The sequence below is a fragment of the Falco biarmicus genome, chromosome 9 (assembly GCF_023638135.1).
Source record: "Falco biarmicus isolate bFalBia1 chromosome 9, bFalBia1.pri, whole genome shotgun sequence".
NCBI lineage: Eukaryota > Metazoa > Chordata > Aves > Falconiformes > Falconidae > Falco > Falco biarmicus.
Window position 1 is genome coordinate 36,838,032 of NC_079296.1, and position 454,617 is coordinate 37,292,648.

At 49.9% G+C, this 454,617-nt stretch overlaps 7 protein-coding genes across 17 annotated transcripts; 3 read left to right on the top strand and 4 right to left on the bottom strand.

Annotated features, from left to right (window-relative positions):
* Positions 1 to 7,091: 7,091 nt before the first annotated feature.
* On the top strand, positions 7,092 to 181,616 carry SLC29A3 (solute carrier family 29 member 3). 3 transcript variants are annotated; one of them, XM_056351315.1, is made up of 6 exons: positions 7,092 to 7,103; positions 169,862 to 170,114; positions 175,420 to 175,502; positions 176,558 to 176,784; positions 177,966 to 178,128; positions 178,838 to 181,616. In XM_056351315.1, exons 2-6 carry the CDS (start codon positions 169,866 to 169,868, stop codon positions 179,505 to 179,507), a joined length of 1,392 nt encoding a protein of 463 aa, XP_056207290.1. In that variant the 5' UTR covers positions 7,092 to 7,103; positions 169,862 to 169,865; the 3' UTR covers positions 179,508 to 181,616. The 3 variants fall into 3 exon arrangements, with proteins under 3 accessions (XP_056207290.1, XP_056207289.1, XP_056207288.1); XM_056351314.1 differs by lacking the exon at positions 7,092 to 7,103 and adding an exon at positions 168,921 to 169,028 and having other exon boundaries at positions 169,854 to 170,114; XM_056351313.1 differs by lacking the exon at positions 7,092 to 7,103 and adding an exon at positions 168,921 to 169,004 and having other exon boundaries at positions 169,854 to 170,114.
* On the top strand, positions 108,411 to 166,097 carry UNC5B (unc-5 netrin receptor B). 3 transcript variants are annotated; one of them, XM_056351312.1, is made up of 17 exons: positions 108,411 to 108,567; positions 148,691 to 148,912; positions 152,589 to 152,732; positions 154,518 to 154,621; positions 155,528 to 155,708; positions 156,254 to 156,421; positions 156,767 to 156,931; positions 157,711 to 157,743; positions 158,860 to 159,054; positions 159,512 to 159,892; positions 160,316 to 160,403; positions 160,493 to 160,661; positions 160,773 to 161,006; positions 161,908 to 162,057; positions 162,333 to 162,497; positions 162,588 to 162,766; positions 163,167 to 166,096. In XM_056351312.1, exons 3-17 carry the CDS (start codon positions 152,591 to 152,593, stop codon positions 163,330 to 163,332), a joined length of 2,520 nt encoding a protein of 839 aa, XP_056207287.1. In that variant the 5' UTR covers positions 108,411 to 108,567; positions 148,691 to 148,912; positions 152,589 to 152,590; the 3' UTR covers positions 163,333 to 166,096. The 3 variants fall into 3 exon arrangements, with proteins under 3 accessions (XP_056207287.1, XP_056207285.1, XP_056207286.1); XM_056351310.1 differs by lacking the exon at positions 108,411 to 108,567 and adding an exon at positions 109,243 to 109,389 and having other exon boundaries at positions 163,167 to 166,097; XM_056351311.1 differs by lacking the exons at positions 108,411 to 108,567; positions 157,711 to 157,743 and adding an exon at positions 109,243 to 109,389 and having other exon boundaries at positions 163,167 to 166,097.
* Positions 181,617 to 191,266: 9,650 nt separating the features above from the next.
* CDH23 (cadherin related 23) lies at positions 191,267 to 404,734 on the top strand. 4 transcript variants are annotated; one of them, XM_056352859.1, is made up of 68 exons: positions 191,267 to 191,296; positions 202,542 to 202,610; positions 207,551 to 207,628; positions 242,323 to 242,465; positions 245,719 to 245,766; positions 246,004 to 246,096; positions 288,527 to 288,721; positions 291,914 to 292,042; positions 298,987 to 299,065; positions 310,984 to 311,096; positions 313,098 to 313,286; positions 321,822 to 321,971; positions 322,749 to 322,907; positions 337,887 to 337,951; positions 338,702 to 338,939; positions 339,605 to 339,710; positions 340,096 to 340,223; positions 343,512 to 343,584; positions 343,829 to 343,945; positions 344,520 to 344,632; positions 346,719 to 346,826; positions 348,047 to 348,236; positions 349,148 to 349,293; positions 349,616 to 349,835; positions 350,799 to 350,951; positions 351,982 to 352,095; positions 353,318 to 353,466; positions 362,454 to 362,514; positions 362,886 to 363,034; positions 363,972 to 364,107; positions 364,304 to 364,692; positions 364,785 to 364,886; positions 366,911 to 367,060; positions 367,714 to 367,842; positions 367,965 to 368,093; positions 369,399 to 369,626; positions 386,058 to 386,279; positions 386,362 to 386,481; positions 388,686 to 388,866; positions 389,775 to 389,908; positions 390,150 to 390,359; positions 390,537 to 390,644; positions 391,190 to 391,292; positions 392,183 to 392,308; positions 392,395 to 392,598; positions 392,826 to 393,284; positions 394,156 to 394,272; positions 394,816 to 395,040; positions 395,123 to 395,292; positions 395,573 to 395,710; positions 395,867 to 395,986; positions 396,429 to 396,606; positions 397,278 to 397,489; positions 398,014 to 398,208; positions 398,523 to 398,633; positions 398,817 to 398,946; positions 399,126 to 399,389; positions 399,517 to 399,678; positions 399,795 to 400,051; positions 400,328 to 400,425; positions 400,526 to 400,646; positions 400,826 to 400,905; positions 401,223 to 401,263; positions 401,564 to 401,624; positions 402,037 to 402,166; positions 402,248 to 402,370; positions 402,551 to 402,664; positions 403,601 to 404,734. In XM_056352859.1, the coding sequence occupies exons 2-68, from the start codon at positions 202,547 to 202,549 to the stop codon at positions 403,928 to 403,930; spliced, it is 10,077 nt and encodes a 3,358-aa protein (XP_056208834.1). In that variant the 5' UTR covers positions 191,267 to 191,296; positions 202,542 to 202,546; the 3' UTR covers positions 403,931 to 404,734. The 4 variants fall into 4 exon arrangements, 3 of the variants coding, with proteins under 3 accessions (XP_056208834.1, XP_056208835.1, XP_056208836.1); XM_056352860.1 differs by lacking the exons at positions 191,267 to 191,296; positions 202,542 to 202,610; positions 207,551 to 207,628; ... (3 more) ...; positions 288,527 to 288,721; positions 291,914 to 292,042 and adding an exon at positions 298,230 to 298,381 and having other exon boundaries at positions 402,551 to 403,736; XM_056352861.1 differs by lacking the exons at positions 191,267 to 191,296; positions 202,542 to 202,610; positions 207,551 to 207,628; ... (3 more) ...; positions 288,527 to 288,721; positions 291,914 to 292,042 and adding an exon at positions 298,601 to 298,819 and having other exon boundaries at positions 402,551 to 403,736.
* C9H10orf105 (chromosome 9 C10orf105 homolog) lies at positions 355,595 to 356,394 on the bottom strand. Its single transcript, XM_056352864.1, has one exon. The coding sequence runs from the start codon at positions 356,207 to 356,209 to the stop codon at positions 355,754 to 355,756; it is 456 nt and encodes a 151-aa protein (XP_056208839.1). The 5' UTR covers positions 356,210 to 356,394; the 3' UTR covers positions 355,595 to 355,753.
* Positions 373,438 to 384,416, bottom strand: VSIR (V-set immunoregulatory receptor). 2 transcript variants are annotated; one of them, XM_056352863.1, is made up of 7 exons: positions 384,190 to 384,416; positions 378,939 to 379,394; positions 378,147 to 378,194; positions 376,661 to 376,768; positions 375,094 to 375,121; positions 374,421 to 374,605; positions 373,438 to 374,153 (listed from the first exon to the last, which is right to left on the bottom strand). In XM_056352863.1, the coding sequence occupies exons 1-7, from the start codon at positions 384,338 to 384,340 to the stop codon at positions 374,116 to 374,118; spliced, it is 1,014 nt and encodes a 337-aa protein (XP_056208838.1). In that variant the 5' UTR covers positions 384,341 to 384,416; the 3' UTR covers positions 373,438 to 374,115. The 2 variants fall into 2 exon arrangements, with proteins under 2 accessions (XP_056208838.1, XP_056208837.1); XM_056352862.1 differs by having other exon boundaries at positions 374,421 to 374,608; positions 384,190 to 384,407.
* Positions 404,735 to 404,887: 153 nt separating the features above from the next.
* On the bottom strand, positions 404,888 to 413,540 carry LOC130155507 (prosaposin-like). The gene is made up of 15 exons (XM_056352868.1): positions 412,721 to 413,540; positions 409,279 to 409,403; positions 408,926 to 409,000; positions 408,713 to 408,838; positions 408,316 to 408,510; positions 407,866 to 408,009; positions 407,642 to 407,698; positions 407,403 to 407,411; positions 407,182 to 407,289; positions 406,895 to 406,981; positions 406,618 to 406,801; positions 406,356 to 406,525; positions 406,195 to 406,275; positions 405,921 to 406,028; positions 404,888 to 405,820 (listed from the first exon to the last, which is right to left on the bottom strand). Exons 1-15 carry the CDS (start codon positions 412,779 to 412,781, stop codon positions 405,785 to 405,787), a joined length of 1,566 nt encoding a protein of 521 aa, XP_056208843.1. The 5' UTR covers positions 412,782 to 413,540; the 3' UTR covers positions 404,888 to 405,784.
* Positions 413,541 to 413,673: 133 nt separating this feature from the next.
* LOC130155506 (prosaposin) lies at positions 413,674 to 438,579 on the bottom strand. Of its 3 annotated transcripts, XM_056352867.1 has the most exons (16): positions 438,461 to 438,579; positions 427,740 to 427,873; positions 426,634 to 426,708; positions 425,794 to 425,919; positions 425,344 to 425,538; positions 424,262 to 424,405; positions 423,707 to 423,763; positions 422,522 to 422,530; positions 421,332 to 421,400; positions 420,748 to 420,861; positions 419,659 to 419,754; positions 419,267 to 419,453; positions 418,958 to 419,109; positions 417,304 to 417,384; positions 416,615 to 416,722; positions 413,674 to 416,012 (listed from the first exon to the last, which is right to left on the bottom strand). In XM_056352867.1, the coding sequence occupies exons 1-16, from the start codon at positions 438,501 to 438,503 to the stop codon at positions 415,977 to 415,979; spliced, it is 1,626 nt and encodes a 541-aa protein (XP_056208842.1). In that variant the 5' UTR covers positions 438,504 to 438,579; the 3' UTR covers positions 413,674 to 415,976. The 3 variants fall into 3 exon arrangements, with proteins under 3 accessions (XP_056208842.1, XP_056208841.1, XP_056208840.1); XM_056352866.1 differs by lacking the exons at positions 421,332 to 421,400; positions 422,522 to 422,530 and having other exon boundaries at positions 418,958 to 419,091; XM_056352865.1 differs by lacking the exons at positions 421,332 to 421,400; positions 422,522 to 422,530.
* Positions 438,580 to 454,617: the final 16,038 nt, after the last annotated feature.

A 454,617-nucleotide genomic window follows, 5' to 3' on the forward strand; every position in this document is an offset into this window, starting at 1 on the left:
CTGAAGTGTGGGAGGGGTAACCAGGTTCTCTTGCAAAGCCGCCCCTCCCTCCTCCTCCCACTCCCTGGCTTATTAATTAACCTCTGTTAATTAAGCCACAGCTCTCATTGCTGGGAGGTATTGGTGTGTTCAGGAGCTTAGCAGGATTAAATATTATTAGATGTTCTTGGATAATAGGAATGTCTCTGTGCTTGGAGCTCAAGTTTGGTGGTTGGCCTGTAAACTGGAGCTGGAAAAGTGAAGGAGAAAGTTTTTATTCATGTAGTCATGCCCAAACCAGATAGTCTGGCCCTGTGGAGGAAGAAAAAAAAAAAAAAAAAGCCATTTTCAGTAGCAGAGCTGTCTTTAACCTCACCTGGGAGCCAGAGGCTGGAGCAGCCGCTGCAGAATAGGATTCAACAGGAGCCGGTGACACAGGAGATATTTTAAACCAAACACAGGTGCTTCAGTTGGGTGAGATTAGCTGAAATTAGTGTATTTTGTGTTACCCCTTTCCCGCTTCTGCTCAGCACTGAGCCTTGCGAAGCCACCCTAAGGAGGTCCTACTACCCACTGCCCCAGGAAAGCATCCCGCCGGGGCTGGGGGTGGATGTTTGCATCCTTCTCCTCCTGTGTATGATGATCCTATAGCAATCCTATAGAGAAGCAAAGGCAGCTGTGGAGCGTGCCAGCTTATAAAGTGAGCAAACATAATATTTACATCAGTAAGACTCCCTGTGTTTGACTAGAAGCTAAACAATTTAAGGGAAGATTGATTTGTTACGTTAAAGGGTAAACCGGGTCAGGGTTATAAAAAGAAGCTTTAAATACCATTCACAAAAGCAACATACCAAATCCCCCCGCTGCTCTTTAAGCGCTGGAAATGTCACAAAGAGATAATTCAAGCAACAGAGGAGCTGCCACATGAAAGCAGCTGGGAAGATGTCCACTTTTGAGGGCTTCATCCAGTTCAATACATGCAGCTGGATTGAGAGCTGGAATCTGTGTTGTGTCAAATATTCAGACCGTTTCCAGGTTGTAATTTGATTTTTTTTAATTTTTTTTTTTACTTAAAGGCAGAAAGTTGAAAATTTCTCATAAAATAAGTCAGATTCAGAGAAGCAGCTTGTTTAGATAACAATGCAGCAACCTAAAAATGTTAAAAAGAGCTTATAAAAGTAAACAAAGCGAACGTGAGAGAAATTCAGATTATTCCCTCCCCCCCTCCAGTCAAACTTTTAATTGCTGGGAATTCAAAGCAGCTGCATTTTCTGCTGGAAAAGTGCTCTGTTGCATTTTTATAGCAGTTTCCTTTACTGTAGCAGCCTTGGGAGCAGGACAGAGCCTTGCTCCGTGGGTCAGATAGGCTGTGCGTGAGGCAGGAGATTTCAGGAGGGGGGAGGGAGGAAGCCAAAAAGGCTCTGAACGCCTATTAGGCGCCTAATAATCTTTCACTGCAGAAAAAAACAGGGTTATTTGGCCCTGAGTCATGCAATGAATGGCCTTTAGCACGTTTTGCCCTTTTTCCCATGAGCAGGCTGTGACTTTTTCCTCCCCAAATGAACCGTGACAAGCCCCAGTCCAAACAGTAATAGTAGTAGTAATAACAGTAATTATCCCAGCAGCAATATTAATTATTAAAACCTTAATTATTTTTCTTTTTAATTCGCCACTCTCAAGAGCATCAAGCCACTGGTGTGAACTGCCTGCCCGGGCTGACTGCTCAGGGGTCCTCCCTGTCCCAGGACCTTTTTGGCTGGGAGCACACTGACCCATAGCTCATCTGGGTGCTTGATATTCATAAGCAGGGTGCATCGAGCCCTCTGGGGCAGAATTTGGCCCATTTTGGACTGCTGGAAATCCTTATGCTTGTTCCCTTTTGCTTTCAGGGATGGCCAGTGGCTCTGGCTCTGCCACGTGGGTGCGGGCTCCCACACACCAAAACCCAGCAGCCTTATCAAGAGTGAATTAAATCCTCCTCTGATACTGCTTGGGCTCTAGCTCTGTGCTAAAGTCAGCCGTAGCCCCAGGTGCTCATCTGCGGCAGCTGCCCTTTTCATTCCCAAAGCTCTCTGGGTGCAGGGGAGACAAGGCAAGACACATGTGTAACGGCTGATGAGGATCATCCAACATGAAAGGGCAACTGGGTGAGCAGCCTCCTGGCTTGATATTCTGCTGCTTGGGAGCCATTTCCCTCTATTCCCTCCGCACAGGGAAGGGGAAGGTGGGAGAGCAAAGCAGCCTTTCTGAAAGAAATGTCTTTGGAGGCCTGCTGGTATGTCTCTGCACGTTCAGGTAGCTGTGTCCCAGGCTGCAGCAAGAGGTGATGCTCCTCCATGGTCAGCATGTGGAGGGGTCCCTAGCAAAGGCCAAGGAAATGCAATTGGGAAATTAAGAGTTGGGGGGGAAAAAATGCTTTAGGAGGTCATGACAGATATGCACAACCAGGGAGAAATCCTGACTCTGCTAAAGCTAGCGGTGCTTTTGCTGTTGTCTTGTCAGGGGCTGGGACATGTCCCATGTCCCAATGCTGGGGTGAGAGGAGTGGGCAGAGCCGCTCGCAGCACTGGGATGAAGCTGTACTCCCTGCTCCTCTGGCCGCACAGCCCTGTCCGGTGCTGGGAGAGGCGTGGGCTCTCCTCCGGAGAGAGACGGGCAGCCCCCATCCCCATCTCTACACTGAGCCAGCTGCTTAGCACTGCTGCAATTAATCACTTTGTAAATATCTTCTGGTTTGTTATATAAGCAATAAGCACTTTGTCAGAAATTGCATAACTTATAATCCCATTAAACAATAATTACATTGTAATGGGTTTGTAACTACAGCATTAATTAACTTTTATTGCCCTGTAAATTAAGCATGGTATTGATACGGAGTTGAGAGCAGACAACTGGCTCCGATGGTGGCAGGACAGGGATGGGGAGCCCCAAAAGCTGTTGGAGGGACCATCAAGGCCTGTGGTCAGATGGTTGGCCTTGGCAAGAGAGAGCTTGGCAGGAGAGATGTCCGTGTGCATCCTCTTCCTCCTGGGGAAGTCTCCTTCCCCAGGGAAGGGAAGGGTCCTGGTGGCCAGAGGTCCCTGGGGACCAGCTTTGCAGCATTGTTGTGGAGCCAGCGGCAGCACCAGCAGCTAGTGGAGGAGTGGGAAGCCGGCTGCATGTCAGGAAAGCTTTTGCACACCTACACGTTGATGCTCATCCCTACAGAGCACCAGATTCACCCACAGTTTGCAGGTGCTAGAGATGGGAGCTCTGGCCAAGGTCCTCCAAGGTACTTTGATACCTATCGTCACTTCTGGTGGGAGTATCTGCAGCTCACTATTGGGAAATTGCCTTCCTGGAGGGGGTTTCTTAGCTGACGATGGCACTTCAAAGCGTCTGGTGTTGATGGCAAGGCAGTGCGCTCACGCTGGCTTGCTTGCTGCCAGCCAGTGGTGCTGGGATAGTGCTCCCTCCCCAGTTAGTAGAGAGAGGAGCCCTGGGAGAGGCTGGACCAGCAGCTGCTGGATGGTTGCCCTCCACTAGCAAAGCTGTTCCACTGGCAAGCCTGGAAGAGAGGTGCCTTCATTCCAGCCGCCCAGACAGCTTTTAAGCTGTTGCCAGGCTTGGTACCACTGCGGCAAGCAATAAGTTGCTTCAGCAGGATCTCCTGCCTGTGGCTGTCTGGGCAGGGAGACTATTCTGGGGAAGTGGAGAGTGGGGAGGCATTTTGCTCAAGGCTTGGGAGGCTGCTGCTTTGTGCACACAGCTTCCCCCGCCCTCTTTCTGGAGGGACGTGCTTGCGCATAAACACTTCCAGCCGCTTCTGGCTCCCCTGGGCACAGCCAGCTCTGCATGAGTGCTGCGGGTCAGGGAATTGGAACCAGAGCCGGCAGCACCATGGGTACCCCACTGCCTCTCACCTGCATCCACCCCAATCCTTACACCCCTGCTTTGGCTCTGCTCTAGATAGGGACCACAACTCCTGGGCGAGCTGCTGCTTGCCCAGCGTGAAAGGGCTGTGAGGGGCAGGATTTTGCAGCAGCCTCCTGGTAGGGAAGGGCAACCAAAAATCTATCCGGGCCATCTACTGCAGGCTTTCAGGTGAAGCAGGGAGGCAAATCCTACCTCCATTCCTCACCCCATTTACAGCCAGGGATTTGGTGACTGTATGTGAGTAAGGGTGTGAGGGCTGGGACTAATTTCTTTGCTGGCTGGAGGTGCTTTATATGGGATGAGTGGCTTTTCCTAAGACAATTCAAGCAGGAAGCCAGAAAGTTCTGTCCTTGTGGGACTGGTAGCAAAGATGCCAAATTCTGAACAGAAAGCTGCTTCATTTTGGGGGGTGATTCTGTCCTGTGCCAATGCTCCTTGACACCTTGGGAGGCAGCGAGCCTATGGGTGTTGGGGGAAACATCTACAGGCTATATCTCCAAGTCTTTCTGGGTTTGCCTCTTCTGCTCTGAATACACAGCAAACAGGTCTGATGAAAGATTGGCATTTATTGCCAAGGCTTTAGAAACATGTTCTTTACACTAGGCATGCTTGAAAACGAGAAAATCAGCACAGCCGCTCGGCTTCTCGCATAACCGGTAGAGTGATGCAGATAGGGAAATGTAACAAAAATAATTATCCTTTTGATCTGGCATAATCTCTAAATCTCCTCCCCACCTTCTGAACCTTGTTGAACTACCTCTCTGCTCCTTCCTGGGTTTCTACATCTCCAGCATCCTTCTGCTTTGCCACGTGTCTGCTCTGAACCTTGCAATCACTCAGGACGCACAAGGAGCCATGATTTGGCCGTGCCTTGTCCTAGTTTTTTTATGCTGCTTTTTTGAATTTGGATGAACGTATTTATTTTGAAAAAAAACCAGTTTACATTTGCAAAAGACCCATCTTTTTTTTTTTTTTTTTTTTTTTTTAAAAAAATAATGACTTGCTGGGGCTCGGCTGCCTTCTCGGCAGGGCTGGCAAGCCACGGCTGCTGCTGGTGGGCTTGTGTGATTGGGATCGCAGCGTATAAAACAATTATGGAGACCTGCCACCTTGTGGGAGCTGAGAGGTGTGGCAGGACCACCCCGACCCCCAAGCCCCTCACCCTGACTGCTGGCTGGGTTTAGGGGCATCTCCATGCTGGGTTTTGGGAGACGCACCTCCATGGAGGCGAATTGCGAGCCTGAGGATAGAGATGGGCAGTGCTTCACCTCACCTTGATTTAGACTGGGTCCCGCTGGATGCATTCTGGAGCAGGTTTCAGTACTTAAAAAGGAGCAGAATAGTTTTAGCCACCAAAAGGATACTTAAAAAACATCCCACCTTAAAAAAAAAAAAAAAAAAAAAAAAAAGGAGAGAGAAATAAGTGAAGAGAGACGGTTGGAGGTGAACTGCGGGGATGGGTGATGGGAGTGCCATCCATCATGTTTGCTTTCGCCCGATGGGAATTTCCACACTCCCTCTCCAGCCTGCGTTCAGGCACTGTGACTGGCTCAGTGTGCATTTCCCCAGTGCCCCGTCCCCTCTTCCTGGGTCAATAGTCCATCTTCTCTTGCTTCGCTGAGAACCCACCGCTGCTCCATAGGGCTGTCATTAGCAAGGTGAAGAGCATCTGCGAGAGAAAATACCAGTGTTTGTGGCAGCTTGATTTTTCTCTTAAAGAGCTGCTGATCCTGCAAGACAGGTAGATGTAGTGATGCGTGGAAATCACTCCCCAGTATTGCTCAGGAGCTTCCCTAGTTTTGCTACCCATTTTATTTAATTTTTTTTTTTTTTTGAGGAAGCTGGTTTTCCTCTTACCTGGATGTCTGTCCTTCCATCCCCAGCTATCACGACATCCTGCCTTTCTGCAGTGATGGGTTATGATGTTGCTACAGAGACCTCTAACTTCAGGTGGGCACCTGGTAGCAGGAGCCAACATGCTCCTCGGGCAGAGCAGTCTGGTGTTCCAGCAGCTCCCGTGACTGGGGGGGGGGGGGGGGGGAGGGGGGGAGGGAGACATAAAGGAAAAAATAGAATGATTAACTGGTGCTAAAAATAGCTCTGAGCTGTTAAATGAAATACTCTTCATGGCTGGTTGTGAAACATCTGTGGGTTTTATTTAATGCCCAGGTTTTTCCATCCGTCCAGCTCTGTTAGCAGACATAGCTCATGTATTTTGTTCCCCCCACTTCACCCTGGAGGCCAAAGGCTTTGCTGATGGCAGCTCTCTGTGTGCCAGCAGGCGCTGGGGAAAGGGGAAGGTGCTTATCCCCCAGTGGGGCTGTGCCCACAGGTATGCATCCCTGCCCAGCTCCCAGAGCGGGCAGGGGGTGGCAGCCTGGGGCTGCCCCCCAGAGCAGCACCCCTATGGTGCCGGGAGCATGTAAGCATCCTTAGAGTGCCCAGCACTGCACAGCTCCTCATCGGAGCTGACAGGGCTGAGGAGAGGGAGAAGGGTGAGAGAAGACACGGGGGCAGCAAAGCGAAGGTGCTTCCTGGCAAGAGTCCTTGGGTACCACAAGTGTCCCCAGACAGGCCAGGCATGGGCGAGGGGCGGTCGGCAGCCCCTTACCTCGCTTTCCCCTCACAAAGGGGCACCTGGGGTTGGTGCCAGCCTGGGGCTGTGACTCGGTGGTGTTAGGCGAGTGGGAGCTTGCTGGGAGGAATAGAATGAAGTCCCCTCCTGAGTGGGAGGAGAGGGCAAGAAAGCCAAACAAGCCAAACTTCAAGGAAATTTCCTTTCTTTAAAGGAAATATATCATTGCCCACATTGCTGCAAGGAAGCAGAAGGAAAAAAACCTAGATGGGGGCAGGCAGGACCCAGCTGTGGGCACTGGGTGCAGCCCAGGCTTGGGCATGCTGCGGGCAGGGTGAGTAAGAGGTCCCGTGTGAGTGCTGTCCTTCCAGAAAGACCCAAGAAGCACATTATTACTGATTATTCAAGCTTTCTAAGCTGGCAAGTCAGAACCTGAACCTCATCCCATTGAAAACCTGAGTCCCATAAACCCGCTAGTTAAATGGGAATTCATCGAGCATTAAATCCACCAAAACATTTATTTTTTTTTTTTGACTCAGTGTGAGCAGGATTTGGTTGCTGACACCTCCCAGCTTCCCCTGGGCTGAGAAGGCATTTGCAGCAAATCCAAGCATCCCGGTCCCCCCTGTGCCAGGTAAAACATTTGGGATGCCCTTGGTCACAGGAGACTGAAACATTTTGCTGGGCTGTGGCACAGGTGCTTGTGCTTTTAGAAGGGAGGGGAGGGAGAAGGAAGGAAGGGTAATTAATCACCAAAGATACTTTGCTCATTTATTTTAACAACTGGAGTTTAGCTTAAATTATTTATGCCGAAGCTTCATAATGCACTAGGAAATGCACTGCAACATATGTCATCAAAAGAATGAAGCCTGGGTAATGCGAAACCGCACTCCAGCCCTATTAAACTTGTGTTCAAGTGGGAAGAGGATGACTTTTTTTTTTCAGCAAATTAATAATGTGTGCTGATTAGCACAAAACAGATTAGCAAGGTTCATCTCTATGCGCTTTGTTTCGTCAATAGAAAGTTAATTAACAACCCTCTGCCTTCTGATACACAGTTATAAGACAACACTCCAGCATCACACAGACCTTAATCTTAGATTATGAGTTTGTTTGTTTTCTTTAATTTTAGCTACCATTAAATATGAACTGGCTAGGAGGTGTGTTTCAATAGTAGATGGGGCCCAGTTTGGATTTTCTGTAACTTTCCGTATTTCAAGGCAGTACTGTATGGCATAGAGCATTGGGGCTCTCTCTTCCAGCCTGCAATTGTGACCTAGTTTACCAAAAAAAGCACCAAAAAAGTTATTACAATGGTATGCAGAGTATTTGGGACATGGTACAGATAAGTGGGTGTGATAAGGACAGAAAATACAGTATGGCATGTGAGATGGGGAGTCTCTAAAGCATTTTTAATAAGAGGATAAATCTCAATAAAATGAGAGCATCGCCCTGTTACAGTCCCATGGACCCAAACAGACCTGATTACGGAGACTCAGCTGTAAGGTGCAAATACCTAGTGTGAGGTGCAGTGCCTTATACTTTCTAAACTCAGAGCAAGGAACTGTCCCATGCTGTAGTATCGTTATGCTAGATCAAATTAAAAATAAAATAAGGCCAAATTTCTCTGAAGCTTTGGCACCCCAGAATATGTTCCTCCGCAAAAGACACACTGTTCATTAGACAATCCCACATGTGCTTCAGAAACTTGCACATAAAAAATATCATTGTAGTGTGGCCCTTTGCTCATACCTTTAGCTAAGGCTGCTCTTTCTTACATCCCTGAGTGGTTTATTTTCCCACATTTGCCTCTATTTTCCCATAATTAGTGTGCTCGCTACATTAAAGCTCTGGCAGAACTGCATGCCCTATCTGCATAAAAGCTGGTCATCTCCCCCTCCCTTAGGCGAGTATCTGGACCATCAGGTTTTACATGCGGGCATTAGCCAACCTGCCCGAGATGCCCACATGTGGAGTCCAGGCGCCACCCAAATTCCTCTTCAAGTTATGGCTTGAAAGAAGGGGAGCCAAAGTCCTGCTCCCAACTCGCCCTCCTGGGCTCCAGCCCTCCCTTTCCAGCCCAGTGTACGCCTTGGCATCCCAACCACCACCATGGAAAAACCACAAATAAAAGTGTCTTTTGCCCAAAGACGCTGCCCAAATTAAGGACGAGACGAGAGCTCCCGGCCTTTGATCTTGTGCGCGGCGATAATAACTCATCTGGCTGACAGCAGCCTCCCCCTCTGCTCTCCTGCCCCCACCCCGCTTAATTAAAGGGAACAAAGAAAAAGTTGCTAATTAAAAGGAGCAGGGGAAGGAGGGGGAGAGCATGTGGGAAGGAGGGTTGCGGCAGCAGAGCAGCACAGGGCGGTACCCGCAGCAGTGCTGGGGACAGCAGGGTATGCATGCAGGGTTGGGAAGGAGCTGAAAGCAAATCTTTATTGCTCACGTACTGGGTGCAGGCTGACCCATGCTGTTGGTTTGGGCAGGGGCTGCTGCTAAAGCACCCCAACCCTCCTGCAAGCCAAACCCAGGGGCAAGAGCCGGCAAAACCAGCCATATGCAGCACTGTCCTTTCCCATCTTGGGGCTCGCCTTGCAGCTCCTGCCATGCTGTGATTTAATTGCAAAGCTGCCTTCTCCCCACCCTCCAGCTGCTCTTCTTAGGATGCGGGGAAGGGCAGCCGTTGTTTTGGCCGGGCCCCCCTGCTGGCTCTGGCCCGGGTGCCGGCTTCCCCACTTCGTGGCCTGTGGCAGTTCTGGTGCACTGTGAAGGAGGGTTGGTTGTGAGAGAGGGACTGAAGTGCAGTTACAGAGTAAATTTGCAGGCAAATGATTGGTAGTGCTGTGGTGGGAAACATTTGGATCTGGAAAGGTCTTCTGGTGACTTTCAGAGGGAAAACAAATGTAGCCTGTGGATGCAAAGACCTCTAACAACTGTAGTAATCTCCTGGCTTTATCAGCCATAAATCTGCTTGTTCTTAGTGAATTTGCAGAGTCCCTTCAGTCTCAAGGAAGAGTGACACACTCCAGCCTAACCATGCTCACATGCAGGACAGCCAGACACAGTGTGATTCAGCCCCACAGCACTTGATTCCTGCAAAGCTTCAGGTTATGGGCACTGTGCGTGGAGAGGAGGGATGCTCTTCAGAGGGGCCTATGGCACAGACCTGCCCAGTTGCTCCCCGTGTGGCATGACACCTGCCTCTGCCGACAGCTCCCACCAGAACTCATCCTCGCTCCTAAGTGATCCATAAGGACTTTTAAAGGTTCAATAGAAATAGATTTTATTCGCAGTTTCACTGTGCAGCTTTCGGTTAATAGCTATCCTGCCGTTTCACAGTACAGTGCTTTCCAATCCCCTAACACGCAGCCAGGTGGTAAGAGACCTTGGTTCACGTGCTCTCCTTCTTCAGTAAGTTCCCACTGGGCAGATCGCCCTCCCTGGCACTGCCTGAGGTCTGTCTCCCCCAACTCTGGATTTGCTGGCAGGGTGTGTGTTCTCTGAGGGAGGCAGCAATGCCAGGAGCGCTGTTTCAGACACTGCATCTCTCCCTGGTGCCAGGGGAGGCTGTCTGCCCTGTGTTTCTTTTACGATGGGTGTGCTGATGTGGGACTGAGGCAGGTCAAAGGAGTACCTCACCCAGGAATATGTCTTGAGCCAAGGGCAAGAGAGAATGTTCAGGGAAAGGGTTGAAAAAAGTATGGGTTCAGAGTTGCTCAGGCATAACCTGCCATCATCTTGCAATCCCCAACAGAAGAGGTCCAAATGCATCCTCTCATCCCACGCCTGCTCCCTGTGGTCCCCATGAAGGGCATGTTCCCCTTCCAGCCAATGCTGGAGGGCCCTTTCAAAACCACAAATCAAAGCGGTTTCCATCTTAATCTCCGAGCTGTCCATGTGCCTGGGTTTGTGCATAATTCATGCGTTCAGGCAGATGTACGCTGCCCCTCCGTAGATAATGCCCCACTCTTGCTGAAGTTGTTCCTAACTCTTTTGCCATGTGTCTGAATCCTACTACCTTCCAGGCCAGTGGCAATTTTGGAGGAAGACCCTTGAGCATTTCTGCATCCTCTCTGGGAAATGGTCCCAAATCTTAGAGGTGTAATAATAATAATAATAACAACAACTATTATTATTAATGATGATAATAATAATAATAATTTTTCATTGTTGTCTTCCCTGTGAACCATCCTTCATCTGCTGGCAACCTGATGTGCTGACAGACAATCTGACTTGACATCACTGGGGTCAAAAAATTTTAAATCCCAAAGCTAAACAATAAAAATAAGCAGCCAGGGTTGGCAGAAGAAGGAGAAAAAGGGGTGGCTCAGGGAGCTGAGTGGCTGCCCATCAAGCAGAGGGGGAAAAGAGGGGCTGGGGGAGAAAAAGCAATGTAGGATGGAGACGGGGCAAAAATCTTGTGAAAGTCAGAGAGAAAAGGAGGACACAAAGAGTTGTAGGGGAGCAGGAAGAGTTTGTGAGGGATTTGGGAAAGATTTCAGCTACATAACTCCATCTGCAGTGTGCCAGCAGTGCAGTGGTCCTGCTGTACCTAAGCATTACCCAAATTACCTAGAGTTCCTGGAAAGACACTGCTCACACCTATTGTTTTGAAAAATGCGTCCTGTTCTACCTGTCTACAAATAGAGGATTGACAGGAGTCAAGGGGAACATCAACTTCCATCCAGGAGTGAGGGGCAAAGCAAGGAGGAGAACAGAAGCAAGGGTAGGGGGATAGCCCATGTCTCTGCCTCCTTAGATGTAATTAACCCCAGTGCTAATGAAGTGCAACCAGACAGCTACCTTCACATAATGTAAAGCTCACAAGGAGCAGCACTGGCTAATGAGGACATTAGAGGCTGATCTCTCCCTTGTCATCCTCCTATTGTTTTAATATTAGGCTAATTTCACTTTAATGTAGATTAATTGGTACCTTTCTGCCTAAAATTTCCTTGGACAGTCAAAATATTTTTTTTTTTTAATTTTATTTCCTAGCTGAACAAAATATTTCCTGTGGCTTTGGAGGAGAGGTGGAGAAAAGGAGAATATTTCTTCTGAAATCCAGAAACAAGACTCAGTCAGAGGCTGAGCAGAAGGAAAAAACACATTTCGTTATTCAGTGAGCAAATTCATCTCATCCGTTCCCTTGCTGGGCAAGTGCCATTCCCTGTTTGCTTAGTGTGATGGCAAAGCAGAATGAAAGGAGGCTAAATATGGCAAATAATGTGAGGAAAAAGCAGGAGCAAGCATCATCAAGTGTCTAGCCTTGCAGACTAAAGGAGCCAAAAACCTTACTATTTGTATAAATGTCTGCTCATTTTCCTTCTGGGGTGAATTTGGCAATTCCTCTGTTTCCATATGTGAGCACCCATAATACAAGCCTGCCCATACTGTCCCACCATTGTGCTACACGGCTGGAAAAGGAAAGGGTAATTGCAAGGATCCAGACACTGGCTGCATCCAACTAGGGCGAAAGTTGGGAGGCTTGTGATGGCATGGAAAGTGGTGCCAGCTCATCAGGAGCTATGAAAGAAACCTCCAGCTCCTTTTAGAGGGTTGTCAGATCAAGGCTGAGTGGAAAAGCAACATGGGAAACCACCACAGTCTTCTGAAAGCTGTCTAGCAATGGGACAGCAGGCCTTGCACAATGACAGCCCATCCATCACTGCTGAGAGACAGGATGGTGATTCAGAAAGGGAGACAAGATTAAAATAGTTTGCAAATACGCTTCGGGTTTGTGGACCATGCTGCTGGTGGTACCAGCTAGGATCATGTGGAGCACAGGCTAAATAGACTGAGGCAAAACTGATCTGTTTTGTTGGTGTGTCTTAAGTTTTCATAGACGTGTAGGTAGGGGAAGGGAAAAAATAGCGAGCTGGCTGTGACTTTGGCATAGGGTGAACTAAGGGGGAAAAGATGGGGAGTGGTAACGGACAGATGCAAGTGGAATTGGTTGTTTCGCCACACTGCCTTGTTAATCTATCCTTGGACTGAACTCACTGGGATTTTCCTCACTGGGAACCCATGTTGCTGTGGGTGGCCAGATGTGTCTCAATCCAGCCCGGTACTGTGTCTCAGAAAATACATGTCCACTAGCTGCAGCTAGATGATGCTGTGTTCAACCCTGAACTCCCCAAATGTCCACACTGCCCGTGTGTTGCCTCCTCGTCTGGCTGGAGTGACCCAGGTGGCTGGCTAGGCAAGGAAGCCCAACTGTGAGGAGCAGGGACTGGCTTGGTCACAAACCTTATTGCCATAGGCAAGATGGCCATGCCTGACTTCTGCCAATGGGCCAGACGCAAGTTCAGCTGGTAAAGTCCATAATGGCTCAGCTGGGACTTATGGATCAATGATTTTCTGCTGCAAGAAATACTTTCTACCCCCAAGCATGCAATTTCAAGGTAATGTTTCCTTTTAGTAATGGAAAAAACAGGTATCTGCAACCTTGGAAGTTCTTCATGTTTCTCATTACTGGTACCCTAATCAACTCCCCAGAAAAAAAGCAAGATCCTTTTACACCTGACTAATTCTGCTGCTGCTACTCAGTGCTGCTTTCACACCACTTCCCAAGCCTGCCAAGACACCCTTGAACCTGTTTAGAAAAGGTTAGGATGCTAATTAAGAAAAGCTGTTTCCCACCCCCACCCCACCCCCCCAACCTGAGGGAGAAATGTAAAAACGTGCATGAACTGGTGTTGGATCTATTATTGCTTTTTTTTTTTTTTTACTGTGTTATGAAACGTATGTCCCACTTTTCCCCAGGAGAATATGCCGCTCCTGCAGGTCCTGTGTGCCAGTGTGAATATGGGACCAGAGGTTAATTTGTAGCCCTGTGATGCACGAGCTTTCCCTTTGCACAAATATTGATCTAAGGCTGTTCAAATATCCATCCTGACCGTAATAGCAGCAGTGTGATATTGCTGCTGGAGAATATGCAAGGACATCGGAGGGGAAGGGAACGGAGAAGGAAAGGAGAGATGGGTAGGAGGTGCAGGCTGGGCATCCACATTCTTTCCTTCTCCCCTCCCTTCTCAACTTAAATATCTTTTTATTGACATTTCTCTCACTGGGCTGAGCGATCTTTCAAAGAAGCGGGAAGCAGCAGCTTTGTTCCACCCTGGGCATTCATTATATGATATCGTTTCACCGCTTGAGTTGTCTGAGCTGCCTAGGTAGCGTTTAGGAGAAGGTTAAATATAGCTGTTGAGTCCTAGGCAAGTAAATCTCCCTTTGCCAGTTCAAGCCATAACAGAGGAGACCCTCCGCTCTCCTGCCCCTTCCGCAGAAGAAGAGCAATTGGCAGGCAGCACAGGTAGCTCCTTCCCTGAAGGAGCATGACTGGGGCTGGTCCCATCCTTCAGCAGTGCAAAACGAGACAACCTGAGAAGATGCGGTGGTTTTAACCCACTCCAATGAGTTCTGAACACTCTCTGCTTTAGGCAAACCCCCTGTTCCCTCTGCTTGGTGGACTACACCTCGGTCTGCACCAAAGCTCTCCAGAATTCTTTCTCTGTGAATAATAATGAAAAAAACCTTTGTAAATTAGCTGATTAGTCAGCTCCACTAATTAGCTAATTACTCTGCTCTGCTTTCACTTGTGCCTTCCCGTCATTTTCCCAACCTCAGGTTGAAGGAATGAGCACGCACGTGGCTGCGCTGAGATCTTATCCTGCTTTGAAGGCTTTAAACTTGCATGATTCAGCCATGTAAGGCTGACACGCAGCCGACCTTACACAACTTCTCTCTTTAAACTCTTTTGTGTTGAGTGATGTACTTACCTCGTGTGCCAGGGACCAGCGAGTCTCCAGTGCCAGCTTATGCAACTGTCCCCTCCTCCACTCCCGCTGCCAGCATCTATACCTGTTAAACTCCAATCCATCTTCCTGCTTCATGTGACATCTCGCCGTTGCCTACAAATCCTGCGGGTTTTCCCCAAAGCTGGAGAAGAGGGCATGTGTTGTCTCTCAAGCTGTGTCCTGGAACTAGCGAGATGTGAAGGTACCAGGACACGATCACAGTCGTGCCAGGTCAGACCAGGTGTCCCCCAAGTACAAGATCCTGTCTGTGAGGCAGGCAGTAATGTACCTGGAAACCTGTGTAAGTACAGGGTGAACAGCAGTGGTAATGCTCCAGAATACTTCCGCAGCCACCTGTGCTTTGCAGATCAGGGACCTCCTCACCCGTAAGCGGTGTGTTTGTACATAATAGCCTGGGCAGACAAGCTTTCAGCAGAAAAATCCAGGGGTTTTATGAACTCTCGTGAGCCTTTAGCAGCCACAGATCCTCTGTTGAAAAGTCCCATGGCATAGAGACACACTGGCTATAAAAACAGATCATTTTGTTTGTTCTGAATCTGTGAGTTTCCTCTGATGTCCCTAGTCCTTGCTCCAGGAGAGGTGGAAACAGCTTTTCTTGTGATTCTCAGATCTCTGTTCATATGCCCTTCGACGGCTGAGGAGCCCTTACCTAGCTAATGTTCCTCGTTCCTTTGATCATCTGGTTGCCAGCCACTGAAGTTGTTCTCTGAATCTGTGGCAGTTACCCTATAACCTTCAGATGGGGTGAGGAGCACAACTTCATGGAGAACTCAAGGCTGAGCTACTGCTTGCTGCTTTCTTCTTTGCCCTTCCCGCTGTGCAAGTCTATCCCTTGATCCTCCATGGAAATTCATGAGCATGGTAGAAACCTGGGAGGGTCAAAGAGAGGAGGCTGTCTTGGACAGTTAGCCCAAGGAGGGAGACTGCAGGAGGAAAGTGGATAGATTGTGGAAGAGAGAGAGAAGCACAATGGGAGAGAAAGCAGAAAACAAGGGAAGTGCCAGAAAAAACTGATAATGAATCTTCAGGTGGGCATTTTATATGCGGCTTTGGCTGTCCTACATGTTGTGCAGCTGCTGCCCTTTCTGCAAGGCAAGTGTGGGAGGTGAGCAGTCAGTGTGGGTCACACCATGACAGAGACCTTTCCCTTATCAAGAGCTGTACAGAGGAAGAATGAGTCACGCATTTACTATCTTGCAACACAGAAGTTTATAATGTAAGAAAACAAAACTTCAGAGACAAAGTGCTGGTTTTATTCTAGTAGAATATTGGACCCTTTTTGAGGTATTTGGGGTGACTATGAGTGTTATCAGCTGTAGGTGACATACAGAGGTTGGTTAAGCAAGGAACTTCCTCACCACATGCCTAATGTTGGCTGTGAGAGAGCCGCTAAGTTGACTTTACTCTTTTGCCACTGTCACATCGTCCTTGTGAAGGGCTCAGCAAGTGACTGAGAGACGATCCCATCTGTAGTAAGAGGCAGGGACACCACACACACCCCCCTCCACCCCCCCACCCCCCCACCCCGCCTTTCCCATTTACAGATAGAAATGAAGTCTGTGGTACGGACCCTTAAGCTGGTTAGACACTTGAGACTTGGAAGTCCTTAAGCACATTAGCAGCTGGAGGTCCATTATTATTCATTGAATCTCTCCGGGGCCGATTGGAATCCTCCTTTTAATTGTCTGCATTCCCCTCTGTCCTTTTATCACAGAAGAAAGAAAGAGGGCGAGAGGCACAGCAATCGGCAGTCGGGTTATCTCATTACCCATCCTGGCCCTGAAATGGGACATAGACTTGAATCTGCTCTTCCCCTCCAGCAAACGGAGGGAGCGTCACCCATTTTACATATTAATGGAAAAATGACAGTGTTGTGTCCTCTCCCCCCTTAGCACGCTGCTGTTAATAATTCACATTTCATTAACATGTCTGTGTGGCCTTATGGTGTGGTGTTTATCTTCTATTGATGAAGAGATATTGGGAAGGCTTAGAGGAGCAGGAACTGGGGCAGGACGAGCTAAAACAGCTGCTTAGATCAGTCAGGCTGGGCTTGAAGCAAATGAGCTTTCAGAGCAGGGGACTTTTGGGCACTCTTCTGCATATTTACCATGCCACCCAGCACAAAGCAAAGGTGCTGGGGCCGTAGCTCCTCATCAGCTTGCAAAGAAGCAGAAGAAGATCCTCTAGATTGGCCACCAGTGGAAGAAAACCTGATGATATCATCCCATTGAGTAAGCAGGTGGAGTAGGGTAGGAGGACTGTTGTGGACCATCAGACCACAGGCAACCCTCTGCTTGGCTGTAGCAACATGCCGCAGAGGGGAGGGAGCTGGGTAGACGGGGGCACCAAAGCCCACCTGAGCAGCTATCATGGGCAAGTTCTGCTACCCCATGGCACAGCCTTGCTGGAGATCATGAGTGCCCCGCACTTGTAGGTCAAGCACTGAACTAGTCACAGCAGAAGTAATTTTTAAGGGGGTTAAATGAAATACACCCTTGGAGAAGTTGGCCATACAAGCCCTACAGCCAGCTTAAAAATTTTACATCAGGAAACTTGCCTCTTGAGCTTGGATTTCCACACACTGAAACATTAATCAACTTTTGAACCATGTACCGTATGAAATATTAATCTCTTCTTCTTGTGAAAAACAAACCAGAAACCCCAGCTATCTTCAAAGCTGTCTTGTGGCATTCCATGCTCTGATCCTTTAGGAATTGCTGTGTCATTTCCACCTAAGTTTATTCTGTGATTGCTGGAGAGCAAGCGAGCTAAAAATCACTTACTTCTAGAGTGTCTTTACTAGTGTGTCTAGGCTTTAGAGACAAATGTTTCTTAGCTGGGAATTTGCTGGCCAGACCTGGGCTGGTTATATTTCCATTAAGGAGGGAAAAGGGGTTTAATGTCATTTTCAAACCTAATTTCATGGGTAGCCAATTCATGCTGTGATCCAGTGGCAGGTGATTTCTTTATTAAAATGTTTGAAGATAAAGCAGCTTAGATCAGCCATCCTTGAAAGGGGAAAGTCCATCCTGCCAGTTCTTTAAATGCTGGTGGAAAACCCTTCCCCAGTGGGTATTGCTGCCTTTCAGGAAAGGCAAGAGCCATGAGACTTGTAGGGATCATCCTCCCTTTCACAAAGAAGGGTGAATATATCCTCAGCATGGATCCTCCTCTGAAAGTTATTAAACTATGTGTGCTAGAAAAAGAGCATAATAAATAACTGAAAAAAAAAAGAAAAAAAAAAAAAAAGAAAAAAGAATAGAAGTAAAAGAAGGAAAGAAAAAAATAGATAGAAAATGTACCTTCCATTAGCAGACCTTAAGGCACTTTTAGAAACATTGAATGAAAGAAGTCTCTTCATTGCCCTATCTGGGGTAAACAAATCCATCCCGTCCTTCAGCTTGATCTTGCAGTAATGTCATAATCCCACCTTTATTACATCACTGTTGTCATGGAAATAACTGTGATTTCATAAAGTCTCTGTAATGACTTTACCACAAGATCCATTAGGATGGGAAGATGGATTGTGAAGGCTAGAAAAATGCTTTCTTTAAGCAAATGCATACTGGATAATTAGCAAATGCAGCAAAGGGAAAGATGGAAGTTTGATGGGAAAAAATAAATGGATCCATCTTTAACATGGGCTATTTATGAAATGTTTTCTTTGATTTGGTTTCATATGGCACAAAGGCACTATTATAATACTCCCAATCATGTCTAAAAGTCCCATACTTCAGGGCATAGTCAGCACATGTTGAACAAAAAGCTGGTCCCTGCCCTAGCTTCATCCTTTTTAAATCCCTTAGACTTTTAAATAAAGGTTTGGGGCTTTCACTGGTGGCCCAAGAGCCTCCCACTTTACCTAGCCATTTGCCTAGCCTAATGGAGGAGCAGGCTGGGTACATGTTGAGGATGGGGATCCTGGGCGGTCGTCCTAGCCAGGAAGTCTTATACCTGAGCACAAACCCAGCCCATCAGCTCACCTTGGAAACCCTGCCATCATCTCACAAAAAGTCTTTGAATTTGCCTGAACTAGGGAACCCCTCCACAGAAGCATTTGCTGCTGAGGTGTTGGGCATCTAAAGGAGGCAGATGATGAAAATAAACCCTGGGTGAGCAGGAGCTGTTGGGAGTCAAACTATAAAGTAGCCAAGAAACTGCTTTAGCTGGCATCTCGTGACAGGGTGTTGAAAGAAGGCGGCTGTGTTAACTCCTTAAAAGTATTTGGAGGTGCGATGTTAAAAGCAGTTCTTAGCTGAAAGCCAGGCCCGCGGGTGCCACCTGCATTGCATCCTCAAAATGCAAACAAGTGGCTACCGCCTGTTTCCCTGCAAGGAGACACAGGCAGGTGATTAAAGGCTTGATGGAATATCAGAGCTACCTGAATGAGTCTTGCATCTCTCAGCACTCCAGGCATCGAAGTGACCTTGCACTAACAGTTAATGCATGAAGTAATTCTGACACTGTTTTCTTCTCCCTGAGAGCAGTCTGATGCTGATGGTTTATTCCCATGTCTTTCTGCTTCCCTTAGGAGCAGATGTCCTATTGACATATATTTACTTTTTATTTCCAGAGAAAAATATGGTATTTGTGATGATGGGGCACAGATTGCTCACTGAATATCCTGGCCCAGGCTATGCTGAAAAGACTGGAGAGTGCTGGCAGTAGATTTCTGCTCTGACTTGTGCAATCTCTTCCTTCCTACCCCAGTACCTTTGTGCCATGGCTGGCAGCACCACGTGCAGCTGGCTTCCCAGAGATGCTCACAGCTCAGAGAGCAAGGAGGACCAGGGCACTGGAGTTCAGAGAGGAGGTGTGAGAACATGATGTATGAGAAATGTGCAGGCACTGGACAGATATGCCCAGCTGAGGTCTGCTGGCTCAATGCTAAAACACCTTTCTGTGAGCAAGGGCTGCTTGTGCTGCCATTCCCTTCAGAGCTTTAGCATCTCTCCATTTTTTCTATGCCTGGCCCAGGAGGAGATGCAGAACAGCACTCCTGAGCTAAGTGAAGGGGTCACATTCTAGCCAGCAGCATTTCCCCTATTCCCAAATTTGATGTAAATCTCTTCTTGGTCAAGAAAAATCTCTCTGCAATTCTCTAACTATATTTACATATTGAAATCCATGGATGGTTACTGGATTGGGCCATGATGTGACTTGTGGGGATGGCTCGTGAAGCCCCTGGCACTGCTGGCTGGAGAGGGTATGAGGCACTAGTGACACTTGCATTCCCCAAATTCCCCTCTGAAGGGCTCCAAGTAGCAGGGTAGCTGGAGTCCAGTTCAGATACTTAAAGTAGTCTTGAACTGATGACTTGACTTCTCTTCCTGGTGTGTGAAAAATATGTAAGGCTAAGGAAAAAAGACTGTGGTAGGACTCAGTACAGATACATGATGATCAGCGCATGTTATCTCATTAATTGGAGGGTCTTGCCTAACTTTAATTTGCCACCGTCATTACTGACTGCTGTCAAATCCATGATGGAGGCGTAACGTGAATTGGTTTTGAGAGAAATAACTTTTTGTGATTAATTATTGCTGCTGGTCACGTGCAGTCTTAAACAATCTCCTGGGATGTTTGGCTGGAGCAGGAGGAGAAGGTATTAGCCACTTGGTCTGGCTGGGCTCCAGCTCTGACTGGGCTGATGGGCCAGACAAAATTCATACTGCGCCCATCAGCCACCCATCATGGTGTTCCTCACTTCATCCTGGCAGTGACAGAGCAGGGTAATGTGTGGTCTGAAACATCTGTTGCAGTTCATAAAACCAGTGAGCTATGGGGAGGGATTATTCTTTTCTGCCAAACATGTAGTAAAGCAGGTGACCATCGCTGCTAACAGGGGGTGGAAGAACTTGGCACAGCCGAAACGGGAACCACCTTCCCCCTTCCCGTGTAAATACCTGAGACACCTATAAACTGCTCTTGGACACATCCCAAGTTGCCTTAAAATGCTTTGCTGGAAAGCAACAATATCTCAGTGCTGACTCACCATCAGCTCCACCGTCTGCAGACCGGGGATGGTGGCCACATCCTGGCATGCAAATCCCAGCCCTGCTTCCAGTCTTGTTCCTTCTGCAGGCTGCTGAGGTGATTTTGGGGATCACGGCTGTGGGGCTGTGGAGCTTTAGCACAGAGCATCTTGGCTTCTAAATACATTTGCCAGCTACAGTGGTCAAGGGAGCAGATTGGATGGGGTTTTTTCCAGGCTTTGGGTCCGAGTTTGGAAATAAGGTGCCATTGAAGAAAGTAACTTGTGTTTTAATTTCGTCAGTTAAAAAAAAAATGGTTCAGGGTTTAAAAAAAAAATAAAATACATCAACTGAAACCAGAAAGTGAACTATGCATTTTGAGTAAAATGAAGCATTTTTGTTGACCTCCAAACCATTGTTTTTGGGGTGTGATTTTTCAGTTGGACTGGTGAACCAGGAGACCTATTATTCACACTGCTCTGCTAATGAGGTCCTGCGACCTGAAGACTAAGTACTATATTGACACCTCACTCCCTTCTTGTGTCTGATCCAAGCTCTGTGAAAGTCAGTGGAAAAAAATGCTTTTAATAGGAGTCGGACCAAGCCTCTAATGTCATGTTTTGTTTGGACCTGGTTGAAGGACATGGGGATCCTTTAGGATGTGTTATGAATAGAGTCCTATTTTTATAAACAGTGCCACCTTTTTACTTCCCTGAAGTATATTCTTAGGCAGCTCTCAAATAACACAGATTTATTCAGATAGGCTGCTCAGGGCTGCAAGTTCTGCCTATTTATTACCGGGATGTTTTCATCTTTAAACATATGCTGCTGTTGATGAGGTCTGTAAGGAATGCTACTTCTGCAACTGTGGTGATGTCTTATAATAGCCAAGTAGCAGCAGGGCAAGACAGCCTATCTTCTTGGCTGCCCATGCCATTCGGAAGAAGAAATCCTTCCACCGTGAGAGGTGTCCCTGCACCATGAAGTGCTCCTGTCGCTTGTTTACATACTTGCTTATCTTATTGGCAGTAAGAAATAAGCCTTTAAGCAAATCACCAGAGATTTAAAGAGTTACTGCCTGCCAGGGCTGGGGTTGAAAAATGTTTTAAACCAACTTGTGGTCTTGAATTTACCCTGCTCTGCTCGCTTTGGAGCAGCTAATGACTTGTGGATGAATACCGTATCTACCACAGCAGATGAGTTGCAGACATACCGCTATACACAGGGTATCTCCAAAGAGGGATCAGAACATGCCTGTGCCACTGTCCTAGTGCTGTATTTCTGTGAACACTGGTGGTCTTCAATAATGCTCTCTTGACTAAGAACAGATAGGTATTGCTTATTCATGGCTCCATGGATGCAGCTGAGCTGTCGTCTGCTTTCTCCCCATGCTTAAACAGATGTGAGCCATGCAATTTGTCAAAACACCCTTCAAAAGAAGTAAAATATTCCTGGCGTGGGAAGCAATAAGGTGTCCAAGAATCACCATCTGTTTTTCTTAGGTACATAGTCATCTTCATACTCCTCGGTGCCTCCATGAAGGGCACCCTAGGTCACACAGAGTTCAGAAAAGAGTGCAGATGGAGAAGGGAGAATGTGGATAATTTATTTTTTTTCTCCCCCATAGGAAGAAGTTAGGAAAGGTTCAGCTTGGTCTTTTTTCCAACACAAAGTATCTAGCTGCTGCGGTGATTTTTGCTATAAAAGCCTCTGTTCAGGGTAAAGGAAACAACACACACCCCTGCAGCTCCCTGCTTTCTCCCCCTCCTCACCTGAACAGAAGAGATACCTGGCTCAGCATTAACCCTCACCTGCTGAAGACGTACCTCTGCAAATGTACAGTCTTTCAGGATGATGGGGCTAATTTGCCATGATATTGTACCTCTGTTTGCTCTGTTCTTTGGTTTTCCAAGGAGTGTTTCTGCAGTGCTGCAGCCCTACATCTGCTCTGAGCAGATGCAATCAACCCCCTGTCTTGCCCCATACAGTGACTGCAAATGGAAGGAGCAGATCACGAACATTTCAAGTGCAGATCCCAGCTTGTGCAGCAAATACGCCAGGCAGGGGGTCAGCCTCATGGATCTGAACAGCCACTTCTGACCTAAACCTCAGGCCGGGCTGCGAAATCAGCTGAGACTTGTTCTTACAGCACTGCAGGCTTAAAAATCAAAGCTGAGCTCCAGGGGGAGCATAGGCTGCGTTTGGAGAGTCAAGAGGAGCTTGACTAGCTGGTAGGTCTGATTAGCCCGACACACCGCCGAGCCTCCCACCCTGCCATCGCCGGCGGGGAAGAGCATGGGATCCCTCCATGTCTTAACACACCACCCTCCTGCCACTTCAGCAGTGGGTCTAATCACCACCTCGGCACAGGCACAGTGCTCGAGAAGCACCTGCCTTGATTTACGCTGGGAGAAGGGCGAGGGGGAACCGATGGGCTTGATTTTTCTTCCACCCCTTGTCTGCAGAGGAACAACTCGGAGTCTGAAAAGCTCAAGAGCTTTCTCCGTGGCTGGGCTGGGCTGCTCCCCGTTGGAGACATCGCAGCTGTTGGGAGGGCAATCCTTACCTTATATCATTTTCTATTTTCATTTAACCACCATGTTCAGGACTGAGTGGTAACAGGCAGGTTCCCAAATAAGCCAGACTTCAGCAACAGCGTTGCTTTTCCGCTGTAATGGAGAAGAGAAGGAAGTATTTCTAACATAGGTTTTTCCCATGTGTGGCTTGCGTGCCCCCATGGGAGCTGTGGGCTGTTTCTAGAGGTCTGGTGTGGGGGACTGAGCAAAGCCAGCCCATTGCTGACAGGTCTGAATTCACCCCATGGGGCTCACAGCCCCACTGGAAAATCCGTAAAGCTCCACAAATCAAGAGGTTGAAAAATCCCTGGCCTGGAGTGCTGTAAAAAGGCCTGGGGATGCACAGCCAGTGATTTGTGTGAAGGAGGATTTCTCTGAGAAATAAGGCTTCAGACAAACTTGCAGAAGTGGAAGTGCAGCTTAACAGCAGAGCCAGGTTCATTTGTCAAGCCCCTTTCTGCTTCTGTACTTAGGAGAGTAAAATAATAATTGGGAGCAAAGCTGAGGTTAATCTGTGCTGAGAACATGATATTCAGTAGCTTTATTAAAAGAATGGGTATGTGGGGAAGCACAGGGCTTTTGGGGCTCATTTTATTTTTCAGCTTCATCTTTGATGCTCACTGGCATTGGAAAATAACCCTCTTCTTCACTGACCAAAGTGCTGTTTGAGGAAGAAATCTCAGCTGGAGAAGGCAGCGAAGTCGCTCCCTTTCAGATCGGCCTCCTAATTGTGAAAGGTGCTGTTAGACAGCTTTGGAAATAAGCCTCCTAGGTGTGAAAGCCGCTTTCCTTTTGCGAGCTGAAAAGGCCAGTGTGGCATTTGCAAAGCCCTGGCGAGCATCATTGGTGTGAAATTTCCCTCTGTCCCCTTTCTAAATCCAGCTCCCTGCCAAGCTGTCCCTGAGCATCTTGGGTTTCCTTCCCACTGCAAGCCACAAGAAACCGGCTTTTCTCTCTCGTTCGCTCTCATGGCCGGCTGCTTATTCTAGCACGGATCTCCACTGAACCTGACAGTGGCTTTGCACTGGTTTGGTCCATGTGATCAACCTTGCGTGATCCGGGATGCTTTGCTGGGTCACCGTTCACCCAAGAGGGGAATTAAATGCCAGTGTCTTCCAAGTCAGGTTATTTTATTGAAATGGGAGTTGAAGGGAGTGCATCATAAGAGTAAGGAAGGCTGGGGAGAGGGAAGAAATCCCCTTCCCCCGCTCTGGTAGCTAGACCCCATCCCTTGTAAGCCCAGCTTGCTGGGAGGTTGCACCGAGCTGAGGAAGGCCTTCTCAGGCACTAGGTAATGACTCGGGATGTCCCTGGGACCCCTCAAAGGAATTATAGGGCCATAACTCACAGCTGCTGCTATCCAAATCTCCATACATACAAGCATCTGTCAGGAATTTATTACTGATATATTTTTATACTAGCCTTTATAATAAGTAAAGAAAGACTCCGGCTGCCTCTAGTGACCTTTTAATCACCTAGGGATGCATCCAGCTAAAAGACCTACACCTGAGGTGACAAACACCCACCCAGCCGATTGGCTGGAGCTACTCTGCTTGATGTATTTATGTGAGCTGCATGGCTTGTTCTACAGCACCTCATCTCTCATAGAAAATAAAAACAGCTCTTCATCCTTTATGACTGTAAAGAAAGCCTTTCTGGAGCATAACTGGTGCAGCAATGTCTTTCCTGAGCCAGCTCAGGAAGCAAGCAGTTGTGGTTTGTTTAAAGCATCTCAGGTAGGTACTTGGGTACCGTGTTTGCCAGTTGGTGTGAGGGCAGAGCATGAAGGAAGGCAGGCTGCCTGCAATAATGGTGTTGTGGGGTGTTTTCCCTTCTGCACAACTAGGGAGAATCCTTTTGGTGTGCCGGTTAACCATGCTACAGAAGGAACAGGGAGGGGTCGTTCCATTTGGGAAGATCTATTCTATTTTAGCAGTGTTGTTTTCCAATGTGCTTAATGGCAAGGGTTAAATTTCTTTGCAGGCTTTCAGAGGAGACCCTTCAGGCCCCCAGAGTTGAAGCAGACCAAGTTATGATACTCTTAACAGATACCTAGGCTGCAAGGGCTCGGATCTGTCTCCCTGGAAAATGCCCAGGATCAGTCAAAATGACAGCTGCAGCAGTTTGCTTTGGATAAGTAGCTCAAGAACCTCAAACCTTTGTCCTCATTCTTACAGCTCTCCTTACCAGGTTGCCTGGAAGTGTAAAGAACAGAAGTAGAAAGGAGATAAGCAAGAGCATGGTGCTCTAGAAGCCAAGTATCTCAGCTTCTTCCAATTGTTGAGACTCTGTATGAACATGCAGAGAGATAAGGGCATAGGAGGTCCTGAGATGGTCTCATGCTTTTTGGAGGAAAAAATAAAAAAAAATTCCACATTCACTGGAAAAATAAGCTTTCAGGGGTTTTGGTGCTCTCTTTCCAAATTCTCACTTGCTGAAGAGAAACAAAGGCTTTGTGTTAGTGGGAGAGTTGAGCTTATCTTCTAGAAAAGATAGGGTGGTAGAAAAGGATAAATGGGCTGGAAATGGAACAAAAGGAGCAAGCTGCTGGGCAGTGGTGACCCCTGAGCACTCCTAGCATGGCTATATAGCTAGTCCATCAATACTTTGAAACTTATGGTTGCACACCCGAGGTGCAAAGCAGTGTGTAATAAAACTGTTTGGTTTGGTCCATAACAGAATCTTAAACACAGAAATTGAAACACAGCCTCTGGCTCGGAGTATGGAAATGGCAGACTGCTGGGAGGGGAGGTTTAGGGGAATAATATTCTTTTCTTGTTGTATTTTTATTCTCTTTCCCAAGATTTCTGCTAATAAGCACAGCCTGGGGAGGAGATGGGTTGGATGGACCTTGGGTATGACACCGAGCAGCCGTATATCCTATAGTGTGCACACATGGTGACAGTATCACTAGCAAGATGTGTAAGTCCCTCTAACACTTTGGTTCACAAAGTTGATCTTGCTTGACCATACCGTGGTGGGGTTTTTTTCACCGCAAACCCGATGGTTTCAGAGGGCCACACAAAGAGCACTGTCTGCAAGCTGACAGCAGAGGAGGGTCCTCCACTGACCCTTTTCCTAGCATCTTTAGGAACTCCAGGCAGATTTCTTCTGTAAAGCCTCCCCCTTGGTTTTGTTCCTCCATCAGACATGGCAACAGCTTCTGGGAGCTTCCTGCTCAGCTGAGCACCAGGTTAAATTCAGGTTTTCCTGGAAATGTCTCTTGATATATTTTACAGTTTAGTATTTGTCCTTTGTGAAGTGTCTTCCTTTCATACTAAATGTGCACCTATTATATGCATGGTTTATTTTCAAATTCCTAGAGGAGGCTGGAGGCTCAGTCTGTCTGTATCGTAGAGGTACGCATCTCTCCAGCACATCTCAAGCAAGGAAGCTCCCAACTGTAAGTGACTTTCAACCTAGGACCTTGGGAACTGGGTTTTCCCCATTCCTTCTGGAGGATTTTGCTAGAGGCCATGCAGGCTGCTACCAGCATTAGCAAATTCAAGGCTAAAATATTTTGGAAGGGCAATGTGGTGGATTTTTTTTCCACTTGCTAGGGAAAGCATTTATGTCTGTATTTGTAGAAGTGACCTCCTGCCGTCACTGTGGATTTAGGAATCATATTCCACTATCAGTAACTTTTACCAAGTTGTAAGGGGCTGATTCCCTACGCCCCCTGCCCAAAGCTTGTCTTGTTAGACACATTTGTCATCAGCTCTGGGGTCCTGCTAAAAGAAAACAAAACAACAAAAAAACCAACCGGCCCCTAACCAGTAGATCCCAGACTTGTACTTTGCCAGTAGTAAGCTGGGATGGTCTTAGGATTTTATTAAAAAGCTTCTCCAGTCCTCCTGAATTTCAGTGCAAGCCATATTCCCAGCCTCCCTCACCTCCTGCTGATACCACAACACTCAGCCAAGGGTTTTCATTTGATTTATTCTGAAGACTGGGCATTTTGCAGGTAACTCACTGGGACATGTAAGTGGACGTGGGCAGCGTTGAGAGGCTGGTGGTCCTGCCTGGGGTCCTGTGCCTCTCGCAGCACCCACAGAGGGGTCTGCAGGACTGAGGCGTGCTTTTGCCACCGCAGCTCTCTGCGCACAGCAGGAGAGGGAGGCAGCACGTAGTCGTTCATCATTTTGATCAAGCCTCCTGCCGGGAGCAGTGCGAGTTTCAAACACTAAATTAAATGAACCAGGAATGTTGTTGTTTCAAAAACAACTGGCCACAGTGACCGGTGTTGACATGCATCCTAACATCTGACGGGTCCCCAAGGAATAAAGAAGAGGGAAAGGGAAGATAGAGGAAGTATGAAAATACATCACTGGAAAGCAAATTTGATCTTGGAAGAGTTTGAGCAAGAGGGGACCTTTACTCCTTTAATAAAACTTAAGTGCAAGGAGCTGTCTACAGTGCAAGGATCCATTTCAAAACATCTCTCACAGAACAAGCTCTTCAGCTCACTTCACTGGAGAAATGCTTTTTGCTCTGGTGATGTCTGCATTGCCGAATTTGCTTCTTTGGGTACTGACAGCATCTGAAACCAGAAAAGGGGGGAAACAGGAGTTAGTTTGAAAACATCAGTCCCTGTTTCCATGCTCCCAATTCTCTCTTGACAAGAATCTGACTACGCAGAATGGATAAACTCCTCTTCTCTTGTGAAAACTGGGAAGCCCAGAGGGAGTTCCCAGGAGAAAAAAACAAAAAACAGGTAAGGTATGAGATTGTGGTGGGAAGCTCTTCTCGCCCCAAGCTGCTACATAGTGGAGATCAGGGCATTGGTTTGGCATCCAGGTGGCCTGACCAACAGCATCCCCAGCACAAACCAGTCCAAACCGCTATGGACTTGCAGGAAAGTGCAGGGTAGGTTGCTTTCCCTCACCACTCATTTGGGGCCTGCAAGGTAAGTGTCAGATTTGAATGACTAGACTGTGGGCAGCCAGTGCAGAAAATCAATTAAAATACCAAGCAGCTTAGAAACAGGAGCTTTAATTACTCTACAGACAGGTCTTTAGAGGGGAAAGAAGCCATCACCCCTGAGTAAGACCTCCTCTACCCTTGTGCTTTTTAGCCCAGGAGTTCTGGGACAGCTCTTCAACATGTTTTCTGCACATCAAGAATAGGTAGCTGGATCTCCTTTGTGCTGAGCAAGGCATGGGCACAGGGCCTGCATCTTGTTTTGTAGGTTGTGAGCTTTGTCACCTCAGGACACGGGCTGTGCAGGCTCCCCGTGCTGCAGGTTGTAGGGGCTCTGATGATGGCCAGGCTTTAGCAGCTGGTTTGCAGCGAGGGATAAAACTGCCTGGCAGGCAGCATGGCAGGGTGGCCGATCTCTGTGACTGAGGCTTAGGCTTTTCATCCAGAGTAAAGGCAGCTCTCCGCAGGACCTGGGGCTCAGCAAGCACTTTGTTTATCAATGGATTGGGTTTGCAAGCCTGGGAGGCAAAAGATGCCCTTGCGCACACAGATTTGCTGACAAAGTGGTGGGTATTGCGAGGGGTGGGGGGAAGTCATACTTTTCTCAGGGAACACCAGGCTGTAGAGCCTGTTTATCCTGTCTGCCTGTTTATTTGCTTTCTGCTGACTTACTGTAATGTATCCAGCATGGGCCTTCAGCAATCGCAGGAACCACAGGGATTTCGGTGGGTCTTTAGTGGCAGCAATGGGCCCGCGGTGGCCCATCTCCTCCTCCCTCTTCAAAGGAGGCCAACACCATTTGCTGTGCTGTTGCACAACCAAACCAGCATGTTAATAATACCCCGAGCGTGGAAAGTTTAGAACAAAACAAAGCATTGATGAAACTCTTGCAGACTTTCCAGATGCCCGTCCACATCAATGTCCTGCTGGGAAGTACACAGAGTGAAGTAAGGCTCAGTGGGAGCCAGCCAGGGAACGATCTGCACTTCTCTCTTTTTTTCCCAGCCTGGTGGAAGAGTCTCGGGACACGAGGTTGCTCTGCAGGACGTGCTGCTGGCTGCCAAGAGAATGAGGGAGCCTGGTTTTATTTTTACGTAACTTCGGTGGCGGGGGTGGAGGTGGGGGGAAGACAAGACTCGCTTTATGCTCCACATCAAAAGTTTTGATGCACAAACTTTCAGCTCTTCTTTCTGGCTGCCTGCAAGAAGCAATTCCGAGTCTTCCTGGGGTTTGCTACCCAATTGTCATTCCCCCACCCCAAAAGGAGGCAGGAGGATTTGAAATGTAAACTCCTCATCTAGAGGAAAATAACAATAACAATAAAGGAATCTGCCTGGAAAAAGCAGAGGAGACTTCTGCCTGCCTGCAGGGAGGGAGAGATTTAAAAAATATTCCCTGTTGACGGAGAGATGAATTATTGCAATTCCTGAGCAGCCTGGATGGGGCAGAACTAAAAGCCTGTGCCGTGCAATGGGGGTTATTGGGGGTCTGGCAAAAGGGGCTCACGCCATTGACCCCTGCTTTTTGGTGGGGTTGTGCTCCTGGCCTGGTTTGCAGCAATGCTGCTCTCGGGTCTTGGGTAGCTCAGTGTGTTTGCACCACAGTCCATGCCGTCTTGGTAGGTGTTTTTTAGCGAATGATGGAGCCAAGACGGGGGAGCTGGAAGGGACACATGCTGTTGTCTGCTGAGTGCTGTGCTGCCAGCTTTTGCTGTTCTTGAGAGAGTCTTGCAGCATCTGGTGTTGTTTCCTGCTATTAGCTGCATGGCTATGTGATGTTCTGTGCTTTCACTTTTCCTTTTGAAAGAAAGTTTCCAGGCTTGAGGCTGCCAAAAACATCTTGAAAGCTAAAAGCTGAGCTCACCCAGGGGCTTAGGAACAGGAAGGAAGAGCAGTGAGAATCAGTTGCTGCAAATTTCTGCTTTCTGGGGAGGGGGAAAGGACTGAATGCTCCTTCTGGATCACTGGGGTAGAGCTAATGCTGCCTTGGGATAAGGGGGACAGGACAGGATCCCCTCCCGAGTGTCTTCCATGTCTGCATCGGGGACCTGGTGTGTGCAATATCCTGAGTGACCCCATGCTCCTGACTGATGTCTTCAGCTTTCTTGCTGCTCAGACTTTTGGAGGGTGTTGCTTGGGCATGGAGCGGCTGTGTGCCATAGCCTTGTCCCTTACGCAGGGTCAAGCTGCTTTGGGCTGCTCCCAGAGCTGCAGGGACTGGCTGTCCATCGCTGCTCCCACGCAGTGCCCGGGACACGCAGCCCCATCCGAGTGCGGCTGTGCTGCGTAAACACCAGCTAATGAAGCTTCCCCTATGCTGAAGCCAAGAGATGACATTGCAGAAACAGTCTAGGTCAAAATAAATTGCTTTCTGGCATTCTGAGATTATCTAAACCCTTCCTTTTCCCAGGATGAAAGGGAACAAAGGCTCTTGCCTGCTCAGGAAAAAGCCTGGAATACCATTTATGTGAGCCATGAGAGCTTATTAGGGGTGAGGGTAAACAAAGAGATTTGGGGTTAATTTACTCAGGAGGAGGAGGAGGGAAGAACAAGATGCTGTTTTTTTAAAGCCTGCCACTTCTTCTGTCAATAACAGCAGGTTGCTGGTTTGGGTTGTCACAGGCAGCAGTGTCTTTTCAGTGTATTGACTGGCAGCCCTTGGTGGTTTCTCTAATGGCACATTGATTTTACATGGACTCTCTTCCAGCTCAGCAGCTGCCCAGTTGATTAAAGCGGTGGCAGTACTACCGTGTCACTTCTGATGGGGCAAAGGGGGCTGTGAGTCAGCCCTGGCTGCCAGGGGAGGCTTTTTTTGCTGCATGGGGAGCCCTGTGGCCGCCTTCTACTCAAAGGCTGTGGTGGTGCTGTATTCCCCTGCTCACCCTCCCACCACATCTTCCTCCGCTCCTGCCGTCTGTTCGGCAGCAGATGCCTGCGCACCTTTGGAGGCAGAGGATGCTGAGTGTGTTCAGAGCTGGCAGGCTCAGAGTCCGACGGCAAATCCCTGTCTTGGGTGAATGAAGCTGTTGGTACCTCTGATGGTGGGATTGGTCTTGGCTCCTGGTGCTGACTCCATCCTCAGCACACAGCACTCCTCTCCTGAGGCAGCAGGTGCTTGCTGAGGAACAAAACAATACAGGAGAAGCAACTAATAAACCTATGTGTGGATTAAAAAAAATTTTGACAATATATTTCTTTGCTTAGTAAGTGGGTTTAGTGATCACACATTGAAGTCCTTTTGCTATGGGAATGTCTCCTCTGGGTTAGGTGTGCATGGCAAAGAAAAGTCTTTTCCAGAGCAGCATGCTGAACCTTCATAGCTGGGGATTTCATCTGAAGTTTCATAAGATCCTCATTCTTTTCATGCCTCTGGCTGCTGGAGCCAGCTGAGAAGCTTCTCAGTCACCTAGTCATAGTAGAAGCCTTCCTTTTCAAAAGGCATGTAGTTCCACTTTAATGCCGTCCATGGAGAGCCATGGTGTGGAGGGAGAATTCGTGCTCCGAGCTTCCAAGCTATGGACTAAATAAAATTATCCCTTCCCCCCTGCCACCAACTCACTTCAGTGAGTGCTTTTCTCCTGCTTGGGAAATAAAGGAGATAGGTCTGTAGCTTAAAGATAAATGTTTAGGTTTCTTAGCAAAAGCAGTTCCTGCTGGGGTCCTAGAAAGAGCAACTTGGAGGGTGTTTGTATCTGTCGGAGTGGGGCAGATCTGACTGTTCCCCTGGAAAGAAACCTCGGACTTTCAAAGGAAATTATAATTCTCATCTGGTGCAAAACTGCGAGCACTTTGATTTATCCATGGAAATATTTTAGCAAAGAAAAATGTAAAAACATTAATTTTCTCCCCACCCCAGTGTCTTCCAGCTGCCCGTGGGACTCCTTGGATGGAAAGGCCATGCTTCCTACCTTACAGGGCAGACCTGTGAATACCAGCACACCCTGGTTTAAAAGCAAATGCCTGCATCTTCACCCTCTTCTGTGGCAGAGCTGTATCCTGCAAGGCAGGAGCATTATGGACCAGGCATCTGGGTTGCCTGGTCCTTTGCCAGGTGAGTTGGCAGGAAACTGCACATCACTTCTTTAAATCCTCCATGGGGTTTGATGGATGTTTGCTGCTCAAAATGTTTTGGTTCAGTTTGTCAGGTTTTGATGAGCAGCCACTTGGGCAGGAGGTTCCCGCTTTCCACTAGGGAATTCCCAAGGCTGGCAGAAGCTGTAGGGGATATTTGGGAATAATCTCTTGAGTTTTCTATTCCTGAACTTTGTATTTGGAGAAAATACCTCCATGTGGGCTGATTCTTAAAAGGACCATCACTTGCTTATCATCCTCTAATGGTAAAACTTAGTTCTCCCCACCCCTGCCACCTCAGGCAGACGAAGCCGTATTATAAAAGCAACCTTTACTTTTTGTCTGTCAGTGCACGAAAACCAAAACCTGCTGGGGGACTGAAGCTGAAAGTCACCTCTTTGGGTAGATTGAGAGCTTCCAGAGAGAATCCCAGTTCTCATCCAACACTAATAGAGAGAAAATTTCCCTAGAAAATACTGGCATGGGCCAGGGAGCATTAAACTGGAACCTTACGCCAATTAATAGCCATATAATTACAACCCGTCCCCTCCTACTTGCTGCTGACTTCCCCATGTAATTTTCTTTTAATTTTTGCTTAATAGGCACGCATAAAAGATAAGTTACTTGGGGCACTGCTTGCATTTTATATGTAGTAGACTCAACAGTAAGGAAGACTTAGACATGCTGCATCCGTCCTGGGCCAGCCCAAGCTACAGTAGAGTGACACAGCCTGCCAGAGCAAGGAGCGTGTTGGAGGGACGAATGCTCTTCTCAGCTCTTCAAGAGATGGAGAACCTTAAGGGAAGTGGAGGAAAAAAAAAAATGCTAAGGCTGGACAGGAAAAGCAAAGTGGTGAGTAGAGCACGGCTTTCCCCCTCTCTTTCACCAGTCCTTTACTCTGCTCTGGTTTGGGTCTGCTGTAGCACCCAGCGCCCTCCATTCTCACTCATTTTCCTATGTCAAAATGCAAAAATGGCATCTTCTCCATCACCCAGAAGGCTCCCCTTCTCCCTTGCAGAGGGGAGAGTCTGTCCATGCCAGCCCTGATGTAAAAGGCAGAGAAACTTCTGCAGCCGTCCTCTGCTATACTAATTCCAAGGAGGGAGGGGAAAAAAGTCTGAATTGGAGACTTCCATGAGCATTAAATTAAAACAGGGCGCAGGGTCTGTTTTGGATCCCAGGCACGAGCATTGTACCAGCTCTCCACTCTGCTTGCTGTCTGATAACAGTGGTACCCACTGGCAAGGCTCAGCCTGTGGTATGATATGCAAAAAAGAGGGAAAGAAATAAAAAGCAGAAGCCTCGTGTAACCTGGCAAATATAATTTCGGGTCGTTTGGCCTCTCTCTTTACTCCTTTTCCCTGACTTCCAGGCAACTAATTCTGCAGAAGGAAAACCCCAACTGTCTGACTGAGTCATGCTGCCCTGGAAATGGTGGGTGGTGGGAGCCGGGAGGCCACTTGGGCTGTGTGCTTAGCAAGCTCACCTGTATTTCCTTCCTGGATCCTTGACCCAGAAGAGGTGATAATGTCCAACTGGAGACCCAGAGAAAGTCTGTGGGGTGCACAGGGGAGTGAGGGAAGGTGAGAGCCCCTTTTGGGTACATCACTTGAGGATGGGTGGAAATGGGGCTGTGCAGATGGTGTCCCCCTTTTAACTCTCCCTGCACAGCGCAGGGAGGTTTGTCATGTGCTTAGCCCCTTGAAGATGCAGGTGCCAAGCCCTACATCAGCCATAACACGCAGGTCTGGTGCAGCCCCTTTTCCTGCCTCCTGTTGCAGCAGGGTTTGATGCCTTACAGGGTTTGCACACAAACCACCTGAAGACGCTGCTTCTGGGCTGTGGCATCCTTTGCAGGGCCTCTCCTTGATGCACTTGTGAGGTAATTAGATAACTGCCACCAACAAATATGTGCATTTAATAAGTATGCTAATTGGTATTGACCAACATGTGGCAGGCACTTTGTCACGTGCTAATTAGGAGTGCCTAAGAACTGCTTGAGATATGAGAGGCTGGTGATTAGACCTCAGGGTGGGGAGCTGAGGAGGTATTGGCTGCTAACCTGGCTGTGCCAGCACCTCGTGTCTGACAGGACCCTGCAGCCCTGGCAGAGAAGGGAGGCAGGGGTGGGATGAGCGCAGGGGTGTGCAAGGTCCTTCTTCTCAATCCCATAAGCATGCAGGGGCTTGCCTGTGGTGGATTAATTTGATCGATATCAACCATGCATGGTGGTGTTATGTATGCCCCTGCAAATGTAGGGGGTGGGATGAAACAGTTGGATTAAAGGGACCTGCTTTTGCCTGGGTATGTAAGGCAAGGCTAGGACAGACCAAACAGGACCATGTCTGTGGAGGAATGAGTCCTTCAAGTTCAGCCTGCACATGGTGGCAGAATTTTGCTGAGCATAGAAGAGGGGAATAAATGGTCAGCCATGGCTGCTGCCCTTTCCCAAAGATGCTCTGTGCCGGCCCATGCTCCCACTGCAATCCAGTTTCACCCAGTGTAATCAAAAAGTGAGTGTGAGCTTTCCTTTCCCTTTGTTAAACAGGTTTATTCCTTCAGCAAACATGCACTACAAAAAGCTCTCCTTTCCCATTTTTTTACTTCTATCATGTTCCTAGGAAAACTTAGCTAACCAGCTCTCTTCCCCAGGTGTAAATTATAGATGGCACATGCTGCTGGATAACCAGGCAGAGCAGCCAAAAAGCCCCTTTCCTACCCATAGCAGCGGGCACTGACTGGATGCTGTGCGGTCAGTAACACCAGCAGTCTCCCTCCAACCCATTGGCACTGCCAGCTAAAATTTCAGCCCAAACTAATAGCATGGTAGAGTGATTTCTCCACCCAAAACTACAGGTGTGTATCTCGGCTAGCTGCCTTCCATGTGAGCAGTGTGGGGAGGAGGCCCTGAGATGCTCAGAGGTGCTGATGTTGCCCAGCTCTACTGTGTGGCCAGAGCTGCTTCCTGGGGTCCCTCATGGCTCTGCTGTCACCCACCTTTGCAGGTGTTTGGCTGTGGGGTGTCCATCACTCCAACATGAGTCCCACTCCCACACCAGCTGCTTCCCACTGCATGTCTGCAGCAGCCTCCCCAGAGCGTCTCGGATACTCTCATTCGCCTGGATTGGTTTATTTATTGCTACCATTAATTAATTTTGTTTGGGTAGGAAGGACAAGTCCCCTGAGACTGTCTGCGTGCTGGAGACCATTACTGCATTGGTGTCTGAAAGCTTCAGCACACAAAAACTTGCTGCTGTCAGCCTGGCACAATTAATCAACCAGTACCATTCAGAAGCTGCAGTCCAGTGTGCCTCTATTGTATAATGAGGTTGGCCCTGGGACATCTTTGCTTAAAGCCTCAGTTAGGGTAAAAGGAGCTTTGCTCGGAGGCATGGTTACTGCTAGGACCCCAAAGCTGCACCAAATAGACCATCTTTTTCTAAGAAGGGGCCCAGGTATTGAAAAGCTACCCATCTCTCCAGGTGGTGCTCATGGGCTCCACCTCACTTCTGATGGAGAACCCCAAGGATCACACATCTGCTGTGTGATGGGTCTTGGGGCTTTAAGCTTAGCTGAAAAGCCGAAACAGAAGCTTATGATGGTCCCTCTTGACTTGGCCCAATTCAGCCCCTGCATCTTCTTTGTAAGAGCAGAAGAGAACAACCCTTGCTTTCTCCAGGCTGTGCCACTGTCTCTGCAAATGTAGCTGGTCCTGGAACACAAAAGAAGTGAGAAGGAGCAGGTTATATGCTATGAGGAGCACATTTCTCAGTACTACAGTGACCTAATCTCACTCTTATTGATTTTGAGCTATATATATATATGTGTACCACGCACACACAGAGGGAAAGACACACACTGCTGAAAATACAAAACCCTGAACTCCTGGAAGGGCAAAAATTGTTTCCTCAAGGTTTGTTTTCAAACCCAAAGAAACAAAGGAGCAGGCAGAAGGGCCTGATCCAGCTCCTGGTTGGGTCTATGAAGTGGGTCCCTGTTCGCCCTGGCAGTGCTGCAGGAGCATAGTCCGTGCTGTATTTAAGTAGGTGCTCCTTCCTAATCCCGGGGCTGGAGGTACCCAGCTGCCCAAGAGCACTGCTTTCTGTTATTACTCCTTCCCTCCCTGGAATGTGGAAAGAGAAAAGCCCCAGCAAATTAGGCAGAACATTTATCTGACAGGCCAGTGCTTTCCTAGATAAAGGAACAAACAAGAGTTTGTCTCGTGGTCAGGGTGACACTTTGCCACAAAAGAAGAGCAGGGAGAAGTTAATTAAACTCTAAAGAAGCCATTTATTAGAAAAGGAAAGTAAGACATGGCTTTTCTTCAATAGTGGAGAAAGGTTCATTATAGAGGGAAACCATTCTTTAGCAGTTAATAAACTATCTTCTACCACCTGTCTTTGAGGAATGGCTAATGGAGTGTCCATGGCTCATTTTAATGTGCAGTTTTGCAAGGTGTCCATGGCCCATTGGCTAAAATAGTTTAGAAAACAGCTGTCTGAAAACTAGGGAAGTGGAGAGCTTGGCAGGTCTGTAACTGAAGCACAAGCTTTGGTGCATCATTTCCCATTTGCCCTGCGTACACAACTGCCGTGCAGTCCCTGCCATGACCTGTTCCTGCTGGGACACGCTGGTGGTGACATGCTCTGTCACTGGGTAGGAGGGACCCTTCTCTGTCCATACCTACAGCAAGAGCCTGGAGTCACACGCAGATCAGGAGCCCTCGTCAAGCAGGCTGGGTACCGGCTGGAACACATCTGGAATACTTATTCCAGATGTGCTGGCAGGGACAGCCTTTTCCTGCTGAGGGCTGACACTTTAAAGAATTCTTTGCCACTGGATATACTTTAAAAACAAAAACCCCAACCAAGCATGGTTTTTGATGACATGGAGCCAGACATTCAAACAGTAACTACCAAGCCCCAGCACCTCCATGCTGAGCAACCGTTTAAATCCTGAGTCTCTGCTCCCAGCTGCGTTCAATTTACCCTCGTAAGTCTCTCCCTTTGGGGTAGGAAAGGAAACCCCTCCTGTTTTCCTCAGGGTCTGAAAGCACCCGCTTTCACAGAGGTGGTGGTAAATACCACAGTTACAACTCCAGAGAAGAATTTACAAGCAATGGACAAACTAACTTACTTTAGAGAGGCTTTTTTTCATTTCAGGTTATGTTAGCCATGCTAAAATTCAACAACCTTATTATCTGTAAAGCCAGTGTGCATGGTGGTAGGAGTGACTTTCACATCTGCACCCTTGTGGAGGATGCTGCCTTGAGAAGATGCTTATGCACTTGCTGATGATACAGCATTGACATGCACTTCCTTTGCATCAATCTGGGTGCATCTCCCTGAATCTAGGGAGTCCAAGTCGGTCTGGGGAAAAAAAAATAAAAATGAAATAACGTTTGCTGGCAATACTGAGTTAATACCAAAAAGATTAAAATCCAGCCAGCCTCCAAGAATGGGAAAAGGACCTTATGATACTTAGTGAGCAGATAATAAAACGGCAGATGAAATTCAAGGCTGCTAAATGAAAAACAGTGCACAGGGGAAAAATCATTCTAACTTTACACATACAGTGATGGGTTCTGAACTGGCTATTACTGCTCAGGAAGGAGATCTGAGAGTTATGCTAGAAATATCTATCAAAATGACGCTTCTGCTCCATCATAGTCCAAAAAACAAATATAATGATAGGAATTACAGGGAGGTAAGAGAGAGTAAAATGGGGAATGTTACCATGCTGTTTAATGAATGTCTGGTATGTCCCACCTTGAATAATTTGTGAGTAGCTCTAGTTTTCCCATCACAAAAAATGGATAGGAAGAAGCCTAGAAAATTATCCACTGAAGGCAAGGATTGATAAAAGCAGGGCAAGATATGAAATCGGTTGTATCATAGAGCTGAAGAATTAATCAGCAATGATTGCTCAGATCAAGAAACACTTGGTTTCAGGAGTATCATAGAATTATAGAATGGTTTGGGTTGGAAGGGACCTTAAAGGTCATCTAGTTCCATGGGCAGGGACACCTTTCACTAGATCCGGGTGCTCAAAGCCCCATCCAGCCTGGCCTTGAACACTTCCAGGGATGGGGCATCCACAGCTTCTCTGGGCAACCTGTGCCAGTGCCTCAACACCCTCACAGTAAAGAATTTCTTCCTAATACCTAATTTAAATCTACCCGCTTTCAGTTTAAAACCATTACCCCTTGTCCTATTGCTACAGGCCCTACTAAAAAGTCTGTCCCCATCTTTCTTATAAGCCCCCTTTAAATACTGAAAGGTTGCTGTAAGGTGTCCCTGGCCCCTTCTCTTCTCCAGGCTTGAACAACCCCAACTCCTCCAGCCCCCTGATCATCTTCACAGCCTCCTCTGGACTCGCTCCAACAGGTCCGTGTCCTCCTTGCACTGGGGGCCCGGAGCTGGACTCGGTACCCCAGGTGGGGTCTCACCAGAGCGGAGCAGAGGGGGACAATCGCTTCCCTGGGCCTGCTGGCCATGCTACTTTTGATGCAGCCCAGGATGTGGTTGGCTTTCTGGGCTGAAAGGGCACATTGCTGGGTCTTGCTGAGCTTCTGGTCAACCAACATCCCCAAGTCCTTCTCCTCAGGGCTGCTCTCAAGCCATTCTCGACCCAGCCTGTGTTTGTGCTTGGGATTGCCCTGACCCAGGTGCAGGACCTTGTACTTGGCCTCATAGAACTTCACAAGGCTGACAAAGGCCCACCTCTGAAGCTTGTCAGGGTCCCTCTGGATGGCATCCCTTCCCTTCTAGACACAGAGAACACCTAGAGAAGTTCCAAGAGGCTATGGGAAGTTATAGGTGCTGAAAGCTTACCTAGACTCAGAAAGTGGTTAGATATTTTCACAGGAAAAAACAATGATGCTGTGTGTGATGAAAGGCTTGTTTCTCCCCATCCTGTTGCAGAGCAGCTGCATGGTTTGACAAACAGAAGGAGCTTCGCCGGCAGCTCTACTAGGATCTGCCCTGTGCCACCAGCAAGAACCGATGGTCCCATCCAGCCGATGGCTTCAGCTTTCTGCTTTTTCCACCTCCATCCAGACCTGCTGAGCTCACTTGGGAGGCTTCTGAGCAGACTGGCGTGTGCCCAGACGCCATCTCTGACATGGCTTTATTTGGCCAAGCACAGAATTCAGTTCAGTTATTATTTTCATGGTAAGTGTTTAAAGTGCATGCTGAAGGCATTCGTCATGTTCTTCCTCTGTCGTAAATACATTGGGAGCAACTCTGCATACTGCCTGGCTACCCACCCTCTCCCCATGGGGTATGTGGGATCTGGGTCTCCTTCCCTGCCGCAGAGCTGGGGCAAGTAGAGCCTGGGCAGGCTTTTGCAGACACAGTAGTCCTCAGACCTGGGAGGTGATGCTTCATTCCTCGGTGGAGTCCAGTTGCCGGAAATAATCTGCCTGATGGTCCACTTTATAGCTGGGCAGACAGGCTGAAATTCACGGCCACCACTTACCAAAGAATAATGAAACATTTCCTGAGACGGTAATAAATATCTCCTGCCATGACAACACTTACCAGTGCCTCTTCGATCCAGGAAAATGTTTTAAAACTCAGCAAAGTGGGATTTTTTTTACGCCTCTACTTGCTGGTTGCAGTTGCCCTTGGCTGCTCCTAGGCGGGGGCGGGGGGGGGGGGGCGGAGCGGTGTGATGTGGTTCGTGGCTCCCTGGGGAGCTCCAGCTCTGGTCCAAAAGTGGGTTCTGGGGGGTAAGTTCCTTTCTGAGCTGGCCTTATGGACCCAATAGCTGTACACCATCCTCATTCTCCTTCTCCCATCTGTGGCCTTCATCAAATGCCCCCTAAGCTGATTAAAACAATGTGAGTGAATAGCTTATCGGTTACAAGGGATCAATAACTCCTGGCTTGTGTTCCACAGTCTAGGAAAACCTGAATACGATGGGGCAGGGAGGATCCAAATAGTCATTGTCGATTGATAGCTCTCCCCACACGAGCCTGCAGTGGGTCAGTGGGTGAGGGTCATTTATCAATGCCACCCTCTCCCTCCCTCCTCAGCATTGCCCCATGTCGTCCTCAGTGGATGCAATTAATCTGTCCCTGTAACGTGGAGCAAAGCAGCGCCTGCTTGCTCACCTCTGCTCCTGCCCATGCTGCCTGCAAACAGCATCATGTCCAATTAGAGGTGCTTAATGAAAAACAAGCAAGCTGGACGGACGCACACACATGCTTACGTGGCCACCCGGGTGTTGAGGAAGCAAAGCTGTGTTTGAAAGATATCCTTGAGTCAGAAGGATGACTGGAGGAAAACTCTTCTCCCTAGGCTGATGGAAAGGGAGAAGTTTGCGGCTGCTGTCCCCTACCAAGAGGCTTTGTTCTGGTCCAGAACAGCTATTTTCCACCACAAGGAGAGGCTGGCAGCATGGTTCATGCCAGGGTCTGCTGGAAATATGCTGCACACTCAACACAGCCGGCTTGGCTCCTTCCCGGCAGGACAGTTTTCCAGCAGTGGGGGTGCACAACATGGTTTCTTGATGTTGGGCTTTGCAGATTGCAAATAAAAGCCACCAACTAGCAAAAATTATCTCCAGGGGCCTCTGGGCCATAACATGAGGCTCAGGGAAGCTCAGCCAAATGTGGTCAAGTCCTCTCCAGGCAGGGCTGACTATAGTGGAGGCAAGCCAGTCTGCACTGGCTTCCCTAAAGGGCTGGGCTCCCTCCAGCCCACAAAGACAGAGTTACCATGGCCAGGAGAAAGCTCCATCAGCACCTGCCATGGCAGGGATTTATCCTGCCTCTCCCTGCACTGAGGATAACCAGCCCAGAGCCAAGGCACAGTGGCTAAACCTGATGTCCCTGTGCACAGGGCAAGGGTGAAACCAGGAGGAGATGGGGTTACAACAGCTTGGGCCAGGGTCAGCACAGGGCTGGCGGGGTTTTGCCACCTCTGAGCTGGATGAGAGCCTAGGGATGCCTGTCCCAGGAAGAAATGCCCTTAGCAGCTCTGGCCACAGAGGGAAAAGGAGGCGCTTGGTAGCAAAAGAAAAGGTGATGGTGGAAAAAGTGTGGGGAAGCGATAGATTTTTAAAACCCAGCCAGTGAATCAGTCTCATTGCTGTGGTCACTTTAGGACAGATCCACAGAAATAAAGTGAGTTTAAATCTATAGCAGCTTGCAGAAGCCTGAGCAGTAAAACGAAGTCAGCATTGTGATGACTTGCTGGTGAGCTGGTTGGGGTGCAGCCTGTGAGCTTGCCTTGGCTGGGCAACCTGTCAGAGCTCTGCTCCACGTGCACCCAGCACACAGCGGAGCTGCGCTATGCACCATGCACTGATGCCCAGCAGGGCAGGCAGCCTCCCCACGCAGCCTGGGCCATAACATTTCAGTCCCCTGCATCCTCCTGCCTTCCTCAGAGACCATAACAGCTACAGGCAGCACAAAGAGAGGGGTGGGAACACACAGCAGGGAAGAGGGAGACATCGGATGGATCAGATGGCAGTAACCAACAGAGAAGATTGACTTAATGGGATCAGCCCTCATTTTGCTCTTATTATCAGCACCTTGGGACTACAGCTTCTCTAATTAATTCCTTTGGTCTCTAAAGCATGCAGCTGAGGCTTGTGTCCCATCAGTGACTGCTTGCGCTGGTGCTTGTGGGCTGGGTGCAGGCAGGGAAGCATGGAGGTCCCTATGTAGTCAGTCAGTGCCAGCTATCTCTCTACAAACCTCTTCTCAAGCAAGTTGGCCCTCCTTTGGTGGAGAGAAAGGGCTTTAATAACTCAGGTATGAGGGAGGACTTTTCTTCCTGATGTTGTTATGGTTGGCATTTGTTTGTTTGTTTTGCAATGCTTTTGCAGTGTTATTCTGTTCAAGTTACAGAGGGCGGGAATGGCAATTTCCAGAAGTCTTCTTAATCCTGCTTGGGAAAGAGTGATCTCTTCCACAAGACACCAGTATCTTCCAAAATCGGTGTGTCTTAAATGCATTTGATTGTAAAGTGGAATTTTCTTGCTGGCTGCACAAGTGCCTGGTGTGCTCGTATCCAGCCAAGTCTGGGTCTCCCTGCTGTCACGTGGCCACCCATCCAGGGGCTCATGGGGGGAAGTGTTTCCTTTTGGTTTCCATCAAGAGTTCACTGGGTTTTTAATGTGAAGCAGGAAGAAAGGAAGAGGTCAATTTATGCTCTTGGTATCACTCAGCATTTTATATGCCTTTGGTAAAGTTGTGATTGTTATCAAGGCTATCGAAATCTCCAGAGTCTGAAAATCAAGGTGAAAGCTTGCTTTCATGGATTATTTTCAGTCACTTTTCTTCTGGCCCTGCTAAAAATAACACAGGAATAGCTTTCTTCAAACTTTCCTATTCCCTCCTGGATGAATGGAGAAGGTCGGGAGGATGAAAGTGAAAAAAGTGTAGGGGGAAGGAGTCACAGCGAACTCTTCACATATATGGATTTGGATGAAATTGCTTTCTGGTTTGTTTAGGTTTTTTTCTTTGATCTAAACCTTATTAACTTTCTTTCTGCGCTTCTTTCCTGTAGCGGATGCTAAGGCTGGGTGTTTTGGTCCTTCTGGAGCAGAAAACTTGCCATTTTTAACCATTTCCTTTTGAAAGTTCATTAGAAACATCCCCAAATTGAGAGGCTGGTCTGACAATGTTGCCCCCTGTGTTGTAGGACCTTTATCTAAGACCTCAGGATGATGCTGTGTTGCATATCTTGTGCTAGGATAGCTGACCTGCTTTCCGTTGCAATGGTTATGGGTTTTTTTTAATTACTGGGTTGGTGCCTAAATGTGCTGCATCTTTTTAGTCTGAAGTGTTTCTATGTGATCTAACAGGAGATAATGGTACCACAGTAGATAGCTGAGGTGTTATCTCAAGGTGCGTGTCCAGGAGAGGAGAACTCCTTTAGGCCACTCAGAAACTGCAGAATAATAGCTTCTCCCCAGAAAAAAAGGAAAAATGAGAAGCCTGGTGCTAACTGCAAGTGGGAAGGCATTGCAGCTGAAAAATCCTCATATGGCAGGGATTTCAGCTCATTACAGAGCTACTTCACTCAGCTGTGAGTTTCTGAATTGTGATGATATTTTTCAAGCAAGGGAATATTGTGATGTTGTTTTCTTTGGCTGCTCATTAGTGGTGTAAATAACAGTGGATCTTCCGGTATCCTTTCCCATCCATAAGCTCATATTGCTTTTAATATCCTTTCTTAAAAAATGAAGGCAGACTGTCCAGTGTCACTCATGAGAGAATGTACCTTTGAAAGACAGATATTTATCCTTGATGCCGGCCACTGTAAAAGCTCCACTCAAAGTCTCTTTATTCCTTCTTGACCACTTCAGGGACAGGTAACCTCTCTGCAAGGAAATAAGGTGAAGGGTCCATCCCAGCTGCCTCCTGGGGGAGGTCTTTGCTCTTCACCATGGGCCAGCCTCTGATGGACACCCTGCTGCCCGCAGGAGCAAAGGGAGAGGTGTTTCCTCAGCTATGGCTCGTTCCCTTTTCACCGTTTTGTGGCTCACGGTGGTCTCTTCCTCTTATAAAAAAGAGCTTAAAAAGCTGCCTTTCCTACCCAGCCCTGCTGCCCTTCATGCTGGCTGCCAGCTGCAGCAGGAGATCACACTGCAGTGCAGGAATTTCTGCTGTGGCTTGGCTAATGAGAGCCTAACTCTGTCACTTGAATGTACCTCAGGTTAATTAGAGGTGGAAACAGCCTTTTATTTTCAGTTGAAACACATTGCCTGCAGTTTTGCTGCTTGCCCTGAGCTGGCACAGCAGCACTGCACGCAGGAGCAAGTGGTCTGCAGGAGCTCACATGAGGTCCCCAGTTTCTGCTTCTGGGCTGTCCCAGGTACACCCAAAGAGCTGAGCTGGCTCCCCACATAGAAGAGATGCCCCTGCAATAAATTTGTAGCAGACTGGCTCCTGTGGAGCCAAGAAAGGAAGCCCTGATGGTCCCATGGGGAGGAGGTCCTCAGGTTGGTGGCACTAGCAAGCTCTGCTAACTTCTTTGGTCATGGGTTATTGATATTATTGGGTGCCCACCTCGATGCCTAGACAAGCAGTGTTGCTGATAGACATTGTTCCAACCTTTACAAGAAGGGCTTTTCAGAAACATCTCCCAGGATGTGAGCAGTGGAAGGATAACCTTGGAAAAGCAGTAGGAGAGGTGTGTGTTTCTCCAAGGCTTGTGATGTAAACCCTAACTCGGTGCAGGGTTTGCTGGACAAGACCTTACAGGCTATTGCCAGTTTGCCAAGTAGGGCAAAGCAAGAGTTTTCCCCTCTCTTTCTGCACTGGTGTAAATAGTGGAAGAATCAGGCCCTGCTTGTATTTTGGGGCAGCATCTGCAGAGGCCAGATGTGTAAGACAAGAAGGTCACTGGGGATGACAAAGATGGTCACAGGGGGAACTGGAAGAGAGCAGGAGCTGAACCTTCGGGGTCCTGAAACAACATCAGACCCTTCGGCTGCCAGTGGCCCGGAAAGCACCAGGACACAGCCCAGTACAGAGCCAGCACCATGGGAGAGCATCCCAAGGCAGCCTGGGGTGTCAGGTGGGATGTCTGGGGACTAGCAGCCACCTGAGGTACCAGTTGAGGCAATGCCGGGTGCCAGGCACAGTTGCAGGATCACCAGCCAGATGGGAAAACTCCGAGGCTCTTCCAGCAGTCTCCTCCTATATCGTTTAGGGAATTAAATATTTATTGAAATTTGTTGTGTCATGCCATGCACTGGGAGCAGCAGATATATAGGAACTTAGGTAGACTTTAAAAAAGAAAAAAAAAAAGCAGGATGTGGAAGTGTTTGGCAAAATTTCTGCTGAAAGGAGTAAATATATATTTATGTGTGTGTGTATATATGTACATACATATATATAGCCTGTCACTGCCAAAGCTGTGGTCTCCCTTGCTTCTCCAAAGAGAAGCGGACGAAGACTCACAGCACACCTGGCAGGTAACATGAAGGTAATGCAACGCTGTATTTTTGGGGGGGCAGAGCATTGCTATCATGAAGAGTTAAGCTGAAGCTGTAACTGTGCAGTATGCTCCCAAAGATGAGAACGAGACAGGCACTTACAGGACATACAGACATCAGTGGAGCAGGGGGGCGGACCGCTTGGTCCCCTATGCCTCAGTAACTAAGTACCACTTGTTTATAGAAGCATATTATGGGCAGAAGTTGATGCCTGCGCCTCTTCTCCAGGGTGGGACAAGAGATTGTGGAGACCAACACGAGCCTTTGAGCGCAGTTTAGAGCAGCATTGATGAGATTTTTGTCTTGCCACTTCTGCTGGCAGGGCTTTGCTTTTGTTTCCCAGTCCTATTAAACAGCATCTTCCTGTGATACAGTGATCTTCCTCATTCTTAGACTAGGAAACATTACGTTCAAAATAATTTTTTTATGTCTTTCTAGGGTACAGGAGGGTTCTTTTATATTTAATCATTTTCTTGTCTCATAAGCGACAAGCTGGCAGGCATAGAATGAACCTCGGCCCCGATCCAGATGCACATGTTTACATCTCAAGTGTGTAAAGTAATCCACAGACACTGATGTGATTTCTAAAGGCTTGGCATTAATGATGGCCTTAAGTGGTTGTTGAGCCTGAGATCCTATTCATTGCACAGAAGTAGTCACTGAGCAGCTTGTGAGCCAACGTTAGCCCATGGATCATCTCAAGTGGTCACTCCAGCTGTTTATTATTCCTTATTGGTAGCGTGTGACTGATCACTGAAATTACCCTCTGTTGCTTCTGTGCTCTGATTAGATTCCTGCAATTTTGGAAGAAGTAGGATAATAAATAATCATGAGGAGCGAATAACAAGTGCCTCTGTTTGTGCCGAGGGGTCCTTCTTTGCATGCCGAAATGGGGATTTATCTGCTGTTGCTCTCCTCTGCCCGCTATTTTTTATTAGTGCAATGAGTTTAGTTATGTTTTTCCAAGGAGCAGCTTGGGTCTTGCTGAAGCTAAGAGCTCTTTGCAACCTGAACATGCATTAGCCAGGGGAGCTGGCAGCATTTGGCCAACTCTGAATCTGCTGAAAAGCCTTTAAGAGAAGAAGAAGGAAAAAAAAATAATAAAGCTGGAAGGAGGAACCCAACCATAATGCTTTTTGTTCCAGCAACTTTCTGCCGCCAGTTAAATACAGGAACAAATATGATCAGCCAGGTAGAAAAATAAAATGAAGACTGGGTTTGCTTGACATTGCTGCTTGCTTTGGCTGCATTTTTCTCCCAGTGCATGTGGACTGCCACTGCTGACATAGTGTTGGCCATGTCAGCAAAGGCTAGAAATATTTTTTTTCATCTGGTGCTCTCTGCCTGCAGCTGTCAGCTGCTCGGACAGAGCCACCTCCCTGTGTCACCTCAGCTTCTGTGTCCTTTGAAAGCCAGTAGCGTCACCTTTTCAAAAGTAAGCATAAGGCTAAAATTCTTCTACAACTTTGCTGGAACGCTGTGGAAAAGTGGCAGTAAAGGTAAAGTCGACTAAGCAGGGAGATAAAGTGCTTTCATGGACCCATTAAAAAAAAAAAAGTCCCTCCTCTGCATGGATGGAAAAGGTATTTTTTGCCCAGTTCTTCCTCCTCTGTGCTGGCTGCTGTGCTCAAAGGGGAGGCAGCTTCCTGCAGAGGGATCCTTGCACCTTGTGGAGCATGCACCCGGTCCCCACGATGCCAGCAGGAGCTTTGCTGTCAGCATGCAGCGGGGCCAGGATGCCACTCGTGGGTTTTGGTGTGGCTGCAGCCAGACTTGCCTTTCCAATGCTATTCTGCAGCGCTGAGTGTGGCACAGGTGTTTGCAAGGGCAGTGCTGGAGGTACTAGCAGTGCTCCTCAGGCAGCTCTGTGAAAGCCAAAATCACCCCCAGCCCCTTTCATACCCGCGGTGAGTTGAAGTGCTTGCAAAACCAGTCTCTTGCTCTTGGCTCTGTGCACTGTAACAGCATTGCAGGCTCTTTCTCCCTCCTGCTTTATTTTTTTTCTTATTTTCCCTAAGCACTTTTGCTTTGAAATATTCTGTTGATTTTTTGATCTCCTCTACTTTTGAAAAGGCCGCCAGGAAGGTCTTGTCAGCAGTTTAATGGGGAGATAAAAGAAGAAGGAAAAGGGGATTGTTAACAGAGAGATAGGGCCTGACATCTGGACGGGGCTAATGTGTGATAAGACGGGAGGGTTGTAGGCAGATCTGCTGTGCTTGATCTCTCGCCAAGGCAGGGCTTGGACTCAATGGCTTTAAAGCACGTCCATGTGGATGAAACCCGAGTTGCCCAAATCCCCGGCGATGCCTGCAGATCAGGTATGTGGAGGCCTGGGGTTCCTGCTCGGATGCTCACTGAAGTTAAATGTCTTTTGGTTGACTTCAAAGGGATGTAAGCCCAGTTTATCTACCCTGTCCATTTTGGCTGGGGAGATTAAAAAAATAAATAAATAAAAAGGAATCTGCTGCTTCAAACCTGAGTCCTCAGCACATGGAGAATGTTTGTAGGATGTGAGGTTAGCAGCCAGGGGTTTGGGGGTGCTGGTGTCCTTCTGGAAAGCTTTGTGTCATGCAGAGCTCCTGGGCGATCCACCTGAACTGCATGTGGAGGTGGCTGGAGCCAGCGCTAGGGAGAGCAATTACTGGCTTGTTAGTTATTGAGCTTGTTAATGACTTGGTTTAACTTGGTGCTTTTCCGTCCCTCCAATAACTCTGAGCTGGAGTAGCTGGTTTTCAGTAAAAAACAGGTGAACAAATGGGAGGATATGTTTAGATGCTGGCTTGAGGGCCCTCTGGGGCTTCAAACACCCTTCAGCCCCAGTGGAATTGAGAGCTGATACTTTAATAGATTGGTTTTGTAGTAGATCACATCCACCACCTCATCCCCAACCTGTGTATGGACCTGGGAGACATATCCAAATCCGGGCTCGTTTTGCTGCTGGGCCCCATTTCTGGTGTCTGCCAGCCTTCTTGGCAAAGGTTTGTTCTGCACCGGAGAAAAACATGACGACAAAAGCTCAGCATTTGGGAAAGGGCTTTTCCGGTGAGCACAGAAGTCTGTGCGCAAGCAAAGGTTCCACCAAAGAAATCGATGTCAAATGCAAATATATACTGCCTTCCTTTTTTGGGGGGCTCACAGCTAGGAAACAAGAGACGGTTGGGATTTTTGTAAGGGCAAAGAAGGCAGCAGTTAGCCATGGAAATAATTTTAGCTACTGCCTGTATTAGAGAGAACTCTCCATAAGAGATGCTGGCTCAGATGCTTCTTTCCCTCCGTCCACACGTGAGAACAACTTCAAAACTTAAATCCAATATATAAAGGCAGAGAGGGAAATGTTTAATTGTCCTGACTCTGCTGCAGGCTGATAAGCTCACATCGATTTTCTGTAGCAAAGTCTCCAGAGTGTACGTGTTGGTGTGTGTGCATGTACGTGCGTGAATTTTTCTTGCTCCTTGGGTATTTCTAATCTCCCTTTGTGTGGCAAGAGCTCAACACTTCCTCCAGAAAATGGCCATTTACAGCACAAGTTTTAAGGTTATTTTTTTTCATCCTTTCTATTGGCCTCCTACAAACTTTTCACCAGTTTGTAGGTTCAGAGTGGGGAGAGAGGTCTCAGGAAAGATGCCTTCACCAATGCATATCCCTCAACCTGAAGCTCAAAGGCAGGTTCATATTCACCACATCATTTAAAACTATCCTGTCCAAGGGTCTAACCCCTGCCTATTTCTACTCGTAAATACAAACAAAGGGAATAGCACAAATTAAGGCAGTATCCAGCTGGGGCTTTACCTATAGCTTGAACTATTTTGTACTGGAGAAGTACAGAAAAATGTCCACTTAACTCTGTTTTGAGGATTTGTTGGGGGAAAAAAAAATGAATGCAGCAAGAAGGGATGGTTCAACAAGTTTATAGTTCATCCCTGAAGCCTATGAGCTCCAGAAATTTTGAATGTCTAGCTGGAACTGGGCTCTTCATCTCACCTGAGCCTCCAAATCCACCAAGATTTTTTTTGCAGTGCTGTTAAAAAAAAATGTGTTTTGTCTGTGGTGATGGAGAAATGTCCAGAGGAGCCAAAAGGAGTCAAGCAGCATTCAGATGGTAGGGGGAAGGAAAAGGAGAAAAAACTAACCTCCCTGGAGATGTAATAGGCTTAGTAGGCCTGCTTGACACATGTCGGATAAAATAAAAAAAAACCAAAACCTCACAACAATGTTTATAAGAAGATTAGCTTGAACATGGTGAAATTTCTCTAGGGACTGTCCATGGCTGAAGCTCAAACCAACAACTCCCAGGGTCTTATCAGACTAATGAATTTACACCAGTTTGGGCCATTAAAAATCCTCCCCCAGCCCCTTTCCTCACCCAAAACATCTTTGATTTGGGGCACATCTGCTGGGGATGGTTCAATTTGTGCCATCCCACTCCTCAGCGGGATGGAGGTGCAGCGTTGGGAGTGAACTCACTGGAAATAACGTGATGTGACTATCTAATTTGTGGCTGCCACCCCTCCGGGAAAAAGACCTGTCTCTGGACCGCAGATTATCCTTAGGCTCATTACAACATTGTTCTGAAACAAATCCCCCAGGCTTCTGCCTGTAATCACTTTTACATACGGGTAGGCAAGTGTCTCGCCATCCGTGCTCACCACGTTGCAGGTGGAGATGGAGCCAGAGCCGCGTGGCACCAGGGAGAAGAGATGTGGCTGTAACTGCCTGGGTGGGCAGTGACCGGTAACCATTGGTACTAACCACTGGTTAAGCGTCAATTGAATTTAGGGCTAGGTATCATTTTCCTGAAAGCCAGTAGGCATGGTGTTGAGGTCTTTTTGTGGTTGGTTGGGTTGGGGATATTTTGCTTTTTAGAAAAGCAACTAAACAACAAATGTTAAGAGATCAGCCTTCAAAATTTTCATCTTAAATTCCCAGCAGATGTAAGCATGTGGGAGAGCAGAGAGGTTAACTCATACTTCCCGTGGCTATTTTTGCCCTATCCAGCAGTACCATGGGGCTGCTCCAGTGTTTTCAGGGTTCGTGCCAGGAAGCCTTGACTTGCTGGTGTTCCAGTGCTGCATGCTGCAGCGCTCCTTTGCTATTGCCACTGCTTTTTCTGTGAGTGCTCTTCTGCTAAAAGCCATAATTATCATGTTTTTAACCCATCTAGTTCGGTGAATAAGAACAAACCAACCCAAAGGCCACAGCCAAGTGGCTCTTTTATATCTGCTTAATGGTGAGAAGTACTGAAGACCACGCCAGCACCAAAAGCAAGATTTTCTCTAGAGGTAGCCAGTCTTTAGACACTATTTGGGGACCTGTTTGGGGATATTTTGGTGATAGCTCTGGGGGCACATGTCAGGGGGCTGGTGGTGTTGGCGGGGGATCTGCAGCACATAGCTGTGAGTTATTTCATACGTGTGGTGGTGATGTGGGGTATCAGGTGAGCAGCTTGTGATGATTGGAATGTTTGTGGTATATGGAGGGCACACCTGTGGTACCAGGGCAATTTGAGTGGGATCTGTGATATTTGGGCATTCAAATTTGGAAGGTCTGAAAGAGTGTGTGGTTTTGGGGGAGGGTTGTTCTGTGTAGTTTTTGGACCCCTTGAGCTGGCTTCAAGAAGTCCAGTATTGCTGAATCTTTTCAAAGCTATCAACAGCTCCAGCCAGGTTTATTTACTCTGGTGCATCAAAATGCACCTGCCCATCATCCTGTGATTAGCCAGCTGCAGCAACATGCAAGCTTTTGATTATCAACGGCTTTACAGCAACCCAAGAGGAGCTTGGTGCTTGCTGAGACAAGACAATGCGCTTTGAACTGCCTGCATGGCTAACATGACCAGAAGCTGTCAAGAGACAGAGGCCAAGGTTTGAAGCCATTTTTTCCAGTGTGTGAAATGCCCGGATCCAGTCCGGAGCAGCTGGCGGGGGAAGGACCCTGTGTCAGCAGCCAGGACTTGCATGGCTGAACCCACGTTCACCCTGGTGTGGTCTGGCACACTCTCCCATCCCTGGCAGCCTGCTCCTCCAGGATTACAAGTGATTAAGCAGGCGTGAAAACACAGTGACCCTCCCTTGTCGTACAGAGGCAGGAGCAAAAGCATGGATGTCCCCTTTGCTCTCCTTCCCACCCCTTCCCTTGCTCTCCTGGGCATCCAGGGGTACATGTGTCTTGCTGGCCCTACAGATTCAGGTGGGAGGAGCCATGTAAAGGGCTCGGGAGTGGCCCTTGCTTTAAAAATTGCTTTTGCAAGAATTTGCTATGGCAGAATTGCCCTTGCTATAGCAGACATCCTCCTGGGATTTGCATGGTGCACCGCAAGAAACTCCCCAAATGCCAGGAGATCTCTGCCTAGTCTGCTTTTGCCTCCTTTCTCTGAGTTATGATGTTCCTCTTGTCATCTCCCTGCTCCACCACAGTGAGGAAATTATTTATTTGGGAGGGGAGGGGCTGTTAAGGGAGATATATTATGCATTTGTGGTTTAATTACATAGAGAAGGGAGAAAAGACTGTTCTTCCTTCTCCCCCCCTTCCTCAATCTCCCTTGGTGGGCTCAGTGCTACATTCCATATTTTTCATCCAAATGGAATGGTTTATTTTTATCTCTTTAGAAAAATAAGCATTAAAAGTTACAAGATGGATCACCCACACGCAGATCTTCAAAGGCTGGAGGGGAAGGCTGTGGGGGAATATTGTGACCGAGAGGAGGCTGAAGGAATAAGTCAGTAATATGTGTGGAACTGAAAGGTGGCTGAACCATTCATTCCCATTATGAAGAGGTGCACTACCATTAATAATCATTTTAACAAGAGCTGGCCTGAGCTAGCAGGTCTGGGCTACATTTCTGGAGAGCGAATTTTTATTTAATAAAAAAAAAAAAAAAATGCATACAAATGAAAAGGTACGGCAGGCTTACTTCTCCTACCTGATATTTATTATTGCTTCACCTGCCTTGAAATAGGAACATTTATTTGGCTAACACATATTAAAAGGGTTGTGCATGCCATATTTCCTTTCCTACAGCACTCAAAACCCAGAATACTTTGACTTAAACTTCCAAAAGTGCTGGTTTCTGAGCAGCTGTCACCTTCCCAAGGAGGAAGGGACTACCTCACCTGGTAGCATTTAAAAAGCATTTAACCATCAGAAATCCCATGTTTCTAAAGGGCGGTCATAGAAATCTTGGAGGCTGCACGGTAAGGCTGGCGTTTGCCAAAACTTCTGATTTCACTCAGGTGCATTTCTATAGCTCTGGAAAATCAGTGGAGCTCAAGAGATGAAGCACTACTGAGGATTTTACCCATAAAACCACATCTTTTAAAATAGATAATGTGTTCCTTTTTAAAGGAATAAATGAGTAAAAACCTTTGGGTCTTTTATGAAGCAGCCATCAGGAGGAAAGCTTTTAATCTTGGTGTTTTAAGAGAACGGGGAAATTAGCTGTTAACCGGGCAGTCCTCATTTTAGGGAAAAATCAGCAAGGCAAAGAGCCAAACCCGAGACAGGGGCGTTTGGGCTCAGGCTGGGAGCTAACTGAAGCCAGCCAGTACAATCCCTGCTCCAGCCGTGTTGCCCAAGGCTGTGGGGATGTGGGCAGGGGGAGGCATAGGAGGTCTTCCTGCTCTTGCATGTGCCAAAAGCATCTGTGCACCTAAATATAAGCACCTTTATCGCAGTGTACCAGTATTTGTGTCCACAAATGCCAAGGCAAGTATGCAGGACAGGGGACGTACAACCAGCCATGCATGGAGCAGGTTCTACTGAGGGGGGTGGGCTGTGGCACCTTGCAGTGCCACCAGAAAAAGTTCAAAAGGGCAGAGAGGTTGGGCACCACTAAGCTAAGATGTTCATTTGGATGTGAAGGTTGCACTGAGATATCTCTGGCAATGAGGAAAGGACAAGTGAACTCTGGGGAAGGGCCATCCCAGGGAACTCCTCATGCCATAGTTTTATCAGAGTGGTCCTGCTCTCCTGGCACTTGATACAGCATCCTGCAGGTTGCAGTGCTCTACAGGCAGGCTCTTCTCTATAGACAGACTATTGCTACGTTAAGGTTTTAGATTTGGACACAGTTAAGGTCTGAGAGGTCTGCAGGGCATCCCAGTCTGTTTTATGCTGCTGATGGTATGATTCCAAAGGGAGCTTAGCCAGTATGTCCTCAGGAAAGTGTTTTTTTAATTAATACAGAAAAAAGAAGAGTGAAAACACAGTATCGGCTGGGCTCCTGCTACATCTGACACCTTTGTCTTTCCCTCCTGATGCTGCTTGGCCAGACTGTCTGGTAAACATATTTGATGTTTTCTTCTCTTGGTGTGCTGGGATAATTGATGCTTGCCTCCTGCCAAGCACAGGGTACCACGCCTGCGAAGGCACGCCACGCGAGCCACATGCTGTGTGCTTGCTGGGCACATCCCAGCATACACGGGGGCCTGTGAGAGCTTCTGCACCAACAGCAAACCCCTTATTTTAGGTGAATAAGTCTCTTTTCCCAGGGACTCAGCTCGTTTCCTGCTTCAGACTCGGTTAGTAGAGCACTGGGCTTTCAGAGGTGACTCACCATTGCAAGGACAGCACATCTGACTGAAAACATGATGGTTTTTGGGTAGCATCAAGCAGCTGTTCTTTGGAAATGAAGGTGATCCTAAGTGCCAAGGGATGGGGACAGCTCACTTTCATTAGTCACTGTTAAGATCTTGGTCCCTGGATCTTGCAAAGGCCAGGAGAGGTTGAGAATTTGCTATTTTCATGGTGTCACAGCAGTAGATGCTACAGGCTTGGTATCTGCTGGGTAGTGGAGAACAGAGGAGCTATCTCCCTCGAGGAGCCAAGGAGATGGAGAGATATCTTCCTTTCATCTAACTGAGCTTTCCTGCTAACTGAGCCACTTCAACCTTCTTTCCAAAAAGACCCTCTCCTGGGGTAGTACCTTTGTTTTGCCTTCAGTGAGGGCACTCACAGAAACTCCCTCTTGCAACGTTCGCCCCAGATGTGTGGGGATTTGCTGCTTTGAGAGTGCTGCCCTTCTGCCAGATTGGATTTAAAGAAAACAGATTTAACAGCTAATAGCAGGGGATGGGCAGACAGGTGCTGACGTACAAACATGGAGTGGGGTCCCATGTACCTTTTCTCCTTAGGAAATGAGAAAAAAATTACCAAGATTTCAGTTTCCTCACTGATGATCCACAGCCCTCATGTCTCCATACCCAGATCACCCCATACCCCCACCTCCTATCTCATACCTGCTCTTTCCATCTCAGAGATTTTGGGATTTTGGATCCATCTGGTTCCTTCTGATGGAAAGATAGTATATCACAGGCAACACAGGCAGGGCCCTGGCAGAGCTGCAGCGTTAATTAATGATAATCCCTTAATCCTAGGGTGATGCGAGAGACTGCGCTGCCCACTTTGTCCTCTCCTGAGTACAGAGAGGTGTCGGACCCATAGCAGCAGAACTGCCTGTCCAGCAGTGCACCAGGCACCAGAGGTGGGGGTTTTCCTCCAGTTACCTATGTTTGAATAACTAGGTATTGTCACAGGGGGTTGCCCCCACTGTTGGTTGTCATAATCTGGTGAGACCACTTTTGCCACAAAAAAAAGGAGGGGAGAAAAATCTTTCTTTTGCAATTTCAAGGGGAATTAGGGGTGGAGTTTGCTAGGTCAGGTTTTCTTCCTTTCTGCCCTTCCCCCTGGCATCAACATCGTTAATCAGAACGGAGCCCTGCATGCCAAAAAGCACCATTTTACTTGGAAAACTGAGCATGGCTGATCTGGAATTTTCCTGAATGCTTTCATCCAGTCGATCAAAATTGTTCAGCTCTCAGCTATCCAACATAAAATTATCTTTTTTTAAAAAAAATAATAATTGTGTGTGTCAGCTCTTCAATACCAACAAGAAGCAACAAGAGCAAACATCAAGATCACATTCCCACAGAAAATCACATTTGGATGAAAAAGCCATTCCCTGCCCCCCTCCACCCCCGAACAGTAGTTTGAATAAAATAAAACAAAAAAGAGCTAAATATTGACTAGTTCTGCTTCTGATGGTGTCTGTATTTCCTTTGCTGAAAAGAAAGCACCCAGTTCCCAGCATATGCTGGGAGGCACAATTGGGCTGCAAGTGTTAAGGCCACAGTGACACAACCTATGTTCTTACCTCTTCCATTTCCCACCAGCAGACTTTGAGCTTTCAAAGTTGCTAGCCCAGTAGGAAGCAGCAGGGCAGTGTTTTGATGGCCTAAATTTCATGTGAGTCACCTTAGCTGTGCCTTTCTTCCCTTTAATTTGCTCCATTATTTTTGTATTGACAGCTTCTGCATTTCCCATTGTAACTCAGCCTTGGGTCAAGGCCAGCATTAAGCACATTCAAACCTTCAAAGGAGCTTGTTGATATCTTCTGTTGGGTCTGGAACAGGGGTGAATTTTATCCCTGGATCATGCTGACCTGGAATTTAAAAGGCCAGGAGACATCCACAGCTGCAGTGTGATGTGGCTCTGCCCAGGCTGCAAGTTCACATCAACTCTAGTTCTTCTGAGCTGTGGTGAGGTCAAGGCTAGCAAACCAGAGCATGCAAAGGCAGGCAGTGTTTTGCTAAAATTTGTTATTTTATGATGTGAAGCTCCTTGGAGAGTCTCATACCCTCTCCAAGGATGCTTGATGCTTCCTCTTGGACGTCTTCAGCAGGGTGGTCTGAGTCATCCTCACAGCATCCCCTGCCCCCTCCCTGCGCTCCTTGGGAGGGAAGGATTTACCCTGGCTTTGCCTGGGTGTAAGATTTAGGAGCATGTTCACCTTTTCTCAGCATCATCAGAGTTGTAGGAATACTAAAACCTGGGCTTCAAATAAAAATTAAGACTGATAACATTCCTATATGTGTCATTAAAAAACTGCTGGGTTAAACAAGTACGGCACATTTCCACATGCCCAGGAGTGCTATTCTAGGTCTAATGAAACCTCTTCCTCTAAAGCAGTAAAGTATGAATATTCCTCCAAAGCACTCTCTTTAATAAATTCATCTCTGCTGTAAACACCGGCCGTCTCTGAGGGTCTCCAAGCAACTGCAGTGGGGGTCAGTCCAGTCTCCAACCTGCTTTTGCTGCTCAGCTGCAGGGAGGCGAGCTGGGGGGGTTAACAGGTGAGGCACAGTCTCTGCTGAGGCCGTCTGAGGGGACCCAGGTGCTGGGGGATCAAAAGGGAAGACCTGAGTAGCACCGGGTTAGCTGGGGGCTCTCCTTTGCTGAATGTCTGCTGCTAGGCTGCTGCAGAAGGAGCCCTGGCTCCGCTCTATTTAAGGTTAGTGTTTACTAACCCTTTAAGCTTTTCTTTTTCCTTTATTTTAAAAGCTAAAAGGCTTTCTGCCCGTGCTACTATTAGCTTTCTGCACTTTTTCTTATAGATAGGAAAAGGTTTTGGGGAATGTAGAGCCTGTCTTTTCATCAGCTGTTAATATATTCAAGGGCAGCAGCTTTTCTTTCTCTTTGGTGCTTGAATTTCCTTATCTTGTAGTGCACAGAGCAACCTTTTGGTTTATGAAAGCTGCATGTGGGAATTCCTGGGAAGTCAGGAAAGATGCCTGCTGAAAGCGTCTTGGTCTCTGGCTAGTAACAGCAACAATCCTTCATATGGGAATTAAAAATCGTGGAGGAGCATAGGTGGTGCGATATGTGCTGATGCTGTGTGCGTAATAGCTGAGATGTGGATAAAACCCAAGCTGTGTTTAGCCTTAGTATTATATTACTTCGGATGGGTGAACCGGAAAAGGAAAGAAATGAAAAAAGGAGCCATACATGCATAAAAATTAGAGATGGAAAAGACCCAGGTCATCTTACTCCATACTTTCCTGCTACCAGATGATTGTTCCTGGACAGAAATCTCTGCTTGGAGTTGTGGCTAGGAATACATTAACCTTTAAAACAATAGTATTGGAATGTTATATATTTTCTTTAATCCAGATGCTGGAAACCTGGTAAATGTGAAGTGCAGGTTGTGTCTGAGCAAGTGGTCCCCCAGGAAACCCGTTGCCTGTGGGGCTGCCTTTGTGAAGGAGCACTCAGCTTGTTGTAGTTCACTTGACGGTGGTGGTGACCTGGAGCACAGCTGACCAGCCCCTGCCCCACGGGGCTGTGCTGTGTCCTTCCAGGGCTCTGTGAGCACCAGTGCAGCAAAGCCAAAGCCGTCAGGGTCTTTGCAGCAGTGACCCTGTGGTTGCGCTGGTCCTGCCATCCCCAGGACTGCTCTCTGGGGGAGTCCCAGCCTGAGCTGTAGGAACAACTCACAGGAGTACAAGGAGAGGAGAAGGTGGTGTCTTGCAGGCATGCAGTTGTGTGGGTTTTTTAACCTCTCATGTAAGGTAATTAAATGGTACTCTGGACCTGAACTGTAGAGGTCCTGGGTAACTTCAGCTCCTGCTCCTGTGGCTGTCTCCTGGAGGTGGGTGGCAGGGAAATCTTGCTTCACTCTCTTCATTTCAAAGCAGCATAGAAACTCTCAAGGCAATGTGTTTCCCTGAGTTTTCTTAGTACCCAGGAAGGCACTTCAATAGCAATGATTTATCTGCCTATGGAAGCCACTAATATTTTCTTTTAATCTTCTGTTTGGACTGTTGTCTGCTGCTTTTCTGAGTTGTTCTGCAAGTTGCGATACAAAGAGAGATGTACCGTTATTATTGGTGGTTGTTGTTCCTAAGTCTTTATTGATTTTTATGAAAGAAGTAATAACAATGTGCATGACGTATCTGGCTAACAAAAGAGGTCCTGCAGTACTCATCTTGAATTAAATACATAGAAGCAGAATCCAGCCGGGATATTGACAGGCAAATACAAAGCTTTGTGATTCAGCGGAGTGCTGGAGTGGAAGCAGGGCTTTGCCTTGCCACAGCCCGCCTTGGTGAGGAGAGCATTGTTCTTCTCCACAGCTCATGGAGAAACATGTCCAAAACATCTTTGCCTGAGGCTAGAAATTAAGTATGTTATCAGTAGGAGGGAGCTGCTACCTGAGACTGTGTTGGGCTGATCTGTGCTAACTGGGGAGGGAACTGGGATGCCCCTACAGCAGCAGGAGTGGGGCTTGAACCCATCCCCTCGTAATGCAACAAGGTAACCCGATCAGACTGGGTGAGCAGGTCTTGTTTCTGTAGAGTGTTTCTGATGGTCATTTGTTGTTTGTCTGGGTTTCTGGTGTAAGTCAGCTCAGGGCATCCTGCCTTTCAGCAATAAAAAGACTATTAGGAGGGAAAGCAAAGAGAAAATCTCAATTTGTTTCTCATGGTTGGTCTTTTTTTTTTTTCTTTTTTTTTTTTTTTCTTACTGGATTAACCTACCACCCCTTAGTTGATAGTTGATGCATCCCAAGTAGGGAAGGATGTGAGGAACCAGCTCTGAGGACTTTGCAACTGCTCTGAATTCCATCCACTTTAAGCCGGCCCTAACAGAGGGGTCGGAAAAGCTCGCTCTCCTTTTTTTCTTTTTCTCCCCTTACTTTTGCATGTTGTCATGCAGGTCAGGATGTAACCCATAAGAAAGACCATGTCACAGCTGTTTCACCTGGGAGCAGAAGCTACCAGGTACAACATGAAAAGGCATCACAGTCTCCTAGGTTTGTTGCCTGATTCTCACTCCAGAAAGACTGAGAAATTCAAACAAGGTCCAGGCAATCCTGTAATGTCAGAATTTGTCTCTCCATTGACTTTACAAGGAATTCCTGAGCGCGATATTGAATCATAACCATATCTCTGCTCTTAAATAATTTCCTCTAGCAAAACATCACCCCATAGAGGAAGTCCTTTCAGCGAAGACAAAAATGAAAGCGTTTATTGGTTTGAAAAGATCCCTCTGTGTGCCAGAATCAGTGAGAGAGAGAATGGAAGTGTTAGTGCCTCTGGCAATGCCTTTGCAAGGCTCTTTGTCATCCCAGCACAAGAAGCTAAGCACACACAAATATTAAACTCATATTTTTGGCGCTTGGTGAATTTTGATTGTCAGTTCATGGCGCCTGAGGCAGCAAACAGGAATGAGATGCAGTATCCTTAAGCTTTGTATTCATGGCTGAATTGATGCTCCTTTTATATTTATTTTCTAAGTATGTATGACTCTTAGTATTGCTATTTATCTGTTGTTTGAGAGAGAGAGATGCTAATGATAGCCAGTAGCAGGACCCAACCAAGACTGCCAAGTCAGGAAGCAAAACGGCAAAATAAACTGGTTTTGGTCCTCGAGATGCTGCCTACACTAAACTGATGACATGGCAATAGGCTCAAATGTGAACGGAGAGCCGGCTGAGGATGTGCAGGATCACTGGAACAGGCTCCACATTTCCCAAATCTCTGCAGTTTGGTGTCAAAATCCTTCATCCTACCTAGATATGGAGCAAAAGAAGAAAAGGAAAGCTGAGACCTGGTTAATAACCAGAAGGTCAAGGCTAGTGCTGAGGCTTTTGCACAGCTGTGGGATGGAAACCTGTCCTCTTCCTCCAGATGTGCCTTAAATTGGTGCTACCAGACTTGACTTGGAGGACCTGGGATGTTTTTTTCTTGGACGAGCACTGAGGAAAATAAACGAGGTTGTCAACTGGTGACCCTTCTGAACAGATGAGGCCACCCTCTGTGCTCCAAATAGCCACACTGTTGGCTGAGATGTACTTTGTGGAGAGTATACCAATTATGTGGGCTTTCTCAGAGCCAGGGAGCGGCGTGAGCTGTTATTTTCTTGAGTGAACAAGGAAGAGGCTGAGAGATAAGTGAGCTGATAGACAGCTTCACAAGGAAACAACAGTTAACTCAGAGTTAAACTTAACTCCCTGGGAACACCAGGAGCCAAAGACAAGCTTTGTGTGGCAGCACATGAGGACAGGCACCCTCCCAGCTCCCTGTGCATGGCCTCGTGGAGGGAGCTTGTCCAGCACCAAGCTTGTTCATCTCCAAGCTCCTTCCTATGGGGAGATACAAGAAGATTCCCACATTGTGCTACTTGTTCAAACCTGGGGCAAAAATCAGCTGAATGATGAAAAGAAAGGGCAAGAGATTCTCTCTCTTTCTCTTCTCAGCCATCTTTGAGGGTGATTCATCCTCCCCAAATTCTTGGCAGTTTCTCTCGGTGACCAGAGCTCTGTCTTGTGTTGCTGACTCATAAACTGCTGGAAGCTTCTTTGGCTGAATTCAGAGTAAGGAAAATTTATGCGTTGGCTTTGATCTTGCATGAAGTTGTTTTATAGAGGGCAAGGGGCAACCCAAGAGAGGGAAGGAACAAAAGATGTAGTGAGGAAAAGGTAATGATGAAGGAAAAAAGAGGTAAAACCCAAGAAATGAAAAGTGTACGTGGATTTTGAGCAATGGGGGGGGGGGGGAACATTCAGCTGCTCCAAAGCCAAAAAAAAAATAACAGCATAATGAATGATGCAAAACTATGCACTGCAGTTGATTCCTTATTGCGGCAGTGATATTAGTAATAAAATCAATACCAATAGTTATCTAGACCTAATAACTACACAGATTGGATCAGATTGGATTAGATTGATATTACTTCTCCTAATAACCTGCTATTGTTGCTATTGCATGTTAGGTAGGAACAGATATTGTGTCTTTTAATTAAAATGGGCTTCAGCACTTTTATTCACTCATAGTCATAACTGGAAATGGCTAGTCCACACCCCAGCAATGAAATCTGTCCTGAAGGCTCTTATAAATGAAAATAAAGAGAGAATCCATTGAGAATCCTCTGTCTGACAGCCTGGCACTCTGGACATGTGTGACAACCAGGGGAAAGGCATAGAAAATCAAGGTAATTAAAAGCCGGCTTGCCCTCAGCTTTAGAATACACAAAAGCCCCAAAATAAGCTTTGCAACAATTCTTGAGGCTCTGACATTAGGTTTCAAGGCTACATTTCATGCTGGAGCACAACCAAAGCCCTTCAGATGTTTATCGAAGAAGACTGTGTTGAAATGTCTACCTCCAGATGAGACAGGTCAGGCTGTGGGTCACCACCTCTCCTGGCTCGAGGTGGCCACTGTGCCCGGCATCTCACCTCAGAAACCTCCCTGGTGATCCCTGGCCTCAATCAATGCGCTTCTATGAAAAACACCAGCTTAGAGCAAACAGCATATTTAAAAGCAAAAGGCACGCTGGGTTTTATTGAATTTGTTCCAAATGGTTCTACATTCAATCACCCAGAAACTGTCTCCCTGCAGGCAACAATATCTTTTACTAACGAGTGTTTGCTGTATGAAATAGCCTGTCTTGTACTTCACAAGTTCTTTCCTCCAACTCCACACCTGCCCGGTGTTAGGGCTGCTTCCTGCTGCTCTCGTCTTTTGGGGCTTCTTCATGTTAATGAAACCACCTGCAAAGGGGGAAGGAAGGGGAAAAAAAACAACCCCAAGACCTGAGGTCACTTCAGGTTTGAAGTGTGGTGAGAAAAGTGTTGTGTTCATCTCAGATCCTGGCCCTGGGGGCTGGAGTAAGACCCTTTGGGTTGCTCTCCTGATCTCCAAGCAGAGCAGGTCATAGTACAGCATTTCGGCTGAGTTCCAGCCTGGGTGCAGCCTCACATGCTGTGGTGCAGGAATGCTTTCGGCTTCTGTGGGGGCTGGGTGTGTATCAGCTGCACCAAACCGATGCTCGTGGTCCTTTGACTTGCTCAGACCTGATGCTCTGCTCCCCACCAGCTTTATTCTGGGTGTCTCTGCAGCACAGCGAGAGTGTTTTGGAGGAGCAAGCTGTTCTGCACCATGGCATTGCAGCCTGCATTGCTGCCTTCGACCCTCTTCCACTGGTTGCCTCCTTGGTTTTGGTTTTAATTGTTTTATCTTTTTTTTTTTTTTTTTTTTCCTTTAAAGCAACTGAAATACTTCTTGAGGGTGAAGTTTCTGCTCCTCTGTCTCTCTTCCCCTCCCCTCATCCTCCCTAGCTGTGGCCACAGTCACTGGTGTTGCACCCAGGGGACTGCCGGGTGTCCCAGCAGCAGTGGGACCGGGATCTAACTCCAGCCTTGAGGAGACTTCGGTGAAGCAAGATTAAAAAGCTGAGTAATGAATTGGGCCAGCTGAGCATGGATTAAGTGAGATGTCTGCCTTGCAGCTCTCAGGTGACAGCCATCTGCAGAGGGAAGAACTGGAGGAGCAGGCTGCCCCTCTCCCTGCCCACTTCAAATCCGTGCTTTCAGAAACAACAGGAGCTTTGGGGTTTGTGTGTTTTGCAGAGCTGGAAGAGGATAAAACTTTCCAGCTGTCCAGGAGGGAAAGAGAGAGAGACTTTGAATTTCTTTCCTTAAAAAATAAGTCACTCTAATTGTTTTTTTTTCTTCCTTTTTCTCACTCTCACTGCCTCCCTTTGAATCAAGGATTTATCTTCACTGGCCCATGTACACAGGGCTATCGCAGACAACGCTGTCTAGCAAAACACCCATAAGTGAGTAGCTGCTGGTGCCACTGAGCCACTCTCCACGCCTCCAGGACCCACCCTTCCCACCCACACGCTGTGCATGGCAGCATCTCCCACCTCACTCCCATCGATCCGGGTGCAAGAGTTTGTTAGCCAAACTGCTCAGACAAGCAGAAAGGATGGGGCAAGGGGGAGAAGAACACACTGAGGAGACTGGGAAGCAGGAGTCAACTAAGCTGCAGTGAAGGAGGAAAGCTGGCAGGATTCCCAGGGTCAGGACTGTGCTGGGGGGCTGTACTGCTGCCCTGTCTCGACAGCATCCCAAGATGGAATGCTGAAGGACACCACACCTGAAACAAGACAGACCACGCCTCAAGGTCAGCTAGCAGCCGTGGCTGGATTTTCCCCACTGGGTTTTCAATTAAATAGCTCAAACTTTGCTTGTTTTGCCAAACCTGGGTGTGGGCGCTGTCCCAGCACAGCCAGTACTCAAAAAGCTGCAGGGTGTGGGTGAAGGGGTGCTCGGAAGGCATCTGCATGGGCATCCACCCCGGAATCTACTCTCACATCTATGCCAGAGGGATATATCTGCCCCATGCAGGGAGACAGGTACCCCATGGTGTGCCCTCTCCCCATGCAGCCATCGCTGCTGGCTCGTTTCAGCAGCTGGTGGCCATTGGCAGTGCATCCAGCCTAAAAATAAAAAGACAGATTGTCCACTTCAGCTGTAATTACTGATTGAAAAGACCCAGTGGGGAAAAGAAGGGGCGGGGGATGTGGAAGGGAGGACAGAGAACGAAAAGAAGAAAGGGAGAAAGCAAGAAAGAAATGCATCCTTGAACAGGTTATATCAATCATCGAGGCTGCTGCCTGTGCAAGGTTCCTCTCTGGTCCCTGGGAGGGATAACTGCATCCTGCACTGGGGAATCATCGCCTGAGTGGTTAGCTGGAGCCGTGGCTTCCTTGGGTTGCAGAAGGAGGGGTTCCACCCTGAATTATCCATCTACTCCATTCCTGCTGTTCCCCAGCAAGCAGGGCTGGCTGGGGTTGCTTACCCTTGCCCTGGGGCCAAGCCAGGCTCTTTTCTGGGCAGCATCGAGCTGTGTGGTGTTCTCTGCTGGTCTTTGATCAGCCCTGGCCTGTACCCACATGCAGAGCTGCTGGCAAGCACTCATGGAGTGGGGAATTTCCTCTTGTCAGGAACCAGGACTAAAATACACAGGAACGCTAGATCCATGAGAAATTTTGTTTGGGCTGCTTTGCCATCCTCTCCACCCCATATGTGTCCAATTTGCTCATGTCTCCATTTCTCTGGAGCCTTTAAATATCATCCTCCCCACCAACTGGGTCCTATTTGTAGAGCTGTGGTTTGGCTTATATTTATTTCTTTGGTTTTAAGTGTATCTGCCCCACTGATTGGAGAAGCTCGTGCTCTTTGACAGAACCGAATGGGAGGGAAATGCAGCACCATGCCTTCCTGGTGCCCCAACCCTGGTGAGTGATGATGAATCCTGGGTGTCAGAGGTGGAGGGTGCTGAATTAGCTGGAGAAGCAAAAAGCAGCTTGGGTGACGTTCCCAGAGTCGCTGACGCTTCTTGGCACTGCAGCCAGGTGTCAGAGGCAAGGATGGGCCCTGGGGGAGCAGTGGCACAGGTCAGCCAGAGGGTCAGAAAGGATAAGGCAGTGATGACCTGTGGTAGGGAAGTCTTGGGGTTGTGGCATCGGGGCTCCTGTGCCTGCCACAAGATGGGTGAGATGCAGCCGCTCCCGCATGGCTCCATGAGCCAGAAACTCACCCTGGGGATGGTCACCTTGCCGCCTTCTGGCTTCCCACCCCCTCAAGCCTCCTCTAGCACCCAGAAAGGCTTGAGACACCATGTGGAGTCACTCCCTGGGAGACAGGAGAAGCACTACAGCTGGCCAGAGACAGCATGACAGATGGAGAGGCATGCGTATACCCCAAGCCCATAGCTCAGGCTATGCTTGTGCGAGCTGCTGCCGCTCTTTAAAATGCCAGCAATGTCCTGTCGTTATCAGCTAATGCCCTCTAATGGGTCCATTAAACAGCTCTGTCTTTGCCTTGGCTTCTAATTCCCCCTCCCCTACTCATAATCAGGCGGCATTACCTGCTTCAGAAGATACGATTACACTACTTAATTCTTTCTAAATGACATCGCTGAGCCAGCAGCAGAGTGCTGTTGACCCTTACTTGGCCAAGCAAGACCCCTGGGAGCCGGGCCGAGGGCAGCAATGGCAGGAGACACCCAGCTTTCCCCTCCACTGCTGCAGCAGCAGCATGGGTGTCCCTGAGGCCACCTCCCTGTAATTGCAGCAGATTTATAGCAAATAGTTCCTCCATCCCTGTCTCCATTCCTATGAAGCAACGGGCCCTTTGCTTTATCTCTACCTAAAGCAAGTCTTGCCAGCCTGTGCTTGACCACCAGGTTTGCTGCCCCTCCAGCCACCCCAGCCCAGGTCATTGCAAAATCTTCCATGAAACCCAGCAGGACATCCAGACGCTGGTTCCTGTATGCTCTCCACGTAACAGTCTCTTAAAACACTAGAGGAACATGGACTAGAGTGACTGAAAATTGCCTGCTTTTTGCTTGATACTTGGCTGGCTTTCTCTGGAGTTTGGGGAAATTTTTAATAGCTCCGACTATTGATAATATGTCACTGGGAATTTGCTTAGCACTTCACAGCACAAGCGCTAAAAATACAAGGTCCCACTCCCCAGAGTGCTTGGAAACATGGAGAGAAAGCAAACTCTGAGAAGAGGTAAGGTCATGGAGAGATGTGGAGGTCCCAGGGGCACAGCCAGCCGAGAAGGCTGCTGGGGATGGGCCTCAGCAAGGCTTCTGGGGGATCCAGAAGAGAAAAGGGAGAGAAATGTGGGTCTGTTGGAAGCTCAGCGTCTGCACCGAAGGGCTGATGGAACATCATAATGTCAGGATCTACCACCACCACATGACCTTGGGTCAAGTCATTAGCTTTTCACTACTCTACTTTCCCCAGGGGGGTGGGGAAAACAGGGCTCTGGGGGCTCTTTGAGATCCACAGGTGGAAACCACAGTGATATTAATTTTGGTTGTTCAGAGGAAGGCTAAAGGAAGATGTAGACAAGAGGAGCCACAGACCGGAGAGAGACAGCAAAATGTGTGCGCTGCTTTGTGTCCTAGAGCAGAAGGTTATTTGTAGCACACAGCAATGACAGAAATAGCTTTTTGAGACAGTATGGCCTTTCACGCAAACTTACTGTGCGTTCTACTCTGTTTTATGTGTCAGTTTTATTCCTAATGACCCCTGATACAGGAGGCAGGCCTTCATCTTCTCCTTTTCGTGCTGGGCTGTACACTTCTTGAGGTTTGGTGGGGTTTTTTTTCTTTCTGTGTTGCTCTGTTATAATGTCATGCTGAGCTGCTAAACCCAGCTGCAGTTTTGACAGATGATGTACTAGTTCCCTCTGCTTTGGATTTGACATTTTCATGAGCACTAAACACACATGCTTACAAATTTTAAAAGGGAAAAGAACCCCACCATCACCACTCTCTCCTGGTTTTTTAATTTGGCTTCCTTTTGGAGTTGATGAAAGATGCCAGATTAATGGGTCTTGAAACTGAAACCCTCTAGCTGCTGAACAAATGGGGTGAGGGAACCCACCGCACAAGCTGCTCCTGCAGCAAGCCTCACCCCAACGGCAGCACTGTCCCTGGCACCCTCGCGACGTGGCTTTCTGCCTTGGCTGTGGGGATACTGCTGCTCGGAAGGTGTCATCCATGCCACTAACCTCTCTCCTGTCACTCTGTGGCTCTGGATTTAGCACACAAAGCTCTAAATATTTCATGGCCGTGCTGCTAGACACAGATACTCCTTCCTTCTTCACAGCCAAAGCAATGTTGTGCAATGGTTCAAGAGGGATGATGCTCTGGGGGATGAGAGGGAGGGCTAACCCCCGAAGGGAGCCCATACTTGAAGCCTGGTCTCCTGACAGAGAAAGGACAGGGAAAAAGGTGGGAAGATATTTAAAACTGTCAGCCCATGCTGATATTTTGGAGCTTTCATGCTGCAGCAAAAGAATCCAAGGGGAATTCTTCCTTCCACATTGATGGAAGTGGGATCAGGGTATTTATCTTTGATGAAATGCCAAGAAATGGCCGATTGTGTTTAGAAGCAGCAAAAAGGTATAATAAATAGTGCTTCCTGCTCCAAGATAGGACGAGAAGTGGGAGTGAGGAGACCAGATCTGTTAACTATCTGCACACATTCTTTTCTGTGCTGTGACTGATGTGACTCCAGTATCCACAGTGGATCTCAGGCTACAGAAGACATTGAGGTCTATCAACATTTCTGCCATCTGAAGAGCTGTTTAACCTTGCATTGGGATATTAAAAAATGCGGGGAGTTCTCTGGGTTGGCAGATCATAGAGGTCTCACTTCCATAGGGTAGCTCTGAATAATGCAGCGGGAGATGCCATGGGTCAGTTATTGTACAGAAGACAGGCAGCACTAATTCTGAGAGTGGTGGGGCTCACCTAACTGTGGAAAGCCAGCTGATAAAGATCATCTCCAAACTCCAATCAAGACAGAGAGAAGCTCCAGGCTGCTATTTCTTGTATGAAAGTGCCATGAAGAGAAGGCAGGAAGGGTTTGGTGTGCCATCACCTGCCAAACCAAGGGTAGTTGAAGGAAGAAGAAGGAGGAGCTCAACACACATAAAGCAAATGTATCTGAGTCTGTACTCAGCACCCTCCCAATTTCTGTCTAATGCAGTGCTGATTCTGTTATTGGTGGAGCTGAAGCAGGGTGAGATTTAAGAGGTTAGTACAGTCAACTGTGAAGTTGCCCGTGTGAAGGTTAGGTCAAATACTCTGCTGGGCTGCACCCAGCTGCATGGTGTTGGGGCTGTAGGTGTCGTGGAGGAGGTGATGTTTTGGTCCTCTCACCAGATGCTGCCTGTGCTGGCATCTCACAGAGGTTTGGTCTTCAGAAACAGCAAGCACAGTGTGGAGGCTTTTCTCTCTCTCTCTCTCTTTTTTTTTTTTTTTTTTTCTTTAAATTAAAACCCTGACAGGTGAAAATGAAATCTTTATTTCTTTCAGGGAAAGTAAATGCTTTTGTGCAACACCTTAATTTTAAATGCAAGGGGGAGAGGATTTTCCTTGGTTTTGGCCCATTATCAACCCATCACTTTGTCAACTGTATTTCGTCTGAATTTAGGCTGGGAGCACCTCAGGCCAGGGCTGCCTCTTGTACGCAAACCAAGGGTGTAAATAAATGGAAAAAGAAACAGCCTGGTGTGGAGGGGAGTGGTCACCAGTTTTTTGTTGGTGCTGCTTTGGGCACTTGCAGAACAGAAAAGGCTTTGGACCATGGGTCAGCTCTCTACCAGCTGGGATGCAGATGGTGGCCAGCTCGCTGCCACCTCAAGGAAAAGGTAGGTGCGTTATTCACTTATCAATATTTTGCACTGAAAATTGGAAGGGCCGTGTAAATCCTAAATGCCATTATTGTTTTTTTTTATTATTATAATACAGCCAGAGGAGAGCAGCAAGCAGGAGTAGCACACCCTGCCCAATCACAGGCTTCAAAGCATCTCATTGAAAAGATGGTTTTGCCTATGCTGGCCACCCACTTCTGCTTGCAGGGGAAACACTGACTCATGACACTGCAATGGGTGAGAAGGGAGAAGAGGTAGGCCAGGTGAGAAAGGCAGACACAGGCAATCAGGTAATATTTCCCTCTGCTAGTCACAGAAATTAATGCTGCCTGAGGCATAAAAGGAAAAAAAAAAACCCAGAGGATTTGATCTCGCTTGCTGTTTGTGCCTTGTCCCCAGCATGGCATTCACCTCCGCCTCTTGGACCCTCAGCAGCTGGACATCACCTTGATGCCCTTTTCTTCACTTGGGTGCTGGGGCAGGAGTGTTGTACCACTGTGCTTGAACATCAGCCCTGGGGAGAACAATGGGCATGGAAGAGGGGAACAAAACTCCTTGAATACGGCAAAGCTGGGCTGTTGCTGGAGACAGTACTCCTGCTGGGTTCAGTCTGGAAGGAGAGAGTAAAACAAAAGGGGCAAATTTTTGCCAGCATCATGACTATGCTTTCCTTAAGGCCCTTTTCATCTTGATCCTACGTGCTCTGCTGAAAAGAGCTGGCAGGCATCTCTGACACACACCATCCCGCTTCGCAGGAGGAACACATCTTAATTTCAGGGCTGAATGGACGGGCAAACTCCTCCACTGGAGGAGCTCCCACCCTAATATTCCCTCTGAGATTTCCCAGTCAGCAGCTTGCAGTGAAACTCTGCTTTTTATTTCAGATCCAGAACAGAGGGTGGCTGGATGCCAGTAGGAGAGGTGGCTGAGCAGGACCCCATCCAGGTAGGAGGCAGCGGGCAGAGACGTGGCCGTTCATTTCCCAATGAGGTGTCCTGCCGGTCAAACACAGCAACCCTTTGCATGGGGAAGTTATCAGGGAAAAGACCCAGCTCCCCATCTTCCCCATCTGCACCCGTGGGACTGCTCCTCCGGGCACCCTGGGCTCCCACGGCACAAGCTCTCCTTCGCCAGGGAGAGCATGAGAGGTACCGGCCTGTCATCAAGCAACAAGCAAAGAGCACAGGTAAGGTAACAGCTACCCAGATGATGCCTCCCTTTTTTTTTTTTTTTTTTTTTAGCACTGATGATCTGGGGGAAATGCATTTGTTTGGGAGATTTGAACAGAAGTAGCAACAGATGCACTGTGTAATAAAAACTCGAAAGCCACTATTATGCTTTCAGGAAGAGAACAGAGAAGAGAAAAACTGCAGGCATCAGAGATAAACACATGCAGAATTATGGAAAGGCAATATTTAATAGTTCACCAATCACATTTTCATTTCCAAGGTATGTTACCCCTAGAGCTGAATTAAATATAGATTTTTTTTTTTTTAAAGCACAGAAACAAGCACCTACCACCACCAAAAAATAAAATGTTAGCTGCCGCCCCTCCATTAGGAGACCTCTACTTTTTCCCACACCTGCACCACTTTTAGGCAGCTTGGGTCTGTTCTTGTCCAGCATCATCTAGCAGCCCCTTCCCAAAGGCTCTGCCCAGCGGGAAGTCACCCTGCTGCTTGCAGGGGCTATGCTGTGTGCCCAGCAAGGCAAATCGGGTAGTGGTTCTTTGGAGCCTCTCCATAAAGGCTGTGTTTTACCCTTCACACCTGAATGTTTTCACTAGCACTACCCCAAATCTACAGAAACTCACGCAGCTTGATGGAGGCTGGGAAGAGGCAGTAGGTAAGGGGGAAAGGGCAGTACTGATAGGAGCTTCTTACACCAGCGTCACCTCTAAAAGTTGTTACAGGGTGAAATCAAGGTCCATCCAGACCAGTATATTTTCTTCCATGGTTGCCGTACAGGCATATTTTTGGGGAAGAATAAAAACAGGCAAGCTGATGTGACCAGTCCTAGTCTCCTCATTTTCACATCCCTGTGTCATCGCTTGTTATTTCCTTCATCAGTGAAGGTTATTTCCCTGTGCATGAGGCAGAGGTGCCAGGTCCTTCAGCTACCGTCAAAGTTGGCGTTGATGTGCTAAGGCTGCTATGGACCTTCTTGTTCTGCACTAATATCCCACGGAGTACAATAGGACTTGTGAATAGGTCTTTAAGGCACTGCATTAATACCACGAATAAAAAAAGAATAACCGTCCCTAAATGGAATAGCTCTTTCAAGGAGGTGTTACCTTTAATCATTTTTAAATTTGTGTAAGGCAACTTGGAATTACCTACAAAGGGCTCTCTATAAAGCCAGATTGTATTGCATTTAATACATGCTTTTAGCCCTCTCTTTCCTTATTTTCTTGTACTTAGGTAGATTTTCCTTTAGAGGACTTTTTTTTTTTTTTTTTTTTTTCTTTCCAAGTGTCTGTGCTGGCTCAAAAGTGACTCAGTACTTGATCAATACCTGTGGTGGCTGTTGGTACAGCCACTGATGGGAAGCCGGCAGAGAATTATTCAGGTGAAAGCCTCAGAGAAAAATCGGTCAGGGGAAGGTCAGTTAGTTTGCTTGGTTTAAATCTTCATTGTTTTCAGAAACAGGAAGAAACCAGAGAGACAACCAGAAAACAGATTTTGGAGAATGTCAGAAGCATTTAAAAACTCAATGGAGGGAGGCGGGAGTTTATAGCAACAAAACACATTACCAGTAAAACAAAAAAAAAAGGCACATTTCCAATAGTACTGCACTTTGCAGCAGGAAAAAGCCTGTAAGGACGTAAGAAAGGCCTTTCTGGTTCAGCTGAAGGGCTCATCGGTACTCACCACAGAGGCGGTCCTGACCTCCAACTGTTTTCCTCTCTGGGGAATCCCAGTCTGATGTGATTTTGCTGCCTAGTAACACCCAACAGATTTTCCTCCCTACCTTCACTGCATCCCCCTGTGAGCCTACACAAACATATTACCAGAGATACGAAAGGTGCAGAGCAACAATGTTGGCATTTGCAGGTAGGCATGGGGAGGGGGAGGAAAGTCAAAAAACTCCTTAAAGGGTCAAATTTCCTTGTAGTCTTTTACCATGGTATGTGCTGCTGGCCTGTTCTCCAGCACAGCCCCTCAGCCTGGAGCAAACAGGAGGACCCTCCTGCCTTTTCCCTTTTGTCCTTGGGAATGAAGTTTCTTCCTGGTGCTTTCAGGGTGTTAACCCCCCAGCAGAAACATCTGATGCCAGGTGATTCAGGGAGCAGTTCTACTGCCTGTGATGGGGACCAGTCCCATGGCACCCTGGAAAAGTGCTGCTTTCCACCTGGGACTGAAGCAGGTCACGTTGCATCCCGCACCCTTCTGTGCTCTGCTGTCAAAATTCTCCCCAGGGACCTTCTGCTCCACCAGAACATCCTGACCTTGCGGCGCTGAATGTACTTGAGAAAAGACCCGCATCACTTCTGTGTCTGGTTTTGAGCAGCTGAAGGGAGGAGCGGCAGCTCCTTAGTGCCCAGCAGACATCTCTGCTTGGGAAACCCAGCCCCTGCCAGCAACGCTTTCTCTGGAGTCTTGCTTGCCTGCCTCACTCCAGCCCCATGCAACGGATGCTGCGCTACACGCCGTGTGCGCCATCCACCTTTCCAACCATGTGCTATCATGTCCTCCAGGAAGGGGCAGATAAACAAATAGGTCTGGAAGAGTTTTATTCATTGTAGCGAAACTGCTTCCGTGGGACAACGGCAACCTGTATCCCTCTGTGGTCTCCAAGTGCTTACAGGTGATGCTTGTACCTGGGTAAAAAAGATGTGGAGCCAAACTTCAGGGAGCCCCTCGTTAAAGCATTTGCAGCACGTCACTGCATTGGCCTGTGAAAATGTGACTGTCACCCCTGGGCTAAACCCAGCATTGAGAAACCTGGCAGCCTAGGTGGAACCAGCCACGAGCCTCTTCTCCCTTCCTGCTCGGGAGGGAAGATAAATGTCATAAGTCATCAGCTGTCATGGCTTATACAAGGCACATTTTTCTCATCCTGGTGCTGAGCTGAAACTGCTCTGGATGGAGGGAGGGTGAAGGGAAAGCACGGGAAGGGCAAAGGGGAGCTGTGAATTCTGTTGTGTCCCCTGGGTGGGTCTGTCAGCACCAATAGAAAAATGCGTGCATAAAACTAGGGGGAACAAGGCATGCGACCGCGTGAGCACTGGAAAGGCAGCCCAAGCAGGTAGCTAGACGGGAGCCTGGGTGGGCAGGCATCTGTGCAACACTCAGTCCTGCAGAGACTGAGCACAAACTCTCAGCACCTGCCACCTTTGCTGAACAAATGCTCTTTCAGCAAGCCACTGCTGAATGCAAGCAGTGGTGGACCACAGGGGTCAGGAGCAGCTAGAGGAGCTGAAAGTCCTCCACCCCTTCTCAGAAGCTGCCTGGTCATTTTTGACATGGGTACCTCAGCTGAGCAAGCCCGTCCTTCACAAGTCCCCTTCCTTGGCTGAAGTTGCACCTCAGCTGCCCATCAGGTGGGCACCTAAATCCTCCTGGCACCCATCAGCCCCAGCTTCAGCTCCTTCTGTGCAGCTCAAAGGCCATGAACCACGTTCTTCTCTCCATGCATGGGAATGAGTACAAGTGAAAAGTTTGCAATGCTGAGAAGTCAATGTTCACTTTTTCTTCAAGAAAGTCACATACCTCAGTGGATCCTCCTTATTCTGGGCACGAAGGAGCCGGCTCTGCTTTCTACAAAGCAAAAGTCATCCCAGTGGCTCGTAAGCAAGGTGGCCATAAGGAAGCAGCAGACTGGAAAGGGTTAGAGCAAGGAGAGGAGATACGCCGGGAAGCCCAGCTTCTCTCCCAGATTCCAAGTAGTTCAAGCTTAATGGTGAGTAACAATTGCTGTAAAACCAGTTAATCTCACATTGCAAAGGCCAAGAAAACATTTTCAGCATGGGCAGTGCTGGGCTGCACAGGCAGGAGCAGGCAGGGATGGCGATATTCATCCCAAGAAGCAGGTGTGTTTTCTGAGAGCCAAAATCTGATTTGAGTGATTCGCCGCCCTGCCCCAGGTTTGCATGGGGGATGAAATTATGGGTCTCCTCTTCCCCAAAACCCTGGTTGCTGCTGCTGGGTCTCACTTGTCAGGGGAAGAGGAGGCAAACCTCACCGTCAGCCCATGGCAGGCATTTTCCTTGGGGATACCCGAAGACAAATACAACTTCTGCGTATTTAAGAGTCTGTAGTGGAGCCTTACCCATGATCTTGTCCAGTATCTCCTGGAGCCCACACATCCATGGCATCCCTTAGGCTGTAGTCTTGTGCTCCAACACCCTCTGTTGCGTGAAGAATCACTCTTCTTTACTGCTTGAAGAATATCCTCTTCTGACAGTATTCCCAAGCCATGGGCTCTGCCAAAACACCTCGATTCAGGTTGAGGACCACTGTGATATTTCTGCTTTCAATTCATCCCATGGAGAAAAGGACAAATCTTGCTGAATCCAGGATGGCTTTGGGTCATGCAGATAAACCTCCACCACCAAACTTTGCTGGGTGATGTGTATAGCTATATAGCCTGGCAAATAATTCCATGCAAATAGCTTGATAAGTGAATTGAACTTCTCTTGCCTCTCGCAAACCACCTGTGAACATGCTGCGACCCACGATGTCCTCAGGTAAACCAGTTATTGGAAAAAATTTGTTCTTGGGCTTATGGCATTCAATAAGCAAGCTGTGCAGATTGGCAGCAGCTGGTCACATAAATCACAAGGCATTTTCTTTCCCTTCCTAAACATGCCAGAAGTCAGTGAAGTGGGATGCATCCTGGAGAGAGACGGGGGACACACAGGATTAGCAAATTTTGGAGCATTTCAAACCTTTGCCTCCCTGAGCAGTTAAGCCTTGTGTAACACATCACTCCAAGGGAAAATAGACCCTGGCAGAGAACATAGTTCAGATTTAATCTTGCTGTATTGAGTTCACACATAAATAATTACCTGTGAACTTGCTGGTTCGATCTGCCCCACTGACGGGCCTCTGTCGAGGCCTGGGAAATTCTCCTTAGTTAGATGTTTTACATAAGATCAGCCAGAGGAGAGGTGCCAAGGAGAGGAATGATTTTTTTAACATGAACACATCAGGCAGCATTTGCAACATTTGCCCAAAGGATATTCAGTCCTGGTATCGCTATTTTTGTGGTGGCTCTTTGCAATGAGTAATTTAAAGTGCCAGCATCAGGAATCACGGGAACGCATGAGAAACCCGTTTTTTAATAGAAGCAAGTTTCCTTCCCAACATTACAGAAGAAACTTGGAAAAAGGTCATCATTAAAGACGTGTAGAACATCCCTCTGCTTCTCATCTAATCTCACGGTTTTTTATTCCATTTCTTAATTTGGAGAAGAAACCCTCTCGTTTGGAGTGCACCATATGGTTGCAGATCACCAAAATGGAAAAGCCAGTATCATCCAACCTTTAACAGCAGATGCCCCAATTTCCCACAGCTAGGGTGCTCAACAACACGCGCACCAGCCACCACCTTACGTACATCTTTCCAGAGCTTTCATGAAAAAGTTTGGCTTGTGATTCCCAAAGCACTAAGCAAGGTGTGCAGATACAGGATGGTGTCTCCATCCATCGCTTCCCTGTGTATAAATTGAATCTTCTCCCTTCCCACATGGTGGTCCTTCCTGGTCACTGCTTGGTTCCCATGTACGGAGAATTGCTGCCAGACCTTGCCTGGGGTGCCTTGTCTGTGCATTATTTGCTTGCCTTGATGATGCAGCCTACTTCTCCAGGCCTTCTGACAATGTCACCTTTTAGGGACCTTCACCGTGGCCATGAGCTTGTCTTTTCTCACATATCGTAGCTTTTGGCCTCTTTATGACTGCTGTGCAGTGCTGAGAAACACGTGGCCTTTGGTTGGGTATGTGGAGGAGGTAATCGCCATGCCTGTCTGTGCTCCAGCTTAGAAGATGGGACCTCTTAACCAAGGGTGGGTGTTGGTTTTCTTTTGTTTTCCCCAATCTTACATTTTGAAGCAGCATCTTACTGCTTGACAATGCCAGGCAAAGCCTTTTCTGTAAATTTGCAGTCTGCTTCTCTGCAGCTGTACTTTGGATGTGGCGCCAGGGTAGCAGGTGACCCCAGTGTTCCTATTCTCTCACCATACATGTGCCTCCCTGTCCCCATTCCAGGTGGCTCCATGGGCATCTCTGGTCTCATTGCTTCCTAACGGCATGTGCTGGATCTGCCTGGACTCCCAGCACTACCACTGCTCTCAGTCAGGCAGAAGAAAGCCAAGCTTCCTTCAAACCAGCCCTGGACATGGGCTAGCGTTGGGGTAAAGCCACTCAGGTGTTCAAGCAGCTCAGGTTAGATACAGCAGGTCAAGTGTGCTGCAGCACAGAGCATCATGAAGAGCCACTGCTTCTCCTAATGTGCTAGGTTACTGTCATGCCAGGTCTTCTCCACCCGAACACCTTCCTATGGAGGCAGGGAAACAGACCTCTGGGTGATAGCCAGGCAGCTGGAGGGGGTCATACCCACCACGTTTTAATTTATCCACCCAATTGGGGTGAGGCATCTCACCCGTCAGCTGGAGCTGGGATTTGTAAAGCATTTCTCCCACATCCTTAACCTCAAACCTGTCCACTTTCACAGATGTTGCATGTACATGCATTTTGCCTCATCCCAGCTGACCCTTCCCTGCCTCAACAATTCACCAAAAAAGTAATCTCCACACCTACCCCAACACTCCTCCATCTTCTTCTGTTATGGCACCTTGCCTTTATTATAGCATGTGCATTTCTCCTCCCCGTTCCCAACACCTTGTGCTGGGCACCCTGGGGCAAATCCCATCCCTTATGGTAAACTTGCCTGTAGCGAGTAGAGGGCTTGCAGTTATTTACCAGGGAAAGGATAAGCTACGGCGTTTATATAAAACGTATTAATAATTTCGCCCTTTCCCTCCACATTTACCAAATTGATTTTTGAACTGCTAGCAGTCGTATTGCAATAAATATAGTTGAAATCCATTGCACGTAATGGTTTATAAATTGTGAGTCATAATTCAGTGGGAGCCTTGGGTTTGGTTTGCTGGCTTCTGTTGGTGCGTGTGTGCGTGCCTGTGTTTTCCTTTCTCCAGCCCTTAAGCCTGCACGACTCTCCAGTGGAGTAATAAATTGGGAATAATAGAAGCTCTGCTAACTAAATTTCACTTGTCAGTTGGAAGATTTCATGCTGTGCGTTAAGTTCTTGCAAATAGTGCAAGGTAAAAAATAAAAATAAAATAACCGATCTCCCCCCAAGATCTCCGATCTGTGTTATCAGCATGTCTGGATGCAAGGAGAGCTCCCATTTCCCACTTCCAGCAGTGGTATCTGTTTATCCCCACCACGAAAACGGCCCCTGGTGCCTCTGGGCAGCGTTGGTGCTGTGGGAGGGAGTAAACTTGCAGCTGTTTTGTGATGGGATCCTCTTGCTGAGGTGGCGCCAGTACCCCTGCCAAGGTGGAGAGGGGAGGATCGGCAGGGGACTGAGTGCTGCCCCAGGATGCGGCAGCATCAGGTTATATATTCAGTTCACAGCACGGGGTCCTTCCTCTGAACCGTGTTTGGCTGTTGTCGGAGGTGACTGTTTTCAGTACATCCCTGGATCTGCACAGGAGGAGGTTTTGGCATCAAGCACAGGAAGGTCACTGGGGCAGAGGAGACCTGGGTGGGAGCAGCTTTGCCCTGGCTAATCCCCCAAAAGTTTGTCCCCAGTGAAGGAGACACTGGGAAGAAGGAGTATCCAGCAGCAGGGCAATACCCCCTAGATGGGGATGGGGATGACCGCTGCCTCCACCAAAATCACCTTTGCACAACCACACATGAGATACTGTCCTTGCAGCCACCATCCCCAAAACACGGCAGCAAAGGTGCCGGGCAGGGAAAGCAGGAGGGTTTTGTGCAGGTGTCGAGATCCCCCCAGGGTGCAGAGACCGAGCTGGAGCTCAGTGCAGCACCCGGGCAGGAAAATCCATATCTGCTGCAGATTTATTACCTGTTGGGCAAAATGTAGCACAGATATTTTTAAAACGTGGGGCCATTAAGCTCTCCAAATGGGCCGGCTCACCTGCTATTTTAACAACACAATGTCACACCATCTTATTTTATAAGTATTCCTCTTGGACTTATTAACACTAAGCTGTCGCATCCCATTTTGAAGGAGGAAAATGCCACCAAGATGACCGCTGTTGTCGCACTGAAACTATTTAATGAGTTTTTATGGGATGCAGGAAATTTAAGCACCAGTTCAGGACTTTGGAGGGGAAAAAATGGTTCAGTTAGGAATGGTGTTATTTACATTGCTTTTCATTTTCCTGCTCTTTTCTCTCCATGGCCTCGTGTTTATTGTGGGATGGGTGGATGACAGCCTGTGAACTTCCATCTGGGTCCCAGTGATGAAAAGGACGGGAATATTTAAAGTGTCATCCTGGCAACATGAAGTGTCTGCAATAGCGGCACATCCCTGGGTGCAGACCCTTGTTTTGTGCCAAAAACCCCTTCTCCTGAAAAAACACACACACCCCTGGGTGCTGCCAGCAGCTGGCGTGTGCCCTTGGGCGAGAGGAGAGGCAGTGCCAAGAGAAACGGGGGTGAGGTCATGGAAAAGGGAAAACAAACTACGTCTTAGGTCTGGGAATCAGCTGCCAGCACGGAAGAAGGGCGGAAAGAGGGACTTTGTGGCTTCCCAGCCCTTCGCTGGCAGCAAAGGGATTGGGGCAGCCCTGGGCATAGGAGAGAGCTGGATGCTCAGTTCTGCAGCCTGAGTCATTTTTGCCCAAATGAGTTTATTCAGAGGGGAGAAAAATAAAGTAAGAATTAAAAGCTTTGAGGAAAAACACATGTAATGAGATGCCAGGAGGCTGGCAAGCTTGGGTGCTGCTTGCAGTGCCGCTGCTCCATCATGCCAGCCAGAGTGGCACATTGACAGGGGACCGACTCGGTGAGCTGCCACTCGGCACAGGACCGCAGTCCCCTGCCAAGCCCTGCTCCCCACATGCAAAGCAAGTGCAGGTCTGCGAGCCGGGGTTTGGCCATGCTATGCCCTTGACACACCATGCCAAGGCAGGGGTGTCAGGGTGGGGGTCTCAGTACCCACTTTCCAGTGTCAGTCCGTTGCCCTTTCCCTGGAACACAACTTTCCGGCAGGAGCCGAGGGCTCACACCCGCAGTTGGAGAAGCAAGCCAAGTAGAAGCATGACACATCCCAGAAAAACAACAAAGAAATTACTGTGAGGAGCTGAATTTGGAGGCAAGGAATGACAGTGTTTAACCCTTGGCAGGACTTGCTGCTCTTGGAGACAGTATATCGGGTGGATCAGCTGCAGCCAGCCTGGCTAATTGGGGAAAAACAGCCAGGTGCTGAAGAGAGGCACCAGTGACACTCCGTCCCTGCCTTTCTGTTGCCTGTTAGCGATAACCATGTCCACCTGCAGAGCTTTTAGCCAGACCTGGGCTGTGACCCCTTCAGCTGCCTCCTAGCCCTATGATCAGCTTTAAAGGAGGCTTGCGGATGCTGCTGTTGGCCTCAGCATCTGGTGGATTGGAGATGTCAGATGTGGGTGCTTGGGGCCCCCAGAGCTGCTGGGAGAAGCTGTGTTGCCTGAGCACTGTTGGATGCACAGGTAGGAGGTACAGCAGCTGTAGCATGGCTGTGAGAATTGAGTGCCTGTCACAGAGGGTTGTGGGGTGTTTTTTCAGATAGCCCTTAATAATAATTTGCTGATGTCCCTGCTCTGCTACCAATACTGGCAGGGGTTTATGCTTTCTGATGCTGTTCCCTCCCACTCCCCCAGCAGAGCTGTGTGCACACCTTCTGGTTTTCACCTTTAGGAATGAAGAAGGAAACTTTGGTCCTGATTTCTGGCAGAGCATTCTCCAAACCACCTGTGCTCTGCCTCATTCCCTTTTTCTATGTTACAAACACAGCAGAGCTTTGCTTGGAGAAACTGGAAGAAGTAGCCAAGAAGGATACATACAACTACCCAGGAGAGATAATCAGTTGTTAAAACATGCCTGCTGCTCTAATTAGAAAGGAAAGGAAATTGAGTTTAAAGTGGAATTAACAGAAGGCTCCCTTATCCTGTCCATCTATTGTGCTCTCCCAGCCCTTCTGGACAAATGTGATGGAAAGAAAAAAGAAGGCTGATTTTTCACTGAAGCCCCCATCCCCTGGTGATCCCTCCAGAGCCTGGACCTGAACAATGCCAGAGAAAGACACCCAGCCCCTTCTGCTCAGTCAAAATATACCTTCAGCCTCAGTATCACCAGTTACATGGGTTCGTGCAAAGCTTGTGTTTCACTGCTGTCTTGTGTTAAGTTTTGGCATCCAGGAAGCAGAAGTAGATTGCCTGTGTCTAATAGGTGGTTTAAGCTGCTAGAAATTATTTTCCGTTTATTAAATCTTAGTTGGTACCATAGGTATCTTCTGCTTCTTTGGGTGAAGGTGAAAAGCTTGTGTCATTGATGCTAATATAATGGCAATAACACTAATAGATTTTGCCTCTCCTTTGAAAGGCCTTTAAATCTGTCCCCTCAGGAGGAAAGTGTGCAAACAGGTAGACTGTGTTATGTGGTCAACACACTTTCATTGTCTGTTTGTGATCCTTCCCCTCTTGACAACAGGGTGATCCATCCTTTGGCCTTCACTGGAAAGGTCCTATCCCTCTGAACAGTTGTCACTGCTCTCTGCTGTTTGGAGAATGACTGGGTTTTCCACACGTGGCCGAGGCTTTCCAGGATGCTAACAGCTCTTAGAAATAGGTGAAATTAAATATTAGCAATGATAAAAAGAAATGGTAAGGTGCCCCTAGTAACATCTGCGAGGACACTTCCCACAGTGTCTCATTACCCTGCCTGACACCTTTTACAGTAAAACACCTTCCCTGCTTTCACTCGAAATCTGGCTTTGCAGTTTCAAAGGAGGAAAAACACGATGTTAGTGCTGTGTCAGAAGTTCACCTGCAAAACCAGAAAAGATATCTCTGAAAGTGGCTTGGGGTGGTGATGGGCAGCTCCAGGACAGGTACCAGTGAGGATCTCCAGCAGCACATCGTTTGCAGGTAATGGTGGGAGAAGCCCACTGATCAAAGGGAGAAGAGAAAACTGGCCATGAGAAGACTTTGCCAGCACAAATGCAAGGTGAAGTTTGCACCACAAGTCCTGGCAGGGAAGGCCTTATCTGGGTACCAGCTTGTATAGCAGTAGCTATGCCAGTTATTATTCCTGTTGGCTGATTGTATATGTATATATTGGCAGAAGTCAATGTTTGGAGATATTTGCTGATTTTTATATTTCTGGGCAAGTTCCTTTGCAGCCATTTCATACCACACAGCCTCTGTTACTGCCTCTAAGCCTGAATGCCGTGGGCAGGACCCTTCCAGCCAGACCCACCCAAATTGCTCAGGCCCTAGTTAAGCACTGGAGAGATGCTTCACCAAAGAGCGTGGTCCATCTTAAAAAATTCAGCTGTTCCTCCTCTCCCCACCATCCTCCCAACATCTCCTCTCTGTTAACCTTTGCATTTAATACCTGTGCAACTCCAGGAGTTAGCAAGGTATAGCAGTCATGCTAGAGCTGGCAAGAGGTCCGCACATGAAGCCATCAAGGTTGGAGTGTCATAGGGCACTGCACCCTGAGGCAGAGAGTTCCAGTAGTAAATCAGCACCACCACCCTCAAAAAAGAGATCTTTTCCCTTTAAAATTTAAATCAGCCTCTCACTCCCCCATGTTTTCATGCTGTGAGAAAGGGAAAATACCTTCCCAGGACCATTCGTTATGTCTGTGCTCTATTATGGCCTTCTCACTCAGCTGCCTTCTGAAACTGCCAGTCCCTGACCCATCAATCTCTCCTTGTCTGTGCTGGTTTCTATTACTTGTCTTAGAGCCTCTTGTGTTTCTGCTATGTCTTGTCTTGAATTAAAAATGCAGCCATATATTATATGTCCTCTGAGGAGTTAGGGGAATGGTGAGTGGGCTCTTTGGAAATGGAAATACTCAGGACTAAGGAGCTGCTGTATGCCCAAGTTCATCTTGATGCACTGCTAGGCATGTACCAGAGTGTTTTGAAATGACACATTGACAATACATTAGAGATCCTCAGCTGGGCCATGCACAAAGGAAGGAAGCCACTTCTGCCTTTTCCCTTGGATTGAATTCCAATAGATCCCAGCCTTCTGCCCAACTGTCGTGGCTGGCTCTAAGGAGATCCTTGCTGATAAATGAGTGAATTGCTGGATGGCTGAAAAATGTGCACTCTGCGTCCTCTGTAATTTGTACTGCCACACAACTATTTGTGGAAGTGAAATGCAATCGATGGATCAGTCCAGAAGGCTCTAATTTAATCTCTGCAAACACTGAAGAGTCAAAATTTTCTCTTGTTATCATTTTTTTTTCCCCTCCAGTGCCACCAAAGCCCCATTCCATTACGCTCAGACAAAACCTTCAGGTAATTTCATACCTTTGTACTTCTTGTTTCCTTTCTTTGAATGAAACTGTCTCCTTGCCCAGAGGGCCAGAAGATGCACCATCTAAATCCAGCTCAAATCCTGTTTCCCCTGATTGGGTGATCAGCAAAAATGACTGAGTCAAGTTGATATGTCATCTAGTTCACCTGGCTGTCCTGGGCACTTTTGCTGAGAAGAGCATCTCTGATGATTTTTCTTTTCTTCTGCTCATGACTCCATTGTGGCCCTGTTCTCTTTGATTCAAGACGCAGAAACCTCAGCTTGTCCCTCTTGCACTTGCCTGCCTGGCTAGGGGATGGATTGGGACCATGATCTTTGCTCTGAAGGGTTTCTGAAGGCATCTAATTTGGTTCAAGCCCAAGACATGGCACAGCCCTTTGAACCAGCATTGTGTCCCAAGGAAACCTCATTCACCAGGAAGCTTGTCTGCCCTGTCCAACCTGCAGAACTGCAGAGAAGTCCATCACGTAGCATCTGTGAGATGGCTGATCTGCATAATTTTGTTTTACTTGTTTCAGTGTGTTTTAATCTGTTGCAATTAGTTAGCGAGCCTTGTTTTCTTCATGACCATTTGTAGTGCTGATTGTTTGCCATATATCTTTGGGCCTGAGCCAGAGAGAGCGGCAGTCTGGAAACCAGCTGGTACCTGAAGCTGGTCAGAGCACAGAGTGGACTGATGCATGGATCATTTTATGATGACTTATTTTAATTCAGAGCCACGAACAGGTCAAAATTTGATCTTTACCAACCAGGAGTATCACTCCCCTAAAAAGCAAAACCCCCACAAGCCCCCACCCCACCCCCAAGAACACCAACCCCAAGCCTTTACTCATTAACTCAAATGTTTGGCTCCATCAGGTCCAGGTTACACTGGAAAAACTAGTGAATCACTGTTCAATATGAGTTGAGGAGACCTTATACTTGATGGTGGTCACAGGAGATGGATATTCTGGGGCTGCTCCATGAGCCTGTCAGCTGCAGGAGGAGGGAAGCATCACTACTAACTCCGGGTTAAGGTACCTGACTGTTGCCAGTTCAGAAAAGGTTTGCAGGCCAAAGAGTGTAGGAACTTGCTCTCAGAAAATTTGGGGCGCATGAAAAAGAGTTGAAAGCTGCTTTGCAAATCTGTTCTGTGTTGCTTGTGGTGTAGGAGTGGATAAAAGAGCAAATGTGTCTCTGGGAGGTAAAGCATGTCTTCAGTGGAACTTGTGAAGTTGCTCATTTGCAGGAATTGGTGCCCTGATTAGTGGAGAAGTCTGGGTGGTACGGGCACTGCCTGAAAGCGTTTGGAGGTGGTGATGTAGAGACACCAGCCTTGCTCTGCGTGCTGTCCTCATCTTGCCTTTTCTAGGATGCACACAGTCTGAGCCTCTCTTGCTAACTGCAGGGCTGATGCCAGTCAGGGTCTTCCAACAGGCTCTTGCTGCTGTAAACCTGGGTTAGCCCCAGTTACTTTCCCAGGAGGCCTGACACATAAGAGATGGGAGCATCAGCCACCTGAGCTCCTCAGAGGTTAAAAATAATCAGTGATACCTAATATAAACTCAAAGATCTACATCACCTGAGCATGGCCACTGTTGCTTAACATCAGGAGATGTGGGCAGATGGGGACAAAAAAAAAAGCGGGGGGGGGGGGAGGAGACTCCATCAGGACCCAGCAAATATACACCCATACCTTTTCATTGATGTTATTGTTTTTACCATGTCCCTTTGCCTGGGCTGTAAGGCAGAAGTCCAGGGCATAACTCTGGTGCAGAAACAAGGCTGGGAAGGGTGAGTAGCTTTTGAGTATCCTTGTCACCCTCGGAATGCTTCTATCTCCCAGGTGCAGCTATGGGGTGGAAGAACCTTTCCCCCATCCCTCCTAGGTGTATGGGATGCCTGTGTGGGAGCTGGGGCTGCTCAGGTTTCCTGCTGTGCAAGACATTGCATGGAGTCAGCCCAAGATAACAGGTGCTGCTGGGTTAGAAAGAAAGAATAATTCATGTCTCTGTTCCTGGGCCACACTTGAAATTAATGAATGGTTTTGAAAAAATGGGCAAGTTTCCTTTTATTAATATAGTTTGGGCTCTTTCTTTGTCTGCAGGTGTGTGGGAACAATTAGGTCATGCTTTAAAGCTCTCTTCCAACCTAGAAAATAAAAGATTTTCTTTTGTAATGAGAACAGAGATGCCTTGCTAATCACATGACTCCTGAAGCAGGGTCTTCAGTGGGAGAAAAAGCAAATGTAGTAAGCAGCCTGTGATGAAATCAAGATCAGGTGTGACTGGCACATGTAGATATCCTTCAGTAAGAGACATAAAAGCCCATGCCAGGATTCACAGGACTGTACTAAAGTCATCGCAAAGCATTTACTGCTGGATAGCTTCCTGGGTCTAGTTCTTATCAGGTCTTAATGGGCCAAAAAAATAGGAGACTACAAGGGGGACCCTAAAGCAAAGCCCTGATTGCAAGGCAGCATTGTATTCAGTGCCACATCCAAGCATCAAGCTTGTTGTTACAGATGGATGAGAGGAGCAAGAGAAGTGGCATTTCTCTGAGACCACATTGAAGACAGGTGTTTGGCAGGTACCTTGTCAGGAAGGATTACTTTGTGGGCAGAAGTGCTGAAGGAGAGGAATATTAAGGAGAGTTTGCAGGTTTTTCTTTTCTATGGGACTTTGAGGCATGCATGCACACTGCTGTAAAAAGGAAAGCCCCAAAAAGCTGCTGTGGCTTGAGCATCTCTCCTGTGGAGCCCAGCCTTCTTGGCATGGGTCCCCTCCTGCAGCCCGCTGGGGACCCCAGGCCACTGCTCCCTTTCCAGCATCATCTGTCTCACCTTTGTCCTGCATTTAAGATGTTAAAATGTTAGCTTGGGGTGTTCTGGATGTGTGTGTTGGGTTTGGATGCTAGGCTGGCTCTCCCTCTGGCTCTCCCTATAGCCATGGGCACTAGGGTCCAGGCACCCTGGGGCTGTGTGCATGGATGGTGGTGACCACAAAGCAAGAGCGGGGAGGTAGGGAGAAACCACGTGCACAGGAGGGGAAAATAATCAAGCCAAGGGGAAGGAAAAAACCAGCTTGTCCTCTTACAACATAAAAGCCCTTCTCCCCTCAAAAGAAATAAAAGCTAGAGTGAAATGAAGGTAAATGCCAGAGGTTTAAGTACCACACTGCCGAGTGTGTTTTAAAGGTTACCTTTCAGGGGGTTGAGGAGAGCATGAGCAACAGAAAGGGAAGAAGTTGGAGCACTTCCCATTGAGAGGACTACTCCAGCTCTTAATGGATTTTTATACCCTGTCTGCTTTTCGTGACATTATTAAAATTGCTTATTTTTAATTTTTTCCCCCCTTTCTTCATCTGGGGAAGGGGGGGGGGGCGAGGAGGAGTACAAACTCTGTTGTCATGGAAATAACCAGCTACTCAGTGAACATCTGCATCACTGATCTGGAGCAAAAAATGATGTTTTGGGATAGTTCTTAAAGATGAGAGAAAGAACCAGTGTCTGGGAATGTATGCATGCACACATGCATGTATGTGTTAGAACAAAAGTCACAGGGTTTAATTACAAGCGTGGGAAGGTGACTGTTTCCAGTGCTTACCTGACCAGGATAAAGAAATGAGGATCCTGAAGCAAGGTAAACACCCGTGTATAATGTGAATGCTGTATGGCGGACACTCCCCTCCTTGCCTTATGTCTAGCAAATATTGCCCCATTTGCTCTTCAAAAAGTATGCCAAAATGTATCTCTGCTTTAGGTATATGCCTTTACCTTTGGTAGGCTGTGTATGTGCCTGGCAGACCTGGGAGATGTGGGTCACTAGCTTCTAAAATCAGGGACAAACTTGCTGTCAGATGGCAAGTACCATCTTTCTGCACCCCGGAGGGTTCCCCGTCATCTCATCCTGTGCAAAGTCAGCTTGCTGGGTACAACCTAGGTCCTGTGGGTGGCCTCAGCACCTAGCAGTCTGGGGTACCAAAGCGAGATGGGCTGATGGCAGAGGACCTGCCAACATGCCTGCTGGTCCACTTGCAGCCTGCGGCGGGCTCCTTGGCATACCCTGCCTTTGCCTTCCCAGCTGGATAGGCAGCAGGAGGGCCACTGAAATACCCTGGCAGACAGTTTTGCAGCAGGAGGGTGTCCCAGCTCCTCCTCAGGACAGCGAGGATGCTCTCTGCCTTGGGCTTGGCGTGGTTTTCCCTCCAGAAGGAAGGAGGTCTGGGGAGCAGCATGGCTCGCCAGCACTCACCAGCCCCCCCGGCACGGCTCTGAGCTGTCATGCAAGCTGCTGAAGATGGCACAGCCTTACCTTCAGCACTTGCTGTCCTTGGAAGGGTGATTTCAAAGACACCGACAGAGAAAGCAAAGGTCTTCTCTTTCTCGGGGAGGGAAGAAGCCTTCCTCCCACCCGCATCCAGGCAGGTAGGAAAAAAAAGCATATGCCAAAGGTGTCTGCTATACTTCTGAATCCTGCTTTCTCCTTCCATTTACCCAGCCCTTTGACTGAGTTTTCTCTCTTTAATTTTGTGTTCTTGTCAGAAGGCAAACCCAAGCTATGCACCCAGTGGTGTTCAGCTTCCATCATGGCCAAATGAGCTCAAAATTACTCAGAATGAGCTGCCCACCCCAAAAGCTCCATCTTCCCTGCCCACCCAGCCATCGGGGAGAATCCTGTTTCAACATAGCCCCTGAGCCTGGCTCTGTTAACTGCCTGGGTAAGCTCTTTGCTCCATACTTCTCATGTGCCTCATTCTTGTGACATACTGGCCAAAAAAAAAAAAAAAAAACCAACAAAAAAAACAAAACCCACAAAAAAACACAAACAAAACCACACACACACACAAAAAAACCCCCACTAACACCAAAACCCAAACAAAACACACTTTAGGTTTCTGCATGGGATAAACAAATCATGCTGGGGCAAAACTTGGGTGGGAACCAGTACTTCTGCTGGTCACCTCCCATTTCGGGTCACCTCCCGTTTCACTGGTGCAACTGAGATGTCCAGGCTGCTTGCTGGGAGCAGGGTAACATCACCGTGGTGCTTAAAACATTGGTCCACGCCAGGGCTGTCTGAGTGCAGATGCTCTGTTTCCTACGATGTCTAGCGGGCATGGGATCCTGGGGTGTTCAGCCAGCAGCATCTCTCTTTTCCCAGGGATGGAAAAAGATCTCAGGGTGCCTAGCCTGCTCTGACTCTTGGGCAAGGGGGTTGCCTCCCCTCTGCTGTCAATCTCCTCTGTTCACAAAGTAAAAGTGCACAGAGTAGGGGTGAGAGGCAATGCCAGAGGCTGGGATGCTTCGGCACCAGTTGCTTTGGCATGGTTTGGTTTGACTCTAGCATCCATCAGGGCTCAGGCCCTCCTGGCAGGATGGAGGGGTGCAAACCTTCCTGGGAGGACTCGGGAGGTGATATGGAGGGAAAAGCCCACGGCATGATGGCAGTCTCCACCTCTGTGGACCCCAGCTCTCCCGCTGGGCACCCTGACCAAGCTCTTGCTGGGTGTCAGATGGCCTCACAGAAACAAATTATCGCCTTGGCTGCGGTGGTTGATGTGATTTCCTTCACTGCTGCTTTTACCAGCCACGTTCGGTGCCCAGCAGGACACAGGCAGCATGGCTGCACCGGTGCGAGGGGAGGCCAGGGGAGAGGAAAGAGGGTTGTCCCCCTCAGTGTTGTGCTCAATTTTAGCCACTCTCACAGCTCCTGTGGAGAGGGACTTGCTGTGATCACACACACAGCTAAGGAGGAGGAAATCCCATGGCATGGGCTGCCGTGTGGGATGGCCAGGCAGAGCAGGGTCCCCTCCCATAGGAGATAGGCTCCTGCAGCCCCCTCCCACCTGGCCACAAGCCTTGTCTCCAGGGGAAAGGCTTAAGCTGTGATCCCAGCTCCTGGCAGGGAAGGTGGATGCTACTACCTCTGCTTCACCTGCAGCCCCCTCTGTGGATGCATTGGTGGGCTGCATCTGTACCCCCACCGAGTGCCAGGGCAGGGACACAGAGACACCACCTGCACCCAGAGCTCAGTCCTGGGGGCAGCACAGCAGCCCCGGCTTTGTGTCACCGAGCCCACTCTTGCAGGACCTGCCATCCCACCACCACACAGCTGCCCAGGCACATCACCAGACACCATTACTCCAGCAGATGGTGAGAAAAGAGTTAACTTGTTTAAACTTTTCAGCTTCACATCTGAAATCTGTGTTTTGTCGGCAAACAGGTAGTACATCTAATAAAATGAACCTAATCTTTACTCCAAAGCTGTATTTTTTTAGCTCCAGGGGCTCTGGTAACTGCTGCTATTGCTCTTATTTCTTTTGCTCTTATTTCACCAGAAAGCTCTCAATAAAAATACAGTGGAAATGCTTGGAGAAAAGTAGTTGTCAAGACAGGCAGTTATTGGAAACACTTGGGGCTGAGGGGCTGCACAGAAGTCATGCAGCAACCAGGTCGTGTGACCCTACCATCTCCTCCTGCACCCAGCCAGGCACACTGGGAAGAGCTCTGCAGGGACAAGCCTTTTCCAGGGACGGGCTGAGGCCAGACCCTGGTGCTGTGCTGGCCATGGCTCTCGCTGCAAGGCAGGACTGGAAAGGTATTAGCCCTTTTTTTAAATTATTTTTTGTTTGCATTTGGGTTTGGTTTTTGTTTGTTGGTTTTTTTTTTTTTCTTTTGGAAGAGCAGGGTTTAGCATCTGCACTTAAGGAGAGCAGCAGTCCCTGTTTGTGCCGTGCTCGGACTTGTTTATGGGGTGGTGGCAAAAGAGAAAAGGATGGGCTGAATAAAGAGGGAACCGTGCTATCAGGAAGACAGAAAAAAACACTGGTCAGCCCCTCCTGAGACTACGCAGTGCATGCCGGTGTATATATTTAGGTTTTGGTTAGCTTTCCTTGCCTCCCCGCAGCCCCAGAGTGGTACCCCAGAGACCCAGGCGAGCACTGCAGGGACGTGCAGGCATACCCGATGCCTGCGGTGATTGCTTAATGTGGACAGCACTCGATTAGGACTTGTGTCTATTGCTTTGGTTGATAATGTCACTACAATAGGGGGGGAAAAAAAGCATGAAAGCCAGGGAGAGATGGAGATTTAATTGGATAATTCTCACTGAAGCATCTCCTGGTTAACCAGCCAGAACCCCCACCTGCATCTTTACATTATTTTGCATGTTAACAAGGTCTGTGTCCCATGAAGCGGCTGGTGGGGCATGAGGGGTTATTAAACCTGGCAGCACCACTTCCATTTATCCTCCAGGGTAACTAAAGTAAGTAACTGGATGTCAGTGCTGCTCTCCAGCAGCCCCTGGGGAGCCAGGTGCTGGGCGGGGTGGCTGGGCTCTTCCTTAGGATGTTCACACACAGAGCTGGAGGAAAATGCTGTTGTTTAGGACCTTGGGCAGCTTTAGTGTCATCATGAGCAGACGCTATCCACCAGCAGAGAGAGAAATTACAAGGTTTCAATATATAACCTCCATCAGGGTAAACAAACAGGAGCACTGGCTTTATTTTGCCTTTTCGCCTGTGCTTGGCCGATGAGTAACAGCACAAAGAAGGGTCGTGGGAGCAGAATCACGGAATTGTTTAGGTTGGAAAGCACCATTAAGATCATAGAGTCCAACCATTAACCCAGGGCTGCCAAGTCCATCACTAAACCATGTCCCTAAGCACCACATATACATGTCTTTTAAATACCTCCAGGGATGGAGACTCCCCCACTTCCCTGGGCAGCCTGGTCCAGTGCTTGACCACCCTTTTGGTGAAGAAATTTTTCCTGATATCCAATTCGAACCTCTCCTGGTGCAACTTGAGGCCATTTCCTCTTGTCCTATTGCTTGGTACTTGGGAGAAGAGACTGACCCCCACCTGCCTACAACCTCCTTTCAGGTAGGTGTAGAGAGTGATAAGGTCTTCCTTGACCCTTCTCCTCTCCAGGCTAAACAGCCTCAGGTCCCTCAGCTACTCCTCATCAGACTTGTGCCCCAGACCCTTGACCAGCCTCGTTGCCCTTCCCTGGACACGTTCCAGCACTTCAGTAGTTTTCTTGTAGTGAGCAATGGAGCAACCAGGACAGCTAAAAGTGTCTGGGCTTGTTTATTTTGCTCTCCTTAATTATCCAAAACAACCTGAATGGATGGATTTCTTTCTCCCAAGGCCGGGTTGGGCACAGACATTAAGCTGAGTGGGGAAGACCTGCATGAGACGGTCATGGGCAAATGCTTAAAAATATAAATATATCACTGGAAATTTCTGGAGCTCTTCCCATCCCAGACAACCTGACCTTCAATTTGTTGAACTTCATCCCACGATTTAATGATTGTCAGTGCAAACACAAGCCAGTTTTCCTAGAAACACTGAACCATCCCCCAAGCCTTGAGAGAAATTCATGTCGCCCTTGTCTCCCCCCAGGAGGTTTTGCTCTGAGCGCTTTATTTATCTCAGAAGCATCGTGCTTTTCTCTCGGAGGTTGCCCTGCTCCGACCCTCAGAAAACATATCCTGAAAGATGTCACTCGGTGGGGAAGCAAGGCATAAATGCATTTGTCTGAAAAGCTGCAGAATCAAACTGGGGAAACAAACACCAGGAAGGTGGAGGAAGATCTCAAGTTCTCCACTCGCCAGCATTGATAATAGTCCTAGCAAAGAGTGAAGAGCCAGAGAGACAGACGCTGTAGGACCCACTTCTGCCATAGGACCCTCTAGTCTGGATATTTTTCATACTGGCTTCTAAAAGGGGAAAAATTTGAATGAGCAGCTGATAATCCCGAATTCTCTCTGGGTAGTAAATCAGCAGCAGCAAGTGGAGGCAGGTGATTCAAAGTGACTCACAACAAGTCACGGGGAGCATCCTTCTCCCCGAGTGTGGTCACAGCTTGGCTTCATGCAGCCTTTGACAGGTATCCTTTAACCAGAGGGAACCTCTCTGAATGCCATGGAATGCCATCAGGTTTGCCCACGTCGGCACTGAGTCCTGCTCCAAAGGGAGGTGCTTTTCTGGTAATTAAAATTAATGGGCTCTTACATCTTGGCTCCATCCAGGTTTTCCCAGGTAATAGATGCCATGGGAGGACTGGTCACTGCATGAGCTGCTCCCTGAGCTGCACGGCTCAGACTGAGAAGGGACATTTAAAATCCCCAAGGTCCCCAATCCAGACATAACTTTTAGCTAGGGAGCACAGCCCGTAGCAGGCATTAGAGACACCTCACCCACCCATATCCACTACAGAAACACAGACTCCATTCAAAACCAGGCACCTCCAGCCCTGTTACTCACAGAAACAGACGTCAGGCTCTGGCAGCCTCCAAAGCCTTGTACTTTGGGACCTTGGACTTAGGTCAATGTAAGTACAGTGTTCATTTAGCATCAGCAGGAAAGGCTCCAGTCCCTTAAATCCATTCCTGGTGAATACACACCGCCCTGGGTTTGCGGTGGGGAGGGAGTTTTCTACATTAACCATCAATGCACAGCACCATCTTTAGTGACTTGCCTAAAAGACCAGTGTTGGCAACAGCTGACATAGTGGATGTGCCTGCAGGTGCAGGCAGTGGGCACCTCCACACTATCAGGAAGCCACAGCTCTGGTCAACGGCTTTGGTGTTTGCCAGGTAGCATGACGGTCTCCTTTGCTGCTTGGTAGATTTTCACCCACCTTCTTGGCAAAGACAGCAGGAGGCTTTGTGCCAGCCACCCCTCCTCCTGAGCAGCTCTAGTTTTCATTTGATGAGCCAAACTCAAGCCAGTCACCATCCTCCTACGCTTCCCCCCTTTACCCAGCATGGTACCTTCGAGCCCCACTTCAGCATGTGAGGATGAGAAGAATGAACACAACATTTACAGGGAACTGCCTTTTCCCTTGACTTCACTGTGATTTACTTGCTCGTGTGGGACATAACACAAAGGGTGCTAGACTGAGCTGCAAGACTCCATGGTGGTGGAAAACCACACTACTTTTCCCTGGCAGCAGAGACTGGGAGTGCTCAGCACCTCCACAGCCACCAAAGGCCCATTACAGGGCATCATCCCCAAGCACTGGATGGCTTCAGCCAGCTGGAAAACCAGGAGATGTGATTTGAGGCTCATTGCAGATAGAAATGCACTGGGATGTGTGGCCAGAGACCCCAGCTGCTCCACCCCATGCCCTTCCCGGATCCAGCCCATCTGGCGGATAGCCCCTGCAGCACCCCTGGTGCTGGTGCTGTTGGCAGGTATATTGCAGAAGGAAACTGGGCTTTGCCTCAGAGAGCACCAGGTGTCATTCAGCAAAGGATGTTCCCATCACTGGGCAGTGACACACATTGTTAGCAAGGCCAGGCTGAATCAAGAAAAACAAGTGAGATGACACTCAGTGATCAGTAATTCCTCCCCCTCACCCATAACTCTGTCAGCCCTTTCAGCCAGATTGTCAAAATACGTTTGTCACAGAACAATTCCTACCCTTTTTTTTTTTATTATTATTATTATTATTTTCCCTTTTTCAGACTCTGGCTGAACTCATCCATTTGGAACAAAACCCAATATTCATTTCCTCTCTGGGCAGTTGATTTTATTATTGGCTCACCTGCTCCCATGGTTGAAGAGCTATAAGACTAGCTGGGTCTTCAAAATTAAATTTTGTTGGGTTTTAGGTGGTGGGTTGGTTTTTTTTCCCCAGCCTCATGTATTCTATGACTGCAGGTTACTGGCAGAGATTTGAAGATGTACTTGGCAAAGGCACTTTCTGTCTGGGATGGGGATGAGCAAAACAGGAAACCTGATTCCCTCTAAATCAGCATCTTTCCAAACGTTCAGACTATTCCAGAGCAGGACAGACCTTGCTTGTGCCTTGCACGTCTTTTGCTGGGGGTGAAGTCGAGCTGTGGGCAGTCACTAGGTGTTCTACCAGGCAGACGAGGCTAAAAGAAGAAAATGTGTGTTACTTTGGGGTTTCTTTTTGGGGAGGGGGAAGGCTTCTGCTCAGCCCCAGCTTGGCAGCTGGGAGCCCTGCCAGGCTAGGATGGACTTAGGACGTTGCTTAGTCTTGGGATCCTTCCCAGGCTCCCTGATTCCTGCCATGGCAGGATGAATTTTTCTGCTTCGGGGACTGTGTTCAGGAGGCCAGGCTCAATTCTGCATTACACTGCCAGCTTTGCCTATTTTGGTTACTGGTCTTCTCTGCTGGTCTAGTAGAACAAAGATCTTGGGACAGGGAGGGAGGGGCACACGTGTCCTATTGCATCGCTAAGACCGGCTCTCCAAAGCCAGACCCAAAATGCTCCAAGGGCTGCTTGGAGAGCGGTGTTAAGGCTTTAGTAACTCCCGATTAGCCACTGCTGGATTAAACTCCTCACCTGTCTGTGACTAGGTGATGTTATCTTCATTCTGCAGCCAGAGGAGCGAAGCCCAAGGGTAGGAACAAAACCCTAATCTCTGTTGACACTGGCTTTCACCTCCCCAGCAATATTCTCTGCCTCACTTGTCCACGCACATGTTTTCTATGCCTCTTTTCCGTGGGAATCCTGGCTGAGACATTTGCTCCCTCGGAGTTCCCTGCAAATGCTAAATGCAGTGCCAAAGCCAAAAGCTGACCTCATCGTTTCTCAGCAGGAACTCAGTTTGCCAACAACTGCTATTTTCACTGACCTCATACGGTGAAAGATCTGTGTCCCATCTTACCTGGAAATGCCAGCCACAAGACAGCACTGGTAGCAGGAGCCAGCGTTTTTACTGGAAGGAATATTTTTAGCTTGGCAAGGCGTCGCACTGGAAAGCTTATTCCTTCAGACAGTAATACCTTGGTCCAACAGAGCAAGCAGACAGGCTCTCTGGCTGCAGCACCCAGAGGAGCAGCCCGGCAGGCTGGGGGCTGCGCCGGCACCGCACCATCCCGTGCATCCCCAGCACCGTGGACGGATCCAGACCTGCCTGCCCGCCAGCACAGGTCAGGGCCAGGCTTGTGTTTAAACACGAAAAGCAATTGCAGCTGAAAATGAGAGGAAGGGGAAGTGTGAAGAAAATCTCGCAGGCGTCAGACGACACCCCCCCCCCAAGCCTGCCCTGAGAGGTCTCCCTGTTGGATCATGCCTGGGGAGGGGGCTGCTCCTGCACGCACACTTGCATTACTGCCTTGCCCAAGGAAACTGGTGCCAAAGCTTGGTGGCCTGGGGAAGCTGGATGCTGCTGCGGTGTGAGGCATCGCACTGAGCCACTGTCGCCTGAGCTGCCAGGCCTTTGTCCACGCCACCACAGCTACAAAGCATATAGAAATGTGTAAATGGGGGTGGGCATCCATGAGGTGAGAAGGGCCACCCACCCACGGTCCCTCCAGGCTGGCATTTCCCCCGTGATCCTCCCAATAAGGTGGGCGCAGGAGGATGGCGAGCAACACGAGCTGTCATCTGCTGTACCTGCAGGTTGACTGAAGAGAGGGAAGGAGCTGGCAGACACTACGTGTCCTATGCACCAGGCTGCCCACGCAGTTTTCTCCCTCCCAATTACCAGCAGTAATGAAGGAATGGGCAGGACCGGCCTCATTAGTGGGACTGGGACTGGAACTGGGACAGTCTGGGCTGAGTTTCCAGCCTTCATGTGGGCTGTGCACCTGCACCATGCAGGATCTTGCAATGCAGACGGAGTGGTCAGGGGGTGCCATGCCGTGAGGCTGAAGCAGGCTCCCAAATGGCTGGCTTGAAACCCAGAAGAGGAGGATAAATCCCACTGGAGTGTGTGTAACACCTGGATTTTGGAAAGAGCAGGACTTCAGGAGGGTCCATTGGGATGCAGGGCAGGCTGGTTTGCTGGGGAAGCCTCTCTGCCTGCATCCCTGACCCGGCACCTGCACCTTCAGATGACACCAAGAGGTTCTTGCCTTTGTGCTGATCCCCCCCTAGCAAGCTCCCTTGCACCCATTCCCCTGTTAAATAAAGATCTCCATCCTCCTGATATCAGCACAGTTTTCCCAGGCAGTCCCAGACTCCCATCCACCCTGCTGAGACCTTACCCACACTGCCGCAGCAGCAGGCTGGGGGGGAGGTGGCGATGGGGTGGCAGGTGAAGCCCGGGATTCAGAGTGCAACCAAGTAGGTGATTATTTTATTCTTTTGGGGGAAGGAGGAAGCAATTTCCATGTGGCACTCCCTGGTATACCTGGAGGGTGCAGCTGATGAATAGGAGTGTTTTACTTGCCGCAGGCTGAGCCACGCAAAGCTCAAGAGTTTTTCTCCTGAGCTGCTCCATTAACACAAACAGACAGCAATGCTAGCTGCTGACACCAGGGTTAATTAAATCCATCTCTCCATCAATTCTTATTCAGCTATTATCGATGGTCATTAGATCAGCGACAAAGTGACAAGCAAACAGTAATAGACTCATTTTAACCCTTGCAGTGCTGGAGAAGTGTAAACGGAGCAGGTGAGTGGGGAGGTGGCTTCTCTGGTGCTCTGCTCAAACTCTGCTTGCTCTCCCTTAGAGCATCCTACCTGTATTTAGTCACCTTGGTAGGGCAGGTCACCACCCTTATTCCTCTGAGAGGCAGAGTCTGTGCCCGTGTCCCTCTCTGTCCCTTTCCAACAGCTTCATGGCCCGACGTCCCCACAGGAGCTGTGCTGTTTCTCAAGGATGCTGGGGACAGCAGATGCTGTCAGTGGCACAGTGACATGCAGACTGAAAGCAGAAAGGTCCTGATGCTGCATCCTTCTTACCATGACACAGAGATGGCAGGATGGAAAAAATGGTCCTTGTTACAGGGTGGTCCTGAACTGCCCAGCAGAACGATGAGGGCGATGCCACCCTCGGAGGAGAGACCCACAGAGCTGCTGCGCACACCTAAGCAGTGAAACAAACCACAGGAAGACTAGTTACTGGAATAACTCCCTCTGTGGAAGGACTAACAAGAATAAGGGAAATGTGTGCTGTTGGCTGCTACAGCCCTTCCTTCTCACAGCAAGGCAGAGCTGACTTGCCCTCCCCACCCCCACCCCAGCCCGTACCCGTGTCCTGAAGGCCCTTCCAGTGCCACTCACACTTTTAGTCAGGCTCGCGGGGGAAAGCTGCTGCTGCTGCTCTCCTTCCTCTCCCCCTCTGATTAACAGCTTAAATGAGAACTGAAGGCTGCCCAAGGGCTGCAATACATTTTCACGCTTCTGCCGCTGCAGCCAACAAGCCGATGTCCAGCTCTCTTCAAGGTCACTCACAACCTTCAAGTGACTTTCCAGCTTGCTTGGGGAGTCATGCTGGCGTCCGGTGGTTTCAATTCGCAGAGCAAGGAGACAGGGTCCTGCTGGGAGTGCTGGGGATGGGTCTCAGTGGTGGCTTACCTGGGGCATGTGATGATGGGTTATGAAATGCCTGCAATAAAATGTATATATAATTCTGTGCATATGTGCAGGTAAACAACTGGCACGTATTTACCCTGACTTTTGCCTGCCCATAGGTGAAACATTGCCCTTGGTGGTCCAGGCAAGTCTTTCCAAAAACCTTGGAGACAGTCCTTGGAGGTTCCACACACACGTTAGATAGCCCCTTGGCTAGGAATGGTGAGGACTACTTGTGGTGACAGGGCAAAGGCACTGCTCTTTTATCCAGTATCTGGGGGGAATGCTGTAGCCCAGAGCTCTCCAGATTTCTGCTTTAGAACTACATTAGCAAAGTTACAAAGTGCCACCAAAGACCTGTCTCCAGACTGGTAGGATGGAGCTTTCAGTGCTTGTTGGCTTGCAGTAGAGGCCTGCTATGACTTCTTGACCCAGCACAGTGCAGGAAAACCATTTAGAAAATATACCACTTTTCTCCCTCTTACAATCATTCTTGTTCTTGTGTTGCTAGAGTTGGGCTGGATGTGGTGGTAGGGGTGTGATTTTCTGGAGAAGCTGCTTGAACTCCCTCCTTCCAGCCTCTACCCTGAAGGCTTTGGTGTGAAGACAAGATTTCTGAGTGCTGGTACAAGTGCCTCATGATGGCCCATCTGCTCTGCCATGGAAAGAATGTGTTCTTGCAGGACTGCCTGAGGTTTGTGTTTCTGGAAATAGTTAATAGTTACAGTGCTGGTTCATTGCTCTTCAGTACATGCTGCTGCAGCGCTTCGGTGTTTTTGCGGGGTTCAGAGATCTCAGCGTGCACCACAAATAGCTTTCTTTGTGTAGCTCTTTACAGCAGCTTTTAACACCTGCAGAAGCTGCAACATGCTTGAGAGCCAGTGAAGAAACGCTTTACAATTGGTAAATCCTTTGTTGCTGGAGTTGCGAAATAGGCATGAACGAAGAAAATGGCCGGGGGAAAAAAAGAGCCAAGACATCACAAGGCATATGTGTGACAGAGTGACAGACCTCTGGCAGGGTCCGTGCCTGGATGGTGTCTCATCACCTTCTTGTGCCCACAAGAACCACAGAGAGGCGATGGCAGGTGGTATCTGCCTGTGATGGGCTAATCCTGGTCTCCTGGCCCTACCCCCAGTCCTTTCCTTGGAGAAGGGAGACCTTGGTCCAGGCAGGGAATAGGGAAGCAGAAGCATAGCTTTTCCAGTCATCCCTGTAACCAGGATGTGTAAGTCTCTGACATTCCCCCTGTGCATGCACATATCTGAGGCAGTATTTTATCCCTGCTTTTCCTCAGTGAAGGGATACAGGATGGGCATGTTAGAAAACGTCCTTTGTTTCTGAGCTGGTGGAAACAGCACAGTGGGGGAAAGTTGCTTTGGGCTCAAGCAGCTTGCCTCAGCCTAAGGACAGAGCTGTGAGGGAGAGCAATTGCCCTCCTAACCGCAGCCCTCTCCAGCTCCTCTGATCCAGCAAAGTGCCTGTGCCCAGCAGGGACCCTCGGCTTAGCTGGAGGGCAGCAAGACTGAGCCTGAACACGGCAGTGGGAAAGATAAGAGATGGTGGCTCCATGGTGGGGTGAGGAGGGGGCAGCAGCACTGCATGCGGTGGTCTGCGTGCCTGGCTGGCAAGCAAAGCCCAGGAGCAGCACTGCTCCAGGTAGGGAGCGCAGCTCTGCTTGGCAGCTTAAAACTCACACACATCCCATTTCTTGAAAAAGGAAAATAATTGCCATATTCATTTGTGGAGGGAAATAATTACTTCAGTCATGACATGAAGTCAATTTTTGTCCTGAACCAGAGGGAGCCCTGTACTGACAGAGGGAATTTTAGAGAGAGCGAAAACAAGCCTGGCATTTGTACGCCGCAATTAAGGGCGAGAAGGAGCCAGCGGTAGGGTTTTTTTTCCCCTCTCCTTCTGTTTTTTTGCACATCAAATCAGATAACGGGTAAAATGTTCTGGCTCAGGCTGGGGGTAGAGGAAAGGTCTCGCTTAACTTTGTTAGCCGTGCTGAAATGCTGCGGTTCAAAAGATGACTGCGGCAAGAGAGCGCTTTTCCTCTGCCGTTTGCCACGGCACCAGGTGGGGACTGATGGGCACATTGAAGGAGCCTGTTGGCCGGTTAGCAGGGCCAGGAGAGGCACAGGCAGGCACTTAATACAGGTTAAACAACTTATGGGAATTAAAAAGGAGAATAATAATAATAAAAAAAGGCTGGAAGGCCTTTCTGCCTGTGCTGGCGATGGGATCATATCTGAAATCCATTTCTTGGGAAGATCAAAGGCCCAGGCTGGGACTTCTGGGCAAGCAGCACAAATTGCTAATGGACTCTGGGCTTGCATCCTGCTGTGCATGGGCATGCTTGCTCGGCCACTGGCATGGGCAGCAGCAGCAGGCGGCTTTCCCCCCAGCGCTCCAAACGGAGGTGAAGTATTCCTGTTGCAGCCGGGGAGGGTGCAAGCCCACGCACCCCACTGCATGCTTTGCTGCCCTGAGCTGGGGTCCCCTGGGGAGCTGGGGCCAGGGTGTCTCTCTGCCATGGGACCTGGTCTCCAGCATGTGCCAGGGAGCGTGGCTGCCACATAAAAATGGGGCTCCTGGGAGCCCCGGGGCAGGGGGAAAGGGCAGCTGGCATCCTGCTACGGGGGCACGCAGGCCAACGCAGATAAATTATAAGCCAGAGCCTTGGGTACGGCTCCTCTGCTGTGAGGTGGTTCTGGCTAAGTGCCGAGCTCCTCACTGCGAGGAGGCTTCCCACGTTCCGTCCGGATTGCCTACGACTGGCCTCTGGCTGCCCCCGGCTCAGCTGCTCCAGAAAGAAGTGGGGGCACACACAGCTTACCCCGGAGCAGCGGGGAAGATGATATCTGCATGGGCTAATTGACACTAAATTATGTGGGGAAAAGAGGAAACTGAAGGTGGGCGGTTCTGTAAACATATCTATTTTTCACAATCTGTACCACCATGATTGAAGCTGGTGTCAGGGGTGATATATGATAGAAAATTGATGAAACATTGATGTCAGGGGATGAATATTTCAGGAGGAGCTGTATACATTGTACAGTGCTTTTCTTAAATCTTTAACCAGTGTTGGATAACCTTGAGAGGGGTGTTTATGAGTTTATTCTGTGGCAAGGGGAGCAGGGAGCCCAAGGGGATTTGGGGTGTGCTGCCCCAGGGAGAAGGGAGATGCGCTGGTGCGAGGCTCAGTGTGTCCCATTGCACAGGGCTGTCCTGCTAAGCTGGCATCGCACGGAAAATCCTCGAGGCTAACATGTGCCAAACCTTTCCCAGCTCCAAAAGCAAGCGTAGGACGTAAAGGTCAGCCCTGGCTCCATCTTCCTACAGCCCTTAGAGCATCCCCAGCCTGCGCTTTCCTGTGCCACCGGCTATAGCTGCTTCCCAGCAGCTTGACCTGATTCTGGCCTCACCTCAACATGCTCGGGCACAGTACACTCAGACTGATGGAAAACAAGTTTGCAAACTGCTTTCTCCTCCAGGTTGACTTTCAAGCACCAGCATCTGGCTTCAGCAGGGAGGTTGTCCTCTTTCAAGGGAGAGCGAGAGTAACTGGAGGCTCAGGGTCCGGCTGGGGACCGCGAGCACAAGCCATGAGCAATTACAACAGAGGGGAAGCTCAGAGCAGCTCACAGCCTGGTGAGTGGAAAAGTCCTGCTGGCTCATAGCTATTTTGAGGTAAGGCATTAATTGAGGACCAGAGGGAAAACAATGAAGCCATCCCCAAAATAGAAGCTGTCAAAATGTCGTTGCTAGGAGTGAAGCCGAACCGGAGGTTTTTTTCTTTTTCCTGTTGCGGAGCCTGTCAGCTTCAAAGCAGCTGCGGGGCGAGCAGAGTTTGGGGGTTTCCTTTGCTCCCACCAAAACCAAACTTCCCGATCTCCCCTGTGCCCAGAGCAGGGGCCAGGGAGGCAGCGACAGCCGGGCATGCGTTAGGACTAATGCTTTTCAGTGACATTCAGAAGATTCCTCGGGGCCCCTTTGCATTTGCTGCTCTGAAGATTTGCTTGTTTATTCTGGAAATTAGCAGTGTTCAAGCTTTTTTATTAATAAACCTCTAAGAAAAAGGAATTTTTTTCACATGGAGGGCACATTGTCTGGAGGATGGGGTTTGGCGGAGTTTTGGGTCCAGGATGGGGAGAGAGAAGAAAATTTTTTAAGCAGGAGGGTTTTTTTTTAAGAGCAGTTTTGATATTTCATGTACAAAACCAGTGTTATTGTAACACTCGAGTGTGCCTTTCCGGGAGCAGGACCTCCTGCTGCATCAACTCTGCAGCGCCTGCCTGGGGCTGGTACCTGGGAAGGGTCATCAGCCCAACAGGACCGGCTTCTCCCCAGCAGCCCCAAATGGAAGCAGAGAGGGATGATTTACACTTCTCCGATCTCACTCTGCCTTTCCATAACCAACATCTCATCTGAAGAAGTAAGATGAGCGTGAGTGGGGGGAAAAAGCCTGCCCTGCTCCCTGTCCCATCCCCAGCTGGGCACGCGTGGTGACCCTTGGGGCTGTCAGTGCTGCTAGGCAGGGAGCCCCTCCTGCACAATCCTTTGGGTTGTGCCCATGCGACAGTTTCTGAGGCCCCATCAGGAAGAGTGTTCTCCTGCCACCGATATTATCTCATAGCACTTGCCATCTTTTTTTCCCCCACGCAACAAACTGCAAGTTGAGACCCTGAGGCATCCGTGTAGCACCAAGAAGACTCTTGTATATCTTTTTTAAAGATACATTTTTGTTTTGCACTGTTCAAACACCATCTGCTGTTTTGTACGGCGGCACTTTCACAGGAGGGGGTCATTTTTAGGTGTAAATTATTCCTTAAAGTACATATTGACAGTACTGAAGGCTGAAATGGCTGGGAGAACCCTACACTGAGCATAGAAGGTACCACAACCCCGGTCTGTAATGGCTATCCTCATTGTGCGGGGACTTCACTTCTTGCCTTCCCACCTGGAAAAGCATCTTCTACCCTCGGTCTCCTGCCATCCCAGGGACAGCTAGCAACTGAGGTCCTGGTCCTGAAATACTAGCTGGAAAAAAAAAAATTCCCTGGTCACTTGACTGAATCAAGGCCAGCATCAGCCCGCCAAAGCTACTTGGGCTTATAATAATAAACTGGTGATGCTGCCTGTGATGTGTAACTTACGGAGGCTCGTGGTTATCAGGAGTGATGAGGCATTGTGTCAGAGGGATGCACTTGGCCAAAACCAGGCTGCCGGTAAGAGCCCCCAGGTTAACCCCCTGGGCACTCAGTCTCTATTTCAACGTGAGCAAAGCAACAGTAAATACCTGGCAAAGAAAGTTAGTCCCTGATCTGTAGCACTTAAACAAATACGATTAAAATAATTGCTGCAGCTGGGTGGCTGCTCTCCCGTTTCTTGTTACAGAGTGTCACCGGGATGTAATGACTGCAGCAGCACAGCCCTGTGCTATTTCAACATTAATTTGGTATCTCATTTCCAGCTATCACCTTATTTATATTAGAAGCTTTAATTTATGTCAGGCCAGGTGTGCCAAGTGTCCCAATTACATGAAGGTCGGGGAGCGGCTCCTGCAAAGAGCACATGAGTCGAGCCGGGTGCTGGGATCTCCTCCTCCTCCACCAGGATGATGCTACAGGAGCTCCTACTGTGGTCCAGGCTAAGGCACACTCCATAGCCCAAGCATCTTCAGCCAAGTACAGGGAAGCAAATGATGTTTTTCATGTGTGCTTTATATTTTTTCTCCCCCTTTTCTATGTTTTTTTTTCTTCTTTTCTTTCCCTCCCCCCCCCCCCCTCCCCCCAGTTCTAGCTTTTTGCTGGCAACAAGAGACGTTATATTTTGACGAGTTAATAAACATCTCCCGCGGGAGCGAAGGAGCTCCAGCATGCTCTGCTTCACCATGTTTTACGTCTGACTAACAGAGTTTGCAGAACAAGAGGTGTTTTTCTAATCTGAGAACTTGGTGGATCACGTTTCAGCCTTCTCCCTGAAGCTGCTTCGCTTCCCTGTGTCTCGGAGACTGATATCATGATGCTTCCGTGTTATCTCCTGGGGGCTAACACATTGCTGCAAACTCCCCCAGCCCTTTCTGCCACCCCCCACCTGCTCCCAACCCCAAATCATCACTTGGATCTCATGTTTTTGAGCCGTTTATCAGCCTCGGATGTTAAGATACCACTGTACATCTTGCTCTGTGGCATCTCTGGGATCTGCATGGTCCCATGGTGCAGGGTTCCTGTGCTAACAGGAATCCCTTCACTGCTGGAAAGGCCACCAAGGAACACCAGGCACTGCTGCAATGAGCTGCTGGTGGATGCCAGGTCTCTGCATTGGGCATGCACCTTGCCTTGCTCCTCCCGAGCACCTCCATCTGCTAACACAGATTCCCACAACCTGTGGTTTTTATCAGTCAACCCAAGAGTTCCTCATAATTTTGAGACCAGCAGGTGAAGAAGCCCTTGGAAACCTGAAGAGCAGGAGCAGATGGACACAGCTCCAAAGCCTGCCACTGCTAGGATGCCCCTAATGGCCATATCAACCTGGAGGTGGCTGCTGCCTTCATGCCTTTTGGCAAGAAGAAATGAGACCTTGGACATGGTGCAAGGCAGGCATGGGAAGACAGCACACAGTCCAGGGAGCCAAATTGCCAGTTCGAACTTGTAGAACATTATTGCTTGTGAATTATGGATAGTTATTGCGCCTCCTGGACGATAAATTATTGAGTTGACATGCTGGATGGAGACCGAGGAGCGGTGCTGTGTTTACAGCAGGCGGATCTGGCACCTGGTGTCTTTGTGGGGAGTGGGGGATGTTTTTCTCCCTTTCTGTCTGAGCAAGAGCATCTCTGCCTGAAGCTGCAGAAACAGCAGGGCTCTGCCCACCGTAACTCACTGAGTTAACTGTGAGGGCAGCCACAGGCAAAAATCACTGGCAAGGGATCCCAGAGGAGGTTGGGGGGGTTCCCCCCAATCCCAGAGGTTTTTCTGCTTGCACTTTTGTCAGGTTTGCACTTTTGCTAGGGTTTGGGAATGGATAACACCGGTCTGCGAAAGGAAATGAGATGGGTTCCTTAAACCCAGGCATAAAGCAGCTCACCCAAAGCAGGAAGAAGGGCAGCGTGCTGGCCTCTGGCTGCAGACAGCAGCCTCTTCCCCCTCCACAGCATCAGACATTGCTTTTGCCTGCATAAGAGGAGAAACTCAGCTTTGTCTGTTTAGTATGCAGTCAGCTGCATAATATTTGTGTTGGAGATGGAAAATAATGCAAGCCAACCAAATCTGTAAATGCGAGGGTGCCTTTCAAACTCCGCTGTGTACATAGACGTGGGAAACCAGCCAGCCAATATCTTAGCAAAAAAGGATTTTATGGGGCCCATGGCCATGCTTCATCAGCCCGGGCACTCATCTTGCTGACATGAAGGGTGAGGACTCTTCCCAGGGAGCTGTGTGATTAGCTCCAGTGCTCGGCTTGAGCACAGCCTGGTCCCAAAGTTTGCTGTGGCCCTGGCTAGCCAGCTCGCCTATCTCCCCAGAGCAACCTGCCCAGCAGCTTGGTGGGGACAGAGATTTGGCACCTGGCTGAGGTGGTCATTAATCACTCCCAGCATCTACTTTGGAAAAGGGGCAGGCAGCAGGAGGTGCCACCCCGTGCTTTCCAAACCTAGCTTAGTTCAGCCGTGAAGAAGAGCTGTGGGTTGGTCCCAAGATGGGGACAGAGCGAGGCTTGTTTCTCTGCTGCTTTGCTCTCTTGTGTCTTGTCTTTGTTGCTTGTGCCCCCCCAATGCAGCTTTGCAATGTCTAGGGCTCAGTGCCACCTGGCACTGGGACATGGATATAAACCCTGGTGTCCCCCCATGCCCCTCTCTGCCTATCCTGTAGCATCATCCTGGGCACTTCTGAGGTCAAATAACCTCCCCGTTGCCCTCAAGAGGACTTGGGGAACAGTTCATTTAGGCGATGAGACACTATCCATTTATCTCCCAGGCTGTGCTGGTCTAGCACCCCTGGCAGGGGATGGCAGGTCTGCCAAACCCCTTGTCCGATGCATGCTCCCAGCAGCCCTGAGCTTAGGGACTCCCTGAGGTGGCTGCTCCATCATGCTTAACAGACCTCGACAGACCCATGTGCCCCTTGAGTTTGCCTAAATGCTTTCTGGGACCCATTTAGGCTGTAGGTCTCCATAGCACCCTGTGGCAATGAGTTCCATAATTTAATCATGAGTGGCGTGGAAAAAGCACTGTCTTTTGTTTGTCCTTAAATTTGCTGCTCGATAACTCGATTTGGACACTCCTAGTTCCTCTGTTGGAAGAAATGGGGAATTATCACTGCCTCTGCACCTGCTCCATGGCACTGGTGCTTTTATACTGGCCTGCTGCAGCTTTTCTTTCACCTCCCCCTCATTCATACCTCCTGGCAATTTCCCACTCCCCTGCCAACCCAGCCTGGCATCACATGGAGGATGGAGCCAGAAAGGTATCTGCTTTGCTTCCTGGCTGTGCTCCTCTCCACTTCTCTCCAGCTCCATTTTTTATAGGTGTGGGAGTGATGCTGGGGAGGTATGGCTGACTCTGGTCCAGATGCCAAGAGGATCCCTCTGGACCAAACCATGGTCTCGATGAAAATCCCCAAAGCATCTTCTGGTGGTTTTGGGTTCTCACTCTTGCCTGGTAAGTCCACATGTGCACATGTAGACCCTTCCCCAGCCACCCAGCAAGGGGAAGGGTTCATAATGTGAGTTATGGTCACCTTTGGAATTACTTGTCTCCTAACCAGGCTTTCCTGGCCCCAGGGGAGCAACTCCCACCTCCGTCCCCATGTGGGACAGAGGTGTTGTGAAGCATCACACAGGGTGGAGGACAGAGGTGACACAAAGGCCTGAAGAGGGGACAGGGAGAGGGGGGGTGTTTGTGTCAGGCTGTACCCCCGCTGAGCTGGATTTGTATTGTAGCTCAAGCTGAAGCCAAGGAGACTCTGGAGCTGGTAGAAAGTGAAGCGCTTTCCCTAATCGAATCACACGCCAGTGTCACTCGTAAAGCTCTGCAAAGCAGAAAGGACTTGGGAGCCACTGAACCACAAACACCTCCTCCCTCCCCAGCGCCTCTGTGGAGATCCTGCCTCTCTACTTCTCTTCATCTCTCGCCCACAAACACAGTTTGGGAGGGAGCCAGGGCGGGCTCAGGGATCCCACATGTGCTCTGTGTCTGGTGCAAGGCCATCACACCAGGTATCTCATGGGCTCAAGGACTTTGGGAGATATTGTGCTTCACAGTCTTGGTGGTCATCTTGGGATGTTCCACACTCTCTGGTCATCTTCCTGACAGGGATGTCTCCCTCCAAGCAGGCACTGGGCATGCATCTCACTAGTCCAGTGAGTCTTCTCTGTCCTCAGCTTCTGTGAACATTCTCCTGCACCTTGCTCAGCTCCTTCACAAGCCCCTGCCAGCCTGAGCGTGGGATGTGCAGTGTACAGCCATCCCATTTGGAGGCGATGGGCAGGAGGACAGCTTTGTCTTCACCTCCCTGGCCCAAGCTGTAAGGGGTAACCCAAGGACTACAGGACACCTTTCCCAGTATGGGGTTGGGGAGCCCATGGAGCTGGGGAAGGAAGGACCAGTGCCAGGTATTTCACCCTCAGAGAGCACGAGAGTTGCTGATGGAGCTGGACATTTCTGTGAAAGCCCTTCATTCAGGTTTTGACGATGCATCAAGCACCAAGTACATTGCTGCCTCCGAGCATCTCCATGGAGCTGTGCACAGAGCAAAATTAGCAGGGAGGCTGGCCAATGTCAGATCTAGAGGACAGGCTGGCTCCATTCAGATGCCCACCAGCAACAACCTACCTAGCAAAACACACTGGTCCGTCTGTTTTGCAGGGAACCCTGCCCTCTCCTCCTCCAGCCCTTTTTCTGCCCTAGCTTTCCTGCATTTCAGAGAGAAGCAAATTCTCCATCCTTCACAGGCACCGGCTGGGACTTCTTTGCAGCGGTAAACAGCATCCTTGCAGCAGGTCCATCAGCGGCAGTTTCCACAGCCTCCTTCAGTGCACCCAAAGCATGCAGGTGAGGAAATTGTCGGTGGCAGGGGCAAAAAAAACCCAAGCCATTGCTAAACTCAGTGTTTACTTCATGCCAGGGCTCTCTTGGTAACAACAAGCTCCCCAGAAAAATCCCCTCTTTAAAAAAAGCAGGGAGATTTCAGCCCGGCTGGATTCCCAGAGGAGGGAAGTGGCTATTTCTGGAGTGAGAGAAGATGTGGCTGAGCCTCCTGCGGTGGCAGGACCGACAGACTTCAGCAGCGGCTGCTTTCCCTGAGCTAGACACATGCAATTTTCCACATTTGGTCCCTGCTGCTGTGGAGAGCCAGTGGGAAGCTGATGCCAGGGCGTTAGGGCTGCAGCATCCCAGGGAAAGCAAAACGCTGTACAGCCACGGCTTTTCCTTGCTGGGGAAGCCCTTTCCAGTGTCTCGACCTCACATTATCTGTAGCTTTGCTGCATATCCCCTGTTCTTCCCCTGTGTGCATGTCTTCAGACACTCTCTTCTTACTAATGCCTAATTAGGTTGGTGGGACTGTTTAGCCCGATAGCATAGTTATGGATAATGCTATGCAAATTGACTTGAAGACCTATGAACCCCCAAATAGATAAGCACCTCCAGCTACCCCCATGCTTAGCTGCCTGCAGACCATCCAGCCAACTGCAACTGCAAATAGCATGTGGGGGTTTTAAAGAAAATGCTCTTTTTTAAATAAATAAAAATCATCCTTTCCCCTCCAACAGAAAATTCTTTATACCTTAAAGATGTCTTGACATCTCAGTGCAGCCAAGCCCAGCCTTATCTCAGATATCTGAGATATTTAGTGAGGAGCATGGTCACCATCTGAAAGAAAAAGGCACTTACAGAGGACATTTCAGCCCACCTAAGGTCCACTCTGCCTCTAAAGTTTGGGTGGGAAAAGATACCCACCTCTCCTGTGACAACGTGATCACAGCTGAAGGGCGCCGTGACCTCAAAGTCTGAATAAGCGAGTCTTTGTCTCTCCTCCTGATTATGCTTTGGAAGTTTCCTCTGTTTATTATTCATCTGATTGCAATCTTTTTTAATGCTTTAATGCAACCTCTGTCCTGGCTATGCTAAAGACCTGAATGCCCGACCAGAGACATGCACTGGAAAGGTCTGAGGGTCCCTGCTCAGATGCTGTGTTTATCACGGGTGGGATGTGGACTGCTGGTCCTCCTGCATCCCCGAGCGGGGGCAGTCCCTCCCTGTGCCCACTGCAGAATGCCAAAAATCAGGCATTCCCTCTGATGCTGCCCCTCTCCTGAGCCATACCCAAACCGGGTGGTGTGGACCTTTTCCCATGTGCTGTCTGCTTCCCCTCGGCTTCATCTGGCCCTGTCACCTGCCGTCCCTCCAGGGCTGGTTGGCAAGGGCCAGGCCTTGGCGGTCCTGGTGCTGCTGGGCAGCTGAGTCCTATGCAACTCATCGCACCTCCTGATCGGCTGCTGGAAGTGTTCCTGCTGCACAGAGAATTGGATTGACATATGCACGCCTGGCCATTAGAGGAAAATGAAGGGTAATATGTAAACACCTGGGAGGAAAAACAGTCCTTTGCCTTAATGATAGTTTGTCATGTCACATTTTTCTAAAATTGTGAAATAGTGGTAGGCTAACCATTAATTTGTATTGCTTTAATTCATATTTTGAATACCAGACAATGACTTAAACACCACCCAATTTAACCCACATATTCTCACTCATTTCTAAAAAAAACCCTCCATAATAAAAGGCACACTCTGATTCCAAAAGCAGGAGTTCTGAATGCCCGCCAGCTCCTCCACTTACTGATACCAATGGTATTGCCGGTACCAAGCCATTCTTTGGAGCCCCTCAAAGTGCTTTATACACTGGCCAGAGCGTTACCGGTGTTATTAATGAAGCAATAAACACCTGCCAAGGCACAGAGCCCTCTTGCACAAAAGGTCATTGAGCTGTGGTGCAAACACCCAGGCTTTGGGACTGCACGTGGGGCCAGAGACAAGTGCTGATGCACCCTTGCGTCACGCTGCCATGAGCTGCACATGAGCCCAACACGTGGTCCGATCCGGCTGGAAAACAGCCTTTGTTTCTGGTTTATTTTCCCAGACCTCTCACCCCTAGCCCCTCTCCAACGCTGGCACCACTGCATTTGTATCAGGTGCATCCCTTCTCCTACCCGCTGCCCAGCCAGGCTCTTTCTTCTCTTACAGCTTCACCCCCTCAACAGCAATTGGAAATGAGATTTTTTTTTTCAATCATAAGCCTTTGCCGGCATGTCCCACTGCTCTGTAAATACAGGCTGAAGTGCAGCCAAGTGTGGGATGCCCGAGGTAGCGCTCAAGGCACTTGTATTGCTGTCAATGTGCAGGTGGCATGAATGCTTCCTGTTTTGGGGTCTGTCTGGGGTACCCATGCGACTGGCCAAAGGAGAGGGTGCTCTGCAAAGGTGGGAGAAGGCAACTGGGCAGCAGGAAGAGCTCATGCTGGCTCTGGAAGGTTTCTGAAGGTGGATTTTCATTTTTGGGTGATGCCCAAAAGGCCCATCCCAAGCGCAAAGGCCACCCAAACCCTCCTGCATCCCCCAGCAGAACGCACGGCCTGCATGCAACACCCCAATTCAACAGCAGCAGCCGTCCCCCAGCTTCTCCATCCCATCAGGGTTTGCCCTATCCCTCTGGAGGTGACAACTGAGCGCAGGCCAAGAAGCAAATCCGTGGCTGGAGCCGCACGTTGGGCCTGGAGAGAGCCGGCGCCAAACACACAGCCCTGTTGCACCGGGCTGGCGGCGGGGCACGGGCTGTAATTGCCGCCTGCCTGCCAGGGCTCCTTCACCCCGCTGCCCTACCCCGGAGGAGCGGAGCTGCCAGCAATTAAAAGTTGTTAGCAGTTCCCATGCTATTTTAACCATTTGCAGGCAGCAATGGTAGCCCCTTTTCCCTTGGTGGAGGGAGCTGTTCTTGCTGCCACCCAGCGCTTCGCAGCCCTGCTCGTGGGGACGTTGCTGCGTGAGCAGGGGTGCTGCTCTGCTGAACCCGGGGCTGTCCCCTCGCCCGGGCGCGGCTGAGCCCCTCTGCCCCCTCCGGGGAGCCGGGGGGGATTTAAGAGGAGAGACACCCTGTGGAAAACCGCAACCCCGCCGCTCAGAGTTTGCAAACCTGTAAGTTTATTTTTAATGCTTTGCAAGAAGGGAGATGTTCAGATACTGAGGAGCAGCTGCAGGACACCTCCCCCGGTGTGCGAATATTGGGCTTGGGATTTTTTAATTATATTTGTGTGTGTGCGTGTCTGGGTTCTTCACGCTCCTGCGGGCACGTTCTGCAGCCTGGGTCCCTGTGCCGGTTCTCGGGTGGGTGTGGGGGGGCTGTGACAGTCCAGGACGTGACCCTGCGGCACTCAAAGCGTTCGGGGCAAAAGGACACGTCGCTTCACGCGTTCGGGTGTTTTTGCCGGCGTGCCGCTCCCCGCGGCGGGCACAGGGGGGGCACGGCGGGCATAGGGGGGCCGGCAGGACGGGCACGGCGGCTCCCGGGGGGGACCCGGCGCCGGGCGCGTTGCGGGGCTCCCCCTGGTGCCCGCAGGTCCCCACTGCAGGGCAGGCTCGGCGGCGGATGCTGAACGTGGCTTTTCCATCCGCGCCTGGCAGCCCCTCTCCTGGCTCGGCTGTGCGCTCCCCTCCCCGGCCGCACGGGACGGGGTAGGTGATGATGATGATGATGATGATGGAGGGGGGGAAGCTGAGGCCGGCCGCAGCCCCCGGCAGGCGCGGGGCGGTGCCGCCCCCGCTCCGCCCCGCCGGGCCGCGCCCCGCTCCGCCCCGCTCGGCGCCGGGCAGCCCGGCAGTGTGGCGAGGCGGGCGGGCAGGCAGCGCCGCGCCGCTCCGCTCCCGGCCCCGCCGCCATGCCGCCGCCCGGCCCCCGCCGCCCCGCCGCCATCCTCCTCCTGCTGCTGCTGCTGCTCCGCCGGGCGCTGGCCGCCGCAGGTAGGGGGGCCGGGGAGCGGGCAGAAGTTTTCGGGGCGGGGGTGGGTGGGCTGCCTCCCCCTCCAAGAAAAAGTTCGCTGCGGTTTACCCCTTTTAGGGGCAGCTGGGCGAGGGGGGGATCCAACCTTAGGGCATTTCTTTCCTTTTTTGCTTTAATGCAAAGGTTGAGGGGTGTGCAGGGGAGCGCGGTCTGGGCGGGGGGAGCCGGGCCGCGCTGCGCTCCGGGGGATGCTCCGGGGGTGCGGGCTGGCAACGGCGCTCCCTGCCCGCCCCGCCGCTTTCTTATACATATATTTTTAATGATTGGGAAAAGGAAAACAAACCGAGCCCTGTTTGTAGTGTCGCCGGCTGCGATTCCCCAGCGGGTCAAATAAGTAATTATTCAGCCTAGATAATTTTTTTTTCTGCCTTTTTATAACCCCAGCTATTGATGGCCGGGCAGTTAAGTGGGCTTTTCCTATGGCTCTTCAAAGTTTCCTGTGCGCAACCCAATCTTGTGATAGAGATGCACTTAAATCCAGCCCTTCCGTTGGTAATCCCAGCCACAGACAATAAACAGAGGCACGTCTCTCCTGCTGCCCTCTCTCGTTGGGACTCCTGTGATCAAATTCAGCCCTTTCCACGATATTTTTGTGTCCCGTCCCGTCGTCCCCCCCACCCCGGTACTCGTGAACATCCTCTGCATCTCAGGACTTTGCCCTTTATCATCCTTCGGTAGTGGCAAAGCAAAGGTGCTGGCGTTTATCCTCTAGTTATAAAAAGATGTCCTCAAGTGTAGAGCTCAGAAGTGGAGCCCTATAAAGTTTGATGGCTTTTAGAGGCTGGAAGAGACCATAACCGTAACTGTCTGGGCTCCGGTGATGGGCAAGGTCGTCATCCCCGCGGGAGCTCGGGAGGAGAGCCCGTCGCTTGCTTCCCGCAGCTTCTGGCAAGGGTTTGAGGGCGCGTTGCAAAGCTGCGTGCAGCACAGATCGGTCTTGTTAGTAGTTAAAAGCGTCTCCTGACGAGCTGATTTTCTAGGAAAATGAACCAAGCCTTCTTTTCTGAAGCATAATTAAGGTGACGAGGAATTTTTGGGAGGGAGTTTAATTAGATTAATATTTTTTCTGCCTCTGCCACACAAAGATCTAGTGTGTTTCGGCAAATGGAAAACAGAAATGGCACTATTGACTTATTCAGTGGCCTGGATGTTGCTGCAGCAGCATCCTTCAGCCAGAAGAAACTCTCCCTTGCTGGAAGGGGAGAGATTTGAGAGCTGGCAGCTGGTGTCCTGCTTGGCCGGGAGCAGTGCTATGTCGTAGAGGTGGGCAGTGAGGGGGTCTGGGGGCTCAACACAGTGTGGGGTGCAGTGGATGGCAGGGGCTTCGGCAGGTTGGATTAGCCAGGCTGCTATGGGTCTGGCTTTTGCTGTGGCCAGGCGGCCTGGGGATGCTGGGGTGGGGTGGGGATGTTACCTGGGTTGGTGGTGCTGGACCCCCGTGCCTGTCCCATGTGGTGCTTTTTTGCATGCACCAAGTTCATGCAGGGGTTGAAATAAAACTGGGCAGGAGGGAGGGGATGAAGAAGAAAAAACAAGTCAAACCTGACTAAGCTGGATCAGTTTGAGTCTGGGGAGCTTTCTAAAGGCACGCTGTTAATCTGGCATATGTAAATGTGTATAAAGTTTTTAGCGGTAGAGCTATAATTGGTGTTTCTCCAGGAGTGTTGTGTAGAAATTGCATGAGGTGGTGCAGAGGAGAGAGCTGAGATGGTGCTTAGCTCCGGTGATAATCTGTTCCCTGCTCTGCCCTTCACTGGTTTTAAGGAGGGAGGGAAAGGCATCACCCGGGAAAAAAAAAAATTCTCTTTTAGTAACAGAGAATGTACTTATTGTTTATGTTGGGTTTTGCAATAGTGGGGAGGGGGGGAGAAGTGTTGTTTTGTATTGGGGTTTGAAACCCAGAAGCAGTCAGCCCACTCATCCCCAGGACGGCTGCTGTGCTCTCCTCTGCTGCTGGGGGAACCCCAGCTCCCACCCACATCCCCCTCTCCCGCTCCTGGGGCTTTGCCTGCTGGGCTGCTCACCATGCCTCGTTCTGCTTGTGTGTGCTACGCTCAATAGGAAAACAACTTGGTGTGAGGATTTTGAGCTTGCTTGGGGGCCTTTCCCCACGACGCTGGCTGCACAGAGGTTGCAGAAAGGCTGTTGAAACCCAGAGGGTGATGATGTTGAAGGGGGGGCTTAGGTGACAAGGGGTTTTTGCAGGCAGCGTGACACTGCCATCGTGGTGAAGGGCTGTCCTTCCATCCCTCTGCTGTACCACAGGAAAACACCTGGGGAGGGAGAGAGGGGGGATATCGACACTGCTGTTCCCCACTGGCGTGGGTCACGGGCTCATGCACGCCGGTAGCAGACTGCCTGCCTGCCACTGTCATTGCGTGCAGGTGGTGGGGGAGAGATGCTCCAAGACCTGTTGCTCATCAGCAAAGCCTGCCCTTGCAGGAGGTGGAGGCTTGCTCTCTTGAGGACAGCGGTATGTGGAAGGATCTGCTCTGGCTTTTTGGTCCCCTTCTCCTTTAGCTTCTTGGTTATGGAGCCTTTTCTCTTTTAGAAGTAGGTGATGTCTGTGCATGATAGTGGCAGAATGAAGTAGTGAAACAACGAAAAAAGGAGATAAATGGAAAAGTACTATTTTGGAGAAGGCAGAATTTCTTGGAGGTGATAGCTGGGGGGCAGGGAGAAATCCAGATTGCATTTTCTCTGTTTAGAAATCAAAAGTGCACTACTGCTGACCCAGTAAGCAGCTTGGAGAGTCCAGCTGCGTCCTTTATCTCCTCTTCTCTGTAAGGTCCCATGGGTCCTTTTGGTGCTATGTATGCTGGCTCCCTTTCTGTCCCTGTTCTAGCTCAACAGGAATAATTAAAAAAAAAATAATCTGTATTTTAGGTCACTTAAGTGAGCCAAGATGATGCAAGGAGCTTGGTTTTGCTTCCACTTCCAGCAGCAGCAGCACTTTCAACTGCTCAGCCCTGTGGCTTTCTCCCTCCCAGCATGTCTGGGTTCGGTGGGATCAGCCTGCCAGCCCCGTTAGTTACCAGAAGAGTCGGTGAGCCAGGCTTCCTTGGCCAAAGCCAGGCTTGCAAGCTGGTGCTGGGGAGGTGGCAGGAAGTGCCGGGCTGCGAGGTGAGGATGGAAGGGGCTGTCTGGAGTCTGCGAGGAGTTCATTACAGCAGATGTTGGTGCCGTAAAGCCACAGGTTCCTGCTGTTTCCTATTCACTTATATCCTCCCGGCTTTAGCGATGCTAATGCGAGTGAAAACATTTGCAGGAGCGAAGCGGGGGAGGCATAAATCACCAGCCCATTCCCTCTGTCCCCTCCTGCCATTCCACCCGTGGGTCTTGCCTTGGGAATCAAAGAGATTAATACGGGTGCAGGGGATGCCTGAGCTGCTCGCTGGCTGCCATCGGCCCCACTGTGGCATTCTGAGGCCTACTGCCTCTGACTTTGGTTTTCCTTAATATGCAAAGCTGTAATTTGTTGTAATCAGTTGTATTGTGCAAGCCACCCCTGCTTGTGAGTCAGAGCGCGGTGGCAGTGAGCTGACACAGCCCTGGCCCTTTGGATGCTGGGTTGGGGGGTGTCTCTCTCTGGTGGCATGAAGACTCATTCCTCCTGCTGTTCACACTGGGGTGAAGGGAGCTGGGGTGACCCTTCCCTGGCTCTGCCAGAGCTCAAGACCTACAGGAAATGCTGTGCGAGATGCTTTTCCCTCCAAACCAGAGCCTTTGTGGGGCCCCAAGAGTGATGAACCTGTAACTTTTGAGTGATGTGGCTACTTGCCTTAAGCCAGGGCACTGGGAAAAAATCCTGTATGACCTGCAGCGGGGCTACACTAGGGCTGGGAAATGCAGAGCTTTGACTTGGGTGAGGCAGAAAGCCCCATAAAACTGTTCTGATGTCTGGTTTCACACCCGCCCTCTGAGGGACCTCTCTTGGTAGGAGCCTGGAGGCCCCTGGCTGAATGCAGCACCCTCCCTAACACTCCCTAAATCCTCAGTCTCACTGTCCCTGCAGCCCTGCAGGCTTGGCTCATGCTTGGATTTTTACTGTTGAGGCAGTTTTGGAGTGTGGGTTTCCTTTTAGTTCGTGCTGCGGTCTCAGCATGGAGGGTGATGTTCTTGAGGGTCCCGGCTGGGTTTTGGTTTAAGTCCATTTTGGTCCCGTTGGGGAGCAAAATGCTAAAAACAGAGGCTGCGTGCACAGGGGAGACTGGGGAGCCAGAAAGCAAGCAAAGCATCCTGGCTGCACCGAGTATTATTTTTGAAGCCTCCTGGTTTTTCGGAGGCCTGACTCACGACGCAGGAATGCACTGGGCTGGCAGCCCTGGACCTGCTCCTCAGCAGAGGGGAAGAGCTACCTTCTCCTCCTCCCGAGCCCGTTCCCCATCCCCTCTCCTCCCAAACCGCTGGGCTGGGCTGGTAGCAGCCACATGGTTGCTGAGCTTGGATTTTTAGGGGATTTTTTTTCCCCCTTTGCTATTTGCTTTTTCATGTAGGAGCTGCTTTTTTGGTTTTTTTTTTGATGGAGCTGGGGCAGCTCAGCGGGTCATAGCAAGGCAGCTCTGGGTTGCATTGGGTGGTTGGAGGCAAGGGAAAGGCAGAGCGAGCCCTTGAGATCAAACACGAGCCAGGCTGGGAAAGGCTGGGCAAAGCCACGCTGGAAAATGAGGGAAGGGAAGGGAAGCAGGAATTATTTAGCACAGGGCTTGCTCCAGCGTGTCCTGCATGCTGCCTTTAATCTCCTGCTAGTCCCTCCCCGCTGCAGCCCGACACGGCCCCGCTTGGGTCTCCTCTGCTCCCCACTGCCTTTGGCTTCTCCCAGACCTGCTGGCTCGCCTCATCCTTTTTTTTTTTTTTTTTTATTTATTTATTTATTTTTTGGGGGTGGGGGGGGTGGGGGGCTGTTCCCTGTGGCAGCGAGCTCCCCCAGACCCACAGGGGTGTGTTATCTGGGTTAGGTTTGCAGTTAAACAGCTGGGGGTGGTAGGTCCTGGTCCTCATCCCCAAACTGGGGCTCCAGGTGCTGCTACCTGGTGTAACTTGGTGGGTGTTGAAGCTGTAAGCCTTAACCCAAACTTTTGGTGGTTGGGAGTGTACCTTGGGGTAAACCTAGTAAAGGGACCGTTTGGCTCCCTGTTCTTTCAGTGTTGGGCTCCATGGAGAAATTCAGATGGGGAAGGGGAAGAAGTATGCAAGCGAAGCAAGCCACATGCCACCGCAATGCTCAGCGGCAGGCAGGGCGTCTTGCAGCTCAAGAGGGAGAAAGTGTTTTTGTCTTTGGTGTGGACTCTGTGTCCCATCTTCTCTTGGCCCATGGGCTTGGGCTCTGCAGGGTCTCTTCCCTTGCCTCCCTGCCTGGAGCATCGACAGAGGCCACTGTCTTCCCTCCTCCTGCTTCAGCCCTGAGGCCCTCTCCAGAGGGGACTGATGACCAAGCACCTGCTTGTTTAGGTGCTGGGAAATATTTCCTTCCCAGCTAATACATTTCTGGCCTTACCCTTTGCTGTGAGGAGGAGGAACTACCAGGTCCCAAGCCCTGGGGGTGGTTGCAAAGCTTCCTGGGGCACGTGCACAGGGATGGAAGGCTGTGGGGCAGGAATTGTGGTGACACAGGAGTCCCAAAACTGGGCTGTGACCATGAGACAAGGCTTCCTCCTGGAGCTGGATTTGTGCAGGCAAAATCTTGGGAGGTGCATTCCATTGCCTGTCATGCAGGGCTTGGACTGGATAGAGGGGGCTGACATAGTCCCCAGGATCTAAAAAGCAAATAAAGCAAATTATATGAGTCAGTTTTTTCCCCTTTAGCATTGCTTAAGTTTAAAGGCGGTGCTGGTTGTTTGATATTTATTTTTTTTTTTAGTTTTGTTTGTTTTACCCTGGGAGATAGAGGACACAAGTTAAGATACTTATTAAAGAGTAATATACCTGGTTATACAAGAAGCAAACTGTGCAGAACTCTAGCCTCAAACTCTGCTTTTCTTCTGCTTACATTTGGGGTCCGGGCTGTCCCTTTCTCTGGAGGAGTGAGTCTTCAGGTAAGGAAGAAGACCTATATAGATTTGCAGAGCATCTTTGTGGGTCTCCTTCTCCCCCTTCATACCTCTTCCCACAAGTCTGATGAGCAGCAGCCCATATACATGTGTATATACACACATATAGCACATCTGCCCTCACTTCTCTGCTCTATTTATTCCCGTAAGAGCCAGGAGGAGGAAAAGGGCTTGTTTGCATTGTGAGTGATCCCTTCCATGGCCAAATACCCAGGGCTGCAAGCATCGGCAGTCATAATTGGTATAAACCCCTCAAGTGAGACACAAAAGTCAGATCCCGGCATCCCTTATGCTTCCGGGGGGTCCCACTGGTGTGGTTTCCTTAAAGGTCCCATGAGTAACCTTTTATGCCCACCCCCCCGGCTCCCCTCCTTCACAAGCCTGTGCCAAGTGAGAAAACTGAGGGATTGTTTCCTTTTGAAAGAGCGTGGAAAATCTCATTTTGAGACGTTTAATGCATATTAGATCCATCTGCCTTTCCCTTGAGTGGAGGCCACCACAGGAGGAGAGGTGAGGGCTTCTGAGTGCAGATGTCCAGCGCCCAGGCAGGTTTTGGGGCTCTGCAGAAGCAATGCTATGGGTGGCGTCTTCAACTGGAGGATCTGTGCAGGTGGATAGCATAGGATGCGGAGCAGGGAGGGAACCCCCCAAAACTTCCATAGAGGTGGAGAAATGCTCTTGGTATTGATGTCACTGCATGGAGGTGCAGGATTGTTTTGGATGGTCTGGCTTGCCCTAGGGATGGGATTCAGCACACCTTGGTATATTGAACCAAGTGGCTGTCAGGTGCAGGTAAAACGTGTGTGAGGGGATTTGAGTGCAGGGGGGTGCATAGGGAACACGCTTGTAAGGCATGATGATGCTTCTTCCCACCAGGCATCCCTCCCCATTGAAGTTGTATGGAGACAGATGTGGTGGCTGTTGAATGATAGGAGCCTTGCAAGGGGGAGGTTTGCACTGGGCAGGGAGCATGGCTAAGATGAGAGCAAGATTTTCTCCACCCTGCCTTTGTCCTGCTGTTGCTTTGTGAGTCTTTCCTTTTGCAGAGCGACTTTCCTCCCTGAGAGCTGCCACTGGCCTGGAAATTATCCCCAGTTGCCCCCTTCTTGCCACACTCCCTCCTCGGTTGGCAGCACTTGCATGCCTCTACATGTCCCTCTGCATGACTTAAGGAGTTGTATGGGCTGTCCACCTCTGGGTGGGCTCCTCAGTGTATCCGCGTCTCCTGGGTGGTGGTAGGGTGGAGGGACAAAACGTTGTAAAATATACCCAGGCTTCCCGGCCGGGTGGCTTGCGGAGGCGGGAGGCTATTAAAAAGGGTTGTGTTGCATTGTATAACGTGGGAGTTTTCCTTAGGCAGGAGGCTAGAGAGCCCAGAAACTCCTCGGGACAGATTTAAATGGGAGAAGGGGCACGCCTGGGATGCAGTGTTGCTGTCTCCTGTCTGAGGTTGCTGTCAGCGGGTGTCCTCAGTGCTTTCTAGGCTGTGAGATTTTGGGCTTATTTGTGACCAGTGACACACATGAGCACGTGCACCTAGCAGTGGCTGAACGTGATACCAGAAGTTTAAAACGAAGGCACCAAGAAGGTCCTCAGCAGCAGACCTTGCTTTGTTGACTGTGTGGTTTGCTGGTGGACTTACGTGGTGTGCTGGGAAGTGGTAGTTCTTCCTTTGGGTGTTGGTGACCCCCGGTTGGAGGACAGAGGAATGGGGCTTCAGGGGGTTTTATGGAGATGGATGAACAGAGCTTCCTTCCACTGGGTTCATTGGCCCTGCCTCTCTGCCATCTTGAGGGGGTCTTGTCCCTGCCTCGCATGGTCTGTGAGCGGGGGCTGATCTCCTCTGCGTGCCTGTTATCCCCTGTGGAGACCTCACCATCCTACGCTGTCACCCGGCTGCGTTATTGGCTCTGTCTGTTTGGGTTGGCTTCAAGAACAGAAGGAGGGTGTTTTCCAGCAGCCAGAAAGTGGTTGCTATTTAAAACGAGCAAAAAAAAAAAAAAAAAAGCGCGATCTGCTGCTTGCTTTTCATCCACGTAGCCAAATGGAGCCGAGCAAGCATCCCCACCCTCACCTGGAGGGGCATCTCTGAAGGCTTTGCAGGGCCTGCAAGTGAAGCTAGTAATTAGTGCTGGTCATGAGGGTGGATCTTGCAATGTGGCCATGCTGTCTGCTGTGGTCTGGCCTGGGGCCATTGCCTCATTTCGGATGGCCGCTGCCCAGGTGTGGGATCCCAGCTGCCTCCCTCCACCCCTGTTTATCCCAAACAGGCTGGGGATGCCGCTCAAGGTGCGAGTACCTTTGCCTCCCTGCTCGGCACAGCTGTTCTTACAATTGCTGGATGGTGCTATGGCGTGCCGGCACTAGAATATCATTTTGAAGGTTTTTCTTTCCCCCTTGACAGATGTGAAATGTAGAAACATGCTTAAAATTAAAGCATGGCTCCAAAGTCCAATTACACTGCAATTAAAAATGATCAGCGGTCTGGGTTGCTGCATTGGGTACTAGGCTTCTTGAAGGGTTTTCTCTTCCAGCCTATCTTGGAAAAGCTTAAATGTCCTGACTGTTCCGCTTTGAGACCTGAGCAGAGGACATCTTCCTAGAGTTGGCGAGGTATTGCTGAAAATGTGCATTAGGCTGGAAGTGAGCTGTTCCCAGTGTTTGGGAGCTCCTCAGTGGGGCTGTGACATCCCTACATGGCTCCGTAGCATCTCCTCTGAGTTGCACCAGTCTATGCACTTGGTGACATGGTGTTGCTGCTGGGTGCATGCCCAGCTCTGCCGGCACCGCTGGGGCTGCGGGCTAGTGCTTCGGGCTGGAAGGAAGAAGAGGTGGCAATTTGGGCTCCCCCACCATCTCCACCCATACGTTTCCACCTGGATCTCCAGTTCCTATCATCTTCCCCCGGTCTTTAGGAGGAGACGCTTGACTTGTTTGTGGAAGCACGTTTTCCTGGAGGACACGTGATGCCAGCGGAACATCATTTTGGCTGCTTTTCTGCAGTCAGAGCCCTGCAAATGCCTTCTTCTGTGCTCTAGTGTTGGCACTAAAGGGATTTGTTTCAGGAGAGGGGATTTGACAGCACAGCTGTGCAGCAAGGAGTTGCTTGGGTGACCGGGGTCCGGAGTGTGATGGTGCCGGGGTGAGGGCTGCCAATGGCTATAAAACTTTACTCCCCCTTTTTAGTCCCTCTTTTTTTTTTTTGCACATCTGTCTCTAAGTGATTTGCTACCGGTGAATGACTAGTCTGTGCTTGGGTGAATCGAGCAAGGCTGGGAGGTGTGGCTGTGGAGGCTTTGCATGTTGAAGTCCCACTGTGGTGCCATAGCTTGGTGGCCCAGTTTTGGGTTGCAGGAGGTACAGCCCCACCGTTAATCTCTGTCCTGAGTCATGGGTACTTTGGCTACCCTGTTAAATATACCTCAAACAAGGTACTGAGGCACATATTTCAGACTCTGAAATTTATACACGAAGATAAAAATGTTGGCTCTGCCCAAAGCTGGAAAAGCGAGATCCAAAAGCTGGGAAGAGGGTTGGGTTTTGTTTGGGCTGAACAGTGACTAACAAGAGTTGAGTTTTTAAAACAAATGCTTGGGATAAACTGGTTATGCAAACTGGGGCAAATTGGGCAGGTTCCTTTGTAGTTTACAACAAAACCCCAGGAGTCTGGGGCGTGTTGGGGCTGGTCCTGCCGGGGATGGAAAAACCCACACGCCAGCTTTGCAGATGGGGTCCCACCTATCGGGGAAGGATCCTGGGGGTACGTTGTAGGGAAAGCCACAGGTTACTGTGAGGCCTCATCTGTCCAGCTAAAACCTTGAATAACGCCAATCCTAAAAACACAACAGATCAAAAATAGATATTTTTTTAAAGTGTGGTTTTAGAGTACCTGCTAAGGGGAATTCATGCTGTGCTCGGCTCCAAGAAACTGTCAAGCTTGCTTGTCCTGTGCTGCTGTAAATATAAAGATTCAGAGTGTCTTTGGGTTTTGTTGCTGTGGCGTTTATCGGCCATGGCCAGGAGGATGGTGTGGGGTACGCAGGCGCGCCAGCAATGCTCGGTATGCTTTGCAAAGGCAGTTGGGCTCACAGACTGCAAGGCTTCTGGTTTCTATCACAGCTTGTGCTGTTTTGGCCAGGGGCATCCATCCATCCATCCATCCCACAGCCCTCCCAGGCTCTGCAAGGCTCCTCTAGAGTGTGGTGTTTTAAGGATGCTAGAAAAAGGAAGTGGGTACGAGGGCCCTTGTGAATTTTTAACTTCATCCTGCAACGCCGGCTGGGGGAAAGTGGTGCCTTGCTTGTTGGTAAGGCAAAGTAATGCTCCGTAAAAATCCCTCTTGCCATTTCCCACTGGATCGGTCCTCTGGCTGAACAAAAACCGGCTTAGGCTGCCATCGTCTTTTTACGGGGAAAAGCCTGGCTGCTGGATGAAGCAGAAAATTAGATGAAAACTGCCTAACAAGAAAAGAAAAGATGATTTTTGCAAGCAGAGAGGGGAAAAGAGGAAGTGAAGTTGCTGTTAACCCTGATGGCTTCCAGTGCCTGCCCTTCGAGCATCCTCCGACCACCGGCATCCTGCAGTGCCTGGGCATTGCTGTGCCCGTTTGCTGTCCCTGCATCCTAAGGGATTGCTGCGGTTTCTGGCCTCTCCTGCTAGCGGGGAGGCTTGAGCAGGGCAGCTTTTCGGTGGTCTCCGGCTGGCTGGGGAAGGCAAAGCTCTGCTTGCAGAGCGGGTTTTTGTTGTGCACGTGCTTGCTCCCTCCCCCTTTCGGTCTCCATATCCCAATGACACACTAGCTCTGTTTTCATTAGTATTTATGGACTGGCTATAAGAGGACGCAGCAGATCCACCCGGGCTGTTAATGACCCCTGCATGAAATAGCAAAGCCCACTTAGCAGTCTCGGCCGAGGAGTTTTACTGCAGCCTCTCCCGGTCTGCCTGTGACTGTCTCCTTCCCTTAGAGAGTGACGGGGAGGGCTGCGGGCACAATTTCTTGCTTAAAGAGAAAAGAGCTTGGATTTGTGCGCCTGTGGGAGGCGGGGAAGGAGAGTGTGTGTGAGTCTATGGAAAGTATAGGGGGGAGAATGTAAACCATATGTTTCTGCGAGGGTCAAGTTGCAGAGCAAAACCAGTGGGGAAGCAAAAGAAGCTGGAGTCCTGCAGTCTGGCTGTGCTTTGCATCCCGGTAGGTGTGGGGGGGTATCCAGCGTGTCCTACTGAAGGATGATTTTAAAAAAACCAAACCTACCCTAAAAGCTGATTTGGCTCCCTGCCTGGCACTCTGTGGTGTCACTGCTGTCCCATGTATTTAGGGCTGGAGTCCAGGACTGTTTCCAAGCCCTTGGGGCTCCTATAAATAAATGGCAGGGATGCTGGGAAGAAGCTTCACTGGGTTGCCCTGAGTTCAGGGTGTTTGCAAGTTTTATAGGAAGTGAAGGGAAGAAACTTTTTGCAGGGAAGCGAGTGCCTGCAGCTTGCTGGAAAAGCACAGTGGTTGGTGTGCCTTGCACCACGGCTGTCCTTCTGCTCTCCTTCCAACTGTGGAGAGGAGAGTCAGATGAAAAGATCCATTTTCGCCTTCTTGGAGTGGAAAAAGTTATGTGCAAGCATCCCAGAGAGTTGTATAGACTTCAGACCTAAGCAATATGAGCTAGATTGAAGTGCTTTTAAAAAGAAATCCAAAAATAGGGGGAGTGGGGAGGTCCCACAGTAAACTGTTTTAGCTGGGAGTCATCTTTTGTTTCCAAAACTAAAAGCATGGAGACAATGTCTGATTCCCTGACTGGCTCTACGGAGCTGTTTGCAACCTGTCAGCTTGGTAACCATCTGCTTGCAGCCCGCAGGGACGATGCTATATATGGGATACAGGAGGAGAGAGGCATTGCTGTGCCCCCTGCCCCAGGAGCAGCTGTGGGCTCCAGCCCCTTCACAGGAGGGACTATGGGCACAGCATCTCCTTGGTCCATACATCAAGAGGAGCTCCTGTGCCTAAGACACCAAAAATCCCAATGGATTTATCTTTTGGCTGTCTGGCTTATTTGGGGGTTTGTTTGTTTGGGGGAGATTCCTTTTTTTTAGCTCTACTTCCTACAGAAAATCCAGATTATTTTTTTTCCAGTCGTGCTGTTTGTGTCTGCAGCCCTCCCACTCTTCGACTCAGAAGTAGATGTCTTGCAATTAAGTGGCTGCCTGATCAGGAAATTAGCGATGAAGTTTTTATCTAGGCGAGCTGGTTGGCCAGTGAGAGGATCTATTAACATCCCACTAAAAAAATCACCAGCATAACACTTGCCACCTACTATTGGGGAACACAAACGCCATGTGGGCGTGAATATTTTGAGCAGCAAATCTACAGGAAAGCAGGTTTTGTTCTACCTCTTAACGGACTGTGTCATTTTTGCTGAGATGGAGTACCTCAAAATACATGAAGGACCAAGAAAAACGTTGGAAAAACCTTTGGCAAGGTGAGAGAAGCGTGAAGAATGCCTTCAGGTCATGGCAACAGGTGCTTGTCGGCAGATGACCTTTATTTGTTGTGGAAGGAAAGGTCCTTCACTAATGATGGTTGAGTGGCTGAAGGGGAAGCAGGAAGAAAGCATCCTACACCTGGGATAGCTGGGGAGGGGGGGTGGGCTTCCTTGTAGCCTATGCACATGCTTTGGAAGAAATTGCTGGGCATGTTGGATGTGGCAATTTCTTGGGGCTTGCCTTGCTGTCATGTGTAAAGAAAAAAGGGTTAAAAAGGCATTTATGTAAACTGTGGGGTCTAAAGGTTGGAGGAGTTTGGATTGTCACAGACCTTTGGGTCAGGGATATTCTGTAGCTTTGGCTATTAATGTTTTTGGGGGGGAGCAGCAGCCTCTGACCTCTCCGAAGGTGGAGCATCAAGGGGAAACGATTGAGGGAAAAGAGCATCTTCCTATTGGCTTGGTGCCAGCTGCTTCTGCAGGTCCTGAGGGTCTCTGAGGTTTGACCTGACTGGCATTTGCCCCTAGATAAGTGCCATAATAAACCTGGTCCTTGTTTCACTGGGAGAGTGACCTCCTGGCTTGTCCCAGTCGAGCTGCCTAGGAGCTGCTTTAAGTCAAGAGGCGCTGAGCCTGGGGAAGGGCTGTTCTGGGGCTGGGTCACCTGGGTGGTGAAATGAGTCCTTGTCCCATGGCAGAGGTCCCTGTGTTTTAAACAATGTTATTTGCAGAGACAGTCTGTTAATGAAGTGCAGAAGGTGGCTTGAGAAATCATTAAGAGGCTCTCAAGAAGGTGATGAAAGTGAGAAAATGGAGTTAGGAAAGCAAAAATGTGTTTTCTTCCAGTACCAGGATGTTTATTCCAGATAAGACACGGGTCATAGAATGGTTTGGGTTGGAAGGGACCTTAAAGATCATCTAGTTCCAACCCCCCTGCCATGGGCAGGGACACCTCCCACTAGATAGACCAGGTTGCTCAAAGCCCCATCCAGCCTGGCCTTGAACACTTCCAGGGATGGGGCATCCACAGCTTCTCTGGGCAGCCTGTGCCAGTGCCTTACCACCCTCGCAGTACAGAATTCCTTCCTACTAACTCATCTGACTCTACCCGCTTTCAGTTTAAAACCATTACCCCTTGTCCTATTGCTACAGGCCCTACTAAAAAGTCTGTCCCCATCTTTCTTATAAGCCCCCTTTAAATACTGAAAGGTCGCTGTAAGGTGTCCCTGGCACCTTCCCTTCCCCAGGCTGAACAACCCCAACTCCCTCAGCCTGTCCTCACAGGAGAGGTGCTCCAGCCCCCTGATCATCTTCACAGCCTCCTCTGGACTCGCTCCAACAGGTCCGTGTCCTCCTTGCGCTGGGGGCCCGGAGCTGGACTCGGTACCCCAGGTGGGGTCTCACCAGAGCGGAGCAGAGGGGGACAATCGCCTCCCTGGACCTGCTGGCCACGCTGCTTTTGATGCAGCCCAGGATGTGGTTGGCTTTCTGGGCTGAAAGGGCACATTGCTGGGTCTTGCTGAGCTTCTGGTCAACCAACATCCCCAAGTCCTTCTCCTTTCTGATGCAGAGAAACGGCATCCCTTTTAATAATAACAATTTTTTTAAAACCCACAAAAAACCAAACCCAAACTTCTGTATTGAAGCTGCTGAGAATGTGACTGCCCCTTGTGATGTTTCACTGCTGAGATCATTTCTGGCTGAGTTAATCCACTCTGGAGGTTTTAGTCTCAGTCTGTATGGGTGAGCTCACAATCTGAATTTTTTCAGGGAGAAGGGGGAGAAAAGTCCCAATAATTTTTGACCAAAAAAATAAAACAAAGCTATGGAGAAACATCTGGGGGAAAAAAGCTTTCAGGTTTCTGGGTGAATTGTGATCTGGAGCTGCTCTGCTGTAACTGTAATTTTGCACATACAGATAAGTGAAACAAGAAATGCAGACCATTTGGTAAAAGAACATTAGCAAAAGCTGGAAGGAATTTCTCTTCTTTTCAGAAATAGGTAATAGGCATTATGTTTGGAGTAATTAAATTCCATGAATGTTTAGTTAGAAAGAAATTGACTCTGTTCACTGTATTACAGTAGACCTTTGGAGAAGATACTAAGTCCGAAGGAAGTGGGCTGCCACTGGGAGCAACTGAGACTCAGAGCAGGGCTTTAATTTTGGTGGTGTATCAGTGTAATAGTATTGTTTATAAGCTTCTCTTGCCACATGAAAGCAATGTTGCATTATCCTGGTTGGTCCTAAAAGCAGTGAACCAGCCAGAAGAGGCTTGATTACAGAGCAGCAGCTCTTTCTTCCCATCACTACAAAAGAATAAACAATAGAAACCGGCATCCAGTTTGAGCTCCAGTAATGCAGTGCTCTCCTTCTGGTGGTCATGTCACATGCTGCCTGAGTAATTCCCATCCTTGTTCTGCCTGGAAAACCGGCCTCAGTGGGAGGGAGCAATGGCTTTGGCTGGGTGATGCTGGGATCAGGTGCCTTGCTGTGGGTGCTGACTGGTGGAGATGGTGCTGCAGGTGGTCCTTGGATGAGACCTGGAACTGCAGGTTTGAGGAAGGTGGTGGCCTTCAATGTGCATTGGAGTGGTGGTGCTGCAGAGCTGCTGGGTTGTTGGTTGGGGGTTGTTCACCTCTACAAATGGGGAGCAGTTTGGCTGGAGCCTGGGGTTTGCTTGGAAGAACAGCCTGAGGTGTTGGAAGAGGAGCTTGCAAAAGCACCTGCTTGCTTGGGCCATAAGCTTGTCATCCATGCATGGGGGGGGTTATTAAGGCATGGCAAATGTTGAATGAAAAAAAAAAACCTCAAAATCCACAAGAATAACTTGACCTGTGAGTAGCTGCAGGATGTGCGGGGCAGCCGGGAGCTGCACAGCCTCTCCCTTTTGGATGTGGTGCCTGTTGGTCAGGTTACCATATATCTGCATCTGTGCTGCTGCTCGCCTTTCTAAGGTGCTTTGGAACTAGGACAGGGTTTTCTTTCCAGCTTGTTTTGTTTGCTTGGCTTCCCCAGCTTGGGCAATCGTCATGGGATTTAACAGGTGAATGGAGAGCAAGTGATTGCTAAGGAGGAGAAGGGGGACTCCTCTAAGTTTGTGTTGCAAACTCCATCATTGCACAGCGCATGGAGAAAACTCCGGCAGAGTTATTTCTTAAAAAAAGCAGCAACAGATCGCAGCTGGCTTGCTTTGATCCAGGCATTCCCAAAGAGCTGTGTGGAGAGAAATCTGCAGCATAAACTTCAGAGTTGGTTTGGAGTTACAGGGAACAAAAGAAGTGGGAGTGGGGGGAGGAGGTGTTGTAAGATGGGTATTGGAACTGGGACATAGCAGGGGAGGCAAATGGGGCCATAATGAGCAAATATGTTGTTGCTGATGTTTGAGGGTGCTGGCTCAAAGCTGGGGAATATTTCACCAGACTGGTGGTGTGGATGCCGATTTTTCCCACTTCTCTGCAGTTTTAAATGTGCAGAAGACAAACTTTCCCTGAATGCCTTGGTAGCAGGAGATGGGTGCCCAGCATCAGCATCCTCATGCTTAGCCCCCAGCAGCATGTGCCAGGGATGCTGCCTGTCCCGCAGATAAGCCCCAGACCTGCTGCCACCCCACAGCCTTTGGCATCTGTAGTTTTTTAACCTTATTTCCCCCAGCTCATTCAGTTTACAGTTAATACTTTTTATATGCTGAAGACTTACGGTTCAGCTTGACTGTTATACTGTTATCACTGCAGTGTCTGCTAAGTTTTCTGCCTTGAAGCCCTGGAGAAGCGCCTGTTCAGGGTTGCAGCAATAGATTTTCCTCCTCTTTCTCAGCTGCCCAAGAATAGTGTGATTTTTACTTACTCCTTAACTGAGTGGAATTACTTTCATCAGGGGAAAGGAAAACGTCCTAGGCAGCATTGTCCATAAGGCTTGTGACGCCTCTCTCTCTGCTTTCATAAATTTGTAAATGGATGGCAGGACATGCAGTTAGGAAAGAATAAATCTCTGAATATTTGAATGAACTTGGACCATATGAAGAAAGTGGCAGGGAAAGGAAGAAGGGTTTGTCTCTGTGGATTGTGGAGCTGGTGGCCTGATCTTGGGTGTGGAGGTGATTTGCGGGTGGTGGGGGTGGTGGAGAGGGCATGATGGTTTTATGTGGGTGATGTATAGTGGGGAGTGGTGGAGGCACCAGGATGTTGTGTTTTCCAAGAGCAGAGATGCTGAAGCATCCCTTTCAACAGGCTTGCGATGGGGCTTGGCACTGACCATCCTCTGATGGCTGTGAGATGTGAAGTGCAATGCTTAAATAGAAGGGTTTTTTCCCCCCAAGTTGGCATCTTGCTGCTCCTCTTCCCACCCTGCTCCTGGGTCTTGCTGGTAGGATGTGGTTGCAGTGGTGGGACTGAGATCTTCCCCAGGACCTGTTGCATGTGGGGTGTGGATTGTTGGGTTGTTTGCTCAGTAATAAATGAATGGCTCAACCACCCATTGGGATGTGCCTGAGCAGCTGGAGGGATTTGTGGTTTACAGTGGTGTCAAAGTGGGCATTTGGGGCAGCTTTACCCAGGCAAAGTGAGGATGTGGTACTTCTGGAGCAACCCCTGCCCAAACCATGAGCTAAAACATAGGCAGTGGGGGAATGTGCCACCCTCCTGTCCCTACAGGGAGGGTGATACAGGGTCCCCATTGTAGTCTGGTAGGCAGGAGGAGATACTGTGTGGTGTGGTGTAGAGGAATGAAGGCAGTGGGCTGATTAGCAGTGATAATATGCAGCTGTGGCCTTGCCTCAGCGGCAGTGGGTTGATTGACATGGATGATGTGCAGCTGTAGCTCGTTCCTGCTAAGTAGTTAAATGGCACTGAGGAGTGTGGGATAGGTGGTTGGGCCGAGGAGGAGCAGTGTGGTTGGGCCTCTGGAGGGAGGAGAAGCAGTGCGGACAGTAGAATCTGACTGACAGTAAAAGTCTTGTCGCAGTCTACTAGTTTGTTTGTGCTGCAACGATGTGGGATCCTGAGCATCCGTGGAAGCAGCCTTGTGTGCGTTAATCAGAGCTGCTTGCGCCTCCCCTTTCAAGCTGTAATAGCCAGAGCTGAGAGAATCAATCCATATCTATTTAAAGCACTTCAATAAATAAAGACATGAAATAAAGTTGTAATGGCCCTGTATTCTCCCCCTGCCTCTAGGATTTCTCTTCCCCCCCTCCCTGCATTTGCCTCTGGATGCACCCAGAGGCAAAGGCGAGGAAGGAATGGGGACTGTCAGGAGTCTCCTGCCTTGGGTGGACAATCCACACCTTGCAGCAGTGGTCTGGAGCCATGGCACCAACTGGTGCTACTACCTGTGCCTCTGGCAAGCAGCAGCCCTGTCTCATTGGCATCAGCAGGGTGATGGCAGCAAGGGGGGCAGGATGCACTGAGCTGCTTTCATCACCCCCAGCAATGACGGTGGCGGGGGACAACGATGACACACTCTCTTATGGAGGTTTTATTAAAGGCAGCTTCCCTACCTTCCCTGACTCGGGGGAGAAGCTCCGATGGCATGTGCACTTGTGTTTTTTTTGCTGTGGCAGGGAGGTGACAAGTGGGAAGCTGGCATTGCAAGCCCTCTGTAATGCTAATGGGAGCTGCAGGTTGGCACTCCCCGGAGGTTGTTGGTTGGTTGGGGGTTTTTTGTTGTGTGTGTGTGTGTGTTTTTTTTTTTTTTTTCTTCCCAAAGACTAACAAGGGAACACTTGTTGAAGGATAAAATTAAAAAGCCCATGGCGGTTTATTTTGAGGACAGTGTGTTTGCTTTCACATCGTGCTGGAGGGAATTGCTCTGCTACTGTCAGCAAATAAATAAAATAAGAGCTTTGTTTTAAATTAGACTTTCTTCTGGTAGCTAATTAGGCGAGCTGATACCTGCAGTTGCATTACCTAGGCACCAGCTGTACCGTGCATATTTGAGGCATATGGCTGGTGTCGGCAGCTTCTAAACTTCATTAGCCCCTTATTATTATTTTTTAAAATATCCCTTTAATTGGATGCAAATTCCTTGGGGCTCTGATGGCATCAGCAGAGACCTTCTTGGTCTCGGCCCGTGGAGCCGAGGGGCAGGTGCGGGTTCGCCAAGGGCGCGGGTGCGGTGCTTTCAGCCGCCGAGGGGAAGGTTCGGGACCCCTTGAAGCAATTTTTGGGTGTTGGAGCACCCAGCCCTCGCACCGGGAGGGAGCCCTGGCTGCTGCCCTGCCCGGCGGCAGGCGGGGGTACGCCAGCAGCTCGGGTTTCGCCGCCTCCCAGTCCCCCCGCTGTTGTCCGGCTGCTGGAAGGTCCCGTCGGTCCCGCCGGTAACGGAGATCGCCCCCGAGCTCCAGCGCCGGCGCCTGGGCACAGCCCGTCGCCCTCCTCGCCGGGGAGGAAGGCTCGGGGCGGGGGGCAGTCCTCCTCCCCCTCCCACCCTTAAAGGCTGCTCCAGGTTCGGGGGTCCACAAGCCGAGTCCTGAAGGTCTTGGGCTTTTTTGGGGATGGCTCCAGCCTCGCCCCGCATCTCTGCGGGGGGGGAAGGGGTGGGGGGGCAGCCGCCCCCAGCCGGGGCGGGGGAGCGCGGCGCTCCCAGGCTGTCGCCTCCTCTGTCCCCTGGGCTTTTCCCCGCGGGATCAGCCCGGCCCTGGCTCCTCGCTCGGCTTTTCCTGGTGCCGGCCTACCCAGGACTTAACTTTATGGGGAAATTAAGCAGAGCAATTATCCCCGGGATAATTACACGGCCCTTGCGCAAGGCGGTGGGTGCTTCCGAGCCCCGCGGCCGCCCCGGCAGCAAGCGCTGGCGGCTGGGCTGCCGGGCTGGCTCCGAGCGAGGGGACCGAGCCGCGGCCACCCACCCGAGGGGGTCCCGCCGCTCCCCCCCCCTTCCCCGCCTCTGCTAATGGTGTGCAGGGGCTTGGCGAAGGGGGGCTCTTCCTCCCCCCTGTCTCCTGGAGCTGTTGCAGGGGCTGCCCCCATCCCACATTCCTCTTCGAGAGGAGATAAGGATCCTGTCTGGCGCCGGGGTTTCAAATGTGCTCCCTGATTATCAGCCGGCGCCGGGGCAGAGCCCCAGGCAGCAGATAAAGAGGGAAGGGGAGCGGGGGAGTGGGGGCTGCCGCCCGCCCTGCCCTGCTGCTGCCTCTGCCCCACAGCCCCCGGACCCCGCCGAGCATCACCGCTGCTCTTAGGAGAGCGGTAATCCCACTTGAAAGGGGATTTCAAATTTTTTTTGTGTATTGTCCTGCGTGCACACCCAGCGCTCCTGGGGCCTCGTGGCTGACGAGGAGGGCTTGTGGGGATGGAGCGGGACGAGGAGATGTGCCGAGCTCAGCAGTGTGGGTCGTTCCTCCCCCTCTTTGCTCACAACACGCAGCCTCTCAGCACAGCGCTTTGCCCCCTGTCCATGGCCGTGTGAGGTTTTGGCACAAGGATGTTGCCACCAAGCACGCCGTTGCGTTATCCTCCCCTGGAAGAGGGAACGTGCATGTCTGACATGCGGTGGTGCAGCAAGCCCAGTGTTGCATGCTTCCCCTACCCGGTGTTGCATTGCACGTCACCCACCAGCCACTTGTGTTGCATGTAACGGCCTTGTGTGTTCCTCACCGGTCCCTTGGGTCGCACATCTTGGCCTGTCCCTCACCAGCTCCACCAGCTGAGCTTGGCAAAGGTGCCCTCTGAGTTTTATGAGCTATAGGGCAGGCGATGAGCCTGCAACGGGACAAAAGCTCTTACCAATGCTTGTGTCCTGGCCATGGCATCTCTGTATGCAATTAAACCCCATGTGTCTCCTCTCTGCCAAGGAATCTGGAGGCGAAGGAAGAGGCTTATCTTCCTGCTGGTGGCTGGAATGCTCTTGCAGCCCAAAGGCTGTGCTAATGCTGATATCCGGGGTGGGGGTTGGGGAAACAGGGAGTTTTGCCCTCGTTTCACTATTAAGCTTATAAATAACAGTGCAGCATCCTGGGGAGGGGTGGTGGGTTTTGTGCTGTTGTTTTTTGGTGGTTTCTTTTTTTTCCTTTTTTCCTCTTCCAAGTGCAACTCTGGGCTGATATCCCAGGAATGTGATCTGTTGTGCTCATAAAGCCCAGCTTCTGGCCTCCTTCTTTCTCCTTCTTCCTTCCCAGGCAGTAAAGAGCCAGGCCTTGGGGATGAACTGTGGTGGGATCTTGTATCCACTGGGATGCTCCACAACATATGGGGCCTCTGGTTTCTTGTGTGATCTCTCTGCAGCTTCCTGCATTAATATTTGATGATCTTCCTTGGGGTGAACATTAAAAAGAAATGACCACCACCACCACCAAAAAAAAAAAAGTGGTGTTGTTTTTAGTGGGGAGAGAAAGAAGGAGGAGGAAAAAGCTGAAATGCAATTGCTTTTTATGGCTTCCCGGAATGGCTTGGATGTGGGTTGGACAGCAGTGGGTCAGGAGCAGAAGGAGCAGATAGCCCCATGATCGTCTGCCTACTTGCATCTTTCCCTTTCAGGTCGTAAATATAAAACCACTACTTGAAAAACAAAAAGCTCGTTAAGCTGTCAGCGGGCTCCCTCTTGGAAGGTCATAAATGTGTCTCTTAGTAGCGGCTTTCATTCCTGTCTGGACTGGGGTGTAGGCACCATGTCCCCCATGGGGCTGGAGGGAGGTCACTGCCCATAGGGACAGCAGTAGCTGATGGAGGGGGAGCCTGACTCTGCTAAATGAGGGGAGTAACACGCCACCACTACAAATTTTGAGGCTACCTATCCATTCTTGACCTGTGCTTTGGTCTCCTATGTAGACCTTGGAGTAGCACCTGTAGGTGTGATGGTGCTCCAGTGGAGCTGAAGCACAAACGCTGCACAGGCTCTGTCTGCTGGTGTGTTGGTGCAGAGTCAGGGTCATCTCTGCTGGCCAGGGACCACAGAGCATTGGCTTCTCTTATAATGCTTTTGGTAGGGTGATAAAAGATAATAAAACATTTGAGATTAGATTAACTTGTGGTAATAGTGAGCTGGGTGAAGGGGAGAGCATTGTGGAGCATGATGGAGCATTTCTGCTAAGCGATCTCTGAGCACCATTGGGTTTACAGTTGCATTGGCAGTAACGAGCGGTGGCCCTCATTGCCGGTGCTGCGGCGGGGGCAGGCGCCGCGGGCGCAAGGGTACAGACTTCTGCCTTTGCACCACCTCATTGATTTTATTGCAAACGGCTCATCTCAGCTCCTTGCAACTTCCTGAGGCAGGTGTTAGGGATGATTCAAGCAAACAGCAGAGAGGAGGAGGAGGAGGAGGTGGTGGTGGTGATGGTGATGAAGATGAAGAGTATCCTGCTGCCTTCTCCTGGGAGATGGTCTACAAGGAGCAGCTAGGAGGGCTGGTTGGTCTTGTGGCAGGTATTGACCTAAACGCAGGTTGTTTTGGGACATCTGTTGTCCTGGTGGGGTTTGGCTTGCTGGTTTTCTGGCTCCATTACAACCAGACAAAACCACCTTGGAGATTTTTCCTGTGCCCTGGTGAAGACGTTGGATATGTGGATGGAGAGGGAGGAGATCTGAAGCAGGCACCTTTGTGACCCACAGGCATCAGGCAGTTTACTGGTGGGTTCAGAAGCAATCCATCCTGGTGTGGAAAGAATATAAATTTTTGGCCTGTTTTTCTTCCAGAGAGATATTTTCCACACTGAGAATAGACGCCCGTCCCTGTGATCTGTTTGTCATTTAGGGCCCCAATATTTTTTCTCTTGGTTACACCACGTGCTGAAAATGCAGCTGCTCTCGCATTAGCATCTAATTAGCAGCAGCTAAAAAACCTGAAACAGGAGGAGAAAGAAAAGGGTGAGAAATTAAAGATGCAAAAGACCTGTTAGATCATCTGGCCCTTCCTTTGGGATTGTTTCAGTAGGGTTTTGTCCAGTCTTGCTCAAAAGTCTCCAGGGCCATTACTGCTTCCCTCGGAGGCCATTTCATTGTGTATTGAGAGAAACCTTCATAAATATAAAAGCTTTATACAATTGAGGTAAAAGAAACAGATTGAGTCATTGTATTGTTCTTTGTAATCAGCTTTGCTTTTCATTAATTTCCTCCCCAAAGCCTTATTTAGGCTGGGAATTTTAAAGAAAAAGCAGGGAAACAGCACGTGCGAGGGGTGGTGGGAACAGGCTGCCTGGCTCCGGTGTGTTCCTGTGCATCACCCTCCTCACCCCGACAGCCTGGATGTGTTCCGACGTCTTCAGGAGCCGGTCTGCCTGCTCACTGGGCCAAATTTAGCTGTGGTGGTGTGCACCAGGGACTTGTCCAGTGCTCTCACCTCCTCTCGCAATGGAGTCCAACTAGTCTGGGCAGCTGCTTGCTGCTGTAGCCTTTTAATTTAGCTATTTTTAAAGATGACAAGTAATAGTACAAAGAAAGGCTACAGGTGGGCATCAGCCGGTGCAAACATGACCAAAAATCAAGGAACAAAATAGGACTGGGCTTTTGCAGCACATTTGCTGCTCCAGTGGCTCAGAGTGCTTGGTGCTGGGGAGTTGTGCCCTTTGCTGCAGGGTGTGCTGCAGCATGGGCTTAGGCATGCAGCACCCTGTGTCTCTGTCCTGACACACTGGATGCTTTTTGCTGGCCGTGTGTTCTGGGTGAGGCTTCCTTAACTAAGTCTCTGTATCCTCCAGTGTTCCAGTGTTTTAGCTTTTCTAACCTTGCCAACCTGCTGGATAACTTTTTTTCTTTGAAGTACCTTGGTTCTTTCCTTTCCCAAACCACTGTCCTTCCTCTGTTTTTTGGTTGGTTTTTTTTTCCTTTCCTCCTCCCAGTTTTTGTTTCTGACATCGCTGTTCTCATCCCTAATGCCTCCTTTTCACTCCCCAGGTCCCCTGCATCTTGTCTTGGCTCTCCAAAGGGACATGCTCCCAATTCAGGCAGGCTGCCAGTGTGGGTGCAAAGCACCCCAAAAGAAATGTCTTTGCCCTTCCTGCTCTTGTGGGATGCCTGAACCGTGAGCACTATCGCTTTAGGCCCACAACAGTCCTATGTGCCGCGGCCCACAACAGTCCTATGTGCCGCTGCCCACATGTAATGATGAGAAAAGAGCAGCAGGCACCACATACCGTGCAGCCAGCTGCCGCTTCCTTGCTGCTGTGGTCCTGCGCCGGACCAGCTTTAATCCTTCCCACTGGAAAATGCGAGATGTTAATCCCAGCCTCTGCCAGAGCAAATGGGAAGTATATATATCTCTGCCTGCGTAGGAAGTGCAGAGGAGATGTTTCAGGGGGAGCTGAGGATTGCTTTGGTTCTGTCTGGTGAGCTGGGGGAGGGTGTCCCATCCTGTGGAAGAAGTGGCTGGTTTGCTCCAAGGAGTTGAGTGAAGCTGGTTTGCCAGAAGTTTGGTGCTTTACTCCATGCTCCGACGCAGCTGGTGTAACAGTGGAAGAGGCAGTGGAGCTGCTCCGTGTGTTTGGCTGTGGTTCTTGCATTTCCCAGCTGTAAATGCAGGTGGGGGTGCATGTAGATCACAGAGGTGACTCCTGCTGCAATCCAGACCAGTCCTGAGCATTGCTGCTCTTTCATTGCTACCTAATATCTCTGTGGGGTTGCTTGCATCCCTGTGCCCCCCTTTTTTCTCACCCCCAGAGCACCCCTTTGGCTGTGGGTGTGTGGAGAGGGAAGGCGTGGGATGGCAGCTTGGGCTGGTGGCCACGGGGGAATTCCCCCGTGCGGAGGGGCCTCGGCTGCGAGCCTGCCAAGCCAGCTTTCCTCCTGCGCAGCCAGGCTGGAGCCTGCCCAAGCATCAGGCCCTGCAGCCTCCACAGGCTTCCCGTGTCTGTGCGTGGGGTAGTGTGCTGGGCAGCTCTTTCTGTAGGGCTTTTGGAGGAGTAAGAGCAGGTGATGAGAAACAGAAAGAAGAAGATGCTTCTAGCCCCTGTTTCTGCTGGGCAGGACCTCCTATCTCCTGCGGAGAAGGATGTAGGGCATCTCTGAAGGGCTGGGAAGGTGTGCCCTGGTGCCAGCTGACTAGTCTACCTTCATCCTGCAGTGCTCAAAGCCCTGTACCAGGGTGTCTTGCAAGTTTGGGGCATCCTTTAATGCTAAGAGCCCTGCTCAGGGGTGTCCCATGATGCTTGGAGCCCTGCACAGGGGCATCCTGCGGTGCTTGGAGTCCTGCAGCAGGATGTTCTGCTCAGCAGTGACATGCCCCAGGAACTTTCCTCTCTCTGGCAGAGGCGCTGTCCATGCACACCCATGCATTGCTGGGCACCCATGTGGGAATAGCACAAGGGTTTACTCATTTCACCCAGCACAGAGAGGGACGGGAAGCTCAGGACTTGGATCGCTCAGCAGATGAGACGAGCTGGGTGATGGGCACAGTGTTCCCCCAGGAGTGCCCTTCTAGGGCAGGGGCAGGGGTTTGGGTACCTCTGCTGATGTAGAGTTGTAGGAGCAGGTAGCTGGAGCTGTGCTGGTGGCTGGGCTTGCAGGACAGCTGGGGCCAGATGTTTGCCAGATGTTACTCACTTCCTGTCTGGCTCCTCCGCTTTTAGCTTTTTATGTACTTGTTTGTTTTGGACTACAAACAAAATAAAAAGGGTTTTTATAACCCTGTTCCCATGAGGCTGTGAGTTCAGGATATAATCTGAAGTCTATTCACTATTGTCTTGATCCCTCTCCCTTGCCCTTGGTGTCGTCCCCGGGCACGCACAAACTCACACACTGCTTTTGTTAAAATGGCTTTTTTCCCATATGACGTCTTTTCTCAACAGGCCACTGGGCATTTTTCCTTGTGACCTCCTCCAGTGCTCAGAGGAGCGGTGGGAATGTCCCTGGCCAGTTTGGATGGAGGCAAGAGGAGGAAACACCACATTTCTCGGTCCTGACCTGCTCCTTGCCATGGGCTGCATTGTTAGGAGGGTTCTCCTGTACTGTAAGAGGATGGGAAACTCATTGCACTGATCGTATCCAGCATCTTGATGGATTTTGTGCCAGCACCCAGCACGTTGCTTTGCTGAGGATGTTTGGAAGGGAATGGGGGGAACAAGGAGAGAGTAAAATAGCCATGTAGACCGTGGTTTTTTTTTTTTACAAAAAGATTAAAACATTTGGATTAAAGTAGTTTGTATTTGATCAAGTGAATGCAGGGGTTAAAACAAGAAAAAATAATTGAAAGAGGGTCAGGAATGGTATTACATAAGGGAATGCTGTCGGCTTAGGGGTAGGGAGGAGGGAAAAAAAACCCCTTATCTAAAAGTATTATATGTTCTGGCATGTCAGGAAGTCCCAGCAATCGCTGTAACCAAGAGCTATTACAAATGCAGCCGTGGAGTTTTCCTCTCCTGGAGAGGACCCGGAGCAGAACCGGTCCTGCTGCTCGGCAGGCTCGTTCAGCGGATGCTCCCCTGCCTGTCCCCCTGGTTCTCAGGGCATCCACTGTAATATCTGCCAGGCTCAAACAATCGTGGGGAAACAAAAAGAAGCTGGTAGTGTCCCTTTAAAAATGTGTATGTTCAGCTCTTTCTGGTCTCCTCTCACTTCATCTTTTCTTTTTTTTTTTTTTCTTTTTTTTCTTCCTCCCTTTGGGGTTAAGGCCCCTTTTCCTCTTTTCTTTCTCCTTCTTTCTTAATTGCCTGTTAAATAATTTAAATATTTAGGACTAAAGGGCTTCAATTATCCATTAATTTACATTAGTAATTTATATATCAGGCTGAATGGACACACTGTTAGTGTAATGGGTCCCTGTGGACAGGCAGAAGCTGTGCTGCAGTGCATTTTCCTGGAAGCAGAGCTGTTTCTTTACACCTCCCAGCCTTTATTCCAGGCGCGTGGGAGGGAGCCCGCTGCCTGCACGCATGCGGGGTCAGGCTGCTGCAGAGTCCGGCGCACTCCTGCACGCTTGCAGGTGGCAAATGCAACCCCATCTCCTTGGGTTTTGATGCAGCTGCTTGGGGTTTGATGCAGCAATATTATTTTTTTTTTTTAGTTTTTATTTCTTTGCTGTTTGAACTGTGCTTGCAAGAGCCTGGCACTGCCCAGTGCAATTCCAGCACTATATGAAGCAAACCTAAATGTACCCTTCTGACCTCGGCTACAAGCAACACTGTCCTTAGGAGGTTCTAGCTTATACTTAGCACTAGATTTGAGACTAAACTGTGGCTTTGAATTCAACCAGAAGGGCTGTGTCACTGTATGGGTCTGCATTTTATGATTGCTGCTTGCTGGCACTGAGGAATACTGTTTGGGGGCTCCTGTAGGCACTGGGGGGCTAAACTGGAAGAGCTCATCGTGCTTCCAGGAAAGCTTGTCTATCTAGGAGTGGGGAGGATCCTCAACCTCATTTGCTGCCTCCTTGGCCAGGGCGTGCATTGCAAGCTCTGGTTTAAGCCTTGCCTATAGACAAGCCACCTGGCCAGGGCTGAACACATCACATGGTGGTGGACATGTTCCTTGGTGAGGACAGGGTTAATTTGGGAGTCACAGCACAGGGCAGCAGGGGATTTCTGAGGCTAAGCCCCTTGGCCGAAGCAAGCTAAAGCCATCCGTGGGCGCTGTGGGGACACTAAGCCTTAGAGGCCAGTGTCCCTTGGGTGGTGACAGCTGGCTCTTCCATCCGGTTACCCTGCGCCAGGACAGAGATGGGGCGATACCCCAAATCTTCCCCAAATGGTATTTTTGAATGCAGAAAAATAGGTATTTCAGATGCTTGTCCATGGCTGGTTTGCACCCAGCCTGATCACCAGTAGCCCGGACTTGCTGGCAGCCACGGTGGCCAAGTCACAGTGCCACGGCATTGCAAGCAGCTAGTCCAGCCAGGGCAGGGGCAGCCAGACATCATCAGGATCCATGCTTGCTGTGGCATGGGCATCAGGCAAGAGGGAGGCTGTTTACTGATTGGGCTCCAGGGAAGAGCAAATTGGAGCTGAGCTCCGTGACTGCAGCATGCCGGGGATATGGGAGCACGCCCTGCTCTGCGGGGAGGCTGGCCCATGGCTCTGGGTGCAGGGCTCTGCACAAGCCCTGCCTGCCCTCCCAGAGCAGAGGTCACTTAATGACTCTGATTACCAACAGCATGGCCATATTTAAAGCAATTAGTGCAAATCACTTATGGAAATGAAGCCGCTGAGGGATGGAGAGGAGAAGAGGACAAGGTTGGAGGGCACAGTGTTTTTTTCCTGCTTTTTCCATGTGCCATGCGCTTGATGCTCAATATGCATGATCCTTTGCCCCTGTTCCCTTGAGACCTTTCTGGACCACCTCTGGTCCCTCTGTCTTGCTGCACATCCCTTGGAGTTGCCTCTGAGACCTGCAAGAGCCGTTTCACTGCTAGCTTGACTAAGGCTATGCCTTGGGTGCCCTGTATCTGTCCTAGCCATGCTCCAGTTCTGAGGTTGGAGATGCTCAGTGCATTTGTGACCATAAAATCTCTGGATTCAGTGTCCCAGACTTTATTTAATTTGGTAGCGTTGCACCTTGCTAGCACGCATCCTAATTTTTTAGGGAAATTTTTGTCAACACCTTGGGGTCTGGTAGCATCAAGTGAGGAGGGAGGGAGGGAGGGGAAGGCATGGGAGGGTGCGTGACTTGTGTGTCAGTGTATTACTACATGTAGGTCTGTACAGGTTGCAGAGTCAGTGGGGTGCAGCTGCCATGTGGGGTGGCACAGACTCCTAAAGCTGGGGCATTTCCAGCCCTGGCACCTCCAGTGCCAAACAATACCTACACTGAGAAGGGGAGGATGCTTGCAGGGAGGCTGGTCCACCTGGGAGTCGTGGTTTGGACTGTGGGGCAGAGCAGGAGCTTACGTGCTGAAGGACAAAGGGAGGAAAGAGAAACTCAGCGCTGTGGAACATGGTCTGTGTCCAGAGAAGAAAAGGTGGAAATTCCCAGTGGTGAGAAAGGAAGAAACTGGCTTTGGCAGCTTGGGGTCCCATGGTATTTAAATGCCAGGGAGCATGGGGAGAGGAGGGGAGGAAGGTGCCAAACAACGTTAGGAAGCTCATGAAGGCTTCCCACCTTGCTGTTGGTGGGAATGGAAGCGTGAGGGAAAAGGCTTTGTTTTTTGTAGGGGTTTCCTTCCACTGGAGCATGGGGTGTGCAGACGGGGAGGCAGCGATGGCAGGCACCAAAAGTAGGCACCCACCAGAAAAAAAAAACCCAAAAACCCAAAAACCCTCCCAGCTTTAATCAGTTCTTGGTTTTTTTGCTCTCTGTAAAAGCAGGTGTGAAGTGCTAGGAGCCCAGCTGGCTCCCGGGTTTAGAGGGAAAGGAATACAACTAATCAAGGTAATTGCTAAAATCCTTTTGCAACCGGCCGGAGACCTCTCTGTACTGTGATGGGAAAGCCAAGCTCTGGTCTCGGGTACCTGCTCTCCTACCTGCTCTTGGCTGCAGGGTATAAGAGAGGCAGGGGGATGGGGTAGCCTTGTCCTCTAAGCTAGTCTTGCTGATTGTTTCATTTTTTTATTTTTTATAGGGATATTACTGAAAGAGGGGGGAGAGAAAAGTCTTAATATTTGATACTCAACATCAGCAGGGATTATTTTTTTTTCTAAATCTTTTTCTATCCCTGCTCTCCTCCTCCCCCTTATTTTCCTTCTGTGTGTCCCTTATTGTCATAGTAAAGTGAGAAGGGAAGAAAAGGGCAGGGAAAGGACAATGAAAAGCAAAATGTTTCCAGCCTCCGTTTGTGGTGGGGGGGGGTTCTGTTGGTTTGGTTTTTTTTTCATAGCAACAAATCTGAAAGATTAAGGGCAACTTTAAAGACTGTTTAATAAAGGGACCTTAATCAGCCGCTCTTGTGGTGTTCCTCCCCCAGTTGAATTAACAGGGAATTTGGGGCATCAAATAGACCTTTTGGTGGTGGTGGGGCTTTTTATAACTAAAAATTAATGTAATTATTAAAATGATTTATAATCAGTGCAGCATTGCACTAAGCACCTTCCTCTATTGAATTTGGGTGGCCCATGTGGTGGGAGATGACCCCGGCTAGTGGGTCTGGCGGTGAGAGCCCTGGCACGGGGAATGGGTGCTGTGGGTGCTGGGGAGTTGGTTGGTGCTCCCAGCCCACGCCTGCCACTGAGCGAGCTGTGGGAGAAGGGTGGGAAAAGCGTTGAGGAAAGTAGGGCAGCATCTGGCGAGGGGCCTGCGGAGAGTCAGGCTGGAGGCAGCGGGGAGCATCCTTCCAGCCGGCTTTGGCTTCCCAGGGCTTGCAGGAGCTACTAGGGAGGAGAGTGGGTGAGAAAAAGACAAAAAATGGTGATGAAAGAAAGCTTTCTCATATTGTACTGCTCTTCCCTTCTTTGCAGTCAGCTACCTAAACGTTTTGCTTTACCTGGTTGGGCTCATGCCATCCCTTGCTTCCTGCATCAGCTTCCTTGGGGTGGGACATGCACAGCCCTCCTTCTCTGGATTTTGGCACAGAAGTGCCACCTAGGACCATCAGACCTTGTGAGCCACTTCTAGAGGGCATGGCTGGGTTGTTACCACTCATTGTTTGGCATCTGGATGCTCAGGGGGCAAAACCTGCTCCCCCCCGGGCTTGCAGCCCCCAGTGATGTGTGTGTCCGGGCAGTGGTGCTTGGAGCCTGGATGGATGCCCGGTGGGCAGCACAGAGCATCCTTCTCTTCCCAAGGAGCACCGGGTGGTTTGCAGCCCTGCTTGCTGCTGTTTAAAGTTGCTTTTCATGCCCGAAGCCAAAGCAGTCGCCTCCGGATTTGCACGTTAAGGGGGAAAAAAGAAAACCATTGCAAAACAGCCGCCTGGAAATTGCACTGTCAAGGGGAATGCTGGGGAATTTACATTTTTAAATATGTATGTAATTTGGGCGAAAGGGAAATAGCTTTCTGTCTGTAAAACTGGCAACTTTCTTTCTCACGGAGTTAGCATTTTAAAACTGCATTGCTCATTTGATCAGGAGATTTTTATTTTATGTTTTTTCCAGGGAGAGATTGCATCTTGCACTTGGTTTACTGCAGTTTGAATGATAATTAATAATTCCTTGGACTTTCTGGCATTAACTGGGGCAACAAGTCCTTGTTTGTTCCTTGTTTTCTTTTCCCTTCTCTCTTTTCTTGTTGAAATTATTATTCTTTTCACAACAGAAACAGTACATGCCATACATGTGAATAAACAGCATATTACCGCATTATCCGCTGCTGGCTTTTTTCTTTTATGAGCCATAGCAAATAAATAAAAGTTCTTATAATTATTATATCCATTAAAAATAACGCTGTAGCTCAGTAAACAGAACAAACTATACCAGAGTACCGCTACAATGGAATTAAAATAGCACAAAGAAAATTGTCCGTGCCCATAACAAGAATCAGTGCTAGATGAAATTTGGAGATAGTTTTCAAACATAACTGCTTCCCTGAAGGAAATGTGTAAAATAGCACAAAAGAAATGAGCACAATAGAGCGTAACAAGGATTTGCTACATAATTCCTCCTCTTTTCTTTCTTTCTTTTTCTTTCTTTCTTTCTTTCTTTTTTTTAAATTCATCCTCTTTTCTGTGGGTATTTACGGGGATTCACCGAGGCTCACAGCTCTGCTCTGTTAAAACTTGAAATAACGAACAATTTACTCCAATCTGCCTGCATCATGTTATAAATCTATATAATGAAAAATGAAGAGGTTTGTACCATAAGGGATCTCAGCTGTTTACACTTCTCAGGAGGCTTCGCCTTTGATTATCATAATCATAAAGATAAACAAAAGAGTAGTGGCTCCATAAATACTCCAGCATAATGCATAATCAACAAGATAAATCTCTCTCCTCCGAACTCCCAGCAGGGGAAGTTGCTGCCAGAGCCTGGGTGTTTCTTCTCTGGAGATGGTGGTGGTTGGGATTTGGGTTGGATCCTCTTAGCCGTGGCTTGCAGTAGCACAGGGGTGCTCTGGTGGGATGCCCCATGTGAGGGCACCCTGCTTTTAGGTTTTTCTTTTAGGTTGCTTTGCAAAAGCATGACCTGGGGATTTAGCTAAAGAGATTATTTGTTTTATTTTGGTCAGGTGAAGTGGTTTTTGATCAATAAGGCTGTTGCATGCAAAAACATCCTTGATGCTGCCCAACTCCTTCTTCTCACCTTTTTCTCAGCACAGCCTTTGCTTTCTGGTCTCTTTTTCCCCCTCCCTGTCCAGTCCTGGTTTAATAAAGGTGTGCAGTGAGGGAGGCCAGCTGCAGGCTTTTCATTTGGCTGGTAGAGGAATCTGCTTATTTTTTTCCAAGGGTGTAATTAGGGCTGGCTGGGTACACCCCCTCATTACCCACGCTGGGGAGGAATGTTCTCTAATTATAATGTTTGCCTGCTGCCAGGCAGGGAAAACTGCTCACCCAACTGCTAGAAATTGTCTGTCTGTCCTGGTTGTCTGTCTGTCCCAGGCTGAGTGGGGTCCTCGATCAGCTGGAGGTGATGGGATGGAGGGACTGGGCTCACTCGAGGCTGGATTTACCCTGGGGGGTGATGCCACTTTGGCAGGAAGGGGATGCAAAGGGACTGTGAAACTCCTGGGAGAGGGCAGTCAATGGGGGAAAATAAGTGTGTTTGTCAGGCAGAGATGTGTGGCAGAAAAGGTTAAGCGGTTCTTTCCAAATTTAGTTATGAATAGAAGATTGGTGAGAGTAGGGAGGCTCTGTTGTGTTGTGTGGAGGGGGACAAGGGGCCGTGGCAGCAGCATGTCGGTCTGTCTGTGCTGCTCCATATGAGGGGGTTTCCCCAAATGCAGCCCATGCAGCCAGGCTCGCAGGTGCTTTCCCAGCTGGTGGGAGCAGGACGGGTGGACTCCACTTCTTTGGAGGGCAGAGAGGAAGACCCTATAAATGCATGACCCCAAGGTGGAGCAACACCTTCTTGCAGACCCCAGCACAGTGCTGGTAGGGAGGGTTGAACATGGCAACGTATTGAGTGCTGTGTATTTTTGGTCCAGCCTCAGCTGAGTTACTATTGCATGTGCTTGAGGGAGGTGTCAGATGCCACCCCATGAGGATACCAGTGGCTGGACATTCCCACAGCTTTTTGACCTCAAAATCCAGCCTTGCTCTAGGCTGGTGATGAGATGCCAGGTACCCGCGTTTCTCATTGCTACCCCTGAAGGCTCCATGCTCAGTTTTTTGGCCTCTGCAGGCAGCTTGGGACTGTCCCATCCCATCCCCTCGGAAAGGTTAATGAGCGCCATGCTGAGTTAATGAGGCCGGGGGGGTTACATCAGCAAGCTGCAGCCCTCGGGGACGGCAGTGCCAAGGGCCTGTTACATTCCCTGCGTCTCACTTTCATCAGCGCTTCCCTGCTTGTGTCTAAACCTGCTCTTAACAATTCAGTGTTTCAAAGGCACAAGAATTTGTGGGCTCTGTGTAAGGAGGCAGCAGGGAGAGAGCTCCACTTGGTGCCAAGTGGCTTCAAATCTTCCAAACCCATCCTCAATGACAGCCTTTATTTTGGGTCATCCTCCTTTCTCCCTGCTTTGCATGCCATGCGACATGTCCGCAGAGAAGGGGCAGTGGGCTGTGGCTTTGCATGGCACTGCCCAGCCTCATGGAGGATTTGTCTTTGAAGATGCCACTAGCTGCCAACATCTCCTCAGCAGTGGAGCCCCATGTTGGGGTGCTTCATGTTGCAGGACCATGCTGGTGTGCGGGATTTGTGCGATGGAGAGCAGAGCAGGGAGGAGAATGGGATGCTCTGGGAAGAAAGGATAATGTTTTGGGGAGAGAGGATGCGTCAGGGTGCCTTTAGGAGGAAAAGCTGTACTATGTTTTACTGCTGGACCTGTAATTATCCCAAGGCGGCACTCTGCGGTAGGAAGCCCTTGGGAACAGGGCAGGCCTGTTCTCTGAGCTCAGGGGATGAACTGAAATGTGGTGGGATGAGGACTACATCCCACGTGATGACCCTTGCTAGGGTGGGAATGCCTTCAGGGCTTGTAGCAGGGGTGTTCTCAGTCCGGCAGGTATTCTGGCATGGGAGTGAGCCATGCCGATGCTGAAGCTCCAGCATTGGAATTTGCTGGGGCTTCAATGGCAACAGTGCTAATCCCTACATGAGTCTGTTTTTACATTTCCCCTGGAGGCAATAGGAGAGGGGATTTGGAGTGGGGGGAAAGCCCCACTCCAGCCTTTCAGACACATCCTCTAGGCAAGCCAGTGGCTGGAGCATCCCCACCAGCCTGGTGTGTGGAGCCAGAGCTGTCCCCATCCCCGCTGGGGGATTGGGAACACAGGCAGCTCTCCTCCGGCACTGGAGATAAGCTGTTACTTTTTTTTTTTTTTCCCTCCTTCTACCAGAGGATTTCTACCCACCGGGCAGTTGGGAATGAGTTTAACTGTTGCCTCTCAGGCCCTTGCCCAAAACTGTGCTTGCCCCAACATAGGTGTGAATGGGGGGATGTGGAGGCAGAAGGGGTTAAGTGCCCACCGACACTGAGATTTAGTTGGAGAAACCCAGGCATCCTTGCTTAATCCTTACATCGCATTCCTGCCTGCCCGGTGCTGAGGGGAGGGATGCGGGGAGGGAAGGGATGCGTGGCTGTGGGTGATGGGCACCTAGCTGGCTGCTGCTAATGCTCCTGTAATCTTCCAAATATTTGGAGGGATAACAATTGCAGAAGAGAGGATTTTAACGCTTTCCTGCAGAGGTTTGCTTGGCCATTGCTGCAAGAGGAATTGCTTTCTGGGCTGATCATTCCTTGTGCTGTGTGTTTGGGGTATTGTAGGGGTTGTTAATGCTCAGCCCTGGCTCCAGTGTTGCTCCCAGTGCAGGCTGGTGGGGCTGAGTCGTTGGTTGGGGTCACTGATCTTCCACCAAGCTGCAAACGCTGGCTGCAAACATCTGCAAGTCACCCCCCAGGGAACAGATGCTGCCGATAATCCAGCTCAGCCTCATCAGATTAAAATGTGTGATGAGGGACAGGGGAGAGGAGGCTGGGGAGGAAGGCAGGCATGGGTGCCTGTTCCCCTCCGCCGTTTTCCATCCCGCTGCTCCTACCACGGATCATCCTTGGGGCTTCAGGGTTTAGTCCTATGGCTCGAGCCCCGAGCTGCCCCCTTCCTTGCCTCTCCTCCCCAAAAATATGGATCAGTGCTGAAGTTGCTGCTCTAGCCTGTCCCATAGCACTTCGTGTCACAGCACCTGACTGCGTGCTCCAAGTAGTGTGAGACTGTGGGATGGCAACAGCCTGGGATTTAAAAAAAAAAAAAAAAATATCCCAAAAGGGAGCTGGGAAGCCGGCAGCCACCTCCAGCGGGAAAGGGGGAAGCCGGCAGATGGGAAACCCCTGTAGATGTCTGCCAGGGAAATGATGATTACAGTCAGTGCAGCACACTCAAATATTTATTAGTTTGTCGCTGCTGAGAGTTTTATTGCTTGTCTGATTGCAGTACTGGAAATCCCGGCTGTGCAGGGGTCCTTCCCTGGCTTCGCATGCAAAACTGTCTCTTTCGTGTGCTGCTCCTGGAGCCCATGGGCCGAATTGTCACCTCAGGTGGGATCAGAGCAGCATTGGGCAAAGCAGAAGAGACCCCTGGGCACATGTGGGTTAAAGCATCCCTTCGCCAGGGTGATGCTTATGGCCAGCTCCTTGCAAGCACCCCTGTGAACCCTCCTGCTGACAAAAGGTCTTCGCTGGCATTAACACTGTCGGAATGTCCCAGTGCATACCCCCAGCCTGAGGTTGGCTGCCTAGCCTGGAAAAGCCAGAGTCCTGCTTCTTGCAGGGTTTCTTACATATGCAATGCAACCATAATATTATTATTATAGTAGTGTTATGCAAGACCATTGCAGGGAGGGGTTGTCCTAGCAGAGGATACCCTCTCCTGCCTTTACAGGGCCATTTATCGATGTCCTTATTACACCAGAGCAGACCAAAGCATTTCCCAGGCTCTCCATCCTCCACTTTTTTAATCCTGGCACTGACAGCACCTCATCCTGGCTGTGCTGCAGCTATTTACCCTCCTGTCCTAGGGAGGAAGGACCACATGGAGCTGATGGTGTTGCACCATTGGGAAGGGGCTGGGTTTTTTTTTGATATTTTGCGATTGCTGCTGGATGATCAGGGCAGCTGAAAGCAGCAGTCGTTCCTCCACAGAGCACAAGCAGGCATGCTTTCCCCCCCACCGACTACATGTGGATTTGGGGGGGGCCCTGCCATGATCGTTAGCAGAGCAAGAGGTTTCCCATGCGGCGGGTGGCCGGGTGTCAGGATAGGGGATGAAAGGCTGGGTTGATGGCTTATGATAAATGTGCCCAGCATGCTTCTCCTCCCTTTTCTCATCCACAGTCCCTGTTGTTCCTCTGCCTTAATTCTTCCCCAGTGCATTTAAATACCAGTGGCTATATCATGCTGGAGCCAAACAGCCTGCCCAGCTGCAAATGCTTTACTTTGACTGCACAGGGCTGGTTTCTGGATGGAGAAATCAGCCTCCGCCTTGCTTTGCTCCCATCCATGAGCAGACAGGAGCCTGGGGGAGTTGTGGCGTTGGGGCTCTGCGGCACAGCCCTGGTTAAGAGTATGCCACGAAAAGCCCATCATTTTTTCCCCTGTCTCCTGTTAGAGCTGCTTTCTTGGCCCCAGATGTCTCTTGGCCAGAAATAAAACTCTCAGCTGTTGTGAGTTTGCACGATTTAAACTTCCCCAGCAGCCAGGATGCTCCTGTCTTCAGAGGTCTGGGTTTTTGGGGTTCAGACCTTAAACTGAGCAGGTTTTTATAGTCACTGAAAGCAGATGCTGGAGGCGAAAGCAGATACCGGAGTCTGGCTGGGGCTGGGCTGATCAATCCTGTTCCACCACCCTTGTCCCCAAAGTCACTGTGCCCCCTTGGAAAAGAAACCTGAAGCGCTGAGCTTGAGAGTCCCAGCACGGATTTGGGCATGTCCCGTCTTGGCGCAAGGGGCTGGATGGGACCCGGTGGTGGGAGGGTGGTGGATTTTCTGTACCACTGGTGGTGGTTCAGCCCCTCACCCTGTGCTGGGGGACCACAGTGACTCCTCCTGCAGATGATTATGGGTGAGTCACAAATCTGTGTTTTTCGTCCCTGTCAGGTCATGATACCCTGTCCCCACTCCCAGATCCCCTCAGATGGCTCAGAGTCTCTTACAGCATCACCAAAATGGTGGTGGGGTGGGAGAAAATGCATCTTCAGTGTTGGCTGCTGGGGGAGGACCTCTCCTTGCCCACTGTTTTGGGTCAGGGGACACTTGCGCTTTGGGGTGTCACCCCCGTAAGGGAAGGTCCTTCCAAAACTTGCCTTCTTCAGGGGCGTTGGGTCTTTGTGGGTCACCCTTATGGTGCTGGTTGGGCTGCAGGACTCCTCACTTGTATCCTGGGGTGTTAGACCTGGACTGGGGAGGGGAGGGGGGGGGGGGAAGCGCAGAAAAAAGGAAGAAAGAAAAGAAATAAAAAGCAGCTGGCACAGATGCAGAAAAACTTAATGAGGAGTTTCAGGCCCACATTATGGCCAGGGATAGTACATCTTGGAGTAAATACCATCCCTACCACTGCCCTCAGTGGTGTCTGACGGGGACAGAGGCTGGCCTGGGACAGAGCTGGCAGGGGGGAGCCACCTCTGTCCTGGGGATGGGTGGCAGATGAGCACCCCAGGCGTTGCACCAGTGGTTGTTGGAGGGTGTTGTGCAGCCCACGCTACCCGCGCCCTTTCCCACCTGCTGAGCTCGGGTCCGACTTCACAGGCTGCACACTGCAGGGATGCAGAGAGCATCATTTTGGAGAGATTTTCACATGAGCCCATGAGTGAAGTTTTGCTGGCTGCCTCTGTTGCCAGCTAGATTATCTCCTGCCAGCCCCTTTGCCAGCAAATTTAGATTTGTGGCATTGAAGTGGTTTAAAAAAAAAAAAAAGAAAAACAAACAACCAAGAAAACAACAACTCAGTGGATACAAAATTGAATAGTAAATTGAAAAAGAAAAAAAAGTGTTATTTACTGCTGTGATACAGGTAAGAGGCTGCTCAGCAGGACAGGGGAGCAGGACCAGTGGCCTGATGTGAGCACAGGGATAAGTGTGGGACTGTTCGGGGAGGGGGGGGCTTGCACCTCCTCACGCCTCCATCCCCCTGTCCGCAACGTGGCCCTGGGAAAATTACAGGTCGGCAAATGAGATGGGGGAGGAAATGGCCAGCAGTGGAGAGGTGAGGAAGAGCCAGCCAGAGCAAGAGAGAAATTAGCCCGGAGTTTAATTCATTGTTTCCAAAAGAGCAGTTAATGGATTATGACAAATGTCCTACCGCTCTCCCTTAGTGCTGTGTTAAATGGAAATGGAAAGTCAATTTTCCTAAATGGATTTTAAACGACTGACCTCGTGTGTTTTTTTCCCTCGCTGACTTTTGCTTGGGAGGCAGCTTGGTCGTGTTGTTTTCTTGATGCATCTGATTATTTTTTTCTTCTTCTCCTTACCTCTTGGAATTCTCTGATTCTCTCCGTGCAGCACTGCTCCTTGCCAAGGGTGACTAAGGGAGTGGGCTCCTTTCTTCCTTGCCAGCTCTGGAGATGTTATCGCAGGGCTGGGGATATTTACTGTTTTCCTGCACGCTGCGGTGCCTGGAGCTGAGAATCACAGCTCTCACTGGGGGAAGAGAGGAGGAGGAAAACCTCATAACTCTTTTAGGTGTAAAGAAAAGCCTCATGATGTGACCTGACTGCTAGTGAGATGCCCAGAAACAACAGGTTAAGCAGTAGCATCCCAGGCTGTGTATGTCGTTTATTATCAGTCCTGCGATATTTGGGTTTGATCTTAACGGGAGAAATGGCTGGAAACAGGTTTCCTGTGCTGGATGCTGCAGATGATCCCCCAGCGTTGGTCACAGCATCTTCCCAAGCTGGTGCTGGGCACAAGGCACCCCGAGGCTCTCTCTCTTCCAGGATATTATGTCCCTGGGTGAACACTGAGGTGCTTGCCCCTTTTCAAGGCTTTTCTTTTCCTGGCCAGGGCAGACATGATCAGTTTTTCTGGTTATTTTTTCATCTAGATTGTTTTAGAAAACAAACAAGCAGGAAGATGGAGATCACCAGGGCACTGACTCAGTCTGGTTTCTGGGGTGGGATGGCGTGAATCCTGGCGGCATATTTGGGTGATGTTCTCTGAAGGTGGCAGGGCTGGAACCAATCGCTCACCTGTGGTGGGCAAATGGCAAGTTCCTGGGGGCTGCACCAGCCGAGGCTGCTGGTGTCCCCCCCATACTGTGTGATGCTGAGATCCAAGAGTTGATGGGGTGGGGGTGTGTGTGTGTGTGTGAGGTGTGGGGGGGTGAGATCCCAAACACGGCTCCACCAAAGAGGGGATGTGTGAGATTTGTGCTGGGGTTGTGGTCAGCATTCCCAGCACAACCCCTGCCATCATTTTGCTCTGAGCATGCCTGTGCATTCCTCATGGCTGCAGGAGGGAGGCTTGGCATGGGTGACACCAGCCCCTCTGGAGCCTCTCTGTGTCCCTGTCACTATCCCTGGACTTTGGCTTGTTTGGATTTTTTTCCTCATGGTGTTCTCTAGCAGGATTGCCCAGGTTTTGGGGTTGGCCAGGGCTCAGGGTATGGATGAGGGGGCTGGTACCCAGGTGAAAACAGGGTGCGCTCCACAACAGCAGCTCTCTAGCTAGCAGAGATTTGCTTTTCGTAGTTTTTTGGGAGCCTCCAGCCCTCTTTTGCTTTTCCAAGCATCCTCAGCAAGAACTGTTGACGCCACTGTACGCAGGGCAGTCCTGGGAAGGAGAAGGAGGGATGAAACAACGTAGGCAGGAGTTACATCCCTGCTGCAATGGGACTAAGAGCACCTCCCAACCCTCTCACTCCCCTGGCAGGGCTGGAGTACAGCGATGTGCTGCCCGACTCCTTCCCCTCAGCTCCGGCGGAGACCCTCCCTCACTTTCTGCTGGAGCCACAGGATGCCTACATCGTGAAGAACAAGCCGGTGGAGCTCATCTGCCGTGCCAACCCTGCCACCCAGATCTACTTCAAGTGCAACGGGGAGTGGGTCAACCAGAACGACCACGTCACCAAGGAGAGCCTGGACGAGGTCACCGGTGAGCAAAGCCACCCTGGCATCCCCCTGCCTGCCCTTCCCCTCTCTTCTCTCCAGGCACTCCTGCTTTTTTCTCTCTTGCACATCGATGCTGGAGGTGATTCTCCTCCAGGTAGACCAACAGGTCTCTGATTCATTTTTATCATTCCCAGGTGACTGCAATCTCATGAGGTTGCTTTTGTGTGTTTTCTACCTCCTTGGTCCATGCACAGCTTGTCTCTCCGTATCATCAATGAATTTTGGTAGAGGAGCTGCCCCTTTCCAGACCTTTGATGAAGGCACGATGATGGTATGGGTCACCGTACCATATAGAAGCTTGGGGAGATCAGCACGTGTGCTTTGCACACTTACCCTTTTGCAGAACTTGAGGTTGTTAAATGGGATTTGAAAGGCAGCACGTTTAAAAGTGATTAATGAAAAGGAAACTCTTCCTTAGAAAATGCCTAATCAACACGTAGGAGTCACTGCCATGAGGGGTGGCAAAGGCTGGTAGCTTACTCCGGTTCACAAAGGGATTAGATGTTTAATGGATAGTGAGAACATTTGCAGGTAGAATTTGAAATGCCTTTTAATGGCAGATGAACTATTCCCTGCCTCGGAGGACAAGTCAGCTGCTGTCTGTCTGAAATACGTGTGTCTGTGGGGAGGGAGGGGGCGGTGGGCGGTGAGAAAGGTGGTTTAGGCATTTTAGGAGGTGTCTTATTCCATGGGGTTGGACTCTGCAGAGTTGCTTGTCCCATACTTTGAAACATCCCGGCATGAGAACAAGGTGTGAGGCTTGGATATATCAATCACGTTTCCCATGTAAGGTCTGTTCTCTACAAATCCCTGAGCACGTGGCATCCCTCATCTTCGGAGGGCTTTAAACCAAGGTGGCCTTTTGAACTGCTGCAGTGTTGGCCCCAGAAGGCAGGCTGGGCTTAGAGGAGAGACTTTGTCAGCCTGGAGGAGCACAAGTATTTTTACAGAGTCTCCTCTGGTCCCTATGATTATTTTTTTTCCACAGCCTTGCTCTTCCCTGGCATCTCCTCGTTTCTTCATCTAGTGCTAGCCCTGAGCCAGTCCTTGCTTGGGTTCATCTCTGAACCTGCTCTGCAAAGGGAAGATAATTTCTTTTCTCTGCAGCTTTTTGAGTCTTTCCTCCTAAAGTTGCTTCATCCATTCCTGAGGTGGTTTTCTTCCAAAGGATCTCTTTGTGAAGGATGGTGAAAAACGTGCAGGAAGGCTGTCCCCCTTCTCCCTGAGGCTGTCGGGCAGACTGGCAGCACTGTTTCTCTTTTTCAGGGTGCATCTCCACCTCCCAGCTCTCATGGAGGCCAGATTTGAAATCCTCAGCAGTCTAGGGCAAAGTCACTGCCGATTACTGACCAAGCAACCTTCACTGATGGGTTATTAATTTATTTATAACGTATGGCCACGCTGGGTCAAGCCAAAGGTTCATTTGCCGTGTGTGTGGCAATGGTGGTTGCTTGGGGGAAGAGCATTGAACCGGGACAAGGAGGGAATGATGGACCCTGCTTTGTTACCCTCCCAGCTTTCTGCAGTTCATGATTAGGGACTCCCTCGTCCGGTGGCAATATCTTAGTAGTATAGTCCAGCTCCAACTGGATTTTCCACCCTCTTAATTTGTCTAAATGCTGTTAGGACTCATTTCTCCTCTGGATTGTCCCAGAATCCTGCAGCAGGGATTTTCATGGCTTAGTGATGTGCAGCATGGAAAAAGCACTGTATACTTGGCCCCACTATTTGCTCCACCTCTTGGGTGAATCCCCCTTACCAAATAACTTGCCTCACATAACTCTTGAGCAAAACAGGCTGGAGAAAATACAGCAGAAAGGGAGCAGAAAATCTGTGCAGCAGGAGCTTACCCTGTTTTAGGAGGGACTCATTTGCTTTGGACCAGCATCTCCCTCTCAGATCCCAGTCTGCAGATGCAGAACATGTGCCAGCAATTTGGGGAGGAAATGGTGCACGCCACCTTCACCCAGGCTTCAAACATGGTATTGCTGCTATCAGTGAACAAGCCGACAATACCATCAGCGTGGAGGTGATGCCGTGCATGTAAAATTGTGCCGGTGTGTGCTTATATACCCAGCAGCTACCCTAAGAAAAAAGGAGTTGGAACCAAAATGGTTTACTGTGCTAAAAAAATCTGCATTTACAGTGCCTGCCGTTTGTAGGGAAAGCTGCTACAAAGGGCACGGGGGAGAGCTGGCCACAAAGCGATTGGTTAGCATGGTTAGTTGTTCGCAGCTTTTAGAGTGTCCTCAGTTAAAAGCTTGGAAAAAGGGACCTTTAAAAAAAAAAAAAACCACCAAAAACCAAAACAACTTTTAAGATGACGTGTGTTGAATGAGCTGGGATCAGTAATGCGCTGACTGCGTCTCATCCAAACAATTTCATGCGGAAGAAAGCAAAAATAGGCCAAGTCAGAGAGGATAATTCAGGTGGGCGAGAAGGGACAGTCAGTAAGAGTGGCTGTGTTTGAATGCCTGCAAGCCCTTTAAATAGTCACTCCTGTGAGCCATAAGCTGAGTCTACAGTTTTGGGTAGTCTTTTTTGCTTTCAGGGGTTACAGGGATAGCAGGGCATTTGCGGAATGCTCCCTAACTTTCAAGGCAGCTCAACCCCCACCCCACCAAGGTTTTCCAGAGAGATGAGATGGTTTCAAGCCATCTCCGTCCTGGGTCCTTCTAAAATGCCCAGAGTTTTCCAAAAGTGCTTGGCCCAAATGCCTTTTCTTTTTATTTTTCCCCTTAATAGTGGCAAAATAAATTGTATTTCCTTGGTGCGTGTTTGTCAGCTCTTCTGCGGGAAGGTGGCAGAGAGACAGTAATTGCTCCTCGCAGCACTGGGAGCAAGCTAACAAAATTACAGCTGGGGAGCATGCAGCTCTCCATCACCGTGAAATTGAGGCCTTTTTGTAAATAGAAGCTGCAAAAAAAGGGCAGGTATTGCTTAAAATAAGGAAAAATAAGCCCCGAGTCCCTCCTGCCCTTGGCAACAGCCATGCCATAAGGGGCTGATGTGTCAGGCAAGCCTCAGCATCCTGTGGTCCAGGGGACTGTGTCCTAGAAGTGGTGGTGCCACCTTTGTCATTGCACCCCTGCCACAGCCAGGGTGTCCTGGCAGACTTCACGGGGGCATTGGGAGGTTGTTGGAGGTACGTAACCCTTTTTGGAGTCAGTGGGCATGAAGCATCATCATTGTTGAATGATTTCCTTAAGATCTTTTATTTGTCTTGTTATATCTGTCTTTAAACGCCAGCTGACAGAGATGGTTTCTGCCCACAGCAAAGCCTTGGAGGCATCCTTCAACCCTGGGGGGTGGGAAGGGGTCTGGTCAGGGATGGGGATGTTGGTGCCAAGGGAAGAGGGATGGTGAGGGAAGTGATGCCTGTGGAAATGGTCAAGAGCTCCTGGTCCTGCCCAGCCAGACTGGGGAAGAATAAAAAGAGAAGACTCCTCTACATGAGCCATTGCCTTGGCTTCAGCTCCAAGTCACCCTCTGGAGGGAACAGTCTCCCTGATTTGAAGAGGTGCCAAACCCAGATGCCTTCGAGATGCCTCCAGCCTGCTGCTTCTATCCTTGAGCTTTGTGTGTCCACCAGCCCCTTTCGGTTTCCATTCTCCCAAGTGCTCCTGCTGAGCTGATGCCATCCCTCTGTCGCTTTTCAGGGATGCTGGTGCGGGAGGTGCAGATCGAGGTCTCCCGGCAGCAGGTGGAGGAGCTCTTCGGCTTAGAAGATTACTGGTGCCAGTGTGTGGCCTGGAGCTCCGCAGGCACCACGAAGAGCCGCAGGGCGTACGTCCGCATAGCATGTAAGTGCCCAGGATGTGTAGTGCTTGCCCAGACATGACCCCTCTGACAGCGCTCCCTGCTTCTCTGCAAGAGCTGTGTTCACCTACCTGCACTGCTTCAGCTCACAGTCTGTTAATTTAGTTCAAATGAATCCTTCTCCCACCTTCTTTTCCAGTTTGGGAGCCCCAAAAGGGTCCCAGAGGGTACAGTCCACTGATTCAGAAATTGTTTGCAAAGCCTGAGGTGTGACCCTGGATCCCAGGATGAAAAAGCAGTGCTGTCAAGCCAGGTGTGTGCTGCTTCTGTCAGCAACACCAGCTGAAATAGTGGCCAAGTTGTTCATTCCTGGCTTTCTGGGACCTCTGAGACACAGTGGGTGCAGCTGAGTGGGGTTGGCAGCGTCCAAAATTTGGCTCCCTGTTGAAAGCAGGGCTTTTTGGTCAGTTGGAGATGACCCATCCTTGCTGGATGGCCCTGGTCTTAGGTCCCCATCACAGCTTTACCTTTGCTTCTGAGCAGGCATCATTCCTACCTGCCTGGGCGAGAGGCTGTGGCACTACCTGGGTTAATACCGCATTGCCCATCAGCGTGCTCAGCTCTTCCCAGTGCTTTATTATCGTTAATAACCCAGCGGTTAGCACCTTGCACGCTTTGCCTGAATCAGCGACTCTGTCTCCCTGGAGCCCCTGCTGTCATATGTCACTTCTCTAAGCTGCTGTTTGCGGGTGTCAGCCTGATTAAGGGTGAGTTAATCGGGCTGTTACCCGGCTGAATTTGCTCTTTTAGCAAATGAGATGGCAAAGCTATAGGACAACAGCCAGGCTTCCCCAGTTGTAAACAGATTTTGCTATTAGAGGGCTAATAATCCAACACATTATCCAAAACGGAGGTGGCTGGTGAATCAGCTATGCTGTTGAAGGATTTAGTCAGAACAGGGAAAATGTTACGAGGCACAGGGCTGGCTACTGAGGGAGCCGATTTGTCCAGCCCCAGCTAAGGGCTTGGTGTTTCTCACAGCCGAGCAGATGGAACGAACCGAGGGATCACTGCCCTTCGCAAGCGGAGCCGCAGCTGTAGAGGGCTGGGTGCCGTAGCAGAGGGTTGCAGCACCATCTAGTGATGCTCGTGCTCCTTTCAAGGCTCTGGAGCAGGACCCTTCCACATCTCCCACGTCCCTGGGGGCTCTGCTGAGCTTCTTGCCTCTCCCCCTTCCCCAAAGCACTGGCCAGCCCCTTGCTGAGTGAGCCTGGCTTTTCAGTAGCATCCGTTCCCTATTTCGGCTCCAGTGTGATGGCCAGGTTTCCAGCGAGTCTGGGGATGGGGCTTAGCCAGGCCTGACTGGGGCAGAGCTGAGCAGCAAGGCCCTATAGCCCTGATATTTGGGGATTCATTTTGGCACTGACGTGGGAGCCGGAGCTGTTGTGTAAATCTCATTTTTTTCTCCCTTCAACAAAGAAGTGTCCTGGTGCAGAGTCCAGAGGTGAAAGGGAACGTGAGGGTTGAAAAAACAATAGTTAAGCTGAGGTTTAGCCCCAAAAGGAAAACACAGGAGGGGTTCTAAGCTTGCAAGCACATGAAGGAGGACAGGCATCATCTTTGAGCAGCATGTGCTGTCCCAGATCCATCCTGGAAAAGATGCTGCTTTGGCTCCTTCCTCCCAGGACATGTTTTGCTTTAGCTGTGCTGTGCCAGAGGGACTTCCCTAGTCGTGGGCCCCTGGTGATGCTCTCTCCCCACCAAGGTTTTGCAGGTTGCCTTGTTTCTGCAGTGGGCTGGTAACCCCTGGGTTTTCCTTTCCCTCCCAGACCTACGGAAGAACTTCGACCAGGAGCCACTGGGCAAGGAGGTCCCGCTGGAGCATGAGGTCCTGCTGCAGTGCCGCCCACCCGAAGGGGTGCCGCAGGCTGAGGTGAGCAGCTCAGCAGTCAAAAAAATGGCCAGTGGGGTGTCCTCTCCCGTCCTGGGGAGAGACAGCACACATCCCTGCAAGATGGCTTGCAGCTGTGATGGATGGCCTCGTGCTGAGACCGTCAGCTTTCATTATTCAGCCGAAGTGTTTATATCGAGCAGTGGACCTGCTATTCTGACATCTAATAACAGACGTAACCTCAGCACCTGCTCAACCCAGCCCTCCCATGCTTCCTGCTATGCCATTAACCCGTTAGAGGGAAGACCTAACAAGGGGGCACCCAATGATTTTTCTGAAGGGGAGCAGTCACAAGTGCAAGCCAAGGGCTGAGGAGGTCAATACAGATGGGTTTCCCTAGCACAGTAGCAGTGCTTCCCTTGCCCACAGCTCCGTCAGCCCCCAGGAGGTGTGCGTTGGTGGTAGCCACAACGTCACATCCTTGGCCAAAACAGCAGTAAGGTACCCCTGCCAGGCCTGGTTTGGCCCAGCTTTCAAGGAGAGATAAATATATTCAGAGGCAAAGTTGGCCGGTCAGTGGTTGTGGTGCTGAGGGTATCGGTGGTGTTGGTGATGAAGATGAGAGGGCTGTAGTGCACATCATAGGCTGGTCCAGGGGGTTTTTGCTCTCTGTCAGGGCTGGTGAATTGAGCTCCTCCAACCTGATGTTTCTCCTTGCTTCTGCCCACACCTGCACTTGGTGATGGCATCAGCTCGCACCATTCTCAAACAGCCTAGTTAAGCAATTGTGTCTTAGCTTAACTTTGGGGCCCTTGGAGATCCTCATGGTGGGGAGCATGTGGGATAGGCATTTCCACTGAAACCTGTGACAAGTTTTCCATGACTGAGTGTTCAGTTGTTGTTCAGCTTAATCGCTATCCTTACACACCCCTTCCTTTGCATTGCCAGGTGGAATGGCTGAGGAATGAGGATGTCATCGATCCCACCCAGGACACCAACTTCCTGATCACCATCGATCACAACCTCATCATCAAGCAGGCCCGGCTCTTGGACACTGCTAATTACACTTGCATGGCCAAGAACATCGTGGCCAAGCGCCGGAGCACCACAGCCGCTGTCATTGTCTACGGTAGTGGCCCTTGCTCTTGGGGAGGGGACCTTTGCTGATGACCTTGTCTCCAAGCCAAGGGGAAATACAGGCACTTCCTGGGAGTGGTAGTAGTAAACCCCACCAGAGCATTGCATTAGATTAGGCAATAGCCAATGTCTGCAAAACAGGAACCTCTACCAGCTTGCACAGGCTGCAGGTATTTCCAAGCCTTCTCAGTTAGGTACAAAGGTGAGGGGAGGTTGAACCCAGCCAGATTGCTTTGACTCTCAAAGCAGCTAATAAGCTGCATTTGGCTGAACTTTGCTATGAAACCAAAGATCTGTTGTGGCCAGATGCAAAAATACTTGCGAAGTGGGAAAAGGACCAAAGCAGGCTTGAGCACCTTGTGCATGGAGTATGTGACATGAGAAGGAGTTTCATGATTTGCTTTTCGTGAGGGTGAGCTGTTCCAGCGTGTCACAGATGATGTAAGAACAGAGGATTCAGCGAACCCTAGGCTTAGCTCCAGATCCTGCTGAAATGGGCTCCATTGACGTGTTAAAACTGTCTGTCTCCTCATGCAGTGAATGGTGGCTGGTCCACCTGGTCTGAGTGGTCTCCTTGCAACAACCGCTGTGGCCGGGGCTGGCAGAAGCGCACCCGGACGTGCACCAACCCTGCGCCGCTGAACGGTGGCTCCTTCTGTGATGGGCAGCCCTTCCAGAAAATCACCTGCACCACCCTCTGCCCAGGTAAGGCGGGTTCGGGAACCGGTCTGCCCACACTGCCCGTCCCCCCGGGTTACACAGCCCAGCTGTGCTCCCAGTGTACCCCAAGCAGAGAGGGGCTCAGAAGACCAGTCCAAAGCACCTTTCAGTCTGCCAGGACTTGAAAGAGCTGCAGATGTCTGCAGAGATGCAACTTAGCCTCCCCAGACAGGGGCTGGGTTTGCTGGGATAATGTGCCCCAGAGGTCTCTGGAAGCCCTGAGATGGGCGCTGGCACCTTTCTGCTGCTGGAGGGATCCCAGCACTGGGGAACAAGCCCTGAGGCCGTGCCAAGGGGTTTACTGACATGCCTGTGTTTGGTGGCCCACAGTGGATGGAGCATGGACGGAGTGGAGCAAGTGGTCAGCATGCAGCACTGAGTGCACCCACTGGCGCAGCCGTGAGTGTGCCGCCCCAGCTCCCCGCAACGGCGGCAAGGACTGCAGCGGCGTGCTCCTCGACTCCAAAAACTGCACCGATGGGCTCTGCATGCAGAGTGAGTATGCAGGAGGGTGGACAGGGACTGGTGCCGTAGATGATGCCAGCAGCTGTGGTGCTCTGGCACATGGCCACACTATTGCTGGCACTGCCTGGAAGTTGATGGGGCAGGCAGTGCTGTGGAAGGCACCTAATTTTTACATCGTGCCTTTAACAAGGTTTTTTTTAACCGGATTCACCCCTTTCAAAGCTAGTTCTTACCCAGTGGAAAGAAAGGTTTGGGGATTTTTGGTGGGATCTAGATGTCCCACCAAGCCTTCTGAAATGGTGCTGGATTTGGGGTCTCTGCTGAAATAAGGCTGGTCGTGGTTACGGGGGGCAAGCCAGGAGGGGTTTCTCAGCCTCACCATGAAAACACCTGGCCTGGATCATTGCTCAGCAGGAGCTCTGGAGCAGCAGGTACAAAAAAGCCCAATAATGGTAATAATGGTTCTGCTACACTGAGTGGGCACGTTGAAGGCTGAGCAGCCGATGCTGCCACCTGCTGCTGTGTGACACCACTGTCCCCTTTTATGCTGCCATGGCCAGAAATGCCCAAAGTTAGCTGGGGACATGCACCCCGGGGACTGTCTGGCCATGGGAACGTCCTTGTCACCATGCTTCTACTTGGCTTTTGCATGCCCTGGGGAATGACGCTGCTCTCCAGTTCCTCCCCACCATGCTAGGGCTCCTCATGCCCCCCGGGCTGGCTTCCTCCCCTGCCTTCTGTTTCATCTCATCCCCATTGCACCATTGCCACCTTCACCTTTTGTTTTCTAACTTTGTTTTCCCTAACAGATAAAAGAGTTCTAAGCGAACCCAAAAGCCACCGTAAGTGCTCATTTCATGGCCATTTTGTTTCTTTGCGAGGCATTGCTTTGGTTCTGTTCTGTTGCACTCATGGTAGGGCTCCTCAGCAGGGTGGGCAGGGTGGGAGGAGGGAGCGCCTAAAGCCCACCCCAGAACTCCTGTGTACATTAAATCACATGCTCTGCTTGAAGCTATAAATATACAGCCCACTTTTGCCCTCCCACTCCCATCCCCCTTTTGCTGCCTGCAGTTTCTCGGTGCACCCTGATGCAGCCGGTGTCACACCACCAAAGCTACTCCAGGCATTGTCACCTCCCCACAAGGACTTTTTCCTCAAGTTAGAGGTCCCAGGGCACAGCAGGGTTCCTGTTTCTGGCAGCCGGGTGGAGAGACTCAGGGATGAGGTGACACCTCCCAGCAGTGTCATAGGCCTAACGCGGTTGAGGTTGCCAGGCTCAGGACAGGGCTTCACTCCAGCACAAAACCATAAAAAAGAAAGAGTTGCAGGCAGGTGTGGAGGAAGGGAGGAGAGAAGGGTGGGCTGAGCGTGCTCAGCTGCTGCTGCTGGACGCTTTACCATGCTCTGCCTTCCGTCTTTATCCCTCTCCTTTCTGGGCAGATATATCCAAGCTATACCAGGCATGTAAAGATAAGAGCCTTGTGGCAGGGGATGGGAAGATGGGGAAGCTGAGAGGTGTCTATATAGATACAGTGACTCTCGATCTTTCTGGATGGATGCACAGCTCAGGTGCATATATGGCATGCATGGCCGGGCATTACGCTTACCCCTCAGGGTCATCTCTGTCAGGGTGTGAGGGTTGATAGCTTTAGATTAGCAGACCTTAATGTTTCTGGGATTCTTGGTGCTCAGGTAAAGTTTGCACGTGCTGTGGCAAGGTGTCCTCCAAAGGTTTGAGGGGCTCACCTCCATCTTATTCTCTGGCATTGCTCTTGACTTCTGGACTCCTTAGAAAACACCCTCCATCCTCCTACCACAGCCTTTCCAGCAGGCCCAGTACACATTCTCCCCTTCATGCCTGCGTCCTGAGGTAGTGGTAGAGTTGGGGAGCAGTGGTGGGGCTTGACGTGCATTTCTGGTGCTTCTTTTTTCACTTCTGTTTCTTTAATCCCTCCAAGTGCTGGAGGCCACAGGTGATGTAGCCCTGTATGCTGGGCTGGTGGTGGCCATTTTTGTCTTCATCGTGATCCTCATGGCTGTGGGAGTGGTGGTGTACCGGAGGAGATGCCGGGACTTTGACACGGACATCACAGACTCATCAGCTGCTCTCACTGGAGGCTTCCACCCTGTCAACTTCAAGACCTCCCGGCATGGTAAGAGCCATAGCCCGTGCGGGTCCTGCCTGCCAGCTCAAGACCAGGCAGAAGGAAGGTCAGGCTGCAAATCACAGTAGGGGACAGGTCCCTGGTAGACCCCCAGCCCTATTTTCTAGGGGAATGTGCTGATTTTTGGAAACTGAGAGCTCCGTGGCGGTGGTCAGGTGTTGATGGTGGGAGACAGGGCAAAGCATCTGCAAAGCAGACGTGGTGGGAATTTACTGTGGGGTGCTGCTCCTTGCTTAGTCGTAATGCTGAGCAGTTCCCTTCCAAGTGCCTGGTGGAAAGTGGACAAATGTAGCCCAGGCTGTACCCACTGTACCTCCTACGTGCTTTCTATTCCTTGCTGAGCGAGGAGGGCTTTTCACAGGCATCTCTCCCAGTCAAGCAGTGCTTTTACATCCCCTTGTTTCCACTGCCATCTCCATGCCATCTGAGTTTCCTGCTCCCATAGATAACCCTCAGCTGCTGCACCCCTCGATGCAGCCGGACCTGACGGCCAGCGCAGGGGTGTACCGTGGCCCCATGTACGCCCTGCAGGACTCCTCTGACAAGATCCCCATGACCAACTCCCCCCTGCTCGACCCCCTCCCCAACCTCAAGATCAAGGTGTACAACTCCTCCTCGCCGGGGCTCCACGATGGGACGGACCTGCTTGGGAGTGTCCCTGCCACCGGCACCTACCCAGGGGACAACACCAGGGACGGCCACTTCACAAACATGCGGAGCAAAGCCCTGGGCTCCCAGCATCTCCTCAGCTTGCCCCGGGAGCATGGCAACAGTGCCAGTGGCACGTTTGGCTACCTGGGAGGAAGGCTCACCATACCGGGCACCGGTAAGCCCCAGGCTGGGGAAGAGGGCATGTTTGGCTGCTGAATGATCAAGGGGTTGGTCTTGTTCCAGCAGACTTGCCTGCTGTGAGTGGTCCTTTTCTATCCCAAAGCTGGCTCAGGGGAGGAAGGCAGCAAGCCATTCCCAAGCCAGGCTTCTCACGCTGGAGGTCACAGCCTCCTGGGACTTTCCTGGCCAGCCCTGCCATCAGTTCAGGGCATTGCAAAAAGACCCATCCTGTGGTTTTGCTTCCTAATGCAGTGGCCTGGCTCCTCCCTGCAGGTGGTGCAGCTAAGAAACATCTGGAGATGTTTCTCCAAGGGTACTCTGGGCTGCCCTAGCTCACTGCTGTCTGGGGTGGAGGGGTGATTTCTCCCTGGCAGTTTGTCCCTCACTTTGTGACTAACGCCTGTGTGTGCCATACTAGGAGTGAGCCTGCTGGTGCCCCATGGGGCCATCCCCCAGGGGAAGTTCTACGAGATGTACCTGGTCCTCAACAAGGCAGAGAGCACCCTGTAAGTCACACTGCACTGCCCGTGCTTTTGTTCCTTGTTGGCTGCCGTGAGACTTTCTTTCCAACCGGTGTCCCCTCTCCCCGCTCCAGCCTGCCCTCTGAAGGCACGCAGACAGTGCTGAGCCCAGCGGTGACCTGCGGACCCACCGGCTTGCTCCTGTGCCGCCCCGTCGTCCTGACCATTCCCCACTGTGCTGATGTCAGCTCCTCGGATTGGATTTACCAGCTGAAAACTCAGTCCCACCAGGGCAACTGGGAGGTAAGGTGGGAACCCAGCCCCTGCAGCCAGCGAAGACCATTAGCATTCTGCAACACAACCCTCTGGACGGCGGGCTGACCTCCAGCCTTGATTTCCCATCCCTCCCTGTAGGAAGTTGTGACCCTGGATGAAGAGACCCTCAACACTCCCTGCTACTGCCAGTTGGAAGCCAAGTCCTGCCACATTTTGCTGGACCAGCTTGGCACCTACGTCTTTGTGGGAGAGTCCTACTCCAGGTCAGCCATCAAGAGGCTCCAGCTGGCGATCTTTGCCCCCACTGTTTGCACCTCACTGGAGTACAGCCTCAAGGTCTACTGCTTGGAGGACACGCCAGATGCTCTGAAGGTAACATCGCCTTGTGACACGAGCATGGGCTGCCCCTGCTTCCCAAAGCTGTTTGCGATGGTGGCAGGGTGCTGCCTGATGCCTCTCTGGATGGCCTGGCCCTGGGGAGCAGGCAACCTGATGCAACTGCCTGCAAAGTGACCACAGTGAAATAATAAGCGTGTTTACTGCTTTCTCTGTCTTTCCTCACCCTCTCCGAAGGAAACGGTGAGGATGTTGCTTAGCTCCTGTACTAGGTACCACTTCTGCAGACGTTACAGGAGAGGTTTTGCTGCTGCTGGGTGGGTTTTCTCTCTGCCACGCAGAAAAACACTTGCTGCTGTGATTTGCCTTAGTTTTCTATAGATCCTGTTATTCCTACGTGGAGACATGTTTCTCCCCTCCTGGGAGGGTTTTGTGCTGACATCAAGTGCAGTACAGGAAGCTTGAATTGTGATGCTTTGGCCACCTGGACCACCACCTGTGGCTGGTGGTGTGTGGAATTAAAACAGTGGCTGTTTTAATTCTGTGACTTGTCCTGTGGCGTCAGGATTGCTGTAGTGCCTCTAGGTGGAGATGTAGGCAGTGCTCTGGCTCCTGGATCATACTTTTCTGCTAGGAGTGACTAATGTAACAGTGGGATGGTGTTAAAAACAAAAAGAGTGGGCACTCTTCAAGAGAGTGCCCGACCTTTGTGTTGGACCTTTGCGTTGCCTGAGGAGTACAGAGGCATGTACAGATGCTCGCGTTACACAATTCAAGTTATAGGTGGAGCTGGTGTGTGAGATGAGTTGACAAGTTCTGGCCTTGCTGCTGCTGGCTCCTCTTGGCAGGAACGTGCTTGGCTTTGGGTACGGAGCAGGGAGAGGAGCAGCCTCTGCTCTTCTCCTGGGTCTCACATTGCCTGTCCTGTTGCTCGCAGGAGGTGCTGGAGCTGGAGCGAACACTGGGCGGGTACCTGCTGGAGGAGCCCAAGTCCCTGCCCTTCAAGGACAGCTACCACAACCTGCGTCTCTCCATCCATGACATCCCCCATGCGTTGTGGAGGAGCAAGCTGCTGGCCAAGTACCAGGTGAGGGGCTGAGGTGGGGGCAGCCAGGGTCCCAGACCAGGGACAGAATCTTCAGCCAGGCACCACGGGGTTGTGACTGCCCTGGTCTTTGTCTCCAGAGTTGTCTCCTAGAGGGATGGAGGAGGAAGGGGGACCAGGTTTCTGGTCTTTCCTGGTAGGATGCTGTCTGTGCGGTCCCTCTGTCTTGTCTCATCCCTGTGGGGTGGCTGGAGGAGGTTTGATCTCTCAAGGGAGCTGTGGGAGCCTTTGCTGAGCCCGTGCTTTGTGGTCCACAGGAAATCCCCTTCTATCACATCTGGAGCGGCAGCCAGCGAGCCCTGCACTGCACCTTCACGTTGGAGAGGTACAGCCAGGCCTCCACCGAGCTCACCTGCAAGATCTGCGTCCGGCAGGTGGAAGGGGAAGGGCAGATCTTCCAGCTTCATATCACGCTGGGAGAGGTGAGCAGTGGGGAGGCAGGGGGACAGCAAGGGGACACGCTCAGGAGCTACTCTGTGCTGCAACATCTCACTCTGTCCTTCCCTTTGCAGCATGCCAGCTCCTTCGACACCCTGTGCTCCCACCACAGCAGTGCCACCACTGCCCAGCTGGGACCCTATGCCTTCAAAATCCCCCTCTCCATCCGGCAGAAGATCTGCAACAGCCTGGATGCTCCCAACTCCAGGGGAAACGACTGGAGGCTTCTCGCCCAGAAACTTTCCATGGACCGGTGGGTTTCTCCATGCATTGCTTTCCCCTCCTGTGCCCCGAGCATGGGGGCTTCGCTCTGTGCTCCCTTCCTGCTGCATGCATCCAGCTAAGTTATGGCCAGCCATATCGGTCGACCCGTAAATATGGATATAGCTGTGCATGGTTATACCCATCTGTATTCATGCATCTGTTTGTGCTGTTTCTGCCTAGCTTCACCTTCAAGGACTGAAGGCAGGGAGGGTAATTTCAGCAAAACAAAGCTTGTGTTGCTTTCGCGTGAATGCCAGCACTGTATAAAAATTGAAGACGGTTTCTCAAGGGCTTTGACATTTGTGTTACAGCATTTCCATCAGGGTTCATGTTGCATTCCTGAAGGGCACCGCACCAACCTGGACCTCCTCTCTGCTTCCCCTTTGCAGGTATCTGAACTACTTTGCCACCAAAGCCAGCCCCACCGGGGTGCTCCTGGACTTATGGGAAGCCGAGCACCAAGACGACGGCGATCTCAACACCCTGGCCAGTGCCTTAGAAGAGATGGGCAAGAGCGAAATGCTGGTGGTCATGGCCACAGAGGGGGACTGCTGATGATGCTCCCTCCCCACAGCTGGCGGGCCGGGAGGACGAAATGGGGGGCGAGGGGGAGACTCTTCCCTGACGGTGGAGGGAGGCACATCCATCCCCGGGCAGTGGCGGAGTGAGGAAGGGCCGAGGCCTTTGCTTCTCCCTCCTTCCCCGCATCACTGTCAGCCTTAGAGACCCATCCTCAGCGTTTACAAGCAATTCAAGTGTTACGCAGCATTCCTATTCCTCCTCCTCCTCCTCCTCCTCCTCCTCCTCATGGCCTGGGGAGGAATTAGGGCTTCTCAAGTCGGGACGGGGGCTTTCCTTCTCCTTTGTTTGGGTTCCCCTCCTCCTCCTTTAATAGCCTTTCTGCATTGAAGGGACAAGTACAATCTAGGCGAACAGCTTCTGTCAAAAGCTTCAGACAGCATAACAAGGCAAATAAGAAAGAAAAAAGGAAAAAAAAAAGTTTCTTAGGAAACGCAAATAATTTATTATCCAGATCTTTGGATGAGTCCTTTTTAAAAAAAAAAAAAAAAAAAAAAAAAAAAGACAGATTTATAAATCTTTTTTGTGTGTGTGAGAGCAAGAGCGTTGCTATGGTCAGGGTGGCAAAGAGAGAGATTTAAATGAACATGCTTTTGTAGGGAAAAGAGTGTGATTCAAGTCAAGAAAAATGTGTTTACATGTCCTGGGACCCCCGGGAAGTCCGTAGGGTGAAGTGCCTCTACGCCCCTCTGGTTCAGGGCCAGCTGAGACCCTCCCCAAGAGTTTTTTCCTTGCAAACTCCCCTTTCCCTGGCAGCAATGCCCAGTGGAGTGAGGGGTCCACCTCCTCCTTCAAGGAGAGATGAGGGATGCTGCCCTTCATTTAGGGTTTGGCAGGGGAGTGTGTCCAGATCTGGGTATTTTTAATGAATTCTTCCCTGGCATCGTTTGGGGGAGCTTTTTAGGATGACTACGCCTTCATTTGCATAACTTCTGTACAAACCAAAGATTTCAAGTCCTGCACCAACCTACCAACCTACAGGCCAAAGGAGGGATGTTTTAAACCCACCAGGATTTTGTAGTGAGCACTGGGCTTGGGGGTCAGAGGGAGGTGATAAGCAGCTTGTGGAGGGGTCCGGGGAGAGTAGAGGGCTGGTGGGCCAGGATGCAGCCCCTTGCAAACTGCATCATTTTGGGGATCTTGGGTTTTGATGCAGTATTTCAGCAGGAATTCGGGGAGGGAGACATTGGTATCTCCAAGTTGCAAGCCAGGCTGAGCATTTTCATGTGAGGGACAGCATCATAAGCAGCGATTGGGTTTCCATCCTCTCATTGCAGCTCCTTTTTTTCCCCCCTGTAATAGATTTTTTATAAATGATGGAGAAGTGAGATGAACAGAAAGTAATCAAGGGGTAGGCAGGAGTGAGGTTCCTTACAAAGATACGGTGTCTAAATGAAGGTAAAAATTTAGATTGCCTGCAGATAGAAATAGTTACTCAGTAAGTGCTCTATCTTAGAAATATGTCTGTTTAAAAAAAAAAAAAAAAGTAGGGGAAGGTAAGCTCAGGATTAGACTAGATCACACAGCAAGGCTGTGGATTCTCCATCAGTGGAAGTATTAAGAGCAGGGTCTGAGAGCAGGTCCTGTTTCAGGCTGCAATGTGCAGTGTCCTGGCTGCGAAGCCCTGGACTGGTGTTGCAGGGTGCCTGCAGCATCCTGAAGCGCTCTGTGGACCAGAGCAAACTCAGGGAGCCCTGCCACCAGTGAGAGCATTGCCTTTGCAGGGTGGCTCAGGGGGAGTTTTCAGTATTGCTCGGGCACAGATATGATTTCTTTCAGCAGTTCTTGAAGCAGTGATTGAATATATAGAGCCAGTCCCTGTTGTGTTTTGCGGTCTCTTGGGTTCATTTCTTGCTGGGTTTTCAATGCTGTGGGAGAGGGGGGTTGTTTTTCATTTGTGCTGGATGGGAAGACTTCTACAGGGTGAGCTCCTGCATCATGTAATGAAGGGTTTTATCCATCCTTTACGTTGCATTCGAGCATCTGATACCTGAGACCCCATCTCTGAGCTAAGAGGGAGTAAGCAAATTTGGAAAGACATTAAGAGCTGACAGACCAAACTGGCTGCTGGTGTTTTATAGGGCTCCTTTCTCAGTGCCGCAGTGCTCTCTGTGAGATGAGATCCTCTGCTTTGGGGTTGCATCTGAATCTCTCTTGCTGTCATTCTCACTGTCTCTGGTTCACAGATCACTACACCAGCACACACACCTGTCTGTCCATCCGTCCCATCCGCAGGTGCCTCTGCCTCCATCCCCATCCATCTGCATTTGTCTTCCCCTTCCTTTTGGCGGGCAGCAGCTGCCTGGATCCGCCAAAGTGCATGTTTGGGGAGCTTCTCCCCTTTTTTCAGACCAGGGAACCTGCATCAGGAGCGGGACAGGGAGGAGGCAGGGTTTGCCCCCCACCCTGGTCCTCTGAGCACCTGTGCCCATCTTCCATGGGTGCCAGCTCCCAGAAGCCCTTCACGCCTCCCTCCGTGACCAGAGATTTCTCCGTCTGGGCATTTTGGCAAAGGCAAACCCGTGGTCCGTGTCATGCTGGCAGTGTCCATCTCTTGCTCTGCAATCTGTTTCCATATTTATATGTCCAGGGGATGGGCCTGGTGGCATCCTCTAAAAACCACATCTGTTTATTCTGTAAACTAAAGAACTGTAAATAAAGTTTAGCATTCCTATTGTAACAAATTAATTTTTATGCAATAAATTATATTTCCTAGTCTAATAAAAAAAAAAAAGAGAAACAATCTGCTCGCGCCTCTCACGTTCATCACTCACCAGTTCCTGCTGGGTTTAGCATCTGCAGGGGTTTGGGTCTGGCTGGAGCAGCAGCAGCAGCATGGGAATCCCCTTGCGCATCCCCTCCAGCCTGTTTTTGGGTCCGATGCCTCAGGTGTCCCAGCGCTGGCAGCGGGAGGATGTTGCTGTCGGAGTCCCTAATGGAGGTAAGCTGTAAAGATTGATTTATGGTTTGTTTTGGACTCGCATGGATGATTACAAGACAGGAGACTAGTGCTACAACTGTCTCATGGGCTAAGCCACAATCAAGCAGTTAATTTCCTTCCCTGAGGGATATCCTGCAGAAAGCAGTGCCCCTTCCAGCAAGGACCAGGCCCAGGGTGCTTAACTGGGGAGCGGGGAAAGGAGTATGGAGCTGTAGTACATAACTTGGGCACCCCTGTCCTCCAACCGCCACCTTGCTCTTCTGTGTCCTTGCCTTGCCCCATCACTCCCTTGGGGACCGCCTCCACCACACTGCTCCCCTGCGTTCCAGCACCAAATACTATGCTGGGGCAGATACCTTCTCAGAAGCAGTAACTTTCTCTTTGCATCTTCATTCCTTTAACCTGTTTGCCAAGTTGCTTTCGCTGGGCACCTTTTGCACTAGCCCATGTTTCCAAGGGCCCAGAGCTGTGGATAGCTTCAGCTGACTGCTGCCTGAGTCACCTGATGTCCTCCTACAGAAATACCCAGCTTGTTAACTCCCCTTAAAATTAAGCTGGCCCAAATCCTCTCTGCAGTTTATACACATAAAATTCAGTCCCCATGACAGATTCAAAAGTCACTGCCGTGCCATCACTAAGTGTTGACAGATTTATTCATCCGGAGAGAGGATGCCCAGGAGCACCGGAGCAGCGCACGTCAGGGTCTCTTGACTTTTCCATTGTGTGTTCAGGAAATTTCCTTTGGGCCAGTCCCGCTGGATTTTACAATTCACTTACCGTGAGCTGCTCTGTGCACATCAAGCTGTACCAAGGGGTGGAGGCAGCTGCTCTGTAAGTCCTGGTTAATAATTTTTAATCTCTTAACCATTACTTGCACGCCCTTTGCTCCATTATGCTTCTAGCGTGGCAAGGGCAAGTAGTACTATGGATGCCCATAGATGTCCTACGGCATGGGATAGCCGTGATACCCTCTCCGCTCCTTCACAGCTCACCCTGCTTTCAGACCAGCGCTGGCCCTGTATTATGGGGCTGGGGTGGAGGGAAGCAGCCTGAACCCTGCTTTGAGCACAGGGGTGTCCCTAAAACCTGCCCTGAGCCCATGTGGGGGTCTGTGTTGCAGAGGGTCTCTCGTGTATGGGTAAAATTGACTCAAGGGGCCGTCACGCCTTCGGTTAAGCGTGGACTGGCTTCATTTCCCCTGCTCGGCCTTCACGGTCCCTTGTGCTGATGTGATCTGAGGCTCTTCTCCAGCAGTGGATTTTTTGACATGATAGACGGCAGCAGGTCAGAAACATCAGGCGAATCCCTCTGAGTTGATGGGTTACTGACTCGGATAGGCTGTGCCATCTCCTCAGGTGCTTTTTCAGCCTGGCATGTCAATGTGGATGAAAATCCCAAGGAGAAACCTCTGGAGAGAAACTCATGTGCCCCTCTAAAGCCTTTCCATTTCAGCACACTGCCAGTGGGTTGGTTGTGTGCTTCTGCTTGTTTTGCTAGTGAAAGAAGGGGGTGGAAAATAGAGCGTGCAGATTTCTTGAGCTATTTTAACATTTGGGTGACGAAAGCCATCTGATCTGCTCTCCTTGAAGGTTCAGAGAGGCTGGAGATGGGTAATGGCTGGCCCCAGCCCCCAGACGGTGGCCAGCTGTGTGTCCACTGGTGCTGCTGGAAGGTGAGCTGTCTGGGTTTATCTGTATTTCTCCCATAGGCAGCTGTACACGGAAAAAAACCAGACTGGACCATCTCAGGGCCTTCTGCGAATAAACAGAGGCTTATTTTGCTTTGATGAAGAAAGGCTGGATATATGTGCAATGGAGGAAAACGCAAGGAAGAGACCCAGGTTGGTTATAATTACCTGCAATAGTGGAGATGGGGAAGGCTAAAGGCAAACAGCTGACAACTGGAAACATAAGATGTAAAACTCCACTAATTGCCAGCACAAGTGCAAACAAATTGGCAAAGCGTGTCTGGTTGGAGTGGGGCTGCAGAAAAGCTGGGGCCTCACCGGTTTATCTTTTTCATGTGTGGCTGCCCACATGCCAAGGAGCCAAACCCATCTCTGGGGAGGGAAGAAGGGAAAGAGGAGGCAGAGGAAGGCTAGTGATGTTTTCCTTCACAGTCCCATGGTGCCCTCGGGGCAAGTGTTAAAGTGTAGTTTGGAGGAAACTGAGAGCTTTACAATGAAATTAATCCTAGTGGGGCATTGCAGGAAGCCAAGTGAGTAAAGGAGGAGCCCGTGTCCTGGCTCTGGCAGGGGCCCCTCATCCTACAGAAGATGCTCCCCATTCCCCACCCTCATACCCTTAGGAGGGGACCAGGTGCTCGCACTTCGGTGACATCCACCAAAACCCAAGTCCTGGCAAAAGCTTTGCCATGGCCGTGCCGTGAGCCAGGCGCACCAATTTTGAGAGCGCTTCTCGTTTGTAAACCGGGGGGCGGGGGGCAGCGCTGCTTGCGGTGCAGCTGCAAGAGGCCAGGTGGAGACAGAGGAAATAAAAAAAAAGAAAAAAAACGTAAAAAGATAAAAGGGGGAGAGGGTAAAGAAAAAGGCGGGAGGGCAGGCTTCGGCGGCGGTGCCGGCAGCAAGGGGCGGGCGGGGAGGTGACACCGCCCGGGGGCCGGGCCGGTGCCACCCCCGGGGGGGCGGAGCGGGGCGGCCGGGCCCGGCTCTGTGGGGAAGGAGCCGGCGGGGCCCTGCGGTCCCCCCGTAAGTGCTGCGGCGGGGGCGCAGGTGTGCGGGGCGGCGGGGGGGGATGCGGGGGGGGATGCAGGGAGGGATGCAGGGGCGGGACGCGACGCTTCCTCTTTCTGGAACCGGAACGCTGCCTGCCGAATCCCCGTTTTCCGGCATTCCCCGCCCCCCCTCCCGCGCGCCCCCCGGCCCCTCCCGTGCCCCTCCCGCACCCCCCGTGCCCCTCCCGCGCCCCCCCCCGCCCCGCGCCCCCCCCCGCCCCGTGCCCCCACAGCCGTTCTGCAGCGCCCGCTGCTGCCGCGGCAGTTGGCGCTCGCCTCGCCTCGCCTGCTGGCGGTGCGTCAGCTTACAAGTCGTTTTCTAAAGCCCGGTGACGTTGTGCGGGTTTATGAGTCATTTTTTTACAAAGCCTTCGCGGTGTCACGTTAGTTTACAAGCCGGTCGGCGAAGCCTGGCGGTGTTGCATTAGTTTACGAGTCATTTTAGGAAGCCCGGTGGTGTTACGCTAGGTTACAGGTTGCTCTGCAAAGCCTGACGGAGTTGGTAGTTCACAAGCTGTTAATCTTTTTCTGGAGCCTTGTATGAGCCGAGGGTTCCTGCTTTTGTAAGGCCAAGGGGACGGGTTAATTATTAATTATGGATGGAAACATGGGTGCTGCTGCGGCAGAGCCTGTCCTCACTGTGCCTCAGTCCCCTTTCCTATGGCTTTCGGGGGTCCAGCCACCCCCGTGCCGGTTCAGCTCACTCATCCAGCGTTTGCTGGGCGATCATGGGCCAAAGGAGGGGGAAGCTGGGCGCAGCTGCTTGCGAGCAACAGTTTGCAACACTCGTGATAATATCTTTTTTGGTGGTGGTTTTTTGCAGCGTGCCAGCACGATGCATCCGGCCACTGGCAGCTTTTCCCCAGATGAGGAACCCCTGATTGAAGAGCCCTTGGTGAACAGATACAGCCGCCAAAAGCCAAGCGACCGCTTACATGGGGCCTATGTTATTTTTTTTCTCCTGGGCATCGGGTCCCTCCTGCCCTGGAATTTTTTCATCACAGCAAAGCACTACTGGATGTACAAGCTGCAAAACTGTTCAGAACAGGCAGGCCCAGGTGGGCAGGCAGCATCGGATCTGCGGGTGAGTGTGCTGCTTTTGAGGCAGGAAAAAAAAAGCTGATTTCCCTCCTGACTCGTTCCTTTCCCCTCCACTTCCCCGGAAAGTAAATGAATGTCCTCTGGGGTTTTGCTTGTTGCAAACCAGGGGTAGAGGTTTATTTGGGGAGTGCAAATAGTTGCAAGAAAGATGCTTCGAACTAAAAGGTGTAGCACTTTATGGTCTGTCTTTTACCTGTACTTGAAGTGCTAAGGTTTAAGGTGCATTTAAAAAATGTGGCTTAACCTGCCCCATAAGCAAGACTGCCTTTCATAGGGCGATTTCTATGGTGCAAGGTAAAAATCTCTTTGTGGTTTTGGTGGGTTTTTTTGTTTTGACCTTCATGTTTGGTGAGCCCCTGGGCCCCACAGGGTTCTGTGCTTTCCCAGCCAGACTTGGCTGCAACTCTGAGCTTCTGGCCTTGTGGCGAGGCATCGAACACATTTTAAGCACTTTTTCCCTTGCACTGGCTGGTGCAGCACATCATTCAGAGGTGGCAGCCGGGCTTTGCAGGAGCACCAGCCCTGGAGCATGTGGCTTCTGATAGTCTGAAGCCCCTCTGGATGCTTTACTGCTTTTCCTTCAAGATGTGGCAGTTGTGACCGGAGTACCTCCTCGCAGTGATAAACATCTGGCTTTTGGCATATGGGACAAGGAGCTTGTCATGGGGTAATTGATGAGCTGGCTTTGGGATGGCAGGCTTGGTGGCCTCTCTTTTTCTGCCCCAAAAAGCCACCTTCTCTTGTTCCTCCTGCCGTGACAGGTTTATTTCTCTGTGCCCCTGACAAAGCAATGGTGTTTCTTTGTGGCTGGAAAAGCTGTTGGCATGATGAGGCTGCGTCCTGTCCTCCTCCCATTGCCAAGCTTGTTCAGGTGGTTTGGGCATGTTTTATTTTTATGTAAATACAGAGCCAGGTGTGACACCTGCATTTACTCTATGATTTCTCACACCAGTATGGCATCCACAGCTGTTTTAATTTTAATAGCTGTGTCATGGTTCTAGCCAGCAACTAAGTACCACGCAGCCACTCGCTCACTCCCAGCCTCAGCATGATGGGGAGGAGAATCGGGAAAAAGGTAAAACTTGTGGGTTGAGATAATAATTTAATAATTGAAATGAAAGAAAATATAATAATAATAACAGTGATAATGAAAAGGAGAGAAGAATAACATCTACAAGGCAAAAAAAAAAGATCCCAAGTGATGCACATTACAGTTGCTCGCCACCCACTGCCAGATACCCAGGCAGCCCCTGAGCAGCGTTGGCCGCTCCCCACCAACTCCCCCAGTTTATGTACTGGGCATGACATTCTATGGTTTGGAATATCCCTTTGGTTGGTTCAGGCCAGCTGTCCAGGCTGTGTCCCTTCCCTATTTCCTGTGCCCCTCCAGCCTTCTTTCTTCTCCTGAGAAACTGAAAAGTCCTTCACTTAGCTGTCGCGAAGTCATGTTTATACTAAAAACGTCAGGTTGGTATCAACATTATTCTCATACTAAATACAAAACACAGCAGCTACTGAGAAGAAAATTAACACTATCCCAGCCAAAACCAGGACAAGTTGTTAAGCTGGCTGTGTTTTTGATGGGGAAGAAGCAGTGTGTCACCAACCAGGATGCTGAAGTACTGATGTGCTTGTGTAAAAAAGCTGTTTGCATAGCCCTGTTCTTGGTTGGATCAGCCATTACTTTGTTGGAAAGATGTTTCTTCTCTTTCTGTATGGCCTGGCAGGATGCTTTCTAATTCCTCAGTGAAAAGCAACTGGCTTTCCCGTGGCAGGCAAGTCTGATCAAAAATAAACCAGTCGGCCCCATTTCTCCCCTGGGATGGCAAGCCACAGTGCTGCAGCAGCTTACCTGCAAATGGAGCTCAACTCTGAAAAGATGTACCTGTAACTGGCAGCCTGCTCTTGGCTCCAGCCTACTTGCTGCTGCTAATTTCATGCCCCATGCTCCAGGTAACGCTCTGGTGCTTTCAGCTGCCGCCATGGGCCTGGATTGCTTTTCCAGCCCGGCAGGAGCCAGCCGCCAAGTCCAGGCTGGAGCAAAATAAAAACTACTTTGCAAAAGCATCTTGGCAGCACTGGCCAATGCTGGTGACTGATTTGCCACTGTGATGCTTTGTTCTTGTTTGGGATTTTTTTAAGGTACCAAGTGCGCGGTGTGCATCGTGGCAGCATGTTGGAAGATGCTGTAGTTAATACAGGGTCAAACGCCTCCATTATGTGCCTTGGCTCCATGGCTGAGGGATGAGACCTTCCCCCATGAGAGGCAGAGGTGGGAGAAAGGCAGCTCTGGGTGGCAAGGAAGATGTCACGTTTGCTTTGGTGGTGGTGGTGGTGATGATGATTATTAATTGTTATTATTATTAGCAGGTAGGAAAGGGCTGACAGTCTTTCAGTGTTTGTGTTTCTCCTCTAAAACCATGTTGTGGTAAGGACCACAGCCCTTGTGAGCAAGGGGTGCCCAGAGATGAGCTGGCAGGTCAAGGAGGGCTCAGCAGAAAGGGAGAGGAGCTAGGTATATCTTGCATAGACAAAAGTTTGCTCTGAAAGCATATCTGTGATGGGTGGGAATATCCATCCATGGAGAACAATTACCATCTGAGCTCGATAGCACCTAAGGAGCAGGACTGAAGAGGTGAGATGGGTGCGGAGTCTGATATTTTCCATTGGTCTGTGCATGGATTAAATTTGCCACTCCTCATTCTGCTGCTGTATTAAAAATGTGGCGTGAAGGCTTTCTTTTTTCACATAAATGACAGCAATTGAAACCCTTCTACTTGACTTTTCTTTTCTAGCAGGGTTTGGCCATGCGTAAAGCAAGGTAAAATTTCCCAGTGCAGTGCAGGCTCCTTAGTGCCTTAAATACTTTCCCAATTTTCTTCCCACCACTGTTGTGAGCACATTACTGGGAATGAATGAACATTTCCCCAGGGTGTTTGAAATGCAGCATCTCTGCTGGAGTACTTCAAGTACACTTCTGTTTCGTGGAAAGTGTTATAAAGTCCTTTTTCCTCCCCAAACAGAAAAGAAAATTAACTTGGAAGTATATTAAATATCCCCAGGCTGGTTTGGGCGTTTGTTTTAAGTAGGTTGGTAAATAAGTCTTAGTTTTAGCAGCCAGCTTTGCATTTTGCTTTGTCTTTTCTTCTGTAATTTATCATATGGCCATAGTGTTTTGAGCTTTCTGCTTCACTAAGCCGATGCCGTAAGTGCAGGCATTTATGTCTCCATCTATATGGACCCTCTAGGAGAGATTATTAGATTTCCTGTTGCTTACAGTAAAGCTCCTGATAGGGAAGAATAGGTGAATGTGCTTGTAAACTGATTAAAAGACTAGGATGCAAAGCTAAAAAAAAAAAAAAGGTGATGTGCAGAGAAAATGTGCCAAGTGCCTTCTCGCACTCGGACGTGACATGGCCCCATCTCTGTAGCTAGATAACTGCAGAAAATGAAAGCCCATCATGATGGGGGTGGATATGCAGGTCATAAACTCTTTGTGAGCTTCGTCCTACCTGCTGGCTGAGATTCCCACAGGAAAAACAAGGGATTAAGCACCTTGAGGGGAGAAGATGGAGCAGACGTGCTTTAACAGCATAATACATAAAATGGATTGAAAATGTAAGCATTTGGCTGCAATCTTGGCAAAGAAATCTCTCTCTCTCTGCCATGGTTATTGCTTTCTGTGTGTCCAGCCTGACCTCTGTGTGAGGTGAGCTGGTGTATGTTGACTGATGCTGCAACCAACTTGCTTGGACGATATACAAGCCCCCAGAGTAAATGTGTGTTGAGTCTCAATATAGTTTCTCAATGAGTTTTGTGCATGCAGAGAGGGAGACTGGCAGGGAAAATAGTGTCCCTGTGTCCCCACTCAGCCTGCTTTTGTTGGAGCACGTTCTCAGGCATGGTGTTGCGGTCACTGCATGAAAGGGGATGCACAGGTTTGCTAACCATCACAGGCTTTTGAGGCAGTTAACTAATATTAATGCTTTTGTGCCCTGATTTATAAAAAACAGCTCACAGAGCTCAAGTAAGATGAAACATTCAGGGGATTTGTCCCGGATGCTGCAGCTAGCAGGATAGATTCATACCTCCTTATTTCGGGTGCTGCCCCATGAGGCCAGTGCAGCACCAAGGCAGGTATTTCCTTAACCATTTGTGCTTCTGAAGTTTATATGTCCCTGATTTCTTGAAATGTCCCAGGACAGGACAACCCCCCCCACCCCGGGGCCGTTCCTGCTGCCTATTGTCCTGAGCAGTTTTGCAACACATGCTACAATGCAACAAGGTGAACACCTACACCAAATTGGAGAGGAGTGTTGACCTGTTGGAGAACAAGAAGGCTCTGCAGAGGGGTCTGGACAGGCTGGACCCATGGGCCGAGGCCGATTGTATGAGGTTCAACCAGGCTCAGTGCCGGGTCCTGCCCGTGGGTCACAGCAACCCCACACAGCCCCACAGGCTGGGGCAGAGCGGCTGGGAAGCTGCCTGGCGGGGAGGGCCCTGGGGGTGCTGGCTGACGGCCGGCTGGGCATGGGCCAGCAGTGTGCCCAGGTGGCCAAGGAGGCCAAGAGCATCCTGGCTTGTGTCCGAAACAGCGTGGCCAGCAGGCCCAGGGCAGGGACTGTCCCCCTGTACCCGGCACTGGTGAGGCCGCACCTCAAATACTGTGCTCGGCTTTGGGCCCCTCACTGCGGGAGGGACGTAGGGGTGCTGGAGCGTGTCCAGGGAAGGGCAACGGAGCTGGGGAAGGGGCTGGAGCACAAGTCTGATGAGGAGCAGCTGAGGGACCTGGGGCTGTTTAGCCTGGAGAGGAGGGGGCTCAGGGGGGACCTTGTTACTCTCTCCAGCTGCCTGACAGGGGCTGTGGGCAGGTGGGGGTTGGTCTCTTCTCCCAGGTAACAAGTGACAGGACAAGAGGAAACAGCCTCAAGTTCTACCAGGGTGGGGGTTAGTTTGGATATTAGGAATAATGTCCTCACTACTGACAGGGTGGTCAAGCATTGGACCAGGCTGCCCAGGGAGGTGGTGGAATCACCATCCCTGGAGGTATTTAAAAGATGTGTAGATGTGGTGCTTAGGGACACAGTTTAGTGACGGACTTGGCCGTGTTGGGTTAATGGTTGGATTCCATGATCTTAAAGGTCTTTTCCAGCCTAAACAGTTCTATGGCTCTATGATCGTAACTCCCCATGCGTGCTGTATCATGCCGTATTTAGGACCTGAAATTCATGTGTTGTTCCCCCCCCACACACCTGTTTTTCTTTGCTTTTTTTTTTTTTTCCTGGCAGGACTTTTTTGAGAGTTATATCTCCATTGCTTCAACTGTGCCCTCGGTGCTGTGCCTGGTCGGCAACTTCTTGCTGGTCAACAAGTAAGTGCTGCTCTATTCCCAGGTCTATTAGCCGCGGCTCTCCCTGGCTTTGCCTGTGTCACTCCTCTCTCCGGCTTCAGCCATGGCTCCCAGCTCAGTCTCCCCCTCCCCTGGGGGGAAGCCATGGGACACATAGGGCATCATGAGCCTCCCTGTGCAGCCAAAATCCCCTTGTCTGTCCTTGCCTGAATTGCAACCGGCTGAGATGAAGCGGAGTGAAGCACCCTGCTCCCAGCCAGCAGCACCTGTGCCTGGAGCTGGCTTGAGTTGCACTACTGTAAATAAATTCCTAGTAAATTCCTTGGTTAATTGCTTGGCAAATGGTCTTTCCTCTTAAAAATGCCATTGTTGTTACCAGGGGATGGGCTGACGAGAGCTGAACTCATCCAGGCAGGAGTAACGCCTTGCTCTAGTCCTACCAGCCACTGAACTGGGTTAGGAAATGGACCATCTGTGCCTTGTTGCAAGCTTGATTTAAATCTAAAATAGCCACATCCCTTCATTTGTACCCTTCCTTATGCCAGATCAAACTCCTGCACGTTTGCGGGCAAAGAAGGACGTGTTTGTGTGCTTGATCTCTAGATCTCAGCTGCCGGTGTGGCTCCCCACCTCTGCCTTGCCCTTCCGTCCCACACCCCAGGCCAGCCCAGCCAGTCTCTCCGCTGGGTAATAAGTAACCCCCATGCTCAAACAACTAATTATCTGGTAACGATATGCCTGGTTTTGCTTTCACCCAGCCTGCCGTGTTTCCCAGGCAGGCTTTATTGCTGCTGCTGTTCATTGCTCCAGCGATGGGGATAGCTTCAGATTTCTGGGAGAAGTGGGTATTGACAGCTCAGTTGGGCTTATAGGCTTAGTCCTACTGATGGCAAAAGTGGAAACTGCAGAGTTAACATCTAAAGGCGTCTGAGAAAAATAATTACTTTTTATTCCTCATCTCCTGACACCTTTCTTTATTTTCTTTGATCCTTGCAGCAGAGGAGTTGGCGTCCTCTGCATCACACCTTCATGTTATAGTTTTAAACGCGGGAATCTCTCTTTCCCCCTGTGCCCAGGGTGCCTGCCAGCATCCGGATCCTGTCCTCCCTCTTCATCATGCTGGCTATCTTCCTGGTGATCACGGTGCTAGTGAAGGTAGACACCTCCACCTGGACCACCCATTTTTTTGCCCTCACCATTGGCTGCGTGGTCATCATCAGCAGCGCCTCGACCATCTTCACCAGCAGCATCTTTGGTCTGAGCAGCTGCTTCCCCATGAAGAACTTGCAGGCACTGATCTCCGGTTGGTGTCCCCCAGCAGCGCTGTCCTGGTGGGATCGTGCTCTTGGGTTTTCTGTGGTTGGGTGATTGGTTTTCTTTCTCTTCTGCATGCATCTGATGTGTTTTCACAATGGGTTTATTTTTAGAAACTTTGTCCTAAAGATAAAGGGAAGTTACTGAAGGAGAAACATGCTCGGTCACATGAGCTGGTGCTTTCATTTCTGTAAATACCTATAAACCGAAGTGCTGAGGGCTCAGCAAAGACAAGGAAAGTGGGTCCTTCACCATCCCTCCCCAGGGAATGAACGTCCTGCAGAGCAGCTCGTTCAACCAGCTTGACCTGGTTATTTGTTCTGTGCAGGGAAAAGGGGGTAAGGAGATAAGTCCCTTAGCTCCTCGGTTTGCAGCTGGAGGAATCTTCAGCTTTGCACTGTTCACCTCCATTCTGTTCAGCATTTCCATGCATCTCCATGAGTGACGAGGGGAGCCATGAGTGATGAGCTGCCTGGAGGTTTGATAACATTATAAATGTGCTGGAGTGGCTGACAAACAAAGAGGGGAAGGGGAAAAAAAATCAAGATGGAGAAATTTTTCCTGGGGCCGAGACAGGAGTGTTTTAATGAGTTTAGCCCACTGGGGGAAATCACTGCATCCCCAAGATGGCATACCTGTTGCTGCTGGCTTGAGTTTCTGTCTGGGGGAGTGCAGAAGAGAGGTGGTTACACATGTGCTGATGTAAAGCCAGGTTTAGGCTTTGGGCAGGGTCTGGACCTTCTCTGCAGGACTTGGCTTGTGCAAGCCCAGCATGTTGGGTCTCATTGTGGCCCTTGTGTAGTGCTGCAGCTGTGTTGGAAGGGGATGCAGGATGGGACCTGGGTGGTGATGCCGTCCCACAAACAGCGGTGTTGCAGCAAGGTGTGGAAATGGAGATGAGGTGGTGTCTGCAGTTACACCCTGAGCTGGGTTTGGGGACAAGCGTGTGGGGCAGGGGATGAGCTGCTTCCCCTGGGGTGTTTGTGCATGCCGGAAGCTGTTAATAAGAGGATGCTGCTGTTTCCGAGTTCCCTCTCTGCATCAAAGTCCTGCTTGCTGGAGGTGCTGTGAATTGCTCTCTGCCACTTCAATGTCCCTCACCCGCACCCATCTCAGTCAGGCTGGCTCGCCCCCAGGCACTGAGCTCCAGGTCTTTGGTTCCCCACACAGGTCAGGCCATGGGTGGCACAATCAGCGCCGTCGCCTCTGTGATAGACCTGGCAGCAGCAACTGATGTTACAGACAGTGCCCTGGCCTACTTCCTCACTGCAGACATCTTCATCGTCATCTGCATCATGGTGTACCTTCTCCTTCCCAAGCTAGAGTACTCCAGGTGTGTGCACCAGTCTGCCACGGGCATCCCACAAGCATGGGTTGCGGGGGATCGCTACTGTTGATGCTGAGTAGAGCTGCTGCGGGGACGCTTGCTATGCTGGTCCTTGCCCTGTCACCCCCCAGCATCCCACCTCATGTGCTCCAGCTCTGACACTGTACCGCTCAGCCACACTTCCCCATTTGACCAAAACTGCAGACTGAAACTGGACTTCTGCCCTGGCGCGTGATGAGTTTCTGGCAAAACCTCACCTCTCTGGGGAAGCGGGATGCTGACACCAGGGCTTTTGAAATGTGTGAAGTCAGCAGAAAGCTGTAATCTAGAAACAGCCAGTCAGATGGGTCCCCATAGTGCGTCCATATCTGCAACATCATGCACTAATGTGCATGCGTCATTGGTCTTGTTGGTGCTTGCATCCCCAAAGCCACCTGGCCCCCTAAATGGCTGCATGCAATAGGTCCCCTCTGTGAACCACCAATGGTGTAAAGGGATCCCCACAGTGTGGAAGGGGGTGAGTGGGTCCCTAAGGGTCACCTCTCCGTATGAGGCAGGAGCTGAAGGTGCGATGGGGTTGCTGCAACCTCCTTCACTGGGTCCAGCAGACACCCCTGTGTCACCAACTTCTCTCCTGCTCTCTCTCCAAATCTCAGTTTGTGTTTCCCTCCCCACCACAACTTGGCTAATAATCTCCCTCCTTCTCTTTTTCCAGGTATTACATGAACAGCCAGAAGGAGAGCCCATCTCTGGCCACCATGCCACCCAACAGCTCCACAGAGGACAAGGCAGAGCCAGGAGGCACCACAAATACATCCTTCCTTGCAAAAAGCACTGGCATCCCCCCTCTTCGCCCCATCCTGCAGAAGACCGCCCTCCTTGGCTTCTGCCTCTTCTATGTCTTCTTCATCTCCATCATCATCTTCCCTTCTCTCTCCTCCAACATTGAGTCTGTCAGTAAGTCCTCAGGAAGCCTGTGGAGCACCAAGTACTTTGTGCCACTCACTAGTTTCCTCCTGTACAACTTTGCTGACTGGTGTGGGAGGCAGGTCACTGCCTGGATCCAGGTGCCCGGCCCCAAGAGCAAGCTGCTGCCCGCCCTTGTCCTCCTCAGGACCATCTTCCTCCCTCTTTTCATTCTCAGCAACTACCAACCCCGGGCTCACATCCAGGCGGTGGTCTTCAACCGAGATGTCTACCCAGTGGTCTTCACGGCACTGCTGGGGCTGAGTAATGGCTACCTGGGGACATTGGTCATGGTCTATGGCCCCAAGATTGTGCCAAAAGAGCTGGCCGAGGCTGCGGGGGTGTTGATGACGTTTTACCTCATGCTGGGGCTGGCTGTGGGGTCCGCCTGCTCCATTCTCATTGTCCACCTCGTGTAGAGGAGCAGCCAGGGGGGCTGACCTTGGTTTGTGGTACTGCTGTTGGGTATTTAGTGGGTTTTTTTTCCCCAAGAAGCCAGGCACACTGCAATTTTGGGGCAGGCCACCTGTCTTGGCAGGAGGAGCTGCATCCACAGGGAAAGTCCTCCTTCTGGGCAGTGGGGTCCCCTGTGCTTGGGAGGTTCCATTGGACCTTTGTCACTCCCTGGCTTGACTGGACCAAATGGACCAAAAAAGCCTCATCCTCCCCAGGGACCTCAGGGGGGCACCAGGAGCACAGGGAAACCTGGCCCTCACCCCAGTGCCAGTGGGCAAGGGTGGTGGCTTGTTGGTGCCACCATGCTGCTTTTAAACTGAAGCCAGGGTTTTTGACAGCACCTTGGGTTTTTCTGCCTCATTGCTAGGAGTTTAGCCCTGCGGTGTTTTGGTGGTCTCGCGGGGATTCCCCTTTATCAAGCTGCCATGATGGTGTTGAGCTAAAGGGGGTTCGAGCCTTTGAGCACCTTCAAGCAAGCTTCAGGAGCAGGTAGCAGCTGCGCCTGTGAGCAGGGCGACATTTCAGGGAAATTTCATACATTAATGCCACAAAAAAGCACATATAAGGGAAACCTCTCCATTTTGACTAATGCTTGCTTTAATTTTTCCAGATTAGATTGAATTGAGGGACCATCCACCTCCCAGCACGGTGCTACTAGTGCTGGAGCTGTATGTTGTGGCCAGCCAGGGGCCATTTCTCCTGCTGTGACTGCAGCGTGATGGTTGTGGACACCAATTTACCTGTCTGCAGCTGAGCCCCAAGGAATGAAAAATGCTAAGTGGTCCTAACTCAAGATTTTTAAGGCGCCTTTAGTCTGCATTGAGAAAGGTCTGTAAAAGCCAGGGAGAAGTATTAGAGAGGCTCTGATGTGATGTTAATAGCAGAAAGCTGATTAATTTTTGTAGACAGGTGGCATATGGTCTCCAGATGTTTTCAGAGGGGGTGAGCTACTGTGATACCCAAATGTGGCCCACCCAAAGAGGACTGGCTTTTAAAGTCACTTAAACTTCCATATGCAAATGCAGCTTGAACTAAATACAATTATGGTACTCATTTTCTCAAATTGGGTGGATTTGTCATCTAGGAGAGGTGAACTGGTAAGTAAGGATGTAACAGCATAACTTGGTATTGCAGCTGGTGCCTTAGGGATGCTATCTATGGAAAATAGTTCCTTCAAAACTGGGTTATTAGCAGATGCTGTATTAGTGGGATGCTCTCTCAGCATCACCTGCCTGATCAAGTAGCAGTGAAGCTGCTGGTCTGGGTTGCCAGGCTGTCTCCGTCTCGTGCTGGATGTGGTGGTTAGCGAGGGGCTGGTGCCTTTCCACCTGCAGCTGCCCTGGCTTTGCTGGGAGAACAGCAGGACCAAGGGTGGTTATTGCCATGAGGTGACATGTAGGCTTGGTGGGTGTTGGTTTTTTATATAAATCATTTCCAGTGTTGAGTTCAGGCTCGTTGGAAATACACACAGTTTTGCTTTGCGGCTGATTTTTATTTAAATGCAAATTCCAGACATGAGTGGAAAATGTACAGGGCATACAGTAGCGAGGAGCAGCTTTACAGCACATGACTTTCCATGTGCGGGCTCTTAACCCTGTTGCTTTGGTAGTTTTGCAGCTTTTCAGCCCCTGGCGCTTGGCCAGCGGCCAGGACCCAGGTGAAGGTCCACCTCAGCCTGAAGGGCAGCCCAGGGGCTGAGGGTAGCGATGCCGGCCAGCCGGCTGGGTGCTGCTCATGGGGGTAAGCGCTGCTAGCGTGTCCATGGGTGCTGGAGCATTGCTTGGAGTAATGTAGTTGGTCGTGGCAGAAAAGCCCAAGCCAACCTCTTGCTGGCAACTGAAACGTCCCTTTGTGGCCTTCAGTGCTTCCCACTTGAGACCCTGCCACACGACCTGCTCTCCTCAGCTCATACATTGTCCTCTGGGCTCAGGATACATGAGATTCTGCTTGTTTGCTGACTGTGTTGCACCTCTGCTGATCCTCTCCCTCATGTTACAGATGAAATACCTCTTGAGATAGAACTTAATTATCCAGTAGCATTACTAATAAAGACGATTCTAGGTACTGTGCAACTGCTGGTGTATGGAGTGATTTCTCTTGGAGATACACTGATGCATGCCATTTTAGCTTGCATTTTTCCTTCTTGTCATTCTTCTCTCCCAGCTTGGACTGTAAACTCGGAGAAATCACTGGCAAGGGCTGGGTGAAGGAGCCCTGAAAGAATTGCTTTGAGAGTCCAGTTATTCTAATTTAATATCTCCAAATGACCTACAGGTAGGTGCGGGGAGCATACTTCCTGCATCTGCAGGGTAAGCAAGCAAAAAGGGAATTTATCCTTTGTCTTTGATGTTATTCAGCTAAGGAAAGTTAGAGAATTGAGGGGAAAAATCAATACAGGTTCAAATTGGGCAAGAATCAGGTCTGGTATAAAGCAGGGAGTGCTGGTGGAGCGCTGTGGTACAGGGATGGATGCTGACAGGCAGCCTGAGCCATGAGCATGTGGGGGAATCCCCCTGCAAAAGGGGATGGGTAATTTATAGGGTACAGCATATAACAGCAGGGAGGTAATTACTGCTGTATAGTGCCGGGGCAGTCACATCTGATGCTCTGTGTAGGCCATATAAAAGAGCTCAAGATAAGAAAATACAGAATGATGAGGGAAACTGTGGTTGGGAGGCAGAATGAAGGATGCTGTATGTCAGATGCATTGGTTGGAATGCAACAAGTTTATTTCTTCATGGTTTTAAATCATATGTCTTTGATAAGGAATGCAGCCATTGGCCCTGGTTTCCAGGTCAGGAATGATGTGGGCTCCCTGCTCTACACCAGCATCAAGGCAGAATAGCCAGCAGAAATGGTTTAACTACTTTATGGTGTTTAACTAGGCAATTACACTTACTTTCCTCTAGGTCTCAGAGAGCTTTACAAGAGGGACTTGCTCCCCAGGTCATTGTTTGGACCTGGAACACGAGGTGCAGAGGAAAACCTTAGGTACGGGCAGGGCTGGGAGTTGAGCTGAGTCCATTGGATTTCCTCACCTGTGCAAAACGGCATGGCCAGATTTTATCTCTTTTAATTAACACCATCCCCTCAGCTGCTTAAGAGAGACTAGCAGGGCTGTAAATGTTTTCACCATCTTTCACTGAGGAAAGTGGGTTGTGATCTGGCCAGTGGGGGGAAGGACCTTGTGCCCTCTGCAGGGCTTGGCCTCATCTCACCGGTGGGCATAAAATGAGCCATGCAGGTGCTTGCAAAATTCATGAGGGTGGGCCCGTGAAGTGAAACTAATTCAAAGATAGGCATGAATCCCTGCACGGCACCAACTGGCGGAGCCACCGTTTGTGCAGCGCTCCAGGCCAGCATTGCTGGCAAAATGAGCCGGAGGATGGAGGACCCCTGCGCTCCCCCGGCTCTGTGGAGGACTGGCAGCCTGGTCTGGTCAGGATGCCGTGCCTGCCCCATGCTGGCTTCTCCAATGGTCTTCCGTGTTAAATCCAACTAGCCGAGGGGAGATGAAAGCTGTGAAACTGGCAAAGCAACACCAGTAAGACAGGAGGGTACGGGGAGCGGGGGGGCTTTGGATGAAAGGGCAGAAAGTGGTGGAGATGCATCTGTTGCAGCTTCTGCTCAAAGCAGACTAACTGAGCCTATGCCTGTTTTGTTTGTCCTCTCAGCTCAGTGGTGCCAGCTACTCCTTGCTTCAGAGCTGGAGCATTGAAGTGTAGGTATTCAGGGCTTTAAAGTGCCTTTAAAATGTGGTCTAGGAGGAAAGGAAACTTCTGTTATGGAGTGATACTCCTCTCCCATCAGCTGCAAGTGACTTTCTCTCTCTCCAATCTTCAAAGCCTTGTGGTGGCGAACAGATGAGTGGACATTGGCCTTAAACATTGCTTGGTACAAAAAGACACCGGCTTTGCTGACTGAGGTGCGTGGCAGGTGTCACGGTCACAAGAAAGGGGACACCGGTTTCTGGCCCTGCAGAGGCAGGACTGACAAGGTATTTTTTCCACCCTTTCATCCTGTGGTTTTGGTGCCTGTCAACAACTAACTGCACATGTGCAGGGTCCTAAGTTGTTGACCTTGGGGAGGGTCTCATCTGATGCGACCCCAAAATGGTCCCCGTGTGACCACCCGGGGATACACTGAGCCCGCGCAGAACCAGACCGCACCTACCCTCGCACAGCATCGCACCCACCATACGTATGCATGAAGTTTCTTGGAACCCAGCAGAGCTTTTGAGACTTGGGCTGTATAAAAATGGTGCCACCGGAAGCTCAGGTGGGACCACCACCACCACCAAGACACCCAGGGTGAAGAGGACCAACAGGATGCCACTGGATCCATGCGTGGTGATATTTCTTCCCTTTCTCTCTCTCTTCCCTCTCTCTTCTTAGAAACGTGTGGCATGGGACTTGCTTATCCAGTGAAGTTACCCAGTTAAGTAACTGCCATTGAGTTATTGTATCTACCCACATGCCTTGTATTGTGCACCAATACATCATAAAACTAGTTGGCTGGTGTCATTTCATCTTAATTCAGCCCAAGAGGATCACGAACTTGGTTGTTAGTCCCAAGGGGAGGGAGCTTGTCCTGAATGGCTCCTTTCAGGTTGTGACACTTATCTAGCCCATTCCCACTTGGTAGAGTGCCTCACAGGGTAGAAATGCTGCCACCTCTCCATCAGTGATACCAACCTTTGCATTATAGGGGTTTTGGTGCAGCACTATTACCCTTTGGGAAGTGGAAGCATATTTGAAACAACCATGTTATCCTTCAGTATCACTTTGGTCATGACCAAAGAGTGGCTCTGCTGCCTCTTGGCTGCTCCATTGTATGTGTTTTGGGGCAGGATTCATCCTTTCAGTGTTTTACTGGGATGCACTGCAGGTCAAAAGCCCAGACGGCTGAAGTGGAATTGCCTTTGGTGGTTCAACTGTGGGAACAGGGGCTGCTAGGGTGGTGGTACACAGTGCCCAGCAGGGTGTTCACCCAGCAGCACGTAGCATCCCTGTGCATCTGCATCCATGCCTGTCCCCAGCACCCCAGCAAAGCTCCTAATGAGCTCTGGCAGTCCCCGTGGCCAGCCAGGGGCCGACATGCATGACCTCGTTCTTAATTACCACCCTGTGGCAGCTTCATTTGTATGGGCAGCAGGGTTCGCAGACAGCGCCCTGTCTGCACAGCCGCTCGGGCAGCATGCGGAGAGCCATCACCCCACCACAGACGAGGTGATGCTCTCCAAACCTGCCCCTCCAAAATGCTGCTTCCTCCCCCTCCACAGCCACGGAAAAGGCATTTTCAAGGTATTTGGGCTCTTGCCCCTTTTTCCCCTTTGCACATGCTTGCATGCACGAGGTTGAAGGTTGCCAACCTCTGCAGTGAGCATCCTCTTGAAAAGGGGTGAGTGAGCCAAGGGCTCAAAACGCCATGGTTGTCTTCCTTGGTGGGGGCTCGGGGAGGGCCACGGCCTGCAGCAGTTGAGCCGAGCTGATCTTGCCCCTCCACAAGCGCCCCAGAAAAAAACCTTCAGCTTTGAAACCTTGCCAGCCAGCTGCAGGCTTGCCCGGCTGCTGTTCTCCTTTTACATGTTTTATAGAGTAATTTGTACTATATTTACACAACGGTGATAAACAGTTTTTAAAATGGAAGCGAAGAAAACGCTGTTGAATGAATTGTTACAAAAAAGCCCTGTTTGCCATTCCAGCAGGGGGAAAAAAAGGGATAAAAATCACCATCCCAGGGACATGCTGTTCATCAGATCTGGGTATTTTTTCCCTTGATTTGTGTGCCTAATGTGAGAAGAAGAAGTCGCAGATGCATGCTGAATTCTGCAGGGAACATATGCATGCATTTAAATCATTTACAGCATTTACTGGTGCAATTGTAAAGCACATTATTTTTCTGCATTTGTAATTAGGCTCTGAACAGATGGTGAAGGACTGTAGCTTCTGATTAGACAGGCTTGTGCTCTGTTGGACGGCACTGTGAGAACAAACTGAGCTGAGAAAGTTTTCCTCCTAATTTATCATGCCATGGTGGGGTGGTAGAGTATCTGGGGCTGGCTGAGCACGAATTTCAGTGTGCCTGTGGCAGGCTGGGCAAAGCTGAGCGAGCCAACAGGTCTTCTCCCTCTTCCATCTCTGCTTGCTGATGGATGGGGTACACACCTCCACCCCCACCAGCTCAGCTTCAATTCCAGATTTTGTAACCTGTCTCGCTCTGCGCTGCATAGCTTCAGGTACCCAACAGCGCAGGATGGAGCATCTGCTTTGACAAATGCTTTTAATATGAAGCAGAAGGCTTGGGTTTGAGAAGAGGTTTTAAAGTGAGAGCAAGCTCCAGGCTTGTGGCTGCGTACGAGGAGCAAGCACATGTGCCTGGTGTTAGCTCTGCTCTTTGGCATCACCTTTTTTCTGCCACCCTAGTGAGTCCTTGGCTTGATGAGGTGGGTAGAGCTCTCCTGCACCTCTACTGGGGGCAATCTTGGGAGCTTCAACAGCAACATGTGGTTGCCCCATTGGATCTTTAGCTCTAAGACCTGACTCCCATTTTAAATGTATCACCTCGGAGACCTGCTAGCCTCATTTTTGACCTAAAACAGCAGCAACAGCTCTTCACAGACAAAGTGCAAATAACTCCATGCTGAGCCTGCGCTCCCTTGCGTGCACCCTCACTTCAGCTGGTCGGGAGTCACCCCTCACTATTCCGTAGTCACACAGAGGAGAATTTATTAGGTATTATTTGTACTTCCTACAGGTACTTATTTTCCTGGCTTATCTCTTTAAATTACAGGCGTGTGAACCCAGCCAAAATGCATTAAACAAGAGGCAACTGGAAGAGCAGAGCAACACAGAAAAGGAGCACGCCGTGGGCCTGAGCAGCTCAGGTAGACCCATGGGACTGGCAGCTGGGTCACTGGGTGAGCAGCATAGGTGCCCCCCCACACCCCCAGGTTTCCTCTGAGGAAACCTCTGTGTGACCAAATTTACTTTGTGTCCCCTTTGCTTGTTCCCTCCCAGCTGTGCAAATGGCAATCACCTCCCCTTGTGTTTTTATCTTGGTGTTTCCCTGGGTTCACCATCAGGGTCACACACAGCGGTTGCCCAAGAGCTGGCCAAGAGGGAGGTCATCTTCTCCTTGGCACAGCGATCTGGGCAGCCCCTGACACCGGACAGGGGAATGGTGGCATGTGGGAGCAGGGCACCCTGGCCTGGGCAGGGGCGATGCTGGAGCTGCCGTGTGGGTGCTGTGCCTGCAGATGGCACCTTCTACTCTGCTGAGGAGGAAAGAGAAAAACACCGGAAAAAACCTGTCTGCTAAGGTAGGGCTGGCTGAAAGCTAGGAGATGCTTTTGGTTCGTGGCACGAAGGGACACGGGGTAGTCAACCCCTGGGGAGTAAAGGACCCGGCTCCCAAAGCTGCCCCCCCCTCACTGTAACTGCTTTTGCTCAAGATTCCCTGTCACAATCATCACCAAACCATCGCTACTCTGTGAATTTACTAACATTCCCTGTCAGTAGGAAACACCTAGGGCTGTTTCAAAAGCCAGTGAAAAGCACCTCCAGCCACTCAGAGAGTTGTTACGAAGGGGTGGTCTTACTGTCATTAACCCCTTCTGGAATATAGCAACCCTAGCCAGGGGTCACTGGGCTCTCCGTGACCTTAGCAGAGGACATGTCCTGCCTGCTTCCATCTTGGGCTACAAAGGGAGCCAATGCATTTTGCAAACAAGTTGCTTTGGTGTCTGCAAAGGGCTGAGCTTCAGGGCTTCGGCAAGGTCCATTTGGGGTGGCCCTGCAAGGCTTTTTGGAGCTCACACCTTGGTCCTTCTGGCTGCAGCTCCGGCTATCTAGTCCCCATTGCCCTAGCCCAGCTGGGGATGCTTGGTCCAGGAGTGGCTCAGCTGCTGTCAACATGAGCTGGCAGATCCCTGATCAAGCATGCCACATGAATTGGGTGTATGCTTCAAATGTGTGCCCAGCTCCTGCCCTTCCCACCATCTTTAAACATATTTGCTTTACCCTCTGTATGGACTATCACCCTACAATAATGCAATTTGAAATGTGGTACTTCTGTATTTCTAAAGCAAAAAAAGAAACCAGCTGCTTTTCAGTGCTTTTCTTCTACAGAGAGAAAAAAACGCAAGCAATCCCTGAACTTTGCTCAGATTCCTCTCCAGCCTCCTTCACTCATAAATTCCTAAACAAACAGCATGATCCTAATATTGGCCTTAAAATTCTGTGTGAAATGGACCTGGAAATTAATTTCACACCGGAAGAAACGGCTCACCGTCAGCCACAGCACAGGTGGTCAAAAAGAAAACCCCGCGACTGCTGTACAAATTAATTCTGCAACTCGGGTGAGAGGGTAGCACAGTGGGGAGCTGCCTCCCTTGTGCTGCTGTCCCAACGCACACTGCCATGTGGGGTGCTGGAAAGCCATGGGTGGTGGAGGATACCTCCATCCCCAAGGAGCTTGTAGCCTGGGGAGGCAAAATCACCATGTCCCCCAAGAAGTGAGAAGCAAGGGGCTTGGGCTGCTTCTTCCTGAGCAAAAAGCCCTCCTGCACTTTTCACAGGTTTTATTTACCGAAAGAGGATGGTAGTTTGGGGAAGTACGTCAAAGGATACTTGTGGGAGACTCCTGGGGAAAAGGAGGTGTGAAGAAATGACTGACGGTACAATATTGCACATGCTGGCTGTCAGGCAGCTGATGTCTGTGCAGACCCTGGGGTCCACAGCAGTATGTGGTCTGTGGCAAGCAGAGATAATTCAGTACTTAGCTGGGCAGAATTTTGCATGTGCCTGCATTTTACCTGCTTTCCACGTGATATTTTGTCTGTTTAAAGATTTAGAGATGAACAGCCATCCCACCTGTTGCAGCAGAAAGGCCAGGGAAGGCAGAGAGAGGAGTGATACACTATAGGGATAGCTGGATGGAGAAATGTTCTGTGGTTAGATAGAAAATGAGAGGAGGAGAAGCCCTGCAGTATAATTTCAAGGTTGAACAAGTGGTGCCAAGAGGCTGGGAAGGCTCTGCCTAGCTGCTCCACTTGCACAGGCAGGGTGGAGAGGGGAGGTCACAAGATCTGGCCAAAAAAAAAAAAAAAAAAAAAAAAAGGTTTCTCAGTAATGAGCCCATGGAGAAAGGCTGGGATAGCAGGAGGGACAGCCCTCCAGCTAGCCACTGTGCTCTCTGCCTTGTAGGGTTGGCACTAATTGTGGTGGTCAACGGCAACTGGGAGCATCCCTCTGCTCACAATGCATCGCTTCATTTTATTCCCTTTTTTCCCCAGCTATGAGCTTGTTAAAAGGCAATTGTGATGGTGCATCCCCCACTGGCTGTGTCTCAGAGCAATGTTGCTTTCCTTCGACAGGAGCTTGGGAATGTCAACCCAGTAAGTTGGTTTGAGGTCCTGCCGGCACGCAGCTATTGCTTTTGCTGCCTGATTTAAACTAAGATTGACAGGGAGATACAGGTCACAAGATACTGAATTCCCGTGGGTTTTGTAAACCTAGGCAGTGAAATCCCAGTAGTCCTCGCCCCTCTGATGGAAAAGGCTGCAGTCTGGTCTCAAATGGGAATTGGACCAGGAGTCCAAGCCAGACCTATGGCCAGGAGGAACTTGGCTTCATTAGAGCCGACATGTAAAAGAGGTGACAGGTCTTCAAACTGGTCAGGATGCGAGCTGAGAGCCAGCTGCCCAGATTGCACGCTGAAAGCTGTGGTGTGAAGCCAAGGCACAGGAACTGGGCAACGATTAAGCAGAGGAGAGGTGTGCTTCTATTTAAGTAGGAACACTGACCCAAATTTATCATGAGAGTCATTAAGCAAGACATCACTTGTGCAAAGTCAGAGTGGCCACAGACAACATCCAGGCCTGAAACAGGTCTTCAAGTTACTTAATATATGGGTTTGCTTTGGTTGTGTCCCCCCACCCCACTTTTTGTTGTTTCTTCCTGTAATTAGTTCCCTGACTTTATGGATGTGGATGGGATCGGCATGGTGCAGGTATCCTGGCTGTGTATGCCCTACCCCGGGCCGATGAAGAGAACAAGGGAGGGAAGAAAAGCCCAGGAGAGATAAACCACGTGGGCTGGCTGGTGGTGGGCTCAGCTCATCAGGATGCTTGGAGCCCCGCACTTTTTACGCTCCATGTGACCTGCAACTTTAGGACAAGTTAAGGTACTGTGGGCAAATCCTTAGCAAACCCAATACAACCCAGGTGTGATGTGAGTAAATTATTTGCCAGCACCTCAGTTAACTGGAGACAGCTCATTGCACTCAGCTGTTAGTCAGGGACTTTTGTTTTTAACCCAAAGCAGCTGCAGGTGTGCCACAGCTGGCTCTGGTGTGCAATATGGGGCTTAGCACGCCCCTGCCCTGCAGCTTAACCCGATTTGGGGGAGGCCCAGCAAGGGGAAGGGGGGATCCTCATCCTGGGGGCTCTCCACAGGTGAGGGGCCACTGCAGAGCCCCCATCCCCAGGGTCAGGGTGAGGGCAGCAGTACCAGACCTCTGTCCAATTCAAATCAATTAGCCCAGGAGCTGTGGTAATTGCATAATTAGTAGAAGCTGCTCAAAAGAGGCAAGGGCTTAATTATCCCCTCCTGCTCCTGCGGAGGCACTTGCCCACTGCTGCTCTAGGAGGAGGGATGTGAAGGTGAGTGGATGGGAACGTTCCCGGCATCTCCAGGCAGGGCTCCAAGAGGGGCTTTAGCAGTACAAACTGCGCTTGTTTAGCATTTTAATTAAAGCTGCTTGTGATGGGGCCTGGTGGGAAGGAGGTAAAGCTCCTTCAAGGCACAGGTGATGGGAGGCTTGTGTACGTGTGTGCAGCGGGGCAGGACCCGAAGTCCTGGCCCCTCCTGGGGTTGAGGCACGTGGGGGGTGGGCAGGACCTGAAGTCCTGGCCCCTCCTGGGGTTGAGGCACGTGGGGACGGGTGGTGTTGCAGGCTTCTTTCTATGGTTTTGTTGCTTCCAAGAACACAAGAAATGGGGTAAAGCGGTGGGATTTGGCTGCCTTCCTTAAAGTTGCATGTGGCTCGAGCTGTAGGCAGGGATTTACCCTGCGACCTCCTCTTGGGTTTAGGAAAGCTGGGAGGGCCTGGAGGAGTGTGAGGGGTTAGGTGGAAACATGCAGGGGTGGCATGGCAAATGCAGTGCCGTGTCTGTAGAAACTGAGGTTCTGAGCACTCAAGGGAGAGGAGCTTGGGAAGAAATACTACTGAACAGCTCTCCTGGCATGCCTGCGAGCGCGGTGCTGAGGCCGGCGTGCTGCCCGTATCGCTTTCCCACTCATGTATGATTTATGCGCTCCCTGGGCCTGCCAGCTGCTTTTGCACCGAGGTCAGAAAAAATAGCAATAATGACCGAAAAAACAATATTAAACCCAAAGAGGCTGAGCTTAAACTTCACGTGGCCAGCTCCTGCCTCGGGCTGAAGTTGCATTTGAAGAGACAACTGCTGTCTCGGGGTGCACCCTGCCAGCCCGGGGGTGCGCCGGGGGTCTGGGGGTGGCGTGTGTGGGTGGGTGCAGCCGGCGCTGAAATACCCGTTACCTGGGCAAGGGGCGCTGCGCCGCCCGCGTCAGCCGCCGCTCGGGCTCCTTCCCCACCCCTTCCTCCTCCTCCTCCTCCCCCCGTGGCGGCTCACTCGGCTGGCAGGGCGGCGGGGCTGGCAGCCGAGGAGGGGTGGGGGGGGGTCATGGGGGACCGCCGCTGACACTCGGCACCGAGACCGCCGCCGCAGGTAATGCCCCGCGAGTTTGCCTTATTCCGCGTTCATTTATTTAGGGGGGTGCGCGGAGGATGCGCGGGGCCGCTGGCACCCCGCACGCCCCCTCCCCTGGGGCCAGTTCGCGCGCCGTCCTCCTCCCCAAACCCCCTGTATTTGCTTCCACCGAGGGGACAACTTCTTTGGGGTGAGCGCTGCCGTCGTTATAATTTTTTTTTTTTTTTTTGGGGGGTGGGTGGGGTGTCGTTCAGAGCGGTGGTTTCAATGGCAGGAGGCGGGAAGCACAGCCTTTCCTCCTCTCTAGAAAAGCAAAAAAAGAAAGTGTGTTGGTGCCTACCGCCTTGCCCCCGAAAGAGCAAGCGCTGCTGTGTGCCCCCCCCACCCCCCAACCCATCCTCGGTTGTAATTTGGAGTTTGGATGGGAGGAGGCGGGGTGCGGAGCTGCAAAGTTTCTCTGGCGAGCGGGGCTGCGGCTGTCCCGCACCGGGGGCGCGCACCGGCCGGGCTGCCGGCAGCGGGGTGCTGGGCTCTTCTGGAGCCCTCTCAAAAACCTATTAAACGGGCAGACAGCTTTGCAAAACGACAGACTTGCCCTGACTGGTTTCTTTTTATTTCTTAAGAAAACACTTTATTTGAGATTTATTTTTTCTTTTTTTTTTTATCCTGCCACTCTGCTTGCTCCTCTTTTCCTTAATCTCTGACAAAACCGGCAATCCTCTTTTCTTGAAATAACTGTTTTCCTAACCACCTCAATACCGACCCCTGTGTGCATCCAACTTAGCTTTGGCCCGACATCTTTCACTTCGAACTGTTTGGAGTCGTTGCCGGAGCCTTTATTTACAGAAAATGCCCAAACTTCAAGAGTCTGGTCCCTGTTAAAACAGGGCAGCTAAATGACATTACCCATGCTTTTAACTTGCAGAGTTTGGGGTTCGTTAGGGGCGTTTCGGCTCCAAGTTCTTTGTGGCAGGGGTAGCTTTTCCTTTAGTGGTGTCTTCCAGTTTGATCTACCTGCCACCAGCCCCTTTGTTCTGGTCCATGATTTTTGGATGCTGTGTGAGGATAAATAATAGCCTGTACCCATCTGCAATTAGAAATATGGGTGTGGGTGTTCATTACAGGCATTTAATTGGGAAAATATAAAATCTGTGATGTTGGTAGTAAAGATCTGGTAAAAAAAAAATAATTAAAGGCTGTTGACAGAAAAGGCAACAGTTCTTTACTTTTCCCTCTCTCTTTTTTTAAAAAAAAAAGAGCTGGGGTGGCTTATTTGGCCAAATGAAAGGATGCAGCAGACAGGATTATGAGCTGCTTGTCCACGGGTGAATAGTGGGGCTGGCTGGGGCAGAGGTGCAGCCCGGGATTTTCCCATGGGTGCCCTATGTGGGAAGGGCAAATTCAAAACCAATCTAATGTTGGCGATGTCCAGGGGTGCTGCCAGCACCCTCTTGCCAACTGCTGTAATTTCCCTAAGCTGCCTTTCTTATTGACTGTTATTTTCTGGGGGAGGTGATGCTGGAATGGGAAGTTTTCTGTGCTGGTGCATGTTTTTTGTTGTTTGGCTTTTTTCCCCTGTGTTGGGGGAAAAGCCCTGTGGGTGGCAGATCCGTTGGGCATGACGGATGTTGAGGGGGTCAGGAACGCTGTCAGAGCCGCTGCTTCCTGGTGTCTGATGTGGTGGGGCTGCATGCAACAAGCCCGGCTCTTTCCTGGGGTCTTCTTGGGACAGGACGCCTTGTGTGTGTGGCTTTGGTGCATGATAGCGCTATGGGATAGAGCCGGTGCATGAATCTTTAAAATATTTTTTTTGGTGGAGGAGAGTGAAGTATTCCTATGGGAAATTCACATTTGTCAAAATGCAGGTGAGTGTTTTGAGGGAGGGAGTTTTACCATTGCCTCTCTTTCTCCTCTGCCCTGGGGAAGGATGAGAGGAAATCCCTTTGCAATTCCATTTTCCTCCTCCGTCCCTCTCCCTCCCTCTCCCAGCACAAAGCTCTCTTGTTTCAGAAGGCAAACTGTAGGTTTTGTAGTGCCAAGTCAAGATCGTGTCGTGAAAATACAATGCCTTGTTTTAAGACCAAGTTGTAAAACACTCCCTTTATGGGAAACTGTAAAAATTGATGTTCTCCTTCTTTTCTTTTCTTTTTTTTTCTTTTTTTTTCTTGGGTAATAAGTGGGAGAAATGATGTTTGCAAGAGGTGGGAGCTGTGCAGCTTGGCTGTTTGCTGTATCTGGGCCTGGGAAAGATACTCGGCCCACAGGCAAAGAGGCTATGTGTCCCTCCCAGGGGCAGACATGAATACGGCAGGAAGGTAGCACCAGAAATGGTTTCTGCTGCCCAGCTGCAGTGATCTCCAGAATAATGTCCATGATATGGTAGCTTCCCTGCTGACCTGATGGAGGTATGCAAAGAAAAAGGGCACTGCAATCCTCTTTGGAGCACACCTCGGGAGCAGCTGGGGTGGTGAGGACATTGTAAAAAGGATTTAATTTATAAAGTTTCTTAGATGTTCTGTGCAGATGGTCTTGAGCACAGATTATTTTTAAATTTAAGAAGCTTTAGGATATGGAGTTGGCTTGATGAGGGGTTGGCCTGTGGCCTCTCATTAGGGTGTAAAATGTCCCAGCTGCTTGCAGCTGGGCTACTGCAGCCTGACTAATTTAGCTGGAGGTTTGCTTTGTGAGCATAAATAGTTCAAAGTGCATCCCAAAACTTCTGTGTTTTTTCCCACTACAGTGTCCTGCTTCCTCCAGTAAGACTTTTAATGGTGTTACAGGAGGGTGAGGGTTAGTTTGGAGCTTTTGTGGCCCTAGACCTACAAACGTGAAAACTCATCCCTTCATGCTTGTATTGCTATCAGAACCCAGGTTCTGCAGCTGAAATGGGGAATCCCAGTGGTCAAGGCTTACCCAAATCTTGCAGATGTCCTGGATCTTGCCTGTGGTTCACTAATGACCAGGACGCTATAGCAGGCACTGGAGTAGCGTTTGTGCACAGGCTGTGCCATGCAGCATGCTGAGCTTGAAGCTTTGGTCAACATGGGCAGGAAATCTTTGGTCATGGAGCCTGATGGCTTTCACTCCCTGAAAATGTTGGTACGTGGCTATGGTAGGTGCTTGCTAATTATGGTGTGCTCCATAAGTGATCAGAGGGGTCATCCTGGATGCACATCTTCTCTTTTTCTGCTAGATAGCCTTGCAGAAGCATCTGCTTGAACCCATGCCCCAGGGCCAAGGACCTTGCTGGATGTGTCTTGCAGTGGAAACTTTGATCTGGCCGTGGGAGGGCCATAATGTCCCCTCTCCAGCCTCTGCCAGAGCCAGAGTTGCAGTGAGGCTTTTTTCTGTCCTTATCCTGAATTGCTTTGCCCTGATCTGTGCATTTGATATAACAGCTGCTTTCCAGGGGAGAAAGATGTCCTGCTTGGAGTATGTTGGGGAGAAAGTCACTGAGGGCAAAATCCTGATAGAAATAGGGGGATATGCTGGTGCCCAGGGTGCTGCAGCTTTGAAAAGGGCACGTAGCAGAGGGACTGGACACCTTAGAGGGTTCTTAGTCACATCTGGGGTCCTAGCAGGGCTTGCATGAACAAGCCTGTCACTAGTGATGAACTACTGTCATTAATTCAAATATCTTCATCTCTGCTAAATCCCTTTGTCTTTCAGTTTGATCCCCTGCTCTTGGGGATAAAGGGATTGCGGTGGTGGTGGGGTTCCTCCTAAGTAGCCCCATTTCCTTTCCCTCTGCTGTCTCTACTACTTTGTTTTTTCCCCCCTCTTAAAATTTCAGCTAGCGAGTGATTAGCCACAGCGTGCCCATGGTGTTGCTCCATCAGGCAAAGCCTCACTTTTATTAGCTTGAACAGCCAGTGGGCCTTGAAAAGGTCTGTTGCAGCAAAGTGCCTCTCGCTGAAAGTTAAGTGAGCTTTGTGTGAAAGCAGCAAGGACACTTCTCTCTTGATTTGGATGAGGCAAGAAATGGCCTGAGAGCTTTTGCAGCTCAGGTTGCTCAGTGTGAGGGTCGTCAATTTTTATTTTATTTTTTTCTTTTCCTGGTTTGGGTTGTGTTGGTGTTTTTTGTTGTTGTTTTTTTTTTTAAAAAAAAAACTCTTCTAAAGCACCCTGTTTTTTAAGATCTACCTTTCCAGCCTGCAGTTTGAGTTACCAGAGGACTGAATGAATAGCCTTGTTGCTTCTTTTTAGTGATGCAAGCAACCAGCCTGGAGCTTAGGAGTAGCTGGAGACGGGGTGAGATCCTGGGTGCACGTGTACCTGGGGTCCTGTGCTGACAGGGCTTGGAGTGGTGTCTGCTGCTATGAGTGTTTGCCCGGGAAGATGAAGTTCGATAAGTAACCCATCTTCTGTGGCAGGGCTTTGAAACGTAGTTTGGTTACTGATTGTCAAGAGCTCTTGGTTTTGTGGTTGATGTCTTGCTTTTGAAGTTGATGCTGAATTTTTTTTCATTGTGTTGCTTGCGCTGTTATGGGTGTACTTCTTAGAATGAAGCTTATAGCGTGCTTGCTGCTGCTGCAAAAAAGTGATGCTTGTGTTCAAAGCTGCACCGGAGTGTGGCAAGGAGGGAGGTGCCTGCCTGGTCCCTCTGTGTCCCTGCAAGCGCACAGCCCTGCCGAGCCTCCCGCTTTGCTCCTGTGCAGTAGGCAACAGCCTGAGCCAGAGGGCTGGAGCAGTAGGTATCTGCTGCATGTCTGTTAAGTGTGCTTATTATTCTGTAAATGAAGTGGGCAATATTTAGGTGAACACTTTTTTTTTCTTTAATTTCACTTCACAGATGTCTTCTCTTCTGTTTTTCCTTTAAAAACCATAAGTGAAACAGAAGTTGCGTGCTTGCATCTGAAGCATTGCAGGCAGGAGTGCTCCAGGATATGTAAGCACAGGCTGCGTGGCAGCGTTACAAACTCACTCAAAAATGTTGTCAGAGCCTGAGGATGCTGTACACCTCTCAACCATCGTTCTGATGGTGGTGCTTGCAAGTCCAGCCAGGCTGCCACCCGGCCTCGGGCAGCAGGCGAGCCTTCCTTCTTCTAGGCAGGGCACAAGAAGAAAGTGTCTGGCCTCCTGTTCACCAGCAGGCTTTGCGTCAGGCTGTCAGCATCTTCACTTTTACCACTTTGTCCATTGCTGTGTGCTTGCTTTTTAAGAGTCTGGAGAGAGGTTCCTGTCTTTGAGACCAGGCTGCATGTACCGCTTCACTGAATTCAGCTTTCTACCTCCTCCTAAGGCAATAACTCCCACCCTTCCCCCTCCTTTTTTTTTTCTTCTGTTTTTGGTTGTTGGTTGTTTTTTTTTCTTTAAGCTAAGCTCTGTTGCTGTTGGCTGCTTTTCCACCTTTTCATCCCACGCTGGCATCTGCTCTGCAGCCCTGCTGCTCCTTTGCTGCGTTGGGTCCTTGTGCTGGGCTCTGTGTTGGTGCAGCCAGCCTCTCCAGGAACCAAGAGAGCCAGGAGCCTGTTAGCTTGGTCTCCATACCCCAGCCCAGTCTGCCTCTTATTTAGGAGCTGTGGTTCCAGCTTAAGTGAGGCTTTGTGATGGAAAATGGTTGCTAGTCACCATGGGCATCATAGCAACCTGTGCTGGAGACTCAGTAGAGCCAGTGCTGCCCCACTCAAAAAAAAAAAACCCCAAAAAACAACCAAAAAAACCCCCCAAAAAACCCACCAAAAAAAACTCACCACAAAGCCAAACCCCAAAAAACTCAAACACACACCCACCCCCCAAAAAACTCCAACCAACAACAAAAATCAACCACCAAAAAACAAACGCAAAACTCGGTCATCTCCTCTTCCACCTACCCAAGAAGGGTGCTACCTTGGCTGTGGAGGGGTGGGTGGGACTGCTGCACTGCAGAGTAGGGGGCCCCTTCCCAAAGCTCCCAGGCTATTATTTTAATATTGCATGAATAAAGAAGTGAATTGGATGCTTGTACTTGTATGTATCACTAAATGACTTTCCCCGGGCATACCGCAGTTGGGGTGTGCTGTGGTGGAGGGTTTGCATGTTGCTAATGCAGAGCTGGGTAGTTCTGAGGATTATTTTATGGCACTTGTAGTGACTTGGAAAACTAGTTTCACTTCCAACCCAGACAAAGTTTTCCTGCGTGGACTGAGAAATTCAAACATGACATTTTCTTCTGGTCTTGGGCTTCTGGTTAAACAAGGCGTTAATGTCATCTTGCAGCTAATGCTTGTTTCCTATGGGTAATCAAACCTCTCACAGAGGAAATAGAATGTTTCCACTCCTCTCCTTGTTTTGAAATGGGAGTAAACTGCTGGAAATGTGGGAAACTTTGGTGTTACTAGTTGTTAGTGAGTAACAGCTCTAGCTTTTTCCCTGCTAGAAGAAAGGTTTAAATACCACCAGTTGGTGCTACCTGGGATGCATAGAGCAGCTCAGACTCACTGTCAGCTTTGTGGGAATCCCCTGAACTGGGTGGGGAGAAAAAAAACTGTATTTCCAACCTCGGATTTGCTTTTGGGGTGAAGGAAGGGGAGAGAGTGTCTCTCACGCTTTTTCTCCTGCAAGCACAGTCTCAGGGCTTAGGTGGGTTGTGGCAGCTGTGCCCCTTTGCTCCCTGTTCTGTGCGCATCCATCCTCCCCCACCCCACATGCATACAAATATGTTAGTCTGTATTTATTTAACAAGGAAATTTTTTCCTTCACTGCAGGGAATAGAAGGAAAAAAAGGCAACTTTTTTCACTGGGAACAAATCTAATTTTCAAGAGTCCTGACAAAATGAGCCATAAAATTACAATATTTCAAAGTGCTTCGTAATTCTAGTGCGGACGGCTCTTCATCATGGAATCTGAAAGCTCAGAAAATATAAAACTCATTAGATTAAAATAAACCACCTACCGCATGGAAGAAAAGCTTATTTATCAGTATCAATTTACTTCTGATTACCCTGTTCTGCAATTTGTTATTTTTAGGAATTATGATTTGTGTATAGCTCATGCCAATACGTGTGTGTGTGTGTGTGAAAATAAAAATTAACTTTTACTTTTTTCCTTTTGAATCCTACCTATTGTAAAGACCTGGCCAAGAAGCATTAAGAAGAAGAAGAAAAGGTGAATTTCTAGTGGTGCTTCCATTTGAGGAGCAGAGGGATGGAAAAAGCTGGGGAGATGGGAGTTGCTGTGCCTCTTCAGCCCGCTGTGTTTTGGCATGAGGGTTGGTGCCAAGCGGTGTGCTTTGAAGAGGATCGTGGGGGTGGTTTCTTTGATGCACGTTTGGTGGTGGCCCTTGTTGGAGCATCTCATGGCTGCTCTTCCAAGGCAGCCAGCTTGATGGGGATAGTGGGCACAGATGGCATGCCCTGGGGAGAAGGGTCTTTCCAGCATGTGGCTGGATGCCTCTGGCATGGTGGGATCCTGGTAGCATCTCAGGGACTTCTACTCGGGTGCAAATGTTGTGGGTGGGCAGTGCTGGCTGCTGGGCTCCCCTCTTTGGGGGACATCATTTGTGCTGCATCACTGGAGAAGGAGCTTTTTGGGAAGGTGCGTACAGTTTTCTCACATAGAAGCCTTTTGGGAAATGCTTTGATTTACACTTTCATTTCTTCTTTATGCTCCTGGAACAGCGCAGAGCAAACAGAGAGGCTGACACTATAAATTCTGAGGCGCAAGCGTTGTGGTGCGGTTTGGGGAAGGGAAGACTGGGTGGGGGGTAGAGGGACCAGGGGTTTGGGGAGTGATTAAAGATGCTAGCAGCAGCTTGATTGTGAAAGCATCTCTGCCAACAAGGCACAGCCTTCGCAGAAGCCACTGCCGCTGCTCTGATGCAGGCAATTAAATGTGTTTTGTATGCATGCGAGCCATTCTCACATGCAAGTGCCCCAACAGTGCACTGAAAAATAACCAATACAGGTGCACAGCCTGGAAACGGATGCATAAGCACCCTGAGAGTGATGTGTAGCCTAGGCCTGAGAAGCAGGAGCATTGCTACTCCAGTGTTTCGTGGAGGTGAGATGCTAGAAGGCTCTTGGAGCCTCATTGCCAACTTCACTGGGATTAATGTGTGCTGTGGACTGGAGCATGTGCTGGCCAGGCTCCATCTGTGTAGCCAAGCAGGTGGGATCTTTGCCACATTTAGGTATGCTGCAATGCTGTTTAAGCAGCAAAAAAGCTACCTCCAGGGCTTGGGAAGGAGACATTTGGGGCAAGTGGGCTGAAAAAACTCTGCTTGACCTGACCCGGTTCCTAAACTTTCAAGCCCCGGACTTCTTTGCAGAGCAGTGTTTCAATAGTAGAGGCTCCTCCAGTTCCCATCCATCACCATTTAATGTGGTTCTGTCTGCCGCTTCCCGTGCCTTGGGGAGCGGTTGCCAGTAGACTGGGAAATCTCTGGTTTAACATTAGTACTTTTGCAGCCAGGAGACAACAGTTAAGTTCCCAGAGATGACTTGCCCAGAGACATTATTATGCTGGAAACTGCACCGAATGCTTCCTACAAAGAGCCTCTTTCAGGCAGAAGGTGCAATTTAATATGCTCTTAGTCACAATTTTTAAGTTCTCCCCAGAGATTTCTCGATCCCGTTCCTAAATTTGCAATATTCGAGTGAACCTTCTCGGAGAACCAGTGAAGAGCTGCAGTATTAATGAAGACAGACAAAATCAGAATGACATTTTAGGCAATTACTTACATAATGAAGTGACTGACTTGGAATATACAATATTTAGATTTATCATGACACTCAAAAAGGGATGCTTTCAACTGCCTTTACTTCTACATCACGTAAATTGTTTTTCCACTGCCCTGTTGCTTTTTAAACATGGTCTGTGAAGCCTGAAAATGTTTCCGCTCGCTTGGGTTGATAGCGGTGCTGTTTTAAAAGAAAGTTAGTGTTTTCCTCGATGGCATTTTGGTGTAGCAGAAGGCACAGGAAGAGCTTGGGGTTGGGCTGCCTTGCTCATCTCCATTGCATCTGCTCTGGCAGCAGCATGATGAGCTTTGGCTCTGCACCCTGGGCTTGGTGCTGGCCAGGGGGATGTGAGGGCCTGGAGAGCACCGTTGTCTAGGTCCAAGATTTTTTCCTCCCCAAAAACCTATCAAAGCAGGGGGAAGATTGAGAGGTTTGGTGTTTTTCTTTGTTAGAAGACACTATTTTGCTTTTGCAAGCTGAATCTAAAGATTTAAAGGGCCTGATATGATGCCTGGCTCCTGGGAAAGAAGTAATTTTTGTTTAGAAACTGGGTTTTTGGATGCTCTGCTGGCACCAAACACACAGAAGTCAAAAACTGGTCAGGGGGATAGAGGATTAAACTGTCTTGCCCTGTCTGTTTTCTTGGGAGATTGGCATGATACGCCTGAAGGTTAGGCAGCACTGATCCCAAATGTCTTCTCAGGCTTGTGCTGAATTTCCTAAAGAGGCACAGAAAAGACCACAGCACCTTTTTTCTTTCCTAGGTGCAGACCTTTTCCTCCCAGAGACCCTTTTGTGGCAAAATAGCTGAAGCAATTAGAATTAGGGTCCTTTCCATGGTGACAGAATTGTTATGAACTGTCTTTTCTGACATATCTAATAGTAAAAGTAAAACATATGTAGCTACTGCTTTGAAGCTTTTTCAGGAGCATCTACTCGTTCTTGCTGGGGTGCAGGCTCCCCAGCAGAGGTAAGGACCACCCTGCGGGGTGCCCACACATCCCTTAGGGTGGTAATGGGGTGCGGACCCCTCTGCCCTTAGCTGGGGTCGCAGCTGCAGCCTGTGCCAGGACAGTGCCATGCTTTGGGGTGACTCCGTGTTGGTGTTGCAGTTGGTGTGTGTAGAGCTGGGTGCTGTAAAGGGAAGGCTGAGCTGCTGCTTTTGGGGCAAGTGAGAAGTGATGGTGGGTGAAGGTGGTACCCTGGGTTTAGGGGTGAACTGTTTCTTTGGGTGTTCCCTAAGTGGGAATCGCACATCACAACAGCTTATTCAGGTCTGTTTGTTTAGTGGTCTGTTCTCCAGGTGCTGTGAGCACTGGTGAACGAAAAGCCTGTGTGACTACTTGTGAATGTAACAAGTCCCTACTTAGGCTGGTAAACTACTTAGGGAGGTGTGATTTATTGCTCATTTCAGCCCTCACGCCTCAGGTCAGTGCTCAGATCTCAAGTGGGAGCTGCTTATGCTTTTAACGATGGGTTCATCTCTGTTGCTGTCACATATGCTCTCTGCTTTTCGTGTTCCTGGGTCTGCTGCTGTGTGGATGTGCTGAGCTGGTAGGAAAATGTTCCCTTGCCCCACGCCTTTCACAGCACCTGCAGAAATATGGAGAGCTTCAGGGATGGGTCACTGAGATGTTCTGTCTGCTTCAGGCTCTGAGAGCGCTGCCTGGGGGTGTCCGTTGTGCCTGTACACTGTGTCTAACACACATGATTTATACTTGCCTCCAGGATGAAATGTTTTAAAATATCCCATGGAAGGCGGGACTTTGAGGTTCTGTGGGGTTGGCTCAGGAAGAACTTGGGTTTTAACGATCTGAAAACCACGCGAGGATGTGGCTGTGCTAAGCGGCTCCCTGTTACTGTTTTATTCTTTTTGCCTTGTTGTGAGGAGTCGTGTGTTGTGGTGAATGTGAAGCCAGGGAAATTTGAGAGGCAGAGTAGGATGCAGGCACATTTGCAAGCCCGTCTGCTTCTAGTGCTCTCACAGTGCCTGTTTTGCAGCCACCCGGGTGGTTTGAGAGGTTTGAGGAGTTATGTGTTGTCCTCTGAAATCCTGGTGCCTCTTCAGTGATTCTGGGTCAAGCTTCCCACGCAGCTCTGCCAAAACAATCCCAGTCCTGATGGCTCGCTGCTGTGTTGCTCCTGGCTTGCAGCAGCTTTTCCTTACCCTCAACATCTTGCGCGATGCTCAAGCAGCTTGTCTCAGCTGGGGCTGCTTCTGCTCCAGTCCTGACCGCAGAGATCGCTGTGCCTTATCCCCTCGCACGAGATGAGCAAATACACTTTGGAAAGTGGAAAATAAAAAATGTATCACCTATGCCAGGCTAATCATGATTTCAATTTGGCGCTTGCCAAGAGGATGGTTGGGGCTGCATGAACCAGGAATGTGATGGTGGCAGCACTCTTGGGGTGAAGTGCCCTGTATAAAAGCAAAGAGTCAACAAAATGTTCATCTCCTGGGTGCAAGGACATGCACGATCCCAACAAAAAGGGATTTCTCTAAGGTCCAAGCTGGAGCAGGGTTGCATCCCTGAGCCTGCTTTGGGAAGACACGGTAATATTCATAAAGCACTGGACTTGATGCTGCCTTTCTTCTTTGACAGGAGCCATGAAGCATCACGCCGCTGCTGGCAATTTTCTGCTTCTCTTGCTACTGGGGCTGGTCTCTCTGGGTAAGTCATCTTGATGTCTGTCCAGTGCTGTGCTTTTTCTCTCTCCCCTCTTCTCCCTGCTTGGACCTCATGTTTGTGAGGTACAAGGGTAAAAATTGCTGTATTTGTGGTCTCCTGATGAATATCTGAAGTCAGAGCAGCATTGCTCTGGTGATGGGGAGATGTGGCTGGTATGGGCAAGCAGATCACCTGTCTCCATTGAATGAAGTCCTGGGGACCTGCATGTTGTGCTCCTATGCAGCTGCTTTTCTTGCAGCCATAAGAGGACACACATGGCATCAGGTGGCCCTTCCTGGGAGAGAGCAGGTGGGACTGGAAAGAGGCTTGGAGGAGGATGTGCTGGTGATCCCAATGGTGGTAGATGCTCTTGTTGTGTGTCAGTGGGAAGACCATGGCAACTTCCAGATGGGGTTCTCAAAGTCAAAGCTAGTGGTAGACATGAAGTTAGGTCATTTTATGTAAAAAAAAAAAAAAAAACAACAAAAAAACCAACAAACAAAACTACAGGAAATTAGAGGAAGCGGATGAAAGGCAAGAATGTAAACCAGAAGCCTGTTAGCTGTTCAGCAGCAGAGGTACTACTGGCAGGGCTCTCCCTGTGTTTTCAGCAGCAAAATTATTACCTGAACTGTGCTTTAATATATGCTGTGTGGGGAAGTAACTCTTCTTTGAGCTGCAAAACCTCTTTTCTAATTCCAGCTGGAAGACAGGGCAGTGCTTTGGGCAGGCATAGCCTCCACGACCAGCTTTCCTCCCAGTGCTGGGCTCTGCCCTGTGAGCATGATGCTCTTGGTCTTCCCTGGGACACGAGCTTCTGGCAGGGGACTGTGGAGTCCAGCCTGGCTGCTGGGTAGGAGCTTGTGGGACAACTGCCTTCTGGTGTAGAAAATATGCCTCTCGGCCCGAGCTTTGGCATATCATGGGGTGCATAAGTACTGTCAATGTGTGACAAAGCCCCATGAAAATCAGGATTGTTATGTGGTGAATGGGCTAAAGCCCCTGGGTGCTGGTGGGAAGAGAGGGAAGCTGGGGGGTTCATGCCTATGTGGTGCTTGCTGATAAACAATAGTGAGTGTGTGTCCATTTGATAGCACTGTGCCCTCTGGAATAAAAGCTTTTTTCTTTTCTTTTCTTTTTTTTTTTTTTCCCCCCCATACTAAAGCCTCAAGATGGCTTGCCCAGATTGGCAGCCTGATTAAGCAGTCAGTGGATGACATTAGCTGTGACTGACAAGCACAGTCAATCTCCCTCTGGTGTCGTATTAGATCAAGTATAGCCTCACTAGTTAACTGCCCTGTCACTCCTCTGGAAAGGGAAAAAAATAAGTAAAAAAGACAACCCAGTGAGTCCTTTGCCCCAGTGTGAGCTTCCTAAAACTTGCCCCTCAGAGATATCGCTTGCCATGAGTGGTCCAGTACATCCCATTGGAAGTGGGATGGTGGGTTTTGCTTGCCTGGCTGGGGACTTGTGCCTTCATCCCTTGCTGTGCGGTCAGTTGCAGCACCGCAGCTGGGATGTGCACGGCTGTGCTGCCAGTGCCTAGCTGGGCGATAGCAAGCTGCAAAGCCTTGGGGTGGCAGTAGGTAAATGGGGATTTGGAGGCTTGTAGGTCAGCGGTGTGTCAGCCCTACCCTGCCCTGCCCAGGGCTTGGTGGTTGTGTCCCCAAAGAGTGCCTGCCCTCAATAAGCAAGCACTGGCACAGTTCTTGTGCCTGGGATCAGAAGTGCGTGGATGCCCTGCCATACGCCCTGGGGACAGCAGGTGATGGAGCTCTTCTTCCCAGAAAGCTTGCAAAGATTCTGGCAAAGTAACTAGCCAGGGTAAATGTGGAATTGCAGCCTGAATGGGCTTGGTGTATTGGAAGAGGGTGGCTTAGCTCTGGCACGGCAGTGAAGTCTCCATGTTCCTACCCAGCTACTGCTGCACTTGCTGGAGATGAGCGGAGACCTTCATCTCCAGCTTAGGAGGGACCGAAGGATGCTAACTAGAAGAACAGGTCTGTGATTACCATGCTTTCACATCAGCCATGGTCAAGGATGTGAGTATGGACTCTGAAGGGCAAAGCAGCAGCAGTTTTTACAAGAATAGTGTGGAGCAAGTGTGGAAGACACAGGGAAGAAAATCTCCCAGCACATCAAAACAACATTGTTCATGATCCCTTGGAGCCTGTTGGTAGCACATGAAGGACGAATAAAGGGTTACAAGTGTGTGGTGGAAGTGATGGTTTTCTGCCACGCATCTTGCTGCGGGGCTATGTGCAAGAGCCATGTTGAGAGATACAGCAATGGTATATCGCAGGGTATTGCCAGGTGGTTGTGACAGTCTTGCAGAATGAAAATCCAGCCGATGATCCGTTAGATGAGGACACAGATGATGGCCGCTTCACAGTGATGCCTTTGTGAAAACATGAACTTGCTTTCAGGGTATGTGGTGTGTAGCTGTGATTCCCTGATTAATTTCTGTGAAAGCACCAGTGTGTCCAAAGCCAACAAAACATTGCTGTTGTCTTTGTCAAGGAAAACTTCTGGCCATCCTAGACTAGGCAGCAGGACATGTGTGGGAGACTTGTGGTTTGCAGACTAGCTGGGCATCCTTTGAGAGCACCCAGGTTATGAGGATAAGAGCTTATCCGCATCTGAGATGTGGAGAAGGTTCCTGAAGGTGTGCTAAGGATGCAGCCCTTGGCAGTAGTCTGGGCTGTTGGGGAGCTGGAAATAGCTGTGGTGGGACACAAGTGTTGAGGCTGGCCAGGGGACATAAGGCTGGTGGCTTCAGCCAGAGCATCCCTTTTTTTATTTTTTGGGATATGGTTTCCATTTGTCATAGCATGCATCCTTTGACCTACATTTTTGTATCATTCAGATGCTTTGTCTCCATCCCCTCCCATCTCACGCTGCCCTCCTGAACACTGATGGTCTGGCAGCATGGTGACAGCCTGGCTCTGTATCTTGGGATCTGCAGTCCAAAGCAGAGTTCTACCTCCAGACCCTCCTTCAGCTTTCCTCAGTTCTTAGGTGCCGGTTGCCCTCCTGTCTTAAGACATAGATAACTGTGCTTGCAAACTGGTGGTTTGAATGCCTCCCAGCGCCTGATGCAGCTGGCTTTGAAAGTTGCAACTTATTTTTAGTATACTGGTGATATTAAGGAATCTGTTTTGAAGTAGAGGGGTTTGCAGAAGTGGGTTCCCTGCGACAAGGGCTGCTTCATGTGTTTTAGCCTTATCTGCTCCCTTCAAAGCCTGCTGGCCCTGCCATGGCAGCTAGCTACAAGTGTGCTTCGAAGCCTCCGGAGATGTCATTAGCTCTAAATAACCCATTTTGTTGGGGTCCTTTTCATTTTCTTTCCAGGTACTTAACACCAGGGGCTGAGATTTAAATCTTGCCTTTGCAAGAGTGCTGCCTCTAGTGCTTTCCCACTTCTCAAGGTGTTTAAAAAACCTGGTGCCTTGGGAAAAGAAGACAGTGCTGAAAATCCTTGTCTTGTTACAGAGGGTGCCCGGGAGGAGGCCAGGCTGCTCCCCCATCCTGTGCCCATGTTCCTCCTGAGCGGGTTTCCTGTGGGTGCTGAGCAGGTTTGTGTGGGAGCACAGCTGGGACCTGTGCTCAGAAGGTCTTGGGAACATCTCCCATCATTGGGAGCTTGGGCAGGTGAAGAAGATGCTGAAACTTGGTCTGGTTCTTGTTTCTTAAGGTGGGATGCTGAAGCACAGGGCATGAAGGTGGTGGCAAAGTGCAGCATGGTCAGGAGGGACAGCTGGACACCTGATCTCATCTGGGGTTTGCTATGCCTTTTCCTGAAGCAGTGTCTTTGCTTCAGCACAGCTGGTGTAACGATGGAGGGGATGCTCTGTAACAGCTGTGTTGAAAAGACCCTGGCTGGATCTGCATCTGGTGTGGTGGGGGGTTGTGAGGGGGTTTGCTGGCAATATTTTATACCTGCATGATCTTGGGTTTGGCTCTGCTCACCTCAAAGGTAGTTATGAGGGGTCACAGTGAGGAAGCGCTGCCCTGTTGCTTCTAGTGAGACTCCTTGCCTCTCCCCCTCCTGCGACTGGCCTCTGGGGTTCCCCATCAATGGGCACGAACTGTTCTGGCCAGACCAGTTCAAACTTGTGCTTCCCTGTGCACAGCCCTGCTTTTGCCGCCTGGCAGCTGAATTGCATTTCTTAAAGCCTGCAGGCCTGGCCGGTGCCGGCTGCCTATTGAGGAAAACCCATCCCTCAGATGTAGCCTGCTCAACACCAAACCTCTTGGAAAATTGTTGCATTTCTCTCCTGCCACCTCTTTTCCTGCATCCCTCCAATAGTAAATCTTTCCTGGTGGACTTTTTCCCTGGTTCAGGGTGCGGTTGTTGTTCTCCTGCGTGCTCTGCACTGGACTCTGTCACCTAATGAGGCTGTGGTGCCGGGCACTGCAGTCCAGGGGCAGGCTCGTGAGCTTCCAGCTCTGTAAAAAACGGAGGAAAAAGAAGTGAGCCTGGTTATTAAAGGTGAAAGAAGGCAATTAGAGGGAAAGGCAATCAGGTGATGGGAGAGGGGAGGCACACCGGGTTTTGCTGGGATGGCTGACAAGGCGAAAGGCTCTCAACCGTGGGAACAAAATGAAGGTATTAATCATGCGCTAAAACAATAATTGATGTTCCTGGCTCCCAAGCTGTTGGCTTCCCCCGTCCCCTCTGCCTCCACCCTGTAAAAGAAAATACTAAAATAAGAAAGGCCAGCGGAGGGAAGCCGCTCCCCAGCCAGCCCCTGTGGGGGACCACATGGTGCTCTCCGTGCTCCTGTTAGCCCTCATCTCAGAGTCGCCCCTTGCCATCACGATGCCAAATGGCAAGCCTGGTCCCTCATGTGCATCTCTGTGTGCCCTGAGCCTCTCCCAGCCGTGCTGGCCCATGCACGACAAGCCAGGGAAGTAACACCTTGCTTTTGTCGTCTTTGCAGGTCAGAGCAATCGGCTGCCGTACTTCATAAACTACTTCTTTGACACCTACCTGCTGATCAACGAGGATACTCCTGTGGGTAAGTAGGGCGTGCCTGTGGGCAGGGTGTCCACTGCTGCTGACCCCCTGATGGAAAAGCATTAAAGAAATGCTTTCCTTTTGACTGACAGATGTAGCTTATTTTTCTTTCTTTATTTAGCTAGGGATCGGTTTTTAGTAAATGCAGAAATCGACCTGGTCATTCTCAGCCTCTTTCCAGGCTCCCAGTCCATTAAACTTGTGCTCTTCAATCAGGGCTTGTGACTGGCTTTTAATGTGTGAGGAATCGATTGGGAGTGGAGGGCGGCTGGGATGGAAGCTGCGGAGGCCCTTTCTCACATCTACTGCTGCCTTCAACTGCACAGCACCCCCCTTAAAAAGGGCTTTTGCTGCACCCAAGTCGTCACCGGGCTGTCAAAGGGTTGGAGGACTCCGGAGAGCACTCTAGTGACTGCTCAGCTCAGCCAGGGCTTCCAGCTGAGGGTTCTGTCTCTTCTTGGGGGTCCCCTCAGTTGCATCATTTGCAGCCCATGGTGTCTCACTTGTGGGATGGTGTCTGAGCAAGTAGGCAGGACGTGGAGGCTTGGTTATGAGTTTCAGATAGGTGGTGTGGAAGCTCCTGGGCAGTAGCTGAGCTCTGCGCAGAAATGTGTCCTCAGGAGAAGGCTTGCTGGAGCTGCAGCAGTCTGCCTGGGGAGTTTTGTCTTGCAGTGGTGCTCAGGTTTATTTGCAATGTGAAATAATACTGGCAATGGCTGCTCGGGTGCCTTTACTCACAGCACCACAGAAGGCAAGCTGGAGACAGTGTGAGGAAAGGAAGGACCTGACTTCACTGTAATTTTTTTTTTTCTCCCAATGACTTGCACCTGTGCCACTTTTTTGTGGCCTTCTCCAGCGAGCCCACCCCTTACAGGTCCCTTGGCACCTGGTTTCTTTAGTTTGCTGTCGGTGTACTCCCAGCCTCTCTGTTGCCACTGTCCCTGCAAACACACTTAGTGCTGGATGTGCCCCGGACAAGTCCCAGGGAAGGAAGCAACTGTGCAAGGGCAGGAGTGAGAGCTGGTTGGGAACAGCTGAAGGGAAATGCTTCCTCACAGTGTATGTGGTGCTTGAAGTCCCTTGGACTAAACTTCTATTTTGGCAGAAAATGAGGGAAGATTTCAGACAGCCTGCTTTCTGGTGAGGTATTGTGCAAATAAAATTATTCTTGGAATTATTTGGGGGTTTGAATTTTTTTTAACTTTGTATTACACTGTATAGTAAGAAATTCACTGTTAAGAATATTGGTACCCTGGGATTTTGTTTCCAGATGCATTGGGGGAAATGTCAGCCTTGAAAGAGTTGACAAACAGTGTTTCTGTGGCTTTTGCTGTTAGGTGTTTTCTGAGTTAGGCTTATGAACTTTAAAAAGAAAAAAAGGCATAGTCTGGAAACACCCTTCTTATATCCTGACTGAGGTGTAAGTAGCAGAACAGTATATGGTGCTTCTTACCTAGGGGGGGAAAAAAGCAGCTCCTTTTTTGAGGTCTGTTGGAAGTGCCCATCACTGTGGTGCTGAGTGAACACCCCCGTGCAGCCCCCCCCTCCTTCCCTACGGCATCCCTGGGTGCAGCCTCACCTAGCATCAAACGGAGCAGTCCCTGCTTGCTGCCTGCCATGCCGAAAGGAATCTTAAGCAACAATTAAGAGATCATTCCCCCTCTAATCACTTACAAGAGTAAATTAGTCTTGTCAGGAGCTATTAAGACAGAGAGCTTGGAATTCATTAGGTGAGATTGGGCAGAGGGAGCTGCTGGCGCTGCCGCTGGTCCAGGCTGATTAATTTCTCCCAAAACATCATCAATGCCCATCTGTTTCATTTAGGTCCGGGGAGAGCAATTTTCAGGTGGACTGACCCTCTAGTCAGTTATTTCACCCAGAAGTAATGGAAACACACACATACACATGTGCACACATGCAGAGGGAATAGGAGATGTGCGCTTGAGGAAGCTAAAAGCCTTTGAAGGAGCCAGGGAAGAAATTGCCGGTGGGGGGGGGGAGATGCCTGGAGAGGAGGAGGAGGGATAATGACTGGTTGGGCTGCAGTGGCACGGGCGAGACAGGACACCGGGAGAGCCCACGTCAGCTGCTTGTAGCTGGATTGCAGTGTGTTTTACTCCAGTAGCAGGAGTGCTGGCTGGTTAACAGCCCTTAGAAGAAGAGTTTGCATGAGGGGGACTGCCTGTCTTTATTGTGCTGCTCGCTGCCTTTAGCAAAATCATTCCAAGGGTCATTTTGTTTAATCCCAAACCTTTCAGAGGCCTTGTGAGTAAGGGAGAATGGCATGGATATTGATGCCAGGTGAGTTGCTGGAGGCCTCTGGCAAGGTGTGACACTCCCCAGTGTGCTGGGGAGGTGGCATTGCTGCAGGTGGGGTTACCTGTAGCCCTGGATTTGAGTGGGGATGGGCAGGTGCTCTGGGTTTCTCTTGGTTGGGGTCCCCCCTTCTGCAAAAAGAATGTTGCCTTAGTAGAATGTAATGACTGAAGTCTAATTGCCCAGCAAATGGATTTGCTGTATGCAGGACAGGAATGGGAAAATGAAAATGATCCATCATGTCAGGTCTGTAGCTAGCCTTATAACCACCTAGCTTGGATTCACCCGAGTTTCTCAGAGAGCTCTCATGCCTCAACGCCTTGCAAAATGCGTGACAGAGAGGCTATTCAGATGAGTGCAATTTCACTTTCCCTTCATCCTAGTGATAACATGCTACCATCACTGGAATAATGTTGTCTTAAGAGTGGGAAATGCTTTAATCACAGCAACTGAGCTGACAGCATGAACTTGGTTTTGCTCTTGGGCTGTGCTCTGTCAGGGGCATGGTCACCTGGGTGGGCTGGGGACGATGTGTCCCTCCTTCCCATCAGACCTTGTTCCCACATGCCCTGCTTAAAACTAGAAGAGGGGACTTGATCTGGAGGGCTGAACTCCTCTGTGAAGCCTGCTGAGGTTGAACAGTGCACTACAGAGGGGGAAACCCACTGGGATTTAGCAGCAAGGCTTGACCACCCCCTGGGCAATGTGTATGTGAGATGCAGCTGGGAAAGGCACCTGGGATGGCTGGCAGGTGGGGAGGGCGGGCTCCCACAGGGTTTCTGCCAAGGCTGCCTGCTGTTTGAGTCCCTTAGTTATTTCTGGGCAGGAGAGCGTGCAGCTGAAGCTCTCTGCCCCACCAGCTTGCTGGGATGCTCCCCTGGGGTCATCACTGGAATGCCTCTGGCACCTGGTGAGATGCTTGGACCCGGCTCCCCCAAAGTTGGCTGACTCAGCATCTCCTGCTTGTTAACCCATGACAGTGTAGAGCTAAGGAGAACCTCTGACTCAGCAAGTCCTGTGCTCAAGGCTGATGTGACAGCCCTGAGTGGTGCTGGCTCAGCACTCGGAGCCTGGCTGGGGGCAGGTTTTTGGGCTAAAGGCCTCACATGCTCCCTGACTCAGCAGCTCAGCACCACTTCGGTGTGGAATGACAGGTGGCCAGGGGATGCTGAGTGCAGCACCTGCAAGGAGGTGGGTATGTGTTGGGTTGAAATCACAAGAGCATGTGTGCGATGCGTGAAGTTGTGTTCTCTGCTCAAAGCCGCCTTGTTCCCTCCCTTTGGCTCTACACATCTCCCAGGAGGCGTGGGCTGTGCTCTGAATCCCCTAGGTTCACTGTGCTCGGCAAGAAAGGTGGATGACTGATGGGGAATTTTACAAGTTGCTTCTGCCCCTTTTTGCTATGTGCAACTTCTGCTGAGCTGGTAAATGCACTGTAAATATCTTTGGAAACAGAGTGGGTATGCCTTTGCGAGCTTACAAAAAGCCCTGCTCACTCGGGGATTTGCCGGTGGTGACCTCCAGTGCTGCTGCAGGAATCCAGTTAAATGCAGTAGAAAGGAGGGTGATTGCTGGAGACACCCAAACCTCTTGGTGTTGGTGGCTGAGTCACAAATTCTGCTGACGAGAGTACATGTGGAAGCAGTCTTGCTTGGGCACTTGGCTGTCTGTTAGCTCTGCCATTGGATGGTTGAGGATTGCAGTCTGGCTCTTGGCACTGAATATGAGAGCTTTTCTGCCTGACAAATTTCTGGTGGTGTAGTTTAACTTTCTGTAGTGGGGAACTTGGATTACACTTTCCCAGGGCAAGCTGAAGCCCTTCCAGAGCAGGCTGTGTTGAGTAGACCACCTCCTCCGCTCGCACAAGGAATTTGAGAGGAAAGCTGATTGATTTTTTTTTTTTTTTTTTTTTTTTTTTTTTTTGTCCCCAGGGAAACCCATGCCAGCTTAGAGACTCTGAAACATATCGATGTTTCTCCACCAAGTTCTGAGAGGCAGAACCTTGCTCTTTGAGACCTGTTTCACCAAAATAGGCTGTAGTGGACATTTCCCATGGAGTTGTGGTTCTTACTGTGTCTCCCAAGTTGGTGCGGCCTAAGAGGGGCCAGGGGTGCTGGAGTACTGCTGCAGTGTAGGTGTACTTTGTGGGCTGGTGGTGATTAAAGCAATTGGCTGGTGTGTGTCACCTCTTGGCTTTCAGGGCCTTCTGGGACAGAGAGTTATTTTGCAAGAGGACTGGGAGAGGAACTTGCTCTGTAGCAGGCAGCGGTAGGGTGCTCGCTGGTAACGCTGCATGTACAGCCTGGGGTAGCCTATCCCTCTGATATTTGCAGATGACTTGACTTGATTCTCCATCCTAGCTGAGGAGCAGGCCAGAGGGCTTTTATTCTCCATACAGGGAAGGCTGCCATCCTCCATGCACTGTATCTGTAGTTTCCAAAGCAATCATTATGTCCACCACAGCCTTTCACTGTAGTGCTCTGGTCCCGGGCAGCCAGATGCTTTGGCACTTGGGAAAGGTCCCTAGGGGTGCCAGGTCATTCAAGCTGCCGCTGAAGATATGGTTATCTGCATGTGGTTGGGCACGGGCTATCTTGGCTAAACCCTGCCTGCTCTTTTGATCCCACAGCTCTAGACATCTGCTGGCAACTGCAGTGGCTGGGTTTCTCCATGATGGCACTTGCCTAATGCATCCCTGGAAGGGAAAAAAAGTGCTGGCTCTCTGGTCTCTGCATACTTCTGGACTGATTAAATTGTTTCAGAGCTGTCTGGGCCAGATAGCCATGCATGAGTCTTGCAGGCCATCTGCTGGGGACAGCTTTGGAGGGGTAGGACCGAGTCCGGCACAGCCACAGGACCCTTTTCCCTTTGGTGTCTTCTGGCCTCCTTCCTTGCTTGCAGGGGCATGCAGCTATTGCTGGCTGGGGAGGTGGGTGGGGTGTGCTGCCCTAGCATATCTGCTGTTGGGTCCCTCTTGCTCAAAACTGAATACTAAGGCTAAAAAGAGAAATCAATTTAATCTCTGTGCACCACCTGGTTAAAAGTCACAGTGGCAAGACCAGAAAGCATTGTGGGTGCACTGTTAATGAGGTGCTAATTGGGTACTAAGGAGGTGTGGCTCAGAAGAGTACAGCGGATGGATTTAAAGCTTGGGGTTAACTCCTTGAAAGGAGCAAGGGAGCACAGGGTGTATCAGGAGCCCTGGGCAGGTCAAGAGCCTTTGTGAATGATACAAGGTAGCCTGGCTTTTAGCAAAATTCGGCAAGTTGGAAGATGCTTTTGGAAAATGTGGTGGCACTGGTAGTAGAGTGGGTGGAGAGCTTGGGAAAGCCTACTTGTTTGTAAGAAATTCGTTAAAGCAGCGGCTGTGCCCTGTTCACGCTGGTGCTGCCAGGAGCTTCCTTCCCATGACTACATACTTGGCTGAATTTGTGAGGAAGGGCCTCTGTGCCTGTGCTTGGTCTAATTAAAGATACCGCCTGCCTTCCCTTTAGAGGTGCTCCATCCAAGGTTGCTGTGTGGTGGGTTGAGCCTCTGTCCAGCTTCACCAGCTCCAGACACGTTAACTGTGTTCCCCACAACCAGGGCTGCACTGAGCTATTAATGCCTGCTGGGTTAATGGGGAAAACTATCCCTGTATTTGTGTGTGCATGTGTTTTGGTTTGCATTCTAAAAATGCTCCAAAGAAAAGCTAGGTAGGAATGTGCAACCAGGAGGAAGGAGAGAGCTCAGCAGCCATGGGACCTTTCCTCACCCCAGTTACACCAACGCTCTGTGCTTAGATGCTAGCTGCACCCTATTCGGTCAAGGATTTTTCTTCCAGTCTGTAAAGCTAGTTTTCAGTTAGTCCAGCATTTAGGCAGAGCTGATGGTAGGGTTGTGAGATCAGGTGGACATGTAAGTCATAGGAGTCTAGACTGTGCAAGAGGCCAAGGGAGGCTATCCATTTGCTGTGGTGCTGCCTCAGATCAGCTTCAGCTGATGGTGAAACCGTGCTGCTGTGTGTTAGTGCTATATATAAATAATCCTCAGTTGAGAGGGCAAATGCATAGCAGGAGAAGCGGGCAAGTGCATGATGGAAGTTGGTCTGTGACCAGTTACAGTTTGGGGACTGCATGGCTGGTGTCCCAGCCGCCTCACTGCATTAGCACTGATGTGGGGGACAAGAGTTTCCTAATAGTAAAAACCTGGTAAAGATTTTTCTGTTGTTTATTTGGCAGACAAAAGGTGAGTTGGGAAACATAGGTAGACTATAGACTACTTGGTTTGCTGCTGGGTGGATGTTCTTAGCCATAGACCACAGGGGAGGACGCCAGCAGGGGTTAAACTGGGGCTGGGGTCCAGCCTGGGATGTTACCCGTAGGTGCTGCTCTAAGCTGGTCCCCCTGCCGTTATCCATCCTGTTCAGAAAAGGGTGAGAGGGGAATGACGCATCTTTCCAGGGCCTGAAGTAGTTTGCTCCCCTTGGTAGCATCTGGGGAAACATGGCTCTTTCTGCTTTTAAAGCTGTCCGCACAACCGGACTGAATTTGGTGCAGTTGGCAAACAGGCTGTGTGCATCCCTGGCAGGTGCCCAAAGCCCAGCTTTTTTAAACGGCCTTTGCTCCAAGCAGCTTTGGGGATTTGGGCTGGTGTTGCAGCAGGTGTGTACAGCCCATTTTCTGTACGAAGGCTGGAACCGGTGTGCCCCTTTGGGCTGACAGTGTGAGCATATACGTGTCCATCACCCCAGCAGGGTGTGTGCCTGTGTGCAGCTAGCAGAATTGATTTGGCATTTTACAAAGGATAATTCCGGAGGAATATGCTAGTGTCTGACTGTGAGAGAGATTGAGATATTTTTGAATAGGAAACCTGCTTTGCAAGCTTCATTATAGGCATCGCTGAGAGCGGGTGTGAATATTCTTCAGAAAGGGAGGCTATGGGGACATCACCTTCGTCTTCAGTATTAATTGAAAGCGATGTTATCACCCAGTGTCTATTTACTGTTCGAAACTGAACTTGCAGGCTGCTCGAGTGCTCTGTGAAGGAGCAGCCTTGTTTCAACGTGTGGTAATGACCCTAATGAACAGCAATATCTGAGGATTATTTTAAGAAAGGGATTTCAGCATTAGAAGGCCCATTGATGGAATTGCTTGTTGAGCTGTAGAAAGTACAGCATCGTTAATGAAAACTCAAGGCTAGAAAATTAGTTATTCCCAACATCAGGAAACTTGAGGAAACTTAAGCTCCCCCCACCCAAACCCTTAACCCAGTGTCATTAAATTAATCACTTCATCAATCACTTAAATTTTCATATTTGCTTTGCTAATAGGCAATAACATCAATGCCTTATGTTTGGGAAGGGAGAGACAGAGAAGGAAGAAAGTATATTTGCAATATAAACTAATTAACATGTCAGGGTAACTTTGCTTTTGGTAACTGCCTCGTCAAACCGTTTGAAGGTTTGATCTTGCCACCCTTCACATTTGTGTGTGAGCCCTTGCGTGGGGGTTGAGCCTTTTTGAAAGAAATGGAGAAAGCTGTGTGTTTGTGGTAATGAGGTCTGAGGTGATTTTTCTTTTAGATGACTGTAGTAGTGTTAGTTATCTGTACAGCATCGTCTGTACAGCTTCGGGTTGTGCCAAGGGAGATTTAGACTGGATGTTAGGAAAAATTTCTTGGAAGGGTTGTCAAGCATTTGACCAGGCTGCCCGGGGGAGTGGTGGAATTGCCATCTCTGGAGGTGTTTAAAAGGTGTGTAGATGTGGTGCTTAGGGACACGATTTCATGATGGACTTGGCAGTGCTGGGCTGATGATCTTAAAGGCCTTTTCCAATCTAAAGGGTTCTATTGTTCTATGCAGGAGCTTTATTTGTGGGCTGGCTTCTTGCTAGGTATTGGGCTGTACTCAAGAGAGTGCTCCTTGTTACCCTGGAGTGTCCACACTTGGACGTCTGTACTGTCCCAGCTCAGTTAAATCGGCTCTTTTTTTCTGGCTCGTTGGAGGTATTAGCATGGGTGACAGACCTGATATAGAGCAGGCATAGCAACATGAGTCAAGCTTAGTAAAGCAAAAAAAACACAGGGCGGGGGGGAAAGTTTATATGTATGTTTATGTGTGTATATATTGGAATTAGGAGGCTATATATACGTATCTTTGTGGAGGTATTAATATTCTAAGGCAATGTATTATGGGCCAAGAGTATTTCTCTGTACTGTAGGGAAATACTTGTGTATGCACGCACTCGTAATTTTTATTTTTGGTGGGGAAGGTGAGCTGTGTTTTCACCTTGAGTCTATCAATAGGGCCTCTTAGAGAAAAAGCTATGGTTGCAAACAGTGATAAACACACTTGTACATTTTGCTAGATCAGGAACTCGATATATTTGGATTGTGTGAGCTTAAAAAATAGAGGGGGGGGGGGAAGAAAGTATACCCTATTACCCCCTATTTCTGCAAACAGAAGCTTGCACACAACATTTTCATCCAAGATCTCTGCAGTCTGGATCTGCTCCACCACTCTGGCTAATTTTCTTGACTGAGGAGCAAAGCAAGAGCATGTGAGAGGAGGCAGGGTGATTCCCATGCATTACACGACACTCGGGCGAAGTTCATGCCAAGCTGGAGGAAAGTGATGTATGTATGTAATGATGTGTTACACTCTTCCATCTCGGCACACTTTGCCATCCAGCCTGGGGCTGCGGGGAAGTGGCAGGTGTGTTGAGTGAAGGGTCCTGGGACTGGATGGATTCAAGATGGGCTGGCATCCAGCTGCTGGCACAGTTCAAGGTCTATCAGTGAAATGCCGCAGAGGTGTGCATCCAGCTCCCAAGGCAGCCGCATGAGGGGGGAAACAGCTCAAGGCACATACCTTCTGCAGCAGCACAGGAATCCCATGATAGTCTCAATGAATCTTTTAACACAAGTTTCATACTTTTAGCCTTGTAAAAAAAAAAAAAAAAAAAAACCAACCCAAAAAACCTTTTAATTAAACTTTCCATAACTGGTTGCTGTAGAAGTGTAGGCAAGAACTTTAAAAAATGAAAAATTCAAACTATTCCCCCTTCCCCTCCCCCCAGTTCAGTGTTGTTGCTGGTGTAAAAGTCATAAAAAGCCAAAAAAACCCCAACAAAAAAGTAAAAAAGGTCTGGCTTCTTTTCACCTGCATCAAAATCATCTGAGCAATTAAAATGTGAAAATTTACTTAGCTAGCCCTCATTGTGGAAAACCACCACGTTCCTGTATGAATATAAGCTCGTAGAAGAGAACCCTTTTGGAAACGTATATATATGCCATGGCGCTGAGACTTTGGAATAAAACTCCCACTGATGGGAAGTGTCCAGGCAGAAAACTGCTGTTATCCTGACGAGCATCCCCTGTTTGGGGCCAGGGCGTTGCACTGCCCTGACAGTGTTGACTGCGTGGGTGGCAGGGTTGTCTCTTAGGAAGCTTGTCTTATCATGGTTTCTGCAATTTTGGGGACCACAGGACACGCAGCAGGGGTCACCTCAATGTTGTTGCACAAATCCATCCCTTCCCCATCTCCTGGCTTTTAAAACTATTTCTTGCCAGCATGTCCTAATGTACATTTCTGCCTTTGAATGGCTTAATGTGCTTGATTGGCAGGGAGAGTTAATAAATTGGTTCCTCCTGTCAAACTGCTCCTATACAGTGATGGCTTTTGAATTAACTGTAACCACTCGGCGGGGGGGGGGGGGGGCGGAAAGCTGGAGACAGTGTTGTTGGACAACTCAATGAAAACATCTGTTCAATTTGCAGTAGCGGTCAGAAGAGTGAGTAAGCTCTGTGCGCTCCCTCTCTTAAAGATTTATTAATATTGCTCTTTACGCGAGGGGGAAAGATTTCAAACACTTGACATTTAATGGTTAGTAACTCAATTTTATTCCATTCATCTGCATGGGTTTGTCAAACGCCTGCTCTGTGGAGGCCCCAGCATTGTATTGCGCAGGCTGTCTTTCTGCATGCGTGCAATTAGGAGGGCGATTCAGTACCTGAATGCAGTGGAACCTTTCTTTTTTCTGTCTAATTGATTATTAGGTTTGAGGAGAGAGATCAGATTATGGAACGTAATACCCTTTCACAAACAGTGATGTGGCTTTGTTTCTTATTCCGCTGTTCAGTATCAAGCAATTAATTTGAAAATAGGAAAGGAAAAAAACTTTACAATGTAGAAAGTCCAAGGGAGACTAACAATTCCAGGGTATGGGGAGAAGTGAGGATCATTCTCACAGGCCCAGATTAATGGTTGTTAGTAATGATTTTGGGAAATAGAGGGGAAGAAATAGATATAGCAGAAGACTGTAAAATAAGTAACGGCACTGTGGAAAACCTTGACTCTTGAAACGCACCTTTTCCCATATGACAGCCCCATCAAATTAAACACGTCCTACCGGATAAAACAATTTTTCTGTACAAAAGGGCACTGATGTAAAACTGTGTAGGGGGACGGTAAGGCAAGTAAGTGAAGGGACCACGCAGAAAGCACCATCCTGCCTACGCATCTATCCCACTGCCCCTGAAGCAGCTTTCCTAGTGACATAAAGGAAAGGGGGGGGGGAAATCTCCCTGGCTTCTGCAAGTTGTTCTTTGTCTTGGAAAAATTGTTGCAGTCCTAGGGATGCTGTCTGCAGTCCCGTCAGGTACGGAGCTGGGAGCGACAGCTTGCAGAAAGAAAGCACATCAGCCAGAAGCCATTACCTGTGTAATTCAGTGGGGTGGGGGAGATAGTCATAAATTGTGACTCCATACTGGCTGGAGAAGGCAAGGGAAAAAATAAAATTCCCAAGCTGGTATCATCATGTTGCAACAGGATGCTCTTGCAGAAACCATAAAACCCAGCAGGATCCTCTAAGTTTACGCAACCCTGAAAGCAAGGGGCAGAGGAGGGTGAGCCCTGCAGGTGCAGGGGCTCTTTGCAGCTGTTTTCTGGCAGATAGCAAGAAGAAAAGATGTCTCCTAGGAGGTGGGGGAGGCTCTTTCCTCCCTGGGTTTTAAACCAGGAGCTTGGTTTTGCATTCCAGGTTGTAAATTGGAGGTATATTTTTTTTTTTTGTTTGTTTCACACCTCGAGGAAGAATAGACAACATATTCTGGTCCTGTTGCAGAGCAAGCTTGCAGGTTGCAGAAGGAGAGCATTTTAAATACGAGTTGCTGATTTGCTATTTTGGTGTTGTTGTTAGAAGAATCTGGATTCTTTCAATTTCACTCAAAACCATGCTGTTGGCTCGGGGAGTTGTTGGACTGAGTCATTAGGTGGCTGTGTGATTTCGCGTCTCCATTTCCAATCTTGCCCTTGGCTTTATTATAGCCCTTGGTGCAGCATCTCTGGTTCTTGGAGACTCCCCTGTGCATAGCTTTGGGGTCCTGCTGGGTGGGGGGTGGGGGAAGTGGGCTTTGTCTCCTGCCTTGCTTCCGCTGTGTCTCATCCCCAGCCCATAGCACAGGGCCTCCTATCTTATGCGGTGCAAAAGGAAACTGAGGCGCTTGTACAGGACACATGTAGCAGACTCTTGAATGCAATTAATCTAGCTTGAAAGTAATTTCCTACTTTCAGGACAGCTGTTGACTATTTGTTTGTTCTGACCTTGTCCTTTATGGCTAAATTTAAAATACCAGCTTCCTATCCAAGACTGAAAAAGCATGGCAGTAGCACATGTGTGTGGTGCTAAATGTTACAGAAACCTGGTCTGTGTTGCCAGGCTGCTGAGCTGGAGAGGTGTATTGGAGCTGTATGTTCTGTAGGCTACGTCGAGGTGGGGTAGGCTGGCTTGGCTTACAGTATAAATAGCAATTAGCATCTGGATCCTCTTGCTGGACTTTCTCCATAAAATAGTAGAAAGGTCCCTGGGCTTGAGGAGAACTGGGGCATTTTACAAGGGAACAGTTTTCCTTGCACGTCTTGTCAGCAGCTTCTCTTGGACTTTGCATCCCTTGTGAGTACCAGGGCAGCGCTTGGACTGACACAGCCAGAGATGTCTTTGGTAATGACATCAGGAGAGGGTTTCTTTTTTCTCTTCCATAAGGGCTGGCTTGAATCTGATGGTTGTGGCTTTGCACTCAGCGGTGAGTGCCCAACTTTTTTGGCCTCAGCTTCCTAAACTGCGGCAGCAGTCTGGGGAAAAAAGCTCGGGGTTTGTTTGCTGTTCACAAAGCTCGTTAGTTCATATCAAAAGCCAAAAGTGCTGGGCATCCTGTTGTAAAATCAACTGCAATCTGTTGGAGATGCTGTTTTCTAGTGTTTGGGTGTTTTTTGTTTTTTTTCCCCCACCCCAGAAATATAAGCACACTGTGGGGACCAGCAGTACTGCATATGGTTTGGTTCTGGCTTGCCCTTTGTGTGTACTGCATCCAGTGGCATCATCCAGCTGGGCAGAGGAACAATTTTCATTGGGACGTTGATTCCAGAAATGAAGGAATATTGCTGCCCACCAAGGTTTGCTAGCACAAATCTGCATGCAGCCTCTTTTGGACAAGAACCAGCATCAGTATTTAGCTGTCCTGGTGGGAGGGTGCCAGTGGGGTTGTGTGAGGTGGTGGCTGGGGGCGTTTGGCTGGGCAAGCTGCTCTACCAGGCGTGGTCTGGTCCCTGTTATCTGTTAAATCCACTGCATTGTAAAAGTGGAAGTGGCCCCAGGTGGTTGGTTAATGGCATATTTAATTGTGCTCTGGATGAGATTAACTTCTTATCTGACAATTTGACATCTGTATTATTATTAATGTGTGAATAATATGGTGTGGGGTTTTTTTTGTGTAACTTTGGTAGCAAATGTTTTTCTTCTGTTTAGCACTGTCTGTCACTTTGCTGGTTAGCCACCTCCAGATTCCCAAGCTTCAAGGGCAGGGATTCCTGAGGTCAAGGGCTGCTGCTCCTATTTCTTTCCTTACTAAATGATAATTGCCATTGCATTACAGCTATTCTCACTTATTTATTATTTTGAACTGTGAGTAGAGGTGGTGGCAAGCAAGTCCTCCAGTGAGTTTGGAGTTACTCAGGCAAACGGGAGAGGTGATGGGTCACAAGGAGCTAGGGGCTGTCTCTCCCAAAGGCCAGTCAGGAGAAGCAATATCCATGGTTTGTGTTTTTTAAGGGAAGGGTGGCTGGCACTGTTCCAGAGAGATATTATTATCACCTTAAAAACAGGGTACAGGTTTGACCATTTACCATTGCCTGGTGAAAAGAGAGAAAATGATTCAAAACACTGTTGCCTTACAGTGGAAAAAGTGCTGGCCATGGGAGACAGCTGCTGTTGGGCAGGGGACTTGGGATGCTGCCAGGGATGGGCGCAGGTGCTAGTGGGGCTGGGGGTGCTCGGGCTGGGGCTGTCTCCCCCTGTCAGTGGGGAAAGGAGCTGTGGGGGGCGGGAGGTGGCTGCAATCAGTGAACTCCATGAAAAGTAGTTCCTGTGATGTAACTTGCTATTAAACGGGATAACAAGGTCACTAATGCCTCTGCCTGGGAGAGCTTCAGCCAACACTTCTACCAAAACCAATATTAATTTTCGCTAATTAGGAACTGCAGCTAATGAGTGTCACAGCTAATTTACCTCATCCATAACGAGGGAGAGGAGGGGGTCAGGCACCTGGGATCAGAGCCTGCAAATCTGCCTCCCCTCTGCTCTCCCTTTCTCTCTTGGCCAAGCGTGCATTTGTCAACCTGGGTGGCTTGCCATCTGCAGGGACGTGGGCACGTGTGTGGCCCCCCTGCCTTCCTTGGGGCAGGGGAGGGGGGATGATGCTTTGGGGATGCAGGGAAGGGGCTGTGTGGGGAGATGTGCCACACAGCAGGTGTTGTCTGGTCCAATCTGCAAGGAATGAGCAGGGGAGTGACTGATCAGGTGAGGCGGAGAGGGCTGGCATCATGGTGTCACCCAGCTGGCAGTGCTGGGCAGAGCAGGCTGGTGCCAACTGGGGGGGGGGAGGGAGGGCGGCGGCAGCAGGTGACCCACTGGCTGCCTGCGAGAGGGTTTCTGGAGCCTGACTGAAAGCACTGAGAGAGAAAAAAAGAGCTTGGAAGGATTTGCAAGGGAAATTTTGGGGAAAAAAGGATGACTGTTGTCCTGAGGGGAAGCTGTAGTAAAGCGTGTTTGCTCTTGAAACTCTTTAATTTCAAAAGCCTTTCCTGTACCTTTTTTCCCTGTTCTCTTCCGTACCTTTTATCCAAGTGACTGCTGTATGCCAGTGCACACAAGCCAGCCTGGAAAGCACCCTGAGCACAAAACGATGAAGCAATATGTCTGTCACCGTACAGCCTTCTGACTTGCTTTAGGGAGTCTCTTTCTCTGATTGCTGTATTGCTGCAGGTCTTTGATTTTGTGACAAGCTGGACAAGCATTGCAAAGGACAGGCATGATTGTAGGGATTGAATTTTTTACCGGATAGCTTGCGTGCTGTGCAGGTTGGCTTCCTGCACAGGTCGCAGGCAGGAGTATTCCATGGACATTGTCAAAAATACTAATAGAAAGCAAATTTCTGGTTTGCAGTTATCCCTGTTTGTCCTGTAAACTTGATCTGAAGGCTCAGGCAAGGGAGGAAAGGGTATGTGCTCCATTGTGTCCTCCTAAAACTGCTTGGGTTTTACAGTCTATGCTTTCTAAACAAGTTGTAGACTAAGGATTATCCACAGAGATTATTGTTTTAAGTAAGAATACACTGGAGAAATTTGTGGTCTGCTCTCAGGCAGCTCATTGTTAGGGATGGCCACAACGACTAAAGGATACGTTGGTTTTATTCGTGTTGCCCTGACTATAAACCTCAGGAGCCTTCCTTGTCAGAATTGATCCATTCTGCCAGCAAAGGGATAAGCCTGTCCTGATGTGTGCTTTAAAGAGGACAGAAGAGCTGTTGCCTTGTCCAAGGCAGCTTTCTAACAGACATCCTCCTGTTTGGGGTTTCTAAGGTCTTGAGAAAAGGATTTGGCTTTTAGGTACACCTGAGAAACTCTCACAGGGAAGTGATGTGTAGAAAGGAACCTCTCTTGGAAACCATCTCACTGAGAGCATCTTTTTGGGGGGTCCCATGAGGGTCAGGCGGGAGCTGCATATGGTCCTGGCTCTTGTCTGTATGCATGGTGGGCTTTACCTCTGGCAGCCCACCAAGTTGTTTTTGCTGCCAGTCTATATGCAGCTCCCCAGCTAGTCCTGGCTTGGGCCAGTTTATTTGATTTGTTTGAGCTGTTGGTCTGTGAAATTGCCACTCAGCCCATGGTAGCTCCCGGTACGCATTTTGCCTCTACCTGCTCTGAGGCTCACTGCATTCACAAATGGCTGGGCTCCTTGACTTGTTCCTCACCAGCTCCTTCTGTGTCTGTCGTCAGCCTTGATGGGGAGAAGAGGGTAGCAGCAGAAAGGCTGTGAATGGGTTTTGTATCCATGTCCTTAACATAACCAGAAACAATAGGGTCCATGTTCCCTTGTTTGTCCTGAATGCTTGGATCTACAACAGAGACAAGGGAAGCTTCTGGGTAAGCAAGTCCCCAAAACCTTTATAGCTTAAAACACAAAACGTGAGCCTGTAGGCTTTCCTGTAACCTTCTTTACCATCTTCATTGAGACTTTGACACCACAGTCAAATGCTTGTTTTCAAAACAAGTTAGAAAGGAGGAATAGTAAGAAATTGAGAGAGCAGGACATTAGGATGTAGTCCATTGCTTGATGATGGGGCCTGAACTTCATGGCCAGCTACTTGTGCAAATTAACCCTGCATATAGGTTTTTGATGTGCTTTTACAGCCTTTGATGCGTATGTGCAACATACCCGGAGGTACATGCAGCCCAGTTATTTCCTTTGGCCAGAGCATGTCCAGTGGCTGGTCAGATCTCTGCTTGGTGAGCTGACAACACAGACTTTGAAGGGCAGAGAGAACTCCCCATTACCATTTCCTTAGCTAAATTTGCTGTCCTCTGCAGGTCAGCTTGAATCTGAGGAGCAGTAGTTAGTAACCTATTCCTCGACTTCATCATGTCCAGGACTTGTTTCCCCTCCTTGAAACCTCCCACCATCACCAGCCTGGCTATCCGCCATGCTGATAGCAACAGTGGCAGAACAGTGTGTACTGTAGATAACTAAGGTGGGTAGTTGCTCTGCTGATTGACCCTGCTTTAAGCAGAAAGACACAGCTTGTTAATACGTTGCCAGGAGCAGAGGAATGTCTGGGAAATCTTAGGAGGGGAAATCCCATCCTAGAGAGGTTATGCAGTGCGACTGTGCTGTCTTTGCATGACAAATATGTGGGGTTTTGTTAATGTGCTGGATGAAGTTGTATTTTCAAGGTTTACCCTGTTTTCTATGGCACCTGTTGGCTGTTGGAGTTGCAGTACCAGTCACGCTACAAAAATAATAGCGTGGTGCTGACAGTGAAATACAAGCAAACAGCAGCATCCATGAACTCCTTGATGGTATTTGTGCATAGGAAGATGTAGCCTCATGCATCAAATGTCTTGTGGCAATGGATTCTCAATCCTTGAAAAAGAACTGGGGGGAGTGGATATTGTTTGCAAATCTCTCAGCTGTATGTAAGCAGGTGTGACTTGCTGTGCCATGTCAGATGGCGGACTTTCTTTCTGTGGGTGTATATGTTTACCCGATACATTGAGGATGTGGAATTTGGGATGGGGGAGCTCTCAAACCAGGGTGTGCTTTTCCTCCCCAGTGGAGGCTGCAGCAGGGGCTCTGAGCAGATGGGATATTTGGGACTGCTTGTGCAACTTGAGGCTGAGCGTGTTTGCTGGTGACTGTCCCCTTCCCCCACTCTCCTATGTGGCCTTTGGTGGGGACCAAGGTGACTGAGAAAGTTTCTTTGCACTTATTGCCCAGGAAAAGCGACCTTCAGGCAGAGTAGTTCTTGGGGAGAAAGCTTCCCCAACCGTGACAGATTTGACTATAAATCTCCAGTATTAATGCCCAGGTTCCCAAGGTCTGTCATCCTGCATGCCGGCGAAGCACGTGAGTTGCTCAAAAACAACGTACCAGCTCATCAGTCATTTTGGAAGTGTGTCAGAAGGCTGCTGCTGCAAGCAGGGAGGCTGAAGGAAGGCTGTGAGCATGTTTGGGGAGGGGGGCGGTATGTGGGACAGATGGGAGAACAACCTCAGCGGGGAGCACACGCAGGCATCCCAAAGCCTGGGGAGGCTGGGATTGTCACGTGCAGGAGACAGAGTTGAAAAAGAAGGAAAATGTTTGCATGAGGTCTTTAACTGCTTGAAAATACCAGGGGTGGGGAGGCTCGGGTCCAGAGCCCGGGCAGTCTTATTGCTGTCGAATGACTGAAACCCCCATGGGGTCAAATCCAGCTGCACAGCGGTCCTGAGCCCCATAGCTGCCCAGGGTAGAGGTTTTCATTTACCTTGTTGTCCTCTGCTCTCTTCAGTACTCATTCTTTACATTGTCCCCAAATTACTCTGTGCCCGTCGGGAGCAGGCTGCGGGTACCACTGGAAGCCGTGCATTTTCCTTCCGTGTGCGGCTTTGCACACCCAAACCGGGCTGGCTTTTGCAAGGGTTACTGCTGCTTCAGTGCCACCAGAGTGGCAGATAGTGCCAGCACCTAGCCAGCTGCCCCCTGCTGCAGGAGGACAACTCTGTTGCAACTGGTGGCATTATTTTGTTCCATTTTTTGTAACTGCCTTAACAAGTGACTCTGAAAGAGGAAAAACAATGTATCTTTGCTTTCTCTCCTCATGGAAGGAGTGAGATTGGTTTTAAAATAGACTCAGTGTGAGTATCTCTTATTGGTATAGGTATTAAGCGAGTTATGAATTTCTTGCACTTTGGGTCCTAGGAAAATCCTTTCCTTATTTCTTTTGCATTAACTCTTGGTTAATAAGGCTTATTAGCACTCTTTAATAATGACAGATATAATCTCAACCCAAATTTGAGGAAATTTTGGGACCTACCTAGGCCAGGGTGCTGTCTGCATCCTGCCAAGGACAACTGAAAGAGAAGAACAGCCGTCCTTCAATAGGAAGGAGGAAGAGAGATGCATTTCTTCCTGAATGGCAGGAAGATGCTCACTGCCCACAAAGCAGCACTGTATGTGAGTACCTGTGGTGTGGTTGGGTTGGTGGAGTGAGTATGGTCTGGATTTTTCTTTGAGGCTTTTATCTGTCTCATGCTGTGGAGATTGCCAGCACCTGCCAGCTACTGGGGCAGTGTCCTTTCTGGGACAGCCTTTCAGGTCTCATGCGCTGAGACTCACATCCCCATGAGGTCCTTCTGTAGAGCCAAGGGGACAAATGGCTGGCCATGGACTCAGTCTCCAAATCATGGTTTCAGGTGGAGAGAGAAGGGTGGATTTTCTTTGTCCGAACAATGGTCAAATAGCACAGGAAACGTTCAGCTCAAGTGAACCGGTTTTCCCAGTTGAAACCCTTGGCACTGAACTGCCCTGTCCATGCTTCCATCGTACCCTGGGGAGGAAGACATGCGTTGCTTAGCCCCTACTCTTCCTCATGGGAATGTTGCGCTGAGCAGGTATTGCTTCCAGATGGGCTCCTTGGCCCCTCTGGCACGTGTTTGCGGTGCGACTCAGCGTGGTGCTGTGCAAAGCCCTTCAAGAGAAGGAAGCTGAATTTGCCTGCAGGAGCTGGCAGCATAAACATGGATCACCGAGAGGACACTTGAGAAGCACAGGAGGTTTCTGAGATGCTGTGAAGGGGCTGTTTTACATGCGAGTTACAGGCTGGTCTTGCCAAAGGGGCTGGAAAATACTCGATGTACATGACGCAGCTGTCAGGGCAGAGGTGGCTGCGACTCGTCTCTGATGGGTACAAGTAGCTGTTGGCAAGTAGATGCTGAATTTGGTGGTCAATACCCGTTTCTCTCTCAATCAGGGCTTCAGGGGAAAGAGAAGCTTTGAAAGTTTTTACTTTGAGCGATTGAAAGAAAAAGCCCAAAACTGTCTCTTACTGGATCACTTCTCTCTTCGCAGGCTTCCACTTTTAGAACAGTCTGTGAAACCTCAGTGATTGCTTTCTTTTTGCCTTCAAATAACCCAGCAGCTGGGATTTAGCATGGAGTTTTGTTTTCTGTTTCAACTTTAAAATTTTGTTTTTACGTATGACTAAGGGAGTTTGAACGCTGGTTGGGCTGGACACCAGGCGAAGGGTGCATAGGCTTAGCCACCCCTTGCAGCTCTGACCCAGCTTTCAGAAAGAGCCACATGCAGCCAGGCTGCCAAAGGTCACCTTGGCCATGGGGAATGTCCCGGGCTGATGTCTACCTTAGGCTGGGGGGTCCTGCTGGCGTGACTGATACAGTGACTTGGGTGAAGCTCTTGGGAACTCTGTTGAACGTGGCAGTGCAGTGGGGTAAAGGACCAGGAGCACACGGTCTTCCAGTTGGTATCTCCTAAAATTGGGTCATCTGCCTGTCCCTAAAGTGAATGTAACGCTATAGAGAAATGACAGCTTGCAACAATACGTGGTGGATAAAACTGAGCCCTGCTGATGTCCCTGGCACAGGGTCCTGCCTACTACTGTTCATATGCCTCTCCCCATGTAGCTTTGGGTTGGGAACAGAGAATTATAGAATTGTTTAGGTTGGAAAAGACCTTTAAGATCATAGAATCCAACCATTAACCCAGCACTGCCAAGTCCACCACTAAACCATGTCCCTAAATGCCACAACTACATGTCTTCTAATTGCAAGCAGCGCTGCTTCCCTGTGTGGTGTTTGCTTCTCTATCTTTTTAACATGGTGACAAAGACCATGGAAAAACCCGTTCCGCTTGTCCAAAGCAGAAAAATCGACTTGTTCTTAAACAATAAAGACTTATGGTGTTGTGTTGCCCCTCACCCTCTGCCAAAATGCATCCATCTCTGGAGCAAAGCTTGGGGGCAGCAAGGGAGACAAGTGCCTTGGAGCAACATTGTGTAGAAGACTCAAACTGTTCTTGTAGGAGGATTTGTGATTTCAGACATGTCGGATGTACAATGTAGGCTACAATTTGTAGCAGTACGCAGGCGAGGAGGAGTCTGGTCTTGTTGCATGCCTGAGGGATTACATCAGTCTTGGAAACAGCGCTTCACTACTTCCTTTCTCACCCCACTTTCTCTTGCTGCTGTGATGAAATTCCTGCAGCACACATTCCCTGGAGTTTTGACACAAAACACACCTGGGTAGACAGGATCCTGAATAGGGAACCCTGTGGATGCTTTCAAGGTGTTGTGGAAGCTACTGAGAGATGTTTTCACTGGTGTTTTGCATAAGTCAGTTAATTCTGATATTAGGCTCTGTTCTTGTTCTCTTTGTAACAGCCTCTGTGTAAGTTGGTTTGTGTTTTTTAGGGAAATTCAGGCAGCCTAATTGCTGTGCATTTGCGTGAGGATATGTTTTTGTGCAGGTGCTTCCACAGACACTTGGAAAGTTCTTTTTGGAGGTATATTGCATTCCATCAGGATGCAAAGGCATTCCCACATGACCACAGTGACCGTTTACGTGGTGTGAACAGCCAGTTGCTAACATTCAGAGCAACAGTTGTAGGAGCATTTAGCAAGAAGCCCTTTGAAATATGTTTTTAATAAACCATTCAGTGAATATATTCAAATAACAAATTTCTTCAAATCCAAGTCTATTTGCAGACAACTCACAAATGAGAGAGGCTAAATTAATTAAGCACTTTCGTCACTAGGGATAATGGTCCAGCTGTAACAGAGAACTCCAGATGTTTGTTTGCAGAAGAGTATGCTTTCCTAGGAAAAGAAAAACACTCGTGGGTATATTAACTCAGAAACAAGTTTACAGCTGTGTGCTTGTGTGCTCTGCCTTGCACTCCCACCAGTGACTGCAGAGCTCTGTTCCAAGGTTTCCGCTTGCAGTAAACAGCCTCTTTATTTCTTGCTCATTGTCCTCCTGGCCATGTTTAGACATCTGTGACGTGCAAAGTGAGGTAATGGCCCTGTGAAAGCCTCCCTGGCTCCAACAAATATCACCCTTGCTGTGCTCTGGGGTGTACCACGTGTTGCCAGTACAGCTGGACCACTGCTGCTTCCAGTTTAGGCTGTTGCGGCTCAACTTTTCCCATTTATTTGGGCGGGCTTGATGCACAGGACCATAGATTGGGAGAACAAGATACTGTGTTGTGTTATGACTGCTGGGAGCTCGCAGGGACGAGTGGCAGAGCTTTGGTGGTTGGAAAGGGGGAGTGCTTTTGGTTTAATTTCACCTGAAGACTGGAGCTTTGCCCAGCTTATACCCAGGAAGGAGCTTGGCTTTATCAGTGCGTTAGAGTCAACAGTCCAGTGCACTCCATCCATTTCCCTCAGTCTTATTTTGTTTCTGTTGTTAAACAGCCCAAGCTGGTTTTGAAGCCCTGTAGCTGAAGTGCCCCATTACTCACAGGCAAGAGGACAATAGAACATGGGGCCGCTCTTAAATGTCTCTCCACGTCGGCATCATTAATAACTGTAATGCTGGCATCACTTGCTCCTAAATAGCCTCATTTATCAACAAGCAATTTACCGTGGTGCTCTGGCGGGGCCGCAGATAAGCTTGTGCCTCAGATACCCAGGCACCACCTGCCAAGCCTCTCCCCACCTTCTCTTTGGCATTTGAGTGGGAGGGAGAGAGAGAGGAGTGGGGGGAGGCAGGCATGGTAGGAAGTGCTCCATCCAAGGTGTGGCAGTCATTGCAAGGCCCAGGGAGTTGGGTTGTGTTTGGAGGAAGGCGACTTCAAGGTCAGGACAGACGGACGAATGGGTTAATGAGTTGCACACGTTGTATTTCTCCAGGCTGTCACCTTTGAGAGTCTTCCAAGCATCTGGTTGTTTTTCTTGGTTCTCTTAAAGGTTTACTTTGCTTTTCAAGGGGTGAGAGGAGCAGGAAATGTAACCTTGCCAAATCTGGCTGCTTTGGGCTTCAGATTTCTGGCCCATTTCTGTAAGTCTTCCTTCTACTGCAGCCATATCTTAGAGATCAAGAGGTGCTAATTCAGCTCCAAGAGAGATAAACCAAGAAGGAATTTCACTGCATCTTCATCATAATGAGGCAAAATTCATCACCCAGCACATGTTTTGGAACCTCGGAGAGTTACGATGATAGTCCAAGGCCAGTTTGCTTATGGATCTGAAGTCTGCAGACAAAAATCTGACTGCTGGTACCATTTCCTTCTGGTTTTGGGACTTTGACACACATACCAAAACATGCTTGTGCTGGAGCAAAATACCCGGTGATAGTTGGGCTGAGAAAGGCTATATTTATTTGTTCCCTTGAACCATTCAGAGAGCGGAGCAGCTGGGCTTGTAAGCAAGCTGTAGCGCTAAAGGTTTTGTATTCCCTGTGAGACTGAGAGCCTCGGGGATGTTTCATCTTTTGTAAGGCGCAGATGAGATTTCAAACAAGACGTGAATGAATCCTGCTCGAACTTCGCTTGTGCAAGTAAAACTTGCTGACGGTTTTGGTTTTTGGTTTTTTCTTTTCCCCATTCATATTGATCAGCTCCTCAGCTTGACAGGGTTGCTGGCGGAGGAAGCAGCGCTCAGGCAGCACTACTTCAGAAGTAGCATTTTACACTCTGGGTCGGCCCTGTGACTGGAGCACCGCTGGCATCCCACTGATGTGCTGTTGATGGAGGAATTCAGCACTGATGTTTGCATGACTTCTCCGTTAGCATTGCATAGCATCATTGCCTAACTGTTCTGGGGTTGTCTTACAACCCACGGGTGTCCTGCAGTGCTGCTCAGTGCCAGGACAGTCCTGGGACCTGGTCCGTAGGCGTTGTGATCTAATGTGCTTTATCTCTGACCTCATGTTAATTGCAGAACAGCTTCTCTTTTCTAATTAACACAAAGCTATGTTACCTTGTCTGGGTAAGATGCAAACTACTGCATGTGTCATCTTACTTATAAATCATGTATTTACACCATATAGCAAAGCACCTCATTAACTAGGTTTCTGGGGACCTGCTTTTCTTCTGCGTGCTCCAGTGTATTTCTAGAAAGCTTGGTAAGGCCAAAGAGAAAAGATGAACTTGAGGATGATGGGTCAGCTGCATCTTCTAGTCTCTTCTGCCCTCCTGCTTCCTGCACTGAGTTGGGAGATTGCAGTGGGCATGTATCCCTGTTTTTCCAAGTTGAGGAGAAGTGACTCCCATCTGAGTGATCTCAGTGGAGCTCCTGTTAGTTCATTGCATCTACTAAGTGGAAAGTAATCCCTGGAGCTAGGATTTGGTTTCAGTCCTTGCTAGTCTCCCAGCTGGCGGAGCTGGTTGGTACTCTCTGGACATATGGTAACTCTCAGTCTTCCACCTGCTCTGGACTTCCCTTTCTGGGAGGGCTGACAATATCTTGTGTCTTGATGGCATGTTCTGGCTCATTATCCTCTAGGCAAGCTTTGTCCAATCTTTCTTAGCGAGAAAGCATGGCTTGCTTCAGCTGGCTACCCAGTCTTTATGTCCTACTGGCAGATGCCTCTGAAAACATGGGTGCTCAGCACCCCTGCTGCTACGTGGTTTTAGCTAGCAAGATGCTTCTAGGTAGCCAAAAAGGGAGGCCATGACAGGTCACTCACTGAAATGGTTTCTTCTGACCTGTGAAGCTCGTTGCATGGTGTCATGGTTTCTCTGGCAGGATCAGGAGTCTCTTCTTATCTCTGTTCCTTCCAGCTGGCAGTCAAAATGTAAGCTTCCCTGGCTCTGTTTAGAAAAAGAGTCCTCTGCCCTTCAACTCCCCAAATAGGACTGACCCCAGCACTGTGGTGCTGCTGATTTAGTCTATGTGCTTACTTGTACATCTTATTTGGGCAGTTAGCATAACTTGTTTCTGGGAGCACAGTGACCCCAAGGAACAGCTTGGAGTGGTTGCTTTGGAGTTTTCCCAAAACCCTATCTCTGCACGTAGTCAATAAAACTCCTGGGAGGAAGGTCTCCAAGAGAGGTGGGATGTCCTGCTCCCTGCCTGTGCAGGTTCACGTTAATGGGACACCCGGCAACCATGTCTTTTAAAGAAAAAATGTTGCGACCCTAAGAAGGAACACTTTCTTTAGTTTAGCTATTATTTTCACGAAACTTGTAGGAATGCTGTATTTTCTGTGGTGCAAATACTTCTCCTGTGTTTGGCTGTAACTTGCAGGGAGGCTACTGAGCTCTTGGGGAGAGGATGGCCATTGTGGGGAGTGCCTGCTGCAAAAGTACTTGTGCAGCCTCTGGTAGGTGGGTCACTGAATTACCTGGATGTCCCACCCTTATGTATGTCTGTTTTTCAAAGTGTGGTCTTCTAAAAGCTGGCCTCAAGGTAGGTGTTGGTACTGCAAAAAGCTGCCTTCAAAAATGGCATTTGGGATAGGGGGTGTTGCAGCATGTACGAGGTGTGAGATTTGTACAGACAGATGTGTGCACACCACGGGCACTTCTGGTAAGGTGTGTGAGTATAAGGGCAGCTTTAGGGGTGAATGCCTCTCGCCAGCATGGAGTAGACTTGATTAAACATCTCACCAGTGACCCAGCATCCTGAGTCCCCTCTGGTGGCCTCCACCTCTGTCTTGGAGCTTGCCCAGGCACTGGTGAGAAAGCAGGGTGAGGGTGAAGGTCTTGCCTTCACTAATAATCTTGGTTTTCTGCCTTTTACCAAACTGTGACATTCATGCAGAGGAGAACTGGGAGGTGTTTCTCTCCATTGTGGTACCTATGACAGTTTCCGTTGACCCATGAGTGTTTAGTTAAAAAATGAACCCTCTTCTTTTTTGGGGGGGGAGCCTGACAGAAGGCAGGAAGGAACAAAGGAAATATTCCTTATTCGTCTTGGGCTGCTGCTTATTTTAAAAATTAATTAGAAAAGGATATTCTATGGATTTAGGGTTTAAACTTTGTGTCAGAAATGTTAATCAAGACTGCATTAGCTAGATTTTCCTTGAGGAGTGAGTGGTGGGGGTGTACGGGGTGTTTAGGGTGTTTCAGAGAGGCAGGAGGCAACTTGGAGCAGTGCTCGTGGGGATACTTGGCAGCACGGCCGTGCAGAGCAGATGGGTTTGCCTTCACGGGGGGAGCACCCTCCTCCCCATCCCTGGAGCTGCTGAAATTGGGGCTTGGATCTCATCTAGGGAGTGCTGCTGGGGCTATTCCAGTGCTGGGAGTGCTGATTTTGTAGCATCTTTTCCAGGCCAGTTTTAAAAGCCCCCCAGGCAATGTTAGGGCTTTTTGCCATTATTTAACACCTCAGTAGATTTCACTGCTGGGATGTTTCTGCTAACTCCAGATTTATGTTTTCCTTTGCTTTTTCAGTTCATCCTGCCTCCTCCCACCCTTGTATGTGTGTCTCATGGATAGTTGTTAGCGGTTGCCTGAGGGCAGCTCTAAGGAGCAAGGCTGCATCTAATATTTAGGATTTTCCAAGAATCCCCTTCCCCAGCCTCCTAGGCAGAACTGTACGGGTATTGATGCAGATCTCTGTCTGATTTCCATTTGGTGTGGTGCTTAGAAACGTAGGAGATATTCCTGCCATAGTGGAGTTGGAGATGATCTTGCCTACGCTTCTGAGAATTGCCCTGGCCTTCAGGAAACCTCGGGCTTTGTAAGGCGCTACACTGAGTGCTTTCCTGGGCTGACAGGATGTCTTGTTCGTTCCTGTCTTCAATTTACAGCTCTACTGTAAAATACCAAGTTAATCTCATGTGATTTCCCCCTTTATAACCCCACGATGCTTGGTGCTTATGCTTCCCTTGGTGTTTATCTGCCCCTCCCCGTTCTGTATTTATTCTGTAAGTTTACAAAGCGTGGACTTCCCAGAGTGGAAAGTCTAAATAATTTCACGATTCCCCAGTGCTCCTCTTGTTCTCTGACCCTTCTCAGACAAAGGTGTTAGTGAACCACCAGTTAATTCCCTTTAAAAATATTTTTAAACTAAGTGCCTTGAATGGTTAGCTCACCTGCAGACCTCATCCTTGTGATGGGGTTGCTCTCCTCACTTGTGCTTTGGGCTCTGCTCAGCACATCCCAGCTGGAACTGGCTCCTCTCCTTTCCCCCTCCTGTTGTGGGGATGAAGAGGGAAGGACAGATATCAATAAAAGTGAATGAGACTTTTTGACAGAGCAGCTTCTGTGAGGGAACTTTTTTTATGGCACAAACAATGGATGGAGCAGAATTTGCATAAAACTCATTAGAAAAAAGTACAAGTTTCATAAATCTTGTGATAAATTAATGTGATATCATTCCAAACATGATGTATTAATTTTAGGATGAAATGAATGGGTCTGTGATCATTGTTGGTAATTATGAGGCTCCCAGGCAGTTTGGAGAGGAAATTATTTTTAAGAGGGCTTTTTAAGTGCGGGAACCCTTTTCACACCAGGAATATCTTAACAGACCCAGACTCCTTTTTACAAGTATTTATTTTCTTATTTTGCTCTCCTGGGTTGGTGTTTTGATGTAATTGTACTTAGTTCCCTCTTTCATGCTGATCAGCCTATTCCTTCCCAAAGAAAAGGAAACAAAAGTCCTTCCAGTTTTTGCAAACTGTCAGTGTTCTCCTTTGTCCCAGGGAAGGGCTGTGGGTTTTGTAGTGAACTGGGGGGCAGGAATTGCCAGATCCCCCCGAGCAGGCAGGGGGAATGGGGGGGGGGGGCAGACATCCCCTAAGCCCACTGCTGTTTGCAGGGGTTTGCTCAGGGATGAGCATTTTTTTTAATTCCTTTTTTTCCAGGCAGATTTGGAGATGCCACAGTGACACTAAGGCATATTGGTGATTTTTGGCGGCAATACCCCAGTGTGGTTGGAAAGCTTTTATTAATAAACCTCTGTCTCTAAGCCAAGGGGGTGCCAGCGGGTGAGCAAAGGCTGTGACCTCCATCCGCTGCAAAGACAGCACTGGCATGAAGACATTCATTTTAAATTTGTTTTGGAGAGCGTGCTTGCTTTCGGCTTTGCTGTAAGATCTGTTTGAAGGTAGATGGAGGGACATTGCTCTGTTCTAACCATGTTGAAATAGGTGTGGACTTTAATTGGAAGGACGCCACTGCCTGCGTGCATGGCAGCAGCCCAGTGACTGCATGCACAGCATCTACCAGGAGAGCCTCAGGTATTCTGTTTAATGGTAATGTCAAGGAAGTTCAATATACCACTGTTGTTTGGGGGTTTCTTATCCCCCCCCACCCCTTCTCTTGTAAAATTAACTGAAGTGCTCAATAAATAGCGAAGTAAAGCAAAAAAGCCCTCTGTTACGGCCACTCTTGGTGCAAATGCTTGGCTCTTCTTTAACTACTGTTGCACTACTCCTTTTAAACAGCTTTAAACACCCTTTCAAACATTTCTGCGAAAGCTGGGGGGGAACAGAGGCAGGCAATATCTCTTTCTGCAGTTTACTGCTGGCTGTCAGGTCTGCTTATGGATTCCGTCTCGACACTGACTCCCCACTTAAAATAACTAAATGCAGCAGAGAAATTACAGGTTCTGGCTCTGGCTTTCAGCATCTGTGGAACTAGAAGAACTCTGCTGTGCCTTTCACTTCCCAGCTTGATAAACTCCCTCCGAAATGGTTTTGACTGCACAGATTTGTTTCCCCTCTTCTTTGTCACCCCTGTGTTTGGCTTCTTTCTCTCCTGTATGTGATGGGTGATGGCAGTAGCATCAGTGGTTCTTGGACCAGCTTGTGCTGGGCTTTTCCCCCCATAATTGTCAAAGACCTCCTGTTTTTCTGATGGCAGAAATAGTTCTTTTTCTCGTTTATTTATTGTGAGGCCCTTTTTGAAAAGTGCTGGTGTGTCCCTGCCCTTTTTCACTCATTGCGCAGCACAGTAATCAGAGCAGAGGCAGCCTCGGTGGTGGGGTAAGCTGATGTTTCCCATTAGCACCTGGAATAAGAAGTGTGTAACACTGAGCTCAGCTTCACTTGTAGGAATGGAAACTTTGTTTGCTGAGCTGTTCTGGAAAGTTTTGGCTCAAGTGGTTGAGCCTTTTCAGAGGAGGCCAGAGAGGATCTGTTGAGGTTGTGTTTATGAAACAAGCTGGCAGCCACCTGCTTGGGAGAAGGGCTTGGAGACGGATGAGTGGGTTGCCCTTGTACCTGTTGGTGTGCTTTTAGGTATCCCCGAGTGTATCTGCGTGATGTTGGCCAGAGTTTAATCTCAGCATGCTTGCATGGTGTGAATTTTGCTGTTATTGTTCACCCAAGGCATGCTCCAGCTGTGAGGAGCAAGGTCTTCCCGGCAGTAGCAGGCTGGAGCATGTGGTGGTTAGTTTTTTTAACTATGGCCATCTGTGACACTGCTCCATGATGCTGGGACTGACTGGGAGGAAGGCAAGAATGAAGGTGGAGAGACCCCTGGTATCTGCAAGGGATTTCCTGAGCCTAAGTGTGCTTTGGTTGCTCTCCTAGCCCACTGCACGTTGTCTACTCTCCTGTCCCCAACTTTGTGTCAGGTAAGGTCTCCTGTGCAGCCTCTGGCCCCAGCTCTGGGTCATCCTCCCTGGGAAAGCAATGAGGCCTTATCCCAAACTCAGGAGCAGCTCCCACTTGCAGTGGCCTCCTGCTTGAAACTAAATTCTTGCTTTACTTTGCTTGCTAGGGAGTCACTGTCCTTTCTTCTCCCTCACATTGCTCAGCAGTGCAGAAATATTGGCACTTCATCTTTCCTTTTAAAAAAATCTTTGGAAAAACTTCATGGAAGGGCTTTTTTTCTTCATTTATTTTTTTTCTGAAAGGTGAAAGAGAAAACGAATTACAGGGAAAGAAAAGGGAGCAGGTGACAAATGAGAAGAACAGGGTTTGAATTTCAAGATCAGATCCATCAAATCCTGTCACCAAGCACATCAGAGGCCAGCCTGCTGTGATGAACTGGGCTAATTGGAGATGCATGTGCTGGGGTGACGGGGGCAGGAAGGCAGCTAATATGGGGAGTGGTGTGGGAGAAGTGAATGGGATGCCATTGCCCCATCTCCCTTCCAAGGAAGGAAGGAGGGAGAGCCAAGGAAATCTGGTGGCATTGGCCTTCACTTAAGGGGATTCTTTGCTGCAGGGTGCAGATGCTAAAATTATTTTTGTGTAAACAAATTTGTGCTGTTTTGAGAAGTTGAATAGCAACTGAGGGCTCTGTGTGCCAGCTTGTGACCTCGGTTGAGGACCATAGGCATCACTCTTGGCATACAGGCTGTCTCCCTGCTGCTTCTCTCCCCAGTGTGCCTGGTGCCTCTGATCCGTTTGCCTCTGCTACTTAGAAATTTCTGACTTTTTATCCTGCAAACCCCCTTGCCCATAAGCTGAGTGCTCATGGTGCTGGCAGTCTCCAGACCGTTCTCAGTAGTGGTGGCAGAAGACAGGGGGCCAAGAAGCTGTGTGGTGACTGTGCCCAGAGATACGATCTGGAGCTCTAGAGGGGTGGGAAATGATAAGCCGAGGAGAAATGGGCACAGGCATTTAAAAAGAGGGATTAAAGTTATTTTAATATTGAAGTGTACCTGATGCCTGAAGTCTTGAGCCCCAAAACCAGCGGAGAGATTCCCATTAACTCCACTTTGGGTATGCATCAGACCTTTTAAGAAAGCATCTTATTAAGCAACTAATTATAAACCTGCCCCTTCCATTGGATCCCAGTGCCCTCCATCCCACCTCATTCCTGTGCAGACTGTGTCAGCATCTTGCTCAGGCAGCTGCTTTATCCTCTGACTCTGGGCCCTGGGGCTTAGTGCTTCCAAAATGCTCCAGGAGCTCTAAAATCCTTTTGGAGAGTTTACTTTTTCTCCTTTCTCATACCCCTCTTGAAAGCAAAACCAGTTGAGAGGAACTGGGAGGGCACAGCCCCTTTGCCTCCTTTCCTCCTTGGCAAAATGAAAGGTTAAAGAAAAATACACAGGTTTACAGCTGCAAACAAGATGCTGAGACAGGAGTTCCTGTATGGGGGGAAGAAGTACACCCCATAAAGCAGCCAAACCTAAAAAAAAAACTGAATAAAATCCTAGCAGGAAAAAAACAAGAGGCAACAGCAACTAAAAAAGCTCCTGAGGTCAATCAAAGTTCAGGACTTGGAGAAAGAAGAAAATCTGTGTGTATGGGAGAGAGAGGGAGAAGTAGCCGTGATTGAGAGAAAGGAGGCAAAAGGAGACAAGATAAATTGTGATTATCTGGTGGAATCAAGACACTTAACTGCCCTGTCTGATTCCTGAGGGGAAACAAATGGCATCTATAACTTTGTACTGCAGAAGGATAATTTGTCCCTGTTTCCTCAGCCCTCACTGGAGGCCAGGTCGGCACTTGGGCTTGTGGTGGCTCAAAAGGCATCCTCAGCACGGCCCCCAGCAGAGCTGGGCAAGCTGTCTGTCTTTGCACGTGCCCCAAGAGGGGTTTCTGACAGATGTGGTACTCCTTGGGCTCTGCACACCCTCTCCAAGTGGGACCCGTTGCTTTCTGATGATTTCCCAGTGATACAGACACCCTTGTGTGAAGATGCTAGTGCTGCTTTTGCAATCCTTTGGCAATTCCTGTGTCGCTTCTGTGAAAGAGTGTGGAGTCCAGCTGCAGAGCTGAGTATCGCTGGGTCAGGTGCTTGCCTTGGTCTGGCTTCATCTGTGGGTTGGGACAACAGCACCTTCCCTGTGATCACCCTGGAAAATGGGATTTCTTGCAGGCTGTGAAATGGTGACCATGGCACAGGTACTCCAGCTCTGTTTGCCTTGTGCTGTCCAGCTAGCCTGTTCCTTCTCCCTTGGTGCTGTACATTAAGAGGGGGGAAAAGATATGTGGGGGTAGCAGAGAAGAGGCATGAAATAAATTGATGCTAAAGAAATCTGTGGAAGGTCGCTTAGGTGGTGGTGGAAGTGCTGAAGGAGCCCCGTGTGCTTTGCTGTGGTCCCCTCTCACTGCACCCTGCGTGCCTGGTTTACACCACATGCCTAAATTTAGCATTCCCCTGGGGTAGAGCTTGCAAAAACCAGAACAACAAATGACAAAGCAGTTATGAAGCCTCATTTCTTATTTCAGGGATTTGATCTGTATTTTATGCTTTTTTTTTTTTTTTTTTTTTTTCCCTGTAATGACTTTGGAGGTGCTCTTAAGTTAGGATGGTGATTACTGACTGGACAAGTAAGGGGAGCTCTTTGTTCTTGGAGCCTCGCTTGTGAGGGTTTGAGATGGTATTTTCTTATGATACGGTGCAGCTTACACTTTAATGTTCTCAGCTGCCCTATCTATCTCTTAATGAGGTTTCTTGTTTCTAACAAATAGAAGGAAAGAAAAGTTGAGGAGGGTACAGGCTCTGAATGTTTTTCATGTGTTTTTCTTTCCTCCTCTTCTACCCACCAAATCTGTCCTTCAGTTTTATGCCCTCAGACCAGAGAGCAGCCAAGCCCAGCACGCTGTTTCACAGGGATCTAGCTCTACATGTCTGCAGACTGGCGGGAGCAAGAGACACAGGTGGGATGAGGCACTCTGCCCAGAAAGGCCTTGCCTCGTTCTCCAGGTTATCCTGAATTTAGGAACTTAATTTAGGAACTAAATTCCCCAACGGTGGGAGGTAGCTGTAATGCAAAGAGACGGAGAAGAGTTACATGTTCATTTGCTGGTTGATTTTGTCTTTTTTCTTTTTCTCTCCTTTTTTTTTTTTTTTGTGCAAGTGCGTTTGCAGCACACAAACCATGAATGCAACTATGATTAGAGCTGGGTAGGGCATCCTTTTCATGTTCAGCGGGATTTTTAAGATTTTCCTTTCCACTGAGATGCAACCAAGACCTTTTGGAGTTTTGAAGTATTTGCGGTTCTGGAAGGAATTGCAGATAGCCTGTTGATCCAGGGTTTTTGAATGAGATGTAAAGGGGGAAAATCTGTTTATCCCATTAAATCTGAGAGAATACAGAGGTATGACCCTGGATTTATCTTGTTCTAGTTACTGGCTTTCACTGCAATGGGGACAGTCACAGTCTTTCTTGTTTCCTGGGGCAAAAAAACCCCTTTTCTAAGGATGGCTTCAGATGTCCTCCAAAATAAAACCAAGCTAGTAGCTAGTTTTATATCAAGGCTCTGCCATTTGAGAAAGTAGGGTTGCTTCATATCTCTGGTGTTGGCTTCACTGAAGATGGGAGCATTGCAGATAAGCTAGCTGATCACAGGACTCTTGCTTTTGGGTCTTTGTCCAAAAATGTCTTTGGTCATGACCTGTCACTTGCTTGCACCTGTGTTGGTGGAAGGAATTTTTTTTCCAGTGATTAATTGTAGCTGCTGCTTAAAAAAAAAAAAAAAAAAAAAAAAAAAAGAGAGCTATTCCTTTTCCAAATAGAAATTTGTCAGGATTTGGGCACTGAGTCTTGCTGTGCTTTCATGCTGTGGAATAGTAATCTTACATTTTGTCCTCCCCATGGATGTGCTCTAGATGGCCTGAGTCATCTTGCTCTTTGTCATAAATGAAGCTTTTCATTTCATCAAAAGTTCAAGCTTTTAAAGCCCTTGTTAAATGTAAAGCATTTTGCTAGCTCTTGACGGTTTGTGGCTTCCTCTTGCATCCGGTCCTGAAGCTGATGCAGCCAGCCAAGCAGCTTGCAGAATTGCAGCTTTGGCAGCAGCAGCTATATAGCCCTAAAGTCACCCCTCTGAGTGCTCAAAGAGCACCGTGGCTCTGCCAGCCAGAGCATGGAAGGAGCTCCTTCCTTGAATGGACCCTCAGGCCTGCCAGAATGACTGGTTTCAAGATGCTCTCCTCTAACAGCTATGGTCTACCAGCCTTTTTCAAGGGCATTTGGAGCAGGGTTACGGAAACAGGTTTTTATGAAACAAGCCCGAGTTACCAAGAGCTTCACGTGGCTGCTGGTCCTCCCCACTATTTGTCACCAGAGTTTGCACAGACAGCTGTTTCACGTCATGCTAGGATGTTCCCCTGACTGTGGTCAGTGGCCTTGGGACCTGCCAGGCAGCTGGGTCCTCGCTTGAGTGCACTTCATTGATGCTGTATAACACTAAATTTTTAATCAGAAAGTCACGCAGTGCTAAGTCAAATGCCTTACAAAAGTCTATTATTTCTTTGCAGTTACCTTTATCTGCCAAAATTGTAATCTCATCAAAGAATAAAATCAGGTTTGTTTGACAAGGCCTATTTTCTATAAAACTGTGTTGACTGGCATTAATTATGTTCCTATCATTTAATTCTTTATTAATGGAATCTCATATCAGCTTTTTCCATTATTTCCACTGTGATTGATGTCAGCCCAACCGGTCGGTAATTGCCAGGGTTGCTCTGCTCGCCAAGCCGTGCCACCGCGTTTGCCCTCTGGCCTACTGGAGCTTCCCTCCTCTTCCCAGATGGATGAAACTTTGACATCTGTTCTCCTCGGCCAGATGATTTGGGGTCTTGGAGTGCTCTCTTACTGCCAAAGATTGCTCACACAGAGAAAATTCCACACACCGCATCCTCGAGGCCAGGTGGTCAAGGGGGTCTCCCATCCTTAGCTCTACCCATCAGCTTTTTTCCTCCCATCTTCTCCCCCTTCCTGCTAAGGAGGGGACTGAGAGCAGCTGGGTGGGTAACAGGCAGCCAGCTGTAGTCAGCCTGCTACAGCAGACTTTAAATGTGCTCAGAGCTGTCATGGAGAGATCTGAAATTATTTGAGGAGGTTCTTACAGGGCTGAGGCTCCAAGGGTGGTGACCATCCCTTGCTTTTGGAACAGTAGAAGTCATCCTGCTCCAGGAGTAGTGTAGAGATTAGAGAGAGGACACATGGCCCCCATGCAGCAGCTTCAGACAGTCTGGGTTTCCTCTCTGGTCAGGAAGAGATGTTTACAACCACATGCCCGCGAGGGATGGCTGAGCAAGGTCTCTGTTTTCTGGGGTATTCAGGATGCTGCAGAAGATGGTTTCAAACATAAGCTGGCAGAAGGTAGTGATGGATTTCTCCCAGTGCCTCTTAGACTCTCTGGTTGTGTGGGTTCCACATATGCCAAAAAGATGAGTGCTTGCTGCAGTTGCTGTGTTTAGAACAAACCCCACGTCTGTGTCTGGCTTCAGGTCCTACCAAATCCCTGAGCCTTGAGGCACCTGTGGGCATCATGCCCGTGCTCTTGGCCTTGGGGTGTTTGCTTTTAACTCGGGAATGTTTTTGCTGGTGGTGTCCCTTGGTGGAGGAAAGCGTGAGGGAGGCTGGTAGGTGCGTACCCAGAAGAGGCATGGCTTCCTCTACCATCTCTAGTGCCTGAGATGGCTGCACTTCTGCTGAGCTAATGTGGTTTTTCTCTTTTGAGAAAAGCAAGAGAGGAGCTGTGGTTCGATTTATCTGTGCTAGAGGGAACAGTAAGGCTCTGCACAGCTTGACTCCCCTTGCTGCTTGAGCCATTGTAGCACCATGAGGAAATAACTTGGGAATGACTTAAGGGACAAAGGCAGAAGACTTGCATTCCCCGACAAGGACAAGCAGGATGTTTTCAGGATTTCTCCCTCTCTGACCCATTTTACTCATGGTTTCTTTTCTTTCTGTCTCTCCCAGGTTCCTCAGTGACTCAGCTGCTGGCCCGAGACCTGGACAATGACCCACTGGTCTTTGGCGTGGTCGGTGAGGAGGCCAGCCGTTTCTTTGCAGTGGAGAGCACGACAGGGGTTGTCTGGCTCAGGCAACCCTTGGACAGAGAGGTAATGCTGCTTGCTGCTGAGAGCATCCTCTGCTGAGGGGGAGGGAAAAAAGCCTCTCTGCTCAGATAAATGGTGGCTCTCCACCTTAAGTGGCAGCTGAGATGCAGCCTGGGTGGTGCTCCCATGGGGAACTGGGAATCCAGGTGTGTCCATGATGTGGTCTGTCCCTAGCTACCCTGTCACTGTCCCCAGCTCAGTGGGGACAAGGGGAACAAGCAGGGCTCTCTGATTCGGTCTGGATTGTTGGTTTTCCTGGATTCTGGAATAATATCTGTAAGTCTGGAAGTAAAGAAATTAATAAATGGAGGTGATCTGCCAAAGAGCCAGGATACTCATACATTCAGGGAAATCTACAGGCTTCTTCTTTAAAGCTGTATTCTGATTAAATCCTGTGCTATTTAGAGCAGCATGTGAAAAGATGTGAGATATCCCTGCTTATTTCAATGTCATCGTGACTTATAATCTGTGGATTCAGGTTTCTGGATGCTAGATCTGGAAAGATTCTTGCCTGGAAGCTGTTTCACACCCCTATTTTCAATGGTAGTTTTGGTGTGCAAGGGTGGTATCCCATCCGGGTGCCTGTTTTACAAAAGCCCTGGCCCTTGCAACATTCCTGAAGCAGGGAGGAAGGGATAGCACAGGCGCTTGGACAGGAGCTCGGTAAGACTGGGAGGAAAATACCGTATGGCTTAGGCAACAGGCTTCTTCCCCTGTGCTGCTTTCTGTTGCCTGTGTTCGGTTCTTCCTTTGCTAGCAGCAGTGTTGTAAAGATAAAAGCCCATTAACACACCTCAGGGCTGTCCCAGCCAGCCAGATGTGGAAGAACTGGGTGGTGGATGCTGCTCAGGCTGTGGAGGGCAAACTCAATTTTACAGTGTTGAGAGCGAGGCTCTGGAATATGTGTTTTTCTTCACCCCTCTCCCCTTCGCCTCCCTGTGCCAACAGCTGCTGGCATGAGTCATAAATCTTCCCTTATTCAAATGCCTACTGCTTCCCAATACTTATGATACCAGCCTTAAGCCAAGGAGGGTGATCAATAGATTTTTAGGTGTCTTTTGATGGAGAGTGGGAAAGGAGATGGGCAGAGCTTGCATGCATGGCTTGGCTGAACCAGGAGAGGAGCCTGCGCTGATGCTGGGGCTCAAAGTCAGTGATACCTGAAAGAGGGTGAAGGCAGACATGTGCATAGCTTGGTATGGGAAAGGTGTAAATGGCAGTCTGTGGTGGAGGAAGCAGGATGGTATGGGAAGGAAGGGATGGAGGTGGACAGGACACTGGGAGCAGAGAGTGCTGGCCTGGGTTCATGAGTTGAGAAAATCAGGGGAGAGAATACCATACAAGAAAAGTCGTAGGGGAAAAAAAAAAAAAGCATAAGATCAATTATTGTACAATGGAGGAGAAAAAGATTTGAAAAGGGAGAGGGAGTCATAGTAAGGTAAATAATGCAGGAAAAAGGAAAATAGAAAGGAAAAAAGGAAGGAGCAGATGTATAGAGGCAAAACAAATTTTAAAAGATTTTTTTTTTTTACTCCCACAAAGATTAGAAGGAGAACAGGTTTAAAATAGAAAAAAATCCCACCTGAGGCTAAAAAACGTATGTGCTAACATGAAGGGTGGAGGCAGAAATTAGCAAGTGGCAGTTTCTCAGATTATTTTATGAAGTTTTTAAAATTTAAATGCTCAACAGGTTGTTTCTTATCTCCTATTTTTCTTTTTTTCCCTACTGCTTTGTCCCTCAAGGTGGCACCGATGACTAGGGGGGAGATGGATGGAAGACTGCTGCAGTAGGGTGGGATGTTGCAGGGAGCAGAAGCTCTCCCCTGCGTAGGTCTTTCAGCTCTTCATTCTGCCTGCAAGCATTGCCCCAAGGCAGGAGCTGGGAGAGGCTTTCTCAGGCTGAATTTCCCATCTGTTTGGACCGGGGGCCTGAGGTGGGGGCAGATGTGGGGACAGGAGGGGTGGACACTATGGTGAGCTGTTTCCCCAAGTCCTTATCCAAGATGAACTGCTACCCTGGTGCGAGCAGAGCTCCTGGCCTGGGCACTGGTGGCTGCTGCCTGTCCCTGAGCCGGTCTTATTAGGAATAAATCAACCAAATTGGCGGCGTGGTGAGCCTTTTCAGGCCTGCTGTCCAGCCTGTTCTGCACGATGCTTTGGAAACATGAGGTTGCTGTGCTCTGGCAGCTTGGGCTGGGACACAGGGGGCAGGAAGGGATGCTGGAGGAGGAAGGGGTTGCTGGGACTGGGGGAAGTGAAACACCAGCTGGTTCCCAGGTACCAGATAGGTATGGTGGTCCAAGTCCTGCTGTTCATTCCTGTGCGACTCCTTGGTAAAACTTGAGCGAAATGATAGCTGCTGGAAAAGAAAGGTCTGCCTCCACTGGCAATATCCCCCTGCCCTAACACCGAAATAATCCCCTCTTCCCCACTTGTCCCTCACCCCAGCACCAGTGACTCTAGCATATTGCCATTTAAGACCGAGCTGTTAATTTAGTTAAAGCAATAAGGGGCAGAGAGGACTGCACAGGCATTTTTTTTAATAGGCTTATGGGATTTCAGCCAGTTCTTACTACAGACCCTGGGCTTATCCCAGTGTTCCCAGCTATGTGATATCCCAAGAACTGCTGCATAGCAGGTAAGTTAGGAAAGCAGCAGCAAGATTTAATGTCCTCAGTGAAACTGTGGTATTGTCATCTCAAACAAAAGCTAATTACACAGTTTTTTCTTTGGACTTTCTTGTCTTTTTGCATCGTCCCTGTATCTTGCAGTCAGAGATGGTGCCACGCTACAGTACACCGTGGGTGGAAAACTGCCTTTCTCTGCCTTGCACTTACTCCCTCTTGCTGCTACAAGCAGGCAGCCTGCAGCACCAGTGACTGGGCAGGCGTGCAAAGAGAGCTGGGGCTTGCTGGCACGCTACAGAAGGTTAAACGGTGGGCTCCTTTCATCTACTTTAGCCTAGTTGTCTGTTTAAAGTGCTCAGTCGGATAGTTGGTTCTTTAGTCCCTGCATCCCCCTGACCCAGGGCAGATGGCTTTCTGCCTGTGAAATGTGGCTGGAGCCTCGCTGGCATTGACATTTCTCAGCATTTTATACTTAACATAGGTAATTGCACTCAAGCACTCCTTCTCTTCTTGAAGGTCCTGAAAGCATTTTGCATGTAATAATATTGGCTAAAAGTCCCAAGCCTGCCATCTGCAGATAAACACTACAGTATCTTTAATTATATGTTTTCCTTCTCCTTCCTTTTCAGACTAAGTCAGAATTCACGGTTGAATTTTCTGTCAGTGACAGCCAAGGGGTAAGTGTGACTTCTCATTTCATGGTCTATGGCACAGGTGGAGGGGAGACAGGAGGATGAGCGTGGGTTGCCGGGGGACCTTCTGCATCACCCTGGGGGTGTCTGGGGAGTGGGGCCAGCCCTGGCCATCGCTTGCCGAAAGCCCGACTCAGAAAACATAGCCACAAGCTTCTTTTAGGTTTTAAATCCATGCATAAAGCTGATGTCTGCTCTCTGTCGTTATCCTTGTGACCACAGGTGATCAAAGGGACGGTCAACATCCAAGTTGGAGATGTGAATGACAACGCCCCGCAGTTCCACAACCAGCCCTACAGTGTCCGCATCCCGGAGGTAGGGATTGTCACAGCCTCTCCATGCAGCCTGGCTCCTGGCTTTTCCCTCGGTGGCCACACTTGCTGCCTGGCTGCCACCACTGGGCTGTCTGCTTGGCTGTGTGTGGGCCACCGAGGTACAGAACTATTCTCCTGCCCTGCACCCTCCCTGGGGCTGGGGGAAGGTTAAGCCTCTGGAAGTTATTGTTGCCTGAAACTGGGCAGAAGTGAAGTGACCATGTTCTGGGTGTTGGGGGAAGGCAGGTGGAAGAGGAGACTTGGAGCTCAGAGTCTTTGCAGCCTTGGTGAGGTCTTTCCCGTGACAAATGTGAAATTTGAAGATAGCTGTAAATGGGTACCTGTTCTTTTTCGTCTCCTTTGAGACGGGGGTGATGTGCAGCTCTTGTCACAGAGGCCACCTGAGGCAGGAATAAATGTTTCTACAAATGCCAGATTTCTGGCAAAGTCCAGCCCAAAGACTTCTGCCTTTGCTGGTGGTTCCCTTTGACAGCTCCGTAGCAGGACTTGTCCCATGATGTCCTAGGTATAAAATAGGTATGAAGGGACCACAGGAGATCATCTGGCCCAAGCTCCTGCTAAAGCAGAGAGTATTTTCTTGTTAGATCAGGTTGTTCAGGGCTTTATCCAGCCAAGTGTTGAATACCTCCTAACACAGAGCTTCCACAACCTTCTGCTGCTCTATCTCTGTGTTGGCCGTTGCAAAGGAGGTAACACCTAGTCATACCATCAGGGAGAACTTCTGCACCTGGAGCTCAGCTTGGCAAAAATACGCCAGGAACTTACAGTTCTGATGTGAATTTAGACTTTAAAGATGTAGAGTGGAAGGTGGTTTCTGGTGCTAGGAGGACAAGGTTTGGGGCGTTAGATTTTAAACAGGGGATTAGTACGGCATTTCATATCCTCCAGTGGAGGAAACCTCTCCCTCTTGCATCCTGGTGCCAGGGCAGAGCCCATTTTTCCCAGTGCATGCTTTGGGGTGTGGATGAGGTCAAGTGTGCATCTGTGTGTGTGTGTGTGTGAAATCAAGCAGTCGTTGGTAATTGAGAGGTATATATGATTGTGTTACAACAGTTTATTTAATATGCTGGCTGCTGATGCCCTGCTGTGCTGGGCTTTGATCTTTCCCTGTCCCTCAGCTGTGAGGATGAGGTTTCTTCATTAAGTTGCTTGTGATGTACGAGCCAGGAGTTTTAGTCTCATCTTTGCGCCAAGTCATCTGAAACCTCCTTTTGAGAATGACACTGGGTCAGAGTCATTTCTTCTCCTCTTTACAGCACAAATGGTGCAGAAATGGCTTGACAAAGGCTGCACAAGCTGCTCCTTGCTCTCGCCTTTCTGCTTGGTCCTCTGGAAACTGATGGTGGCCACCTTGCCTTGCTGCTTCTGGTGATGGGTTGTCTGCAGAAGTCTGCAAAGCAGAAGGAATGTCAGTTGGACTGAAGGAGAATAGTCTCCTTTCCTGTGCCCTCAGACTTACCTCTGGTTTTGCTATTTACAGCACCTGGTACAGAGGGCTCCCTTCTCCACATGGAGGGAGAGGGGAAGTGGGTTTCTGTGCCTCGGGAACTGGTGTTGTATTAACCCTGGTGTTTATATACCTGGGGCATCTGTGCTGTATTTCCTCTTGCTCATCGCTTCTGCCCCGAGAGCCGATACTGCAAATCTTAAGCCTTCCACATTTCCAATCTTAACCTGTGTTAGTCCTGCGGAGCGGGGAGGACAAAGGTCCAGTGCTGCTTTGGAAAATTAAGGCTGGGCGAGGAAAGAGAACTGCAGACAGGTCATTTGGACAAAAAAGTAAAATAAAAGGAGATTGAGCCCCAGAGTCTCCCTCTTGCTTGTCATGCTGCTTTGCCATGAGTAACGATTCTGCCGGGAGGGATTTCCAGGACCACCTAGTTGTTTGGGGTGTAGCAGGCACAGTGCTTCCACCAGAGTGCCTGCTCTGCCACTTGGCCTTCAGAGCTGTGCTTTTCTGGAGGTTGTCCTAATCTAATTATAGAGCATAGCCTGCCAGTTTCCAGTTTCTAGCCGTGATCCTTAACCAAGGGCACCAATCAGAAGTAATGAGCCACAACTGTGTTGCTCAGCCAGCATCCTGGAGACACTTCTGTTCTTCTGCCAGGGAGAGAGCCTTGTCTTGTCAGGCACTGTGAGAGCAGGGGGTGGGGTCCAACCACCTAAAGAGGACCCTCCAAGGGCTAAGGCCCACAGGAGATGTGAGCAGTGAACTTACTCTGTGTGTACTGGCACAGATAGATCTTGAGGAAAAGATGCCCACTTGCTTTGAGACCTTTGCTTGTCTATGGTTTTTCCCTGTTGCTTGTCCACAAGTATTCAGAGTTTGAGGTGATGTGTCATGGAGAGGAGCCTTCAGAAGCTGAGGCCCCCAGAGTCTGGGCACACCTGGAATGCAGCTGAGGCAGGGGAACCAGTCATGGTAGGGGATGATGCTGTCATCCCCAGTGCTCCAGACAGCTCAGGCCAGGGTGTGCAGCAAGGGTGTGGGTAGCAAAATCTGTCTTAAAGACCTGCCAGCCCAAGATGAAGGGCCTATAGCTAATGAATAAATGGGCTGGAGCTTGGGGATGGAGAAGAGGCTAGTAGAAGTGCTGGTGGGGCTTTGCATAGACTGGCTCTGTGCAGAATTGGCAGCTAATGAGGGTTTTTCTCTTTTTAATTTTGAGATAAATGGATGTATCGATTTGCAGTTGTCCTAGCTAATGGAGCAGCAACAGAAAGGCTATTTAAACCTCGCTGCTATTGTGTGGCACTGGGAAAGTCAAAAGAAGAGTGTGCATAAATAAATGGAACATGAAGTAAACTGACCTTTAAAAACAATACTGCCTCTAAATACCCGTCCTGGCATTTTATGCAGTCCACTTGATTTGAGAATGGGAATTTATTTGGGCATGGGCTGCAGACTGTGATTCCTCTCTAGCATGGGGAGGGGGGAGAGGATGCCCAGGTTAACTGTGGGTTCTTCCTTGTCACAGCAGCTCTGAATACCCAGACCAGGGATTGCTCATGTGTTAGGCTGATGCCGCTGGTCCTCTGCGCTTGTCATGTCTTAATTGCATCCCTGGTACCTGCCTGGAATAGCTGACCGAGGGCCTGTGTGTCAGGAGAGGGATATTGCTCCAGCGTAATCGTCCATCCCGTCTGGGCAAGGGCGCCCCGTGATTTGCTTGTCAAAAGGCAACGAGGCGGTGCGGACACTTTCAAGTCTGTAAAGAAAAGGGGAATCCTGCTAGAATTGGCAACTTAATTCACCAAGCTGGCCTCGACAGAGCTCATTAAGTTCTCGTGTATTCATTTCAGGCTAATGGCTGTCATGCTGACTGCTGTTTGATTTGCTATAATAGACTTTTATGGCTTTCCAGTTTGCTAGGACGTGTGTGTCTGTGCCCTGTGGTGCTGCTGTAGTACATTAGTTAGCTGCTCATGTGCTTGCTACTCTGACCTTCAGGGTTTGTTCTCCTCTTAGATGCATCTCTTGCACTTCACCTCTTTCATGCATTCTTTTTCACTCTCCTCGTCTCGCGCAGCCCCAGGGTACCGTGTTTCTGTGAGTCTCGGGGTTTGGCTTTTAAATCGGGAGAGATGTATTGCTAAGCCCATGGCAGGCTGTTGTGGCGATGCCTCAGTTTCTGACAAGTCCGATCTGCTTTATCTAATCTGTTTTTCCGTTTCACTGGATCTGTAGGAAACTAGTCTTGTTGGATTGTCATGGTCCAACGCTTTTACGTGAAGCAAGTGAAGTGCAGCCAAAGCCCCATGTTGGTTTTGTGGTACCTGGTGTGGTGTTGGGATCAGGGTGGGCTGTTCCCTTTGGTGCAGGCTTTCTTGTCCCACCTTCCAAGTATGAGACCTTCTGGGGCATGCAACCCTCCACTTTGCCTTTGAAGCGAACAACCTTTAAGCTTATGCTTAAAAGGCATAACTCTGCAAGCCTCTTCTGCATCTGCTACTTCCAGGTGCCACGCCGTCTACAGATCTTGGGTCCTGCAGAGCTTCTGCAAATGCGGAGGCCATCATGTGGTGTGGTAACCAAGTCTAGTATCTTCTTGTGAGGAGCTGTTTTCCCTCACAATTCCCCCAAGTCTTGAGCTTGTTGATCAAGTCCAAACAATCTCTGGCGTTCTCTTGGCCCTGAAGCATCAGCAGTTTTCATGTGCTGGCAAAATGGTCACTTAATTGTTGCTTTCTTTGCTGAATGTTTCCTTGGGAGGTTTCCAGTGGGACTTTCTTTCCTTCAGTGCTTTCCCCACCTTGTTCCTCCTGTTATACTTAATGCATTGAGTGGTTTATAAAGCAATGCATATTATTGGGTTACATCTTCCAGCAAAAAGCTGTCCTCAGCCAGGCTCTGGGCCAGAGGCTGCTGTTTAGCACCCCAGCCGCTCATGAGATGACAGTTACACCACAAAAAAGTATCTGTAACTTGGCAGGAGATAGCAACTGTAACAGGGTGCTCTTTTCAAAAGGCACCCACTGCATCTACAACCACAACCATCTACCTTGGGACTGTGCTTATCTCATCTTGAGTTCAAGCAAGCATGAGGAAGGGCTGTGGGAAAGGAGTTTAAAAATAGAAAGGAGAGTTTCTGGGCAGCATCAGCTAAGGTAGCTACAGTCCAGCTTGCAGGTGTCACATCTCCTGAACTCAGCCCTGATTTACCGATTTATTTTAATTGGGAGGCAGGCAGGCACTTACCATCAATAGCAATCCCTTCTGCTCAGGGAGTAGCCTTTGGGATTGAGCCTTCACAAGCTGCTGGTCACCATTTCCATCTTTAATGTGGTGGTGTAGTTGAAATAGTGGCTTTTATGACATGTGTGGTTTTGGTGTTTTTTTTTTCCAACTGTGTAGAAGTGTTTGATGAGGAAGGGGAGGAAAAGGAGGGGACTGTTGCTGCCCTGTCCCATTACACAGCCTGGAACCCAGACCATGCTGGATGGTGAGCAGGGGCAGGGAGGATCAGAGAAAGCCCCAAAAGCCCTAGCTGTAATTAAAATTATTATTTTGCTTTAATGGCAATAATGTTGGTAATTACATCAGTTTCCCTGCCATCCTGCCCAGGAGTCTTCAGGGGCTCGTATAATTCTATTGCGATGGCTCTGAGGCCTGATGCTGCGCATATGAAGCAGCTGCAGCGAGTGTGAGCTCTCGCTTCAGCCACATTAGCCATTCCCTTGCACGTTCACAGGCACCTTTTGCTTGTGGTTTGTTTTGGTTTGTTCATGTGTCCCCCCGTCCCCCCCCTCTTTAAATAAAAAGCCTTTACATTGAAGCTGATGATAACAGAGCTGATAAAGATGTTCCCACTACGTTGCAAAATGGCCTATAATCATTGTTGGCTGCTTTTCTTCCTAGTTTTGTTGGGTTTTTTTCCCTGCTCTTCCCCTCTCCCTCCAGCCTTCTCCCCACTCACTGTTTTCCTTCTCTCCCTGCCCATACGCTTTTGTGTGGATTTTAGAACTGAGCAAATGATTTACAAAGAATAACTGATCCACCAAGTACAGCCTTACTCTCCTTCCACCACTTCTGCGCATGCAAAATTTTCAACTAATACAGTTCAATACAAACTCCTCTGCAGCACTTTGGATGCAATTTAATTTACTTATGGCATTTTGTTTTTAAAAGAAACTTCCTGGAAAGGCAACAAACAAATTTGCTAATTATTCAAGCTTTGTTTATTAAACACTGTTGGGGAGAAGCCAGCCAGTTGTCTTTTGTGGGTAGGCAAGCATCTCCACCTCCCTTCCACCCTGGCATCCCATGGGCATGGCCAGTGCTGGGGACTGAGGGTGATCTCTCACCCCTGTCGCAGATGTGGGAGGTGAGGCTTCAACTGGCGGTTGCTGCAAGAAGAGAGCCTGCACTGCACAGGTACGCAGCGATGATCTGCAGCAGGTGAAACATTTTCCAAACTGCCTGAGCATCCTCATTTCTAATTGTTTGTTTTTGCTGGGTTTCAAAACCAGCCTCCCTCAGCCCTGAAGGAATAGCTGGCTGACAAAATGATGGGTTAGATGTCCACATTGTCTCTCCAGCTTCACAGAGCTGGTCACCATGCACTTGTTTTGATCTTTCTCCTTTACAGACTTTGTTTTTATTACTAACTTTGTTCAGCAAACTCCTGCAAGCAGAGACGCATTGTGAAGGCTGTGCCCTTCCCTTCAATAGTCTTAAGATCAGGCGTACTGTCCATCTATTAAAAAGCCATCTCTTAGCTGGATGAGATAATCCTTTTGAGAGGGTTTCATCTCCTCTGTAATCACTAGGTAGAATATAATATCCCTCAAAGAAATTATGCCTCCTCTCCTTCTCTCTCAAACCCAGCCTGCATGATCCACCAAGATGGGGTTATTTCTATATTGCCTAGGAAGATTGAATGTTAAAACATATCTTTACGTGGAGAAAATTGCCAGGTCAGGATTTTGCCAGCAGTGCCATGGGATGCCTGTTTTCATCAGTAATCGAGAGGCTGTGCGAGTGGCTGTTTCCTGGCTTGCGCTGGCATGGAAGAGCAGAAAGAAGGGGAGCTGAGAAAGTAGCAAGCGGGTAGGGACTGAGGGATGTGAATAATGCACAAGTCATCAGGCTGAGTTTACTGGGGGGGGGGGGGGGGGGGGGCGGGGGATGCCATGTGTGTAGGCACGCTGGGTACGTTTGGCTCTGGGGCAAGTTTGTAAATATTCATAAAGGTCCCACTTTCCACATGCAAGCAAAACATAAATGGGCTGGCTGTTTTAAGTGTAGGGAAATACAGGCACCGTCTTGAGTGTTCATTCTAGCTTTTGGATGCTGGCAGCTCCTTTGAGCAAGAGCTTGGAAGCACACCAGGCAGCAGCTGCCATCTCCCTGCTCTTTTCCGCCAGCACTGAAGAAAGGCATTTAAACGAAACGGACTGCAGTGCATTGAGTAAAAAAGGGTGTTTGGGCTAAAGGGTTTGCACAGCTGACACCAGAGATATCCCTGGGATTTCTGTGGAAACTTTACTTTTCAAGAGGTGAGATGCTTATGAGAGACATATGCTGCATCTCTATGATGAGACATGGAGGATTTGAGTGACATGGCTTGGGTACGGGTTGTTGTATGGGGCTGGGAGGCTCATAAGAAGTCTCTCCTTTCCTTGCATGGAGGAAGCCAAAGTAGGTGCTTGGACCTAGAAGCATCCTTCCCTCTGAAGGTCATCTTGACAAAGTGCAAGCTTTTGTCATGATTGTTGCTGCATATACTGTGATGCCAGACGGAGAACGTCATTGGGTCTTGAGTGACGTCCTGATGTCCTGGGGAGAAAGTCAGTCTCTGCCTCTGGCAGTCCTGTCCCTTGTCTGGCTTCACCAGTAAACAGGAGACCCTGGTCCTTTAAAACATGTGTCCAAGGAGTGAAATGAGAGACGCAACAGAAACTACTGGGGCGGAAAACTCCAAATGGCGTGGAAGTAATGTGTAAAGTGTCCTGGAGATAACAGTCATTTCCACCAGGCAAAACTTGGGCTGTTTCTGGAAGGATACTGCAGCAAGGAGGGGGGGCAACCTGAAAATCAGAAATAGTCATGCTGTTCTGACCAGTGCAATGCTGGGGTAGACGAGGGGGACAGGGGACAGCAGGAAGGGGAGAAAACAGCAGATTTAGATCTGAAAGGAACGCTGGTGTGGGGCAGCCAGCAATTCAGTGCTGTTGTGCTGGGGAAATAAGACTCCTGGAGCCAAAGAAATAATCTTGGGGTTAAACCACAACAGGGCAGAGGAGGAGAAAGCGTACAGGAGCATTCTCCAAGCCAGAACCACGCAGATGAAGAGGGGAAAGGTAATTTAGACAAATCAGTAATCATTCCTCTTAGAAGAAATGGGGACAAGGCAGAACACCCTTGCTCACTAAGCTCCTGAGCAGCCCCAGGACACAGGCACGCTGGTGATGCTCCACGGCAGTTTGTATGGGTGCTGAGGCCCCAGATCTGCCTGTCCCTTGCAGATTTTTTTTTTTTTTTCCCCAAGGCTCTGAATTTATTTTGAGTGTCCATCCCAGACCCATCCCCGAGGTCAGGATGATGTCCAAGCTCAGGATGGCCGATGCCAAGTGACGATGGCTGCCAGGGCTCCCCTTGGCCCCGCTGGGAGCGAGCGACTGGGTTGCTGAGGTGGAGCATGCTTCCTCTGGAGCAGAAGCAGCGGCTGCGGTCCTGCAGCATCTCTTGCTGCAGGAGCCATTTAGGCTTGGGCTGAAAGCCTGCTCTTTTCCAGGGGACTCGAAGCACCCGCACGGGGTGTTTGAGCCCAGCCCTTTTGGTATAATTACACTTACACATCTGGGCAGCAGATGGCTTCAAGGTCTCTTCCTTGTCCCCGGCAGGAGGAAGGGCGCTCTGCTGCCAGAAACGGGCAGAGGAGCGAGGAGCTAATGAATGTGACCTGATAGCAATTACTTTTATTTTATCTCTTTCCTCCGATTAAGATATTCTCCCAGAAACACTGGACATAACTTCTTATCTCGTGCCAACTAACAAAAGCCGCATTCCTTCCCTCTGTGTCCCTGTGTGGTTTACCTCCCTTTCTGTACATCATCTTTTAAGTCAGCAGCAGGAGCGTGTCTGGCCGTATAAACGTTTATTAACACGTTCAGGCTGCGAAGGCAGCGTGCATGTAGCAACTGCTCAGTGCAAGGCAGCAAAAGAACCTTCACTGAAAGTGGTTTTGGGTTTTGGGGGTTTTTGGGGGTTTTTTTTTAGCCTACATAATCATAATCATGTACTTTGTTTTGGGCTCCTTTTTCAATTGTGGTGCCTGTATTAAGGTATAATTAAGGTCATGCAGAAATGTACTGTGCTGGGGGATGGTGCCCCAGCTGCTGCCGTTTTAGGGTACGGGCTCTTTTCAACATGAAGTAATTGAGCTCAGCAGGAGACTTGTGAGGTGGGCACATGTTAGCATCCTCGCTCCATGAAGCTAGGGAAGGTGAAGCTAGAGCTGGCAGAAGAGGCTTGCCAAAGCATTTTTTCAGTAAAAAATGCTGGGTTTAATTAAGATAGAAATATTTAGGAAAAATCTTGCCATTTTGACAGCAAAGCTGGGCAGAAATAGCATTTCAAAAGAACAATAAAAATCACTCTTGCAATAGATTCATCCAATTTCTTTTTCAGAATTGCATTTTGTGTTTTATTAGTTTGTAATATGTCAGTGACAGTCATGTATAATAAGGTTTCTATGGCTGGTCATACTTTGTGATAAAATAATAGACTAAATCAGTCTATAAATTTTTAAAATAGTTATATGTGAAGTGAACTGCTGCTATCATTTTCAAACTATTTTCATTACAAATTGAAGAAATTTGATCAAGGAAGGTGGTTCAATCAGTATTAGGCAACCATTACTTAATTTCAACTCTTAATTGCTGTTGAGACTTAAAATGTGGTTGATTTATATTGTCAGTGTGAATAATGAAGAAGCAGGAAAACTGAATATAAGGTTCAAGGTAATTTTGTTTCAAGAAAAAAAAATCCTGGAAGTCTTTAATTTTCGTGATTTGCTTTAGGGGGGATAAGAAGAGCATTTCTTATTTTTTAATTTTTTTTCTAAATGAGGATGCAAACCAAATTTGGATGGAGGTCGGTTCAGACAGCTGATGTCCTGTGGGAAGGCTTGGGCTGGGAGGCAGTGTGATGCTGAGCTGCTGGGCATCTACAGAGATAATCTCCACCGCTGCAATATTGCCATCAGGCCCGCTCCCTTCTGAGCAGCTGAACTGAGCAAATGTGCGGTAGATGAACTTTGCAAACATGCTCTTGCGGTTTTCTTGCCTACCTGTTGCCCCTTTCCTGACTCCTGCTGCGTTTCTGCCACTCTGCCTTGCTCTCCAAAGGTCAGGCTCTGCTCTTTTTTTTCATGTGAGCAGCTCACCAGGCAGTTTTGTGCACACACACACACTTGCACGTGCATGCAAAGGGTCTCGGCAGGTAGCCATGCAAGCCAGCTCCGCGTCCTGATGCAGCACAGCTCATCACAGTTTGCTTAGTTATTTGGAGGTGCATGGGTGGAAGGAGAGAGCTGGTGGCTGTCACCCTGTGTAGGCTAGCTGTTTGTCCCGCTCTTTCCAGGGACAGAGCTTATTCAGTGTGTTGGGGGTGGGGGCTTCGCTGGGGTGCCAGTATGGTGTGTTTGGCCACAGCCTGCCCGTCTCCTCCAAGCTCAGGTGGGGGGTTATACAGACGGCCTCCCTGTTTTTCAAACCTGCCTTGGTTTTCATCATGTTGATATGTCACTTCCAGCTGGGCTTGGCCTGCAACTGTAAATCAAACTTGAAAGGGTAATGGGAAGGGAGAAGAGGAGATAGTGAGTCAGCCACCTCCTGCCCAGCCTGTGTGCGATGAGGCTGGGTTGCTCATATGTGTTTGAAGGTGCCTCCTGCTTAGGTGACCTGGGGTCTGGCTGCTTGTGCCAGGGTGGCCACCAGCATTACCTTCATACTGGTATTTAAGGAAGGGAAAAAACAGGAGTTTGTAACTGGTAGGCAGGTGTGCTCACCTCAGGCATGTTTATTTAGCACTTCAGTTCATCACCAAGAATGGAAGATGTAAGTATCTTCCTCTAACTAGTAAATCTTTATTTAGAGGTAAGTTGAGAGCACAGCCCTCTGAGCTTAAAGAGGGGACCTAACTCTGCTTTATACCATAACCAGACCTTGATGAACAACTTGAATGGGGAATGATTTCTGCTCCATGTGTGATTGGGAGGACCCCAAACCTACATGGGTCAGGAGCCACTGAGCCAGCACTTGGAAAATAGCTCTATTGGACGTTCTAGAAATGCACAGCCAGATGTTCTTGCCTTTCAGGTGGGCTGAGAGGGTTAAAGCATAAAGCTGTTCCGCTGCAGTGGTTAGTTGATGGCCCGTGAAGCATCGCAGGGGTTTTCAGCTGGTTGGTGAAACAGCAGGACAGGTGGATATTTTGTTTTCCTATATGTAACTTGTGTGATTTGGGAAGCAAATTTTGCAAAGAGGTTGTTTCTTCTGGTAGGAGCCCCAGAGGACTGCGGCACTGCTGTTCACCCCTGTCTTTACAGTCAGCAGGGAAATGGGTGTTGGGGCTTAAGGCAGGTGGCAGGCAAGTGGGGATGTCTCTGCCCTGTGGGACACAGCTGCAGCATTGCCTCACAGCACGTCTGTGCTGTGTGCAAACTCCTGTTCAGGTCTGAGGGCTGCCCTGAGTTTCAGGGGATGGGCTGGGAGAAAGCTGAAAGCCTGCATCCTCCTAACATGGGTGGGCCAGCCTGGTATCCCACCGCATATCACAGGGGGCCTTCTCTGCAATGCTTTCTCTTGACAACTTCATATCCAAGGGCCTTGAACACAAGAGCTACCTATCTGCAAGGCAAATGTGGGTTTTTTCAGCAAGGTTGTACCTCCAGAGCATGTGCTTCATCACCAGTCCCTCATCGTCATCTTAACTGGTGTCTTGCTGTGTGCTCGCACATCGTGTTTGGTCTGCTTAGATGATGCTGGGAGGATGGCAGACCTACTTTTTGCTTTTAGTTGTATGAAGCAGTGAATCCTTCATTGCGTTATTTTCTTGTGGTGAGGACGGCTGAAAAGAAGAGTGTAGGCAGCTGTGTTGTGCTGACCTGCTTCTGTGGAGGCGTATGGGGGTGTTCGGTGGCCCAAGCAGCAGCGATGGTGATTTCTGGTTGCACCTAATACGCGTCTCTGAGGTGTCTGGTCTGTGTGCCTGGTGGTTGGGCTATGGGGGCTCAAGAGGCAAGTGGAGGCTGGAAGAAGAGCAAGGAGGAGCCCAATCCCTGGCAGGAGGGTGCCTGGCAAGGAAAAGACAAAAGGCAACCTGGAGGAGACCTTCAGGAAAGGTGGGTGGCAGAGACAGGAGAGCCAAGCCTCACGCCTACTGCAAGGGCTGTGAGTCGCATCCCTTCTGCACGTTCGCGCTTGAGGCTGGGCTGCAGCAGGCATGGCGTTTTTTTTGGGGGGGTGTTGGTTAAAAAGCCTCACCAGAGCGTTATGGAATCAGAATGTGAAGGGTAATTGAGCTGAAAGCCATTCTGTTCCCGCAGCCTGCACCGCGGGACCCACTGAAGCGCCCTCAAATGCCTGCCTGGGAATCCCGCTGAAAGAGTGGGAGGTGGGGGGAGCGTCCCCTCAGCTGTCCTCCTGTCCCCCGTGCTGGTGGGCGAGGGCAGGAGGTGGTCACTAGAGGGTTGATGTGGAGAAGCCAGACTAATGACAGATGAAGGTTTCGTGTGAAAAAAGCACAGAAAGGTAAATAGGCTCCTGAGCTGCAATCTCCGTCCGTGCAGGCATCGGTATGCTCCCTGAATGAGTCCTTGCAGCTTGGACGGCATCTCCCTGCATCCATCTGTGATCACGTCCTCCCACTGCACCCCTTCTCCGTGGAGGACGTAGGAGCAGAGTCCCACCAAACAGCCCCGCGCCCCCTCCCCATGACACCCATTGCACAAATACCACCCACATAGGGAGAAATGCCCCACTGGCATGGCCAAGTAGGTGGTATTTTCAAATAATTAGAAGGACTGGATGGATTTAAAAAAGAAGAGAGGGATGTGGTTAATCAAGAGAACTGTAATTACTAAACACTGCTGTGAGATGTTAGTCACTGCTCCGGTCCTCTGCCCCTCTAGTGGAGGGAGCATGTGGAAGGGGATGGGGGCTTGGAGAGCTGCCGACGCAGCCTCAAGGAGGGGATTAGCAGAGACCCCTGTGTTTTGGACTTCCAGAACAGTGACGGCGTGAAGTGCACGGCCCGATTGTGTACCTTGTCGTGTGTTATTGATTGCTGAACAGGCGCAGTTAAGTGCCTCTCATTAATATTTGTTTTGGTCTTTTCCCTGAATTCTGATGAGTGGAGAAGATGCTTCTTATCTCTTTCCTGCAGGTTTTCTTTCTAGAGGATTCCTCTTGCTAGTGACAAACCTGGGCTTTGTAGCTGCTTGTCCCACTTTTGGGAGGAGGGATGAATTAGTAGCTGAGAGGAAATCTTGGGAACTCTGCAGAAGGAAAGCGAGGAACAAAAATTAACACAAAATTAAGAGGTAAAAGCGTTCTGCTCATGTCGTGCAGATGAAATATGGATTTCCAGACTTGGCTAGGTTTGTAAGTCTCTTAAAAAGGGACTCTTTGGGCACATGGGTGATGCTGACTAAACTTATAAATGCATGAGCAGGGACAAGTGGTGTGAGCTGTGGAGCAGGTAGCCAGGGACTGCTTCTCAGTCAGTGCTTTTGTAGCTGGTTTTGGTTTCTGATTGAGAGAAGAGACTGTGGCCAGTGGGTGTATTGTCCATGTCTTCTGGACTGACACTGTGAAATTGGTCTTTTGCTGTCTCTATTGTCTAGAAGAGGGCCTTCTCTTTGTCTCCATTCATCTTTCTGCTCTAGAGATGTGGCCTGGCTTGTGCATTCTTATGACTGTTGGCCACCTCCCACTCACTGTTTTTGACAAGAGCCTGCATTTCAGCATCACATTGTGGTGGTGCTGCCATTCTGACATCATGCCTGTTTGTACCAGCTGTTGCTTTTGAGGCAGTCTGCCGTGGCCAAATGTGCTGAAGCTGCCTGCAAAGGTTTCTCATCTCAGCTGTTTGGTTTGCTTCCCTGAACAACTACCACCTTGCAGAACAAGGCATGGAGGAAGTTGTCCTTAGCTGCTGTGTCACGTGCTGTTTGATGTCCTACGTCTGGAGCAGGTCCTTGCTCCCCTCCTCTATCCCTAACCCTGGCTGCAGTGGATGACTCTTCTCTTTGCTTTCCTTACCCCTTCTCCCAGGTGGGGGGACGGGACGGACGGACGGACGACTCTAGATGGCCATGCAGGTCTGAACTGTTGGGTTACGGTCGGTCTCTCTCATCAACTAAGTCATGAAAGGGGTTTCTGAAACTTGGCTTTAGCTTAAATAGAGCAAAGCACTATTTCTTTGTCTTGTATAATAGTGCCTTGCTTGTTGGGCTTGACTGAACCACAACTGGTCCACCCAAAGCTATTGAAATTATTTTGAGCAGCTCTTTCTATCTATTCAGGTTGTGCTCCCAGGCACTTAGGTGTAGCTTCTAAAATGAAAGATTTCTGGTGTGCCCAAAAGGAGTGAAGAGAGCTATTTTAATGTGGTTGCTCCTCTGGCTTTTCACTGGAGAGTTGGGTTCAGGTCTGCTATGAAGTGATATTGGAGTTCATGGAGCATGAGAAACTGCATTTGTTTGTGGGTTACAAATGAAGACCTGTCAAAAACCTTTTTAAGCAGTGACAGAAGTTTTCTTTTTCATGATACATTTAACTTAAAAGGCTTTGCTTCCCAAGGAGGCTTGTCTCTTCTTTCTTCCTTTCTACAAGCTGGGAAAAATATGGATGGCAAAAGCTGTTGTTCTCCTTTTCCCCTGTCGAGCCATCCATTTGGTGGGGTGTTTGGATCCTCTGGGGTGCTCTTGCTTCTGGAAAACAGTGTGGCCAGCTATGAAGGGGAGTGAGGAGCACCGGGAGAGAGGGGGAATAGGAAATGGACCCCCTCCTTGTGCTTTGAAGCAAGTGCTTTACCAGCTGCTTGTGGGAAGAGGGTGCAGGTTATTTCCATCGATTTGGTGTCAAGAGGTGTTTTTCAAAGGGTAAATGTGTTTATAGGATTTCTGTCGTTTTGTTGTAAGAAGTAGGATGTTGTTCCTGGACACAGGAGTTTGCTAGAAGTGTCGCATCAGCTCTTCATCAATGTGTTTCATGTTGCAACCCCATTCCTAGGTGTGCTGTGCAGGTGGCATGTAAAACTAGGTATTGCTCATTGCCATCCGCTGTGACTGAACCTTTTATTCAGTACAGGCTCTGGACAGCCATTGGGAAGCTGGTTTCAGGCACCATACCTCGACTTCTGTGCTCCTGGCCATGTCTGTGGCTTCCATTTGAGCGGCTGAAACATCTGCTGGGCTGTAGGTTTAGAAATATGTACACAATAAGGGCTGTCAGAGTTGATTGTTTCCTGCCTACTGCAGTCACAGCTCAAGAGTGGTCTTAAAGCATTTGTGAGGAAGGTAAGAAATTGTCACAACCAGTGTTTTTGTGCAAGCTCAGCAATTTGAATGCTCCCTCCATCTGCAGATTACATACTATGGGAGGATAGGGGATGCCAGGATGTGTGCTGGTGGGTTTCAGCCTTGATGCAGAGAACCCTCTGGCTTAGGTCCTTTTGCACCAGGATGGTGAGGAGGATTCCCAACCTTATCTTCCTCCCATTTATAGCACTTTCTTTACCACACCTGAGGAAAACAGGTGTAGTTTGTAGCCTTCCTTAGGCCAATTGGTTGTAGCAGTATCTACAAATAATGAGCAGAGATGCTTTATGGAAGGAGATGTTCAGCTACCCAGAATAGTTCCTCACCTCGAAGGAGAGAGAAACCAATAACATTACTCTGTGTTCCAGCTGAGCAGGTGCCATTGCTAATTAGCAAGGGATTGTTGTTAAGAGAGGTTTCTTGCCACAAGCTGTCAGCCCTTTGTGCCATGCTGCAGTGGTGCTGCCACTCCTTGGAGCCATGGTGGGTGTCAGAAACCCAGAGAGCTGCCAGATTTTGTTGGTTGGCATGCTGGTAGGGGGTGAGGAGGAGGGAGAAGAAAAGAGAGGAGGAAGGAGAGGAGCTGCGTACCATTCACAGAAAAAAAAATAAAAAATCTGCCTGCAAGTTCCGAAGGACCTCACCTGCAAAGAAGCAGCAGCATGCTGTTGAATGTTCGGGGGTTTTTTAGCAATCCAGTGGGAATCTTTGGAGGGGAAATAGTGGTGACACACGGTCACCTGCAGCTCCCAGAAGGTCTGAGAAGGCGGCCTTAATTAATTTGTTTTTTTGTGGGTGTTGCACATCTCTAGTCCATTGCAGATCCAGCTGTTTCTGCATTTGTTTGTGTGGCACGTTTGCCAAGTGAGAAGAGGGGTCAGTAGCGGGGAAGCTGAATCCTGCCCAGCTGTCCTGGCAAGAGAGTGGTCCTAGTGAGAGAAGCCTCCAGCATCCTCTGGTCCATGTAGGACAACAGGCTGGTGTTGGGTGAAATGGTAGCCACAGGCATGGCGCTTCTGTGGCTGTACATTTTACACCTGCATAAGGTCTGTCTGTACTGCTTGTTCCAGCAGAGCACCAAGATATAAAATAACATAACAGAAGATGACAGTTCCCTCCAAACCCTTGGGACTGACCCACAGTCCTACAGAAAAGTGACTGCAGCCAGATAAGATGGAATCAAACCGGATGAAGTAGCAACAGTTTGCACCCCCGTAGCACATCTGACACTCAGTTAAACAGAACCCGCTTTAATACAAACTTAAACCCACGCTGGCAGGAAAAGCTCGGCCAGCTCTGTCTGAGCCTCCTTCCTTCACAGTCACTGTGCAAATCTCTTCGAAGCCCAGCAGGGCTGCTGCCCAGGGCACTTAGGATGGCTTGGAGAGAAGGTGGTGGTCCTGCATATCCTTTTGGGTGCTCCAGAGTGAACCAGAGTCTCTTCTAAGGAAGCTGCACTACTGTAAAACAAAAGAATTTATGTTCCTGTAGCTCCTTAAAGAAAGGATTGGAGAGAAGGATTGATAGCTGCTCTGGGTTTGGCTGCCTCAGTTTCCTCAGACATCTTTCTTCCCCTCTTGTAGCATTGTGCAAGGGGTGGGCATCCCTTGGTTGTGCGGTTGGTGGAGCGGCTCCTGCTGCCCGCCAGCTGTGTGACACCAGTGTGGATGGGGTGAGGCACGTCCAGGGCTGGTCGAGGGTGCCTGAGGCAGCATTTCTACTTGTCTCCAGCTCATGGAGATGGAGGAAAATGTGGCAAGATATATTTTGCCCTGGGCAGTGGACTAGGTAGGACAAAATCCTGCCTTCCACCCTCCAGTGGCGATGAGTACAACTCCTCACGGTCAACACTGTGGAGCTGCCCCTGCCTGAAAATCTGCCACTTGTCCCCCCTCCCCAAGTCCCTTTGCTCCTGATTTCTGAATTATTGGCAGAATAATCTTGCTTGCTTCCACCTTGGCATATTGCTGCCCTGTGCCTCTTCTCATCCCAGGTAACTGTGTTTCCACCAGATGCATGGTCTGCTTGAGACAGTCTGTCTTTGGGGTCCTGGGGTCCACAGGCATGTCTGATTGTTTCCAAGCCTGTTCCTTGTAGGTCGTATCACGTTCCCGGCCGTAATGTGAATGGAGGAGGCCAAACACTTCCCCTCCTCTTTCGTGCTGTCTTTTTCCAGTAGGGATTTCTCTCACAAAGCTCACTTGTTGCGGCCCATGTATTTTGGGTTGGCATGCCAAAAGTGCTTTCATTTAACAGATCTTTCATCAGGGTCGATTTTTCTATTGCTTTTTCCCTTTGGGTGTGCTTGGAGGAATTTATTCTTTTTAACAGGTTTATTGGTTTTAAAAGGCTGGGGGGGCTCTTTCATTTGATGCCTGGCGAATGTATTAGGTTTCTGATCTCCTCCTGGGACTGGGAGGGGAGGGATGGATGGAAAAGAGGAGGAAACTGCAACCTGTTCTGCCCATCTAGCAACAGTTTTCTCATCCTGTGTGTGTTTCACACTGGCTTCTCTTCCACTGCCGCCACCGACCGAGTCCTGCCGCTGGTCGTGCAGGAACCCTAGTGCAGCTAAGGTGCCAGACGTCTCCTTGTCTATTTTAAGTGGTGCATCTCTAATTCTTGCAGGTAAGCTGTACCGGCACAGTTAGCCGTTTGCATGTCATCTTGGTGCCGTTACTATTTCTGGTGGAGCTGTTACTGGTGTTATCATCCCTAGCAGTATCTGTAGAAATAAGCACTTTTTCAGCTCTTGTTGTGAAGGTGTGAAGACAGTGATTTCATGAACAGAAAATGTATGAGCTGATTGAAGTCCCTGTATGAGGACTAGGGGAATGGAGGCACAGAGATGGCATGATTCCCCCCACCCCCCTGTTGTTTTGCCTTTATTTCTCCATTATGTTCTGCAAGTCTCAAGTTTCTTATAAACAAAACTAGAAGTGGGGTTTTGGTTTGGTGATTCGGTTAAATTGCTAGGATGGATTAAATTGAGAAATACCCCCATACATCTCCCTTGCAGCTGAGGGCAAATTTAACCACCGATTCCAGAGCTTCTGAAAACTGCTTTGTCTGAAAATGAATTTTGGCCTCTCAAAGTTCAAACATTTATCCTGAGCCAGAAATATACACAGATTTGCTCTCTAATTTAATAAAGCCATCCAAATAATATGATTTCTCCCATAACCATCGTTTATGTTTCACAGCAAAATGATAATGAGACACTCATTAGAAGTAATAAACAAAACAAAACCCACACAGCAAATCCTTCACCAAGCCTGACTGATGGGAAAAGCAGCAGCAGCTAAGTCTTAGGCCACATAATGTTTACTGGGTGCAGCTGTTTTGAAGGAGATGTTCTTGAAACATTATTTTGCTTGTTGCATTTTAATGGGATTTTGCTGATGGAGCAGGTGGGCACAAACAGTGCACAGGAGCAGGTCTGCAGTTGGGTTAAACACTGCACCAGTGCCAAGCTGGCACTGCTTCTTCCACCTCTTGGGAGTTGGCTAGAACTGATGATTAAAGGGCATCGTTCATTTGCTGAAATCCTTCTCCTTATCACAACTTTGACAAGGTAGCTATTGTTTTAATTCCCTGGTTAAGGCTTGAACCAAGGCCAGGCTGGATGGGGCTTTGAGCAGCCTGGTCTAGTGGGAGGTGTCCCTGCCCATGGCAGGAGCTGGAGCTAGATGATCTTTAAGGTCCCTTCCAACCCAAGGTGTTCTGTGGTTCTGTGATACACCTAACGTGTAGACAACAAGAACTGCAACTGATATCTTGATATCAAAAGTCTTCTCCTTTTTACTTATAACTGTATGTGCACTCTGGGCCGCCACCTGAATATTTGTTTGTGGGCCATCCTCATCCAGGTGAATTTTCCTTTGACTTCAGCATTTTGCTTTAGTAGGTTTGCTTATCTTTAATAGCTCTTTACCGTTAATAGCATTTATTGTTGCTATTTCTCAGTTCTGTTACCCTTTTGCTACCTGACTGTGGCACTTAGGGACACGGTTTAGTGTTGGACTTGGCAGTGCTAGGTTTATGGTTGGACTCAGTGTTCTTAAAGGTCTTTTGCAACCTAAATGATTCTGTGACTTTTACATAGCTCTCCTTGCTGTGAAGTTGTTCCAGCTGGGACCACACAAGGTGGCTGGTCCATCTTGTCTTCATTTTAGGGTGCTGGGGAGGGCAAAGCAGAGGTGGCCAGTGGGACGGTGTGCTGTTGTTGGGGTGTTGGGGGTCTTTTCCTGCTGCCTGTGCCGGGGGCTCATGCCATGCTGGGCCATGAAGTCCTGCCTCCAGCACAGTGTTCCCAGAGCCAACATCACTGCAGTTATTTGGCTGATACTATTGTGCCATTCCAGCTCTGGCATTTGTTCTTTTTGGCCCAAAATAGCCCACATCTGTTGCTGCTGAGCATTCATTCACTGCTTCGCATCCAGGCTTTGGGGAAGGGATAGGATGTGGGGAACAGCTGATATCTGGTGTTTTGTTGGGACTGTTGGTCTTCCTTACAGGTCTCATTCATTGGCTTTCTGATTCGAGGGCACCCCTTGGTGATTTTTGTGCTTTCAAAATCACAATGAAGGTATATGGACCCAACACAAGCTTATTGTCTTTGTCCTCTTAATTATAAATTAATAAATACAACAATGTGAGCTGCTGCTCTTGTGCATAGTCAGGTCTGCAAACTGTACATGCTGAGGGCACAGGCAGATCTACAAAACGTGCTTTCTCCAACCACGGCCACTGCACCAACTCTTTCTGTTTAGCTCCTTTGCTTAGGAGAGCACAATGTCTGTTCACAGTCAGAGGATGCAGAGTACCACGAGCTGCGAAGGTCTGCTTCGGTATGAAATGACTCCTCTTTAAAGCTTGTTTTAGTTGTTCCCACTTGAACTTTGGGTATTTGTAGTGTCAGTTGCTGTTTTGTTTGAGTCTGACCCTCCCCAGACACTGGGTAGTTCCTATGTATGCGTAAAGGTTAAATCCCATGCCTTTTGTGAAACTCAAAAATGTAAAGGTTGAATCACCCTTTTCTTCTTTGTTCTGTTTTTTGGGGGGTCATGTTGATTTTCGCTGTGAAGAATGGGCATTTGTCTAGAAAGCTGGTGGGGAAGGGACACTGGAAGCAGGGAAGGGTTGCTGCAAGCAGCAAGGTTTAGCAGTGCAAAAGGTTCAGCTTGGCCAACGTAGGGTGCCAGGAGAGACGATAGACGGGTTTTCTTCTGCTGTCCCCTTTTCCTGGCTCTTGCTGTCATCTGTCCCTTATCCCTGGGCTTCAGCATCCTCCTAGCTCCCAGAGTAGCTCCAAGGACTGTCTGTGGTACTGGTGGTGCTGAGCCAGGTGTGCCAAAGCTCCTCTGAGCCGGAGGCTGCACGTGTGGCTCCCTCTCTACTCCTGTCCAAGAGGGTTAATGAGTCCTTAGCTTTTGATCCTTCTTCCCTAACCTGAGCTAAGTGCTAAGAAATAGCTCCTCCAATTAAAAAAAAACCAAAACAAAACAAAAACAAACAACAAAAAAACCCCACCCAACAAACCCACAACCAGCCAACAAACGAAAAATCCAACCCAAACAAAAAGGCAGCTCACCTTTTGTTTCTTCTGTATACTTTTAATAGAAAATAAATGGTAATAGAAGAAACTCTGCTGGAAGGTTTCAGAGAGCATGTCTTGTGCATTGCTCTTTTCCTACTGTATCGGTCCTGTCCAGACTGATGAACTAAATGATGCAATGCCAGAGATAAAACAGCTCTTTTTACCTTACTTTGAAGAAGAAATAGTACATCCAAGCTGTCCCTGGACAAACTCTTACCTGCCAATGTTTCAAAAATTGCTTTATTAGGGTCATCCTCACTCCCTTCTTGCTTGTGCTGTGATGTCCTTCCTCCTCCCTCCTAAATGAAAACCTTATTTTGGTTTTCACCTTTTGAAAAATGGTTTTAAAAAAACCAAAATATAAAACCAAGCAAAGAAGACCAGATGTGCACACACTGGAGCTGCATGGTGGTCAGAGAGGAGATAGCTGTTCTGGCTTTTACCTGTTTTTCTACCCAGATATGCTGTGAGCAGTTGGCTGTCCCTTGAGAAAACAAGGCTCCTGGGTCTCCTGACTGCTTTCATTCAGGGGAAACTTCTGTACTTTGAGTGTACTTAGCACTACGTCGAACATGGGTTTCCCCCAAGCCACTGAGAGCAGCTTCCAGCCTGTTTTCAGCAGCCTGCTTTTGACAGGGAGCTGCTGGGTGTGTGAAACCTGTGCTTGATGAAAAGCTGAAATGCCCGGAGGCATGCTTCTTAAAAATGAGCTCCCTTCATGTTCAGAGGCAAGATCTTTGGCTGGAGGTGCACAAACTTGTGTTTTCCAAGCGGCTGATCCTAAGGATGCTTTTGCAGGTGTACACCTGCCCTATCAGGGAAAAGCCAAGTGATAATGTCCTGTGTTGTCATCTTAGCTGCTAGGATGCTCGCCTGTCCCTGGAGAACAGGATGGCTCTTGTGGGTAATGAGCTCTGCTGGGGCTGAAAACAGAATTAATCATCACTTGGGAGTGCTGGAGGAGATGCTGGTGGCTTCACATGGCTTTATGGACAGGTGTAAAACAGATACTCATTTTCTGGAGATGTCGAAGGTTCTCTAAGATGGACCTTGTGTGTGGCTGCAGCACGGAGGAGTTAAGCAAAGCATGGAGATTGCTATTTAAAAGATGCTGATGGAACATGACTGTCTTTTGTAGGAAATAAGGGGAATTGACAAATCTGATTTGTTAATGATTGCAGGGTTGTGTTGGGTATGCTGGCAAAAACAAAAGAAGAATTGTAAACCCATATTTTCTCCTGCTGCCTCTTTCTGATAGAAATGCCAGTGCACAGGCCAAAATACAAGAGCCTGGTTTACTTAAAATCCCTGTTGGGATATTACCTGGCAGATATCTCCCAGAGCAGCGTGCAGCCCAGAAAGAGAAGAGCTCCCTTTTACAGCCTTTGCTGGGAAGATGCAGGGGGTGATGGGGCAACTGTGTTTTTCTGCCTGGCTTCTCAGCTCCTGGCAGAGATGGGGCAGCATCCCCAAGTGAAATGCCCACCCTCAGCAAGGGTCCGGTATCCCTCTGAAGGCAATTCTCATTCAGTGAACGGTTGTTTGGAAATAGTCAGTCATCAGGCACTTACGGATCTTTCAAGCCCCTTTCTCTCCCTAATAATCCCACCTCTTGGGAGGTATTGATTCTCTGCTGTTGGCTACCTCTTGGTATTCTGTGGTCCATTTTTGTCTGTGCAAATCGCTGCGCTGTCATTTTCACGCAGCAATTACCTACTCTTGATTTTTCTTTCATCCTGAGTCCTTTGCCAGAGATCTAAACTCTGTATTGACAAACCACCCTGGAAGAAACACAGAGGTCAGGGTTTGGGAAGGAGTTTTACACAACAAAAACTTTGGGGAGAGTTTCCCCTGGGGTGTGATCATCTCAAAGGTGTTCAGTCTGTCTTTTTATATTTATTTTTTTTTACTTGTCAAACACGAGAGGGATGCTGTGGCTCCCTACCCTGCAAATGTGACTTTTATGCCTTGCTTTTTGCTCATGCTGAAAACGTAAGAAATTCTTCGCCTTGCTGTGGTGCGAAGGATCAGCCTGGAGAGCTGGGGGAAGCAGTTTTCCAAGTCATCCTCTGCTGGGGAATGAGCACCCATCCGCGTGAGCTGTGGCCTGCTATATAGGCCAAGTTAGACCAGGCACAGGTGTCCAAGCAGAGCTGTGCTTTGGGTGGGCAAAAGCCCAAGATGCATCATAAACCAGACCAAAAGCAGCAGCTGTGCCAACTTGAGGGGTTTGGGGCAAAACCTTCCCCATGCTGTTGCTCTAGAGGATTTGGGTCTGCGCATGGTTGCAGCAAGAGAAAGCAAGGCAGAAAGCTTGGGAGATCTCTCCTCTGACAGAAGCACTTGGTATCAGTCGCCATGGGTTTTAACTAACTCGCTATCTCTTGTGCTCTTCAGCTGGTGCCTCGTGTGTGGAGGGTACCCTGGCTTGTCACCTGAGACAGTGGCTTGGCTTTGGGTGACCTGAGAGCGCACCTGGGTGAGGTGCTGCCGGCAGCTGCATGTGGGGACAGGGTTTGTGGAGCGTCAGGGGTGTCAGGCTGTGGCTCCGCGGGGTGCGCTGGCAAGCGTGGATGGGGCTGTGCAGGAGCGTGCTGGAGACCAGGTGCTCACAGACCAGCAGTATTGCAGGCTAAAAGGACAGGCACCTTCCAGTCTTAGTGATTGGTTTACATTTCCAGTCTGAATTACAAGGAAAAGGGTGGAAAATGCCTTTAAAAAAATTAGAGCAGAGATTCATGCTGACATTTCTAGGTCCCAAGAGTCAGCAGGAAGAGCAAATGCCTGCAAACACATGTTTCGGAGGCCTTTTGTACTACAGCAGGTTTTTCTAAAGATGTGGGCACAGCTGTAGACAAAAAACAAAAAATAAAATAAATAAACAACAAATACAGACTAAGAAAGGTGCAGCATCAGGCCCTTGAGCAGGAATTTTGTGGTCTCGGGTAGTTTTGATGGTGATGAAGGTACCGACACAGCAGCTGTGAGCTTCCTCTTGCTTTCCTGGAGGTCAGGCTTTGTTTCGGGGTTATGGTTCAGCCATCTGGGGAGGGGGGGAGGTTTGAGAATTTGTTTTAGTCCCAGATGGTTATTTTTTTTCTTTCCGAGTAGATGAAAGTTGGAGGAAATAGTGATTTACAACAATGGGGTCTCCTTCAGCCCATCTGCTGCAGCACAGGAGCTGCGGCTCCCCCAAAAGTGGCAAGTGCTATACTTAACCTGGCACAGAGTTGCACCTCCAAACTTGAAAGGCGTTTTGTTATTAAAATGGCATGCCTGGCTGGTGAGTGCTCTCACTTGAACAGAATCCCCATCCTAGCAGAGAATAAATTAAGAAGCCAACTGGCCACAGCTGCCTGAGGAGCGCCGGGACCAGAGATAGGGCCAGAAGTCAGATAACAAACAGTGTCCAAAATTGCAGTGCCTGGTGCAAGGCGTGAAATTAAAACCTTTTCTGCCTCTTCCTGCATGCTGTAACAAAACAGCTCCTGCCACAGTCTGCCGGCACCAGGAGTGAAGGGGAGAATAATTAAATAAATGGAGATTTTTGCGTCTGAGGGAAAGGATGGTGCTTCTCTGCCACAGCCCTTGGTGCTTTGCTCCTGCAGCTGGGCTAAAGCTGGAAGGGTCTGTGGGCTGCCCTGCTAAGCTGCCTTTTGACTGCCTCTGCTACCTGGAGGTGGGAGGAATCGGTAGTCTTTTTTTTTTTTTTTTTTTTTTTTTTTTTCTTCTTTTTCCTGTAGTTGCTTCTTCCTCTGAGTTTGGTCCCTCTGCCTTCCCTTCTGGGCTGCTTGGCAGCAGCCCTGGGATGTGCTTGTGTCATACTGGCTCTTCTCTCCCCAGACCTTGCAGGCTTTCCAGACCTCAGGAAGGACGTTTCTCTGAAGTTACCACCCAGGAGTGATGAAGAGGGCAGCACTTTTTAATCAAAGTTACATTAGGTGAAGCTCATATTATTCACTCTGCTTTATTGCAGCTATTTTTACACAGGGGTTAGAAGTTAATACTACCCAGCGAGCCTGGTTTTGCTGAATTCTGGCAAGCGCCAAAATCCATCAGCACATCCAGACAGGGTAGGAAACAGCCCAAGCAAAAAATAAACTTGCTAGCTGAACTAAAAAAGCAGTCAAAAAACCAAACCTTTAAAAAGAAAGAAAAAAAATACAAAAAAAGAAACAAACCAAAACCACACAACCAAAAAACCAAAACACCAGACCCTCCATAATAGAGGGGTCTGGTCTGAAGGGGCAAAAACCAGCCAGGACCATGAGCTGTAATCAGCAGAAGGACAAGCTTTTGCAATCAGCACAGGAAGGGGAGCAGGAGCTGTAGCAGGAGGGCTCTGGGGGCTGTGGTGCTGCAGGGTTAGTTCTTGCCTGCCTTGGCAGATGAGCCTGGCCCTCTCCCAGTCCTCGTCCGCAGCCACAGCTGATACGATAAGGCTTAAGCTTAGTCTGATTCTGCAGGAGGGATGTCGCTGCTCGGGAAACGGCTGTTAACTGCAGCCAGTGTCTCAAAGTGAACTGTTTCAGCAAAGACGGCTTTGCAGGGTCATGCGGGTTGTGGTTTTGGTGGGGGTTTTTTCCCCCTCTCAGGTAATGCCAAAGGTTTAAGCTGCGCTAATTCCTTGGACCGGCCAAGGATGCTGGCAGAGCTGGGATCCTCCTCTGTTGCTTGAAAAAAAATGAGAGGGGGAAGGAGGGACTTGTCCCTGTGTTTCTAGAAAAGGGCCAAAATGCAGCATTTTCTTTCTCACTTCTGTTTTCTCTTTCTTTCTTCTTTTGCACCTTTTTCCCATTCTTAACATAGAGATCCCTTGCTGGAGCGTGCTTTCTGTGCCAGTGCTTTCTAAGCCTTTTACTGGTGTATTATCTCTGCAGGAGATGCTATGGCGAGACTGTGGGATCCAATTGCCTAGGTTCTTATGATGTTCTCAGGGGTGTTCAGAGATTGGGGGCCCCTTTAAAAAAAAAAAGTCAACCCAATCCTGAGCACTTTTATTACAAAACACCAGGTATTTTTAAAAACCACTTAAGGTATTTTTCAAATCCGCTTTCAAATTGCTGTCACCAATTGATTGCTTTGACCCCTCTTCTGACGCAACTTCACAGTATGCTTGGTCGGTTCTTTGGGCTGTATTGCAAAGGCTGGTTCCTTTGGCAACGCTATGAGAAATTTGGTAGAAAAATTATTTGCCTTAACATAGTTGTGAGGCCTCAGGCAGATGCACGGAGCTGCAACAAAAAGCATTGTCCTTGCCCCAAAAGCTGGTAAGGTATCAGCGAGAGGCGGTGAGCTGAGAGGATTGTGAGGAGGCAGGTGGAGACCATTGGTGCTGAGCAAGGAGCTGATTCCTGTGCTGCTTCTGGCTTGGGACATTCCTGCTTAGCTGGGAACTGGTTTGGGGTGTGCTGTGACAGGCAAGTGGAGGGCTGCTTGTTTTTCTTAACATCCCTCCCAAAATGGAGGTTAGGGAGTAGTTCAAAGAAGAACTCGGCGGCTTTGCAAGCACTTACAGAGGGTTTCTGTTGGGCAAGGGGAGGTTTGAAAGTCTTGACGACATCCAGTGCAGCCCAGGACTGCAAAGGGCAGGATGGCTGGAGCTGAAGGAGCTTGTGAGGGAGACGGGAATCTTTAGGAGAGGCCTCTCAAGGCTAGATGCAAGACCTGTGCTGTTCCCCATGCTGTTAGTGTAGGAGCCTTCAAGGATATCCTCTGGAGCTCTCATGGAGCGTGTTGACAATTTAGGATGATGTTTAATGTAGCATTACTGAGCTACAGTGTCGTAATTACATGCTTGTATTAAAGTTTATCCACAAAGCTTTTCTGCAAGCAGAAAGGCACCAGCGTGTCCCTGACACAAAGGTTTGGTCCCTGGTTAGTGCAAAGAGTGCAATGAGCCAGCGTAAGGGGAAGAGGCAGGTTTAGGGGTACATAACAAGCACACCTTGGGCCATTGGTCCTTCTGAAGAGAAGAAGGGAAAAAGGAGGGCAGCCTCATACAGAAACTGCCTTGTGCTCCTGTGGAGAGTAGTGGGCTTGTAGCCAACACAGCTCAGTCCTTCCTTTGCCACAGGTAGGTCTATCCAGCAAGGTGTCTTACAGAAGTATGGCTGTGTCTCAGGCTGAGCGCTCTGGGTGGGACTTTATGCCTCCAGCTTCAGTCTGGACATGAATAGTATGGAAGAAGAATTGATGTTTTGGCTTACCCTACCGCTTGTCCCTGGCGTTAGAGACAAATGTGCATGTTCTTCCACATAGCAGTGGGGGCAGGTCACCGTGCCCTGAGGTGCAGGGTGTGGGTAGTGTCAAGGGAGAGGCTGGGAGGGAAGTGCCTGGGGAGTCTCTGAAAACCTCTGCAGGAGCCTCAGCTCTTGCTGGGCGTTTTGCATTGCTCTTAAGGATGAGAGGCTTAAGGAATAAGAGAGAAAAGGGAAATATTATTTGTAATGTGAGGCTGCATCTAAGCCCTGTCCAGCGTGATTGCGTTTGTGGGTCCACTTGATAAGCTGAAGTTTTGAAAACTGTCATTAGAAATAGGGTGTTTGTGCTGTGACTTAACCAATGAGGTGACCAGCCCTGACCGTGTCCCGGGCCATACCCTCTATACCTCACCCTGCCTCCTTTGCCTTGTTGCAACCTCAGACTTTGCCAAGGCTTGAAAGATCTCCTCACCTCCTGGTCAGATTTCTTGTTCCTTGGGGATTTAGAGGCAAAAAGAGCTGATGTCTTTGTTTTAGTAGTCTGAAGCTTCAGTAGCACAAAGCTGTTTGTTGTGCCAGGAGCAGGTATTTACAGCCGTGGTGTGCACTTCCTCCAGGGTATCAACTTGGCGCTGGTGCTTGCTCACTTTGGGGCCACCTCTTCAAAAGCAGTTCCTCCAGCCTTCGTTTAAAATCAGGAGAGCGGGTGCCAGAGCGTGAATCAATGTGCTGTGCTTTGGTGGGAGGGTTTGTAACGTCTCAGCCTTGTAAACAAGGGGTGGTGATCTTATTCCCCAAGTACGACCGCTGCGGGGATTGTTTAGCTTATCCCCGTCTTCAAACTACATGAGCAGAGGTATGTGAGTTGGGTCTGCGCTGGCTGATGGCGTTCCTGGTGTAACAGCATCATGCTCAGAGGGGTTCCCTGCCCTTCTCCCCTTGGCACTGCTTTTTGCCAAAACGAGTCATCTGGAGGCTGATGTTGACCGGTGCCCACACTGGTGTGCCTTAGTCGGAATTTCAAGTTAGCTGAAGAAGAGCTTGGGTACATCTGCGGTGAAAAGCATATACCTCAGCTTTGGGGCTTTTTGCCTTTGCGTTCCTGGCGCTTGTCTAGGCTGAAGGGGATGGAGGGAGAAACTTGGGCTTAGAAACTGGTGCTTGCCTAAGACTGACAGACAGTAGGACCCTGTCAGACATTGGCAATGAGCTTCTGATGCTGACGAGGAGGAGGTGAATGAAGGTTGAGAAGCACTGAAAGATGGGAGGGGAGACCCTGATTTATTTGTAATTGTTGTGAATTTTGTTTAAGTTTGTAACCTATAAACCAGTGATGCTAAAGAAACGAAGTTGGGCAAATAATCCATTTTCTCAGCTGTGAATGAGAGTAAAGCTGAGGGAAGAGGAGAACCAAACTGACCCATGTGAAAAGAATAGACTTAACCCCGTTCCTCAGGCAAGGTTTGAGGGGATTAAGCTGGATTTGTGCCTGTTTCCCACCACACAGATGCTTCCCTCAGCTGAAGAGTTTTGGCATAGAAGGAATGAAGGGAATTCCAAAACATTGCTCCTTTAATTCAACCAGATGTGCCAGTCAATGTAGCCGGTGAGCTGAGTCCTCTGGGAAAATCCTTTTCATTAGGAATCCTGCTAGACAGGGAAACAGCGCGATGTGAGCACAATCATCCCGGCTGATGTGCTGAGATCCCAGCCTGTATTAAAGAAAAGCAAAGGTGAAACAAAACAGCCCAGAAGTTGAATGATTCAAAGAGCTTTATTGCTGCAAATGAGCCCCCCATGCTTTAATGCCAGCTTGGAGGACACATTGCTGACCAGGATAGGAGAAATGCACTAGTGATGTGGCTGCGCTGCTGCACCCGATGGTTCACAGCCCTTCCTCTTGCTCTGGGAGCGTGGCTGCATTGCTTTTGCAGAGCATCCCCTAACACGGGATGCTCCTGTAGCAGTTATGCCTCTGCAAGAAAATTAGCTGGAGAACCATGAAACAAGGAGACAGAACCTTGGAAAAACTTTCCAGAGCTGCCTTTCCCCATCACCTGCACAGAAACCCTCAGCCTCACCGAGGGCAGTGCCAGGAGCAGATCTGTCTGTGCTTTCCTCAGGGTAGGTTCTAAAACTTTAATGCCAAAACAGTACAGCCTTAGTAAAGCTATAGGTGTGTGATGTTTTATAACTTCCCCAACCTGTAACCAGAGGCAAGGATTACTTGCCCCTCTCTCTGTCCTCAAGAGGCCGATAATTTTAGTGGCCCTTTTCATGCTAATATTGTCTTTCCACTTCAAAAACAACTGTGGCATGGGTCTGCATGGTTAACATAGTCACAGTAAACTCGGAGCATTAGTCCTCAGTCTGGGTTTAGCAATGAAGGATGCTCTTCTGTTATTCTAAAGCTGAACGTCATTGTCTGGTCTGGCACAAGGTGGTGCTTCCCTTCACAAATCTTGCTGTGCTCCCACTTGCCTCTTTTCCTCTCCTTTTGAGGCAGGTTGGCCCCTGATGCTCCATGCTCAGGCACCTTCTTTTGGGGCCGGGAACTTATTCACCATGTACCTCAGAGCTCTTGCACAATTTTTCCTGCCAGCACTGCTGGCTGAGGTTTTTGCCTTTGATCTTCCCAGGTGGGAAAACCTTACTGTCATAAGAAGGTGTGAAAAAATAAACTGTGCTGTGCAGAGTAAGATGAGCATCCTCTGTTTGTAGCAGAGGGCAGGCTCCTCTCCTCAGCATGCTTCATCCTCAGTGCAGGCAGGTGGCATCAAGTGTAACAGTGATAAAGCTGTTCTGCCCATGCGTTCGTGATGTAGCACTAAGCAGGGAGATTTCAGGTCAAAGCAGGTAAAGCTGGGGTGTTGTATGTTGATAAACCCATCTTTTGTAGCGTGCATGCTAGCAGAGATGAGTTTGGAGTGTGGCACATATGCCATTCCTTGCGCCTGTTGCACTGTGCTGTGTGAACCAGGAGACTTGATGCTTTTCTTCCCATTTCTTCTTCCTTTGGGTCGCTAGGTTTTCTGTCTTTATTATATGTCTTAACTAGCTTGGTCTAGCTCCTCTGCTGGGTTTTCCCACTCTAGCAGTTCAAGGGCAAGTCAGTCTTCATATATTGTATTTAAAAAAAAAAAAAAAAAATTCCCAACACGTTCCTTTGTCCCAGCTTTGTAACTGCTCTATCTGCCTGTGAGCACAGCAGAGGTGGTAGGAGTCAGCGAACTGGGATGCTAGCTGTCGTGACAGAGTGATACCAACACTTCTGGAATCCCTCCAGGGGAACAGTGTCACGACATGGCTCAACAGAAACGTTTTGTGCTGTAGTTTGCTGTTTCAGCAAGAGCAAAGGCTGATGAGGAGACCTGAGCTGAACTGTTATCGATCCTTCCTCTGGTAATAAAGCCATCCGTGGGAAGACAGGGAAATATTTTTTTTGAATCAGCACAGCTGTATGGATTTTGCTTTTGCTTGTGTTGAGAGCGATACCTGCTCTCGGGCTGCTGCAGAGGCTCTCTCAGGAGTTTCTTTTTGATGGATCTTTGGGACCTACAAATCCCAGACTTCAAAGAGAGATATTTTTTTTCCCCCTACTTTTCTGAGGACAAATTACTTGCTCCACCTACAGTCAGAAGGGAGCCACTCTGTGCTGTGAAAGGCGCTTTTAGCTTTTCTACCAGAACAGGGGATAAACAAGCAGTAAAATAAATAAATAAGGTAGTAAAGCAGGTGGGTTTCTATCTGCCTGGCTAAAATGATAGTGCAAGAGATGACAGAAAGAAATGTGGTACACTTTACAGAATACATGTGCTAGATCAGAGGGTCTTTTGAAGACTCGAGGTGGTCATTGGGTGTGTGGGAGAGGTAAGAAAAGGAGATAGCAAGACGTTCTGGAGGTGATGTGAAAGCAAGTCCTTGTCCAGCTAGACTGGCCACTAGTTCTCCTCCAGGGTGGCTCAGGACAGCTTGAGAGCCAGGGAGGAACAGGTACCAGACTGGCATGGAGAGGAATGTATGAATAGATAAGCATCCACAGATTGTATGTATATACTTGCAGTATGCTGTATAAATGAATGCAATACCTAATGATTCGTGGCTATTATTTGAAGGGCCCCACTGTTACAGATTTATTTGTCATTTCTTGTAATAACACCGATGATAATGAATTCATTTGTATTAATGTGGGTGCCGTGGACTTCCGTTGATATTCTGCATTAATTAATGTACCATTAAAAGAAAGTGTCACCCAATTAATATCAAGTAGAAGCAATACTGCCAGTGTACTGTCATTAGGGTTTCATTTGTAATGCATTGTATCAATGCTCTGCCTTAATGGAAGTAATCTGCAGTCCGGAGCATCACCTGATGGGCTGCCACAGGGGTGCCAGTTTGCCCCTCTTGCAGCAAGGGTTATCCAGACGGATCACTGGGGACAGGCTGCGGTTAAGGGTAGCCCTTGTTACTGCCTGGGCTTGGGGCACGGCAGCCTGCACTGCTCCTGTCCTCCCTGCCTGTGGCACGGATGGCTCCCAGAAGGTTGGTGTGCTCCTTCCAGACATCCTTTGTCCCCAGCTTAAAGGCTGGTGCGTTAACGTAACCCACCTCTTCCTGGGTTTAGAAGATAAAAGTTAGTGGCAACTGCAAATAAAATGGGATATAAAAAGTAGGATCTGTCCAGTTTGTGGTATCACCCGTAAGCAGTACGGGTAGCAGTAAATCACACTGGTGACTTGGGTTTGCTACTGAATTTTAATATTGAGGGAGGGATAGTGAGAAATCTCGCTGGCAGCTGTGGGTCAGGGCTGTCTGCTTCCCTGGACAAAAGGTACCTCTCTGAGTGCTGAGAGCCAAGGCAGGTGTGGAAACCTTGACTGTGGCCACCTGGATCCACCTGGTCCATGCCTGCCTTCTCTGGCAAGATGACAGCTGAAGGGGGGCCGTGCCATCTGCAGTGCATGCCCTTGCAAAGGGGGAGATGGCTCCAATCGCCCTCTTCCAGCAGGAGAATCACACCAGCAGGAGTGAAGCGGTGCCGTCGAAGCCAGGAGTGCTCTGACTGACAGGTTTTCACATTCTTGGCATTTGCCTCTGACTTTCAACTGTCTCGTTAGACCATCTTGGGTTCCCATCTGCCATCTCTGAAATTGGGACTGACATAATAGCAGCCCAGGAGGGCAGCGCAGGCTGCCTCCCAGCCCTTGGTCTGGCCCTGCCCTGCTCCTTGAAGGCTGGAGATGGATAATGGAACAGAAATGGGAGAGAAACGTGGCTTCTGCAGCAGGATTCGGCTGTGGTTGCGTAGTGAAGTGGTATTTGCTTCACTCTCTTCTCTTCTGTCTCCTCCCAGGGCAGTGGGAAACAATCTGCTTTAGAGTGATCTCCCTTCCTAGGAGAGCTGTATTTTTTGGTTCAGATATAGGACTCTACATTTACACATTGGGGAAAAAAAAAAAGGGCATTGGCTCAAACCAGTTGCTCGTAATCTGCTCTGTCCATAATCTGTGCCCTTTGTTGTTTACTCATCTCCCAACTTCTGTGTTTCCATTCTTTCAGATGACTAGTAAAAATCAAAGACCAAGACCTGCAGGTTCACTGCAGGACTCCATTAAAAATATTAAAAATACACTTGCTTGATAATATTTGTAGTTTACAGTTGTATTTTGAGAGCTACATGCTTAGCTGACTCTGATTTTGAATTATTCTATGTGTTAATGTCACAGAGCACCAAGTCATGTGGCTTAGAGGTGATGATGTACGTGACTTTGTCACCCTTTTTGACCAAGATCATTCTTTGGTGGAAAGGTGAGAGAGAATAGAGCAGGATCTATTGTCTGTCGGTCTTGTGGGAGGTGTTAATGCTGCTACTTCCCTTTAAATTCCCTATTAGCCAAGAGTGAGCTGTGCTGAGGGTTTCATTATTTTGCCTGGAATTGATGTAGCAGAGAGGTCTGAAGTCATTCCTGTTGTAGAAACCCTGACAGCGTGTTGGTTGCTCTGCCCAGTCTGCTGCTGCTTGTCAGTGTTTGCAACACTGCTGAAAATAATCAGGAATGGTCCAGCAAGTGCCTTGGCCATCGCCTGTAACACTTGTTGGCAGGAGTTACCAGACCTGCTGACTGAGGTGTGTCTTGCTGGAGGAAGCTGAGGGTGATCTGAACAGGGCTCCCTCTGTCACCTTTTTTCCCCAAAATAGAATAGTATCAAAGTGGAATTCCCGCCCCTCCCCCCCCCCCCCCCCCCCCCCCCCCCGAAGTGGAATAGAAACACTTTTTTTGCGTTATTATTGACAACTGTCATTTCTCTTTGGGGGTAGATTAGTGCTATGTTTAATGAGGTTTTTGTGGTTTCTGGGAAACTGGAAAACTCCTAGGTATGAATTTGTAAACTTTAATTGGATGAGTTTGTCTAATTGGATGAGTTTGTACTTATGTGCAAGGCAATTCCAGGTAACCTTTGTCTGGCAGCAAATGTCACCACTGATGCTCTGTTTGCAGATGCCCAAGTCCATACTCACGCGTCCACCTGATGGACCTGCATCCTCACGTGTGCTGTGTTGGGAGTGTTTTGAGATTGGGTTGGCAAGGGGCTCTCAGCCCAGCGCTTGCTCCTCCGTGGTCATTGCAGATGAGAAACACTGGTTGTGGGCCCGCTAAGGCAGGAGGGGCACGGATGCCCCTGGGCTGCTCTGGTGCAAGGCAGAGAGCATGGTGCCTTTTGCAGGGAATCACCTTCTGCCTCACCTGCTAACGGAGGCAGCCAGGAACCCCAAAGGGACTTGCAGGGGAAATAGTTCGTGAAGAGACCTGGAAGGAAAAAGAAAACTAAATTTTTAAAGAAGGGGTTGAGAACTCAAAATCTGTTTTCTTTTTCTTCTGGCACAGAGGAACCTTCTACCATCACCCATTTTAAATAATCTCTGGAAGATATATTTTGCCTCGTAAAGATTTTCCTTACAGGGGAAAAAAAAATCAATTGAAATAGCTTGTTTTGACAAACTTTAATTATTTTGGAATTTCAGTTATATCCACTTGTGGATGTACATAAGAACACCATAAACATTTTTAAACAATGGGTCAATGATTTTGAAAATAGAAGTTTTTTTTAAAAAAAAAAAAAGCTGAAAACGTAGACTGCTTTGTCCCTGCCTCTTTTCAAAAGACAAAATGAGTGATGACTCCACGTGGGGTTTTCAGATCTCTCAAACTGTGCTTCTGTGCTCGCAATTTTGTGCTGCTGTAGCTGTATGTTTGTAACGGTTCATCTTGGTGGCTTTTTGGTTGCTGGAAAGGTTCCCCAAAGGTTCCCCTACACAGGCTGCGTAAGCCTGCTGGCCTTAGCTTTGCTCTTCATCATTACTTCTCACGGAGCCGCTTGTGCTCTCCTGAGATCTGGGCCAGCAAACGCAAAGCCAGGGTGTAGTGTGATAGCTCGAGTTGCCTTGAAATAGAGGCTGTTGAGGGAAATGAGCTTGGACAGACAAAGCTGGCTGTGTGCTTAAATAACTAGTAACAGCGTGGGCGGGATGGCTTCTGGAGAGCTGGTGTGGAACTTATGTTCTCCGTGCTCCGTTTCTTCTGGTGCTTCACCCACATGGCTGCTTTCTGTCCCCTCGTCGGTGTGGGTGATTGGGCTGACTGGGGCACGGGAGAGACCGAGCACCAAGGTGAAGGCAAGGTTCAGAGGGAGGGAAGAAAGAGACAATTCCCTGGTTCTGGTGGTTTGGCTGGGGATGATGGAGGTTGTGGTGCAGCCTCTGCGCAAGCCCAAGCCTTGCGTTTGCTGCCGTCTAAGGCAGGCAGCTTCTTTTGCCGCTGAAGCTCCGAATTAAAGCTGCGCTGTATAGTGCTTTCCTCTCCTTGCTTTCGACTGTAACTCCGTTCTGGATGAGTGCCTGAGCCGCGCAGCCACTCCGCTGCTCTGGAGAGCAGGAGGGTGACAGGTCCCACTTAGCGTATCACTGCCTGGAAGGGGCAGCAGCCAGAGCCAGTTGGGGAGTTATAAATAAGAGGAAAATTGTGATTTTTCTTGTTAGCATTTCCTTTCTCTCCCATCTGCCCTCTCCTGCCTCCTCTGGGCTTGCCCCTCGAGACCTGTGCTGCAGAAGTGACAGGTGCCACAAAGGGAGGTGGCAGAGCCGCTGTGCACCTAGCTTTTGGGCATGCTGTGCCATAAATCAGCCATCTGAGCCCTGTGCTAGCAAGGTCAGAGTTTTACTCAGTGGAAAATGGGGCAGCTCTGGGCTGGAAAAAGCAAGCAACTTCATCCTGTGGGATACCAGTGTTCCCTCTTGTTTGTGGCTGCTTGCCCCTTGCCTTCTGAGCGCTGTTGTCCTGTCAGCGTGGCAAATTCCCCCATGGGCTTGTTGGTTGCAATGTCTGTTTCTTCAAGACCGTGCATTGGGTCAGGCTTTGTCTGCCGTGAATAAGTGCTCTCAGCTCTGTGTGCCGTTATCCAGCCACTAATTCAGTTTCCAGCTCCTATAATGCATCTATTCCAGCTGTGTTTATGGTGTTTTCAAAAGCCCCTCAATTGAATTGTAGCTCTGTGGTGGCCGTTTGCCAGTGTCACCTGATAATGAGGGAGGTCACTTAATAGAGATAGCAACAAGAGATACATATTAATGAGTACTGATTGAAAGGTGGGGTGAATTTCAACGAAAAAAAAAATAAAAAAAGGAAATTATCAGGTTTTAAAATCAAACTTTGAAATTGGAAATTGCTTGGCTCAGACTGGCAGTAATGCAATTAATAAATGTAATTAAAAGTGTAATAAAGAATACAGGAATTGGAAGTCCGCGCACATCCATGCGAGCATTCAAAGCTGGCATGTGAGCAAGGGACCCAGTCTGGCAGTCAGACTGCTTCCGAGATGGAGCCTGGGGAGGGAAACCAAAACTTGGGATTGTTTTTCCTCTCAGCAGAGTCTGGAAGAGGGACTGGCACTTGTTCTGGCTCTGCTTTTGCAGCTGTCTCCTGCAGCAAATGAGACTGTACAGGGATAGGTGACTTAAATCTGTCCTCGGCAGCCCAGGGATGAGGGAGCCAGGATTTCAGCTGTGGCAGAAGAGCACTTGGGTTCGGTGTCAGCTCTGTTACACAGCACTTCTGAGATGCCCTGCCTTGAGCAAGAGGCATCGAACCCTCCTTCATGCCCTGCAGCGAGATGGGATTGGTGTGAGTGCCTTTGACTGGAGCAGAGGGATGTCTGAGCCGGCTTTTAGCAGAGCGTAAAGCTCCTTTCATCTGTCTGCTGCACGGTGGCAAGAGGCAGGGAGAGGGAAAAGAGCCGCCTGGAACATCAACAGGGAATTATTTAAGAGTAATAGGTTGACCTGAGATGTAACAGGAGTGTGAAGCAGCGAAGCATCTCCTGATAGGAGCGGTCAGCTCCTGCCTTGATGCAGGGGCAGAGCAGGGGAGGGGGAAGCAGGACCCGAAATAAGGCTGGCGAGACTGTTCCAATGTTGACGCGAAGATCACAGCGCAGGCAGCTTGGTAGGCTGCCTGCTGCTCCAGCTCTCGTGCCCATTGCTGTATGCCCCCCAGTCCGTTTGCGTCGCCTCATCTCATCGACCTTCAGACAGCTGTTCGGCCAGATTGCCTGCCGTTTTTCCACATTATTTGCGTTGGTACAGCACGCGCGTGTCCGCATCCTAATCATTTCTACCAGCTTCTGCTGGGGTGCTGCTGGGTGACTTTGCCCTGGGAGGTCAGATGGAGGTCCTCTGTGCAGCCAGCCTCTGGAGACGGGGAGCAAGCTTGAAGGGATTATCCCCAAATAAACATTTCTAGTGCCTAACCAAAGCTTGTAAGAAACCTGTCTGTAGGTTGGAAAAGTGGATGCATTTAAGAGAAGGGACTATCTGAGAAACTAACTCCTAGATCTCCTCCTCTTCATCTCCCGCCTTTTACTTCTATCTGACTCTGACCCTGCTGTAAAAAAGTCAGGGCCACATATTCCTCCTCTCAGCCCTTTGCGCACAGGTGTCAGACCAGTTGGGTGACTGATGGATCAAAGCACGTTCGAGGTGTTGGCGGCCCGTGGCCCGTGAAATGGTTTTGCTATGGTGGAAAGCTCTCAAAGGCGCCGTGCAAATCTGCTCCGTTAGCAGGGCGAGCGGCTGTCTGACAGCCCAAGGGTTTTATACGCTCCGGGAGCAGGCGCCATGGGCCTGGCGAAACGGCACGGATGCATGCTGGCTTTTCTGCAGACAGCCTTTTCATTTGAGCCCTGTGTGAAAGAAGAGCTCATTCACATAGCTTTACGTAAGCCTTAAAAATTATCCACCCTGAAGTTTTCCTTGATTTGGCAGTTTTTTCCTCAGCAGCTCCTCAGCCAGCCCATCTCTTTTCCTGGTTTGCTGGTGTGGTCCTGCTGCTGCTTTGGTCCCCGGTGCTTCTCCAGTGCCAGCCCTCACCCTGGCAGAGCTGGCTCTGCAGCCCTCGGGGAGCATTTGGGGGCAGACAAGAGGAGACTATGCTCTGATGCTTTTAGGGAGTCCTGTCAGTGCCCCTCGTGTTCAGCTGTGGCCGTGTCGTCTGCCTGGTAGGGCACATCGTGTCCCCAGAGACTGCGTCTCCTCCAGGTCATAATCTGCCTTGTATTGCTGCGTTGCGTTGGAGCAGTGTCCATTAGAAATTTTATTGCTAATGCATTTTATAGCAGGATTCATAATAAGATACTAAAGACTATAGGTGTGGCCAGAGAGCCAAGGTGTAAATATTTTAAAAAGGCCGTTTTCTGATGACCTTTTCTTCAGCCTTAGCTGCCCTTTTGCAGAGAACATTGTGTAAGGCTTTGGTGGCCCAGTGTGCCAGGGTTAACGCAGGACACATCTGTCTGGTCACTTGTGCTGCCGGGTTGCAGGAGGTGACAGGCCAGGCCAGGGCAGGTGTTTTCTGTGGTGGGCCACACTTGGTCCATACTCATGACAGCTTTGGGATGGAAACAACTTCATCCTGGTTGCTCAGAGGTGCATAGAGCCTTGTTATACTGCTGCATTGGCATGAGAGAGGTAAGATCATGGTCTCTCCTTTGCTTCCTCTTTGTGCAGCAACTCTCTTTTGTGTTTGGACAGGGATGTTAGGGTTGTTCATTCCTTATTTTAATACAGGTCTATCCTTGCTCCTAATAGAGTAGTCTTCTAATGGTTGGAGATTTGGGCTCTTGTACCTTGCTGCTTTTGGTTTGGTCCTCCTGGTGCTTTGGATAGCCATGTGTAAACATGCTGTTACTATTCAGTACTTTTTTCCAGCAAACAAGACACCCCCCACCCCAAGCTTCTTCCTATAAGATTTTTACAGCAGTGTGAACCTTTTATTCATTTATTGCAAAATAAGGGAGGCATGAATGGCCTCACCACCCTGCATCCCGGGTATCCCCAGCCCACGCAGCTCAGTATTGCAGCTGGCTCACTGGAGCCCTTTAACTCCCAGAGCTGCTCGGGGGGGACCCGAGTGCTCCTGCAGAGCTGTCAAAAGTTGGATGGGGTGCTAGAGACAGGTCGGGAGCGGATACTGCTCCCAGTTGCCACCCTCCTCCTTTGCAGAAGGCATCTGTCTGCATGTTTATTTTTATCTCGCATCTGCTGGCATCATAACAAAGATTTAATGATACGACACAGTTTTGTCACTAGTTCTTTTTTCTGTAGTGAGTGAAGCTTCATCACTGGCTGCTGGAGAGAGTCAAAAGCTTTAAAAATGACAAAATTTGGCGACTCGTGTAGAAAACTCACCTGTTTGCCACAAGCACCTGTACACTGTCATCTGTCTGAATTTCTTTTCTTCTGGGCAGAAAAGATAATATTTGATATTTTTGCCTGTTGAACTAAGCATAACCACAATTAATCTTTGCTAAGGAAGAGCAGCCATGAGGAACACGTGGAAGAGTCTTATAAATGGGCTAAATGCTGAAAATGCAGAAACACGGTCAGTCTTGACGTGGCCCTGTTACAGGACTTATCAGTTCCATCTCCCTGGGGTGTGCCCTCTGCCTGTTATTTACCATCTAACACAAACCCCAGCCAGTTCTGTTTATACAGATGTTTTGCTCCATTGTTTAGATGATGGGCCGCATCTTTTGAGAAATAAAGACGTAGGCCTCCTGCTGAGGCGTATCTTGAGCCTGTTTGACCCAAAAATGGGAAGATGATTTTAAAGGCATATTACATATGATTTTTAAGGCAGATGGTCTGACATTCCTCTGAGTCCTGACTGTGTCCTGCCTGGGCACGAACATTGAAAATGAGACCTCTTTTCCTGGAGGACTGTTGATGTGGGATGTCTGCATCCCACAGCTGGTTTTGCCTTGCTAGAATTGGTAGTTGGGTTTTTTTGCTTGGATTTGAGCTGGGGAAAAAAAGATGCATTATCTGGAACACTTCTTATAGGTCTGTGTCCTTTGAGCTATATGTTGTTGAGAATAAGGGCGTGCATTTGGCAGTGAAATTTTCCCACCGACCTGTGCGCTCTGGGCAGTATCAGAGATTTCACTCTTTGTGACCATGTTGTTCTGCTTCAGTCTCCTGTAGCTCTTCGGGTGCCTGGGAGCTCTTCTGCTCCCCTCCGAAATTCACCCGTGCCATGCTTTGCTTCTGCATCCACCCTCGTGCTTGCAGGTGCCCGCTCCCCGCTGCTGAGGTCCTGTGCTGGGATGCCTCCCAGCCCCTCCCTTGGATGCTTTGGCGTAGATGCCTATGACTGTTTCCTAGGGCTAGCCAGATCTTTGCCCAGAGCTGATGTCCCACTCGTACAGCTTTTGCTGTCCCAGCCAACGAAGGGACCTGGTCAGCAAAGCTGTAAAATAAGGATAAAAATACAGTAATCGCCAAGTCAAAGCTCAGGCGGTATCTACAGGGGCTGGAGCTGAGAGCACCAAAGCTGGTGACCTCCATGTCCCTCCAGGCAGCTTCTCCTTTGGAAGGACGAGGAGATGAACTGTCTTCAAAGCCTGCTTTTGGGCTATTGTGTGAAATACAATGCCGGGGAAATCAAGCTCTCCTCTTTCACAGCCAACCGAGCAGCCCCATAATCACGGGTGACCAGAGCGGATTTGCATGTTAAAAGAAGTGGCTAGGGGCACTTAAAAAGAAGAGGGAAAGTATTCATCAAGTCCAGCTTTATCCTTATGAATATTATTGTTCCTGGGGACAATATACCCTAGACCTCATCGGTGCAACCCTGCATCTACTCTTTCGCTGCCTCTCCCCTCCTCCCCCTATTAATGGTTAATTTGTAATGCTCTTCGTCATGACATTGATATCCTGGTGGCTCTTGAGGAGGAATTTGAGAAGGCAGTTGTTGGAGCATGTGGACGGCAGCAGTCGAAGCAGTGCCCTGGCAGCAGCGAGAGTAGGGCTGCAGGATGCTCTGGGGCTGTGCCCTGCTGATGATGGGTTGGGGGAGGCAGGTAGCCTAATGCTGGATGGGGAGATGCTCTAGTCCTGTCTGAGAAGATGTCTTGGGAATGCTCAGAAAGCAAACACCCATCACAACCCCCTATGAAGGGCTTCTCCACCTCAACTTGCCTCCCGAGCTGACTAAGTCCTAGTTCCTGAACGGTCTAAATACACGAGCCAGGATTAACGTGCTGTGTGTGTGGCACAAAGTCAAGGGCTTACGTGGCAGTGGGGCAGATCTGGGTTAAGCGTGCCAGAAAATGAGCAGTTGTAAGGCAAAGGGTAACAAACTGCGGGGACAAATGTGCTGGGGAGGATATAGTGTCTCCATCACTAGAAGGCTTTAAGGATGGGAATGATTTAGGTGTAGTGTGGGGAAAGGTTTCCCTTTTGAGGTCCCTTCTAGCTATATCTTTTATGCTTTTATGATTGCTGATCACAAAAAAACTTGAAGGTGCTTTAAAAAATCATCCTCAGGCCGTGCCCTGTGAGGCTTGCTTTAGCAGCTTGATTTAGAGAGGGGAAAAAAAGAAAGAAAATGAAAAATCTAGGTGGGAACTGCAACCTCTCGCACCTTGGCAGAAGTGACACTGAAGTGAAGAAAGTCGAGTTTTGCTGGAGCCTGAGGCAAGCTTAGATATCAGAGTATCCCTGCAGTGCTGTATGGCTGGATGAAAGGGCTGGGAGGCGAGAGGGACATGCGTGGATGAGTGTCCAGGGCCTGGACTCCTGAATGTGAGGTGTGGGACGTGCCCTGGGTTCCCTGCTCTGCCTGACCAAGCTCACAGAAAATCCTGTCACCTGCCTAGAAGGCAAGTTTCTGCTGGCCTGAGCCTTGCCAGGAGAAATTCAGATGCTTTTGTTCTGTTCTGGTGCCATCACTCAGTATTAAACCAGTTAAACTGAATCTCCTGAGTGCTGAGTGCTGGTTTCTCATGCTTACCAGTGGAGGTGGTGGGCTGGGACAGTCGTGCTGAAGCCCTGGTTGTGGTTCACTGCAAACTGTGTGGTTCCCCAAAAAAACTGAACATGGCTCAGTCCGTTGCTCAGCTTTGGCCAAGTATTTGCAGGAGAAGCTCCACTGGGAAGCAGTACCCCATCTTCTAAGCTCTGCCTCTCCTCAAGTCTCCTTCCCAGCTTCTCAGCACTTCATGATACTACTGTATGAGATGAGGATGAATAATTTAATATGAATGAAGGTAACAATAAAACGCAGAGGCTTGGGAAGAGGTTTGCAGAAATAATCCATATTATCCTAACTGGCCCTGGCCAGCCACTGTCACATCCCACTTCTGACCTTTGCTGTCTCGCTCCCAAGCTTTAGCTCTTTGTCAACCTTTAATGTGTCTGTGAACCTGTTACAAACATACGGACTTGCCCAAACAGTCGTGATCTGTGCGTACCTGCAGCCTGGGTTCCCGGCAAAGCCTTTTTGCTTGCAGTCTGTGCTTCTGCCTTTAGAGAGACAAGAATATGCATTTAAGATTTGCATAGGAACATGCAGCTGTTCCACCAAAAATGGATAATTGTTCTGCCTGCTGTGAAGTTAAACAATAAGAAGTGCCAAACTGCATTTGCCATTGCTGATTTTTGTGCACTCAGCTGCATATTTTATGCATGTAGATTAGTTCCAGATTTATGACGATATAACTGTTAACGCCTGCGTTAATCGGGCCAGGTTGTAGTTGCTGTGGAAACTATAACTTTGAATTTTACGTAAAATTTTGTGTTGCATTTAATGCATTTATTTTTTTTTAAGCTCTCTTATATTTAATGCTTCATGGTGAAAACAGAGAGGGAATCAGCACTGAAAATAAAAGCACCTTTGGGCAGAAAACAAGTTTCAGCAAAGAGTATTTTTTCTGGAAAGTTGTGATGTCTGGGAAAATAAGGGTTTGTGATAGTGCCATCTTGACCACAACTCTATAACTATTATTATAAGCATGTAACAACTATTATAGCTGCTGCAATACTATCATAAAGAAAACAGCTGTACAACTTATAAATGTCCTGAAAATATAGGACTGAAGTTCTTGGGTGTCTATATATTCCTTTTGGTGGGCAAAGGAAATTGCTGATGTGCATTTGATGGGAAAACAGGATGATGCACAATTTTACCAGATATTTTTTATTATTATTTTTATTTTCATTTCCAGAATACACCAGTGGGCACTCCAATTTTCATAGTGAACGCCACGGATCCAGATCAGGGGGCAGGAGGCAGTGTGCTTTACTCCTTCCAGCCTCCTTCCGATTTCTTTGCCATTGACAGCGGCCGTGGCATCGTGTCGGTGATAAAGGAACTGGACTATGAAGTAACTCAGGCGTACCAGCTCCAGGTCAATGCGACGGTGAGTCTTATCCTGGCTCTGCTGCAGGGGAGGAGGTGTTTTGTGGAGGTACTGCAATGGGGAATGAGCTGCTGCTTACTTGTTTTGTTGCCCTGCTCTGGCATTTTCTCGGGCACATCCAGCATTTTCAAATTTAAAAAGTATGACAGCAGTGCGGTGCCTGGGTAGTTTTAAATCACTGCTGTGCACATTGTGGAGCACAGCTGCACCTCTCCAACAGCATCTCACGTGTGTCGGGCAGGAGCTCTGCATAAAAGCAAGCAGATCCTATGGTGAGGAAAGCCAGTACAGGGCATACAGACCATTAAATCCTCTGGTTCAGTTCCTTGTGCATCGTGGCTTATTACAGGTGGATTCGCTTGTGTTAAACCCCCTGAGCCTCACTCAATGAAAGCTGAGTTCAGACATCAAGAGTTAAAATTCTGGTGGATAGAGGAAAAACCAAGATCTAGTTACAGTCAATACTGTCATACTGGGAAGGGATCCCTGGGACATGTATGTCCAGGTAGCCACCATGGCAAATTACTGTCCCACCTGAATGGGAAACTTCTTTCCTGGTGTCAAGTCTAGTGAGAGCTTGATAGGGAGCCTGCGAAGGAGGAGCACCGCACAAACAGGCGGTGGAAGGAGCAGAGGATGGTGAGATTCAGCCCTACAATATACCTGATCAACTCTGTGTTCAGGAGAGGGGGGGGGGAAACCCTTCCCGATCCCTCCAGGCAGCTGGCTAGAGCTCTTGAGCATGTGATTTAATCAAGATAATTTTCTTGATGCAGAACCACAAATGTCACAAGGACATGGAGGGCTGCGCAGGGCTGTTTTGCTCTGCATGGCCACGGAGACTGGGCACTCACAGACTGCATGGCCATAGGCAAAGAGCTCAACCTTTCAGCCCAATCCCTGCGTGTTCCAGGCTGTGGAATTTTCCCCAGAAGCTGCTTTTTTTTTTTTTTTTTCTGAAATGTACCTCATTGTGGTTTAAATACTCCAGTAATAAGAAGCCCTCTCTGTTGTTTGTTTCCTTATTGGTCTCTGTCACCAACATGCTTTCCCAAGGCATGCTGTTGAACTATCTGTCAGGTTAGAAAATGTGGGACCAAACACAAGCCCTGCTGGAAACGTGCTTTTTTTCCACGTGTCTGATTCTGGTTTCCTCAAGGACACAATGATGCCACCTTGGACCATCCAGCTCTATCTAGCCCCATATCCCAGGTGCAGTTACCAGCAAAGATAAAATGGGAGCATATCTGGTACTTGCTAATATACTCCTGGCTTCTAGTGATTTCCAGCTCAGGGAGTTCAAAGACTCAAATATTAAGTCTCTGAACTGGCCTTGATTGCAGCTGTGGGGACACCTCCTCAGCCCAGTCACAGGATGCTGGTAAGTTCTAGCAGAAAGGCAGGGAGAAGCCCCACGGCAAAGCTCCACCTGGGAAGGAGGATGCGAGCTGCACCAGCACAGCAGGAGCTGGAAGACGAGTGCAGTGTCTTGTCTGCCTAAGGAAGAGTTTGCATGGTCCGGAGTGGGAACTGGGGGGATGGTGAATTCAGGGTGGCCGCAAGGGCTGCAAGAAGGGCTGTGGAGCCTTGATTCAAGGTAGGAGCCATTTCATCCCAGGGATGCAGGCAGCAAGAGGCTGGAAAAGGCAGCATGAGAGATGGTAGGTGAGGAAACTTGAAATGTGCTTGCTTTTCCAGTATTATCTGTAATACTTCAACCAAAATTTAAGAGGTGAAAGGGAGGGGGGGAAAAAACATCATCTGAAGAAACGAAAGACTTCAACCTGATAACACTAACAGCAGAGTGAGAGTCGGAAATAAGCATCCATCCAGACCATAAACGCTGAGGTTGCAGGTTAAGAGGATAATGTACAAGCTGTGTTGTTGAATACGGTTTAAATTAACATTAATCTTGTGGCAATCAGTCCTTGCTGCTGTACAGAGCCATTTTGCAGAAGTGTGCAGTAACCTCTAATGGTCGCCTTTCACCACGATGCTTGATTAGGGGGTCAGAAGAGATTTATTTCCTTCCCTTCATGTGTTATCTCTTTGCTCCTACCCTTTTAGCAAAGGGCTGCGGGCATTAGGGTCACTTATGAGCACCCATGGGATGAGGCTCCAGCAAGACAAACGGTGGCATCAGGGCCCTGCCAGGGTAAGCCGTTGGCAGTACGTACTGCTGTTGCTTTGGCTGCTGGAGAAGGGTCTTGCTCTGGGAAAGTGCTTGCAGCTCCCTCCTGCTGGGTTGTGATGGAGTGGGCATAAGGGAGGTGGCGCTTCTGCTCAGAGCATTGAAGTGTTCAAGGGCCACTGGTGCTCACCATAAGATTGCTACGTGCTTGTGACCTGGTTTGCAGAGCAGGGAGGATGGCTCCCCGTCTTCCTGCAGCTGTGGAAGCAGCTTGGCTTGCGTTGAAAGGCAGCTCCTGGTTACCCTCATCCTGCCAATCTCTGCGCAAGGTGGGGAGGGAGAGGTCTGCAGCTTATTGGAGCCAAAACCATTAGCCCAATAGAAAGGACGTCGCCACTGTGAGGATGTATTTTGCAGTTCAGGTTTCCACTCCGCCTTCTGCACCAGAGCTGAGGCGTCCTGCGAAACCAGAAGCAGCGCTTGGCGTACATATCTCCTGCCAAAGCTCGGAGCAGCAAATACAGAAAAGAATAAAGCTGCAACTGCAAGGCAGCCCGCAGGGTTATGAAGAGCAGTGGAAACGTGGGGGAGCTGGTGGGCTTTGTCGTGTTCCAGCTGACAGAGCCCAAGCTGTGTGGAGGCCTCAGCACTGGGGGTTATGGGATGCTCTGCTGTGATGTGCTGGTACGAGAGTCTGCTGGCAACCACACCTGGGTCTTACGGTGCAGAGGTACCATAGACTGTATCTGTGTTTTGAGGGAATTTATATTTTTAAGTATATGTTGAACAGCATTGCTTCATTTTCACCCAAAATGTGATGAAAACTAAATTGGTGCTTTCTTTTAAAGGGCTAATGCTGGAATGAAATGCATATTGTATTTCAGCTTAGAAGGAGGTACAGTGAACAATAATTCCAGCAGGTAGCTTGAAAAAGAGATGATTACCTGGACTATTAAGTTCTGGTTGGATCAGAATTTCTGAGAGACTTGATGCTGTTAAATATTTCTATTCTTCTGATAGAAATCCTTTTTTCTCCCCACCGCAACCCTTGTTTTTTCAAGGACCAAGATAAAAACAAGCCACTGTCTACTCTGGCCAACCTGGCAATCACCATCACAGATGTGCAGGACATGGACCCCATCTTCATCAACCTGCCCTACAGCACAAACATCTACGAGAACTCACCTCCGGTAAGGGCTGCTGCTTCACTCTGGCGTGCTTGACCACAGTGTCACACCAGGGGCTGGACAGGGTGTGGGGTAGAAAGCACAAGGTGTCCCAAAAGAGCTGGAGGAGAATCTCCTCTTTGCAGAGAGATTCCTCCTTCCTTCCATCTGACATAGGCTTGCATTTCTCTGCCTGATGTTTGTGACTTGAGTGCAAAGAGGAGCCCTGTTTCCATGCTGAAGTGCAAATGCTCTGAGCTGTGATACCTTAATGGCATCCAAAAAGAGGCAAACTTTTTTCTTTCTGAAATAACGTTTCAAGCCAGCTCCAACATATTCTGCCCTTTTTTAAAAAAGGGAGCCTAAGCGAGGAGGTTTAGGAAGCCTGAAACCAGAATAGAATGTTTTCCTAACCATTTTTTCTTAAGTTTAAAAAAGGTTTTATGTTGGTTTCAGCACACAGTCCCCCTATTCCCTCCCCACAGTGTATATGCATGCCATTTCTAATAGAAAACTTGAAGAAAAATTTAAAGGTTCCTGAAATGAGGCAGTTTTGAAAATGCCAGAATCATCAGCCGTTTCAGCACTTTGAGTATTTTCCCCCAGGTTTTGCCAAATTGATCCAATCATTTTAGTTCTTCTGAAACTCGGTTTGTCAGCAAACTCGCTGTTTGTGGAAAACGTCTCCCAGTCTCTAAATACAGCAGGGCTGTTTTTCCCCTGCAGTAGACAACAGGGAGCATGGTGGGCAGCTTCAGCTTTGGGAGCTGTTTACTCTGCTCCCAGCAAGGGTGCCCAGGACCTTCAGCCCAAGCACCAGCCCTACTCAGCAGCATCTGCCTTCCCAAGGCACGGCTGTGCATCCCGTCGCTTTGTCTATGGGGCATATAGTTTTGTATATGGATGGAAAAACCTGTCCTAAAATCATGGTGTCATAGGCGTCTGTACCACACGTGCATCCCATAATGTCTCTGGTGCACTGGACCCAAAACGCCTGGTGGCTCAGTTCGTGCGGCGGCGGGGGAACTCCAGCTTGCTTCATTTTATGCCTTTTTATTGACTTTGGAGCGAAGTGCTGGCTCTGATGGCATGGAGAGTGCTGGATCGATAGGGCTGAGTCCTAGTGTCACAAATCCCACGGTCAGACAGCACGTTGCCTGTCTGCTGGCCCGAAGATCACCAAAAATGGCTTCGTGAATTACTTTCATGAAGTGAAAGTTTCAATGTGTTTTGATGCTGTTGAGATTAAGGAGTATTTCTGTAGTGGGCAGCACGACCTGCAGGGAAGAAAAAAAATGCAGCTTAGATCACCCTTAAGTGGGGGCAAAAAAGCCTTATACAAAATTGTAGAAATAGAAGTCCCACAAGTATCGAAAATTACAGACTGCATCACCTTCGTGGAGTGACCTGGTATCCAGGAAATGGGATCTCTCTCAAATTAATGATATATGTTGAGGCCGAAGTTAATACACCGACAAGTACCACAGTTATTCCCCAAATGTACGCTGTTTGCAGGAGGCAAAGCAGCAGATAATCGCTGTGTAACCTGAAATAGGAAATGAATGAAGGAGTGCTCACCAAGCTGTTAGCAGCTTGCTGACAGGTTCAGAGATTTTAATTTCTCTTGGCCCCATGTGAGGTCTCCAAAGGCGTTGAGCTATCCTAGATGGGTAGGTGCCAGCAGAGAGGAGGAAGACTGCTGAACGTGGGCAGTGCTTTGGGTGGTGTTGCTCTCTGGTTTGGACCCAAGGTCCCATCGTTCCTGGGAGAAATCTCCACTGCTGAAATAAGGACAAGGTGTGCAAGCTTGGGGTTTAGCGCGTGCATTTTTGTCTCTCCATGGGAAGTCTTCTCATCAGCTCTGCCCTACCTGCCGAGGGAACCAGTCTGATGTGCGGTGGGGAAACTGTTACCCTGCAGAGTAGCTTGGGTACTGAAAGGGTAACAGCAAATCCGGGTGGGAATTCTGGCCTTGTCCAACTTCTGTCCAAAAACAGGCTTCCAGGTCAAGCCAACAGTGTGTAGGGCATCTGTGGGTAACGTTTGACCTGCTGTTGGGCTCAGCAGGTCAGAATGTGCCTGAGACATCCCAGCCCTGAATCTGCAGAGCGGAGACTTGCTGCTTCTCCCCATGCCTGCTCTCCGTCTCTCTTGCCTCTTTTTATCTGTAGTGCACAGCATGTCTGTGTTCCTCTATCAGTGTATCAGGCGAGAATACCTCATCTAAAGTGTATACATTACCTAATAAAATCCTTCTTATTTGGGATTATTGCATCAAATTTTAATTTCCTCACTCGAGTAACAGCATGTCAGCCGGCCCGTCAGTGAAGAGCCGATAGAAGGTGAAAAGAGTGGATAAACTGCAGCAAATTACCGCAAACAGATCTCTATCAGCCCTTTGACTGGAATTGACTGGAATTAAGAAGTGAGAAATGGGATTTTTTTTTGCCATGGCAGCTTTCTGAAGCACTCCCCCCCACCCCCTCCTCCTGCTGCTGCAACACTGGGCTGCGCTTTGCCTTTCAAGTCCCTAATCCTATAACAGAAGAAGAAGAAGAAGGGGTGGAGGGGGGTGAGAGAGGAAAGAAGTGCTGTTGTAGCTCTTCATTTTTCTCAGGCCGGGATCTGGTGGCATAATTTAGAAGCATTTGGGGCACATGCTTATTTGGACCCTGAGAAGAAAGGAATGTCTTATCGGGCAAAGGAAGAGGACGCAGCAGGGAGAGCCCCTGCTGTCCCTGGAGCTGTTGTATCTTCTTTCTTGATGCTGTTTATCATCCCAGCATGCCTCAGACATCTCTCCCAGGGCACCTGAGTGCAACAAAGCTGCTTGCAGCTGTGGCAAACCTTGGCGGCGTTGTAGTTTTTCACCCTCAGTCTCTTTGGGTGTCTGTCCTCACGGTGGCTGTAGACCACATAGCGTTGTTGATGTTCTCCAGAGAGGTTAGTAGCGGCTGGAGGAGAGGGGCCGTTTCTCCTCGCAGGGATGCTGTTGGTCTGATGAGCCCCTGCTTTTGGACTTCAGCTGGTGCATGGTCCGAGCAGTATCGCGACTTCATTTTGGGGCTGCAAGAGGGGGGAGCCACTTGTGAAGAGGCAAGCTGGGGCCTGTGAAAGTGTGCTTCGTCTCACAGGGAGCCATGCGAAGGCAAGAGGGGGAGCAGACCCATTGGCACTTGGTCCCCAGACCAGCAGTTGTATTCCCTTGCAATAGTGTGGTACAGATATGTGTCAAGTATCATTAAAACAGTTTTAATTCTTCAGCACCATCCCCTCCTCCTCAAAAACTCCTTGGGCTGAAGAAATAATGTAGAATCAGTGCTATTTTTGCCCTAGAGTCTCAATAGCTCCGAGTTAATTCTTTCTTACAATATTTCTAGCCCATCAGTGTGAACACTTTATTAAAAGCTCAGGGTTTTATTAAAAAAGGATTGATTTACCCCTGCCCCTCTTCAAAAAAAACCCCTCAGATTTTGTTTGGATAATGTGCCATTCTTTATTTTCTTTGCCTTTTTTTTAAGCATAGGCTTTTCCAGATTATTACTTTTCTAAACCTTCTTCCTCCTTCCCTAGAGGGAGAAAGTTATTCTGTTCTGGTGCTTTGGTCTATACCTGCCAGCAGAGTCTTTTCCTTGCAGCCACCGTTGTCTGTGGTAGGTAGGTGAGTTGTTACTTGTTATAAGAAATGTCATGGATATTTGAAGAAATGTCATGGATATTTGGGAGTTTCTGAGAGCTGCAGGTTCATGCCACAAATACCTGGGGTGAGCCCTGGGCAGAGGAGCTGTTTGCACTGGAAGTCAGCTTGGGGTTTCCGTGAGTAAGTGGAAGCCTTGCCAGATGGGTTCGGCTAGAAACAGTGGGAGGGTCCCCTCCAGTTTAGGGGTGCAGTTGACTGCCTTAGGGAGCCAGGGCACAGAATCTCCTGCCCTTGCCGTGCCAAGACCTAGATAGCAAAAGGAATAGTGTTGTGGTCCAATATGATTTTGGAAGAGAAATTGGAAATTGTTGAGATGTGGTTGGTGAGAGGTCAGTCTTTGCCATCGTGGTATGGCCATGATCAAGGGTTTGTTTTGGTTTGGGGTGTTTTCCTGTTTCTAGTTTTTTCTCTCTGGTTAGTTATCTCTGCTGGTACTTCATGATCATCACAGGTACTAAAAGATTAGTATAGCATTGTATAGTGTCGTGTTTTGTGTCACATCGTCTCACTCCAACACATGCTGAATGAGACTACTCCTGTTGACTGTGCTCCAAGGCTGTCTTCATCAGTTGTTACCACCCACTACACAACCAGTAATTGCCACTAGCAACGTGGATAAACATTATGCCTATCCTGTGGCACTTGTTGAGATTCTTCCCCAGAAGGTTCAGGATTGATCCTAAGCACTGTGTAGATGCTCAGGGAAGGTGGGATCTGCCAGTCTTGGGATATTGGAAGACTTGTGAAGGAGCTGGCAGGAAGGATGGAAATCAAGCAAGATGTGAAGAGGTGACCAGGTCTCTGATGTTGCCGTGGTTCTAGGAGGCAACATCCACAAACAGAAGGGAGCTCAGCTCCACTCCAGCACATGTTTCTTAGTCACTGGTGAGGTGTGGCTCATCCCCAGGCGGGGCTTGTGGAGGAGGAGACACACAGGGCTGTAAGGAGAACGTGGAGACACAGTCTTGAAAACCAGCAGCATGGAAGCCATCATCATGGGCTTGCCCAGGACCACGTGAACCTTAGCATGCTCTGTAGCAGCCCTCATTCTTGCGCTCAGATGTCTGGATAATTTCTTTCCTATGGATGTCTTTATGGCACACACTACTGAGATACCTGAATGAGACTACTCCCTCCTACCCTCCCAAACTTTCCCTGCCACAACATCTGTGCTTACCCTTTTATCTCTCCCAGCAGCCCCTTCCCTTAGCTCCTATGGGAGGGACCTTTGCCCACAGATAAAGTGGCCACAACATCGTCGGGCTGATTGCTATTCCCCAGCCATAGCAGGAGCCCTGCCTTCTCCTGAAGCTGCCTTCCCTTTGAAATGTGCTGCACGGCAGGCGACACTTATCATTCTGTGCCGCTCCCTCGCTTTTTGACAGGAGATGAGTGAGCTGTCAGATGGACCAAGCGCCTTCACCCACCGCCTCTGCCACAGAGGAGCTCTCGCTTTGCCAGGGAGCAGAGAGGGGCTCACGCCTGCCCCATGGGGATGGCAGATTAAAGTGTGCTGGGGTAGAGCACACTGGACTGCATGCCTGTCCTTTTTTCCCCCTCCACTTTGTCTTGCCCTCCTTTCCATGTCCCTTGTTCTGCTTTCCCACCTCCTCCTTTCCAGTTTTTCTTGTGCTTTTTATCTATTCTTGCTCCTTTGGAAAGCACGGTTACTGTCAGTGATTTAGAGGCTCTCCAGTGGCTGCTGAGCCTCGCCAGCCGAGTGCTGCTCAAAGGCCAGTGACCTGGGATTTATGGCTAATGTTCTCGGTTAATAACATGGATTTACTTAAGGAGTCCATTGAAATACCCTCGGACATCAAGGAATGGGCAGTCTGCCTGGGCCCAGGAGCCGCCTTTATGGCCAGCAGTGGCCAAGCATCTCCACTGAGCCCACAGGGGCATGGCTCTGAAAGCAGGGGAAGATAGCAAGTCCCCGCTTTCCACTGGCGATGTTTCTGCAGCAGCTTTGCCTTTGGCCTTCAACTGATGGATTGCAGGGCAAATGCAACACTGCTGTCCCACTGTGCTCCTTCATTAGATATGCAAACGTCTCTGTCGACATTTCCTTTGAGGGCAAAAAAAGCCCCGACAAACCTTGCTTCTTTTCTCACTGTTATTAAACCAATGAAAACAGGAACAGCTGAGCTGTAAATTTTTTCATGCTACATTAATTATGTGCATGTGCATGTGTTTTTATTCACAAGGGCTCACTGCAGTGCAGTGGGGGAAGTACGGCTTACAGAGTTGACATAAGCGCATGATGTTTGCATTTAAAGAACTCAATAAGAATTTTGGGTCAGTTTTATGGTTTTCATTGGTTTGGGGGGGGACTTTTGGCCTTGTGGACCTTTCTGCTGGGCTATAAGAAACAGGTCTGTCATGCAGGATGAAGGATGAGCTGGGTGAGCTGGCAGCTGCAAGAGCTCCTGTCTGTGGGCAATCCCCTGTTCTCAGCATCTGTCTAACCCTCCTCCTGCTTAAAGGTTTCGATTCAAATCTCTGCAGCTCGCTTAGCTACACAGCTGGATGCCGATGGCCAGTGTGAGTGTCCCTTGTTGCCTGGCATGCCTCATTTGAAGAACACAGGGGGAGAAGAGGAGCAGTTGGAACTGGGAAGCCAGCAGTAGATCAAACTGGTGTAGCAGCCAGTGCTGAAGGTCATGGTGAGAGGGAATTGTTGCCTTTGGCTCTCAAGGGACTATAGAGTGAAAATCTCTGTGGCAGAGGAGCATATGCTTTTGCCCGTGTAGCTGCGATGCTGTGAGGAGGCATGTCCTGGCTTTGGCAATGCTGCACCTTCAGTTCCTCCTTCCTCTTCTTCCTCTAGCACTGATAGCTGTGCTTATCACACTGACCTTGCTTCAAATCCTCCTCCTCTGCAAATCCTCCTCCTCTGGGCAGGGGATGAGCAGCACAGTCTGGTGGTGCTCTTTCCAGTCCCTACAGAGACTTGCCCTCGTACAAACCTAACGCAGAGTCAAGCTCATCCTGCTCAGTGGTTCAGTTAGAAGACATGTTGTCCTGGTCATGCCTTCAGCATCACCAGCTGCATCCTGGGGCGGGTTAGCAGAGTTTTGCAGCTTGCACAAGAGTGATGAGCGGTAAGCCTGAACTGCCCCAAGAGGCAGGTGGTGCAACTTTTCTGTGACATGCCTTGTCCTTGGACAGGTTTTCCTAAGCCCAAGGTAAAAGGTGCCATGCCTTGGTAGGGAGCCCCAGCAGTGCTTGGTCAGCATGGCTGTTAACGTGTTCTCCGCTCCCTCCCCAGGGTACCACCGTGCGGATGATAACAGCGATCGACCAGGACAAGGGCCGTCCCCGTGGCATTGGCTACACCATCGTCTCGGGTAAGTCATGGGGGGACACAGTGGGGAGCCCAACAGGCGTGGAGGATGGAGCTCTGCAGTAAGTCTTTGTACGTTCCCTGCCTGGGAAATCACATTTGGCTAAGTTTTTCCTTGGCTGTACTGCTTGCTGTTCTGATTCAGCATTGCTAATTACTGTAGTCTACTGCTATGGCTGAAAGCTTTTACCCTTCCGAAAAGCCTTCTCTGTGTTCAGCGCTGTCAGAGCACCTCGTTTATGGCATCTCCCTTTCCTCAAGCAGCTGATGTTATTTGTAAAAAATTTGACAATATCCGATAGTGAGACCTTTCAGGCCTAATGATGAGGCACAAGCAGCTCCGCTTCACACAACGCCATGGAGGAGACCTGTAAAGAGCTGGGTGTAAAACTCTCACTGGCGGTGCAGTGGTTATTGTTTAGGGAGAGAATGGGACTGATTACGAGCTGAATGGCTCCTGGTGGTTTCCGCAGTGTTTCCCAAAAGCTTCCATGCTGAGGGCTGGCCTCCCAAAGCATTGCCAGTGCTTTGCAAGCTGGGAGGCAGGGGGGCTAGAGAATGAAGCTTAATTAAAGCGGTGGAGGGTTTCTGCCTTCTGACAGGTACATGTGATAATACTGCCTTTGCGGACTGGCTCTGAAGCCTGGGGAACCCTTCCCAGCATCTGTGGGTAGCTTGCTAAAACTGGTGTAGCCAGACACCTGTGGATCCTTGCTGGGCGATGCTTGGCTCCTTTGGGTCCATAGATTGTGGGTGACTTCTGATGGTAAAAGAGCCAGGCGCAGGGCAGGGTGGTCTGTGCAAGTGTTTCCAGATAAAATATAGCTGCATTTTGGAAAGGTCAATTTTTGGAGCTGGACCCATCTTGTTTTAAGATGCCTTGAGGTCAGCGAGCCCCTGCCATATTCAAGGCAGACTTGGATTCTTGCTGGCCTGCACTCAGGTGCTGCTTTGGTGGGGCTGTGCCCCAGGAACAGGCTAGTCAAGTTAGCCCAGGAGTGAGGGACCAGCTCGGTGGGTCTGGGTTGTAACTCTATTTCTGGCATTTATTTGGGGAGGGGATCTTCACAGCAAGAAATGGCAGCAGTGCCTCCTCTCCTCACTGTGTCACGTGCTTTGGGTGCTGGCTGGCAGCTCCTTTGAGCTACACGTGCAGAAATAATTTCCCAGTTTCTCTTTTTTAAAGCCCAGCCTTTCAAATGTTCTTTTAATGAACCTCCAGGGTCAAGGTGATTTCACTCTGACTTTCAAGTCCACTGATCCCAACTGCAAGTATCCAGGTCAGTCTGCCTTTGAAGATGCAAGGATTATTTATTCCTCTTAATTCCCTCTGCAATTTATTCTAATGTTCCCCCGGCATGAATTAAGTGAGAGATTCCCCCCCAACTGTGGGTATCAACTGGCCAAAGCACAGAAGGGACTTTCTTTTGGCTGACACAGGCCCTTTTTCAAGGGAGACTGAAATCTCAAGCTAATTTTGCAGAGGCCACTGAACTACTGTAAAGATGGTAAAAGCCTTCGGCTTACAGCAGCCTCACCTAGCTCAAAGCCTGAAGATGGTTAGCAGCTGGGAAAATCACTCTTGTCTTGTTCATACACCTTCCTTTGTGTATCTGCTGGTGGCCACTGCCGCTGTTTCTGTTTCAGTATGGGTTATGTTGTAGGTATCTAACTTTCCTTTTTCAGCACTGGTGCAATACAAACAGCTCTGAGTTTCCAGGAGCCTTTATTTGACGGCTTAAACCTTTTTAAACAGAAGAAAACATGCAGACTATAGAGGGTTAATTTGCTAAATGTATTAATCCACTCATGGTCACAACAGGCTTTCTGCTTATCCAGTGGTCAAGGAATCAGGAAAACAAAACTTTGGACCCTGGATTTTTACCTGCAGTGTTCATGCATGCTCTTATTGTCACGTCTATCTTTGTTTTTCCTGCGAAATAGCCATGATGTCCCTTTGTGAGCATCCCCCACATAGTGCCAGGGTAGCTGTCAGCCTGGCCATTATGGCCAGGCAGGCAGGATGGTGGAAGGGAGCCAGGCATGCTCCAGGAGCCTGGTGGTGGTGGGGTGTGGGGTGACAGGCAGGCAGATCAGTGCAAACAGCCTCGCATCTGCTTGCGTATGCCAAGAGCTTAATCCCTGCTCCCGGTCCTGCCTGGTGGGGGGCAGCTCTCATATCGGAGAATCAGGCAGAACACATCAAAGAGTGATTAAACTGCTTTGCATTATTTATTTATTTTTTTGCCCAAACATGAGAATTGCAGAGTATTTTTGTAACTGGCCGGGAGTCCTGCTCCTGACGGCACCAGCACCTTGCAGAGCAGTGGTGCTGGGAAGGATCAGCCTGTGGATGGACTGAGGGACAGCTGCAGACACTTGCTGTCACCTCCTGCCCATCCTCACCCTGCCTCTAGCTTAAGGCAGAGGTTTCCAAAATCCCTGAAGCCAGGCTTCAGGATGCTTTGCTTCCACCTTGAATTGAGTTTGCTACCAGAGCCAGAGTTCTCCAGCTTTGTTCAGCTGCCGGACTGTGGCCAAGGTGCATGGCTGAGGGCAAATTTTAAAGAAAACATGGTTGTGGGGCAACCAGGTTTTTTTCTGAAGTCAGTAGGGCTGTGAGCGCCTCTTCCACTCTGCTTAAGGCATTCTCTTATACTTTCCATGATTTGCTTCTTGCTTTTGAAAGATGTTACCTTTGAAGTCTGAGAGTCCAGACACAGGAACCAGTAGCTAGTGTGCTTCCAAAATCCTGTTCACCCAAGGCAAGTGATTCTTTTTTGGTAGGCAGGTAAAGCCTAATTAATTTGTCATTATCCTCAATCACAATGGTAAAGGTTAGTGAGCAGATTTTGTGCCTGAGCTGGTAAATTTTTATGACAATTTTGCAAAAAAATGGCCTAACATATGGGAACGGGGAAGCAAATTAAATTAGAAACTGACTGTATGCAAAAGTGAAAGTGGCTGGTGGAGGTCTTAATTATACCTGGCTCTTCAAGCTCCTTTCTGTGAGGGGAGATGGTGGTGATGCTGTTCCCGTTTCACGGCTGGGATGGATGCTGCCTCTGCCCAGCTACCCCAGGTCTTTGGGCACAGGGCTTGCACGTGGCTGGTCAGATTTTACCATCTGGGGTTGAATATACAGCAGCGAGAGAGCTAGAAAGCAGCCTAGCCATTTGTCATTCCTTTGGTATTAATATCTAAAGCATTGGTATGATTTGGAGGTGGGGTATAAAATTTAATTTGGAATTGCCGGTGTCCTATTCAGCTCTATCCCTCGGGTAGCTGAGCCTCGGGATATACTGCAGCAGCTCTTATTTATACAGCTATCTCCAGCACAAGGTCCTTCTGTGGCAGGAAAACAATAAAACTAAAAGATTAACCATAACCACATAAAATAAGACTTAAGATCTAACTTTATGCCGCCAGCTTACAAAGCTGTTAAGCCTGAAGTAATGGAGAGGCACTGATCTAGCGGTGTCATGGCTTTGGCTAGTTGTCCTGCCAGGGATGAGCCTGCCTGCTGCCTGCCTGCACTGGGAATCATTTCCATGTCTTATAGGGTGAAGCCATTCAGTTGTTTCTCCTCCTTCCTTTGAATCTGAGGTTTCAGCCCCACGTATACCTGTGCTTTTTCGACCCACACTTTGCCAGGAGTGGGATCGCTGCCCTGCAGAAGGCCATTTGGAAAAGAAATCCAAATGGAGGCCTCAGGATTCAAGCCCCTTGTGCGACAGGCTGGTTGGTGCCGGGGCTGTCGTGGCTCCAACCGGTGTTTCTGCTGCTTTTCTCAGGTGAAAAGGAGGGTGCAGGCAGCAGCGGCCAGTGCTCTGCAAAGCCCTCCCTCCTCATTCCCTGGCTGCTTTGACAGGTTGGAGATGCTCAGCTGCTGAGGTCAGGACTCTGTTTGAAGGACAGATAATTAATCCAGCAAAGTAATCCACAGTTCCTTTTTGGCAGATTTATGGAGATAGCCTCTGTACCGGGGACTCTGCCTCATCATCTTTCATTTCCCAGGCAAAGCGAGTGTCTTGTTGTATAACACGACCTGTTCTAGATAAGGCTTTTCATTTAGGGGAACTCTCTGGTCTAACAGAGATTGATTTTCCCATTGGAAATCGGAGAGGCCCGGTGCTCTCAGCAGGATCAGGCCTGCAGACGGCAGTGTGTTTTCACATTTGCTGCTGCTGCACATTGCCTGGGTTGTGGGGAATCCTTTGGCTCTTTGAGAGAAGGATTTTCCTCGTGAATTAAATGGCAGTTTAATTAATAGGCAGAAAGGGACTTTGGCCTGCGAGCTCTTGTTAAGAAAATATATTGTAAGATTACAGTCTCGCACTTTGCTCACTAGCAGCAAACCTTGGGTTTCATTTATTTCCAGGACAGTCAGGAGGCTTCACGTCTCCTGGCACGAAGATGTGAAGGTGACCTGTGCAACTTGGGCAGGCATCAAAAGGTTAAACCAGAGGAAAGGGTCCTGGGGCTCTGCAAGATGCCTGAACTTCAGTCTCTGCCTGCCTGACATGTTTCAGGTGTGGTGATGGATGGGCAATGGGAGATTGCACAAAGGCAATCCATACGTCCTTCCTGAGCCTTGGAAAGTCCTGCAGGGGAAGAGAGGGGAAGGAGTGTGGGGCTTTTGGTCCTCAGGGCTCTTCACAAACCCTTAGGGCTTTTTTTCCCACCCCCACAAAGTTGATTGTTTTAGGAGACTGATGCTATTTCTGGCAAAGCATTCTCGTGCATCCCAAGGGAAGCATGAATTAAAAATCATTATTTGCACAACATAATAGAAGCGTGAGTTACCAAAGCAAGAGGGAAATGTGTCTGAAAAGAGTTGTTCTTTGTCTGTCTTCTGGTTTTCCTGCTAAGGAATAAAATATCATATATATATTAAAAAATGTAAAAATCGGTGCAGTAGCTCTCAGACCATGTTTCACATGGTCTTAACAGATCTGGAGTCCCCCACTGCCTGCCTTTTGGAAGCACAGCACAAGCCCTTGAGGTAAGGTTAAGTGGCCGAAGAGCTCTCCCAGCCCTTAGCTGCTGGCACATCCCTTCACATTTTGACCTGACTTAATAAAGCAGGCAGGGCAAAGCAAACCACTTCCCTGAGTCCCTTAAACTGGACATCAGAGAGCATCCTTGGAAACAGGACCTGCTAATTTAAATATTCCATTGCCAGTTGGCCTACACCGCACCGGCTTTTTCCCCCCATTTGGATCACTCGGAGAACTACTAGGGTGTTAAAGTCCTCATAAATTACACCTGCTGGGAGGGCCTTCCAGGGTGATTTAAAGGCAGTCATCATAGCAGAACATTTCTGTAGGAGGACATGCTGATGGGTGGAAAAGTGCTTCACACAGAGTTATTCATCAAAGGCTGTTTTTCCCACCCTGCCAATGCAAGGGGATGAGACAGCACAAAGAGATGGTGGCTGTGGCCACAGCCCTCTTTTCTTGGCTCAGTTGCTCCCCATCTTCCTCGCCTCTGCTAATGATGCTTCATCGTCAAGTTGGCATCTTGCTTTGGCTCCCTGGCAATCCAGAAATCACTGGAAAGAGAGACAGTTGGGATAATGGTTTGCATGGCAGGTGGTTCCCCAGCAAATGGCCTTCAGTAATTAAAACTATACATTCCTGTTTATGTGTAAATATGAAACAAAAGCATATTTTTGGTTTAATTTCTGAGACTTCCTGTTTCACTTCCTGGGATTTAATGTGTATTCAAGGTGTTGGCAACTGCTGGAGAAGAATGAACTATGCTGTCTCCGTTCATGTTGGGGCTAGAGAAAACAACTGGTTCTGAGATGTTTTCTTAACAGAAGATTTTTCTGGAAGATGTCGAGCCTGGAGATGTGGGGTTTATGTTAAAAGCTGATTCAGACTTGTTACCGGGCATATTACAGCGTACTCCTTTCATGTTCTTCCTGACGAGTCTGCCTACTGCTGTGGGAGAGGCAGGAGAGGTGATTTGTGGGGTTCTCAAGCCAGCCCAGGCACAGTAGCTGTTAAGAAAGTGCCAATTTTATGCGTATGCATCCTTGGGATGCAGGCTGAGAGTGTGTTCTGCAACTGCTGCTCCGAGGTAGTGATGCCGGGCAGCCTGGACCAGCCTGTTCTGTCTGGGAATGCACACTGCCTTCTGCACCGTATTTATTAGGACAAAATCCTCTGCAAGCTCAGGTGGAAGGTTAAAGTGTTGCGTTTACAGAAATGAGTGAAATAAACACTTATGGTAGTTTTCCCTGCATTGCTCCGCTGCCTTGACTCACAATCCAGCTGTTGGCTGCTCTCCCGTAGCAGGTTTTAGGGTTAGTTTCATGGAAAGAGGAAAGGCTGGGAAATAAAAAAGGCAAGCCAGGCAGTGCTGGTGATTTGCCTTCCCTTTGAGCCACTGAGCACATTTTAGATGACATGGGGGAATGGTGCTTGTCGTCCAAGACTCAGCATCCTTTCGTGTGATGAATTACACTCAGAACAGGAACCTTTAAACTCTGCAGGCTCTGTTCTCCTCTCTGATACTCATCCACAGCTCCTGGTGGCTTCGGGAGGGGGATTGCACCTTGGGTGATAAATCTCTCCTTTTATTTTCTCGTACTGTACATTTGGTTCTAAAAAAGGGAACCATGCGAGCATTTAATCTGAGCTTCTTTTGTGGCTCTGCAAGATCAGAAATTCTGCCAGTTGTGCTAGAACGGGCAATTAAATCTTTTGGGGAAGATACTAAAAATGCCTGTTTGCAGAGCAGGCGTATGCGGAGGAGTGCCGGCACGCGGCTTTTGGCCTTGAATCAGTTGTCCCAGAGAGCTGCATCTTCTGAGAAGAAGAAAAAAAAAGTCCAGTGCAGAAGAAATGGGCATTGTTTTCTAGAGCATCTTGATTTCACGCAGAGCAAAGAAATAAAGCTCAGGTTGTAATAACCCCTTTTCCTTTGGAAATAACTTGTTCCCTCTGAATTTAGGTGTGGGGCAAGGTATCTGCCCTGGCGTGCTTCCCTGCATGTTGCACAGGGGCAAAAACTCAAGGTGAAGAGCAGCGAGGTGGTCACAGCAGCTGATGGTCTATTTATATGATGATAACTGTGTCTGTTGCTGACTCTATGAACCACATCCAACAGCATCTATTTCGGTGCCGAGGAGCCCTGACGGAGCACATTTTGATTAATAAATTATCTGGTGCAAGGTGTGTGATGGGTTCCCCTTTCACATCTCATGAAAGTCATCCGCTCCAAGTTCAGCAGCTTAGCAAGCCCGGTGCCTTTCGAGGATGTGCCTCCCTGATACAAATAGCCCTTTGCGTAGAGGTGGGTGGGAAAATTCTCCTTCATGGGGGAATCAGCTTCCCCTAGCTGACAGGTAGCTCTTTGCTAGAGCTGGGCAATAGCTCCATCTCTCCCTCCTAGGGATTTGAATGATGCTCAAAGGCCAAAGCGGTAGGGAGGAAGGGGGAGACATCAGTGCCTTTTTTTTTTTTTTTTTTCTTCTCCTTTTCTTCCCCCTCCCCCCCACCCCCAGGTTTGAGCCGGTATTTTTAATGGCCTTTTTAAACTATGAGAGCATTCGCTGAGGGCAATTAAACATTATGGCCCTCATCTATAAAACCCCTTGTTATAGCAGTGTTTCTCCAAAATTATGCCTATGCCACCATCCGTTCCTCAATGAGCCTAGAAAAACACTCTGAATGGGCTACTGTGATCCATCCCATTGCTCCCAACCCAGCGCTGCATTGATTCTAGTCTTCCCGCTTCCCTGCCTGGCCGCACTTGGATGTAGGAGCTGCTGTCCCCATACCTGCACATGGACAGAGGGATGGGAAAGGTTTCCTTCTGTTTTTACCTATGTCATAACAAGAAACTGGGCTTGTATGTCCTGAGCAAGCTTGTTCCTCACCAGGTGAGAGCAATGAGTCTGCCAGAAGTACGTTTATATTGCTGTCTTAGAATTAATTCTCTTTTTTGTTGTTGTTCTTGCCTTGCCTCTGTCTTTTTGAGTATTTAAAAACATTGTCTGCTTTGATTTTCTTCTCTCTGCACTCCTTTTCGCTGCTCAGCCTTTCCCTTCCCATCCTTGAATTTCTGCCCAGCTCTGACTCCTACCCTGGGTCTCTCTCCTGCTGTCCCCTGCCTTGCACTGTATCCAGCTCTATAGGTTTGCAGCGGTAGCAGAGAGGTAGAAGTGGAGCTTGCCTTCCCACAAGGTGTCCCACACCAGTGGATGCCACCTCCTAGACAGCATCACATTTATTTTCTGCTCCCTGCCCTGCTTTTCTTAAGGCCATCTTTGCTTTGCCTGCTCTGTGCCATGGAGCTGGATTGCCTGGGGTCTGTGAATGCGCCACATCCTCGTCGGGAAGTCTCAGTTTAGCAGAAGCCAGAGTGTGGTCTTGGGCTCCCTTCTCAAACCAGAGGCATGGAAGTGAAGTCCTTGGTTTTCATCTAGAAATGCTTCGGTGGTTCAGACCAGGCTTCAGGCTAGGCAATAGATGGCTCAAGCAGGGACACGTCCAGCAGCTGCTAACTCTTGAGCCAGGTGAGCAATTGTTTCATTGCCTGATGTGGAGCAGAAGGATGCGTGTGCCATGGTACAAGCACTGCTCATGAAGAAAGCATGTGAGTGGGACACAGAGGAGGGAGGGCAGTGGGGGCCTTTCTTGAAGGTCACTTGGCTTTCCTGTCAAGTGTGGCCACAACAGTTGCTGTCTGTGCCATTATAACAGTTTGCAGAGTGCAAATTTGGAGACAGAAAAGTCTGTGCCATTCTGTGTCCTCTGAGAAAGAGTATTATCTGGGGATCTCGACTGGGTTTGAAATCCCTGCGGAGGTGCTCCATCATCCCCTTTCTGTTCTCCATCTCACGCCTGTGCGCTGTGGTATTGCTTCAAACCCATGGCGAGCAAACCACAGTCTGCTCTGTTGACATGCCTGGCAGGCAGTGCTGGCCACTGGCCACACAAGCCATCAGCTGGAGCGTTGGGGCAGCACGACGAGAAGCTGGCTCAGCTCATGGCATCCACCTGCCTCCGAGGCCACCTTGGGCACAGATGACTGCGGGTGTCCGGCTGGGAACTTGCAGGAGGGAGCAAGCGCTGGGAAGAGTGGTGAAGCGGACAAGTGGGTTGAAAGCTGACAGCCAGTGTAGCCATTTGCACCAGCAGCTGCGGACTAAGCTGTGCTTAACCTGGGCTTGACTACTTTGTGGGCCAGGAAGATGGCTGAGAGGTAACAGAAGAACCAGGGTGAGCGGAGAAATTATACAGAGGGGGAGGGAACAAGAGACTGGGGGGAGGGAAAGACGAAATTGGCTATTTTTCCCCCACCGTATCTTTTTTTCCTTGCTCTGAGGAAAGTGAAGATATGTGAAGATGATTAGAGAGATTTTTGCAAAGAAAGTGTCTTGAGGGAATGTGCATTGTTCGGCAGTGCGAGTACTTCAGTGGGGATCACTGGTCAGAGGAATAATGAAGCGGTGGTTGGAGAGGTATTGTAGATGAAATTATGAAAGGCCTCTGAGGGACGAGTTTGGAGACACCTCTTTCCCTTCTGAGGCTAATTTGCAAAGCTGGCAATTCTGTGCTAGCAGAAAGGCACCCCGGAGGGCGTCAGATGCATATCTGCCATCTGAGCGATGTTGGGGAGGCTGAGCTAGAGAAAAGCCTCTGATGTGCAGCCTAGAAGGGTATTTGGGTCCCTAATTTATTCATCCATCCTTCAGAAAATGACTGTGGTCATATATGAAACGCACAAGCATTTTTAGGACACGTTGCTTAGTGCTGTGTTTAGTCCTTTGTGTCAAATTCCTGCTCTCTTGACCTATTTCCAGGAAAATCTGTTGGTCCTCATGTTTAGATTCCTGTTAGCAGAACAGTATTTTGTGATTAGAAAGGTATTTTATTACACTTTATGTTAGGGGGAGTGTACCAAGATTGCCCTGATGCATAAACTTTGCCATGGCAACATGGCATCCTAGAGCATTTAAATCCCTTGCAGCACAATTCAATACATCTTGTGCAGTGTCCTTCAAAGCTGGTATCTGAATAAGTCTCCTGAAGGGTCAGCTATAAATTACAGAACAAAGGTGGGAAGTCAAGATGAAAAGAAGGGAATCGTCCGAGGGAGGAGACTAGAGATCTTCATGTATGGCAGCAAAAGTTAGATTAAAAAAAAACCCACAAGGCTGCTACTAATGTTTTAAGTAGCCATGCATCAGTTCATTAAGCTGGCTAGCAGTCAGTGTACCATTTCAGATGGAGAGAAGAGAGGACCAAGGACAGGAATGGGAGGCATTCAGTCCAAGAGGAAGATATAAAAACTTGGTAATGGGGGAGAAAGGTGTTATGTCACTTCGGGCTCTGGGAGAGAGAGGAGATGCTGGCAGCCAGCAGCTAATGAAGGCCAGGTGGCTCCTGGCACTGGGAGGGAGGAGAGAGCCTGGAAGCTTTGGCCATCCTGCAAAAGGTGCAGCCATGGTTAAATGGAGGTTTGGAACAGAGTGAGGTAGATTCTGAGTTATGTGAAACAACTTTTTGTGGCAGCAGATCTGTCTTGCAGCTCCCTTCCAGGGAAATGACAAATATTGTGTGTGTTTCATTCATGCTGAGATATATTGAGAAGACAGGGGTATTTTTATTTTTGTCTGGGATTAATATAGCATACCTGCAGGGTTTCCTCATTCCCGTTTGGGGCTGGATCAGGGGTTTCTGCATACTGTGAGACGACGGAGTGGCGTGGGTGGCCATATGCCTGTGCATAACCTCCTTGGTCATCACTAATTCAGCAGACACCTCTGGTATTGTGTCAGGCTGGCATCAGGTATCCCAGGCTCCACATACCGACTGCTTTCTTTTGTCTGGCTGACGGGAAAAGCACCTGGGACTGTCCCAAGGGCATTCCCAGTGCAGGACATTTATCTTTTTAGCATCTGCTGGCCATGAGAGTCAAGGGTTGTCTTAATCCTTTCTGGGTGTCTAATTCCAGAGGAGCAGTCACGCTCAGGATAGGATGGTCCGTGGAGGCAGCACAGCCCTCCATGCCGCCCTGTTTCATTGTTTGCACCTAAGGACTGGCACAGAAGCCAAATTTGGCTCAAGTAAAGGAAGGCAAGGCAGCTGCATGGGGTCAACACATCTGGCAAGAGCATAAAAGCAGGGCAAGTACCTGTAATACTTACTCTAATGCTCTCCCTGGCTCCAAATATGTCCAGCTGAGAAAATTCCTGAGCTTCTCTGTTATTTGATGGATTTTTTTTCTTTCATTAACCTCCCCAGTCTCTCCTTGAATAAGTATGGACATTTATCATCTTCAGCATCTTCTGGCAAGAGGCCGCACAGTTAAACTACCGCTTGTTACATGAAGAATTACTTGTGAGCTTGGTCTGTCTGTGCCTTCCTCTGATTAACCTGGACTGATTTCCCGTAACTCTTGTATTTTAAGAAAGAGGCCATGCCTACCTCAGGGAGATGGTGGGCATGCAAATGCAGGTGGTTGTTCGGAGGGGAGCACCTGGATTCAGCCCTGGTTTCGGCTGTGCTGTTGCATATTTTAATAACTAAAACCCTTTGAAACTCTTCAGCTGCCTGCAGCATTCACAACTGTATCGACTGTTGAAAGGAAAGCACTGTTTTGAGCCCTGAGCTGGGACAGGTGTGAGGAGAGGAGGACTGTTACAGCCATTACATTTTAAAGCACATTGAGATAATGTGCGAGGTTCACAGAGCCCGCTGCAGCCTGTGCCCAGCTTGGAGCTCCTGGCCTGGCAGCGGATTTGCTCTGTAAAACCTCTCTTTCAAGCACTGGGTCTGGTCATGCATAAAGACTGGCAGAAGAAGCTCATGTCCTCCTGTTTCCCCCTCTGTGTTACCCCCAGCACCATTCAGCGTCGGCTGTCCCAGCTGGTCTGTTCACACTGCCTGATATTTTTCCCAGGTAACACCAACAGCATCTTTGCACTGGACTACATCAGCGGAGCCTTAACCCTGAATGGGCCACTGGACCGGGAAAACCCCTTGTACAGCTCTGGATTCATCCTCACAGTGAAGGTGAGACCGCCTCCATCCAGGAGGCACACCAGCAGAGCAGGGTGGGGAGGGCATCCTGCTCAGGGACAACTCTTTCAAGAGGTGGAGGTGCAGACCTGGGACATGTTGCTCCCATCCGTAGCTGTGACGTGCTGTTCCCTGGCCAAGCCAAGCATGATATTTAACACAACCCCTTTGTATGGTGGCCCAAAACATGGTTGCCTCTATATGGATGTATAAAGTCATTTTTGGTGCCCTGCCTGGTCTCCAACTAGATCTGCCTGCAGTTGTATCTCCTGGCAACATGGATGCACCCTGGGATTGCATGAGGCACCTACGTTCACACACCTGAATTGTGCCCACTTGTGCCTATTTCCCACCCTTCCCCCCCAAACCCCCAGAAAAACAAGTACATTTTGTCATTTCACCAGGCAGTGGTGTAACAGGGCATCAACTGCATCTACCCAGCACAGGCAGGCACAGTGAGGGAGTGATGCTGAAAGTTGCCTCGTCAAGAAAAGGCACTGGAGCGTGGTCTTCCAGCCCCACCTGAGAGCAGCTTCCCAGCTCTGCTCACAGCCCTGTAATTAAAATCAATACCAAGCTGGGCAGCTGGTTGGAAACACATTTAGAAGTATAGATTCTGCTGGGCCAGGGTAGGGAAAAATCAGCATTGTAGGAAGGGTCATTGATTGGGAGGGCAGCAGCCAGCACATCGCCTTCTCATTTGGGCAAGTGCAGTACTTTGTCGGGAGTCAAAGAGACAAGGAATTACAGCACGGGTCGTACTGTGGGGCTTTATGCATGGGGAAGAGATCCGCATCCATCCCTGGTATCTCTTGGTTTGGGCTTTTATAGTTTCAGTTCAGCAGAAATCGAGACAAGGAAAATACTTTGTTTTTAATAGGGACAAAAATATCTGTTTAATCTTGGAAAGGTTTGTGAACCTGAAAACTTGCCCGTTTTCCTGCCTGCATGATAATGGAGTTCCAACTACATTTCTATTGATCTGATAGATTTTTATTTTCTCTCCCCACAAACTTTGCATCCTCCCGCAAATGCCAACTCTCTGCGTCCCGTATCCCTAGGACCCAAAATGTTCTCTGCTGCTCTCATCCTGGAGCATGCAGTGAAAATACAGCTGGATTGCTTCTTGTTCAGATCAGCCTGTTCTGCTGTTGTGTGCAGAAGTGGTGAATAGCAATGAGCCATGTGGGTCGTGTTAGCGTTGCTTTTCTGTGCCCACAGCAAAGCAAGATTATCCAAAGGACAGGAGGAGGGACTTTTCTTGAAAAGGCTGTTTCACAAGTCTTGCTTCTCTGGCAATAAAAACTGCACTCTTTCCTTTTGGGAAAGCAAAATTAAAGTGATTCTTGAGACAGAGGTGTGATACGGAGTCATGACTCAGCTCTGTATTTAGACACATGTTGCCAAACCTATTTTAGGGTCTAAATCTTGTTTTCCTCTGTTGCCCTACTTTTCTGTCCCTTCAACAGCATTATGGTAGTTAGCTCCCTGCTCCTGGTCCTACCTCAGAAGATGGCAGAGGAGAAAATAGGAGTGCTCTTCACTCCATCGTGGCTTCCCTTATTTTGAGGACTGTCCCCCACATCTCACAAGGCAATTTTCTGGTTTAAATGCTTGTGGCGGGGAAATCACCTACTCCTCCCCTAGCATGACTCTGAGCCCTGACAATTTGTTACATGATAGGGGCAAGTGAGAACCTGGCCGAAGCCATCCCAAGGGAGATGTTAAACCGCTGGGAAGGCTTGCAAGAGTGCTGTGAGTCTGATGTGTGGGTGATGGAAGAGCTGGGTCAACATCCGTGTGTGTGCGTTAATGGGTCAGCAGTGTGGAATGGTGCTCAGGGTTAAGGGGCAATGCCAGAACCAGCTGAGCATCCTTCCCTGGCAAAGTGGAAGAAGCAAAAGCTGCAAGAGTCTCTAGTCACGGCATACACACTTTCTTTTACATTTATTCTTTGAAAAATAAAGGCTGCCTTGTTGTTTTCTCTCCTTGCAGGGGACAGAGCTGAACGATGACCGCACACCCTCTAATGCCACTGTCACCACTACCTTCAACATCCTAGTCATTGATGTCAATGACAATGCACCTGAGTTCAACAGCTCGGAGTACAGCGTGGCCATCACGGAGCTGGCCCAAGTGGGCTTTGCCCTTCCCCTCTTCATCCAGGTGGAGGACAAAGATGAGGTGAGGTATATCCCCTCCTGCAAGGGCTTCTGTCCATCCTTTGTTGGGTAGCGCTGGTGTGGTTTTGGGAGGTGCAGGGAAGAATAAGTCACTGAGGAACTTGTGATGAGGAGCATCTGATACCCACTTAATTCAGCTCTTACTGCTGCCGTTGCTCTGCTTGCTCGGTACCCTGAGTGCAGATGCCCTCCCCAAAGCATAGGCACAGCGTGTGCTTTAATGTAGTCAGGATTGCACAGCCACTGAGAGCCAGAAAATAGGATTGTGTGGGATGCTGATTCTCGCCCGCTTCCAAGGGCTCTTGTCGGTCAGTCCTTTGCCAGTCTGCTTTAGAAAGGGAGGAGGTTTTCTGCTGGGCTCTCAGGGGACCTGCCAGGGACGCAAAGGAAAGGACCTCCAGGTTCTCTGCCCCAATGGGGACAGATACCGCTGCTGTCAGGGAGAAGGTAAGAGATACCCAATGGCATGGGGCTGGAGAAAGTGTAGAGGGCACTGAGATACCAGTTCGTAACTGCAAATGAGCTGGGAGCATTGTAGGCTTGTGCCTCCCTCGTGTTAATGGAGCTCCTATTTGTTGTGCGCTGGTCCATGCCACGTAGGGACCGCAGCATGTTTCCCAGCCTTGGGCTTGCAGTCTTCAATTACTCTGATTATTTGACTTGTGCAGTTCACATCTGGCTGCTTCTGTGTGCTGGTACCCTCCAAGCCTGCCACGCTGCGTAGTGTCTGCTTCAAACAAGTACTGATACCTCGTGGTGAACTTTCCAAAATCCCTTGGAAAGGCTCTGGCTACAGGCTTCTGCCATCCCTATTCCTCTTCAGGCCAAGTGAGATGAGGGGAGAGGGTTTGTGAGAATAAATGGCATTGTCAGGATGTTTTCCTGATGCTTCAGGTGAACAGTGTGGTAGCACTGAGGAATAAGAAATGGAACATCTCCCCCTGCCCCCAAAATCTCCTAAGATGCCTTTGCTGGCTGAAATGATGGATTTGCTTTTCCCCAGCCCTGGGTGGAGTTCACCACATCTTGTAAAGCCAGCCAGAAATCCCATTTTTTTTCATATGAAGTGATTATGACACGGAACTAATAATCTACTTGTGACATGATGTCACCGTCCAAGAGTTATGAGTTCAGCCAGAAGTGGTGCAGATGAGCTATTAAGCAGATAAAGAGACTGTTTTTTCTTGAAAATGTCAATTGCTAATAAAGAAGATATGGATATGACAGATGCTTAAGATAGTTTCTGAATAGAGCCGCTGTCGTGCTTTCTGAGAGATGTCAGCAGATCCGTTCTTGAAGGGCATTGTAACACTTCTGTTTGTGCCAGAAGGATGAAGGATCTGTCATTATTTCTGGTTAAAAGCTCATTTTACTGGAGTGACTCCCATTCAAGAATTCACTTTTCAGCCTTGCTAATTTTAAAATGGGAGAATAAAAAATAGCCTTGCCTTCCCGATCACACCAGCAAAAATAGACTCATTCTTTTGATGTATTTCTTTAACATCCTGAGATTTCCCCAAAAGAATTGGCTGAGATTTTGAAAACTGCTGAGAGGGAGGACCTCTTGTGCTAAGAGAGTCTGAAGAAGTTTTACTGTACGCGTCTTTGGAGACCATCATGTTAGCACGGATTGCTTTGACTGTAGCATTATTTTCACGGATAAGAAGCACAGGATTGCTGATGTCTTGGCATATCTGGAGGGAGGAAAATTATAAGCAGTTTGGGCTCTTTTTCTGCATTATCCTGTGGTGGACCTTTCTTGTTTCCCTTTGTGGATGCTTGCAACTGGACTAACCATCAAGGTAGCACTTTAGGGGAGAAAACTGGGAAGAGGATACCCAGGTCACAAAAAGATGTGAGAGAAAGTGGGACTGCATCTGCAGCGGCTTGTTCTAGCATTGCTTCCCAGATAGGGTATTTATAGAAGTCCCAAGACCCCCAAACTTTCAGTAAAAAAACTTACAGAATGGGAAGATAGTTGCCTGACAGTGATATTTTGGATGCTCAAATACCTCATGAGAGGCTTTTAATAGTGAAGGGATGGGATGGCGAGTACCAAGATCTTCATGCAGGGATGTGCCCGAGGACATGGCTGACGAAGCTGTTTCACCAGCACGGCCTTCATGCTGGAGATGGCATGATTTGTTTGTGTAAGGGGCAAAGGAAAACATGAAGACAATTATACACCTCTCCAGGGAGAGCAGGTAAATAAATAAATGAGAGCAGATGGATACAAACACATGAAATCAAAGCCTACAGTCTTTGGGAAGATCATTTTACTCAAGTTTTGTCTCCTGTCTCCCAAACTATCTTGTTAAGTCCTGGGAGAGCCCCTTGGCAGGTTGGTTTCTTTCTTGAGCCGAGCCATCCAGCCTGTTCTGGCCCCTCTGGCAAATTTTGATGCTGTTCTTCAGCCCTCATACTTGTTGAAGTCCTACTTGGATGAAGCAGCCCACACCTGAACCTTGCTGCACGTGGGGGTCCTGTGGGGTTGGGTGCCTTTGGGGAACCTGTTTGCCATCATGCTCTGGTTGTGTCTTTGTAGAGCTGGGGAAAGTGGTGTCCACGTGCCTCTGGCCCTTAAAACACACTGCGTGGGCTGCCAAGGCTGTTAAGCAAGAAGGTATTTTGTAACTAGGTCCACACAGCCTTTTCAGATGATGGTGTTTTGGTCTGTCTTTCTTCTGGTATGTTTTGCACAAACTTAAATGATTGCTTTTTGAAGGAGTTAGATTAAACAATTCAGCAAAGCACTTAAAAACCTATTTATGTTGCATGCAATGCTTGAAAGACCGCTTGAAAGCATGCGCTTGAATTTACCTCTGTGTTTAAGTGCCTTTCTGGAGCTCGGCTGCGTTAATGTCTCAGACAAGGTATCTAAGCAGAGTGCCTCCAAGGAGAAACCTGTTCCTCTGAGTTTGTCCCTTGCAAACTCCCAGATGCCATCCCTCAAACATGGTCATGGCCTTGCTCCAAGAGGAGCTGGCTGGGGGTGGGAGGTGGGATGGGGAGCATCTCAAGAGGATGCACCCAGGTTGAGTTGAGATCAACCCAGATGTGGATTTGGGGTGCAGCCAAGAGGTTTTCATGTAGCTGTGCTGGTTTTACTTTTTGCAGTCTCTATGGCGTATTGAAAACACTTGAACACAGGAGAAATTGGTACGCAGGGTATGCACAGGGTTTTGGACCTGGCCTTCTATGAACCAAGAAAAAAGCGTTAATTTCTGTGCAGCTGAGTTTCTCTGTCTGCCACACAGTCAGAAAACCACTTGAATACCTTTCTAAAGCTGTTTGAGAAAATCTGTGGAAGTTTCCCAGTATTTAGACTGAGCTTGTTCTCAACTGGACACCACAGAAGACTGGTATCTATATGCACCGAGACTGGATTCTCCTCTCATTCATGTTGCAATAGATCAGCAGGGGCAAATAAATTCTGTGTATGAGATGGAAGGTTAAAGCCTTGAATTATCCATTTTTGCAGCAAGGTTTGTTTCCAGGTTGAGAGCAGGAGCCTTGAGCTGTGGAATAAGTTTACATTAATTCGGAGGGCTGATTAGCTCCAGCTCATCTGCTCTAGGGCTGGCTGAGATGGGGGACATGGATATCCTCTCTGGGTATGCTGGTACTTTACAGCCTGGTGGCTCGATACAGTATTTTAGGGAGAAGGCAAGGGTTTGGCCATGTAGGAGAAGGAGCAGGGCATCCCCCATGTGAGCTTCCTATCATCAGAGGATGTACAGAAGTATATTAAAAGAAATGGCAGCATACTTCCCCAGGACACGCCAGAGAAACCAGCTCTTCTACCATGGTTTTCACTTGATTTTCCTTGATGCGGTTGACTGAAGAAGAAGAAAAGGGCAGAGGCTGTATAAAGCGCAAGTATGATGGTCTGACATTTTAGAATAATTTTGAAACAATTCTCCAAAATAAGCATATTGAGGAAGATAAATGGGGAATTTAAAAAAAAAAAAAAAGAAAAGAAAATACAGTCCATGGGAATATGCAGTATTTGTTGCTTAAAGCTACATCAGAGACTCGCATAGGGATATCATATGTGCCCATGTGTGTGCAGGTGCAATATATGAATCATCCGTAGCATATATATGCATATGACAGACACACGCACTATAAATATGATCTACGCAGCAAGGAACTGTAAAGGGGAATTGACGGCACTCGAGTATTCTCTCCCAAAAGTGCCAGCTGCCAGTCGGGCTGAATTAGATTTCACAGGGGTTTTTGCAATACATGGAATTCACCAGCAAATTACCCTTAAAGAGGGAAAATCAATCATTTGGAGCAGAGATAAGCTGAAGGCGAGGCAGCCTCGGATTGATCCCGTCTGTGCAGGCGTGTGTGGAATTCAGCAGATAACCTGGGGAGAATGGGGAAGGAGAAAACTCCTCCAGGAGTGGGGGAGCGGGAAAGGACTGACACTTTGGACAGACAGAAAGACAGGAGAAAAGGGCTGCCAGCGTGGGGAGGAGGATCGGAAAGGCAGGGGACCATTTTGCTCCAGGCATCCTGCATCACACACGACCCCAGTGGGGTCCTTAGGGATGCAGGGGACGAGCAGCTGTGCCCAGTGAGCCCTCCAAAGGGTTATTGATACTGTCGTGCTCATGTGCTGGGTGAGCAGTGGGTGCTGGGAGCCTGGGCTGGCTGGTTGGGCAGTGGGAGAGAGGCAGGCAACTCTGGAGAGGCTATTCAGAGCAGTCGAGTTAAATGCCTTGAAGTGGGTGGAGAGAATAACCCTCTTTATGCCATGTGTTTTCAAAGGAAGGATTAAGCTTTATTTGTCTCTGACTAGCTAGAACCCCAGGCATAAGGTATCCAAACTATACAAAGAGGCACTAATTGCTTTTTTTAAAAAAAAAACACTTCCACCCCTTCCTCCTCCACCACTCCTGAACTCTTAGCACTTTCCTTTCTTTGCAAACTTGCCAGAATGAGAGCTATTAAACACTCCTCAGCTTTTTGTAGGTAATAGCCTGTGCCTAGAAAGTGGCTGGGAGGAAAGCTGGAGTTAACACTGGATTTTATGCTTCAGAAAGACAGGGCTGTCCCTTTTGTAAAAGCAAGCTGCAGCTGAGCTAGGATAGAGAGAACCAAAGGCAGCCCTGTACTGTGTCGGCATGAAGAGAAGAAAACTGAGGATCCCAGGCTGCTTTTCCAAAATCTAAGCTCACTTTGTGCTGAAAATGATTGCAGGCCACCAACCTACCTGTGCACCTTGGTGATTTCAGGGAATGGTATGGTTGAGGAAGTGGTGGTTTGATTGTCTAGGGGTTTGGGTGGTTGTTTTTTTTTTTTCACTTTGAGTTTTTTGCGTAGCCACTGGTAAGTGATGCTAAATAATTGCTTTGACTGGTGGAAGGCTGAATGATTTCTGAAGCATTTCTATGTGCACTCCCATGAGAAAGGGGCTGAGTAGGAGCAAGAGTGATGGATGAAGCCAGTGGGCGATGTTGGGTGAAAAAGCAGGGATAAAGCTTATGATGCATCCTCAGTCAAAGCTGGAACAGCTGCTGTGGCTGCTCCTGGCCTTCTGCTGTGAAAAGGGGTTCCTGGATTTGTGGTGAACCATGCCCTGTGAGCGTGTCTTGTGGGTTGGGAGAGCAAATATTTGGCCGTGATTCGTAGCAGGTGCCTAAGCAGGGCCCACATGGTGCCTGTGACTGACCTCATACCCACCTCCTGGCATCTCACAGCCTCACGCCTGAGCTTCTGCCCTTACCTGCTGGTCCGTGCTGTGCTGGCTGTGCCCAGGGATGGTCTTCCCTCTGCTCCAACCCCCTGGATTTTAAGGAGGATATTGGGTATGTGGGGCTGGCAAACAGGCCTGTCACAAATTGTTCTACTATGAAGCGTTTGGGGTAGATCAGTAAGTGGTTGCTTTTTTGGAACTTGAGTATCGGCATGAGGTTGATGCTGGCATGGTGGCAGCAGGGACACGATGCGGCTCCTATTACACGCTCCGAGGAGTACACACGCAAAGAACAAAGTCATAATTACACCCAACTGCAGCTACGATTGTCTTTTAGCTGAATTGACATGAAATTTCCATCAGTTGCGGCGCCGGCTATGGCTCGGAGGAGGTTTGATTGCTGGGAAGGAGGCAGCGGGCAGCAGCCTCAAGCCATAGTGAGTGCTGGCCCCACGCACTGGCACGGGATGAGATGAGCTGGGAAATGTGCGGCTGTGTCCCAGCTTTGTGCAATAGCGAACTTCCCTCCGAAGCCTGTTTCTTTATGGCTCAATTTGTTTCGGATGGAAAGCGCATGCAGACGGGTTTATTATTGTAGGGTTGCTAAGCCTTGGCAGGCTGCTCGTTTATTTATGCCTCCAAAGGAAGGCAAAGGAGCCAGTTTGTTTTCAGTGATGGGGGGGAAACTTGAGCAGTACAGGAGACGGTGGGTAAGGAGGCTGGAGGGGGGAAATGAGCAGGTAAAGCAGGTCATGCACCGATAGCACACCAGTGCGTCCCATGCTTGTCCTTGGCACCGCAAAGAGATGATGCTCGACCGTGAGCCCACCACTGCACACCAGGACCTTTGCAAGCCTGGGGAGATAGCGCTTGGTTTTCTTCTTCACGAACACATTTCAGATCCGTTGTTTGCTCTGGGTGGCAGGAGCAGGTAGGAAGGGGTGAGGAAAATGTAAGCAGCTCCCTGTGGCTTCCTCCAGAGCAGAGAGGGTACTAGCTGTGAGCCGGGCTGAGCCAGCCCCTTCTGCTGGGCAGCTGATAACAATTTGAATATTCAGATTTGCTTTCAGCCATCCGCAGGGGGCTCGCAGGCTCCGGGAACCAGGAGCAAGGAAAGCAGCATGGGGGCAGAAACAAAAAAATAAATAGCCGAATAAATATATAAGTGGCAACTTGCAGCAGCCCTCCCGAGAGGCAGATGTATTCCCCTTCTCCAGACCTCACATGGGGAGACTGAGGCACTTGAGGGGCTGCTAATTAGGGATGGTGGGTATCTGGAGGCTGATCTCCTTCCCCAGCTGGAGGGGAATTAATCCACCCAGCTCTCTTCCCACAAATACTTGGATTTCTTTTGATGTTTCAACCTTTATCTCATGGCTCCAACAAACTCGCTTCTCTCCTGCTTCCAAGAAAATCCCTCGCATCTTGCCACCACAAAAGGTGCTTTCGTGTACTGTGGGGAGGGCACTGAAAGGTGCTTTCATGTACTGTGGAGAGGGCACCGGGCCCTGGGAGAGACACCAAGGGCTCAACACTAGAGCTGGGGAGAAATTCCTCAGTGAAATGGCTTTTTGTTGCTGGTGGAAAATGTTCATTTGTTATAAATTGGCATCTGAAGGGTAGGGTGTGAAATATGGTTTGGGGAGTGATGCTTCCTCCTGCCTTTCTCTGTATCATCTGCTCCCTTCCTCCCAGGCTCTGTACCAGTGTCAGGGAGCATCCCTCACTTGTGCTGAGGTTGGCATTTCCCAGCTGGCCAGCAAAACAGCTTTTGGAAGGAGCTAAGTCTGCCCTAAGACAGGTCCCTTTTCTTCTCTCTGTAGGGATACTGGCTCCCCGCCGTCCACCAGCTGAGCATTTCTGGGCTCCTGGGGCAGTGGGTAGCCTTTGGGGCTTGCTCCTATCAGAGATGCTCAGCTTGCCCACAGCTCCACAGGCTGCTGGGGGGTGCAGGGGAGGGAATTCTTCTTGTGTCACTGGTTCTCAGTGGTCACACTTAGCCAGTTTTCGCTATTAGTGCCCCTTCGAGCATTTAATTGGTCCCTTTTTCTGATAGGTGGGAGGTCATTCGAGAAAAATTGGAAATTCAGCTCTGGCAGCTTCTGGACTTGTTTTTCACGTGCTCTACTGGGCCGTGCTTTGGGAAGGGTTGTTGTGCCTGGAGCGAGGGTTCTAAAGTGCTGCTGTCAGTATATTGGTGGTCCTGCTGCTTTGCTGGCCAAGCCTTGGGAGAAGAGGAGTTTTCCACTTCACAGTTTGAGCTGCCTTACTAGAAAGAGCCCTCTGCATGGGAGAGGTACCCATGCTGGGACCGCAGCACAAGGCAGTGAAATCCAGGTGTGTGATACCCTGTGCAGTGTGTGGCTCTTAGAACAGTAAAAAGGATTTTCCCTCCAGCTGTGTGCAGTGCAGGTTCATCCCAGGGATGCATTCCTTTCATGTGCACATAGATTTTGTATAAAATGGGTGCACGTGAAAAGAAGATTCATAGAGTTCACATGCATTGTACACCCAGTAAGCATAATAAAATGCAACAAAGAGTGCTTAAGGTTGGTGCCAAACCCTATCACTCGGTTAACCAAACCCAAGCAGAGAAACGCTCCCCTACGTCTCCAATAATTGCATTTTTGCATGTATGAAGGCAAAGGGCTGTACCCAAGCTGCTGGCGCTTGGAAGTTTGCACCTGATGCGCAGGCTTTGCAGCAGGGTCAGTGCTTTTGTCCTGCGCTTGCCTCCAGGTTGCCCCTGGTGCCCACAGCCTTACCTGGGGACTGTGCCTGGTCCTTACTCCTTTGTCACTGTCAAACCTTCCTCTCTTCCCTTCCCAGGGACCCAACAGCATTTTTGAGGTTTACCTGGTGGGCAACAACTCCAACCACTTCATCATCTCGCCGACCTCTATCCAGGGGAAGGCAGACATCCGCGTCCGTGTGGCGGTGCCACTGGACTTTGAGACCATTCCTCGCTACGAATTTTCGGTAAGGCTGCACCTCTTGCTTTATGGGATGGCCATGTTTTTAAGTGTGACCTATGAGTGATCAGAAACCATGCTTCTCCTCTCTCTAATCCACACGATGAAACTTCAGAGCATTACAAAATGGCCAAAAAATGGAAATAATAAAGAAAAGGAGGATGTAGGGGAAGAGATTTGCTCTGCATCTTCTCCCTGTTTCCAAGATCTGAAAGCTCTGCTGCAAGAGCCGAAGTAGACCATGTTCCCCCTTGCTATGTCATGGGGCTGTAAAGGCTTTATAGAGTATAAAACTTAGTTTTAAGTGCACCGATCAGGCACCAAAGCTCTCCCCAGCCTCCTGCTCCAGCTTTGTCTTGCTCTCTGCCTGAGCCGTGAATTCACAGGGAAGACAAAGCAGGCTTACACTGCACCAGTCCTGCAGAGACGCTTTCATACCACCCATGGAGAAAGATGAGCAAAAGCTTTCCTAGCCTTTCTCCCGGTTTCAGTGGGGTGGCAGGTCCCGGTTCCCCAGTTTGCCAGGCAAAGGCTAGGACTGTTCAGGGCAGGTGGTGCGGGATGCTTGACTCGCCCAAGGACTGAGGTCACCCAGAGCCGAGCAGCTCCTGGGGGAGAGGGAAAGAGGTTGCTTCTGTTTTTTGAGCAGCTATGCTTTGGTGGTTAGCACTGAGCATGGAGCTCAGGAGAGTGTTGTTTTCTGCATTAAAAAAGAATAGATAACTTTACCAAGCTTTGCAGACAGTGTGTCCAACCTTGTCCTTTGCTTCCCACCTCTGCCCAGCTCTTTGCAAATGAGAGTGTCCCAGACCACGTTGGCTTCGCGCGTGTGAAGATTTACCTCATCAACGAGAATGACAACCGCCCTATTTTTAGCAAGGCTCTGTACAACGTCAGCCTGTTTGAGAACACCACTGTGGGCACCACTGTCCTTCAGGTCCACGTGAGTAGGAGCATCCTGGCTCTCTTTGCGTTTGGCTCCATGGTGCCCGTCACCAAGGGATGGGCTGGGGAGCCTGGTAAGGGAGTGGTGGGAGATGCTAGCGGTGGGTTGTAGCCCTCCCATGGGCTTTTGGAGCAGATGTTTTGACCTTCCCTGGTCTCTGGGAGACATGTGTGGTTCCCACCACATTGGGAACTTGGGGAATGTCCCGCACTGATAGGTCTCATATGCAGACAACAGCTTCTCCTGCAGACACTGATCCCAGTGGTCATGGTCTTGCTTCTCCCTCCTCCTCACTGCGTGCAATCCACTGAGTACTTCAGTCTCATCACATATCCACTGCCTCTCTCTTAGCTTACTACTTATGGGAAAAGATGCTCTGGTACCTTCTGAATTTGGTCATTTCATCAGTGAGAGTGAACACCCAACTTCTGTCTTTCAGCGTGGGTTTTCTCACTGCCTTGTTTGGAAGCACCAACTTCCTCAACAAAATTGAGGTCAACTGAGCCAATAAAAGGGTGAAGGGTGGAAAAAGAGGGGAATGACTGTATTTAGCAGAGTGTGGTATTAAATGGCTGGTAGCAGAATGGTGGTGCAGCAGACAGAGGCGGTGACAATAGCGGGGCATTTCCATAAGGCTTGTCACTCCCATGTAGGTTAGTGGAAGCATCCAGAATCCATGGCGAGAAGATACGTTTCCAGGTGCGTGAAGACACTGTCAGTCTATATCAGTGCCAGTGTGGGGCATAGCAAGAACCAGAACAAAACTCTGCACTGAAAAATAGTCAAAGAAAGAAGCAAAGCTGCTCTGGGACAGGAGATATCAAAGTGGAGAGCATCGAAACCCCTGCTAGGCTTTGGATGTGTTATTACTGCTATCGTTTGTCGTACATGGTTTAGCTTGGCTCCCTCTCAGGCTGCCCTCCCGGCTCCTCCCTTTTCCCCGCTCTGCCGGGATGCAGCCCCCAGTCTCCCCTCCACACAGGCATGCCGATCCAGAGAATAAAAGCCCTGACAAAAGGGTTGGGTGTATGCGCCTGTGCGTAAGTGTGTTTACTCTACAAACAGATGGTGTGAAACTGTATAGAGCCCCTGAGCTGTTCCCATCTGACAGTTATTAATATTTCAAGCAGATGCTTAGCTAGTCAGGCCATCAGACACTAAACAATGAGATTGTTACTGCGTCTCCTCTTTCCCCAACTTCCAGCTATGCCAGCATTTCGAGCGAATGCAAAATGCCAGGAGTTGAATCTTCTATGATAAATCAGAATGGATGCAATTAGCGTGGAAATCCAGATTGCCCTCCCAGCTGATCCCAAACTTTTAACAATCCTCATAAAGTACCAGCTCCTCCCGCTGCTGCCACTCGCCTTCGAGATTCAGCCCTCTGCTTGCTTCCACGGCACTGCACGACTGCGTGGTGCCTTTCCAACTGTCCCACGTGCCACAGACAAAAAGTCTGCTTTCCTTGCTAATAAATTCTCCCTTTTCTTTTTTTCCTTCTTTTCTGCTTGCCTAGGAGCACTTCAGGGGTATTTACCCGTAGGGGTTAGGGATGGGTTTTTGACAAAAGCCTGGCCAGCCACGTGGACCGCGCACTTCTTTGGTGGCCGCTGAATGACGTCCTCATGAAAGGGGACTCTTGTTGCCCCCCTCCCCGCCCCCCCCTTGCTCGGTGCTGCAAAATGCCTCTTTGTGCAAATAAGTGCAGGTTTTGTGCCAGCATTTGGAGGGCCAGTGGGTTTCCAGGGTGCTAAGGACAAACCAGGAGGTTTGTGAGATTGGGATGAACAGGGGAGTGCATGGGCTGGACCAGCAGTTACTGAAGGATGGCAGGAGGCTTCCTGCCGGTGGTGGCCAAACACAGCTGGCAGTGCAGAGCAGCGCCTGCAGCTCTTTCCCAGCAGGGAGGTGAGCAGCTAAAACCATGGGGGCCAAGGCAATGGGAGATCGCTGATGATCTGCCCAGCCCAACATCCTAGGGAAGGAGAAGTTACTCCTAGCAGCCCAGAAGACCCTGGGCTGGCTGCGCATCTTCCAGCAAGCTCTTACCTGGTAGCCCCCCTTGGGTGTGCATGGTCGGGTGGGTGTAGGCAAAGGGAAGGGGCTTCCTTCATAACCCGGGAGGAACAGTGAACCTGCCCTGCCGAGCCAGCACACTCCTTGCTGCCGCCCTTTCCCCGCTGCCCTCTGCTTGGCCAGCTGGAAATGGAAAGGCAAAAAAAAGGAGCAAGCAGACTTCATTTGTGGTGACAAATGGCCATTCATCCCTGCAGCATTTCAGCTCCTAATGTCAGTGACAGCAGAGAAACATTGCCTGTTACATGTATAAATCAACTGTAAAACAACCTGAAGTGCAGGCAGCCAGCAGGGACCCAGAGCCCCTGCCTGCTTTCTGCTCCCTGCCTCCCTCCCTTTGCCCAGAGATGCGTGGGCTCCCATGCACGCCCCTGCAGCTTCCTGCGCAGATCTCCGTTACTTCCCTGGCACAGCACAGCCTTGTCCGCCCTCTAAGATTTTGTTTGTCTGCTCTTTGTTCTCTATTTTGCATTCCTGCTGATTCCCTGTCTGTCCATGCATCCATCCATTTGTCTGTTTAATTCTGTCCGTGAAAGGCATTTATCATATAGATTCCGATAGTAATTTGCTTGCACGAGAACAGCTGGAGAGTCTAGGCTTGACGGGAATGGCTCCTGCCCTGTGCAGGCAGCCTGCAGTATGCCCAAAGGCAGCCTTCTCCCTGCCTCCTTGCTCTTTACCCACCTGATAAGCCACTTAGGCCAAAGGTGGCTTGCGCATGTGCTTTTGCAGAGATCAGTGTGAAGGGATCCTTACTCTGGTCAAAGCTTCCAGGTTGCCCCATAACAGAAATCATTGCAGTTTGGAGTTATGCATGCATTGCAGCCTTCAGCAGGCTGTCTGGGTCTCTGCCCCAGTTAGTGGCCTTTTCCCATGCAAACTTCTTTTTTTCCCCTGCCACAGGCCCTGCTGCACAGGGGTAGCTGGGCTGGAGAGGCTCAGAGCTCCTGCACAGCAGCACGCTCCTGCTGCAGGGCAGGGGTGAAGCTGGGAGGTGACCAGCGCTCAGCCTGAAGATATGGGCAAGTTCTGCCCCAGCTACCAACAGATATTGCAATTTTTTTTATTTTTTTCCTGAAACAACTGGCCATGAAGCCTTTTAATAACATAACAGAAAAGGTCAGAGAAAGAATTTCACACTTCTTGAGCAAGCAGGCAGCTGGTATAACTTCATGCCTTCTAGGAACAAGAGGCAACAAGAACGTATACTGCACCCTAAATTAACTGGGTCCCTGACAGCTCTGGCCAAGTGCTGCCTGGGCAGTTGGTGGCTTTCAATGGGTGCCGGCAGAAGGTCCCAACAACTGGTTTTCTCCTGGGGTGAGAGGAGCAGGAGAGAGGAGGGTATCTCCAGCCCTGTCTCTCCCAGCTGGGAAGCCAGTAGCTGCAGGAGAGGATGAGCTGCTGGAGTAGTGACGCAGATGCAGATCTCAGACCAGATGGAAACTGTATCTGTTACAGAGAAGGACAAATCAACAGGCAGATGATGGAGGGATGGATAAAAGGGTACAGTCCGAACATCCATGCCTTACTCTAACAGTATTGAAACAAGCCTTGCAGGAAGCGAGGTCAGGCACAGTGACATTCCCAGGGCAGATCCCCTCTACAGGGGAAGAGCAATTGCATGGGAGCAGGGAGACCCAGAAGGAATGCCCTCTGCTTTGGGACAGAGCGCTGGGAAGGGGGTGAGGTCTGGGACTACAGAGTATGAAGTGGGTCCAGTCCATTAGTTCTGTTTGAGTCCAGAGGCAGCAGAAGCCCTCAGGCATGTGTCCCCATGCTACTGCTACTCGCCATCCTGCTCTAAACTGCCTCATTGCCGACAGCAGGGTGTAGTATCACTGTTTCACAAGCCCCCGTGTAGCACATCAGCTGAGATGAGAGCAGAAAGAAAAGTCTCAATGTCCTCTATGCCCCATGGCTGTGAAGAGGACTGATGCCGGTTGCTCATGTCTGCTGCTTCCTTTCCCAGATGTGGAGGCTTTGAAAGCAGTCCCCTGAGCTCGCATTCCACTAGCTGTGGTGGGGCCCCCACGAGGAGCTCTTCTGTGACCTGGGGAGGTGGAGAGTCAATGGCACTACATGGAGCTTTCAGCTGAGAAACTTTTTTGGGTGGAAGAAGCTATGAAAACATGGCCTTGCTTCTGGGGTCACCATGACCCAGCCCAGATTCCAGTGAGCTCCCCACAACAAGGAGAAGAGGAGTGAGATTCAGTCCAGCATCCCCTCCTGTCCTTTCAGTGGGGTGCTGGGGCTCTGGCACCAGCCGTGCCCCTTGTGTGTGGTGGAGGATGCTTGGCTGGGAAGAGCAGGGGAGGTACAAGCAGGTATTGGCCCCTGTTGCACGGAGTCTGTGGCATGCCTGGGTCCTGCTGCCTTGCAAGACTGCAGGGTCTGAGTACTGGGATGGGTGGAGCGGAGAGCCAGTGCCCCTCCAAACCTGCCTTCAGACGCTGCTGCTTTGAGAGCAGCTGCTGTGAGCTGGGCTCAGTGTGGTGCCAGCTTCCCAAAAACCAGGACCTGCATGATGGCACAGGTGCGTGCTTTGCTTTCTGTTGCTGATGTATTTGCTAGACCTGGAGGAATGGTGAGGGGGCCTAAGAAGACCCAGAAAAAGGTAAGAATTAAGGGGCGGGAGGTCTCCTTAAGCTCTTCGTGCACTATGGATCTGCACAGTGAAGTCCTCCTGAAAAGCTCCGATAACCAAAATCATTAAAGCCCAAACAAACCAAGAGTAACTTGTTTTTAACACACAGTGCATTTGATTTGCCTTGAAGGGTCTGGAGAAAAATGGTTCTCCAGGGAAGTGTGGAAAGTAATCCTAGCTCCGTGATCCCTCTTTTCTGCTTTATTTGCCCTGGTCTGGCGTGGCTGCGCAGGCTGGGATCGGTGGCTGCGGGCTCCATCAGCTGGCTGGCAAGCAGGAGCGAGCTGGGAAGGCTGCTGTGTGGTCCCCCTCCCAGCCCACGCTCCCCGGCAAACGGCTGGGATGAGGCGGGGGAGGCACAGAGCAGTCTGCAGGGAGTGCATTATCCAGCTGCCCACCTTCAACCCCCACGCAAGCAGCTCCCAGCAGGGCCTTTAAGCCCTGTGGTTACCGATGCTCTCCTACCAGCTCGCTCTTATGCAGGCCAGGTCAGACAAGGCAGCCACCCATTCAGGCACCTCTCTCTGGTGCGGATCAGATGAGCTACGCTTTGAAAACGGTGTCGACACCTCCCTGGGATGGTTGCATAGCGATCTGCCCCAAATCCTTGCTGCGTTAGTGACTGCCTTCTCCCTGGGACCTTATCCTCCCACATCCTTGCGAGGTTATGCTCTTTGCCTTGCCTTGGTGTCCTACTTACCTAGAAGTACGTCTGGTCTGGGATGGTGCTGGGTTTCTCCCCGTGACAACCACCCTTAGAAAGTCTGAAGGGGATGCTGAGACTTTTCAGAGCTTTGAAATGTCTCTCTAACTTCCACAGCATTTTTGGACGAGCCTGCTGGTGTGCTTTCCCAAGTTATCTTTTGCAGACCCTCAGGAATAGTCTGAGAACCTCCAGCAGTCCGCACACCTCAGACTATAAACTGCAGTGCCATCAGGCATCGATTTCAGTGTGGGAATGTTTTTCTGTAGCTTGTGGTATGCAGCAAGGTGGGTGAAATAAGCACCGTGTTCCCTAGGGTCTCAATAACCTGAATTTGTAAAACAGTCTTGTGCTTTAAAAAAACACCACTTCCCTTTTTGGGGTTTTTTTTCTGAGTTTCAGATTGTTTTACAGAGTGGGGTGGGAAGAGAAGGTCCCTGTCTTTTTTGCAAATGCATTAGCCTGTGTATTCTTATATATGTGTATGTATGTATTGTTTTATAGAGAGAGAGTCTGGTTCGCATTCCTGAACAGTCCCTTTTTGCTACCCTCCACGGGTTGTCCCCTCCCTGATCATCATCCCTGACACATCCATTCACCTGGATTCTCATCTTCCCCCTCCCTGCCACTGCACTTCCTTGGGAGAAGCCTTGTTAGTAAGAGCCTAATGAAGTAAATGCGCTAATTAACCTTCTATTGCTCTCCTCATTAATGCAGCCTTTAATTTGGTTGGCAAAGTTTCTCTCCTTTACCACCCAGCTGTCAGTTTTCTTCTGCTTCTTCGATCTCTCTTTGGCCTCACATCGGGGATGGGAAAATCGATCCTGGCCTGATTTTCTTTCCCCTTCTTTCCAGCCAGCTGTAAATGCCAGTCAACAAGAAAGTAATAATGTAGTTTTCTCACCCTGGGAAGGAGAGTTGCAGACATCAATAAGCACCTATTTAAAATGCAAATCGCTTTCTCAATCAGCCATCACCCTGCCAATGGCATGAGTTTTGGGGGGGGGGGGCGGGGAACAGGGATGCCATGGTCCTTGGGCTCCTGCATCCTGGCCTGGAGCTTTGTAGCAGTCCCAGGGCAGCTTTGGGGTGCCTGGGAGGGTTGCATCCCTCTGGGTTTGTCCTACTCCACGTGCATGTGGGATGAGGCTTTGCAAACCTGGGGAGGTTCCTCCAGTTGCCTGTGCAGCCTTCAGGTCTCACCCCAGCCTGCATCCCTCCATCCCTGGCCAAAGACACCCACTTTCCCCTAACGTCCATGTAGTTCCTACTGTCTTGTTTCTTGATGATGTCCAAAGCTTTTAATTCCCTTTCTTTTTCTTGGAGAAAAAGTGAATACAGGACACAGAAACAGTCTGAGTTAAACAGCGGTGGTTGCAGAGGTTGAGTGGAGAGGCTAGCTGTAGCTCTGAGCTGCTGGTGCTGGTGACTGTGTGGACCAGCCCTGAGGGAAAAGCCTATATTGCTCCCGATTTTGGGAGGGTTGCATGGAGTAAGGAACATAGCCTGTCAGAGCAGGGAGTGAGGTGGGGAAATGCCTTACGAATCAATTGATAGATTAAAAGGCTTCCAGCGATGAGCATACTTTCAGCTTCTGTGGGGAGTCAGAGATAAACTATCCCGTGCCCCATCCGTGGTGCCTGGGGTGCTCTCCCAGCATTAGGACCAGAGAGTGGTGCAGTCCATCATCTCATGGGGCATTGGTGGTCAGCAGGACAACATTCCCTGCTGCTGCTGTGAGGGTAGCGCAGGGCTTCTCAACCTTTTGCAGTTGACTGACCCTCTAAATTTTTCTCGGGGTGTGTGTGTGTGTGTGTTCTGCTCTACAGGGAGTCACCCCCTGCACCTGTGTTAGAAGTAGCTTGCACCTCCCCTGCCTTCCCTCATGGGTTTGGGGAGTAAAGGATGGTCAAACACCAGGATTTCCAGGTCAGCCTCCATCCTTTCTTTCTGCCTGAAGTGAACAGAAAATGTATCAGAGAGCCCTTGATGGGGAGGGTGAATGCAAGGGAGGTGGTAATGGGGAACTGCCAGCCAAACATCCAGCTGGATGTTGCAGAGGATGGGCTCAGGCATGGGAAGAGGACGTTTAGGAAAGCAGGGGCGAGTTCACAGGTCACTGATGGAAATAGGAAAACATTTCGGATGTCCTCCAAGCCTGGGCTTTGTCCCTCCTTCCAGTCCTTCTCCCCTCCCTGGCCCACACAGCTAACCCTCCCTGTTAGCATCTTAATTGATCTTGTTGTTCTCAATCCCCCCCCCCCCCCATCTCCTTTAGCATCTTAATTGATCTTGTTATTCTCAGACCCCCCCCCACCCCCCAAAGTGCTTCGACTCCAGCTGTGCTTAAACAGAACAAAATCTCTTCCAATTTCCCCACTGCTTAAAAGAAAATTGAATCCTTTATCTGCAAGAGGAGAGGAAAACTGCAAATACATGAAACAGTAAATAGTTAAATAATCAAAGTGGATGATTCCAAATTGCCTGGAAAGTTAAACATGAATGGCTTGTCGTCTTCCTGCTCGCTTCTTGTTTTATTAAAAACATAAAAATATGCTTGCGCTCCTTGTTCCCGTTAAATATTCTTATCAACCCAGCTCTGTAAATAAAGAGAAGGGGAGGAGGGGGTTACCAGGTAGCAGTGTGATTGACAGATCTGAAGTCCTCATCTTTCTGTCAGGGCCCAGTGCTCTTTGGCTGTGTTTATCTCTTTAATCTAAATATCAATCCGTAAAACCGAAATAGGGTGGAATAGGAGTCATGACAACCTGAGCGCTGAGGAGAGACACTCACTGCAGCTTTTGCAGCCGCTCCCTGTCCTGATGGAGCTGTCAGGATAAATGCACAGCTAAAGCGTAGAGGTAGGAGAAACAAAACAAAATCACAGCCCCCCAACCCCCCAGAAAAGCAAGTCCAGACTGTGGGCTGAGAAAGAAAAACATGGAGCAAATCCAGACTTGCTGCTGTCTAAATTCCATCCAGCAGAACACAAGCCAGGCAGCAGGATTTCCCCCACCCTACTCAGTGTTCCCAGTAGGAGACAGGGTTGAGTGGTTTTCCCTTGCTGTGGGCTTTGGCTGGTGATTTGAAAGGTGGCTGGGAGACGAAGGGAGAATATTTTCCCAAGGTGATGCTTGCTGCCATGTGAACATCCCAGTTTCACATGTCCTTATCAGCAGTCCCTTCAGGGCAATCAGCACCTTCACCTCGGTATGTCCTCTCTCAAACTGTGCACCTCTGAGCAAGGGCAACTGTTGTGCTTTCCCACCTGCAAAGCTCCCACAGAGCTTTTCTCCTGGGATTTTGTTTTCTAAGCTGACTCCGGCCCTGCCACTAGCACCCATGTCTCTCCCAAACCAGCTAGGGCTCTGTTTCCTCGAGCAAAGAGCTCCCTTGCGAACTGGCACCCAGCGGGTGCTGTTAGCCGAAGCAATGCTGTGACAGAGGCAATGTCACCCTGTGGACAGATGACCTTGTGCAGTTCCTTGTGCTGCTGATGAGCTGCTGCTGGGGTGTTAAGGGGAGGATAATTTACCCAAACCAGTCGTTTGGGAGCCATGAGATGTGTAAATCAGCCTCCTGAGATCCATCGCACCACCCAGAGGCTGCTTCTGCCTTGGGCCATAAGCTTTGCTTGATCTTCTCCTTTGCTATTTCCAGTCACAGGAGTAAAGCTAAGGCTCTCTGTCCCCTAAAACACCCCTGAGAAGTGCCTGCTTGGTGTCTGACTGAGACCTGGGTGTAGTTTCCAGCTCCTGGGGAGCAAGAATGTTGTCTTCCAAGAGCTCAGCCTACGGCTTCCAGACTATGGTATTTCTTGGGCTGAACAAGGAGCATCCCTGTTGCTCTCTCTGGGAATGCCTGTGCCTGGCAGGGATGTGTTTTGGGCTTGCTACCCCTTGCTGACAAACTGAAAAGCCTGCTCTCTGGCTGGGTTTGAGTCACACTTGAAGCAACCATGGGCTGCATCCAGTTACAGGGTGAATTATCTTCACTCCTGCTGGACAAAGGTTGGGCTTTGCCATTCCGTTTCTCCAGTTTGGGATTCAACATGTCCATGTCCATCTCCAGGCAACAACCAGTTCGGCTCTTCCCCCCTCCTTTGCTTTTTTTCCCCCTCTCCCTGCTGTGCCCCAGATGATGCTCGGCACCTGGATTAAATGGAATTGCAGATGGTGGGAGGCACGACTGGCTTCCAGAAGCTCTTGTGAATACTTCAGAGATCATTGGGGATTTATATTTCTTCCACCAGACTTTGACCTTAATTTCTTCCGTTTTGCTGGGCTGTAAAATTCATTAGAGGCCCAACAGCAAAGTGAGATGTCAGGCCAGGCAATTGTGTGGTTATTTAATCTATCAGATGTGCCACTTGCCATTTAGGTGGACAACAGGAGAATATGAAATCAATACGGTTCATTAGTGGAGTGCTTGCACCCAGCTCCAGCGCAGAGCTCCAGTAAAACCCACCGAGGTGGGTGTCTAAATGGTCTTGGTGTCATCTTGCACAGTGAAAACCCATGCTTGATGTGCCTGCTGCTCTCACTCAAGGGCCATCTTCTGTCAGCTCGCGTTTGAAACCCTGGTCTCCAGATATTGCAACAGCCCGGCTACAGTAAATTACTCTCTGCTAAATCAAGGCTGCCCAGGCAAGTGTTAACCTCGCTTTGCAAGGAGCTGATGTTGCAGGGAACGCTGTTATAAAACACAATCAAGGAGGCTGTTGTTTTCCCCGGTGGCTGGCAGAAGAGGTGGGGAAAAGCTCTGCAGTTCCCAGGGGGGTTGATTGGCTATTTTTCCCCCCCTCAAGGCAGGTTCAGTGCAGCCCTCTGGGGTCACTAGTGGTGACTGAGCTCCCAGCTGGACCATGGTCTGGAGCCGCTAGGGATGTGGCAGAAGTGGTACCCCAGCATTGCTCTGGTTCCCCACTCCTGTCTCCCTCCTACTCCTATCTCCCTCCTTCCAGGCTAATCATGCCACTGGGCTCTGGCACGATGACGCTGGCCTGCCACCGGCTCCACTCTTGCCTGATTGCCACCTCCCACCAGGCAGCTGCTCTTTAAATGCCTGGGAAAGAGCATGATCAGGGCGGGTGATGCCAGTCAGAGCTGTTTTCCACGTAATGACTTCAAGTAGGTTTTCCGTTGGTTTTCTCGATCTGGTTTTGCAGCCTGGCAGCTGCTTCTCATGGAAGCTCTTGGCCCTTCATGTTTCTCTCCCCCAGATCAAATCCCAGTCTCGGTAGATACCAGAGGTTAGCTGTTACTCCCTTGGGACCTGAAGATTGCAATAAGTGGCATTTAAGAAGGGTTGTTTGCTGTTTAACACATGCAGGTTTAGGTGGCTCCAAAAACCAGCGTGATGACAGGGTATGGCTCCCCACCCTGTGCTGCTTGTACCATGGGTCTGAGCAGCCCATGGCTGCCCAATCTGCCTCAAGGAGCAACCTTATCTGCATCATTTTCCTAGAAAACTGGAAAAAAGTAGGAATCAGATGGGAATTCCCCTCCCATTTGCTTTATCCTGTGGCCCAAGCCCCAGGCATCTTACCGGAGTGGCGGAGCCTTGGTCTCCTTGCTGCCCCCCTGGTGTGGCCACGGGAGCAGGCAGGCAGTGGCAGGATGAGACTCACGCCCAGTCACTCTGGTACCCTGACAGCTTTTTGATGTTCTGTAATTGCTTTCTTGCTACAACTCTTTTAAGCAGAGAGATTCTGGCCAAAGCAACTTGCTGCTCATCAATTTTTATTTCCTGGCTTCTACATGCAAGGTAAGGAAGAGAAAAACAAAGAGGGCAAATGAGAACAAACCCAGCTGGGACCCACTCCGGCAGCCCCGTGTGGAGGGGTTTGACTCCCTTGGTGCCGGCAGAGGCCCTCTTCAGGCAGGCAGGACATGGCAGACCGTCTCATCCAGACAGCAACAAGTTGTCCTTCCATCACGCTTTGCTCACCCCTGCAACCAACCTCCAGCTGCTCATCCTTGTCTGACTGCTCTGGGGGGGAGGACTGCCATTCCCAGGGGCTCCGCGGGGGATCCGCACTGCCCTGAAAGGCTCTTCTTGGCTCTCTAAGCCCTTCCCCGCTCCTCCTGCCGTGCTCCCTGAAGCTGCTGTGAGTAGAGTTAATCTCGGGCAGTTTAAGGAGTCATTGAGTGGGGCTTGGCGGATGATGAATGTCGAAACCATTACCGGCAAAGCTCCGTGGAGCTGTTTAAAACTGAATTCTCCCATGTAAATTTCTGCTCCATCAATCCTGATGACATGTCAAACATTGCTATTGTTTCCCGAACAAATTGGACGACATGCCCTTTCCTGCAGATTTGCCCACGAGAGCAGAACCACTTGCTGGCTCCTTGCTTTTGTCTCTGGCTCTGCTGGCCTGTGAGCTGGTGGGGAAGGATGGACATGATGGCCCTTGGTGGGAACGAAAGGGAAACATCCAAAATATTTGTGTGTGGGGGAGGGAGATCGATGGAGATCTGGGCTGTGGGTATTTTTGTGTGCCTGTGATTCACGTGCTGGGTACGCACACTGTGCTGCAGCTCAGTAAATTAATCCTTTGTGTTATCCAGGCTTTCTTTTCTTGCCGCTCTCCCAGAGTTTAGCTGCGCAAATGTAGTTTCTTTAGAAATGGTCTGTGCTGGTGACAGCTCATAAGAGTACAGATGTGGACCTGTGTTTTCATCCTGCCCTTTTGCAGGCTCCAATGGGCAAATCCTACTTTAATATTCTGGGCAGGAGAGGAGCAGCCGTAAAAGCCATTTGATTGCTTCTCCAGGTGGAACCCTGGGAAACTTCCAGCCAGATGCCTTTCATCCCCGGGCTGTGGGGATGGATGCATGCGTGCCCGGGGGGGACCAGTCGGCAAGGGGGGCAAGCTGCAGGAAAACAGCTGGTACTCAGGGATTGCGAAAGGCCCCGCAAAGCCACCGGCTTGGTGGGATTTGGAATATTCTGCATGCGGGTCTCCTGTGCTCCCTGGGAGCCCTTGGGATTGCTTTGCAAAGTGGGTGTGTGTTGTCTCCCCAGGGGTTCAAGCATCTGAGCATCTTTTTTACCCTTAGAGGGAAGAAGTTTGGTAATGCGGAAACAAGCATAGATCCAAAATTAAATATGCTGAGCGTGCATAGTTTTGCTTTTTGCATATTCCCTGTCACGCTTAAGTAACCTGCTCCATTGCCCTGCATTATGTCCATGATGTTCAGTTGCCAGAAAAGCCATCAAGCAAGCATCACCTCCCACCTCTCCTGGTGTAAATCGGGGTAATTAATTAGCCCGACTGGTGAGGTGGTGTACAGGGCACAGTTAGGCTGCCTGGCCTCCTGGCTCCTCGTGAGTGGGTTGCTTTGCCTTGCTGGTGCTTTTGGCTGGTCCAGCATTGCTGCAGCTCAGAGTCGAGCCCACCCTCCTGGCTCGTCTCCCCAGGGTCCCGCTGCCTCCCATGCTGAGCAGCTCTGTGCTAACCTTCTTTTAACCTTCCTCTTCCCTATATTTTTTTCCCTGGCAGAAGAAAATTACACTTTCCCAGTGTTGTCTGTCACCACAATAAACACTTACAAGTGCAATTGTATGGGGCCAAATGAAGGGAATTAGTTTTGCCTGTGCTTTGTCGCACTGTCATGGCCCCCTGTAAATCATTATCTTATCACCAGCTGATCCAGGTGCTTGGAAAATGCCTTTCTGGGCTCTGCTCTCGCACCAACCACTTAGGGATTAATGGGCACAGAAGTAACACTGGGAGAAATCCTGGCTGGGAGGTCAAGGGCTGGCTCGTATCAGGCAATGCTGAGGATGCTCAAAGCACTCAAGGATTTTTGAGAGGGGAGACCCAGGGCCCTTGTTGGCCAACCCCAGTCATGCTTTGGGAGTTTGCCACCACGATTCACGCCCACCTGGGCTGGTGGCAAGTGTTAGGAAGGGGGATTAATACTAGTATTAATTGGCTGAGGAAGGCTGGGGTGGGCAGATAGTAGATTAACCCCCCTTCCATTCAGGAAAGCACCTAGGCTCTGTCTGGGACGGAGCACCTTCATAGGTGTTCTCTGTGGAGGGTGATGTACCCCAGAGGGGGCTTGCCCTCCAGGAGCAGGTGCATCTCTTGGGGCAGGTTTTGGCAGGTTTGTTCCATTTTACTGAATGCAGCTGCTATGCATGCAAAAAGTTAATTGCACTTTAGCAGTGGAGAGGAAAACCAGCAAAATCAGTGGATCTGAAAGGTTGGCTCCACCAGCACACCCTTCAGCTGGTGTAAAGCAGCAGGAATTTACCACTCAGGCTGGGGGAGCATTTGGGGAGAAAAAAAATGAATTAATCCTGGCTAGTTTTAGTGCCTTTTTCCTCTCTGCCACCCCATGGTGTGGCAGGTAAGCAGCACACGGGGTAAAGCAGTTTGATGTACTCAAGCTCCTACTCTGCTGTCAAGGGTAATCAAGGCCATCGGTAAATCAGGAAGGTTTCAGGAACGGGTTGTGTTCCATGCCAGTCCTAAAATACAGCCTTTCACTGGTATTTGGACATAAAATGTGTCTCTGACCCTGCTTTTTTCACAGACCTGTTGGTGTCTAAGTAATCCAGACAGGACTCAATTTAGAAAATATACTGGGGGAGAAAAAGTATATTTTGGGGCTTGTATTCCACTTTTCTCACCTAAAAATGAAATTTTCTACTCCTTTTTTCCTGCCGCCGCTCATGCATATTTTATATATTCATTAGAGAAAAGACTTTAAAACATACATAAATCTTGCCTTGCTCATCCAGAGCTGACACACCAAGTTTCACACACCATCCCCAGAAGGTGCTGGTTGCCTAGCCGTGACCAGCCTGCTCCAGCTTCAGCAGCTGGCGGCAGGGTATGTGCATCCAGTCCTGCCACCGGCAGCGGCTCGGCTGAGAGCCGGTGCTGCACGCCCACGCCGCAGCATCCCGAGAGGCATCGGTCCATCAGTGGGGTTGCAGCAGGCTGAACCCCTAGAAGGGTTGTCCAGCAGGAGCTGCTCGTGGAAAGCAAGGTCTAAATCTCTCTCCTTGCTTTTCCTGGTCTGTATTTTAATTTGGAGGTGGGGGGGAATTTTGAAGCAGGATAGGCTGTTATTTCTCTCCCCGCAGACCCCGGCATGCTGCCAGCCCTGAATGCACGTGGAATGGTAAGAGCTGTGGATGTGGTGTGCTGACTCTTTTGGCTTCATGGGTCCAGGAATGGGCAGCCTGCAAGAATTGTCCCTGGAAATCTTTATTTCACATGCACTTCCCAGGTTAGCTTAGTATGTCAGGGAAAGTAAGTAAGCATAAAATTTTCCTCTGCCAAAGGTTTTGGGATTGATACTGAGAGATGTCGATGGAAGGCTGTTATCTAGAGCAGGCTGCAAGTCAGGGACGTGCAGGATAACCCAGGGGAGCGCAGACAGCCCCAGCCCTGCATCTCTCAGGTGATAAACAGCAGCACACAAGGTCTGCACTGGGTAGAAGCAGGTAAAGAGGATGTAGTGGATTCACTGGTGTGTATAATGCGACATTCCCATAAATACCTTCATTTATAATTAACTTATTTTTTCAGGCAACTGACAATGATGTGGGCACATACGGGAAAGTCAGTTATTTTTTCAGCGATGACCCTGACCGGTGAGTGTGACTGAACCACTGGCATGACTTTGATTCTTCAAAAAACTCTTCTAACCTTGCTAAGAAGTCGCGTGGCAATTAAGAGTATTTGTTATGTCCTACCTGTGAGAGAAACTCTGGAAACCCCACTATGCTGTCTCCCAAAGGGTTGAGTTAACTTGAGCATATGCCTGGTGCTCGGCACATTTAATTACTTTGCTAAATCAGGACCTACAGGCACCAGCATTGCTTGGGACCAATAAACGCATTTTCCAGCAAGTTGTTGGCCCTGGAGCATCGCGTGCAACCCACTCATGGTGAGCAGCTGGGGGAGGCGTGTGGGCTGCCTAGCAGAAGGATCTGGGGGCCCCTGAATCCACTTTCTCTGCCTGTAGATCAGGGGTCCTCAAACTACGGCCCGCAGGCTGGATACGGCCCCCAGGGTCCTCAGTCCGTCCCCCGGTATTTACAGACCCCCCCGCCGGGGGTTGGGGGGGAAACCAAGCAGCCGCAGATGGCTGCCTGCCGCTTCATCCGCGTGCCGGCCCCCTGGTTAAAGAGTTTGAGGACCCCTGCTGTAGAGCCACACTGAGGATTTTTACCCCCTCACCTGCGCTAAGCTCTTGAATATGCTCTGGGTCCTAATATCCCTCAGAAGAAAGTCATGAACTTCACCCACTACAGTGCTGCCTGTCAGGCTGCTGGCACCCCATCGCTCCATCTCTAGGATGTGGTCACCAGGACTTTCCCCTTCCTTTCCTGTCCCCTCAGTTTCTCGATGGATAAGGACACAGGTGTAATCCTCCTGACGGCTCGGCTGGACTTTGAGACCACACAGCGCTACACCCTGACTGTCATCGCCCGGGACGGTGGCGGGGAGGAGACGACAGGGCGCGTCAGGATCAATGTCCTCGACGTCAATGACAACGTCCCCACCTTCCAGAAGGAGGCATACCTGGGGGCCCTGCGGGAGAACGAGCCCTCCGTCGCCCAGGTGGTCCGGCTCCGGGTGAGGGACAGGAGCAGCTCCTCCGCTTGGGATGTGCAGCGGGGACGTGAGAGTGGGATAGGTCCCCATCCACCCCTGCGGCCATCCCTCCTGCATCCCTCCTAAAAACTGCCTGGTGCTTTACTGCAAAGTGCAACTGCGTGCAGTGCTGCAGCCATCAGCTGCCTCCCTTCTCCTCCTCTCCTGTAAGTCCCATGCCTGTACAGCATCCCCAGGACCTGGGCTTCTCCCAGGGCACAGGCACTGCCTCCACATCATCTCACTGTGCCCAATAAAGTCAGCAGGCACGGAGGGGAAGGTTCTCTGTTGTTGGTGGAGCTGTAAGCCTCTGCTGTGGAGGGAAGGAACGTATGGGAAGCTATTTTCTCCTTCAGCACAAGAACAAACTGCCATAATGCAAAAGCATGACTTTCCCTCCATGAGCCAAGCCAGATGAGTGCCATAGGGAGGGGGGAGAGGAGGACTGGCTGAGTCCTTCCTGGGAGGCGGGATAGGAGGAGAGCTGGTTTACAAAACCCCTCAGGGCCTCTGACGAGCACATCTTCCTCCATCGCTTTTCCACTTTCCTCAGGCCCAGCCTGCATCTCCTGGCCCCACGGCTCTCTCCTGCTACACACCACAGGCACAGCTCCCATGCTCATTTACTCCCTCTGCTCACATCCTAGGCATCTGATGAGGACTCCCCTCCGAACAACCAGATCACGTACAGCATCGTGCATGCATCTGCCTTCCGTGACTACTTTGACATCACAGTGTCAGAAGGGTACGGAGGTAAGTGCTGGTCCCAGGACCACGCTGCCCTTGACGAGCAGCAGCAGCAGCTTGGGCTGCACTCACACCCCTGCAAGCAGTCCTGTCAGTAGGCTTTAGGAAGCTGCTCCAGCAGCTTCTCTGCTTGTTCCGACCTGGCCTGCAACATGGTGCTTTGCAGCCGATCCGCTGCGGAGCCATGTTTCCATGGGTTATGCCACTCCAGGTCATGCAAGTGCAAGGAGCTCAGTAACGCCCAGCACTCGTGGCTTTGGTGCATTGCCAACTCAAGCAGCTACTGTTGGCCCTGGGGAGGTGATGTGGATGGGCGACCCCCCAAGCCTGCCCACCACCCTGTTCAGTGTGTGAATGCCCCCCTTGACTGCCCCATTTTGCATACTTTCAGTGATCAGTGTGAACCATCCCCTCGACTATGAACAGGTGGCCAACGGAGTTATTTACCTGACTGTGATGGCCAAGGATGCTGGCAACCCACCGCTCAACAGCACCGTCCCCGTCACCATCGAGGTGTTTGTAAGTATAGCGGCTGATGATTCTGTTGTGGTTTCCCTGCAATTGCTCCGTCGCAGTGTCGTTAATACATCAATAACCCAGCAAGCCTGTCTCGCCCTGTGGATGTGTATGTGTGGATTGCAATTATGTGTGTCTCATATATGTATATATGCATCATATATGTCTCACGTACATGTGTGTCATACACGTATTGGTTAAAGAAATGCTGTCCCTGACATTGGTAGTGTCTGAGTGACAGAGGGTGAGTGAGAGTGTCTCTGAGGGGGTGTCACCATGGAAAAGTGCAGACGGGCCGTCCTGACCTCATGCACCTCCTCCCTCTCCTCGGCCGTGCAAAATGTGCAGGGAAGCCACTGGAAGTAATGTGGCCCTGGAAGTAATATGGTAGGAGCCACAGCTAACTGCAAGGCAAGGAGCAGAGCTTGGGACGGGGTGGGGATCAACCCTCTGCCCTTGTTTTTGACTGGGGAGGTTCCTTGAGCACCCAGTAAACCTTTCTCACCCAGCAGGGAACTCCTGACTGGGATGCTCTTCCCCTCCACCCCCGTAGCCAGAGGTGCTCACTGCACCTCTGATGCGGAGGGGAGAGCTTTGGCTGCACGTTAGCACTTGTAGAGTTGGAAATTATCAGTCCCTGAATCAATCACGAGCAGTTGATTGTGTATCTGCCCAATGCTGGCTATCCCGGCCAGGCTGCAGGCTTTGCCATGCATCTCACGTGCTGCCATAGGTGCAAACCCCCGCGAGGAGGGGTTGCTGCCGGGAGAGGGAAAGCATCACAGTGTTCCTCAGGAAGATTAGATTGGATTGTCATTTTGAGGCACGTTGTGGTTTGAAGACACCTGGAGGGACGTATCAGCGATGGAGACAGTTTGCTTGATAACCCGTCAGTCTTGCGGTGATGGGATCTAAGCCAGGCTGGTGGCAGCGTCAGTCTGGGAAGATGAAGAAGACAAAGTCCTCGGTGCTGTAGGTTGGGAACAAAGTCCCATGAGCCTGCCTTTCCTCAGCTCCCTCACTGTGCTTGGGAGAGAGGGAATAAGGCTGTGCCGAAGGGGTTAGTGGTCGTTAAATACATCCTTCCCGTGCTGTGCTTTAGATAGCATAAACGCCTCTTTCTAAAGACCACACTTTGATGGGTCATCTCCTCCAGGTTGAGGTTCTGGGTAGCTGTCACTTTTCCTACTCTGAACCAAAGGGATTTTCTCTTAATTGGAAAAAGAAAAGACAAAAAAAGCAGAAAATAGAAAGAAAATGAGGAGGAAGTGTTTCACAATGGCACTTGAGGAACAAGAGCCGTGAAAAGGTAGAATGAGAGCGAGTGCAGAGGGAGGTAATTTTTTTTCATCCTTTGGTTGTTGGTTTTTAATAAAGAAGTCAAACTTGCCTTGTAGATTTCCCATTAGGGGACAATACGCTTTTGTAGAGGGAGCCGCCGAATCAGAACTAATAGCACGCGCCACGCCAGGATCCGGGGAAATATCACTGCTAATAAGTTTCTGCCTCACTCCCTGCCGCTGACGCCCTGTTCAGGGCGGTGAGCCAGCGACTTACAGCATGCATACATCTGGAGGGAAGGGGGCTGTGTGCTTAGCGTGAGCATCTGCGATTCTCAGCAACTTTGAAGATGAGATGGTGGCTGTCTGAGGGTGAGGGAGGAAGGCTGAGGCTCAGGGGAATATGGGAAACTGTTTTTAGCTGGTTAGCGGATGCCCTCTCCCGTGGGAGCAGAGGAAGCATGCCGGGTCGGGTCTGGCATCGCTGTGGGTGCCACAGGAGGCACACGGGAAGGTTTGCAGCAGAAACCTTTGGAGTTCACATTGCTCAAGTGGGAAATGTCCTTCTCAAGTAGAAAAGCCATGTGCCACGCTGCAGGCAGGTGCACGCCAGCTCCGGCCAGATGGAGAGCTGGCCAGAAGCGAGCCCTTGCCCTCCCAGGAGCTGGCTTTCTGGGCCATGGCAGTGCAGAGCACGGCCTGATGAACTCAGGATCACTAACAAAATGGCACAGCGTTTGCTCTGGCTTGCATCCACCCAGCCTGGACCGCTGTGCAGCTCACCCAGGTCCGGCTGCACATGGAATGTGGATGCATGCTCAGGCTGTCCATTTCCTTTGCCTTTAACCTACCCAGGGCGCCTGGGTTTGCCTTGGGGTGGTGACCCCAACCTGGCTCTGTGAGGAGGAGGCGGGATGGTGAGGACAGCACCCCAGGCAGCCAGCAGTTTCCTCATCACCCTCAGAGGAGGCACGATGAAAGCCGAGTGATGTAAAGGCTGATTAAAGACCACCTGCTTCCAGCAACGAGCACAGAGGATGGCAATTTAATTGCAGTACGATGGGCATCGTTGGCATGTGAAATTGCCTCAAATATCAAGTTCAGTGGCAGCAGGAGCAGCTGATACTGTAGGTCCATCAGCGATCTCCAGGTAGAAAACGTCTCCACAGCAGCCCGAGGGAAACAGCAAAGTCCATAACGGTGTTTTAATGTCCTGGCAGCTCCATCCTTCCCTTCGTAGGTGGTTTGGGTTTGGTTCATTTAAGGCAGATTCTTAACATTATTTAAACAGCATTTAAAGCCTCCCTGGGGGAGCTTAAACTGGTCCGAAATCTGTTTTGAGGGATGTTTCGAGCAATTGCTCCTGCTTGGTTTCACCAGGCCGGCCATAGTTGCTGGCAGAGACAGGCTTGGAGGGAGCGCATTGGTATGCAAACCAGCTTCCCCCCTGAAAATGCTGTAGCTGGTCTCTCTGCAGACATGCATAGCATTCCTCCTCTTAAACAAAGGCAGCCAAAGCTCAGCAGCTTCCCTGGCCGGTCCAGTTTGCCTGGTGGCCTCATGGCCAGGGTGACCTAGAGCACTAAGTCATTAGTGTGCTGTTCTGAGAGGGAGGAGTGAGTCTGTACACAATTCTGCTGTGCTTCATGCGTTGTCTGAGTCTTCCCAGGGCTTGTGGTAGAGGCAGGAGCCGCTCAGAGGATGCTTGGCTGCAAACGGCAGTGGTTCCTCAGGCCCAGGGTGCTGGATAATGAGTTGGTCGGTATTGTGCCCACTGTATGGCTCAGCAAAGTCATTGACAATTAACTTGACCGCAGCTGCTTTTACAATGAAACCGTGTGCTCAGACCTCCGGTACCTTACCCCCAAGCCTATCTTCCCCACGCTGATGTCTTGAGCTGGTCACGTCTTGAGATGCACTCAGCCGGGGGCATCCCCATACCAGACTTCTGAAGCTACTTGACCTTTTCGCCTTTTTCCCAACCAGCCTCTTGACCTTCTTTTTGCTTCAGGATGAAAATGACAACCCCCCCACATTCAGCAAGCCCTCCTACGTTATAACTGTGATGGAGGACATTATGGCAGGTATGGAGCATGCCCCTGCTCCTTCTCCAGGCTAGAGTGGGTGATGGTTTGTTGGGGAGGTAAAAGGCAGAGACCTGGCAGTTTCACAGCCATGAGGTCTGGAGTTTGGCCCCACTGTGCATGCAGGCAAGTGGACCCCCTGGACAGGTGACCTGCAGGGGTGGTGTGGGAGGATAGGGCAGCTGCGGAGAGCGGCTCTGGGCTGCTCATAGCCATCCCATCCCTCATTTCTGCCTCCCCAAAGGAGCCACAGTGCTGTTTCTCAATGCCACGGACATGGACCGGTCCAGGGAGTACGGGCAGGAGTCGATCATTTACTCCCTGGAGGGCTCCTCGCATTTTCGGATCAATGCACGCTCAGGTGAGCCTCTGTACATGCTCTCCCTCTTTTCCTTTCAATTCCCTCTCCTAAATTTCCCCTGGTTTTCTTCCCCATCATTGTTTCTTTTTCACCCTCATTCCTTCCTCTACCCTTCCCAAGCAGCCTGCTTAGGAGGTGCACAGTTTAAGGGATTCACCAGATTTCAGACACCACCACTTGCTCGGTCACCATGAGAGCTTTGGCAGAGGCATCGGTGGAAGCTCGGCTCCTGGTGGGCATGACACCTAAGAAAAGGCTTTGGCCACAAGGGCGTACCTTAGCTAAGTTGCTGCTTCCCACCTTCCCTTGCTGGCATCATTTTCAGTTCATTACGGGCAGAAACAAGCATGAGGGATCACAGGCAGTTGTTACGTAGCTCCCATGGGAAGACACAGCACGCACAGGAGCTTTCTGACAAGCTGACCCTTTCAGGGTCCATGGATTTGAAACCGAATCAGAAGAAAGGGCCCCTTTGTGAAGGATTCTCTCCCTTGTTTTGAGTGTCCCTTTTTTCCACCGGTGCCCCTGTTCACCATACAACATCTCTAATGCCTCTCATCTCTTGTGGCTGCAGGAGAAATCACGACGACATCTTTACTGGACCGGGAGGCGAAATCCGAATATATCCTCATTGTCCGGGCGGTGGATGGAGGCGTGGGCCACCATCAGAAGACAGGCATTGCTATGGTGAGTCTGTGAAGGAGCAATTCCCATGTCTTCAAGCCACTGGTGCCTGCCTGGGGCTGGTGTTGGGAGGGGCTGGCCAGGCACTGGTGCCTCAGTTCCCCATGCTAGCAGTGTTTCTTTTTAGCTGTGTGAATGGGTAAAGAGCATACAGTGGTGCCCCGCCGCTGACCGCAGCCCTTGCAGAGAATGACTGTCTGAGCTGTGTAGACTTTGAAATCAGGCTCCCTTTCCTGGCAAGCCATTCACCCAGGAGCCACTTGACCTTCCAGAGCTTTATGTGTCCAGCTCTCCATGCAAAGGTGGTAATGGGTACCTGTTCCACCTGTGGCATGGCTCCCTTTGTTCATGCCTCTTGAGAAATGCTTAGCAGGAGAGCCTGCAGGCACACTTAGTTGTTCCTGATGACTGCTGTTCACATACTGGCTAGATCAAGGGTTTCCAAGCAGTTTGTCATGCCTGGGCTCCTCAAAAGGCTCTGGTGAAGTGCAGGCCATTGTACTGCAGACTGAAGCCTACTGCTTTGCCTTGCCCTTTGCAGACATCAAGGAGAGCCATTGTTTGCAAAGAGTTTGTAAGAAGTCTTTGGAAATATCGGGAGGTCAAAAGCCAAGGATCCATCTCTCTGCTCATGGCACCGCACCACGTTGCTGTGAACATTTCTTAATAGTTGGGTGCTCTTACTCCTGGCGTGCTTGGTTAGGCTGAGGAGAGACGTCCCACGCAATAGAGCACGATGCAGGGAAATAATGTGGTTTTGCTGAGGAGATCCCTAAAATAGTTGTCACTACTGCCGAGGGCCATAAGGAGGTGTGCAATCTGGGTAGCAGACTAGAAGCCCCCTATGGACCCTTCCAGAAGCACATGATGGCCTTGGCCGGGCAACAGAATGGCCCGTTGGATGCTGGGTTCCCCTGTTGGGGCTCCAGATGAGATAATGTTCTCCTAAAAGCTTTATTGAAAGGCAAAATAAGGCTTTTGCCACACAGATTGCGTTTTGAAAAAAATATAAAAGCATCATGATTCCTAAATAGTTAAAGAATATTAAAACTCTGTGAGAAGTGGGTGGCCAATTAAGTTTGTCTGTTGTCATTAGCGAGGATATACACCCAGGACTCAAAGCTGTTCCCTGTAATCATTTTTTATCCGGGAACAGGGGTCCGTTTAGGGGCTTTGCAAGATCCTCAGATGATGGACAAGCACCTAGGGTGCTCAGAGTAGAGATGGGTCACCAGCCTTCCCCAGGAACCACGGTGGTGCCTTAGCTTGTGCCCAGGGCACATCCCTGCAGACTGTGCTATCCAGTTTTGCCACTTCTACCACGGGATGGCACCAGCAGCTCAGCCTGGTGCCGAGGCAGGACCCAGTACCTGGGAGCAGAAAAGATCCCAGGAGAAGCTCGACTGAGACCCCTGCGTGGGGGTGGCAGGTGCCAGGGACTTCCTCCTGTCCCTCTGCCCCTCCTTTCCTTGAAGTGCAGCTGTTCCCTGAGGCATCTATATAGGCTTACAGGCTGGATTGACACGGGTGATCTGGGAGGTGTGAGACTCACAGACAGCAGGATGCATCCCACAGGCTCACTGCTGTCACTTAGATGCCATTTCTCAAGCTGCAAATGAAGATAGGTAACACTTCAGAGCACCTTCCTCTCCCGTGCACTCTTGTCTTTGCACCTCCCACCCCCTGTTACTGTACCCTCTCCCGATTTCTCATTTTTTCTTTTTGTTTTCTTGCTTTTTACCAGTGACTCAGTTTTTTGCTTCTTTTCCTGCCATGCTCCTGCTGCACCCTCTCCCCCATCACCATGACCAATTTGCATCCCCCTCCCCACCCCAGTGAAGCAGCTGCTCAAAAACATACCTTGTGCCCCTGCAGTTGTTTTAGCTGCAAGGTAATAAGTACACGTGAGCCAAACCGAGATCAGATATGCCAAGAAGCCTTGGCTATGAAGATGCAGGAGGTTGTTTTTCTGTGGGTTTTCCCTTCAGAGAGTGCATGTGTGTTGGGTACCTGGTGCTGCTGTTCCCCCAGGGACATGCTGTGCTGCCCCAGGAACCTGATGCAGTGTTGCTTGCTTGCTCTCTCACAGGTGAACATCACGCTGCTGGACATCAATGACAACTACCCCACGTGGAAGGATGAGCCATACTTCATTAACCTGGTGGAAATGACGCCCCCCAACTCGGATGTCACCACGGTACATGCGAGGGAAGGCGGCTGTTGCACTAAAAGCCTCTTCCTTTCAGCTGGCAAGGTTGTCACCTGCTTGGCTGGAGCAGGGAGTCACCTCCAAAGTGGTGTCACCTCCTAACTGGTGTCACCTCCAGTCAAGCACCATCTTGCAAAAGTCTATTTAAAAGGTTACTCCTGAGCCCCCTCGCTGCTGCCCCTCCTGTGTGTTTCTCCTGTCTGCTGGGATTATTATCTTTTTTCTCCCCAAATTGTGTGGGTTTTGGCCAAATTCTCCTTTTCTTAGCCTCGCCTGCGACCTCCTTCAAGGACCTCTCTGAAAGACATTGATTTACAACCTTTCAAGTCCCTCTGGTGAAATAAAAGAGAGGGAGAGAGGAAGGCTTGTACTCCATCACGCCAGGAGAAAAATGACGGGCACAAAACGGAAAATAAATGAGAGAAAAGTGAAGAGAATCCACAAAATCGTATAAGGAGGAAGGCTGCGAGAGAAAAGGAGTTGGGGGGGAAGAACAGTCTGGTAGAGCCAGAGCACGGCAGTTTTCTGTCTTCTGTGTGGCACCAGCCCCGCTGCTTGGTGCCTGCTTGAAGTCGTCTTGCCTTTGACATCCCAATTAGTTGCTGGGAAAATAATTACTGTGTCAGCAATATGATGTAAATTCAGCTGCGGGACAAGCAGCGGGGGCTGGGGAAGTTATGAGTGTAATGAAGTTGGGGTTTTTTTAATGTAAAAGTCCCCTGTAATTAAAAATGTCACAGGGAGAACAATAAAGCACAAAATGTCTGGCGTGGAGGAAAACTCCACCAGTGAATTATTTCTAGGATTTCCGATGTGGCAGCACAAGTTCCTCAGAAAGCCTCTTTGTCCCGTTTATTTTATTTTTCTGAAGGGTGCTTGTTTTCTAGCTGGTTTTATTTAAAAGGAAAAAAGCCCATTTGATTGCTGTGTGCTCATGTCTCTCTTGCCTTGCCATTACCTCTTGGGCTTGCAGGCCAATTTCAGTTAGATTTAACACTACAGTAGAGGTCTCGAGGGTACAAACCCCCTGCAAATACCATGAAAATATACAGCTGTATAGAGGAAGGAGAACTTCTCGCTGCCACTGGTACAGGGAAGCCTCTCATGAGCTCAGCCTCGTTATTAGACACTGGTGAATCATGTGGGGACTCACCATGGGAGTTAATTCCCATCGCTCTACTTTAATTTTTGCTCTTTCTCTGTGGCAGGTGGTGGCCATTGACCCAGACCTGGGGGAGAACGGCACAGTGGTGTACAGCATCCGACCCCCCAACAAGTTCTACAGCATCAACAGCACCACCGGGAAGATCCGCACAACCGGTGTCTTGCTGGATCGCGAGAACCCCAACGCCCAGGAGGCCCAGCTCATGCGGAGGATCGTGGTGTCAGTCACCGACTGTAAGCTCTGCTTTCATCCCACTCCTCTTTTGCCACAGTGGTTTGTCTCGCTCCACCGTAGCTAGAAATCGCTGGGGCTCAGGTTGTGCAAGCATTGCCCTCCTCACCCTCCGCTTTCCCTCCCCGGTGGTTTTCACGTGTTACATGGAACTTTCGTCAGCCTGATCTTTCCTTTATGATGACGTTTCTTTTTTTCCCCTGTTTTTAGCATAAGTTGCAAAGATGTTTCTGAGGTTAAAAAATGAGAGTAGGTTAAAACCTGCTGCTAAAACAAACCAGAAACCTTCAAAATGTGAGCACAGTCATTTCTGTAGCAGCCCTGACGATGAGCCTGGGAGGCAGAAACTCCCTCTCTTCTGTCTGGCTCCATCAGTACCTAGGAAAGTCAATCGAGCAGGTGGGGGGAAAAGAGCTGATCAAGCAGCAAAATGTGTTTTTCTCTGGAAACAGTATCTTAGGGAAACTTTTTAAGGAAAAAAGATAGAGATATGAAGATAATTTTCTATTATCCAGCCTGTTTCCAGCAGTCAGGAGGCACATAGAAGCTCATCTCTGCCCCTTTCTGTTTTTGCATAACCTCTGCACTGTGCTAAAGCCATCGTCCCATCCGTCCTGCAGGAAAGACAGAGACAAGCACAGACTGGTCTCGCTTTCGTTTCAAGCTGCATGCACAGGTAGCCATCGGTCTGCCCGGCATGCCAGCTGCCAGGGAGAGTTTTCCCCTGCCAGGGAGCTGTGTCATTAGTCTGAGGGGCTGCAGTGCAGGGGGTAACACGGACAGGTCAATGCCTTGAGGATGCAGCCCCATCCTGCCCTACTATCTGTATAGGGAGTGAGGGCTCCTTTTTAGGGGAAAGGGGTGGAAACAGCTCGAGGCATTAACCTTGAGACCCCGTTCCTGGCCTCCGCAGGCGGGAGGCCACCCCTGCGAGCTACCAGCAGCGCCACGGTTTTCGTCAACCTGCTGGACCTGAATGACAACGACCCCACTTTCCAAAACCTGCCCTTCACTGCCGAGATCGCTGAGGGCCTTCCTGCAGGCTCCTCTGTCTTCCAGGTGAGCGTGTCGCATTGCCACCATGCCCCGCGCTGAGAGCTGCTGCTGTTGTTGCTGCCATCGCTTCTGCAAAGCAAGCTAGCAGTACATCCTCTCCACCCTCTCCATCCTCTAGCAGTGCAACTGGGGGGATGCAGAAGGGGTTGTGGCATCCCACCCCATGTGCTTGCTCCCAGCAGGAAGGATGCTCTGAGGCCTCTTTGTTTCAGCCCAGAATCCCTGGGGACAAAGAGATGCTAAGTGTTTATGTACTGTGATTTTCATTGTCAGGAAATGATCAGGTTCGCCCATGCTCACCCCTTCCCTCCGCTCTCCCCACCAGGTAGTAGCCATCGACCTGGACGAGGGTCCAAATGGGCAGGTGACATACCGCATGCAAGTGGGGATGCCCCGCATGGATTTCTTCATCAACAGCACCAGTGGGCTTGTCACCTCCACCACCGTGCTAGACAGGGAGAGGATTGCCGAGTACTACCTGCGGGTGGTGGCCAGCGATGCCGGTGTGCCCTCCAAGAGCTCCACCAGCACCCTGACTGTCAAAGGTGGGTACACCGAGACCCCTCCAATCCTGTCCAGCCGCAGAGCCCCCTCCAGTCCCAAAGAGATGCGTGACAATGACACCTGACCAGAGGAAATGTGGTTTATGTAGGAGACACAGCAAGGAGTCAGATGGATATATGATCTGACCTGTTAGGTGGTTTTGCATGTGACAGCATGCAGGGAAGGCATCCCATCACACTGCTCTCCCCACGGGCTGCGTGTCTTGCCCGGTGTGGTGTCAGCATAGTAGAGAGATAGAGGAAAATATGGTGTTTCTGGCAGCACCCCCAGATTCTGTATGATTTTTCCTCCACTCCCTCATCCCCAGTGTTTCTTTTTCTTTTGGCTTGCCTTTTGCTTCAGCATGTGATTTGCATCAGCTGTGTGTCTGGACAGCCCGTGTAATCCTGATTTCAGAGCTGGACTGCTATTATGTGGCCTGTTTTTAATTTAATGCATTTCTATTTACTGGCTTCACATGAGCCTAGTGCTGAGGGTAAGCTTCATCTGGAAATAAACTGACCCTGGATTCTTCTCAGGACTGGGTTGGAAAAAGAAGTTTCTGGTCCTGTAACTCCAGAGCCCTTTGCCATACGCCAGGACTTACTGAACTTACATTTAAGCCCCAGATTTTCTTCTGAAGGGGGATGGAAATGAGTTTGGTGCAAACAGTAACTTTCCTTACAGTTCTGTAAGGCTTCTTTGGATGTGGGGGGGTGATCTGTATGTGTGAATCAAACACAAAAAAGGCAATCAAACACAGCCTGCAGCCAGGGGGACCAGTCTGTTTTACAGCCAGACTGCAGGTACCCCTACCACACAAATGGCAGGGAGCAGCAGGCAGAGCATTCCCTGGGATGCTCAGAGCAGCAGGCGGGTGGTTTGGGGAGCCTGGAAGACGTTAGCCTGGCATCTGCAGGAGGGGCAGCCCTTGGGGGGGCACTCAACTCCACTCCCCCTTTCAGTTCTGGACGTGAACGACGAGAACCCCACCTTCTTCCCAGCCATCTACAACGTGTCGCTGCCTGAAGACGTGGCCCGGGATTTCAAAGTGGTCCGGCTCAACTGCACGGATGCTGACATCGGGCTGAACGCTGAGCTTAGCTACTTCATCACAGGTATGAACCCTTTGCAAAATGCTGCGAAGGGGACCCTTGGCTGTGGAAATGAGCAGGCTGCCCCGGACCTTGGCCAGGGTGTTCTGCACATCAGCGCTGCCTTTTCCAGCCCCTCCAAACCTTGTACGGTATCGCCATCTGCTGAACAGCCCCGCTTGGCTCCCCACCATGCTGCCCGCTCTGCCCTGTTCCTGTGCCCTGCCTGGGGTAAACCTTTGGCCCCCAGCATCCCCTGCCCTCTCGCACCACCGGCATGCAGCCGGGAAAGGCACGGGGATGGGCTGAACACCACGGGCTGGGGTGACATTCACATAACGTGTATTTACGGTTGGAAGCCTCTCTGGATTTTTAGGGCATCTTGCAGCCCTGCATGCAGGTGGTTTGGGGTGGGCAGGGAGCAGGCAGGCAGCGATGCCACCCGGGCAGTGCCTGGCCTGCACCGCAGCTGCAGCACCTGCAGCAGGAGGCTGGGGAACCCCCTGGCCACGCTTTGACTTGCAAACTGCACGCGTGGCATTTAGCCCTCAGGAAGAGGGCAAAACCAGAAGTGTCACCAGAGAGTCATTTTTCTCACAATAGCAGCCTCGCATTTCATCTCACAGTGCCTCCAGCCTCTCCCGCAAGAGCAAAGACATGTGTTGTCCCACAGGTACCACAGGCCACATGCGAAGTGACCTCAGTTTGCTTCTGAAGCATTCAGGAAATGATGTGGCTCTTACATGATTCAGCTTTTCCTACAACGATCGTTCCTCTCTTGGGAGGTGGACATGGCACTTGGTGTAGCAAAGCGAAGGTGCTCTGGCCACTTTTGCTGCAGAGAAGCTTTGTCTAGGACAAGACACAAGCTTATCCTACAAAGCTTGCCTTGCTCACAAGCGTGTAAACTGCAGCCCTTCAGGAGGGCAGACTGGGCACTTGCGATTTCCACAGCTGGGCTGACGCCGTGCCCAGTGTGCAGCGTCCTGCGGAGCGTGGGCTCTGCTCCCTGCATCCGGACAACAGGTGACCTGGCCTTTGTCCTTTGCTGCAGGTGGGAACCAGGATGGCAAATTCAGCGTCGGCTTCAGGGATGGGGTGGTCAGGACAGTCGTGAGTCTGGACAGGGAGACCGTGGCATCGTACACACTGATCCTGGAGGCCATCGGTAAGGATTTCTCACCGTTCCTGTGGGACTGCTGCCATGCAGCCACATAGGGTGGCTGTGCACGTGCCGAGCTGCCTCGCCAGTACGTGGGAGAGATAGCAACCTTTGAGGTGCTCTATAAACCAGAGCCTGTGTCTGGTGTTAGCATTTCACAAACCCATGTGCATTAATGTGTCCCGTTGTCATCGTGACTTTTGCAGATAGCACATTCACCCCTCAGGCTCTCCCAGCCCCAGCGTTTTTCCTTTTCCCCAGGGAAGGCAAGGCTCCCCGTTCCCAAGAGGCTCTGTACTGCCCAGGTCAGACCTCCACCCATGAATGCCAGCACCACAGCATCGTTCCCCTAATGCCATGCCAGCTCCATGGCTGCCAATTAATCCAAAGCCGCCTGGCACGGGCAGAGGGCCCACATGCCAAATGCATCTTGGCTGTCATCCCCAGAGCTTTATAATGAAGTACCTGTTTACAGAAGACTTGGATGTCCCTTTTCAAAGGAGAAAAAAGTGGCCTGGTCAGAAATCTTGGAGGCATGGCATTGCAGGTGCCACAGCACCTGCAGCAGGGATGCTGCACTGGCTGGGCACACAGGACCGGATCCCGGGTGGTAAAGGGTCCATTCTGCCCCTCTGATGGGTATCAGACTGCTTGTGTTTTCCCAGACACCAAATCCCACAGGCTCCAGCCGGGTGGGTTTAGTGCTCAGGCACGTTAGAAAAAGCAAACCCAGCTTCCCCATTGCCTCATCCTTCGTGGCAAAACCAAGAGCCACACTGCCATGTCCTTCTCTACTGAACATCAGCTGGTTCTGGTGGGTGCCCTTTGGCTGTGAGCTGAGCTGGGTCTACAGAAATCTCCTCAGAGCCCCCCCTGCCTGTCTTCATCTCCCAAATCACTGATCAACACCAGACCCTTCCAACATATATCACCCTCTTAGTCTATGGAGCTGCAAACCCTCTTTAATGACCAGTTACGTTTCCAGCCTCGCTGAGCAGTGGCTCCATGGCAGAGCTTGGAGGTGGTTCAGCTCTCCCATTTTCTTTCAGGATAGGCAGAAAAAAACCCTCCCATTGTTCAGTGTGAGATTTGGAAGCTGCAGAAAAGTTGGAGGATTTTAGTTCAGACTTTTTGGACCTGTTATTTTCAGCAGCTGAGGGCTGAGCACCACTGTGCAAGGAGGAGATGGAGATGACTGAAGCTCCCCTCACCTTTCTCTCCTATACAGACAACGGCCCCACCGGGAACCGGCGCACCGGGACTGCCACTGTGTACGTGACTGTCCTGGATGTCAACGACAACCGACCTATCTTCCTTCAGAGTAGTTACGAAGTCAGTGTCCCCGAGGACATCCCAGCTGGCAGCAGTATAGTACAGGCACGTGGCGCTCTTCCACCGGGTTCTTGGGTGGGTGAAGGGAGTCCCCTGCTCTCCATGCTCTGGCACCATGGCACTGAGCTGCAGGAAGCCCAGAGTAGAGATTTTCTCTCCCCATCAGTGGTCTGTTCCCCCAGGCTAGGGCAAGGTTTGTTCTTGCTTGTGCGCTCCTCTGCTCCTTTGGTAACCCAGGCTGTGAGCACCAGGGAGAAGACAGAAAAGCGCAAGGGAAAAATAAGAAGTTCGCCCCGCTTCTGCAGGGGGTGAACGGAGAAAACACAAGCCCTGTTGGCAAGGGCCCTCTGCCTGACTGCCTCCCTGCTTCCTCCCTCCTCCCAGCAGAGAAGGGGCTGAGAGTGGAGATCTGAATGGGGAGGGAGAAGAGTGCGTTCAAAGAGATGCTCTGAGAGGAGGGGGGAAACGAAGGGAGAAAAGCATTTGGACTTTGCTTTCATTTTTGTTCCTCTTTGAGGGACTGGTGGGCAGAGCTGAATGGCTTAGTGAGCACCCGAATGAATGTGGGCATTCACGCGGCCTCTGAGTGCTTCCAGCATCCCTTCAAACCCAGGGCTCTTCTGGAGCGGGCACCAAAGACTCTTTGCAGAGGGTCCTGGGAAGGCTTCTTCTGCCTTGAATGCCTCTCCCGGCACGGGGAAAGGGGCAGCTTTGTCCCTGGCTTTCACGGGCAGGGTGAGTCACCAGGAAAGAAGAAAGGAGCCTTTTGCCTCTTACAACAAAGGTTTGCTGGCAGCCGGGAGCCATGCGTCGTGCTTAGGGTGGCCAGTCCCCACATGTGAGCCCTGTGGCTCCCCATCATCAGTTGTGCCATGGCACGGGATGTGTGATGTCTGTATCACCGTGCCTGTCTCTAGGGTCAGGCATCTACCTGACATTTCTGCACCCAGGGTGGAGCTGTGCAGGGCAGCTGTGCAGGCAGAGAGGAGCCCTGCCACGGGACTCCTAACGCTGAGCCATTTTCTTAAATTGGAAGACTGTGAGTGGAGGAAAACCAAGCCTGACATCAAAGAACCTTTTCTTAGAGCATGCTTCCCAAAAGAGGAGGATACCCTTGGAAGTCTGTGGCACAGGAGAGGCGGTATTTGGGGAAAGTTGTTTTTCACAGAAAAAAAATCAGAGGGACATGGAAATGAGCAAATCACTTGGGTTTAGTTTAATTTACACCTTTAGTGTGAACCATTTGTACTGAAGGTCTCCCCCTTCAAATACACCCCACATCCCTGTAGCAACCAGAGAGTGTTTGAAGGTTTCCCCATCCCGTTCTCCAAAAGCCAGGCAGCCCAGGGCCAGAGGAGAGCAGGAATGTCCCAGGCAGCCCGGAGAGGTCCTGATGCAGAGGTGCAACCTGCAAGGATCAGAAACCATGTGAAACCCGAAGAGATGGGGTTTGGTGCTCACCGTGGGGCCTTGCTGGGCACGGAGACTTCACCCAAAGGGGTGAAATTGATGGATGAACGTAGTGTGAGCTGCAGACCTGGAAGAATTAAACAGTTTTTTCCTACTGATTCCTTTAAGCATGTCAGCTTACCTGCTGGCTGTTGTACACTTTCCCAGCAGAAACAAGCAGCTCAGCTTTGTGCAGTGCCTTTCCAAGCTGGCAGTGGTTGCGAGCCTCAAAAGGCCTCTTTAATGCATTTACAGACGTGTTTACCTGCTCCCGCTGCTTGTTTATTGAAGCAGATTTCCAGCAGACAGCTGTAGCATGTATCCTTCCAAGCATCGACCACAGCAACCCACAGTGCATTGCATGGGGAGGGGGGAGACAGGGACCGAGCAGCACTCAGAGGTTCTGAGCCTTCCTCTACCTGCTCAGGAGCACATCGTGGGTGGCAGTCTCAGCTAAGGATGGCTTTTTGTGGAGCACGTTTGCCCCAGGATGCTGCTCTTCGAGGCGATATTTGTTACGCTGCCAGGTTGTTCTGCTTTTGCCTAGGCTGTTTGTTCAGGTGCCTTGCAACTTGCACAATGTTTTCCAAAAGAAATTAAGCGGCAATATTTTTTTGGACTGGATGGTGATAGCTCTGTGTGGGTGTAGTTTGGATACCTCCACCTTTCCTGCCAGGAAACCGTAACCTGGAAAGTGTTTGGGAATCTGAAATAGCAGAATCCCCTGTCACCTTGCAGCATTGCTGCCTGGAAATGAGCTGCTCAAAGGGGCTCTGCTGGGATGCCTGGCGTACCAGGGGCTGCTTGAGAAGGGAACTGGACCTGAACCAAAAGCTTGGGAAAGAATAGGATTGCAGGGTGAGTTTGTTCCTGCCAAGCAGGATCACATTTTGGTAGACTCCATGATGTCCCAGTCCTGGCTGGCAGGGGAGCTCTTGGGGCAGGCGAGCTGTCTCTGGGACACTGGCCGACTCCTCCTGAAGGTGTTGATGGAGCATCGAAGGGAACCCAGCCGTTTCCAGAGCCTCAGCTGGGGCTCACTGGCATCTGCCGGGTGATGGGGCATGCACTCATGGAGCCCAGAGCGGGACTGGTCCAGTGCTGCTGGCTTGCAGAGGGTGACAAAGATGAGGAAGGTTGCCAGGAGGAGGAAGATGCAGACGAGCGCAACGATGACAGGCAGCGGACCTGCCATCGCAAGGGATGCAGGGCTGGGGGGGACCAGCTCAGTGGTAGAAACCAGAAGCCCAAGGAGAGGCGGGGTGGGAGAGGTCCCGTTGCTGGCATCCTCTGTGCTCATATTCCCTGCAGTGCACAAGGTGACACAGCGAAGCAACATGGGTGATCACTTCCTAGAGGCTGGGCAGACAGTCACTGTCTCTAACCTGATGGATTTTTGGCTTGCCTTGATGTCCAAGGTCCTCCCAGCTGTGTTTTGTGTGACACAGGGGAACAAGAAGAGTCTGTCTGCTTTGCCAGCAGGCAAAGCGCAGAGCTGGGATTTATAACTGCAAAGTACTGCCCTGAACTGAAGTGCAAAACCGTCTGGCAAAGAAATCTAGCACAGGTAGTACTGCGTACATGGGGCACCATGGCCCTGGTGATGACACCTGTAGGGAACATGCACACATGTTGCATGCAGCTTTTCTGGAAGCAGTAAATAACCATATGCTAGAGAAGGTCCAAAATCGTCCACCCAGGCTGCTGGGGTTTGGTTCTTCTCTGTTCCCCAGAAATGTGGGTTTGTGGAATTGACTGTCATTAGGGTTTTTTTGATTATTCCCTCTCCCCCAAGGAAGATGGATAGTTGGTTGAGCCTCTGCCCAGCTAAGTCCCCATGGAGCTGCAGTATGGCACTAGCACTGCCTTTTTGGTTTTTTTGCAGGGGTGAAGCTTAACGCACTCACCCTGCTTGTGCCAAAATCTTCTTGTGTTAGGCACTCTGCTGACCTGGTTTCAGGTTCAGACACGTCTCAGGTTTCTCAGCCAGTTCTGCAAACAGTGATGCAAACCAGCTTCCCAAAGCCTCATCGACATGAGCTCTTACTGAACACCTGATGGCAGCTGTCCTCTCCTTTCCCCAGTGGGTCATATCCCCGCAGCTCACATCCTCGGAGCAGTTTGCACCCATCATTTTGCTCCCATGCACCCTCCTGCACCTGTTCCTGGCCCTGCATGGGCTGTGTTGGAGGCCAACGTCTCCCCAGCTCAGAGATGAGAGCTGGGGAAATATTGCTGTGCCAACCCTCTGCAATGCGACAGCTTGGCTTGGCCCTTGGTGCTCTAACCAGTAGGCTGGAGGTAAAGCTTTATTACACTGACTTTCCTGCAGAGATGTGGGAGTTAGAAATAGTGATGGAGGGCTGTTGTACTGGTCTGTGGTGGGGCAGTCTCTTGGCAAGTACTGATTTGGATCGAGCCAATTTAAAATTAAGATCTTAGGAGGGGAAAGGCAGGGCTGCAGGGACTAGCCAGTCTCTGGGTCTGCTCTTGCAGCCACCACCCCAGAGCCATGCAGGTTTGTGTAGGCAGCAGCCAGATAAACACTGTAAGGCATTCAAAAAAAGACAAGACATCAGTGACATGTCTGTAATTGCTAACTGGAATCTGTGAGACACCCTGGTGGAGACAAGCCCAGTGAGGCAAGCATCACTCACTGTCCAAATTACACGCCAGTAAAGAACCTTAAGCAAACGCTGTGAGAGCTGCAAGGCTGAGTGCTCAGAGGTTAAGGAGTCCTTGAACTTGAGTTGTCTGTGCCCCAGCTGTACCCGTGGTATGTGGGTGCATGCTTGTGTAGGTGAGCTCCCAGCTCTGGTTTGCCAGGACCCTGCCTCGTCCCGGAGGGGACAGATGGATCCTGTAGGATCTGCACACCTCTCCTTGCAGGCAATGAGCTGAGATACAGAGGGTATAAAGTCAGAGGTTTCCACTGGAGTTGGGTACCAGGTTGGAGGCTCTTGGGAGATGTGATTTATTTCTGGAACACTTTGCATTATCTGGGCTTGAGCTGTGATGCTGGCAGCCTCAGGGCAAGGACTGGATCAGCCTGGTCAGAGCTCGGAGGCTCTGAGGAGATGTGGCTGTTGCCATGGCTCATAGCCAGGTCTGCGCTCAGAAAATGGGAAATGCAAAAATAAATGGGTCAGCATCTTGAGAAGACTTCAGCTCAGGTGAATCCCTGTGCATATTGCAAGCAAGCTCAGGGGTCAGGGCTCTCATCCCCTCCTCCAGAGTGATGTTTTCCCTCTCTTCACCCCAAAAGCATTTCTTTATTGTGCAGCCTCTCCTTGTCTGGCTCAGCCCCTTCCCCTCCAGCTTTGGGAGCAGAGCAGCCCCTGGCAGCTGCCGCTGTCCCAAAGACCCCTCGGCTCCATGGGCAGGCTGCTCCTGTGCGCTGCTAGGCATGAAAAGCTGCAGGCAAGGCTGCTGCTTGCCGTGCACACCAAAGGCAGCCTGAATCAGGGTTACCACAGCTACCGTAATTCTGGCATTTACTGACCGCATGTGGTTTGGCTTGGTGACCTTATATTGTTCGTTGAAAGCAGCCAGGAGGCATGGGCAATTTCTTCAGGTTGTTTTTTGCTCTGTTGGTGGTGGCTGTAGGGTTGGTTTTTTTTTAAATCCAGCTGATTGTGTCCCTTGGAAACCCATCAGAAGGGATCACGCTGATGTTTTCCCAGGCTTTTCCAGCCATGCCCTCTTCTATTGCTTCCTATCCACCCTCTCCTCACACCCAGTTCAGCTGGCAGAACTGCAGGGAAGGTCCGGGCTGCCCCTCACCTGATCTCTAAATCCTACCAGAAAAAGAGCCACTAAAAATATGGGAAATCTTTTCAGACTACACACAAGTGGTGACTTTCTTTTAGGGCCAATAACTTTTCAATGTATTAACACAGACAAAGGAGGTTTCCACCTCACCTCCTGCCTGAGACAGAGCTACAGCCGTTTCAGCAGAATTTCAGCAAAAAGCCACTAAAATTGGGATCCTATCAGCAGAAAAGTCAGGGCATAGTACGAGCAGCACTCCCGTGCCCCCATGGCATGCATGGGGGTGAGGGCTTCCCTCCCACAGGGTGGGAGCTCAGTGCCTTTTCTGGAGCGCAGCAATGGACTAGCCATCCTCAGCATTTTGTACCCACCAGCCAAGCTGCTGCCTGCATCCCTATTCATAGTACCACCGCTTCCCAGCATCACTGTCCCACCCAAGCCCCGTGTTATTAACTCAGGTGGGTTAATAAGAGGCTTGCCCAGCCTGGCAAACCCCCGCAGAAGGGTCAGCCCTGCCTGATCAGCTCTAACTTGAGATGGCCCCACAAGCACTTGGGACCCAGCACTGGGCATGAAGCAGCTGAGATCAGAGAGGAAAAAAAGAAACTGCAAAATGCTCCTGAGGAAGGTGGAAAGGAAGAAATTATTCTTGTGTGTGAGCAGCAGAAAGTGTTATTCTGCCCAGCACGGGGTGCTGCCTGCCTGGCCCAACGGCCTAGTTTGGCAGGAGTTTTTCTATACACTCTTCCTCCCTTTTCTCAAACTCCTGCAAAGAAAAGGCTCCTTTCAGGCACTTCTGTGCCTGTAATACAGCTCGGATGAAAGGCAGCTCTCTTTCCCCTCCCTGTCTTGCTTAGCGACGCTTTTCTGGGGCTCCCCAGCTTTTCCCAATGCGCTAAGTCTTTCCCCTTGCTTGCAGGAGGAGGAGCTGGATGGTACCAGACACCCGTCTCGCCGACCCGGATAGTTGGGTACTGAAAGCAAAGGGCTGTAGGTGATGCTGTACCCCATCACCCCCGCTGTTAAGCAGCAGCACTGCATTTGCAGGACTTTCCCCTGCTCCTGTCACTGGGACAGGCAAAGCAAAGTGGCAGGGAAGGGAAGACAGATGGCTGACTCCACACCCACCCCAGCCTTCGGTCTCCCCTCTCCACCCCTTTTTGCAGCCCTTTCCCCAGGCAGCTGCAGGGCTAAGGGCAGCAGCTCTGAGGCTGGGGGTGGTGGCACATCCCTGCCCTGGCTCGCTCGCCCCTCGGGGTCAGCCTGAGTGGCTGGTGGTGGGTTTGCCGCGGGGATTTGGGCTCCCTACCTCTCACCGGCGGGCTGAGCCCAGGCTCTGCCTCCCGTACGCTGCCTTGCCGCCTCTCCCACCGCGCTCTGCCGGCTGCCAGCCCCCTCCCTTCTGGAGTGCGAGGGAGGGTGGGAGAGAGACGGCGGCCAGGCTGGGGATAGCTTGAGTGTGCAAAGCCAGGGGGGTCCCTGAGCCCCCTCCTGGGCTTTGCCAGCACGGCAGTGCCCCAGGGCTGCGCCCTGCTGGGGCGAGGCGTTGAGCTCCCCGGGATGTTTTTCCCCGGGCTTTGCTGAATGGTACGGTCGGTCGTGGGCTGAGTCCCCCGCGATGGGGAGGGGGCAGCGGGTTGCCGTGCTCCCCCTTTTCCCAGCAGCTTTGTGCCAAACTGCCTGCTTTTTTCCCATTCTTTTATTCCCTGCTCCTTCCTCCTCCTTTTCTGACCCCTTTCTAGCGGCTGGGGGTGTTTGAAACATGGCCTGCGAAGGGCTGGCTATGCCTGCAGTCTGCTCTCTCTAGCTGCACAAGGTGCCTTGCACTAGCATCAAAAAGAGCTTTTCTCCCACCGCTCGCACTTGAGTGCAATCATTTTCCCAAGTTCGGGACAGTCTGTCAAAGTATCGTGTCTCCTCTGGGACCTCAGTAGGTCAAACCAGCAGCAGCTGAGCTTTTTCTAGGCTGCAGGCTGGCAAGGGCATACATTGGTTTAATGCAAACTACTTTTTTTTTTAATAAAAAATAAATACCTGGGCTGACCCTTTTCACCTGGTTTCTGTGCCAGAGCTGCCTGCGCCAAATGCTTGTGTTGAGCTGGGAAAAAGATGGCTAAAGGGGTGTTGGTGGGGTGCAGTTTGCTCACCGTGTTGAAACCCTCCCCATTTGTTTATCTTGAAATGCATTTTGTCAGGCACAGCGGGGCAGAGAATGGCGCAAAAAGCTGTGAAGGTTTTTCTCCCATCCCTTAGGTTTCCCTCCTGTTGCGGCCCTGGTTGCCCCGGCACCGTGTTCCAGCTGACGTGATAGCTTTTCCCAGGGGGGAGCCAGTGTCATGCCAAGGCAGCCGGTCTGCCTGGGCATCGCTCGCCTGCTGGTGCGGAGCCCGTCCATCACACTGGAGAGGAGACAGCCCAGCTCCTGCCCAGAAATGGCCTCAGGGAGCCCTGAGGGTAGAAGAGGTGTCCTGGGAGGGAGAGCTCTCTTCTGTGAAAGGAAGGTGCTGGGTCCATGGTGAAACATGGAGCAAGGGATGGGGTTGCATCTGGCTGTAAGACAGACGTGAAGTGGTCTGGGGCAGAGGAGAGCAGCGTGTGTGGCACAGGGGTGGCAAATCCAGGTAGTTTGCAAGTGCAGGGCTCAGCGTTTTCTAAGGTTTCTGCTGACACAGGCTGATTTGGTGGAAGGGAACAAGAGCAGTTCAAGGCATCTCAAAACTGTGTTTCAGAACAGCATCTGTGAGTCCTGCAAGTGTTGTGTGGGGCTGCAGGTGACAGCCAGTCCAGGGCTTTAAAGCTGAGCCCCTATAAATGGCCTTGCTGTTCCGACTGCACATTCACCCTTTGTAGCATCCCCTCCTCTTTTCAGTGCAAGTCTGGGTGCAAACCTCCACCTGCCTGGGAAAAGGAAAACAGCGGATGATATTTGTAGGGAGAAGATGCAGCAGAAGATGCCTTGCCAGGGGAAGCAGGCAGAGAGTAACCGCTAAGGCGTTCCCTGCATCCTCGCCCCAGTGATTCGCGCAGTTGTGGGAAGCGGTTTCTGCGGAGGGGAGATGCAGCGGCTCGGTGCCAGCTGGGGAGGCAGCCCTGGCCCTGCTGTCCCTCACCGGGTCCTGCTTCCCAGCTGCCGGGCTGCTGGCTGGGGTTTGCGGGGAAAGCACTGCAGTGTTGTTCAGCGACACCAGAGGGGACCCGTGTCTTGGGTTTCCCAGGGCGGACAGCTTAATCGGTATGTGCATGGGCTGTACAGCGCATCGCAGCTAAGGGGTGCTCCCACGCACTGCTCGAGGTCTTGCGAGGACTCAGACCAGTGTCCAGACTACCAGCATGCTCTAGGCTGGTTGCATTCGTGTTTCTTTTGGTTATTTTTACATACGCTGTCGCTTGGGTGACTTGACTGATGCCGTGGGCTGCATGCCCACCAGCCGCTAGAGCAACTCTCCCTGCCCAGTTCAAGCCATCTCTGCAGTCAGGGAGACTGTCCCCAGCGGCATCTCCAGTGAGGCAGGCACCGGCATGCAGGGCAGAACCAATGGAGGCACCTCCTGCACTGACACAGTGGTTTCATGGCATGGTCCTCAGGCTCAGCTGCCACCCCAAGCCTACCCAAGAGATAACCTGGCAGCCGAGGGCTCCCAAGCCTGCTATCCCTGCTGTCTGGTGTCGAGGGAAGGGTAACTTATTTCGCTTTGCAGTTGGTAAGTGCCCTGGCTCAGATGGAGGAGCAGGACGCCCAACCTTGGCGGGGTGGGAGGACTTGTCACAGTCTGGAAACCTCTGCCCTTCACTGCTTTTCTTTTCTTATGCAGGTGAAAGCCACAGATGCAGATGAAGGCATTAACGGGAGAGTGTGGTACAGGATTGTCAAAGGTAAGTCCATGTGCCCCCTGGGTTTGCACCAGGCTCTGGCCAGCAGTACGCATGGCCTCAGGAGGTTGCACTCTCCATCCTTTTGCACTTCACAACCCACAGAAACGTTTTCCCCACCCCTAAGCAAAACTTCAGTATTAGGGTTAATTGCCAGAGGATGATTTGTCACGGATGGATGCCTAGATGCCGTAGCTCCTGGCTTGACCAGGGCCAAACCCTGTTGTAGCTGAGCGTGATGGAGCTGGAGGTGACGGGGCTTGGGTTTTGCTCAATAGTCATCCTCCAAGATAGCCCCCCAGGGAGGGCTCAGCAAGTCACCCAGGCTGATGCAGTGGCAGTGGGCCGCATCCATCTCGCTTCCCCCCCACCAGGAAACGAGCACAACCACTTCCGCATCAATCCCAGCAGCGGGCTGGTGATGCGAGGCGTGCGGCACCTCGACAGGGAGCAAAACTCCTCTCACATCCTGGAGGTGGAGGCGTACAACACAGAGCACGGACCCATGAGGAGCTCTGTGCGGGTAAGGACCCTGCGGCCGCTGAGGGATGGGCAGCAGGGCAGAGCAGCAGAGGAGATCATGCGAAATGTTGGGGATGCTTCATCGGAGGGCAGTCATTTCCAGCCCTTTCTGGCATGCAGGAAGTTTGAGAGATCTGGCATGGAAATGCTGATGGAAAGTCTCTGGTGGCTGCCTGAGGGTGGAGAAGAGCTTGTTGGGGGGGTTGGGGGAGTGCTGTTTTTTCCTTTTTTCCTATGACACTTCGGTGCAATGATGAGGCTGCTAAGTGGTGTGGCAGTTGCTGTCAGAGGGAGTCCTGCTCACCTGATGAGGGACAGCTCTGCTACCAGGAGGAAGAGCTGAGCCTCAGCCTGTTGAAAACTGTTTCTCCTGGCCAGGCATTTATTTAAATCAGCCAGGACACAATGGCAGTAATCTTTAGCAGTGACACACCAGCTTCCCAAAGTTCCCACAAACTCAGCCTTCTGGTTAATTCTATTTTTAGACCCACTGGTGGGGTGGGCTCTGGCCAAGTGCGATGTGCCCGCAGCACCAGCAGCAAACAGAAATCTAGGAGGAGAAAGGATGTTCCCTGGGGAAACAGCAGCTCGACCCACTGAACTCTGAGCAAAATTTCCCACCGAGTCATCAGCGTTTCTACATTGAGGGGTCTCTAACAGCAAGGTTTCGAGCAATTAAGGGGGAATTAATATATAGACTGTACCTCCCTCTGGCATGGGAAGGACTGAGTCACTGACCATGGGGCTTGTTTAAATCAATGATGTTAAACTGTGTGTGTTCACTCTCCATCACGTGGTGTTTGTAGTAGAGATAACATTCCTCCTGCACAGCAGATGAGTACCATGAAGGATATATTTTCCCTCACAACTGTAAGCAGCTGGTGAGGGTACAGGAGCCTGCCTGGCTCACCCGTGGTTTCTCCGGGGGGATTTCACAGGTGATCATATACGTGGAAGACGTCAACGATGAGGTGCCGGTGTTCACCCAGCGGCAGTACAACCGCCTGGGGCTGCGGGAGACAGCGGGGATAGGGACTTCGGTGGCAGTTGTCCGGGCCACTGACCGAGACACAGGTAGGCAGCTGGGGGTGAGAAACATCCAGCCAGGGTGGGAAGCGGTGAAATCAGCCATTGCACAGATCCTGGCTTGTCCAGCTTGAAATCCTTATGTGGGATGGGCTCTACTCCATGGTCAGGGTTGGCATCAGTAGTGCCTGCCTCTTTGGGATGCTTAGTCCAACTGGCACCATGGTTCCTGCTCCTGCCCCAGGGAATGGCGGTCTGGTGAACTACAAAATCCTGTCGGGCGCAGAAGGGAAGTTTGAGATTGATGAGAGCACGGGCCTCATCACGACAATTGACTACCTGGACTATGAGACCAAAACCAGTTACCTGATGAATGTCTCTGCCACGGACCAAGCACCTCCCAACAACCAGGGCTTCTGCAGCGTGTATGTCAGCCTGCTGAATGAGCTGGATGAGGCTGTGCAGTTCTCCAACAGCAGCTACGAGGCTGTGATCATGGAGAACATCCCCCTGGGCTCTGAGGTGCTCCGGGTCGAGGCCCACTCCATTGACAACCTCAACCAGATCACCTATAAGTTTGACCCCAACAGCAATCCCCAGGCACTTTCCCTCTTCAAAATCAATGGGATCACTGTAAGTAGCCACGGCATGGTCCCTCCTGTCTTGGTTGTCCACCGTGAACTTCGCTGTTGGTGGCTGGCACAACTGTTGTTCATCCTTGGCAGGGTGTGATCACGGTCAAAGGCCAGGTGGATCGAGAGAAGGGGGATTTCTACACCTTGACAGTGGTGGCCGATGATGGAGGACCAAAGATTGACTCTATGGTGGTGAGTAGCTTTTACCTTCTTCTCCACCATCATCTGTGCAAGCAGAGCTGAGCTCAGGTCACCTCCCTCTTCTGGCACAGGACAGCACGGCACAGGACAGCACGTCCTAGCTGGCCTCTCTGCTCCAGCTGCCAGGGTTTGGAAACCCTGACCTAGGGGAAACCCTGCATTTGCATAAGCATGGGCCAGTGCCTTTTAGCTTCTACATGTCATAGGGTGGGATTTCTCAGAACAAAAAAAATAAATAAAACACCCCAAACTGTAGAATTTGCAGGTCGCTTACCAAGCTAAAACAGTTTTGAGGGAGGTAAATTTGGGGGGCCTTGAAATACTTTACGGTAGTTGATGTTTAAGAGGGCTATGTTTGGCAGCTGCAAAGGCAGCCGAGCAGGGGGGGTGATTTGCATTTCTCTGCTGGGGCAGGAGGCACACCGGGTGCGGGGCAAGCCCGATGGGCATGCTGCGGGCAGGGGCCGATTGGCTGGCACTACCCACATTCTACTGGTTTGGGCCAGCTGGAGGAACTGGGCTCTGGGGAGGAGTTTGAAACTGGAAGCTGGCCTGCAGCAATGGACAGCACTCTGTGTTTTGAGCGTTCTCGTGTTGTGGCGCATCTGTTGCTTCTAAAAAGGATGCTGGATAGCAAAGGTAGCGAGGCTGCAATGTTGCCTGTCCCCCCGCCTTGGGTGCCAGCAGCTGTGCTCTCCGCATACAGCTGTGCTCTTGTCTTTGCCAAGCTTATGTAGAAAAAATAAAGGGGTGCACCAACAGCCTCCAAATTGTGGCAGGGGAGGTACCTGCAGACCCCAACGCTGCTATGGTGGGATGCAGGGCTAACCCACTGCCCCTCACATGTGCACCTCTTCATCTCCCACTAACACTTAGTTCTTTGTTTTCTCTGTTTCCCCCTCTGCTCTCCTCCAACAGAAGGTAAGCATGACCATCATGCCGGCATCATCTTGGGGGCCAGGATCCATCCCGAGTTCTGCATTATACTGTGGGGAGGGACTGGGGTGGAGGTCTCCAGCCCCATCCCACCAGCACCAGCCTCTGTAACACCCCCCTGGACATGATGCGGCACCTGTGAGCCACCCTGCTGCTGGCAAGCAGAGATCCCAACGCCCTGATCTGGCACTTGGGACAGCAGCTGCCGGATTCGTTGCAGCGGCTGAATGGGCTCTCCCCGCTCCTGGGTCTCTGTAATTCAGCGGCAACAATAACCAAATTGCCCCAAGGCACACAACTTGCTCCGGGGCTTCCTCCGGGATGTTGTCGCATTCAGCCTGGCCACACCTGGGGACTCGGGCACCCATAAATAGAGCCCCGGGAACAGAAAGGCTCTTCCTCTCTCATTTCTGTGTCGCGTTGCAGCTCTGTGATTACAAACACGATGAGAACATTTCCTCTGGCTAATTGTAGCCGAGGTAGCCTGGGCCCTGGTTGCCTGCAATGGAGTGCCCCTTTGAGCATCTCCTGCCCAGTCTGGCACTCACCCATGTGTCTTTTCCCAGGAGGCAGCTCAGGTCTCCTCTATGCCCAGCTTGCCCTGGTCTAGTTAAATACACACAGCGCTGTCTTCTTTGTGCCCATTTAGCTTTAAAGCAAACACTGCCCAACCTCTGGTGCTGTGAGCAAAGATGAAATTGCTGCTTGCGAAAACCTTTGCATGAAAGGGTCACTTTGCAGCAGTGTAAGTTGCTCCATGCCCAGCTATTTGGCAGATAAAAGAATGGAGGATGCTCCATAGAAAAATCCACCACTTGAGAGCTGCATCACCTCTGTGCTTTTTCTAAGCATCCCTCTTCCTCTTCCTCCTCAGCAGACAGGGATGTAGCTCCAGCTCCTGGGTTCAAATACCTGCACCCATTCCCACATGGGATGGACAACACTTATGCTGTTGGCACCTCAGAGGGGTGCAGTGGGTCAAGAGTTTGCTGGGGGTGTCAGCGTGGCTGTTGATGCTGGGTGGGCAGGGGGAACAGCTCCTGCCCATGCCCTGACTGAGCCCCATGCCATGCCCACAGGTCACCATCACAGTCCTGGATGAGAACGACAACAGCCCCCAGTTCGACATCACCTCCGACTCATCTGTAAGCGTGGCGGAGGACAGCGCCATTGGCAAGCGGGTGGCTGTGGTCCTGGCCCGCGACCCAGACGCAGGCAGCAATGGGCAGGTAGGGAAGCCAGCACAGGAGGTTTGGGGCTGCACGTAAAGGTACGGTAGTGTTTCACTGATGAAGAAATGCCTCCAGCAGCATCTTCCCAACGCCTTCCCCTCCGCTCCCCTGCATCCCTACAAAAGCAAACTCTGGTCATTGATGCCAGCAGTTTTGGGGTGTTTGTGCAGGGGGTACCGGCACTCCCCAGTCAAGGCTTGCAGCAGGAGAGTTAAAACACCACCTTTGTGCTGCCTGGGTCACAGAGGTCTGTGGGACGTGTGTGCAAAGGAGCCCGGCAATCTGAAAACCAGCTGTGTGCCACGGGTAACGGCAGTGAAGCCCTTGGCAGGCTGAGCAGGAAGCTCGCTGACATTTGTTATTTTCCTTACCATGCAGACAGGCATTAATGAGGCCCTGTCACCCTTCATACCAAAAATCGCTAGTGCTGTAGGAGGGCTGTGGGTGAGACTGGGCTTGGCCTATGGGTGTTTGCGTCGGGGTGGCTGCAATAAGCCAGCACACCCATGGACCCCAGTACATTGGACCTTTTAAAATGCTCCAAGACTTCCCGAGGCATTGCTGGGTTTATAATTGTAGGGTCTCCTGTCTTCTCCTCCTCACAAGCATCATATTGCCTGCCCTGTTCTTCTTTCCCTGTTATTTTCCAGGTGACTTTCTCACTGACGTCAGGGAACATTGGCCAGGCTTTCGAGATCCGTACCACCAACAACACCTATGGTGAGGTGTTTGTGGCACGGCCACTGGACCGGGAGCTGCTGGATCACTACACCTTACGGGTAAGCACCAAACCACCCCACTTACCTCCTTGGGCTTCTTGCTGGTTTGAGCATTGAGGCTCTTGCGTTAGGGTTGTGAGCTTAAAAAGAGCGTTGTTTTGAAAATCCATCCCCAACTGCAGATCCAAGCCTCAGATAGTGGTGTGCCTCCCCGGAGGAAGGAGCACACTCTGCGAGTGAACATCCTTGACGTCAATGACAACCCCCCCATCATCGACAGCCCCTTCGGCTACAACGTGAGCGTGAGCGAGGTGAGCATGCAGCCCTGCTCCTCTCCTTCCATCCTCCCAAGGTGAGGTCTGACCACAAAGCAGGTCCCCTGCTTTGTGGTCAGACCTCACCTTGCATGATTTGAGGGTTGATGGCCCCTTGAAAAGCCATCACCCTTAGGCGATTTAAGGGTTGGTGGCCCCTTGCAAGCTCTCTTCTGTGACGGCCTCCTACTTTGGGGCTAGGAGAGAGTTCTGCAGGTAACTTAAGCCTATGAGGCTGCAGGGACCAACAGGAAGGAGAAGTGGCTACACACCCCTGGAAATGCCACCAAAGTGACGCAAGAGGCGGCACAGTGCAGAATAGGAATTGCTCTCAGGAAGCAGCTCAGCACGAGCTAGATAATTAAGCAATAAAACACAATCAGGCATGAGAAAAGACAACTTATTTCCTGACAGTTTAATTCCTGGACTGGGGGGGTGTCTCAATTTGATGATGAAAAATGAAATACAAGTAATAGCCAGTGACACTTAGCTGTGAGGAAGTGCTGCTCGTGATTAATAGCTTTGCATTAAAGTTATTGCCCTGTTAGGATTTTCTTATCTATTTAATGCCTGTTCAGAGTGGATTGGAGAACAGAATTTCTGTTTTATTTCCCCCGTAATGGGACTATCCAAAAATAATTAGCCGAGCTGTGAGTCTATTACACAGCCTTCACCATTGCACACACAGTGGTTTTTACACTCTTCCAGGCTATGCAAGCCTAGGTAGGACCTAATGCACAGCTTTCTGTGACAGGGAATCAAACTGGTTCATTGCAACAAATGGGAGATGCGATAACATAAGGAAAAAGAGGTGCAATTTCAGCATGCAGAGGCAGCTGGCTTTGGTGACCTAACAGCAAATGTCGCTTGTTAGTGTTATTCCATTTTGGTTTAAAAGCTAATGTAGAAAATACATTCTATTTCAGATTTTTAAGCCAAAAAGGATCTGAGTGCTTTAGCAAAGGGCAGAGCCTTCCATTGCTAAGCCTGTGGCTGGTTCTCAGATGAGCTATCAGTGGCAGGGCAAGTAGCCTTGGTTAATTTTTTGCATGCAGATGCATCTATTCATAAAATATTGTTTGCAGTAAGCACTGCAAAAAAGGCATCCAGGAGCTGATGGAGGAGGGCAGCCTTCTGTTGGCTGCTGGGTGTTGGGGCAGTGAGTTTGGAGCCTCAAGTACCACAGTGCCTGGAAAAAAACCTCTCTGAGTTAGGATTATGTTACTATGTACTTTATGTTATGAGGTGCATGTGATTTCTCTTGTGTATCTCTGTCGCTCACCCTGCCATCTCGCCCTGCAGAATGTCGGCGGTGGCACAGCAGTGGCCCAGGTACGTGCCACCGACAGGGACATAGGCCTCAACAGTGTCCTCTCCTACTATATCACCCATGGGAATGAGGACCTGACCTTCCGCATGGACCGCGTCACTGGTGAGATCGCCACCCGGCCCTCCCCACCGGACCGCGAGCGGCAGAGCTTCTACAGCCTGGTGGTCACCGTTGAGGACGAGGGCAACCCCTCCCTGTCGGTGAGCCACCAAGATGTGCTTTTTGTGGGGAAGGTGGAGCTGGGCAGCACTGCAGGAGCAAGCTTAGCACTGAGATGTCAAGCATGGAAGGGGAGAACAGACACAGGGTGTGATATTTTGGTGACCCAGCCATTTGGGTTATGACACAGGGTCCAAATCTGCTGATTTGATTCAGAGCCTCCTTCAGCACCCGATGCTGAAGGACCCTCTCTTGCAGTCGTTTGGGGAGCTGCTGTCTCCCACCCATAAATGCCAAAAATACCAAGAGCATCCCAATGGGCAAGCATGCTGGTGGCTGCAGGTGTTGTCCTGCCTACCGGCTCCTCACGCTCTGCATCTGGAAGGTCTCAGGATGTTGCTCACCTGTCTCAGGGCAAGGGGTGGCTGGAGCAGCAGCTGAACCGTGATTCAGGTCACCATGGACTGATGTGTGTCTGCTCTGGTGCTTGCAAATGAGAAGACCTCCAGTAATTCCTGCTATAGCTGTTGCAGTCCACACTGTGTGAGATTTGGGCAGCTTGTCAGTCACCTTGCTGCCATCCAGAGTGCCTTACCTTTTGGGGGCTGATATGAGACCCCATCCATCATCCTTTGGTCTGGGGGGGTTGCCGCCTTGCTTTGTAGTTATCAGCCTGCAGGAGTGCCCAGCGAGATAACTGCATTTGCTGTGGCCTGGTTTCTCTCCCTTGCACCTCCCCTGCTCCACAGATAACAAGTCCCATTATTTCTGCCTTTAAGGAGGACTCTGGCATGGGAGAGTCAAAAGAAGAAATAATATTTGGGGCGTTTTCCAGCCCCGAGTCCCTCCTAACCCCGTGGCTCTGCGGGGAGGTGAGCAAGTGCCTGTGTGTACAAAGCAAGCCCAAACCATGAGACAAGGAGGCTTGACAGCCTGTGCAACACCCTGCCATCCTTCCTCTCACCCACCTCCACCTGCTATCTCTTTCCATCTCTCTGATCTCCCAGCAGAGCACTCTCTGCAAAGCCCAGCTCTACATTGCGAGGAAACAGATTGCAACCAGCAGTGTAAACTGTGGCTTGCAACTCTCGCTTCAGCCTTTGCACTCTCAGCTCCTCCCTCCCGGGTAGTTCTGCCTGCCTGTGCATCACCATCTTTTTCTTAAGCTGTCCTGCTGCTGTGGCTTAAATCTAGGTGCCTCTTCCCCCAAAATGAGAGGAGGCAGCTTCATGTAACTGCAGCACCCAATGTCGCTAGCTCCTCCTTGTCCCCATTGCCCCAACACTGTGGGAGTATCGCCGAGGTGAGGAATGCCATGTACCAAGCCAGCAAATCTCATTGCCATGGCAATCCCCTCTTCCCTTCCGGGTGCTGAAGAGGACAAGTGACACAACTTATTGCTTCACACTGCCAAAGCAGTGTCCCAGCAGCCTCACTTGTCCTCAGAGTTTCTGCTGCGTGACCACTGTGTCACCAGCACAAGTTATGCCAGCAGCGATGATCAGACTCCTGCCACACTGAAGCAAAACAAAGCATCCAGTGACCTGATTCCTGAGCAAAGAGAAGAGTTTTGGCCCTTTTCAGAGCTTGAGGATGCTTAGGTCTTGTGAAATGCTGTTCTGCACATTGCTCGGTGACCGCTGGCTGTGCGCCTGGGTGATGAAATTATGTCTGTGAGGAGTTTGTCACCTACTAGAAACTTTGGTTTCACAAGTAAGTCTAGGCTGATGCAATGATGCACAAAACGAGGTTATTGTTTGTAATTTGTATGTCCCTTCATGTGCTTTAAGATTTGGCCTTCTGGGTATGGGAGAGGCAGAGGAGACAGAGCTGGGAGAGGACTTGGAAGACCCATGGTGATCTGTGATACCCAGGTCAGCAAGGGTGCCTTGAATACTGGCTGTCCTCTTGGGAGCTGGAAGTGCAGGGGCAAAAGGGTAAAATGCTAGTGATAAAAGGAAAGCATTTACCCCAGAAACCGTTGCAGGAAAGAAAACCTTCACAAGCTGGTGAGCTACAGCTGGAAGGTCGTCTTGTCCTTGCATGAGAATTGCAGGAGTCACCCAAGCTCTTTCCAACCCTGGTGCAAGCCTGCAGCTGCACCTCCCCAAGGGCTGGCCGTGCTCTGGAGCCTTTGGGACACTTCCCGCAGCAGAAGGAAGGATGTCTGCCCAAGGGAGCTGCAGCACCCACATGCCCCAGAGCAGGGCTCCTCCTGGCACCCGCAGACCCTGGCGCCGGTGGCTGCAGTGAGGCAGGGCGCATTGACAAAGCTGCTCCTCACCGCCCAGATGCCTATCTCACAGCCTCCCCCAGCCGGGGCTGCTTCAGCCGCTGCAGTTTCTGTTCCTGTCCACCCACTCTGAAACAAGAGTTCAGGTGAAGTGCCACGGCTCCTTGCTCGCTCTCCTCATGAGCGAAGCCCTGAGTGCTGATGCAGTGGAAAACAGCTCCACCTGTGATCTCAAGCCAGGAGCACCTGCAAGAGCTGGTAGGAGCTGGCAAGATCCATGAGGGTGTGAGCATCTTGCTGGGTCACCTTTACCATAAGCATCCTGCCTGAAGGTGCAGCACCATGCCATCTTCTCCACCAGTGGTGGGGGCCAAGGTGGGGTGCCGGCACCCAGCATGCCAGGGCTTCTGCTCCAGCATGTGTGGAAGGCTGGGTATCCATTGCCTTTTAGGGGAAAAAGTCATTAGTTTTCCTTTTGACAAGCTTTCCAGGTGGGAAACGATACCTGATACCATGCAGTGCCCCAGTATGCAGCATCAGTGCCTCTGGCAGAGGATGTAGCTGGTCAGCTCGCCTCTGCCTGCCCACCACACCTGTCTGACACACGGGGCATCCCAAAAAATGGGATTCCTGCAGCACAGTAAGAAACCTGTTTCTAACAAAGCTTTATTCTGTGGTCAAACAGTGCATTTGTTAGCAGAGGGACTTGGAGCAGGTTTCAAAACAGTTAGGACCCACAGGCAGGCAAATCCCCCCTGTGCCTTTCCGGCTGCAGCTGCTGGGACGGGGAGAGGGAAGCGCTGGAGGCACTGGGCAAGCTTCCCCAGCAAAGCCAGGAAAGGGGCTGAGCCGTGGGTGGCAATAAAGTCCTGTGCTCAGGAAGTTACGTCCGTGGCGGGGGGCGTTGGTTCTGGCTTCTCCTTTATCCCTCTGCCTGCGGCTGCAACGTCCCAAGGCTGCACTTGCTGAAGCCAGCACCAGATTAATCGAAACCTGCAGTGGGCCAGGGTGTCCCCAGCCCATTGCAGAGGCAAACACTGTTTCCTCCAGCTACGTAGCATGAAAATTCGGCATGCTGCCGGGGATGCTCTGCCTGGGCATGCTGCCTGGTATGGCTATTGCTCACGTCTGACGCTGTTTTGGTATGACTAATGTTTATGTTTGTCTAGTGGCAATTTTTTTCCCAGTTTACAACTAAAAACAAGACAAAAAACCAAACACACCCTTTGAGTAACAGTGTCTACTACAAGGTTTTGTCTCCTCCCTGGGGCCTCAGTCACACTGGAGGCTGACCCACAGCTTCTTTTGGATAAGCAATGCCAGGGTGCAGCATTCAGCTGGAGGATGCTGTGAGGGCACCCATGTCCCCCAGAGCATCACAAGGTCTTCTGGCGTGGCTGAAGGCAGTGGCCCCCAGGACAGCTGCTCTGGCCATGCTGGCCCCAGGAGGATGGGGGGAAGCCAGTCAGAGCATTTTCCCAGCACCTACTAGGTGCTCCCATGCCCCTGCCTTTCCGCGGGGCTCTTGGTCACATCATGGGACCATCCTCCAACACCCACCAGACGAACTTTCTAATTTACAGGCATTTAATAAAACAAACAAACAAAACCCATAAACATCCTTTTTTTTCTTTTAATCAGCACTGATAATGAAACAAACAGAAAGACAAACTCCCCTAATCCCAAGCCAAGGATAAAATCACAGCAGAAATAAGGCTCCTCCTGATGTGTGTCCAGCTGAAAAGACAGCAGCTTTGCAAGTCCGTGGCTGTCTCAAAAAAGGCTGGTGGGGAAAAAGGGCTCTGCCAGCAGCAGAGAGCCTTTCCCCTTCCTGTTTTGCAAAGAAAAAGGCAGTACAAGATTGGCTGATGACCCTGTTTTGTCTCGCAGTGGATAAAGTACTTCACCATCTGCTCCTAGGGAGGATTTTCAGTCAAAGATGAAGAAACAGGTTGCTTAAACGCCTGGCAATAAGTTAAATCATCAGGGAGATTTGCAGGTGCGGGTCATCCTTCCCCACATCCTCGGTTTTCAGCTAGTCCATAAAATGTGTGCAGCACAGAGCCGTGCTGTTCTCCATAGAAATAGGTAGTTACAAACCAAACTCCAGGCAAGAGACGTTCACTTCTAGCCCCTTGGCAGAGCAGGACAGGAGGCGAGGGCAGGGCTCCTGCACTCAGCTTCATTTCTTTAAGGCTTTGCTGCCCACAGCCATGTTGCCCTCCCGGGGGTCTCAGCTGGGCAGCTGCCTGGCCTCTCCGGGCTGCTGCTGCGGGCTGTGCTTTCCTCTGGGGTCTTTAGGCTTTCAAGGAATTTGGTGAGTCGGGAACAGGATCTGGAAAAGGGCAGACCAGGGGTGTTAGTCCAGCTTGCAGCTGTGGGGATATGCTTCAGGAAGCGGCCAAACTCTGCTTTTGCATGGAAAACATAGGCTTTGGGTCCTTCCCATCCTCAAAGCCCTGGGACTTCATGTCCCACATTAACTGCAAAGTTTGCAGCTGATATTTAACCCCTGCTTTCCCATTCACCCCCCAGCTGCCCCTTTCCTTCCCACCCCTCCCGGAGTGGTCCCCATGGGGGCTCAGCATCACTGGTCACTCACCCAGTGTTGGGAAGAAGCAGTCCCCGGGGCCAGGGGGGGACAGGGGGGTGCTGGGCTCAGAGAGCAAGTGCCGGCCAGACTCAGAGGGCTGCCGGCTGGCCATGTAGGAGAGCTGGGGTTGGGGCCGCGGCTCCATGCTCGCCGTGGGGACCGCCTCGAAGACAGGGTTTTCAATGCCCTGGGCGCTGCTGCGGGAGAGGAGAGGGTGTTAGGAGTGGAGATTTGCATTTTTATTTCAGGAGCCTTTTTTATCTCTGAGGTTTTGGCTGGGCATGGGAAACAACCAAGCAGAGCAGGGAGCAGAGGTCCAGGCGGTGGCACCTCAGCTGAGAGCAAGTGGGGAGCCCAGCACAGGGGGGAAAGCTTAGCCAAAAGGCACTGTGGTTTCAAGTTCTCCTGGTGCATGAGGAGATGTGTGTCCTCAACACAGGCAAAAAGAAAGGAGGCACTTCCCACTCGGAGGCAGGGAAGAGAAACAGCAGCTGCCTGGAAAGGAACAGGGCTCTGGACATGGGTGGCCCCCGCATCCTCTTTGCTCTGCTGGGCTGAGGATATACACTGGCTTCAAGGGGAGGGGAGGAGAGGAGAGGACAAGACCCTTGCAGGTCCTGGGATGCAGGCAGAGAGGATGCGAGGTGGCTGGGGGGACCTGGAAGCACATGGATTTCCTCACCTCTCCATTCTGACGAGCTCATGGGCACCTGCCAAAGACAAAATGGTTGGTGTGAGTGCTGGCTGCATTCAGGCCAGTGTCAAACCCAGACCCACCGCCAGCACTGTATTCTGGTGTCTCATCCATGTCCAGTTTCTCTTTTCCTCTACATTCCTCCCTCCCTCTCCCCTTTCTTTAGCATCAGCCTCTTCTTTGCTCCCCAACCTTCTTCTCCACATCCCTGCTGTCTTCCACCTTGTTTACTCCCCAGTCCCAGCCTCTTCCCAGATTGAAACTGCAGGCTCTGAATAAGGGGGAAGGAGGTGCTTCTGCTGACATGGGGTGTGAGGTGAGGTGCTGCAGCACCTAGGCAGCAGCCTGGCCCCACGCCTGTCTAGATGCACCCACCACCTGCCTGTGACACCCTCCTGGGGCTTGGCAAAACACCACCCTGGCATTTGGCTGCCACTATGTTTATCTGAGCAGTACCCTGTTATTTATTCCCTCATCCCTTTGCTGCAGCACATCCCTCAGCCCGTGTTACTCGGGTGTGCTGGATGGCTGCACGGCCAGCACCCCGAGCTGAGACCCATGAGGTCTGGCCCAGACTGTGCTGATGGAAAGTGCCTGGTGGCAATAACTTGTAGCTAACCTGGTCCGAGACAGCCCAGAAGCAAATCCCCCTGGGTTTTGCCTTCGCCCGTGGCTTAAATAGCATCCAGGTGATGCTTTGCAGCACAGCAGGGGAGCTGCACACTGGGCAAGGCAAAATGGGTGTGTGAAGACACACAGCCAGTCTTTTCAGCTGGGGACGGATATTGAAAGCGCAGTTCCCATTCTCATGGCTGGCATCATGCCTGCCACTGCTGCAAAACCCACTTCTCCAAAGGGTTTGCTCAGAGCCACACAGCCACCCACCAAGCTTGGTGAGAGAAACCGCAGGGCCCCTGGCTTGCCCAAGGCCTGATGAAATGGTTCTGCTTGTTAAGGTGGTGCCCTTTTTGGCTGAATTACCAAAATCACTGGGAGCCAAGCACAGGCAGGAGCTGGCAGCCAGCTGCACCTTGGCACTGCCTGGCTTTCTAGGGCTGGGGCAGTGGGGAGAGACCTGGCTCACTGTGATCCTGTCGTCATAGACGTGTAAGGGTTCTTTTTAAAGGAGTGGGGAAAAGCACAAATAAAGCTTTTTGAAGCACTTAGAAAGCAAAGCTGCTATTTCAGGTGTGCAGTGGAGGGAGGGGTGAGTAAATGAGCCAGGTTTCACAGTGGATGGGAAGGAAAGGGCTCAGCGGGGAGGGGGTCTGGCAGCACCTTTGCAGTCTCAGTGCCCCCAGGATGCTCCTGGGGTGCCTGGCAAACATCATGGGTCCTCCTCCCACCCCACGCTCCTCACCAGCAGCCTGCAGGCATGCCCAGCCCTTCCCAGGACAGCTTTGCAGGAGGTACCTGTCAGGAACCTCTCTTTGGGCCACCTTACACAGTGCACAGCCAAACCAGCTGACCCCAGCGAGACACGTCCCACCCCATAAAGGCCATGCTGCTGCAGCCCAGGAGGTGAGATGGGTGCTGCCGAGGGGAAGGTACTTACGTCTGCTGCTGACAGCTTGTCTCTGCTTGTAAATCAGGAGCAAGATGAGGGGCAGGCAGAGGATGCCCACGATGCAGGCGCCCGTTGCCAGCGCGGCAGCTGTGATATCTGCAACAGAAGAGGGCAGAGCTGAAGCAGGTGGTGGGGAGGGTCCGCCTTGCATTTCCTTGGTTTCCTCAAGCCGTACCAGAAGCATGGGGCCCCATGCCTGATGCAGTGCGGTTCCCACACACACAGATGGTCCGCTTGGGATTCACACCAAGTGTGCATTGCCAGTTGTACAAATAAGCTCTGAGGCATTGGTTTAGGACCTTGACCAAAGTCCTTTGCTGCTGGAGGACATCCCAAGGTCTTTCTTTGGTCTAGAGAGGAGTAGGGAAGCAGGGGCCCTGATAAAGCCCTCTGAAGTCAGCAGAAAGGCTCCCAGCAATTTCAAGAGTGTGCTGACTCCAGCCCACAGCCAGCTCATCAAAATCAGGATTCCTCAAAGTGTTTAGGCATCAAAGGGCTTGTTACACAAGGTCTCTGCTAACAAATGTGCCCCTGAAGAATGCTATCCTTGGAGGCTCCCCAGAAAGGCTGGCAGCCTGCAGGCACGTCTGTGGCCATCAGAGTCCATGTGGGATGGCTTGTGGTGGGGTCAGGGGTTGCCTAAATCAAGGGCAGGTTCAGCTCAAGCCCTTGTCCCCTGTGCCTCCATCTGGGGAAGCAGCTTCTTCCTCCAGGTGGGTGTGTTTTGGGGTGGGGGAGGACAACACAAGACATGACTTTTTTTCCCCCTTTTTTGCCCAGCAGGACAGGGTGTCAGCACTTGAGACTGAGGGGTTAGAGCAGAAAGCTCTACTCATGGGGAGCAGGGGGCACTTTCCCATGTCTGGACCAACCCCAACTGTGCTGCAAACCAATTTTAGCAAAGCCTGCCCATTTAGCAGCCAGCAGATGGGGATAGACAGAGTGACCCACCAAGAAACCACCTGCATAGCAAAGTGTGGACACCTCCAGTGTCTAGACACAGCACGGGGGAGCATCGTGTTGTCTGAGCACTCGAGCAAGATTTGGGTTTCCCCCTGCTAGAGCATCTCTGCTTGGGGCAAGGTGACATGGGCTCAGCATGGTGGCAGGCTGTTGCAAGAGGTTCCTGCAACTCTTAACCTTTCTGTCCTTTCCCATCTGCTCATGGCAGCAGCTGCTAAATCCCCAGTCACGTCTGGGGGGGCCTCAGGTACTTTATAACCGCAGGGTGAATGATCTCCACAGGTTTCAAGCCAGCCATGTCTAAATGACAGGCCAAAGGAGGTTCCCCTCAGCCTGAGGACATGCCTGGGAGATGCACCCTATGGGGACAGCCTTGGAAATCACCCTTCTGACACCCAGCTGTGAGGTTATATATGGACGCCGGTGTGTTTATAGCAAGCAGCTGCCCTAGGGAAATACACAGGCCAGGATGGTGAGCAGCACATTTGAGAGAGGTTTTTTTTCTCTTTACCTTTGCTGGTGGCAGTGTGAAACGTGCAGTTTTGAAGCCCTCCTCTGCCTGCAGTGGAGAAGAGAAAAGCGTGTTAGATCTCAGGGGACTTGCTCAGGTACCACAGAGCTCCACCATCTGCTAGCTGTGCTTGCCTTTGCTCAGCAGTATTGGGAAAATCAGCCCAGACCATCCCATAAGCAAAAGTTTAATCCTGGGAAGCTTACACTGAGATTCCTGCTGCAAGACCCCTTTTCCCTCACAGCAGCAGGACCTGTCCCTGGCCATGCATGCTTTTTTTTTTTTTTTTTAAAAAAAAAAAAAAAAAGAAAAATTGTCTATCCTAAGGCTGTAATTCAAGGGCAGCAGATGCCTTTCCCTCCATGTCATACCTCCTTGGGCAGCTCTCCCTGCGGGGCTGCTGCCCTGAGGTTATCTGCGGACTGCATCCCAAGCAATGTCTATTTGGACCACCAGCCAGCTCCTTTTATGTTGAGGTTTGTTTTCCTCTCCTTCAGAAAAAGGTTGAAGAAGATCACTGAAACTATGTAGCATGGATTTGATTGCATTCCAGCCTCTTGATTATTTTTTTTTTTTTTCATGTTCCAATGCTCTCTGGCCCTATTTCAAACCTTCAACATCTGCTGCTCTTTGACTTTTGCAACATGGCTTGGGCTTTCAGCATCAGCGTGCCCTGCCCCTCCGGCTGCGGTGTTGCACCCAGCATCCTCCACAAGCCCTTATCTGCCACCTTGCCCTGATGCACCCCGGCATGAATGAGGGACTGGCAGGGGCTTCCCTCGCCCCCCTCACCTTGCTGAATCTGCAGCTCCACAAAGCCATGAGCGACCTGCAGGGTGTGGGGCTTGCCGTGCTCCCTCCTGGCCTCCACAGCATAGCAGCAGTAATTCCCACTGTCCTGCAGCGTCAGGTTCATCACCACGATGTGGAAGGCACCATGGTGGTCGGGGACAAACTCCACCCCGTGATGGCTGGCTTGGCCCTCAAGGGGAGATTTTTGGGTGCTGTTGCCCAGTGGCTCATGGTGCCTGCTCAGGTCGTGGTGCAGCTCTTTCTCAGTGATGTTGCGGATGTGCTTCTTCTCAGAGCAGCTCTGGTCACCATTGCTGCTGAAGTACCAGGTTTTGTAGAGCAGGTCGTGGCGGTCGGCGAGGGGACCACTGACCCGGCAGGTCAGGGTGACGTTCTGGCCCTCGGGGCAGACACAGAGCGAATATGGGGTAGTGATCAGGAACGCTGCTGGCCCTCCTGCCAGAGAGATGGCACGACAGCCCAGTCAGACCCTACAGCCCTCGGTTTGCCCTGAGTTTGTAGCAAAATTGGGATCCCTCCCCAAAACAAGCACCACAGACCCCACCACCGATGCTGGCAGAGGGATGGCTAGGGGTTGCAGAGAGCAATCACAGAGCACCAACACCAGCCTGCAGGCAGATGGCAAAAATACTTCACCCATGCCTTCAGGACAAGAAATAATCACGAGCTGCCCATATCCCAAGGCAAGGGAGATGGGAAACATGATGTGAGCCCTTCACTTATTTTGTAGCAACATCTCAGCAAGGCTGGGAGCACAACTTCACCCTAGAAATAAATCCTGGAGGAGAGGCATGCTTTAAATATAGCTAAGCATCAGCTTTTTATAGCAGCAGGGAGGCAGAAGTTTGCCTGGGACCGGCAGAGCTGGCAGAGGTGTGGGGCAGGGAGGCAGGGGGCTGCTACAGGGTACCAGACCTCTGCAAAGCATGCACAGGATGAGAAGAGAAGTGGGGTAGTGGGGTATGGTTCATGAATGAGGAAATACAAATGCTGCTGCGCCAGCTGCAAAAAGAAAAAAGAAAAAGAAAACAGCTAGGAGGAGCCCATGCACCCGAGGTCAGGTGGGGAGCAGGTCCCACCCTGCTTTTTTTTCAGCCCCTGGGGAGGAGAAGGGGGAACTGGCCAATGCTGACTGCGAGGAGCTGCTTGAAAATGAAAACAATTTTCAGAAAGAAATGCCCAACCACTGCCGGCCGCAAAACATGGGTGGGAGGCCTGGCAGAGGCGCAGGAGTGGGTGGCGTACCGTGACATTACTGGTCCCGTCCCAGCATGCTGGTTGAGGGTACTGGTGGGCGAGGGAAGCTGTGCATGAGGGGAGAGAAAAGAATGAAGACGGGCAAGTCTTTGGTGCTCTGGGCCCACTGCCACTTTGTGTTTGCCCAAGTGCAGACATTACCTTTGAAAGTTGAAGAAAAAGCACATTCTGGGTTGATTTTCTTTAAATTATGGGAAAAGTGAGGTTTCCTGGGGCTGGTTTGCAACAGAGAAGATGGTATGAGGGAAAGATGTTACTTTATTTTGGTAACATCCTGTTGCACCATTAGCTCCACCACCATTTCGCTTTGAGGTTTTTCACTTGCTATACTGAGCGGGCATCAATCGCAGGCAGGGTGTGCTGCGCCTGCCTCAGCCCAGCCAGCTCCTTCGGGCAGGGTCACCGCGTCAGTGCCCCGGCACAGGACACCGCTTGCGAGAGTGAAACTGAAAATGTCCCCCGTGCCTTCCACCCCTCGTGGTTACTTATGGCTATTAGGATGATGGTGTCAGAGCAGCCATGAAGTCCCCAAGTCCCAGCAGCCTGCCTGAGGGTGCTTTGGAGGGAGAGGGGAGTTTGGGGAGGAGGGTTGCCCCGTTGGACCCCTCCCCAGTCTGCAGTACACAGTGCCGAGGGGTCCCAAGGAGCCAGGGATGGTGTGACCTTTGCTGAACTTCTGCAGCTAATCACTCCAGCTTCATGCAGGCACCTCAGCCTGCTCCTCATGGCACGCACAGCAGCACATCCCTGGGGCAGCTCTGGAGCAGAGGTTTGTGTGGCCTGAGCTCAATACTCCCTCGGCTGCTCCTCATCCTTGGATGCTGCTGAATCCGGGATGCCTGACCAGGCTAGCTAGGATTTGGCACACAGCACAGCGGGTCCCCCACCTCCTTGCCAGCACACTGAGCACAAAAGGCACCTCAGATGTGTTTCTCGATACCTGCCACAACGGGAAGTGCCCCATTCACATCTGGGGTCCCCTGAGAGCCAGCGGAAGGGAAGCCAGGGCTCTATTGGAGGAAGCTGCACTTCCAACACCTTGGAAAAGTATCTGCAGGAGTCTTTGTTTTCCACACACCCTCTTCAAATAAAACGGGGCCGTCCCGCTCATCGCCACATAGTTTGCAAAGCTCTGCCTTACTAAACCATCCAGCCTCCACCTCCGGGGTTTGATGGGAACCGTCTGGATGGAAAGTCAACACAGCCCACGCTTTCAGCAGCAGCGCCCAGCCGCAGGGAGGAGCAGAGGCTACCACGTGTGTGAACTCTTCGGCATTACTAACTTCCCTTTTGCCAAAGCAGGAGAAGGCTTCCAAACACCATCAAGCGAAGGAGAAAACAGCTGGGGAGGAAATCTGGCAAGGCACAGTGTACCCCATAGCAGCACCAGCGAAGTTGTTCCCTGCCCAAGATGTAACGAGGTTTTAAAGCTGTGCTAGATACCAGATGGTGCCCGGAGGAAATGTCTTCTGTCGGTGTCTTTACACTAAAGCTTGCGGATCTTAATCTCCCCTGGGTGCTGTGGGCTTTTTCCATGCCCAGACCCCAGGTTTGGCTCCATCCCACCCTGGTCAGACTGTTCCCTTTGAAGTCAGCACTGCTGGCAAATGCCAAAATAAACCCAGATGCCCATCTCTATGCATCCCCGGCTGAAAGAGTCTGGACCCATCAAGGTCTGAGCTGAGAGCTGTTGTCTTGTCACCATCTGGTAAAGACAGATGAGGTCTCAAGCAAGTGCCAAAAGTGCCCCTCTTCCTCTTTGGCACCTTGGTATCTTTGGCTCTGACCCGCAGCATCGCATTGGTGTAGCACAGAGCCTGGTGCAGTGCTGGTACATCCCTAGTGCCAGCACCACTGCCTAGCTTGAAATCTGGGAGCTCTCCTTTCAGAAAAAAAATGTGCAAAAATAGTCCTACTGCCAAGGAGCCTGTGTCACTTTGCTGACCAACAGCTTAAATAAAACAAGATTCCATGCCAAATTGTGGGTCGGTGACCAAAAGCCCTCCTGGCTGCTTCTCTTAGCTTTGGTCCCCTGCTCTGGCAAGCAAGCGTTATTTACACTCCTGTGACTTACAGAAGTGATTTCCATATGATGCCACCTCTTCCCACCGCAAGGAAATCTGGGTGGGAGGGCTGCAGCCTTTGAAGAGGCTCACCCACCACAGAGGAGGGGCTTCTGGAGAGAGAGTGGCTGCTCAGTGCTGGGGCAAGGAGCCTGGCTTTAATTCCTCTTCTGGGAGCTTTTGTAACAGCCTCACATGAAAGTGCTGCCAGCCCTGTTGTCACTGTGTTGTCATTATGCTTCAGAGTTATCAGCTAGCTGAGATGTGCAGGGGTATCCATACCTCAGCACAAGTACTTACAGCAGGAAAGAAAAAGGAGAGGAAAAAACTTCCTGAAGATGCCAGAGATGCCTTTGTTAATGGCCCTCATCTCCTGCACCCCAAGGAGCCAAATGGCTTTTCAGCGGTGGGGCTGCTCCCTGGGTACCCACCATCCAGACCATGAGGAGATCAGCCTGGAGCTGCTGCGCCTGCCAGAGGATCCTGCCTTGCTCCTGTTCCAGCACAACCCTGGCTCAGGGACAGGGTCACAACACTGGGTTTGTGCTTGGGATGTGATTTTGGAAAGCCCAGCTAGCTGCCGTCCTTTGAGTGGGCAGCAGAGATTTCCCCATCCACCTAGCTGCCAGCATCCCCAAACTGTGTAGGATGTCTCCAAGGGCTCTACTTCTCCAGCAAGCCCTGCTAAAATTAACCAGGGGTTCAGAAAGTTTTGGCAGGCACGCGGTTTCGTGAAGCTCAGTTCCTCTGGCACCAGGTTCAGGATGAATATCAGCGTCCAAGCTTGTTGCATTGCAGAAGGCCTGACATTCATTCCCAGCGCCCTGACGTGTAAATTAAATAATCCAAAGACCCACGGAGATGCTGGGAATCACTCCCTGATGTTGAGAGACTTGGCTAAGAGACAAGGTATGCTTCAATCCACACCAGTCTTGCGGTCCCAGAGGAAACAGGAGAAGGGACCCCTACCCCGTTGCAGTGGGGCATAATTTTTTCCTGGGAATGCACAGGCAGAAATCCTGGAGGCGGTCACTTTGCCGTCCCGGGACAGAGGGAGAAGCCAAGCCCGATGGGATGCTTGTCCTCCGCCTGCACAGGGCAGGGAGGGACCACGGTCCTCCCCGGCTTAGTTCTCTGGCTCTTTGTCCACAAACTGCGGGTTTAGTTGCCACCGCCCCTGTTTCGCTGCCTGGTCCCGGAGCCCTGGTACGGACACGCCAGGGCTGGGGCACAGTCGGGCGCGAAGCATCCCCCTCCCAGAGTATCCCCCCACCACGACGGCGTGGGAAGCGCTCGCCCGGGGAAGGGAGGGCGACCAGGCGGCTGCCCGCCCGGAGAAACTGCCCGGCACCGCACAGCCCAGCAGTTACGGTGGAGCGGAGCATCCTTAGGGAGGGCATCGCGACCCTGCTCGCACAAACCGCCTCTCTTCGCTCCCCCGGAGCTGAGGGAAGGCTCCTTTACCCCGGCACGGCCAGGGACCTCTGCAGAGCCGGGGCACGGTGCTGTGTGGGAACAAGACGGCTCTCCCAGCTCGGGGTCCCCAGCCCCCGGGGGCCTGGCAGGGGCAGGGGGTGGCTGCTTTCCTTCCACGCGTGTCAGATCAAAGCAAAGGAAGGAGGGAAAAAAACCCCACAACAATCCCGGAGTTTTAAAACAGCAGCTCCCCTGTGACCCCTTTCCCCCGACACAATCAGCATCGTGTGAAACGCTGGCTCGATCCCCCCGGAAAAAAACAAACAAACAAAACCCAACAACAACAACAACAAAAACACCACAGGCTGGGAGAGGAAATAACCCCCCAAATACCCCGAATTCCTTGTGCCGAGGCACAGTGCCGGCCGGGGAAGGCAGTGCCCCGGGCGGGCGGGATGGAGAGGAAAGCAGGCTGGAAGCAGGCTGGAGCTTACCGTGGGAAGCCAGCAGGCAGAGCGCGGCCAGCAGCAGCCCGGCGCGGGGGGGACGGCGCCTCCATCGCGGCGGGGCGGCCGGCGGAGCTCGGCTCTGCGGAGCCGCCCGCCCGCTCTGAGCAGCCCCGCAGCGGCGGCCGGACTTGCACATACAGGAAATTTCATTGAGGTGCTGCGCGCAGCGGTGGAGAGAACTGCGAGCACCCCCAGGAGGTGAGATGCTGCAGGGAGCTGCGGGTGGGCGGCCGCACCCCCACGGGGCACCCCGACCGCACGGGTGACGCTTCGGTCGCCACCCGCCCGGGCAGCAGCGGGTGCCTCTGCTGGCTTTTTTCCCCTTACAGCGTTGCGGGCGGTAGCTTAGAGCAGGCTGGTGCGCCCTGCGTGTGTTTTTGGGGTACGCAGGAGGTGGCTGAGGGGAACGCTCGCGGTGCAGGAGGACACGCGGGTGCTCAGCCACGAGGGGCTGGGTGCTGGTCCCCATTGCTTCCCCTGGTGGGTGCCGATCCCTTCGGGCCGATCTCCAGCTTGCTTTATCAAAGTGCACTTTGCTTGTAATTATTGTTTTTCCCTTTTTTGTGAGGATTAAGTGGGCAGAAACCCTCCTAGGATGAACAGGAGGCAGACACAGGGAAGGCTAACTCAGAGCAGTGCTAGCTGGGGGAAGGGAATGGAGCTTTCCCCAAAAAAATGGGGAGCAAAGCATCCCCCTCCCACAGCCCGTTTACACAGAGGGAGGCCTTTACTCTGCCCTGAAATAGCAAAGCAGTGCCATGGGCTAGCTCACGTAACTCCTAGTGGAACTTTGCTTCGAATTCAAAAGGCAGCAACAAAATCTCCAGCTGCAGCTGCAGGTCACCGTTTCAAATTGGTGTTCCCTAGAAAGTGGAGCCTGGAGACACGTGGAGGTTTGCAAACCGCAGGAAACTTTGCTGCTAACCTGCTCTGAATTTGGAGCATGTAGTGTAATAGAAAAGTAGCTAATTACTGTGGCTTTGTGGTTTTTACAGCAAGCGCGTCTGATGTTCCTGTTAAAAGTGTAACCCTTGTCTGGCTGGAAGAAATTTCTTGCTGGGGAAAGGTGTAGGCACAAAGTCCAGAGACTCCAAGAAAATGGTTTATCATCCTGAGACCCCATGTCTGAGTTGAGCCTTCAGGCAGGGTGGCACGGTCTTGTCACCTCCCCCATCCCCAGGTGTGTCCCCATGCTGACAGGGCCAGAAGACAGCCTTCAGTAGCATCCACATGCCTGTGCAGAGCCACATACAGCTGGAAGAGGGTCAGGGCAGGCTGAGCCTGACTGGTGGTGAAATCATGGCCAGCGGGTAGACGATGGGACCCACAGGAGGTCCGTCTCGTTGTCTGAGATGCTCATTTTTGTTCCTCCCCTGCACCATAGCAGCATCATCTCCAGATGTTTTCCATCCTACCACATTGCCACCCACAGTAACAACAACCAAGGTGTCCCCAATGTCAAGGTGAGGACTCACACGTGTCTCCCCCAAAGGCAGTGAGGCACGATGGGTTCAGCCTCTGGCTTTCCCTCTGCCATGGGCTGCTCCCTGGTGTTACCAGCAATGGTAAAAAACGGGTGAAAAGGAAAGGGATCCCACAGAGACGTGCTTTGCTTGGGAACAAGGGTGTGATTTAATCTCTGTGTTTATCTCTGTACCCAGCCATTGCCTGGAGATGCGTCTGCAGCCGCGGCTCATTTCACTTTTAGCCCTGCACCTCGTCTGTGTCTCTTGGCAGGGTTGAGCCCACATTGTTCATTGACCTTGACAGGTCCAGCCTTCCCCAGCCAGCACCAGGGGTTGGCAGAGCTGATTCCTCTGTGGTGCTTAATGCAATGTCCCCATGTCCCACAGGCTACGACCACAGTGTATGTCACCGTCCTGGACGAGAACGACAACGCTCCTGCCTTCCAGCAGCAACTGTATGAGGTGACCCTTGACGAAGGTCCTGCCACACTAAATGCCAGCCTCGTCACTGTGCAGGCCCTGGACCAGGATGAGGGACCCAATGGCACGGTTGCATATGCCATCACCGAAGGCAACATCTTGGATACCTTCCACATCAACAGCACCACGGTCAGTAAGGATGCCAGCCCCATCCTGGATGTGTCCCTGTCCCACTCCCTTCAATCCCAGCTGCTCTCCCTTCACCTTCCAGGGGGAGATCCGCACAGTGAAGGAGCTGGACTACGAGATCAGCCACGGACGCTACACCTTGATCGTCACGGCCACTGACCAGTGCCCCATCTTCTCACACCGGCTGACATCGACTACCACGGTAGGGAGCTGCTGGCAGGGTTGCGACACCATGGCCTCTTTGGAGTTGTGGAGTTCCCCCTCATATGAGCAGTTTCACATCTCCTTCCCAGTGGTCACTAATTGCTTTTCCCAGCTGTGGCCAGTTTACCCAATTGCTGTGGGCCCACTCCCTCATGAAGTCTGCAAAACAGAGACATGGGCAAGGGATGCTCATGGGTTAATTAACTCAGTTATTTGGTCCTGCAAAGACACAAACAGAAGAAATTCCTACAACGGCTTTTAAGGTGCATTATGTTTTCTTTAAATGTCCCCTTGGTACTTTTTGCTTTGAAGGGTGAGTAGATAGTAAAGCATTACTATAGTATTAACTTCTGCTTCATCTTTATCTCCTCAGATTATTTATCTGCTTCTAAAATTCCTTTTTCATTCCTTGTATGGAGGCTGTTTATAGCTGCTAGTCATTTTTTTGTAGCTTTTCTCTATAGCTCTTCCATTTTTTCTGGGCCATGGTAACCTGAACTTAGCACACTGTTCAAAGCGTGTGTGTGTGTGTGTGTGGAGGGGGGGTTGTAGCACACAGACTAGCAGCTGCAAAGCAAGTGTTGTGCAGGAATTGAATCAGCTGATTATTTTTGGGTCCAAAACCAAAATTTGGCAGGTTGTACAGCAGACATGACCCATGCCAGATTGATTTTGGGGTCTGCAGGTGGAAGGGGTCAGTTAGATCATGCTTTACCCAGATACCAAGCCAAGCATTTTGTAGTTCCCTAAAAGGAGGTATTCTTGTGTGCAAAGAAAAAAAAAGTGAAACTGAAGGGGAGATACCAGTGTGGGAGATTTCCATGGATAAAATCTGTCCTCACAAGCCTGGCAGTACTGTGCTCCATGCTTGGGCAAATGGGAAGCCTTCAGACATGTGTGTCTGATGCTGCTGGAGATGCCTTCCTGGCCCAGGAAAACTGCGGTGGAAAGTTTGAGACCCAGGGTTTAACTGCCAGCAGGGAAGGCAGGCATGCTGCAGGCGAAGGCAGAGCTTTTCCTGCTTTTGACCCAAGCAGAGACATGAACTTGGAAACTCCTTCAGCAGCAGCTACCAAAGCTAGAAGGGATAGGAAACACCCTCCCTATGTGGTCCAGGGAGTTTGTGCCAGCACCATATGAAAACAGCTTTTGGGAGGAGGATTAATGATTATTTAAGATCCCAAGTGATGAGAAATCCATCACCATGATAAAGTGTGCCAGTGTTTGTTTTCTCCACTGCTAGGAAACGGGGCAGAGGCTCAGATACACTCTTCTGTAAAGATTAGATTCAGCCAAATGCCCATCTGATAGATTTTACTATCCTTTAACCCAGGAGGTCGGAATTCTCTTCATTTTCAGTACCTTTCTTGTAACCAACCGTACCACCAAAGCTTAGTATTTTATTAGCCACTGGAGACTCTCCTCCTCAGGCAGCATTTCTCCGCTGTGCAAGTTCCCCAAAGCCTAGCAAGGGGATAACGCTCTTTGCAATACAGTATAGTATAGAGCTATATAAATGTCTTCTATAACATGTGACTCAGTTAAAAACCAAGACTCAGGTTCAATCCCCAGCCTCACCGGCAGCCCTGTGGTCTGCTCTGTCCTAAAATTGTTGATGTTTTCCCCTTTTGAGATCTGTAGAATTGATTTCTAGCCAGCTAAATGTGTCATAGGAAGGGATGCTAAGAGGGGAAACGTGCCAATGTGTTGGTGGTGTTTTGTGTTGGAATAAGGACACAAGCTGCAAATTTTTTAAAGTTGACTCAGCATTAGGAACAAAGTCCTTGGTGGAAGAAAAGGAGTGAGCAAGTGTGCAGCTGGCTGCAGAGATTGGATCTCTCAGAACTCATGGCATTGGAGGTCAAATCCATGTCTGTGGTTTTGTCTATCCAGCTTGGGTTTCCGGATGTGAATGTGGAGAACATTTGAATTCTCCATCACGGTGTGTGGCCCAGTGGTTGAAAAGGGCCCCACCTGTGTGTGGCCGGAGTTTCATAGTGTCACTGTAGGATGGACATGATCAGGAATAACTGAGTCTCTGAACTGTGAGCTGGATGTTTGGTGGACCCAGAAAAGCCAGAAATACAGGAGGCGTTTTGCGATGTCACCCGTCCATGGCTTCCCATGGTCATGGCCAGCGGGCTGGTCTCCCCTTCCATCCCTCTCTTCTCACTGCCCTTCACCCTCTCACCGTGACTGCAGGTGCTGGTGAACCTCAATGACATCAACGACAACTGTCCCACCTTCCCACGGCCCTACGAGGGTCCCTTTGATGTCACCGAAGGGCAGCCCGGCCCACGCGTCTGGACCTTCCTGGCCCACGACGGCGACTCGGGACCCAACGGGCAAGTGGAGTACAGCATCACCGCTGGGGACCCCCTCGGTGAGCGGGGATATGGGGGCGTCCCCTCTCCTTCTGGCTGCCCCGTGAAGGAGCCTGGCTTGCAGGAGCTGGGTGGAAGTGTTTTAGAAAAGCCATCCTCCCTCCCAGCACTTCTGCGAATTCAGCCTTTCGACACCAGGAAATCCTGTTTTGAGCAACAGGAAACTTAACTCGTTCATGGCCAGCCAGTGTGTGACCGGGGCTTATGCAAGGGATGGGGGAAATCTGCTAAACATTTTGGGGGGGTGGGGTGGGGTGGGGGGTGGGGCGGAGAAAAAGAATACTGCAGAAAGAGCAGCCACGAGTTGCAAGTGCCTGGCCCCACATCCCCTCACCCCTGTGGGGTCTGCAGGGTGTTTGGGGACTGAGTTGCTCTACAACCCCTGGTGAAGCTGTATCTCCAGCCTCACCAGCACCCTGGAGCAGGTGGCAGAGGAGCTGTGGGCTTCCCTAATCATGGGGACATAGGGCTGTCCCTCTGTGAACAGATGGTGGCTTGAGCCCAGTCCTGCCTCCCAGCTAACCCTGCTGCAAAGCTTTGCTAGAACAGCCTGGAGGCAGCTCCTCGGCTTGGTGGAATCCATGTCATGTATCCCACCCTGCTCTGGCCATCACAGGGCATGGGCAGCTGCTTGGAGGGCTGTTGGCATCTTCAGAAAGGCCCAGCCAAGGGTTGTGAGCATTCTTATTTGCCATTCAACCCATGCCCTGCTCCTGCTGGTACCCGCGGGTGCATCCAGGATAGTCCCTGGCTACCACGACCGTCCTGTATCTGCAGTAATGGGGCATGGTTTTGTCCCCAAACCCACCATGGTCCCTGTCCCCCGGCTCCGAAACAAGCCGTTCCCTGGGGAGCCGGGCTGTGCACAGAGGCACGGCACGAGCCAGGGCCCCGCTGTCTCTGGCAGGGGAGTTTGTGATCTCCCCGGTGGAAGGGGAGCTGCGGGTGCGAAAGGATGCAGAGCTGGACCGTGAGAACATCCCCTTCTACAACCTCACCATCGCCGCCCGGGACCGAGGGGTGCCCCCCCTCAGCTCCACGGTGAGTCCCCCAGTGCTGCACAGGGGGGCTGCGGGGTGCTGTCCCCTATCCCCAACTCCTTCCTCCTGGTCTCTGTCTTCACTGTCCTCCCCTCCTCCTTCTTCCCCTCATCCCTGGAGCTTTCCTCCCCCAGACTGTAGTGGCCTGAGCAGGGAAGCCCCTTCTAACCCCAGGGGGCAAAAAAAGGATGGGAAGGATGGAAATAGGTGCCACGGGCCCATATCACTTCTCTCCCCGGCAGATCCTGGTGGGTGTCCGTGTGCTGGACATCAATGACAATGACCCTGTGCTCCTCAACCTCCCGATGAACCTCACCCTCAGTGAGAATGCCCCCATCTCCAGCTTTGTCACCCGCATCCTCGCCCAGGACGCAGACAAGGGGCCAAACGCTCTCCTGACCTTTGACATAACAGCAGGCAACACAGAGAATGCCTTCTACATCAACAGCACCGTACGGTCCGGGAGGGTGGGATGCTGGCACATGGAGGGTGGACACCCCTGGCCCTGGAGCCCTGCCTTCCCTGGGCACTTATGGGTGTCATCTGGCATCCGTGCCTTGGCAGGAGATGCCCCAGGGGAAGTGCTCCTCATGTCCCTTGTAAAAGTGCTCTCTTTTTTTTCTTGGTAGAGTGGCATCATCTATGTAAACCGCCCACTGGACAGGGAGCGTGTGGCAGAGTACAGGCTGACCATCACGGTGAAGGACAACCCTGAGAATATACGCAATGCCAGGCGGGTAATTATGGACGCTTCCGGGGCCTCCAGCAATGCAGGTGTCAGAGCGGATGGGAGAAGGGGTTCATGCCGAGGCCAAAAAGACAGTGCATTTACCCACAGCATTTCCAGTAACAGCCATGTCCACCAAAAGCATCTGGGGGTCACATAGAGGGGGCTGCAACCCTCTCCCCAGCAGAGAACAGGACCAATAGGATTTAGGGCAACTCCAACATTGCATACTGACCCTGTGCAACAGCAGTAGGTGTCACGGAACGTGGGACAAAGTTTGACAGGAAAGCTGCATAACCACAATGATACCAGAGCATCCTTTGGCCCTGCCAAGATGTCCCATGCGTCATGCTTGAGGAGTGGAGGCTGGGAAGGGATGCCCAGCCCCAGGGTGAGGGTCCCTGCAGACCCTGCAGTGTGATCCAGGGAGCACAGCGTCATGGTTGCACAGGGCTGCAGCTTTGACCAGCAGCAAGCTAGAGGTGGGAGAGATGGGAGGTGATGTCAAGAAAAGGATGCTGCGGTCATCTCCCTCTTGTCCCCATTTTCCTTTAGGATTTTGACCTGCTGGTCATTTCCATAGCAGATGAGAACGACAACCACCCCCTCTTCACCCAGAGCTCCTACCAGGCCGAGGTGATGGAGAACTCAGCCCCGGGTAGGTCTTTCTTTGCTCATATATGTGGCTCCTGGAGAATCCCTTTGGGGCCGGGCGAGGGGAGGTGTCTCCTGGCCGTGTGGAGGAGACCCGATGCTGAGCAGGGAAAGGCTGCAGGTCAGTGGGATGGGGATGCTGAGTATGAGGAGCTCCTGCCAACGGCCTGGGGAGGTCAGCACTGAGGAGACCAGAGCTTTGCTCTATGCTGCTGGTGGAAACCCTTCCTGGCACAGGTCAGGCACAACCCTGCAAGAAATCAGATCCATTTGGGAATTGCTCAGCGGCAGACAGCAAGAGGTGCCTGCGGCCTGAGCCGAGCGCTGGGGGCAGCCTTGAGAGCACCAACCTGCCCAATATCCCTGCAGGGGATGGGAAGCCATCTCTCCATCACCAGCACCTGGAGCTGCCTTGCTCCAGCGGTTAGAGATAAAGCAGACCAGCCTGTCCAGGTAGACATCTCCCAGCCAAAGAGCTAGAAATACTTTTTTTTTTTTTTTCTTTCTTTTTGCCTTCCTGCCATTTAAATTGCTCCCTGCCCAAGACCTCGGGTACCTTCCTGTCCTGCAATCGAGAGACAGCCCAGGCAGAGGGTTTGGGTGCCTGCAGGTGATGCCCTCAGCGGCAGGGTGCTGGTGCCGCCCATCTGATGGATGTGTCTGTCTGTTTGTTTTTAGCCGGACGTCCCACTGCCTCACCTGGGCCTCACGAATCGGTCTGCAAGGCTGCAGCAGCTGCCCCCTGCCCCCGCTGCCTCGTACCCTTCGAGGCCCCTCTCTGTCACCTCCTCCATCCATTCATTGCTGTCCCTCATGCATCACTGGGGTGGGAGGGGGATGGGGGAGGCTCTGCAGGGGTCTGCCACCCACCCTAACCCTTATCATCCCATCCAGGGACTCTGGTCACGATGCTCAATGGACCCATCCTAGCTCTGGATGCTGACCATGGCAGCAATGCTATCGTGACCTACCAGCTCCTGGAGGCATCTCTGGACGTGTTTGTTATTGACAACAGGACAGGTGGGGTGGCTCAGCGGGTCCCAGCTCCCAGCCCAGGGCCATCAGGCAGCTGTGGGGTCTGTCACTGGGCTTTTCCCCCTCTCCAGGTGTTGTTTCGGTGAAGCCTGGCAGTGTGATAGACCGAGAGGCTTTGCAGGACCCTTGCCTGGAGTTCACGCTCGTGGCTCGTGACGTGGGGGGGCTGAACAGCACTGCCAGCCTGGTGGTGACCATCCTGGATGACAATGACAACCGCCCCATCTTCCAGCCAGCATTCATCACGGCACGGCTGTTGGAAAACAGCCCCCCAGGTCAGGAGAGGGCCGGGACTGGACGTGAGGGTGGGTGATGGGGAGACCTGGGTGTGCCCCTGGGACTGTGAAGATCCAGCTCCATTGTCAGGGTTGGCCAGCATGGGGGTGAAGGGAAAATTTGGGAACTGTGGCTGCCCACACGGTTTGACAGTATTTGCCTTGTGACCAGGGGCTTGTTGCTGCCTCCAACCCTTGCTTGAGAGAGCTGTTCCCCCGCTTTCCAGGCTTCTCCATCCTCCAGGTGACAGCCACGGATGCTGACAGTGGCCTCAACCAGCAGCTGGATTACCGGATAGAGGGCGGTGGCCAGGACAGGTTCCTGATTGATGCCACCACGGGGGTGATCCGTGTGGCCAACATCACCATCGACCGGGAGGAGCGGGATGCCTACCGGCTAACGGTGGTGGCTGTGGACCAGGGCACGCCAGCGCTGTCAGGCACTGCCACTGTCAGCCTCTTCATCGATGACATCAATGACTGTCGGCCCGAATTCATCAACCCCATCCAGACTGTCAGCATCCCTGAGTCGGCCAACCCTGGCACCGTGGTGGCTGAGGTGGCTGCCATTGACCGGGACCTTCACCCTCGCCTGGAGTACTACCTGCTGGAGATCGTGGCCCGTGATGACACGGATGCACTGGTGCCTGAACAGCAAGGAGTATTCACAGTGGATTTTAGGACAGGTAGGAGAGCGGGAAGGGTGGCACGGGCAGTGTGGACTCCTCTCCTCGCTTCTGCTTCTTCTTCTCTGCCTGGAGGTAGGTGTCTGAGGCATGGAGAGATGATGCTCCTCTCCTGCCTCCCCGCTGTCCTCCTCCTGCTGCCCTGTCTTACCCTGTCCTGTCCTCTCTCCCTTGGCCAACCAACTTAACTAACCCTTTTCTTTCCTTTCCGGCTCTCAGCTCACCAGGTTTGTCTCTGTGTCTGTGCTTGTTTCTCTCTCCGTGCCATCAATCGCCTCCCTCCATCTCACCCATCTCCATCACAGGTGGCTCTGCTGCAGGCCGGGCGCTGCTCAGCCTTGGCAGACTGGACACAGGCACCCTCACTGGGGGGATCAGGGGGGACTCCAGGGTAGATGGTGGGCTCTACCCTCAGGGAAGGAGGGCCAGGAACTCCCTGCATCTGTTTTGGAAGCACAGAGCTGATCCAGGAAACTAAAATGCCCTCGTTGTAAGGGTTACTGGGCAAGACTCCTAAAGACGCCAGAATGCTGAGCTAAAGTGGATGGAGTTCGGCAGAGGAGCAGCAGCAGTTGCTCCCAAACCCCTCTTGTCCACACAACATAAACCCTTACCCCAGCTGAGGCAGCATGAGAACCTGTTAGCTGGGCAGAGTGGAGCAGGCAGGAAGGCAGGAGATGGAGAACAGGGGGAGAAAAGTTGTCTTCTCCTGTAGCTACCGAGTATTTTCCCCATTTAGCCTTTGGGAAGAGGCAGGAGAGCAAGTGCAGCAGAGGTTGCAGCAGTCGGCTGGTACAGACCAGGCTGCTGAGGGTCCTGAATGGAGGGGCACAGGCACAGCCTGTGACCCCCACCTTTTTGGGGTTCCCAGGAGCTGTGAAGATCAAAAGTCCCCTCAACCGGGAACTGGTGGCCACCTACGAGCTCACCATCTCCGTCCATGACAATGCCAGCGAAGTCATCGACCGCTCAGTCAGCGTGCCCAACGGTAAGCGTGGGCTCTGCCCACGGAGCGCAAGGCCAGAGGTGGCAGCTGCCAGGGGCTGGCACAGTTCCCCTACCTCCCTCTCCATCCTGACAAGCAACATTTCCAGTGGGAGCAGTCCTGGGCCAGCTCCCATCAGGTTCGGTTTCTCCTCTGGGCCCTCCTTTAGCGAATGGCTCGGGCATCCCAGGGATGGAGAGAACTATTTGTCCATAACCTTACCATGGGAGATGCCCACTTCTTCATTACTAACCCCATCATGTCTTGCGACCCTGCTCCTGGTAATTCCAGGCCCATGTGTGAGAAGGCACATACAGATCAGGAGTAGGTCTCAAGCAGGTGAGACCATGTTATGGCCAGGTCAGGGCATAGCAGCTTTGCTGAATATTGTCATTTTTCTTGGTGAACTAGCTCCATTTAGTTGGCTTTTCTGGAGTTTCATGCTTGTATATTTACAACCCTCCTTTCTCCCGTTCTTCTTTCCCTTCTCTTTCCCGCTTGTTCTCTGCCTCTTCTCTTCCCCCGTGGTCTCCACCATGGCCACAGCCAAGCTGACAATCAACGTCTTGGACGTCAATGACAACACGCCCCGCTTCCGCCCCTTTGGGGTCACCTATTTCACTGAGAGGATCCTGGAGGGAGCCACACAGGGCACCACACTCATCTCCATCTCGGCAGTGGACCCAGACAAAGGTGCCAATGGGCAGATCACCTATGAGCTGCTGAACCTCTCCCCAGAAGGCTATGCCTGCCTTGAAGACCAGTCAGCAGGTTGGTGGCCTTGGGAGCTGGGAGTCTGGGCAGGTCAGTGGCCTGGGGCAGGTTTCTTATTTCAGGGTCTCCTGTCCTCTAGGGAAGGTCGTGGCCAACAGGACAGTGGACTACGAGGAGGTGCAGTGGCTGAACTTCACCATTCGAGCCTCTGACAACGGCTCTCCCCGCAGATCTGCCGAGATCCCTGTGTACCTCGAGATAGTGGACATCAATGACAACAATCCCATTTTCAGCCAGCCATCCTACCAGGTAAGCTGGACTCCCTTGTTCAAGTCCCTGTGGGGCTGGGCAGTGCCTTCCTTGTGATGACAGGCACAGAGCTGGGGGTTGTCCAGGGACACCTTCTCTTCCTCTGTCGGTGGTTGAACCATATGAAGAAGATGGTCAACCCACCAATGTACTCTGTGTGAACATCTTGTTCTGGGTCCAGCTGTGCCCACCCCTGGGTGTCACCCTGCACCCTGGCTTACTGCCCAGTGAAACAGCAAGTGAGGGAACAACCCGTCCTGCCTGTTCCCTTTGCTTGCAGAAAGCTGTCTTTGAGGACGTGCCGTTGGGTACAGTCATCCTGAGGGTCAAGGCCACAGATGCAGATTCTGGGCGTTTTGCTCTCATCCAGTACAGCCTGGGGGACGGAGAGGGCAAGTTTGGCATAAATCCCAACACGGTAAGGAACAAACCAAGGCTGGGACAGAGCAGGGGAAGGAGAGGGATGGCTGACATGGTCCCACCTTGTGCCTTGCTCCCACACCTCACCTTCTGCCCCTTCTCGAGTACCTGCTCTGCCAGTCAAGGTCTACCTGAAAGTCTCTGTGTGCTGCAGGGTGACATCTATGTCCTGTCAGCCCTGGACCGGGAGAAGAAGGATCACTACACACTGACAGCTGTGGCCAGGGACAACCCTGGGGATGTCTCCAGTAACCGTCGGGAGAACTCTGTGCAGGTAGGGCTCTCCTCCCACCACCCCTCGTGTGATGGTCACCAGTAAGAAGGTGTTAAACCTCAGGCTTTCCTTCCCAGCAAGCTTGCTGGTGGCTCGGGGAGGAATTAGCCAGAAGGAAGAGTAGGTGACCCCAGAGCCTGTAGGGTAGATGGTGCAGGGCACTTTGTAATGTGGGAACAGTGTGTCAGCAGGAGGGGACAGAGCGGGGGGGGGCAGGGGAGGGTGACATGATTGTCTGCAAGTGCTCCAGCATGAATGGGTGTCCCGGCCATGGCCACCCCCATTGTTGGAGGCAGGAATTCGGCTAGCAGATCTACACGAATAGCAGGAAGGGCACTGCGCGCCGGCAGCGGAGCCGTGGGTCGTGGCAGGGATATGGCCCCCAGGGGCTGCCCAGCTGTCTCCAGCCTCACGTCACCCAGCTGGCTGTGCTTTGTCAAAGGTGCTGATCACAGTCCTGGACATCAATGACTTCAGGCCCCAGTTCAGCAAGAGCCAGTTCAGCACCAGTGTCTATGAGAATGAGCCAGCAGGGACCTCGGTGATCACAATGACTGCCACCGACCTGGACGAAGGGGAAAACGGGATGGTGACCTACAGCATCGAGGGCCCCGGAGCAGGTAGGTGCTGCTGGTGAGGGGCTGCTCCCCAGGGAAGAGGGTTATGATGAAGAACAATTAGAGGAGATGTAGGGGCCAAGCTTACATGCCATGTCCCACAGCTGGTTTGAAGCAAGGTTGTGCGAGCGCTGCCGGGAGCAATGCTGAAAGCATGGAGTTTTCAGTATTGCTCCACATCTCCCAGTTCCTTGTGGCGTGACATGTTGCAGCCTTGCCTGCCTTCATCCTCCAGCCCAGCCTTGGTTCATCCTCTTCTCCCCCACCCCAGCAGGACTTTCTATGTACACAAGTGTGTCTTGTAGCAAACCCACTGCATGCTTTAGAGGAAAGCTAAGAAGAGCTAGGAGGAGGTTGTGGGTGGATACTGGTTGTGCCTGTATCTCTGCACACCAAGGAGTGATAGGAACCAGGCAAAAAACAACATAAATGTAGAGGGGAATGGCAGAACATTCATTCTCCCGAGACTCATGGACTCCTCTGACCATCAGCCTGGGCAGGTGCTCTGAAAAACCCTGAGACCATTCACACACCTGGCCTCAGGCAGCCTTCATCACCCCTTGACAGGGATTTCCCACCAGTGAGGGGTGTGCTTCAGCGGTATACTGGTTTCTAATTGTAATTTATCTGACGTGAAGTGTCCTGAGTCAGAGGTGTGTTTTTCCTGCCCCCAGAGGCTTTCAAGATCAATAAAGACTCTGGGCTTGTCACATCCCGGCGGCGCTTGCAGTCCTACGAGAGGTTCAATCTCACCGTGGTGGCCACGGACAAAGGGCATCCTCCTCTCTGGGGGACCACCATGCTCCACATCGAGGTCATCGACATCAACGACAACCGCCCTGTCTTCATCCGCCCACCCAACGGCACCATCCTGCACATCAAGGAGGTAAATCCTTTGGGAGGGAGCAGGGCTTGTGGCGTGCCGAGTCTGTGTCTGGGAGCGCTCCTGCCTACTGGTGGCAAAATCCAATCTCCAACTCTACCGGGGACGGAACAAGACCTTGATTTGACGGGTGGTAAGAAGGTTTGGGTCATGAGGCTGGGTGATCAACAACAGCCCCTCTCCATACGTGTGAGTGGGGGTGCTGGGGAAGCTTTGGGGAACAGAAACACCAGCAGCACGCAAATTAAACAGCCAGTCTGCTGAGCCTATTTATAAACAAGGACTGAAATGCTGACATTTAAGATGTTTCTCCTTTCTGGGAAGCCAGGCTTGGCTCAGCCAGTCCCCAGCACCTGCACGGAGCAGCCACCCTCCCAAAGGGAATGATGGCTTCATGTTGCCAGGCTCCAGTTGGGTTTTGGGGAGCGGGAGCCTGTTGACCCCAATACAAAGGGGTCGGAGGGGCAGGGGGGAGTGGAGGGCTCAGGTGCAGTGCCGGGGCTGAAGGGCTACGTGTGTGCAAGCAGGAGATCCCCCTGCGATCCAATGTCTACGAGGTCTACGCCACGGACAAAGATGAGGGCCTCAATGGAATGGTGCTCTACAGCCTGCTGAAAACTGGGGCAGGGAACAAAGACTGGGAGTATTTCAGCATCGACTCAGTCAGCGGGCTGATCCAGACGGCCATGCGGTTGGACCGGGAGAAGCAGGCAGTGTACAATGTAAGCCAGGCGGCAGCGTGCCCGTGGGGTGGCCAGGATGGTCCTCGAGGCTGTGGGTCTGGTGTGGGGCTAGCAGGATGCAAGGGATGTGGTGGGGATGGAGTCAGCTGCCACAGTCGTGAACTTGTCACCCCTTAGCAGGAACTGGGTGGTTATGAAGTGGCATCGGAGAGTTGCCCCCTGGTGGGCCAACTCCCAGTTCCCTGTTAAACCCCCCAAAAATCCTCCACCACCCAGCTGTCCCGTCTGTCTGTGCCTCCAGTCCCCTGGCCCGTGTGGTTTTGCCCAGGACGGCCTTTTGCCTCTCTCCCCAGCTGATCATCGTGGCCTGCGACCAGGGCCAGCCAGCCTACGAGACCATGCAGCCCCTGCAGATCGCACTCGATGATATTGATGACAATGAGCCCATCTTCCTCAGGCCACCCGTAAGGCGTGGGATGGAGGGGGTGGGACACAGGGCATGCAGGGATGGCGATGTCGGCAAGCACGTGTGATGGAGCATGCATCGCTGGGCATCACCATGGTGGGGAGCACAATGGGATCTGTCTGCTTTTATTTAAAGCCACCTCAGTGCTCATAACACTCCCTTCTCCTGGGGTCTCTGGCAGAGGGACAGTCCCCAGTACCAGGCACTCTCCGTCCCTGAGCACTCACAGCCAGGCACCGTGGTGGGGAACGTCACCGGGGCAGTAGATGCGGATGAGGGCTCCAACGCCATCGTTTACTACTTCATAGCAGGTGGGTGCTGAGCCAGGAGGGGACGGGCAGCTCTGCATTCCTCAGCACACCCCTTCCCAAGGGTTTCTGTCGCTCCCATCATCTCCTCATTGCTTTTCTGGCCTGGCCAACGGTCAAGGTGGCGTTTCAGAAATGCCAAGCCTAGAGGGGAATAACTGGCAATCCTTTTCTACACCCAGCTGGGAACCAGGAGAGCAACTTCCAGCTGAGCCGAGAGGGGAAGCTGCAGGTCTTGCAAGACCTGGACCGGGAGAAGGAGCCATACTACTCCATCATCGTCAAAGCATCCAGCCAGAGGAACTGGTCCCCTCCCCAGGACCAGCAGGCGGGCAGAGCCCAGCCCTGGGACCTCAGTGGGGACCTGACCCTTCAGGAGGTGCGGATCTTCCTGGACGACATCAATGACCAGTCCCCCCAGTTCACCAAGTCGGAGTACACAGCGGGTAAGGGGTGCCAGGGGCTGGGGGGGGGCACCAGGAGCCAGAGATACTCCGGGGAGAGTCCAGCAGATGAAGGGGCAGTGAGAGCCAGCCCAGCCCCAGGTTCCTGTCCCATCTCTCTCTCTCAAAGGGGTAGCCACTGACGCCAAGGTGGGATCGGAGCTGATCAGAGTGGTCGCAGTGGATGCCGATATAGGCAATAACAGCCTGGTCCTGTACAACATCTTGGGCATCCGCTACATCAAGCATCAGTCCAATGACTCTGAGGAGGTGGCCAACATCTTCAGCATTGGTGTGTACCCTGCATGCTGTAGGAGCATGGCATCAGGGCCAGAGACATCCCTGTGGGCAAAGACTTCCCCGTGGTCAGGGTCACTAATCCTGGGCTTGTGACCATCCTTTCCCCAGGAACCCTTGATGGGATCCTGCGGACCTTTGACCTCTTCACGGCCTACAACCCTGGCTACTTTGTGGTGGACATCATGGCCTCTGACCTGGTGGGCCACAATGACACAGCCATTGTGGGGATTTACATCCTACGTGATGACCAGCGGGTCAAAATCATCATCAATGAGATCCCCGACAAAGTCAGGCAGTTTGAGGAGGAGTTCATCAGCCTGCTCTCCAACATCACAGGCGCCATTGTCAACACGGATGATGTGCAGGTAACCACCCCTGAGGTTGCTTGGAGGGGTAGGTAAGCTTTCACATGCTGGTTGGGAGATCTCCTTTGAGGGTGCCCTGTCTGTATAAACTGTAGACACCCCTGAGCTCTGAAGGTGACAAATAACACCCCAGGCTGGGGTGTATTGAAGGGGTTCAGACCAACCCCATGCCAAGCTTGAGGGTCTCTGGCCACATGAGCACGTCAGGGCATGCTTGGGAGATGTCCTGGGAGGAGACACCTCTCCCACACTGCAGACCTTGCGGTCTCTCCCCAGTTCCATGTGGACAAGAAGGGTCGGGTGAACTTCGCACAGACAGAGCTGCTGATCCACGTTGTGAACAGGGAGACCAACCGCATCCTGGATGTGGAGCGGTATGTCACCTGGCCCATCACCCAGCCCATCACCCAGCCCGTTGAGTCCTTGGGGAGCCTCATTAACAGCAAGATGCCCAAGCAACCCTTCTCTTCCCAGGGTGATTCAGATGATAGATGAGAACAAGGAGCAGCTGAGGAACCTCTTCAGGAACTACAATGTGCTGGATGTGCAGCCTGCCATCACTGCCCGGGCCCCAGATGACCTCTCAGCTCTGCAGGTAATAGCACAGCTGGGGCTGGAGATGGCTGCTGCTCACAGGTGGGGCACTGTCCCTTCCATCCTCCATGGCCCTCCATGGACTGGGGAGATATTTCACCCAAATAATTTCAGGCAGGTGCCCACCACTGTATGCTGGCTTCATGCCAGAGGTTGCCACTACCCTTCTGTCTCTCCTAGATGGTGATCATCGTGCTGGCCGTCCTGCTTTTCCTGGCTGCCATGCTCTTCATCCTGATGAACTGGTACTACCGGACAGTGTAAGTAACGCCTGGGCTCTGCCCCACTGGCCGCAATCTCCTGATGGGCCAGGGGGCACCTGCGTGGCTGCTCCCGGCCCTGGCGGGGCTGGCAAAGGAGCTTCCCAACACCTTCTGTGGCAGGGCTCAGCTTGGGTTCAGAAATTGCCCTTCTTCCCCCAAAATACAGTGGCTTTAACACTGATAGTGCCCCTCCCCTGCAAGTTTTCCATCCTTATTGCTACACGGGCTGTTTACAGGTTTATTGCAAATCTGTGTCCCCCTCTCCTTTTGAGCATCTTGATTTTCTTCCCTGATATGCTGTATTTCTTTCACAGGCACAAAAGGAAATTGAAAGCCATAGTGGCTGGCTCCACCGGTGAGCAGTGTTTGGGGTTTTCCAGCTGCATGGACAGCAGGGTGCATGAAGAGCACGGAGGGGGTACAGAGGGAGATGCGGGAGATCTCAGTGGGGTGCAAATCAGAGGTGACCCTGCCCAGCAAGGCACAATGCAGGGAGGCTTTTCTTAGCATCCAGGCTCCGCATTATCAGTGTGTTTCTCATGCCACCGGTGCCTGTTTGGTCACTGCATTTCCCCAAGAGCTAAGTGCCATCCTGTGGTTTGACGATCAGCCCACCAACATGCCACGCTGTAACCCCTGCTCCTGCCTTTTGCAGGGAACAGAGGCTTTATGGACATCATGGACATGCCAAACACCAACAAGTACTCCTTTGATGGGTGAGTCCTCCTCTTCCTTCCCCTTGCCGGTTTGCCACCTTGCGGGATCACAGGCTGCTCCCTGAGAGAGGATGCCTGTGTTTTGCAGCCAGGGATGCACAGGAGGCGGAGGCATGATGCCTCTCTGCTCTGCAGAGGGACGGAGCCAGCCATGCCATTTGGGGCATGACTCTGGCCCTGGGACGCGTGCTTACCTCGAGAGCTTTCAAAGACTTTGTGCTTTCTCCTGTGACTCTGTCTCTGCCAATACTGGCCAGGCTTGGGGTAAACAGAGATGATGGGCAGGTGTCACACGTCTGGATCCTGCACAGGCCAGGAGGAGGCAGCGCAACCTCAGCATCCTGGCTCTGGATGGGGTTGGGGGTGCTGCCCCTCTTGTTTGTGCTGAAGGCTGCTCCTCTCCCCCGGGCAGGGCCAACCCGGTGTGGCTGGACCCCTTCTGCAGGAACATGGAGCTGGCAGCGCAGGCGGAGCACGAGGACGACCTGCCGGAGAACCTGAGCGAGATCACTGACCTCTGGAACAGCCCTGCCCGCACCCACGTGAGACATGGCCCCCACCGGGACCCCTCCTCCCTGCGCCCACCACCCGCACCGCCTGTCAGCCACTCTCTCCTCCCGCAGGGTACCTTCGGCAGGGAGCCTTCCGCAGCCAAGCCTGAGGATGACCGCTATCTGCGGGCCGCCATCCAGGAGTATGACAACATTGCCAAGCTGGGGCAGATCATGCGGGAGGGACCCATCAAGGTGAGTGTTGAGTGTGGGCACCCTCCACCAAGGGGGTCTTCTCCTACCACTACAGTTTCCAGGTTCTCGGCTGCAGCACCAGAGGGTCACGTTGCTCAAAAAAGTGCTGGGATGAGGCCATCCCCCCTGTGACCAAACCATCTCCTTTGGGTAACCCATCGTCTCTCCCCCTCCACCCAGGGCTCTCTCTTGAAGGTGGTTCTGGATGATTACATGCGCTTGAAAAAACTCTTTGCCCAGCGGATGGTGCATAAGGCCACCACCAGTCAGGGGGACCGCTCCTCGGTCTCAGAGGTAGATGGGCTGTGCATGGGCGCGGGGAGATGCTTGCCGTGCCCTCTGGGATGCAGTGTGTCTTCCTGGCCCCACAGGCCGCGGTTGCTCCCCGTGGCTGCAGTCCCCATCACTCGGTGGTTCCCTCATTCTCTGCTTGGCCAAAATGAGCCAGGCGCTGGTTTTCCACTGAGGCTGCCAGTTCCCTGCAGTACCCCAGCTCTCGTGACCCCCTGTGTTTTCTCTGAGCATCAGAGACTTCTCCTTCAGTCTCTCCCACGGTGGGGGAGGACCTCCCTCTTTGGAGGGTGGGCTCTGTCCATCACCTCCCCCTCTCTCTCGAGGCTGGCCAAGAAGCTGCAGGTCCCTGCATGCACACAGGGACATCTTCCCTACCCTCTGCTTCTCTAAGCTTAGCAACTCAGCAGGTCTGAGGCAAAAAGGCTGAAATAGAGGGTTTTGGTGCAGGAGGGCTGGTGTTGGGGACAAGGAACTCCTGCAGCCTTCCTTCTCTTCATGGGGGTGCAAAACTTGGGGCAAACAGAGCAGAGGAGAGCAGTGGGATGGGAGACACCTTTGAGCCCTTCTGCCCCCCATCCCTCCTCACGCTTATCCCCCTCCAGCCTTCCCTCAACTCCTTTCCTTGTCTGCCTCCTGCCCCACCACCCTCACACAACCCCAAATCCCAAACCCAGTCCAAACTCCTCCTTGGCTGCTGTGGGACACACTACCCAGCTGGCAGCTGATGCCTGAGCCGGGATGACCACCCAGCAAGTGCTCTGGCTGGAGATCATCATTGCACTGGTGATCCTCATCACCGTGGTCTGAGGCTGCTTCAGAAGACAAGGGTCCCATCCCTCCCGCTGGGCTCCGCCATTGCAGGAGGTTTGGAGACGTGGAAGCCAGGATCTGCTCCGGCTGCTATTGTGATTCCCCTGCTCCATGAACCTTTTGCAGCTGATCCAGAAGGAGCTGGAGGAGGAGGAGGAGGAGGAGCGCAGCCCCAGCCAGGGCAGCCTTCGCTTCCGCCACAAGCAACCAGTGGAGCTGAAAGGTCCCGATGGCATCCATGTGGTGCATGGCAGCACAGGCACGCTGCTCGCCTCTGACCTCAACAGCCTGCCTGAGGATGACCAGAAGGTGCTGGGGCGCTCGCTGGAGACTCTGACCGCCGACTGTGGGGGCTACAGTGACCACAACGCCCGCACTGAGTCAGCCAAGTCCACCCCCCTGCACAAGATGCGGGAGGTGATCATGGAGAGCCCTCTGGAGATCACAGAGTTATGACGAGCGGTGGTGCTGGTGGTGCTCCTCTAGGCAAGCCGGGGCCAGCAGGGATGAAGCACGGACCAGGGGGGCCGTGGCGGGCACTGTGGGCACCCCAAGACCAGTGCTTGGCCCCCTCCTTCACCTGCAGAAGGAGTCCAGGCCAACCAGTGCAGTTTGCTCTGGCAGCCTTGGAGAGCTTGGCCCCAGGAAAGGGCTCTCAGGACCAGTATGCTTTTACTCACCTGTCATTTATCCATGAAAGCATTAAATTTTTTTTATTTTTCTTATTAAAAAAAAAAAAGTTTTTTTTTTTAAAAAAAAAAAGAAGAAAAGCTAAATGAATCCAATGAGTCCAGACTGGACAGGGGTGAAGGTGCAGGATGATAAGCCGCTGCAGCATCCCCAGGCGCAGGCTGGAGACAAGCAGCCATCACACCTCAACCATGGGCAGAGGGAGGGCTGGGACAGCATAGGGAGGGGCTGTGTCTGGTTGGCATAAATGTCACCTTTCCAGCAAGGAAGGCCCCCCCAGAAAAAAAACAAAAAACAAAAAACAAACAAAAAAAAACCCCAAGACATTTCTCCATTTTGCTGGCTTTACCAAAACATGTTGCGACATTGAAAAAGAGAGAGACTGACAATAACTGGGGCTTCTGGATGTGGAGTGCTTGTGCGTGTTTTTTCTTGCCCTTTTCTTTCCCCTTCTCTCTTGCTTTTGGGTTTGTTCGTTCGAGGGTTTGTTTCCAATCGTAACCTTGTGGAGAGTTTCGGGCACGGTCTGTTACGGGACTCAGAAATACACTGTCTATGGTTTTGGGTAAACTGTCTGTCATCCTTCCTCCCCAGCTCTACTGTGCCAGATTCATCATACCCAAACCTCCTTTTGAAGAGAAACCCCCCGTTTCCCCCTGATTTCACCCCTCAATCCATCACCTTCACGAGATGCTGCCCTGGGTGTTAATGCACCCCAGATTTTGGGGGAAACATTAAATCTTCCCCAGATGTGCCCCTCCTTGCTGCGCCACCGGCACCCCAGGAGAAGGAGGAGGGAGACAACCAGCCGGGCTCACAGGATGAGTTTATTTGCAGTGAGATGCTCCCGTGCATGCTCAGGACTGGGTACTGTGGGTGTCCTCCCTCCTCTGGCAGGGAGGGACAAGCCAGCACCCCACTGCCCCTCACCACTGCAGCTGGGTCAACACAGGACCCCCTCCGGCAGGGATGTGTGTGAAAGGAAAACTTCACCACCAAACTCACTCATGTTGTGTTCAGGGGATCCACCTCCAGCAATCAGCTGGACACAAAATTGTTGTACTGCAAGTATCGTGGAAAACCAGGCATTGCAGGTAAATTTAATCCACTTTGTTCCTTTAACTGGTGACGGGTGGGGGAAGCCACCCCTGTTTGAAGAAGGACCAGCAAAGCACTGGACTTGGCAAAAGCCGATGAGACCTGCACTGCAAGGCTGCTGGCAGCCAGGCATGGAGGGTCGGCATGTGGGAAGCAGAAACCATCCCAGTCATAGGGACAGATCTGGGCCTTAGGAGCGGTTCAGGATGGGATGGGGATGGGGATAGAGATGGGGACAGGGATAGAGATGGGGATTTTGCAATCGCCCCGAGAAACATCAAGGCTGAATCCCCAGTCCTGGAAATACTAACGAGTCCCTTAACCCGATTTGGAAATCCAAGCCCCAGGGGTGCAAAAGGAAGTGGCAGAGGTGGCTGGGGCACCCCATGGCCCCCACCGGGGTAGCGAGGCCAGTGGGCTCCTGCCGTCACCATCCATGGGTACAGGCACATCCCAAGGGAGGGGGTCTAGGATCCTGAACCAAAATGGCAGAGCAAGCCCGGCCAGCCAGGGATGTGGCTCCTAGTTCCATAGGTGACGCTGGCAGTGCTCGACAGCCTGCAGGAGAGATGGGGAGGGATGGTGGTGGTAGGCAGGGACCCCCCCCCGGGCATGCTGCTGACCCCGACCCAGGGGAGGGGATGCTGCCAACACTTACGTGGCACTCAACTGCCGTGGCCATATTCTTGCACCAGTAGTGCGGGCCCCAGGCACAGCGGTCCGAGCCCAGGAGATCCTCCTCAGTTGAGTCACAGGCTCTTATTTTCTGCATTGTAAAGGAAAAGGGGGGGAGAGGGAAGAAAAAACCCCTATGAGCACCCTTTGACACCACTGCCCCCCTCCCAGCTCCCCCAGGCTCAGCCAATAGACGCCCATCTCAGTACGGGCTGCCCCAGGGAGTGGGTGCAGCACCCACGGCATGGGACACTTACGGTGCAGACGAAGGTGGGGTCCATCATCTGCACGAGGAGTCGCATGGCTGCTGGCTCGTACTGCACCACGAGTGCTTCACACTGGGAAGGAGAGGGGGGGGTGAGCCCAGCCAGGGGTGTCGAGGGTCCCACCCGGCTGAGCACTCCCCTCCCCGGCTCACCTTGTCGGTGAGCGGCGTGGGCAGCAGCTCACAGCCCTTCTCCAGCATGTCACCCAGCTCTGCCAGCGTGTCATTCTTCAGCAGCTCGTTATCGAAGTACATGATGACGATCTGGCAGACATTGCAGAAGGTGCCTGCGCCCACTGCCAGCTGCTCTAGCGTGGCAACCCCTGCGGGACATGGGGGGGCCATTAGCACCCCCCAGAACCCCACTCACCAGGGGACCTGGTATCTGGGTGCCATCTGGGTCCCCCCAGCTCACCTTGGTGGGCGTCCACGCTCCGGGGGCAGCAGCGCAGCATGGTGCAGACGGCTGCTGGGTCAGTGGCCTCCAGCAGCATGATGACCACAGCTTTGCCGTAAGAGTCAACAAAGTCCTTGCACTGCCCGATGACACCGTGGGGCAGCATGTAGCACACCTTCTCGATGTCATTCACCAGTTGCTCCTGCCGGGAGAAGGCAGGCAGAGGGAAATACCCACTCCTTGATGTCCCCTTTGCCCCCCTTTCTCATCCCTGGACCACAGCAGCAGGGCTCACCTCAGTCACGTTGTTCTCCAGGAGGCTCTCAGCTGCCTTCACAGCAAACTGGCACATCTCACACAGTGGTGTGGTCTTCTCCTCATCCTGTCAGAACAAGACAGTGGGACACACACCAAGCACCAGCAGAGCTGCCCCCATCCCACCCAGCCATCACCCCCACAAAACACATATCCCACCTTGGAAAAACAGAGATCCTTGAGGAAAAAAAGTGCAAAATAAGGCTCTCCCTTCCCAGTGTTTGGATTTTAGGGAGCACAGCAGAGTCAGGGCGGGTCCTTACTTACCCCCAGCATGCTCAGGACCTGTGCTACCTTCTCTGTGATCAGTGTGTGGAGGGGCAGCGCCGAGGTGGAGGAGCAGAGTCCCAGCTGGCCACACAGCTCTGTGGGGTCCTGGGGAAAGAGACGTCCCAAATCGGGTGGGCATTGCCCCCGGGGAGGGTGAGCCTGCACCCATTTTCCCGTGGTGGGTGATTTCAACCCATTGTGGCATGGGTCTCACTTACCTCAGCCTGCTGCCAGTGGAGGAGTCAGAAAACCGCAAGAAAAAATGAAAATAAAAAAGAATTACAGTGGTTCCAAGCGAGAGAGAGGGGAAAAAATACTTAAAAGTTCATAGAAATATAAAGCAGTGGGTTTAATTAAAAACAATTTGCTGATGAGGTCCCCTTGGTTGTGCCACTTGGCCTCCCTCATTGTCACCCACCTGCCCCCGGCAGCCCCAGGGAGCAGCACACCCGCTTACCATGTACTGGAGCAGTTGAGCAGCTGTGTCCGTGTACTGAGCCAGGTAATGCTTGCACTGTGCAGGGGAGACGTGGCGTTAGCACCCGAGGGCGGACACCCCACCACCCTGCCCACACACCCCCAGGCACTGCTCAAAAGCAGGCAGCTGCAAAAAATGCTCCCATGCCACGGTGACATCGCAGAGGAGGAGGAGGGAGCCCAGCATGATGCTGGCACCCTTACCCACTGTGCCAGCTTGGGTGACAGGCCCTCGCAAGCCTGCTCAGCGTGGGCCACCAGCATCTGGACGAATGCGGTGTGGGTCCCCAGCTCCAGCTGCATGGCTGCCACCAGCTGCAGGCAGTCTCCGCACACCTCTTCCATCTCCTGTGGGAGCACACGGGTAGTGACACATCAGTACTCCCCCGAAATAAAACCTGAGTGCCCCCAACGCCTGCATTTGCAGAGCTGGGATTTAAATGCCAGTTGCAATCTGGGGCAGTTTTTTGGTCAGCATCCCTCTGGTCCTCCCCTGCATCATCCTGGCCCCAAACTGGTGGCACCCCTAATCAGATGCTATTTCAGCTGTGTGGTAATTTTAATATTATTTTTTTATTATTGTTCAATAGGCGATGCTTAGGCAATTCTCGCCCTTGACCAGCATCAATGGCACTTGTGCCTGTGCCATGGTACCTGGGCTGTGCCACGAGGCAGATCCTGGGGATGGAGCAGGAGGGGCACATTGGCGATGAAGGGGGAGACCAGGTCGACGAAGTCCTGCGCAGGGCCTGCAGGGGCTGGCGGTGGCTCCTGAAACTTCAGGGCCCCTGTGGGGCTCTCCCGGGGCTGGCACAGCTTGATAGTTCCACACACCACCTTCGGATCTGACTGGGGGAGCAGAGGGGAGGGGGCTTGGAGCTACATCAGCCCCGTCACCCTGTTCCTCCGCCATCCCCAGGTCATTTCCATCCCTGTCTTGTCCCCACAGAGGTTTCGTCCCAGGCTCCAAGAGCCTCCTTTGCCCTGCAAGTCCCCAAGTGACCCCAAACCATGGAAAAACTGAAACCCAGGGGTGTTCTCCACCGGTTACCAGCACTTGCTTGCCCAGCTGGACGAGGATGAGGATGCCAGTGTCCACCATCCTCTTGCACTTGACAGACCAGTCCTGGAAGGGCAGGTACTGGCATCTTTTATCCAAGAAAAGCCGCAGTTTTTCCTAGATGAAAGAGGAGAGCTCAGGGCCAGGCTGGCCTTGGGAGGGGGACACACCAGCCACGCACCCCCCTTCCCAGCCGTGACCCACCTCGGTGCGGTTGTCCTGCAGGATCTTGCCCACCACGGAGACTGCCACCTGACACAAGTGACATGGGATCCCCTTCTGCTGAGAGAGGGGACACACTGGGATGCTGCCAGGGCACCCAGACCTACCAGTTGCAAAAACACCCCACCAAGGGTTACTCGGGAACATCCCAAGGAAGCCATTCACTTTTGCCACTCACTCTACAGATACATTGCTGCCTGAGAGCATCAGCAGATGCTCCTCTGGGTGCCCAGCATCGAGGTGGACAGGCAGGGGTTCTCTGCCCAGCCCCATGTTTTGGGGCGGGATGAGTATATCCTTCCAACCCCCTGCATCCCCCCTCCTGGTGTGGTTACCCCCAGGGCCTGGTCCCAGACGGTGATCCGGCAGAGCTCCAGTGCCCCACACTTGGCTGCTGTTGCCACATCGCGACACCAGTCCTCCGGCCGCTCGCTGCATTCTCGGAAGGGACTGGCCCCAGCTGCAGGGGGGGGAAAGAGGAAACCATCAGCCCCCAGGGCACCCTGAGACCATCTCGTGCCCCCTACCAAGCTCCCCACCAGCACCCCAACCCTAACTATGCCCCACAAGCCGAGGCAATGCTCCACAACCTTCCACTGTGATTTGTCCCCTGCTTTTGCAGTGGTTGTGGGTTTGTTGGGTTTTATAAATTAATTTTTAAGGCCAGCAAAGGCCATCTTTGCTGGGTCACCATGTACTGAGGACTTTTCCAACAGGATGCCACAGCAACTTCACACCAGCATCAAAAGCAGAGCAAATTTTGGGATCATCCTCAGCCTCACAGCACCTTTCAACATGCTGGGGAGGTGGCTGCTTATAAAAACAGCAATAAATCTTGCAAAATGAGCAAACCAAGGGTGCCAGTGCTCAGCCCTGTGCAGCAACCATCTAGCCACACCATGTCTCCCGGCAATGATTGAGCAACCCCAGTTGTGGGGGTTTTTTTGGTTTGTTTTCTTTTCATTTCTTCCCAACGACGGCATTTTCTCCTGCCTGCAAATCCGTGGCACGGCAGCAGTAGCATCGCCCGTCCTGGCCGCCTGGGCAGCACAGTGGCATGGTGCAACACCAGCAATTTAATTGCCACCTTGGTGTCTCAGGATTCATTCGCAATGGGGCAAGTGTTTGTTCCCACTGGGGGCTGCACCCACCCAAGATGGGGCTGGGGAGGAGGCGAGGAGCTGGCACAACCCAAGCCCTTCACCACCCTGCTTCAGCCAGGAGCTGCTCCAGAAAGCATGGGGAGCAGGACATGAATAGACAGACGGACAAACCCTGCTGCATACGTTCTTGCAGCTGGCCTAAGCACAGCACAACCTTCCCAGAGCATTTGTATCTAGTTTTTACCACTCAGTCCTGCCCATATGGTTTTGCACGGCAGGAATAAAGCCAAAGGCAAAAACCTGCTCCTTCCACCCACCCTGCCCTTATCAGGTCTCTCCCCAAAAGCTGCTTCTCCTGCATGTCAGATTCCAGCAACGCCTTCAGCTTATCCATGGGATGTGTTGGGGCAGCAGCTTGAGATGCCCATGGCCACCCGAGGAAGTCCCCGGGGGTGGGGGCTACAGAGAGCCTGACCCCCCACCAGCTCTGCCTGCTCCCAGCAGCATCGGCACAGCTTGGCAGGTGCTGGTTGGCATTTCAGCCCCGATTGCCCCATCAGGCTGATGGCAGCACCAGGGCAGGAGTGAGCCCCAGGGCAGGGCGAGTCCCCTCAGGTTTTCCATGCACAGCTTCCCACACACCTCTCCAGCAGCACAATGCCACAGACCACATCAGCTGAGAGATAGGTGTTGGGTTTTTGTTTTGTTTTTTTTTACTCTGATGCTAGCATCAGGCCAAACAGGAATGGCAAGTCAGCAGAAGCATTAAGGGGCAGCACCAAAAAAAAAATAAGGGAGGCAACAACCCCACAGCTTGTTCCTGAGCTGGTCCTGCCTGACTCACAGACACAGGCATCTCGCACAGCCCCATGCTGGAGATGAGACCAGCGGTGTAAGAATGCTGCCAACAATAGTATGGCTGGTCTAAAAGGCACCAGTGGTCTGGACCTGCACCCTTCTGGCTCACAGTGGCTCTCAGCACAGCGCTTACTCCTCCCTCTGCTCAAGCTGCAACTCAGTCAACAAGTACTGGGCCAGAAACATGATTAATACCAACCATACCACCTAAATGCTGAGAGCAGGGGGAGCTTCCCTGGGTAGAGAGCATGGCCACAGGGCAAGCAACCAAGGCAACCCGTGCCCTGTGAGCTCTCCTCCACATTTCAGCGCTGTACCAGAGCCACCTCATGCCGATGGGCTGCAGGATGTCAGGCAATGCCAATTTTGGTAAAACCACCACGGTGGTCCCAGGCCAGCCAGGGCTGCCCTATCCCCAGCTGCCAGGCCCCTAGGCTGAGCTGGGATTTGTTCAGGAGAGTCCAGCACTGATCTCCGGACCTAGCCGGGCTGCGCCAGCATTACACAGAGCACCAGAGCACGCTGGCCCAGCCGGCAGAGCCTGGCAAGCCGGTTGTGACGTAAACCCTGGGGGTGGCAGCACGGGCCCCAGCGTCCCAGTTCCCAGCCTGGCGCATGCTCCTGTTTCAGCAGAAGTTGTAAATACGCTCTTCCCAGCATCAAAATCCTTCTTCAAGGCCTGCAGCAGCCCCTGGTCCCACAGCTCTCCCAGCCACACTATGCCGTGTAGCTGAGCCACTGCTGCAAGAGCCGCCATCAGCTTCCAGGGCAGGCATCGCCCAAAGGACGGACGTGCCGAGCATGGGTGAACTTTCCTGCTCTGCCTGTTGCTGGCTGGAACACCTCCACATGTCTCCTCCACTGCCAGGCCACACATACGCAGTCACAACTCCACTGCAAAGCCAGCACCTGGACAGGTCACATCAGAGAAGCCCAATGGGCTGAGCCTGAGGTAATCAGGGTGTAAAAGGAATTCTTCCCTCTAAGAGTTTTTGGGTGTTTTTTTGGCCTATGACAGCAGGGCTCCACAGCTTACTCAGGGAAATTTCCCCTGGAATAAGCAATTTCCCCTTGAGTAAGGATGAGGGGTCAGAAACAGATTCTTCCCATCTTGTTTCCCAGGGATGGGCCAGGCATCACTTTCTCACTCTTTATTGGGGGGATGGTCAGGGAACGGCAGCACAAGCTCATCTGCAGGAGGATGTGCTCACAGATACCCAAAGGCCCGGTGACGAGAGGTCTCCAAAAGCGCACAGGGCTGCAGCACTACACTCCATCACCCTACCCAGAACTCTGCCAGCCACAGCAGAGAAGGCTCCCTGCCTCCTGCACCTTGTACAAGGCTCCTAATGAAAACAACAGCTTCAGGTGGCACCACGGCCACTCCCTCACACAAGGACAATGACTTCCCCCAGACTGCATTTGCACAGCCAGGTCCCAACACCAGGGACAACAGACACACAGCCCTCTCCCCCATCACTGTTGAGACACCCCATCAACGGGCCTCCCTCCTTCCATACCCAGCAAAACACCAGCTCCCTCCAAATCCCCGCTGGCCGGAGAAGCGAGGGAGCAAACCAACCGCTTTTTGCCCCGAGATCATCTTTAAGGACAGAAGTTGCAACGCTCGCATCCAGGTAGGCAAGAAGTAAAGCAGCCAATGGTGCTACCTGCCCCAGCTCTCCTCCAGCCTAACTCCAACGCCACAGAGGGATGAGGAGGCACATCTACGTAACTTAAATAGCCAGGAATAGTTTTGGGGTTCAGAGGGGTTTTCTGGGCTCTCCTCGAGTCCTACCCCCAGGCCTGGCCTTACCTTGGTAGGAGCCCAGGCACACAGAAAGGATCAGCACCCAGCCACTCCATTTGCTCTCCATGCCGTTCCCAAGATAGTCCTCAGTGGCTGGTTCCTCTCCTCTGCTGCTCCCAGACTGAGGAATCTTGGATGGGTTGGGAGAAGTAGTGAGAACCCACACCTACACAGGGCAATTACCACACCCCTCTCCTTACACCGTGATTATAAAATCACCACCAGCCTGCAAGTGCAGGGAGGGACCAGAGCCAGGCAGGTATTCCCGGGAAGTCAAAAGCAGCCCAGAACCTGCTGCTCAGCACTAACCTCACTACTCCTGGCTGCAAAGGATGGGCACAGCAGGGGAAAACTGTCCCAAGTGCCACGCAATACGGCAATTTTCTGTCCTCTTCACTGAAGAGGGTATCATTCCTTACAAAAACAAGAAAGTCAGCAGCACAGATATTAAAGACCAGTAAATTTAGGACAAGTGAATTAACAGTGTACTTGGAGGCTGTCAAGTAGTCTGCTTAAAGCATTTCGAAGACATCCATTTTATTGCAAATAAAGCAAGGAATGAAGACGAAAGGAAACCCACATTAAATGCAAGTCAGCACTGAAGCCTGATATCAAGCAGCTTCAACAAGAACTCCCTCCAGCGTGCGCAAGACAGGAATTGCAACACAGGGCTATTGCCTCACAGTCAGGCATTGCACTCATCCAGGGAAGAGTGCAGCAGTGGCAATCCCTGACAAGCCTCTTTAAACTGTAACTGCGCTCAACAGAACAAAGGCTTGATGGGACACGCAGGTTGTAAGCCAACAGCACCTCACTAGGACCCTGAAACCTGCCATTCAGCCCCAAATTCCCAGTGACATTTTGGGACATAACTTTTCCTGGCTCTGCAGCAAAAGGGGACGATAACAAGATCCTTCGGCAACTAGCATACAACAAGGAAACAAAGAACACAAACTTAGCGGTTTACAGAAGTTTTTATTGTTCATTAAGGAAGCTTTTGTGCAAAAAAAAAAAAAATCAAGACAATGTTCTTCAGAAAGCAACTGCACGTGTCCCCCCAGCATAACTCAAGCGGGTCAGGTGCCACGGTCCACAGGAAGGGAGAAAACTAAAGAGACTCCCAGCACTAGCACAGGATTTCCCCTGGTTCACCTTGCCAACAGGTCACTAACATGAATCCTTCGCTATTAAAAATCCCCAAAAAATTAAAGCCTTGCCAACCTCTAAGAGCAAGTGTTAATCTGTCCCCACCTCCCCCCAAAAATATTCATGTTAAAGAGAACGCCATCCAGTTTAAAAGATCAAAATCCCATACTACATGCCATGGTGTAACACCACCTGTACCTCCAGGGTAGCGATGCTGAAGAGAGCCCGTTTCCTATCTGGCATATCTACCCCAACAGGGATATTCCACTGGAACCACTGCACAAGCCTGCCCAGACAGAAAGCTGCAGGTATTTTACATCTTTAGGGGAAATCATTTTTATTTTTTAAAGCCATGAGTGCTTCAGCATTCTGTACAAATGCAAAGAGGAAAGACAAACCAGTATTGCTGGTCAACACTGCTCAGACGTTTAGTATGTACATATAGTAACCAAGAAGCTGCAGTCAAGTGGTTTTTTCCATCAAACTGCATGAAAATTACTTTGCTCACTGCTAAAGCATTGTCACTGGAGCTCCTGCCTCACACAAGACGCCACAGGAACAGTAGCAGTTGCCGGCACCTTTCTGTACAGGACTGGAATTTTCAAGGCTCCACCTCTGCCCAGCTCCTCCTTCCCAAAAGTCTCCTCAGAGCTACTCTGGTGCCTCTGTTTCAGGGGTTAACTTGTTCAGAACTACACACTAAATGCTGGCAGGGGATGCAAGGTCTGTCTCAAGCAACATAAGCATGATTCTCACTTGAGGCCCCCACACCTCAAGGGCCTGAACTACTTCCAAAGTAGCAGCCGCCTGGAAAAGCTTTTGTTCAGAAGTTCAGGCCACGTCAGCAGGATGCTGCAGAGTCGTGAAAGCCAGGTTGTCAGGTATGCCAGCAGCACTGCCGAATACCTGCTACAGTGCTCCTGCCATCTGACATGTCCGCTTGCTACTCAGATGCATCTCCCAACAGAAATGGGAACTCTAGAAAAAAAATTATACTTCAAACTACTCAGAAGGATGAGTGTCAGTGAGAATGGCTGGCAGCAATGCAAACAGCCCACAAGTCTCATAGCACCTCTGAAGTTTTAGATGCCTGAAATATGCTATGAGAGAAACACAGATCAAGGGGCAGTTTACAATAAAAAAAAAAAATTTCCATGCATTCTGCCTGCTATGCTGAACTCACTTTGACATGTGCACAACCCACGCTGTACCTTTTCCCCTCCATCTTCTACTGGCCCAATTCACTCCACCTTCTTGGCACCCGGCTGGCTGCGTGTAGGAAGCTGCAAGACTAAGCAGAATTGAGCAATAAAAAAAAAAAAAAAAAAAAGAAAGACAACCAACTGAGCCATTCCTTAAGTATGTCAGCATGCTTCAAAGACTGAAATCCCACTGTACAGGGCTTAACAGTAGAACACCCATGCTGAGACTGACTAGTCCAAGGAAATAAAGAGGACGTGATCAAAGGCTGAGGGAGGGTTTCCTTAGCTATAACACCACAAGCCTAAGTGTGGTCACTCCAATGCAAGTGCATCTTTTTAGGTACCAGTTACTTTGAAAGTTAGCTGGGCACACAAAGTCCCCTCTTCTGCATCTGCAGAGCTTTGAAAATTCCACCTGAAGGAATTGGAGATTCAACATTATCCCTTTAAGAGTTCCCCTACGGTTACACAGAAAACTAATATTTGAGCCAGATGTTAAATATGCAAAGCATGTAATCTTCCAAAGGCTGACTACAGAAAAGATATTTTAAAATTTAGTTGCTATCTTGTTCTTTTTTTAAATTAAAAGATAAGTGTCTTGTTTTATTTCACCTTTGCCATTCTTCCCAGCACCTAAAAACATTTCAGCCTACCAATTAAAAATCTACAACACACTGACTATTTTTAGGAGCATAATGAGTTAAACTGTACAATCAGAAATATCTTTGTTAAGTCAACAATGAAGATCTGATCCTTCAACAGCAGCACTGCTACAGAAGAGTTACAATAAAGGAACCTGAAGGTCAAATTGTTAACAAGGCAGAGAGGAGGGACATTTGAGATACAGCTCTCCGCCAACCTTGGCCCACATTTTTAAGAGCCACAGCAAACTTTCAGAACTGGAAATTCTTCTTCTAGTTCCACACATGACGCTTGCAATGATCAACAGCCTAAAGAGAAAGAAATAGTTTTAAGTTACTGGGAAAAAAGCCTGTCTGCAAACAAGTGTGCATCTATGCACACAATTCAACACCTTATTCTGAGACACAGTCTTAAAAGCAAATCTATTTTTCTTACAATAAGTGATTCCAGAGAGGACTAGAATAAATAATGTCCTCCTCATCCCCACCCAGAAGCTTCAGGAAAGAATGCTGATGACCCTTAGCCATTAAGGCCTGGCAAAGAAAGCATCAGCCCACAGCAATACTGGCGGCCAACTTTTAGAGCCTGATGAGAGGCCATGACACAGTCTGCCAGCTGCAGGAACAAAGACTAAATATAAAGCCCACGTTGTACCTTACCATAGACTCTGAAGTGCTAGCACACAGCTGGGGGACAGGAACAAAAGGGTGACAGAACAGTCTGCTTTAAGAAAGCTGAGGGCTACGGAAAACCCTCTAATCAAACTCAAATACCTTCAGCTAGCACCCTTCTGCTTCCTGAAACTGGAATTCAGCCACTTGAAAGTGTGGTACAGATGCTGGCAAAGTAGCTTATAAGGAGCTATCAAAAGGCCAATAGGAAACTTGAGGCAGAATCCTGCTTTACGTACATTGCACTGAGCAGCAGTCTCCATGTTCTTACACCAGTAACCTGGACCCCAGACACAAGCATCATCCCCCAGGAGAGGCTGTTTAGCTGATCCACAGACCCCAAGTTTCTGTGAATAAAACAGCAACAGAGTCAGCATCTTTCTGCTTGTACCAAGAGATCTCAACTTCGTTATGTTTGAGCTTCTACCTGACTGAGTGTGGAAGCAACACTGAGGTAGCTTCAGGAGCTCCCACAGTATCATGCTCAGCTGACAAATGCAGTCACACTTGCAGCTGAACAATTAGACATGAAGCAGTAATCTGACACAAGAAAGAATTAAGTTACCACAACTGCTCCCTCATACTAAGTTTCGAGAAACAGTTTCTAGAAAGGGACCTTTCTCAAAAGAAGTCACTTTGCTTCTTCTCATCACATTCAGGGCACACCACACCTTGTTACTGAACCTCAACAGTGGGTAGCCAATGGCAGCTCTTTTCTTCTATCCTTCCTTGCACAAGGCTGGCAGTCTGACAGCTGTCCATTCAATAAGCCCAAGGCCTTGCACAACCATGTTTGATCCAAGCATTCAGTCTGCTGATTTTTATTCCAGCAGAGTTTCTGGATGCTAGGCACTGAAAGGCATACAGAAGAGTAGGCAAGACTGTATCGGAGCCCATACTCAATAGAGCGAAATGCAATAATACTCACAGTGCAAACAAAAGTGGGATCCATCACCTCTGCCAAGAGTTGCACAACCACAGGTTCATACTGTTCCACAAACTGAACACACTGTAACAAAAAAAAGGTTGAGAGATTCCTCTGTTAAAGCCATAAACAGACGATACGGTCACCAGTAGGCAGGCATGTACACAACACCAAACATCCCAACAATCACTCCAAACTGATAAACCAGAGGCTTGAGTTCTGCAGATCAAAAAGGACTCAGCATCGTACTAATCACACAACTACATAATTTTTTGCTAGCTCATACCTGCCTGCAGCTGTCTGCAGAAAGGTTATGATGAGAAAGCGGACAAAAAAGGAAGAGAACCAAGCAGGACAGACTCCGATTTGCAAAGCTCTAATTGTGGAGATCACTGCTGTCTCAAGAGGAAAGCACACTGAACAGGCTGGAGACAAACATCCTGAACAGGGCAGAAGCAATGTAGTAATGGCTCTTAAGCACTTTTAGCTCAAGCAATTACTATTCACTTCAGGCCAGGCAGCAGCACAAACACTTCCCATCGGCAAGAGCCAGCCCTCTAGTGGGGAGGCCATTTCCAAAGCACAGACAGATACTGGTATTCTTAGCTGAGACTAACGGCACCAATTAATAAGCAACCCACAGCTATTAAACAGCCTCACAGCGGTCAGCAGGAATAGCTGTTCCGTAGCCACTTTAAGCCTGTATACTGTATGCCTAGTAAACTTATAAGCAGTTGCCACTTGCTGACACTCAGCAGCCACCTAATAAGATTTCCAGGTAAATCTTGATAGCCATAGCCTAACAGGTATTGCTTTCTGCTGTCTCACTGAAATTATGCCAGCCTACTTCCAATTACTTTGTTAATCCCCTGAAAAGGACCAGCGTTGAGGAAAAAACCTTCAGCTGTTCCCACCCACTGTTCTCAGAGTATTTCAAGGCAAACCTTTACTGACTGCAAATTAGTACAACCAGCCAGCCAGCCAATTCAGGCCCTTAAAAGTCTTCATCTATTCAAACGACTGCCAACCCTTGAGGACCAGGAGTGCAAAAACCTAATCTCCCTGCACCCCCAAGTCCTTCCAGCCTCTAGCAAAGGAAGACTGACTACTCAAAAACCACCAAGAGATCCTGCTCTCTCGCTTTTCCAAACACTCTGCAAAATGTTTCATCCTTCTATTCATCTCTATCTGCCTTGCTCTGACTGGAAGGTAGGCTGCCACACTGAAAGGCCTGTGCGGTCCTCCTTTGGCTGCCTCAGATCAAGCTTTCTCCCTCTTTTTCTGTCTACTGCACACGACAAGCCGCTATGCTTTGGTGATTACTAGTAAAAGAAAAAAAAACTTAGGAAGGATCAGTGCTGAGCACAAGCCAGTCCCAGCTGCACCTGTGGACAGTTTGTCTCCAGCCAGAGAGCAAGGTAATTGCTCAAACACAGAGACCTCTATTATGAGTACCTGGACATTTATAGCAGAAGTAGAGACACTTGAGAGATGGACCTAAAATTAGCATGTAGACAGAGCATCAGGTGCAACACTCAAAATTAAGTAAGTGTAATTATCACTAAGACCTAGGTAAACCTAACAAATCAACAAAGACAGCTCCCAGCCATCAAAACAACCACTGCTTTTTAGCCTGCCTCCTGCACAAGCACTTTACCTGATCACTGACAGACTCTGGCAAGAAGTGACAGACTTTTTCCAATAAAGCTTCGATTTCAGCTGTCGTGGCATTCTTCTCTAGTTCTTTGTCTGCATAAGCTACCACCATCTTGCAGATATCACAGAAGCCACCTGCAGGTTTCACTAAAACTGAGAAGGGGGAATAAACAAACACAAAACACCACCACAAATGTCAGCACTTAAGTAGTTCCTCCCAAAAGAAGAAAGGAGGCAGCAAAGTACTAAAGCACATGTCCTCAAGAGATAAAGTCACAGGTGAACTAGCTCATTTTGCAACACCACCAACCTGGCTGCTGCGGAGGCTTGTTGGCTGCACAGCATTTCAGCATAACACACACAGCTTCAGGATTCGTCGCCTCCAAGAGCATGTCAATCAAAGCCTGGCCGTAGACATCTATGAAGTCCTTACACTGGTCTTTGACACTTGCTGGGAAGAGGTAGCAGATCACCTCCATTTCGTGTACAATCTCCTCCTGAAGCAGGATGAGGGATGCATGGCAAATGAAGAACAGAAATCTAACTCGATTCTAAGTACATGTTTTCTTACTCCAACCCACCCAGGATGAAAATCTTGCTCTCATGAAAACAGACAATACAATTGACTTTCCTTCCCCTCTTCCAATACAGCCCCATCTTAGCCAAACCTAGGAAGAAGTACTATTTCCATCACTTACTCACCTCTGTCTTGTTGCTCTCCAAGAGGCCAGTCACTTCTTTCACCATGGTCTCGCATATTTCACACAGGGAAAAAGTCTTCTCTTGAACTGAGGCTTTCTGAGTACACAGAAGAAACATACAAAACAATAAACCAGCACTTTACCACTTTTGACACAACTGGTGAAAGATCAGACTAACAGCACTGACATTCACATGCAGCACACTAATTCATTTACCCAGCTAGCCAGCTTGAACTGAACTCAAAAGGTCATACAGAACCCAAAACCAACCTCAAAGGTCTAAGTAAAAAGTCCTTCCAAATGAACAGTCATTTTGTATGACTAATTAAGACTACAATCCCCAGGCTGTATAAGGAAAGGAGCTGAATTCAGTAGACACAGAAATAAGCAGCCCCACAGTGACTGGAGTCAAGGGAAATTGGAAGTGTGTTTCAATACCGCAAGGACAACATTTGCTAGAATTGAGAGCATCCTCCTGTTCGCAAAAGCAAGCTATAAATTGAGGGACTTGAGGGCAATTGTTTGGAGCCTGTTAATCAGAAATTAACTGTCCTCAAAAAAGTCTTCCCTTTCAAAAAAAAAAAACTAAAAAAAAAAAAACCTCAGCCAATGTCTCACATAAAGGCCATGAGAACCTAAGGTGCTTCTCCAAATTCAAGAGCTTCGGCTCTGACTCTGCTCATTCATCTGCACAGGCAGAGTGCTGTCCCATTTTTAAAAGGGATGGAAGCTAACTCCAAATGTCAAGCAAAACCCAAATCCAGCAATTTGCCCTCTAACATTTGAAGTGTCATTTAGAATGGCTGCCACACTACTGCTGGAACAGGAGTTCCCATTTCAATCCTGAAATACTACTTTACAGCTTTGGTTTAGCATAGGCTCCACTATTTAGCATAGGCTCCACTATTTAGCAAATCAGTCAGCTCTTCTTCACAGATCAGCTTCAGTAACAAGAGGTGGCCAGTAATGTACATGCAGGGAGACTTGAATTATTCTATGCATAAAAGCTCTTATTTTTCTATTTCATCTAGTTCATTACACCAAAGCAAAAAGGAAGGCAAAGCTGTTGATTACCAAGAGTCTACCTTACCTCCACAACTTCTGCTTTTACTTCACGAACCACCTGAGCTGGCACCAGAGTCTGAAGGGGAACAGATTTCACGGAAGGACAGAACCCAACCATGGCACAAATGTCCTTTGGTTGCTGGAAAGAGATGTATAACCAATTTTAAGAAGTCCAGAAGATTCTGTCCTTTCTACGGAGCCAGTGAGCAGGCACAGAGAACAGTTTTAGAAGGCTCCAACACAACTAGAAGTTTCATTACTACTTCTACTTCAAGTATTGTCAAAGCATTTGATATGGTTATAGGCAGGATAACTACCAAACAAAATTTAGCAGTCCGTTTAGAAGAGGAAGAGGTTAGGCAACATCCATTTAAAAACCCCATTTACCATGAGCTAATACACTAGGCAAGCCCTTCAAAGGAGTTGACTTAAGAGCTACCAACACCAGAACAGGCCACCAGCATCACATTAGACCTGCATCCATGAAGCTGCTCCCCTGAAAGCTTTAAGTAATCACAGAAGAGGCTAATTATCCTGACTTCAGAGTTCACCCAAAAGCTGGAAGAAATGCCTAGAAGAAAGGACTCCTTTTCTCTTTCCACAAACTACCTTCTTTAAAGTATCCAGTAATGTCACATTTTGCAAACAGAAACACATTCCCACGTTATTGAACACAGCCTACAAGAAACAAGAAGTTAACCATGTTAAAACCTAAGTCTAACCCTTTTTACAAGTATCTGCAGGAACTATTTCAAGTATTCTTTTCACAGTAAGAGGGGAAACAGCAGAGACTTAGAAAGCCTTTTCAAAGGCTCTGTGTTTCTCAAAAGTTTTAGAAACATACATTACTAAAAGCAAAAATAAATGCTGGACATGAGCCAAACTGCTCTAAGGAGGCCACATTATATCCACACAAAGTGAGAAAGTAAGTAATACACGAAAGTGAGAGTAATACACAAAACTTGAATTTTCCACCTAAAGTCTACTTAAGCTAAAAAAGGTACCTTTGGTCCTATGGTTAATTAGCAGATCGTACCCCACCCTGTCACCAGGGCATCAAGCTTCTTACAGCACAGGCTTATACAACAGTTATCATGCCACAACCTCATGCACAGGCAAAAGCAGTATCTCAGAGATACACTGCTGCTTCAGACCACTCCAGGCAGTACCTTTAGGTCAAGCCCTTCGGTTCATGCATCATAAGAAGCATTTCCAGATATTAGTGTTACAGCAACACCCACATACACACAACATGTTCCCTCACAGACAGATGACAGACACAAGGTCTCCCAGGACTTAAATTAGAAGCCCAAATAGCTCTAAGGAGCAGGAGCTTAAAGGCCTCCCACATCTTCTTTTCAATTCATATGCTCCAAACGTCTATACCATTGCCCTAGATTTAAAGGTTAACCAAAAAGAGACCCAGGGACAGCTGCACTCACGCCCTTTTGAGCCCAACCTTTAAACCAGAAGCTGACAGGAGCCACCGGCATGCTTTTTCCACATCTATCCTTCTTGTATGAAAGTGAGCATATTCTATGCTCTACTGGCCAAAACATAATCAAGCTGAAATCTCAATAGCACAAACCGGCGTCTGGAGCTGGAAGTAGGACTGATCCAGTGGAGGAAGTCTATAGTCTTTCTCTGTTTTAATCACATAAATATCCCTTGTATCTGTCAACACTGAGTACAGTCACACCATGTACACAGCTAATAGAGCAAGAAGTAAACTACAAGCTCTTTTAGAGCAAGAAGTGAACTACGAGCAGGCTATCACCACAGGCAAGTTGCTCACCTACCTGATCCTTCTGTTGACAGGGGAGATTGGAGACAGGAAGAAAGGAGAAATTAAAGATAACAGTTAAGAGAAAAAAAATGCCAAGCACTTGGAACTGCATACATTCTTTCCATATAGATGATGGAATATGACATGCTCCCCACCCCAAAGATCCTTAGCATTGCTAAAGCAACTCACATTTAATTGCACAGTGCTAACCAGCATTATTCATCTGAAGTCATTAAAGCATCCTGGGCAAGACTACCTCCAAAGAGTCTGAATAACACTTAGCCGGATGCAAGGTGTGGTCATATTCCAATTTCAGGTAACAACAACAGACTGTATTGCAATGCTTATGAGAAACTAACTAGTTGATGGAACAAAGATTTGCTGCCACCCCCAAATGCTTAAAAAGCAGTATGAGCTTCTAAATAGCCTTGAGTGACTGGAAACAAAAAAAAAGGGCGCTGTATTACCAAATTCAGGTTCAAGTCAACCACATACTCTAGCCATAAATTCACTTATAAATTGTTCATGTTACTTGTGGCATCAAGGCACTGCATTCTCTAAAGAAAATCTTACCTTTGGGTTTGTTTGTGTTGTTTTTTTGTTTTTTTTTTTAAAGGTTTCAAGATCTCTGGATAAAGAGGTACTATGGATGTGGTCACAGGTAAAATACACTGTATGTTGCTGCAGAAGAGGTAGTGCAGTACCACTCACTTTCCATGGCTCCTACTAAGAGCCCAGAGAGCAGGAGTCTTGAGATAGCAATTCCAGAAGAGGAATGTTTTAGTCTTGCTTCAAATAGACACAGTATCTCTAACACTTGAGCCAATTTTGCAAGACTGTGACAAAAACCAACTCTAATACGTTTAACACAGTATCTAGTGAGGAGAGGGGAAGTGGTGTAAGTACAGGACTGAAATGGAGTATAAAGGAACATATGTAATGCATCTTCTGTGTTTCAAAGGACTAGAGTGCCTTTTGCACTGCTGAAGTAGTTCTGAAAGAAAAGGAAAGTGCTAAAGAAAGCATTCTGAGACCAAAGTTACTATCCAATTCAATGCCAAGTTCAAAACATTAACACCAAGACTTACAGAGCAAGGGTTCTCCCCAGACCTATGCAGTTAAAGTTTCCCGTTTCCAAATAAGTTAGCTACACAAAGCAGAAAAACTGAGAGCAAATATAATATTCTACTGATCTTACCATGTGCATCATCATTTGGATAGCCAAGTCAGAATATTCAGAGATATAGCTCTTGCACTACAGAAAGTAGGAAAAGAAAAACTTGTAAATACCAAACCACTTAAGCTGTAGAGTTGATCTAGAATTTTCTAATACATCTCAAGGTATTAATATACTTGCTCTAGTTAGTAACTATTCTGTTGTCTTTCAGAGCTTGTCCCAAATGTAAGATGGCATTTCACATTACACAATCATTGCACACGTAGCTGCTTATCTGATAAGTCCTTTTCTCTTCCTCTCAGGGCAAAAGCACTCCCCCTCATTGATACGGCCACATTACCCTGCCAGATCATTTTTATAAAAAAGGCCTTAAGGGCTAGCAGCAGTCTTAAATCTTTTTCCTCCTCCCCAGTGCCATACACCCCACCCAATTTTCTTGACCTGAAAGTTTATTATTTCAACGTTGTTATACTGCGTAACATGTGACACGCTCTCCTTTGTTTTATTAAATAGAGATCATACTGAGAGGATTAAGTCACATACAGGAATAGATTTGTGAACAAAAAAATAGCTTACCATATCAGACATTCCAGGTCCCAAACGGTCACACTCCTCTTTAGCGTGAGCAACCAAAGACTTCACAAAAGATGAGTTTGTCCTCACAGCTTCCTGAACATCAGTAACCAGCTGAACGCAGTCTTGGCATACATCCCCACTTCCCTGGACAAAGAGTGAAAGGAAACTTAAGTTGACATATCTTCACATAACACATTTCAGAAGCTTCCGTTACTACCAAGTTTTGAAAGCTATTCTGAAGCATATACAAATCTTAATGAATATTCTATAGAATACATAAAAGCCTGAGCTAATACTAGACAAGCTGCTGCTGGTATGTGCACCAGCCACTAGATGGAGATTAGGTACCTACTTGGCTCCGAAACCCGAGATAACTGTTAAGGTACCCAATCTTCAAAATCTCTTGGTTTTGTTACAGACCACAGCGGGAAGGTTTCTAAATCTGGCATAGATCTTACCTGCTCCACCCACAGCAGCTTGTTCTCCACCCACTCGACTGTTTAACTCCCATATCTAGGCTTGCTATCAAGACTCTGCCTCTACTTCCAAGTTTATCATCTGATTACTCCCCTTTGGTAACTACTTGTTCTTTTCTGATCCAGTCTGTCACCTCTGAATTCAGAGATGAATGCCTCCCCTGAAGGGCACAGCTAGCAGATTACTCTGAATGTGGGAGAATTCTTCCTTTGAACACTGGTGCCAAGCTTGCTCTAAGAGAAAACTGTTTCCAGTAAGACCTGCTTGACTACTACAGTCCTGGATGGAAACAGCCCAGCACAAGAATTGTCATTATACACTGTGGTGGTTAATCCTAGATTACAGGTACGGTCCACAGGGGCTGCAGCTGTCATTTTTCTCAGCTTTAAACCCACAGGGTAAAGAAAAAGGTAGTTGTCTGTATGCATCAGCATAAAATTCAATAGGAGACAGTCATGCAGGTGAAGCACATCAGTTTAACCTGTGCCCAGTACAACAACGCCTTACCAAGAATCATCAATAAATTCTTACGCAAAGGAGCACTGAAGCTCTGGAGCAAGAAACATGCACTTCTCTTGCATGCTGGAATAGCGCTGCACCCTTACCTTAGACTTCTGCTTGGGTCTGTCCTGAGGGTAAAGGAGAAGAGGCACATTGGCCATGAAGGGGGATGCCAGTTCAGAGAAATCCAGCTCTGGTATCTTATTGGACTGGAGTTGTTTCTGAAGTTTCATTGCAGCAAGCTGCTTCTGAAGAGACTGGCACAGTGAGAGGGCGCTGCATACAACTTCAGGTTTATCCTAGGTGAGAACAGATACATACATAAAGCTCTAGACTGATGGCACTTTTGTGTGTGCATATGTTTATACTGAAGTTCAGAGTAGAGAGTCATTCAGCTGAAACAATTATCGGAAGGTCAAATGCAGTCTTGAAATTTACACCATTAATCCTTACATGATTGAAGGTTCATATGCACAATATTACGTAGAAGAGAAATTCAGGCATCAATAGGAGCACAACTTAATTCCAATAGTTGCAAATTGTTATCCACTTACTAGCTCTTCTTTGATCATATCCATGATAACTGGTAGGTAGGAGTCTACAATTTCTTTACACTCGGAGACAAGGCCTTGGTCAGGAAGAAACTCACATGTCTTTTCCAAGTAAGCACGGATCTCATCCTATAAGAGATGAGTTAAGGCTATAGACTATCAAAATCTCTCACGTGTGCTCTCTCGCTCACTCTCATGCTCTTTCCGTTCCCAAAACACCCAACACAAAGCCTAACAAAAGCCCCTTGGACTCAGGTAGGCCCAAGCAGTTGGCAGGCAAAACTACAATGAGGTTTTAAACTATAGATCTGTTTTCCCTAGTCTTGGACCTTCAATGCGACCCTGCCGAAGTGAAGACATGAAATAACTGCTTGCAAGACCTCACAACAGAGCTTTGCCAGCACAGAACATTTACATTCAAGAATTAGTGAAATTATGGACTAGTGGAAGAATTATCTGTTTATACTAAGTACTCCCAGGTTCACAGAAAGGAAGGAGTGATGACAACCAAAAAAAAGTCCACTTGGTGTAATCATCCACTTCTAGAGACTGAAGTATCCCACCTTTTAAGACTGACAACCCACTGGCACAAGAACAATTTTATTAAACACCTACAGTCAATCAGGGATGTGTTAGAGCATGAGAGGCTCTAGAATTTGCTAATCTCTAAACGAGAAGAGGCTGTTTAAAAGCCTTTCCCCATTTACTCTGTCTCTGGCCCCTTTCAATATTTGCTGCTTAGCTTGAGAAAACATCATGCATACTACTCTTCCACCCCCTCACCTTGCAATCTTGTAAGGCAATGAAATCAAATAGTGCCCTGGGGCAAGGAGAACAGCTTACCTCAGTGCCATTATCCTTCAAAACCTTGCCAGCCACTGTCACAAGTTCCTTACACAAGTCACAGGGGATACTGTTCTGGAGAGAAAAGTAGAGAGTTACTTTGAGACTGAATTAACTAACTGTAAATGCAGTGTGCAAATAACAATGCAAAGAACGAGGGTCACATTTGGAACTGAAGCAAAGGAAGAAATACTGTCTGAAGCTGGGGTGGGAAGAGGTCGTTTTAAATGAAGAGTGAGGCTATTCCGAACATGTCTAGCTCCAGTTTCTTCAGTAAACATGGTATGAAGAAGCGAGCAAGTGGCAGCATGCCTATTTCACCTAGCCCCACCTCCCTTGAAGTACATTGCCTCCAGAAGCCTTCTCTTGAACCTCTTTTACCTTACTCCTTGAAGAGTTCACACTTACTAGAAATCTAAGAACTTTTTGGGCATGCTTCCCTCAGTTGTGCTCTGCCATTCTGAAATTCCTCCCTCCCCAATCTTTTCCACAATCTGAAACATACCTCGGCACAGATATAGCAAAGGTGGAGTGAACGCATCTGTAAGTAAAATTCCTTTCTCTCCCTGCCCTGCCATCCCCAGAAAATTGTGAAACAATATCACAAACTGCAGCTACATCTAGTAAAGCAGCCCTCACACTTAGTGTAAATGCAACTTGAAAAGCAACACTAAATGTAACATTTGTACCATTAATCAATCTCATGGCTTTAATAATTTAGCATATGCTGTGTCTTTTTTTGACCATTAACTTAGGAGAAAGACCTAAAGAAGCATACAGCTTTTTTAGTAATAAGCTTACTAGTTTGGCATTGCTCAAGTTAAGAATAAGAAAAGGCTTTACGAATTAGGAGTCAGTTTAATGAAGAGGAACAGTCTGAAATCCACCAGCTCCATTCCACACACGGCTCATGATTGTGCAACAGGTCGCAGAGAAATCAGCAGACAAGTTGTGCAAGGCACAGAAGTGGGAAGAAACTTTTATCTAGCACTCAAATTAAGGCAGTCAGATTAATTCTAATTGGAGAGTTCAAAAATCTCCATCAGCATATGAAAACCAGCTACCTCAACTACAGGTGGGAAGAAGTCTCAGTAGTTGATACTTACTACAGTAGGCTTGTTCCAGACATTCTGCTGGCAGTGTTTCACTGCTCCACACTGCGATGCTGTCCGAATGCTCTGACACCATACTTCTGGTCCCTTTATGCAGTCCTTCTGCCACAAAACGGGGCTCGCCACAGCTGCCAAAACAAGAACCGTTCTTTCACATACTCGAATGATTTCCACCCAGCGCAAGGAGGCTAATGCTGTATGGAATAAACACCATCTCTCCAGTATGCCACTTCAGTTTACTAGTATTTTTAAAGCACGTTTCAATCCAGCAATTTCTGACCTGAAACATGAGTCTCAAATACAGATTACACAGCCAAAGAACTCAGAAAACCTCTTTAACAGTTGAACTTCCCTACTGAAATGCCTGTGTCTCAGCACTTCAGCAGTCCATTCCCGCATCATCAAACTTTTATTAAAAAATTTTGAAAAACCCCAACAAAATCCCACTTTGCTTACCACAAAAGAACTATCAGATGACTTGAAACAGAGAAACTGCTCACAGCAGAAATGTACGGTTCAGACAGCTGATTCCCAAAGCTACAGCCTCCCTGTTCTTCTGTCCTACCGTCCTTGCAGTTACATCTAGCTTCTAACTGTTGTCTGTATTCCTTCTCCCAGGTGAACCACCCTTTTCATATAGAGCCACTGAGAGAATTAGGAAACTAACTGGATTAGAGGCCACAACACACACATAAGTGGAAGACTTAAGAGCCAGGTGCAGACTGAAACACTGACCATAAACAGAAAATTTCAAGTCAAAGCAAAAGAGGGACTGAAAACAATGTGAGACATATTCTATCGTAATAGTTTTTAAGCCCATTAAGTCTATTTAGACTTTGTTTTCTCTTGGTCAGTTCTTTAATGGTATACACAGAAATTTGTGGGGGTGAAAAAAAGAAGTACAAGTCCTTGTCCAGACATACCTCCCACCCCACACAAAATTGCCTTGCAACCTACAACATTTTGAAGTAAAATACAGAATGCCATTTCTGGACATTGTTCCTAAAGAAATGTAAAAAGTCTGCACCATTAGTAAGTAATAGGACAAGTTAATCAACTGCACCTTTTAGTTGACTTCCCAAGCTTGTCCTTTTTTGGGTGTGCTATTTGGACACCCAGCTCCTCCAGGTTTTCTAAATCCATCCTTATCTGTCAGCACGCCTAGTTTCTTCAGCAGTCAATCTCCTATGTTGCAGTAACCTATGAAGAAGCAACTCCTAAAATCCTACAAGAGACAGGCTCCAAGGAAATCTGTCACGGTCTAAGCCTACAAGACACTGCTGTCAAAGTTTAGATTAAAAAAACCACCACTAACCCATCCAAACCTATTAGCTATATAGGTGTTGTTTAGGAGCCATTATTTTTACATCAATGCCATTTACACATCACAAAATGCTGTAAAATTACATTGTCAACCAAGAAGCACGAATTCAAACTGTTGGATTCCTACAAAGTTTCTAGTAAGGTTATGACAGATGAGCTATTACTTTCCCATTTCTCATGTCTTGGTTCTAAACAACCTGATGATCAACTTAATGGCTGAATTACCACTGCATCTACTAGGTACGTAGCCACTACACATCAAAAAGAGCCAGATAAACACTAATTTGTAGGTGGCACTCTGCAGCCTTCTCCTATTGATTTATAGAGCCTGTTTACACTGGGTTTCACAGAGGAATGACCCATTTATTTTAAGGAAAACATGCTTTGCATGCTTAATTTTCTACACAAGAGCTCAAAGTTTACCATCCTCCCTCCCAGCAAAAAGCCTAGATTGCCTATTAGCCTTCAGCAAGGCAGCACACTAGGACTGCGCACAAGACTGTAGGAACAAGACTTCAAAGCTTCCAATAATGTATGGTTAGCACAATATTTACAGACCACCTATTCCAAATTACAGCATTATTGATCTGGAAGCACTAAGAACAGTTAAGTTTCAAAGTCAGAATGGTCAGCCAAATAGCTGTCAGCTCTGGCAGGATGACAATAACCACGTGTACGTTCAGTTGAGGGAAAGAGTTATTCTTCCCTTTCAAATACTGGTATTGGACAGTGGTAGGAAGGCTCTGCAAAGCAGAGAATCAAGCTCTGGCTAAGGTCAAGCAAGACCTTGACTTTAAACAGTGGAATTAACAGCTTTCACTATAGCTTTTAACCTATGCCTTTAGTTCTGGAAATCAAAAGAAAATTACTCCCCCTCCCATTCGAAGCATACTATAGAACTACAAAACTAAATTATAAAACTACAGTAATAGTTATTCCAAGTAGTTTCTCAAACTCTTAATCCAAGAGGCCATTTAAAACCCAAGCTGAGGAATTCACACCATAACTTGCACCAGTTCAATCTCCCAGATCTTAATGAACTTTCAGGTTTTCTTTGGCTTTTTCTATTAAGATCCTGCCACTAGTATGACTTTTCAAATCAGTACCACCTTTAGCAGAATGTCTAACAGCTAGTCTTGTTCTTTCTTCCTCATAGCCTCTGACCTGGTCAATTTAAGTACAGGACAAAAGAAATACTACGTGTCAGATTTATGCTTACTTATCAGCTTTTTTGGCTGTATGTCTCTAAGAAATTCCCTACTGCATGGCTTCTGTATCAAACACATGCTCACACAGAGTCAGTCACCAACGCTTTGACTTGCCAGGACACAGCAAAGGGTACCGCCAGAGCAGCAGGGTTTTGTAAGGTTACAACACTGAGGCAGAAGAAAACTGAAGAGCAAAGCAGAGGTGAGCAGAGTGCAGGCTGCAGATAATTCTGTTCAGGAGGCGTGGAAGAGTCTTAAAATTAGATTGATTTTTGACAGTACATTAACTGCTTGATGCCTCCGATTGCTCTGCTTCCCTGCAGTCTCACCAGTCTGGAAGGAGAAAAAGAGTAATTTCTCAGAAGAAGAAACAGAACACATCTAAATTTTTTTCAGATTCTGCTCAAAGCACTGCTACTGGCCACACAGTCACTTCACATTTGAGAATAAGGACACTAATGTTATCTGCAATCCTCTACAGGAAGACCAAAGACAAAAAAATCTCAGAAGAGCTGGAAACCAGCAAGGACAGTGAAGAATGAGAAGCATCAAACTATTCACAAGCCAGCGAACACTGAAAATCAGTTTTAGGATGCAAGTAAGCACCCCGAAGACCTTCCCCACTTGTATTATTTGAAGTCTTCACTCCTGCACATCAGAGCAAGATGAAATGCAATATACCTACATAGCTTTTCTGTCAAAAAAGCCAACAGATTCAGGAAACCTGAATCAGCTATGCCATGAGGAGGAACATTTATCTACAGAAAACAGAAAACTGAGGAACGTAAGTGTCCTTTCAGTTATAAGGTACACTGGTGAAGTTCTTTCCTTGCAAGTAGACAATTCTACAGTTGATGTTTTCCGTACATCATGGTCAAACAGTGACTAGGCAAATTTGTCTGTTAGGGCCACACATTGCTGGCACATTGTAGAAAGCAGCTACAGAACACATATGATGCGCACTAAGGATGGCTTCTTTTCTTCCATGTTCCACAGTGGATTCAAATATAGTTAAGCTCGGATTAGTTTATTCTGTATTATGCTGAATTTTTTTATTACAAAACTTAATGTCTAATATTAAAGGATGTACCTTCACTACAACAGTATCTAGCCTCCCTTTCTGACTGTCCTTGGAAAAACAGAAACAAAACCAAAAAATTCCACATTAATTCAGATCTTGCAAATTCAGAGAACAGCAGCCTGAAATCCTTTACTGTTCCCACAGCTTTTTCCCTTTAGCTTGTTCTCCTATTTTTTTATGAAATAGCATTTTTCCTCAATATATTAATTCCCATTAACATACTTGCATATTTGCTTTTGTGGTAAGACATTGTGCTGTTTCACAACAGAATGAACAGTTTTGAGTCTTAACAGTTATCTTGCTGTTCCCTCAAAATAGCCTCTGCCACAAGAAGAGCGACACCTTAATGTGGTATTTCACATCCCCAGAACAGCAGCTACTCAAGTGAAAACAAAGTCCTGTCAGTTACCTCACACCACTCTTAATGCTTGCTGGATAAACTCAATGGGATTATCTTCTTAGATACCTCTGGGATCCCTTTATTTCATATATTGTTCTTTTATCTAAGTAATCCATTTTTAAATAGATTTCTCCTTTCTCTGTAGATTAACTCTCAACAGTCATACACCATGCCCACCTAAACCTGCCCCCCTTCCCTGCAGTTCTTGCAAGCCACCATTTTTAGAGCACCAAACAAGTTTATCTGTGAAAGCCAGGACGTTTCTTTACTTGTCCTCTTCACTGGTTCCTTCCTTCTTGAACCGCTTCAGAGATGTGGTTTCTTCAATTTTTTTAAAGGAACAGTCTTTGCTCCAACACATTTTTCCTAAATTAAGCAGCAAAAGGAAACGGAGGAGGAAGGAGAAGGGGGCATGGAAAAGCAATCCACATACAGTGTCTTTAGATGTGAAAAACTTCAGCTTTCTAGCCTTCAGACTTCTAGCCAAGTTGACAGCCCACAGGCACCCTAGGACCCCTGCATACACTTGCAGCTTCTCCAAGCAAACACAAAAAAAAAAGCTTCATACCCACTCTGACCTTTCTGATGCTCATCCCTGGCAGACAAGAGAAGTCATCTCACAGAACAAGCAGTGCCTCAGGAACACAGCCTGAAGCCCAACAACATAACCAAAACACTCTAAAAGACAAAGTGTAACAGCAGAAAAGAAAGAAGAAACCTTTTCTTTGAGGCCCAGGTGAGAAACCTAGCACTGCCACAACACCAGTAACACAGTCCTGACAAGTGACAGCTACTGTACATCACATGGCACTCTGCCAGGAATTCACACAAAAAAAAACAGTTTAAAGGCTGTGAAGATAAAGGGAAACCTGCAACTTGCACACACAGTGGTACCATCCTACTTCAGCAAGCACGCATGACTCCCTGACAGTTCTTCAAAGCAGCAGATATTATCACCTTCTCCCTCAACACTAGGTATCTGGAATGGAAACAGTAACATACAGTCTGCAGCTAGGGAAGTAGAGGTGACAGCTCCCTCAAACAATACCACCTCTTCTACCTGGAAAGCTTAGAACCATGCATATGAAAGCACAGTTCAGTTCTTCACTCCTCTTCAGAGAGCAGGAACGTAACAGCATGCTTATAATGGCTGGATTATCAAGGACAGCTACTGGAAAATTAAGTAATCACCTTCCCTGTGAATAACCTTCCCTCAAGCATTTGTGTTAGTTGTCTTCCAGGGACAGCCAGCCTGAATTTCTTACTGAGATTCTCTGAGAAAAATTCTAAGCAATCCCCTCCAAAGCTATACTGAATCTACTAATGAGACTTTTGTGTCCATGCTTGTAAGTTAACCCCTTACATAAGCTTCTACAAACAGGGATTCTATAAGGCCCAGATTCCCTAACAAGCCAGAAGGTAAGCCAGAAAACTATACCGTAGCACACAAAGAAATTCAGCTTAAAGACTTAAACCTCCTCCAAACTGCTAGGAAAGCCTTGGTGCGAGTAGTATTTTTACAGACAGATTAACCTGCAAGAAAAGGAAAGCGCTGAGCTGCTGTTCACTTTAATTGGTTGAAGTCAAATGTAGAAGGTAACCTGAGGTGCTGCCAACTCTCATATCTTTATGACACCCTAATTTGTTCCAAGTGAATAAACATATTAATCAGCAGAGATACTCTTTCCCAAGCCCCATTTGGCGATGTTAAAAAGAACAAAAAACCAAAAAAACACAACTATTATCTCCCAGAAATGCCCACAGACCGAGCGAACACATCAGTGTCTGCCATTCTGTGCTGTTAGTTACCGACTTCCCCACTTCTTTTGATAACTGCAAAAGCAAAGTGTGTTTAAGTTAAAGATGTCAAGAGGGATCAACTCCTCTTCATCAAATCTTACACAGTGTCACCAAGTCAAGGAGTGACCTCAACTGGAAGTTATCTGAAGGGCTCAGTAATCCACTGCCTCTCTGGTCAGTTAGTAAATCTAAAGTTTCAAAAGTTGTAACTGCATCACACACTAGTAACTCATGTCAAAGGTCTACTATGCCTCTGGATTAACAATGCAGTAAAATGACCGCATATTTGAGAGATTACAGGCAATTTGTGGAATAAACAGATGAAACCTGACTAGCTGTTATCAGTAATCTAGATGTTGATCAAAAATCTGTCTTCCTGTCCAATATCTACTAATCAAGTATCAAGCTTGAAACGTTTGTAACTAGCACAATTCACAAGTAATGAGTTTTGAGTTTGCCTCTTCCTTAAAGTGGGGAACACCAACCTCATCTTGGTAAACTACTTCTGCTGTAAAACACTGTTCCTACCTCAATGAGCAAAGACAGCAAAATCAGCTCTACTGTCCCAGTTACAATGAAGATTACAAGAGAATAACAACCACATTGACCAGAGGTTGCTACCAGGTTGCCAAGCAAGCCAACTTCTGCCTGAGATTCTTCTATGACAGAATCTAGAAGAGGTATTTGGACATCCAAGGGCATCTGGTAGTCATCAGGTAGTAAGCAGTCCCATACAGTATGTTAAGATTTCCCCAAGAAGTTAAAAGAAGCATTTTTCCCCTGCGGCAGATCCCTGCAGAAGTAAGTCTGAACATTTTGCACATACTTGTTGTCCATCTCCACTCTTTCTGGTTTTCTTTTGGAGTTTTTTTGGATGGGTGGGGGGACAGATTTCATGTGAGTCTCGGCAGAAATTCTGTATTTAGCATCCCCCCTTTCACCAGGCAAATATATTCACACCACAAAGAAAAGAAAAGTCTGCCACTTATGCAGAGAGCCACGTCTGTAAGAGCAGACAAAGTTCCTGGCCACAGGTTACACTGCAGTCCCAGCAAAGCACAGGTGAAATTGTAGAAATGTCAGAAAACAGGGCAGTTCAAGACACTGCCAGGAAGAAACAGAAGAGTTGTCTCAGGAGCAATGCTCTTTGTCACACTGCTGCCAGAGAAGTGCTTTAATGCAGAATGAATGCCAGACACGGAACACAACTCAACAGCAAGCTCCCTTAGAGGAAAGGGAAGATTTCATACCCCTGCAGCTGAGCAAAGAAAGTATGCCAGAGGGATGAAAAGGCACATTTTAAAGAGCAGCTTCAGGAAGGACAGCAGTTAGCGATGGAAGAACCTGGAAAAGGCAACCTGTAGCACACAAGGTGAAAGAATAACCTACCCAAGAGCACAGTGATGAAGCAGCTGATAGCAGGAAAGAAGAAAGTGTTAACCCCCTAACATCTGTATACTAATAGCTTGCATCCCAAGGTGAACACACTCAAAGGATTTTGAACCGTTAACATTTGAATAAAGCAAGCCTTGAAATCTCATTGCAAGATTCATTTACTCAGCATCACCAAGAAAATCTCTTTACATGCAGACTTTTAGAGTAGCAGAGAACAAAGTTCAAAAATCAGTGAGGGTAAACAGTGTAAAGGGAGACTCCTCACTCCAAGAGAAAGAAAAATACTGATATCTGAAATTAAACATTGCTCTGTGACCAAATACAGAGACAAGCACTGCCTCAAAATATACACACGCTTCAAAGACCACAGAAGTACCCCTTTCAATTTGCAACAGTAACTCTGATATCTTAATAGCAGCAAATTAACTGCATACAAAAGCTGCTACATAAAGAAAAAAAATTAAACAGAAAATTAGCATCAAGTGAATCCTTAAAGAAGCTTTTTTTGTTATGTAGTTCTAAGGTTGCCCCAAACCTGCTTTGAAGAATCAGATCCACATGAGTTATTGAAACAAAAACCCACTGGCAGCCAGCAGTAACTGGCCCTGCTTCCCCCACAGAAGCAAGTTAAAAATCTTCCTGCACCTTACACTGGAAAACCCTCCCTAAAACAGCACAGACCAGCCTCCCCGAGAGTCCCAACTGACATCACCATCACCTGATGGCAACAGTTTTGCTGACAGGCTCCCACTCTCTTCTTCCACCCTCTACTTCATCTCTGATTTCAGATATTCCCGGAACTACTTTTGTGGTATGCCAAACAGCAGAAACTGAGATTGTAAAAAGACCACATAAGACTTCAGAAACTCTGCAGATGCAATCGTACATTTTGCCAAGCGTGACCGTGACCAGGCAGAACAACTTGCGCAGCTCCTCCAGACAACACCAAGAACAACTCTATTTATACCTCTTCTGCAAACAAGGAGGAGATTGTGCAAGGGCAGGTTTACCCAAGCCACATGACCAGTGCACTACCAAAGCCCCACTTTGTTATGTGACAGGCATAAAGTGCCTCGCACCCACAGCATTCCCTATCATTCCTCTAAGAAAACAGGGACATATTTTTTAGACAGTAGGCGAACAGTGGAAGGTGTCTTATATAATCTACAGTAGTGGGCTGCACCAACCTAGCTTTTTTGTCAGAAACCACATTCCCAACCAGAACAAGCCTGCAAACTACAGCACGTAATCCCAATTATCTGCTTTTTCCACATCCTCCAGAAAATGCATGTCAGACTAACTCAGCCTTCCACTTTCCTGTTCCCAGATGTTCTGACCAGTGTTTGTTAGGGGAATTAAATATTAGCTTGAAATCTTTGGAAGAAGGAAGATTAAGTCTACTATTTTAGCAAGGATGAAGTAATCGCATCCTAAACTTCTTACTTTCTACTTCCATCTTCACTTTTATTTTACCAGGAGGAAAAAACAAACACAGCTCAAGAGAAACTGACTTGTTTTAACTGCACACCCAACCTTCCCCCTTTCCAGGTCTCAAAGACATGCAATAATCAACGTGCGTATCAGTAGTCCAGAGATCCCAAGTCCTGTACACCCTGTTTTAATTCCTTCATGTCTCCCTTAAAGGGAAGATGCACAGAAGCACTGTAAGTAGGTCAACCAAAACCCTCATGGCCTACCAGCCATGCTGTAAGCTAGCCAAGTAACTCCATTAGGATACGCCAAGGGTGGCTAGATTTTGATACAGCTAATTAGTCAGCTTAATAGACTAAAACAGCATTTCAAGTCATTACAGTAAAATCTTCAGAAAATCCTACACAATACTATCATAGGTGAGCCAATTAGTATTCATAACAGAACCTTGGTGAAAAAAAAGACAGGTGTTTATTTGTGTTAAAACAGTGACTTCCTAAAGAAAAACAGGCCTAACAAGTCTTCTGCCATACTCAGCTGTATACACATGCCTTTAACAGGTAGACCAAGCTAATTCTCGTTGCTGAACTGGTTTCTCATTACAATTTCCCTAAATACACTAATGAGAAACCTGGTAGATACTGCAAGGCAAATCCTTTTCACTTTTAAAGCCCAAGAAACTACAATTACTTTAGTGATTCGGAAACAGTCCCAACAGAAATGATTAATGATGTCAGTCAATTCAGCGCAGAGCAGACAGAAGTTGTATTATTAAAGCAGATAGATATGCAGAAAGATTTTTTGCTTCCTTGTTTCCATCCTGAAAAGTCTGAGATTCTTCACTAAATTGTCCACATATCAGTATGTTAAAACTCCACTTAAGTACAAGACTATTGCACAATCATGCATGATCTCAGAGGCATAAACTGCAGTCTGCCAGCTGGTTATTCCTATCACTTTTAAACAGCTAGTCAGGCTTTTTTTTAACTTGACTTGTGAAATATGGCAGGTTAAACTCATAAGCAAATAAGCTCTAGGTTTAAAATTGTCTCATTTGAAGGCAAATTATCCAAAACATTGTGTGCATCGCTGTATCAGACCTTCAATTTTGGGGGTTCTACCCACTCCATACCACGACCTGAAGGTGTAATTATCCCTCCAGTCAGTCTATGAATCATTTCTCTAGATCTGTCTAGCTTCTGCAAAGCACATGATACAAGCATTGTCTTGTTTAACCTCTACTTCTATCGCTAAAGGTATTTTATCAGCTATTGCCGCCACCACCTCAGCAACAAGTAACAAAGCAGCAAGCACCAAAATTAGTGGAATTTTCCATGTGGAGCAGAAGACCCTAATGAAATTAGACTGCTAAAAGCATGCAACAGAAAAGACTACCTCCTTCCATCTGAAAGAGGATTACAGCCATCTATCCCTGAAGTGCCAAAGATAGAGTTGCTGGCAGAAAAAGTTTCTACCTATTGCTCTTATTTGGCTCTATGAGGCAATAGTTGCCCGATTCATCACAATATCGACACAAACCAACCCAAGGCTACCGCTGTGGGAAGTCATTTTCCTAGCGCAGCAGGAAAAGCTGGTTTCTCGCCAGGACTTTCCCCTTCTCCCAGCGTTTACCTGACGGCTAACCTCGGGTGCCTCCCCCCACCCCAAATACCGCTTTACCACCGCTGCCACCCCGGCGGCGCCCTTGAAATGTCCGCTGCTGCTGCTGCCGCCCCCCGGCCCCAGGCCCTGCTCCGCCGGCGGCACCGTTAGGCCCCGCACCGAGCTGCGCCACCGCCGGCGGGGTCCCGGCCAGAGGCTTCCCCGCCCCCCTCCCTCACCGCTACCTCCTCTCCCTGCACTTTCGGCAGCCGGGCCCGACCGTCCTGCTGGAAAAGGAACGGCCTCAGGGCCGGCCTGCCCCCCGCCACCCCTCCTCACAGCGCCAGCCGCCCTCAGCCCGCTCCCGCCCGGCCAGGCCCTCGGTGGTGAGGGAACACCGCCCGCAGGTCTTCGGGGCTAAGCGTGAGGGGGACGGGCAGCAGGAGGCGGAGGCCAGGCCGGCAGGGCCGCTTACCGGCGGCCAGAAGCCCGAGGAGGCAGAGCAGCCACCGCGCCATCGTCCCCGCGCCCGTCTGCAATGCGGCGCCGCCGTCACCGCCGCCCCCCCGCCCCTATAATAAGGCTGCGCCGGGCAACACCGCGCACGCGCGCCCGCCGCCCCGCCCGCTGCGCATGCGCGGGGGAGGGGGCCAGCGCCTCACCCCCCCCCCCACCCCACCCCCCCCCCCACCCCGCCGCCTTCTGAGGGCGCAAAAGTGGCGGCGGAGCGCCGCAGCCGTGGCTCCAGGGCCTCCTCTGGGTGAGGGGCTGCGGGCCTGCGCCGCTCGAAACGGCCCTGCCTGGCCGCAGAAAAGGCCCCACAGGCCGCACGAGGCGGTCTGCGCAGCGCCGGCCCGGGGCCCCCCGCAGGCAGCGCCCCTGAGGCGGTGGGAGCACCGTGGGGCCCCCCCAGGGTCGCGTTCAGCTGCGGGCGTCCCGCCGAGGGGCAGGCTGGCACGGGGGGGTGCCACCGCAGGGCTCCCACTTGGAGGCTTCACACTCTGTTAGCTGGGGTTAGGAGGTGGGGGGTGCTTGTGTGTCCCTACTGCACCTGGCAGGCTCCTGCTCGCTGTTGTCACTGGGCAGCTACGTATCTGTGTGGGCCAAAGGAACAGCGATCAAAGGTACAATTAAGAAAACTTGAATTGACTTGATACCTCCTAGCCTCTTGCTCCTGCTGCATCCCTTGTGCCAATTCAGCCAACTGGAACAACAAACAAAGAAAGAAAAAAAAAAGGTAGTATTTTCCTACTGGATAAACAAACCGAACCAGCTCAGCTGAGCTGGTCCCTCTAAGGCAGAAGCTGGGATCACCAGGACTGCACAGAGCTGCTGGACCAGCTCTCCTCTTTCAAACCCATGTTCAGGCTTTCTGTTGCTGAAGAAAGGGTCCTGATAAGCTAGGTGCTTCTCACACGCTGGAGAGCTTTGCTCGGATACCCCCTGCAGCCCCACCATAACTCACAAAACTAGTCATATCTGAAGCGTTCAAAATCTGTGAGGTTTACCATGCCCAGTTTGTGAAGATCTTCAAGGTACTGACCTTCATCTAAGGGCATACATGTTGTTACCATGTTGGGTGCCTACCTACATGTTCATTTTTCAAGGACCAGACTTGTCAATAACGTTTAAGGTTCAGTTGCAGTTTAAAGGTTAGGAGGAAGTGGATCTGTTCTGTTTGTCAGTCTATACCAAACAGGATAATGCACATTTCTCCTCTGCTTATTAAGATCTTAAAATTAAGAGCCCAGCTAAGAAGCTACCGTGAGAGGCTTGTTATCTCGCTCTTCTTTGCAAGACACAGCAGGAGAGCTTGATGCTTACCAGGGCCTTTGCCCCTTGCCAGTCAGCACTGCTTCATTCGGAGCCTCCCAAGCCTCTATGCTTGCCATTACTCAGGTAATTCCCAAACTGGAGCCAGACACACCCAGACTGAATCAACAAGGCAGAAAGTCACCCCCAACAGCAATTTTGGCCCGACTAAACAAGCAACCTTTGGTGCTAAAGCAACCTTACCTAGGCAGGGCTCAGCCGTACCTCTCTTATCTTGGGAGCGCGCACACACAAAGTGTTGATGAGGCAGCTTGAATTTCTACCCAGCAGTTAGCTGCTAGCTTAGGAACACAAAAAAACCCACCAGCTTTGTGAAAAACATTTCAAAGAGGGGTTAAGCAAGACTGGAACAGGTAAGCTATTTCAGTGGGCAGGGTGTTTTTCTTCTGGGAACTGAAGGACAGGGGTAAGGAAAGACTAGCAGTGAGCTAATGGGTGTCACCCCCAATCTGATCTCATTTAAGGCACCAAGACCACCCATGCTAGCCCAGGTTTCCCTGAAGATTCACCAGTTCCAGTTCATCTGGGGACTTTTTTTTCCTCTCAAGTACAGAGCATATAATATCCACCCAGCAACTTCCAGCTTGTCACCATGACATAGCTTTCCTGGTTTAGCCATACTGCCTGCTAGTTTTCTCACATAAAAATGGGATTAAAAAAACAAAATGGCATCAACTGCTCAAATACTGGGCATCTGCCATTGACAACAGGACTTTACAAAAGCAGGAAACCCCAAAGGGCAGCTCACCCTATTGAGACCAGGTCCAGCTTACAGATGTGAGGACCAACTGCATGAAGAGACACCTTGCAGCGAGGGCGCGAACTGCAGCAGCCTGCTGTCTGCCTGCCACCTTCCGCTTCTGCAGAGCTTCTGCTCAGATTTGGGTTTTTTCCCTGAAAATAAACCTCCCAGATAACGTGTCAGATGAGTCTTCTCAGGAAGGACCGTGGCTTGGTGGTAGTCAAATACAGCTGAGTCACTTTTCTGTGGCTAGGAGAGAAGGAGGCCTTCCTGGCCCAAGCTTGATTTTCAGTCCCCTTTTTTGGGAGACCCATGCTCTGCGTAAAGTGAGTAGGAAAGGCCCATCCTCCCTCAGGCTGGAAAGCTGTGGCCAGACAAGGGACAGTCCTGCAGCAGAACACATGACTCACATTCCAGGGGCTGGCGTCCAGAAGCACTGCCTCCCCTACCAACCAGTTGGACCAGGCTGGCACTGGAGCCCAGCTGGCTCCAGAAAGCCTGGTGCTCGGTTTTATCATGCCTACGGCACACAAATTCCTTCCACTGTCACCTCACCCTCCTCACACCCAATTCTCCGCTTTGCATAAGCGGCGCACATGAGGCATCTCTGTTTGGCAATCTTGGGAGACCAGCCAGAGGCCCCTGCAGGCTCTGGTTTTGCAGCCTGCCACTGCGAGATCCACAGAAGTGCTCTCACTGAAAACAAAACAAAATAAAACTTAAAATAAATAGAGGCATTTTCTGCAGCAGCCTGGCTTTTGGTCCATTTTGCATTTCCACTCAGACTTCAGCAAGCTGTTGGAGAGCAAGTAAAGCCAGCCACAAATTACAGCCTGGCAGCCTCAGGAAGAGCCTTGGACACGTTTGAAGCCCAAGCAAGAGCAGCGTCCCCGTGACTCACCAAGTGGTTTGGCCTGTGGGTCCCAGCTGGACTAGAGACAGATTCCCCACTGCACACCCCCTTCCTCATCACTAACAGGTTGCAGAGAAATAACTCCCTGTCCGACATACTTCTCAGAGCAGAAAGCATCAGAGCAATTTCCAAACAGGAGGGCAATGCTGCAGGGATTGCGTCTGAGGGCAAAGCTGCAGCTCGACAGCACGAGGAGTGGGCAGGGCAGGTGGAACAGCAGCATGTCTCCCTCTTCCTGGCACTGTTGCTCATCAGCCCCTATACTGGGCTTGTTCAGCTTCCTAACACAGCAGGAAAACCCTGGCTCACAGAAGCAGATGCTTCTCTCCTGAATTAGTGGCCTGAATCAGCCCAGGGCACAGAAAGCATCACGTGATGAACCAGCTCGGCCATGGGAGCAAGACAGCAGTAACCCTACACTTTTCCAGCCTCTCAGCCCCACACATCAGCACAAATAGCTGTGCGCTCTACTCAGCCCAGCGACTGATCCAGCTATATGAGCGATCCGTTCCTCTCCCAGGGCAGTTTTTCACCTGGATCCAGTTTACTGTCTGAACACTTGTGGCAGCATGGTGTGAAAGCTGTTGAGGACCGTCCCCTTTTGGCAGCTGCACAACAGCAGAGCTCTCAATTAACACTAGCATAATCACAGGCCACACTCCTTCCCGCATTCAGCTCAGCCACAACTTAATTATCAAAAGGGTTCACATCAGGTGCACTGGATTTTCCAAGCAAAGCATAACATAAAGACTCCAATCACTGCAGCTAATTCTCATTTCAGTATTCCCTTTGTCAGCTGGCACAAGTTTTACATTTTCATTACAAGCTGCATTTTGTTTCAAGGTTTCCTCAGCATTTTAGGTACTGCTTACTGGGATTAGACCCCTATTCCAAGGCAGACCATATCCCAGGGCAACTGTTACTTCAAACCCATTAGATCAACACAAAGAGAGTCAGCAGCCACAAATGCTTTGCCCTCATGAACTAGGATTTCTGAGCAGGGGTAGCAAGACATGGAACAACAACAGATTCACCAGAAAAACAGATGATTTCTCCTAAATACAGGCGAATCAACAGTGCCACATCACCTCATAAAGCCCATGCTTTAAAGGACACACACAAAGATGCAGAATCCTGTTTCTGCTCTCATTGTGTCATTTTTTCAGGGCTGTAAGCAGTAAGAAAGCAGCCAGACAAACCTCTGCAACAACCTTTGAAGAAGAAACAGCTCTTTTTTTATAAATGGAAAGAAAAATGAAATCATATATTTTTATGTAAATCCTACACACTATCCCTCAAAAAAAAACCCCAACAATAAAGGACAATGAATAGTGGATTTAAAAATATAGATCAGAAATCCTAGGAAAATAAAGTCTGACCAAGCAAAAGAGGAGGATGAGGATTTTAGAACACCTTTGGTTCCCATTCATGCTACAACAGAGAAAACACTCCCCAGCAGCCCCCAGGAAGCGCTGCACCTTTTCTTTCCTAGCTTGTCTATAAAGATTGAAAGCAGATGACTTGGGCTGCTTACTGGGCACTAAGATCATCTCCAATAAGAGGAGCAGGCTTGATGCTTTTTAGGACTTCTGCAGGGAGAGACAGGGATGAACAGAAGGCTGCTTGCCCTTACCTCTTCCTGCTTATTGCTGCTCTCCCTCCCTCAGTCACATTGACCTGTTGCATTGAAACTTACCACCATTTTCTAGAGCAGCCATTTGCAGGCTCATCTATCCCACTTTCCAGAAGGTCCTTTCAGTGCATCACCTCTATTAAAAAAAAAAAAAAAAAGGAGAAAAACAGAAAAAACCTAACCTTTTAAAAAACATCCCAGCCTGTTTCTAAGAGTGGGCCCTTCTCAAAGGATGGCATTGCAGAAATAAGCAAGTTTTTGGTTTGGGTCTTCAAAGCTTAAGGGGAAAAATATCACCACACCCAGCCCTGGCTGACACCCCTGCACACATACCCTGGCAGGTTGCCAGGGCATCAGCAGGTTGGTGTTGGGGCACACAACCAAGACCACCGCTCTGTCAGCTTCCCAAAGGAGGCCCTTGCAGGGCGTTTTACATGCACCCCACACAGCATGCTGCCAAGTAGGGAGTGCATTTTCCAAAGCAAGTATCAAACAGCATGGCCAGGCCTTGCCATTAACTCATATGGGGATAGTGAGTGTGTGGGTGGGGACCCCCTGTGTGTAGGGTCTTTCTTTCACTGTAATTTTTGGTTTGGAGTGAAGATTATTTTCCCTTCACAGAGCTCTCAGGCAGGGCAAGTGTTACTACCACGTGGGTGTCCTCAAACAACAAAAGAGCATTGCTCAGGTATCGCAGAGCAAAGTCTGATACTCCTCTTTTCTGTGCATTCATTCCAAGGTAAAAGGCAACATATTTCCCATCCTCATCTTCTACCTCTTCCTCCTTTACCTGTCCGTTGCCTCTGCGCTCATCTCAGCTCTCAACGCAGGACCAGCAACTTCAAATACCACCACCCTGCTCTTAGCACTGCCAGCCAGAAATGGGCAAAACTTGCCTGCCCAAAACTGAAAAGCTTTTACAAAATACAGGGTGGAGTTCCTTTTATTTGCTTTCTGCTTTGCAGGTTTTCAGGGATTACAGTTGGTAGCTCTAAGGGCTTTTTCAGCAGTGCAGACTGTTTCAGTCCAGCCCTTTCACAGCAGCTGAAAAATCTACTTTGACTCAGTTCAGCTCACACAGAAGTGATTAGATAATCACGGGACTCCACGAGCTTTAAGAAAAAGCACAAAGTATTATAGGCTTTGCAAGAAAAATAAGTTGTCAGGGGACAAAAAGCTACAAGAGCTCCTGTAAGAAACCAGACTGAGAAGACACCCATCCTCCAGACTCGGTACATACAATTTCTTCTGATATTGAAATACTTGCTTTCTCTTCCCTCATTATCCAGGCTGAAAGGGAAGGCACTGAAGGGAACATATGATTTGGGGAAGAAGGTACCGAACAGAAGAGATTGGGCTGAGATTTGAGCCCAGATAAGCTGTCCTCACAAATCTGGATGAGCAAATAGGGTGTTAGCTGGCGTGTCAGGAAAGGAGCGGGAATAGATCAGGGAGATCGTATAGTCCAAGATCTTAATAAGCAGCCCCAGAAGTCCGGCACGGATCACACAAGGACTGCTGCTCGCCTGCTCGCTGGTTGGTATGCTGTTGCAAAGTCTGCAGTCCCTTTTCTAGGTCACAAACTTGGGAAGCATCAGGCTTCCTCACGTGATCCCGCCTCAACTGCATGCTCGCTGTCAAAAGCATTTCAGCCAAGCAGTGGATTTTGGTGGAGTCTGCAACAGCAGCTAACTGCTGGCCAAAACTGGCATGAGTTTGGATTAATCAAAGTCACAAGGACACAGTGAGGGAAGTAGCAAGTTCACCTACTGTGGCTTCCACCACAGGGTCTTTCATCATCTTAGTCACCAACAGCACACAACCCACACCCAGAGTCGTGGGCATCTGAATAATTGTCCTCTGCCCTCTTGTACAAAAGGCTAAAAATACAGTCAGAGATTCAATCTCCTTCTTCCATTGTCCCAGCTAAATCTGGGACTTAAATGGTTGGGAGCAAGCTACCCACTGCAGAGTTCATCCCTTGCATGCTCCAACTGTGACAGAAAGATCCCATATCAAACTTACTGAGCCTCTTTTACTGTTTCTTCATCTTTCAGTTTCATAGAGCAAAAGCATGTTTCACACTAGGAAAAAAAGCCAACTGAACTGCAGCACAAGTAAGGGACACAGCCACAATTCAACACCTTTGGATTTCACAGGAGAATTCAGCAGCACCTTTCCCTGCTAGCAACCTCTCCTTCTGTGTCATTCCCACCATTCACCCAACAGTAGCTGGGGAACATTTGAGCATCTTCTCAAAACAGCAAACACAGGGCAATAGAAATGTTTTATGGATTCCATGGGCAGCGCTGTGACTAATGAAGTATTGCCAGCCTGCAACCTGGTTTTCCACAGTGATCACAGTTTCCATGATTATTACCCAAGGCGTGTCTTTGAGACTTGCTCTTCACCTCTTCCCAGAAACTGGTGTAGTAAAAGCTTGTTTTAACCCTCAATTTGTAAATCACAGACCTGAGAAAGTCAGTACCATGTACCCACATAAGCTCAGCTACAGCCAGGAAATAGCTAGACCAAAACTCACCATTCTGCTGAGCTTTGCCATGGCAAATGTCAGAGAAGAAACAAAACCCCTCTTATCCTTTCCCAGGAAAGGGCAGAGAGGCGTTGGAGTTAACTCTTAACCCTGAGCACTGTGACCCAGCCAGCTGCAGAACAAAAGCATAGCTGAGCCCACAGAGAAAGAGAAAAATGCAAGAAACACCCCTGTAAAGAACAGTAAATGTCATTCCTGGCTTAACACACTGAGTCAAACGTACCACCTGTACAAAGAGACACTGACCCAGGACACCTCATGAACCTGATGCTAACCGGAGGGGAGGGGGACCAAACAACCTACTCCCATCCATCAGGCCACACTGCAGCTGCCCTTTAAAACACATCCAACAGCTGCTTCCCCTCAGGTTGTAATTTTTTTTGTTCAGCTGCAGCTGATCTCTCTCTGTACTCCTTTAGTTGGACAAGGTTCAGAGCCATGTTCTGTCCTTGCTAACAGATCTGCAAATGAGAGTTAATTAGCCCAGAGAGATTTGGAAACTGTTTTTCCATAAAAATGAGGATTATCAGGTTTGCCCTGCTCCTATTTCGCAGTAAAGCTTAGAAAGCAAACAGGTTTTGCTCTTACTTGGTTTTCCTGATGCTGCCTGGGGCAATCAGAAGATAAGTGGAATTTATAGTGATTTTTAGCAAAAATGTCTGGATTTCCTCATAATCTTTTCCTAGGTTGCTCTGAACAGCCGCCCCAATGACAGCCTCCCTACCGCCAGGTCATATTGTTCTTTTGCTACACTCAAAGACCATCATGTAGTGGTGGTTCCTCCTACAGATGTCCATGCAAAGCGGATGATCTCCAAGGTGGACCTGCTACTTCTGTCTTTCCGAGACCTATGGGTTTTACTACCAGGAGGGTCCTGCCCCACTACCTCTTGTTCCACAACATGCCCTTTAAATGAGACCCACCACATCCAGAACTGTCAGGGTGGAGAAGTGTCTCATCCTTACAGGCTGCCAGGATGCAGCAGTGCCATTTCCTAGAGGTGGATCTTCCAGAGGTCCAGCTACAGGGCTTGGCTGATCCTACGGACATGCCAGTGAAGGTTTGCTGTTCGTTTTCTGCTCTGATGCTTTTGCTTCAGCTTCTTCATTGAGAAGGCCCTTCCCCATTGCGAGCAAGGCTTCAAAGGTCAGGGTGCCCTTATTGTCTGGTAAATGGCAAAGATTTGGTTATCACCAAGCCAGACAAGGTTTCCAGGCAGAAGCATTATCTTCCTTTTGTAAGCAGACCAACAAGGCTACAGCATGACTACTAGGGGATTGTCAGAAGCCACTGTTGTCTGCCCTTCTGCAAACAGTGGTTGAGCTCCTGGAAGAATTAAATCCCCGCTGCAAAAAAACCCTGGCGGTCAGGCAAACTAGTACCAGTCATGCACAAGGGTGAGCTCTGATCCTTCAGCCAGTGGCTGGGGAATGTCCAACCTGAAAGCTATTTCGGAATAGGATGAATATATGTGTGTCTGAACAGGGCTAAAGCAGGTTTCTGTAGGCGCGCAGTGCTGTTCAAAGTGAAAGCATATGCCTGAACTGAGAGCTGGAAGGGGCTGCCCTGCTGTCTCTTGCACCCTGGTCAAGCACTCCTGCCACTTCCCTGTCTAGGGGCAGACCGACCCTGAGTGGATCTGATCAGCTCCTGATCCAACTAGAAACTCACCCTGCAAAGGAAAAGCAATAAAAGAAGTTTTCAGGCTCATGTTGCTGCAAGTGACACAAAGGAAAGGGGAGGGAACATGTGCTGGGGACAGAAAGAGCACAGGACAGTCACCTCTCTTCCCTGTCTTAGGTGGATTTAAGCACATCATGAAATTGCAGGGAAACTGAAAAGACGAGATACAAATAACACATTAGGATAAGGAAATAAGCTGCATCAATAAACCTGATTGATGAGAGCATTCAGCTTGAGGACCCTTTTCTAGCCTAAGGTTCCTTAAAGGTTTCATCAACATTTGGGAACATTTTTATAAAACCACATGCTCTCACAAACATCTTGACACCAAGGGTTTGGCTAAGGTATTAATAAGTCATCACAGCCAGAATTTATTGTTATACTCTTCAGACCATCTTATGATGTTCTCGGTGAGAGAGCATCCCTGGCACGCACTTTGGTGTGTGCTTGTGCCCCTGTATTACACCACCAGTGGGAGTTTTAAGAGAAGTTAGCAGCCAACCCACCACACAGCAAAGCTAAATCTTCTAGTTTTGTAGTGTGGGCTTCAAAGAAGCACGGAGAAAGCTTGGTGCAACCTTGCAAATCGTGTTGCAAACACCTGCTCTGCTATAGAAACTTGCCAAGTAAAACCCAGCAGGCAACATGGCTGAATAGCTCAGCACAAACTGGACACTGAGCACCCAAAAGCCTGAGTTACCCCTGGGGTTTTCTCAGTGCTGAGTACTTCTTAATAAAAATTGGTTCTCACTTCCTTCTTTCAGAGGGGAGAAAATGGGCCAAGTCACGCTTTTGCAGACATTTCCTCTCCTGATAAGGCTTAAAGTGGGTAACTGAACACAATCGGCTCCTTTTTGCAGGGGATTTCTCTTCATACACGGGCTGGTCAGAAAGAAAAGCCAGCTATCAGTCTGGGTCAGTCTCCCAGCTGTGAATGTTGGACCAAAGGAGCTTTATTTGGTTGATCCTAAATAGAGTTCCCTTCCATGAACGGTGTGTTGGGAGAGCGGGGTGCTCAGATGGGGAGTTTTCCACGTGTGGAGAGCAGGGAGACCCAGACTTTACTCAGCGCAGCGTGCTGCTGACCTTACTAAGATGCAGACAAGTGCCTGATAGTATTTTTTTCACTGCAGTGCAGCTCCAAAGCCAATGGCACCGGTACAAGTGCAGTTGCAGTCTGTATGTGATACCCTCTTTCTTCTCACTTGCCTTTTTTCTCTGTGCCAGAGACTTAAAAAGCCAAACCAAAAAGCACAAGGCTTCCTGCTCACCTGGGAGAGCAGCAGACTGGCCTTGCTGGCAGTCCCCAGGACAGGGACATCAAGGCATTTTCTACTACGTCACTATTTAGGGCTTGCCAGCCTCTCTTCTTACCAGATGTCCCCCTGGCTTGGCTGCTCTCATCACAACAAAGTGGATCTTTGCGTTGCACATTTGGAGAGTGCACGGATTAAAAATAAGCTAACTTCTTTGTTTCACCCTCAGCAGTTTTAGAGAAGCAGAATTGAAAAAGGAACAGAAAATGCAGAACAGGGTCCTTTGAAGAGGTTGCACATGTTGTGCATGGGGTCTGCAGGAGGCAGCAAGGGAAGGATGTGCAGAGGTCAGTCAAAAGCACGTCAGCTGCAAACACTGAGTTTCCCACCAAGCTCCCACCCAAATTATGTCTGCTCGTTTTTAGCATAGATGCTGGGTGCAGGGGGGGAAAGACCAACTGACAGTCTCTCTGGGAAGCTCAAATGGTGGGATTTGCTGGGGCTGCACGAGCCCATTTGCGTACAGAGGACAGCTAGAAAAGCGAACATGAGAAAGCATCCATCGCTGCAGGTACTGGATAGAATCTGGCCAAGTATCAGTTCAACATGGGCAGCAGCAGCCCCTTCCTCAAGTCATTTGCCGAGCAGAGGATGGCCTGAATAGCCACCCATGGGAAAGTACTGATGTGCCAGACGGCAAGCGCGGTGCTGCCGTTTCCCTTGCAGAGACCTTGGCCCGCCTCCCCTGCAGCAAATCATTAGTTTCTTTAATGAACCCAAGCGCAGATGTTGGTGGTGAGTCAGGCCTAGTCTCCAGCAAACGCTCCTGGTTTATGGATCGCCCTTTCCATCCTGTTTGTTGGCCAGCATCTTCCCCAGCCCCTGGGTCCTGTCAACAGGGCTGCAGTTTGGGCTTGTGGCCCTCTTCTGCCTCGTAGGCTGCACCTTCCCCTCAGAAGGTGGGGTACCAGGGCTGTGCATTTCCATGTCAGGCCCATCGCTCTGGTCTGAAACACCACCCTGGGAGGGGGGCTCTGCCAGCAAGGAGAGGCTCCCGGTGGCAGCAGAGATGCCGAGAGAGGAAGGGGCATTGCGTGGGGAGGCGCGGGCTGGGCAGGCAGCAGGCAGGAGCCAGGGACTTTCTGTTTCAGCTGAGTAAAGGGAGGGGGACGGAGGCACAGAAAAAGCAGATGTGGGCTCTGGCCGCGCTCGGTTTCCCTCTCCAGCCTGCAGGACCCGCTGGGATGCGCTGCCGGGGGGCGTGGGGTGGGGGTGTGTGTGTGTGTGTCCCTGCGAGAGGAACCCCCCGAACCGAAAGCGGCGCTGAGTCAGCACCCGCTGCGGTCAGGGCCGCGGCTGGCAGGGACCGCGCCGCTTTGCAAAGGAGCAGGGGAGGGGGCGGCGTGCCGCCGCCAGGTGGCGCCAGGAGCACGCGCGGGCAGCGGCACCGGGCACCGGGCAGGGGGCACCGGGCACCGAGTACGGGGCACCGGGCAGTGCGCACTGGGCAGCGGCACAGGGCACTGTGTACCGGGCACCGGGCAGGGGGCACTGGGCAGGGGGCAGCAGGTACCAGGCACCGGGCACCGGGGCAGCAAGCAGCGGGCACTGGGCACTAGGCACCAGGCAGCGGGCACAGGGCAGCAGGTGCAGGCAGCAGCAGCACCAGGCAGCGGGCACAGGGCAGCAGGTGCAGGCAGCAGCAGCAGCAGGCACCGGGCACCAGGCACCAGGCAGCAGCAGCGGGTAGCGGGCAGCAGGCAGCTGGTAGCAGGTACCAGGCACCAGCACTGGGCACCAGAGGCGGGCAGCAGCATAGGCAGCAGCACTGGGCAGTGCACAGCAGGCGGCGGGCAGCAGTATCCTGGTTCTCTGAAATATGGTGTCAAAGCATTTTGTTTCAAAAAAGTTAGCTTTTTATGTAGTCTTTGGCATGGGACCCGTCAGCAGCAGAGAGGGTGAAACGCCCCGTTTATAGTTACATGGGGAGGTTTCCCGATAGGTGGGTTTGTGTTTAATTATTGAAAGATCATAAAAAAAAGAGACCGGGAAAAGTTTCAACTAATGGTTCTGCATTCTGGTAAACAGGCTAGCCTTGGCGGAGAGGATGAAAACACCCTTGTAAGGCTTATGTGGAAAGGTCATCCAAGAGGAAAAGTCCAAGAACAGGTGGATCAGTGATTAAAAATGGCATCTGGCGTTTGGAAGAAAAAAAATATTTTTACACTGATGGCTTCTTCATATCAGCCCACAGCCAGTGAGTCATTAGAGCTGTTGTTGAAGAACTTGAGGGTGCATTTCTTGAGAAGGTCGGGTACAGGTTATGGGCAGGCACGCTGCATTCAGGTGGCAAACTGGGTTCATCTTCATCTTGAACAGGGCGTTGCCTGCTTTCCACTCAGAGTACAGGTAGCCTTAGTGCTCTGGGATGGCTGTGCATGCACTCACACACACACTGCTCCCAGCTCCGGGGCTGATACACCCGCACCCTGGCACTGAGACAAACCTTCTCCCTCTTCGGAGGCGGATCTTGGCTGGCCAGCTCAGGCTCTGTGCTAGGACCCATGCTGCATATTTTCATTGAGTATGAGTGTCCACGTGGCTTTAGGTTCCCCATCCTTTTTGCCAGAGGATCTACAGGACTAGAGGAGGCAGAAACCTTCTTTTGACAGGGGACCTGGTTCCCTAGGCCGGCTCATGCAGCTGTAGGCGGTCCTCAGCCCAGCCCCAGCTGGGAGCACGTCCCATCAGCAACTGTCCTGCTGTCCTCAGGTGGGGAAATCCTGCCATTTGCAGGCACCTGTGCAGTCCTGTCCCCTGAAACCACTGCACCCAAGTTCCTGTGCCACTGGAGAATATTGTTTCCTGTGCTGTGTTTGCAAAAGGTCCTCATGCAAAAGGAAATGGGGATGTTTGTGACTCGTTTTGCAGCTGGCAGGTCATCTCCCTGCCACACACCGTCGCCTCTCCAAGGAACGCTCTGAAAAGCAGCTTGCTGCAGTGCGGGCACCTGGCCACAAAAAGCAAAAGGAAGGCTGCCAACAGGTTTCCAGCTTTCTGAGGAGCAAGAAACAAATCTGAAGTGAGTCCCTGCAGATTCAGCCTTGAAACAAAGCCAGGTAACCTTCTCTGTCTCATAACCTCGAACAACAGGCGTTGTTCTGCTGTCTCTCATTTCCAAGCCACATCATGACGTCCTGGGAAATAAAATACTGAAGTGCCTCAGGGGAAGCAGCAAAGCAGAGGAGAACTGGGTTTCCCTTGCACTGCAGCTCTCAGACTATTTCCAGGTGCACCATCACCATGTCCTGCTGCCAGATGCCACCAGACAGCACATGAAGGGACATGGGGATAGAATTTGGTCTAACCCACAGGCAGATTTCCAGGCAGACGCTGCCCTGACTTTAACAGAGCAAAGACCAATGGAAGCTTTTTTTAAATTGGAGCCCGACCTTTTCACTGCCACATCATCTGCATGAACCAAGGCTGGAAAATGAGTGTCAGATGCCTTTATTCCCCCAAAACCCAGAGCATCCTCGTTGCTATAGTGACACATCCCCCTTTCCTTGCTTCTGATGTCATTCCGGGGACTGCTCCCCAGCCTCCTGCGTGGCAGGCATGTGTGTACATGCGCGACACAGGAAGAGAGGCAAACTGTAGGGCAAGGACTCAAGGATGAGAGTCTGAGCACTGTTAGCCCAATGAATGGAGACGTGTTAGGACTTGTAGGGCATAAGACCTGGGAACAAAGGAACAAGTTAACAGCAGACTCGAGCCATAGCGGTTAAAATGCCAACCCAACGGTTGAAATGCCAACCCAACGGACAAAAGAGGGACATACAGCAAGATAAGGGAACGGGTAGTGCTGATAAGGAACTTTGTTATTCACGAAAGTCAAGTAGGACCCCCCCCCCCAATCTTAGAATAAAGATTGATGCTAAGATAATATAGACTAATCAGTACCTATTGTTTAAATTATGTGTCTTAGAAGATAACCAGTGTAGTTCACGCTTAAGATTTAACCAATCAGTGTCTAACATGTAGAAGGTAGAAACTTATATTAATGTAAAAGAATCACTAATAAATCGACATCTTGCTTGCATCAAGCTATGTCCCGTCTCTTTATTCGCCGCAGAGAACAGGTTATGTTATCCCTGGAGGAAGAGGAGTGGGTGATGAAGGGAATGTGATCCCACAGTTAGTGAGGGGCAGAGGAAACACAACTCCCTGCCTCTCCTGTCGACTCTCTCTCAGCAGTTTGCAGGGAAGAGAAGGCACTTTGTTCCTCCCTGTGCCAGCTTTACTTATTGATGAAGCAGGAAGGTGATCTCCATCCAGAGCTCTGCATGTGCGTGCAGAGCAGGCAGGGAGTGCACCCTGGGTTCAGAAGGATGGGTTTCAGCCCAGGCTGTGCCCCATGCCACAGCTGCATGGGGAAGGGTCCCTCCCCTGCTCCCACCACCACCCCAGGACCACTGCAAAAGCATCCTGCAAAGACAGCGACCCCCTGTTGGTGTGGGTGTCCCACGCCCCACCAGCCTCTCTCTGCCCTCATCTCAAAATTATTTGCATGTTAGGGATGTATTTTCACCAAGATCTCCTCTGCCCACAAAATCTGAGGCAGAATTCCTGTTGCAGTTGAAAGAACAAGTGAGGAGCTTAAAAATGCTTTGCCATGATCCAAAACCCCACGAAACTTCTGCGGTGTGCAGCCAGCCAGACTTATCCACTCTTCTTGACATGATTAACCTGACAGCCTACACAGGTCTGATCCTGCAAGCCCTGGTTTTGCCTCATTTAGGCAGAGTTTGCAAGACGCTGCCCTTTACTGCAGCTCCATCGGCAACACTGTGGGAGCCAGAGCCATGGCAGGGGTGTACCAGAGTCACCATGCCCGTCTGCAGCTGGATCACAGAGTTACTGGCTGCAGGATGCCCACTAAAATGAGAAAAAGCAGAAGGATGTATGTATGGAGGCATGGAGGCTATACCTTAAACATCACAGCCAGGCTTTCCTGCCTTGACGTGGGCATATGAACTGTGCCACCAGCTCCACGTGCCTCCAAGCAACAGCAGGCAGGTTCACAACATCCCCGTGTTAATATATATCTCTACATATATATGCATACACAGGCATATATGTTTGCACACACCCACTGTTGCTGCAAGCACAGTGCTGGCACTTTGCGCATAAATTCATACACATTACCTTCGCTAATAGGAAGCCACTAATGAGCTGGGCAGGTCATTGCACATGAATGCCAAGAAAACCTGCATTTTTTGCCTATGCCACATGCGTAGCTGTAAAACCATGCCAGGAATGCGAGAGAGCTGAAACTTTTTATGGGGACTCGTTTTTTGGATCTTTCTCTGCCCGCAAATCCAGATGTCTTTCAGCTCCTCGGTGTCTAACGTTACAGAGCTCTGAGGGAGCTGTATGAATTTCTGCACGTAAGGCAGAATAGCTGTTTCAGTAAAATTTAGTGCTCCAGACCTTAAGCCCGCCCTGTGGGGACAGTGACAGCCGCTGTCCCCCAAAGCTCCTGGTCTGCTCCCAGTGAGATGCTCGCTCCCTGCCCTCCCGGGGCATACAAGTACATGCTCACCAGCACGGCACACCATGGTGTACGGCCATCACGTGGAGCAAACTCACCCACAGCTCCTGTACGGGGAGAAAACGGAGTTCAGTAATTTGGGGAGAAAGTGCTGACCCTGGAGCCAGTTTTGGTTGTGGACAAGGAGAAGGAGCCTTCCAGTGCCTGCAAGGTGGTCATGGAGAAGATGGATCCAGGTTCCTCACGTTGTGGGAGGGCAAGAGCTGGGACAGGAGAGGTTCAGAGCAGATATAAGGAGAAACATTCCCCACGAGGACAGCCCGACACCGAGCAGGCTGCCTGGAGAGGTTGTGCTGGCTCCGTCCTTGGTCCTTGGAGGTTTGCAGGGTGAAGCTCTGGCCACCCTGGTGTGACCCCGCTTCGGGCAGGAGGCTGGACACGAGCCTGTGGCCCGAATCGCTCCG

Excerpts from the sequence above, each read along its gene's own strand:
- UNC5B (XM_056351310.1), top strand. The coding sequence starts at position 109,308 with ATGCCGCCGCCCGGCCCCCGCCGCCCCGCCGCCATCCTCCTCCTGCTG. Across the intron at positions 156,422-156,766 it reads CTGCACCACCCTCTGCCCAG|TGGATGGAGCATGGACGGAG; the intron begins GTAAGGCGGGTT and ends GGTGGCCCACAG. Across the intron at positions 159,893-160,315 it reads GCTCACCATACCGGGCACCG|GAGTGAGCCTGCTGGTGCCC; the intron begins GTAAGCCCCAGG and ends GTGCCATACTAG.
- SLC29A3 (XM_056351315.1), top strand. The coding sequence starts at position 169,866 with ATGCATCCGGCCACTGGCAGCTTTTCCCCAGATGAGGAACCCCTGATT. Across the intron at positions 176,785-177,965 it reads CTTGCAGGCACTGATCTCCG|GTCAGGCCATGGGTGGCACA; the intron begins GTTGGTGTCCCC and ends TTCCCCACACAG. Across the intron at positions 178,129-178,837 it reads CCCAAGCTAGAGTACTCCAG|GTATTACATGAACAGCCAGA; the intron begins GTGTGTGCACCA and ends CTCTTTTTCCAG.
- CDH23 (XM_056352859.1), top strand. The coding sequence starts at position 202,547 with ATGAAGCATCACGCCGCTGCTGGCAATTTTCTGCTTCTCTTGCTACTG. Across the intron at positions 398,209-398,522 it reads AGAAGCAGGCAGTGTACAAT|CTGATCATCGTGGCCTGCGA; the intron begins GTAAGCCAGGCG and ends CTCTCTCCCCAG. Across the intron at positions 398,947-399,125 it reads CGTTTACTACTTCATAGCAG|CTGGGAACCAGGAGAGCAAC; the intron begins GTGGGTGCTGAG and ends TTCTACACCCAG.
- C9H10orf105 (XM_056352864.1), bottom strand. The coding sequence starts at position 356,209 with ATGTTGCTTCGCTGTGTCACCTTGTGCACTGCAGGGAATATGAGCACA.
- VSIR (XM_056352862.1), bottom strand. The coding sequence starts at position 384,340 with ATGTGCAAGTCCGGCCGCCGCTGCGGGGCTGCTCAGAGCGGGCGGGCG. Across the intron at positions 378,195-378,938 it reads GGAGCTGCAGATTCAGCAAG|GCAGAGGAGGGCTTCAAAAC; the intron begins GTGAGGGGGGCG and ends TCTCCACTGCAG. Across the intron at positions 376,769-378,146 it reads TCACACTGCCACCAGCAAAG|ATATCACAGCTGCCGCGCTG; the intron begins GTAAAGAGAAAA and ends CTTCTGTTGCAG.
- LOC130155507 (XM_056352868.1), bottom strand. The coding sequence starts at position 412,781 with ATGGAGAGCAAATGGAGTGGCTGGGTGCTGATCCTTTCTGTGTGCCTG. Across the intron at positions 406,982-407,181 it reads AGGTCCTGAGCATGCTGGGG|GATGAGGAGAAGACCACACC; the intron begins GTAAGTAAGGAC and ends TTGTTCTGACAG. Across the intron at positions 405,821-405,920 it reads CCACGGCAGTTGAGTGCCAC|GCTGTCGAGCACTGCCAGCG; the intron begins GTAAGTGTTGGC and ends TCTCTCCTGCAG.
- LOC130155506 (XM_056352867.1), bottom strand. The coding sequence starts at position 438,503 with ATGGCGCGGTGGCTGCTCTGCCTCCTCGGGCTTCTGGCCGCCG. Across the intron at positions 425,539-425,793 it reads ATATGATCAAAGAAGAGCTA|GATAAACCTGAAGTTGTATG; the intron begins GTAAGTGGATAA and ends GTTCTCACCTAG. Across the intron at positions 419,110-419,266 it reads CAAGCCTCCGCAGCAGCCAG|TTTTAGTGAAACCTGCAGGT; the intron begins GTTGGTGGTGTT and ends CCCCCTTCTCAG.